At 40.1% G+C, this 526,735-nt stretch overlaps 6 protein-coding genes across 12 annotated transcripts; 4 read left to right on the top strand and 2 right to left on the bottom strand.

Moving 5' to 3' along the window:
- The first annotated feature begins 171,046 nt into the window (after positions 1-171,046).
- LOC113033468 (uncharacterized) lies at positions 171,047-175,235 on the top strand. The gene has a single exon (XM_026187284.1). The coding sequence runs from the start codon at positions 171,060-171,062 to the stop codon at positions 175,158-175,160; it is 4,101 nt and encodes a 1,366-aa protein (XP_026043069.1). The 5' UTR covers positions 171,047-171,059; the 3' UTR covers positions 175,161-175,235.
- Positions 175,236-194,088: 18,853 nt separating this feature from the next.
- LOC113033469 (netrin receptor UNC5D-like) lies at positions 194,089-487,064 on the top strand. 2 transcript variants are annotated; one of them, XM_026187285.1, is made up of 17 exons: positions 194,089-194,819; positions 298,839-299,057; positions 349,054-349,197; positions 352,181-352,284; positions 371,374-371,554; positions 372,325-372,492; positions 386,230-386,394; positions 390,801-390,833; positions 395,508-395,693; positions 399,104-399,466; positions 424,479-424,563; positions 441,170-441,341; positions 457,806-458,033; positions 466,801-466,950; positions 474,543-474,707; positions 477,223-477,401; positions 484,230-487,064. In XM_026187285.1, the coding sequence occupies exons 1-17, from the start codon at positions 194,735-194,737 to the stop codon at positions 484,489-484,491; spliced, it is 2,889 nt and encodes a 962-aa protein (XP_026043070.1). In that variant the 5' UTR covers positions 194,089-194,734; the 3' UTR covers positions 484,492-487,064. The 2 variants fall into 2 exon arrangements, with proteins under 2 accessions (XP_026043070.1, XP_026043071.1); XM_026187286.1 differs by lacking the exon at positions 390,801-390,833.
- On the bottom strand, positions 411,087-413,421 carry LOC113033478 (uncharacterized). Its single transcript, XM_026187302.1, has 3 exons — positions 412,584-413,421; positions 412,177-412,345; positions 411,087-412,065 (listed from the first exon to the last, which is right to left on the bottom strand). Exons 1-3 carry the CDS (start codon positions 412,909-412,911, stop codon positions 411,942-411,944), a joined length of 621 nt encoding a protein of 206 aa, XP_026043087.1. The 5' UTR covers positions 412,912-413,421; the 3' UTR covers positions 411,087-411,941.
- On the bottom strand, positions 414,765-418,999 carry LOC113033471 (uncharacterized). 2 transcript variants are annotated; one of them, XR_003274032.1, is made up of 4 exons: positions 418,685-418,999; positions 416,825-416,934; positions 415,432-415,653; positions 414,765-415,112 (listed from the first exon to the last, which is right to left on the bottom strand). XR_003274032.1 is itself a non-coding variant. In XM_026187287.1 (2 exons), the coding sequence occupies exon 1, from the start codon at positions 417,190-417,192 to the stop codon at positions 415,885-415,887; it is 1,308 nt and encodes a 435-aa protein (XP_026043072.1). In that variant the 5' UTR covers positions 417,193-417,204; the 3' UTR covers positions 414,765-415,112; positions 415,432-415,884. The 2 variants fall into 2 exon arrangements, 1 of the variants encoding a protein (XP_026043072.1); XM_026187287.1 differs by lacking the exon at positions 418,685-418,999 and having other exon boundaries at positions 415,432-417,204.
- A 12,255-nt stretch (positions 487,065-499,319) lies between the features above and the next one.
- LOC113033473 (tumor necrosis factor receptor superfamily member 10B-like) lies at positions 499,320-506,554 on the top strand. Its single transcript, XM_026187288.1, has 10 exons — positions 499,320-499,542; positions 501,437-501,590; positions 501,736-501,864; positions 501,993-502,104; positions 502,344-502,435; positions 502,652-502,744; positions 504,701-504,741; positions 504,861-505,097; positions 505,748-505,784; positions 505,994-506,554. The coding sequence occupies exons 1-10, from the start codon at positions 499,519-499,521 to the stop codon at positions 506,278-506,280; spliced, it is 1,206 nt and encodes a 401-aa protein (XP_026043073.1). The 5' UTR covers positions 499,320-499,518; the 3' UTR covers positions 506,281-506,554.
- Positions 506,555-521,061: 14,507 nt separating this feature from the next.
- On the top strand, positions 521,062-525,339 carry LOC113033476 (cytochrome b ascorbate-dependent protein 3). Of its 5 annotated transcripts, XM_026187293.1 has the most exons (8): positions 521,140-521,473; positions 521,562-521,711; positions 521,989-522,112; positions 522,550-522,754; positions 524,275-524,483; positions 524,599-524,753; positions 524,843-525,008; positions 525,110-525,339. In XM_026187293.1, exons 3-8 carry the CDS (start codon positions 521,996-521,998, stop codon positions 525,134-525,136), a joined length of 879 nt encoding a protein of 292 aa, XP_026043078.1. In that variant the 5' UTR covers positions 521,140-521,473; positions 521,562-521,711; positions 521,989-521,995; the 3' UTR covers positions 525,137-525,339. The 5 variants fall into 5 exon arrangements, with proteins under 5 accessions (XP_026043079.1, XP_026043080.1, XP_026043078.1 ...); XM_026187294.1 differs by lacking the exons at positions 521,140-521,473; positions 521,562-521,711 and adding an exon at positions 521,062-521,122; XM_026187295.1 differs by lacking the exon at positions 521,562-521,711 and having other exon boundaries at positions 521,139-521,473.
- Positions 525,340-526,735: the final 1,396 nt, after the last annotated feature.

Genomic DNA, 526,735 nt, shown 5'->3' on the forward strand with positions numbered 1-526,735 from the left:
AACCGGACATAGTGGTGGTAGACAAACAGAAGAAGACGGCCGTAGTGATCGATGTAGCGGTTCCGAATGACAGCAATATCAGAAAGAAGGAACACGAGAAGCTGGAGAAATACCAAGGGCTCAGAGAAGAGCTTGAGAGGATGTGGAGGGTGAAGGTAATGGTGGTCCCCGTGGTAATCGGAGCACTAGGTGCGGTGACTCCCAAGCTAGGCGAGTGGCTCCAGCAGATCCCGGGAATAACATCGGAGATCTCTGTCCAGAAGAGCGCAGTCCTGGGAACAGCTAAGATACTGCGCAGGACCCTCAAGCTCCCAGGCCTCTGGTAGAGGACCCGAGCTTGAAGGATAAACCGCCCGCAGGGGCGCGCTGGGTGTTTTTTTTATATATATATATATATATATATATATTGGGATTCTTGCACTTAGCTCATGTTGGGATTCAGAGATTCTTTTATTGCTACCATATAATTTGCCTTATGAAGAATGTATTAATAACATGTTTCACAGTATCATTTATCGGTAATATTTCCTACAGGGTTTGTATTGCATTGAATATAAAACCAGAACCCAATGTATTCTTGTCAGAGCAAAACAATCCGTATGCTGATGGTTGGTTGTTCTCCTGTGATAATAAAACTCATCGTTTGATTGCACTTTTCCGGAGCCTCTGTCTTTTGTTGTCTGGTCTAAAGTTGATCGATCTCGCAACACTCATTGAAGTTGAGCTGACATGCCATGTAAAGGCTGCCTCCCACGCATCGCTGTCCATCAACCATTTGCCGGGTTGATTTTTTTCATATGCTGACATTTCCCACGGTGATATTCAACAGCACATTTTGTAATGATTATACTCAACACTAAACTAAAGATTACCAACATGCACTGGCTGGCTGTCCAGCCAGAATAAAAAAAAATTGAAAAGGATGATTACTCATTGGTCACATCAGGAACACACACACTATGACCTTGGCTAAAGGTTTTGCCAATCAGGCAGGGATTTCTTACTACACTTGGATGAACACTGAGTGTCAGATGGCAGTGCACCTCTCTGGGGCAGCTGCTCTGCCTCCTACAGGACAGATATGCCCGCTGGCTTATAATAAAAACACCCACACAGATGTTGCTTTACCCTCGCCTCAACCTTTTCCACCGCTGTTTTCATTTTCTGGGGGAGCAGTTCAAACTAAAGTTGTATTTTCTTAAAAATCTTAAAAATATATAAAATACTATAAAAATCCCAATTATAACATAGTTTGACAGGCCCGAAATAGTATTTTGCACCTACCACGTGATTCCCAAAAAACTATTAGCTGAAATCTTTGCGTATTTCAGCATGCTGTGCAGTGCACTTAACCCTCCTGCCTTCTTGGGACCTCTTTGTGCCACTGCTATGTGTTAAATGGCTGCCATTTCCACTGTGTTCAGTGGAATATAACCAAACTTGCCACAGGATAGTTTTTACCTGTCAATGTTAATATTCCAGTGTGAATTCCTTAAATCAGCCTAAAATGGCTGAGCAGCAGAAATCCCCACACCCATCACCCTGGGGACCATTTTCTGCCCATTGACTTCCATTATAAACGCTATTTTTCAACCCCAAATTATCATCATATGATTTTATTTTTTCTTCTTTTCTTGGATGTCAATGAAGACTCAGGGCCTTGGAAGTTTTAATTTTTAAATTGCAAAAAAATGCAAAAAAAATAATGGCAGGTCAAAATGTATGTTGGTGCCAATCTTTGGTCCATCTAAAGGCCTACTTATAATGACAATCACATATTACTTCAACTGGTTTTTTGTGGAAATATTTAGTTTCGTTTTTTGGTTTTTGGGGCTTATAACACAGGGCGCTCATGTAATAACACTGGGATTTGAAGGGTTAAAACAACGAAAATATAATTAAAACTTTACATGAATATTTCAGGGAGAAGTAGTTTTACAAGGTTGGCTAATTTAAAGTGGAATAAAATATGGATATATGGTCTTTTTATGGCGTGGCTGAGAATGGTCCCTAGGGTGATGGGTGTGAGTTTTTTAAAGGATGGCAGGAGGGTTAAGTTCCCTTAAAAATATGAGGAACCTGGACAAGTCAAGGACAAAAGAAGTGTCAGGACTAAAACTCTCTACAGCAGTTGAACAATATCTAAAAGTCATATCCTTAAGAAATAGGGGAAAAAAATCACCTGACATACTATGTCAGTTGATCTACCAACTGTTCACCAAAGCATCATCAAAAATGGTCTCTGTGGAAGGGTGGCTGTCAAGAAGCTATTCTTAAGGAGGGAAAACAGGCAAAAAAGGCTGAGGTATACCAGATTACGCAAGAACCAGACTGGACAATGCAAATTCAAAATTTAGAGCTTTGGAATATCCAGAAGCTGTTGGTTTATTTAATCATATCTTAGCTGGTTGTGTTTAGTTAAACTTTGTACTTCCTTCATATTTACTTATCTTAATATTTTCATGATGTGCAATAGCAAACATACTCTTGTTTTCTTCTGCCAGCAAATACATATATTTTTAATTGCTTTTAATTAAGCACAAGTGAAAATCTACATTTGTTGCAATCATTTGCAGTGCAAGTCTTTTTTTGTTTATTTCTTCTTTTATTTTCCCTTTTTTTCTTTCTTTATTAAGCATCTAAGTGATAAAGTGACCTAAAACAAGAAAAAGTAAGCCTCAATAGACAATACCAAAAGCACTTTTGGTAACCACAAAAAATCAATATAAGTGGACCCGGGGTTTAGAGTTTGTTTGGGGAGTGTGATTGTGTGTACAGTGTCAATGTATGTCTATCCCTATGTTGGGTGAGTGCTGAGTATTTGTATATGTGTGCATGAGGGTGGGAATGCATCTTTCTGTCTGTGTGTGCCTGTTTGTCTGTGTTTATATGTCAGGTCGGGTCTTACACTCCACCTCTCTGGGAACTCCCAGGCCCTCCAAAGGCCTATCTCCCCTCACCACACTCCCTGCCGGTAACTGATGCCCTCAGGGGTCGGTGTGTTGGTGGTTCTTGGTGTCCGGGGCTGGGCGCTCAGGTATGTACCAGTCCACTCTCGGTGACTACTTGGCGGGGCCTGGTGCCTGTTGCTCGGTCAGGCCCCTTCCGGGGCAAAGGGGTCCTCCGGCCTCCGGCCCCGTGGCTCGGTTCACTCTGGCACAGTCTGCCGGCAGCACGCCACTGCAGCCCCCTCTGGCTTCTGCTCCGTGTCTACTGGGTGACCCCTCATCTGGGGCTCTCCTCAGCTCTTCCCAGGAGGGTGGCATGGATGCCCCTCCGGTGGTCCTCCTTGGGCTCTCGCACTCTGGGGCCTCTGGATGTCTGGAGCCTGGATCTCCTCCATGCCTGCTTCATGCCCTGGGGGACAGGGCTACGGCTTTCTACATCCTCTAGCAGACCATTACATGGGGAAACCTTTTGAATACAAGCGCGCTGATCCACACAGGTGTGCACATGGGTGTTCACTGTTCATAGACATAAACTACACCTTTATTGACTGCTATTTCCAAGCACAATGTGCGCTGTCGGTCCTACGTGCTTCACAACAACATTCAATCTTTAGTATTTACTGCTGTTTACACTTAGCTAGATTAACGTGATGGTCTTGTGTTTAGTATGTTGCTTTTTTTTTTTTTTTGCTTGTTTTCTCTTCTTTTTCTCTCAACAGGTGATCCAGGAGATTGTTTTTCTCTTCTTTCTCTTTTTAAGTGCCCTTTCTCACTGTCTGTCTTCCCTTCTGTTTTTCTTTTCCCTAATCTTTCTTTCTCCCTTTCCTATCCCTCAGTCATGTCTGTCCCATCTGTGACAACTGATAATAAATAAAATAAATAATAACAACAAAGGTTGATCAAATGGACCAATATGGCAAGGCCGTGATAATCCATTTGGCAAAGTAAATCCATTGGGTATCCTTGTTGGTCTTCAGACAACAATTCTGATGGCTAAAGTACCAAATGGGACAAAAAGTGGGGAAAAAAAAAAAAAAAAAGAGTTACCAACCAATAGCTAACGGAAAGCAAACAAAATGACTAAATACAAAAAGACACTGACACACAAGAAACTTGAGAATGTGTAAAAAATGGAAAAAACTATATAAACTACAAAAAATTATAGAAACGGAAACTATAGAAACAGAAACTTTCAGATCTGAAGAAACCACACCGCCAAACTAAAGATTTATAGTGCTTTACCTGGTCTTTTTTTGTTTGTTTGCTTTTTTGCAGCCAGGCTTAACCCTGGATTTCATTTGAGAGTTTACTTGAAAAACTGAGCTGTTCAAAGCTTTGCGTGTGGTTGTTAGTTTGAAACAAACTGTAGAAACTGAGTCATTGGAATTGTTGTCAATAGCCTCCAAGAAAAAATAGCTGTTGACAATAGCAGATGAACTCTGTGAAGTGCAAAGCAGAAAAGATGGGGACCAAAAAAAAAAACACTTGACAACAATGAATACTTAGCAACAAAAGCGGAGGCAGCATAAAAGCACAAGAAGCTCAAAAATGACAGCTCTCAGTTTGAGATAGCCCCTAAGCACAGGAGAAAAAAAACTCTTTACTCGTTATCTCTGTTATCTATTTATTAAAACTACTGATGATAAGGTCAAGTAAATATTTTCAAACTCAGTTCTTAGTAATGCCAATGTTGGGTTTGGGCAAATGTAATTGTTCTTTGACAAGAAAATCAGATTCTTGCCAGCAAGTTTTTGGAGCTTATCAGTGAAGCCAAAAAAGAGAGGAAAAATGCCAACTAGACACACATCACAAAGAGATGATGCATCTAATTTCTAAGCAAAGTTGGGGGGGGGGGGGGGGGGGGGCTTTCTTTGACCTTAAAATACTAAATTTAGTAATCATAGTGGTTATACTACTGATTCACAACAGGCTACATCAACTGCTAGCTCATGGAGTTTTTTCCTGCATAATAAAATGTTGGAATTTGTGCCCAGTGATGGGTGGACTTTAATTACATTTATAATTGTGAGTTAAGGTAATAGATAATAGTTACATGTTATTTGTGTTGTGAATTGACTATGTGCACGAGAAAATGCTAACTTCCTGGTTTGAGACCGGATGTGGGGTTGCGCATTTCTGGTAGCTTTACTTTGCGGTCAATCGCTACTGCGAAGTTATACTCCAAAATCATGTCCAAAACTCGAAAACGGAAAGATTGCGTTAAGTTACAAAGAGCAGAAGGTGGGAACACTCACCACTGTTGTGTCATAAAAATCTAATGATCAATTTTGACGTTTAAAGCGTTTAGATCGATCAGTTGTTTACATCACTCAACACAAGCAGAACTGCATGCAGAAGACACATCGTCCACATGCAGAAGTATCTCTGTATAATGACTGGTCTTATGATTTAAACAGGCAAATGTTCAGCATTCAAACTACAGGTGAAGAATAGTCAAACCAGATGTTTCCCCTGTTATGTCGATATCAGCTAGTCAAGTACACACCTACACAGCATGTTAACAAACCGTGAAGAAAGCCACACAAAAAATTAATGATTGCTGGTAAGGGTTTCTATACATTAGTATTTACGAAGAGTATGTTGTGACTTACCTTCAAAATTACAGCGGTCCCTTGCTATAACGCGGTTCACCTTTCACCTCGCTGTTTCGCGGATTTTTTAGTGCAAGTTTTCATGCTTTTCTTTACGTCACATTGTGTCCTGTGTCCTGTGTCCTGATCGCTGCAGACGATCTCCTCCGTGACGTCTCTCCTGTACAGTACAGAATCGCTGCATCGATCGCTAGCAGTGTGACTCTGAAGTGCAGTACTGTATGTCCGCGATGTCCACGAAACGTTTTGCACCGTCAAAAAATAAAATTGGCTACTTGATTTCACCTATCGCTGGTTATTTGTAGAACATAACACCTGCGATAATCGAGAGACAGCTGAGAAATATAACATTTGAATCCCTTTTCTCTTTTGCTCTGAGGCGCGGGGGGAAAATATCAACAAGTCGATGAACATCATTTATAGATATATTGGGTAAATGCCCAAGACATCTATAGAAATGTAAATCGCCGCTTGATTCATTCATTTGCTTAACTTGTTTTGGACCGTAAACCAGGATACCAGGACACTGGAAACAAAGCTCTCCACAGGAGTTTCCGCATCGGAAGTAGCATATGCTAACGTGCACATAGTCAATCTGGGCTGGAGGACAGCATTAAAATTATATAATCTCACATAGTGATATTTTTGATATTCTTTATATATCCATAAATTAAAAGTCAAAAAGGCAGCAAAAAGAGTTATCATGTTGTTCATCTCTTCACTTAAAGAATTGGTTAAATTCCTGTTAGGGGTCAAAGTGTTAGCCCTAACACTACGAGATAAGAATATGTAATTCTTTTTGCATTTTTTGCAATGAGGTCTTCCAAGTTTTGGGGTACAAATAAATAAGTTAACATTACAATGAATAACATATTATGTCTCTCAGCTTGTTAGGGAATGGTTTATTTGTGCCTAAGAGCTGATTGAGGTGACTGTGAAACAATAGACCTTGGGATGTCTGCTTAGGCTGCTGCCCTTGGGATTTGGAACCAGATAATAGCAGAAAATAGATGCATGGATATCCACTTCTATTGAAAATTATACTTGTATCAATATTGAACCGTTCGATACAGTGCTTTCGGTTCGGTACGCATATGTATCGAACAATACAAAATTTGGAGTGCAGATCCACAGAGCGCAGCGCAAGCTAGCAAGACAGAAGCTAAGCTCGTTGCAACATGGCAACTGCCTCAACGCTACCCGAAATTGAACCTCCCCCACCCTCATTCAGAGCTGACCCTGATGGTAAGCGCGTCATGCACAAAAGTAAAACAGTCTGTCGGATGTGCCACGCAATGCTCAATTTTACGGAACTAGTGCGTTAGCATAGTTAGCTTGTTAACGTGTTGACGCCATCCAGCCCCACGCATGGGGCGATCCGTGGTAACTCGTTAACGGAGATTTGCTGTGTTATGGCGTTAATGTCATTTTAACGACATTAACGCTGACAGCACTAGTGGGAACACAACGAATATGACTGCACATTTACGCCGACATCATCCTAGTGCAAAGCCAAGTGGAAGCAGACAAAAACAACAAGCACACATGCTGCAAACTTTACCCGGGTCATTTAGACAGCCCTTAGCACATGATTCTCCTTAGGGGACCTCCATCCATCCCATCCATTCGCTTCCGCTTATCCTTTTCAGGGTCGCGGGGGGTGCTGGAGCCTATCTCAGCTGTCATAGGGCGAGAGGCATAGGGGACCTGATATGTTTAATATGCTGCTGAGAATATACCCCAGAAGAAGCTTATAGTATAGCTTTTATTTTGGAAAGAGCCATTTCTATGTAATAAAGTCTCTTTTCCAAAGATGAGTGATTTCTCGATCAGATAGATTATTTTTATTATTATCATTTTGTTGTTTCAGCAACATTAAATTTGAAAACTGTACTTTTGAGTTAAAATATATATTTATAATTTTAATAAATGACAAATTAAAAAGGCATGAACATTATTTTGTATCGAAAAAATATCGGACCGTGACACCAAAGTATCGAACCGAACCGAACCGTGAATTTTGTGTGTCGTTGCACCCCTAATATATATATAAAATTTTACTTCTTTTTAAAAAGATCAAGAAAGATCAAGTTGTTTTTCGACAGCTTGAGGCTAGGGTTAAAAATTAGCTATCAAGGGTATTTAGAGTGTATGCACAAAAGTGTAGGCAGTTCGATATATTTAATTTTTGCCATCTGACTTTGGTGAGCTAACAATTGTAACATTTAAAAATAACAACAATTAGGATTCAATTAAAACTTGTTCTGAGTCTCTGAGTTTAGTTCCAGAGCGCAAAATAAACACAGCATGACAGGATTGATCCAACAGTCAGCAATTAGCTGATCAACATTAACTGTGAATTATCACTTAGAAATAACTTCGATGCAGGTTCCAATCAATTTGTAGTCTTTGACAAACACTGATTGTGACTGTGTGTCTCATGCATGGTAGTTTACGGTGCAATAAGTTCACTATACATGCAACACAAAGCTCACTCCACTATGCTTTCTTATTTCTATTAGGAAACATGTCATGTGTAAGAACAGACAAAAAGCGTAGGATCTTATCTGGCACTGTCAACAGGATTATAACTGCATATGATGGATCTTGTCTGTGTCTGAGCTGCACAATTGATCTGCAGTGGCTCTGAATAAGCTCAGTGTCATCATCTAGTTTCTCTGCAATATCACATCCCTGCTTTGACTTAATATAGCCTTTTATAATACCCCAAAGTCAATATCCTGATTTGGATTCTTGCCACAGGCCCACAGAAGGTAAGTCAAGGCTGTCTGTTGTTAAGTGTCGCAACCTACATTAACAGCAAAGAGATAAACTTATGGGTCCTTTAATTATAAGACAGACCTATGCATCAGAGCTCATTGTGGTTATCACCATTTACAGATCTGCATTGGGGTTATGGAGGAGTAATGTGACAATGCAGGAATGCAACTTATTTCTCTGAGATGTCAAAGCAACCACAGGATCACATTATAAACATCCACCTACTCTGCGGGAGATCAAGTGAGTAACTATGTGCACTGCAGGGTACAAGTTGAATATTGTACCTTGACTTGTACTTTTTAGCGCTGTATCCACGCTGACCAAAGGTCAGTGCTCTGTTAAGCCAAGAATTCCTTTAACTTTAACTAGGAATTACTCCACGAATTTCTTCATGAATAAAATATAAATTTTTTTAGAGAAAAAATTATTCATGACCAGAGATGGGCAGTAACGCGTTACAAGTAATGCGTTACTGTAATCCGATTACTTTTTTCAAGTAACGAGTAAAGTAAGAGATTACTATTGCAAAAAAGGTAATTAGATTACTGTTACTTTCCCGTGAGCGCGCTGCGTTACTACATTACTAAAACCGTGATTTTTTTTGTTAGAGTGTCTTATGACAATGACGTAAGCGAGTGCGACGTTCGTGGCAACAGCTGTGTGCAGATCAACAATGGATTGGGTGCTGGAGAGAACATGACCGTGCAGCGTTTAAAGCGTGGAAGTACTGACCTTACTTTGAGTTTGATTCCATAAAAAGTGACAAAAACATTAGCGTCCGCTGTTCGAAGAAAACTTCTCTTTGTAGCGAAAAAAACCCCTAAACTTCCGCACAAGCACCGAGTAGTCTACGCTGTCACGGGAATGTGAAATTTACAGAGGAACTCGCGGATTCTTCCACTGACATGACGGCTGCGACACACCTGCACCAGGGCAAACCTCCGCCTGCCTCACTCCTGCTAAACAGGTGAAAATAGAGCAACAGGATCGCTGATTCTTTGATTTTATTTATTTTCTGCTGTGTTTTACTTGCATCTATTTGAAAGAGTGAGTGTAAACACAAAAAACTATTTTATTTTATATGCTGGAGTTGTGCAGAAAATAGGTTTAAATGTTAAACAAATTTCTTCCAGTCAGAGAATGTTGCATATAATTTAATGTTTGCTTGATGCATAAAGTTAAAATATTAAAACTAATAAAACAAGTTTTTAAAATAGACTTTTTCATTTGATTACATTTTATATGATGGATTATGCAGAAAAAGTAGAACTGGGATTGAAGCGATCTATCGCTTCATTACCTGTTAGGGGTGTAAATCATGTTTTTAAAAAGTAACTAACTAATGACTTTCAAAAATAAGTAACCAGTAAAGTAATGGGATTACTTTTTGGGGGAAGTAATCAGTAATTAGTTACTGATTACTTTTTTCAAGAAATTTGACCAACACTGTTCATAACTATCTCATAGATGTATCATTACATGCAGCCACTGTTAAAACCATTGATATTTATTTAGACTTTTTCTCCTTTCTGAGATGACTTCAGTAATTACTTCGCCTAAGCCACCAATGTGTCTTTTAGACTCCATTTCTACAAGACTGCTCAAAGATGTCCTACCTTTGTCATTAGGGCTGGGTATCGTCACTGATTTCTAGAATCGATTCGATTCCGATTCACAAGGTCCTGAATCGATTCGATCCACGATTCGATTCGATTTGAATCTGGGAAATTTTGCCTCAGACAGTCAGAAATATTATAATTCAGATCAGTACATTTACATATTTTTGTATCTATACAAAGGAAGTTGACACTTTCCAGACTTTATCAAAGGTGTGAGCATCACAGCAGATGCCTTTGTGTCAAAGTAGCTGAAGATAAAACACAGGAAAACATGAAGGTGATTTTCCTGGCCTGGGATTTTATAAAAATATTCTGCAGTACATCAAAAACGAAAGAAAACCATTAATCAACATATGAACATTACCTCTGAAGTTACAGAGTTTTTATTAGAGACACGGCTAAGCGTTTTGCATTTTGCATAATTTTAAAAAGTTTAAATTTGTTCAGAAGCCTATTGAAAAGCAGAAATTAGGTTTTCTTTTCAGAAGTAAGTAAAAAAAAAAAAAACAGCGGCCGACAGCGCTGTAAATTTTAGACGGGAAACTGTTCTTGAAGTACACTGAGTAGGGATGGTATTGATAAGATTTTCACGATTCCGATTCCATTTTCGATTCTGTTTAATGATTCGATTCTTTATCGATTCTTTTTTTAAAAAAAGGAGAACACTAAGGTCGATTAGCTAAGAACTTTGTTTTATATTTTCTCTTTGAACAAGATAGAAATTTAGGAGTAGCATGGCCTTACAAACCCAACAGTGAGATCTTAAGAGATCCACAGCCTATGGCTTTTCAATGGGGTGTCACAGGGTCCCCGGGGAAAAAAATTGTAAATGTCAAATAATAAAATAAATATTCTTCTGTAGCAATAACAAAGTATAACCTAAAATATTCTGTAGCAATTACACAAGAATATCCAGTAATGTCCCTGCCTAATTTAAACACATTCACTTACCGAAAATCGAGGGCATCTGCTGTGGCAAATGGGTGCAAGCCTTTTACCACAAACGTAGTCACTGCTCGGAGACATTCATTTATCCTGGCCTGAAAGGAGACGCTACCGGTAGACTGCAGCGACAACTGCCAGCATCTGAGCCAGCCAGACTCTGTCTCTCTCATCATGGTCACCTAAATGCAGCGCACAGTAATGGCAGGTTTTGTAATAAGGCAGATTGCGCTAACATAATATGCACTGTTAGTTGATTGCATTAACGGGAGAGGACGTACAAACGTCACCGCTGCTGCTGGGTTGAGATTCATGAGTCCGGAGCGGAATTAAAAACACGACATTGATTTAAGGTTATCGCGTGTTTTGTGAACAAATGCTTTTGCATATTCGTAGTGTTTCCTCCCTTAAATGAAATATCTACTTTGCAAGTATTGCAAGTTGTCATCCGTTCTATTAGTGCGCATGCGCCAACCAGCGTGCAGCCTGTTACAGTCGCTCCTGCTTTTCTCTTAGTTTAGCTCTTTTTTCTTACGTATTCTTTTTTTTTTCTGACTTGTATTTTCCTCCGTTTTCTATCTCTTACTCAATCATGTGGATTGAGAGAGTTTTTGTTCTTCTGGTGGCCGTGGAACTGTTACTTTTATCATGGAACGGGACCGCGGCACATCTCCTACACGCACGGACTGTTTACTCCAGAGATCAGCTGATCGCCCTGATGCCGGCCGGCTCGCTGGCCAGGCCCGCAGAAGTGCCCGCAGAAGTACCAGCTGAAATTTGGAGGAAAACACATCGGGGATGCAGAGGTCAAGGACAGAAGAGAAGAAAAAAGGTGACGGTGAGACAGCGGAGGCTCGAAGCGAGGAGGAGGTTTAAACCGTGTCTGCCGTCTATCGTGATGGGAAATGTGCGATCGTTGGCAAGTAAAATCGACGAGCTCTCAGCACTGGTACGGAGTCAGAGGGAATACCGAGAGTGTAGCCTGATGTGTTTCACCGAATCATGGCTGCACCAGGTCATTCCCGATGAGAATGCTTCCGTGGAAGGCTTCCACACTGTTCGGGCGGACAGGGACAGCATCGCTAGCGGTAAGCGTAAAGGAGGGGGGCTTGCTGTTTTAGTTAACAACCGGTGGTGTAACCCTGCCAACATAACAATCAAAGAAAGGATTTGTTGCCCGGACACTGAACTGTGTGCTGTTGGACTCAGGCCGTATTATTTACCCAGGGAATTCTCTCACGTCATCTTGGTGGCTGTTTATGTTCCCCCCTCTGCTAACCCCACAGCTGCATGTGACACTATCCACTCTGCCATAGCTCGGCTACAGACTCAGCACCCGAGTGCCTTTATTGTGATCTCGGGTGACTTCAACCATGTATCACTGGACAATACACTACCAACATTCAAACAATATGTGGACTGTCCCACCAGGGGAGAGAAAACTTTAGACTTACTGTATGCTAACGTCAAGGATGCATACAGCTCCTCCTCCCTCCCCCCACTTGGTAGGTCAGATCATAACCTGATTCACCTCACCCCCCGCTATGTGCCAATTGTGAGGAGGGAACCTGTGACCACCAGGACTGTTAGGAGGTGGTCAGAGGAGGCAATAGCGGAACTACAGGGCTGTTTCGAGGTGACCGACTGGGAAACACTCTGTGAGCCTCACGCCGAGGACATCAATGGGCTTACTGAGTGTATCACAGACTACATAACTTTCTGCACCGACTCCATTGTTCCAGCTCAGACTGTTCATTGTTACCCAAATAACAAGCCGTGGGTGACTAAGGACATCAAAGCCCTCCTCAACAACAAGAAGAGGGCTTTCAGAGGGGGCAACAAAGAGGAGGTGAGGAAGGTCCAGGTGTTACTAAAGGACAAGATCAGAGAGGCTAAGGACAATTACAGGAGGAAGCTGGAGTGGAAACTCCAGCAGAACAGCATGAGAGAGGTGTGGAGGGGCATGAAGACCATCACTGGATTCAGGCCAACCAACAGCAGGGGAGCTGAGGGAGGTGAGAATAGAGCCGACGAGTTGAATCTGTTTTTCAATAGATTCGACACCACAGTGTCTGCTCCCACCCCCACAACCTCACCTGCAGTCAGCCTGGAATCCAGAGCCACACCACTGTGCCAGCCTCTCTCTTCACATGTTGCCTCCTGTGAGATTCCTGACACCCCTCCCCCACCCATCACCTTCACTCAATACCAGGTTGAGATGCAAATGAGGAGACTTCACTCAGGCAAGTCTGCTGGACCAGACGGAGTGAGTCCCCTTGTCCTCAAGACCTGTGCCCCCCAGCTGTGTGGAGTCTTTCATAAACTGTTTATGCTGAGTCTGAGTCTGCAGAGGGTCCCGGTGATGTGGAAGACATCATGCCTCGTCCCTGTACCAAAGACGCCTCGTCCCAGTGGCCCCCAGGATTATAGGCCCGTGGCACTGACCTCCCACATCATGAAGACCCTGGAAAGGCTCATCCTGGACCAGCTGCGACCCATAGTAAGACCACATCTGGATCCCCTTCAGTTCGCTTATCAGCCTCGTCTCGGAACAGAGGACGCCATCATCTACCTGCTCAATCGTGTCTACACCCATCTGGACCAGCCGGCGAGCACTGTGAGGGTCATGTTTTTTGACTTTTCCAGTGCTTTCAACACCATCAGGCCGACCCTCCTGGGTGATAAGTTAGCAGCGATGCAGGTGGATGCTTCTCTGGTGTCCTGGATTGTTGATTACCTGACAGGAAGACCACAATATGTACGTCTCCCACAGTGTGTGTCTGACAAGGTGATTAGCAACACAGGGGCACCACAGGGGACTGTCCTCTCCCCCTTCCTCTTCACCCTCTACACCACAGACTTCAGCCACTGCACAGAGACCTGCCATCTTCAGAAGTTTTCTGATGACTCTGCGGTGGTTGGATGCATCAGCAGGGATGATGAGACAGAGTACCGGGCTGTGGTCGACTCCTTTGTCACGTGGTGTGAGCAGAATCATCTGCAGCTCAACGTGGCAAAGACCAAGGAACTGATCGTGGACTTCAGGAAGACCAGGAAACACTTGACCCCTGTTTCAATCCAGGGGGTCAGTGTTGACATTGTGGAGGACTATAAATACCTTGGAGTACACATTGACAATAAACTGGACTGGGCTAAAAACACCACAGCACTTTACAGGAAGGGCCAGAGTCGTCTCTATTTTTTGAGGCGACTGAGGTCCTTCAACATCTGCCAGAAGTTGCTGAGGATTTTCTATGAGTCTGTTGTGGCCAGTGCGATCCTCTATGCTGTTGCATGCTGGGGGAGCAGGCTGAGGGTCGCAGATGCCAACAGACTTAATAAACTGATCCGTAAGGCCAGCAATGTTGTGGGGATTGAGCTGGACTCCCTCAAGGTGGTGTCGGAGAGGCGGATGCTGTCCAAGATAAAGACAATGTTGGATAACACCTCCCACCCACTCCATGACATGCTGGTCAGTCACAGGAGCTCGTTCAGTGAGAGACTGAGATTACCGAAAAGCACCACTGAACGACACAGGAAATCATTCCTGCCTGTGGCCATCTCCCTGTACAACGCATCCAACACACTGTTTGCTGCTACAACTACACATGTTTCTTTTCCAAATATTTATTTATAAGTGACTTATGTATGTATGTATGTATATATATGTATATATTGTACTATTCTTAGTTAGCGTATTGTCTGTCTTGTCTTAATGTTGGTTTAAAATGGAGCACTGTAACAAAAAATAATTTCCCCCAGGGATCAATAAAGTATTCTGATTCTGATTCTGATTCTGATTCTCGTAAAGTATAACCAAACTTTTTAGCGTTTGAGCCGCCATGTTTCCTGCCAGGTAAATGACGCTCCGCAACGTGGTGACGTCATTTGGGGTGACTGGAATCGATAAGGGAATCGTTTGCAAAAATGGCAAACAATTCCAAGGAATTGAAACAGTGGGAACCGGTTCTCAACAAGAACCGGTTTTCGATACCCATCCCTAACACTGAGAGAAAGAGAAAGAGAGAGCTGTGCATGAAGTGTGGTGGAAGCAAAACAGCAAAAGTCAGAGGGAATTCATGACGATGTTTTTGTGAAGAGTAGTTTGGATCTTCTTTTGTTGCTGGTTTGGTCAATAATGTTTGGAGAGAGATAAAACTAACAGCTTTAGAATCAGCGCAAAAAGGGCGTAAACACAAAACGCGGAGCCGCCAAAACTTCGGAATCAGTGAGCTGTCGGCTTTCAGCCCCGACCATGTCCGTGCCGTCGTGTGAGAAATGCGACATCTCACTGATTCTGATCCGTCGGCGGGTCTGCGCTTTGTGTTTACATCTTTGTGCAGAATCCGTGTTCCTGCTCTCATTTGCTGTTTTAGCTGTTTGGTGGTTGTCAAAATTTTGTGAGGTTTAACCTCAGATTCTGGCGTTTCGGCAAAATAAATTAATATTAAAAAAATCGATTCATGATTTTAATGAATCGATATCACGTTATCCAAGCCAGAATCGATTTTAATCGATAAATCGATTATCAAAACCCACCCCTAATTGTCATGCCCCTGGATGTTGGTGGTGCGGCAATCAATTGATTTTTCCTTCTGCGCTGTGGCCCGCCTCTGGGCAGTATTCAGGGGTCCTGTGCCGGCCTCTCTCCACCTGCAGCTCATCTCCTTTAATAAAGTGCACCAGCTTTTAGGATTGGCGCAGACCGTCACTCTTCACTGTCTGCTAATCCACGGCATTATCTGCACGTTTTGTCTCACTCCTCATCCATCTCCATACCTACCTACTCTGTCGCCGGCTCCTCTTCCATGTGCTGCTGTTCAAACTCTTGGACTTCACTTGACCCTAATTATAGACCATCTCCAACCTTCCAAGCGTGAAGCAGCAGGAATGAGAATAAGCACCTCTAAAGGCCTGGGTCCTTAGCCAGAAAACAGTGGAGTGTCCACTCTGGGTAAGGGACCAGTTCCTGCCCCAGATAGAAGAGTTTAAGTATCTCAGGGTCTTGTTCACAAGTGAGGGGGTAAGGGAGCGGGAGAATGACAGAGTGATTGGTGCTGCAGCTGCAGTCATGTGGATGCTATCTGCAATCTACTGACATCTACTCTAAATTTTTAAAGTTTTTTTGCATCTCTGTTTGTGCTCATTTCTTTTTTTCTCCATCGTTTTTGTGTTTTTCTGTGTTTCTTTTAATATCTATTTCTTTAAAGTGGTTTGCATCAATCTCTACTGAAGAGAAAAAAAAAACAGCAGTGAGGAGGTTATTGAATTTCCAGATGTGCACTTCATGTATCCATATGAGCCAATCATATTTCTCAACTATACTATATATATACTTTGCATGGGGGTATTAACAAGAAAACCTGCTGTGGCACTTACATACAACGTGATACTTGGCGTGGAATTTGTGATAAGGGAATCTAGTGTGGGAGCCTAGGGTAGTAAACATGAGGTGAGGCCGGTGGCATGGTGGTCACCACCCCAATGAGGAGAGCAGAAAAGGTAGTTAGTGGGTGCACAGGCTGGTCCAGGGATAACGTTGGTATTTGAGATCTTTTACGTGGCTTACTTTTTGCAGGTGGAGTACTAGGCTTGGAGCGGGAGGCAGAGATTCGATTGGCAAGTTGAAAGTAACAAAGACGGGCTGACCTGAATTCTAGGGCTCATGGTAAGTAGGGGTGGGTTTTAATGGTCGATTCATCGATTAAAATCGATTCTGGCTTGGATAACGTGATATCGATTCATTAAAATCCTGAATCGATTTTTTTATATAAATTTATTTTGCCCAAAATTCCAGAATCTCAGGTGAAATGTCACAAAATTTTGACAACCACCAAACATTTAAAACAGTAAATGAGAGCAGGTACACTGCTTCTGCACAAAGATGTAAACACAAAGCGCGGACCCGCGGATCAGAATCAGTGAGATGTCACCTTTCTCACCCGACGGCATGGACACGGTCGGGGCTGAAAGCCGACAGCTCGCTGATTCTGATGTTTTGGCGGGTCCGTGCTTTATGTTTACGCCCTTTTTGCGCTGATTCTAAATCTGTTAGTTTTATCTCTCTCCAAACAATATTGACCGAATCAGCAGCAAAAGAAGATCCAAACTAAGCTTCACATAAACATCGTCATGGACTCCCTCTGACTTTTGCTGTTTTGCTTCCACCACAATAAAATCACACTTCATGCACAGCTCTCTCTTTTTCTGATGGTACTTCAAGAACAGTTTCCCGTCTATCCCCGAAATCTGTTTTCTGCATTATTCGCTTGCTTATTACGCACAAGACTACCGTTATTTACAGCGCTGTCGGCCGAGGTTTTTTTTTTTTCTTTTACATACTTCCGAAAAGAAAACCTAATTTCTGCCATTCAATAGGCTTCTGAAAAAATTTAACCTTTTTAAAATTATACAAGATGCAAAACGCTCAGCCGTGTCTCTAATAAAACCGTTGTAACTTCAGAGGTAATGTTCATAAGTTGATTAATGGTTTTCTTTCGTTTGTGATCTACTGCAGAATATTTTTATAAAATCCCAGGCCAGGAAAATCACCTTCATGTTTTTCTGTGTTTTATCTTCAGCTGCTTTGACACAAAGGCATCTGCTGTGATGCTTACACCTTTGATAAAGTCTGGAAAGTGTCAGCTTCCTTTTTATAGATACAAAAATATGTAAATGTACTGATCTGAATTATAATATTTCTGACTGTCTGAGGCAAAATTTCCCAGATTCGAATCGAATTGAATCGAATCGTGGATCGAATCGATTCAGGACCTTGTGAATCGGAATCGAATCAATTCTAGAAATCAGTGATGATACCCAGCCCTAATGGTAAGCTACGGTGGCAGTAGGGCAGGCAGGTGAGCGTGGCGAGTATTTTCTTGTGTAGCCGATCCGAAACCTTGGCTGATTGTGACCTACACCCATTTTCACACCTTGGCTCATGGGATTAGGTAGAAGATCATTAGGGGGTTCATTGTCCCTTTCGGTGGGTTACTCCCACAGAGCTTAAATCTGGGACTCTCCACCATTTGACCCTAGAACCCGCTTTTCTTTCCAAGCTCCTTAGACTACGATGTCCTGGATGACTGAGAACCTTCACAGATATATTCTTCCTGGAATATGGCGTCAATCTGGTGAGGGCTGTGACCAGTATCCAAAAGGTGAGTTCTGTTGAGTTCTGGTGAGTATGGAGCAGCGGTGTTTCAAAGTAGCTAAAGGACACAGAAAGCAAGGTGCTGGTCATAAATGCCCTCTGATGATTGACACGGATTAGTTCCAGGTGAGCTGCCCAGGTTAGAGAATGGCAGCAGTAGATATAGTTAAAACCCCAACCAGTTTGATGGTATAGTGGTTAGCAAAGTCACCTTACAGTCAAATGATTCCTGAATGTTATTGACACCCTTTTCTCAACGAGAAATCTGGGCTCGGGAGAGCCCGAGTGCCCTGGAGGGACCTTCCCTGCCGGATACATGATGGACAGGTGGCAGAAATGGAGGATCGTGTGCCTGGCGGGACTGTCGAAGATATCTACTATTCGGAACCATGATAACAAGGTTCTTGCTGATTGGAGCTGGCTTGGCCCTGGCTTATCGGAGAATCAAGAAAGCAGAACCGGTTGTTCAAACCCCCCCCCCCCCCCCCCCCCCCAGGCTGCCCGCTGGGATTGAAACGATGGGACGAGGCACGACTTCTGGATTACATCTTGGAGGGGCTCGCTCAGAATAACACCTCTAAGCGAAAGTTGGATTACATCGTGGAACAGCTCACTGCAGTCGTGAGTTCTCAGAATCGGCTCTCTGAGCACAAGATTGGCAACACCACGGAACGCAAGTTTGATAACATCATGGGGAAGCTCGTGGTTCTCCAACGGGAGATTGAGAGACCAGTGTCGGAGTGTTAAAGACCAGCTTTGAAATTCTCATGAGCTGCTCACATAAAAGAAAAATCAACAACATCATAATGCAGATATCCCCTCGGCGCCAGCTGTGGGCTCAAGGCTGGAGCCGAACAAGAACTCCCTGATAACGACTGTGTGTTGACTGTTCTTCCCACTCTATGCAAGCCCACCTGGGTTGGCTGGAAGACTGTTTACTTAGCCTGATAAGGGCGAAGGACACTGTCTCAGCTAAACTATGGACACGCACACACATACATTTACACTGATAAGCACTCACACATCTCCCCCTCCCCTTCCAATGCCTTCGATGCTTGTTGCCTTCTGGGAACACGAGGCGGGTCTGGGCCCGCGCTGGAGAGTCGGCGCAGTGGCAGGATGGCTGCTGTGTTGCCTGGGATTACTCCTCATCCCCTACCCAACCCTGTTGCTGGTCACGTGCTCTATAATGTTGTACTGTGGACAATTACGTGCTTTCTGTGCAGAGGAGTTTTGTTGTTTCCTGTTCTCATGCTGTCCTCCTATAGCCCAGCATGAGTAGCGGTCTCTTTTTTTTTCCTCTTGTACTTTCCCATTGTAGTGTACATTTAAGTTTTTTTTCTGTAATGCAACCGTTCTCTGACTTGTATCCCCATGTGATGTCTGTGTTGTGTGTGTAAGGTTGGGGGCGGGTTCATTCCACTGCAAGGCAACCTGCCACTGCATGTGGCGAATAAAATTTGAACTTGAACTTGAACTTGATTTGAGACTAGGAGGAGACACAAAGTCAGCTTCAGGCAATGACAAAATAGTGTACTGCTACTGGTGTACTGCTGATTTCAAGCCTGGAAAAATGGGAGGGCTGTGTCAGTAAGGATCTGGTATAAAATGTGTAGATCCACTGTGGTATCCACAACTTGAGGAATTAAGCGAGCTGGTAAAAATAACATTAATTCTGTAGCTAGCTAAAGAAAGGATGTAGAAGTAATCTTATAAATATACTAGATGTTATAATAATAGATAAAACAATAATAAATAAAATTATTATTATAAAAATAAATGTAATGCTATTCAATTCCATTCCATTTTCAGTTGCCTCAAGGCACTTTTTATTGTGAGGTAAAGACCCTACATTAATGCAGAGAAAAACCACAGCAATCAGACAATCACCTATGAGCCAAAGTGACAATCGGAAGGAAAAACTCCTTTTTAACAAGATGTTATGTAAACATAAGAATTTATTATCAATTTCACATCTAAGAAGCTTGGAAAAAAGCATCTGACTTCTTTAAGTTTCCTTGAAGATGTTTCACCTCTTATCTGAGAAGCTTCTTTAGTTCTGAGAGCAATTGGTGGAGAGTCCCAGATTTTAAGCCCCATGGGAGTGTCCCCCAAGAGGGTCATGGACCCCCTATTGATCCCCTACCTAATCACACGAGCCAAGGTGGGAAAATGGCTTATCATGTGATTTACTGAGAACAAATGACCCAAGATGTGAGTGGACATTAAGGTGTCTGATCTCAAAACTGGATATTAAATGGCAGACAGTTGGTGTCGTAAGCCACCGCCTCAGTTCAAAGACAGTTGTTCACAGTGGACATAGATGGCTTCTTTCACTCCTCTTTCAAACCATCTGTCTTCTCTGTCCAAAATGTGAACATTGGTGTCCTCGAAAGAGCGACGTTTGTCCTTTAGATGCAGATGTACAGCTGAGTCTTGCCCTGTTGAGGTGGCTCTTGTCTATGTTGTGCCATGCATTTATGAAGTGGCTGTTTGGTCTGTCCAGTGTAGAGGTTTGGGCATTCCTCGCTACACTGTGCAGCATACACTACGTTGTTAAGCTTGTGTTTAAGAGTTTTGTTTTTGGGATGAACCAGTTTTTGTCTGAATGTGTTGCTGGGTCTGATGTACACTGGGGTGTCGTGCTTGGAGAAGACTCTCCTGAGTTTCTCTGATGAACCGGCTAAATAGAGAATGACAATGTGGTTGTGTTTGTCGTTCTGATCCTCCCTAGTTGGTGTCTAATCTTTTCTGTGCATCTTTGCTAATTTGATGAAAGCCCAATTAGGATAACCACATGTTTTAAGAGCTTCCCTTATATGTGTGTGTTTTTTCCATTCTGGCTTAGAGGGAACATTTTTCTGTCCGGTGTCTGGTGTAGGGTCCTGATTACTCCTGATTACTCCATTACTCCAAGTCTTGAGCAATTTGGACTACAATGACCTGGATGACTGTGAACCTTCAGAGACATCAAATTCAAATATTAAAACAGCAAAATAAAACCCATATACATTTACCAAATAAAAATTGACCAAGTATAACTAAGATAACTAATGTTCACTAAATATATCTTTATAATGTGCAGTTGATGTTAATCCAATAGATTTCTTTTAATCAACCTGTTTTGATCTTCTTGAGGTCTTACCTTCACTCTCTCTCTGAAGTAATTTTATGGAGTTGATATCCCTACTTTAAATCCATTTTTTTGCATCCCACCAAGGTCTTGGTAAATGGTAAATGGACTGGTTCTTATATAGCGCTTTTCTACTCTATCTGAGCACTCAAAACGCTTTATACAACTAATTCATTCACCCAATCACTCCTATTCACAGAAGCACTTTTCTAAGCTGTTAAGTGCTCTCTATCTAACATTCATATACATTCACACTCTGATGGATGCATCAGAGAGGAAAATGTGGTTAGTATCTTGCCCAAGGATATTTGGCATACAGACTGGAGCAGACTGAGATCGAACGACCAACCTTCCAGTTAGTAGCTGACCTGCTCTACCACCTGATCTACAGCCACCCCAAAGGTGTTGAGGTTATGATGCAGATGATAGCTCAGTAGGTAAAGTGGTCACCCCATGATCGGAAGGTCGGCGGTTCGAATCCACTTAACGGCTACCCTGAGGTACCCCTGAGCAAGGTACCGTCCCTACACACTGCTCCCCGGGCGCCTGCTTAGTGGGCTGCCCACTGCTTCACTGAGTGAATGGGTCAAATGCAGAGAAAAACAAGTAATTTCCCCATGGGGATCAATAAAGTATCCATTATTATTATTATTATTATTTGTGACTGTGTATTTATAGAGATTATACAGGGTGGGCCATTTATATGGATACACCGTAATAAAATGGGAATGGTTGGTGATATTAAAGTCCTGTTTGTGGCACATTAGTATATGTGAGGGGGCAAACTCCTCAAGATGGGTGGTGACCATGGTGGCCATTTAGAAGTCGGCCATCTTGGATACAACTTTTGTTTTTTCAATAGGAAGAGGGCCATGTGACACATCAAACTTAATGATAATGTCACAAGAAAAACAATGGTGTGCTTGGTTTCAACGTAACTTTATTCTTTCATGAGTTATTTACAAGTTTCTCTTTGTGCACAACCATTGACATGTCGAAGAGGTTAACACGTGAGGAGCGGATCGAACTTGTGTTGATATCTGGTGAACGCAGTAACCGGGTCATTGCAGCAAATTTCAATGCAAGACACCCTATGAGACCACCCATCTCCCATGCTACAGTTAGAAAACTGCTTGCTATGTTTCGTGAAACTGGTTCAGTGTTGGATTTGCCAAAATGTGGACGCAAGAAAACTGTCACTAATGAAAAAACATCAGTGGCTGTCCTAGCTTCATTCAGCAAGAGCCCACAGTGTAGCACTCGCCACATGTCACTGGAGAGTGGCATTAGTCGAACATCCCTTCGGTGGATATTAGCTACTCACAAATGGCACCCTTACAAACTCCAGCTACTGCAGCATCTCAACGAGGATGACCCAGATACACAGAATTACACAGAATTTGCAGAATGGGCAAAACAAATACTGGAACAGGACCCTCAGTTCACGCAGAAGATTTTGTTCAGTGATGAGGCAAACGTTTATGTGAATGGTGAAGTTAACAAACAAAACCACCGCTATTGGTCTCACACTAACCCACATTGGATGGAACCCTTCAAGACTGTTGGAACAACAAAAGTCATGGTTTGGTGTGGTATATGGAGTACAACGATAGTGGGTCCATTCTTCATCAATGGAAACCTCAAGGCCACTGGATATTTGAAATTGCTACATGATGATTTGTTTCCCTCTTTATGCACTGAAGCTGGCACGCTCCCTGAGTTTTTCCAGCAAGATGGTGCACCACCACATTATGGGTGCCAGGTCCGAGCGTTCCTAGATGAAATTCCTAGATTCCTGGAAAGTGGATTGGTCGTCGTGGGCCAGTTGAATGGCCCCGAAGGTCTCCCGATCTGACCGGCTTAGACTTTTATCTTTGGGGTCATCTGAAGGCCATTGTTTATGGTGTGAAGATACGAGATGTGCAGCACCTGAAACTACGGATACTGGATGGCTGTGCTGGCATTTCTCCTGCGGTGTTGCTATCAGTGTGTGAAGAGTGGGAGAAGAGGGTTGCATTGACAATCCAACACAATGGGCAGCACATTGAACACATTTTATAAGTGGTCAGAAACTTGTAAATAACTCATGAAAGAATAAAGTTACGTTGAAACCAAGCACACCATTGTTTTTCTTGTGACATTACCATTAAGTTTGATGTGTCATATGGCCCTCTTCCTATTGAAAAAACAAAAGTTGGCCGACTTCTAAATGGCCACCATGGTCACCACCCATCTTGAGGAGTTTGCCCCCTCACATATACTAATGTGCCACAAACAGGACTTTAATATCACCAACCATTCCCATTTTATTACAGTGTATCCACATAGATGGCCCACCCTGTAGAATGCATGCTGTGTGCTAGTTCATAAAAGTATGATACAATTTTTCAGACCATAAGACGCAAAAGGTTATAAGACGCATTAGCAAAACAAAACAGTCAAATAAGTCCAACTTTATTCAACCCATTCACAATAACTCTCAACATCATTCATTTGTAACACATAAAATTAGGGATGGGTATCGAAAACCGGTTCTTGTTGAGAACCGGTTCCCACTGTTTCAATTCCTTGGCATTGTTTGCCATTTTTGCAAACGATTCCCTTATCGATTCCAGTCGCCCCGAATGACGTCACCACGTTGCAGAGCGTCATTTACCTGGCAGGAAACATGGCTCAAATGCCGTGTTTCCTGCGTTTGAGCCGAACGCTCAAAAGTTTACGAGAACGGATGACAACAGGGCAACTTGCAATACTTGCAAAGTAGATAGTGGATACTTAATTTAAGGGAGGAAACACTATGAATATGCAAAAGCATTTGCTCACAAAACACGTGATAACCTTAAATGAATGTCATGTTTTTAATTCCGCTCCGGACTCGTGAATCTCAACCCAGCAGCAGCGGTAACGTTTGCACGTCCTCTCTCGTTAATGCGGCAGGTAAATAATCAACTAACAGTGCATATTATGTTAGCACGATCTGCCTTATTACAAAACCTGCTATTACTGTGCATTTAGGTGACCATGATGAGACAGACAGACAGAGTCTGGCTGTCTCAGATGCTGGCAGTTCTCGCTGCAGTCTACCGGTAGCGTCTCCTTTCAGGCCAGGATAGACGAATGTCACCGAGCAGTGACTAAGTTTGTGGTAAAAGGCTTGAACCAGTGTTGCCAACTCCTCAGTAAGGAAAATCGCCTTACTGAGGTTGTCCTAAAAGTCGCTAGAAGTCGCTAAATGACGTCATCGCCTAATTTGCATAATTGGTCATGCTAATCTAATTGTAACCTATGTTGTTGGAGAGAGAAATAACATCGTGGAAGAGACATAAAGTGAGTAAAAAACGTCCTAAATGCATTTAGAGTTTATTTAGAACTACAAATTAAATTTATTTTAGCAATTATTGTTTTTTTTAATGTCACAATTCCAACCCTGCTCCTTTACCCGGGCTTGGACCGGCAAAAGTGACCGGCCTCCTGATCTGCTCCGTCGCCGCTGGTGCCTCCCGCCTGCCCGGCCTCCTGAACTGTTCTCTGGGTTCTTGGGCCGTCAGCCTCCGGGCCGCCCCCCTGAACTGCCCGGGTTTGGACTGTTGTGTCGTCAGCCTCCGGGCCGGCCCCCTGAACTTTTTCGAGACTGTTGCTTGGGCCTCTGCTCCTTTCATGGGCTCTTTTGTTTGTTTGCTTTTGTACTGTTCCTGGGCCTCAGTGCTGTTGTTTTGGACTTTGTTCCCTGTGTTTTGGTTTCTGGCTCGTTGTGTTTCATTTTTTTTTTTTGAGCGCCATGTACCACATAAAATCGATTCGAGGTCCGGATTAAGTATATCTTGATTTTTGAGAAAATTAAAGGATTGTAAATGTGCCTTATAGTCCAAAAAATCCAGTACCTTTATATCTGGCAAAGGACCCCAGGACCAAGCAGTCAAATTCTACCAGTCCATGTGCCACAGCTAGCCAGCCCTCTGGCCATGATACGGTGCACTGCTCTGTAGCAGGGGCGGATCTAGAGAAATTTTCTTAGGGTGGCATGAGGATGGCAAAGAAATCAAATGGGGTGACAAAATCAAAGCCTTTTTTCCCCAAACACATATGCAGGTGGGTACATATGGTTAAATGATTCAAATGTAGTAAGTATACACATTTTTCATATATAGTCTATAACTTAATTGTTGTCTGTAGCCCACATGATTACACACTTTAGTTACATAAAACATGTGAGTTTTGATGTTATGTATTGTATAGCCTGTATCAGAGGTGGGACCAAGTCATTGTTTTGCAAGTCTCAAGTAAGTCTCAAGTCTTTATCCTCAAGTCTCAAGTCAAGTCTCAAGTAATGTCAGGCAAGTCAGAGTCGAGTCTCAAGTCACTGGTGTAAAAGTCCGAGTCAAGTCACAAGTCTGAAACTTTGAATTTCAAGTCCTTTCGAGTCTTTAAAAAAAAAAAAAACGAAAAAATAATGTTGCAGTTATGCTAAATGTAAATATTAGACCATGTAATTTTTAAATCTGTGTTTTTCTCAACACATGACAAAATAGTGAACTTAGAAAATATACACAAATTGTGAAATTGCACCTCTTTAAAATGCAGCTCAATTAAACCTAGCTCCTAGAATAATTTTCACCGACAGTTCTGAGATAAGCTGCATGTTATTCTTGGATGCGGTTGTAGGACCAGCTTTAAAATCGCATGACAAAAATATCATACACATTAAAAAAAACTGCATCACCAACGTAGCCTGGACAACATTTGCTAGTTAGATGAAGTCAGCTATCTCATCGTAGCATATTTATATGCATATTTATAATCATACGGCTCTTGGAGTGAGTGCACACACTCGTGAAGTTTAGTAACTTCAGGTCACTGCAACAAGCCCAGGTACAGTTTACCGACGGATGGGTGCAGGACCTTGAAATGCACCGTGTAGAACGAAAGACCATCGTACGTATCATAAGTTTACCACTCTCACAAATCGTCGTCATAAATACACATTCCTTAACTGTTTATTAATAGGACCTTTGAGCTCAACGGTAATTAATTAGCAGTGGAAATAATTTCTGGTAGCATCACAGAAATGTAGCAGTGACAACAATACTGTATGCTGTAATCGTACTGGGCAATTAGTGATACAAAAAACCTGTTTTATCCTGTGAATAAAAGTATATGTTTTTGTCAATGTACCATAATAACAGCAGCGAAACGCAATATTGTGTCAGGACAATTCACTATTTATGCACAATAAACAAAGGAGCATAGCGCGACAATTTCTGTTCAGCGCCAGACTTGCTTGTAACCTATATCACCAATTATGTTATGAAAATGACGTATTAACTACAACAGCAGACTGACCTTCGTGTAAATGCTTGGAGCAGACTAACCTGTGAGCTGGAGGGTTCTGAGACGTTATATTTGGTCTTTGAATGGCTGCAATCCAGGCCATCCGTCGCGTCTTTGTTACTTCGGAAACATGGCTCGAACAATTTCTCTTCAACAACGTAATCCGATAACAACCGATCTCTTTACCCGTCGGCTTCCCGTGGCTGTCATGCGACCGGCTATTGCAGTTAATAATACAACAGCTTCTTGACATTTTTGTGTTTCTTTTTATCGCTGTGTAACTGATTTCAATTGAAAGCCTGCGTGCGCTAGTACCGCTTGCCACGAGTTCCCAGAATCCTTTGCGGTTCTACCCGTGAATGACGTTACATTTTCAATCTCTATATAATATGCATGTTAAATTTTATATTTGGGGTAAAATATCAAGTCTTTTCAAGTAAACCGGTTCAAGTCCAATTCAAGTCCCAAGTCATTGGTGTAAAAGTCCAAGTCAAGTCACAAGTCTTAGAACATTTTTTCAAGTCAAGTCTAAAGTCATAAAATTAATGACTCGAGTCTGACTCGAGTCCAAGTCATGTGACTCGAGTCCACACCTCTGGCCTGTATAATAAATAAATATGTAGCCCAATAAGTATAAAATCCAGAAACCTACACAACATGGGGCGGTTCATTTACAAACACAAGTCTAACTTAAGTTTCACACTGTTTTTTGTTAGAAAATAAGCACATTGTTACATGCTTAAATTACATAAAATATCAGAAATCTGCACTATCATGAACAAAAATTTAAATCTATTTTTTCATGATTTGTTGGATTAACCCACTGAGGTCTGAAATACAACTGGCCATTTTTGACTCCTTTTGAGTTACGTTTGTATTTCACCCTCAAATTGTTTCATTTAATTTTTTCCCCTTGCCTTGTTTGGTATCTTTTCAGCTCAACTGATTTTAGTTGTTTTTTCACTGACATACTGCATTAGTATTACTGATCTGAAATCACACAAAGAACTTAAAATCCTAGTAGTATTTTCTTTACTGTAAAAAAACCACAGACATGTTGGGTAAATGTTTATAACTTGAAATGCAAATATAAATTTTACATTTTGTAAAAATATACAACTATTTATCTAAAAATGCAGCCAATACAACTGCTGGGTTTTTTTCATTTTGTACAACCATTTAAAAATATTACTAAAACTAAAATGAGAGAACAATCAGGTGTCACAAAAAGATGCCCCTCAAATGATGTGTTTCAGAAAAAAAATGTTTGTCCACCAAAACACAGAGGAGAAGAGCACAGGGAGAAACCTGCAGGCCTGACAGCAGGAGGTGTATCACTCCGCTTGTTTTCTACTTAGTGACAGTGTTTACGTTGCAAATGTGCCTTTGTGACATTCAGTAGTGCCCTCACTGACACACAAAACAAAACGATTACACAACAGAACAACTACACAAGACAACACAACACACTAAGTAAACACCCCACAGTAACCGTCACAAATCTCCCACATCTAAAAACTCTCTCTCTCGCTCTCTCGCTCTGTCTCGCTGCCATTACCGTCACTCCCCAAAACTTTTCCCTCTTCCTAAACAACCAAATCCCACATGTTGACTTTTTCAAAAATTGGTCGACATGGTGCATTTTTCCACCGATAGGAAAGACGTGGCTTTTTTCCTTTCTTTACTGTTTTCGCGCTGTCCTTAGAAAATGCTAAAACACACACACACAAAAACGTGACGACACTATTTAGAAAAAATGTATGGCTTATATATATTATCATAACTCTGGATTTACTGGCCTGTAATTAAAATTTAAAAACATTGAAGTCCGAACTTTCAATGTGGGCTGAAATAAAGACTCAGCGTGGCTGCAGCTTGTTGTTATGTCAGCTTAAAATAGTCATGTGATTTGGAGGTGCAGCATGTCCGTGGACCACAGAGGGTTAATAACACTCACCTTCCTTCCATTTCCAGAGTGTAACATCCACCCACCTGTGTAAAATCCGAAATTCCCATGGTGTTGTTCAAAATGTGCTCTGGCACAATCACAAGCATCGCTTGATACTGAAAACAATAAAAAAGCTGGTCCTGCTATGGGCTAAACCATTTGTTACTGGTGGAGGGGGGGACACTATGCAATATATTCACTTTTAGCATTTATATTCACTGTTGGCTGTAACTACACTCAAACTGTTAATGCTATCTTATTTTAATAAACAACACTGTCACATGCAAAACTGGGGTGGCACTTGGGGTGGCAAGGGATCATTTTAGGGTGGCACTTGCCACCCCATGCCACCCTTCTAGATCCGCCCCTGCTCTATAGAAGTTTTACTCGGCATCAACAATCCATCATTGGTCCCATTATAGTGCTTCTCTGATAGCATGTTCACATTGTTAAAATAAGAAGAGGTGTGAAGGCAGAGGCTATGCTGTGTGTGCTGTATGGCCTCTAAGTGGTGGGGGGAGCCAAGTTCCTCTGTGAAGCAATGATATATAAAATGGAAGGGAAAGGTACTGTCTGTGCAGTCCACCAAGATTAATTACTAAAGGACTACATAAAGTGAAATAGTTTATCTCAAGACTAACAACATGAAACTTGTAAATATGTCTGCTGTTATTCTCTCCTGGACTCTGCAACCATGCTCAGGCTGCATTCATCGAGTTCGGTCATTACACATTTGGAAAGGAAAACTGCAGAAGATATTCTCCCTTTGGACCTTACATTGGCTATTTGTTCAAACTATAGGTGACTGGGGTGTTGCTTGTCTTCATATTTTGTGTCTTTTATTTTGGAATCTTGGCAGATTCACAATAATAGTAGAGCACTATTTTTCATACACAATGCTTTCAAGGCTACACAGGCAAGAAAGAGCAGGATAACATCAATTCCACTCAATTTCCTCTGGACCTTGAATAGTGGGCCATGCTTTTTGTCACAATCTTCTGTAAAATACTGATGAACAGCTTTCAGTCTTCACAAAAATGGGCTGAGGTTTTTTAAATCTCCTTGAAGTTTGTATACCAGTGCATTGTGTTTGACAGCCCAGTCAGATTTAGACACTGCTGCTGTTGTAGTGAAGCTTGTGGTAATCCATTATTAACATCTTGTTTTGTAGATTTTTCTCAGCCAGCTTCATGTCAGAAAACGATCTCATACAAATAAAAACTATCCCAACCAGATTACACTTGTCATCCAACCTTTGTCACCTAGTTGAAAGTCCTGTGTATTAAGACTCGCTATCTTCATTGCCTTCCTTATGTGGAAACTGAGAACATAGTCTGTGAAAGAAAATACCCTCCCTTTGAAACTAAAATGAGAATTCAGTGCAGCTGAATGGAATTAATTTTTAAGAGACTAGATTGTCTCAACTCTGTGCTACTTGACTCAGCTGCTGTACTGCAGCCTCGTGATCAGTGACAATTGCTGATCATCGAGACACCAGATATGAGCTGCATGATTTTTCTGTGTTAAGTCATGTGGCATTTTTTTGTCAAGTACCATTTTTTAAGGCAGAGCTAATACACAAACATAACATGAAGGGTTTTTCAAGATGTATTCAGCTAAATAAATGGACTTAGCTGTAGGTCCACTGAAGATTTTTTTTACTGTAGTGTGTGTGTGTGTGTGTGCGCGCAGACATGGAAGCTCATTTACATCAAAGGTCAGCTGTGGTAGCATAAATTTTTCTCACTGTGAGTATGCAGACAATCACCAGGCAGCCTTAGGCTATTAATTTTGTCTTTTTAATCAGTCCCAATGAGTCAAAGATACAAAAAAGTAGACGAAAGCATTTAACCAGACTATACTACCAGGTTACCACACTTAAATGTCTCTGCAATAAAAAAACCAACAAATTCCCAGTTTTAGCCACTGTCTCTTATGTTCAAATAAACTTTCTTTTTTAAAATTCAGTATAGATTTAACTGTAGCCACCTGGGCAACAATAGTGCACAACTTTATTTCTGTTTCCAAGAATCACTGTGGCATAGGTTTTAAAGGAAGAACTCCCCATTCTGCTGACAGACATATACAGTCACTTGAGATCAGTGTTGGGTAAGTTACTTTAAATTAGTAACTTAGTTACATTACCAGTTACTTCTATCAAAAGTAACTCAGTTACTTCACGTTACTTGTTACTTTCAGAGTAACTAGTTACTAGGGAAAGTAACTTTGGTTTTACTCAGAATTCTCTTCTTAGTGCGTTGCTTCCGTAACTGGATACCCAGCAAGATTGTCTTCTAGCTTGCTTACTTGCCACAAGTGCACTGTGCCACCTACCAATAGAAAGGAAAAGACAATGTGCACATTTCCACGAGAGAAATCCCACACCTGATTCTATCCTAGCCTGCTTTTTACATCCAACACAAAAACTGCAGTCGTGGTGCTTTCGATTGTACTCAGAACTCGGAAATTCTGCCTTCTGAATAGGAAGATGTAGGTAACACCAGACTGCAGATGAGCTGCTTACAGGGATGGACTGGGACAAAAAAATCGTCCTGGGCATTTTAACTAGAGACCAGCCCACCATTATAGGAAAAATCATAAAGCCTTTGAATGAAAATAAACACTATTGTGACAGTGATGTACACTGTTCTGGTGGTATATATGTATCAATCTATCAATTGTTTGTTGCAAGACTCAGATAATTATTTTTTTAAAAGTGAGACATTTTAAATGAGAATAAGAAAGTATTTCTTTGTGCCCACCTCTCCCTTTTAATGTCCTACATGGACCCCTGGCAACACTTTCCTAGACCCGCCCCTGCACAGTTACCAGCTGTCAGCAACTTAGAAAAGGATCCTGGTGTTATTTGTCTCTCAGAAACAGTCCATAACTTCCCTTCAACTCATTCATGTCACCTAAAAGGTAAACCTGTTTCTCCATCACATGTTCAGCTCTGATGATTCAGTAAGGACATCTCCTGGTTTCATCTTCATGTTTCCCTCTCATCACATATCCAAACCGATATCATGACCAGCAGGTTTACAGCTGTGGCTCCAGCCAACATCAGCTGATACTAGAAATTAATATTAAATAAATTCTAACAACAGCTGATCAAGCTTAAAAGTGCTGCTGTTGTTTACCGCGACATCCGCTGGTTCCCTCTTTCTGGGCGCAAAGTGGGCGATAAATAAACAAGAGAGAAAAGCCGATCAGCTGATCATTGATCAATTTCATGATTGAAGTAGAAACAGGAGAGGGAGGGTGAGAGGATGAGAGAAGACGAGGCAGCTGTGCAGCGTAAACACAGAATAACTCCAGCTTTGTGTCTTTTTCATTGTAGCTGAAGTCCGGGACAAACTGTTCCTTTTCACCTCAATACGAAACGCATGATATTTTCTGACAGAGACGAGGCTGCCGGACACTGGCACCACCAGTAGGCAACGGGTGAAGTGTCTTGCCCAAGGTCACAACGACCGAGACTGTCCAAGCCGGGGCTCGAACTGGCAACCTTCCGATTACAAGGCGAACTCCCAACTCTTGAGCCACCCTATTGCCACCTATCCCACCTTAATAGTAAAACAAGCTAAACAGAGACAAAAGGAGCTTTAGATTTCTTCCAGTCAGATCAGACAATGTACGTCTCAAACATTTAACAACAGATACTGCTCATCACTTGGCTAATATTTCATCAGTGTTCTCAGTGTCAGATTTTTGAAGTGCTTCTCAGCAGCAGGAACAAGGCATCTGATCAGAACTGATCCTGTACAACAGTACAAAACGTGCAAAAATGGAAAGCATTTACATTCCATAGTGAATGTCTGCTATTCCTTTTGCTGTAGTATGTTTGCCTTGAAACAAAGTTCTTAATATGGTATCACACTGTGAGATTTACGGCTGCTGCATTCAAGTTTAATAACAGAAGCAGCACTTTTGTGGTGTATGAAACAAAGTGATAAACATCTGCCCAAATCAAAGAGCAAACTACTCTTTTCTGACTTGCAACTGTCATATTCAACACATGCAGGGAAAACCCAGCTGATAAGAGACAGAGACACCTGTGAAGACACAAAACAAAGAGAATAAGAAGCAATCAACGAGTCTTGTATTTCACAACTAGAAATGCTACTTCAACTCCCTAGCTGTCACTGAGGCTGCTACTGTTGGTTTCGTTTCTTCCACCTACAAATAAAACCCAGCAGGATCCAGCAATTGCAGGCGAGTCTCTGGGGAAAACAGAGAATCACTGAAGGAGAAGTTCAAGTAGATGAATCAGGCAGAGGAAACACGAAGGTAAAGCACAGCTTCATCAGGAAATGACTCTTGAAATACACCTACATCACAATGTTTGATTATTTTTATAGGTGAATAAATACATTTTCAAGTTTTTATCATACTAGTATTCTTTAACTGACCCCAATGTACTTTACTGTTTTTAATGGAATAGTATTAGACATTTCATTGTCAGTAATATCTGACAAGTGTGACAAAAATCTGCAGAAATTATTATTAACAGATAAATCCATTCATAGTTTGGAGAGACTCTCACAGTAAAATCATATGTACACAGAAAATGAAGCAACTGAAAGTTGCATCAATGAATTATAAAAAGCAAAAAAAGGAAATATGAATTGTAAATCATCATGCACATGTCAGACAGCATTTGGCTGCTACTTTAAGCCTTTAGTTTTGTCTTTAAGGAAATGCAGCTTGATTAAGTTGATAAAGCAGTAGAATTAATTATTTGATCCACTGCTGAATTTGTAAGATGGTTCACCAACAAACACATAAATGGTCTATGTGTTTATGTGGTAGTTTCATTTCAATTTAGCAGACAGGATCTCAACCAAAAATCCTGGAAGGGAGCAAAAACTTATTTCACTCAATGGCATGCAAATTCATTCATAACTCGTATGCATTGCTGGATTTTTTTATTTTTTGTTTTTTGGTTGATATTCTATTTCCATTAAAATGAAACTACCATATAATTGAGAGTATTCATTTCTTTCTAAGTGAGTAAACTTACAAACTCAGCAGGGGATCAAATAATTACTCCCCCCCCCCTTATTAGGTCACTGCCTGGGCCAGTGCGGAGTATACCATTTTTTTTATCTTATCCCCAGGGGTTTTTGAAGATAAAAACATTTGCAAAGTCTTTTTTTATGACACACTTGATGTCTAAGGATGCATAGCAGTGTCACGTGATTAAGGATGGAGGGAGATGATTTGCTGTGCTGGGCCGAAACAAAAAGAAATTGGGAATGCTTCCTCAGATTTTAAATCTGTTGTTTTTCCACTGTTAAAAAAACTTCCTGTTAGTTAAACATACTGATTCTCATATCATCAGCTGAACTAAAGTTCGACAGACTCAAGTTTTCCCATTACAAGGGAAATCAATGAAATGGTAGCTACCAACTTCCTCTCATAGTTCCTTTGACAAACAGATAAACCATATCACACAACTTTTCTGAGTGATCATTTTCTGTCTCGCAGTGTTACTGCCTATTCAGTAGAACATTATATGAACATTACTATGCTAAATTATATACCAATCTATGAACCTCAACCTAAAGATACTTGTTTCTTTTATCTATGCAGCATTAATGTTGGCATTTAGCCCACCTTGGTCCTACTCTATCACATACTCCAATTCACCCCTCCTCAATTCCACGCTTGTAAATTTCAGTACCGTTTTTCCCCTAAAAGACTTAAAACTATTTCTCCTGACTCACCGTTTCCTTTTAATATCTCATCGCAAACCAGATGTGTGATGATCCCACTCCAACTCAATGACCTTGATGGGAAAAAAAGACTAAAGTCTAAACCAGTAGATAGATATATTAATCAGAAACAACTGTCATCTTTGTGTAAACAAAGACTGTGTTTCCATTAGATTTTAATTGCAGCCAGATTTGGAGACCTGCAACTTTTCAAAGTGTGGGATTACAAAACTTCAAAAGTTCTAGTATTGTTGCTTGTGTTTATTCACAGAGCAAATACACAAGTGCGAGCAAACGTTGACAAGTTTTCTCAACTTTTCCTGCTAATTAGGAGCACATAAAATGTGCTATAGGTCACACATCACATGAAGTTATAATCAGTATGCGATCAACAAGAGAAACATGAATAATAGAGTCAGAAATTTGCCAAATTAAGTGTTAGATGTAGAGGTGTGCATCTGGGCAGAAAAATCTAAATTTGTTCATGGCACCCACACATGTATCCACACACACTTTCTTCTTCTGATATGAAAATGTCTTTAGATGTCCAATTCATGTCACTATCAGACCGTAACAAAAGCCAGCCTCTGTATGAAGTGCTGCATATACCACAGACGATGTATCACTAAAAGAGGTCCCCAGTAAAGATAGACACTTACACGGCTTGGATATATGCATAGGAATTACCGGGATGACATTCTGAGAGCAAGTGATATTCTTTTTCCTGGGTGAAAGAATATCACCTGCTCTGATCTCCTTTTGATTGTTCATTTCATGTTCGCTCATATGCCACCTGCGCACACGTTGGATGCTGAATGTGGGGACAGGCCAAATCGAAATAAAGAACAGGCAGCAGAGCCCCATCACAGAGAGGCGCGCCGCTTTCTAATGAATGGTCACCTAAGAATCTCACCAACCAACCTGTGCAAATGTGACAAATTCAAAGGGAATCTGTGGTGAGTCAGAGGCCAGGCCACTCATATGCCTCAAGCCATCGTCTCCGTATCCTCTTTGTAATCTGCTGTCATAAGTGAAGGCGCGTCAGAACTGACGGGTGAGATCTTAGAACACAGAAGAATGAAAAAAATGTAACAAGATACTTTGAGAGATATTATGGATGAGATAATGTAGTGTCTATCACTGGAACAGTCAGATTTCATCATTTGACTGAACTTTTAGACACATTATGATAGTTGTGGTATACCTACATTACCTGTCGCAGCAGATGGCTGTCCCTTCCTGAGCTTGGTTCTGCCAGTGTTTTTCCTTCCTGCTGTTGCCAAGTGCTTGCTCATAGGAGGTCTGTGTTATTGTAGAGTCTCAACCTTACAATATACCTGGCAACAATTGCTTCAAGTGCCTTGAAGCAATTGTTGTTGTTGTGATTTGGCACTATATAACTAAAAAAGAATTGAATTGAATCCATGTGAGCAATAGATCTACTGATGCAACACTGTTATCTGTTATCTGTTCAATGTTAAATTTAAGTAGATAAATGAAGAAAAAAACAGTAAATGAATAAATAAACTTGTTAAAGGGTTCAGAATCTTACCTGAGTTTATTATAACTGTCTGACAGCTGTGACAGAGCTCAGGGCTTGACCTGAGAATAACTGCACTATAACTAATGATTTAACTGTGTGACAGCTCACCTGTTTCTGTTGTAGACATGTAGAATATGATTTACTGTTAGATCCATTCTCCTGCTGAGAATAATTGATAGGTATGAATAATTAATGAAGCGACTCTCTCACTTTGGTGACAGACCTATGGATCGCATGAAGCTGCAGGGATTTAATAAACTCAACAGCTGGAAGCAACAAGCACAACTTCAGGTCTTGTCAATGTTTTATCACACCAGGGTTAGGCTACATTCACTGTATTAACCTTTTACAGACAGCTTTGTGTGGCTCTTCCAAGTCAAGGTGTTTATCTATATTTATATATATATACTGTATATATACAGTGCAGTGTTGGGAAGGTTACTTTTAAAATGTATTCCACTACAGATTACAGAATACATGCCCCAAAATGCATTTTGTAACGTATTCCGTTACGTTACTCAATGAGAGTAACATATTCTGAATACTTTGGATTACTTAATATATTATCATGTTTTTTACAACTACATGAATGTACTATTGCTGTGGGATTTATTACTATTACTGAAGGCTCCGAACCTTAGTAAAGGGACCTCTGGCTAATACGTCGGGTTCGTGAAGGGGTGTGGTCTAATGACATCAACACCCTATATCAGGTGTGCATAATTATTAGGCAACGTCCTTTCCTTTGGCAAAATGGGTCAAAAGAAGGACTTGACAGGCTCAGAAAAGTCAAAAATAGTGAGATATCTTGCAGAGGGATGCAGCAGTCTCAAAATTGCAAAGCTTCTGAAGCGTGATCATCGAACAATCAAGCGTTTCATTCAAAATAGTCAACAGGGTCGCAAGAAACGTGTGGAAAAACCAAGGCGCCAAATAACTGCCCATGAACTGAGAAAAGTCAAGCATGCAGCTGCCAAGATGCCACTTGCCACCAGTTTGGCCATATTTCAGAGCTGCAACATCACTGGAGTGCCCAAAAGCACAAGGTGTGCAATACTCAGAGACATGGCCAAGGTAAGAAAGGCTGAAAGACGACCACCACTGAACAAGACACACAAGCTGAAACGTCAAGACTGGGCCAAGAAATATCTCAAGACTGTTTTTTCTAAGGTTTTATGGACTGATGAAATGAGAGTGAGTCTTGATGGGCCAGATGGATGGGCCCGTGGCTGGATTGGTAAAGGGCAGAGAGCTCCAGTCCGACTCAGACGCCAGCAAGGTGGAGGTGGAGTACTGGTTTGGGCTGGTATCATCAAAGATGAGCTTGTGGGGCCTTTTCGGGTTGAGGATGGAGTCAAGCTCAACTCCCAGTCCTACTGCCAGTTTCTGGAAGACACCTTCTTCAAGCAGTGGTACAGGAAGAAGTCTGCATCCTTCAAGAAAAACATGATTTTCATGCAGGACAATGCTCCATCACACGCGTCCAAGTACTCCACAGCGTGGCTGGCAAGAAAGGGTATAAAAGAAGAAAAACTAATGACATGGCCACCTTGTTCACCTGATCTGAACCCCATTGAGAACCTGTGGTCCATCATCAAATGTGAGATTTACAAGGAGGGAAAACAGTACACCTCTCTGAACAGTGTCTGGGAGGCTGTGGTTGCTGCTGCACGCAATGTTGATGGTGAACAGATCAAAACACTGACAGAATCCATGGATGGCAGGCTTTTGAGTGTCCTTGCAAAGAAAGGTGGCTATATTGGTCGCTGATTTGTTTTTGTTTTGTTTTTGAATGTCAGAAATGTATATTTGTGAATGTGGAGATGTTATATTGGTTTCACTGGTAAAAATAAATAATTGAAATGGGTATATATTTGTTTTTTGTTAAGTTGCCTAATAATTATGCACAGTAATAGTCACCTGCACACACAGATATCCCCCTAAAATAGCTAAAACTAAAAACAAACTAAAAACTACTTCCAAAAACATTCAGCTTTGATATTAATGAGTTTTTTGGGTTCATTGTTCAATAATAAAATTATTCCTCAAAAATACAACTTGCCTAATAATTCTGCACTCCCTATATATATATATATATATATATATATATATATATATATATATATATAAAATTTAAGGCTTTTCTTTTGTAAATATAAAACAATACAATGTTGTTTTGAGTGTGGGCCAAAGTAAAAAACATCTATATGAGTACCAGTCCAAACAGCCGACACCTGCCAGTCATGACTTTTCTAATCTTATGGCAGTTATTAAGCTAGATTTCGCTTTCTTATTTCAAGGACAGCTTTTAATTTTTTCTGGGGCTCATCTGACATTTTTCCCCCCTTGTGATAATATCTTCCCTAAGTTTAAAGACCGACTGGATAGCACTTCCTTAATATTGGCAGCAGTTTGGATTATAAAGTCCCTGTACTTGCAGAGCCATTGAAAGCTACTCACGCTGTCTAAATATAGGAGCTTTTACTCCCCACTTGCTCTGTTCCTCACAGTTATCTGTTCAAAAAGAAGTCTCTCTCATCTATAAAAGAATTTTCCACTGCACTGTTTTACTCTGGTGTTGTCTCTCTGTGTCCTTTGAAAAGACATTTCTTCTTCTCTGCCTCAACTTGTTAACTCGTGTTAGCCACCCCCTTTTGTTCCACACGTTTGCTGGAGTATAAGAAAGGTTACAAATTAATAGTCTCCAATATTCCAACGACAGCTTCTGATGTTTCCATAGATATGCGAAAGCGGCGCTGGCTTATTCAGATATGACCACTAATTAACAGTTGTGCAGCCCAGTAACAAAGACGTTTAATAAACCCTGAGATGAAGGCATCAGCTGCTAACTAATTGTGTTGATTTTCCTGCAGCCAATTACATGAGTCACCAAACACTGGCTTTACAGCTGATCATTTATTGAGTCATTAGCAACAGTCAACTTTTATTTTCCTTGGAATGCCACAACAGAATCGTTGCGGTATTTAGATGAGTGTTTATGCCCACAGACAATAAGGCATGACGAGACACAAATTTATTGTCTTGGCTTTTCACAGCAGTGCAGCATCATTTCAATCGGCAGATATTGAACTGGTATCTTTTGAGGCTTGACATTTCACTGTATATATATGTGTGTATACACATATGTGTGTGTGTATATATATATATATATATATATATATATATATATATATATATATATTAGGAGTGCAACAATACTCGTATCGATATTGAACCATTCGATACAGTTCTTTCGGTTCGGTACGCATATGTATCGAACAATACAAAATTTTTAATTTATTTTATCAACTTTTCTTCTGACGATGCTGTCTGTGTTGAGCACTCAGTGGATCTGCACTCAACAGTGCAGCCTAGGTGGAGCAGTCGAACGCAGATTCACTGACCGCGGGGGAAGCTAGCGAGACAGAAGTTAAGCTCTCGTTGCAACATGGCAAATTGAACCTCCCCCACCCTAATTCAGATCTGGCGTTTGGAACTATTTTGGTTTTCATGTGACGTATGACCCTGAAGGTAAGCGTGTCATGGACAAAAGTAAAACAGTATGTCGGATGTGCCACACAATGCTCAATTACATTGGTGGGAACTACTGCGTTAGCGCAGTTTGCTCGTTAACGTGTTGGCTGTCCAGCCCCACCCATGGGGAGATCCGCGGTAGCTCGTTAACGGAGATTTGCCGTGTTGTGGGGTTAACGTCATTTCAACGAGATTAACGCTGACAGCACTAGTGGGAACACAACGAATATGACTGCACATTTATGCCGACATCATCCTAGTGCAAAGACAAGTGGAAGCAGACAAAAACAACAAGCACGCATGCTACAAACTTTACCCGAGTCATTTAGACAGCCGTTAGCACATGATTCTCCTTATGGGGACCTGATATGTTTAATATGCTGCTGAGAATATAGCCCAGAAAAAGCGTATATAGTATAGCTTTTATTTTGGAAAGAGCCATTTCTCTGTAATAAAGTCTCTTTTCCAAAGATGAGTGATTTCTCGATCAGATAGATTTATTTTGTTATTACTTTGTTGTTTCAGCAACATTAAATTTAAAAACTGTACTTTTGAGTTAAAATATATATTTATAGCTTTAACAAATGACAAATTAAAAAGGCATGAACATTTCTTTTGTATCGAAAAACCGTGACACCAAAGTATCGAACCGAACCGAACCGTGAATTTTGTGTATCGTTGCACCCCTAATATATATATATATATATATATATATATATATATATATACTCAGTGGCGGAACGGGGGGGAGTGGCTTACTGGGCTTAAGCCTGGGTTGTTTTTTCAGAAGCCCGGGGTCTTTTGGGGTGTAATTTTTTCATAGTTAGATGCCTGGCTGACAACTTTATAAAACAAAAACTACACACAATATTCGAAGCACATAGTGCACACGGTGGGAATTTACGACTGTGCGTAAATCCCCCCTAATATTGGTATGATCCGAGCTCAGATACTAAGCGACTGAGCGAGGGGGCGGGGCAGCTGCTGCCTGCGAATGCGCTGTTGGAGAAACGCAGCGAGGCAGAAAGAGGAGAACTGAAGTTTGACCAGGTACCAAAGCACATCATTCGTACTGTACAAATAATGTAAATATGACAGTGAATCACGAAAGATTGATATCAAACGGATCACTTAACCCATATTACGTTACTTGTTCTTCAAGTGAATCAACAAATGACGAAATGACAAGCCGAACAACAACAGTGCTGTTTCTTTAGAGAGTCTTAGCTTACATGTGTGTTTATTTCATATTTTCAGTTGTTTCCCACCACGGCTAAATAAATCGGTTTCAGTAATGTACTGATATACAAGAATGGAGATAAGGGGTTTCTTTCAAAGAAAAAACTCTGGTAGATGTTATTTTATATATTATGCTTTGTATGTTGTTCAGTATATTTCTATGCAAAACAAGAGGAATTTCAATACACAGCAGTATATTCACAGTTGAAACCAGATATTTACATACACTTTATGGAAAACACAAGAACATTTTTTTTACTGTACAACATCAATTTAGAGTAAACTGGTTTTGTTTTGGATAAATAAATATTGAAATATCTTTTGAATTAGTTAAATGTCAGAATAAAGAGAGACAGAGCTGTCTATTTTTTTTCTGTAGCTCAGGTGGTAGAGCAGGTCATCTACTGATCGGAAGGTTGGTGGTTCGATCCCTGGCTTCCCCTAGTCTGCATGCCAAATATCCTGGGCAAGATACTAACCCCAAATTGCTCTCCGATGCATCCATCGGAGTATGAATGTGTGTGTGAATGTTACTTAGAAAGCACTTGGAAAAATGTGCTTGTGCAAATGCGTGTGAATGGATGAATGTACAAGTTGTGTACAGCGCTTTGAGTGCTCAGAAAGAGTAGAAAAGCGCTATATAAGAACCAGTCCATAAGTGTGGCTCAATTATGAATACAATTTGGTGCCATTTGCAATTAAGAAATACAGATAGTTTCTCTCTTTACTCTTAAAGTTAACAAATATGTTTTTTTATATTTATCAACCTAAAAAAATAAACATTTAGTCTGATTTGATGTTACAATTTAAAAAAGTGTATCTGTTTTTATCTGAAGAGTATGTAAATATTTGGTTTCAATTCAATTCAATTTTATTTATATAGCACCACATCACAACAAAAGTCACCTCAAGGCGCTTCATAGATACCCAACAATCATATGATCCCCTATGAGCAAGCACTTTGGCGACAGTGGGAAGGAAAAACTCCCTTTTAACAGGAAGAAACCTCCGGCAGAACCAGGCTCGGGGGGGGGGATTCTGCTGCGACCGGTTCGGGTGAGAGAAGGAAGACAGGATAAAAGACATGCTGTGGAAGAGAGACAGAGGTTAATAACAGATATGATTCAGTTTCAACTGTATATTTGATGATGTTGGTGTTTGGCTTGATTGTCAGCACAAAGAGGGAGAGAGAGGAACAGAGAGGGAGATGGAGAATGAGGACAGAACACAGATGGAACAAGAGCAGACATGTTAGTCAAATGGTTGTTTACCAAAAGTATCACCGTATCATAGGTACTCATGTATCTTGTACCTAGTGTTTCTTTTGAGATTTGTTATTTTTCAAATTCTATATTTATTAAGTTATGCAGGCTTGTTTGCACAACAAGGCTAAATAATTATATAAACTTTTCTCAATCTAAATAGTGTACTTTGGTAAAATTAAAAAATAAGTGTAGTGCAGGTCTATGAAGATTTTTAGTGCTACTATCATCTAGTTCTGATTCTGTCTTGGTTAAATCCTAAGTAGTCCTGATTTTGAACTGATGTGGTCCTGTTTTAATTCCGGATCAGTTCTGGGTCTGGTTGAATCGGGGTTTAGTCCCTGTGTCTTGATACAGCCCCGACTTTGTTCTGCCTTGCTGCCTAATTAAGAAACTAGTTTAAGGTGTCCTGCATATGTGATATATATTTTTCCCTATATGAAGTCATTCTTTTTTGAACAAAACTCAAAACAGAGCCTATTAATCTTTCAGTCATTTCTACCCACTCCACGGTTCGGTACGCACGTGATCCGAAGATTCAAAAAAGAAAAAAAAAGTATGTGTATGGTGCGCGTGGTGGGTCTGTCAAGCGTCTGTCAGACGAGAGGCTGTATTCCATTATAAACTGTGATGAACGTGCTTGAGCCACGCTATGTTATCTCGTTGCGCGTCCACTTCAGTGTGACAAGATCGTTCCAAGCATGTATGAGCAGGAGAAGTTTAAAGTTATGGCTGAACTGTCCCAGGCATCTTCTGTTGCTTTAACTACAAATGGGTGGACTTCCAGGGCAACGGAAAGCCACGTGACCGTGACCGCTCGTTATATCACAGCGGAGTGGTAGATACAAAGCCCTGTACTGCCCTATAGATTACATTAGATTAGATGAAACTTTATTTATCCCTCGGGTGGGTTCAAACTGAAATTCAGTTTCCAGTAGCACAGCACCGACAGAAGTTGCAGAATGTGAGCAGAAATATACCATATATACACATATATAATTACAGAGACTACAAAAGGGATAAATAGAATAAATAGGAATAAGAATACAAGGGAACGGCATATTTCAAGTATTGTGAGTCTATTACACCGTTGGACATTAACAAAAACTATTGCACAGTGAAAAGTCACTACAGCTTACTTGTTCTCCCCTCCTTTGTCCCCGTTTCCCCTCCCTCTCCCCTCCAATGAGGAGTTAAACAGTTTAATGGTGTGTGGGACAAAGGACTTTTTAAGTCTGCTGGTCCTTGACTTTGGGAGAAGCAACCTCTCACTGAACAGACTCCTCTGGTTGTTTATGGCCATGTGCAGAGGATGCCCAGCATGGTTCATAATGTCCATATTGCACCGTAATTTGTTTTTATATAAGTGCATGGAATGAGTCTTCAGTTGAATGTTTTTTAATAGGCAAAAAATACTTAAATAAGCAAATGGCGAGTTGAATTTTTGTCTTTTTTTCTATTTTTGCTGATCCGAAAATTGATCCGATCTGTGACTTAAAACCGTGATCCGATCCGAACCGTGAGATTTTTGATCCGTTGCACCACTAAAACACACACACACACACACACACACACACACACACACACACACACACACACACACACACACACACACACACACATATATATACACCGGTGTATATATATATATATATATATATATATATATATATATATACCTCAGTGGACCTGATCTGCCTTCTGTGTAGTGTTGTAAACTTTGGCATCCTTATATAAAAAAGAAAAAAAAATGGTTTGATGGTCAAAGCATGTTGCTGCGGACAGTCTGTAACCCTTATGGCCATCGTCTAATGGCTGCTGTCTTATTTAATGAATCATTTCAATGTAAGCAGCTATCTCCTGGAAGTTTTCAGTCTTTTGAATATGTGGCTTTACAGCTGAAGGCCCCATCCAAAGTTGTGTTTCTTAATGTTTAAAGGCCTCCCAAATACTGCACAGACTTTTTTAATGACCTCAGTGAACTGCTGTCTGTGATCTGTGTTGATTTCGACTGTGTAATTATTGTTGGGGATTTTAACATCCATGTGGACAACCCTCAGGACAAAGGGACTAAAGACCTGAGTAACACTCTGGGCAACTTTAGGCTGACTCAGCATGTAACAGAGGCCACACATAATAGAGGACACACTCTTGACCTACTGATCTCCAAGGGCCTGAGCATTTCAAACATTACTGTGTCTGATGTGGGCCTGTCTGATCATTACTGTGTTTTCTTTGAAAGTAAAATCTCAGCCCACACAAACATATCAACAGCAGTGATCACAAAACGGTGTATAACTGAAGACAGTAGTGAGATCTTTAACCAGGTCTTCCCATTAACACCTGACCTGTCCAGAGGGTCAGTCAATGAGCTCGTCAATAGCTTCAATGCAAACATGTTAAATGTAATGGATACAATTGCTCCCATTAAGGTGAAGGTTATCTCTGGAAGGAAAAAGTCTCCATGGAGAAACTCCACACTAGTGAAAAATGAAGAAAGAGAGTGTAGGAAAGCTGAGCGCAGATGGAGAAAAACAAACCTCCAGGTTCACTATGACATCTATAAAGAGAAACTTCACAATTATAATTTACAACTGAGGAGTTAAAGAAGGTCCTACTTCTCTGACATTATCACTAAAAACAGTCATAATGCTCGGGTCTTATTTTCTACAGTTGACAGGCTAACAAGCCCTCCTGTGCCAGTGGCAGCTGAACTTCATTCAACCATGGCCTGCAATGACTTTGCCAAATTCTTCACAAAAAAAATCCAAAAGATTAGAAGAGCAATTGGTACATCAACAGCAGATCCAGACTATGTACTGTGTCCACTGAAAAACTGTCTAAACACCATGAACAGTTTCACCCTATTAACAACAAAGACCTGGGGTCCGTTCTTCGTACCTCGCTTACTACATCCAAGATCAAATGACACACCCAAGACCAAATCATCGCGCTAACTTTGAGCTCGCTATTCCGGTTCTTCGAACACACCTGTTGTTGACGATTAGTATAGCTGGATGAAGTAATGTGAGATCACTGGGTGGCTTAACAGGGGCTACGCATCGATAGTAGAAACATTGGTCGGCAACCCTTTGATTGATCGGCGAAAATGTCGAAGGAGCGCGCTCTGTATTTTTCGGCAGCAGAGCAAGAACTCTTGATTGAGGGATTTCAGGAGTTTCAGAGTTTAATTAAAACGCAAGGGAATACTGCAAAGGCTGCAAAAGCAAGGAGAGAGGGCTGGCAGAAAGTTGCTGACAAATTAAACTCGTAAGTAATTTACCGTAATTGTCGGGCTATAAGCCGCTACTTTTTGCACAAGCTTTGAACCCTGCGGCTTTTAGTCAGGTGCGGCTTTTCTATGGATTGTCCATGATTTTTGTCATATCGTAAGACGATTTGTTTTGTTTGTTCCGCTCTTGTACGGCACTACGTTGCCTGGCGGAAGGGCACGTGATCAGACACACAGTATCGGGGTTCAAGAGTGGTATGTTGGTCACGTGTCCATCTGCCAGTCAACATAGTGCTGTACAAGTAGCGCGAAAAACAAACTTCAAATTAACGCTACGCGTTCAGCGGGAGTCGTGCATGACGAGCGGCGATAAACTTGCGAAAAGCAAGTTATGCTCAACTCCACCGGTGGAATCTGACAGCGTGGAAAAGTGTGAAAACATCCAGGATCACCAACGGATTTCGAAGGGCTGGACTGCTGCATTATGGAGAGGAGGACACCGCCACGGCCCTTTTGAGGGTGTTCGACTCTGACACTGACAATGAGGATTTCTTTGGTTTTGTAAGTGACAACGAATGAAAGAAGCTGAGAGTGGATGACGTAGCCATCCTGAGCCTGTTCGTATCCGACAGTGGAGGAGAGGACTTTGGTGGTTTTAGTGCGCAGGAAGAAGAGAAAGATGGTGGTGAATGACTTGACTTTTCTTCTTGTTAAAGCTGTGTCACTGCACCTGAGCCTAAAAGGTAGACCGAATCTATTTTTCTGGTGTGCTGTAGGTTATTGTTATGTACTACATTTGTTACTCATTTATGAAGCACAGTACATGTTCAGTACTTGTAATTACCGCTACTTGTACATATACCTAAAAAGTTATGCAAATATGTACCCATAACTTGTTTTTCAAAATATTACTAAAAGGGGTGTGTCTCCAAACAGCCATCTCTTTCCTGACAATTCCCTTTGTGCATATTCTCTTACATATGATAAGTCAACATTGAAACACCTGCGGCTTTTGGTCAGGTGCGGCTAATGTATGTACAAAACAGGATTTTCCCCTGATTTTAGCTTGTGCGGCTAATATTCAGGTGCGCTTTGTAGTCCGGGAAATACGGTAATAATAATAATAATAATGGATTGGATTTATATAGCGCTTTTCAAGGCACCCAAAGCGCTTTACAATACCACTATTCATTCACTCTCACATTCACACACTGGTGGAGGCAGCTACGGTTGTACCCACAGCTGCCCTGGGGCAGACTGACAGAAGCGAGGCTGCCTCTGGCCAACACCAGTGGGCGGTAGGGTAAATTTATTATATTATATTATATTATATTACATTATATCCTCTTTCACATTAGAGCCACGACAGGACCCACTAGAACATGGGAACAAGTAAAAGTGAAACATAAGAATATTCTACAGAATGGTAATATTTATCACTTATATTGCTTTTAGTCTCTTGAAAAGAGACCCTGAAATAATCTGTTTGTTTGTTTATAACAGCAACCAAGAAAAGGGCAGAGCAAAAAAAGACAGGTGGTGGTCCTGCACCCCCTCGTCAACAAGTTGGTTAAGTAAATAATACCCTCACGGGAAAATCGATATCTCTCTATGAGCACACTGTCGCACTGAGCTAAAGGATCCTGTCTATCCCGCAATATACGCTGAATTCTGAAAACTCTCCTTATCAATCTTGCACCTTCCGCAATGGGTGGCTCGCGTATACGGACAGGACATGGCTGCGACAGACTTCCCAAATCCACCTTCGCTTTTATAGCCGTAGTCTCTCATCTTGATTACACGAAGTAATTTACTATTACTACTCTAAAATATGAATTACATCTGAAATAATCAAATACATGAAATAGAATGATTAATAGTACATTTCCCTTTTTTTAGGAAATGACCTGTATGTATCTGTATGGAATCAATAAAAGGATCAAGTACTGCATTATCTTTAGTTACATTGATAATATTTATTTATGGAAAAACAGTGGTAAAATATCGCTGTTGCTTTCGTATAAATGAAGCGGACATACCTGAGTGGCCGCGATCTAATCTTGTTTACATAAAGTAAACCTGCTCCCGAGCAGGTTTACGCTTACGGATCTGTTGCTATGACAGCAAGTCCCGGATGAGCTTCGGAGGACCGAACGATCCAAGATCACGCGAAATGAGGTACGAAGAACGGACCCCTGGAGGACATCTTAGGTCAACTGAACTCCTCCTCCTGCTGTTTAGATGTCCTGCCAACAAGTTTTTTCAAAAAGGTCTCAAAGACTTTAGAGTCAGACCTGTTACAGATCGTCAACTTTTCTTTAATGTCAGGTGTGTTTCCGGAACCACTAAAAACTGCTGTAATAAAACCTATACTAAAAAAGGACAATCTTGACAAGACACAAATGAACAACTACAGGCCGATCTCAAATCTCCCATTTTTAAGTAAGATCATTGAAAAAGCAGTTTCTCAACAGCTCAATTACTTCTTAAAACAGAATAACTGCTATGATGCCTTCCAGTCAGGTTTTAGACAGAACCACAGCACTGAAACCACTCTGACTAAAGTGTTTAATGACATATGTCTGAACACAGACAGTGGAAAAATGTCAGTCTTAGTTTTACTGGATCTCATTGCAGCATTTGATACAGTTGACCACAACATATTACTCAAACGACTGGAGAACTGGGCAGGTCTTTCAGGAACTGTACGAAACTGGTTCAAAACATACTTAGAAAACTGGAAATACTTTGTATCAATAGGTAACTTCACATCTGAGCAGACAAGTATCACATGTGGAGTTCCCCAAGGTTCCATCTTGGGACCCCCTCTGTTTAACATTTACATGCTCCCACTGGCACAGATTATAAAGAACAACAAAATAAACTACCACAGCTATGCAGATGACACACAACTATATATCACAATGTCACCAGGAGACCGAGGCCCTGTACAGGCTCTTGGTAAATGCATTGACACAATTTTCTCCAGCTAAACAAAAACAAAACTGAGGTAATAGTCTTTGGCGCCAAAGAAAAACAATTACAGGTCACCAGAGAACTTCAATCTATACACCTAAAAACCACAAACCAGGCGAGAAATTTGGGTGTAGTGATGGATGCAGACCTAAACTTAGAAAAACACATTAAGACAATGACAAAATCAGCTTAATATCACCTCAAGAATATATCAAGGATAAAAGATCTGATGTCTCAACAGGACCTGGAAAAACTAGTCCATGCATTCATCTTTAGTAGGCTTCATTACTGTAACAGCATCTTTACAGGTCTACCTAAAAAATCAGTCAGACATCAATTTTAAATCATGCTTTTTATTTGTTTTTGTTTCTAATGTCTCTGTAAAGCACTTTGAATCACCTTGTTGTTGAATTGTGCTATACAAATAAACTTGCCTTGCCTTGCCTTGCCTTTGTCATGATCCTGGGTCCTTTCGACCCAGCATTTTGTGTTTTCTCTTCGTGAGTTTGGTTCTGTTCTTCCTCTGGTTAGTGTTTACTCTGTTCTGCCCGTGTGTTCCTGTATCTAGTCCGCGTTTCTTAGTTTGTGTCCTTTCATGTGCAAGTTCCTGTTTTATTGTGTAGGTCTGCGTCTTATGTGAGTATTTTCAGTTTGCCCCCCTAGTCTCGTCATGTTAATCACTCCCGGCTGTGTTTCCCACCTGTGTGTAATCTCCCTGTGTTTTCTGAGTGTATTTAAGTTGTGTTCTCTGTCTTAGTAGTCGCTGGTTCGTCTGTGTTGTTTCCCCTCGGTCTCCCTGCGTCTCTCCGTATGTATTTCCCCGGACCTCCCTGCATCCTCGTTTCTGGTTTGTGTTATTAGCTTACCCAGTTTAGGTTTCCGGTTTCTTGTTTTTCCACCAGTGCTGTTTTGTACCCACCGTGGTAGATAAATATTCACCTGCACCAGAGCTGCCGCCTTTTGGGTCCTTTTCTACAACTCCACACGGCTTGCCCCCGGCAAACCGTGACAGCCTTGCCTATTTGCAGCATGCTAATGCACCATATCAAAGCAAATTTTGTCTCAAACTGATTTGATAAATTGGACATTGAGGTTGTTAAATGCCACTGGCCTCCCTGTCACTAACTCTTGATCCAATAGAACATATTTGAGGATGTGGTAATATGAGAGATTGGTAGCATGAAGAAACAAAGAAAATTGAATTAAACAGGAATTCACATGAACTAACGTACAATCCAGCCAAAACCTCATAGATTTGGAACAAAAATCCCTCCACACATCATATTATACTGTGACGTAGTTGCTGCATGATGGTGTTTAAAGTGCAAAATGGTGCTTGGTAACCTTGGAAATATAAACAAAATCCAACTAGTGGGCAGTGAGTTGTGTTTTTTCCCCTCTGAGTTGTGGCCTTCTGTACATACTGAATTGAATTAATGGCAACATGTTGGCAATGTGACTGCATTCATGAATATTATTGGATTTATTTGCAAACCTTTTCAGGCTGTGATTGTTTGGAGACAGTTTGCATCCTACTACGTGACCTATGTGATCGCCTTGCAGTCAAAAGGGTGCAACGCAACTACTTGCAGTCATTTGTCAATAAATAAATAAATCATAAAAGCAGTACAATTCCAAGGCAACCACTGATTTTTCCTAGTTGCAAGGATGCTGCCATGCTATTTTTAGTGTAGCCATGGTCTTTGTCAGAAGTCAAAAGAGGCCCCTTATCAGTGTTAGCACAAGATTGGATCAGCCAGACTGATGTTTTTCTTTGTTGAGTGATTAGAGACTGTTAGACTTGACTAGGCCACAGATGTAATCTAAATTAGGGCTAACTTATTAGTTTGATTTCAGATGAAACTTTCATCAGAAACAGCAATCACTCATTCACAACTTCCCGCTCCTTGTAAAAGGAGTTCTGTGTGGGGAGCTATAGCTCATTGACTGAAACCCCCCCCCAAAAAAACCCCATGAATTTATTAATTACATAATAAAATATGTAAAATATAAAATAACTTTATATTGTCATGCACTAATCTCTTTCCACTCAAATATTTACTTTTTTCTTTGGGCACACTACATCTAATGAATTTGTGGCGGCTGTCAGATGTACACTACTTGTTCATAAAGTATTTTGGAAGTGTAAAGAAGTACTGAAAACAGACTGGTCAGTTTACTGAGTGTATTTTAGTATATTGTTCTAAAAAAAAAAAAATTTCAGCTGCTAAGTTTTTACTGTACAGTTGTGTAAAATGAACATTTTTATAACAATTTGTGATTTTAAAAAGCAACTAATAGGGCATACTATTTATATGACCAGCCTCTAGCCACATACATAAAACACAATTAGCTGGGACAGCGATGTTTTGGCCTCCGTATTCAACATGACGGGGAAACATGACCCCTTCCACATACAGGTGGCTGGTCCTTTTAATTTTTAATGGATTAACACTACATTCATGAAAATACAGTTTGTTGGAAGACATAATTAAAAACCATTTAATTATTTGACAGTACATTACTCTTTTTCTATTTAATAACCTTAAGAAGTGACTAACTGTACGTTTAAGTAAACTACAATCCATTCAAGTGTGCATTTCAGGAGTAATGTGATAAGTTAAACCACTATGTTGAAAATGTTATTCTAGGTCATTACAGATTATGCCACACAAAGAAAAAGTGAGACGGACATCATTCTAGCAGACAAACACACACATCACTCCATCTGAGTCGTGTTTTATAAAACGCTGACATGTAATTCATTATGTTTCAATAAGAACTGTCAAAGGCAACTGTATCTTTTGAGCTACAAAGATTAGAAAGGGCTTTTGACAGGCTTATTTGTCATGTACTTTTTTGATATGTATCCAGTAGGTTTAGATGAATGAGATGTTTGTTCCATTGTATCTGCCTGCAGGCAAAAAAGGAAACCCATCTAATAAATGCTGAGCATAATCCCCCGAAGTGGGATCCTCAAAGACGATGAAGCAGACATTGAGAGGTCTACGACTGGTGATTTCTTCTTCAACAGAATGGAGGCTGGGAGTATTTGAAACCTCCCATGGTACCACGGAGATTTCTTTGATTGATTTGTGTGTGTGTGTGTGTGTGTGTGTGTGTGTGTGTGTGTGTGTGTGTGTGTGTGTGTGTGTGTGTGAGAGAGCACGTGTGTTTTTCAGAATATCACTGGATTTTCTGACTTCTATCTGGCAGTATACTGTATTGTGGACTAAACCTTTTATTATTGTCTGTAAGGTGGTATTAGGGAATTTCGAATTTCCATCTATAAGGCCTAACATAGTACACTAGCTCCTAGTGAACTTACTTACATTAAAGGGGAAATGATTTCCTTCATTTGTCCTGCGGTCTTGTTCTGATATGTTCCTTTCTTCTAATCATTAAACTGGCTGAATGTGATTTCACACAAGAAGATTCTTCATTTGTTGCAACACATGCTGGCTGATGCTGATCACAGCCATTTCAATTTATTATGATGAAAAACTTGGAAGCAGGTGAATGTTTGGTCAAAGTTATCTTTTAGTCAACTCTTGCTACTACACGTGTGTGCTGCTGAAGCAACATCCTTGCTGTTGCTGGTCATTTTAAGGGGCATTAAGTAACATATGGTTCCCTTCAGATTTATTTGTGTTGAGGGGGAGAGTAAAAATATCTCTTATGCCCCTTTAGGTTTACAAATGTTGTGAAAAAAACATAGAAAGTAGAAAATGAGGACATTCATTTTGTTTTGCAAGCTAGAAGCCGAGGTTGTAAATGTTACAGTTTACTGTTGCAAGACAAGTACATTTCACAAATCTTCATTGGTTGCTCAGTTTTTGACAAATTAAAAGCAAGCCAGGGCTACAATTTCATCTGCTTAGTGGTCCACGGCAACAGTTTTTTGACAAGAGAAAAGGGAAAAAATACATGGTATTGCCTTTTCATAATGGTACAAGTGCTAATTAGATAACTGTAATGTAAAAGAAAGACTGGAAGATCAATAGATTTGCTTTCGAGCTCACCATCAATTCCAACAATGCATGCAAGCCTTCTCCAAACATAATTTTGGAGATGGTTTTTGCTGTTGCTTTTCAAACAAAAGCTGCAGCACACTGGAAAGATTTAAATGGCTGTAATCAACTTTTCATTGATTTTGCACTTACAGGTCCAGCTTTTGATTGTGGAAGAAGATCACATAGATGGTGAATCAAGCATGTCAATCTTATTGGCTGTCGATAGCCATTGGTTGAAAAAAAATGTGGGGGCTCGTTGAGCCGCTACACATCGCTGACTCTATTTATGCCAAGTGCCATTCTGTAACTGTTGTGGCCCTAAATTAGTGTAGCATCTGTGACGGGATCTTCCCACTTGATAGCCCTAACATCAAAAAGTCAAGATGGCGCGGCCACGTCCAGACGCCTTCCTGACCGCTCCGCTCCGACTATCCACTTTTCTTGTTTTTTACTTATTTTTTGCTCTGGTTTACATCCCAAAATCCTCTAGTCTTATAGTTTACGACAGCGGATCACTTGTAAACATCGGTGCCAAGGTTGCACATCTAATCTTGGACACTTTTAAACCCGACCCTTCCTGGCCACCAGAGATTCTATGCGGCGCGGAAAACAACAAAGGACGGGCCGCTCATCCGAGGCCCAGAACAAAGAAGTGCCAGGGGAAACGCGCTGGTATTAGGAACAGACTGAGACAGCAGGCGTCGCACACCACTGCCCAGTATCCTACTGGCCAATGTACAATCCATGGAGAACAAGTTCGATGACCTAAGAGCAAGGGTCACCTTCCAACGTGACATGAGGGACTGCAACATTCTGTGCTTCACGGAGACATGGCTGACCCCCACCGTGCCGGACCAGGCCGTAACTCCGTCGAATTCATTCTTTGTGCTCCGCGCGGACAGAACGGCAGAGTCGAACAAAACCAAAGGTGGAGGAGTGTGTTTCATGGTAAACAGAAAGTGGTGTGATGCCAGGAGCATTTCTACTCTTTCCAGCGGCTGCTCGCCACATCTGGAGTTCCTGAGCATTAAGTGCCACCCTTTCTATCTGCCCCGTGAGTTCACCTCGGTCATCGCCACGGTGGTCTACATCCTACCCCAAGCGGACACAAGTATGGCTTTGTCCGAATTACATGATGTGCTGAGCTCGCTTCAAAACAAGGACCCGGGCGCAGCCCTCATTGTAGCAGGAGACTTTAATAAAGCGAACCTCAGACAAGTCATGCCAAACTTTTACCAGCATGTCTCGTGTCCAACGAGAGGGGATTGAATTTTGGATCACTGCTACACGCCATACAAGCAGGGCTACAAAGCTATCTCACACCCGGCTTTTGGGAAGTCTGACCACAACGCCATCTTTCTCATTCCCCAGTATAAACAAAACATACGGAGGGAAGACGTGACCACGAGGGAGGTAAAACGGTGGACTGCCCAATCAGAAGCTACGCTACAGGACGCACTCAACGACGTCGACTGGGACATGTTCAGAGTAGGGCAGGGCGATATGGCAAAAAATATTTATCACGATATAGATTTGAAAATTTGCGATAACGATATAACTGACGATATAATTGACGCAAAACAAAATACAACTCTACAACTTTTTTAGTGGAAAAAAACCCCATCAATTTGTTTTTGTTTAAACAAGCAGCTGTTTATTTTAACGTGCATTACAGCCACACAAAATTCAACAGTGGTTATCCTGTTATATACATGGTTATCCATAATCATGTATATCCACAAAACTTAAGAAGAGGTGCTTTGCAACAATAGTGCAGTGTGCAAAATCAATAAGTCAAATAATAATATTGCACAAACTCTTGAGTAAAAACAAAACAAACAAAAAACATAGATAAATTATGCTACTGCTCCTGGAAGTTTTTCTGCATTTTAGGTTTTGAGATTCTTTGTCAGAAACACTAACATGTTCACAGATGCGGGCTTAAGGGAGGACCTTTGACAAGTTACAACATTTCCACCTGTGCTGAACAACCTTTCAGATGCAGAGCTAGTTGCTGGAATGCAGAGGTATTCCCTAGCTAATCTGCTGATGTGGGGAAAGTTTACTGTGTGAACTTTCCACCACGAAAGAGGATCACACTCACTGTCTGCTGGTGGACTATTTACATAACTTCTCAGTTCAGATGATAACCTCTCTGCAGTTACCTCCATCTTGCCACTAACTGGTCCCTTCAAAAAACTCCCGAGACTCTTCTTTTGCTTTTTAACAGCTCCCTGACTTGTTTGGTCACCAGTACACTCTAAGAAATAAAATGTTGCATTTACTCCACCCAGTTATGTCAACCGGTTCCACATAACTGGGTTAGTGAAATATAAAATGTATGATACACTTAATTTGAACAACAAATTTTAAGTACATCTGTCAAGCTTTGGCTAATTAAATGCAAATCACAAGAATGGTGTTGTATTAACTAAATATCATAGTGTTGATCTAACTAACATGTTGACTTAAATTGACAACACTAAATAAAATCTACTCAACCAAAACAAGCCCTACTTACTCTATAAAATAAGATGTTGCATTTACTCCACCCAGTTATGTCAACCGGTTCCACACAACTGGGTTAGTGAAATCTAAAATGTATGACACATTTAATTTGAACAACAAATTTTAAGTACATCTGATAAATTGACTAACCCTAAACGAGCTCTACTGAAACTATAGGATTAAATTACTTACTCTATTTAAAGTAAATTGAATAAATCAAACACAATTTTATTCAGTTAACTCAACTTTAATAACACTTGGTGTAAAATGTGCTGAAGCAAACTTTGAGCTGTTCAAAATTCTAGATCAATGCCTTTTTCCTAAACAAAAATATCTTCACATATATGCAAGTGCATATTAAGTTCAGGAAGACATAATACAGAATGTTAAAATCAAGTTATTAAAACTGGAAAGTGTTGTGATTCCAACATTTTTAACATTAACATGACTTAATTTAAACTTGCTTCGGGTAAGATGGAAAACTCACAATACAGTCCTATAAACAACAAGTAGAAATGATTTTAGTGGCATTTTTGTCCATATTTAAAAAACCTTTTTTTTTTTTTTTTTTTTTTTTCAAAACTTAAAATGAAGTCCAAACTTAGGAGCAGTCTTGTTCAATGTAGCTGGATGGTGGTAAAAGTTCAACATGAACAAAGCATGCCAAAAAGTATGAGGCCTTGCAGAAGTTCTTGCGGAATTCAAACTGAACAGTTTATAAAGTGCAAGGAGATGGGTTTGAGAATCTTGTAACCAGTTCAGTGTCCTCTATAGTTCAGTGCAGGCTGTTTCACTCAAGCAGTTTGTTTTTCAGAACTTGCACCTTCATGGATAGGTTGTTCCCATCCAACTCCATCAGCACCTTCTGAAGAAATTCAAATATGTATTTCAGGTGCTTTGGGTACCTCAGATTTAGACTGTAGATTAGTCCAAGCAGGAGGGCACACCCCTTTGCCACATCACTAAGAGCTTTCAGCACAGTGTATCCTTCTATGATGACACCAATGTCCTCAGGTGTATCTGCAGAGTCTGCTCCTTCATGTCTGACAACACAGACTCCTAAAGTCAGCTGCTCCGTTTCTGTTCTTGCACTAAGATCCACATCCTTAAAATGAAAACAAAGGGGGGGAAAGCTAATTGCATATAGATACATATGAACAAATGAGCCCACCTTCAATTTACTATCCCAAATTAAAACAAACAAACAAACAAACTGATCTTTCCCCTTTTCTAACTTACCAAGAATTCCTTGAACAGGTCATCTGGCTTTTTATTTAAGTAGACACAGTTTTTAGAACGCATTCCCGTCAAACATCAATGCTGATATTCTGGTGGAGATAAGAACTCAATGTGAGACAAGATTTTGGTTCTTTTCCACCTCTTCCCAAACCAAAGTCAAAAATATTAACAGATGAGTGATTAGCGATGAGTAATTAAACAATGTTTGACAACTCACATTAGTGACATTCAGTGAGGTTAATGATTGGTTAGGCACTGACTCTTCTGAGTCAGATCAACAAATATATGAACACAAAACTAGAAGCTTTTCAATTTTGACAATACATGAAAGCTTTCACTTTTGCTTTAATCAATTCTAGACTGTTCAACAATATAATTATTAATTGTACCCCTAAAAATGTTAAAATGAAATAGAAGATTAGAACTCGGCAATATGGATTCAAAATCCTATCACAATATTTTCTGGTATTTATTACGATAACAAGAGTTACAATAAAAGATAACAGTAACCACAATCACATCTGAGCCACTTTTGTTGCATCTACTGACAGACAGAACTAGCTGACCAACTTAAAATGAAGGGGGAACACACAAATTGTCACTTTGATAATCAATGGAACTGATACAAGGAGTTAAATGCATTACATATAGCTGTATTACACATAATGCTGCATTTTAATGACACAAGATAAATGCATGTCTTACACTTTAATCACTGATATTAACACTAAACCAGATATCAATACGGGGTAGAATTCCTTCAAACAATGTAGCAACTTATTTGATGCATGTTTCTAAAATACACTATACATATATTTCATTCTTCAAACGGATAGGATCGCTGGCGCTCCTGGTGGTCATTACTGACACCAGGGAGCATGCGCGGTAGATGTTGGGAGTAATTTTAAAGCTGCAGTTCTTAGTAGGCAAGTTGCAGCTTAACATGAATCGTAAAACATTTTGGGAAATTACACCGATTTTTTTAAATGCCTGACTACTAACACCTGTGAGAGGCATACAAGCTAGAATGCTAAAAAAAAATTACCAGACATCATTTGTTTTAAAATAAAACATACAGAAGTACTCCCGAAAATGTTGGATGTTTATCATTTAGTACACATTAACCAAATTTGTCATCCTTAAATGGTTGTACTTACCAAATAATCCTCAAATGGCAATGGATTTTATCCAGGCTTCTGAGCATGATGCAAGTTTCGGTTGAAAATGGCGGTTGTTCAAACTTCCACACTGCACATGTGCAAACTGAGAAGTACGGAGAGCCTGTTAGGACAATCCTCTTCAAATTAAAGTGCTGTTCATTTTAAATTAACTTTTTACGTTGGATTTAATGTACTGCATTTTGTTGTATTGAAATATTGTGTTATTAATTAAAATCAAAACAATATCCTTGTGTTTAGAGTTAAAAATCAATTGGTGACATAAATTTTAACATAAAACGTTTACATAATGCTAGCAACATCAATGTATCATTTCTTAGAGTGTAGATGTATGAAGTGTTTCTGAAAAACCTGTGGCTGTGCTACCCTGGTGTGGGACAAGATGCTCTAGTTCACTCATGACTTGAACTTTGATGGCTTCGCTTTTGCTCTCACTGAAATATTCTGTATGAAACCGTGGATCAAGAAGAAGCCATGTTAACAAGCCTCTCTGTGACACTGTCTTTGTAGCTTTTGTTCATGTAGTCAAGTATTGCTGTTTTTATGTCTTTGGTCAGCTCAGTGTCACCTTCTTTTACTTTTAACATGTCATTGTTAAACATCTGAAGAACAGGCTTAACACATGAAATGGTTACATACTCTTCAGCAGAGAAAGCATCTGTAAACTCTAGGAGTGGATTCAGTGCAGTGCTGATCGAGTCAAGCACTTCAATGTCTTGCCATGTCAACATGAGGTGCCTTGTGGTTTTATCAGCAGCTAAAACCTGTGTTATAGCTTTTTCTTGTTCCAGCAGCCGTTGGATCATTCTCTGCTTTGAACCCCAACGAGTGGAACATTCAGTTATGAGTTTGTGTTCTGGTAGGCCCAGTTCCTTTTGGGCAGCCTGTAGAGCTCGCTGGCGCTTCCAGCTATGGCCAAAAGCAGCAACAATCTTCTTTCCCACTCCAACTGCTCATTCGATCCTTGGGTCCTTCACACTTCTTTCTAAAAGACATACGTTTAAAAGGAAACACAGTTTCAACAGCAATATTAATGCGGTGTGGAATGTGTGACATTTAAGTCGTATAACACACAATTATTTACGCACACATCTCTCTCTCTAAAATATAAATATATCTATATCTCTCTCTCTCTCATATATATATATATATATATATATATATATATATATATATATATATATATGTATATATATCTTGCAGTACAACTGCCCACATTCAGAGATTAATAACACAAACAGTATTATTACCATCATTTAAACTAATACAATAAGTTCTTAATCTGAGGTTATAATTAACTTACCTATTGCAATGTGCAGGCGATGTCCGAAGCATGAAAGTCTGGTCCAGTTGTTGAGTGCGACGGCTTTCACAACGTTGGCCCCGTTGTCAGTCGTCACACACACTTGTTTTTCCTCCTGAAGATTCCACGAGCTGAGGAACTCTTTTAAGACTCTGGCTATATTTTCCCCAGTATGGTCCTCGGGGAAGAAACATGTTTCGAGGCACTTGTTTTGTAGCTCCCAGTCTTTGTCCACATAATGTATTGTGAGGCTCATGTAGGGGTCTGATGTTCGGCTTGACCACATGTCCATGGTGGACGCAAAAAACTCCACCGAAGATAACGCATTTGACACCTCAGTACGGATCTCTTCATATAAAGCAGGTGTGACCAAGTGGTCGGCGGGGTTATGAACAAAATAAATTGACAACGTCACCCAGGGGAATTGCACCCCCAGGAAATATATTTAAGAAAAATAGATAAAAGGAATAAAAGAAGACCGCATAGATTCAAGGATGCACACTGAGGCAGGTTGGCTTCCAATATTAAAACAGTTTTATTTATAGAAATGAATAAAATATTATAAATAATATTTTATAAATAAAATATTAAAGGTCAAGATGTAGCATCATTATTGACAGTGTCCTACAGTAAAAATAAAACCATCGTGGAACTTGGACTTACCAGCAGCCGTGGAACCAAAAGGAAATCACACAAAAAGAATCACTGCAGACCACCCAGTGCTGTACAAAAGAAAGTGTGAAAACGACCCACCACCTGAGGTCCCAGGGCCACTGGCTCGTCCTCCTTCACTGAAATAAACACAGAAAAATATGTTAAAAGAATAAGAGGACACTGAGCGTCAGGCTCGCTACAAATCATAAAAAGACTAAAACACACTTTAATAAAAGAAATCACACACACACACACACACACACACACAGGAAAGGCTTATTCCCCACGGGTCAAACTACCACTCGTGCTGGTAATAATTATTCTCAGGCGTAGGCCGGTCTGGCTCCCCACCGGCTGAGACCGGCCACCCAGGCGATTTAGAGTCCCAGCACGACACTCGGGCAGAGAATCACTTCAGCCCGATCACAGAAGCGTGGGTACGAGCAACAGTCCAGGGTAAAATAGAACACCAGGCGAACCCAAAACAAGGTAAGCCTACTTAATAAAAACAAGATAAGACAAGACAGCAGACTCCACCAAGGAGGAGTTCACAACAGCAGCTGAGAAGGCAGTTCACTCTTCCAATTTAGGTTGGGCAATTTGTCATGGAGGGGTGAGTACAGCAGTGAAACCCTGAAACAGATAAATGTAACCTTAAACTCTTATAGCTATGAATGCTAATAAAAGTAGTTCTAACGGCTTACCCCAGGACCGGAGGCACTATACTCTCATTGGTGGAGATAACACGAACACCTCTCTCCGCAATGGCAGAATTAAACAGACTGCTGCGCTACAACAGGCCGGAAAAGTATATTAACACAAATTCCAGTATTCGGAGGGAATCTGAGGTTAAGCGAGAGCATACCTGTAGCTGTCATATAATCGGCTCTTGCTGATCATCCCTCCTGAGCTTCTGCTGCGCTGCTGTGCTGACCAGCTAGCAGGTGTGTTCACTTACATCTTCAATGAGTCCCTGGCGAAGTCTGTGGTCCCCACATGCTTCAAAAGATCCACCATCATCCCTGTGCCCAAGAACAGCAAACCCTCATCCCTGAACGATTACCGGCCAGTTGCACTGACCTCGGCAGTAATGAAGGTGTTTGAGAGGCTGCTGAAGAACATCATCTCCTCCTCCATCCCAGACACCACAGATCCGCTGCAGTTCGCCTACAGATCCAACAGATCCACAGAGGATGCCATCGCCCACGTCCTACACACCACTCTCAGCCACATGGACAAGAAACAGGGTAACTATGTGCGAATGCTGTTTGTTGATTACAGTTCAGCGTTTAACACAATAGTGCCCTGCAGACTGTTCACAAAGCTCAGGGATCTGGGACTTAACAGCCGTCTGTGTGCATGGGTGTTGGACTTCCTTACTGGCAGAACTCAGGTGGTGAGGGTGGGCAGGTGCTTCTCCAACAGCATCACCATCAACACAGGAGCACCTCAGGGATGTGTCCTCTCGCCACTGCTCTACTCCCTCTACACTTCAGACTGTGTGGCCACCCATGGCTCCAACACCATTGTGAAGTTTGCTGACGACACAGTGCCATCTCCAACAACGATGAGGCGGCCTACATGGATGAAGTGAAGAATCTGGCATCATGGTGCCAGGACAACCACCTCCAGCTGAACGTCGGCAAGACCAAGGAGCTGGTGGTGGACTTCAGAAGGGGTCAGCACAGAGACTACAAGTAAGTAAGTAAGTAAGTAAGTAAGTAAGTAAGTAAGTAAAATTTATTTATATAGCGCTTTTCACAGATAAAAATCACAAAGTGCTTTACAACACAGAAAATGGGAATATAAAAACAATATAACAGTAAATAAAACAATGTAAAACAATAAAACTATAAAAACAGCATAAGAAGAAATTAATCAAATGCTTTTCTAAATAAAAATGTCTTCAGCTGTTTCTTAAAAGAATCAATGGAGTCCGTGCAGCGAAGAGACAGTGAGAGAGAATTCCACAACCGTGGTGCCACTGCCTGAAAGGCACGATCACCACGAGTTTTAAAACGAGTGCGCGGTACCACCAGCAGTCTCTGATCTAATGACCTTAAAGCCCGAGAAGATGTATGTGGTTTCAGCAGGTCAGATAAATATTGAGGAGCCTGACCATGCAGGGCCCTAAAGGTTAGAAGTAAAATTTTAAAATGAAACCTAAAATTTACAGGCAACCAGTGAAGAGAGGCCAAGACTGGAGTGATATGCGATCTTCTCTTGGTGCCTGTTAAGAGACGTGCTGCAGCATTCTGCACAGTCTGAAGACGATTTAAGGCTGATTTGTTAAAACAAGTAAAAAGGCCATTACAATAGTCTAAACGAGAAGAAATAAAAGCATGAATAATCATCTCAAGTTCAAGCTTTGATAACATTAGTCTGAGTTTAGAAATATTCCGTAAATGATAAAAACAATTTCGGACCAGCTGCTTAGAATGCTGCTCGAGCGACATCGAGCTGTCAAATATGACACCGAGATTTCTAAGGCTTGATTTTACATAAGGGTCTAAGAAGCTGATATGCTGTCTAATTTCTGGGACCATGTGGTCTGGAGCAATAATTAGAGTTTCTGTTTTATCAGAGTTTAGTTGGAGAAAATTGTCATATAACCATTTGTTGATTTCTGTCAGGCAATTACTTAAATTAGACAATTTATAAAACTCAGACATTTTGAAGGAACAGTATAGTTGGATGTCGTCAGCATAGAGATGATAGGAGATATATTTATAGCGCTTAATAATTTGGCCTAGGGGAAATACATAAAGTAAAAAGAGAATTGGACCCAGGACAGATCCCTGAGGTACCCCACACGGCAAAACTGTTGATTCTGATGTGATATGATTCATGCAAACAGTAAAAGATCTCTCTGACAGATATGATATAAACCATTTTAAAACAACACCAGTAATCCCAAACAAGTTCTCGAGTCTGTTTATCATGATACTGTGATCTACAGTGTCAAAAGCAGAGCTGAGATCCAGCAGGACCAGCACTGTGTATTCTCCAGAGTCTGCTGCCATCAAGATATCACTGTATACTCTAAGTAAGGCCGTTTCAGTGGAATGCAATTTACGAAAACCAGACTGGAAAGTGTCCATAACAGCATTTTTATCCAGGAAATAGTTAAGTTGTTCTAGTACTACTTTTTCTAAAATTTTCGATATAAAAGGCAATTTGGGTTCAATTCCACCATCAGGCCGGGGTCTTTCTGTGTGGAGTTTGCATGTTCTCCCCGTGTTTGCGTGGGTTCTCTCCGGGTACTCCGGCTTCCTCCCACCGTCCAAAGACATGCAGCTTGTGGGGATAGGTTAATTGGATAATCCAAATTACCACTAGGTGTGAATGTGCGAGTGAATGTGAGTGTGAATGGTTGTCTGTCCCTGTGTGTTAGCCCTGCGACAGACTGGCGACCTGTCCAGGGTGTACCCCGCCTTTCGCCCTATGACAGCTGGGATAGGCTCCAGCGCCCCCCGCGACCCTGAAAAGGATAAGCGGAAGCGAATGGATGGATAGATGGATGGATGGAAAAGGCAATTTGGATATTGGCCTATAACTGTTAGGAAGAGATGGATCCAGCTGGGGTTTCTTTAATACTGGCTCAGCAATAGCTTGTTTAAAGAAGCTGGGGACTGAGCCAGTATGAAGAGAAGTATTTATCATTTCCACAATACAGGGGCCAATTGAATCAAACACACTAGTGAAAAATGAAGATGGAAGGACATCAAGGGGGCTTGAAGTGTGTTTTATATGACAAAGCAGGCCTCTGATGTCTTGTAATAAAGGTTATCTTATCTTATCTTATCTTATCTTATCTTATCTTATCTTAATGTAACAGGAGTAAAAGACGACCAAGTATCAGAGGAGAGCAAGTTAAAAGTTTGATATTGAGAAGATGGAGAGATATTAGACCTGGTTGCAATGACCTTATTTCTGAAATAGTTCATAAACTCATTGCAGTCGGACGTTGAGTGAACTGGTGCACAAGGAGCATCAGGAGAAACAATACTCTTAATTGTTTTAAACAAGAATTTAGGATCTTTCTTTTTTGAAGCTATGAGGTGTGAAAAATACTCTGTTCTGACATTTTTTCACATGTCATTTAGCAAGAGGATAGATTCTTTAAGGTGTAACTTATAAACCTCAAGCTTGGAAGCCTTCCACAAGCGTTCTAGCTTGCGACAGTATCTCCTGAAATTACGAATGTTTTCATTTAACCAAGGATGAGATTTCAAACGTAGGACAGTACTTTTTTTCAGAGGTGCCACCATGTCTAAAGTAGAATTACACTGGTTATTAAAGGATGAGACAAGAGAGTCCAAATCATTCTAAGTCATTTCAGCGTCAAACATGGCAGAGAACCTTTTGCCGGCGTTCAGGTTTATGATTCACCTTTCAATCGTTATTTTGGGACCCGGGGGATCCAAATAAAACGACAAGTTAAAATATATGCAGCTATGGTCACTCACATGGACATTTTCCACACGAATGTCATTTATATTTAAACCCAAGGAGAAAACAAGGTCCAATGTGTGACCCTTTACATGTGTAGGGCCAGAAACTGCATAAAATTAAAAGACTCTGTGATAGTCATGAAGTCAGCAGCCATATTACAGGATGCATCATCAATATGAAGGTTAAAATCTCCCAACATTACCACCTTCTCTAATTTAATAATGGATGATAGGAGGTCGTTAAATTCAGTTAAAAAGACTCCGGCAGGGCCAGGAGGTCGGTAGATTAAAATACAATAAAAGGTGCGCAAAGAGCCGACCTTGATCATCTGAAGTTCAAATGAAGTAAAAGAATCCGATTTCATCAGTCTGCATGTGAATCTGTCCTGGTGTACAACAGCGAGACCTCCGCCACGTCCCGAAAGACGTGGAGTTCCAATGACGGAGCAGCCAGACGAACAAATTTCCTTCAGATTGATTGATTTATTGATTGATTGATTGATTGATTGATTGCTTTATTGGCCATATGCAGGTTGCCCCGCAGAGGAATAGGACCCCCGACTTACACACACAACAAAGACATCACATGGGAATACAGTCGGAGATCGGCAGCGTTGCAGAGAAAACACTGAAAAATTACACAACAATGGGAAAAAATACAAGAGGAAAAAAAGAGACCTCTTCTCACACTGGGCACCTATGGGAGGACAGCATGAGAACAGGAAACAAAAAAAACTCCTCTGCACAGAGAGCACATTAATGTCCACATCACAACATTAGAGCACGTGACTAGCCACAGGGGTGGATAGGGGGGTGGGGGGTAATCCGAAGGAACACAGCAGTCATCCTATACAGCGCTACCATTTCAGCGCGGCACGCAGACCCGCCGTCTTCCCCCGCAGGAAACAAGCATCAAAGGCGTTTGGAAAGGGAGGGGGATGAGTGCGTGCTTATCAGTGTAAGTGTATGTGTGTGCGTGTCCAGAGTTCAGCTGAGACAGTGTCCTTCGCCCTATCAGGCTAAGTAAACAGTCTGCCAGCCAACCCAGGTGGCCTTGCATGGGATGGGAAGAATAGTCATCACACAGTCGTTATCAGGGACTTGTTTTGGTGGGCTCCAGCCTTGGGCCTGAGCAGCTGGCGCCAGGCACAAGATCCTCCAGGTCTGCCACCCATCCATCGTGTATCCAGCAGGGAAAGTCCCTCCAGGGCACTCAGGCTCTCCCGAGCCCAGACTTCTCGTTGAGAAGAGGGTGTCAATAGCATTCAGAGACCAGTTGATCAAATCCATAATTCTCTTTAGGTTTTAGAGAACGACAGTGAGAGACTGTTCCAGGGAAAGTAATGCACACGAGACAAGACAAGGACACAAGAGGCTAAGCAGGGAAGATAAGGGGAAGGAGGAGAGGAGAAAAGTGCGACCGCCTTCACCGAGAGCCAAGAGAAAGGTGCTCTTGGTGAGCACCAGATGTATATAATCCATGTTTTGTTGCCACGTCTCAGTTAAACACAAGAAGTTGAGAGATTCCTTTATAAAAAGATTGTTTAAAATAAGCGATTTGTTTGTGATTGAGTGAGTGTTATCATTATCATCAATGGAGCTCCAGTGGAGAGGGTGCAGTCCTTCAAGTATCTTGGTGTCCACATCTCCTCAGACCTGACATGGGCTGCCCACATTCAGGTCCAGACCAAAAAGGCTAGGCAGCGCCTGTATCACCTACGACAACTGAAGAAGTTCAGGGTCTCTCCAAAGATCCTCAGGATTTTCTATACAGGCGCTGTGGAGAGCATCCTCACACAGAACATGACATGGTGGTTTGGGAACAGCTGTGTGAAGGACCAAAAAGCTCTCCAGAGAGTGATCCGTACAGCAGAACGCTGCTGCTGCAGGATTGCTCTCCCCCCGCTTCAGGACACCTACACCAGAAGATGCCGGACTAGAGCAGTGCAGATACTGAAGGACCCGTCCCATCCTGGCAACAAACTGTTCCAACTTCTGCAATCTGGTAGAAGGTTCCGCATCATCCGGGCAAGGAGAGAGAGACTCAAGAGGAGCTTCTATCCCCAAGCCATCCGGGCCCTAAACACACACACCTGCCCTCTCACATCATCAAGATGGCGCTGGAGTGACGGCAGCCTTTCCAATTAGCTCTGCAACACCGCACCTTTTTTGTTAACTTTAACTTTTTTAGACTAGGCTTTTCAAACTTTTTTTCACCTTCCTCTACTTATACCTCTTAGATATAGCGATACAAGATGGATAATGCACTTTTCAAAACTTCTGGAACCAGCTCCTTCATCTATTCGAGAGCGGAGCTGCTGGCACTAAGAACAAAGGGACAGACCGGCATGCGACACAACATCCCGGCCGAGCTAAAGAGGCGCTACAGAGGCTGCAAAGCTGGAGCGAGGAGAGCGGATCACCGGAGGCGATTCAAACCATCAATCCCGACAGTGATCATGGGCAACGTGAACTCGTTACAGAATAAGATTGACGAACTGTGCGCTCTGAACAACCACAGACTATACCGTGAGTGCAGCTTGTTTATCTTCACGGAGACGTGGCTAACCGAGCTAACGCCGCAGGCTAACGTAGACCTATGCGGTTTCACATCCGTGAGAGCCGATAGGGACACGCAGGCCAGCGGAAAAAGCAGAGGTGGGGGACTCATTGTCTACGTTAACAACAGATACTGTAACCCTGGACACGTCTCCATTAAAGTTTCGGTATTCCGTCCGGACCTGGAGCTGCTAGCTGTTAGCTTGCGGCCATATTATCTACCTCGGGAGTTCAGTCATGTGATCTGTGTGTGTGTTTACATCCCTCCGAGGGCCGACGCAACAGCTGCCTGTGAGAAAATACACACAGTCACAGCAAGACTTCAGACACAAAACCCCGAGGCTTTCATTATTATATCTGGAGACTTTAACCATGCCACACTGGATTCTACTCTGGCTGCTTTTCACCAGTTTGTGAATTGTCCCACAAGGAGCAACAGGACAATTGACCTACTGTATGCTAATGTGAGAGATGCATACAGAGCCACCCCCCTCCCCCCACTAGGGAAGTCAGACCACAACCTGGTTTACCTACAGCCACAATACACACCCCTCGTCCAAAGGCAGCCTGTCACAACGCGCTCCATCCGGAGATGGACCCCAGAAAAGGAGGATGCTCTGAGAGACTGCTATGACACCACAGACTGGGATGTGCTCCTGAGCCCACATGGTGAGGACATAGAGGGGGCGACACACTGTCTTACAGACTACCTCAACTTTTGTGTGGACACAGTCGCCCCTGCTAAGACGGTACGGTGTTATCCTAATAACAAACCGTGGGTAACACAGGAAGTCAAAGCTGTCCTCAACATGAAGAAGAAGGCTTTCAGGAGCAAAGTGAAGGAGGAGATGAAAGCAGCACAGCGGGAGGTGAAACGCTGCCTGAGGGAAGCAAAGGACACCTACAGGAGGAAGGTGGAGCAGAAGTTGGAGAGGAACAATATGAGGGAGGTCTGGAATGGTGTGAAAACCATCACAGGCCACAACACCAAGAAAAGCACAGTGGGGGGGACTGTGGAGAAGGCAAACGAACTCAACAACTTCTTCAACAGGTTTGACCAGCCCACAACCCCCCCCACCCTCACCCTCACCTTCACTACAGAGTCCTCTCCCCACTCTCCTGCCTCCCTCGCTTCCCCCCCTTCCTGACACCATGACACCCCCCTCCTCGAATCCCTCTCTCAGCAGCAAGACATCTCCCCCCCTCCCCTCCTCCCAAACATCTCCCAGTGTCACAGTGGATCAGGTCAGGAGGCAACTGAGGAAGCTTCGCCCCAGAAAGGCAGCAGGCCCAGACAAGGTGTGTCCTAGGATGCTAAAGGCGTGTGCTGCTGAACTTGGGGAGCCGCTACAACGAGTCTTCAACCTCAGTCTGCGACTGGGGAGAGTGCCCGCCCTATGGAAGACATCCTGCATCGTCCCGGTCCCCAAAAAGAACCGGCCCAATGAGCTGAATGACTTCCGACCGGTGGCACTGACGTCACATCTTATGAAGACTCTAGAGCGGCTCTTCCTCAACTTCCTCCGACCACAGGTACAACATGCCCAGGACCCACTACAGTTTGCATACAAGGCGGGTGTCGGAGTGGAGGATGCCATCCTGTACCTCCTACACAGAGCCCACTCACACCTGGATGGGGGAAAAGGCACGGTCAGGATACTGTTTCTTGACTTTTCCAGTGCCTTTAATACCATCCGGCCCTGTATGCTTCAGGAAAAACTGAACAGGATGGAAGTGGACCCCTGCCTGGTGGCTTGGATCTCCGACTACCTCACCGACAGACCACAGTACGTCAGGCTGAAGGACATCACGTCTGACACTGTGGTCAGCAGCACAGGAGCACCACAGGGAACTGTGCTGTCCCCTCTTCTCTTCACCCTGTACACCTCTGACTTCTGCTACAACTCTGAATTATGCCATATTCAGAAGTTTGCAGATGACACGGCCATCATGGGGTGTATCTGGGATGATCAGGAAGAGGAGTACTGAAGTCTGGTGAGGAACTTTGTCGCATGGAGTCACACAAACCACCTGCAACTCAACACCTCAAAGACTAAGGAACTGGTTGTGGACTTCGGGAGGTCCAGAGAAGGTCCACTGCCGGTTCAGATAGAGGGGGAGGAGGTGGAGGTGGTCAACAAGTACAAGTACCTCAGGCTGTGGGTGGACAATAAACTGGACTGGTCATAATAATAATAATAATAATACATTTTATTTAAATAGCGCCTTTCAAAGCACCCAAGGACACTGTACAACAGATAAAAACTGGAAATATACACAATGATAAAAATAGAAGATAAAAGTTAAAACATACATAAATTTAAGAATAGGCAATTTTAAACAGATGAGTTTTGAGGGTGGACTTAAAAAGAGAGAATGAACGAATATTTCTGAGGTCCGGGGGTAGGGAATTCCAAAGTCGAGGGGCAGAGCAGCTAAAGGCCCTCCCTCCCATTGTGATCAGACGAGCAGAGGGAACAGAGAGAGAAAGAGAAGATGAAGATCTGAGGCAGCGGGATGGGAGCTTCATCTGTAATAAGTCAGAGAGGTACGGTGGAGAGAGAGCTTGAATGTATACAGAATTATTTTAAAATGGATGCGAAATTTGACCGGGAGCCAGTGAAGTTGCTTCAGGATTGGGGAGATGTGGGTAGAAGAAGTCCTAGTAATAATACGGGCAGCAGAGTTCTGGACACGTTGGAGCTTGTTGATAGATTTTTGTGTAAAGCCAAATAATAATGAGTTGCAGTAGTCAATTCTAGAGATAACAAGGTTATGGATGAGAATGGCAGTGGCGTGAGGTGTGAGGAAGGGGCGGAGGCGATTAATGTTACGGAGTTGGAAATATGCTGCACGTGTAATATTATTGATATGTGAGTTAAAGGATAATGTGCTATCGAGAATGACACCCAAGCTTTTCACAGAGGGAGAGATAGGGACCAGCGAGTTATTGATGGTGAGAGAGAAATTGTTAATTCTGGATAGCAGTCGTTTAGTGCCAACCAGAAGAAGTTCCGATTTATTGCTGTTGAGTTTAAGAAAGTTGGAGGAGAACCAAGAATTAAGTTCAGCTAGACAGAGGATGAGGGAGGGTGGAGGAAGAGTAGAGTCAGGTTTGGTAGAGAGATAGAGCTGGGTGTCATCGGCGTAGCAGTGGAACTGAATATTATATTTAAGAAAAATATGTCCGAGTGGAAGAAGGTAGATGATGAAAAGAAGGGGCCCGAGGACAGATCCCTGGGGCACCCCAGTGGATAAAGGAGAAAGCTGAGAAGTGAAGGATTTTAATTGAATGAACTGAGTGCGGTCAGATAGGTATGATTTAAACCAGGCTAGTGGAGTGTGAGAGAGACCAATAGAAGCTAATCTGCTAAGGAGAATGGGATGAGAGATGGTGTCAAAAGCTGCACTCAGATCAAGAAGGATAAGGATGGAGAGGAGACCAGAATCAGCTGCTATAAGAAGGTCGTTTGTTATTTTTATAAGAGCAGTTTCAGTGCTATGTAGAGGACGAAAGCCAGACTGGAACTGTTCGTAAAGGTTATTATCAGTTAGGTGAAGATGGACTTGTGAAGCAACTATTCTTTCAAGGATTTTTGAGAGAAATGGTAGATTGGAGATAGGACGAAAATTATTAAAGTTGTTGGGATCTAGACCAGTTTTTTTCAGAATTGGGGTAATAGCAGCAACTTTGAAGGAAGCAGGAACAGTTCCAGTGGTGAGTGAAGAGTGAATAATAGCAGATATGAGGGGAAGGAGAGGGAGTAAGCAGGCTTTGACGAGGACAGTGGGGATAGGATCGAGCTGGCAGGTAGAAGGCTTTGATTTATGGTCATGCAACACAGAGCACCTGTATAAAAAAGCCCAAAGCCGACTGTACTTCCTCAGGAGGCTGAGGTCTTTTAACATCTGCAGGAAGCTCCTGAGGATGTTTTACCAGTCGGTGGTTGCTGGAGTACTTTTCTATGCTGTGGTGTGCTGGGGGAGCAGCACAGCAAAGAGGGACTCATCCAGGCTGGAGAAACTGATCAGGAAGGCTAGCTCTGTGGTCGGCATGAAGCTGGACACTCTGGTGACAGTGGCAGAGAAAAGGACATTAAAGAAACTGATGGACATTATGAACAATGCTGGGCATCCTCTGCACACGGCCATAAACAATCAGAAGAGTCTGTTCAGTGACAGGTTGCTTCTCCCCAAGACAAGAACTAACAGACTTAAAAACTCCTTTGTCCCACACGCCATCAAACTGTTTAACTCCTCTCTGGAGGGGAGAGGGAGGGGAAACAGGAGGACAAAGGAGGGGGGAACAACTAAGCTGTAGTGCCTCTTCACCTCACTGTACAATACCTTGTGCAATACTTTTTGTAAATAGTCAACAGTGCAATAGACTCAATACTTGAAATGTGCAATTCACTTGTATTTTTATTTTTTATTCCTATTTATTCTATTTATCCCCTTTGTATATTTTATTTATATTTGTCTCTGTATTTATATATATGTGTGTGTGTGTGTGTGTGTGTGTATATATATATATATATATATAACAATTCTGTAACTGTAACTTCGGTCGTTGCTGTGCTTTTTGGAAGTCGAATTTCCCAGAGGAACCCACCCGAGGGATTAATAAAGTTCTATCTTATCTTATCTTATCTTATCTTATCTTATCTTATAATTGACTGAGACAGGACTCTTCCAGACACTAAACCAAGGCACAATGTACATTTCAATTCCTTTAATTTCAAATATGTTTATATCGTCTATCCTGTAAAATAGTCAGATGTCTATTCATATTAATGTACAGAATTCACCTGCTTGCTGCTACTACTGCACATTCACCCAATGTATATATATATAAAACACCCAGCACGCCCCTGCGGGCGGTTTATCCTTCAAGCTCGGGTCCTCTACCAGAGGCCTGGGAGCTTGAGGGTCCTGCGCAGCATCTCTGCTGTTCCCAGGACTGCGCTCTTCTGGACAGAGATCTCAGATGTTGTTCCCGGGATCTGCTGGAACCACTCGCCTAGCTTGGGAGTCACCGCACCGAGTGCTCAGGTTACCACGGGGACCACTGTTACCTTCACCCTCCACATCCTCTCGAGCTCTTCTCTGAGCCCTTGGTATTTCTCCAGCTTCTCGTGTTCCTTCTTCCTGATATTGCTGTCATTCGGAACCGCTACATCGATCACTACGGCCGTCTTCTTCTGTTTGTCTACCACCACTATGTCCGGTTGGTTAGCCACCACCATTTTGTCCGTCTGTATCTGGAAGTCCCACAGGATCTTAGCTCGGTCATTCTCCACCACCCTTGGGGGCATCTCCCATTTTGACCTCGGGACTTCCAGGTTATACTCGACACAGATGTTCCTGTACACTATGCCGGCCACTTGGTTATGGCGTTCCATGTATGCCTTGCCTGCTAGCATCTTGCACCCTGCTGTTATGTGCTGGATTGTCTCTGGGGCATCTTTACACAGCCTGCACCTGGGGTCTTGCCTGGTGTGATAGACCCCAGCCTCTATGGATCTTGTGCTCAGAGCTTGTTCTTGTGCTGCCATGATTAGTGCCTCTGTGCTGTCTTTCAGTCCAGCTTTGTCCAGCCACTGGTAGGATTTCTGGATATCAGCCACCTCCTCTGTCTGCCGGTGGTACATACCGTGCAGGGGCCTGTCCTTCCGTGATGGTTCCTCGTCTCCCTCCTCTTTCTTGGGTTTCTGCTGCCTGAGGTATTCACTGAGCACTCGGTCAGTTGGGGCCATCTTCCCAATGTATTCTTGGATGTTCGTTGTCTCATCCTGGACTGTGGTGCTGACACTCACCAGTCCCCGGCCCCCTTCCTTCCTCTTAGCGTACAGCCTCAGGGTGCTGGACTTGGGGTGAAACCCTCCATGCATGGTAAGGAGCTTTCTTGTCTTTATGTCAGTGGCTTCTATCTCCTCCTTTGGTCAGCCTATTACCCCAGCAGGGTACCTGATCACGGGCAGGGCGTACGTGTTGATCTTGTTCTTACCATTCAGCTGACTCCTCAGGACTTGCCTGACCCTCTGCAGGTACTTGGTGGTTGCAGCTTTTCTAGCGGCCTCTTCATGGTTCCCATATATATATAATGTTCTTCCTCTACCCCCCCCCATATTTTTGCACATGTCGAGGAGCGTGTCAGGCTACATTTCACTGTGTGTTATACTTGTATAACTATGCATGTGACAAATAAAGAACCTTGAACCTTGAACATCCATCTCCCATTCTTCCAATATCAAGCGGTCAGAGTATACCCTCAATAATCTCCACCAGATTTAACATCCACAAGGCAGCAACAACCCACTTATGCTGACACTAACTAAACTTTCATACAGCTTACATTTCAGGCTTTTTGTTAAAATCTTTTTCCATATGGGTGTTTCAGATCCTAACCCGAGCCCTAACTCTAGTTAATTATGCTGTTATGTCAGAAGAGGTTACACTTTGAAACCAAGAATTCAGCAAACATATCCAGCTCATACAGGAATTTGAGACAACAGATTTGTCAACTTTATATACCACTCCCCACAGAAAAAAGTAATCAAATATCGTACTGTCATGGCTCTTGACCATGTCTTGTTTGTTTGTTTGTTAATTTATTTCAAACATGTAAACAATATACAGTTACATTTAGTAAAGAAAATAAGAGAGAGAAAAAATACTATACAAAATAAAGTCAACACATTTCAATATTGCTTCTTTTCTGATTCATTTACATGTCGTAAGGGATTGGGAAGAAGTACACACTTATTTAATCCTACCCCTTTGCCATACGTTATCAGTGAATATTTAGTTCGCTTCCTTACTGATATAATCTGTAATAAAAATAGTGAACAGATTTCTGATATAATATATACTATAATATCACATCATGAAATTTTCTAAATAGAGACATTCACTTAATTTCAACATTTTCCCTTTCTTTATAGTTCAAGAAGATCATATCTTTATAACTCTTTTTGAACTGTTTTATGTTTGGACATTGCTTCAATTCCATATTCAAACTGTTCCACAGTTTCACTCCATGCACAGAAACACAAATGCTTTTTCTTGTACCTTCCCTGTTTTGAAGTTATAAAAACCCCTTAAATTATAACTTACTTCTTTCAACAAAAAAAAAAAAACCCTCTGAATATTACCTGGCAGTTAATTATGTTTTGCTTTGAGACAAGGATCCATATTTATCGCTATAAGAATTAGCACAACTGAATAGTTTGATCATGTCATATCACATCACTAACCTTATTGGCCTAAGACTGGGTCAAAAATCATTTCAGTTATCATCTATATTAAAGTGAAAAAAAGCTACATATTTGAAAAGCACTGGGTTAGAATCATGACTGATGATAAATTCATTAACAATTCTGAAAATTGTATGGTATAGTGGCTCTCAAATCTTTAGTGGTCAAAGCATGTTAAAGCATTTTAATTTAAATTTCGGCTGGTGTTTGGTTCAAGTTACTCAGTGGTAAATGATTTATATCATTCTTTAATGAGTTACATTGCCACTTTTGCCAAATATTGCACTACTGTGTGAGGTCTCCTTTGCTATCTTTAGTTTCACTCTTGATTATACCTTTACTCCATTGCCTTTTTATGCATATGCCAGCTTTTTACAGTTAACATAGAGCTAATTTCATAATTACTACATCTATAACTGCACAAACTAGTTGAGGCTCCCTTTGACATAGCTTTCTTGCTTTCTTTTTTTTATAAAGAAAGAACTCTATGTCAGGGTCAGGGTTAGGGTTAGGGTTAGGGGTTACAATTTGCCTCTATACAAGAAACAACTGCAAAAAGAGAATGAATGGATGAATGAATGAAGAATGGCTGCAGTAAATAACAGTTGATTTAACTATTTTTGTATGAGTGTCTCAAAATCCTATAGCATACCAGTATGTCTTGGCAAATCACCAAGCAAGCACTGGCATAAAATATTGGTCAACTAAAAAATTAACAAAGTAACAAAGTGGGAAATCCAGAATACCTAGTTTTAGGTGTAAGTTTCTCTGTGGTAAATGATATAAGTCATTCTTTAATGAGTTAAATAAATGTTATGAGGAAAGTTAATTAAAGTCATAATGGCTTTAATTAACATAATAGATGAGTCATGAATGAATAATGAATTTAAAACACTAAAACAAATTCTCGGATATTATTCTCAATTTTTACACACGCTGAGCAATTACTGGGGAAATTTAAAGGATGTTGATGCATGCTGAGGTATATGGAAGATTTGTGATCATGCTGTGGAGCTGAAAGTGTTTAGATTTTATAACATTAATAGTTAGAAAATGTATACTATATTGTTAAAAGGTAATATGCTTGATTGCTGCCTTATTTAGAACTGAAGCAATTTGTTTACCTATAGAACCCTGAGTTAACACTTTTTATTTTGTGGCGAGAACAATTCTGCTTTTAACCCTGTGAGGTCTAAATTATCATTTAGTCATAATCCTAACCTTATGCTATCAGAATATTTTTTTCTAATTGTTCTCCAAATGCTTGGCAATCAGGGGACAATATTAATCAATCTAACATGTATATTTGCATTTATTCTATAAATATGTAAATAAGTCCGTTTTTCTTTTCTACAAGTTTTAGGATCAGGATCGTCAGTTTGGGTCATAACTGATAATAATGATTTGGACTGTCATAGTCCAGCACTGGTCTGTTTTCTGTTGCCCTTCGGACTCTTACTGAGTCCAGGTTGGATTGGGCACATGAAAGTCCACCTCTGGGTAGAGTCTTGGTTTCCTGCTCTTCATCCTGCTCACCTGTGGGTCACCAGTCTCATCAACAACCACTACTTAAGAACCAGCTCCAGCACCCAGTCTCCAGATTGTCTGCCTCTCCAGAGTGGTAATCAGGCTTTATCATGGTTCTCCCGGATTCTCCCAAATTCTCTAATGTAACGTCTTTGTTTTCCTGTTTTCCATTACTCCCGAGTGGCCAAAGAGAGGCTTCCTTCTCAGTGTAACTGTCAGGCTGGTCCATTCCATCCTGAATGTGTGATGGGACAACTCCTTCCTACATCTCACTTGCCTGCCCACCCTCCTATTACTCAAACCACAGACCAGTGACCCCTTTGTGAGCTTCACCCTTGGGCTTGGAATATATGCTACCTCACTCTCCTTACAAATGATAATTTGATCATCTGTTTGGGGATACACCTTGGCTAACCTACCTTTCCTCTCCCAGTGACCAGCTCAGTCTTCTCGAACTCTCCCCTATGCATTGTCACTTTGAGTCAATAAACCAGTTAAACTATGAAATTATCAGCTTTTGGCTTTGCTTCAGAGTCAACTTATTGTTATCTCCTTTTTGGCTTTTGAAACAAAAGAGATGACAGTACATTTATTCCTGAAATGTATGTGTCGAGGCACATAAACTGACTCAAATATAGGACGTCAAAAGGTTTAGTGGTCTTTAATAAAAGTTAAGCAGATGTATTACACAATGTAATCAATGTTGACAGCTAGATATTAAATTCGATTTATTTTATTTTTGTTTGATTCATTCATATATTTTTATTCAAAACACAACAGCAGTCACCTCAAGACACTTTATATTGTAAGTAAAAGAACCCAAAACAATGCAAAGAAAACCCCATCAGATGACCCCCTACAGTATGTGCAAGTACTTGGCGACACAGAAAAGGAAGAACTCCAACTTAACAGGAAAAGACCTCTGGCAGGATCAGGCTCAGGGCAGGGCAACTATCTCCCGCAACTGGTTAAGGGTGAGGAGAGGGGGACAGAGCAAAAGACCCACCCACCATTGGACGAGATAACTTAACTGCCATTAACACCCACATTCAGAGAAAGCACCCCTCGAGGAAGTTCCACAACGTAGTTTATTTCTTCAGACTGGACATGACTAAAAACACTGACGTAAAATTGGTCAAATCAAATGTAAAAATCAAATCTCAATTTGTCACTCTTGTCTTTGTTTTGGAACATTTGTAATTTGGCAAAAAGACTTACTGCTGATGTGTCCAGGTGCACCTTCACTTTCACGACAGGCCAAAATGACAATCTAGAACAGACTGATGATAAATATGGGCAAGGGAAATAGTAGTTAAAAGTGATCTATCAAAAATCGAGTAGGAGTCTAATAAAATGATCTTTTAAAAAAATCTATTAAACCAAATAGAACCAAAAACCAAACCAAATGTATCTGCTGACTGACTCTTTGGCTTCTGTTGAATCAGTGTCTTGCGTACTGCCATACTGTTTTATTTGAATATATTGTCTGTTCTGCCATTTTTATTGTTCATCATTTTTTGCACTCCCTCATTTTCTCACTCTCCATCCCAAGGATTAGCTTCATTACAATGTTAACAAAGTAGCTTAGATGGTTGAATAACAAAAATCATTTATTTAAGAGGTTAATATTTGATAGGGAACATATTCAATGAGGGCATATTTTCATTCTTTGAACTGATTTGATTCATTCCTTTGCTCCGCATGTTAGCAGTTATTGTTTATACCTGCCAGACTCACTGCAGATGGTTGGTTTTCTTTTGCTTTGACGTAGGCGTTTTGACAATTGTTTACTGTTTGCAGAAAAGAACATTCAGTGTTTTACAAGGCAAACTACATACGCAAAGCCTACTTTTAAGCTATGATAAAGTGTACCGAGATGTGGAGTGAGTGGAAAGGTTTGGCAGGAGCTGCATATACACTATTTCAGAAAAAAGACGCTTTTACATACATTTAATTCTTTAGCTAGAGCCCTGAAGTAGACTACATTGTCATGACCAGAATAAAGAATATTTTGCAGAGAAACCTTGGAGGCAAAGGGATGTAGCCGAAAGGTGATGTGACGATGATGTGGTCGAACAACATGTCGTACAGCTTAGACCATTTCAATCAGGCTGAATGCTTAAGGCTTTATACAACCAAGGTGCTCAATCTGAATGGCAACAAAGATAATAACATCAGAAAGTATGTTTTATAAATGTTACTTCACAAAGGTCCTGGTGATTTGTTTCTTTTTCAATTTGCTCTCTGTGTTCCTTTAGTTTGAAAGTACCAATTGAGACTAAAACAACATGCTGGGTTTGAAATGTTTGCTGTATACCTAGTGACACAGAAAACTTATGTCTATACATCCAGTGTCTCAATACTGTGCCTGTGGGGGAACACTGTTTGAACAAGATTGACAATCTTTGATCTGTCCAGATGGAGCAGATAGTGAGGTCAGGGGTTTATACATTTTAAACCTAAACTAAAGATGTGGAGACAGAGAGAGAGAGAAACAGCGGGAGCAGTGGAGCGGGACAGATCAATATTAGGGGTTAATATGTTGATTAAAAACCAAGACTATCTTTTTACCACCTTGGTAAACCTTGGTATTGTATTTACACTTGAACAATACACCTTTACAGTCAGAACGATATACAGTCCACATCTAAGTTCATACTATCATCGGAGTAAAAGGCACCAGAGGAGGCAAATCTGTCCATCTAGCCACCTCTTGCTTTACCTTTGAGGTCACTTTTATGAGTAAAACCTCACGTCCTGACCCGGCTCAGTTTCCCTCCCTGGCTGAAAATTACCTCGGTGAGCGAGTGACTCCAGGCCAAATCTCAGGTGATGGATTCTCCACGAAAAAAGGGGGGCAGATTGTGATAGATGTGCAGGTCCCAGAGCCATTTCTCAGCTGCCTCCGCCAGCTGGGCAACCCGTGGTAATGGCCTCTACAGGACACTGCAGCTCTGTGCTTTTTATATTTGGAAAACAGAGAAGTTGTCAGGTTCATGCCAAAGTCAACATTTAAGTCACCTCTATGTGACAGTAAGGAGAGTAAAGATAACCAGTGTGTATCAGAAATCTGCCTGAGATTTGGCATCACAAAATAAATATTATATACTATGAAATTCTGAAATTCATAATTATTTTTACGTTTTGTGCATCTTATTTGTAGATAATTGTTATAAATATGTAAATAAATCTCACTTCTAATAACAACAAAGAAACACACACTACTAGACTATAAGTGTAATAGCAGCGTTCAGTGTTTTACTGGAATCTAATTCAAATTGAATATAGATTTTAGGGAAAAAAAATTCTCAGTTTCAACATTTATTTCAAGTACACGGTTTCATTTTCTTCTTTGTCATTTTAGGACCAAAGACAAAAACATCTCATGAGAGGAAACATACCTTGCACAAGATTTAGCTACTAGTTCATCTGATTTAGCAACTGGCCAAAGTAGCAGTCTTTAGGAAGGTACACGATTACTGAATAAACTGTTTAACAACAAATTAAGGATTTAAATGAATTCAGAACTTCATTATCTTATTTCAATTTTAATGTGTTTTACACAATACAATAGTCTAGATATCCTTCTATCAAAAATACCTTAAAGGAGTAAAGGAGTCTGTATTTAAAGAGAGGTGTGATTTTTTTGTCTAAAATCTAAAGCTTTTGAAAACTAACTAAAGCTGTCAACAGTTACAAAGAGAGAAAATGTAGGACTGTCTTTGTATTGTGTTGACACAGACAGATTTTGACACTTTTACACAGACATTTTGGCCATGACGTATAGCCAAGCCATAGTTTAACTTTAACCTGGCAAAATTTCAGAGTAATTTAAGGAAAAGAGGGTGACCTGCAAGGAACAAACGAATGAAATACTAGAATTTCACTCATTGAAAATGAAACACAAACCTCTTGAATGGTCTGTACTTCACACCAGGCGATGTAATTTGTCAAATGATTCCAACAGAAATGCTCCAAAAGGCACCAACAACACAGACACAATCAAAAGGTCCAGTTCAGTGACTCAAACTGAGGCAGCTGAGGCCTGGCCAGCTCCTGTAATTTGACACCATCGGCTACAGCTGCCTTTGTTGGCACACCAGTCAGTTAAACCAACCACACCTTGAACTTGAAGCCTTATCAGTATGCCGATTAGGGAGCTAACAAAAATAAATAAATAAATAAAGTTGAGACCAAAAAATGCTTGTTTGCACCAGTTTGATTCTACGATTCCAGTGCTGTAAAGCTGAGCACTTTAACATTGGAGTTTAAGTGGATTGTCTTATGCTGAGATTTAGCTTCATGTGGCTGTTAGAGGAACTGCAGATTTTGGTACTTCCGCACGCATGGAGAATGTCACGTGATCTAGATTCATTTGAATTTGTCAGTGACAGAAAAATACTCATCTTATATGATAGGAAATTTCTGTGATGACCCATTACTAGAAATCAGTGTTTGTGATAAAATCATTTCTTTATCACAAACCAAAAATGCACATTTTCTCTTGAATTAGGGAACTTATCACATACACCATCAAAGGCATAAAAGTGTTACAGATTACCATATGATTAGCCAATTAAGATAATTTTTACCCTTGATTTTCCTGTGACTCAGTGACCAGAGTTGATAGCAAGCTTTACAGTGTTATTCCTTCCCCTTCTTCCTCTGCTTCTCATCCGCCTCGTGCCTTGAGAGGTAGAAAAATAGGCTTGCCGTTTGAGCAGCTTATCTTCGGCAACATATGAAGAGAGCAGCCCAGCTAAGTTCCAGGAGAATGTCTTGTTTTAATTGCTTCTTTAAAGCCTGAGCAGCTGCACTGAGAGAGAGGGTACATCTGTAAAATAGCATGGAGGTTTCACAGTGTACCGTGGGAGAACAGCATCAGTCTCTCCTTACAGTTACAAAGACCTCATTCATAGGTGTTCATAAGTTGCTGCTTAACACAGTGCTCACTTAGTGGGGCTTTATGGCTTAAACTTGTTTAAAAAACTAATAGGTTGCATAAGTGGACAGAACTTATAATCTGCCTAAAGAGGGACAGTCAAATTTTCTAAAGAATACAAAAATACATTTAATAACATAGCTGCTGAGTTTATAAGGTGGTACACTTTTGATATGTGACTGTTTAACACCTAAAGTTGCAGTCTTACAGCTGTAAGGGGAAAAAAGAAGAGCCTTAGCCTCTGTGGATAAGCGGCACTGTGGAATTTTTAGTAGAGAATAATTCCAGTTTCCCTTCACTGAGTAAGATAAAAAAAAAAAAAAGAAATACTCTAGCAAAAAAAACTACTCAGAATTGTACAATTAAAGAGTAAATAACTTCTTTATAATAAGTGAATCTAATGACAATTAACTGATTTCAAAACCTTTCAACAGCAGCTTTACCTGAAATAAAACAAGCTGACATGGTCCACGCCTACTGGCTGAAGAAGCTGACTGCGCTCCATGAGCGTCTGGCAGCACAAATGAACCAGCTGATAGTCGATGAGAGACACCTCATCACTAATGGCTAACTGAAGACCGGACTGTCCTGATCTCCAAGGACCCCCAGAAGGGACCAGTCCCATCCAATTAACAGCCAATAACCTGCCTTAGCATGACATGGAAGCTCCTGTCAGGCATCATAGCGGTTAAGATGAACAGGCACATGGCTCAATACATGAGCAGGGCACAGAAAGATAAACTGATATATCAGTTTTTTCCTTTAATTCCCTAAAAGGACTTTCAGGGGCCCCTAATGCTGGTAGTGATTATAAAGGCAGCAAGGGAGGAAGTGAGGGGCCTCATTTGTAACTTTGTTCTTAGATTAAAACTTGAACTGAAGGCAACATTCACAATATTAAGCATATGTTTAATGTATAAGAGATGCTGGACATTAAAAAACCTGTTAGTAAGGTTCTAATAATCCCATCTGTAAATTGTGCACCTGTGATTTCAAATTAAATGAAACCGACTGCAATTTTGACTTCTATAATGTCAGGACAAATGAGGGAGCTTTTTGAACAAGATCACGAGTAAAATATAGAAAGCAATGGGTTATTTGGTAGATAAAATAGTGTATTGACATAAAAACCAAACATTCAGCTGGAAGTGGCATTGCTGAAGTGAAAAAGGCCGAACAGAATTCATTATTGGGCTCAGTGAATATGCACCAGACTCCCTGGTAATGATTCTGTTATTCTGATTCTGCCCAGTATTACATTATAAAGGTAACAGTAATGTTACCTTTATTGTACTCCCAAAACCTTTTTCTGTTTAGCCACCAAGCTACAGCATGCAGAAAATTTTGTGGTCATGCGTCAATGATGCACAGGGGAAACTTTATGCCTGCTCTACATTTCAGGTACATATGGAAGAGATACGTCTAATTATAGCAGCTTGCTGCACAATTCTGCCTACTAATGTGACAACACTGTATTGCTTACCACTTTTAAAAAATGTAAGTAAAAAAAACTTTGCTGATCAAGGAGCTAAGTAACTTAAAAAAAACCCCACTGTTTTCTTGCAAATACAACAGCTCAAAAACAATGGTAGAAAATTCACATTAACACCACAGGTACTACTATGGAGTAGATGTTGGGATTTGATTTTGATGTTCCTTTCTGCATACATTTGGATATCAGCAAGGTCAAACTGATTTCTTTTGATAACAAACTTTGATGCCTGACACATCACACAATTAGAGATTGTTTTAGCAGCTCATTTTCTAGTGTATGCATTTCATTTCTGTTATCACTTAACTTTTTCTTCTTTTTTTTTTTAGCTCCATTCAGAATATCTGTCTGAAAAAATACCAGATAATGAAAAAACAACTCGACGTGGTACCCAGGCTGCTGTTTTATACTTGCACCTTTTTTTCTCTCCTAAAATCTAATTCAAGCACCATCATCCAACTGTGATTTATATCCCTGATCACAGATGCAGAAAAGTCTTTCAAACTAGAAATTACAATTTATTATCATTGCACTTTTCAATGGGGATTGTCTGATTTAATTCACCTGTTACTGAACAGATAATGTTGCCACCCAAGTGCAGTTAATCCTAAATGTAAGTAATGCAAGTATCTGGTGTGTAAATGAGGACTTGAGTGTGTAATTATAGTGTAAGTCATGCTTAGCTATGCTATTTTTAAGAGGCGCTTGAATTTGTTGTTTCTATGAAACACACCTTCCTCATGTTAGCCCTTTTGGCTATTATATGGCTATTACCAAACTGCATTCATAAACTTCATTACTGCTTTACACGGGGATAGAAAGCTGCTAGTCAGATTTCTCTTACCAAAGCGAAAGCGAAGCATTTCTGAACTATTAGTATTACAGACATCAGTCTGTAATACTAATATATATTAGTATTAATTAAATTATATATTATAATTCCATTGAAGTACTCCAAACAACTTCATTAAAGACCGGTCAGAGATCCGATGTGACATATTTTAAATCCTTATATGGTGCTTTCTACATGTTGACAATTGTAAGAATCCAAGTTTAAAATTGTTTCTTCAATTTATTTTAACCGATTGTTAACATGACCTGACTCGGCAAAGTTTTATGAGAATTGATTCAAAATGTTTTTGAGCTATTGTGTTTGCAGACAGAAAGAACGACACATCGGCAAAAGATACCTAAAACAGAAGAACCACTCTTAGTGGAGGTAGTAAATAAATATATGATAATAATCCACAGAGGAAGACTAAAACATGTTCACTAGTTTTATAAGCGTGTTTATCAAAGCTGTACAGTTGAACATTTTGACATGGGACTCAATGACTCTTTACTCACGTTTGAAGCCAGTCTCAAATGGCCACTAGAGGAACAGCAGCTTTTGTCACCCATGTGCAAAAGCTGCATGTTTATAGTTTATAAAGACTGGAGGTTTGTCCACTATGAAGATTACACCCCATCCAATCCACCACAGGTGCTTTGTCCAGTCTGTGCCACCCCATTAGAAAAAATCCTGGAAATGCCTCTGGCTGAAAGCTTCAAAGTCTCATTTCACGAATCTCCCCCAAATTTTGTTTTCATAAAAGAGCCCGTTGGGGATTGTGAATTATTTTTTGGATGCTGTATAAGAGAAGCAGTGATAGCCCCAAAGACAAATAATAAGAGAGAAACGCATTAATAAAATGGGCAGGGGCAAAAATACAAGGTGTGCTGCCAGGAGCGATGTCTGACTCTGAGTCCTGGAGCTTTGCTTGTTGTCAGGATGGAGAAGCAAGAGACTTTTAGTGACATTGGCTGGATGCTTTTCACAGGCGATGAAGGAGTCTGCCTCGTTGTGTGGGTGTTTAAATGCTGTGTGTCAGTGCAGACTTGATTAGATTGGAACTGCCAGCTGTTGTTTAAAAAAGAATGATAATTGGACAAGGTGTCGAGACCCCACCTCAGGTTTTGTTTCTGCTTTTATCTGTCATTATTTATCTTGCTTCCCTTTAGCATCTACCAGACTGACTTCAGACAACAAAGCCAATGCAGTGCGGTTAGGAAGGGCACCACTGTTCAAGGAGTTGCTGTTTTCTCAGGGGAACATGTTGCCAGGAAACAACAAGTGTACACACGAATACATTTTGGTTCTTGTGGCTCATTTGTTGGCACAAAGTGTTGTCTCTTTACATAAAACACAAGAAAATTTTTTTTTGAAACTTCAGGTGACCGTCGAAGACGATTTGATCTCTTCGATATTTGCATTTGATCCGTTGAAAAGACCAGATTAAAAAACCCTGATTGATTTTTCTAACAAATTGATGAATTCGGGATTTGTGAATAATAACAAGCTAATCGTGGGATTTTTCGCACCTCAGGCACTCACATCGGCCCTCCTTAGCATCCCAGCCTTCTTTTACCTCCACAATGCGCTGTTCCCCACTCTTCCATTGTGTCTGAACCAAGATTGTGGAAGAAATATTACCAAGCGAGGGGTCATCCATCATCAGGGCTGCCCAGGGTATGAAATGCAGGCCAGGCCCTACCAACATTGAGTCCTATCTTGTATGTTAGACCTCATGCTTTTGTATTTATCACCTAAGTGGCTGCACAACGTGTGATTCATTGTACAGTCTTGCTGATACAGCGTGCTGACTACATCTCTGGGCAGTCACTCTGCAGCTCCAACTATGGTTGTGCTCCACACCTCCTTTCCTCACAAGTGGCCACACAGAAGCATTTTCTTTTATTTCTGTTTTTTTTTCCTCTCTCCCACTGACATTGTGCTATGAACTATGTCTGTATGTTGTTGATAGCATTAAGGCGGCTTACTAAAAAGGCCTGCTAGCTAAAGGATGAGTCAGCATGAGAGAGAGAAAAGTTGAAGATGACACCAAGGCATTTACAATGGAGTAGGCCAGAAACAACTTTCTTCAGGCATACATCAAAGGTCAAGAGCTTGACTGCAGAAGTGAGTTGGTGTGGATACACAAGAAGTCATGAGTTCTATAACAGAAATCAATACAAAGATCATCTTTGCATCTGTTAGATATTTATATACATGCATACAAATCTAGATAGAATGCATCATGATGAAAATATTCATACAATCTTCTTGATTAAAATCCTGCAACCTAAGTGGCAATCATTCAGTCCTGTGCAAGAGTCTTCAGCCACCCCTCATGCTTTATAGTTTGCTAGGAGAATGGGATATAAGTGCTGCGATTTATCGGAACAAATTCAAACATAAATAAAAGTACACTGTAAAAAGCAACAAAAACTGTTTTTGCATCTCTAACACGCCTGAAAGTATTTTGCATGAATACATTTACAACCTCATGCAGATGAGCTGGGCTGAAAATGAGTGAAAAAGTGGCAAATGTCCAATCAAAAACTTGCCGAAGATACATTTTTTAAAAATACAACAAAGTCTGGCTCCTTGGAAGAAAAGCATAAATTTATGAGGGGTGGATTAAGAATGTTGCACAGTACTGTATACTTACAGCAGTTTGTGAAAAAACTCACAAGGATTTCCATTTTTTTTATGTATATGGACACAAACAGCTGCTTTAGTCTGATAGCAATTTTTGAAACCGTCATGAAATTCCCAGCAGTTATTTAGAGTCACCTTCAAACAAGATCCATAACCAGTTTAAATTATACATGTGGTTTTATTTATAGTGTTGTGTAACTGTTTCTAAATAAGTTAATTCACACTATTTCCTATACTTAACTAATTGATTTACAATGAGACTGCTGCTTAGTAGGAGGATGGTATAACTCAAAATCTAAAATAAATATCATATCTAACTAATGAGAGTCTGTTTGCATATTGAAAGACAAGGTAAAACTAGAACTGAAAGAAAGACTTCAACTTTATGAATGAACTGTTTCTAAATTTCAATAAGATTAGCCTTAAAAATGTTTACTTACCTCTTTTCCATCTCTGTGTGTTTAAACACCACTTTGCACTCAGTCATTACATGTTATTAATCTCTGGCTCTCTTCTACAGCGTGTCTTTTGTTCTGTCCTCCTCCTATCATCCCCATAGGTCACCGCAGATGGCTGCCCCTCCCCCAGCCTCATTCTGCCATAGGTTTCTTCTTGTTAAAGGGAGTTTTTTCTTCCCACAGTCACCAGCATTTGAATACTAATAAATTGAATTGAATTTGTATCTGTATTACCTATGTTTAACTTCTGGACCAACTTCTTTGAGCTGTGTCACCACAGCTGCAGTGTCAGAGATGTTTTTCAATTTGCTAAACTCCAGAGAGATTTTAGTGAGTACATAAAACTGCCCTCCAAAAGCCCATGCCACCATTCTACAAAACTACTTCCTGCTTGTATCGCTGCATAAATGCTTCCACATTCAATTACTCTTGATCAGATCTTTTTATATGAATCCATGGCACAAACTTCCACTTGCAGCGCATGAAATGCTCTGTGGGTGTATTGTTTTTAAAAGATAACTCTGCTGGCTGCACCGAGCCATCCGCACAGATGCTATTTCCCTGCTTGCTGACTAGAACCATGCTTTTGATGGTGTTATTACAACTGCATGCATTGCTAGACTTTCCTTGGCTACTTTCCTTCCCAAGTTCATTATGCACACAATCTATGACAGAGTACATTAGTTCTACGCACTGTACAGCTGCCAGCCCCTGTAATCTAATAGTAATGTATAAATTTCTTCTGGCAGGCCAATAAAACTCAGATTAGTTTCTCGCCAAAGGTACACTCGTTGCAGCAGTTGACAGACATGTGAAGAGAGCATTAGCATATCATCGGCATGGGTTCTCTGGGGACAGAGTACTTCCCCATCACCTGCACTGTCTAATACACAAAAATGCACAGAAATGCAGTGATTTGGTTAATAACTGTTTGATTTAATGCACACTCGGTATGGGTTCACCAGCATTGCAGGCGGTGGGAGAAAGCAAAAACAAAAGTTATCAAGCAGATTATGTAAATTAGAGTGCAAAATCTGTTTTATGTAGACGATGTTGGGCTTGTTTTTTTTTTAAACCCAGATAACTGTAAATCTTATTACTGTATTTCCCTGCTCATATTTGTATTTGTTTGGTTGTTTTTTTGGCTACAAGACAGTGATAAAGGCAAACAATGCAAAGTTAGCTAGAATTGAATTAAGGGAGAATGAGACAAAAGTACATTTTGCGCATTTTGCTCTTTTGCATTATTCATAAGGTGTTGTTACATATTATTTTTGTGTGAAAATGAATATAAATATTTTTTCTCAGCTGTCGGCTGTTAAATGCTTTAAGCGTTTGCAGGATATTACCTCAGTTGGGAGGCAGTCATTCCAGCACAATAATGCTTTCATTCGCTTTCTGCATTATAAAAAGATGTGGAAGAACATGCACACATACACACACACACACACACACAAGGATCCTTATTTTTTTAAACCATTATCAAACATACACTGAGCATATAAAGATGATCTGTATCGTTTAACATCCTCACTGTATGTCAGAGGGTCACCTTCTTTGACGAGGTAGTGGGAGGCAAAATGATGTTTTGTAGATGTTTAACTGCTTTTTCAAGGTCCCTCATATCACCCCCCCCCCCCCCCCACCACCACCACCACCCCTCTGTATTAAGCCCCCACCCTCAAGGCCTGCTCTATATTCATGACATAAATGCTGCTCATACCTAATGTGTGAATAGTTCCCATCGTGCTCCAGTAAACAGTGGCTGCCCTCGCACCACTGGAGCTGCACCAGCACCTTTATTGATCTGTACGCAATAAAGGAGCAGAAAACTACTTCTGGAAATTAGATTTTTATACGACAGAAATATGCCAGCTGATATTGCATTACTTTAGCACATTTGCAGCATTTTTTTCTTAAACAAAGTTAGAAATTAAAATCCAGTCCTGCGGGTGTTGCTGTTTTTCAGGTTTAATCTTCACCCCTGCTGCTATCACCAAAAGGATCTTTGGTAACTAAAAAGAGAAATTTGCCCTCAGGGAAGGTATCCATGAACACTGTGTCTCTCTTACTTTCCTATGCTAAGGTTACTTTATAAGGGGATTGTGCATTCAAGTAAAAAAAAAAAAAGAAGAAGAAATTTAGACTCTGCTGATTTACTTTGCTGCTGGTTTCATTTTCCAGACTGACAAACTCACAGTATGAGGCTCCACCCTGTCCCGCTGCTACAGACTGTGGACATATAGTGATATACTTTAGCAGGAGAATAAAATGATAACAATTTTTTCTGCTGGGAAGAAATATTTCTATCAATATTCTCCTGTAGATGCACTCATTTTCTACACATCATCCATTGTATCACATTTGTGGTGATGTGGATCCTGCATTCAATCAAATGTCTTTTGTACTCGTGCACTCATGCTGAGAGTTTGCATTTGTAGTCATACATATTCAATGCAAAGAGAAGCTGCTATGCTGGTGCTTATATGATGCATTGCATTTCTGCGCGAGTCGACCAATTGAAAGAAAACAGACAAATGAACCACATGATTACCTTCAACTGCGTTGTGATCATTTCAGAATAACTGTTGGAAACTATTTCCATGAGCTGCCTGAATGTTGTAAGTTTGGTCGTTTTCACCCGAGACTTTCATTCATGGTTGTGTATAAAATATATTGCATACAAATGCATTCTGCTTTACTGGACCAGCATAAACTAATACCCTGAGCAATTTTCAGAATCTCATACCAGGTATAATTTCACAAGTAGGCATAGTGGTGGCTCATATCGCATGGAAAACAGACGTTTTTGTCAGCTGTTTTTATCTGTGCATAATTACTTTTAAACAATATCGTTTTAAAGTTAAGTGACTTCAAATGCCCATGTGAATAAGCACATGTAAAACTCTGTTTTGCAATATGGTGTGCAATGTCAAAGTTGTGCAATGTCAAATGCATTTAACCCAAACTATCATCATTTTCACAACTGTCCAACCCTAACCAAACCTAAAGGCTAAAGACACTGCTTTCACATCTGTCTGATCAACAAGATCTGTAAGTCCAAGTTTCTGTCCCAAATCATCCATAAATTACATCAATTTCTAACCCTAACCCAGCTTACAAGTACACAGACACTACTGTCACATCTGCCTGCTCCACTAGATCCGTCAGATCCAGGTGGTCAGAATCTTTCTGCCCAAAACCTTTCATTAGCGCTGACCTTTTCTAAATTACAGGCTCTGATGACCGGGACTCTCCTCACATTTGGTGAGTTCACAGGATCTGTCAGAAGCAGGTGGTGGTGATCTTTCTGTCTAAAATTATGCAGGTGCCATTTATAGGCCTTTCCGATGGCCTTGTCAAGCAGAGACAAAATAAATGTCAAGCCTGCAACACATGGTACCAGATCGTATCACCTGACCTGATTTCTCGGTTTGAGGCACAACACATGAAATAATGAAAATACTTTCTCATCTTCAGCTTCCACAACAGTAGAGCTTCATGTTAATGCTTGCTGGTTGGTATTGCTGAAAGTAGTAGATAATAGTGACTGATACATCACTTATCTTTTAGCTAACTGTATTTGGAGTGCAGTCACTCCACAAGAGCTGTTTGATTTCAGCTCCATGTGTTTCTTTCAGGCATAGTAGTTTGCTTGGAATTTAGGAGGGATGAGGTGAAGCCCCTTTGTAGTTCTTGCACCTTCTACTACCAGACTTTGAATGTCAAACAAATGTTGAAGAACACAGGGATGTGTGATATTGGTGTGCTAACTTACTACAGAATAAACATAATAAATGGGACAAATGTCACACCAGTTTTTTTTTCCAGGAGAAAGAACCTTAATGGAAAAGTGTTTTCTTTTAATTTTTCTTTCACTTTCCAAGCCCTCATTAAACTTTTGACTTTGAACCTTTGCTCAGATACAAAGATACAAATTTGAAGTTCTTATCCCACTGTTCATAACTGGGTACGTTTGAGATATATACATATATCATATGTGCTTTCACTGTTGTTACAGTAAATATAATGCAATATACTAGAAAAAATGTTAAATAGATATTGTTGATATATTCTAGTATATTTTAGCACTTTCACTCAGCAACTCTGTCTTTGAGTACACTTCTTCAAATATTTAATTTGCCAATCACACTGGGGCAACTTTGTGCAATTAAGTGAGTGGACATGGTCAAGACGACCTGCTGTAATTCAAACCAAGCATCAAAATGGTGAAGAAAGCGATTTTGGAATGGTTGTTTGCGTAAGACGTTCTGGTCTGAGTATTTCAGAAACTGCTGGTCTACTGGGAAATGGGCCACAAAAGCAGAAGACATGCAGTGTACCACACCTATTAGATGAAAACAGGAAAGACAGAAATATGTCACAACTTTGTCTGATCTGAGTCTCAATTTCTGCTGCAACATTTGAATGTTAGGAATTCCAATTTGGCTGCCTTGTGTCAGTGGTTCATGCTGGTGGTGTAATGGTATGGACGATATTTTCTTGGTGCATATTTGCTTTGGGCCCCTTAATACAAATTGAACATTGTTTAAATGTCTTAACCTACCTGGGTATGCAGTCCATATCGATCCGTTTATGACCACACTGTATCAACCAAGCTCAAATATATATGCACAGTTGTTAGAATGTCGATAATTACACTGATTTTACATTTAAAAGTACTAAATATCATCGCATTTTAGTAACAGCCTGCTCTAACAGTAAGCATTCATGTCTTACTGTTAACATGAAAACTCCACAGGATATCTTATAATCAAACTTTCAGAAACTAGTAGACATTGTAGCAAAAGCAGCCTGGTAATATTCTACTACTGCAGGTTTGTTTTGCAGTTAAATAGCTTCAAAAGGGACACACAGGACATTTTTGCTCTAGCCGCTTGGACGGTTAACCCAACCCTGGAATATGACTCTGAGATGGATGGCCCTTGGATTTTTAAATAAATAGAATTCTAATGTTGACTCTGCTATGTGACGACACACTTTAATGCTACACAAACATCAACCCTCCAGCAGCAACTGCCAGAGAGCTGAGGCAATGAACTCTCCTCCTGAGGGACATTACTATTGATAACCGAGTTACGAATCATTTAATACCATTAGAGCTACTCTACCCCTGTGCCTCACATGGAAATATCATTCCTATCCCGAATACCCACGCTGTGAGATTATCAAGGGTGATGATGCAGTGGAATGGTGGAAGATTTGTCAAGTTAATAAAATGAGCACTTGGGAGAGCTATTTCATGGCATCACTGAAGTATGTTTAAAGTAAAAGGGAAGAGATGACAACCATGGAAGTTGTGCACGGAGCCCGCTGCTAACTCAAACACATGCTCATTTTGTTGACTGATATCGGTCATAGACAATGCTTTTGATTAATTAATGGTTGTGTTGCTCCTTTCTGAAGAGTAGGATGATGAATTCATCTATATAATCTCATAGTTATCTACAGTAGACTGTGCCAAAATAGATTTTCTGAAGCTAATTAAAAAAAGACTACAGGGAGCTGTATTATGAGCTGCATCATAATATGAAACTTTTATTTATTGCAACATAACAAAACAAACCTAAGTGAGCATTATTTCAACTTACATATATAGCTCTACTGTAAAAAGGAATCCAAAAATAGCCATTAAAACTAAATAAAAACTAAATATGCATGGGTGGGGTGATGCAGCGGGCTCTTCCCTATTTCAGTGACACCAGGACCTGAATGGTAGAGAGAGAACTGGAAAGCTGCCAAATAAAAACTGTTCACTGTAAATAAATGCTTCACAAGCACGCTGCGCCTGGTGAGTCATGACTGGGGTTTTCAATATTGTTTTAAGGTTGTTACCCACTCTAGATTATTATTTGATTTGGTATAAGTACAAGAAATTACATCTTCTAAAATACAAACCAAGAACATATCCTCCGTACCATTACACCACCAACATGAACCTTTGACATAAGGCAGCCAAATTTGAATTCCTAACATTCAAATGTTGCAGCAGAAATTGAGACTCAGCTTGATCTAATGATCTGAAGGCAGTTGGGACCACATTCACCAACAGGCCTGTCTTGAGTTTGCCTGGGAACATCTAAATGATTCAGAGAAGCCTTGGGAGAAAGTGCTGTGGTCAGATGGAACCAAAATCAAGAAGAGAAATGAAGAGAAATGCTTAGTATAATACAAAGACCACCATCATTATAGTCAAACACAAAGGTGAAAATATTATGGTTTGGGGTTGGTTTGTTGATAACCTTACAGGAAGACTTCACTGTATTGAAAAGTCAGTGAATGGGGCTATGTACTATAAAATCTTAAACAAGAACCTCCTTCCTTTAGCTAGAACATTGAAGAGACACATGGAACAGTAATGGTTGTGGATAGGTTTTTCAGCTTGTCAATGGCTTAAAAGATACGAAAGGCAACAGAAGAGTGGCTAAAGAAATGCACGTTAAAGTTACTAAGTGGCCTGGTTAGTCTCTAGATCTCAATCCAATAGAAAATCTGTGGGGGGAGCTGAAACGTCAAGTTGAGATGTGTGTAAACTTGGTGACCAATAACTAGACACGCATTACTGCTGTGCTTGCCAAGTTTCTCCACCAAGCCTAACTAATGTTTTATTTAGGGATCAAATATTTATTTGACTTTATTTCAACATGCAAATTCATTTAGAACTTTTATGTAATGTGTTCATTTGGTTCTTTGGTTTATATTCTGTCTCTCTCGACTAAAATGAAAATACCATAAAATTAGAGACTGTTCGTTTCTTTGTAAGTGAAGAAACTTAGAAATTCAGCACAGAATCAAATAATTACTTCCCCCACCTATATGTGTACTAGGGCTGCACGATTAATCGTTAGAAGATCGCGATCTCGATTCATACTTATGTGCAATCTCATTTCCAAATGACAACGATTTAAAAAAAAAAAAGAAAAAAAAAAAAAAGACGACGACGACGACGATTGTACCGCATTTTGATCCGGGACGTAATCTGCATGAAAACAAGCGCTCACTCTTCCTGCTCAACAAATGACAAGGGCGGAGCCTTATACCACGTGATACAGAAGCTGTGCCGTGTGATGCTAAAATTAGTAGGTAAAAAACAACGGAGAGCACGTCAGGGATGACGAGAAAGTGACAGGAGAAAATCCGTCCCGGTCAACCACCCAAACATCAATAACGGGAACCTTATACAGCGCTTCCCTATACACGTCGAACTCCCGCAGGCACAAAGAAATTACGGAGGCTATCACTTATCACCTGACCAAAGATATGGCTCCCATCAACACTGTGCAAAACGAGGGATTTAGGAAAATGATCAACACCCTAGACAAACGCTACACAGTGCCGTCCCGCAACTATTTTTCTATTGTTGCACTACCTGCTCTATACACGCAGTGTCGAGCAACGGTGGAGATGGAATTTCAAGCAGTACAACATTTTGCGGCAACAACAAAACGTAAGACATTTGTTGTTTTTATGTTTATTTATTGTTTTTATGTTCAGTCTCAACTGTTACGAAGTTGATGTGCAGTTAATAAGCGCAATAAATATTTATACTGGAAAAGAAAATCGTGAGAGAATCGTGATCTCAATTCTAAGCCAAATAATTGTGATTCTCATTTTATGCAAAATCGTGCAGTTCTAATGTGTACCATTACCCAGGATAAGGGAAACTGCGTGCTTTCTTTAGTACTTGTTTTAATTTATTCCCCTTTTTATCTTCTATATTCTTCCATTTTTTATGGTAAACTAGCGAACTTAAGTGTTGTAGCATTTTTCAAAATTAAGCACATAAAATTCCACTGCTTGGGTCAGTTTAAGTGGGGCCACCAGGCTTGATGGAAACCCTGCTTAGAGCTTGTTGAGTCCATTATGGTTTATCTATCTTCTAGTCCGCAAATATAAATTTTTCAGCTAGGTGGTTGATATATTTAGTCTGTAAGGGACCAAAAATTTTCGTATTTGGTGGAGACCAAAACATACAGCAGAAATTAGAAGAGAAATAACAATTTAACATAAACTAGAGACAAAGGAGATTGCAAAGAAAAGCGTCTGGACTTCTTTAAGTTGCTTGAAGACGTTTCGCCTCTCATCCGAGAAGCTTCTTCAGTTCTAAGGTCAAATGGTGGGGAGTCCCAGATTTAAACCTAGTGGGAGTATCCCCCCACAGAGGGACAAAAGCACCCCCTGATGATCCTCTAATCGCCTGAGCCAAGGTGTGAAAATGGGTGTGGGTACCAATCAGCCAGAGTTTTGGGTGAGCTCATTGTGAAACCTGGCCCCACCTTATCATGCGAATTCCTGAGGTCAGATGGCCCAGGATGTGAGTGGGCGTTAAGGCGTCTGGGGAGGAAACTCAAAACTGGATTATAGATGGCAGACAGTTGGTGTCGTAAACCACCGCCTCTGTTCAAAGATGGTCGCTCACAGTGGACATAGATGGCTTCTTTCACTCCTCTTTCAAACCATCTGTCCTCTCTGTCCAAAATGTGAACATTGGCATCCTCGAAAGAGTGTCCTTTTATTCTTAAGAGGCAGATGGACTGTTGAGTCTTGTCCTGTGGAGGTGGCTCTTCTGTGTTGTGCCATGCGCTTGTGAAGTGGCTGTTTGGTCTCTCCAATGTAGAGGTCTGAGCATCAACTTCACAGGGCAACACCCTGTGAAGTTGAGGCATACAACGATGTGTCCCGCTGGTAAAATTTCTGGGCTGCCTTTCCTCATAACAGCCATCCCTCAAGACTTTCTTCATTTAAAGCAATGAATTATCAGGGATTATAACATCTAGTCCTTTACTGAATCATTAGTGAACTTTGAGCACTCGTCAGGAGGGCAAACACAAATTTACATTATACTAATGTTGGTAATGTTTGAATATGTAACTTTGCACCTTTTTGGCAACATGCTAACCATAGCATCTCTGTCAAATGCTAACAGTTCAAGTGTTCTGTTGACGTTTTTTTTTTCAGCACCTAGTCACCTCAAAAATGTAAACAAGCAAAACACTGTAATACTGTTAGGTATGTTTATAGCTGAATAGAAATAAACTACCGTCCAACTCCAACACTGATAAAAAAAACTAGCAGCAAAACAAACCTTTTTCACAATAAAGCACAAAGGCAGATACACAGCAAATATGTGCTTTTTGATATACTATTGAACTGTGATGCTCTAAAACACTCTAGCACATTGTAGCTCAGACCTAACAAGGACTGCTTTCACAACGCTAGGGTTAAGGGTGGATTCCCACTGGGGCTACATATGCTGATATGATATGCAAGCTCATCGTACTATCATGCACTTTGAATGAAAGCCCCATATCAAATGGCATATGTTAGAGAACAGCTGCACTCTAAAACATATTAGCATTCCTAATGCAGCCTTTTGTCTATATAATATACTGTTTGGTGTTTCCTCATGGGTGCCTACCCCATCGGATGTGTTTGATGAAAAAAACCCCCACAAAAGTTTCAATAAAATAAAGCATCAGTGGTAATCAAGTCATGATTGTCAGCCTCTCAAATCTATGTAAATATTTCTATTGAAATATTGTGCATCAATGGTCAAGAATCACACAGGAAGAAAACCTTTCAGAATAGGCAGGGTACTAATTTCTCCCATGTCAATAGTCTCAGTGAAGCGGAATGCAAAAGACCCACAGGACATGCTGCTTTTTAAATAACAGACATGCCCTTTTAGTCCAAAGATATGCCCCATTGTTTATGCATAGTGTTCCTTCATGCAGAACATGTGTGTAATATCAGCTGATCAAAACCAACTTCTATCACATATTGCAAACAAAACAATCAGCTGCATATTTATTCCTGCAGCTTCAATCTGCTTTTCTCCCCCCCCCCACCCACCACCACCAAAAAAAAAAAAAAGAGTGTCTCTTGGACTGTTACATATTCCATATGTCACTGTTAGGAGTGTAGCTTTGTGATTTGTATCCCAGGAGGGCAGATTACATTTCCTCCATGGATTTCTGCTTTAGTGTCCATTGGGAACCTAATCAATTACAGTAGTGCAACTATCAGTATAGTAAGGTCTGATGATAATGTTCCTGGCTATGTTAATACGGTTATACACTTAGCTTTCATTAACACTGATAAGTTCAGTTTCATTGTCTGGGAGTTGTGAAAAGGTATTCTGGATAAAAAGGGATATTATTAAATATCTGATGTTACAATGACATGTACACTAACTCTAAGACTAGAGTTCTGTTACCAGCTGCTAATATCACCATGCTTGTACTATACCTGCTTGTTGGAATACTAAAATTTGTTAGTTATAGTACTTATTAGGTTTGCAAGTGTCCATACATTACACATTTGATGTCACCAAATACAACATTTTGAGCTGGAAGATATGAAATATTTGTCCAGTGTTCTTTTCGTATACTCCTGGATATTGTGCACATTTGATGTGCATTTGATGAAACACTTAGATACTTGCACACCTTGTATATCAGTTAATATATAGTAGCATTTATTCTACTTCAAGCTTTTTGAATGTGTTACAAAGTCTCTTACAAATTAGAGCATGCTGTAGGTATTATAGGTACTGCACTGCAGTGGTTTGTATGATATCTATCTAATAGACTCTAATTTGTTCATGTAAATAGAGAGTCCTCTTCACACACTGAGGTTAACTATGGAGTTCCACAGGGTTCAGCACTAGGACCAATTCTGTTTACATTATACATGCTTCCCTTAGGCAGTATCATTAGAAGACATAGCATACATTTTCACTGCTATGCAGATGACACCCAACTCTATCTGTCCATGAAGCCAGATAACACACACCAATTAGTTAAACTGCAGGAATGTCTTAAAGACATAAAGACCTGGATGGCCTCTAACTTTCTGCTTCTTAATTCAGATAAAACTGAGGTTATTGTACTCAGCCCTGAAAATCTTAGAAATATGGTATCTAACCAGATTCTTACTCTGGATGGCATTACCTTGGCCTCCAGTAACGCTGTGAGGAACCTTGGAGTCATTTTTGAACAAGATATGTCCTTCAATGCACATATTAAACAAATATTTAAGACTGCTTTCTTCCATTTGCGCAACATCTCTAAAATTAGAAATATCCTGTCAGAGTGATATTGAAAAACTAGTTCACGCATTTATTACTTCCAGGCTGGACTACTGCAATTCATTATTATCAGGATGTCCAAAAAACTCGCTGAAAAGCCTTCAGTTAATCCAAAATGCTGCAGCAAGAGTCCTGACAGGGACTAGAAAGAGAGAGCATATTTCTCCTGTTTTGGCTTCCCTTTATTGGCTCCCTGTTAAATCCAGAATTGAATTCAAAATCCTGCTCCTCATATACAAGGTCTTAAATTATCAGGCCCCATCTTATTTTAATGACCTTGTAGTACCATATCACCCTATTAGAGCACTTCACTCTCACACTGCAGGCTTACTTGTTGTTCCGAGAGTATTTAAAAGTAGAATGGGAGGGAGAGCCTTCAGTTTTCAGGCCCCTCTTCTGTGGAACCAGCTTCCAGTTTGGATTTGGGAGACAGACACTATCTCTACTTTTAAGATTAGGCTTCAAACTTTCCTTTTTGCTAAATTATATAGTTAGGCTGGGGGATTCCCATGATGCATTGAGTTTTTCCTTTCCAGTCCTTTCTCACTCACTATGTGTTAATAGACCTCTCTGTATTGAATCATGTTCGTTATTAATCTCTGTCTCTCTTCCACAGCATGTCTTTTATCCTGTCTTCCTTCTCTCACCCCAACCGGTCACAGCAGATGCCCGCCCCTCCCTGAGCCTGGTTCTGCTGGAGGTTTCTTCCTGTTAAAAGTGTTTTTCCTTCCCACTGTCACCAAAGTGCTTGCTCATAGAGGGTCATATGATTGTTGGGGTTTTCTCTGTATGTATTATTGTAGGGTCTACCTTACAATATAAAGCACCTTGAGGCGACTGTTGTTGTGATTTGGAGCTATATAAATAAAACTGAATTGAAATTGAATATATCCATTATAGATTATTTCCATAATAATATGTAATATACAGAGTATATAGACATGGTATCCCCACAGAACAAATGGATGCTGTTTTGTTTGGTACCAAGGCAAGTCTAATGTTTTACCCTCTGAACATCCACAAAGACTTACCCTTAGGGTTAAGTTTAATTTAGATATCTCCTTTCAAATTAACTATATCACATGTATTTTGGCCTTACATCTCTTCATTAGAAAGATATCATTTAGATATGCTAACTAGGTAAAAATTCCATTTAAAGTTATAGATATGAACAGTAATCCTCACATAAAGCAGGTCACAAGTGACATGTAAAAACTTTAAACGTGTTTTGGTATCAGACCAAATGACATGCATTTATTCTATGAGGGCACTGACTCTGATTATAAGTAGAGTTCTTGGTAATTAAAAAAATAGTCATGGAGATTTTTCCTAAATAAACAGAAATATTAACCAGTTTGAGAAGCTGGCGGAAAATACTGGGGCTCACCAGTGCCAGTAGGATACATCTCTTGTAAACAATGGATAGCAGCACATAATTGGGTAATTCATTTGAATAAGATAAGATAATTGTGTCTGGTCAGACTGGCCTTCTTTGTCACACAGCTATTATGGTACTAGATACTGTGAGGTAGAAAAAAAAACAAAAAAACAAAAACAAAGATATATAAAAATAAATTTCTGGAATGTATTGAGCAACCCATTTTTAAGAGTATAAGGATGTATATTCACAGGGTTTTGATTTACTGTCTTAAAGCTCTACAAGCAGCTCTAGCAAAGAATTATATCTGCACTTTATCAAAACAGCTCTTTTATTAAAACCTCATCAGAACTGTGCTGAAGCACAGTTGTGTTTACTGGGTTATGTAACAATTTACAGATGCAATTAGCAATTTAGTCTGTGATGACAGCGCAGCTTAAATTTAAAGCATAGAGCAGTGGAGGATAACATGCATGTAAATGTACAAAGACAGCTCAGCATATGAGTTTTTCTGCATTTAGCCTTCACTGCAGTATGTGTGTGTGTGTGTGTGTCTGTTTTCATTGTTCTACATTCAATCTTTTTCCACGGTCCAAGCATAGTACAGCAGGATTAAAGATGCATGAGATTATCTCCATGTTCAGCTGGGTGGAATGAAGAGTGATCATGTTGAACACAGTGACCTTGTTCTAAGAGTTATTGGCTTCCTCTCACCTTTGCAGAGGGCTTCTGTATTTAACATTGTACGGGACTACTTAATTAGCACCTTGGTTTACTGCCAAACTATTGTCCGTGAGCACAGTCTCTCCCTGACTGCTATCCTATTAACATTGTTAGACTTGTACTTGTATATACTGTATCCTAACATGGTTTGTATTACTGTTTACTGTGATAATTGCACAAAAATACATGGTTCAACATAAAATTCTCAAATGTTTTCCTTACGGTTCTTATGAAATATATCTTTTTGTTTTAGTGTTTTGTATTTTTTTTATGTATTCTTCACTAAATACAAAACAGTATCAGTACTAGGATGTGGATGACTATGAAATGTAAATTTAAAAAGTTAAATTAAATCAATATATTTGAGCCAAATAGCATGCAGACCTTTTTCCTTCTCCTTTGCAGAACATGTCAACTCCACAACAAAATATCAACAAATCAATAGTTTTAAAGCGAGAACCTTCTTCCTGTGAGACATTGAATATTTTTTCAAAAAAAACTGCTAAATTACTAGCAACGGCACTGTTCTTATAGATAACCACCCTAAACAAGTTGACTGTCAAAAACCTAAAACTGTCGACAGGACAATCCTGAACAGCAAATCAGGTTTATTCTTAATCTTTGTAAAATGGATACTGAAACTATGCTTTACTGTCCAAGAGGTGTACACCAGCAGGTGCGCAATGGGCTACAAAAGTAGTACACCTAGCAGATTTTCTTGCTTACAATATGCACATGACAAGCAATTATCATTTGAGTGAAAGGGAGCCATTCTTGACTCCACTATCTAGTTCCCAAAGTACATCCTTGGTAGCCTGTCATAAATGATTACAGTGAACAGCTTGGGTAGTAATTTTAGCTTTCATTCATTGTTTCTAACCTAGCTACCTGTCTGGAAGCTCATGTTCTTTTTCTCATTAGACCTACTTTTTGCAGTGTTGCTGGATTTTTCTGTCCACCTAATAACAGCTGGTGTACTTTTCATTTTAACTCACCATGTACTGGTAAACACCAATCCTAGAGGGAAAAATCTGGTTCCTTTCCTCTAATACCAGCTTGCTGCTAACTTTGTGTTCCAGTCAGGGTTGGGCATGTAGAGTCAGATGGTTTTATCAGAACATTTTTGGCTGGAAACAGCTGTCTTCTCTCATTAAGTTGTGCAGTACTACGCCAACACAATGTGGTGAAAGATGCTAAAATGTTTTTGCAGAGTTAAGGGAAATATCAGAGACAGTTTCTTATTCTGTGTGTTCATCACTCTCAAGGACTTCATCACTTTAAGATTAGAGAAAGTAATTTCAGACATTTAGAAAGTTATAATTTTTTATTTTTTTCAGAACTACTGATTATTGCAGGAGCAAAGAGCTTAGAGTTAACTGTGATCATCTCTAACTAACCTTCCACGTAGGTACACGTTTTTTGAATTCTGTGTTTGAGTCATCATTTGATGATAGATACCGCTGACTGGTAATATTTGAATGCTCCTCTTCTTCCTTTCTCTTTACAGAGTTAACAGTGAAAGGATAATGAACTGCTTTTTGAGATAGCAAAATCAGAAGTTGCATGAACAGCGGAGACGCTTTCTGTGGCAGTGAGATTCAGTGCAGATCTCATCCATCATTTATGCATGACTCTCCATTACAGGTTCATTTGAATGAGAGGATAGTATATCCCCCTCGATTTTTTTGAGATCTAAAGGTCAGTGATTGAATACAGTCCTCATGCTGAAAGTAATCTGATTTTCCTCTCATAGTTGTGCAGTAATGCCTGGGCTCTTGGAGTTCAGTAAATAACAGAGCAGACTTAGTATGCCACAGAATTGTTGCATTAATCTTTCTGTGGAATTGGTGGGATTACTCTCTGTCAATTTACAATTTGGAGCTGGGTTTACTATTCAAAGCTTTGCAACATTCTCTCTTCCACAAACCTGGTGCATATTGCAGCTTATTTGATTGAGCCCAGCATGTGCTGAACCACCTCTAGTGTCTGGATAGCTATTGTATCATTTGACAAGATGTTGAGAGGAGGAAATGAGCCTTGGCATAATGATCATCCTGTGGTTTTACGCACCTGGCCACTGGTTTGTACAGAGTCTTTCAAAGTAACTTGAATTGGTCTCCACACCAGTTTGGCTTGGCTGAAAACGGGCAAACATTTTCATATGAATAAATGACACACTAGCTTTGAATATTAAATTACTAAGATATCCATATTTTAATAAGAGTAACGTAACACCTTGTTTATTTTTAGATGCTTTGTTCTCGATGTTTTTTTTTATACATGCAATGATAAAGTAGTCACATAAAGTGAAATATTTCAATTTTTTTTATGTTAAATTCTGCTGATTATGGCTTTTTGTACCTACAATAATCATAAATTCTATATCAAATTCAATAATGCCTTCTTAATAACTTGGCCTTTAATCAGGTTTGTGTTTGACAATGAAAAGTCGCAGCAGCCATTTTTCAAATGGCTATGCTCTCATAGTAAAGGTAGCACTAGTCCAGAAATGTTAGCATCAGTGAAGATTTTACTGCTTCTGAGTAAAAAAGATACTTATTTTAACTGTTCGTTAACATGTTATTATGTTAGCTCTGTTCATTCTGTGATATGAGTTATACTGTTGGAATCTGTGCAATGCTAGTATTCATTTAAGTTTTTGTTTATATGGATAACATGAGAGGAACATTAAGAAAACAATAACTACATGAGCAAATTTGATTCAGTTTGCACATGCAAGATTCATGTGGCCAGAAGCCTGTGATTTTCATTAGGTCTGTTAAATTACTAAATGTAAATCTGTGATTGTAACATTTACAGACCAGCTGACTGCCTGCCTCCTTCCGCTTCAACTTTTCACTGCACTTCCACCCCAGACTCCCAATTCCCATGTCACATTTCTCTACAGCTCAAACTGCTGTAGAACGTTGCAATCCACACTTAGTATGCCACGGTACCATTACATCAGTCTTTCCCTGAAATTACTGAACACATTCAATACATGATTTTGTGTCAGTGAAGCAGCTTTTAAAGCATTATCTGTCATACTGGCCAGATGAATGGGAAAAAATTAGCATGCCTCGCACACACCTCATTTGAATGACCACTGAAGGGACATATTTACAAAAGGACACGTAGGCTCTTTATAGTCCCGTCTGAACGAGACATCAGACGGCTTTGATAACAGCAGCCTGGTGGCCACCCCAGCTGGGGGGCTCAGATCAACCAAGAGAGACAGCTGGGGGCCCAGCAGAATAGACCATCCATGGCACAGCGTGAACTCTGCATCATCCCTGACTGTTTTTCTTTCCCCTCCTCTGTTTTTAGGCTCTGGAGAACAAACTGATGGGTGATGAAATGGGTTTGGATCAGAGTGAGCTGCGGTTTAACTCACCAGTGCTGACAGGATTTGGCATTTAGGTGTGCAATTATTTATTTAGCTCCTTTTTCCTTCCTCACATGAGGACAATTGTTTTTCATGCCTATATACGTGATTTGGGTTAACAGAATTTAAATAAATTCTGATTGCGAGCCCCACAAGAGCTTTTAAGCTAACAGTGATGGGGAACAATCTCTTGGAAAGTGATGGAAGGCCTATAATTACTTGCCAAAGATGTGGTCTTTATATCAACAAATTACCAGGTGTACAAAGCAGGCTCTGTGGTCTCAGAGAACCGGCAAAGATAAAGCCTCTCTGCTTTTTCCTCCTGGTGTTTGTTTATTGACTGTAATCCCATCAAAGACTTCCCTGCTTTTTGTTTTTCTTTTCTGAATACTGAGATCCCCCCCCCCCCCAAAATCTTGGGCTTACCTCCCCCCAGGATTGGCATCATGGAGTACGCTCACTGGTGATTACGCACTTCCAGACAAACGTCTGGGAGCATAAATACAGCTAATCCTCTTCATCACCACAGTCTCTCCAATACAGTTAGTTTTTTCTAAGAGTAAATATCTAAACAAGGGAATGGACTGACAACTGGATAAAGTCTACTTAAAACAGAAGCCTCTGCTTCATCTGCAGCATTTGAATGGAAACATGACTCTGACATTCTTCGATGCCTGTTATATAGAAGAAATTATTTGATCAGACTGTTTCCCTTTGCTCCACAAATGTGACAAATAAACATTACAAGTAGACATATTTAGCTCATTCTCAGTATGTTAATTCATGCTCCAGATCTTTATTCTTGGACCTGGACAAAGGTTGGTGTGATTTAAAGTAGTCAAAGAGGCTGTAGTTTACCATATCTTGGACTTTTTTTTTCTTTCCAAACCACAGTGCTGACAAACAAGGGAATCCTTTATTCTGTCATCTATTTTATTATTTGTTAAATCTCTTAACATCTGCCATGTTCATGAGAACCATCTTACTTATATGGTAAACAATTAGCAATGGCCTACATGCTATAAGCGATACAAATATTTTCTGGAATGCCAAATCTATGCTCAAGCTTTCATCAGTTTCAGCCAGACACAGATTGTAGTTTCATGTTTTTGGAAGAAAACATGGGCTGAGGCAGACCTTGGTTAAAGGACCCCAGCGATGACTGACTGAAACGTCTGCAAACAGAATTACAAAAAGTGTCCCTCCAAGGAAAAGCACAACATTCTTAATGGAATCACACATATGACTTGTGTGGTTAAATGTATTATCAGCACAGCCAAGACGTTTGGTGTGTGAAATTCTAACATGTTATCATCACTTAAAACTAATAATAAATAACATCTGTGTCTATGCAATCCACTAATACACGGGTGCCAACACAATTATATCTGGCCCACAAGATAATTTCATATGTCAATTATTAATAATTAATATCTCATAATTGCCATTAAACAATATAAACCTGATGTTACACACCAGGATAAATCCCTATCCAAATGAGAACACCAGTAATCTTTCTCTTTGAACTTAGGTCTGAGCGCAAAGCCAACAGCACAAAACAAAGATAAAAATCAGCACAAGAGATTTTAAAGCGATCATCACAATCCTACTGTAGAAATATGAACAGGTAATGTTTGTTACCTGATGAAGTTAAGGGTCTGGCTCCTGGACTACTGGGGTCCGCATTCTCCTCAGCTCTTCTCTCCTCAGGCTTCTTTGCTAGCTTAGCATTAGCATGCTCTCTGTGCAGTTGCTTTCAAGAGTTGAAGTTGTGTTAGCAGCGTGTTGTGGTAGTTTCTGTCTTATGTCTTATGTCTTTTCGCACAATAAAAATAAAAGTTATATCCATAGCCATGCTGTAGACTGCATCACTATTTTCTTCCTCTCACACACAAATTGAAATCAACAAGTGAAATGCCTGAATCAATTTGTACGAAGACAAACAATTCCAAAGGATTGAACTACGGGAAACTACTGGTTAGCTACAAGAACTGGCTCTGGATTCCCATCCCTATTTATATGTGTCATTACAGTGTCCATGTTTTTATGCAGTCCATTGGTATTGCCAATATCTTTTTCAAGGTTAAAAGGAAATGCTAGCTATAAGGAGGTCTCAAGCCAGTGTACCCCACATGCCTGACCCAAGCCCAGATAGGGTTGTATTAGAGAGGGCATTCAGCTTAAAAATTATCGCCAAATCAAATATGCACATTACAAGAATGCAAGGGAAGGAGGCAATTTACTTGCTGAGCCATCCTGAAAGGAGTCAAAAGAAGAACTAAAATATTTTTGTTATGTAGACTCATACCAAACTGAGCTAGAAGCTATACTTTAGCCATACATTTTTGTAAAATGTTTGAAAAGACAGACCTTCCTCAGTATTCACACCAGCTGTCATTGCTGATACTTTGTGGATTTATTTAATTGTCCATCCATCCATCCATCCATTTTCTTCCGCTTTGTCCGGGGCCGGGTCGCGGGGGCAGCAGCCTAAGCAAAGAGGCCCAGACCTCCCTCTCCCCAGCCACCTCCTCCAGCTTATCCGGGGGAATACCAAGGCGTTCCCAGGCCAGCCGAGAGATATAATCTCTCCAGCGTGTCCTGGGTCTGCCCCGGGGCCTCCTCCCGGTGGGACATGCCTGGAACACCTCACCCAGGAGGCGCCCAGGGGGCATCCTTGTCAGATGCCTGAACCACCTCAGCTGGCTCCTTTCAATGTGGAGCAGCAGCTGCTCTACTCTGAGCCCCTCCCGGATGGCCGAACTTCTCACCCTATCTCTAAGGGAGAGGCCAGCCACCCTTCGGAGGAAGCTCATTTCTGCCGCTTGTATCCGCGATCTCGTTCTTTCGGTCACTACCCACAGCTCGTGGCCATAGGTGAGGGTAGGGACGTAGATCGACCGGTAAATTGAGAGCTTCGCTTTTACACTCAGCTCCCTCTTCACCACGACGGACCGGTGCAGCGTCCGCATTACTGCAGCTGCAGCCCCAATCCGTCTGTCGATCTCCGGCTCCCTTCTCCCATCACTCGCGAACAAGACCCCGAGATACTTGAACTCCTCCACTTGGGGCAGGAACTCATCCCCGACCCGGAGTGGGCACTCCACCCTTTTCCGGCTGAGAACCATGGCCTCAGATTTGGAGCTGCTGATCCTCATTCCCGCTGCTTCACACTCGGCTGCGAATCGCTCCAGTGCGAGCTGGAGGCCCTCACCCGATGAAGCAAACAGAACCACATCATCTGCAAAAATCAGAGATGAGATTCTGAGGCCACCAAAGCGAAAGCCCTCCGCCACTTGGCTGCGCCTAGAAATCCTGTCCATAAAAATTATGAACAGAACTGGAGACAAAGGGCAGCCCTGGCGGAGCCCATCACCCACCGGGAACGAGTCCGGCTTATTGCCGGCAATGCGAACCAAGCTCTTGCAACGGTTGTATAGGGATCGAAAGGCCCGTAGCAATGGGCCAGACACCCCATATTCCCACAACACCTCCCACAGGACACCCCGAGGGACACGGTCGAATGCCTTCTCCAAGTCCACAAAACACATGTAGACTGGTTGGGCAAACTCCCATGCACCCTCAAGTATCCTGGAGAGGATAAAGAGCTGGTCCAGTGTTCCGCGACCAGGACGAAAACCGCATTGTTCCTCCTGTATCCGAGGTTCGACTAACGGACGAACTCTCCTTTCCAGCACCCTGGCATAGACTTTCCCAGGGAGGCTGAGGAGTGTGATCCCCCTGTAGTTGGAACACACCCTCCGGTCCCCTTTCTTGAAGATGGGGACCACCACCCCGGTCTGCCAGTCCACAGGTACTGCCCCTGATCTCCACGCAACATTGCAGAGGCGTGTCAACCAGGACAGCCCTACAACGTCCAGAGCCTTCAGGAACTCGGGGCGGACCTCATCAACACCAGGGGCTCTGCCACCAAGGAGTTGTTTAACTGCCTCAGTGACCTCGCCCCCGGAAATTGGCGGGTCATTCCCCTCATCCCCAGACTCTGCTTCCTCCTCGGAAGACGTGTCAGTGGGATTATTTATTTAATTGTGAGGGGGTAAAAAGCTGATCACAGTCCTAAGTCTGTGTGATAAAATGACCATGTTACAATGTGACACTGTGAAAGTGCTTTTTTGTGTAATTACTCTGCCAATGGAATATTGAACAGACCCAATTCATTATTCCCGTTACCATATATATTAGTCTTATGATCGCTTTTTTAGCACTATAGTCTGATTGTGTTGGGGAGATGTGATTGCATCTCTACAGCGTATCCCTACACAGTCTAATCTGTAGCATTTCATTAACTCACTGCCACTCAGTATTTGTAGAATGTTTCTTGTACCTATTTGTCAGTTTCTTAAGAAACTCTTAAGCCTCTTAAAAGGCATCCGTTCTACTCAGTTTTTCACTGGTGTTGGTTGGAAAAAGCTGTATAAATTAGATGCTTCCATATTTATCAAGATGTGGTCTTAACGTTTGTTGTTTGTTTTTTTTTTGTCCAACATGGCTAACATACTGTAAGAATGGTGATGTAGCACAGAAGTGCTGGTCCGATCATGTACAGTGGTAGAGTTTCAAACTTGGCTGTACTATCTTCATTTTCCAGCGAAACAGTAAATCTGCAGCCTTGAAAGCCTCACTCTGTCATTTGGCAGGGAGAGAGAGGACCCAAAATGCAGGATTTGGCAGACAGGCTTAACAGAACTTAAATAGGTTTATTGGTGGAGCTCAAGAAACAATATGCAAAACAACAAGAAACACAGCCTAAACTGAAAACTAGAACTCACTGATTTCATAACAGAGCAAACAGGGCACACACACAAAGAGGGAATGACAACTTGGCAAGTAACAGAGGAAAACTAAGGACCTAAATATACAGGATAATGAGAGGACGAGCAAAAGGAGGAAAACACAGCTGGAACAAATACAACTAACAAAACAGGGGAAGGAAAATTAAACGTAACACACACGAGGGGCTGTCAAAGTAAAACAGGAAGTGAGAACCACATTGAGACTCAGAAAAAGACACATGAGCATGACACTAGGACAGGGGATAACAGACATGAAAACACACATGACAGACCAGGGGACAAACTGGCTGGACACTAAAAGTGGAACAGACATGAAAGTCATGAGACAGAGAGAGAGAGCAACAAAGACACCAAAATTTGACAAACTTAAACAGACATGAATGACTGCGCACTGAGGATGCTGAGGAGCAACATATCAGGGAAAGACCAAGAGACTGGACACAAAAGGGGAGTGCAAATTTGAGAAAAAAAAATCAAAGAAAAATGTAGGTTGCAATTGTAGGTAGGTTGAAGTTTTATAATGTCTGTGCCCAGGGTGATGTAGCATGGGCACAAATAGCAAAGAACAGCCATTCATTTAACAGTGGAAGGACTGGAAAGAGGACACAAATGCAGGACACAAGAGACCATAAAAAAGTTTTAAATCCAAATATTTATTAGGTGGCTGAGGTCATAAGTTAGAGGCCAGTTACTGTGGAAAAGAAATCCAAATCCAGTAGGGAGTAGATAAATCCAACAAAACTGGCATGGATGCATTAGAGAAACTACTTGGAGCACACAAGAAAGCAATTAATGCTTGGAAATATCTAGGAAGCTTGAGTGTGGTGAGAATAAGGAAATTCTTTGAAAACCCCATAATTTGAAGAATATGGTTGGAGTGCGGAGTCAAGGAGGCCATTTGAAAAGGGAAAGACCATCTCTGAATCGAGGAGGGGGCCTAAGGGTACATCTTTCGCCATTTTACAATGCTGTGATTGCAGCCATTCCCCAACTCTCTGTGAATGGTATTCATGGCCATTGATCAGTGGTCTTTGATCAGTGGGTTTTGGTCAGTGGTTGTTGATCAATGGTCATGAGAATTTGCATAATTACGGTTAAGGAACTGACCTCCCAGCCCATTGTTCCTTCAGTGCGCTGGTTTCAGTCATTATGCAAATGTACTGTTTATAAGGTTGGGGAAACCTGCAGTCAGCTGTGACTGAAGAACTCACTTGGATGAGTGACGAAACGTTTCTCCCACAAAAAGCTACGTCCAGATGAACAGAATCAACTTTTGGAGATTTACTTTCTTGGATGATTGAGAATGCATCAAGACATTCTTAAAATTTAATCACTAACAGCATGCCTTTATACTAGGAAGCATTTTGATTACATGGATGTGCTGGCTGCTTTATTCTCAATGAACAAAGAGCAAGGTTTTTCATTTTAGACACTTTTTTTTAACCCACTTGGACATGAACACACAAATTCAGCTAAATTGATGCCCTTTTGAATATCATTTTCAGATGTTATCACATCTAATTCTGCCACTTATTTTGAATTCTTTTTCAATGTTTTGTGCTTTTAACATGATTGTGCTGTAATTTGAAGCTTGTGTAACTTAAAGACAGTTTTTGAAATTGATCATTGCAAGATTTAACCAAAGTTTAAATTTAACACCAGCAGGAAGCTTTGCCTGGAAAGTTTTAGTGTAGCTGCTATAGTAAGAAACTAGAAAATGCACTGCTATGTCTAAGACTTAAGCTAACATATTACAATTTGATAGTTGCTGTAGCTACATGGAAAGCACGAGGATTAAGAGCCTGGTCTTTTCCCTTTTTTTGTGATTGTCGTTGCAACCAAGCGTGATTTCTTTCAGTTTCACTTGTCACTTTCCAGGTATTTCAGCCTCTGTTTACTATCCCATTCCCTAGAACGCCTGTCTTTCCACATTAGTATGTGTGCTTCATAGCCTTTCCATCAGTATTCATCTTCCTCTCAAGTTTGACTCATGGCAAACTGCACGCTGCATTGACTGAATCCACCAGATTGTAGTGCAATGTCGTATTAGATGAAAGTAGAGTCCTGCCCTAGTTCAGCTGCAGTTGAATGCAATAAACAGATGTTTAGATCATAAAGTTTGTTTTCTTCATGTTCTTGTCATCGCCTTAACACTTTCCAAAATTACCTAGATTACATTTTAACAGGAATTTATGGTATGTACCTTTTTAAAGCATTTTGTAACTTGTGTTTTAAAAGAGCACCACATAATTAATAATTAAGCTCATTATAGTTTCACTATATTACTACGATACAATAATGAGCTGCCAATATACACAGATCTTAGCTGCTGCTCAAAACTATTTGGTTATGAATCCTTTTCGAAAACAAATTGAAAATAACAAAATGCTCTGTTTCTGAATCTTGGCTCATCTAGCAGGTGGAGCCGTTATTTCCGAGTGGAACAAACTTGAGTCAAATTACTGCTTTAATTGTGAGCTGTGTTTGGTAATGGAATTCATACTTTCCATTTATCTCATAAAGATCTACCTTGGAGGAAAAAACATTCTCTGCAATTGCCAACTGCAACAGACAAAAGGCACCGTGCGTTTGTGGATAGGCTCATGTTTGCAGGAAACCACTGCACCACTTCTTTCTTACTTCTGTTCACTTTTTGCCGATTGGCTCTATTATCTCACCATTTCACACAGCAGTCATCAACCAACATCTTACTGAGCAATATCAAATCAATTATTGATCTTAGCTTGATACACTTACTATATATATGTGTTATTTATCTAAGCATCAAAGACAGGTAAACAAACACGAAGCATGTTTAAACTCAGGACGTTGTTTTAAATGAATTAGAGACAAATATGAGCTGCAACACAAACTATGATTCAGCTCCATTTGAGAACATAAAAGCACCAGACAGGAGAATTGCTTTGTAGTTATGGAGGTACTCAGTCACAAAGAGCTTTTCATCAGGCCTTTTCACACTTGACACTTGTTCAATAAAAACCCCTCAATGTAAACCACATCATCTGCACAATAAATTTTTCTCTGTAGCAGCATGAGGTACATTTTGAAGTGTGAACATGTGCTGCATGGTAATTCAGAGCTTTTTGTTCAAATTCAATAGGTGATCACTTATTTTCTGTTAAATGGGATTTAATACACAATGATTATGATAACAGAAAGAAGACGGTGAAACTGGATGTGTTAATGCTGTCATGCAGGAATCTGTTTTTTCAGTTAAGTAGCTAGTACTGTTGAACCCACAGACAATCCATCCATCTTCTTAGCCGCTTATCCAATCCAGGGTCAAAGAGAGCTTGTGGCCTGTTCCAGCTGTCATAGGGTGAGAAGAACAGAGGCCCCTCAGACAATTATTATTCCAAATGAACTTTAATAGTTCCTTCACTCTATAAAATGGTTTAGGCCTTAATTCCATTTTGGTTACTTTTAAGTCAATGAAAAAGCCAGTCCAGGAATTCCAAACCTTGACAATGAACCATCACCATTTCTTCTGTTACCAAACACTGATGCTTGCAAAGAAGAACAAAGTTCTTTCAGTGAAAATGACACCCAACATCCTGTGAACCAAGATGTCTACAGGCCACGCGAATGCAGTCTGCTTTTAATTTACATATACTTTATTTTGGGTTTTTTTTTTTCATTTCTGATGTTATTGTTATGTTCTGCTACTTATATAGCTTCCCTGCCATATATAGGTAGTCAAATCCATCTCAACATTGTAGGTTGTAGATGATTCTCTATAATGGGTACTTTATTTTAAGGATACTTTGATACTTATATCAAAATGGGGCGATTGTGGCTCAAGAGTTGGCAGTTTGAAAAAGTAATAGGAAGGTTGCCGGTTTGAGCCCCAGCTCGGACAGTCTTGGTCGTTGTGTCCTTGGGCAAAGACACTTCACCCGTTGCCTACTGGTGGTGGTCAGAGGGCCCGGTGGCACCAGTGTCCAGCAGCTCTGTCAGTGCGCCCCAGGGCAGCTGTGGCTACATAGTAGCTTGCCATTACCAGTGTGTGAATGGGTGAAAGTGCTTTGGGGTCCTTAGGGACCAAGTAAAGCGTTATACAAATACAGGCCATTTACCAAAATATCCTGCAATGTATGTATGTATGTACGTATGCACAGTATGTATGTATATAAACATTTCACTTCAAGTGCTCTTTTATTTCCCAAGGGATAACCACAGTGGATGGTAGTGCATATTTGGTTTGGCCAATACTTTATGCCAGATCCTTCCTGATACAATCCTCCTGTTTATTCCAGCTCCTAACCAGCACTAGGAGAAGTGAGAGGGTGGGATTCTGAGTTGTGACACAAGCTTGTTTGTTTATTTGCCCAGCTGACTCCAAACCAAGAAGAAGTAACATGGAAAGAGCTAGCAGAGGAATAATGGTCCATCTTGGCCTTGAGTTTTAACAAGTATTATCTATATTGCAACAAACCTGATATCATAAGCTTTTAGATTCATGTTGAATGATATAGCTTGTAATACAAAGATTACAAGTGTGTACAAAAGAATAAACTGCTCTGCACTGATGAAGGTCAAATGAAGGTCTGGCCGCATTCACAAAAGCTATATTGTCATCTGTTACAGATAGTGGGGGTATTTTCCTTGGGAGACATGTTACATGTCACATACAGAGAGAAGAACTGATTCCACTTAAACATTTTAGAAAATCACAAACTCCTCTTATGAATGTCTTGTCATGTAATCAGTCATGAAAGTGAAAAGGTGAAGAGACTGGTTTTCCTAAACAAGACAATGATAAAAACAGACCTTAAATTGCACCACAAACAACTTTAAGAAACACAAGGTTTTAACCTTACCTAACTTCTGCCTCCATCCGAATGTTTAAAGTTTGTTGTGTTGCCCGCCAAGTGGTCAAAAAATCAGCACATGCAGTTTGCTTTATAACCTAACTACATACAGCATAATTAAAAAGCACCATGCCACATATCTGAGCTCCCATGGGCAACCAGTCTTCAATTCAGGCTGCAGTGAAGAGCATTTTTATGGAGTCCAAATCAATTCCAAGACCCCTAATTGATTTGGAATGAAGATGAAGGTTTAAAAGCTGTTGAGACAAAGCAAATCAAAGCACACCAAAGAACTAAACAGGCAATAAATGGTAGAGCATACAGCCAACTAAAGATCAAAGCATTTACTCTGATAGGCATTGAGTTTTATTCTCAATATTTAAAACAGTATTTAAAAAAAACACTATTTCAACCAGAGCCAGTTTTTGCACTAGTTTACTGTGGAATCCAGGAATGACTTAAAAAATTATTTCAGGGACTCCGAGAGCATACCTTTGTTAGTTCTAATTAGACAGCACACAGAATGGGCCTGAGGCTGCTCATAAAAGCTACAACAGCAACTCCATCATTTGGTAGAATCAAGGAAACAAAACTAAGGTTTCAGGAAAAAAATGACTTATATAAACCCAAAAGCCTCAAGTCAGTCCTGCTTTGAATTACGTACACATGTGTGCTCTCATGCAAATAATTTGCAATGGTAAACATTTTTCAAATATTAGATACAGAGATGGGAAATGAATTGGCTGACACTCTGATATAAGACAAAATTCAAACAGCTCTAAGTGTTTAAAGTATTTTTCTTAGAGAAAGGATGTGCAGTTTTTCTTTCTGTATTACAGCCATGCATTTCTGACCTCCCACAGTGATACTACCTTCACAAAACTTAGTCTCTTTGTACATGCTACAATGGTCCTGGAAACTGATTTCTTCAAGATGATTGAGTGGGTTGCTCTTGTCAATAAGTCCTTGTCTGGCTGTCAGTTCTCACTGGTTTTCAATGAAAATCATTTTTAAAATGGTGAATGTCTCTCTCCTACCTCTGCAACAATTGTTTTCCATTCATTCACTACAGTATGAAAATCCCACTCTGGACTGAAATTTGCTATTTGAAGCTTTCATGAGTTAAGAAATCCATCACACTGAACACAATGTCTGCTTTTATTGTAGTCAAAGCTATATTGTTGCTGTTCTAAGTGAACGCTGATTTGCATAGTTGGTATTGTATTACCCTACAACAGTAAGGTAACTTTGACAAAAATGAAACCAAGCCTGCTGTTACCTGTGATGGATTACTTGCTGTATCTTAAGCATCAAAGTAAGTTGATTTTCATACTGTGGAGAAAAAAAATGGAAATGAGTTTCTGCAGGAAAAATGCATTCAGTAAACTCAAATCTCTGGTATGCATCAGAAAAGACATTGGTATTAGGATATTATAGGGTTTTTATACTAGCTATGCCTAAATCATCCTCAACATGGTCTCAAGGTTTTACTGTGTATCATGTTAATCCAGATGCTAAACAAGACTTTAGTGAACAATCCGGTTGTTCAGTCTGACGTCACTAGCCGTGTCTGGACCTAAACTCCGCTGCAGGTCCATACAGTGGGGCAAAAAAGTATTTAGTCAGCCACCGATTGTGCAAGTTCCCCCACTTAAAATGATGACAGAGGTCAGTAATTTGCACCAGGGGTACACTTCAACTGTGAGAGACAGAATGTGAAAAAAAAATCCATGAATTCACATGGTAGGATTTGTAAAGAATTTATTCGTAAATCAGGGTGGAAAATAAGTATTTGGTCACCTCAAACAAGGAAAATCTCTGGCTCTCACAGACCTGTAACGTCTTCTGTAAGAAGCTTTTCTGTCCCCCACTCGTTACCTGTATGAATGGCACCTGTTTGAACTCATCATCTGTATAAAAGACACCTGCCCACAGCCTCAAACAGTCAGACTCCAAACTCCGCCATGGCCAAGACCAAAGAGCTTTCGAAGGACACCAGGAAAAGTATTGTAGACCTGGACCAGACTGGGAAGAGTGAATCTACAATAGGCAAACAGCTTGGTGTGAAAAAATCAACTGTGGGAGCAATCGTCAGAAAATGGAAGACATACAAGACCACTGATAATCTCCCTCGATCTGGGGCTCCACGCAAGATCTCATCCCGTGGGGTCAAAATGATCATGAGAACGGTGAGCTTTGATCCCAGAACCACACGGGGGGACCTGGTGAATGACCTGCAGAGAGCTGGGACCAAAGTAACAAAGGTCACCATCAGTAACACACTACAACGGCAGGGAATCAAATCCCGCAGTGCCAGACGTGTTCCGCTGCTGAAGCCAGTGCATGTCCAGGCCCGTCTGAAGTTTGCCAGAGAGCACATGGATGATACAGCAGAGGATTGGGAGAATGTCATGTGGTCAGATGAAACCAAAGTAGAACTTTTTGGTATAAACTCAACTCGTCGTGTTTGGAGGAAGAAGAATACTGAGTTGCATCCCAAGAACACCATACCTACTGTGAAGCATGGGGGTGGAAACATCATGCTATGGGGCTGTTTTTCTGCCAAGGGGACAGGACGACTGATCCGTGTTAAGGACAGAATGAATGGGGCCATGCATCGTGAGATTTTGAGCCAAAACCTCCTTCCATCAGTGAGAACTTTGAAGATGAAACGAGGCTGGGTCTTCCAACATGACAATGATCCAAAACACACCGCCCGGGCAACAAAGGAGTGGCTCCGTAAGAAGCATTTGAAAGTCCTGGAGTGGCCTAGCCAGTCTCCAGACCTCAACCCCATAGAAAATCTGTGGCGGGAGTTGAAAGTCCGTGTTGCTCGGCGACAGCCCCAAAACATCACTGCTCTCGGGAAGATCTGCATGGAGGAATGGGCCAAAATACCAGCTACTGTGTGTGCAAACCTGGTAAAGACCTATAGTAAACGTTTGACCTCTGTTATTGCCAACAAAGGTTATGTTACAAAGTATTGAGTTGTATTTTTGTTATTGACCAAAACTTATTTTCCACCCTGATTTACGAATAAATTCTTTACAAATCCTACCATGTGGATTCATAGATTTTTTTTTCACATTCTGTCTCTCACAGTTGAAGTGTACCTCTGGTGCAAATTACTGACCTCTGTCATCATTTTAGGTGGGGAAACTTCCACAATCGGTGGCTGACTAAATACTTTTTTGCCCCACTGTATATCAAATGATCACTATGGCATTACTGAGAGTCGAAAAACTGTCTAAAGTCTTTCATCTTTAATAAAATGATCAGCGTTCTGCTCTACCAGGTGTAACAATTGAGTTTAACATCCAGGCATCCATGAAAACGGAATTTATGACATTTAACGGAGTTAGAAGTTAGCAGGGAGTTAGCTCGCTAGCTTCTATCTAAATACAATATAGCATGTCCTGACTGCGGGGTTTTGGAAACAAATTAAAACGTACAGCTCTGTTATCACTTCCAGCATAAATGAAGACAAAAAACTAAAAAGCAGTGACATTTGTAGGGCTACTGAAGTTGGGCTAGCTGGTATATAATGATGTGCTACGTGACCGCTAGCGACACAGCATGTAAGCATAATATAAACAAGCTAACTTTTTTTCCACTCGATAAAAGTTAACGTGAGTGTTCTCGGTGGTCAGGAACAAATGTAATCGCATGGCAGGATGCTGTAAAAGGACCAAACTTCAGCCAGGAGAACAACTGAGTTAATCCATCCACAATACGAGGTTAGCCATTCATATACTGCTGCATGGGCTGGGCTGTGGTTACATCCTAAGGTTTTAAAAACTGAGCTTAAATAAATGATTAGCGGTAATAAAAGCCGAGGGAGGTCAACAGTGATCACTGACTGTTTTAGGAGCTTTTTGAGATCAAATAGAAGAAAATACATAACATTAAACATGTTAACAACACAAAAGCCATATTAAACGCAGACTACTTTAGGCCTGGAAGTAGGATTCGTCGCGTCATCACTGAACAACCGGATTGAGTCAATGATTAGCTCTGTGAAGGAGGTTAGGTTTCCATTTCCATCTGTGTATCTGTTTATTTGTTAGCAGGGTTACCTGGGGGATTTTGGTTTGATTTACTGTGACTATGGCTTGGTAAGAAAAATTGGTGTTGCAAAGGTGGTACAAACACACGCATGTGTGCTATAAACACACAACGCCCCTGGACAGAAACCTCCTATGTGTGCCTACAGGGAGTGCAGAATTATTAGGCAAGTTGTATTTTTGAGGAATAATTTTATTATTGAACAACAACCATGTTCTCAATGAACCCAAAAAACTCATTAATATCAAAGCTGAATGTTTTTGGAAGTAGTTTTAAGTTTGTTTTTAGTTTTGGCTATTTTAGGGGGATATCTGTGTGCGCAGGTGACTATTACTGTGCATAATTATTAGGCAACTTAACAAAAAACAAATATATACCCATTTCAATTATTTATTTTTACCAGTGAAACCAATATAACATCTCCACATTCACAAATATACATTTCTGACATTCAAAAACAAATCAGCAACCAATATAGCCACCTTTCTTTGCAAGGACACTCAAAAGCCTGCCATCCATGGATTCTGTCAGTGTTTTGATCTGTTCACCATCAACATTGCGTGCAGCAGCAACCACAGCCTCCCAGACACTGTTCAGAGAGGTGTACTGTTTTCCCTCCTTGTAAATCTCACATTTGATGATGGACCACAGGTTCTCAATGGGGTTCAGATCAGGTGAACAAGGTGGCCATGTCATTAGTTTTTCTTCTTTTATACCCTTTCTTGCCAGCCACGCTGTGGAGTACTTGGACGCGTGTGATGGAGCATTGTCCTGCATGAAAATCATGTTTTTCTTGAAGGATGCAGACTTCTTCCTGTACCACTGCTTGAAGAAGGTGTCTTCCAGAAACTGGCAGTAGGACTGGGAGTTGAGCTTGACTCCATCCTCAACCCGAAAAGGCCCCACAAGCTCATCTTTGATGATACCAGCCCAAACCAGTACTCCACCTCCACCTTGCTGGCGTCTGAGTCGGACTGGAGCTCTCTGCCCTTTACCAATCCAGCCACGGGCCCATCTATCTGGCCCATCAAGACTCACTCTCATTTCATCAGTCCATAAAACCTTAGAAAAACCAGTCTTGAGATATTTCTTGGCCCAGTCTTGACGTTTCAGCTTGTGTGTCTTGTTCAGTGGTGGTCGTCTTTCAGCCTTTCTTACCTTGGCCATGTCTCTGAGTATTGCACACCTTGTACTTTTGGGCACTCCAGTGATGTTGCAGCTCTGAAATATGGCCAAACTGGTGGCAAGTGGCATCTTGGCAGCTGCACGCTTGACTTTTCTCAGTTCATGGGCAGTTATTTTGCACCTTGGTTTTTCCACACGCTTCTTGCGACCCTGTTGACTATTTTGAATGAAACGCTTGATTGTTCGATGATCACGCTTCAGAAGCTTTGCAATTTTGAGACTGCTGCATCCCTCTGCAAGATATCTCACTATTTTTGACTTTTCTGAGCCTGTCAAGTCCTTCTTTTGACCCATTTTGCCAAAGGAAAGGACGTTGCCTAATAATTATGCACACCTGATATAGGGTGTTGATGTCATTAGACCACACCCCTTCTCATTACAGAGATGCACATCACCTAATATGCTTAATTGGTAGTAGGCTTTCGAGCCTATACAGCTTGGAGTAAGACAACATGCATGAAGAGGATGATGTGGACAAAATACTCATTTGCCTAATAATTCTGCACTCCCTGTAGAAGACTTTTTACTAATTGGAATAATTAACTGAACTTCATTGGAGTGTTTACTTTATGAAGTGCCTTGAGATGACTGTTGTTGTGATATACCGCTATATAAATAAACTGAATTTAAACACTGACAGAAAGTGGATTAATGTTTTCTTCACATTTACCGTGTTTATAGAGGCAGTAGATACCTACATGGCAGCCCCCAAAAAAATGAACAATTGAATTTTTACTGAATCTGTCCCCTTAAAAGGTTCAACAATGACTATTAAGAATAATACATATTTCACAATTATATTGTCTTATTTGAATATATGAGCATTTTGTGTGTGATGAACCTAACTCAAATTGAAGCTAGAAAATAAAGTGTGATAAGCGTACCAGATACTCCTTGAACAGTAGATCTGGAGCTTCATTAAAGTAGATCACCGGGCTTTTAAGAGTATGCTCCCTCTTTATGTTGATGTCATCACACTAATGCAAGGGTGGGAAAAAAAAGGGTGAAAAAAATGTAATTGATTGATTGCATTTAATTGATGGGTTTATCATTAGTACTGACCAAACTACTGATCGCCATGATATCCTTGATCTTTTGGCCCTTTGCGCCCCTCAAATATTTGCATCAGCTTGTCTGTTAAGTTGTCCAGCTGAGCCAAGAACTTCACCTGCAGGGGTTTTGTAGTGATCTGCAGGAACTCTGCATTCACCTGGAAATAAAACATACATAAATATAGTAAACTAGAAGTTTAAATACAGACTGCTGAATCAACACACTGAAAGTTGCTAAACATTTGAACCATCAGTGAAGTTTGTCAAGACCTAAACTGTTTGTAGCTGAGTTTAGGAATATATCGCCACCTGTTGCTTTGGCATGTTCTTAGCAGCGTTTTCCTTCATTTTTGCGTTTACCTGTGGACGGGATTATTTTTTAAAACGAAAACGGAAAATCTCCGTTTTCAAAAATACCTGTGTAAGTGTGGCCGTAGCCGTAGCCGAAATCTTTTATAATAATAAATAGGTTTGAACGTCACGGGAGTGCGCATTGTGCTGCCTGCAGTTACTCTTCCGGCCACATGGTTTGCTTTTGGTAGCACCCTCAGTAAACTCAAAATGATACTTTCTACTAGAAAATGGCATTATATAATAATAAACACAGAATACCACATTATTAGATTATAAAAAGAAAACAGTAAGAAAGAAGTTAGCTATAGGACATCATCTTTCATTGAGCACAATGGCTGGCTAGCTGCTAATAAGCTAGCACAGGCTCCGAGTACACTCAAAAAAATAACTCTTTAAATGAACATAAAAAAATCATGGAAAGAATTTCCACGTGATTAAATTGCTTTATTTTAGCACCATGCAATTCTGTTACTCCAACTTAATCCACTCAAGTTGGACCAACTTAATTAAAGATTGATGAATCAACGTATTTACTGCATTTTGATCCAATATATTTTAATAGTGTTGATCCAACTTAAAGATTTTTGTTCAAACTCAATTCAGTAGGTTTTCTCCAACTAATTTACTAAATTTGGTCCCAGCTTAAGTTAATTGAGTTGAACCAACTCATACAAATTAAGTTATTCCAACACAAGTCTTTAATGTTAATAGAAAGCAATTTAATCACGTGGAAATTCTTTCCATGATTATTTTAAGTTAATTTAAAGAGTAATTTTTTGGAGCATTTAACAAAGTCTAGAGTCTCGTTAACATACATTTCACTATTACATCTAAAAGGTAAATAAAAATTTGTCATACACATCTTTTTGTTTTCTCCAATTTATTGTATTTATAGCAAATTTCACATAACATGTGAAGAATACATCGAATGCAAGTTATATCACAGAAAAAAAGTAGTGGAGATGGTGGAAACTTAACCTGTTCAAACCATTTTTTAACTACAATGAACGGCTGAATCAAGTGATTTTGAAGGTCAAAGAGATGCACTTTCAAAAAAAACAAATATCACCAATTTTGTGTATCTCAAAATGAATAAAAAATGCATTGTATCATCTGTCTGCAGTTCTTTCTGGTGCATGTTCCAGATACATGGTGTAGCTGTTGTATTGGCAACATTTCTCAACGAGAAAGAAGCGTTTTGAGAACCTGTACTTTGTTGGATAGTTTGTGTGCATCCAACTCCATAAGAATCTTCTGCAGAACCTCAAAGGTGTACCTGAGTTCCGGAGGGTAGCTCAGGTTCAGTGAGTAGACCAGACCAAGCAACATTGCCACTGCAAAAGCTACACTGCCCAACTCACCCATCACTTCCACCCCCTCTAGAACAATCATAACATCCTGAGGGTCATCGCCAGGCTCCGCACCCTCTGATCGAATGACACAGATTCCAAAGACTGTCTCTGCTATGGCAGTGGCGATGCTTTTATCAACGTTCTGTGACAATTTAAAAAAAAAGAGAGAGAGAGATAATTAATGTAAAATACCTAAAAGCTTTATTAATTGAAACTTTATAATAATGTAAATGTAATCAAAAATGACTGCCTGATATTTTTTCTGACTCAAGACAATCTAATTCAATACCTCAACAAAGTCCTGTCTTTTAAGATATTGAGTTAGGGGTGGCTGTGGCTTAGGAGGTAGAGCAAGTTGTGTACTGGATTAATCCTTGGGTTCTCCAGTCTGAATACCAGAACTAACCATGGGTAAGTTTAAGTTACTAAACCCTAAGTTGCTCCTGATACACTCATCAAAGTGTGAATGCTACATAGAAATACTTGTATGAATGTGTGCGTGAATGGGTGAATCATTATATGATATTAGTTCTGTGATGATATTATTTTATGAGGTTAGTATAAAACACTCAAGAATGGTGCGTGCAGTATCTAGTGAGAAAAATAAAGCCCTTACTTTTCCTATTTTTAAAAGGTAATTTTTAAAGCCACAAACTTCTTGCATGTAGCTTTTTATATGTAGTTTGAGCCTATCTTTGATCATCTCCTTAGATAAGGATAACTGCAAATTAACATACCAGGTAATCCTTCACCAGCTTCTCTGGATCTTCATTCAGGTACACGCAAAGACCTTTGAGGATGCATTCTCTTCTGACTTCAACAGCAGCAGTCTTAATACACAGAGGGAAAATACATAAATTACACAAATATACTCTATCTCACTCTCCACACATAGATATACACACACACACATATATATATAACACACATATATAACATACACATATCTAGCAGTGGGGTTAAAGAACATTTTGTGAGAAATTTAGAGGCTATTGTTCTGCAATCTTTACCCCTTTGGAATAGAATAGTCTTTATGCATTTTAGACAAATCTGTCATTGTAATATTATTTATTACTTTGTCTATGAGTTTAATCATGCCATACCATCCCCAATTCAAGAAAGTTTGGATGATGTGTAAATGTACATACAATCAGAAGGCAATGATTTCCTAGTCTCAAAACTACATGTCACTTACAAATAAACATATAAAATTTTTAATCTGGGAAAATTTGATAATTTTTAAGAAAAATATTAGCTCATATTGAATTTGATGAACGGGCCTGCCAGCTCTCCAGACCTCTGACCACCCCCATAACATTTGAATGAGATTACATTCTTCTCCCAAAAGTCGAGCAACAGAGGCCTATACTATGAAGCGAGTTCAACATACCCAGGGTATCTTTCCCTTATCTGGATTAACACTGGTGATTAGGATATGCACTCACACGAAGTTGGTTATGAACTCGTTAACCTAGGATTTCCCCGGCTTGTTTCCATAAAAAGGGTGGTGTTAGCTAGGGCTGGGCGATATATCGAGTTCTTTAAAAATATCGATATATCTTCATACGAGATATAAGATGTGACAATATCGTTTATATCGATAAAGTCTATGTTACGTTATAATTATACTTATGGAGCCGCAGGTTTGCCTCTCTTTCGTCCACTTTTGTCTCTATGCAACATTACTCGGCCTCGCCTCTCCTTCACTGAACACAACTTCCCCTCCCCCATAGCTTCACCTGCAGGCAATGACAAGATGAAAGCGGAAAATCTCCGTTAGCGAGTTACCGCGAATCGCCCCGTGCGTGGGGCTGGACGGCGTCAACGTGTTAGCGAGCTAACCGCGCTAACGACATGCATGGCCTAAAATCCTTTCATTTTCTCAAAAATCGACAGTGTATGAATGTATGTATGAATTCTGGTTGTGCTTACTGACCGCGAACCGATTTTATGTGGTACACAGCGCTCAGCAATCTGTCAAAAAATGTTTTAATATGACTTTGCTAAGCTACGGAGCTGCACCGCTTGATGGATTGTCGGAGGATTACGGCTACCGGGGAGGAGCCTCGCGGAGTAATACGTACTGTGCTTCAACGTAATATTACCGTACTGTGTGTGTATAAGGACCACAAATGGCACCTGTTCAGAGACGTGGTGCAGCTGTGAAATCTGTCTCTTTGTTATTATGCTCAGCGTCTATTAGTTTACATTTTGACTGCACAATTGTGAGCTTTTTGTTATGCACAAAAACAACATTGTTTTCTTTTATTTATGGACCATGATTATTTAATAAATGCTGATAATTTATTTTTGAGTAATTTCTTCATGTACATCTACGCTGTATGTAAATAAAAGTGCCCGTGTGACATCTGGGACACAGTGTGACTAAGAACTCTCTTTTTGTTCTTAACTTATGGCTTTAAAAAAATATCGAGATATATATCCTTTATCGCCATCCAGCTAAAAAATATCGAGATATGAATTTTGGGTCATATCGCCCAGCCCTAGTGTTAGCAATATCTAACCAATCTAAAGGAGCGTTTCACGGGTCATATGACTCTTCTTCCATGAAATAATCCCTACAAGTGTACTCTAGGGACGTTATCAGATAGGGATTAACAATCTATAAAGAAGACTAAAATATAACAGTAAAAAACACCCATGCTGTTTAGGGACTAGTGATGAATGGTGCAGCAAATGTTGAATCTGATGTTTTAATAAACAGAGCAGTAAAATAAACATTGTAGTTCCAGTAAATTATTTGCTTAAAGTGCTGTTGTTTATTTGTAAGGTGATATCAGCACATTAGGGTCTGACAATTTAATCTGGGCTCACTTGAACACTAAAGGTTATCACGCAGCCTGATAAAGGAAACATGGAAATCACATTAGCTTGTCTCCATATCAAAGTGAAATTAATGTCACTGAACAGATATTTAAGGTGAATTACAAATTTAACTGGTTAGTTCAGCTGTAGTTTAAGGAGAATAAAAATGACTCAGCAGCAGATTAGAATCAAGTACAAAAACATTTACAAATGTTTCTAACTCACCAAATTTCTATGTTTATTTGTAAGTAAAAGATGGTTTTGAAATGCAAATCACTGCATTTTGGTTTTAGTTACACTTTACACAATATCCAAACTTTCTTCAATTGGGCTTGTATAAATATATCTTGTCATACCTGGGTTGCAGGTGCCATGATGGTCTTAATGTTTCTCCCTTGCATTCCACCCTTCTTGGCATATATCTTCATAAAGTTTGCCGAATAACTATCCAGCTGGGAGAAGAACTTAGACTGCAAATGGATTGTTGTAATCCTCTTGAATTCTGCACTCACCTGCAAAAGGCAGAATAATAATCCAACAGACAAAACTAATAATAAGAATACATTTATAACTGAGATTTACACAGCACCTTTAAAAAAAACCCAGGATACTTAACAAAGGCAAATACAACCACAAATAATTAACAGAGGATTGTGTTGTCATTATTCAGTCCACTTAAAAGTGAGTCAAGTCTGTTCAATACATGTGAATGCATAATCCATTAATTTCTTGTATATTAGGTTCCTGCATTCATATTTGTAGCTGAGCTAACACAGGCTGCTTTAGCTGACCTTCAGTAAATCCCATGTGGTCACAAGTTACTTTTATATAATAATCCAATGGAAGCAAAATATTGCTGTTGTTTTAAACCCATTCAATTACCTCACACACATGGAAGAGAGCTGGCCACCTCATTTTGAAATCAGCAATCATCGGTGCTTCACGTACTACCTCTTGCCTTCTGAGAGCAAAGGTCTTCTCCATCATTGCAGCCACCCTGTGGTCATTGTTTTTTTTCTTAACTTCTGACAGGAGGTCCACTCTGATTTCTTCCAGTGTCTCTGCAGTTTCACCAGCTGGATAAGTGGGGCAGTAATTCACTTCAGCTTTTTTTGGCTTCTTCACGCCATACGCAGGAGTACATTTGCCATCAGGTTTATGTTTTAAGGAATTCACAGTAACTTCAGGGCAACCAAGCCGTCTAAGCTTAGTTCGGTAGTTAGCAAGTTTATACTTCAAGCTTGTTTTCCATCCGCCATATCCAGTGACTGAACCAGGCTCTTTCAAACATGGATGGGTTGTTACAAGAGCTTCTGCGACCTCATCAAACTCCCTGTCAGAGAGGTAGACCTTGTACTGAACAATTGTTTCAGCTAAACCATCAAGAATGGCAGACTTAATTTTATGATCAGGATTCAACAAAGCTCCAGTTTCTTTGAAAGTAGCATTGGCCCTGTCCAGCTGTAGTTGAGTATCATAAGAGAACCGGGGAATGGGGAAGACATCGGGCCATGCAGTGGCTCTTGAGGACGTAGATTCAGGAGAAGACAATATATCTGTATCAAATGAGTTCCCAGGAGATGAAATGGATGAGGAGTCATCTAGAGTGCGGGAAGTGGCAGCAGGTGAGTAAAGAGGGATCAGTGGCTCACCAGGCTCGACAGGTGCAACTGAGCTAAAGATGATCTTGATGGTACTTTTGTCCTGGATGTCCGACATTGACTCCAAGTTGGTGAATTCATTCCCAAATTCTGCATCCATGAACTGAAGTCTGAAGTCCCCATTAACTCCACACTGTCCCTTTATCTGCTGAACTAGCTCACTGACAGACTCTGGCATCCCATTTGGAAGGATCAATCTCCGGGAATCATTTTCGGAGAAAATGATTCTGAGTTTCACCATTGCAGCCATTTCACAACAGCCTAAAAGAGGAAATTAAGACAACGTTAACCGTTTCAACAAGGGTAAATCTGATTTCAACAAAGCAATTCGATAAAGGTGTGGCAGGCTATGTCCATTAAAACTGATATAAATAAAATAATGCCACATTAATTGTCAATACATTTTAGATTTATTAGACTGCCTGTCATAAAAATGAGTTCATTTCTGTAATTGGGACTCTTTCCTTTTCAGTGAGTTCAACATTTTACCATGTTGAACAGGGATGAAGAATTTCAAAATGAATTATTCACATTTTGATAATCAAATTTAAACTGGAATTCTCTCAGGAGTAAAATTAATAAAGCATAACATTCTCTTCAGAAATTAAAATAAATAATTGTAACTTGGCATCTTAATAATAATTTGCTTTACCATTTATTTCTAGTTCTAGTTCTGTAAGATAATATATTGAAAATTAAATGCATAACATTAATTGTACTATAGCAATAAAAATATTTAGATTATAGAGCTTATACAGATTATACAGCTATGGCCTACACCGAATATTGGCTGATGATTTAATAACTATGTTAAGCACTGTGTGTGTGTGTGAGTGTGTGAGAGAGAGAGAGAGAGAGAGAGAGAGAGACAGAGCGAGAGACACACACACACACACACACACAAAGACAGAGAGAAAGAGAAGATATTATGACAAACTAATAGTGACTAAAATGATATATACATTATTATACATGCAAAAGATAACAAACCTTATATTACATGTATGTGTCTTTTTAATGTCACCAGTCTTAGAGGCCCAACAAAGTAGTCTGCCAAATGGTATTCATCGGCAAGTTCACCAAGTTCAATCAACACAGTCTCTCTGCTTGGACATGCAGTCAGCTCAAAGGCTCTGAAATGTTCCCTGTACCAGCCAGAAAGCCTTCTCACTATGAAACACAAGCTCTCCTGAACAATACAAATCTGAACAATCTCTCCAAAATCAGGCAGTCCGCCTGTACACCCATGAGCAACTATCATCCCATTTCTAAAAGTTACACCTTTGCTTGACACACACTTCGCAAGGTGGACTTCAGATGTACCAGGGAATTTCTGTGCAATAGTCTGAGCCATTTCTTCTTTCAAAACATCAACAGGAACTGTTGAGACATTTGTGACCTGTAGAGGATTTTTTTTCAATACTAGATGACCTCAAGTGATATGAAATCATGAGCTGATGCTTAGTGGCTAGCGAAAGGGGCTCATTTTTAAAGCAATTGGTGTGGCGCACAACCTGCTTAAAATAACTGTGCTTGGCTTCAAAACGCATTGTCCAGAATCCTACAAGAGGCCCAAACATCCTTATCAGATGAGGATAGTGCTCTAAGTAATGATGTTTTGGGAGCAGATGCACACCAGGGAAGAGTTCTTGGTGCTTTTGTCTGTGCTCTGAAATTTTTGCCTGAAGATAAGCAATGGACTCATCTGTGTGTGTTGGAGCAACCACAAGCTCGACAATGTCTTTCAAGTCCATCAGTATTTGCCATGCCATTTCACCCTCTGGAACCAGATGCCCAATTATGAATGGGAGCAGTCTTAACAGAGCCCAATTTTCATGGGCATTCCCACCTATTGTTGGCTTAGTTGAAAATGTGTGTGTGATCACATGTGGCCTATTTGTCTTGTCAGCCCATTTGTACGGAAAATGCAGGATGGATTTGTTGAGGGTTTCAAGATTAAAATATTTATTGGATATCAGCGATGCCAAACAGCGTCCAAGCTCCACCGGCACTATGCCCTCAAAAAGATCATGCATAATATCTGGAGGATAACCTGTGTGAACATTGAAGTGGGCAATATTTTCACTGATAACACAAGGCCTTTTCACTCCAAAACAGCTCGTACCAGTCTCATGAGCTAATTTTACATGAGAGTCATGGAGTTCTTTAGTCCTGAGTGTAAATGCACCTGATTTTACCTCTTTTGTTTGGATTTCTGTTCTGGTTCCTGTGCAAAATCGGCAAATGTATCCACTAGAAAAGCTCTCAGTAAAACCAGCAATACTGTGAGCCCCCAGATTATCTGCTACAACAACCTGAATTGTGCCTTTAAGACATCTGCCTAGTAATGGAATGAAAATTCCCTCTTGCTCCAGAGTCTTCACATCTTGAAGAAGAGGTTGCATGACACGGCAATAACCAAATTTCTTCACATCATCAGTTTTACACAAGACTGCCAAGTAAATTGATGATAGTGATGAATGTGAGCCTATAAGCAAATTACTCACAGTCCAGTAGATGCCACAAAGCTTGTGTTTCCTGCGAGAGGTACCCAAAGGATTGCAAATCTCAAAATCATCTATGTATAAACACAGTAAAATTCTCATCTCATCCCCTGACAAAAAACTGTTTTGCTTGAAGTATGAACCATCCTGAGAAGAGTTGTAAGTATGGTGTTCACTAGTCCCCCTATTTTGGGCCTTGTGATTTTCAACTAACCTGTCCACAACACCTTTCCTGACAAAGAGCTGCTGCAAAGACTAAAGTACAGGCACGTACTGAAAACTCCTTTTTTCCTTGGCATCAAGAATGTACTCAATGGGTTCTACAGTGTTAAAGCTTTCTTTATAATACTGGTTGCGGATGTAAGTTGAGCTCAGGGGTCCCCCCTTCTCGATTGCTTTGAGCAACGGGTTAGATACACAGATAGCAGTGGCTACCTCTTCTAACATGGACCTTTCAGTTGTGACACTGTGTTTCTGAAACACCCTTTCTAGAATTTCAATCGAGAGGGGCAGTGTTGCTGAACTTAAGTAGTGCAGTTCTTCTAAGAACTCATCAATTTTTGTGCCTGGCACATGTGCAAAATGCTCCAACTTGAGCAACACTGCGGCAAATTTTTTCTCAATTACTTCAGGCAAGTTCTTAGCTACATCTGAACCGCTACTTGAACATGCACTGTCTGCTGAAACTGCAGACACTTGATTACCTGCATCTTCCTCAGGATTATAAGAGGATCCTTGTGAAACTTGTGTGATTTTTAACTACACCGGGCTTGAAATCTTTGAATGTATGTGGGGTGTGTTTCCTGTTCTTGTGAGAATGAAATGTTCCATATATATTTGTGTGAAAAGTACAACTTTCAAACATACAAGTAACGGTTTCACTACTTTTCAGATGAGTGCCAATGTGTAAAAAATAAGACTTCTCTGTTGGAAGATTGCTACAGGTGCACAAATGACAACTGTATGTTGATAATTGCTGCAACCTCTGGGTGTTTGTACAAAGCATTAAATGTCTTAAAAGTACATGGGCAGTCTATGTGTGGGCATGGGTAACGTGGCATGTGCCGGTGCTGAAGTCTAAAATGTTTTAGTAGCTCATATCTACTACACTCAAAAAAATCAACTAGGGCATGTGTTTGATTAACAAAGTAGTAATATGTTTACATCACATGAAGAAATCATTTTTATGCTCATTAAATGATTCATTCTTTTTTGTTGAATATAAATCAAAGAAAACTTTGATGAGTTAAATTCGTTCATGGCAATCCAATGAGAATGAGGTCCATCAAACCAACGACTCTGATAGCGTCATGTATTGCGCATGCTCCACGCCCACTGGATGCGGAAAGGTCCGTTGAGAAGTTAACGAGTGCACGTGGAGTTACTTCTTTGGCATACCTGATAGTGAGGTAAGTAATATTTCTTGATATATTTATTTAGGTTAGTGGTGTGAGAGATAAATACTAGTAGTTAAAATTTTTTACCTGTGTAGTGTGGAGATTTAGAGGACTTTTATATATATAGCAGGGAGGTTGTAGACCCAAACATTTTTCAAATGTAAGTCGGTGAATTAGATTTTTTTTTTAAAAACTTAACCGGAGTCGCTAATTGTTGCAACAGAGCAAAAACTGATGAGGTTATTTTGGCAAGTTCGTTTTTTTTTTTTTTGTTTCTGTCAATTTTGAATGAGGTGTGTTTCATGGTTATCTGCGTGGGTAGGACTGTTTTTCTTCTCTGGAGTTAGCTAACTTTGAAGAGCGGGAAAGCCGCGTAGAGCCGTAACGTCTTCGCATATAGCTCCGTGAATGACAGGTTACTTTCTGCTTAACCGGAGTTGGTGATTGTTGGTAGTAGTGGTAAGACTGACCGACATGGTTTGGGTGATTTTATGAGTGTTTTATGATGCTCTATCTAAAATTCCTGTTTTTGTCAGTGGAGTTTAGTCGCGGGCAACCGCATTAACTGGATTGATGAAAGGTTTAATTCAACTAAACCAGCGTTTAGGGGAGTTAATAACAAGGAGTAAGATAAAATCTGTCACAATAATTGCATGTGCATTTTCTTTTTTTGTAATATATTCACTTAGTTTTCGAATTCAGAATGATTTAGGTGGATAATTGTTCGGGTTATAGTTTCTCTGGTGCTCTGCATTAAGGCTGACTAACGGTGCGTTCACACCGAACGCGATAGACGCCCCTAGCTGATCGCGTGCACATTTGCACCTCGAAGCGCGCCCAGCATGAACTGGTCGAGCTTTAAGATATGCAATTTTCACGCGTATGAAGAAGAGATCTGGGAGGAAGTAGTGCCAGACGGTATGTTATTAAAATGGCAGCTGTCAATCTAGCGTTTGAAGAAAGAGTTTCCCTTCTCTATTTGCTGTGGAGAGCAGAGCAGTGCGTAAAGGACGTCCTCACGGTACCTGGGTCCATCAGGTCTTCCACAAGCGTGAGCAGTTTGGTGAGTTTCACCACTTGCTCCAGAAGCTGCGTCTGGATGACGGCCGCTTTCAGCTGTACCACCTTCTGTCCCTTGCCGAGTTTGAGGAGCTGCTGTCCCGCAGATTTTACCAGCTCGAGCGGTAGACGTGATAAGCGCGAATGCACAAAATGCACCACACAAACTGCAGCGCGTATTTTACTTCGCGCTTCAAAGGCGTCAGTCGTGTGAATTAGGCAGAAAAGCGTTTTCTCAATGCAACTCTGCTTCCGAAGTTTAGCTGGACCCCCAGTCGTGCTTCATCGTGCTCCTCCATTGACTTTATATGTAAACCTGAAGCTCTGGTCGCGTCTATCGCGTTCGGTGTGTACGCACCTTAACAGTCTTCACATTTCACAGTATGTAGATATTAACACAAATTTGTCAGAGTAATAACTTTGTTTTAATTAATTTCTCTCCCCAGAAATACATCACGAAGGTGTTGGTAAATTCACTAAAGGACAAGGCCCAAGACAAAAGTCAGGCAGCATTGAATGTGAAAAAGCCTAGAAGAGCAGAAGTCAATTACTGTCCGCAGTCTCCAAAAGGAGAAACCACTGACAGCCTGGAAAAAGAGAGAATTGCACTGCTTTCAGAGGTTCAGAAGAGAAACAATGACAATATAGTGACAATGAAAATGCAGAAGACTTTTTCGTACAGAAGGCAAGAAGTTATTCAAGGACAGCCCTTCATTGCAGATTTTAAAAGCAGATGGCCAGCTCTGTTCACCGAGAAAGAGGTGCATGTCCTATATGTCTAGCTTTATGTCGCAAGAGTGTGTTTATGGTTGACCAGTTATTTCTTGCTTCACTAATATTGACATAACATAGTGATAAAACAGCTAATAATTCCTGGTATGTCCTTCCTCTGGTGCATATTATAAGTGCATTGTTCATGTTTTTCAGATTGACACGGAATTCCTGCACATATCGACAGTACCGCTGCTATCTAGATTCTTTTATGAGCTAGACTTGTACACTCCACACATGATGGAGCTCTTTCGAGGCAAAGGTGGGGTGGCTGGCAGAAAAATGAGACACATCATGGTGGCCATCTCCAAGGTGGGTTAGATCTGTGCTTAAGAACTTTTTATGCCCATAATCTGGCAATTTTATGAGCAAAGATATCTATACATATGGTAGGCAAAAGTCCTAAGAGGTTTTCATATTTTATACAAATTATATAAGCATCAGTCTTATATTAATAAGTAATTGATAAAATCGTATGGTTAATTTTGATCAAAATGACCCCCCCCCCCAAAAAAAAACAAAAAACAAAAAAAAAACATTAGTGTTTAGTTGCCTCATTTTGTGTCTGATTTGGTTTGGACAGATGTTTCGAGGTGGCTGTAGCTCAGGTGGTAGAGCAGGTCAGCTACTAACCAGAAGCTTGGCGGTTTGGTCCCAAGCTCCTCCAGTCTGCATGCCAAATATCCTTGGGCAAGATACTAACCCCAAGTTGCTCACCGATGCATTCATCGGAGTGTGAATGTGTATGAATGTTAGACAGTAAGCAGTAAACCCGGTGGCACCAGTGTCCGGCAGCCTCGCCTCTGTCAGTGCGCCCCAGGGTGGCTGTGGCTACAATGTAGCTGCCATCACCAGTGTGTGAATGGGTGGATGACTGGATATGTAAAGTGCTTTGGGGTCCTTAGGGACCAGTAAAGTGCTATATAAATACAGGCTATTTAAACAGTTTCGAAAAAGTGATTGGGTGAATGAATTGTTGTATAAAGGCAGCTTTGGGTGCTCAGAGTAGAAAAACGCTATATCAGAACCAGTCTATTTACCATGTGGCCTTTTGGACTCTTCCAAACTAAGTATTCCTTTTTCAAACTGCTGCCTAAAAGCTAAATATTGTCATTATGGATTCCCTTTTTTCTTATGGACACAATACATACAAGACGAGCATGCATCCTGAAGTCCTTGTGTGTCTACCTGAATGAAGACCATGAGAAACTTGTGAAGGAATATACGGTCAGTTACATTCACAAGTTGTTCTGTGTTATGTAATTTGCTCCAGGAGTTATGGGTAATTTCGATATATGAAATTGTGATTTTACAATTTTGCAATTGGTCCTTGTTTTGTTGAATTCCTTTTTTTTTTCATATCTAGACTCAAACAAATGTATTATTATATTTTACGTCACAGAACACTGAGGCCAACACTGAAGCCATGCAACAAACTGTGATGGGAGTGTATGTCATACATCAGGAGGGTGCGGAGCCTGGAGATGACCCAGAGAACATCGGTGTCCTGATTGAAGGCGTGGAGGTTCTCACTGGTTTGAGGAGCATTGCAATTGCTTGTGCTCTGTTATTTGGACTGATATACTGTCTGAACCTAAGCTACCCACCGGAGCTCAAATGAACTTTTGAAGTCTTGCAAAAGATTATCATGAAGCTGGATGGACAGAGGTTGTCATCCAAGGCACAGTTCCTAAAAAAACAAACTAATGGGGTGAATGAGCTTGAAACAGACTCAGGCAAGCCAGATATTTCTTTTTTTCAAGGTTTCTGCAATGCAAATATGTGCTTACTGTTTTAAAGTTTAAAATTGTAAGTTATAAAATGTTCATATAAACTATGTGGTTTGCTCTGTGGCTATTATACAAAGATTGTTCGTTCATAACTTAAAGTCTTATACACTTGAAGTGTAAACACTGATTTTTGCCAGATGGCAATTGTTACAAAGGCAAATGCACACTGGTTTTCACAAATTGTTTGAGTGGAGCAGTTATGCTCAAAATTGAATGTTTTCTCCACACGTTAAATAGCATAAAGTCACTATTAATGGATACAGCCTGATTAAATGGAGGACTAATGTATGCAAGCAACATAGTAATGTTGAATGTTATGTCTGAGCTTTAAATTGTGTTAAAATTCATATTGTTGTTTGCAATGCATATTTTACTACATTTTACCAAAGTTGCTTTGGGGATAATATTTTTTTGTCTGCAAACTATTCAACAGACTTATTTCATTTTTATTATTAGGGTTAGGGTTATTTTATTGTATTTTTTCTTTCTGTCAGCATGTCTTGATCTGGAAGTTCTGTGGTCTTAGTATGAGATGGTTAAAGGGGAGATAGCTAGGCTGAACTGGGATCCTGCCAACTGTTTTAAGAATGTTCAAGCAAAATAAAAGAGATGGTTTTGCAAGTTATCATTTATGTATGTTTCATTAATTTAATTTAAATTAATGTTTACATAAGCAATACAAACACTAACTGAAACATGATTGGTGTAAGTACTACAGACATAAATTACATTTGTTCATTCAACAAGATTAACATTGGTGTAACAAACAAATATTTTACTAGTTCATGTAACAAGACTACAGCAGGCGGTGCTGGACCAAGGCCAGGAAGATCGTGAAGGACCTCAGCCATCCCAACAACAGACTGTTCTCTCTGTTGAGGTCAGGAAAGCGATTCCGCTCCCTGAAGACCAACACAGAGAGACTGAGGAGGAGCTTCTTCCCGCAGGCGATACGGTCTCTCAATCACACCACCACACAGTACTGACCCACACATATGGTTCTTACACACACACTGGACTTTCTGGACTTTGGTTTTGCACAACACTGGTCACTATATTCTTCATTTCCGGTTAATACTTGTACAGCTGCTGTTATTGTGTATATATTTATTTATATTTAGATTTCTTCATACATTCTTATATAGTTCTATATTGTGTATTGTGTATTTTGTTGTACAGTTATTTTATTTTCAACTTTAATTTATATATTTATCTTTATCTTATTCTTCCCAGTTAAATTTACCCTTCATTCTAATTTGTGTTGTACAATTATTTCATTTTTAACCTTAATTTATATTTTATTCCTTCCTAGTTAAATTTACCCTTTTTAATTTTTCATATTTATTTCCTTTCTTATTCATAGCCTTTTCCTTTTTTGTTTTCTTTAGGTCACGAGCAGTTGTCCAAGCATTTCACTACATATCGTACTGTGTATGACTGTGTACGTGACAAATAAAAATTTGAATTTGAATTTGAATTTGATGTGCCAAAGTGTTTAAACAATATAACATGAATTTAAATTTATTTAATTAGACTAACTTGGTAAAAAATATGTTAACTGAATAAAAATCAAATTAATTGAATGTTAATGTTTAAATTATGTTACACTTACAAACATATTTAGTGTTGAAACAACACAATCAAGATGGATTGATATAACATGATTTGTTTAGATGGAATATAGGTGGCAAGATGAAATTAAGTTCATCCAATGAATTATTTTTTTGAGTGTAGGTAGAGATCCACTACACACCTTACAATGCCACATCCTTCACTCAAAGGTTAAATAAATAAACAACAGGCTAATCTTCATTTAAGTGAACCCTAAGTAATTAATGACTGGACTCAATCAATCACTAAGACCCTTTCAATGTTTTTAGCCCAACTACATTCAAATCACAAACTTGATAATGGCCAATGATCCCTTTCGACAATGGTCACTTATGGGGTTGGATGGCAGCTGCGTCCTGAAACAGATTAGATAAATCAGTCCCACAAATTTCAAATTAAAAATGATCACCTTACCTAAAATACCATTTCACAATTAAACATGTGTTATCTTAACAGGAGGGCACTGCAAGTCTCTAAGTTTATTAAGTAGACAAATATTTTATTTCAAAAAAATAAAAAAAACAGAAAAAATATCAGTTCATGTTTGGTCTTTCCTCCTCAGTGTACTAAAAACATATATCAATTGTTAAGTAAACTACTGTGGAACAATTGCAACTTACAAACTTACACATTTAATCAACCCACACATAAAATTTGTATTTATCACAACAGTTTCTGTGGTAGGGTCCAACTAGCTTATTTGCAGAGGTTACGTTATAAGCAATATCTACATTTGAAGTAGCTATGTCTTTCATATTAGGCTTTTATACTTGTGCTAGCTTGACATTGTGCTATATTGTTGTACTAACGTGTTAGCTAGCGAAAATGGCATAAACAGACAGATTTAAAAAAACAACAACAAAAAACAAATGTGAATAAATATCACTGAAAAGAATAGACAAACTAATGATATCTTTGCACAAAAAGTATTTTCATCTGGATGGATGAAGACAGATTCACTCTTACCTTTCCAAGATGACCAAGAAGCAAACCATGTGCTTTCCTCCCTCCTGTTGTTTAAAATCTCACGTGATCTTGTGATATCGCGAGTCTTTAAGGCAGCTAACCACTCTTGTTAGATTTTATCATGTCATATCAACAAGAATAAATTTAAGAGGTGCTAAGTTGGTAAATTTCATGTAGATCTTATATGATTTTATTACGTTCACCTTGGAAACATAAATTCATTGTGTTCAAATTACATGTTAGAGTCATGTAAATGCAATAACCACCAAATTTTACTTTTCTCCTCTAAAACAAGGCACTTTTGAAAAGACCTTGCTATATTGTCAAAAAAAATAGTATTCAAGCAGAGAAGAGAATGGTAGCACCACCAAAAGTTCAAAAAACAACTGTTACAAGCTTCTATGATAAATAGCATTGCCATAGATTTAGCTGATAAAGAAATACACAATTGGATATATGAAAAAATAATATGTTACCTTACCTGAAGGTGTAGTTTTATCCAAAAAGTACAGAGAGGCCAAGAGCAGCTGCATTCATTTAGGTGATCCTGAAAGAGCGCAAAATTTTCAAAGAAGGCGGACCGTTGTGTAACTCAATAACTTTGTGTTCTTGTAACAAAGACTGCTTTGAGAGAAAATAATTTAGGTTCACCACACGAATAATAATTGCAGTAACGCTGGAGTGCTACATTTGCGTTCAGTGAGATTAAAAAAAATGTTTAAGCTTAAAGAGGGGCTTGAATTTATTTCTTTGAGTTTACAAATACTTAAGTGCAAAAATGTACTCCTCCTACCCCCAGTGCCCCAACAAACTCATTCATTTTGTGTTCAGAATCAGCCTCTGCTGGTTTAGAATAATTTTAGGTTTATACAAAGAAAATCAAATTAATTTGGTATTTTTTAATTACATTTATGAACAACTAACAAAATTTGTATGTGTTCTTTGAAAGAAGGACCTGAATCTGTTTTTTGAGTGTATACAGCTTGGAGTAAGACAACATGCATGAAGAGGATGATGTGGACAAAATACTCATTTGCCTAATAATTCTGCACTCCCTGTAGAATCTGCTAGAGCTATTTTTCAAGTTTGGGGGTTAAAGTTTCTATTACCACTTTGTACTTTACCTTCCACATCTGCTCTAGTTGTTCCGTCAGCCCCTAGTACTTCTTTGTTTTCTCACGCATCTTTTTCCTGATGTTCCTGTCTGCTCGGATTACCACATCTATCACAACTATGGTCTTCTGGTCCTTGGTTGGCCAGCAGCTGCTTGTTTGACAGGAGCTTGAGATCTGACAAGATATTAGCCTTGTTTTTCTCAACCATCTTTGGTGGTGTCTCCTATCAGGACTTGGGGATTTCTAATCCATATTTGGCACAGATGTTCATGCACAATATCCCAGCCACTTGGTTGTGCCTCTCAATGTATGTGTGAGCTTGCGTCTTACATTCTGCTACTACGTACTGTATGGGATAATCAACGAAGCACCTTTGTGCAGTCTGGGACTTGGCTTCTGTCAGCTGTGGTAGACTCCTGCCTCAATATATCTGGTGCTTATGGCCCATGGTTGTGTGTCTATGATCAGAGCTTCTGTAGTGTCCCGTAGGTCGGCCATTTGTATTTTTGGTTTCTTGAGGTCAACCACTTCATCTATCCATCAGCGGTACACCTCATGTAGGGGCTTGGTCGTATGTGATAGTTCCTCATCCCCATCAGTCTTCAGCTGCCGTCTTCCTGATGTATTTGTGGATGCTCCAGTTTCATGCTGGATTGCGGCTATGAAACTGACTATTCCTCGCCCCCCCCACTACACACTTTTTACACTTTTTATACTTTTCTCAGACAGGCATGAACATTTTCACACTTTTCTCTCTCGCCTTGAGGCGACTTTTGTTGTGATTTGGCGCTATATAAATAAAATTGAATTGAATTGAATTGTTTAAACACTCTATAAGTTCAAAGAGTCGCTTCACACCACAAAGCTGCTAAGTTAGACTGAGTCACTCATGCAGGTGCAGTTAGGTTGTTGTTATGTTACTGAATGAATCTGGAGATGATCCAAATATTGAGGACTTTTTTCCTGTTTTTTTTAGGTCTGAGCCAACGTCTATGTAACTGTTCTGTTAACATTTGATACTATGCTCTGTGTCTTTACTCACTAGTGTGTCTAGACTTTGTGGTTAGCCTGATTGTGCTACTGTACTTCTGGGCTCAGTTTTAGCTACCCATAAGGAGAACTGAGAAATAAAAGCTACAAATTAGCATGTGAGAGCCAAAATTCCCTAGCTGGGTTACTGTTTTAGTCCACTGAGGTATCATGATATTTTGTGTACAAACTGAATAATGAATACTGTTAGAGTCATTTGTTGGTTTTAATGCTATTTATATGCTTTGATTTTTATTAGTTATACCAGTTTCAACCACTACCACCACTCCCTGCAGCTACCTTGTTCACCTATAACATATCACAATCTTTGATCCACAAAATATATGTATCATGAAAATTTGGAACCATGACAGCTGTACTCTGAACATACATTGGTTTGTAAAGTAAATGTCAAACATCAGAGACAGAACAATGAGTAAAATATACTTTTGAGCCGACAACAGCTTAAGAATGTGATACTTCCTTCACTACTATCTTACACACACATGTTGAAATCTTGCATGCTGTGCTAAAAATGTGAGATAACATCAAGCAGAGGAGAAATAAGCAGTCACAGGACATCAGCAAATATAGACTCCGAACACAGTGTCTTCCTGCACAACTTCATATTGCCCTCACTTTGACAAATACTTTGCACTGTCACACATGCCATTGATCCGTGGTGAGATAAATCCGCATCCCATTGTTCTTGAACGCTTGAAGTCTCCCAAGAAATGAATACTCTATGCTCAAGTGCCTCTGCTGGCTCAGGCCATTCCCCAAATTGCTGCCATGGCTAATTCTGGATTCTTATGACAATTCAATATCTTTATGACGCTATGCATCAGCATCACTTTTAAGTTGTAAATACTGCTAAAATGTTTAATCACTCAGCTCAACCTGTGAAGCTCAGTAACCACTGTGATATCTCAGTTTTTTTCTATATGCCCCCAGATCTGGTGTCTGTTACTGTTAGACATCTTTACAAATGTTTTACACACAGCTTGCATTCAATGTAAGATTCCTAAGTTGGACGCTAATAGCAAAGGAAGTGCATTAATTAAACTAAATTTAGTTGTCTGTTTTCTGGATATTAGAAGGTTGCCACAAGCCTTGTTTTTTTACCACCATTGCCATTAGTCATTCCCAGTTCTACCTCCTGTTGTTTATCATGTGACTACTATGGGTATGCCACTCTGAGAGAAATATTAAAGATACACATCAGCCAGGCCCTTTCCTCCCTTGTTTCTAGGCATAGCTAATTTTTTAAGACAAATTCAAGCTTTCTTATCTTTTCACAAAATGAGCCAAATACAATTTATCTCTTCAAAGAATAGCTGAAGGAGTTCAAGTGGTATAAGACAGTAGAGACAGCCAGGTTTTCTTCTCTTACAAACTGAAATATTGCGGCAGTATTTCTGTTTGGATTAGGACAAGCCTGTAATAATGACTTATGTATGTTATAGATTGGCTGTATGTGACATTATATCCGTTTACATATTAACTGTTCAGATTATAAAGACCTGAAAAACAAAGTCAATTACTATTATTTGTTCTTTTGTGAAAATAGCATAAGAACTCAACACCCTTCATCTCAAGTCCCTTTATATAATAAGATAAAGACCCAACAATATGAGATAGAGAACTCCAATGATCTCTATCTTCTATTGTGAGCACTTTGGAACTGAACAATTCTCTTTTAACAACAAGAGACCACCTGCAGAATTAAGGATCAAGGACATCAGGCCGCAGTCTACAGTGTGGATATGGACATTACATTTATTGCACAAAAGGGCGAGAACAAAATGGTAAAATGCAAAATGCATCCAGGACTAAAACAACTAGATTGCACTGCTAACACAATAACAAGAGAAACATATGTTTGTCCTTCTTAGGATAGGGATTTGTGTTCATTTGTGAGACTGTAGGCTCAGATTTATATTATTAAATGGTAATTATGTGACAGTGAGTTTCAGTTCATTTCACAGAGAAACGTGAATGTAATGTAATGAATAATGTAAAGAAGTACTTTTTCCTGGAAGTAATTAAGTAACAGAAGCCGCCAGCAGCCTAGGGCAATTTCATTGTAACTAAGGGAGGATTCAGGGTAACCTGATCCAGCCCTAACTATATGTTTTATCAAAGAAGAAGGTTTTAAACCCTAAAACTAGACACCCTCTCTATTTTGAAGCCCTAAAAGTAGAGAGGGTATCTATCTCCCAAATCCAACTGGGAGCTGGTTTCACAGAGGAGGGCCCTGAAAGCTGAAGGCTCTGCCTCCCATTCTACTTTTAAATACACAAGGAACGCAGAGCCTGGTGGAAGGTGACGGAGCGACGGTAAGTGACGAGTAAGGTAAGCGACCCATGTTGTAGGTGACGTCAGACGCCGGAGAATTGGCGGAAAAAAAGCAAATGGTAGCATAGACTTTAACAAAGGTTTTTCAAGCTTCAGTATTACCAAATATACTAATCAATTGTCATATAACTAACAACATCTGTTTTATCATCTCTAACACCCTGGAGGACAACGGGGAGAGTTTAGACGCTCTCCAAGATTACATCGACCGCTGTTTTCAAGATTTAGTAATGAAGAAGGCCCAGAGTGCATCCTCCCCGGCCAAAATTGAGACGCCGTCATCGAAGAGATGTCGCCCGGCAGACTCCCCCGGTACAACATCGCCTGCCGGCAAAGACATCGCAGACATCCTGGAGTCAATCGACAAGCGATTGTCCAGTTTCGATGCGAGGCTGTCCCTGGTGGAGATTTTACACCGGGAATTTAAATCTCTGAGAGAATCCCTGGAATTCAGCCAGCAGCAGGTGGAAACGCTTGCCGCTGAAAATGCCACGCTACGGGAGTCGGTCAAATCTCTCACCGATAACGTGACCCAGCTAAACATTGAAAATAAAAAAATAAAAGAGTCCGTTATCGATCTACAAGCCCGTAGCATGAGAGATAATCTTGTGTTTTCTGGTATTCCAGAATCTGCCAGAGAGGACGCGGAGGCAACGGTGAAAAGCTTCATCAAAATCCACCTGAAGCTGCCGGAGGACACCGTAAAGAACATCGACTTCGATAGAGTACATCGCTTGGGGGGCGTGAGGTCGCGGACTGGGAGACCACGGCCTATTGTGGCCAAATTCGGTCAATTCAAACAGAAGGAACAGGTGAAGAGTCGCGGCAGAGAGCTGAAAGGAACGGACTTCAGCGTGAACGACCAGTTCCCCAAAGAGATCCTGGAACGACGCAAGGTCCTGTTCCCAGTTCGACGTAGCTTCATCCAGAAAGGCTCCCGTGCTGTCGTCGCCGTGGACCGGCTCTACGTGGACGGACAGCTCTACCGCGACCCCGGCACCACACCGTGGTTATATTGACTGCACTCCAGATAAGAACCCGCTACACTCTTTTCTTATTCATTCACACTTTCTCCTTTAACATGGGTTTAACCTAGTAATATCAATATGATGTCATAGCAGATATAACACCGTCACCCTCCGTCATTGCTTTAATTGGAATGTTTCCGTTTCGTTTCTTTTTTTCTTTTTTTTTTTTTGTTGTCGCTCACAGTTCATGTGGTTTCTTTCTTTCTCTTGTCTTTCACTGCTGTGGTCACCTACTTCCCCACTCACCTACAAACAACACCCTCTATTTCTCCATATTTTCACACCACGATCACGCAAACACATCCGCTCAACGGCAGCATATTCACAACAGCCTCACAGCACGCACAGACTTGCAGGACACATAACACAAGCCACGCTTGTTCATATTAGTGAATATTCACACACATAGTCAGAGTCCTGGAGCCTCTCACCACACTTTTTTTTTTCCTCTCTCTCTTTCTATTTACAAACAAGGGATGTTTCCACATTTTCTCCACCTGTCTAAACGAAACACCCAGCGTACATCATTAGACATACACACACAATTATGGGCATGCTGAGGTTTGTCACATGGAATGTAAATGGAGCTGGCACCAGAGGAAAGAGGTTAAAGATATTTAACCAGCTTTAAAAACTACAGGCAGATGTTGTTTTATTACAAGAAACTCACAGACCTGTCACAGGTTTAAACGAACTTAAAACACCTGAGTTTCCTAACGTGTTTGCAGCCTGTTATAATTCTAGACAAAGGGGAGTAGCAATTTTAATACATAAAAATGTTAATTTTACAGTACTCGATACAGTTATAGATCCAGAGGGTAGATTTCTAATTATTAAACTATCAATATTGAACAAAAAACTATGTATTGTAAGTATATATAGTCCAAATGTTGATGAACCCTCATTCTTCCACGGATTTTTTAGTGCACTCTCTGAACACCTCGATTGCACACTCATTCTTGGCGGTGACCTCAACCTTGGACTAAATGAAGAAATGGATAGGCTCAACACAACAGGAACTCAGCGCAATTGGCAATCCACAAATATAATCAAACAGTATATGAGCGAGTTTGGCCTTCGCGATGCATGGCGCTCCCTTCACCCCAACAGTAAGGAATATACTTTTTTCTCGCATGTTCATCACTCTTACTCTCGTCTGGATTATTTTCTGGTCAGCAGCTCACTGCTGAGTGACATTTCAGACACTGAGATTCATCCTATAGCTGTCAGCGATCATGCTCCTGTATCTTTAACACTAATGCACAAGAATAATACTACGCCAAGTAAAAACTGGAGATTTAATACATCATTGCTTAAAGATGAAGACTTTATTAAATATTTTAAAAAGGAATGGACTTCATATTTAGACTTTAATGACACTCCCGGAATATCTGCTTCTGTTCTATGGGAAGCAGGGAAAGCTGTGATGAGAGGTAAAATAATTTCTTTCTCATCACACAAAAAGAAAGAAGAAAACAAAAATATTCAGGAATTAGAAAAAACCATCAAATCACTAGAAGAAGCCTACGCGTGCGACCAAGATCAGGAAACATTGAACAAAATACGCAAGACAAAACTAGAATTAAATGAAACTATTAATAAAAAAACACAATTCCTTATACAAAGACTTCGCTTGCAGAATTTTGAACACAGTAACAAATCAGGTCGATTTCTAGCTAACCAGTTAAAAATAAATAAAGAAAAAACAATTATATGTGCTGCTAAAGATTTATCAGGGAACACAATATATGACCCTGGAAGAATAAACAACATTTTTAGGGATTTCTATGAAACTTTATACTCACCACAAATAAACCCATCTAAAAATGTAATTGATCTGTTCCTTGACAACGTAACTCTTCCAAAATTACTGGACAGTCAAGCAATGGAACTGGATTCGCCACTGACGCCAAGTGAACTCCAGGAAGCCCTGATAAGTATGCCCAATAATAAGGCTCCAGGTCCAGACGGCTTCCCTGCAGAATTCTACAAAGAATTCTGGACAATTTTGGCACCAGTATTCCACGGAATGTTGCAGGAAATTGAGGAAAATGGCAGACTACCACCAAATATGAATTCTGCCAACATTAGTCTCCTGCTAAAACCAGGCAAAGACCCTTTATTTCCCTCAAGCTATCGTCCAATTTCTCTTTTAAATGTAGACCTTAAAATAATCTGCAAAGCTCTCTCAAAGAGATTAGAGAAAATAACCCCCCTCTTAATTCATCCTGACCAAACTGGTTTCATAAAAGGTCGGGACTCCTCAACAAACACTCGTAGATTACTTAATTTAATAGACTACTCATACAATAAAAACATCGAAACCATAATATTATCTCTAGATGCAGAAAAAGCATTTGACAGAGTTAACTGGAAATTTTTATTCGCAACTTTACACAAATTTGGTTTTGGAAACTCTTTCATAAACTGGATAAGAATATTATACAATTCCCCAACAGCTCATATCAGAACAAATGACCAGACATCCTCCAGCTTCTGTCTCCTGAGGGGCACCAGACAGGGATGCCCACTCTCCCCTTCACTTTTTGCAATTTTTATCGAACCTCTAGCAGCAGCATTTAGACAGGCTACAACAATTAAGGGCATAAAATGTAAGAACGTAGAACATAAAATCAGTCTCTATGCGGATGATGTGTTGCTTTTTCTGCAAAACACACAAACCAACCTCTCTGAGGTAATTACTCTAATAAACTGGTTTTCAAGAGTTTCAGATCATTCAATTAACTGGTCAAAATCTACAGTTCTCCCTATTAACTGCTCCTTCCATAATTCTTCCTCTGCCCCACTGCAATCCGGAAATATTAAATATTTAGGTATTAATGTTTCTCCTAAGCTTTCAGACTTAACTAAATTAAACCACATCCCACTTCTAAAGAAAGTAGAAGGCGATCTGACTAGATGGAAATCTTTACACATATCACTCATGGGAAGGGTCGCTACTATAAAAATGATGATCTTGCCAAAAATAAATTACGTATTTTTGATGATCCCTAACAAACCATCACAAGATTGGTTCAGATCTCTGGATTCATATATTTCCAAATTCCTTTGGAAAGATAAACCCCCGCGTATCAGCTTAAAAACGCTACAAAGAACCAAGGATAGAGGAGGATTAGATCTGCCTAATTTTCACCAATACTTCTTAGCCAACAGGCTTCAGTTCATCTCAGAATGGTCAAAACATACCTTCTTAGATGAGCCCTGGCTAGATGTTGAACAGGCACTATGCAAGGATCTAGAGATTTCAGACCTACCATTTATTAGCTCAAACATCAAAAGACATGAATGCTTTAAAAGTATCAACATCAGCTTCTCTCTGACAGCATGGTGGGAGTTTCTAAAAATAACGGAGTCTTCATTAATCCCATGCAAACGTACTCCTATCTGGAATAACCCTGACATATTACAAAACAATAATATGATTAATTTCCCAGAATGGAGTTGTAAAGGAATTAAATACTTAGAACATATATTAGAGGGAACAGAATTTATTCCATTTGACAGACTAGTTGCACAATATGGGATCAACAAGAAAAGATTTTTAGAATATCAACAAATTAAATCCATAGTAAAAAAGAAATTTTACCTCTGTCAAGTTGAATTACAAACACCACCAAGTGCGGCACATTTCCTTACTCTTAAATTCCCCAAATTATTATCTAAAATATACAGAACATTTTCTAAATTAGATGAATCAATATCCCTTCCTATTGCAAAGTGGGAAGCAGATTTATCAGTCAGCTTAGACCAAAACTTCTGGTCTCAGGTATGCTTAAGAACCTTTAAATTGATTAAAAATCCCAGTCTGCAATTAATACAATACAAAATACTACATAGAGTGCACTATACAGGTCATCGGATGTTCAAGATGGGCTTTACATCTTCCAACAACTGCTCACACTGTCAAGGCAATACACCAGACAATTACATTCACGCTCTTTGGTTCTGTCCACCAGTGCAGAAGTTTTGGCGCGAGATATGTGAAGACTTATCAAAGTGTCTGAAATGTAACATTCCAACTTCCCCCTTAGTGTGTTTGTTGGGCAGCTTAGATAATGTCACTTCAGAAAAGAATATAGCCCATATGGTTTTCACTGCCCTATGCATAGCCAAGAAAACTGTCCTCATGAACTGGAAAAATAAAAACAATCTTAATTCTAACCAATATAGAAATTATCTATTAGATTACATTAGTCTTGATACAGCCTCTGCCACGACATCAGATCAATTGCTCTGGGCTCCTTTGATCAGCTCCATTACCTAGTGGGGGTGGGGGGTCATAGTTTGGTCCCGCCTTCACTGTTGTGATTGGTGTGGGGGTAGGGACAGGCTTAGGGCGTCGGGGGGTTCCCCGGAGGCATCTTCCTTGGGGGGGCTCAACCTGGGGTAGCGGTCATGTCCGGGTGGGGGCTCTTTTGGCTCTCGGGTGACTGTTTCCTCGTGGCTGCGTGCAGCGGGGCTAGGGGAGGGTCTGTGCTGACGGACGTGGGTTACTGACCTGGTAGCCTGTCTGCCCCTGGGTGGGTCTGGGATGGGCGTGAGGTTCTGGGGGCGCTCCATCTCTGGGCTGGGGCCCTGGCCGGGCCTCGGGGCCTTGGGTCCTGGTTTGTGTGTTGCCGGGGTTGTGGGCGGGTGGGTGCATGGGGGCCCATCCCTGGCGCAGGGTGCCGCCGGTGCGTCGAGCCGCCTGGGGGGCTCTTCAACTGGTGGGGGAGATTGTCACACCTTGCAGGAGCTTTCCTCTCCTCAGGAACTCTCTGCAGGAAGGGGAGATACAGGAGAGCTGGAGGAAGATCTCAGCCTGGGCGTCTATTGTCTCATGTAGTCTGGAAGAAGAGTGGATGGTGGGGTGGGTGCAGTTTTCTCTGTGGTGGGGTTGGGTGGACTGTCCCGGGCTCTGTGGGGCCGGGGGGAGCTGCTGCGCTGGGCCCCGGTCTGGATGGGCCTGGGCCCCCTTTCCCTGGCGGGTCGCGGAGTATGGGAGTGCCTACAGGGAGGGGTCACCTGCCCCTCCCTTCCTTCACTCCCCATCTCCAGCTGCCTCCCTCTTCCCGCTCCACCACAACCACCCACACATGCAGGGCTTTGGAGTAGGGGTATGTCACCAGGGTGCAGAGGAGGCTACCCCCCCCGTCCCCTTCTGGCTGCCTCTGCCTCAATTTTATCCCACAACTTAGACATTCACATTACTCACACTCTCATTACACATACATATAGGATCTTGGGGGTGGGCACGTCACTCAAGCACAGCTGGCTGCCAGCGGAGCTCACGGGCGCGTCACTGCAACTCCCCCTGGCTTCTGCTCCGCGGCTGCTGAGTGAGCCCTCACCTGGGACTCTCCTCAGCTCTTACTGGGACAGTGGCGCGGCTGCCCCTCTGTTAGTCTTCCTTGGTCTCTTGTGTTCTGGGGGCCTCTGGATGGCTGGAGTTTTGATCTCCTCCATACCTGCTTCATACCCTGGAGGACGGGGCTGTGGCTCCCCACACTCCCTAGCAGATCGTTACATGGAGAAACCTTTGGAATACAAACATGCTGATCCACACAGGTATGCACACAGGTGTACACACGGGTATTCACAGACGCGGACTACAGCTTTCTTGGCTGCTGCCTCAAAGCACATTGTGCGCTGTCTATCTTGCGTGCTGCACAATATCGTTTATTATTTAGTATCTACTGATATCTACTGCTAGCTAGTTAATTGTGATGGTGCCGTTTGTTTTTTTTTTATTATGTTGCTCTTTGTTGTTTGCTTTCTCTTCTGTTTTTTTTCTCCATACAGGTGATCCAGGTGTTTTTTGGTTTTTTTTGTTTGTTTGTTTTTTTTTCTCCCCTCCCCTTCTCACCGTCTCTTCTCCCCTTTGGTTTTCTTTCTCTCCCTCTCTTTCTTTCATTCTTTCTCCCTGTCCTATCCCCCAGTCATGTCTGTCCCGTTTGTAGCAACTGAAAATAAAATAAATTCATAATTATAATAAAGGTCAATCAAATGGACCAATATGGCAAGGCCATGATGATCCACCTGGTAAAATAAATCCACTTGGCATCTTTCTTGGCCTTAAGACAACAATTCTGATGGCTAAAGATCCAAACGGGACACAAAAAAAAAAAAATATATATATATACAAGGAACCACAAGTAGGCCTGAAGGTGAAATGTATTGATTTATGTATTTTTTGCTTATAGTAAGCACTCAAAAATGTTGCACATCCTATTATGAACAGAAAAGCAAAGAGTAAAAGTAAAGATGTGTAGAGGCAAAGGTTCTATTTTATATATTTAGTAATGAATTATTACTTTTGTTGGAAATGTGCTGATTGTTTCATCAATCAGTAATTTATTTTTGTTCTGCTGTTAAACACTGTTGGCTCGTTTAATCTCTATTAAAGAAACATAACCATCAGCTGTTCATATTATTTTGTATGTAAAAAATGTCAGTAAGTAAAAAACAACAACAAAAAAAACCTCACAATGCTCCTATTACCACCAAGATCACTTCAGATTTTACTTTCCACATCTGCTATAGTTGTTCCTTCAGCCCTTGGTATTTGTCTATTTTCTTGTACTCTTTCTTTGTGGTGTTGTTAATGGCTGGGATTACCACCACTATTACAACTGTGGTGTAATAGACATAGCTATTAGACATAGCTGGTCATCCAACTATGTCTAGTTGGATGACCAGCAGCTGCTTGTCTTTTAGGAACCTGATGTCTCACCGGAACTTTGTCCAGTAGTTGTCAATGATCTTCGTCAAACTTCTAATCCATATGTGGCTGTAGTACTGCAGACTATCCCAGTCACTCAGTTGTTCCTCTCAGTGTACATTGTCCAAGCTTGCATCTTACATCCTGCCATTATCTGCTGAACTGCCTCTGGGGCACCTTTGCACACCCTACAACTCAGGTTGTGTTAGCTGTGATGGACTCTGCCTCTATGCATTTGAAGCACAGGGCCTGTTACAGTTACTATATCATGATCGACTCTTTATTATAAGTCTGATAAAAGAATATTACCTTGATAAAGAGTATGTTAATTCACGTTAGCTCACATTAATGTTAATTCACGCAACATCGTACAATGAGAAACTAACAAATGGCTTGTCTTTAAACCAAGAGGGAGATCTTGAAATGGAATTGGCATCATGGCGTTGTGTAAGTAGCAAATGATATACAAGAAAGCATAAGAAGAAGAAAGAAAGTGTGTACATTATTGTACTTTATTGAGCCCCGTGGGGAAATTGCTCTCTGCATTTAACCCATTCACTCAGTGAAGCAGTGGGCAGCCATTGGGCGCCCGGGGAGCAGTGTGTAGGGACGGTACCTTGCTCAGGGGTACCTCAGGGTAGCTGTTAAGGGGAATCGAACCCCCGACCTTCCGATCATGGGGCAACCACTCTACCTACTGAGCTATCCCTGCCCTAAGACAAGAGGGCTAAATGAGATGACTGATGTTTAGCTTCCAAATCACCCATCTGTTTGTGTATACATGTGCAGGTGCTGCAGTAGGACTTGGGACATACTATTTTGTCTGCAGTTATGTGCACTGGTTGGACTGGTTTTGTAATTTAAGGTTTTGTTCTAATAACATGTAAGCACATGAAATAAGCAAAGACATCCTTGGATTTCTGCTAAAGCAATTGAGGGTTCAAGTGTCTTGTGTGGTTCTACATAAGAGATGAGACCACATAGCTTCACCATCTAATTGTTTATTCCACTTTCTTTCAATCTGACATTGGGGTATCAAGCCAGCTGTCAAATAGGATTAAAGTCCTGTTAAAATTTTGTATGGAGTTCATGAGCAGTGCTATATGTAGTGAGTGGGTGAAAAGGTTTTTTGAGGAACTTATACTGTAGGCCAACATATAGAACAATTATCATGCCAAGTGAATTCAGTCTATGAATGTATAAGTTCCTTTTTCGCTGTCATGAACCGTAGTTCAGCACACAAGCTGGACCTAGAAGCAGAGACAACACGCCAAGGTGCATGCAAAATAAACTTTATTTTAACTAAGGGTGTCCCGGAAGGGTAAAAGGAAAGCACGCCAGGTAACTAGAAAACCAAGGGAAATAACTCAGGAACGCCGTAATCAGGACTGTGGGAGGCTACAACAGAAAGAGGAAGAGGGTTACAGGGGAACGGAGAAATAACAGCATACGTGGGTAGAGAATTAATCTTATGGTCCAGATGGGGCCCTGGGAACCGGAGGGAGAGGTGAGGGTCCGGGGGGAAGCTCCAGGTGAATAGAGGAGACGAGTGCCGGTAGGGATCCAAAAACTCCAGGCGGGCAGGAAGACAGGCAGGAGAGGGCTCCAAACACGCCGAGCTGTTACCTAAGCACACAAGGAAAGGGTTAGCGTTTGTTCCAGCAAAAGAGAATTTCGCAACCGCCTTCACGTGGAAGCATGTTACCGCTGAGAGGCGACTAACGGACAGGCATGGAGCAGCTGGCTGAGCTGGGTTAAATGGTCCGCCTGATCGCCTGGGATGGGATGCAGGTGTGGAGTCGACAGCCACACCCGTGGGCCTGGGCATCCCATCAGCTCCTTGGACACCGGGCCGCGGACCATGACATTCGCCCTGTAGACTATGCTGTCTGCTCTATCTATCTGTCTGTCTGTCTGTCTACCTATCTATTCATTTTTCAATTTGTAGAACAATCACAGAATAATCCTGAAGATATCAGATACATGTAGCATATAATAATTGTGTTAATCAAAAAAGTTGATTACCAAAGCAAAACGCTATCTTGCTATTTTTGGCAACCTTGAACTATGTTTGTTCATGGTCCTGTCAAACAAAGTCAACACCAAATGTCTTTACTGAATGTTGTTGTGGGATTCTTAATTGTTCTGTTGAATTCTGAATAAATCACTTAAGTAAACATTTCACTCAAAGGTCTGCCCAAACTATCATTTACATCTGAGCTTGAGATTTAACACCATCAAAAGAACTGCTCTTCTTATGATTCTGCCTGTTTTATTGCAATAGTTTGACTGTACTTGATACGCACTGTAGTCTAATAGTATCTGATGTTTTAAATCTGGGGAGCATAGATCAAACGGAAAAACATTCATGTCTGCCAAACCTTCAAGTTTCAATAGGCCATTTCTTTGTTTACTTAATTCCTGTAATATTTTCTGCGATATAGAAACACTACAACCTTCGGGACTCTACCAGTTAATTTTTGACAAAAGGCACACCTGGAAATCATAGTAGGGATGGAAATCAAGAACCGGTTTTTGTAGAAAAACGTTTCCCAGTAGTACAATTCCTTGGTTCGTCTACCTGCCATAGCTAGACTGGCCATCGGGCATATTGGCCATTTGCCCAGTGGGCCGATGGTGATTTTTCGTTTTTATGGGCCGATATTTTGGGGTTTTTTTGTTTTTTTTTCCATAACGGTCTAAACACTGAGAGGTGGTGGATTGGCCAGATGCTGGGAGATGTGTAAAAATAACTCTTTGGTGGTGGCTATTGCGGAGCTTCCACAGATTCAGTAACATTAGCAAGTGGTGGAGGCCAGCAGATGCAACACGCTGGCAGGTGGATGACGGAAAAGCAGGAGGAGCAGAGACCCGAGGCGGTGAACTGAACTTTAGGTAAGAAGTTATGACCTGCAGTCTATCTGGGTCAGATATAAACCAAGTTTAGGTGGAGATTATTTTCGTTATGCTGACTTTTTACAGTCAGTTACAATAACTCGTACTGCGTACTAGCTAGCATGACGGAGTTTATATACTGCTGGGCAGGTGCTATGATGTTATTGATGTTGAACTTGTTTTATCTTATTTTATTTATAAGGTTAGTTATTAGAGTTTCCAACAGCCCATGAAAAAAACGGAATGGTCTCGTACTCAGAGAAAATATTGCGCGTTTTGTATTGAGGTGAAAAGGAACACAGTTTGTCCCGGACGTCAGCTACAATGAAAAAGACACAAAGCTGGAGTTATTCTGTGTCTTTGCTGTACAGCTGCCTCTTCTTCTCTCATTCTCTCCCCCTCCCTCTCTTGTTTCTACTTAAATCATGAAACTGATTAATGATCAGCTGATCGGCTTTTCTCTCTTGTTTGTTTATCTCCCACTTTGCGCCAGAAAGAGGAAACCAGCGGATGTCGCGCTAAACAACAGCAGCACGTTTAACCCTGGAGAACCCATGCAGTCAGATCCGACCCCATTGGTTTACTAGGGGAACCATGGGGTCAAATTTGACCCCATGGGTTCTCCAGGGTTAAGGTTGATCAGCTGTTGTTAGAATTTATTTAATATTAATTTCTAGTATCAGCTGAGGTTTGCTGGAGCCACAGCTGTAAAAGCTGCTGGTCATGATATCGGTTTGGTTATCTGGTGAGAGGGAAACATGAAGATGAAACCAGGAGATGTCCTTACTGAATCATCAGAGCTGAACAGGTGATGGAGAAACAGGTTTACCTTTTAGGTGACATGAATGAGTTGAAGGGAAGTTATGAACTGTTTCTGAGAGGCAAATAACACCAGCATCCTCTTTCTATGTAGCTGACAGCTGGTAACTGTGCAGGGGCGGGTCTAGCAAAGTTTTGCCAGGGGGCCAGGTAGGACATTAACAGGGAAAGGGGGGCACAAAGAAATACTTTTCTTTCTTATTCTCATGTAAAATTTCTCACTTTTAACAAATAATTATCTGAATCTTACAACAAACGTTTTCATCTGATGTAAAATGTATAGAAATCCATTATTGTACATAGTAATTTTTTTTAGGGTCCCATCATAATTTCTTCAGAAGTAGCTAAGTACTGTATATGATGGCAGTATTTTCCCACATTTTTTAGATTCTGTACCAGTACTGTGTGTAAAATGCTATCAAAAAGTCAATTAAGTTTTATTCTTTCTCACCTGTCTTTCTATCTCCTTTCACTTTTTAAAGGTTGCCATGTTAGAAAAAATATTTTGCCCTGCCATGCTGTTTATTGATGTGGCAAATGAATGGTTTATGAAAATATATCTAAATCTGTCATCAGTAATCAGTAATGATCATGTCTCACCTCTAGTCTTCTCTGTCTTAATTTCAGGTTTTCACCATGTGTTGTAGATAGTTCAGGAGGTTAACTCGACCAAGCAGTCTACTTTCGGGTACTGTTTAGAGTACCAGAATAGGGAGGATGGGTTTAAGGTAGGTTTAAGTTTATTAGACTGATACATATATACCAACAAGGCAGTGTACATCACTGTGACAACAGCGTTTGTTTTCATTCAAAGGCTTTATGGTTTTTCCTATAATACCTGGTGGGCCGGTCTCTAGTCAAAATGCCCGGGCCGATTTTTTGTCCCAGTCCAGCCCTGCTGCCTGCCTATCAATCAACTCACTACAATCAGTTGATTTCAGTTTGCATGCCAGAGGAGGAAAATAGCGCTGCAGTCTAGAACACGGAGATGGACATTTCTTTTATTTTGCTTGCACAAAAGAAAGCGATAAGTGGAAAAGTGCATCCAGGACAGAAACAACCACATTATGCTGCTAACACAACTTCAATTCTTTGCAAGCATCTGCACAGACAGCATTCTAATACTAAGCTAGCCAAAAACCCAGAGTGAAAGCTGAGTGAATGCTGACCCCAGTATCCAGACCCTGAAATTCAACAGGTAACAAGCAGATGAGAGGTCAGGCTGCATTTTTAAAGCAGAATCACTGCAGCGATCGCTTTTTTTTATGCTGGTTTTCATTCTATTAAGAGAAAGCTCTTAGAGATGTGTGTCCTCATTGGGATTTGTGTTGGTGTGCGGGATCGTAGCCCTAGATTTATATTTGTTAACATAAATATTAAAAGTCTTTACTTTTTTGAGTAACAACTCCAACAGTGATTACAAAAATGAGGGGAAATACCTCAACAAACTTGCAGAAACATTTGACCCACAGCATGTAATTAATTTGCATGAATAAAAGAAATTATTATTGCTTGTTAGTAATAGTGTTTACTCTTAAAACCGAGCCAATGAGAAACCAGTGAGAATCAATAAGGAATCAAACTGATTCCTTTGGAAAGGTAAACCCCCACACATTAGCTTAAAAACGCTACAAAGTACCAAGGATAAAGGGGGGCTAGATCTGCCTAACTTTCAACACTATTTCTTAGGAATAGGCTACAATTCATCTCAGGATGGTTTAAACATACCCTCTTACATGAGCCCTGGCTAGACATAAAACAGGCACTATGCAATAATATAGAGGTTTCAGACCTACTATTTATCAGCTCAAACATCATGTATGCTCCAAAAGCATAATAAATAAATAATAAATAATAAAAGCATAAATCAGCTCCTTTCTGACAGCAAGGTGACTGAGTCTTCATTAATCTCATACAAACGTACACCTATTCGGAACAACCCTGACATACTACAAAACAATAATATTACACAGAGGCAGATACATGCATATTAATGTTAAGGAATACAATACCATTGACTGAATGTTAATATGCCTTGAATTCACTGCCTTGAATTAAACACATTTCTTTCTGCTGTCAAGTTGGTCATTTTAACAGGGGAGTCCATGTGCACTGATTTGATTTGGTAGTCATCTTTAAGTGCACTTCCCTTTCTATGCAAATACACGTTATTGACAGATTTTTAGACTACTTTTGTGAATATGTTACATTTAAAGGCTGTTTTAGAACTTTTCACTAGTTTGATAGAGTTTGAGCCACTGTCATATTTACTTGTCAATGCTTTTTTCAGCAAATTGCACTTTCTTCTAGTATTTAAATAAATATTGTTTGAAAACTAAAAACAACAAAACTTAGAAAAATGTATGACATCAGAAACAAAGCATGATTATTACTTTTGATCTTTTGGGGGAGAAAAGCCTCTGTTTTTGTATGATCCTTAGGACTGGATATGGCTCTGTGGTTTTAGGCAATGAGAGAAATTATGTAAAAACTGACCTGAAATATTTATATAATGCAGCTTCTCTGCAGATTCGATGCAATACAAGAGTCCTGAATCAGCCATATTTATCCATAAACTAGTAGATTTACATTTAAAACGTATAGTATGCAGTAAAGGATGGGACACCCCACAGTCTGAAAATGTACTAAGTAGTTAAACCTCAGTATTTATAATGGCAGGTGGTGTCTTGCTACTATTGAAAGCTACATTTCCACACACCTGATAGTCTTTATTTGAGTTAAAATACTTTCACCATAAAAACCAGTGGTGCAGTCATGTTTTGTGTACCTGCTCTTTACTTAAAAAATACATTATGGCAACAACTCTGTCACTTTTATCCACATCCAAGGGTGTCACTGGGACTATTAGGAGTGTGAAACGAATCAATACAACTCACATCTCTTTAAATTACAGTGGCTCGGAGTTAGCACAAACAGTAAAGTAACATTTTTATTGACTTTTTAATGCACGAGCCATAAAACTCAGACTGGCGGGTCTTCGTTCCACTTTCAGATCGGCTTTACGGACGGCGCCACTATTCTCACCCTAAAACGAATCTAAAAGTCAAAGCACATCCTCCACCTTTACCACTGCCCATCTGAGCACAGTGTAATACCTCTTCTGTGAAAAATGTCTGCTGCTTAACGCCTATGCCTCCACATGGCACTAGTCAAAGCTGCAACCCTGATCATGATAAATGACGTTCTCGCTTCTTCTCATTTTTCTGTCTTACCTGCTGTGTTTTGTTGTATCTTTAAGGAAGAATAATGTGCAGACGAATGTAGCAAACATCAGGGATGAGCAGCTGTAGTTCAAAGGCCACAGAGAGTGCGAGCAAGGCCAAATTGTTTTAAAGAGTGACTGAGACCAACCAGACAGGAATGTGTATTCAGCTCTGGTCCTCGGAGGTATGTGTGCATTATTTTTTTGTTTTTTGTCTTGCCCTGGTTTTTTTGTTTGTTTTTTGTTTGGTTTTTTTTGTTTTTTGGGGGGGGGGGGGGGGGTATCAGAAAAAGAGAAGTCAGTGTTGAAATGCCCACCTCCCTTGATCTATCCCCTCAAACAAAGACTCTCCTGATGAATTGATGAGCTCTGACACCAGTTTTAATGAACACATTATAATGTTCGATTTGTATATTCTGGGCCAAATTGTGTGTACAATGATGGCAAAGCAGGGTATGCTGTAGGACAGGCCTATCTTGAGAGTAATAAGTCGCTACTGTATGATTGGGTGAATGATTTTCTCCATAGTCCTGCCAGATTGGATGTAACTTTTGCCTGCTGCTTAGAAAGGATAGAAAAGGTTAACATGCATTCGTTAAGGAAACAAATTTCTTCAAGTGTGGTACAGTAGAAAAAACAACAGCGTTGGTGACAACACATACAGCAGGGTGACATTACCATCATGATGAGAAAGAAAGCAGCAGAGCCTTGCTCACCTAACCCTAATTTGTTTAGCCAACTGCAATTCTTGACTATGAATGTGTGAAACACGGCACGCCTGTCTCTCCTTTATTTTGCCCACCCCACATACAGCAGAGACTTTCACTGACAAACCTGGAAAGCAAGGCATGGAGGGGAAACTTATTTACATTAAAATTACTATAAGTCATTAGAAATCACAAAAAATCAGAAAAACAATGACGATGATGGATCAGTGTAGCTGTTCTCAACATGCACATTCAACATTCATTTCAGAAAGGACAAAAGTATGACCAAGAATATTGTTCGCTCACAGTCATACATATCTCAAGTGCACATGTCTCAATAGCAAATTTAAAAAAAAAAAAATTATCTATCTATCTATCTATCTATCTATCTATCTATCTATCTATCTATCTATCTATCTATCTATCTATCTATCTATCTAATTCAGATTGATTCATTATTATTATTATTAAGACTACATAAATATCAGCTTAATGGCTGGCCTGATCCTGACGATCATTGTGATTAATATGAGTGGGAAATGTATTTTAGGTCCATCCTTTGCTTGTTTAAAAAAACAACCTCATATGCTCAGGACTTCACTAGTTACTGGGTATATTCATTGTTACATTTGTTCAGTGCATGATCACCAGAACCTTTTTTATTTTTCCATTCATGTTCACTGCATGCATTTCAAAATTGAAAATCAAAAACCCGACACCTGGTTTCCCCAGTTAAGTTATAGTAGTTTGTTAGCCAGTGGGGGTGAATTTAACAAATTTTATGGAAGCCCCCAGGTTTGTTTTTTTTTTTTTTATAAGTTATGTAAATGTCTTGGAGCTAGGGGGTTAAATCAGAGGCTCGGGAGTTAATCTTCTCTTCATCAGAGAGATCTGTATAAGACATGGCACTTAATAAAAGATCGTAATTGAGTCATTTCTGTTAAGCAAACGTGACAGATATGCAGCATGCTGAATAACATTGCCAGAATGTGAATGTGTGAAAGTTATTCTAGAGTTCGATATCACAAAATGTGCTCTGTGGAGCAAATGATGCCTAAGGAATTTCTGGCAATAAACTGTAGACAAAGACCAGTCCCTTCAATGATATTTATAATTTTTGTTTTACAAAATTAATCTCGGTACCTGAGGGAATTATTTCTTTTTGCATTTTTAGAAATAATCTTGAATGAACTAGAGGGAACAACATAATTGTTAAGGAGCCTGAAAATTAAAGGACAGCTTCCTGTTAGGTGCTATAGTTCCTGATCCTGGGAGTTGCACGGTGTATGTCTCATTGAAAAATCCATAAGCATAGCATCTGTCACATCTGCATGCATGCAAGAGTCACATCATCTGTTATAGGGCCTCCTGGGGCTACTACAGTAATCTTCCAATAAAGCCTTCAGGCAGTCCAGCTATCAAACACTCTCACTGCCAGTTTGTTTATGGATTTTCAGCGTGTTCACTTGAAGAAATTAAGGTTTATCCCCACAGGACATTCAACATTTGAATTACTCAATACTTTCTGACACCTGTGTCACGAGGACAGTGCCTCCTGCACTCAGAGTATCCTGGCTAGCTTGCTCACTGCAAGCAAGAAATATAAATAAAGATGCCCAATAAATATGAAAATGCATCAAAGATGTGCTTTGCAAACTCCCTGCAGGTGAAAATGTGTTTTGTAAAACCCCAGCCTCATGTCTTGCATGATAAATGGCATCACTCCATATACCCTCTGCCGAAAAGGCAGCGAGCAGTAATAAGAATACAGTAAGTAGTGCCATTCATCCTGTGCTTGGAAGAGCACATTTCAAACACTTCACGCCAAGAGTAGCCGTATTCTGCAAATGGAGTTCACCTTCCACAAATAATTGAAAGGTCCCGGCATTCAAGGTAATAGAATTGTCTTCTTTTTAGATGTTGCTGAGTGGGGGCAAACAGAGAAACGAAAGACCCATGGAGTTACATTATGCTGTCTCTTCATGCATTTTTTTTTCTATTTTATATAGGAACATTTACACATGAAGCATTCTGACAGCGGCCACCAGCGCAAAGTGTTCATGTCAGTCTAAGTGAAATTCAAACAAAAACAGAGCTGATGTGCTCTAAAAAAAAAATCAGCATTAGAAAACTTGCAGTGAATCACAGGAAATCTGTGTTTAATTAATAAGTGATAAATAAGGACTGACTTCACTTCAGTCGGTAACTCAACAGTTCATGTTTGAGTTGATCATTTATGCTCCCATAGAGCACAATGCTAAGAGCCAATGAAGATGATTTAGCCAGGCAACAGAACCGTTCTGGTTTGACATAGCTAGAGTGCCTTGAAAAAGTAATAACACAGCTTGAACTTTTCCACATTTTGTCACATTACAAGTTGTAAATTACAACCCCAAACCCAAAAGAAGCTTATGTGTAAGTTCATTGAAAAAGATCTGTAATCAGTCATTTGCCTGTTTTCCTCAGTGTTTCCTCAGTTGCTTGTCTGTTCTTTACATCACTGCCACTTTCCCACGCTGTCAATGTCGATACTGATAACATTACTCTAGTCCATTCATCTTCTCGCCTACCTTCTTTGAGCCAATCAGCCTCCATTTTGCATGGTTTAAATATGTGCTCTCTGTCATTCTCTCTTTCAGACCACCTCAGACACTTCAGCCAGTGCTCCATCCAAGCCTCAGTCTTCATCTTCACCATCTTCATCACCACCAATGTCTAGACTCCAGGGGCTGCTGTCCTAAATTCTTTCAAAGCTGGGATGACATTCTGCCATGATGTGTCATCAAGGTCTAATCACCAAATAATTTATCTATCCCAGTAAGTGGAAGGGAAGTGATACATGGCATTTATTTTTTGTACAAAATAAATTTGAAAAGTGTGGCTTGCATTTGTATTCAGTCGCCTTTACTCAGATACCCCTAAAATCCAGTGCAACCAATTACCTTCGGAAGCCACATAATCAGTAAATAGAGTCCACCTGTGTGTATTTTGATCTCAGTATAAATCCAACTGTTCTGTGAAGGTCTCAGAGGTTTGTGAGAGAACATTACTGAACAAACAGCATTAAAAATACCATGGAACACACATCACAGATAAAGCTGTGGAGAAGTTTAAAGCAGAATTAACTTAGAAAAATATATCGCAATCTTTGAATGTGTCATGGAGCAATGTTCAAGCCATCATCTGAAAATGGAAAGAGTATGGCACACCTGCAAAGCTACATCCTACCCACCTAAATTTACAGGTCACGGGCAAGGAGAAGCAGCCGAGGGGTCCATTGCAACTGTGGTGGAGCTACAGAGACTCATAGCTCAGGTGGGAGAGTCAAGCCACAAGATAAGAACTAGTTGTGCACTATACAAATCTGGCTTTTAAGGAAGAGTTGCAACAAGAAAGCCAATTTTGAAAGAAAGTCACAAGAAGCCCCATTTACAATTTGCCACAAGCCATAGGGGAAGACAGCACACATGTTGCACAGGTACTCTGGTCATGTTAGACCAGGCTTGAACTTTTTGACCTGCATGCAAAACACTGTGAGTATTGGAAACCTTAACACTGCACATCAACCTGAACACACCATCTCCATTGTGAAACATGGATGTGTCAGCATCATGGTTTGGGATAGCTTTTCTTCATCAGGAACAGGAAAACTAGTACGGGTTGATGGAAATGGATGAAGCGAAATATGGACAATTCTGGAATAAAGCTTTTTGGATGCTGCAAAAGACTCGAGACTGCAAGACGACGACCCTAAACATAGATCCGGAGCTACAAAGAACTTGTTTAGCTCAATGCATATTCACATGTTAGAATGGGCCAGTCAATGTCCACACCTAAATACTATTGCTAATCTGTGGCAAGGCTTGAAAACTGCTGTTCACGTGTGCTCTCCATCCAATCTGACTGAACTTCAGGTATTTTACAAAGAAAAATGAGCGAAATTTGCAGGCTCTAGTTGTGCAAAGCTGGTATAGACATGGCCTAAAAGACACGCAGATATAATTGCATTGCATTGACTCAGGGTGGCTGAATACAAATGTACTCCACTCGCTTTCATTTTTTTAATGTAAAACTTTCTCCAAATCGTCTATAATTATGTGATACTTTGTGTTAGTTGTAGAAATGTTTAGCTTATTTTAGAGTTTAGAAATGTGTTAACATAGAATGTAGAATTATTATATGACCTCTAGGGAGTCACCTACACCCACAGTGTTTTAACTGTCACGCACACACATCCACACGCACACTCACTCATGTGCGCTCACATAGGCATTCATGTGCTCGTGCACATAGACGCAGACAGAGTTTGCAGCACACTGTGGGGGAGTTTTATGATGGGGTCGCCTCTATAAAACTGGCTGTAACTAACAAAGGGGTGAAGATTTTGCAGAGGGACACACCGGCCTCGTCTTCCCTTCTAGAAGTGCACGCTTAAATGAAGATGAATAAAGATGAATAAAGGTTTTGTGAAATAACTACTGAGTTCCGGTGCCATCTCTGGATGCCTCGACGAATAAAAGAACCGGGGTAAAACTGATTTCGCAACAGTTTTGGTGCCGTGAAACCCGGGATTCGCTCGAGGCCCAGAGAGGATGAATTGGCAGAGCTGAGATCGTGAAACGAGGCGAACAGAGAGCTAGCTCACATGATTAAAAGGTAAGCACGACCTGTTTATTTTCGAACCGTGCATATTGTTTAAAGCCTAAATTATCTGTTCACTAAGTTGAACGTATCGCAGTGTAAATTCACTCAGTAGAAAAAAAGGCGGCTAGTGTCCATCTCAGTGCGTTAAAGCAAGAGACTTTTGTAAGAACTCCAAGTTGATGTTTAGCGCCCCGTAAGGACATCTCGGTGCGTTAAAGCAGGAGACGTTTGTTACGGATTAATAGAATCGGTGTTTCATCCGTCTTAGTTATTAGGAAAAAAGTGGCAGTGCTGTGCTAGTCCTCGTGCATTAAAGCAGGAAACTTGTGTTACTATTAGTTAGAAAGCAGGGTTTAAGGCCTCGTCGCCAGCTGAGGGCTGTGTGTGTCACGGGTTTGGTTACCCCACCTAGTCTCAGACGCGGGGCTAGGACCTGCGAGGGCAGGAGATCCAGGGTGGTGACCTGGGGATTTGTGGCTCCTTAAATAACTAAGTCGGGGAGAGGTCCCTGTCACAGTCTGAAGTATGCATAAAAGCAGGATCGGTTGTTTTCGCCGGTTAGATTCCGAGCTGAGGTGAACCAGTGCCTGATGCAGAAGGAGGACGGTGTAGTGTGTGTGAAAGCGCCGTTAGAGTCGGCGTCTCGTCTGAAGTATGGGAGTCAATTAAAGTAACAAAAAGAATTTGTGTCTAAAAGTGTGTGTTTGTGGTGTGTAGAAATCGCGGCAGGCGGCCGTGTCGCGAATTGTTGCAAACTGTGAAGTCAATTGGGGGTTTAATTTGGTTTTATATTTTTTGGGGAAGAGTAGCCGCGGTATCGAGTCCGTGGCGCAGTTTGAATGATTTGTGAAGTGTACAAGAGCGGACGGCACCCGCTCTGTGTGCTGATTAGGGCGTTGTCCTGAATCAGCAGAAGTGTCCCGCAGAAAGTTTGAATGGGACTGCAAGAAGCATGAGGTGTGTGTGAGCCAGCCTTGAGGGGCGGGTTCACAGGTGGAACAAAGGAGGAGTAAAATGTGCGTGTGTGTGAGAGAGAAAGAAAAGGTGGGGGCGAGTGACCAGCCTGTGAGTGTGTGTGAATTCCTTGATGACAAATGGGGAGACAAAGTAGATTAGTTGATTTTCTGTGAAAAATAATAGTTAAGAAATCGTAGTGATCAAATAGGAGAAAGTGAACTGAAAGTAAATAAAGAAAAATAAACAGTGGATTAGTGTTAAAGTAATGATAAATAAATTGATAAAATTAACAGTGACATTTAAAGGTGACCAAGTACTCAAGGATGAATGGAGAATTTGATTGCTGACTGTATGAGAGCTGTTGGGGTGAAAGGAAGATGAGGTTGGAGGAGTGAGTTAACAGGTTAATGTGTGGGTGTAAAACAATGGGGTAAAAAAGAAAAAAGAGAGAAAGAAAATCATGAAAACAAAGAAAATAAAAAGTGTGGAAGTGTGAGTGGGAAATTGTCTCCAACTGGGGGAAGCAGTGACACTACAGGTCACCTTCTTCCCCTGCTGGACACAAAAGAAAACATAATTTGGAGTGTTGTGGATGAAAATAATTAACAACAACATCAAGAAGATTTTTGTGTTTGCGATTAAGAACAAATAAAAATTTCATTGTTGGGGTTTAAAGTCAGAGTTTAAAACAAAATGAGTAGAGATGTGTGCCTTTAGGAGTGATGAAAATATATGCAGTCACAGTGAATAATAAAAGTCTCTCAGTCTGTCGTTTACAGGTGGGGAACAGACCTGGATCAATTCTCCGCAGGTAGCGGTCGGAAGGAAATTATAGGTTAAAATCATTAGAAAAAAAAATAGAAACACCCAGCCAGAATTTTTGGCTGAATTGTTTTGCAGCTTCCCGTCCTCATCCTGAACAAGCAAGCTCCAAGGAAGCTGATCTCTCCCTGAAGACACAGAGTGCAGTTTTAGAAGCACGAGGATGAATATCAACAGTGGACAGCAGTCCAAGAGACAATACCAGAGTTCTGAGCAAGAGGTCCAGCAGCGCTGTGGGCAAACGGCATCAGAAAGAGAAGATCCACCATCTAGATTGGATGGATGGAGATGCGTTTCCAGCAAGCTGCAACCTCACTGTGTGTGAAGGACTTTTGAGAAGATTGTTGGAGTTTGACACTTGCCATGTTTGGAGCAAGATGGCAATGAAAGAGACAGTGGGACAAAGAGATACACGGGACAAAGCTGAAGAGAACTGACTGCCATTGGACTGAAAAGTGGGAGAGAAAGGAGCAGAAGAGGACTGAGGCGGCTGTTTTAGTGTGGGGAATCAAATTGGGTTAAGGAATCCAGAGAGACAAACGACTGCCTTGAAGTGGAGGATTGACACAGTGTCCAGACCACCACAAAAGGGGGAGGACGACAAGCACTCAGGTATGCAAGTGCACTGTTAGGAAAAAGGGAAAGAGACACCACACATGCACATAATATGCACTAGAGATAACACAAAATCATACACAAAGTGTTACACATTAAAAGAGGGTATTTGTAGAAGGGGTTAACAACACTCAGTGTGGTTGCCTATGGTAACCTGCAAGCATTTGGGGTTTAGCTGTGCCTGACTATGACAGAGTTTTTCATTTAGATGTTTCTGAAACAAAATTTGGAACGGAGTTTTGTTTCAGAAAAAAGGGGGAAGGTACATAAAAGGACACACAGAAATAGAAAATGTATTAACCCAACTAACACACACACACACACACACACACACACACACACACACACACACACACACACACGTAATGAAGCTCATTAGGATCAAACATAATTTTAAGTAGGCAATACGGTTAGTATCATCCTGTCTGGTTTATTAAGTGGGTTGAGAACTGATACATAGACGACTGAATTAGTATTATTTTGGGGAACATGATAGCAGGGGTGAACAGAATCCTGCAGCCAGAGTTTAAATGAGTGAAACTAGCAGATTTTTGTTTTTGTTCTGTTTTGTTTTTGTTTCTGAAGTATGGGGAAAGTTTTACCATGGCACCAAGTTTTAGATTTGGTGTTTTCTCACCTAGAAGAGAAAGAATATTCTGTGACAAGTCCTAAGACCGGGCTTCTGTATTTTTTAGTGGTGTGCGGATCAATACTGAAATATCGATTCTTCCGATACCAGCAATTTATGTTCTAGAATCGATTCTCATATTATAATATCGATATTTTAGTACTCTGGGGTAAATTTGTAGTTTTTCCATTAAAATGAACACAGTGGAAAGAAACTATACAATTCGGATCGTCTAATTTGGAAGGAACTACTTCCTCTTACGCCTTTCATAGTCATATGCGGAATACGGCTGTATAAATGTGTCGCAGCCCCTGGCGTGCACACTCACAACAATGGCTGAGCGCAAACAGAGTCCTGTGTGGACACGTTGTTGTGGCAACACCACTGACCTCTTCAAACACCTCGGAGTAAATCACATCACAGAATATGATAAGCTTATGTTGAGGTGAACTGAAGGGGAGGACAGGGACAGGTGCTGCTAGGGCGAGACAGACGTCTCTCGCAGAGTCCTTTAGTGCTGCAGGCAGGCAACATGCTCAAATAGCGCACAACGTCAGTTTTTTTTTATTTCTATATGATTATTCTGCATTATTAAGCAATAAAAACAAGTTGTCTGATGTCCTCTAATCATTATGAAGCAATATGGTTATGTTATTATTACAATTACATAATACAATTATATATTGTATTATGAAATGCAATGAAACAAGTTTTTGTACAGAGTATCGGTATCGGATCAGTATCGCCGATACCACCCTGAATTTTACTTGGTATCGGATCGGAAAGAAAATCAGTGGTATCGCACATCACTAGTATTTTTATTTACTTTTGTTTTTCAGTTTTATGTTTTATTTTTCATTTTATTTTTATTTTTTGAACAGTGCACTGATTTCTGTTTGTGATTTTCTTTTCTTTAAGAAGATCTGCATGTCGGGAATTAAAAGCGCTACACGTCGTCGAGAAAATTGTTGCAAGTGAGCTTCTCCACATTAAAATGGGCTCTGGAGAAAGCCACTTATTTGGGACAATTAGAAAATAAGAGTTCTTGCCTAAAAAGGATTCAGCGAGGTAATCCGATCTAAAGTTCTTCTTTTTCTTTTTGAAATGACGTCATTTTGCTGAGGGTGGAAACTAAATGCGACGATAGGTTCCACTATCAGCAAAGAAAAAAAGAATGGATGAATGAATGAATGGAAATAAAAACAAACTGACTGACTGGTAAAAGCTGACAAGACTTGACCACGACTCAAGGTTAACCTCCACCTAGACAGGACAAAAGGGTGGATGAATTTATGTGTTTCTTTATACAGGAGCAGAAAGATGCCAGCAACATTCAAGGTTGCGTGATGATTTAACCTTTTAAATGCCATTTTCTGTGTTTGTGAATCTACCAGGGGTGTGTTATTCATGGGCTTGTGTTGCTCACAGAAGTTACTGTGAGAAAGTGTGTACACACCTGCGCAGCGCTAACATTTGCATTCTCTTTTCTACAGCATTACAGTTCTTCATGTGATTTGATGATGTGATTTATAACAGAACAATCGGTGGATGTTTGTTTCTCTACTACAGGATTTCTGGGTTTATGTGTGAAGAAAACTGTGTTTACAGGTTATGAGTTGGTGATGCTGTTACACTGTGTTGTTGGGAAAATGTTGAAGGTTACTTTGACGATGTGAATAACGTGAGAAATTTCCTGTGTTGAAACCAGTGTCATTCCTTTTACAGCAGGCTTAATTTTATGGCCTTTTACAGCACCTTTGGAATGTGGATGGCCGACGCCTGCCCACCAGGATGATCCATGTGTGCTCCTAATGTTTGTTTTTTCTTTAAGAGTGTATGTAGAGGAATCAGCAGAAAACAGACAAGTGACACGAGAAAACAAATAAGAGATGCAGTGTTTATGGAATAGTTGAATATGGGGCTTACTAGTTGGCCACTATTGAGCTCATAGTGATAAAATGGGTGGAGTGACATTGTTTAAGGAAAGTCACAGATTAAATTGTGGAATAAATTGGGATGATTCATGATTTGGGACAAATTATGGCAATAATAGTGATTTAGTGATTGGAGAAAACCTGCACATGATACTTGTCTTTTATGCTGAATACTTTATTACTCTTATGATCTATAGTTGGTTGCAAATGTGTAGTTGTTTTAACTTTAAGACTTTGTCTTCCAGGATACAGGCTCCAGGTGGAGCTGGGAGTTAAACAAGCTTAACATGTAACTGCTGACTAATGTTTTTACACAGGGTTACAGGTTGGAGTATGGCTGCTCCAAGTGGGAAACCCTGGAGATTGTTTTAGAGAGAATGTGCAACATTCTTGTGCATGTCTCATTGGGGAGTTGACACATGGTGAAAGCCACGTGGCAAGAGGAGTGTTATTTTAATGTGTAGATGTCGTGAGGTGCCATGACGAGAAGGAGTGGCTGAGAGGATCGTCCACAAAATGGGGCTGAGGCCAGGAGAGAGGCTTCAGGAGGATCAGAGATCATCTTCAGCACAGCAGACATCACACAGAGAGCTGTGCTACTGAGCTTCCAGAAGATCGAGAGGAGACTTCCCACAGCAAGATTTTAAATAAAATGAGAGATTCAATGTTGACGCTGAGGAAGACAACTAAGGTGTACGATGTGCTCTGCCTTAAATCTTCAGCAGCATTGGACGTGAGAACTCGAGGGATGGAGAGAGCGTGCCAAGCTCCAAAAGTGACAGCGCAGAGGAAGTCCAGCGATGGAATTGTGATTCTGTGTGAGGCACAAATACTAGGAGACTGGGAAATAGTGGACACCACTTTTCCCAAGGATGAAGATCACCTAAAGTGTGTCACTTTGCCATGCAGATTTGATGCTCTGCAGAGAAGCCTTCTGTGAGGGAGAGATGTAAACAGACGAGCCTTTTATCTACATTTAAATCATGTCAACTTCTCTAGGCTGGTTGAGGGGGAAATGGAGAGAAACGGTAGTGTTAGGTGTGACTGTGGTTATTATAACTGTGATTTTTCTTATAAGTGAATTGCCCAGAGACAGACCTGAATCCATTCCAGCAACTCCAACATCACAGGCCACGGTGAAGCGAACCAAACGTAGTGAAACAGGTAAATCAGATGAGTGTTTTGATTATTATGGCGGTATAGAGTTGGACTACGTTAAAGGGTCCACAATCTCGTATACATTTGATCTTTGTGCTGTCATTAAATGTAAGGGCTTGCTGAACAGTTGAGTGCAACATCTTTAATGGCAGTACAAAATCAGATGGCGTTAGATATGTTGTTGGGAGAAAAAGGGGGCGTTTGCGCGATGTTTGGGGATATGTATTGTACTTTTATTCCAAATAACAGTTCCTGACGGCTCTGTGACCCGGGTTCTGGAAGTCCTAAAGACGTTGTCCACCACAATGTATGAGCACTCGGGAGTGGATAACCCGCTGGAAGCGTGGACAACCTCTGTCTTTGGGCAATGGAAAGGTTTCATATGTCAATTATGGTTTCTTTTTCTGTTTTATTGCAGTATTAGTGACATGTGGGTGCTGTTGTGTGCCTTGTATCAGAGCCTTGTTCGTAAGACTCATCAATCGTGCTGTGGGAGAATCTGATACAAAGGCCAACACCGTGATGCCACTTTTGGGAAATGGGGAGTCACAGTATGAAAACATTATGGTGAAAGATTTAGTTTAGTTTTATCTGCCTTAGGGCAGATAAAAAGGGAGACTTGTAGAAATCCATCCATCCATCTATCCATCTTCATCCGCTTTATCCGAGGCTGGGTCGCGGGGGCAGCAGCCTAAGCAAAGAGGCCCAGACCTCCCTCTCCCCAGCCACCTCCTCCAGCTTATCCGGGGGAATACCAAGGCGTTCCCAGGCCAGCCGAGAGATATAATCTCTCCCGGGGCCTCCTCCCGGTGGGACATGCCTGGAACACCTCACCCAGGAGGCGCCCAGGGGGCATCCTTGTCAGATGCCCGAACCACCTCAGCTGGCTCCTTTCGATGTGGAGCAGCAGCTGCTCTACTCTGAGCCCCTCCCGGATGGCCGAACTTCTCACCCTATCTCTAAGGGAGAGGCCAGCCACCCTTCGGAGGAAGCTCATTTCTGCCACTTGTATCCGCGATCTCGTTCTTTCGGTCACTACCCACAGCTCGTGGCCATAGGTGAGGGTAGGGACGTAGATCGACCGGTAAATTGAGAGCTTCGCTTTTACACTCAGCTCCCTCTTCACCACGACGGACCGGTGCTGCGTCTGCATTACTGCAGCTGCAGCCCCAATCCGTCTGTCGATCTCCGGCTCCCTTCTCCCATCACTCGCAAACAAGACCCCGAGATACTTGAACTCCTCCACTTGGGGCAGGAACTCATCCCCGACCCGGAGTGGGCACTCCACCCTTTTCCGGCTGAGAACCATGGCCTCAGATTTGGAGGTGCTGATCCTCATTCCCGCTGTTTCACACTCGGCTGCGAACCGTTCCAGTGCAAGCTGGAGGCCCTCACCCGATGAAGCCAACAGAACCACATCATCTGCAAAAATCAGAGATGAGATTCTGAGGCCACCAAAGTCTCCGGTTCTGTTCATAATTTTTATGGACAGGATTTCTAGGCGCAGCCAAGTGGCGGAGGGCTTTCGCTTTGGTGACTTGTAGAAATGTTTAGCTTATTTTAGAGTTTAGAAATGTGTTAACATAGAATGTAGAATTATTGTAGAGACACTGACACTGCCCTCAATGTAATAAAGGCCTGACTGTGTCATGAACTTAGGAGTAGAGTATAGGAGACCCTCCCCAGTTGAACTGTGGAAGTAAAACAGAGAGGAGTTAATGCTGAGTTGAAATTCCCCAGAGAATGTTTGGGTGGGGGTCTCAACATTTGTAATTGGATAACTGTGGTCTGGAAGGGAGATGGGTTTTTTATGACCTCTAGGGAGTCACATACACCCACAGCGTTTTAACTGTCACACACATACATCCACACGCACACTCACTCATGTGCGCTCACATAGGCATTCATGTGCTCGTGCACATAGACACAGACAGAGTTTGCAGCACACCGTGGGGGAGTTTTATGATGGGGTCGCCTCTATAAAACTGGCTGTAACCAACAAAGGGGTGAAGATTTTGCAGAGGGACACACCGGCCTCGTCTTCCCTTCTAGAAGTGCATGCTTAAATAAAGATGAATAAAGATGAATAAAGGTTTTGTGAAATAACTACTGAGTTCCAGTGCCTCCTGTCTCTGGATGCCTCGACGAATAAAAGAACCGGGGTAAAACTGATTTCGCAACATAGTCTTTCAATAAATTCCCGGTAGAACACATTTAAGTTTAAGGTGGTGCATGTGACAAAATGTGGAAAAGTTGATGGGATAGTAATAATTTTTTTAAATGCACTGTAGATACGGTGAGTAGAAGTTGTTTCTTAGTTAAAAAGCAACATTATCACTGTCGTCAAAAGGAGTGGTGATTAGGGCCACCTGGCAAACTAACATTTGGGTCTGTTTTTGGTCTCTACCAAATCCTGAAGAAAGTGTCTGGCTCTAAGCTTTTAATAGATCCCCTGTGTTCACAACTAGCTTCAAACTCTCTGCAATTTGCTGTTAGAAAAGTGTTCTTGAATACACTTGCTGTAACTCTAGCATATCTGTGCTAATGGATTAAAGAAAAAAAAAATCCTGATCAATACTTTTGCTTGGTGTATATATTTTTAGGCCCCTGTGTCTATAATTAAAATGTCTCATTGTTGCCCTTTGCATCTGGCTCTGCTCCTTCTGTTACAGCTCACTCGCTTTTGAAGAAAATATAATCTGATCAAACATTATTCAGCTTTAAATATTGTTCAAGCTTTAAAGTTACTGTGCAACTGTGTAATAAAAATGTGCTCACGACTTTGGCCTTGAGAGCGATAAGAAGCGATCGCCTCATCCTGCAGGTGCAAGATATCTGCAAGCGAAGAGACTAGAACACCCAAGGCCGATTTCCTTTTATGGAGTTGTTTTTCTGCTAATGCAGCACTTTCCTCACAACCCCCTCCTGTAAGTTTTAGAGAATATATACCCATCCTCACAGCAAATCTAGGGAATCTCCTGATGTGAGCTGTGTTGAGAGGTTGTCTCTGTCTCAATAAAAGTTCACTGATTCCCCATCTGCCGCAGGTGTCCGGTTGTCTTCATTCTCCGCCAGCCTGGTTAAGTCAATTCCTCCTTAACATCTAAAAGAACCTATTTAATGAAGGAAGACGGGTTCACTTTGTGTTTAATATTATTCTATTGCTGTTGTTGTTCTTTTTATATCCTTCAATTGGCGTCACGAAACAGGATCCGCTCCAGGCCAACTGGAACGGATGGGAGGACTTCGGCCGTGGTCTGAGTGAACGGAGTTTGGACAAAAGCTGTGTGCACACAAAAAACAAGGTAAGCAGACCTTTTATTTCTGCTATATTGAACATTATAAAAATACTTAGTGTCCAAACTCCTAGTAATTCATAACCAAAATTGTCTGGCTTACTTAAGGCTTGTTGAGAATCAGACAAGTGAATAAGAAATAAGTGAATAAGAGATAAGTGAATAAGAAATAAGTGAATAAGTGAATAAAGATAAGAATGAACTGAGGTCTGACCACGGTTGCAGCCGACGGGTTGCTCTCCGGTGTCGGATACATACCTCAGTGCAGGTCTGGGACCTTGAAAGGGTTTATTAGTAACGCCTTTCTAAACAAATTAAAAGGTTAAAGGCCTTGAGAATATTTTTTAGTAATATTCTCTAAACTACAGAAGGGTTAGGAAGGCCCAGAGGACTTTATTAGAAAAGATCCTCTAAAACTTAAAAAGGAGAAGTACTGGTTGGAGTCCAAAGGAGGGGTCCCTTTGATCAATAGGAGAAAACGGATCTCTTCTTAAAACCCCGATGATTTTAGTGTTTTAAATGTTTTGATGTTCTGTTTGATATTGGACACACATAAATACACGCTGAATGCTTGCTGTGGAACACTGGGCAGGACAGTTTGGTTCTCCGTTGTTCACAGATTACACAATTAAAGGAACTAGGTTCCTCTTTTGGTTAAAATAATACACCACACATAGAATTTTTTTTTTACACATTTATTACATACATAAGGAGGGTAATGAGTGACTGCAGGTAATGTATGAAGTGTGAATGAGACGTGTGAACAAGGTGACAACCAACTAGCACCCCTATCAGGAAGCTCTAGGCAAGGTTACCCGCCAGACTCCGGTTTGGTAGAAGCTTGGTAACACCTGAAGGGATATTTCAGTGCTGACTCACCTTTAAAGCAGCGCCCCAGCTGTTAGTGCCTAACAGAGGCAGAAACCCAGCTGGCCCAAATTCTCCTTTAAAATCAATAAAAGAACACTCCTCCATTAACAGTAAAATGGATGGAGAATTAGATCGAGAAACTAATGATGATGGTTGGGGTCCCGGTGTTATTCTTAGCACATTGGGAGAACAATTAACATGTGTTGAGACAGTCATCAACTCCACACACCAGCCTAAAGAAGCAAAAAAGCAGAGAGAGTCATTGAGGAAAACAGCTGAAAGGTTAATGAAAGAAAAGGGAAAGGACGAGGGGAGTAGTGGTAACTGGGGAATAATTTGGCAGAATAAGGCTATGCAGGCAAAAGAGAAAGAGGAAGAAGCCAACTCAGCAGCAGCAGGTGCAGGTGTGATGAGCGGGGTGAGACACAGAAAGGAAGCAGATAAGCACGCAGGCCGCAAAGCTAAATTTAATCACTGGGTGTGTTTATGGGAAACTGCAAAACCACACATGAAGAAAAATAGGTCTCAGCCACCTCCCTATTCTGCCTCAACTCCTCCCTCAGCAGGCATATATCCGGTACTTAATATCTCTGGTGGAATAATGACTATTGGAGAAGAACCGCCCGTAGCTCCAACTCCCATAGATACCAAGCATTTTTGCCCAGGAAGCTCCTCTCTGTCGGCGACATCCTCAGCTAGTAGTAGAGCCCCCTCTTCTCTGTCCCATTGTTTTGGAACCGGATCTGAGGGCCTAACTGACCCCCCTGCGAGCGCACCATTTGCGGTTCGAATGAACAGACAGGAACCCACTGAACAACAATTAACTGATCAAGAAGCAGCATTACGCAGCTGCTTAAATGAACATAGGTCAGTGGTCCAGGTGAATAATCGTGTTGCGTCAGCCCCTCTTTCCCGGTCCAACCCCTTTGCCAGCACTCCTGTCGCTGTTAAAGGAGATCTGACCGCTACTGCAAAAACTGAGCCTGGCACTTCACCAAATGTCACAGTTACCATGTCTTTGGTGGGCCGTCAGGATCCGGAAACACAGATGAGTTTAGCCCACGTTTTTGCTGACACTGCTACCCCACCAGGCGGGGAAGAAACTGAGGATACTGATGATGAACTCAGTGACCTTAACAATACACCCCCCTCTACCCCTCCCAGTCTAGGATATCAGACTAGATCTAAGGGCCCTGTGCCTCAGCCTCCAGGCATATTTCCCCTGGTCCAGACTAAAGCGCAACGTAGACCAGTGTATCAACCTTATTCATTCGGAGATGTCCAGGCCCTAGTGGACAAACTCCCTGACATAACGGAGGGAGGGAATGCCTGGTTGGCTGGTTTGGATAAATACACAGCTGGACAGGACCTCGCACTGGGAGATTTTAGAGCTATTATAACTAGGTGCACATCCCGATCTCAGGCAGCGGACCTGGAACAAAATGCGGGTACTACCATGCATGAGAACGAGGTGCCACTAATGCAGGCCTTGAGGTTTATTGGACCGGCCCTGCGCAAACAATTCCCACCCAAAAATCAAGGCACCTTACAGAAATTTAAATGGGAGGGAAAGCAAAATCCCACCCATTATCTAAATCAGGCTGTTGAAGACTGGGTGAACCATACAGGTCATCACCCCAGTAGGACTTGTTCACAGAGCATGTGGTTTAGAAGGGCGGTGCTGAGGGGCATTCCGGAGTCAGTAAGCCAGAAAATGGAGGATAATCCTGATTTGCAGGACTGTGACTTTGCAATCTGGAAGAAACATTTGATTTTTAATCTTAACAAAGTGCAGATTAAGTCTGATGATAAAGCGGAGAGCGTCGAAGATTTACAGTTGCAACTGTTGAAGGTTCAGCTGCAGAAAGCTAAAAACGACCTGGGTGGAAAAGGTGACAAGCCTAAAAAGCAACTTGTGGCCGCTGCGGCTCCCCCTCCTGGTCCAGTTGCCCCTGATTTGTATCCGAACCCATGGCCAACTGATCCACAGCCCCCCCAGTATGGTGCTTATCACTCCCCGGCCCCTTATGGGCAGAGAGGTTCCCCATTTGGAGGAAACAGAGGTGGTTTCAGGGGAAGGGGTCAGATGGGAGGTGGTAGGGGAGGCCAGATGTATGTTTGTTTCCGGTGTGGACAACCTGGACACTGGGCTAAAGCGTGCCCTTTGAACCCGGCTGCTGGAAGAGGCAGGGGAGCCCGTGGTGGGCCCTATCAGCATCCTGGCCACAGAGGTGGACCTCGTGGTGCTTTAGTTGAAGTGCCCCCGGCCCCACAGATGCCTGTGATGGGGTGGGAGTACTACGAGGGTGGTCCCCAGCTATAGGACACCCCACAGACTGCCCAGGACGGTGAAGGGACAACGGCGGACCCTATGCTGTCCATAACTGTAGATAGAAGAAGAAGCAGCTTTTTAGTGGACACTGGAGCTACGTACTCCACCATTAAGGATGTTGCTCGTGAAAGACTTACTGACAGAGTGATTACAGTGGTGGGCATATCTGGGGAACCTAAAACTCTGCCTTACACCGTGCCCCTCCCCACAACGGTTGGAGATCAGACCTTGTTACACAGCTATGTTTGTTCAAAACAGGCGCCTGTGAATTTACTGGGAAGAGACTTGTTGATTAAATTAGGAGCCACAATACTCTGCTCTTCACAAGGCCTAACTGTGACTCTCCCTACTGGGGTTGTACTTCCCTGCTCTGATGGGCCAGAGGGAGGTGGTCAGTTTCTGCTGCAACCCTCCTCCTGTTTGGCGGACTCTGCTGACATCTACTGGGCATTATTGGAAGTTGAAACACCTGCTGAACCAGGAGTTTGGACTGCTTTTCAGCAATGGCGGCCGTGGCTCTCACTCCTACATCCTTATGTCCCTCCCCCTGACCCACCTCATGTTACACTGTTTTATGACAGGCATGACACCACCTGGTACCAGCACATGTTCCAAGAGCAGTGTGAGGGGCGGGCTTGGTCTCTGAACATGTCGTGCATTTTTGCGGCACCGGAGGGAGTGGCAGCAGCGGTTACTTTTACAACAGATCAATTACAGTGGTACATGATGTCTGATGAGGCAGCTCCCCATGTGTCACTGGCCTTACATCCTGGACACCAGGCTAAGGAGCTGGGTGGAATGGTTAAACGTTCCCTTGCGGCCACTGACTGGACACCTACAAAACTCCCACAGGTTTTGTTTTCTCCATCTACCAAGACATACCAAATTTTAAATGATTGCTTTAATTCCTCAACACTGCAACATGGAGTGGTCAGCGGGTCACATGGAAGAGAACACACAGACCACTGTGATGCTGCGCCTTTACTCGACTCTCTTCCAGATTGTTTGTGGTCCCTTGGACCCACAGATGTAGGTTTAGTTGATGTGGAGCCAGTCTCTTTTCAACTGTCATCTGCTACCCCTTTGTGGCAGCCTCAGTACCCACACAGACCGGAGGCTGAGGCTGGGATTGCAGAAACAATTTCTGGTTTGGTCACTGCCGGTGTCTTGGAGCCCTCCTGCTCTAAGTGGAACACGCCCATCCTACCCGTTGAGAAAAAAGGCACGGGGAAGTTCAGAATGGCACATGATTTGAGAAGGATTAATGCCTTACTTGGCACTCCTACTTTGCCTGTGCCTAATCCTTATGTTGCCTTGACCAACCTCCCACCATCTCATGCCTGGTTCACCTGCATTGACTTGGCTAATGCCTTTTTCTGCCTCCCACTTCGTGAGTCACTGCGTGACATTTTCTCATTTACATTTAGAGGCCGACAATGGCGTTACACTCGCTTACCACAGGGATTTGCCCTCTCCCCAGGACTGTTTAATCAGTGTTTGAAAGAACTTTTACAAACCAGCCCACTACCATCTGACTGTATGTTAATACAATATGTGGATGACCTTTTGCTGTCTGCCCCCACGGCTGACATCTGTTTGGAGGCCACCAGAGTGGTACTTCACCACCTGGCCAACACAGGTTTTAAAGTGAGCAAAAACAAACTACAGATTGCAAGAAAACAGGTTTCTTTTCTAGGCCGCATGGTCTCACAGTCCGGTATTTCCTTGTCCCCAGAACACAGGAACTCCATTTTGCACCATCCAAAACCTCTAACTGTAAAAGACATGTTGTCATTTTTGGGCCTGACTGGTTACAGCAGGACCTATGTCCCAGACTATGTTGGCCTTACTTCCCCTTTGCGCGTTTTGGTAAATGAACAAGGCATGAGAAACCTCTCTGCTCCCCTCTCATGGACTACAGAAACAGAACAGGCGTTTATAAAGTTAAAACAACAGCTTTCTGTCGCCTCTGACCTTGCTGTGCCAGATTATGCTTTGCCTTTTCATCTTGATGTTTCTGGAACTGGAACCCATATCAATGGTATCCTGTTCCAGAAAAAAGGGGGAGAGAGAAAAGTGTTGACATATGTAAGCGTAATGCTTGACAACACTGAAAAACGCCACCCACCGTGCACACAACACGTTTCTGGACTTGCAAAAATCATTCAGAAAACAGCACACATAGTGATGAACCACCCACTAAAAATTTTGACATCACACAGTGTGGTGGCCTACGTCTCCTCACAGGCCTTCACACTCACTTCACTCAGGCAGAGACGCCTCAGTACCATTTTGGAAGCACCACACATCACCTACTCACATGAAGGCATAAACATGGCTGATCACATGGGATCAGGGGAACCACATATGTGTGAAGAGGTTGTGCAGGTACAGGAGAAAATCAGGCCAGATTTGCAGGCAGAACCTCTAATGGATGCAGAAAAAGATTGGTTCACAGATGGATGTTGTTTCAGAACTGAAAGTGGAATGTTGAAGGCTGCATGGGCAATAGTGGAACAGACAGACATGAGATGGAAAACAGTGAAGGCAGAGCAGTTGATAGGACAACAGTCTGCACAGAGAGCTGAACTGAGAGCGGTGATTGAAGCCTTAAGGATGGGAAAGGGACAGAAAGTGAATATATACAGTGATTCAGCTTATGCTGTGGGAGCAGTGCATGTGGAGCTCAAGCAGTGGCTAAGAGCTGGTTTTTTGACAGCCAGCGGAAAGCCTATTAAACATGAGATAGAAATGAGGGAATTAGCGGAAGCACTGTTGTTACCTGTTAAGGTGGCAGTGGTAAAATGCAAAGGACACAGTGCCGGATTGGACTTAGTGGCATTAGGTAACAAACAGGCCGACTTAGTAGCTAAGCAGACAGCTGGTTACTTACCCTCCCTGATTATGGTAATGGACCCAGAAGCCACACCCCCTCCAGAAAGACCACCCATACAACTAGGCCTAGCCACAATCAGAGAGTTACAGGACAAAGCCAGCCCCCAGGAAAAATCATTATGGGTAACAAGAGGGGCCACAAACACAGATGTTTGGCGTGGCCCAGATGGAAGGCCCATTCTACCGCCAGGGGTCAGACAGACAGCAATGGAAGAGGCACATGGAGTGGGGCATGTGGGACCTGCACAAATGATGAGGAACTTAGCCGCCTGGTGGCACCCTTATCTAAAAGACATGACAAAATACATGGTTAAAACCTGTAAGGAGTGCAACCAATTTGGAATCAAGCCCGCCTTCAAGCCAATAGCAGGGTACTTCCCCATCCCACTTTGCCCAGGGAAAGAAATAATCATTGATTACACAGACATGGTGGACAGAGTAGGCAGTTACAGGTACCTGCTGGTGGCTGTGGATGCATTTTCAGGTTGGCCAGAAGCCTGGCCGACAGCAAGTGAAAACAGTAGAACTGTGGTAAAGTGTCTGATTAATCATTATATACCACAGCATGGGTTTCCCGAGGTCATAAGGTCGGACAATGGTTCACATTTCAGGAACCACGATCTGCAGAGGGTTGAAGCCGCATTAGGTTTGAAACATAAGTTTGGCTCAGTTTACCACCCCCAATCCCAGGGGAAAGTGGAAAGGATGAATCAAACTCTAAAAACTAAATTGGCTAAAATCTGTGCACAGACCAAATTAGATTGGGTTAAGGCATTGCCTCTTGCATTAATGTCCATAAGATGCTCAGTAAATCAAACCTCTGGTTACACTCCATTTGAGTTGGAGCATGGCAGGCCTTTTCCTGGCCCCTCCTCTCGCCTGTTAATGTCGGATGAAGCTGATTCAGACCTCGATCCGAGGACATATTATAACATGCTCCGCAGTTTTGTTGCCCAGTATTCCTCACAGGTCGCTGAAAGAAACCAGCAAGAGCTGAAAGAGGCGGCTACACCTGGAATGGACTACGTCCTCCTGAAAGTCACAAAGAGAAAGTGGGCTGAGCCTCGCTGGACAGGCCCTTACCGCATAACAGAGCGGACCTCCCACGCTGTCAGGCTCGAAGGGAAAGGTGACACCTGGTTTCATTACACACAGTGCGCTGCTGCCACCGAACCAGGAAGAACCTTAAGAGAGGTGCAGAAGGACCTGTCAGAAGGAGCTGCAACAGCATCACCAACCACTTGAGGGAGCCAAAACTCAACCTACAAGCCGGCTGGTTACAAAAGGGGGTGTTCTCCATACTGAACTAAACATTTTTATTTTTCTATTTTTAACATCTTTTATGACTTTGCTTTTATATTGGCTTGAGTTTTTAAGATTTACATTTTACATTGCAATAGTTTTAACCGCTGAAAGCTCATTTAAAGTTGTGTCACTGATACTTTTTGTTGCTCTTTAACTCCTAGAACACGCCCTTGGCGAGGTGGGGGGAACTGGACCACCTTTCTGTGCCCCATCATCCTCTATTAGAAGACATCCAAGCTAAGTAAACATGTCTTGGCCCTTTCCCCCTGAAATGACAGGCAGGCAAAGATGTTGCGTCTTTGTTTGCTTCCTGGCCCTGGGTCTCATTCCCATTGGCATAATCCTGATCTGTGAAGGGCCCCCGAAACTTCTGACACCTTCAAGTTCAAAAGCTTCGCCCCCTTCTGACAGTCCCAATCTGACAAATGTAGCCCCTAGGGTCTTGCCCACCACTTCCTCTCCAGTTTTGCCCACGCCCGATCCATTTAGAAAGAAACGAGACACGGTTACCTCCTGTACCCCAAGTACGACTAGAATGATTACTCTCTGTGTCCCCAACAATAAAAGTTGGGTAGTCGAAATAGATTTCGCTAGCTTCCCAGTCACTCCCGTCACCAAAGACCAAGGGGGGGATCTTTTTAACCTTGCAGTACATCTCTCCTCCTCAGTGTGGTATATAACCCTGGGAGGTTGGCATCAGTGGAAGTGGTCCAGTTTAGTGTCAGAAACGGACCTCGATTGGTCCAAGCACTCTAGGGGTCAGGCTTTGCACTGGAGAAACCAAAATATGCTCAGAATAGCAAAAAAAACCGGATCTTTCAGGCTTAATTTTTACCCTAAAGGATCTGGCCTTGACCTCCTGTCAACAATTTATACTTGCCCCTTGGACTGATCGCACCGCCCTGTATTGGCAAATGGAAATATGCCCTAGCGTTGGTGCAGCTCCAAGCTCTGTAGTTAAAGATGATAACCCCACCTTTAATGGCCCTCCGGTGACATATACAAACGGGGGGAGAAACGGCCGAATACGCATTGTAGACACAAATAAAATGTCTAAAGATGACCTCTTCCAAATTCTAACCGGTATTTCTGGAGCAACAAACAACTGGTTACTACTAGCTGAACAAGCTGCTGACAAGACGGCTTCCGACTGCATAGTATGTATGGGAGCCCGCCCAACTTTAAGAGTTGTACCGGCGCCAGTCAATAGTGCATGCCTCCTGCATCTTATGAACAATACAAAACGAGGTCATTGCTCATATCTGGAAAACCACTTTCCTAAAACTCAACGCTCGGTCTCTAATAAACCACCTTTCTTTTCTTCAGATGTAGCTGTGAACAATTTCACTTGTATTAACCTGACTGGCAATGCAGTAAAACTAGGTAGCTTGAACTCTTCTTGGTGCACTGAGATGACGGTTATGAAACCAAACTTCCGACCTACGGCTAGGGCTGATTTGTGGTGGTGGTGTGGCAATAACAAGTTATATGATGGTTTCCCTCGGGATGCGTCAGGTCTTTGCGCTCTCATAACTCTTATTTTACCTGTTTTAGTCACTCCAGTAGATCTCTCTATAGAAGTACACGAAGTTGGCCTCCCATCCTCCTCTGAACGCCGTTCTAAACGTTCTCTAATCCCAGGTTCAGCTCATAATCCAACCTATATTGATGCTGTAGGTATACCCCGTGGGGTCCCCGATGAATATAAACTGCGAGACCAGGTTAAAGCAGGATGGGCCTCGATACTTTGGATGGTTGAAATAAATGCGAATGTAGACAGAATTAACTACATTCACTTTAATGTGCAACTGTTGGCTAATTACACTCGAGATGGTTTTGAAGCTGTGCATGCACAGTTATCTGCCACTTCCCTAATGGCTTTCCAAAACAGGGTCGCAACGGATTTTCTCCTCGCAGAAAGAGGCGGAGTCTGCAGCCTTTTTGGTCAGGAGTGCTGTACCTATATCCCCAATAACACAGCTCCTGATGGTTCCCTCACTAAAGCTATTACTGGTCTCACAGCTCTTACTGTTAAAATGAAGGAACACTCGGGCGTTGATACTGCCATGTGGGACTCTTGGCTTAACATGTTTGGCAAATATAAGGCCCTTGTAGCTTCCGTCCTAGTTTCCATCTCAGTTTTTGTTGCTGTCCTAGTCACCTGCGGTTGCTGTTGTATTCCATGCATTCGATCCCTCTTCCAGAGACTGATTGTTACAGCTCTCACTCCTGAGGATAAGGATCTCGCCCGGCAGATGCCTTTATTGGCTAGTCAACTTCCCACCTCCTCGCCAACGGATGATGAAAACTCTGATCGTGAGGGTGACGAACATTATCGTCTTTCTCTTGTTTAAATGCTTCTAGAATGGTTGTTTCTCTGTGGTGTTTTGTATTAGGCTTGTTATTAATTGTTTCCCTCACCCACTTCCTCTTGAAGGATATATCTGGTTGAACTGTGTCTGGTCGGGTTGTGAGGGTTAAGCGATGTTCTCAGGGTCTCCGGACTTAAGCCTGAGCGAATGTGTACTCCCACCACTGGATATAAATTGTTTTTTTTTCCACACCCCTTCCTCACGTTTTACCATATTCACTTTTGAATGTCCTTAGCAGTTACCGTTCTGGGTTTATTTTACTGTTGATTTATTCTTTCACATTTTCACGTTTATATCTCTCATTATTATAGTATACTCTGTACTCTCCACATTTTTATCATTACTTATGCTTTTTGGTTGCTGAGTTACAGGAACTGTTAATTTTGTGTCACTACCCTGGTTGCACTGACTCGTTGTATCCTTGTGTGCAGGACAGCTGTTACTGCTTTCGTCTGGAACCGAGACTGCTTGCAGCCGACCCCTGGGCAGGGTGGTGCCTGGACTCTTTTCTCCTCATCTGCAATGACAGATAAAGACAAATGATAAGACCCGAGGAGTTTTTCGAGCCAGGCTTCGACACGTCTCTGTGTTCCTTTGAATGTTACTTATTTTTGTGTGTTGACCCATTTAAGATGGGTCAAAAGGGGGATTTGAAGAAAATATAATCTGATCAAACATTATTCAGCTTTAAATATTGTTCAAGCTTTAAAGTTACTGTGCAACTGTGTAATAAAAATGTGCTCACGACTTTGGCCTTGAGAGCGATAAGAAGCGATCGCCTCATCCTGCAGGTGCAAGATATCTGCAAGCGAAGAGACTAGAACACCCAAGGCCGATTTCCTTTTATGGAGTTGTTTTTCTGCTAATGCAGCACTTTCCTCACAACCCCCTCCTGTAAGTTTTAGAGAATATATACCCATCCTCACAGCAAATCTAGGGAATCTCCTGATGTGAGCTGTGTTGAGAGGTTGTCTCTGTCTCAATAAAAGTTCACTGATTCCCCATCTGCCGCAGGTGTCCGGTTGTCTTCATTCTCCGCCAGCCTGGTTAAGTCAATTCCTCCTTAACATCTAAAAGAACCTATTTAATGAAGGAAGACGGGTTCACTTTGTGTTTAATATTATTCTATTGCTGTTGTTGTTCTTTTTATATCCTTCACTTTCTACCCAGGGTGTGCCGTGCATGGTTGGTGGGAATCCTAATGAATATAAAAGATATGGTTTTGGAAAAAGTTGCTCTTCTTGGACCCTTGGAACTTGCTGATATGCTGGCCACTGGCCCAAATACAGTAAATAGTATTGGTGGTAGTCCAGCTATGTGGTTTTGTACATTCCTATGAGCACAAATTGCAGTTTCAGCTTACTGCAGTAGTGATGTCTTTTGATTGCTTGATCTAGTCTTTTCCCCCTTTTTAAAGCATTGACTCCATTCTAAAAACTGGAGAACAGTTAAATGAGGATAAATGATCTCACTGTACGGTTTTTACTAAGCTAACTACCTTTAATTTAGTAAACTCCCACCGTAAGGGTGTGTTTTAACTGATGAAACTGTGTCGTACTCAGGCTCAGACATCTGATTGCTGCCTTTTTTTTTGCACAAGTTTTATTGCACAAGCATAAACTAACACCAGTACAGTAACCGTGCCTTTACAGAAGCCAGGTAATCAACTGAAAGACACAAAATAAAACAACCATACAACATTAACAAAGCAACACTATTAATGACAGTACAGTTTAGTAATAGTCATATTTATAGCTTTAACATGTTACTTAGTTAACACAGAAACTCACCAGCTCGGCTTCATCAGTCATAACAGCAATATCAATGAAAAGAAGATCCGGCAGGTGCTCAGGTGGAATGAAATACTTTTTCATACACAGTCCACTAAAACACATTTTCAAAAATAATCATAGTTCTATAACAACTACAACCAAAGTAACATCTTAGCATTCATAATGTAACCGACCCAGAGTTTGGGCCGGTAAAACAGATTAAATGTTCCTGCAAAACAGGGAAATGATGAGACAGAGACGACTGGTGAAGTTTCTCTTTGCCTCGCTTCTGCCATATTGGAGAGGAGGACCTATGACCTCGCTATTCTGTCTCACTGAGCAATGCGCCACCCGGAGGCTGGGGGGTGCAACTACCTGATTACACATAGTTCACTTCAGTGACAAATCTCTCTTTTTTTTTTTAACAAGTACTACTTCTGATGGGATCACACATTAGTGTGTCACAATAACATATTTCACATTTCACTATTTTGTGTAGTTTATTTTTAGTAGACATAGTTGTGCCTATTGCATAGAGCAGCAAAATAATAAAATCTTTTGCTTTTCTGGCCTCACCAAATCCTTCTGTGACAGACAGCTGTGATTTCTGAGCTAATCATGCAGAGAGAATACCAGTTAGTACTCTGGCTGATTACCAAATTAGGATTTCTTATGAAACCAGTGGAGGAAACTTAGCTATATAATGTTATCCTCATAACTAAACTCTGACTGTAATACAGAGGAAGCAATAGTCTTGGCTCAGACCCTGATGCTCTGGCAGAGAGAGATGACGTGGCAGGGTGTCACATCTGGGAGTTGTTGTGTGGTCAAAAACAAGTAAAGTAAAGTCTTTTCAGTGCACTATGAGTAGCCATGATCCAGTTACTCAACTATGGTGCATGTCACATGTTAGCTTCTTTGACATGAACGTCTTACCTCAGACCCAACTCCTATGAGCAGTGATGGATATTTTACATAAAAATAAGGTGAGTTTCAAACAGAGGTTTATGCTTATGCTCTATGCAAGCCTAAATTGAATATGCAGAATGGAATGGGACTTCCAGAGAGAATCCAAAAGCAGGAACTGAGCTGGAAGCAATGTGGAGGTACAGAATAATGCCACCTTAAATAGCATAATGGTCAAAATGAAATGAGGTTGGTTTTTTTATGGGAAGTGTTGCAAAACTTTTTGATTTAAATGTGCTGCTAAGGTATGCCTTAAGATCATTTGCACACATAGTAACTATCTAGTTTCTCCACATTATAAGCATTGTATTTTCTACATAGCTCTCAGTTTTATGGTCTTATGAAATCAAATAGTGGTAGACAGATGAAATCAGATCAGATGAGGAGAGACAGGCCTGGTAAGCAGGGAGGATTAGCTGATGAAACTCAAGGATTGTGTTTTGGATTCTCTTTAAGACAAAGCTTAAGTTTTGTTATGTACATCAAAAACCCTGGAGGGAATCAGAGTCACTTCATCCTTGACATTCTGTGATAAATTTCAATGGCTGATATTTTTGGACATGACCTCCCTGTATCATGTCATGTAGCAGTATATGACCATTACCTCGGAAAATATTATGACAAAGGGAAACAAGAGATATGTACTTTTAAAAGCAACTTTCTTGCCCTTTCTGCAATCAATACAGGAAGGAGAGCTGGAGGTGAAGGAAGACTGCAGACATGCAGCAGCAAAACCAACCACAGTCAGCACACTACACTGTCTGTGGTTTCAGTATAGCATTCCTATATTTTGTTTGTTTATGCAGCTGTTAATCTTCAGTTTGATGGATGTGTTGCGTCTAATTATAATAATTAAACTTGTGATGAAGTGATGTAGACGAATGTTGAATGGTGCAAAACAGAGATTGAGTCATGCATTTGGGAGCGCATTAAAACAGAAAAGCTCTTCTGTATGGAGCTGTGGAACAGGATGTAATAAAACTATCCACAGCACACAGACCTCCTAAATCAGTTTTTGCTATTCTTAATATGTATGAAGAGCATTTCTATTTCTTTCTATCTATCTATCTATCTATCTATCTATCTATCTATCTATCTATCTATCTATCTATCTATCTATCTATCTATCTATCTATCTATCTATCTATCTATCTATCTATCTATCTATCTATCTATCTATCTATGTGTGTATATCTGTATATGAGTCCCATTTTAACTATATGTTCATATAGTATTTCAGGAGTTCAGGGGCTGCTATAGTTCAAACAACTGAACAGGCAATCTGTTAAAGTTGGTGGTTCAATCCCTGGCTGCTCCAGTCTGCAGGCCAATGTATCCTTGGGCAAGATAACGAACCCCAAATTGTTACCCAATGGGTTCATCACAAAGTGAATGGTAAAGTAGGAAGCACTTTCTGTCAAACATGTAGAAAAAAGTTTTTACATGAATAGGTGAATGTGGCATATTGTATAAAGCAATTCGAGTGTTAAAGTAGAGGAGAAAAGTGCTATGTAGGAAACAGTCCATTTACCATTTGTTATCATCCTAGCAGGCCTACTGTGTGGCTGTGTGGCTGTGTCCTGCTTTCCCTCTCCTTTACTTGGTTTTACCCTGTGGACCCAGTGCAGAAAAAACATGTAGACACAGGGAGAACATGCAGACTCCACAGAGAAAGACCCCAGCCAAGGTTCAGATATACTGCCACCACCACACTGCTAGCACGGTTTTAGGAATATATCAATAATACACAGGGTTTGGATATCCAGGAAACACTGGGAGCATATTGATTCTTTTCTTTTTTCACCTATTATGCTTACACACTCTCTCTCTCTTGCTCTTGCAAAGATGATTCAGGAAAGAAAGACACCTTTGAGGTGTTGATTTGGTTTCCAAATTTCCCAAATCACAGTCTAATCAAGCAAGAGTTTCTGGGAGTTTATTTTTCACCTTATACTACAGCCAGTGCTGGGGAGTACTCTAAAGCGGTGCAATATTTAGGTGTTCATTCACTGGGTGCTGAGGAGTCTAATTCAACACATTGCTGGTGTTGTTTGTCTATCGACCATTACCTCGCAGACCTGTGTTTCTCTCTTGGACTCCGACATTAGGAAGGTAAAAATATTTACTTTGGGATTTTCTGCTAGTGATGTTATTTGTATATTTGGTTACATGGATGTGTGAGTAAAACATAGAGTTAGGTAACTAGTACCACATATGTTTCCGCATGTTCCGCTGATTCAGTGAAAGCAGATAGGCTAATGTTAGTCAAAGGTTAGTTTATTTTACTGTATTTTAAGAAACACATTTCACATAGTCAATGAAAATGTTTATTTCTTTTTTAATGCTAACATTTCATTAAATGTTAGCTAGCTACTGTAATGTTCTGTTTAAACTCATGATAATGGCCATATTTAGCCAAAGAGTGGTGTAGCCTCTATGAATAATTTCAGACATTATACTTTTTGCTCAAATGTAAATAAAAGCTTAGATTTTTTTTCCACAATGGTGCCTCTTGTAAATCATCTTGTTGTCTTTTGGGAGACGCTTGTGTCATTTCCGGTCAAAACCTTGCTGGTTGAATAAAAGTAACTTGGGATATGAATAATTATGTGCTCGACTATATACTTTACATTGTCTGCACTTTTTTTCTTTCTGTAGGAGCATTTCTATGACATTCAGAGCAACAAAAGTTTTTTTGAGTGACGTGTCCATACTGTGTAATGCCAATCCAAAACCACCACCACCATCACAGTAAAGAGTGGAACTGAAAGGAGGGCTCACATGACCAAGGACATTTGGTTTCACTGATGACCAGCAAACAAGAGATCAATGTATGGAAGCCATGTCTCTTCTTCATCATACCAATGACCAAGATATAGCCCTCCTCAAGATGAGAGAGACATTCTACTATCATCAGCAGATGACCCACAAGAATCAACTAACATTCTTCAGATGTTTCCTAATTATTTGGACACTAAAAGACTGGTAGGTGAACAAATGGGAATCTGAAAAATACTTGATTTACAAGAACTGATTTTAATGGACAAGACTGCTTTCAGGTTCCTGGAAAAATGGAACACCAGTTTTCTGCCTTGAACAGATGCTGATGAGCCAGGTAGTGTCCTAAAGTAACACTTTATTAGTGTAATAATTTTTGTTTTCATTGTTGTTATCAGTTACTTCATTTAAAGTTATCAAAAAAGCAGCAGTTTGCATAATGTGTGTAAGGATCACTTCTTTTCTGTCTATGCCCTCAACCAGTTGTTATATGTGAGTGAAGTTTAGTTCTACCTCCCCGTTTCCAGCATTAGTATTTAACTCCTTAACCGTGTCTGCAGAGTGGGACAGCGACATGGCTTCTCTTCTTGTTTTGCTGCATCTTCTCACACCACAACCAGCTGGAAGGAAATGGCCCAAGAAAATCAGTGTTAGAGAAGCAATAGATCATCTGGTGAAATTTCACAAGGTTTGACTTCTATTATTCTATAGCAGTAAAGCTAAGATAATTTAAGATAGGATACTGAATACTGGAATACATTCAAATTAAAAGATTAAAGTCTACACCTTTACATTTAATATTTTGTACTGTTTTTATGCAAATTAATAATAATACTGATGATGATAGCAATCCTAACAATATTAATATTTAGGAGTAGTAGTAGTTCCTATTTTAAAGACGTGTTTACGTTTTCTAAGACAACCAGGCCTTCATTTTTTGCACACATAAATCACTGATTTGTGCATGAAATGTTTGTGTGCATGATCTACACACTGATTTGTGAGTATGCACTGTTCGTAAATGAGGCCCATTAAGTATTCCCTAAGGCATTTCTAAACACTGGCAACCTGATCTGGTGTGCTAATTTTATGGAGTTGAAGATGTGATAAATGGAGGGGTGCAGTTACTTTTTTTTTTCCATATGACAGATCTGTTTGTTTCTCAGATATTAGGAGAATGATCAGAAAATTTCAGTTTTGTCACATGTTAAAATAAAGTGTTTATATTATTAATGCTGTTTAAGGGATCCTAAAACACTTGCTTCTTCAGGTTTGTTAAGTCCAAATGTATTATTACTTTGCTACGTTGTTTCATTTGTGGTATTTGTAACACTTACATGATCAGCCCTATAGTGGAATGAACATGAGGTGATGGATGATTGTTGTAAACATGGAAATGTTTCCCCTCGTTGCCATTCATGTCATGTGATGGGAATGAAGAAGGTCACAGAGGACCACAGCACAGCAGAATTAGAAAACTAAATTAATCCCTATAGGCAAATTGATTTTTTGAAATTAGCTCAACACATAGTTAGCAAAAAAAAAAAAAAAAAGAAGGAAAAAATAAAATAAAACAGAATCAAAAATTTAAAAACAGTAGTAGTAATAATAATAGCAGCAATTCTGGAAGTGATGGCGTTCCTGTTCATTTCAGTCAGTCTGTGATGGTAGTTGATAATTTTGTACTGTGACTATATCAGTAAAATTCTGATTTATTTTTCCATCCAGCAACTGCTTTGAATGTAAGTGAGTGAAATCAGTCAAATGATTCATATTTTCATGTTACAATGTTGGCACAGTTCAAGTGCATCATGATGTACTTTTCACAGTAGTGTTGTGATCCCACACTGTGTATAAACATACCCTGCAAACATCAGAGCATTGTATGAGTTTGATGAGACCGCTGAAAGATAACCTACAGAGTCTTTAATACAAGTGAGATTTGTTCCATAGTGTAGAACAAAATGTTCTTATCATTCTCAGGCTGCTCCACATACAAACTACAGACTCTGACTCATCACGTTATTAACAATATAGGTAAACGGAATGTAGCCATATTATCTCTACTTCATAGTGCAGTTTTTATTTATTTTATTTTTATTTTTTATTTTAACCTTTATTTAACCAAGAAGATCCCATTGAGATTAAAAACCTCTTTTTCAAGGGAGACCTGGCCAAGATAGGCAAGATAGGATATTTGGTACCCCAACATTTCCTTCTATACCTGTAGTTTATTACTGTCAAACAGGGTGAGATCATGAAATAAATCAGTGTTTTATTGAATGGTTCATCATAAAGAGATGGCTAGGTGGCCGATATCCAGGAAGCAATAAAACAAAAAGGTAAACATCAGACAGAAGTCAAAGAAGTAAAGAAGAAGAAGAAAACCACAATCTTCTGCAGGCCAACTTCTCCCTACCATTTGAAAACACATAGCTGAAGCTTACCACAGCAGTAAAACTGGCTCACACTGAGACTGAAGTGCTTGTCTCCAAATTTCCAAGTCTCCAAGCTGAGTGATTTGCACTGGTTTCACAGGGACACAACCACACAGTGCACACAGTAGGCCTGCTAGGACTGTAACAAATGGTAAATGAACTGGTTCCCACATAGCGCTTTCCTACTCTACTTGAGCACTCGAAGCACTTTATACCAATTCATACAAGAACTTTGTTCTGTGCCTGAGTGCTTTCTGGCTAACATTCACACAAATTCATACTCTGATGAACACACCAGAGAGCAACTTGGGGTTCAGTATCTTGCTCAAGCATAATTTGAGTGCAGACTGGAGCAGCCAGGGATCAAACCACCAATCTTCCAATTAATAGATGACTTTCTCTACCTCCTGAACTACAGCTCACTATAACACCAACCTTGAGACAGCTGCTGATATATTTTGGACCATACTTGGATGAACTACAGCCACATCTATGACCATGTGAAAAGGAGCGCCAATTTTTAAACAATATTGAAACCACAGTGTTATTTTGGGGTATGAAATTGTTGCTTCTTACTTTGTATGCAGATATTTTTAATCAGTGAGCTGCTTTACAATGCACTGTTAACATAGTCATGTGAAAAAAGAAAGTTTGCACAGGGCTCTGTGCAGTCCTGTGTAGCTGCAAAAGAGCTTTTATGCTTAAATAAAAGATTTCACACTAATGTGTAAATATATCTGTGGCACTAAGCAGGGCTGTTTTTAGGTGCTTTAAAGAGGACTAAACTGCAGTGTTGTCAAAGGTAAATTATTAAATGTTTACCCCCATTATAAGGATAATATCATTGTGGTAATTATCTCAGTGCAGACCTATAGCAGAGCTGACCTGATGGTTCAGTACTCCAGCCAACTCTTCAAGTCAGGCTCAGGACAGTTTCCTTAGGCAAACAAAAACAACCAATGACATCGTCCCTTCTGTGTCTCGCATACAGAAAAAAAATACACTTTTAAAACCTTTGCTAGTCAACAAACCACACCTCAAGCAACCTTGTCTGGCCTATTTAGGCCCGTAAGTATTTAGACAGAGGCATGATTTCTATACACCAACAGAAATTAAATAATTAAGATTCAAGTGAGACCTTCGGGTTTGTTTAAGTGGGCTTGAAAGCAGCACCCACATTAAAGCCTTTTTAATTGAAAATTACCTGTAAATACACATTATGATTGCTACAAAGGACATGCCACAGACATGCTTCAGCTGCCAAACTGACCTTACCTCATTTTAATTCAGTACAATTTAAATTTCTAAAATGTCTTTGCTTTTACTTTATGACAATTGCAGCACATTTTGTTTTAACAGTACACAGGGAAGCCAAAATCATGTAACTTTCCCTATGCTTTAAAATGGCTATATTATGATCGTATCATCACAGTATGGTTTACAGGAGCACTCCTATGGCGGAAGACAATTGTTAGTGACAAATTTTCATAATCATCAATACTCCCAAAACATTTTGTACAAAATATATCAGTCAATATGGATTAGTTGTACATGACCATCATTTTAGGGGACAGCTTGGTTTTACAGAGGTGTACTTAAAGTGGAACTAAAACTATTATGCACTGTAATCCCACTGCTGCTCTCTAGTCAAGTATAGTTGAATTATTTGTGTACCATTCTTTCAGCTCTCACCATCCATGAAAACAAAGGGCTGCCTACTTTGTTTTATCTGCTTGGCTGGCCGTACTTAAACTGATTGCTCTCCCCATAATTTTAAATAAAAAGCTACATGAGGTGAATCATTTTAAGAGCTGCCCTGAAGTGCGCCTTTCACATCCATTGCAGCTCTGTCATAAGAGTCCAGTCCACAACAGGATGTTGTGAAAGTGGTCAGCAGAAGCAGAGGTTGTTAGATGAAGTTCTCAGTTCCTTTGTGTTTGTGAATGTTGCTTAAAAGCTTTACTTTTATTACAAAATATGTATTGAGCACCATAATAGTGATATCTAATAATGGATAAGTTTGTGAACATTAGAGCAGACATTCAATGGCTTAAAGAAGGTAGCAGATTTACAACTTGAATTTGTTAGTCGCCTCTATTTTATTTCACTCGGGTTTCGATGAGTGTCCTTGTTCAATACTGCCTGTGGATTTTAAATGACGATGGATCCAGCAGTTTTTGTTCTTACCAGCTAACATTTTATTGTTTGTAGATGATTCACTTTAAAACACCAACCCTTAGAAAGTCTTTGAGGAAGGTACATATCACGTAGTACCTGAGTGTATAAATTATACTAGTAATATAGTGCTGTATAAATCAAAATAGTTTGCCTGTTAAATAAGGAAAAGATTACTGATGCATGAGATCTGAGAATCTGAATAGCAATGGTGACTAACATAATGGGATTTGGTTAGACTTGCTGAAATAACGAGCAGAGAAGAGACTTGTCTATCAACTAATAACATCTCATGGGTTCTTAGTATTAATTTTCTAACCTTCCATGGCCCCGCAAAATGTAGGTGGTGGTGTGGTTATCAATCACATGCACCAACTGCTGTTAAAAAAAAGAAGAAGCTTCTCCATTATTAAAACTAAAGCACTTTATTATTACTTCTGGGGTACAACTGTAACATTACACTCTAAGTTACTGCTGCTCCTTCCTTGAAAGGGGACACCCTTGTGGTTTGCACCTTGAGGACCACTTTTGAACATGATGCCATATTTATACCTTAATGTGGGGATGGACCTACATCGAACTTTGTGGGAGAAAACTGAAACTGCTGGAGACAAAAGGGAGAACAAATGCAGGTTCTTCCTGCAAAGCAACCATGGTGACCAACCACCATGCGACCAACAACATACAGGACTGACAAGAACTTAAAATGTCAGACGATGTTAAATACGTTCTTTTAACTGGAATAACTAAGGACAGAGGAAAACTTAAAATCACCCTGTAACTGATTGGCCACCTTTTAAGGTCATACTCCAACTTTTGCCCCGTGACAGGTGACTGAGACAGACTTGAGCCCTCTACAACCTTGAATTAGACATGCAGTCAATAAAATGGAAGATTGAATGGATGGATAAAACGTTTAAATCTAATGGTAAGAATAATATTTTACCTTACTTCTTTTGTACTCAGCCAAAAACTTAGAATCTAAAATAAACGCTACAAGTATGTGTGTTCTATGTTTGAGAACATCCGTATCTTTTTGGCTATCACAAATTCACATTGTTACACTGAGGTCCAATAGTTAGCTTTAAGGGCTATATTTTCTTCTGACTCTGTGAGCAACTTTTGGTTTTAAGAAAGATGAGCATGCAAATTTTTATTATGATAGCACAAAAGAGCAAACGTTACTCCACTACTGGGATGATTACTTGTACTTGTAATTTTGTAAAAGCTAAAATATACAACTTTGTCTTTGATTCTGGGTACAGGTGTCATTTGTGTCCTATGCATAGCATTAGTGAAGCAGAAAAAGGAATGTATTCCCAGGAAGAATGATGAGCATTCTAGAGATTTGTCATAGTGGCCAAACTATTTTAGTAAAACTTTTTGATATATTTAATAAATGCTGAACTGAAATGGAGTAATTCTAAAGAGTTTTATAAATTGAAATGATGTTTTATGGAGCAACTGCAAGAACAGCCTTGGCCAAGAAGATAATAAAGAAGATAAATAGATACTGACAAACATCAGTAAGATGACCAATTCATACTCTCAAAAACAAATCAAAATTTTAAGATTTTTGGTATTTTAAGGCTGGCATTCTACCAACTTACTATTACTTAGTACCTATAATATCAATATCTTACTGATTCAAACTCCAATAATTATGACAGATCATTTAATTCCAGTTTGTTCAATTAGATAAAGTGCTTTTCTTTATATGCAATAAAATTTAAAGCCTTCCTGTGCACAGATTTCTGTGGGCTACATTGACCACAGAACATCACTTCTGCATCAGATGAGAGTAAAAACATAATTCATTGCAGCACAGAATCAGGTCAAGATCTTCCTGACAAAACACTCTTGCCTGATGGCAGAGTTGCTGAAAATTTTGACTGAAGAACAAAGTGTAGAAGATACAAAATAAAGAACACATTTATGATTTTTTGCCCTTACACATTTTATGTAACAGCTCACTTCAATATGAACAATGAAGTCAGAGTTTGTGTTGGGATTCCTTGACGTTTGCAGCAGTTTTGAGTTCACTGGCTATGTTTTGTGTCAAATAAACAACCTCAGGCTTAAAGAACACTTGGGAATTTTTTTTATCCGGAGGGAGCTTTCTCTGAATTTCTTTCTGTTTTATAATTATAAGAAAGTCTGGGCAATGAGCTACCAAAACTATTCTGTAATTTTATAAATTCATTTCCTACAATTTATGCGAAAAGGGTCAGGGAAAATGTAATAATTATGAATGAAGGAATGGGGGGTTCTGCTGTGGTTTGAGTCCACTTGTCCTCTTGGATGGAAAGGTCACTGTAAATCATTAAAAAAAATGTAAGTGATCACTTTTACCAAGTGATGAAAAATTTCAGTCTGATGGGACTGGTCTCTTCCAAGATAAGAGTCCCTAAATTCATAGAGCATTATGATGGCGGGACCAATAGTCCCACTGAACTGTTTGATTAATGTGAAAATGACCTGAACCCAACCAGAGTGCCTAGAAATTGTCATGGTCTCCGTGCCTGCCCGGTCGGCCCCACAAGGCTACAGTTGCTGTTTCTGTTCTCTCCCTCTCTGCCTGGGCGGAGCTCACTGTGGGCTCCTGCCCTTGGCCGTGTGGGCCAAGGGCGGGAGCACACCTGACAACACTCACCCATCATCACCGGGAGCACTATTTGAGGCTGGAACACAGATCCTCTCGTCGCTGGATGATTGTACCCCTAACGTTAGTGTTCTCACAGCTCTTGTGCTTCATATTTGTGATTTGTGATTAGTTGGTGACCTGCCTTCTCGTCTGCCTCAGATCTTCCCCCCAGACCTGCGACCTCCCTGCTGCGGGAACGTGTGTGAGTGTGAGCGAAGAAGACGTGAGCGAGTTACCCTGTGATTCCCCCGGAGTTTTGGATCCCTTCACTGTACATATATTGCACTGGCACTGTAAATAAACTACACCTTGGAGATACCTTACCGCTCTGCGTTTGAATCCCTGTACCAGATCATGACAGAAATTCCACCACCATTAACACTTTACCCTTTGAAAAACCTACTAGAAGCTCTTTTCTGAAATGAGGAGTCTCTGTCATATTTCAGGCATGCCTATCGAACAAAATGACTGGGTTTGTGTCAGAAGTTAGTGAGGGTGGTCTCTGTCTCTGCAGTTACCTTTGGAAAAACCAGGAAACTGTTCTGTCTTTGATATATTCGGAGGTGTCAAAACTTGTTATGAATGGTACAGGGGAGGTCGTCAAATGTCATCTTTATAGGGGGAAAGAGCTAAAACCAAAAAACGATGGATGAAATATCTTTTAGAAGAATGGTGTTCAGTCCATCCACTAGCGTTCATGAGACTTGTGGAATCAGTGGCAAAGTGCATTAAAGTTGTGGTTTTCTTTCTTTTTTTCCCACTCATCTGTAATTTGTCAGATGGCCACACTGTAACTCAGTGATGGGTTTTTAATTGTTTTGTGGTGAACAAAAGCATTGCCCCTGACACACCTGCTAATGGAACCATCTGTTTTTGGTCATTTGTATGGGTCAAAACTGAAGTCACGTTGTCAAAACTGCTATTACAGTAAGTGAAACAGTCTATGTGGATAAAAAAACGTGAAGAGTTTTCCATTGCTTTTACACAAAATGCATTAAGTTGCCACATATTTTCAAACTCCAGTAACTCTGCAAAGAACATTATTTAAAATGCTAAAAACCTGTTTACAAAAACCCCACAGATGGTAAATTCTGTACATTTCTACAAAGAACATCAAGAATCTTTGTAGAAGACTTTCCTCTGACTGGCGATCTATCCAGTAACAAACAAAAAAACACAGTGTTTTCTGTTTTGTCCATAAATTTTAACCACAATTTTGTGTATTTTCTTGTAGAGTAAATCAAGCTGTTGTTGTTACCTATGTTGTCTTCAGGGAAGTCTGCAGTGACTCTGCAGGGATTATATTTGCTCTGTTCACCTCTGCAACTGAATTCAAGTCAAAAGGTTTACAGTTTTGTTGGACTTATTCAGCTCATTTACTATGTATTTCTGTGCATAAACAATAAATGTGACCTTCAATGCCCTAGAAGTTTTAAAAGTAAGTAATTCAGAAAGAAAAAATGTATGTTTCATACATCAGGACTTGAAAACAAGTCAAATTCGACCCAAACAATGTTGATGAAAACACTCCAACTTTCACCCTAAGAAGAAGTAAAACTTTACAGTACAGCATGATGTGCAATAATTATTGAGTTTACTATTTTTTACAGTAGCAATGGTTAGCACAACCAGGAGTGGTCACCTTAAATTGGGAAGGCCCTACCTTCAGCCCCAACCAGTTTGAGTTTTTCTGTGTGAATATTGCTTGAGCTGATTGAGATGTTGTCCCTGTACCTGTGTGGGTTCTCTGCGAGTGCTCTGGCTTTCTCCCACCATCCATCTGCTGTTAGGTTAATTGGTGATTCAAAAAAATTGGCCGTAGGTGTGAATGTGAGCATGTCTGTCTCTCTGTATTAGCCACGTGATGGACTGGTAACCTATGTTGGGTGTAGCCTGCCCCTTGTGCTGACAGCTGAGATAGTCTCTAGAACTCCTCCATCCACAAGCCCCCACCTGCTCCTTCCCTGGTCCTGTGACCTTATATTGGGTAATCAGTTAAGAAAAGGATCAATTGATTGACAATATTTTCCACAGAATCTTAAGTGAAAATTAATAGAAAATTTAAAAGCATTTATATTAATGATTTTCTAAAAATGTATTATTTACTGTGAACTGAACATCCATATTATTTAGTATCCTCAGCTAATCATCATTTTAAATTCAGTATTGACTTAACTGTCATGGATATTAACAACAGCCAGTGATTGTCTTTAAACTGAAGGCCTGGATGGATGTCACATCGGTACCTCTAATACCGTGGACAATTCTAGACAGCACCGTTAAGATACAGACTATACATCTGTTAGGATACAGTCATAGTTGATTTTGGTCTTGCAATTTATTTTTTTGATTGTAAAGTACAGGTATGAATAAAAAAACAACAACATTGTTTCACTGTACATGTTGCGCAGTCTAGAGTTTTTGTTGTTGTTGTTGTTTTAAATTAATCCTTTATTTATCCAGGTAAAAATCTCACTGAGAATAGGAGTAGGTTTAGGTTTAGATGGGAGTTATTTTAGCCACATGTTAAATAAGCTCATTGTCAGAAACTAGAAGATGTTATCTTTCCAATAAAGTCTCACACATTGATTTTTGTTTCACTGTTCCTCTGTTCCATTTGGCTGTTTCAAATAGGCGAAAATTCAATATAAAGGGTTGAACTTACTACAAATCCTAGTGCCAGATGGGACTTGACCTGATGTTAAGAGTCCCATTATTCTTTCCACCAAGTACAGTAATAATAATAATGGATTGGATTTATATAGCGCTTTTCAAGGCACCCAAAACGCTTTACAATGCCACTATTCATTCACACACTGGTGGAGGCAAGCTACGGTTGTAGCCACAGTTGCCCTGGGGCAGACTGACAGAAGCGAGGCTGCCATATCGCGCCATCGGCCCCTCTGGCCAACACCAGTAGGGTAAAGCGTCTTGCCCAAGGACACAATGACCAGGACAGAGAGCCCAGGGATCGAACCGGCGACCTTCTGGTTACAGATACGCTTCCCAACCACCCTGAGCCACGGTCGCCCCACAGTCTTTGCATCTTGACCACTAAAACTGTTCATGGACAGAAGCTGAAGGTCTTCTGCCCATAAGAAGAAGAGAAGGGTTAGTGAAGTTGGAACACTGCCCAGCATCAGTAAAAGTACATGTCACAGACTGTGGAGATTTATTCTAAACCTAAATGTGTTATTTCAGATTGCATATAACTATGAGGTCCTTAAAATGATGACACTGTACCTTTGATGCCGCTGCCTAGCAAAAAGGAAAAGACCTTGAAAATGAGACCTATTAGCCTGCTGGGTCTGGCTGCATGCATGCCAAGTTTGAAGCACAGTTGTTGAAATTGGTGAAGACAAAAAAGACGATGGTTATAGTTTATTTTTTTCTTTTAATAACTGAGATGATGCCACTGAATTAAACCAAGTTCAGAATACCTAAGTCTGCTACACTGTATTTCATAAAAACATACATGGAAAAATCTACAGGTTAGAAGTTGCTTCCAAGCTTCATCAAAATTACACTCGTTTGTAATCAATCAAAGTATTATCATTTTGGACACAAATGAGTAGTGTGCTCAGAGTCAGTATCTGCTTTTCTCAGCTGGTATTGAGGTTTTGTAATGAGGTGTTTTACCATGATTACATACCTATTTTTTTTTTCTTTTTCAAAAATTTCATTTATTCATCACATATAAGAATACCAGCAAACATACCTTGGAGCTGAGGGGCACATTAAAAGAAAATCACACTGGCGCGTTTCTGTTGATCAGTGCTCTACTTTGGCTATAATTGATCAGATTATACCGGACACTGTGAGACACAGCTTTGTGCTGGTTGGAAATGAAGCCGTTTTCCTCCCACTTTTCTTCTTCGGACAGTTTCTCCAAACCTGTAAACTGTATCATCATCCTTCACGCCTTTGCTGGGCTGCTTGGTGCGTTACTGTAAAAGAAGAAACATTTGACTGATTAGGCCTACGAGTAGCCTACCACTCCGTCTCCTCCTCTCCGCCTTTCTCACTCTGCCATTGGTTAGCACAGGGCAGGCTCCGGGATGATGATGCCTGGAAAGGGGGGTAAACTCGGAGCGCACGTCTCCCCTGCTGCGCACACACGCACAGCAAAAGTGAAGTGAAGATGCTTTTTCCCTTTCGACAAATAGTCCAGCCCGCCAGCCGTTCACTTCTCCTGCTGCCGCTGCTCCTCCTTCTCCCAACAGAGCGTCCAACTGTCCGCTTCCCTGGTTTACACGAGGAACTTGCGCTGCCGGGGCTCGTCCAGCTCGGAGGAGGAGGCAAGAGCAGGCATCAGAGACCCGGAGCACCGTCAGCTCTATAGCGTATCCGTGGAGAGCTACGCGTCGGTATGGGCACGCTGACAAAAGGACGTTACCTCGTTCTGAGGGGGCTCCTGCTGCTTATTTATTGCACAGCATCGGTTATTTCCAAAGGTAAGAGCTGTGTGTGTCCGTGTGCATGCGTGCCTACTTTGGGTGTTTACTGCGCTGTAAGCGCTTTCAGCCGGTCGGTAAAAGAAGAGAGACAATTATTGGGTGCCATCCCCGTGGTTACGCACCACCTGTCACGATTTTTGGTTCATGTTTGAGGTTTACAAATACTTCCCAGCTCACATTCAGTATTCAGCAGGTGATCCTGAGTCTCACTCGGACTTCAGATTTCCACTATTTGAGCATTCTCTCTTCACTGCGCAGTGGAGCTTCTGCTATTGATTCATCAAGCCACAGCTCGCGCCGTCAAGTTCCTACACTCTTGGTCTTTTTTTACGTCTCCCCTCGAATCGATGCCAGTCGTCCCATTCCACTAAGTTTTTAGTCGTGAATGAATCCATCACCGTGACTGCGCTGTAATCAGCACTGCTGGCTTTAATGAAGGCACGCCTGTGCAACAGGCATGCCATTTTATCTGAGAGTTACAGAGCTAGTCCTCCTTTTTAAATGATCCGCTTCCTGATATCACGAAGTGAATATAGTGCCAGAGCAATGTATGTAGAGGTTTGTGCGGGACGCAGAGATATTCATCAGCAGCTACCAGAGCGACTTCAACCAAGGGTTTTCGTTTCTTTTTAGAAGCCCACGGTGAAAGTGCTTTACATTTACTTGATAAAAATACCTTTGAATGAGAGGTGACTGTGACAAGTGGGGGTCGTGTTGAGGGTAGGAAATCTGCCCCTGCTTGATGTTCTATTTTCTTTCTTTTTCCAGAGAACCCAAAAGAACAAATACAAGAGGATAGATTTAGTCCCTTAAACACACACACACAAAAAAATCCATGTTAAATCATCTTTATTTAATACACACTGTACAGTTTTCTGTAGCCTGTATTGGTTTTAGAGATTTTAAGCTGTTGCACTGAACCACATCACCCGTTTGAATCAGATGTTACAGAACAAGCCTACAACCCAACCAGAATATGCCCTGCAGACATCTGGTTGTGTCTGTGTTGATCTTATGACTCTCACATCTCCATATTTTAGCCACTTAAATAGCAGTAGCACAGAGCAGAGTGCCTGAGAGTGAGATGGTATTTGGTGTTAAAGGTTCCCTGCAGGTTTAACTGGTTACATAGCAGCCCGTGGAGCTGAACAGAGTTCAGATTAACGTTACACGACTTTACGCATCATGAATGTGCAAAGTCTGCTTTTTTTCATTGTGAAGCCAGAAACTCTGGCTTTTTTCCACCTTATTGCTGCAATCTGTTTGCCGTGAAGAAACTGATATACATCATCTTCCACAAATGTAAAAAAATATTCTCACCCTGCACATGCCACTCATTCAGAATAACTCAAATATACATTATCTTGCAAAATATGCATCATTGTTTTTCTTCATATTCTTCAGAGAATCTAAAATCTCAAAAATGCAAAAAGTGATTTGTTTTTCATTATTCATTTATGAATCCTACACACACCCACAAAACAAATAACGCCTTCACACTTGATTTTATGCTCAAGTCAAAAAAAGGAAATTAAAAAATGGATCAGAGAGCGAACTCTGATCCATTTTAGTAAAAGACGGGAAGTCATTGACCAGCGTGCAGGGAGTTAGACTGGCAGCAACACAAACACTGTGTTAAAATAATGATTGTTTACATTTTTGTAAACAAACTATTGCCGGTTCTCTCTTGTCGATTAGATGTGGAGACAGCTGTCATCAATCTGTTGTACATTAACTTGTAATTATGAGGATATTAGGATAAGGAATGCAAGTATGCAGCAGGATCTTGTAATGATGGCAGTTTCATTTCGACCAAACGGAAATAGGTAGGTCTGCTGTCATTACTGATCAGTCACACACAGAAAAATAGAGTTAAACTGGGGGTTCCATTTATTCTTGAAGGTAACATTAAATATTGAGTGAATATGATGTTATGAAACCAACATTCTTTACTTATGACGCATCCCTCTAATTTCAAGCCACCAGTCATAATTAGGACCTCGAAGCTGGGCAGAAATTCAGAAAAGTGATGCGGGGGAAAAAAAGCACAATAAGACCAGAGAACAGTAGAGCTGTCAGGCAGGCCACAAATGTTCACACCAGCAAACATCATGAATTACTTTGTGCTGAAAAGTTGTTAGATTGGATTTTGATCAGTGGTCCCAAAAAACATTTTATAGCCTACAGACAGACGTTGGAATTAACTTGCATTAACTAAAATGGTTTACAGGTTTTATTCACTTTTTACTGTTGTTAATGGATGTAATTACTGATCATTAACCTTAATAATAATGGATTGGATTTATATAGCGCTTTTCAAGGCACCCAAAGCGCTTTACAATACCACTATTCATTCACTCTCACATTCACACACTGGTGGAGGCAAGCTACGGTTGTAGCCACAGCTGCCCTGGGGCAGACTGACAGAAGCGAGGCTGCCATATCGCCCAATCGGCCCCTCTGGCCAACACCAGTAGGTAGTAGGGTAAAGTGTCTTGCCCAAGGACACAACAACCAGGAGAGAGAGAGCCCAGGGATCGAACCGGCAACCTTCCGGTTACAGATGCGATTCCCAACCCCCTGAGCCACAGTCGCCTTAAAGGTCATACTAATTAAATAAAGGTTATGTAGTAATAACAACAACAACAACAACAACAACAACAACAACAACAACAACTGTTTTGGTAGTGGGATGGCATCTACAATGTACTACAAACTAACTTATCAACATAAGCAACTTAACTTCTCCTACCTTGAGTTGTGGCTTGTCTCTTCAAGTAGCCCCTTCAATTTTAATCAATCAGTTTCTACCATGCCTAAAGATGAGGCATACATTTTGGGTGAACACATCAAAATGTTCTAATATAACCTAAAATCTATTGTGTAAAAATCACGTGAGCAAGTTTGTCTAGGAAAAGGAATAGGAATTAAGCCAGGGACCACTGTGAGTACCTCGAATGGTGAAAAAAAGGAACCATTAAAGCACACAACTACAAGCAGATTGCCAATGTTCTAGTAAGTCACTGATTCAAATTCTATTTGTTACCAATTTTTCCCATAAAATTAAATAAAGGTGTAAATTGATAGCTGGATATATTAATTAAAATAAAAAAATGAAAGTAAAGACAACAGTATTGTTGTGTATAGCTTTTTATTCATGCCTAATGCATTATGTAGCTAATCAGTTCATGCGGAACTGCATCCCTTTCTACACACATAACACAGAAATACAAAAAAGGATTATTACAGAGGCATTTATAAAAACAAAACATAAAGATGATTTCGTTTTTTAAACTGAAACACTTTCCATTAGGGAAGTATTGAAACAAAAAGGAAATGAAAGTTTAAAAGATTCCTTTTATCTTAGGGTGTGTAATGTCACAAAAGAAATACACAACAAACTTTTATTTGCTTTTTGTCTGTGTGTGTATCAAATGAAAAATGATTGTAACTTTTTCCAATTTTGTTTTCTCAGTTGCAGATTTTAAAAAAAAGAATGTTGAATTGTTTGGCAATCTCTACCTTCTGGTTGCATATATTTATGACAAATTAAAGAGTGACTCCAGCAAGTTATTATTATAGTGGTTAGCAGAAGGGGTTAGAATGGAGGCAGTAAAAAATGTTTGGTGATAGCATGTAATAGTTAGAAAGGTCTAAATTGACTGGATCCTACAAGTTCTACATCAACATACTCAAGCAAAATATGGAATGCTTGAATTTTTACTGATATGTGACTCCAGCCTTTAGTTTAGGATTTAGACTCTTGTAAGAGTCTACATAGATGCACAAAATACATGAAAAAGCTTGACAGTATGAGACTATGTGCAGGTTCTCTCTGTATAAATACACATTTCTCTGTGGTTTTTCTTCAAAATTTGTTTAGCAGAATGAATACAATTTGCAAACAGCCAGAAGACATGAAAGTTAAACAGGTCAGTAAATGACACACAGATTTCTTATCATCTTGAGTTCCTATATATTAAGGAAGTCGCCATCAAAAAGCTGACAGAAGCAGAAGTGTCGGCCCAGCATTCCTTGGACAGACTGTTTGTACTTTGCTCGAAGAACACAGAATTAATTTTGACTGAATTCAAACTTAAGTCAGGAGCACAAGCACATTCAAAAGATGCTCAATGTTTCTATTTGTAGTCATTTTTATGTGGCGCCCTTCAGGGTGTTTACAGAGGTGTGGAAAGCAGCAAAAAGACACGGAACAGAATAGAGCAGTCGTCAGGGAGAATGGATAGGACATTAATTTAATCAGAAAGGAGGAGCTGGGGTGGAGGTGGGTTTCAAATTGGCTTGCAGATTAACAGTATCTGTGGGCAGGCTAAAGCAGCTTAATGTATATACAACTATAACACGAGGCGTCAGCTGATGTGGACTGGCACTGAGAACATGATCTGGTTTCATCTGAGCTTCACTTCACAACCTGCCTGCCTAGCATCCCGATTAAGTGTGGGACCATATCAAAAATAGTTCAGCAAATGATTATCTTCCGTATGTCCATTTTTTTCTTGAGGAGCAATTTTTGTCTATAGAATGTCAAAAAGATGAAAATACTGATTTCCAAAAAACAGAGGTCTTGAGTTTAATTAAATATCATAGAAAAAACAAAAGAAAACAACACATTTTAAAAAGTGAAAGATGTTTTATTATTTTTTTATACAGATTGTGCTTAAAAAGCATTACAGGTACTAATGGGCTGTCAAAACAGAGGCAGGGCATTTGAATGCTCGACTCTACCTTGTTGCATGTTACAACTTTTCTGCATATCACATCATTTTTAAAGGCCATGCATGTCATGACAGGTGTCACACTTTCCCACAAGTTTAGTCCTTGAATCAAACAGTAGCAAACAGCAGCAGTCCTGCTGCTCTGCGGGTCTCGATGGTCCTAGCTTGAACTCAGCGAGATTTAAGCTCTTAAAGATCAATAGCTGATGTTCGCAGGCCCCCACTGGCTCAGAACGAGACTCACGCAAGGGGTCATGAAAGAGGGGTCCTCCATGTGTAACACAGCCATGAGTGAGGATGATGTGGCCCATGGGGGATCTTGAAAAGGCTTTTCATCTTTTGTCTCACAGTTCTGATGAAATAAGGGCTATTTCAAGAAGCTTTGTCCAGGGTTGTAATGGGAATTTCTTGTAGATCAGCAATCTGCTATTGGTGTGTATTTATCTCATAATGAAGCTCTGCTTAGACATGCAAAAGGGTATGCGAGTGCACTGATATGTAATATCCCTTCTTACCTATCTTCTGATGAGGCTCTCGTTGATTTCTCTCGACATGCAGGCATTTATTTGGGACTTGATGATTAATTTATGTGATGTGTGATTTTAGCAAGATAGAGTGTTGTGTATTGAGAGAAGTAATGAGCAATGGGATTATCTGATATTTGATTGAGGATTGCTGAAGTCGCCCAGTTCATTTGTCAGTAAAGCTGCTAGGTCTGCTTTAAGTTTAGCTAATACTCTATATGACTACAAGAATATGTTGTGAGATTAGACTACAGAGCTGCTAATGTTTGCCTTGCTGGAATGATTCTCCATTCTGCATGCATGCACATATGCCCAGGCCCCTGGTGGTCACCTCATTTGATAAACATTAGCAGCAAACAGCATTGTCCCTGCTCCACAGATGCACAATTGTGTCAAGCCTTGCTGAAATAACCATCACCACATGTTGTGTGATGCTGTGCCCCTCTGTTATCCGTCTCCGCAGCCTAATTTGACACACAAACTTGTCTATTCTCCCAAGAGTTTTACTTCCTTGACCTTGAGCTGCAGATTGTACATCTCCCTCCCTGTTCTTCAGGTTGGGCATTTTTTTAAAAAGTGGAAAGAGAGAGAGAGAGAGCAGAGCACAAAGGATGCACAAAACTGTGGTTACTTTTGTTTTCAAGAAAAAAAAGGAAAAATCTCAAGGTTTTTTTATTTTCCTCTGCACTGTTTCATGAAAACAGACAAAGGTCAAATCTGTTATTTTCCCTCAGAGAAAGCAAAAGGGGCTCTTATATTTTCCCTGCCGATCCCAGAATGAATCATCATAGTCAGGTTGCTGTGGGTGACAATGTGTTCAGTTGCCAGATTTACATTTAAATGAAACCAAATGGCTGTACATTCAGAAATGATATACAGTAATGATCATGGTAATAAAAGCAAAGTCCTCTTTCATATTGGACCAGCTCCTACTCGGGATCACTGTCATTTGGGGACTTTGCAGGTACAGTCGGTGAGTTATGTCTTTGCTATGTCAAGACTATTACCTTCACATTTCAATGAGTGAATTCATCAGCATGCTGCCTAAGAGGCTTAATGTAGTTGGCAATCAGCCCTGCAGCTCATTGGCTTCTTCCATGGACCTGGTGCATGAATGCCATGATGGCACCGGCTCTGACATAAACGGTAGTAACCAGACCGAAAAGCAGCGCACATTTCGGTGCTTTATTTTCCTGAGCTGTGATACACTTTAGATTCTAGCCAATCATTTTACGTTTCCGAGGATAGTAGGCGGGTCCAGGTACGTACGTTCTTTTAGAGCAGAGCTACAGATTTAAAATGCCCAAGGCGAAGCGGTCAAAAGTCTGGCTGTACTTCACAGCAAAAGATGCAAACTCAGCAGCCTGCAACAAGTGCTTTAAGGTGATACTGTGCAAAGGAGGTAACACCTCAAATCCGATGAAACACCTGGCGACGCATAGTGTTTTCTTAAAAGCCGAAAAATGCGCCGTATTTGATAGCTTGCTGCGAGACCTCACACTGAGCACATCTACTGCGGGTGTGGTGCCTGTTATCGGACCCGGAGTTAGCAACATCCCCCAAAAACCCGAAGAGGAGAGTCCTGGCCCCTATCCCTGCCAGTGTAGCAGAAATGATGATGGCAGCAGCAGCCGTTCTTCTCTGCGTGAGTAGCTTAATGTTGTTCGTGTGTCATTTACGTTGAGTAGGCTAACCACGTTATTACATTAATGCATGTAAGGTGAACTAGCAAACACCGTCGTAGTTACATGCGGCTGTCTTCTTGTTTGATGGCAGATGCTCCCTTCACCCTGGCCAAAAAGGCTAAAATGACCAAAGAAAAAGTGGAAAACAGTTAAACATGAGAGGTTTTTGGACAAAGTTTGTGTTTTTTCCATTGTTTAAGCACTGCTTCCAGCCAAGAGTGATACCATATATGCCCCATAGCTGCAGAAAAGGCTAACATTGTTATCTTTTTACAAAAAAACAGCTGAACATGAGAGGTTTTTGGACCAATTTTGTGTTCTCCATTCTTTAAGCACCGGTTTAAGCACCGTTTATGCACCGGCACCGTTTCAAAAGTACCGGTTTGGCACCGGTATCGGATAAAACCTAAACGATACTCATCCCTATGAATGACACTGAGATATTTTTTTCCAGCTACTGTATCTTTCATGCATCTATAGGTTTTTGCTATTTTCCTTGATACAAGGCCCTGATACATTTACAGTATAGTTCCATTTAGGTGGCATCATCTGGGAATCTAGTCTTTCTGCATAATGGATGAAATAAAAGTGGCTGCCACAGCTTAAGTCATTCTGTTGATATACTTTAGTGTTGGACATAGAAAACATTATGCCACTAATTGCAACAGTCAGTATAATCGAATGACCATACGGTTGTTTGTGGTGGCAAAGCTTGATAAAAAGGAGCCTACACTATTTCAATGCAATATTTTAATTAAAAAAATAATTTAGTGCTTATTTTGACATATTAAAGGACCTTTACTTTGCAGGCAAGATGCACTCTGGGCTGACAGGGGAAACTGGTCATAAATGCACAAAAAAAAAATCATATTCTTCGAGTTCTTTTGTATTTTCATACTGATAACAGTAATGATTTACTCGCAATTTAAACATGTTAAATTACGTAGGTTAACATTTAAATAGCAATATGAGTACAGAGTTCCGAACAATAGCCACAGATCAAATATTAATAATAGATAAATCATACATATAACAAGTAATAAAGAGATAAAATAAGCTGTGCTTTAACATTTGCAGCCATTAAGTGAATCTCACTGTGTTTCTGTAAGGTCTGAAAAGTTTTGCATGTCTTTTTAATAAACATATACTTGTTGCTGCAAACTGTAATTGCTCAAACTTGTACAGCAGAGTGATTAAAGCATCTATTCAATTAAAAGACAGTTTTCTAATAATGGATGTGGGCATGGTAGACACAAACAAATAAAGCATAGCTCACAGGCTGTCATATCATATGCATTCAAATGCTTCACTATTAAAGCCCTGTGGAAAAATGTGGGCTTTCTGTCCACTGATGCATTAGGGTTTTTAATTTAAAATTGTTAAATGAAGTCTTGACCTTTGCATTATAGTTGCAATCCCTATTATCATAATTTCCCAACTTTGGGATACATATTGTATATCCCAGTTGAAGTTGGAAAATTAGCTTACTGAGTAGTTCTTAGCTTACCGAGTAGCTCTGTGTTAGCGCAGATAATGGTGCTTGAATAAAAGTCTATGCAGAGATTATTTTTCTCTGGAATAAGTCACAACTTGCCAGCGTAACATTATATATCTGCTACTATCAATTGCTCCGTTATTCACAAGGGCTCACTACAGCAGATAGCTCAATATATTTGATTTGGCCAATTGTCTTCCTGGTTTAAAGAAAGGTTATTGTGTGTCCTCCATGTCTTAAACCAGGGATCTTTTGCTTGTTAGGTGAATGTGTAAACCACTACTCTATGGAGCTGATAGCTTTAAGACATATTAAATGGCATCATCTGGGTATTTAGTCTTTCTGCATACTGGATGAAATAAATGTGGCATATGTTAAATTAAAATGCAGTGGATTTGAATTGATAAATCAAACGAAGATCAAAGCCTGCTTGTAAAACATGTAGTGATTGGTGATATTTTGTTTTAAAATTAGGTTAATTCTGGTACTTGTGCTTCACACCACTTAATGTAACCTTTAAAGTATCTGTAGTTTTCAGAAAAAAGCAAGAAATATTCCAACCAAATGTAAAACAAACCAAAACAACAAAGCGACTGAAAAGCACAATTAAAATAAAAATGATAATTCTGTGTTTGTAAAATGTATATGTGTATAAAAGTGCGTACAATATAAAATTATCTTTTCCCTTAAGCAGTAGTGTGTATTTCGCTGTCATGAGACAGGCCAGCTGTTTCATGCGACACCACACTGAAAACATCTGGAAGCGATGTAGACACCCACATTTTGTTTTTATAAAGCTTTATTATCTATATAATAAAAGGAATTTGTGAGTATTGAAGTTATTGACCCACCAATCTCAAAATATATGTCTACTTTACCTTAGGACCCATCACTATCCGAATCTGCAGTTAAAACAACTGTCACTTATTTGTGGCGATAACCCCAGCACAAAAAGAGAGTATTTATGAAAAATCATTGCTGGTATGTGTTTTTTCACATTCATTTGCTGTAGAGCTACTGCTGGTACTACATCCATGTAGCTGCAGTAATACACTCCAAATTTAGAGGTGTCAGGTTGTGCAGGCTCCATGAACTTCTCCAAATCTGTGTTTACAGATGGTGTGCACCAGATGAGCTTTTTACAAGGCTGTTTTATGATAGCATCCTATTTAGCAAATCTCCAAGCAGCCATAAGGCCTACTGGGAGATGTGTGCATGTGTGAATGCGCCTGCTTCCACACAAAGACACAATTAAGAAACCCACACACAGTCCCATGTAAATTTTATTTATAGTGCATGTCTGGCCATATTTTGATAGCATCTGGGCGTGAGGTTCTACTTAATCAGAGACCAATGAAAAGTGATGCCTCTTCTCTTATCAAGTCAGAGAGAATTCAGTATTGTTATCGAGAAACATGTCCCGTTGATGTATGCGTCATGGCTGAAATCTATGTCAGGTTTGCTCCAGTAAATCGCCTTTTGAATGACTGGAGCTTCTAAGTGAATCCCTCATTTCGCCTCGTGCTGACAGTGGCTCAGGTGGTAGAGCGGCGTGTCTTCCAATTGGAAAAACAGTGATCAATCCTCTTCTTGTCCATGTGTAGAAGTGTTGGGCAATGTATTGAACCCTGAGTTGCCCTTTATGTATGAATGCTAGATCAAAAGTGGTTAGGTATAGATAAAAACACTTCATTAATGTGTGAGATTGGGAGAATGAGACTTAAAGTAAAAAACTGCTATGTAAGTCCTAGTCAATTCACCCAGTGGAACCACAGTAAAGAAGTGCAATGTTTCTATATCCAGTACACTGTGGATATTTATTTATTTTGCTCTATCAATGTAGGTCAGACTGTTACAGACTGAAGTGTCTCAATAACTAGATGGATTACTGTGCAATTTTATAAAGATGGCAAACTTTGATCTCTAATCCAAATTGCTTTAAAGATGCCCTAGAGTTTCCACTGAACCATCAAAATGTCAAATGATATACTCACATCTCATTTTGTACAGATATTTATGGTTCTTAGGTGATATATTCAAATAGTTCTGATGATTTGTTGCTGCTATCACATTGTTCCTACTACAGGTTGCTGTTATTAATTTTATATGAGCTAAGACAATATGTAACACTGCAACACATTCAGTTTTAAAACACTGAGAAATGCTATAATTACATATTTTTCCTATATTAAAGGTCTAGAATAGCACCTTGCAAGACTAGGAAGAATAACAATTGACATAATTCCACAATAAGAATGGCAGGAAGGTGAATGCCGCTAGTTTATATCCCAGCTACAAGACGGGACTATGAATGGTGCCTTTGAATATCTACAATTTTTACACTTTTATATTACTTGACTTTTTCATTTATGTCCCTGATTGGTTAGATTTAAATACAATTAGGGATGGCTTGAATTAAAACACAGCTAAATGCTATTAATTGACCAGCTAATCATTGACCTGTAAGTTCCTTGTTAGTGAAGGTTAGGTTGCTGGAGTGATTGTACAAAATATCCGCAGTAAACTTAAAAGCTGAAACAACATGATAGCACAGAGATGCATGTTCAGAATGTTTGCCTTTGTCTGGCAGCAATATAACTGGCAATCAGCTGTAACAGCTGTATTTTACCCTATCAAGTTCTAATCTAGCATCATCAGAATTTTCTGTTCATCCAATACTTCAGTTTGTCCATATATATTACTTATAGATTACTATGATAAAATACCTTCTAATAATGTAATTTACTATTGCAGCTTATTACATTAGTACCTTAAGCTAGTGTTAGCATATTTATATGCTAAACAAAGAAAGTGAACATTGTCTCTGCTAAACGTCAGCATATAATCTTTTTCATTTTAAGCATTTAAATAGCTACATCACAGCTACAAGGTTACAACATCTAGGTAGTATTCGTATACACATCCTATTCATAATTATGACTTGGAGACTTCTCTGAAAGCTCTCATATGTCCAAATAAGAACTCATGACACGATGACATGAAGTCATAAACAAGGAAATCGTTACTATGGTTACCTTTCCTTTCTATTATTTCTCAACTTGTCATTATTGCAGCCTCACAGAGTTGCTAACAATGGCTCATTATCTTTGCTCAGTATCTCCAATTCTGCATACCATTGAGCCTTTTCAGTTTTTTCCTACTTCAAGTAAATGCAAATTGGAGCAGTACCATGTTTTTAAAGACTTGTTAAATTAGGCCCAGCATTGAGATACAGAAGGACAAAGAAAGCGAAACGATAAGGAAAGGATTTTCTTTAACTGAGAAGTAAACCACATTGTAATCCAGGACTGTGAACTGGGCTCTCAAATTCATAGATCACAGTTATATTTCATGGAGAACCGATGTATGGCCTTAAGATTCTCTGCTGTGGCTGTGTCTACTTTCATGGCCTTGGGTCAGCTGTTCAAACATGTCCTCTGTTGATCCGCGGTGCAGCAGCAGGCCTGTAGGGACAGAACATTGCTGAAGGACAAGTTGTGATGAATGGACTGCCAAGCACTAGTCCCAGCTCACTGTGCCTGTCTTGCCTGAAGGACCTCTTGGTCTCGCTGTTGGCCACATGTTAGTCATTGGTTCATGCTGTTTGTGAACAGTGGTTGTCACACACTGTTGCTGCAGGAAAAAGAAGTTTTTCCTTTTTCTCTCTCTTTTTTTTAACTTTCATGTATTTAAACAGTGCTTCATCATCTGGTTTATACTAGAGATTTATTTCCACTTAATATGAAAAATGCTCTAGAAGAGCCCATTGATAATCCAAAACAACAACCAGAGGTTTGCCAAGATCCTAAACAGAGTTATTTTTTCATCTCTTATTTTTGTTGAATACAGTGTGGGAAAATAGTATTTGACACCCTCCTGTATTTGTAGGTTTCCTCACTTACAAAGAAATGAGCGGCCTCTAATTTAATGGAAGTTTCCTCTTATTGGAGCAGGAAAGAATGTCAACCAAAAATCCAGAAAAAATGCATTACATAAAAGTTACAAATTGATTTGGATTGAGTGAAATAACTTTTTGAACCCCAAGCAAAACATGTCTTTGTACTTGGTGAAGAAACCCTTGTTGGCAAACACAGCAGTAACACGTTATTTGTAGTTGGTCACCAGGTGTGCATATATCTCAGCAGGGATTTTGGCCCACTCCTCCTTACAGAAACTCCAAGGACTGAGGTCTGGAGACAGGCGAGGCAGCTCTACAACCCTAATGTGGTTCTTAGCTGCTCCTCTGTTGACTCCTCTGTTGACTTGGTGGTATCTTTTGGGTTATTGTCATGCTTGAAGACAAAATGATTAAGGGAAGGAGATTTTCATGCAAGGTTTTACGATACATGACCCCATTCATTGGCCCTTCAATACGGTGAAGTCGTCCTGTACCCTTACAATAGCTAAATAGCCTCAAAGCATAATGTTTCTATCGCCATGCTTGACTGGTGATGATGTTCTTTCGGTCATACTCAACATTTCTGTTCTTCCAAAGTCAGCAGATTGATATGATTTTGGTTTTGGTTTCAGCTAACCACAGGACTTACTCTTATGGCTTATCTGAAAGCATTTAAATGTTGGCTGACAAACTTAAGACAGCTTTATACATGTGCCTTCTTCAGCAGGAGGACTTTGCGGACGTTGCAAGATATCAATCCATTATGCGGCCGTAGTGTGCTTCCTTCAGATCATTGAGAAGCTCCTCCTGTGTACATGCATTCTGTTCATCTGGACATAGCGTTTTGTTCAGCTTGAAGAAGGCTGAAGAAGTTACTTCAATGAGTGATGACACGTTTCTCTCACTGAAAATCATACGTTCAGGTGAACAGAATCAACTTTTTGGGGTTCCTCCTGTGTAGTTTGAACTGATCCACCACCTTTCTCATGATCATCCTCATCGCATGAGGCAAGATGTTGAATGGAGCTCCAAACAAAGGATGTTAAGGGCTATATGATGGTCTTGTACCAAAATGCAGCCTTCCACAGATCTCCAGTTTTATCCCAGTTATCATTTGACAGGTCTTTGGTTTTGCCCATGGCAGTGGAGAGGTTGGAATGGAAGAAACCGATTGTACAGACACATGTGATTTATATGCATAACAAATTTAAAACAGGAGTATCTGTAATTCACTGATTGGTTGATTAATTGGTTGATTCATTCAGTGTAATTTGTGTGCAGTTTGGACAGCCAGAATTTTGGCTGGGTTGTAGGGGATTTAATATTTATTTAAATCAATACCATGCAAATTAATGTATTTACTTTTATGTTTACATGTCAAAATAATATCTGTATGAAAGCTAGAACCTAAGGTATCCAGAACATTACATTTAAATGAGGGGTTCTGTGTTATTCACTGGCTGTAATGTTATGGCTGATGGATGTATGCAGATCATGATTATAATTTGGAGGTATTTTGAAAATTGTCTTAAGTTTAGTGTCTATTACCATTTTCCTTATCTTTTAAACATTGCTGCTAATTTAGAAAAATAACATAGCCTAGGTTTCCCACTGTTGTGAGAAATTACCTTATTATGAAAGTAAGTCATTATATACAGAGGTAGTCTTTGTGCAGGGAATTGATATTATTTGTGCCAGTGTTTGGAGTTTTGTATTGATTACTGCATTCTTGAACAGCAGGAAGTATCATTAATACTAATAATATATTGTCTGTTATCCATGAAAGCTTTTTAAATACTGTAGGATGGTAATAATAAAAATAGCCACACCACAGCTACTGTATAAAAGGCATCATAGATTCAGCCATAAATGCACTCATATTCCAAATAATAAACAGCCAGCAAAGACAAATAGAGCAGCTGGCTGCAGCCAGCCTTTTAATACTGTAACATTATCTTTCCTTTATATAGAATCTATAGAATCTTACCATAAACTGGCAAATGTATTTAAACTAGGCCAGTTGAATAAACACTAAATGCCCAAATTGATGAGTGCCAAAAATATTTAGGGGTTACAGAAAGTGGCTTAGTATTTTTCTGAGCAACTTAACTATAAATATTTAAACAATTCTGGCCAGTGCACAAATTTATGTCTGCAAATTTAAAAAGAATTGTCTTTTCACATATTCCACCGTGATCTTTTTTCTCTCTCTGGTATTTACTGAAACTTTGCCTCTCTTTTGTTTCCATTTTGTAGATTGCTACACTCAATAAATAGAAAATGAATTGGGCACCAAAATTCCTTTTAAAAACGTGAAAAACAAAGCATCACACAGCCTCAATGTATAGTATGTACTGGGAAAAGAAATGAGCTCAGATAACAAGATCAGGTAACATTTTAAGGTGTGAGGCAGGAGATATGATGCCTCTGAACCACTGTGATTACATATTTGAGTAAATAATCAGACAATCCTTACATGGCATATTTTTTTGATATACTACACACAATTTTGTTTTTATTTTAACATGTCAAAAAAGAACAAAAAGAGGAAAAAGGCCTCAAACAAAGGTTTGGCCATAATCTGCTTTACTGAGCTGGTCACAGCTAGCCATTGCTCAGAAAGGCCTTTTTTTTTTTACCTGCTGCTATTCTCTCGGATCTTTTTTAGGTGGTTTTCTTTGTGCAAAAGATTTTTTAGCTCAGTGAGATTCTTGTGCTGTGTTGCATGCACTGCTCCTTCAAGTACTATCCACAGACTGTCCACGGTGATGTTGGGATTGAGGTAATGTGTAGGATATAGCAAAGCCTTTTGTTTGTGCCTTTGTAGGTAGAGCATTGTTTGTTTTGAGGTGTCTGAGGATCACTGCCTTGTTGTTTTTAGACATTGACCTCTTTTTTTCCTTTTCAGCACTTTTTGTATTAATTTTGTTTTCTTTGCTTTGTTTTTTTTTTTAAAGGCTGTGATGTGATGTTACTTATATAGCTGGTAATAATGTAAATTTCATGTCAAAATTTCATTGACTAGAAAACTGACACATTTAAACTGAAGTAAAAAAAAATAGGATAAAAGATTTTGATTTGGACAAAAATAAAATAAAATGTTATTGTTGGGATTTTTTCAGTGTTTTATTTGTTCGTGAGTCAATCGGTTTGTCTGAGATTAAAGTTATTAGATTAGATTAGATAAAATAAAACTTTATCTAATCTAATCTAATAACTTTAATCTCAGCCCCTGGTGGGTTCCTCCTTGGTTTTTACACAGTTGAATAAACATCAAACAGAAAACTGATTAAATAGAAGTATGAGACGGTCGAGAATTTACGCCAGTGTCCTGTTATATTTTAGATAGCAAGGAGCAGACGGCCGAGTTTATTAAACTCCACCGAGATAGTGGTGACGCTAATCAGAAGGCTACACTGTCCAATTTCCCCAGCCGTTTACTTCCGGCCTACTCGACCTTCTGAGGACCCAGCCCACGTAGACTGCGAAGGCCGGGTCCTCAGGAGGATGCAGCCCATGAATTTGGACACGACCAATACCTGTTGCTTTATTTTTTGATTTCTTCCTGAATCCTAAACACTGCCAAAAATTGTTGTGCCTAAGCCAAATATGAACTCTAGAGTAGTATACTAGAATAGGGTAGTAGTTCAAAATGTTGCTTATTTAGCCTTATTATCCTTTCTATAGTCCCAGTTCACCCTTAGTCTGAAAAAGCTGTTTTGACACATTCATTTTCCCTTAGAGCCAACTTTCTTCTAATTGCTACCTTTGTAAATGGGAGGTTTGAGCAGAGGATAGGACTTCCATACTCACAGACAAGGTTTCATGCCTAAGATAAACATACAAAGCTCTCAGTGGCATCATTAAGAGCCAGAAAAAAACAGTGTCTGCAGTCAGAACTCTTTATTTGAAATTCTGGCCATGTGTTAATAAATACTTGGAAATTCAAAAAAACTTCAGCCCAAGTGCGATATTTGTGGACTTTTTTTAAATTAGATTTTTTTAATGACATTACCATATATGGTAATGTCATTGACATTGACATTATATGGTTCGTTGCTCGTTTAGAGTACGCTTTCCCACAGAGTGTACACATTAAAAGTATAAGAAAAACTCATATAAACTTAAATGAACATTTATTGAGGAACGGTTTTCCTGACTGACAAAGGCACTTTTCACATATATAACACACATACAATTGCACTCCCATCCAAGGCAACTGGTTCATAGTTGTTAGAAGGGATGGGTACCGGTATCCGGTGCCATGATGGCACCGGTTCTGACATAAACGGTAGTAACCAGACCGAAAAGCAGCGCACATTTCGGTTCTTTATTTCGGTGTTTTTTTTCCCTGAGCTGTGATACACTTTAGATTCTAGCCAATCATTTTACGTTTCCGAGGATAGTAGGCAGGTCCAGGTACGTACGTTCTTTTAGAGCAGAGCTACAGATTAAAAATGCCCAAGGCGAAGCGGTCAAAAGTCTGGCTGTACTTCACAGCAAAAGATGCAAACTCAGCAGCCTGCAACAAGTGCTTTAAGGTGATACTGTGCAAAGGAGGTAACACCTCAAATCCGATGAAACACCTGGCGACGCATAGTGTTTTCTTAAAAGCCGAAAAATGCGCCGTATTTGATAGCTTGCTGCGAGACCTCACACTGAGCACATCTACTGCGGGTGTGGTGCCTGTTATCGGACCCGGAGTTAGCAACATCCCCCAAAAACCCGAAGAGGAGAGTCCTGGCCCCTATCCCTGCCAGTGTAGCAGAAATGATGATGGCAGCAGCAGCCGTTCTTCTCTGCGTGAGTAGCTTAATGTTGTTCGTGTGTCATTTACGTTGAGTAGGCTAACCACGTTATTACATTAATGCATGTAAGGTGAACTAGCAAACACCGTCATAGTTACATGCGGCTGTCTTCTTGTTTGATGGCAGATGCTCCCTTCACCCTGGCCAAAAAGGCTAAAATGACCAAAGAAAAAGTGGGAAAACAGTTAAACATGAGAGGTTTTTGGACAAAGTTTGTGTTTTTTCCATTGTTTAAGCACTGCTTCCAGCCAAGAGTGATACCATATATGCCCTATAGCTGCAGAAAAGGCTAACATTGTTATCTTTTTACAAAAAAACAGCTGAACATGAGAGGTTTTTGGACCAATTTTGTGTTCTCCATTCTTTAAGCACCGGTTTGAGCACCATTTAAGCACCGGCACCATTTCAAAAGTACCGGTTTGGCACCGGTATCGGATAAAACCTAAACGATACCCATCCCTAGTTGTTAGTGTAGCTGTAACATAGAGTTTCAGCAGAAATCACACCGCGAACCTGCAATGAGATAATGTGACCACAGCTTTTTTGTCTTCAAAGACTAAAGATCATTCATAAACACTGAACTGAGCATGTGTACACCATGGTACTTGACTGGCTGGCACAACAATAGTCTCCCACATATATAAGGACCACCTCAGGAAAGAAGGACCAATAGTCGCTTCTGCTGCTGAAGACAAATTCACCCGAGTCACCGCATACAGAAATTGCAAGTTAACAGCACCTCAGATTACAGCTCAGATAAATGCAACACATATATTTTCAGTAGCGGTAACATCACTATATCAACTATTCAGAGCAGACTGCGCGAATCAATGAACTGCTAAGAAACCACTACTAAGGAACAGCAACAAACAGAAGAGATGTGTTTGTTCCAAGAAACACAAGGAATGGACATTAGACCAGTGGAAATCTGTGCTTTGGTCTGATGAGTCCAGATTAGTTACGTTCTCACTGAATCATTCTATACTGTACAAACCTGTGGTAAAAGTTTAAGGATCTCCATTTTGAGGTTTCCAGGGCTCTCACTATGGTCTCATTGTTTTTGGTACTTTGACAACACAAGACACATTCAAATAAATAAGACAGTGGTGTACAGATTATTGGAACGCTACAAATCCACTTTTTTTACATTACAGAGAGCTCCCAGCTTTGCTTTCTTATTCAAAGGCACCTTGGTGGCTTCCTCCACAGTTTATGGTCTATCTGCTTTTGACAAGTCTGTTCACTCACTGGCCACACGAGCCACGTTTCTCAACATTACTCACCGCAAGTATCAACCTAGATTGACAAATGATCAGGAGCAGCCTCTCGACAGTTGTGGCCACTGTGAAACTGGGGGTAATATGAAAATACATTTAAAGCCTGTCACCATCGCTGAGACACCAAGGCATTAGTTTACAGCGTGCAGTAATAGGTTTTGGCATTTTTAAAGATAGACTTCTAGACAGGAAAATGAGGTAGCCATGTTTTGATGATAGCAGACAGATGTTGCTATCTCCTCTGAGTTTCTTGGTTGTGAAACACCTGAAATGTTTTCCCCCTCTAACCTTTTACAGCTTATTCGTCAATGGCTTATTCATAACTCTTTGAATTATAAGGCTGTTTGCACCATGTTTTAATGAGTATGACTTTGATGGGCTAATTGTGGGCCTTTTTCATTCGCTTTCAGTTGACTTGAGAGGTCCTGACAGCTGACTTTTAACCTGTTAAAGCATTTCCAATCTGAACATTATATTGTACTCTACCCTGCTTTGTCTTGGTGAGTAGTAGCTGTGTAACTCTTCAGTTCCTGATGTGCCTAAGGCATCCTCCTACTCCCTTCTTTTCATGCTCAAAATTCTCTTTTTTTAAACTCATTTTGGCTTTTGATGCAATCTCAGAGTTCTTCAGGGTCAGCCCCACTGTGGATTACTCAACCCTCCCATGTAAACCAGCGTGTATTCATCTCAACCTTGTGGGCCACATTGCATCTTTACTGATTTGCCATGGCTTGTGCCCACACACCATCCCAGGAAAAATGGACCTTTTGTTGCAGTTGTGTTTGCTTTTAGAACTACATTAGTGTTAGTTTGAATTAATAGTCGTTATGAAACAATGTGGCATGTACTGGATCACTCGCCTGAAGCTGCAGCTTGTTTGGGAACAGCTCATGTCAGCCGTTGATGCCTCTATGATTCAGATCAGTTCTCCCAACAGCTTATAGCATGAAATTATGTCCAGATGAAAATTGTCTGAAGACATTCTTTTGGTAATTGAAGGACCAGCAGTGAGCAGTGTTCATTAATGATGGCAGTCAAGTGTTAAAGAGATTCCCCCTGGCCATCACCTTTGACATATACTTGAGGACATGCTGGAATATAGAACAATGAGCATACATTTTATTTAATGTCGTTTGAGTGTGTGTGGTGTATACACTTTATGGTGTGTTTGAAAGCCTCATTGAAGAATTCAAGGTTGTTGCCCTACTGTGTTTACAAAGGGGTGTGTGGGAGAAGATATTCCCCACGTCTGCCAGACTAGATTTTAAACTTTTAAAATTAGAAAGTCTGTAACAGGCATGGACATTCAGCAGGACTAAGCAAAACTGAAAGCACATAAAAGACAGGAACCGCTAATAGCTTAATAACAACTATTAATTTGGTATTATTGGCACCAACATAGCATGGCCAGTTGGAAAATCACATGATGATGATGCTGTTATCTTGTTTGAAACTACTGAGGTAGAAAAAGAAGATCTTTTTGTGTAAAAAAAATATTAAAAAGGTTTATTTGAATCAGATTTGTACTGGTGAAGGAACATGACGTTTGCTGAAAAACTGGAGCTTCAATGTTGAAATGATGTTGTGTAATGTTCTGTGATGTAATTTTTTCCCCAAATATTAGCTTAGTTTTCAATAGCAGGGAAACAATGGAATCTTTTTTTTGCAATTTAATCCGAATTAGTTTTTCAGTTTGAGTCATTTACTTTATACAGAAATGGAATATCAATAACAATTTATAGTTTCTGTGGATGTAGTTAGAATGCTAAAAACAGCAACCAGTTTAAATGTGAAAACATGTGGGAAGAGGAAAATACTGTTCAAAAACAAAATCTTGCTTTTAAGATGGATTAGCCTATTTTGAAGCAACATGCTGGTTGCTAGTGAGAGAGCTAACCTAGCATTGTGGAAGGTAACAGCTTAGCTACAGCAGCTTAGTGATATTTTACTCCGATGGGATTAAAAGGTTTTATTTATATGTTTGCAGTCATTTTTAATTTAAAGTGGTTGGGGCCTGGAGCCTATCCCAGCTGTCTTAGCAGTAAACCTTGAACAGATTCCCAGTCTATCAACTAGAAAAAGTTTAACTGGTGGATCTCGAGTGTGAAAAGTGAAGGAAATTTTCAAGATTGGCAATAAAATCAACCGGAAAACCAATCACAGCACAGTTGCCGTCTGGCCAAAGAAAACCCCCAAAGAAATCCAGAGTAAACGCTCATGACAAAATCTCCAAAGACTATGTGACATCTCTGAAACACTGTAAGTGCTATCTTTTCATTTGCAAAAGATTTGCAAAGATGACTGTTGAAAGGAAGAAAATCTAGTATGAAGCATTATTCCCTGAGCCCTGTGGTAAATATCTAACCACTGACGCAAGAGTAATTGCGTGCCTGCTGTAAGTAGCTTCCCTTGCTCTTTGAGAATGGCAATTTAATGTCATGTTCTCAGCAGAGGGACACACACTGAGATAAGAGTCATCTCTTTTGGTCAACCCCTCAATGCTCAGGGCATTTGAAATCCATATCCTCTCGGCAAGCTAAAGATCTCCTGCGAAGGAACAGAAATCACCTCCCAACACTAAAAAGCTTTTAACATCATCCGCAAGCAGGTCAGGGATACACTCTGCCATTAATGCGAATCCTGAGCAGGACTTTGGGAGTAGAACCTTTTAACGTGATTTTCAGGAAAATGCAATTATTTATCAGCTGCACCAGTGGTGAGGTTTTGTAGCATTATGAATTTTAATTTTGGTTCTGACAAATCCATCAAATGGTACTAAATTTGAACAAGAGTGAAATATTAATTAAATGACTTTTTCTAGTTACTCTCTGGAAATTTATCTAGAACTTTCACCACCAGGGGGCAACATTTTACCAGAAGGTTAAATGTGTAGTGTAATTGCCTGAACCTGTAGGGAGTAACTGGTATTTGGTCTAGATGGCATGGCAGCACAGTGGTTAGCACTGCTATTAAGAAGGTCAGAGTTTAAGTGTGGTTTCTTTATGTTGAATCTGGTGCTGACAAGAGAATGAGATGCTTTCCAAATATTTAAACCACTAAATACACTAAAACAACTGTTTGTAGTCCTTCTCTTTGGTGCATCATGTGGACAAAAATTTTTGGGCCACACTTTGTGATCTTTGAATCTAGGTGTTTTCAATTTCATTACCACAGGTGTATAAAATCAAGTACTTAGCTGCCTTTACAAACTGAAATTTGTCAAAGAAATCAATGAATTCCAGCATGGTACTATAATAGGATGCCACTGTTGAAACAACTTTGCTGAGTCCTGGGAGACATAGTGCATGAAACTCACTCAGTTGACTCAGTAACTGCAGAGTTCCAAATCTCCTGTGGTATTAAAAACAAAAACTGTTTACCAGAATGGCATGGGTGTCCATGGCCGAGCAGCAGGTGTAATGTTTAGGTGGTATATGATGTGTTTCATCTTCCTTTCATAACTAACCCCATTTCAAATTTAGCTATAGAATAGAATACATAGACATTTTGGCCAAAGAGCTCCTTGGCATTTTGGATTGTATGCAACTTGAAAATTGATATATAGTAAATTTCAGTGCACGTCAGATTAAAAAAAAAAAAAAATCACATATGACTATACATAAACTGAGACTGTTTATAAATAGAGTCATTTTTATCCCCCAACAGGAAGAAATGCAGAAGGCTACTGTCAGCAATTACGGAACACTTATTTTGCCTGTTGTCATTTGGCTATATAAGCCAAAACTAGCTACATATGATTTACAATTAAATATAAAGGGTTTGGAAAGTTAGGAATGGAAACTAGATAAAAGATGATCAATAAAATAGAGGGTTGAATGTGTCTTGATGAAATATTTATCCCAGGAAGAGCAGAGAATGTCTGGCTGTGCATGAAAATAGGTTCTGTGGGCTTTTGACATTTTTCTGAAGCTATTTATCAGTGAAGAACCTGAAAAAGTGGTGGAGGCACACGGGGAACTAAAACCCTGTCATAAAATATCACTACTTATATTCTCCTCAGCTTTTGTAGCTGGGTAAAACAACTCAGTAGTTGTTTTTTTTACTAAATATGGACAGTACAGAATATATTTTAGTAGTCCATCGCTACCTTTAGTTCTTGACTAATGAGCAGTCCTTGGGGCTGTATGGAAAGCAAAACAGTAATTGGACACAAAAAGATTTTGGAAGCCATTTTTAGACATATTTTGGCACTTAAGAAATACTGTATCTAGAATATTGCACATTTAGCTCTTCCCCTGGCTGCCATTTGGGGGTGGGTAATAGGAATATAGAAACACATGTCTTTCAGTCCAGCATAGTGAACAAGCAGGAGGTTAAAAAAAGAATACCCAAACAAGAATTGAAAGGCATAATGGATTACATTAAATATAAAGTATGCGACCTCAAATCTGTGTCATTTCTTGTAATCCTCATGCGCTTCTGCTTAAGAAACATCACAGGCTACAAAAACTTATTGTTGGACCAACTGTAAAAGCAGCATGGATTTAAGCAGGCCTTTTTATTACACTTAGTTTTTGTCTTTGTTTGAATTTAGGACTGGGGTTAACACTGTCACACACAAATGTGTTGTCTCTTTTTGGAGGGTTTATACATTTATACCCTACAACCTTAACATAAATGAGAAAACTCCCTTAATTCCATTAAAAATCCCCAAAGCAGACCTGACCGTGACTGCACAGACTCAGATGTGATTTTTGTTTGTTGACATCTGGGCTGAAACAGCACTGTAAACACAATGGCTCTTCAATCTGCAGACTCTGACAATTGACCAACTGGTGGAAAACTAATTGCTTTAGTTGCTTTCAGTACGCTGCACTAACCTTGGGTAATTTAACAAAGAGTGCACAGCAAAGGAGGTCCGGCTATCTCGCTTATCCTCCACTGCATCTGTCCCTCGAGCAGCCCACTATTGATAGTTCTGTGTCGTTTGTTCTGCGCTCACTTGGAAGAACAGCATAATTGAATCTCCATTTGCAAAGAAACACAATCAGCGGGGAACAGGGTTGCTTAAGAGTTTACATGTAATGGAATGGACAACTACACATTGATTTTTTCTTTTTTTTTTCTTTTCTTGGGTGTGTATGTGTGTGTTGGGGATCGGGGGTCATGTATACCAGCAATACATACTGCTGAGCTGGCATGCCATCCAGGCTGACCATATTTGAGAGGTCTTTCAGTTATATGGATACATTTTGCAAGGCAGCATGGGTTGCATCATCCTGTAGCACTTACCGAGTGTTACATCATTGTGCTTTTATGATTTGGTGGGTCCACAAAGGAAATGAGCTTAATAAAATGACGAAGTTCGTCTATTGTAGAAAATGGCAAGAGACAAAGTCACTCCTCAAGCGAAACACACATATATATATCAAAACATCAACGCCACTGACAAGTGAAAGCAACTATGTGTGATCACCTTGTTAATATGCAACATTCTGCTGGGAAATCTGGGTCCTAGCTTTTGTTATTGGTTGGCTGGTATTATACTGCCTGCTTAAAATTGCTGAAGATAAGGCTGTAGAGACAGCAGTCTCGAGTATCAGTATAATGTTTCCAATCGCAATGCTAAAACAGTTCAAGAAGGGCTCCAAGAACAGGACAAGTTCTCCAAGGTGGTGTAGTCTTCAAACTCCCCAAAGGATCTGCCACCAACCTCCCAACCCAACCCAAGAAGTCCTGCGTGCATACCACAAGTAAACAAGATGCTGTTGTGGGTTTTAGTAGTAATACTAGTGCTGTGGCCATGTCGTTCAAATTCCCTAGTTTGAAGAACAGGCAATGGGATTGAAAAAAAACCCCCATATCTTTAAAGCTTAATCGACCACAGAGCTGATGACATCCCTATGACATCATTAGGGTAATTTTTAAAATTCTAAATTCTCACACACAAGAAATTACGGAATCATGTTCAAACTGAACTTGCTCGATGAGCAGGTTCAGTTTGCTCATCGAGTTTGGCCTCAAAGAGCAAACTGAACTTGATGAGAGACCCTTTAATTAAGCATCTATCTGCATTCACAGTTTTGACTGTCAGTTATATTTATCGAGGGTGTTGAAGGTTCCTGTCCAGACAGTCAGTGAGATTTCAGATGTTCTAATTTGATAAATGGCATATCCTTCTGTGTTGTGGCATTGAGCGGTTCTGGTATTTAACGCTGATAAATGTTACTTTGTAGGGATTGTCCCTGGTCAAAGGACTCTTTTAAAGGCCATGTTTGTCATAATCAGTTCTTTGCTTCTAAATGTAGTGAACCGTGCTTACAGGAGAAGACAAGTGCTTAAATGTCAGCCGGAGATGGCTTGGAATCCTCCACAGTTTGGCAAGGACATCTTGTGTGGCTCTCTTTGGCAGACGGCAACTTGAAGCAGTAATTGCTTTTTAGCATCACCGGGGTTTGAAGCCAAAGCAAATGTAAATACGATCAAATGAGATTCTGATGGTGGCCCGAGACGCAAAGGGTGGTGAAAAGTAATAAGAAGAAATGATATCACTGGGGAGAACAAAGTGCAGTGATTACATTTATTTCCACTGGCCTATTACTGGGGCACTAGGGGAAAACGAGCGCTGAGCTTTCTGTTTTTGCAGTAGGACCACAGGCCTCTTTTATTCATGACATGTCAGAAAAACAGCACGCTTTTACTGTTGTCCTTTGAGAGTTCTTGGATGATTTAGGCGGAATTCATTTGTGGGTAAAAGCATTTTTATGCTTATAAATTTCACTCCTGGTTTTAAATATCTAAATGTATGCCGGTAGAGGATTGATTTTGCAACTATTACTGCAAATTATCCCTTTTTCCTGTTATCAAATCTGCCAGTGAGATGGATACTTGTCATCTATTACCTCTTGCTATTCACCTCCTGAAATAGACTGTGCAAAATGGATGTGGATGGCAACTCAAAATGGAAATGTACAGTCAGACCTCAGAAAGTCTGCGCTTTAGGCACAAACACTGATGATTAATTTAATGTTTGTGCGTCATAATGGCCAAAGTCATCAAACCATCTCCTACATTTATCATGAGATCATTTCCAGGTGTTCACAGTGTCATCGTTATTAGCTGTTGTTGCCTTTCTCATGCGTATCATGAGTCTGGGTGGCAGTGGCAGTTGCAGTGTCCTGACTGGCAGACATGATGGATACCCCTCCATTATCAGGGCGTGCTTCCCTGCCCCTCGTCCTGTGGGACTCAGCCAGCATGACATTTATTAATCGACTGCAGATAATTCCTAATAAAGCAGCAGAAGTGCCAAGGCTGCACCACCGAGATCTAGAATGGCATACATTGTGAAAGACGTGATGCATTATCATGCCAATGCTTTTCCCTGACAAGAAACTACTGCTGTTGTTGGGACCACAAGCCTGGTGCTTCTTCTGAAGTTGCACATCTCAGCTGGAAGTCTGGACAGCTGCACTGTATGTCAATATGACACAACTCTCAAAACTGGGTGCAGTGACTGCACTTGACAGCCGGTGTTACTCAAACACATCAGCTACAGTATCAGCTCTGGTTTTGTCGTTTCTTACATATTTGATGCACAACCAAGTTTAAGCACCTGGTTTAATGTTTTGCGGTTAAAAAATGATTTTAAAAATGATTTTGACCTTTGTTAAAGTGCAAGGACACAAAGTGATTTTACTGGTATGCATTTAACTTTTGTATGAGCAACAATCAACACCAAAGACATTCACAACAACTTAATCAATTCATTACAATCTAAATTTGTGCAAGGTTATAACAAAGAAACATCTGCTTTGCAATGCCTCTCCCCCCTTTCTTCTTTTAACCCTGTAAGAATATGGGGACTGAGGATACCAGTGCTCAACATTTAATAGTTATTAGCTTACCAGGTTAGTTACTCCTTTGTTGTATTTTTTGTTTCATAACGCTCCAAATGTCTTGAGTGGGTGACAGGTCTAGACAGCAGGCAGACCAGCTGAGCAGCTAAGCAGCTGAGCTAGGACCCATGCTGCTTCAGTATATGCAGAATGTCATTCGACATTGTCTTCCCAGCACAAAACCTGTATAAATATTATTCAGCTTTAATGTCACCTTCAGAGAAATTCTATTACTAAGTGCTTTTGGTTTCACTTTTAATATCATCAATATAAGTTTAACTGTCTGACAAATGACAATAAAGAGCTCAGGCCTTTATTGTTCTTCCCAGAATACCTGAGTTCTGTTTAGGAAAACAAAGACTGAAAAACACTGTGGATTTTGGATTTGGTTGTTGCAAATGGAGACTTTACATGGTAAGCATGCATGCATTTCTTTATTGCTATTGTCTTTTTCAAAATTTTATAAATCATTCCTTGCTTAGCCTTAGCATGCAAACAGGAGTTAGAAGCTGAATCAGCATCTTAGTGTAGTTCCTAGACTTCCAGGTTCTTGGAAGTGTTTGCCAAAAAGGAGTATTAGTGATGTTTTGAAGCCCAGTGATGCCAAAGCCCTGATGCAGTACTTCTGTATATTTTGAAAAGACAAAGAAGCAAAGACTAACCTACTAGATCACTGTAATGTAAATCTATCTTCTAAGTATAACCTGTCTACCTTTTCAGGCTAATATGAGTTGTCCACAAAGTTATGAAGCTATTTTTTGAACCCTTCAAATGTAGTATGGTGCATGAGGTACACTGACACCTTTGGGTTGAGTAATAGATTCCTGACTGTGAGCTCAGCCTGTAGGTCATCCGTACTTTCACCCAGTTCTCAATGAAACTGCCTAGCTCTATCACATATATTGCAAGCCACAGCAAGGGGCAGTTTGTCAGCCTGGGCTCATAATCAGCAGGGGTCTGCCCCTGCTTATATTTCCAAACAGGCATGCCTACTGCTTGCAACCTCTACCATCATCCACAATTTCACAATGTTCCATCACCTGCTGCCTGTGCCCAGGACTCTTTATATAATTGTACAAAAAAAGAAGAAGAAAGAGAAGAAAAAGCCCGTCAACAGAACACCCTGCCCCTTGGACCCGAACTGATACACAGCAACACTTGGATACGGACAAATGTGTGATTTGGGTTAAACTGTATGCACAGAGAATATAAGACTTTGCACTTCTGTTAGAGTCATGATTGTTTGCCTCTTTCTTTTCTTCTGTTTTGTGGAACTAAAGTGCATGATGCACATTCATCGGGATGGGGGCTGCTTTATTATTTTGCCAGTGGAATTCCTTTCTGCTGTTCCATGCTGTGAAATGGTAGACGCAAGGAAGTACACAAGATGGGCCAGGAGCCAAGACAGGACAGAGCTTTTCATTAGTCTAATATTCCTCCTGTGCATTGGCTGCTTTATTATGCTCCTGTTTCCCTTACCAGGCGGACAGCTAGAGGCAGCGATGAGGAAATGTAGCAGAACCTCTTGACCTCAGATTTAAATTATTTGAAATATTTCCCCAGTGCTGTGATAAATGACATAGATTTATTGCAGTGCTCTCTATATCACTGCCATTTGTTGTCCATGAGCCAAGGAGGGCATGATGAAATGTTTTCAAACTGAGGTTTCAGAAGTTCGCTTTAACCCACTGTTGTTTAGTTCCATTTTAATATGATGTGTTAAACATGAAAGAAGCAGCAGTGCCGGTGTTGTCCCTGGCTGTACTCTCGTCACTCTGGTGTAATGTCTGTCATCATTTGGGCCACGGGGTGGGAACTGAATGATGAGAGCAATGTTTTTTTCTGTGGTATTTGTGGTGAGTAAAGTAGGCTGTGGCTGCGCTCTGACAGTGAAGAAAAATGAGGCAGAAATTTTCCCAGCAGTGCAATTTTAGTTCACCATTATTGTCATGACTTTGCATATGCTATATACTGTATGCTTTTTTCCTTCTTCATCACAATATGCCGAGTTAATGCGTATGCACACTAATGTAATATGGATTTAAAGCCAGGGTTTACAAGTCAATTTCAATATATATAGACTATCAAATGCTGAACCTGATTTTTTTTTTTTTTTTAGAAAAATCCTTCATTTTCCCTTTGTGCTCAACAGCTCAGTGTTGTATTTTTTCCAGTTTATAATGCTCCAACTGTTTTCATGGGTCTGGATTACAGATAGGGAAATTGACCACCTGGATTCTTTTACCACAAAGCCAAGGCTGTGGCGTGGTAATTACCCCAACACTAACCCTTTTATTCTTTAAAAAATTCTCAACTTCAATATTTAATAGATTTTCTTTTGTACTATTTTAAATGATTTGCACATCGTTATGTTGCATAGCTATTTTTTGAAACATCCTAAATCAGGCCGTACTGTACATCGGTCACTGTTAGTAAATTGCTCTGAAAATTTGAAAAAACAAACTCAGTGGGTTTCGCAGACTGTGAGACTGATCCATTTGAAAGCAGTAATGATCATAAAGGTAAAGTTAAATCTGTAGCATTCATCAAAGGGAGTCAAAAAGACACTGATTTTTAACTAATTGAAAACACCCATTTGAAGAAGAAACACTGGAAAATACCGCCATTATAGAGCCTGGTGGTGTTTCTAAAAGAAAAACCGCCTCCTGCCATTAGAGTGATAATGGACAGATTGTAGCTATCATAAAAATATTTGTGTCTGTTTGAGATGAGGGCAAACTTTGAAGTCTTTCAAAGGCAAATGTGTTCATGTAAGAAAGCTAGATTTACTATTTTAGTCAAGAAATAATGTAGTGTAACATTGCTTAAGAGCAGATTTTATAGTTCTGTCTAGACAGGGATGTTGTTGTTGTTTTCTTTTTTCTTATTTAACAGATGTAAGATGAAAAGTAAGATGAAAAGGCCCAGAATAGAGTCAGTATATTTCACATAAGAAAACAAAAGTGGATATATATTATATACAGTACAAAAATATAAAGGTGTACAGAGTCATTTTTTGAGGTTATTCAATAGAACTTGTTCAGAGTCATTTTGCCATATTGTTGATGTTTCTAACATTCCAACATTTCTCTCATACTCTCATAACCAATAAAAGTCACTGGCATCTTGTGTAATGTTAATGTAAAAAGTATGTAAAAAGTATTTTTTGGACTTCTGACAACAGTGCACCTGATTTGAGACAGATGTAATATCTGAAGGTTTGAAAGCCTTCCTGTTCTAAAATGGTCACTGCAGAGGTGAGTTTAGATGGTTACCCTCTTGGAAAATGAGTTACCCCGTCCCAATATCGTACCAATCAAAAGTTTAAGACCACTTGAAAAATGGCAACAAAAAAAAAATCATATTCTGCATGTTTGGATCTTAACAAGGTTTCAAGTAGAGCTTCAACATGTAACAGGCCAAATCTATGCAAAAATGTGGATTCATTGATTCAGTGGATATCAAACAAAGCAATCCATTTTAATCACAGCAGTTCTCGGCGGTCTCTTCAGTGAATGTGCTCCTCTGCAACCTTCAGAAAGTGTTGGCGGAATGTGTTTTAATAACAGATGCATCTGCTCCAAGTACAGCGACCTCCAGGGTGGAGAGGGTTATAGGCAGCTGTAGTTATCGCATGTGACCTCCTGACCTTTCATGTTCAGGAGGTCACATGCATATCATGCCATTGTTATGATCCCGAGCCTTATTTTTCTGTATTCTGTGTGTGTTCTGAGCCCAGTACCAGCCAACTTTCTAACATGTGCTTAAAAATGCACGTCTTTGCTCCCATTAGGGTTTAATTTAAAAAAAAAAAGATTAATTGTGCCGACAGAGCAGCTCTGCCTCTGAGACATATTTGAATACCTAAAACTGTAATCTGCGATTAAGAGCTGTGTGGGAAAAAATAAAACAACAAAAACAATAGCAATGTGTGATTCTAACATTAATTAAGTTGATTGTGTCAGGGCTAGTGATGATAGAAAGTAATGTCTTTTTTTATTGTGGAAACTGTATACAAACATATAATTGGGATGTATCGGGGGCGGATGACGTCTGTGATATAGCTGTTCTAATTCTTAACACATTTAAAGAATTGTAACTGTTAAGATAAAGTACTTCTATATAACATTACTTAATTAGCTGATGGTGCCCATGAATTTTTTGCCTAAATGGTTCCTTAGCTTTTATCACTAATCCAAGAACAGTTACTCTTAATTAGCTCTATCATCTACTTTTCTGTGGTACACTGTTTCTGGCTCTGCAGCTGAAGAATAGGGGGGGGGGGAATCAATTAAGGGGATAGAGATCTAAAAAGAAGCACAAAGACTAAGGTCCAGTCTCTAAGGCTTTAGTTTGGCAGAGATAATGGAACGTCTTTATATTTAGTAGGGTTCATAGCACCGGCAGATCTGGATTCCCTCACCAATAACGTCTGAATAGATGTTGTTCTATAACCTGAGGACAGGTCCATCAGAGAGTGGCCAAGTCAAGTAATTAGGTTAAAAAGTGGCGAGTGAAGCAGCGGAAATGTTTCCTCTCTTTTGTTGCAGTTGGATGTGAATAATTTCTTCAACCACCACCTCCAAACTCGTTCACACACCTTCCATCTCTCTCTGCTGCACTCTCTCTCTCTCTCACACACACACACACACACACACACACACACTATACTTGAACTCCTGCGTGCTACAGCTGAGTGCTGCAGATAGGGAGCTGTGCAATGCCACCTTCTCTGCTTGAGTACAATTCCATTCCTCTTTCAAAATTGACAGGAAGAGACAGGTGCAAATTATGTCCACTTAACCATATTATGGTGTTAGTGCGGTGGTGAAAAAGGGGCTGTTTGGTTCCCTCAATCATCATTTTTAATAGATGAAAGCTCACTCCATGTCTGGATTTAGAAGCGGGAGAGGTGTGTTCAGAGCTCCGGCGTGTTCAGAGCTGCGCTAAGTGTAATGACGACGCGTACGGCAGAAAGAGCCACCTCAGATGCTCCGTAGGTGCATCCAGCTTCACCTTTCCTTTGTTTCTTTTCATTGCAGCTCTTTTAACAGACTACAAGGAATGGATGTTTCTGTTTGCTGCACAGCCAGTGTGAATCATTTTGATCCAGTAAAACTGGGAACTTTTTTTTCACTGGCTTTGTGAAATAATTTGGTATTATAGTCCAATTGACCTTTTCTTTTATTGCTGCACAAATCTGTCCATTTCATTGTGTTGTACTCCTTTATGTCTCCTTGAGTCTTTCAAACGTGTTGTTGGTTTTTTTTCCACACGTAGGTGTACTGAATGTACAATTCTGTTTATGCTGGAAGTTAAGTCTTTCTCTTTTGAACATACGCTGACTAAAAATTAGAATACAGCTCATATTTTAAATTTAGCTTTGGAATTCAGAGAACATGAATAATTATTTTGCTCTTTAATTCGTACTTTGTAGATGGTGCCATTTAAAACTTGAAAAACAAGACCTTGGGAAATGATTTAATGTGAACATAACCTTGAAACACTCAGGCTCCACACCCCTTTAATTTTACTTTTAGACCAACCTTGAGATGAATTCCTGTTTTACAATTCAGCTTCTGCACGCAAGCTCTTGCTGCACTGCCGAATCCATCACTCCCCGCCATCACGCCTATCATTTCAATGTGTCACATATAGGATGAAAGGCGATACATAACCGTTACCTGCCATGTCAGGAAACTGTTCATCACTCAGTGTGAGTAGTGAGAGCCGTTCATTCTTCTCTGCATCTCAGAAAAAAAAAAGAAACATAAAACAAATGGGAAGGCCCGGGTGCTTTTATGTTCCTCGCATGTCCCCGAGGCTGGTGGGGAATTAGCACTAATGAAATAGCAGGCAGGGAGCTGCAGGCTTTGTGGTAAATGTGCAGAGGAATGAACAAGCCTGTAGGGGACGATACCTTTTGTCTGAGAGCACTCGTTGGTTTTTCTTCGAATGAGCTGCAAGCCAAATCTGCCCCGTGTGCAAGATGCGCTCCGTGTCGAATCAAGTGCTTCCCATGCAATGTGGCTCCCGGTCGACTTTACAGTTACAAGTCTGTTAGCTCTCAACATTGTTTGTGTTGCATCAGACATAATGAAGGAAACAGCGTTTCCTTCATTATTTCCGTGTGTTAAGATAAGAATAGCACCCTTGGTATTAAAGCAATTATCATCTATTTATGCATTGTTTGTTGCACCTCAGAAGAGAATTCAGTGAATGAAATGTAATTAAGTTGAGGGGGGTCTGAATAACATTTTGTTTTCCATATTAGATATCAGATTTTACATTCTTTTCTTTTTTTGTCTATGTTTTGGAGAGATAATACTTTTCTTACCCAAGTGATTTCCTGTCACAAAGATCCTACTGTGCAGCAGGCGTAAAGACATCAAGCAATATGTTGTTGAATTTATGTGATAAGTTAAAGAAGATTATGTTACTTTGTGGCTTGATGAGAGAGCATCTTTGCTGCGAGACTGAACCAATTACATTTCAAAGCGGGAGGATTAAGCCAAATTTCAGCTGAAAGAAAAAGAAAAAGTAATGTTTCGTTATTCATAACACTTCTTATTTCCAAGCATTTGCCAGTATAAGCATTTTAACTGAGAGACAGATTAAAGTATAGAGTTGATAAAGCAGAAGAAATTAACCCTTTGGGCCTAATTAACATTTTCTAGATTAGCATAATATTCTCCAGTGGGATGTCACTTCCTCTTTTGCTCTTTTTTAAAATGAAACATCAAAGCTGAATTGGCTCTGAGATATCCCAAGCCTCCTAATTTAGTGAGAAGGATGCGGACCCCCCTGGACCACCACTAGAAAAAAATCAGTGAGAGGATAATGAGGAAGAAGACGTGTTAAAGGATCCAGAAGGTCCTGCATTGGGAGATTATTACACTAATGTCACTTCTTCAACAACCTACACTGGAAATGAAAATGTATCCTTCAGTCATTTGTCAGGGCAGAGAGAGACCTCATCGTTTTTACTTTCGAGGACAGCAGGCAACCCACTCCCCTTCGGGAATCTATTGAATTTTGGGAGAAAACTGTCACTGCTTCATCAAATTACAGCGCTAAGAGATGGATTCATACTGACAATGAATATATGTAGATATATCTTAACTTTAAGTCTTGCTCTGCCTACTTCGGCAGGGCTTATATATTTGCTGGTATGTCAGACTGGTCATCCACATCTGAAATGATGGATATGATGTAGTTGGATTGAGTCATCAATGCTAAATTGGCTTGTCCTCAGTTGATCAAATGACAGGTTTGTGTGGTGGTATACACAATCTGATGAACTTACATGGCAAAAATTAACTGCTTGTCTCCAATTAACCCCACGTCCCGCATTAGTGATGTGCGAATCATGAACGAATCGTTCAATACTCGAGAATCACTTTACTGACTCGTGAATCATGATTCACAAGGCCTGCTGACTCAATGACTCATCCCTGTTGCTGTTAGCAAACTAATTTCATTAGTAGAAATATATCTAGCTTATAATTAAAATTGCAGGGGAAAAACAACAGCCAGTTTCTTAACAAAAACATTTCTGCTCTGAATTGGAAGAAAACAACCCTGAGTAGAAGCTCACATCAAGACAATAGCTCCTCGGTTCACGGTAGCATCGCTCTGCTAACATGCTAACAGCACATTTGAGGTACTCACCCCCTCCCTTCCTGTGCTGAATCATAGCGTAAGCGAATCACTCCCTCACTCACCCCCTCCTTTCCTGTGCTGAATCGTAGTGCAAACGAATCACTCACTCACCCCCTCCCTCCTGGTTCACAGCTTCTTCTTCTTCTTCTGGCAACTAATGTTAAGGCGCATTACCGCCCCCTGGCTCACACCTCAGTGGACATTTAGGTGAGAAAATATATATTTGACACATTTGAGGAAAATACTAATGAAATAAAATAAAAAATAAATGTTCACTTTAGAAAGTTTGTTGCTCTATAAAAATTGTTGTTTTAAAAATGTATATTTGTGAATGTGGAGATGTTATATTGGTTTCACTGGTAAAAATAAATAATTGAAATGGGTATATATTTGTTTTTTGTTAAGTTGCCTAATAATTATGCACAGTAATAGTCACCTGCACACAGAGATATCCCCCTAAAATAGCTAAAACTGAAAAACAAACAAAAAACGACTTCCAAAAACATTCAGCTTTGATATTAATGAGTTTTTTGGGTTCATTGAGAACATGGTTGTTGTTCAATAATAAAATTATTTCTCAAAAATACAACTTGCCTAATAATTCTGCACTCCCTGTATACATTTCTGACATTCAAAAACAAAACAAAAACAAATTAGCGACCAATATAGCCACTTTTCTTTGCAAGGACACTCAAAAGCCTGCCATCCATGGATTCTGTCAGTGTTTTGATCTGTTCACCATCAACATTGCGTGCAGCAGCAACCACAGCCTCCCAGACACTGTTCAGAGAGGTGTACTGTTGTCCCTCCTTGTAAATCTCACATTTGATGATGGACCACAGGTTCTCAATGGGGTTCAGATCAGGTGAACGAGTTGGCCATGTCATTAGTTTTTCTTCTTTTATACCCTTTCTTGCCAGCCACGCTGTGGAGTACTTGGACGCGTGTGATGGAGCATTGTCCTGCATGAAAATCATGTTTTTCTTGAAGGATGCAGACTTCTTCCTGTACCACTGCTTGAAGAAGGTGTCTTCCAGAAACTGGCAGTAGGACTGGGAGTTGAGCTTGACTCCATCCTCAACCTGAAAAGGCCCCACAAGCTCATCTTTGAAACCAGTACAAACCAGTACTCCACCTCCACCTTGCTGGCGTCTGAGTCGGACTGGAGCTCTCTGCCCTTTACCAATCCAGCCACGGGCCCATCCATCTGGCCCATCAAGACTCACTCTCATTTCATCAGTCCATAAAACCTTAGAAAAATCAGTCTTGAGATATTTCTTGGCCCAGTCTTGACGTTTCAGCTTGTGTGTCTTGTTCAGTGGTGGTCGTCTTTCAGCCTTTCTTACCTTGGCCATGTCTCTGAGTATTGCACACCTTGTGCTTTTGGGCACTCCAGTGATGTTGCAGCTTTGAAATATGGCCAAACTGGTGGCAAGTGGCATCTTGGCAGCTGCACGCTTGACTTTTCTCAGTTCATGGGCAGTTATTTTGCGCCTTGGTTTTTCCACACGCTTCTTGCGACCCTGTTGACTATTTTGAATGAAACGCTTGATTGTTCGATGATCACGCTTCAGAAGCTTTGCAATTTTGAGACTGCTGCATCCCTCTGCAAGATATCTCACTAGTTTTGACTTTTCTGAGCCTGTCAAGTCCTTCTTTTGACCCATTTTGCCAAAGGAAAGGACGTTGCCTAATAATTATGCACACCTGATATAGGGTGTTGATGTCATTAGACCACACCCCTTCTCATTACAGAGATGCACATCACCTAATATGCTTAATTGGTAGTAGGCTTTTGAGCCTATACAGCTTGGAGTAAGACAACATGCATGAAGAGGATGATGTGGAAAAAATACTCATGTGCCTAATAATTCTGCACTCCCTGTATGTGGGCCCTCTCTTTTGATTTTTTTTTTTTGCTTTAAGATGGAGAACTACTGTTCAAAGCGTTTCTTTCCTGGTACAAAATTGGGACTTTACTGCACCTTCCATTGGTGGTGGATGTTGTAAAATCATTTCAGAGGTTTGCTATGTTTCCTCACCATTTCAGTACTGAACCATAATGCTCAGACCCCTTTTTGTGTTTTCTAATTTCATGTTCTTCTCTTAATTTATGAGTTCAATTTATACAAAACATGATGAAATGTTGGTTGTTTCTTGCTTATGAATCAAAGATAATTGCCTTCATAGTGAAGCTATTCGTTGCTGATAAAAGAAATCATAATAAAAAAATCAAACATTTTTAAAAGATCACTATCAAGATATTTAAAACAAAAAACAATTTGGAATCATAAAAAAACCTAACACTGCACAGCTATTTTACACAGTATGTTATTATTGTCCTAGGTTTCAAACTGTGAGTTAAAATTGCTCCACGATAGGGCTGCTCAATTAATCGAATTTTAATCACGATTACGATCTGGGCTTTCAACGATCATTAAAAATGACTGAGCCGATTATTAGCCCCTCCCTCATGCTTTACTCTCGCGCTGCTCCGTGTGGCAAATCAAGCGCACTGCTCTGCATTTCGAACATGCGTCACAACAATTAAGAGGACCCGAGGGAAGCTCGGAAAGCTAAGCAGAAGTTATTTGGAGAGGAGTGGACTGCCGTTGGTTGAAAAGAGAGGTAAAAAAAAAAAAAAAAACTTCAGTGGTGTGGAAACATTATGGGTTCGCGGAGTCAGACGTGGATCAAGTAGACACAGTGTGTAAACTTTGCTATGGTGTCGTAGCTGCACCACAGAGCAACACTGCAAAGTTTACATTTTTCATTTATTTCTTTTATTGCAAACATTTGCACTGTTATCAGTATTTGCACACTATTTTATATTATTTTTTAAAGTCATTATTCAATACATTGTTATTGTTAACCCTTTAAAGCCGGTCAGAGCAGCATGCTCGTTTTGTATAACTATTTTTAAATCCCTGTAGAACCTGAACCGCTAAGCTAGCACAATAAATTTTTTTCCATATGAAACCAGAGGAGTTGTACTTACATCTTATGCCATCAGCTTGTCCTAGGTCACGGTTTCCTTCCACATATAGCTTTGCAAAAATTGCATAAAAAGCGCTTGCAGGAACAAAAACATAATATTCCAGAAACACGCTTTGCCGATCCGATCAGCTGTTCAAAACACTTCCCACATTGAAAAAGAAGTCAACGCGAACTATCGCAAGTGACGTAATTTTCGCGGAAAATGTAGTTTTTTACTTGTAGGCCTTAGAACTCGAATTGCACTGCTGGAAATAGTTTATTTTGATGCACGTGCACATTCTTTGCAAATTTGCATCATAGGATTGTTTTTTTGTTTTTCCTGCAGTGTATATAAAAATTGCTGTATCTCCAAAAATAAAACTATGAAGACACTCAAAATAAATTTCCTGTTGTTGTAAACTATTTTTTGCAACTTTTTTGTATTTAAAGTTTTGAGGGATAAGCCTCCTAAATTTCTCCAAGTAGAAATATATGTAAAAAAAACAAAAAAGATTTTCAATTTTTTTGTAGTTTATTGCACTTTTTTGCAATTAATGTCGTTACTATGGACTTAATACATACACATTTTTAAAATATGGGCTATAACAGTTGTATTGATGTATAGCAACTTGAAATGCTCCCACAAATGGCACTACAGCATGTAAAAAAAATATTATAAGCTCTGGCGGACTTGGTTCTATGGTAGATCTTAAAGGGTTAAATAAATATCGTCAAATAATCGTGATCTCAATTTCAGTGAAAATAATCGTGATTATCATTTTTGCCATAATCCAGCAGCCCTACTCCACGATGTTCTAAACTAATTGATTTTGGCATGAAAGCAGATTGAAATGCATGGAAAATGTTTAAAAAATATATTAAAAACTCAATCACCTGTCTTCTAGATGAACAATATAACATCAGTTTAACCTGAGTACCTCTCTGCACAACAGTTGTGCCAAATATGAATCATATCCACTTTCACTGTCTGTCAAACAGTCAAAAACTAAGCCGCTGTTAAAAGCAAATGGTGCCCAAGGATTTATCCAAACCTTGGTGTGGTTTGTAGGTGCTGTAAGATGTCTTTTACAGGCTGAAAAGCCTGTAAAAGACATCCTTTAAAATCATTCTTCAGTGAGTCTTGGTGTTGACTGTAAACTGAGCCCTGTTTTTTTAAACCAATATTTGTTAACATATGGGTACATTTACATCGTGAATATATACCAAACTGGCTATCAGAGCCACTATTTTCAAAGCAAATACCCATAGTTGTTAAGACAACTACTACCACTTTGGAACCAAAGAAGCCTTTTTTCCCGCCCAGTGATTTTTGTGCAGATTTATGGACATTAATGGATTAATAAATAATGATATCCTCCGAGCGTAAGCCACATTCATTTTAAAGTTGTGCGTGTAATGTCTCTGCGTTTTGCTTTATGTGATTTATGGCTCCCAAGAAAAAGTGCATGTCTGATGCAAATTTCAGCTATTAGCTTTAAATTACCCTAATTGTGTCCATAAGCTGTGTCACAGTCATTGCTGCAGGTCCACTGGCTACGGTAATTGTGTTGGTGAGTGAGCCAAACCTGTGAGCTAAAACACAATAGCTAACTTTCTATTGCATGCACCTGTCCTATTCACCTTGCAACATCCCTCTATGCCTCTTTTGTAACTCTCCTTGCCTTTGAAAACCTACAATGTTAAGATTTCCACTTTTAAAAACTTCGTCCTGACATCACTCCAGCCTGTCTGTGTTGACTGTGATAACAACCAACCACAGTCTGTGCTGTTTTCATATGGTCCATTTGTCCATTCATCCATAGAAGTGTTAACATGAAACTTTTGCTGTTGATTTGAGCTCAGTTGTTAAATTGCAATTACATGTTCTAATTTAGTGCAAATCCCAGATGCTAATGCTAAGCACCCTGCCAGAAATGTTATAGAGAAGATGAAAAGAAAAAAAGCCCCTTTTGTTTCTTCATAGGATCCCAGCACAGCACACGGTTCAAACTCGGGTAATTCTTTGGCAAGCTCTTAAAACAATAAAACCAGAGTGCATAAAATGTAGATGAAGGTTTATATTGTGTAACCGTGCAGCAGGCTGGCACGCAGCAGTAGCCATCTCATTTTAATGTAAGACAACTCTGATTCATCCTCCAGCAGATAGTTGACTCAAGCAGTTTTTCACACAAAGATAGAGGCATTAGGTGAAACTTTGTTAACATCCCATTCGGTCTCAGCAGGTACCCCTGATTGCTCTGTGCCTACATGGTGCAAAGCAGATGAGTGGATCTAATTGTGGCTCTGATGCTCTCTATGTCAGTAAGCCAGCCCATACCACTGACTCCTGGCAGTATTAATATCTCAGCACCTCCACTTACTTATTTAGCTCTTCTCTTATTATATTCCTTGGGCAAGGACCTTATAGCTTACCTTTTCCCCAACAGCCAAATCTGACTGTTGGTTTACTGCAGTACTGCAGTAAAGCCTTGACACTTTGACGCCAGGGCTGCTGAAAAGGCTCGTCATGAAACCTCTGAGTGCTGAGGACATCCACAGATTTCAGGAGATGTTATCCATCTCAAGGTGAGAGATGCACCCCTATGCTGCCAAGTCAGGGTCAGCCTGATTGGCTGATGTAGGAGGATGTGAGGCTTCAAAGGAGGCGATGTTGTTTGTCCTCTTTCCTGCCAGCAAGCTTCGCAGTCCAGCTGGACTGTGCGGAGCTGTCTGCTGGTCTCTGTGTGCAGTAATCAGCTGCACTGGGAATTCAAAGTGCTGTCTCTTCTAGGTACATGATTGATGCATGATGATGTAGGTGATTGATGCAAATACTCACCAAGTGAAAGTATCCAGTGTAATTACAGCTGCTGTGTGAAACTGTATTTGGGATCATTTTGATTTTAAGACCTTAACTTTTTAACATCCACTATGTTACCAATGACCTGTTAATGTTGGGTTTTGTTTAATCCTCTGATATTTTTTTCTCGAGAGTTTAAATGCACCTTAACTTAAGAAAACACCAGCAAATAGAAAAATGCTTCAAAAGCACACAACGATTGATTTTTTTTTTCTACTTCACTTGTTAGGGCATTGCTGTTACCCTGCCAGGAGGAAAGCAGCAAAGTTTGAGAACACGTAATAGATGCCATAGACGCTGCTCCTAAAAATCCTGAACAAGTTTGAATCTAAGGGCAAGTATTCTGAAAAACTTAACTTTGGATTTTTAAAAGCTTTGATACCACAAATGTATCTCAGAAAAGTTCAAATCCACTCTTTGGGAATCATTTAAGGCAGTATTGCATGGCAAGATCATCTCCTTTCAAACATTTTCGAAAAGACTAGATTAAATTGTCTGTCCCAAATTGAGTCTGAATTATCAACATTAGAGGAGGCACTTTGCCAATCTAATACTGAGGACATATCTAATGCTATTCTAAAACTAAAACTTGAATGCAGTCATATTTTGGGAACCCAAGTCGGAAGAGATATTATTAAATCAAACCAAAGACACTATGAGTTGGGAGATAAACCCCATAAATTACTTGACAGACAATTAAAAGATGTGCAAGCTCATCGGACCATACATAAAATTGCCTCCTCTACCGGTGAATTAATTACTGATCCTAAGCTGGTTAATGACAGATTCGTGGAATTTTTCAGCTAACTGTACTCTTCTAAATCGAACGCCACTGACTCTGAGCTTTTTAGCTTTCTTAACTCTCTGAACATTCCAACCCTCACAGAGTCTGCCACCCAAGCGCTTGCAGCTGACTTTAGCATCACAGAAGTCAAAGCTGCTATCCTTTCTTTTCCTAGCGGTAAAGCCTGCGGACCGGATGGCTTCAACATAGAATTTTATAAAGCCCATGTTGATATAATCACTCCATTTTTACTCAGAATGGTGAACTGCTCCATTGCACGGGGCTCTTTTCCTGATAGCATATATGATGCCCACGTTTGTCTTCTCCCTAAGAAGGACACCAATGTGTCTTCATATCGCCCACTTAATTTATTAAACTGCGATCAAAAAAATCATTGCAAAAGTCTTGCCTTCACATCTTAATACATTTTGGGCACTTTAATTCAACAAGATCAAACTGGGTTTATCCCAGACAGATTTGCTTTCTCTAATACCCGTCGTCTGTTGAATGTACCGTATGGAACAAATCCTCCAAATTCAGCTCATATTTCATTAGATGCACAACAAGCTTTTGATCAAATTGAGTGGAAATACCTATTTGCTACGCTTGAGAAATGTGGCTTTGGAAGTAATTTTACAACTTTGGTACGTATGCTTTATGCAAGGCCAAGATCATCGGTACTGACAAGTTTTGATAGATCACATCCGTTTCTACTTCACCGGGGGACTAGGCAGGGTTGCTGTTTATCTCCACTGCTCTTTGCTTTAGCTATGGAGCCTCTGGCCATTGCAATTAGAAGCAGCGCTGATATTGTAGGTATATCCTGTGGTCCTGTCAAATTCACCATAACTCTATATGCAGATGATGTGGCTCTAACACTGTCTGATGCCAGGCTCTCTTTGCCTCCCCTGCTTCATCTCATTAACAAATTTGGACAACTCTCTGGTTTCACAATTAACAAGTCCATTTTTATGCCACTGGCAGATGTTCTTGACTCCAGCTTCATCTCTAGCTTACCTTTTAAAACCACCAGCAGTTACTTTAAATACCTAGGTATTAACATTCCCAGAAACCGTAAGCTACTATTTAAATTGAACTTTCAGGTCCTCATTGATAGTATTAAAGCTAAGATAGATAAATTAACTCTTCTCCCACTTTCTTTAATTGGACGTGTCAATATAATTAAAATGGTAGTACTTCCTGAATGTATTCATCTCTTCCAAAACATACCCATCTTTCTCACTTTATCGTTTTTTAAAACTATCGACTCTATCCTTTTGTCTTTCATCTGGGCAAATAAACCCCATAGAATTTCAAAGGCACACTTGCAGAAACCCTCCTCTGAGGGCGGATTAGGCCTCCCAGTTTTCAGGCTCTACTATTGGGCTTGCAATGCCAGAACGTGGGTGTTCTGGAACAGCTGTTTCTGCTGTTCAGAAGGGATGCGGTCCTTCTTGGCCTTTTATAGAAGCGCACAGTGCTAAATCAATTTTTGGTACGTCACTTGATGCTATTCTGTTTTCTAAGCCAAACATACCTACCAAACTTCTACATCGACAATGGTTTTGCTTCATTTGCTCAGTTGCCATCAAAATGCATGCTCCCCTCTGCTCATTTATTTAGATACTTACAAATTAGGAATTTTGTTAAACACTCCTTCGCTCATCTGGATAAGCCCCCTCCTCATAGTCACTTTTATGATTATTTGATTAAAAATCCCACTTCCAAACACCTAATCAGCCAGTTTACTACACTTTTTACACTTACAGCACCTACAAACCACACCAAGGATGCTTGGGTTAAGGACTTGGAAGTAGACATATCAGATACTTTGTGGGCCAATGGGTCGAGGAAGATTAAAGAATGCTCTGTTAATGCCAGACTACAACTTATACAGTTCAAGGTTCTTCATCATTTGCATTTTTCTAAAACAAAGCTAGGCAGCATTTTTCCATCTATTTCATCTTTGTGTGACAGATGCAAAGCAATGGAAGGAACCCTTGGTCACCTTTTCTGGTCTTGCCCTACACTCGGGAGTTTCTGGGCAGAGATATTTAATATATATAACCAGATTTTTGACTTAAAATTAAAGCCGGATGGTGTATTACAGTGCTAGACTGCTCCCTAACCTCATTGGCACTCAGACGTCCTCTTCAGAAAGCCTTAATGTTTGGCATGATTGTAGCTAAAAGACTAATTCTTCACCATCTTCTCCATTGTTTAGGGTTTGGCTACGTGAGATGATTGCATGTTTGTATATTGAAGAGGTTCATTATCGTCTGGCTGACACTCATTTTAAGTTTGTCGAAATCTGGGGCCCTTTTCTCAATCATATTAATGGGGATTTAACATAAGCCATTTGACTGCACTTTGTGTTTGTGTGAAACTGCACTTCTGCCGAACCCTGATTCCTTCCTGGACTTGTTCCCCACATCTTCTGGACTTGGTGAGCTCTATGTTGCCCTGTCTAACCTCACACAGAAGGTTATCTTCTTTGAACACTGGTATTTCTTTTGAACTTTAGATTTGTACTGGCTAATCGTGTATTTTTTCTTTTCTTTCCTGTTTTCATGTTTGTTTGGTTTTTTTGTTTGTTTGATTTTACTTTTTCTTTTTCTTTTTTTTCTGTGCTTGAATGTTATTGTTTTTGATTCTTAAAAAAAAAAGAAAAGTTCAAATCTCATTGACCTCGACCTCGAGGTCAACATCAGAAGTCAAGTTTCCGAACATACTGTTAATGTGATAACTTAAACGGATGTCATAATAGGTGTCACGAGTCGCTTAGAGGATCCACTCGCAGGACTCCTGGGTAGCGTTCAAACAGAGATAGTTTATTACAGATCTTCACCAAGTGTATGTACAGACAGTGCGAGGTTGTTGCTATATACAAGACGTGAGGGGCAGGGGTCCAGGGCTCCAGGGAACACGGGGAAATCACACACGCGCTCAGAACAGCCTCTCTCCACTCCGCTAGCGACCTGTCACTCCTTCCACACTCCACACGGGGAAACACGGGGACGGGTCCGGGGAATCTAGGAACAAAGGAACACGTTAAGTCTCTGAGACAGAGGCACGGCAAACTTGAGCTAGGTGTGTACTGACAAGAGCCTTCACAACAATCCAGCGTTGAACAGCTGATCTCCTCCTTCTAATATACCAGCTGCTCTGATGAGGCCCAGGTGTGCACGATCCGGGAAGGCGTGGACCGAGGGCGTGAACCCGCCATGAGTTCCACCCCGGCAAAACAGGGGAGACGGAGAGAGAGAGGAAAAAGAGAAGAGAAGGGGGGCTAGGAGTGAAGAGATGCTGATCAGCGCCTTGCCGATCCCGCAGGTCGTGACAATAGGTGCATAGGAGACTGAGCATTATTTTCTATTTTGGGGTATTTTCTTAAGTTGCAGTGCATTTAATCTCTCACGGCCACTCTGAGATCTAATTAAACCATTATCCGAGATGTACTAATTCTGTGTTTTCAGAATATGTACTTTTTCAAAAGTTCAAGGCAGACAGGGTAGAAAAAATTCTGGCACATCAAAACGTTTTGTTTTTTGTTTTTTGTTTTTCAAAAAAGTTGCAAAACACAAACTTTCAATGGCTTAACTTTAGTGGGGGAAAAAACATTCAAGGTTGGCATTTCAAACAACAGAAATGCAATCAAACTTTAACCCTAGAAGGATCATTGGTGAGCTGATGGATGTTTGGAGGCCTCACATGAAGAAGTATGTAGGAAAAACATGTATGAAAGATATGGTATCACCACCTTTTTAAAAAAATAAATAAATAAAAGAAGACCATTGGAGATGTAATTCTTTTCCTGTGATAAGTGCACAAAGTGCCCCACTGTTGTGGTTTGAAATATAATTTGCTGTTTAAATTTTTTAAATAGGGGAAAAAACGCAGTCTGACAGACAGAAGCACATGATGGATGTGTCACTTGGCTTATTTGACGAGTTAATTGAAAGCTGTGCTCTGTCCTCAGCTAGATTAAGTGCTGTAAATGACGGGTTACTGTCAATGAACAGGACGAATGCACTAGTCGTTCACTTAACCGGAAAATCAGTCATCAGAGTTGCAAAGGAAATTGTTCAGTCTGAAGAACGCTGTTCACATAATTCTGTCATGTGCTCCATTTGCTTAATTTGATTCACATGTAACTAATTCATTATAATGCAAAACAGCCTGCAGTTATCTGCTGTTGAGTCAGTGAACATTCTGCACCAAATTGGAGTAAATTATTAAAGTGTAGATATTATGCTCATTTGCATGTTCATAATTTTATTTGGGGGGTCCACTACAAAAGGTTTATATGCATGTTGTGTTGCGTTAAAAAAACACACTTTTTCTCGTGCTGTGTGTCTCCATTGCTGGATGGCCCACTGTCTCATTTTCTATTATTGTGTGGTTTTACTTCCAACCACTCCTGAAAATGTGACTTTAGATGCCTTAACTGTTTCATATAGTGGTGTTAATTTTCCAAAATTACATCTTCATCATTTATTCCTTTGCTGATGAGGTTGTCCAGACAATGACACAAAAGTCAACGTTTCTTTCTTCTGAACTCACGTGTATATGATCCCTGTATATGGTTTGTATCATGTGATCTGTATATGGTCCCTCAGGACCAGATATATAGACATTCTAGCATATGAATGGAGTATTCCAGCACAACTGACAGTCTTCTGATAGGGGCCCAGCATATAAACACATTACAGCAACCAGTGTGGCACTGGCAAAATCCATCATATGATCACCTAGATCAATCCATAAGGTAGCTTTTTTGATGTCTGCATTTGAAGCAGCCCATGGTGATGGATGGCCTTAGCCTCCGGTTTTCATGAAACTGTTTGAAATTCTGCCTTTTTCTCAGATTGGTCAGTCGATATATTCTCAGAAGTCAGAGCTCCACATCGGTGACTTTAGATGGAGGTGTGGGTACAATTCTGCCAGAAGTGAAAAGAAATGGGAACTGTGGACGTAGGTTTCTCGAGGTTTAAAAAATGACAAACTCATGATGGCCCACCGCTGTGTTCCCCAACAGACAAAATGCTACCCCCTCATTGAACAACTCCATTACACATAGCAACCTAAATATAAACATATTTTCTTCCCTGGAATGTATTGACATGACATGATACATTGCTGATGAAAAGCTGCCATCCATCAAGCCCGTACAAGCCAGTGCGTTGCTGTAGGGAACAAGCACGCTGACAATTTTTCTCAGAGCCTAAATGAGCATGCCCATTGGAGGCAGTGTGGGTCATGGGTCATTAGTTTTCCCAAATATCCAGCACACTTTCACAAGTTCCCCCACTCCCATTTTATTTTTAGTATGATACATTTTACCACAGTATATGGTAATTCACATACAATGAGCAGTGATGTACTGCTTGTTGACTCCTCTGATTTAATGAGCTGTCAGCTTCCATAATGACACATTGCGAATCCTCCTTGCCTCACCATATAAAAGCTTCAAATTAGACATGGCCATTAGTTCCATCTCTGACATTATCCCATGACTTCACATTGTTCAACAACCCAGGAAGAAACCTTTTAAAAAAAATCTTTGTCTAGAGAGACTGCAGGGAATTGCTCACTGGAGATGACTCAGGATTCCACAAGCATTTCCTTACACTTCTAATGGCTTTTCGCAAGGATTGCCGTGCACCATAATCATTAACATTGAAATATCCTCAGTCAGTCAGCGTGGAAAGCCTATCAGTTGCTGATAGTCGACCTTGGTCCTCCTGCAATATGAAGCGACATGCAGCAAACAACTGGTGTGGCTCTCGTCGCACTCTGTCTAATGACCCTACGCAAATGAGCTAATGGGGATGCGGCACGATACCACTGTCCTACCTCCCGGCTTCATCGTCCATAGCTAATTGTCACAAGCTTAATGACCACCTAAATTAGCAAAATAGAATCTGAACATGTTTATGTGCTCAGAGAAAGTGGAGCAGTGGGCATAATACGGATTTTCATACAAAAAGACCGTTTTGATCATGTCAGTTGGTGTGTGTGTGTGTGTGTGTGTGTGCTATTTGGTTTTCTTGTCAAGTATCTGCTCGACACAATGAGAGTTCCACTTTGATTATTTTCCACCCCAGTGCCATAGGGCCAATCTTGATATTGTATTTCTTAACTGAAAGCAGCGTCGCCCATATGTTTCCAGCAGGATCATCACCTTTGTTTGGGCCATTGAACCAGAACCTGTTGCTATATTCAGTTTGCAGAGCTGGTCAGCCACAAGCTCTAAAGCAATAGCAAGCTATTTGTATTTGTTTGGAGTCCCTGTCCCATTTTCTGGAACACTGAACCAGAACTGAACCAATATGGTCCATTGCCAGGTGCCACCCAGTGTTTTCTTTTACTTGAGCATAATTCGATATGGTGCCATTCAGGGTGCCATTCTTTCTTCAGTGACATTCTTCAGATCAGTGGGATCTGTCAGGGATTTATTGTGCCCCTTTTTCATATTTAGAGAGTCAAGAGTGGCAAATGAGGATAATGTGCAACATTGGAAGAAGAATTTGTTACACCTGGCTTATCAGACATGGCAAGCCGCTGTGATCGAAATAATAATCACACTGCAGTTTGCGTGGAAAATAGTCAAAGTTATTGTTTAGCCTCAAGGTTATTATTAGTTGCATGTAAGGGGCGTAAAACTCATTTCAGCTAATGGGCCACATACAGCTGGACGAATAAAACCACTTCATAATGGCTTCATAGAAAAACCTCCCCCCCCAAAGTTTTCCCTTTCTTCAGGTATAAAAAAGTACATTCTGAAAACATTCACCTGAGCCACAGCCAAGAGGCCGAAACTTTAAGGGCAGGTAAACAAACAAAAAAAACACTCCTCCTTCACTCTTTTTAATAAGTTCCGACAGCAGAAAGTTTTATTTTTTGTGAAATAGATTTTCAGATTAATAATCAATCAGAACTGCTGATTAACAGCCTGACATGTTTTAGGAAAAATATATATCTCAGCCTTTCCATATTCATAGAGTCTACAGCTGTTACTATTTACAGCTGACAGGCCCAAAAATTTACATGTACAGTTTTTGAATGTAAAAAGTAGTGTTTTATTTCTGAATGATTCAAGCAATTTGTCTAGCTCTACAAATATATTAAGCTTTCCATTCTCTTTGTGTAGTAATGTTGGTATCCCATCACCACCCCAAGAGTAGCACCAAAATTCATCCAGTGGGTTGAATCGGGCCACTTGTTTGGCCTGTTCAGGTCTCAGATGTATTATTAAACTATATGTGTACCCACTTGAAGCTGGATATTTATTGTGTAGTGAGTAATCATACTGTAAAAGAAACATGTGATTTGCACATGCCTTTCAGCTGTAATTACAGTCATTAAGCACTTCTGATACAATGCATGCACAGGCAGAAAGAAAAAAAATGAGATGCACAGACAAACAAAATCAGTCCTCTTTCTGCACTTTAGTGTGCCAATTAGCATATGATAATTAGTTATGGACAATTGGCCTCCTGCATGGTTTCATTAAGAAGTATCACACTGGGACCTCATTAGCACGCTAATATATGGGGAACTGTTAGACCTGTTTTACTCTGGTGGATGGATCTCATTTAAACTGGAGCAGCATGTCCAAAGCTAGAAATGTTTGAAGTCTTCTATAAAAGGCGGAGTCAAGTGCTGCGTTTTGGTTGCTTTACATCTTAACATGTTTCCAAGGTATTATGAATACCTGAGCAATATGTAAATTGTTTACAGCATGTTCACGATGTGCTCAGGCACGTAATTATTCATGGTGAATTGACTAATTTTGACCGCCTTGATCAGCAGAGCCAGGAGGAGACAACAACAAAAGCAAAAAGGTGCTAATTTGAAAGAAGTTAAACATAAGGCCTCCAGATCCCCTGCTGCTTTTAGCAACTGTCAGTGACAGGAAAGGTTACTGTCGCTCGATGCCAGCTGATGGGGGGTGAGAGGAGTCTCCCTGGATCTTATCAGAGCAGCCCCATCCACTACGGCGTTCCACTTCCCTGCCTTCTTCTCCCCAGGTCTCCACTGAGCCTCTGACAGCTCCACATTGTTTCACAATAAACCACAGGAAGGCCACAGAGAAACCTTACTGGGGGGATAAAGAGCACGGGCTGCACTCTATCTGCTTTTTGTGAACCCATCTATTCCAGTGAGCCATTGTGGGGAGACTCAATGCATTCTTCAGGCCACCCTGTAGACTCAAACTTCCTGCAATGTCCCTGCTTCCAAAACAAATGTTTCATGTAGATGAACTCGGCTAATCTTTAACAAACCCCACTGCTGCCCCCCCTCATTCCAATCCAAGCAGGCAAATAAAGTCAGGTAGTGAGATGGAGACAGTGTTGGCAGGACTGCCTAACAAGATTTGTTTCATAACAGGCAAGGGAGCTGAGCACGAGATGAATTATTGATATGAACTCGACGGTGACCCGCCACAGATCAGGGCGCAAAAGTTCAGTGCTGCAAATCCCTGACAGCGCTCATTATAAGACTGAGGCAGCTGCAGCAATATGTCCCTCAGTACCTTTGTTGCTGTCCTCGAGGAATAGCTCTTCATATGTTATTGGGTGCCAGATGGTAAAAACCACAGTGTGACAACAGGTGTCCAAAGCTTAAGCTGCTAGGAAACAGTGAACTCTGTAGTGCAAATTGCGCTACAAAACCTGAACCAGAATGTATAATCGCACTTGCTGGAGGTGATTTCCTCTGAGATTTCACACACTTGAAGAAGCCACACAGTGTTCTGAAATCCCTGAACGATCTAACTTTGGGAAGAAAAATAGCTCATGTAAAACTGCACGACTGAAAAACAGGCACATTTTTTCAAAAATCTGTTACATTCACTTTTATTTCAGTGGCGCCATACAAGTCTGTGTACTCATAGCTATTTGGGCCTGGTTGAGGCTTATTTCAGATCTTCTTTTTTTTTTTACTGTGCGTATAGCACTAACCAGAGGGGCCAAGGCTGATGGCATCACATCGGAGGCACTGGGTGCTGAGTATGTTTAGCTGGAAACATAGCACATCTAACTAATAATCTCATTCTCTTTGATGAAACGGCTACAGCCGCATGGAGAGCGTCATTACTCAAGCTAATACAGTGGTTGCATACTCGATAATAATAACCTGAAGCCCTGCCAAGATCTGACTGAGCCAAGCAGCACAAGACAATAACATCTATCATATTAATTTCAGATAATTGTCTATACTTATTAAGTCACCAGAACCGCGGTTGGCTGAATCTAATTGTCCGACCTTAATCACCACTGGGAATGCGTTATGCAGCTGGGCCAAACATGATAAAGCACAGGGAATGCAGGGAAGGGTGTTTGCGAGCAAATGCCGAAGGCAGTAGTGACTGAAAGTGCACCACACCCATCCATAACAGCAAAAGCTGCGGATGTAGTAAAAGTGGTTTCCAGAACAGCATATAATGAAAGTCATGAATAAAATCCATACTCCCACTGTGTGGGATGTAATGCAGAAAATGCACTATATACTAAAAAAGTTGCTGTTAAAACTGAGGTAGGTGGTTTTTATGGGCCTAAAGCAGTGAATATTAACAGCTAGTTTGATGTTTAAACTTTTTGTAAGGATTTGATTAAAACTAATAAGATTCACAAAGTTTCTTTCCATAGTAGCCTTTTCGTTTTTTGAAGTTTGAAGTTTCTAATTGCCTAATATCTCTTAAAAAGACTATATTCACTTAAAGGTAGGTCATATAGGAGACTGTCTGTAGAGAGTTTTGAAAGAAAGGGGAAAGTTGTTGTGCTTTTTTTGGCTAACCTTATCTATAATATTTATAATATCTATAAGACTGAGCCATGAATTAAGCTACAAGTTTGTGTATGCATGGTAGAATTCTAACAATCACAAAAAAACCTTTTTTATTTTATTTTTTTTAAGTCAATATCTTTTTTAGTTTTTTAGTTTTCATTGGTGATTCATAGTCTTTTTATCCCATTGAGGATTAAATTATAGCTTCGCCTCCCACGATGGCTGCTTAGACTGAGACTCACTTCTAGAAGGTTTGAGTCAACAAAACAGGACTTGTAGCAAGCACAAACTGCTCCTTACGTAGCTTAATAATTAACTGCTTGTACAATTTCAACATAAAACTAAAAGCCATATATGTGTGTGTAAGTCTCTTTACTTTATACTATATATTACATTATTTTCTTTTTCATATTGGCAGCCTTTTTGCCCATGGTTGTGTGCTCCAAGTGTCTGAAATTGCAAATCCAAAGATAAATGTGTCTTTATTCCCATTTTTTTGTTTGCTTCTTGGATTTTTTGCTCTTAAGGTATTTTACTATGTTTTCTCCTCAAAAAAAAAGCCTTTTTCTGAAAGAGGGATTTTGATTTTGTACACCAGTGAAACACACCTGCCGATTTTCTTGGCAGTCATACATGCACCCCTATTAACCTGTCTTCCTGTGGCTCCCAGTGGAGGGAGGGTAGTCCCCGTTGCTGATCAGACCGTGGAATTTGAAGTAGGCATCAAGATAATTAAAGTTTTATGCCTGACCAACATGCAACCTGATCATGAGGAGACTTTGAAACCTCCTCTCACCTCACATCTTTACACTTTTCATTGCTTGGAGGCATTTGGAAATTGGGATCCTTAGGGCAGTTTGTCTTGCCACTAAAACACAATTGGCTGTTTGACTTTACTTTGGATTGTTTGAAATAGTATCACCACTCATCTCAGACATAATCCTTGCATTGTACCACAGAACCTCAAGGCTTTCAAAAAAACACCCTGTTTTGTAACACATAGTAAGGTATGGTTGTTGTATGTACTGAAATAAAATAAAAAACCACAAAAAAATTCAATTTCTCTAAAGTATTATTTACTCTATGGAGTGCTTTTCACAGGTGGCTGCTGCACCATATGTACATTACCTCGACTGTATCATGTAGATTAAATCGCCAACCAGTCTGACATTTTCCAACTGCTGAACTGAACCAAATACACAAAATCCCAGATGAGGGTGTCAAATTATCATACAGATTGAAGTGATTTCCGGTGTGTGATTCTTCTGATTTCCAATACTTAGGCTTGAGGCAGGAGGTCTGGCTACCTTGAAGCTATCTTGAATAGCTGCTGATGAGCTAAAGGATGCAGAGCTGCAGGAGGAGAAACCCAGCAGTGGGCTTCTTGATGTCAGCCTGAATAGACTTTTTTTCAGGTGGTCAGTTTGACACAGGCAGTGACAGGAGTGCAAGGATCACTGGTGGTCACCAACCATGTGTTCAGACAACAGGAATCACTGCATCCTTACTATTTCAGGAAAGTAGTTACATTTTGCTATTATCTTATTGAAGTACCAAGATTGTGAGGTATTTCTAACAGGTTGTGTTCTGGTTTGAGAAGATTTACAGAATCCTACGGTTAAAAAAAAAAGAGGAAGCAGTTAGGGCTGCCACGATTAGTCGACTAGTCACGATTATGTCGACTATTAAAATCGTCGACGACTAATTTAATAGTCGACGCATCGTTTGAAGCTTTGTAAGATCACAAAGGACGCAGGAGTACCGGTAGTAGGATTTAAGAGTGTAATAACGGACTGAAACAGAAGATGGCAGCACTGCATGTACAAGGATGCCAGCTGCCGTTAAACCCCGAAGAAGAAGAAGCTGTGTCCCAGAATTCATAGCGCAGCCCAGCGCAGTTGTCAACAATGGCGGCAGCTAGTTAGTTTTAACTTTACTCTTATTATTCTTTCTGGGTCACAAAATAAACGTTTAACATATTTTCAGGCTTGAATGTAGCTGTGTAAACCTCAAATATCTGCTCAGTTTATCAAGACACCACATATTTTCAAAAGCGCTCCGACGTTTTCGGAGACGTCTGTTACCCACTAGCTCGTTAGCTAGGCGGGGGCAAGGCTAACTAGAGCCGTGAGAACACCGGACTCCCGCCAAATCGTTTTCAAACCCACCGCCGTCTTTCGCTAGTCAGGTTAAACATATATATAAGTCACTTAGATAACTTAAAAATGTTATTGTTTGGCTTTCTTTAGTATTTTATTTGTTCCTGAGTAAATCGGTTTGGCTGAGATTAAAGTTATAGTTTTTGCACAGCTAAAACTGTCAAGCAGACAGCTGATTATCAGAAGTGTGAGACGCTGGAGAATATACTCCGGTGTCCTGTTATATTTTAGAAAGCAAGGAGTTTATTAAACTTCACCGAAACAATCTGCAAATTTCATTAAAAATTAATAAACTACCATCTTGTCTTTATTTTTAGTTAGCACAAACACTTCAAGCTGTAAGCTAATGATAGTTATATAAGACCAGATGCTGCTGGTGCAATAAGCTGTACGCTGTACGTCCAATGGATGATGATCTGATTAGTCGACTAATCGCAAAAATAATCGGTGACTAGTCGACTATCAAAATAATCGTTTGTGGCAGCCCTAGAAGCAGTGTATATATTAGAGCAAAGGTTGTCTAAGGCTTGCTGTGAAGAATTACTATGACATATGCTCTTGTTAGAGCACAGTCTAGCTCGTGTAAACTGAATGTTGAGTGCATTCATGCATGTACATGTAGATTTATGTCCAATATGCATATGCAGTCTTTATGTATGTATGTTTTGTACATTCACCATGAGAATTGTGTGTTGGACCAACATGCACCACGTAATTTACGTCCAACTGCAGGGTTTAATTAATGCAAATATCAAAACCCGTGCACAGATTATGTAGTAAGGATAAGGATTAAGAATATATAGGATGATTATTTTTTTTAGCAGCAGATGGAATATTTTCTTTAACCATAACTTAACCCTCTGGAGTCAACAGATGCACCGACACGTCCAAACACACAACCAAGCAGCAAGACTCAGCTTTACTCGTCGGTAATGCAGACTATATACTAGTGTTTAGGACTAAAAGTGCAGTTATGTGGATTTTACTGACATTTTCATGCAAATAAATCCTACGCCACAAAGAAGAAGAAGCCTTTTGGCTATTTTATGATGTGATAATGATGCTGTTAAACTATCTAAAATAATGCAAACAAAAGCTAAAAAGCTCAGAATCGCATTCAGTGTTATATTTTATTCTGTATCTATCATCTCAGTAGATATTTGGGGTTTAGTTTGATACTATGGTTGGTGGATTAGTGTTAGGGTTAGCACATGTGATGACTTAGACCTCAGATGGTTAAATTACTTGGACTGGGTTTATAAGAAATTGGATGTAACACTGAATTTTACCACTGGGAGCCCAATCCCAGATTTGGATTACTGTTTTTCTGCTTAATCCCACAATGCCAAGTGTATCATATGTGATACATCATTGTTTGAGATCTCTACATCATAAGTGCGATTTTATTAACCCTAACCCAACTAAGAAGAAAATCACCCAAACATCACTCACCATGTTACCCTTTTTGCCATTACCAGAGAGCCTGTGGATGTTTAGAGATTAACCTGACAGTATAATCTATAACTATAGTTAACAACGAAAACAAAACAGAGAAAAAAATAATCACATTTTGAAATTGAAGCCACTTAGCTCGTCTTAATGAATCATTTTAGCAGGTAGTACAAAAACAAGAGAACAAGAAGCAAGAGAAAAATATAATTGTTTCAGTTCCCTGAGTGACTGAGGTGATGTTGCGTGTTATTTGAATTCTCTTGTCCCTGTCCCTAAACAAAAGACTTTGACTCCCCCTATGATTTTTATTGAATGAACTTTTAATTACTGTCTTTTCATTGTGTGTGGTGTACTTTGACCATGCCCATATTTACCTCTTGTCTGTTTTTTTTATGTTGGTTACTTTGCTGCCCCTAATTTATCACATTTTCTGGCTTCGTCTGATAATTCATTAGAATTGCTGCTATTGTCTTCCAATGAATGTCCTGTTTTTTGTGCTCCTTTATTAAGTACTGTGAGCTGTGTTGCATATCTCTCCTGAGGGATCCAGGCTTATTGTTCTTAGTGCCAGCCCTTTGGTTTGTAACCTGAAAGTAGCACAGCGGCAGTGCAATATTAGTGGGGAATAAAAATGAATATACTCAATTGCCACTTCATTAGGTTCACCTGGGAAATGTAATGCAGTAAAATGGAATATACTCTTCTGGTTTTCAAAAGCATCTAAGCATAATAACTTGCCTTTAAAAGAGTGTATGAAATATTAGCACTTATAAAAGTAGTGAACTCCTGTACACTACACCAGTCACTCTGACATTAACAAACAGAAAGTACAATTGGACTTTTTTGACAATAACAACAAAACTGTAAATTCTGTCATATAAATAGCATTACAATAGAAGATGATGACATTAAACATGGCAAAAGTTTCAAATAATGGGGGTCATTGTACCTACAAGTGATATGAAAGCCAAAAGCTTTATACTGGCTTCATACTGCTCTAAATGCTCAGAAAGAACGTTCTACTCCGTGTGACGTCAATAAGAGTTGTTGTTTTTTACTGTTGCCATCCAATCACAAGAAACATGACTTTAAGGGAAGGAGAAGAGAGCTTCACCAAGGCCCAGCATAAAATGGAGATTATTTTCAATGGTGAATCAGTCAAAGCTAGTTTAGTAGCAACTAAACATGAATATATGCAGCTAGAAATGAGCATAAAGATAACAGATCCATGGAGAGGGAATGCAGAAACGTCATTAAGGTAGAGCTGTTGTATTTGTTGGTTTTAGATTTCACAGCTTTACCTAATAAAGTGGTGCATGAATATATATTATACATTATACCTGCTGTCATAGACATAGGGTATCTGCTAATATTTGTTGCACTACATGATTCAATGTGACATGTGACACCTTCTGTTTGGCTGAATCTTTTATAAACATACTTACACAGCACGCTGAGTGCATCTGCTTCTTTACTGGAGCTTTCCAAGACGAAAATGAACTTTTAACCCCAGAAATGTTTACCCTGCACTCCATCCATTCCATTACATGTGTTGCTTTGCAGTGTGACTGTGTTCCAGCTAATTGAATTTGATACCAAGTTTATCATCATGTATAGTAAAGTAGCTTTAGCTAACCTTGACATAAAAACCTTTGTTGGGGATTTCTCCCAGTGGAATTAATCTGCTACTGGCTGTCCTTTTGTCCCTGCAGTGATAATATAATGAAGAATGAGGCAGTGACAATATTTTGACATTCATCTGTGTGGCTGTAATCAGCTCTGAATCAATATCTCATCTGTTATCGCTTCGTTCGATGTTCTCTTCTCCACGGGGTCGGTCTCGGCTGCATTAGTCTTTTATCAAAGTGTTGGGATTCCTAGATCTCTGTCCTCCAAATCCCGAGCAGACAGAGATGCCCTCGGTGACATATAAAGGTAAAATCATGGCTATGAATCACTTAAATATGAACTGGAATTAAGCCTTTGATTCACTGTGACCACATCCACTCTCTTTTTCTTTCTGTTTTTCTTCTTTACTCTGATGGCCATCCAGCTTTGCGGCAGCTCAGCTCCCCAAAGACAATGGAGAGGCCAAGTCGGAGACAGCAATTAATCGGACATGCTTGGTTTATTTATTTTCTACAGAGATTACAGCAGGCGTCCTTCTGAATTTTCTCTCCCCTGGGCTGACTCTTCTGACAGTAATTTAGATGATTTGTGTAAAATATCCCCCACAACCCCTATCCCCGACAATCCTTAAAACGGGACCAGTCATGCAGGGGTAGCATGTCGACTTATTTTACATAGTCTGAACAAGCAACAGAAGGGTATTTTCCAAGACTATTGGACATGATTTACGGAACTTCTTGCCAAAAAGCCAATGACAAAAGCCCTGACTTCATTCAGAGCACTTCGAAGATTAAGTGCTCTCCATTTTGGTGCCATCCTCATTTCCCCTTGTCGTGCATTGTTGAATGGAGGGAGGGCTTTCTTGCCCTCATTGTAGTATAGCTTTTGGCTTGCTTTGAGCTATTCTAGGCTCCACTGTGGAATTATTTACTCACAGTTAATTCCTACTTCTGTGATAATGTTTCTATGCCAGCATTTATTTTTTGGTATCGTGTGTAGTTCCAGGGCATAAAGAAAGTAGAGTGATGCAACAAAATTAAATCTGATATAAAGGCAAGTTCAATCAATCCTTATTTTTCACTGAAGAGCAATGAAGACATCACACTAAGTGAAAATACTGGTGGGATGGAGCTCCTTTTGGCTAGATCTTTTTTTTTCTTTAAATTATGTCTTGACTACTCTACATATCCACACAATGAATCCTTCTGTCTCAATGCTGGGACCCCTTAGCCTGAGATAATAATAATAATAATGGATACTTTATTGATCCCCATGGGGAAATTACTTGTTTTTTCTCTGCATTTGACCCATTCACTCAGTGAAGCAGTGGGCAGCCCACTAAGCAGGCGCCCGGGGAGCAGTGTGTAGGGACGGTACCTTGCTCAGGGGTACCTCAGGGTAGCCGTTAAGTGGATTCGAACCGCCGACCTTCCGATCATGGGGCGACCACTTTACCTACTGAGCTATCCCTGCCCCTGGGTTTTATGAGATAAACCTCATAAAACCCAGACATTTGAGTTTTAAACACATGACAGCCTTTTCTTAAGGATATTCTTCTCAAAACAGCAAACAGTCATGCTTTGCACTATTTTTGGGTTCATTGCTAATGCCATTAATCTTCCTCTTAGGTGTAATATGACCATATTTGCCTTTAAATGGGACTGAAAAGACTATCTGGGATCAGAGTGGCCTTTTAAGTTAAGAATGAAATACATGGGAGACCATACAAGTCAGCACTTTAAGTTTGAGAGTGTTAATGCCTGATTGTCTCGGTAGACGAGCAACTGCAACTGCTCCATTAGGCAGCCAAAGAGCCGGAGGCGGAGTTTTCCAAGACTGCTGGAATTCCAGTCTGAGGCTGTTTTTAGATTTGACAGTAGATGAGTATGTCTGTGATAAATATTATTCAGCTTTCACATGGGAACTATATATGTGTAAAGCCCATACACTTATATTTTGTATGCATGATGGTATAAATGATTTCTCTGAACTGTTGTATTTCCAGATTGAAGGAGTTTTAAATTAATTTATGTTTTTTTCTAATCCACAAAGGCTCAAAAGGACATAAAAAGATTCAAATACAAATTTCAAATTCAAATTCAAATTTTATTTGTCACGTACACAGTCATACACAGTACGATATGTAGTGAAATGCTTGGACAACTGCTCGTGACCTAAAGAAAACAAAAAAGGAAAAGGCTATGAATAAGATAGGAAATAAATATGAAAAATTAAAAAGGGTAAATTTAACTAAGAAGGAATAAAATATAAATTAAGGTTAAAAATGAAATAACTGTACAACACAAATTAGAATGAAGGGTAAATTTAACTGGGAAGGAATAAGATAAAATATATAAATTAAAGTTGAAAATAAAATAACTGTACAACAAAATACACAATATAGAACTATATAAGAATGTATGAAGAAATCTAAATATAAATAAATATATACACAATAACAGCAGCTGTACAAGTATTAACCGGAAATGAAGAATATAGTGACCAGTGTTGTGCAAAAAAACAAGGTCAGGGAGCTCGGAGCGGATGGTGCGCCAAGCTGACCGCACAACCCTCTGTAGAGCTCGTCTGTCCTGCATGGTGCTGTTCCCGAACCAGGTTAAGATGTTTCCCGCCAGGATGCTCTCTATGGTGCAGGAGTAAAAGTTCCTGAGCACCTTGGAGGGCAGTTGGAAGTCTCTCAAGCGTCTGAGGTGGTAGAGACGCTGTCGGGCCTTTTTCACCACGGTGTTGATGTGACAGGACCATGACAGGTCCTGCGTGATGTGAACTCCGAGGTATTTGAAGCTGTCCACTCTCTCCACTGGGCACTCGTTGATGACGGGGGTCTGGTAGTTCCTCTCCTGCTTAGTGCTGAAGTCCACTATCAGCTCCTTTGTCTTACTGACGTTTAGAAGGAGGTTGTTCCTCTGGCACCAGTTCTCCAGATTCCTAATCTCCTTCAGGTAGGCCGTCTCGTTGTTATCAGAGATCAGGCCCACCACGACGGTGTCGTCAGCAAACTTGATGATGGTGGTGGAGCTGGTAGTGGCCACACAGTCATATGTGTACAAAGAGTACAGCAGGGGGCTCAGAACACATCCCTGGGGGGCTCCAGTGCTGAGAGTGGTGGAGGCTGAGACATGTCCGCCCATCCTTACTGCCTGTGGTCTGCCAGTTAGGAAGTTGGAGATCCACTGACACATAGATGAGCTGAGTCCCAAATGCTCCAGCTTGGTGGTGAGTGTGGAGGGAATTATGGTGTTAAATGCAGAGCTGTAGTCTATGAAGAGCATTTTAACATAATTTCCCCTTCTAGTGTCCAAGTGAGTGAGTGATGTGTGGAGGAGGAGATGAGAGATGGCATCGTCTGTGGAACGATTTGGACGGTAAGCGAACTGTAGTGGGTCCAGTGTGTCTGGTAGTGAAGAAATGATGAAGTCTCTGACCAGGCGTTCAAAGCACTTCATCACTACTGAGGTGAGGGCTACAGGGCGATAGTCATTGAGAGAAGCAGGGTGGGGTTTCTTCGGGACAGGAACAATGATGGACTCTTTGAAGCATGTGGGGATCACCGACTGAGATAAAGAGATGTTGAATATCTCAGTGAACACAGGAGCTAGCTGGTATGCGCAGTCTCTTAGGATACGACCTGGGATGCCGTCTGGTCCTGCTGCTTTCCTGGTGTTCACTCTTTTGAAGGCTCTCCTTACTTCATGCTCGGAGATGACGAGCACGTTTCCGGTGCTGGCAGTATCTTCCTGTCTGCAGCCGTTAGCGCCGCCAACACTAGCATTGTTGGAGACCTTAGCTGCAGCCTCGAAGCGAGCATAGAAAGTGTTCCGCTCGTCTGCCAGACCCCATATACATACAACCCCACTCATATTTAGTTAAATGTTTTTGGTTACCATCAACAAGCTTCTGGCATAATTCTGGCTGGATATTTAATGACTTTTCTTGGCAGATTTGGTAGAGTTCATTTTTGTTGTCTGGCTTTTAAGCAAAGTTCACAAGTTTTCAGTTTGGTTAAATTTGGGGCTTTCTATAAGTTTAATGTTAGGTTCTATCTAAACCAGTTTTAATCTGTGTTTTGAATCATTCTTCTGTTGGAAAAACCAGTTGTGTCCCAACTTCAATCTTTTTTGCAGTGAAGTTGAAGAATTTAGAGAGAGTCCTCATTTTCATTATTTCATCCACTTTGTGCACTGTACCAGTACCACTGCCATTATCAGTACCAGAGCATGATGCTACCCATATATACCTCTCAGTCAATGATGATGTAAAATGTACTTCACTGTGGACAGTGGTGTTCCAGCAGTCTCCAGTTCATAGCAGGCTTGGTGGTTCATGGGTTGTTCTTAGCACACTAACCAATTTCTTCTCATTTGAGGGTAACAGTTTGGGTCTTCTTCCAGACCAGTGGTCACACAATTGAATAACTTGAAGATCTACTTTTTGTAGATCTTGACGGAGTTTCTTTTCCATTCTTCTAAGTATTGGTCAAGCCAATGAGTCGTGTCAAAGAAATCCTTTTTTGGAAAGAGAAACTACCAGTGACAGTAAACCATGATTGACTACAACTGCATGATTGACTAAAATGGCCTTGTTCAGTTAAAAGATATTGTAGAACCTTTAGCATCACAAGATCTAAGAGAATGTATGTATATGTATGTATATCTACTTTTGACCTTTTCATTTTGGATTAGAGAAAATCCAAAAATAAAATTCAACTTTTCACCTTGGAGAAAAATCAATTCAAAGAAATCATTAAAAGTCCAGTATACCATTTATGCTCATGATGACATTTCTGACCACAAATGTGCATACTTGAGTTGATCATTCCTCTAGATGGTTTGAAAAAAGATATGCATGAAGGTTTGTTTATAGAAATGGGTGCAGAAACATTTCATGGAATTATGGGAAGGGAGCCAAACCACCAGCTTGTTCCAGATATTGTCACATACATGATGCAAATAAGCATGATCAATTTCTAAAAAGTTCAAGCAAATAGTTTTATCTGAGTTTAAGCCCTCAACTGTGTTTGTTTTGTTTTGGGGTTTTCTGTATGTTTTTGGTCAGCCTAGCCTGACCATATGCTGAGCTAGTGTCTCTCTGTGATTTGAAAGCAAGGTGTTTACTTAGGTAGTTACACTAAATGGCCCATTGGTCTCACATTTATGATAATGGTAAAAGTGATCATAATAATAGCTTCACTATTTGAAATGGCAGTTGCCGTTGGGACCACCACAAGTGGCTAGCTAATTAGACAAGCTTCTTCTTAGCACCTCATTTTGTACCTTTGACAAAGTCAGATAGAAGTGTGTCAAGTGGAAATGAAATAGAGAAATTCTCATTAAAAGTGAGCCCAGTCAAAGGGAACATTACTACAACATAAGTAATTCCCTTGAGGACTTAATTGAGGACTTAATCATGCAGCCTTACCGACATCAATGTTCACATGGGTGCTCTTTATCAATGCTGCTGTAACTGTGATGCTAAGGCAGTGAATAAAACTTCCTTTGGCAGGAAAAAAAGCTTTGATAAATAACAGTGTTATTTTTGTCAAATAACATTGACATTAACAGTTATTTAAACAAGATAAAAAAAAAACATGAAGTGAAGGAGAGCACGTTTAATTACTCTGAGCATCCATGTGGTGTAATAGCCACCTGCTGTTCAAACAGCTAGCAGAGACGTTTCAGCTTCCCCACACTGAGAGATGCTGATGCTGCACATTTACTCCCGCTCAAAGTCACTGCATTCCATCTTTCCTGATCGGAAAACTGAAAAAACAAAAGTTGCATTTGTTAAAGGCCCAGGCTTTACAGGCCCAGAGAAGATGTCTCCAACTTAATGTGACAGGAAATGACCGGGAAGGAAAAGAATATGGCTCCCTGGATGTGTTGTATCATTCCTACAGAGAAATTTAAGATTGTCTCTATTTATCTTTATTGTAATGAAAACATTACGTGTACACTACTTAGAGAAAGTTATTTCATAAAACAAACTAACAGAATAGTCTTAGCACTTGAAATTTAAATGATTTCTTTGTTTTGTTTAGTTTTTAACCCAACAGACATAACAACCATTTTGTATTCTTCTTGACAGATAACTTAAAAGCTGCATTTAAGACATTTGACCTTGAGAAATCTTTGGCTCGTTTACAGTGGTCAAGAACATTCTGAGAGGCTTTCAAAGTCAATTGAGTTTCCACCAAAGAGTTAGGTGAATGCTGCTCCCAGCTCAATCTCCAAGGCTATTTTTATCCATCCGACTGACAGATCAAGTGGCACTGATCAGCACACCTGCTTCTCTGTGCTGAGGGGGAGAGGGAGCAAAAACTGGAGCTCATACATCAATGTGTCACTGGCCAGCACTGTCCAACAGGCCCCTGGGACCACGCTCCCACCGTTAGGTCGTGACTGGAGACACACCCAAAGTCCCACATTCACACTGAGGTAGCCTCAATAAAGGCTTGTGAATAAGAAGTTGAGCTGACTGTTAACTGCTGGCTTGACCAGTCTTTTATATAATAGAAGGTATATATTAATATATTCAGGTATATATTAAATCTCACCTGAAGTATTTCCACAACCTTACACTTCAAATCTGAACAAAGTATCTTCTATCAGCCATCTTCTCAAGCTGTCAGGAATTTTACACCCCTTCTTTCAATCCCTCAGTTTGCTTGTACTAGAGAGTTCTTGAGATTTGTCTGACATGCAGTATTTATGGTGTATGTGTCTTCCTGGAAGGAGCAAGAGCAGCAGCCTGTCAGAGTATGGTGAACATATCGACTGAGCTGTGATGGTCACTGAAACACAACGCTTTTAGGCAGTGCCTGTTGGCCTGCCTCAGTGGCTCTTTCTGAAGAGTGATATGACAATCGTAGTGCAGAGGTCTGACAGATAGAAGACTTGAAACTCCATTCCCTACTGGGCAGGTGAAACCTTCTAATTGGGGCTGCAGCATAGAGGCAGTGTTTGTAGCTCTCCAGAGGCATTTGTACCATCAGCTGAGTGCTGATGGTACAAATGCTACAACAGGGCAGGATGACAAGATGGGCGCTGTCCAAGCATTGTTTGTTAGAAGGATGGTTAAGGACAATGGGTTGGCTCAATTCCTCATCACAGGAAAGTAGCACTAAACTCTTATTCTTGAGGCTATTGATGCTTTGCAGATGTTTCTAATGTTATTTTTTTCTCTTTCTCCCCTTCTGCTGTACGTTGGGCGATTTGCCGCTCAGGTGAGTAAATCTTCCTCAATATTGCTGTTACATGTCACCATAGTGACACAGACGTTTGGTTATTTACCCTTAATTCAAGGGAAAAGTCTACCGAATTTAGACAGTCTCATGTTATTATGAAACCACTGGATATGTAGGAAGAAAATTCTTGTTCATCTTGGCAAAGATGACTACTGGACAAAAATGCCACATAAGAAAGTAATGACATTTGAACTAGTGGAATTAACGATTACAGGAGGAGCAGATTTCCCTCATTTATATTCTGTCACTCAGAAAATATAGTGATGTTTCTTTGATAGCTGTGGATAATAGTTCATGGTGGAAACATGTTGCTCACCAGTGTGAACTCCACTAATACCAGAATGGTCACTGATGACCCATCCAGGGTTGGGGTTTAGTTAATATTCAATATTTTTTACTGAATCTTTTATACCCATAACTTGAAATGTAACATATTTCATATGAAAATGTGAAGATTTAGAATGTAACAAAAGGAAAGCACAGTCCTGTTTGTAGAGGGGTTGCTTTTGACCTTTGTGTCGCTGGCCCCATGTCATTGTTGAATTTACAGTTTGTTTTTTCCAAGTCTATTGCTCTTCCAAATCTTGGTAATCATGGAACAAAGAATATTTACATATTTCTCAAAAGAAAGTCCCTTTTTTCTTTTCTCCCAAACAGAGGGTTAGGGTTAGCACTCATGGTTGGTGGTATCATTGCTGATGACTAAGTTTAAAATTACCTGCCACCCGACCCCATACTATCCCAATCTCTCCTCATTTCCTGATTGATGAATGGCCATTTGATTGAAATTGTCTATGTCAATTCACAGGATCACTCCATTATAGTGGCCATTGTCTATTTCCTTAACTGATACCACTGTGGTCAATTGAGGTGAAAATATCTGGTCACTTCTCCAATGACCTGTAATTTTTCCTCCAGTAAAGCTCATTGTGGACATTTATAAACCCTACTGTTGTTGCGGCTCACCGCTGTGATACATTGGCCTAATAATCAGTGCCACCAAGTTGACCAAGAATATATCGTTGAGACAGCTGGCAGAGCCTTTGGGAGAATCTGCTTTGTAGTGTTGAGTGCATTACATATTATTGAGAGAGTAGACAACATGCACCTAGAGGCTTGTTGGTTTGCGACGGCACTGTGGAGGCCCTATAAATCTGCAGGTGCAATATTCTTCAGGTTGAATGGGATTTTCTCATTGTTGGCAAGATTATATTGGATCCTGATCTTAAATTAGAATGAGCAATATACCATGTGTCCATTCTCTCTGTGAAACTGGAGATTGAAATGTGCACTTTAAGAAAGCTGCAGATGTTGTTTTTCAGTGAAAGGGAAAAATACTGAAGTATGTAGGTCTGCTGTGAATGTGTGTGTGTGTGTGTGATTGGTTGGGAGTATATTGTAGCGAGAAGCTAAACTGTCACTACTAACACTGGCACAGATTTCCGATTACTCTGAGAGAGCAGAGCAGCATATTGGCTTTTTACTGCATTGAGGATTTGGCTCATAGAGACGCTTTGATGAATGTCTTGACACATCTGTGACCATTATTTTAGAACACTCCAGAAAAATCAATAGTGTTTGCTCCGGCTGCCCGAGGCAATGATATCCATGAATGCTTTATTTACCTCTTTATGCCGTGAAGATTTGAAGCGCCATTCAGCGTTGACTAATGAATGAACTGCCCTGCCAAACTCTCTGGCTATGGTGCTCAAGAGAATCACCTCCAAATGTCACTCTCGCTGTCTGCCATTCACATTCCATTCACCCTCCACCTCATCAATAATAGGTAAAGAGGGAGCACAGTGAGGAAGATGTGTGTCCCCGTGCCCCAGTGGGATCCCACAGAGGCCTAGAGGCTGGGATGGTCGCCTGCCTTTTACTCCTGTTTCTCCAAGCTAATGAGGCAGATGTCAGTTAGGCCAAAGGAGCTCCCCTTCAGTGCATTGAGTTTAGAACCAAATCAGGGCACGTCTCTATAATTGGCACCTGATGTGTCGGATGAGCTCGGTACGCTGACATTCATTACACTTAATAATGCACTCTAGGATCCATGCGCCCCCCTCTAAGCAGCTGTCTGCTCACACCACTAATGCCATTAAGCTTCAAAGTCAGAGTGTCAAGCATTGCTTTTGACACAAGCCCTCTGCAGTGGAGGAGCATGCAAGCACAAGCTATTTGTCCACTAGGCTCTCGTGCCTGCTTGGCTGTCCATCACTCCACTGAACTGGAAAGGGCCATGTTCAGCTGAAGAGTGATTTCCTCCAGTCTCATGTAGATATACTGAGGGTACAGGCACCACTTTGAGAAGAATGTATGACTATGGCTGGCTGTCATGTGGGCAGCATGAAGACAGCCTTATCTGGCTGAACCTCCCTGTCATCAGGTGTGCTGCTAGTGAGCCATGTTGGCTCCTGCTGCCAATCAGAGCCCAGTGGACCAATGTCCCTGCCAGGATGCTGTCGCATATGCCGAATTCTGAACACTCTGCTGGCAATAGTGAACCAGCCTGTCCTCTCCAATCAGGCTTGAGTTCCCCAGTATTGCTGTGTATGCAGGAAGCATGTCTGGGGAGAGCAGAGCTCCTTCAACTCAAGATCACAGGCCGCGGGCTGCTGAAAAAAAATACACAACCCTCCCGATTTCCTCCCTTCTATGCTTCCCTGGCAGGGCATGCAGAGGCAATAGTGTGATGATAACATTCATTGTCGCACAATTTTCTTTTTTCCTCGCTCTCTCTATGCATAAAGGATATGGGTGGTTTGCTGTATAGTATAATTCTTAAAGGCATCATTAAAAAAGATAAAAAATAAGAGTTCTCTCTTTGAATATCTTTCATGAATAGCACCCTTTAAAACAATGGGAATTAAATCTTTAGTTGTAAATCAAGAGAGCAGAATTGGAGCTTCTCCCAATGGATCTTTGGGAAGAAGGAAGAAGTTTCTATTACACTACAAACAGGCCTGAAGAAGCAGCATAGAAAAGAGTGCCAGCAGAAGAAATTTCCCCTGGCAAAAATAATAAATATGTTGGGTTATGAATGGGTTAAGGACATTTTTATTCTTTTAACTTTTAGAAGCACCAACTAATTTCATGTGACATTGACATTTACCTACTGCTAATAAAAAAGTCAGTTCCTCTTGTTAGATTTTGAACATTGTAAATAAAAAGTAAATCAATTGCAATGTAACAAAATAATAAGAGAAAAAGGTCCTCAGTGCGTTAGTCTGGTTTCCTTTCCTCGCTTTGATAATGTCCAAATGTGCCCTTTAGAAATACATACATTATGTGCTGCGAATTAAGTATAATTGAAAGCTACAGACTCATTGAGAGATGGGAGACAGTCTGCCTCTTTGTATCCGTATGTCTGAACGCAGCATGGCTCTACTCTGCAGCTGCATGGCCTGAAACTCTAGACTGTCTGCGGTGTCTGACCAGACACTGACTCATTGTTACCCGAATATCACTCACTGTAGGGGCAGAACTGGTGTTGGCAAAAGGGAAGAATTTACAAAACAGGTGTGCTTCTGTGTTATTGAATATGCATGTTGTAAGCGTTAGCTGTGCTTCTAATAGGAGAGAAGTCAAGCGTAAGTCATTGCAGCCAGCATGCTTCATGGGTAGGCGTGCTGAGATAAGCTACTGACTAAACACTAAGCTTGTTACAGTAGCTCTCTTGCCTCTTACAACCCTGCAGTATTAAGGTGTTTGCTGTTAAGTATGTCATTTACACACTCAGAAAGTCATGTATTTTTTCCTCTTCTGCAAAGTAGTTCATTTGTTCCATGCATTGTTTTCAGGTTGCCGCAGATTGTATTTATTTATAGCAAAGACTTTCTATACATAGCTTACATGATGTTCGTGCTACAGCTGCTAGCATCTAGACACTCATTTGAAGTGTTCTTGGATATTAAGGTGGACACCACCTTTACAGCCTATAGGTAATCAATGGATTGACTCGGTTTTGGAGCCAGCCTCTAGTAGGCATTTACTTTGAGGTTGCCACAGAGTTTAGATCAAAGAATGGATAAACAAATGTAACCACTGCTGAAGTTCTGCTGAATTTAAAAGAAAAGGTATTTATTTTTGTGTAAATGTAATTTTAGGTCCTTTATTTTTTAATTTACACCACCAGCATAAGTGGAGGAAGAGTTAGGTTGGTTTGATCCCAGTGTGATCGCCACCTAGTCGAAAATGAAAATGAAAATTAGGTTTATCATTCAGCTTAATTTTGTTGCTAAAATCTTGAAGACAAACGTGAGCAACGTTTTTCCGTTGTGGGTGTGTCATTACGAGCACCACCTTTTTAAATTAACACAGTCAACTGAATGATTATTAATAAACAAAAAATACTTTAATAGTGTAAGATTTAAAGATACATAAATGTTATGTAAAATGCTATTTTGTTTTTTTCACCCCCCAAAAATAACATATGGTCAAAGCAGTGCTGTAAAATTAAATGATGATCAATCACATGGCTAGTCTTTGGATGGACTGGTAATAGTCGAACAATGATGCTTTTTTTTATTTGGAAAGGAGCAAGTGATGCAGAAGTGTTAAGCTGAATAGAAAGGCCTTACTTTTCTCTACAAGTCAAACAGAGTGAAATTAGAAGACATCTAATGATGTTCATAATGATGCTTTCAGCTATAACTGTGCTGAATGAATGCGAGACAATAATCATTTCCATTTTCTGATTGGGTAACAATGGTATACAATCACACAGCAGCATTTTTGTTTGATCGTCACCAAGCATTTAAGTTTATAGCAGGGACAAAGACCTGACAGAGACAGATTTTATAGGTTCAATCATAACTAATTTATTTCAGTATGGGTCCTTGAGAGGGAAAATGCCTCACATTACAATGATGCATTATGTATTTATACATTTACCAGGGAGAGAGTTAAATGATAGTTGAACGTCTCGTGGCAGTGGGATCGTTGAAAGGAGAGAATTGGATGCGTTTTTGTCTCTGATATTGAACTGCACAATAAAGACTGTCAGCAAATTCTGGGCAAAGTGGAGCAGCTGAGACAAAGGAGACATAAGAGGCGCAGATAATGACTGGTGTTGTTTTATTCATCCGTGGCAACGAATGCTGACCAGTGTTTGTTTGTGTTGAACTCATTGTGTTTGCAGTCAGAACTATGAATCTGTGAGTGTGTAATTAATTCCCTTCTGACTGCCAGCCAGCATTGCCTTCTGATGTACAGGCAGGGACATCAAGTCTGGTTTACACTGTCAGCACAGCACACTGAACACAACAGTTGTTTAGGTGACTCTATGACCCGTTTGGAAAAAGACCCAATGAAGTCCACTTTTCCAACTTTGCAGCAGTAACTAAGTTTTGCTTCCCTCCGCTCACCGTCTGGTATAACAACAGTGATCACAGTTGTATTCTGCTCAGTTTTCTGTCTGAGGCACCAATGATTTAATCGCCATACTCCCAGTCACTGGAACTGTGACGAAAGCATCACAAATGAGATTTTCAGAGCCTTTTCTACTTTTACAAAAAACCCAGATATGCAAGATTTCATCCAGGTTCGGTGCTGTACCCAGATGAAATCTTCTATTTCTGAAAACTGGAGCAAAAATACTGTCACATTCAGGGACTGTGAGTCAGTACTCATGTCCTTGCAGACTGTCCTGAGTTGTTTCAGAGAGAACAAAACCCTCTTGAAAGAGCAGGCAGCGAGAACACTGTCTCTAATGGATAGGGGCTGTGTTGCTTGATGTTGAGCTTAATGAAATATGATGCACACCTGTTTATTTCCTCTTCTGTTTTTCTTTCTTTCTTTTTTTTAACCTCCACTGTCTTTTACAGCAGAGACTGTTTATTTAGCAACAAAAAATGCTGGCATTCCAACTTACTAATCTGAAATGAAGCCTAATGAAGGAATAGGATTGTCCACTCTATAGTCTAAACTCAATAATCATTTGAAAGAGAGAAAGGCAAAAATCATCACATTTTAGTACTTGGAACCAATGAATAGTTGATATTCTTGTTTGAAAAAATGCCTAAAAAGATTAATTATTTATCAGCCAGCTTTTCCATTCAAAGCCAAGGTGGGAACCTACCCAACTAAGACTGGGCAAGTGGCAAGGTTTGTCCTGTATAGATCGCCAGTCCATCAAGGAGCTGTGACAGAGAGACAAACAGTTGTTTGAACACACATCAGCACCATATGGCCAATTTAGTATCATCGCTTGTTAGTAAGACTGTTGTCAAAATGAGAACTTTGATAGGAAGTAGAATATGAACATGGTTTAGGTATTATAAACCAAAGAAGATCGAGTCTTTGATTGACAGTTAATCCCGGTGCCGTGTATTGCAAAATTTCCACAGGATGTGTGATGGAGCAATGAAGACATCAAGTAAATTGGTATTTTATTATTTTCAAGATGACAAAATCAAATTGTTGGCATCTCTGCTGCATTCATACTGGCAGGTAGAATAAGGTTTATGTAAGCCTTAACCATATCTGGTTAACAGTGTTGGGAAGGTTACTTTTAAAATGTATTCCATTACAGAATACAGAATACATGCCCCAAAATGTATTCTGTAACGTATTCCGTTACGTTACTCAATGACAGTAACGGATTCTGAATACTTTGGATTACTTAATATATTATCATGCTTTTTACAACTACGTGAATGTACTATTGCTGTGTGATTTATTACTGTTACTGAAGGTCCGCGACTCCGAACTGTAGTAAAGGGACCTCTGACTAATACGGTGGGTTCTGTGTCGGGCTCGTAGCCGAAAAATAGCTTTACTTTGTTGTGTGAGTCAACTTTTCTTGTGAGAGACAGAGAGAGGCGTTGAAAGACTGCTCCAACGGAACTTATTGTTTTCGGAGGAAAACACGAACACAGTGTACAGTCGAGTCTTAATAGCTTACTTACAACTGGGCTCGTCAGGCACTCTTCTTGGCTGCAGTGGTTATTATTATATTTAGATGCTTCCAGCTCCCGTTTTTCCTCGATGACAACTCGTACCTTTCCACTCCCCTTTTTCTCCCTCCTCGCGCTCACAGACCCATAACGTGTATGGCAGTCCATTCTCCCTGCAACACGGACTACACTGCCCATGATGCTACATTCTTTACGGTGTGTTCACACCAAACGCGAACAGCGAACACCGAAGCTATGCTTGTAGCATTCTGCCTGTTAGCTTAGCACAACAACAACGAAAAGGCGCTCTCTCACCCAGGAAACACACAGTCGCAGAGAGAGAGAGAGAGAGCGTCGCCCTGTAACCATGGCAACCGTAACGCTGCCGCCTGGAACAACAGAACGTAGCTGTCAAACAAAACCCAAACAGTCCTGACCCGCGACAATATGAAACAGGAAAGTACCGCAGTGTAATCCATTTATTTCAACAAAGTAACTGTATTCTGAATACCACCTTTTTAAACAGTAACTGTAACTGAATACAGTTACTCATATTTTGTATTTTAAATACGTAACGGCGGTACATGTATTCCGTTACTCCCCAACACTGCTGGTTAATCCAGTGGAACAAAACTCCATATTTATTTAATCAGTTATTTGTGTTGTGCACTTGACAAAAGACCAAAGGGGTGACACTTGAACACCAAAGATCTTACCAAAACTGCAAAACAGCCACATAGGTCTACCGATTTGTTCACGAATGACACATATTGAAAGCTCAATGACTTATTCATTTGCTATGGATGGTTAGTATTTTTACTGACTGGCTGCACAGGATGAGCTGCCCCAGATGAAACAGCCATGCCCTCTGTGTACTTTTGCCCTCTGTTAAACTTGGCAGCGAGCAGCACTTTCAAGTCTGCTGAATGTAGGTCACACAGCGCTCGGCTTGTGGCCTCTGTGGTCTTGCTCTGCATAAATAACAGCACATCAGTAGCTACTTCAAACAAGCGCCACGGGGCTGAGACAAGGCTCACTGTGCCAAACGTCGGTGTAGACTTTCTTCGGCTCAGTCCACCAAAGGCTTGTTTTTGGACACCTATGGAATTAATTGCCGGCCACAAACTCAGCCTGGGTGATAGAAAACTTCAATTATATCTGAACTCGTCACTGGGGATGATGCTGCTCTAATTACACGTACATCGAAATGTTTACATAGTTGCATAGGTTGGAATTTCAGCTGGAGTGCATCAAGTAAGCTGCATTTCTGCTTTGACAGCATCCCCTCTGTTAAAGCTGAACCCTGTCTTGCTCTTCATGTCTCTGGAGCTTCTCAGCAGCTTCTCTGTGGAAGATAATGAGGCCACTAGTGGAGTGGTAATGTTAAATAAGTCCGATCCTCTTGTGGCTCTTGCTAAGTGTCAGTGAAATCAAATAAAAGCTTTTGCAAAGCCATCTATGACAGAAAGAGTTGAGCCTATTTTTTAAAGATCTTTCAAAGCCCCGTCTCAAGAACTCTGCCATGGCTGGAAATATCCTATTTGTCTCTTAAACTGCCTTAAGAAAAAAAAGCAAACATTTTCAGACACAGAATGTTCATCACAGCATGTCTGTCACTCTTTATGGCTCCAAGCACAAAGTTGACCTAGTGTGAAGGTCAAAAATGACATGTTTGAGATGGAAATGTTGCACAGAAAGTTTAGTGTGGACAGTACATGCTGTGGAAGCAAAGAAGCACGAAAAGCAGAAGTCTAATTCAACATCACGTTTAGCTCAGTACCCATCACCACTGTGTTTCTTTTCCTTAGAAACACAGTGTTGATGCAGAAACCTGTTCACTCCAATATTATTACGTTCTCAATTAACAGGCACAGCTGTTTAAAATTTACTGAAGCGAATTATTAATGACTTTCTGTGCATGCTAAATAAAATATTTAGCTACACTCAAATACGTTTGGCCTGGAGATAATTTAAAGTAGGGTTTTGCTTCTGTTAGAAATGTAGTGTGAAATGTAGCACAGAAACAGCTCAGGAACCAAAATCCGAATTCATTTGAAACATAGATGATGGATAAATACTTTCAGAACATATCAGTCATGTATCTAAAACATATATTGGTATAGTAATATACACAAATCAGCTTCAGCCTTAAGCCCTTAACATCCAACAGGGAAAAATCATATTGTGTTGATCTTGATTGTGTTGTTGCAATGCAATTTTTTGCTGGGAAAGTTGTGTTATTTTGCCATAGGAGCCGTAAATAGTGGCAGTGGCCTCCCTCTGCAGGACACATGTTCTGCCAACTACTAAAAACTGCTCTGTAGCAGTTTAAGGAACACCACAATGAGCACAAGGTGTTTAGCCAGCCTCAAAATTCCCAGGATCCTAATCCTATCAAGCATTAGTGAGATTCATCACAACAAACCTGGACACCCTGAAGTGGCACAAGGATTTGGATTTGCCAAAGAGCTTTGAGACCTAGATTGGGTCAATTCAGCAAGTTTAAACTCTGTCTCTTTCAGCTTCCGGTCCAAACACTTATGATCTGCATCAGGCTGTGCTGGGATTTTGTTTTAATCGCAAAACCATGCTGCATTCTCTAAAGAAGTTTTTTCACCTTTGGTGTGCTGTAATAATGTCAGCTATACCTGCTGATAATTGATTTCTCTAGGTGTGAGTACAGCCGCCTGCTATTCATTTTTTGTTTTTTTTATGAGTGACAGCCAATCAGGAGAAAGAAGAAAATAGCTCATTTCACACAGTTCAGGAACTGAAGCGCTACAGCAAACCTCAGAGTAAGATTTTTTTTAAGTTATTTGATCTGTAATGCACTGATGAAAAGCTGCTCTAGTGGAGTCCAAGAATAAAAATATGAAGCTGTAAATTCACATAATAGGTCCCCATGAAACACCCAGCAACAGTAATTGTAGTTAAGTTGGCCATGATTTACTTACCAGAACAAAGAAAATAAAGACATATTCTGGCATAATTGTTTTAAGCTCAGTTATTAGCAGAACTATTGTTCGCTTTGTTGTTACAGGGATACAGTGAAAAGAAATGAATGAAAATTTGTATGAAATAATAAAAACTGTCAGGATCTTAAGGAAACAATATTTGTACAATGTTGTGTTAGAATGCCTCTAACACCTGTGATACTAGTAGCCATGTGAAAGTCGTAAACCGGGAACGGATAAGATGATCGCTTTTGATCTATTTGAAGCAAGCACCAACCCTCAGAGTTTTGTCAGAACTGAAGTATCAAAACTGCAGATCAACAAGTGGCCACCAATAAAAAACAAAACAATTTAACAGCATTCATTTTTTTTTGTGGCAATAGTTATGGCCTCTAGAAACAGTGTCTCATTCATATAACACCTGTAGGGTGGTTACATTCTTTCTGAATTACCCAGCTAGATTAGTCTCAGAGTTAGGGGTGTTGCTGGGTTTTAGTTCAAGTCAAACATCTGAACCTGCCTATTTGTTTGTAATCTTGGTGCCTTTTGGGGCATTTTTCTAAAAGGATCTGAAAATAGACAGACACTACTGTGAGGTACAGACCTTCCAAGAAGGTGCTTCAGCATTTTCATAATTGTAGTCTTGAAGTCTATTTTTCTGTTATCATATACTTGCACCGATTGTCTCTTCAATTCACAGCTTTATGAAACATCCTGATAACTGGAACCCCTTATAAATAGGTTTTATATATAAGTCTCTCTCTATCTATCTATCTATGTAGTTACTACTTTTGGAATTGTGGGTTCTGCATGTCAAAAAAAATTTCATCTACAGTTTTTGACAGATAAAAATAAAAAAAGAAGCTTGCCTGTTTTCTGCTCTCAGATGCACTCTCAGACAATCTTTACCAGACTTCACTCTGTGTCTGTCATTCAATTCTGTGCTGAGTCGGCTCTACTCCTCAGAGAGTGATCCACAGATCCATGTGAGGGATCAGGGCATTCAGACCCCCCTTTCCTTTCTCTATGTCAGCTTTTCTTTCTTACTTTGCATCCGATGCAGGAGCAGCATTTAAGCAGGCGGGCTGCCCCTTTGAAACAGCATCTTTCAGCGCAGCTGCCTGGTTGATAGGGTTTGAACTCAGCTGCTGGGACCGAGTTCAGAGAACAGCCAAGGTCAGATGTGCAGGTATTCGCTTGCACATGCCAACACACAATCACACACACACGCACACAGTAGACACACATTTTCCACTCTTAATTAGCATTAATCACTGGACCTTTTGTAAATGCTGCTGGCTGCCAATTATCAATGATTACGCACTATTAGCTGCTGGGAAGGTGACGAGGGTCAAGGCTGGCCCTTTCACTGGACATTATTCCGTAGAAGTCTGCGTGGTAACAGCAAAGAAAAGAACTTTCCCTTCATCTTTATGATAATGACCATTTAGCTGGAAATGTGCCACCAGCAGTAATGTCTCCGAGCCACAGCAGCATGAACCATGTGGACGTGACTCTGTCAGGTTTTGTTCGATCGCTCATGAGGAAAACATCATCTGAGTAAAATAAAATCCTTAAAAAGTGGAAAAAGTTAGCTTATTAATCATAATCATAGAATTGACTTATAAAGCCCAATTATAATTTCATTAATCAAATGTGCATTTAAATGATACATTAGGAAACATTCACATTATTCAATATTATTATTCAGTGCCATTTATCTCCCTGTTCTTTCTATTTTGCAATGTAAATATTTCATTGCATTTCTATATTTCCATATATCCATAAAGACAAACACATCTATTCATATATATTCACATAAACAATTAATAAAAACATAATCATAATCAGAGGAAGGGGAAATAGTGTATGACAAACTGGATACCGCAATCAAAGACAGAACCTGTCTTTTAATCAAAGTTTCTTACACGAGCCAAAAAGCTTTCCTGTTTGCTACCTTAGTACATGCAAAAATAATGATCACTTTATGGTGCAGGAAAGTGGCTGCACATGCGACTTACTAAATGCATTCTGTGTTAAGTTACTCTTTCCAGATAAGACTGCAAGACAGCAGTGCGATACCTAAAAATTAAACACGAGCGACCCACCGGGAAGCAGCAGGAGCTTTGATTGGCCAACTGTTGCTGTTCTTACATGCTGCTTCCCCCTTCTGCTGTGCTTAAAAACAGGCAACAAGAGTCAAAGTGAGGGTCAGAGCTTAGCAGCTGGCCAGTAATATTACCTTTAAAAAAAGACTCATTCACATATTAAATGACTCAATTTAACTAAAAGATCCGGTTAGAGTAGTAAACGTTTTACATTACTCAAGTTTTTCTTCCGTTAACTCACAAATATGCACATATCAAGCTGCAATCATTTTTCCACTGTGAACATGCTAGCTAACCTATAGATGCAAACTAACATTAACGTAAATTAAAGTCATATTTTTTCAAACAGAACCCAGATTTGGACTGCAGGCAGACCAGTAGCCTCTGCCCTCTGTCTAATTATTTGTGAAATGTTCCTCCAGCCGTTCTGTGTCAGTACCACTTTCTTTTCCAGCCTTTTGTTACCCTGTCCCAGCTTTTTGTGTGATTTTTGTTGTTGCCATCAAACTCAAAATGATTGTATTTTCTTTCTTTAAAATGTCAATTTTCATAGTTTAAACATCTGTTTTCTATGTTCTATTGTGGGTAAAATATGGGTTTATGAAATTCGCAAATCATTTAATTCTGTTTATTTACATTTTACATAACATCCTAACATTTTTGGAACTCCACTTATAGTTTCCCTTGTTTGTTGGATAAGTTTAGGACCAAAGCTAATTGGTTGGGGTTTGAAAAAAATCATGGCTTTTTTACATGCTAAACGGATGATATAAAACTTTCGTTTTTATATATATAAGCATGCACTTTATATGTATTGTTCACACGGCCCCTAGAGGTAATTTAACTTTGTAATGCTTGTGATAAACAACTTTTGGGCTGTGTTTTTGCATGAGGACAGACAGTTACTATCCCTGTGCCTATATACTACAAGGTAATTCCTCCTGAATATTGTATGATAAGGGGCCCCATCGGTGTGATGGTTAGCACAAGAAGGTCCTGGGTTCAAATCCATTATCTGGCTGGACCTCTCTGTGGGTTCTCTTCACGGTTGGGGTTAGTGGGCTTAGGTTAATTGGTGATTCTAAACTGCCTGTCTGTGTGAATGATTGGGTCTCTCTGTGTGTCAGAGTGGTGACCAGTTCAGGGTGTAGCCCGCCCTGAACTGGACAAGGCAAATAGATGTACACATAATGTATGTTCACACTTACTACATAACCACTGCACATTTACTTTATATATGTGAGATACCTTTCTATATAAAAGGATTATATATAAATATAATATTTGATATATATATATGCCTTTAGGGCTACTGGACCAATTAAAGTAGGCTTTTTTTGGAGTTAAACAGACAAACATAGAAACCAATGGCAGCTCAGGGAGACATGCCTTCATCCAACAAGATGTAGTGGCTGATTCCTGAAGGGAGCTGTCAGTCATTGCTTCTCTTTCTGTTCTGAGTTGAATTATGTCTCTCCCAAGCAATATGCCAATTCAGCCTTGCCAGACTACAATGAGCAAAGTGAATGTTGCGGACTGGCGTTGCCAGGCGACTGTAATATTTGCTTTCTTCGTGTGCTCAGTTTTCCTCAACCTTCCTTATGTACTTGGTCTTCAGTTAGGGATTTCCAATGCTGAGAAAGTGTTGCAGGTAGTTGGGAACAGGAATAACTCCCTTCTGTAACGCACACGTCCAAGATTCCTCCCTGTATCCCTCTATGATTTTCTTTTCTTTCTTTTTTTTTAACACTGGTGCAAAATAGGAAGTCTATACAGAAACAGCAGCTTTCATTCTGTGGGCCTGTGATCAAAACTTGACATTTGCTGTTGATGTTTCAGATAGCTGAATTATGCTCTGCTGTCAAACTGTGTTGCAGCTGTGCTGGAAATATCTTGACATCTCATTTACATTTGGCAAAAATAAGAGAACTCAGCCTGCACACAACAAAGTGGACCGGGAACCACAGCATAGCATTTTTATAAGATGCAGCCATGTTTTTGGGTGACTTTTCTTTTCTTTCTTTGTTTTTTTTAATATTGGAAGTTATTACATCTTCAACTGGCTTTTTTGAATGACATGAAAACAACCCAATCACAGTGGCACACATTTTTAGTAATGAGCTTAAAAACATTTGCTTATCATCTTAACTGCTGAATAAAGATAGAGCTGTGCCCCCAGTTAAAAATGCAGCAACGAGCTATGGAGGAAGGAGAAAAGAAGATTTTTTAAAAATGGAAGCACAAGGCAGAAGCAGGATTTGAAACTCATTTGCATTGCACAATTGATTTCTTGCAACTACCCTGTCCACAATGTCAGTCATTCCCTCTTTTCAGTTTTAATTAAATCCCTGACTGAGTTCTGTTCGAATTTCTGATTTGAAGCCGCAGTCAATAGCAGAAAAGTGTCCAAAGATTGTGCCCCGTTCACTAAATCAATTCCAACAATACTTCCAGGCCCATGCCTCTGCAGAGGGAGTCGGCTACACAATGGGTGTCAGAGGAGATAATATCTACCCGCTTGTAACCATTCCATCCCTACTGGGGCGAACACTTCACCACCACAGGCCTATCAGTTCTCCTTCCTCCCCCTGCCTTCTCATGATATGATCTCATTTTACTAAATTATAATGTGATGCTGCTCATAATGGATGCTAATGAAGATCAAATTATCCACACTTTAATGAATATGGAAGCACATTACCTATATACACTACAAGATAATTCCTCCTACATGCATGCATACATGTATGTGGCTGCAGTGCACATGATGCATTCACACCTTTTACATAAGCATAATGCACGCACCTTTTAAAAAGTACATTGCACATGCATGCATATTTATTGTTCACATAAAGACTGAATAAATTAGTTTAAGGCCAAATGGCTTGTAATTATATATTCCACAGGAAAGATGCATACTAATCTTTGGTGATGATGCATGAACTATATATGGTTTTCCCAGACAAAGCGGCTGGGTAGCCTATATGAACAGGACCCACCAAGGACCCAGGTGCCTTCTTCCACTCATTACACCTCACCTCCAGTAGGTTCTGTGTTGCATTTTTAATGAAACAGAGAGGGTGCAACAGCTTTCATTTCACATCTCACATTCCTTCACGCAGCAAAGTCATCTGTCAGAGATGATAAACTCCAATTTAGTGAGAGGTCATGTGAAATATTAACAAGGGCCTCCAGCAAACCACCCCAATCAATTCCAAACTGATATTTTCATAAATCAATGCAATGGGGCTGAAAGAGAAAATGCTTCTTTGCAGTGAGATAGACAGGCATATTGAGTTTTTGGAGCATATTAAGATTTCACTTTTATTTTGGCTAGTTCTTTACATTCACAGAAGAAAACCCCCCAGAAGTTTCTGATTTACTTCCAGGTGTAACATTGCATTGATCTCTACAGTATCTTGCTGCAGGTTTTCTTGACTTGATTAAGACATCCACTACTGAATGTACCACTGTACCGTCTGTGATCTCTTTAGCTTAATTCAGATGAGCCTATTTATCTTTTAAAAGGAAGGAAAAGTAGAATCTTTCTGTTTGAAATTATAAACTGAATTTATAAGTAAATTGTATAAAACCCCTGATTGATTCAATATGCTTACATTTATGTGACTTTTTGAGTCTTCTGTGCGTTTATGAGCTGATACGAAAAACAAATACAAAACAGATTTTAAACTAAAAGGCAAAAGAACAACTTCATTCTTCTTTAGCCTGTCCTGACTGAATCAGGAAGTGTTCCAGTGGCTAAATGGGCTTCTTGTAAGTTACTGATCCTGAAAGTTCTAAACTACATAAAATATCTATTGAAGATGCCCGCGATAGAGTAGTCAGGTTTACACCCCTTGCTTACATAGGTTTAATCCCAATGGCCCTGAAAAGCTGCATGCTTCCTAGACTATGAAACAGCATGCTTAAATTACTGCCGTGCAGTGGCAACTACAAGTGAAAAAATCATCAAGCATTAATGCATGAAATGTGTCTGCACTTGTTCTGAGTCAGTGACTGTGTGAGTACAAGGCTGAAGCACCTTGAGTTTTTCTCTGCAGCATAAGGCAGAGCGTTAAATAAGATTTATCAGAGCCGCCTCGGCTCGGGTTTAGAGGCCATTTCCCATGAATCCCACTGTGGGCCCTCTGTGGCCCACATCAGCCAACTTGTAAATAAATCAGCCAAACCGTATGGCTCTCGTCTTTTGAGATTCAATTTACCTCATGACCACTGAACCGCTGTGCGCTTCTCTCACATCAGGAGACAGGAGCAAGCTGGACAGTTAGAGTTTAAAGAGAGGGAAGGGGGGGTGAGTTGGTGAGGCAGGCTCATGCATAGTGAGTCTTGAGTTTGACAAGTTCCAGCATCCGCCTCCACTCTCTGTTTGACAGGGGAAATGAGTTGGAATTGGAGCTTTGTCAGGCAGTCACACTTGGTAATTAGTTTCTGGCCTTTCAATTGAAATGTGCCAGGAGACAGCGCAGGTAACACTTAAGGCATTTGCCATCACTGAAAGAGTGATCAAAGCCATTCAGTCAGCTCCACATGTTCCATTCAGAAGGGGTTATAGACAGGAGTTTTTTAATACCCACAGTGACTGAGCAATATGGCCCTGCTGGTCTTTTTAGTGTAATAATTAAACTGAATTTGTTTACATGTGCTTACTAAGTCATGCATCGTGTTCATAAACCTTTTTATGTTTAATTAGAGCTGTTTGCTTGCCGTTGTATTTTTCAGTCAACACAGAAGCTGTGATAGTGGTTACCATGGGCATTGAGATAAAAGAATACATCAGGATTTTGCATTGCATGCCTGTAACAATCTTGAAAAGATCCAATTCAATACACCAGAACCAGAAATATCTCATTCCTTGCATTCTTGCTCTTGCAGTTCCTTAAATTCAATGTAACTGTCACCATTTAGTGAAATATTTGAGTGTGATATGCTGGTAGTTGCTAATGTAGCCTGGAGCCTTTACCCTCAAGGAGGGCTGCAGCTTTCTGAATTATCTCACGCTCCAGATTTACTTCACTTGAGCCTTTTTTCCACCGTACACAGCAACAATTCCATAAAACCTATACACAAACTTTCTATTCAGCAATTCTCACATCAGTAAGAGAAATGTCACAGCTGGGGATACAGAGTCATACTGCTCTCACAATACTAGTTTTCATTGTATACACATAACATGTACATAAGGCTGGTTCAGTGAAAATCAGGCACATTGGATCCTGCACATCTTTTCTTTTCATTTGCCTTTTATATTCATTAACTTGCACCACACATACTTTTATTAAAAATGTCTCCACTTTCAATTATATTAAATCGTTTGTTCATTCAAAGAATGAAATTCCATTAAGGTAACTGTAAATGATGTTCCCTTTGTTAATGTCCATGTTGTTAATCTCTCCTGCAAAGCTGTAATTCGCTTGTTTTTTTTAACACCTGCAGATACACCTATTAGTTGACATAAAACTGTCACAATGAATAAAGCCATCCTGGAACAAACAGTCAGGCATTTTGGAAAACTTTAGAAACTTTAAAGCCTCTTTAGATTTATTAATGCGTGCCAGTGCAAACTGGATTTGGTTTAAAAAAAAAAAAAAGTACTGTGAGCATTTACAAAGAGAGCGCAGTGAGAAGATTGCACTTATTTTTTGCATTTCATATGTTTGCATTCATTGCTGCGAGACATTTGTAGCAGCGTGTGCTAGAAGAATGAGACATTTCTCCACGTGAATCAATTTATCTGGAAAGCCGGATAAAGGTGCTCTTAAAGGATATAGATTACCAAGCCACCTACTTCTATTTGCTCAGTGAACTCGGAGATGAGTTCAGTACATTGAGCTTGGAACCTCAAACCAAAAGGAGTCATCCAATACCAGTGGCAGCAAAACTTCTTGTAACTCTTTAATTTTTGGTGTCAGGTTCTTTCAACAGACCGTGGTTCAGTGACAGGAATTACACAGCTTTATCCTTAAAAGTAAAATGCCCTTTGTTGGACATTAGCTTTAAAAACATACTTTTCATTAATAAAGTTTTATTACATTCAAATTAAACTGCTATAGTTTCAGCACCATGGACAGCGCACAAGATGCTCTGTGCTATAACATAGAACAGTTTTTGACAGACTTACACAAATTCAGCTGTACATGTACATGACAATATGTAAGATATATATCAGACATACACACACACACACAGAAATAAACTTTTATTAATCAGGCATTTGTGTTTTGTTTTCTCAGTTGAAGTTTTCTTCAATACAACAATGCTATAGAATGGACTGCCATCATATTGTCTCATGGCTTACAAACCTAGACTGGAGCTTGAGAATTACTGAAGCCCGTTTTGATTAAAATGACTCTTTCTGCCGGACTGGCACTTTAGGCCTACATTTAACATACATGTAACTGACCTGTATTTATATGCTTTTCTGATTACAGTTAAAAGAGGCTCCTGTCCTGTCATTGCATTGACTCTTAAATTGTGACCTTGCTCTAAACTGTGTGGGGTTTTTGGCATGTTATATTGAAAGTAACTGACTGCTCCTGTGTTTAGAAAGCAGCACAATTTTTGTAAATCACGTGGAAAACTAAACACACGCGGTATTTGGGGATTGCGCTTACACACTATTTTGCCATTTTTTGGTAAATCTGGCCCATAGATTATTGCTGTTAGAAATTAAAAAAAAACATTACAAATCTAAATTTCACTATAATGGGTCTACATTTAATAAAGAAGAAAGCTTTTTTAGCATAAAGATTAGATAAAAAGTTCCTTCTATGTCAAAGTTCCTCTTCAAAGTATGTATTTCCTACAGTATGTGTTTAATTTATACAAAGAAAAGTAGAAGCTGTTTTTTTATTTAAACTGTTTTCATAGTTCAGTGTTGTGACATATCAGAGTGTTGCTTTCACAGCTAAAACAAATCTTCAAATCACAATTTTTTTTTCACGTTTCTTTCTTTCTTTTATTTTGAAATGCTGTAGCTTGGATTATGCTGGTAGATGTATTTTTGACAGAGCTAAGCTATGTTCTTCTTCCAGTTATTTTTTCATTCTTTTTTTTTTTTGCTTAGCTAAGCTAATCACCTTCCAATTCAAGACATAAAGACATGACAGACAGACCAGCCAGTGGGTGGTGGTGATCTTCTTGCCTCTCCCCAAGAACGCTATTACAATAGTTTTCATTTGCTGACAAATCAGAATAAGCCTGGTATGGTTCATATTTTTGAATACACTTAATTTTATACATCTTTGGTATTTTGTCCTGAGATTAATCCTGATGTTATGTATGGTAAATGGCCTGTATTTATATAGCGCTTTACTAGTCCCTAAGGACCCCAAAGCGCTTTACATATCCAGTCATCCACCCATTCACACACACATTCACACACTGGTGATGGCAGCTACATTGTAGCCATAGCCACCCTGGGGCGCACTGACAGAGGGGAGGCTGCCGGACACTGGCGCCACCGGGCCCTCTGACCACCACCAGTAGGCAATGGGTGAAGTGTCTTGCCCAAGGACACAACGACCGAGACTGTCCAAGCCGGGGCTCGAACCGGCAACCTTCCGATTACAAGGCGAACTCCAAACTCTTGAGCCACGATGTATATTTTTGAAGAATCAAAAAAATGACACCTACTGCAGTTCAGTTATGTTGCAGTTATTTCTGAGAACATGTAAAGAGTCTTTTCATCCACAAATTTGTTGGAGTTCACACAGTCACAGTCAAATCCATGTAAACTGTGGCCCAGTGTAACAAAATCATAGAGACTCAGTGCAAATTCATGGCAACACTAATATGTTCTGATTACACATTTTCTTTGGCTTTGATACGCTATAAAATCTGCCTTCTCTGAACAATATTTAAGGTCTTTGATTAGCACTTGAGAAAATAAAAGTAACCCTAACCCTAACTTAACTGCAGTTGGATTGTTCTTCAAATGTTTTGACAAGTCAGAAGACGACAGATTATAAGTCTTTGATTATCTGTTTTAGAATTATATAAAAATGCATTTCTTTTAAGAACAGTTCTTGGTGGCAGTTTTTTCATCATAGTATTTTATTTCATTAAATGGTAAATGGCCTGTATTTGTATAGCGCTTTTCTAGTCCCTAAGGACCCCAAAGCGCTTTACACAACCTGTCATCCACCCATTCACACACTGGTGATGGCAGCTACATTGTAGCCATAGCCACCCTGGGGCGCACTGACAGAGGGGAGGCTGCCGGACACTGGCGCCACCGGGCCCTCTGACCACCACCAGTAGGCAATGGGTGAAGTGTCTTGCCCAAGGACACAACGACCAAGACTGTCCAAGCTGGGGCTCGAACCGGTAATCTTCCGATTACAAGGCGAACTCCCAACTCTTGAGCCACGATTATTAATACACCTCCTATTTTTGTATTTCATAGCGATATCTTTTACTTAATATCATCTTTTAGTTCATTTATAGTGGCCCTTTATCATTTCTAATGAGATGTTTTATTTCATAATGCACTGTTATTTTGTGACATTTTTCATCAGTAATAATTTATTCCATGATAACACCATGTCCTTATGTACTTTTTTCATTCTTACCTTTTTCATCATGTCACTTTTTATTTTGTTACTTTTGTGTTGCTGTTGTTTCTTTCTATTTCACAATGACACCATCTGTCTCATTCTTGTGAGTGGGATTTTGCAGGAATGCCTTGAGAGAATTTGTTCAGATTTGGTACAAAAACTCAGTTGGACTCAAGAATGAACTGATTTGAATTGACTAGTCATATTGAACTTGCGAAATACATTTTTGGCCATAACTCCAGATTTCACACCGATGTGTATAGGAATAAAGTGACAACATTTATTATTATATTATATAACATAATATTCCAAATGTTAAAGGTCAATTTTGAAAAACATCAATTTAGATTTATTCAGTGTAGAGCGCTTGGTGCAGTTCAGGATTTTATACCTGCAGTGAGTTCGTATGAGCTCTGCACCTTTTCTTTTTCCTTATTCATGTGATGTGTTAATCAACACCTAACTGTGCTGCTGATGGCAGCTAAATTTCCACTAGCTACACAGAGCTATAAAGCCTGAGTAAGAAGGATGATTGAAAAGGCTCATAGACTGAAAACAACACCTGAATGCACCTTAATGGGGGAATTTCGCTCCATGTCTAGTGGTGATCATCTAGGATTTAAAAGTTTTTCATCTATCAACTTGTTGATGCAGAAAAAATGTTGAACCGGAATAATGGAGATTATGTAATAGGCATATGCTTGAGCAGTGCATTTCTGGCTGCCTTTTTAAACCCGTTGTATGGTGTGTGATGTGCTATTTTGTGTATTAATTCCTATTGGTCTTTTTAGGTGTGTGCTGTGTGTATAGGGAATTTGTAAATATTGACTTACTTGCACTTTACAAATGTCGCAAAGTCATCATGAGTAAATATGTTCTCAGATAACATCTTTTGACAGCTGATCCTCCCATACTTTTCCTGCAGGAGATTATTTTTGTCTGACATAGAAGACAAAATGCCGTATTTTTCGGACTATAAGGCGCACCGCATTTTAAGGTGCACTGTCGATGAATGGATCTGTGTTCATACGTAAGGCGCACCCGATTAAGGCGCATTAAGTGAAACAAAACAGTGAGATAAGTCAAACGTTACTGAACTCATTCTTCTTGCTTCCTCCACTTCTGTACCATTGATTCATTAATGCTGAATTCTCTGGCAGCTGCTCTATTCCCATGTTATTGCAGTATATTAATAACTAACCTCATATTGTGGATGGATTATCTAAGTTGTTCTCCTGACTGAAGTTTGGTCCGTTTACAGCATCCTGCCATGCGATTGCATTTGTCCCTAACCATCGGGAACCCGCACGTTAACTTTTATCAAGTGGAAAAGTGTTAGCGTTCATCCTCAAGCTTCACTGTGTTTATGTTATGCTAACATAGCTGTGCTGCTAGCGATAACATAGCATATCATTATATTCCAGCTAGCCCAACTTCAGCAACCCTACAAAAGTCACTGCCGTTTAGTTTTCTGTCTTCACTTATGTTGGAAGTGATAGCAGAGCTGTACGTTTTAATTTTTTCAGAAATCTCTGTCAGAACATGGTATATCATGTTTAGGTGGAAACTAGTCAGCTAACTTCCTGCTAACTTCTAACTCGGTTAAATTTAATAAATTCTGTTTTCATGGATGCCTGGATGTTAAACTTAATTGTTACACGAGGTAAAGCAGCAACGCTGATCATTTTTATTAGAGATGAAAGAATTTAGACAGTTTTTTTACTCTCAGTGATGCTGCAGTGTTCATTTGAATTTGGGACCTGAAGCGGACACAGTTTTGGACCCAGATTACTCCACAAGGCTCCTGACTATGGTAGCTGTAATGCTTCGACAATCCATCAAGCGGTGCAGCTTCGTAGCTTACCAAAGTTGTACTAAAACATTTTTTGACAGATTTTTGAGCGCCATGTACCACATAAAATCGGTTCGAGGTCAGTAAGCACAACCAGAATTTATACATTAACTGTTGTAGAAATGCATGTACTGTTGCATTTTTGAGATGTGTCTCCATAGTCTTTGTGCTGGTTGAATTCCTACCATCCTCTCTCTTAAGCATGGACATTCAAGCTGGATCAGACTGCAAACACCCAGCACTTTCTTCAGAGTACTTTGTTACTCTGGTCAAATCCTTAATGCGTCTTCTTACTTTACACATCCATTCATTTTCTTAACTGTTTACACAGTTGAGGGTCACGGAGGGCAGCTAGAACATGTCCCAGCTGTCACACCCTGAAAAGGTCATGAGAGTTAAAACCATCTGTTGAAATAGAAAGTTTAAAGCTTTTCAAGATCAGAATCGGATTTAGAATAATGACAGTTGTTAATAAAGAAAAAAAATAACATTGCTAGAAATTGAGCATAAATCTTGTGCTCCACCGCCACCCTCCTTCTCCCATCCATAAATGTGTATTTTGAAAGTAATTTCTCTGGCTACATTATTAGTTAGTTATTAGTTACTTATTAGTTACACCTTGTTAGTACCCTTTGTCTACAGGATTGTTGTAGTGCTTTGTAGTATGGTTTCAACAAGATGCTGGGAACATTCCTCAGTATTTTGAATCATTTAAGGCAGGATGGAAGCATTCTTTCATGTTGTTTTTTTTTTGGTTTCTGACCCTACCATCAAAAATAGAGACTGGGCAATGTTTTTCCAATCTTATGTTGTCCAATTTCAGGTGAGCCCATATGAGTTGTTGCCTCAGTTTAGTGTTTACTGCCAATCTGCCTCAAGGTTCAACATGTTGTGCATTCAGAGATGTGGTTCTGCATACCTTGGTTATAAGTTGTGTGGAAAAAGGTATCAATTTGTAAAAGAAACATTTTCTAAATGGGCTCTCAAGAAATCACTGACATAAACCATATAAACAGCAATAAAAACAATGCACAATCATAAAAAAAATAAGGCTTCAGTAAAAACCACAAAATTTTGTAAAACCACTAAAATGGTAAGATAAGCTACAGATATCACATATACTGATTTAAGAATGCTATTGCACAGGTAACAAAATCGCTTTTAGTCATATTACACCTTACTCATGGTGTTCTATATCTGCAGCCCGAAGGTGAGTCTGGTTCTCTATAATAACTTTGGGTCTTTAAGCCTTGCGTACTACCTGCATATACAATAGGAAGTCAGGTCTGTGGGAGACCTATCATTTTGCTAACTACCTTCACAACATTTCCAAACCAGGCAGTTCCAATTTTATTTCTATAGCACATTTAAAAGACCCAGGTACATCAAAGTGCTTCACAGATGAGCCGCCTTTGCAGGGTTATAACAATAAAGGAGCAAAGAAAATACAGTTATCATTACAGATGGTGGTGTGGCACAAGCACGAACCGGGGAAAAGTTAAGATCTAATTTGTTTGGAATGCTAGCTTAAACAGGTGGGTTTAAGCTCGCAATAATGGAAGATGTTACAACTGTCTTATTGCAACTATTTTAACCGAGACAACGAGTTTGTGAAGCCTTTTTCTTAATGTTCTGAAGTCAATGAATGGTATCCACCATGTGGTAGCAGCACAGCGCACCAAAACACGCATTGTTACAAAAAACCCCAAAAAACCCCAAAACACAGCCGTAGCCATGGCAGTTTGGAAGCTGCGGGGCCCTCCCCAAGCCAAACGAGACCCATAGAAGCTCCCGGGCATGCTTAGCCTCCTGCCTCACCCTCTCGTTGAGGAAGGCAGAAACTGCGGGTCGCCGATACCACACGGAGTCTGCTGGGTCCATGTTCTGGTTGCGATCTTCTGTTATGTGAGGGCTGTGTGCAGGCAGGAAAAGGACCCAAAATGCAGACTTACGGAAACAAAAGATGAACTTAAATACAGCTGCTGAACTCAAAGTAACAAACTTCCAAAATACAAACATTAACGCAGGCAGGAAAACCCAAAACACACAGCATGGGTAAGAGTAGATAAGAGTAGATTGTGACACGGACACAGAGAAACACAGGGCTTAAATACACAGAGGGAGCAATCACGGAATGGACAACAGGAGGGAAACACAGCTGGGGCAAACCAGGCCTAATGAGACAAAGGAAGCCAAACCAGACGCATTTACATGAGACACGGACTTTCAAAGTAAAACAGGAAACATAACACAGAGACACGAACTTGACAAGGGGATACAGCTGACAGGTGAGACAGAGCAACTAGAGAACACAGAGACATAAACCATAAGACAGAACTCTAACAAAGAAACCAAAGATTAGAAATGATAAATAATATAATAAACTCAAAACCCTGGGTCTACAACCCAGACATCCTAACACACTGGAGGATGTTATGAGTGGCAGATATTAGATATTTAATAAACAGACGATATCTAGCTATCAGTCCACAAAAACATCTTCAGGTAATATAAAAGAAAACATCCCACTTGGAGGGAGAGCAGAAACAGGATCAGTGAAGAGACCCAACGTGGGGATTTGCTTTCCACTTTCTTTCTCTCTCTCTGTTGCCCTTTCCGGGAAGTTCAGCAGCCTGTCAATAACTGTCTCAGTCAATCAGGCCTGTAAGGCTGCTTGGGCCCCTGGTGTAACTGAAGGATATAACAGATACAACCTATAACTGACACAGCTCCAGATCTATGCACTGTAATCACTGGGGAGCCCACCTCTCAAACTGTTGCCTCACTTGTTGCACGACAGTGGACACGCGTGCTGTGTAATTATTTTTTATACCACTGAACCTTTTGAAATTGATTACATGCAATATATACCACTTTACTGTGAAGTGTACTGGTGGGGTGGGGGATGGTTGAATGCAGATATTGTTTGACAGTGTCATGCTATAGTGTCTTCACCCACAAAGAGACTCATCCCCCTTAGCTTTGATAGACCACCTTACACATGAAAGAAGAAGAAAACTCAAATGTTTGCTGCTTTAAGTTTTTTTTTTTTTTTCAAATCTGCTTTCTTGTGTGCATAAAAAAAAGACCTTGTACATCCTGTTTATTGACGGTTTATTGGCTTGTTGTACTTAGATAATGATATTTTGGATTTTTAATAATAGATAGGTAGACAAACAACCAACAATTCTTAAGGAACATTATTAGGACTGGGGCTTGTTTTTATAGCTAAGATTAATTAAGGTCATTAACTTCCCATTTTGTTTGTAAACTGATGACTGTGTCCATTTTATAGTGTCATTTTCCTGAAAAAGTCTCCTAAAGGGCTTAAAGTTTTATGGCACTGAACCAAAAAGTAAAATTTTAACTGGCTCATTTCACTGTCAGGAGGCCAAAGGATTCAAACAAATCCGATTTCATCATAAAATAAAGAAAACATAAATAAAAGAAACCACAGAAATCAATAACTGAGCCCAAGAGTCAGTTTTATGAAAAAGAGTCTAAGGCTGCTTGTTACAGGTTTAGATTAGTTGTTATGACACTTTTTCCCAAACCTGTTATGTGTCATGATATTTGTGATTAGATGACTCCTCTTAAATACTCTGTGCAGTGTGCATAGGTATACAGAAGTATACATTGTAAAGATAGTAAAGTGGTTTAATAGGTGTTTTAGCTGCATTCAGTGCTGTGTCACTGCAGTCGTGTGAAATAAAAAGTTTACAACTAAGTGCATGATTGCTGCTTCCACAGGAACTGAGAAGGTAAGTAGCAGCCTGGAGCGGCTAATTAAATGTGCTTGATCATCAGCGAGTGTTAGCATCTTAAACTGAGAAGCAGTTTTGACAATTTGCTCATCTGTAGCATTCAGGTGTGTCTTAACACTTTGTCAGTTGTCTCAAGAGTGGACATTCCAGCAAATTCATCCCAAGATCTGATCGTGCTTCGCTCAAAGAAACTGCAAAACACTCTAGAGCTACATTTCAGACGCTATAGGCCTCCTTTAGCATGTTAAATATTAAATTTCCATCAAGTATAATTAGGAAAAGTCTGAACAAGTATGACTTTATTGCAAAGACTTCTAGATGAAATCATCTCCCATCTAAAAAGAAGATGGCAGTATGGCTTAATTTTGCAAAGTTGCAGCTGAACAAACCATGAGATTTCTGGAACAATGTTCTTGAAGAGAGAGCAGAGAGAGAGCAAAGTTGAGAAGTGTGGCCCACAGTGGACAGTGCCATATTTGACAAAAAACAAACACCCATACCAACTGCCAAGGGTGATGAATTGGGCTTGTTTGTCAGCTACTGGGGCCTAAGTATCTTGAAGTTACTGGGTTGACCATGAGCTCCTCTATATACCAAAATTTTCTAGACTCAAATGTGAAGCTAAACCTTGATTGAAATTGGGAGATACAGGATCAAAATCAAGTCAAGTCAAGTCGGCTTTATTGTCACTTCAACCATATACAGTTAGTACACAGTGAGTGATACCAACCACAGCAGCAAATCTACAACAAAGGCTGAAGGAGAAAAGAGGCGAGGTGTTGGTATGGTTCAGAATTTGACCTGATTGCAGTGCTGTGGTAGGACCTTAAATGAGCTGTGTGTAAAAAAAAAAAAAAAAAAATGCCCACAAGCCTGAACTCAGTTCAGCTCAATTCAATTCAATTTTATTTATACAGGGCCAAATCAACACACCAGTTACCTTAAAGTGCTTTTTATTATAAGGTAGACTCTACAATAATACATACAGAGAAAAACCAAACAATCAAATGACCCCCTATGAGCAAGCACTTTGGCGACAGTGGGAAGGAAAAACTCCCTTTTAACAGGAAGAAACCTCCAGCAGAACCAGGCTCAGGGAGGGGCGGGGCCATCTGCTGCAACCGGTTGGGGAGAGAGAAGGAATACAGGATAAAGACATGCTGTGGAAGAGAGCCAGAGATTAATAACAGGTATAATTCAATGCAGAGAGGTCTATTAACACATGGTGAATGAGAAAGGTGACTGAAGAAGAAATACTCAGCAGCCTACAGCTGTTGCAGCATAACTAAGGGAGGATTCAGGGTCACCTGATCCAGCCCTAACTATATACTTTAGCAAAAAGGAAAGTTTGAAGACTGAAGCAACATGAAGATGATTGGGCCTGAAAACAATGATGTCAGAGTCCGTTAAAGAGACTAATGTTGTAGTTGTTATAACATTGGCCCACTCTACATTTATTACAATAAGCATTATTGGAATTGTAATAATGAAGATTTACTTGATCCACTCAAGGTAAATAAATTCACAGAGCATCATTTCTGTGCTTTCACCCACAATGGTACTTTCATCATTGTTTCTGTCAGCACAACTTACTCACACTTTTGTGCTCGATACTTGCTGCTAGATCAACTTCATGATCATTCTTGATGCTTTTACAACTCTTGATCAAACTCAGGCTGAAGATTCTAACACCAACACCTCTTTTAGTGTTAATTACCAGTGCACAGCTCGCTGCTCAGTTGCTTGCTGTTGTGTCAACTGGTGTTATTGAGTGACATACTGTAAAACTTTGGATTTTTTGGCAACTCTCATGAAGTGTAATTATTCATCATGTTTTAGGGTATAGTTGCTGGTGATTTGCATCACAAAAATCTGTTTTTGCCAGTCATTATTTTGATTTGTTTGACACTGATGATGGGGCAGAAGTGATCCCAAATGTTACTGACAACTCAATGCTCAACAACATTTTTTTTTTTTATTTTAGCCTCTGAAAACCACCATAGTGGATTTTACCTCAAACAATCAAGATGTGACTTTCAGCTTGAATTCAAACCCAGCAAGGTTATTGGACGGACAACTTTAATTATACATATGAGAAGTGTTTTTAAAACCGCCCTGACAGAGCTTTGAAAGGCCTTCAGAAAGCCTGGAGAACTTTTGCTTAGGACCACTTTTAAAAATTTCAAGAAATTCTTTCTCCTTGCAACCCTGCTCCTTAACAGCAAATAGCCGCTGTTGTTGTTATTTTTATTGCCATTTTATTGTTTTTATTTATATTTATTCGGACAATTTTTTTTCTTATGAAATCCTTATCTCATTGGGTATGTGTGCCCATGTAAGTTGCCCTTGTTGTCCCTGTCGTTAAACTAATTTCTCCTTGTGGGACAAAGTATTTAGCTGAACTGAATCAAAAGCAAAATATAAGAAATGAGGGGTGGCTTTTGTACATCATTGTATCTAAGTAACAGTGAATGACTGCCTGAAGTCTGGAACCCATGGGCAGCAAAAGATGCCATGTTCCCCTCTTTCCTGGGTTGCTTTTAAAGTACACACTCGCTCATTCTTCATTTGCATTGTGAGGCAGTTTCCAATAAGTTTTGCAGCATTTGGCTGAATCTAAGCAGAGAGTATAGCTCTGTACGCTTCAGAGTTCATCCTGCTGCTTCTTTCAGAAGTCACCTTATTAATAAGCCCTAATAACGCAGTTCCATTGGCAGCCAAATATGCCAATGCCACAACATTGGTCTCAGCATGTTTGATCGATGACAAATACACCCTGCACACTGTTCTCGACTTGGATAGATGTTGTCAAGGCTTGTTTTTTTCTTCTTTAATCTAAGGAAGAATTTTGCAATCATCTACTTTAGTTGTCTTCCGTGGTCTTCCAGACACACAGGTCATCCAAAGGGCTGTGGCTGTGGTGAATGGTGGTGGATAATTAATGGATCCTGACCGCCCTCTGCACCACTTATGGGAGCGTAACATTGTCTCTAACATCTGTTTCAGCCTTAGTGCCACAAGGACAAATAGAGATAATCTTTACCACCAAGCCCATACCACAATACATGCAGTCAGTTTACATTTAATCTCCTTATTGTATCATATTTAGATTTGTTTTAGAATTTGGGAGAGATTTGTTTTACCAGTTTTCCGCATTGTGTTATAGCAGTGAATTTAGACATAACAATGATTAGTCAGTTGAATGAAGGAGCCATGAGAGATCGCTAATGAACAATGTTATACATCAAAGAATAAAGCTAGAAAACCAAGCAATAATTAAAAATAAATAGGATGATTCTCTTGCAAGGTTTGCTGTTTTCACTCAACTCCTTTCTAAAAAATATAGCTTCACACAGTTACTTGAATGCATAAGGATGGGAGTATGGCTGCTCACAACCACATTATTATGGAATCATACATGTACTCGCTTTGATGAAAAATGTGAATGTGCTTTGATAGATTATGCTTTTATCAATGCATTTCTGTTGACTTTCATACTGTGCTGGAATAAATCAAAACCACATATTTATCCTCAAAATGTTTTAGGAAAAGGCAGACAGTAGATTCGTCTTAGGGCTCATGTTGAGGTTAGAGTGAGAGTGAATTTGTCCCAAAGTATTATAAATGGGTGTATGTGAGTTTTGGATCGTTTTTCGACCGGGCCGCTGTCCTTTCAGTGTCTTAGGCGCCTATGTTCTGGAGTTCACTCAGCGGTCTCTCAGTCCTGCCGTGTGCTAAGCCTTTTCCCGCATTTTTTTGTTCAGCCCCTCTTTCTCCTTTAGTGTCAAGGATTAGTCTGACATCTCCTGACTCCCTGCCTTTCAAATGAGTTGGACTCCTGCTGAAAGGCTGAGAGGGTGCTCACCATGTAAAGCCTGATACCCACACTGCTGACACTCCTCATGCTTGCCCTCCTACTTTTTTTCTTGCAAAAAACAGAAAAAAAAAGAATGAGAAGTCCCTGGTGATCTCATGGATGTGCATGGAAGAATGTGTGATTTCAAAGGACTAGGGCTGTGGAGCCGCTGCGTGAGATAGTGATGTCCAACACAGGCAGGAGGCCCAAGAAGGAAAAGCATAAGTGCTGTCAGCTTGATTTTTCAGGAATTCTTCTCTTTCTAGGTCTGTTTTAGTACAGTTTCCAACTGATACTAAAGGTGGCTGTCAATCCAGTGGCAAGACCAAGGTAAAGTAGAGAGTTAAAACTTCATACACACATGGTGTGATGGAGTGCAGTGGAGTGAAGCAGCAAACTGCACAAAAACAAACAAGCCAACCAACTCCATCACATTGTAAAGTTTCTTTCAGATGATGTGTGTAACACTAGGACATTGCAACAAAGTTCAACAAAGTTTCTGTTTGTCAGTTTTGTCAGCAGCCTTGTTCAGTGTATTGTACATGTATGGCACGCAGTGAACTGAATGCAAAGCCTCAAACTGGCCCCTTAGTGTTTATTCTGATTAATTATGAATCATATTGCAACAACAAGTTAAATTAATCACATTGTGAAAAATTGCAAAGACTTTCACCTCCACATTCTGTCATCATTGGTGATGACATCAACCTTAGCCATAGCTAAGTTCCTATGTTGTGTAGAGAGGGAAAAAAAATAAAAATCTATATCGTAATTCTCTAAAAGTTGATTCTGTTCATCTGGACGTAGCGTTTTGTGGGAGAAACGTTTCGTCACTCATCCAAGTGACTTCTTCAGTCTCAGCTGACTGCAGGTTTCCCCAACCTTATAAACAGTACATTTGCATAATGACTGAAACCAGCGCACTGAAGGAACAATGGGCTGGGAGGTCAGTTCCTTAATCGGAATTATGCAAATTCTCATGACCATTGATCAACAACCACTGACCAAAACCCACTGATCAATGGCCATGAGTATCATTCACAGAGTGTTGGGGAATGGCTGCAATCACAGCATTGTAAGATGGCGAAAGATGTACTCTTAGGCCCCCTCCTCGATTCAGAGATGGTCTTTCCCTTTTCACGTAAATGGCCTCCTTGACTCCGCGCTCAAACCAGCGTTCCTCCCTGTGCAGGATGTGTACATCCTCATCATTGAAAGAGTGTCCACAATGGGCTTCCTTCACTGGGTCAGCCCATTGTTCCTTCACTGGGCTGGCCCAGTGAAGGAACTATAATATAGGCATAACATGAACTGTTCAAGAACTTGCCCGACAGAGGCTCATGTAGGAACACAGATGTCTGAAGCAGTTGGATGGGACGTAAGCCAGTCTTTAACCTGTCTAGTAGAAAGACCATATGATTTTGGACTATGCTGATGTATGAATGGCTCAAATTTTCTGTTATATCCAGTGCCAGCAAGCTGGAGTTGTGTGATGTTTTGTCATCGTCCTGTGAGAACGGGGGTATTTCTACTACTGCGAACACAACTGCTGTGTGCCACAAGTAAGAACAGACAACTGTGGAAGTCACCCCAGCATGATTCTCTCGAAGTTGTAGTTTTAAAACAGCTAATGTTGTTTGTGATTTGGTATGTGATGATCATAGCATTGTTTCCATTAAAAAAAAGTTTAGTAGTCATTGTCGTACAAATCCAAAACTGCTCCTCTTTTGCTCCATGTCTGTTCACTACACCATTACATTCTGTCCTGTCTCAGGCCTTCCCAGCATGTACCACTGATTGCATGTTTCTGAGAGATTGGTGATTTGAATCTGTTTTTGTTGAACACGGTCCCCTGGCTCTGAAGCATTGTCAGGCAGTGTGTGCCAGCAGTCCTGGTGCCATTTTGTCTGCATCTCTGTATGCAGATTGATACCCGGGGCATTTATCAGCTGCAGGTCCACTGCACTGAGTCCCATGCCAAGTCAGGTGGAAACCTGTGACTGGCAACAAACAGGGTGAGGGAGCGTTTTAGAGGCAGTGTTAAAATTAACCAGCATAATGAGGAAATAAGTGACTTATTGGCGTCGCAGTCATTTCCTTCATTAAGGTTGATATTTATGAGCATCCATCATGGGTGGAGCGGCCAACACTGCGGCTCCAGGTTTATGGAGCGTGGATTGTCACCTTGTTCCAATTATCTGCTACCTTTGAATGTGTTAATGTTTAAACATTAAGAGAAAAGGACACGGCACATCATTAGTCGCTGTGCAGTGTGAAAAAAAAGGAAGAAAAGAAAGAAAGAAAAAAATCAAAGAAGAAGCATGGCTGGGCTCTCCAGTGTCGTACTATTTTTATTCATCATAGCAGCAATTAGCTGATTAGAGCACGGCTGCTCAGTGGCAAGGGAGGTGGTGGAGGAGGGTTACATGACTTAACCATTACATGTGTTATCACAGTACTTAAATGATGCCGGGCCACTGTTTCTCAATCAGTTTCAGTTTTATTGTGTGTCCATATAAATGTGTAAAATTAATAAAAGCTTGTTTCTTTATTTCTGGGCAGCATTTTTCTACATTCATCATCAATAATTAACAGTCAAAGAAGAGATTTGTAATAAAAATAACTTTCCATAACAGTGGTTACTGATGATGCCTGTCTAATGAATGCAAGATTTAGAAATCATATTAGTAATTGTACAGACTAACAAAAAAAATCAAACCTTTTTGAAATCTTAAAATGAGAAATACATTGACAAAATCTGGAATTCTTTCAAGACTCATTAAAAATAGATGTGGTTAGCTTGTAACCCATGTAGACGCCATTTACAGAAAAACAAAATCAGTGATTCTCTGTCTAACTACTCTACTGAAGGAATGATCAGCACTCTCCTAAGATAATTTCCCCATTCTGTCTTTTGATGTATGACTTGCTGTGCAACACATCATACAAAAATGTGTTGCATGTGTCCAACTTGCGTCAGATTCAATGAATGTGAAGGCCATGGCAGTGTGGTTCTCAGCATTTTTGGCTTGTAACCCCTAAAATGAGTTTTCTCTCATGTGGACAGATTATTGTTGGCTTTATAAGTCAGCTGAAATCGGACTTGTACAACTAGTCATAGATTTCTTTTTTTTTTTTTTGTGAGTATTTAAGAAGCTTTTGATACAATTTTGAGTCAATCCAATTATGGAGCCACTACATCCACGTAGGGGGGAGCTTGGGATGAATATAGGGTCTGACAAAAGTTTGGACTTTGGGATTTATTTATTTTGTCTTTTAAAATCTAACAGTTTACCTAAAAATGAAAAGGATAATTACCACCAAAGTGTTATAATAACTTGCTCCATGATAGAAAAAGAAGATGTCTGTGGATGACTGATATCCCTCTGAGAGAAAAACTTAATCTCAAATTGGTGCTCTGACTGAGCTTTTCAAACATCAGGGGTTCGTTGCAGTATGGCTTTGTTCTGGTATAGTGTTTTTTCTTTGTTGTTTGGTCTATAAATTCATGTATGACAGGGATATGCATATAATGTTTTAAAGTCAATGTATATAAAAGCAGTTTGGAAGAGAATTAAACATAAAGAAGTTTCCATTTTCTATGAAATGTGCACTGGGTTGAGTTTCACTGCACAATTATGCTAAATTGATTTCCTACAAATGCATCATCCAGTTTGTTCTTTGTCGTTCCACCAGTACATAGCCACAAGAAATAATCTAATCTCCATCTGAAAGTAGTCCTGCATGAATATTTTCATCCTGTCAGTCAGTGATTATGGGGAAAATTGCTTGTGTTGATTCTTTCATGTTTTTCATTAGAAAGTCAGACCTGGCCATACACTTCCAAGTCATTTTAAGTCTATTTGCATGACTATAAAGAAAAATATGCTATGAAAGCATCACCCCTTGATGCTTTAGGTTTGGCATCTTTGGCCATCACTATTAATTACTTATGTATTTATTTTAAACTGGACATGACAAAAGTATATTTCCAGTTACAAGGTTAATAATATATTCTTGGGTAGGTTTAGGAAAGGAAAGTGGTTTGACTTGAATTCGATGCTTTAACCCCGTGAGGTCTAGGTTATCACTATTGCAAACCCCAGCCTTAGGTCCTAACTATGTTCTGAAGATAAGCAAAGAAACATTCTGGGGGGGGGGGGGGGGGGGGGTAATGTAAACACTGTCTTTGTCTCCTGTTTTTAAGAAATGACTTTTATATTCCCATAACATATATTTGTTAGCTCCATGGGCTATCACCAAAGATGACTAAGGCTACGTCCACGCATATCCGGGTATTTTTGAAAACGCAGATTTTTCTATGCGTTTGCACATTTGCGGCGTTTTCGGTCACTGAAAACTGAGATTTTTTAAAACTCCTGCCAGGGTGTTGATTTTCGAAAACTCAATTTTTGCATTTACGTGTGGACGAGGAAAACGGAGAAAACGCAGCGTCAAAGGTGTGCGCCTTTTTTGACGTCACACTGTGCACTTGTTTCAGTGAAATGGATTTCTACAATGGTCGACTTAGACTAGGGTGACCATATTTTGATTTCCAAAAAAGAGGACACTTGGCCCATTCATGAAGAACATGAAGAATAATACTGTTTGCTTAAAGAAATGTTTAACACATTTAAACAATGCCTTCTCTGTGCGGTTAATGAATGGTGAAACAAAAATGTCATATAGGCTTTTACAAGTCAACAAGGGCAAAAAAATTACTGGGACCGTACAAGGGAAATTTATTTTGCAGTTTATCTGAAAAGCTCCACTTGCACTTTGACGTCTTTTAAAAGTCATCAGGCACACTGCTGCGCGCTGTCTGTCCGATCTGTGAGCGCAGAAGAAGCGCTCACAAAGCATCAGCTCGGGGATGACAAACCGGTACATTTGAAACAGTGCCGGTGCTTAAAGAATGGAGGGCACAAAATTGGTCCAAAAACCTCTCATGTTCAGCTGTTTTTTTGTAAAAAGATAACAATGTTAGCCTTTTCTGCAGCTATAGGGCATATATGGTATCACTCTTGGCTGGAAGCAGTGCTTAATCAATGGAAAAAACACAAACTTTGTCTAAAAACCTCTCATGTTTAGCTGTTTTCCAATTTTTCTTTGGTCATTTTAGCCTTTTTGGCCAGGGTGAAGGAAGTATCTGCCATCAAACAAGAAGACAGCCGCATGTAACTACGACGGTGTTTTCTAGTTCACCTTACCTGCATTAATTTAATAACGTGGTTAACCTACTCAACGTAAATTACACACAAACAACATTAAGCTACTCACGCAGAGAAGAACGGCTGCTGCTGCCATCATCGTCCGTCATCATTTCTGCTACACTGGCAGAGCTAGGGGCCAGAACTCTCCTCTTTGGGCTTTTGGGAGATGTTGCTAACTCCAGGTCCGATAACAGGCAACCCACCCGCAGTAGATGTGCACGTTGTGAGGTCTCGCAGCAAGCTATCAAATACGGCGCATTTCTCAGCTTTCAAAAAAACGCTATGCGTCACCAGGTGTTTCATCAGATTCGAGGAGTTACCTCCTTTGCACAGTATCACAGTATCACCTTAAAGCACTTGTTGCAGGCTGCTGAGTTTGCATCTTTTGCTGTGAAGTACAGCCAGACTTTTGACCGCTTCACCTTGGGCATTTTTAATCTTGTAACTCTGCTCTAAAAGAACGTACGTACCTGGACCCGCCTACTATCCTCGGAAATGTAAAATGATTGGCTAGAATCTACAGGGAGTGCAGAATTATAAGGCAAGTTGTATTTTTGAGGAATAATTTTATTATTGAACAACAACCATGTTCTCAATGAACCCAAAAAACTCATTAATATCAAAGCTGAATGTTTTTGGAAGTAGTTTTTAGTTTGCTTTTAGTTTTAGCTATTTTAGGGGGATATCTGTGTGTGCAGGTGACTATTACTGTGCATAATTATTAGGCAACTTAACAAAAAACAAATATATACCCATTTCAATCATTTATTTTTACCAGTGAAACCAATATAACATCTCCACATTCACAAATATACATTTCTGACATTCAAAAACAAAACAAAAACAAATCAGCGACCAATATAGCCACCTTTCCTTGCAAGGACACTCAAAAGCCTGCCATCCATGGATTCTGTCAGTGTTTTGATCTGTTCACCATCAACATTGCGTGCAGCAGCAACCACAGCCTCCCAGACACTGTTCAGAGAGGTGTACTGTTTTCCCTCCTTGTAAATCTCACATTTGATGATGGACCACAGGTTCTCAATGGGGTTCAGATCAGGTGAACAAGGAGGCCATGTCATTAGTTTTTCTTCTTTTATACCCTTTCTTGCCAGCCACGCTGTGGAGTACTTGGACGCGTGTGATGGAGCATTGTCCTGCATGAAAATCATGTTTTTCTTGAAGGATGCAGACTTCTTCCTGTACCACTGCTTGAAGAAGGTGTCTTCCAGAAACTGGCAGTAGGACTGGGAGTTGAGCTTGACTCCATCCTCAACCCGAAAAGGCCCCACAAGCTCATCTTTGATGATACCAGCCCAAACCAGTACTCCACCTCCACCTTGCTGGCGTCTGAGTCGGACTGGAGCTCTCTGCCCTTTACCAATCCAGCCACGGGCCCATCCATCTGGCCCATCAAGACTCACTCTCATTTCATCAGTCCATAAAACCTTAGAAAAACCAGTCTTGAGATATTTCTTGGCCCAGTCTTGACGTTTCAGCTTGTGTGTCTTTTTCAGTGGTGGTCGTCTTTCAGCCTTTCTTACCTTGGCCATGTCTCTGAGTATTGCACACCTTGTGCTTTTGGGCACTCCAGTGATGTTGCAGCTCTGAAATATGGCCAAACTGGTGGCAAGTGGCATCTTGGCAGCTGCACGCTTGACTTTTCTCAGTTCATGGGCAGTTATTTTGCGCCTTGGTTTTTCCACACGCTTCTTGCGACCCTGTTGACTATTTTGAATGAAACGCTTGATTGTTCGATGATCACGCTTCAGAAGCTTTGCAATTTTGAGACTGCTGCATCCCTCTGCAAGATATCTCACTATTTTTGACTTTTCTGAGCCTGTCAAGTCCTTCTTTTGACCCATTTTGCCAAAGGAAAGGAAGTTGCCTAATAATTATGCACACCTGATATAGGTTGTTGATGTCATTAGACCACACCCCTTCTCATTACAGAGATGCACATCACCTAATATGCTTAATTGGTAGTAGGCTTTCGAGCCTATACAGCTTGGAGTAAGACAACATGCATGAAGAGGATGATGTGGACAAAATACTCATTTGCCTAATAATTCTGCACTCCCTGTAAAGTGTATGCCATCTCAGGGGGCGGGGGAAGCACCGAAATAAAGCACCGAAATGTGCGCTGCTTTTCGGTCTGGTTACTACCGTTTATGTCAAACCGTTACCCATCCCTACACATATGCACTGCACTGGTCACTCCACTTTATTGTCATTGATATTTATATTTAAAAAGTGCAATACTGTAATTTTCTGCTGCTCATTCTTGTGCAATATCCCATCTGCCCTCCCGTCATATTTCTTTTCAAGATTTTCTTATTTAATCACTAGTGTACATATATTTATATTTATAGATACATATATATTTAGTCATCTTTTCTCTTTTTACCACGTCTCTCTAATATTTTGCTCTTTACTATTTTTTTTATTATTTTATTATATTTTATTATATTTTCTTCTACTGTACCATGCTGCTGAGTGACTGCTGCTCGTCAAACACATTTCATTGCAATGTTGACTCTGTGCTAACTTGCATATGACAAATAAAACTTAAAACTTAAAACTATGGTTCCTCTGTAGGCCTATAGAAAAACCCAGACATTTTCATCAATCTTGGACACCGCGGACAGAACGTGAAAAGTGGACATGTCCAGTTGGTCACCCTAACTTAGACAAAATACTGTTACTGTTAGTTTCACTCTCTGTAGTTTTTAAATGCTTACATATACACGCACACAGTTATTGTCCCTTCACACAAGACTCCTTTCTGCTTCTATGCGCCATCTTTGTTTACTCTTTCCCACCTATGCTTCTAGACTTCTGATTGGCCAACATTCCTACACGGTTAGGAATATATCGCCACCTGTTTCTTTGGCATGTTCCTAGCAGCATTTTCCTTCGTTTTTGCGTTGACGTGTGGACAGGATTTAAAAAAAAAAAAAAAAGAGGAAAATCTCAGTTTTCAAAAATACCCATGTACGTGTAGACGTAGCCTAAGATGAAATATCACAGGGTTAAATGTTACACATTGAGTTATATATCAAGACATCATATGATTAAATAAGTCTTTTCTATCGATTTTCATTAGTAATTGCGTTTGGCTAAACTGTAGGAAAATATTACAATTAATTCAAAAATATAAAACTTGTTCACAGTTATTTCTTTTCAGTCATGTACTCTTTTGAATTTAAGCATGACCTATTTTAAGGACTGTTATCACACTGGGGATTCACGTAATAAAATGTCAGTACGGTTTGATTTACACTGCAAAAATGAGCTCAGAAGCAAAATACAAAAAAAAGATCCTGAATATTCCTGTGGCATCTCACTTTAACACTGCAAAACACAGCGATACTCCATTACAATATATTAATATACTGGCATTATAGTCTGTTCTCTGTCCCAGGACATTAAATACTTGTGTTCTGTCAAAGCTGCTTGTGATACCCTCTGGCTTTAGTGCAATGATGCACTGGGTCTAGCAGTGAGAGACAGGCCACACTCTTAACTCTTCTCAAATCAGTGCTCGTGCAGGACCCTGTGGCATCGTGGTTTTTTTGTAACTGTATTGTGACAAAATGGAAGTATTTGACCATGATGGGATATTTTTTATGTAAGTTTTCTTATGAGTTATTTTTACTATTTCATTTTTTCACTTTCTTTTTTGATGTCATTCTTTGTAGTTTACTATTAGTTGAACACCTGTGTAAGATTGAGCTTGTCTGTAAATTTGGGTCAGGTGTTTCTCATCTTCCTTTTGAGAATGCCTGATAGAGTATGTATGAGGTTCATGTCAGGCATATTGGCTGGCTGATTAAGCACAATAATATCATGGTCAGAAAAGCATTTGGTTCAGTTTTTGCAAAATCCTGTTGGAAAAGCAAAGTCGCATCTCCATAAAGCATGTCAACAGATGGAAACATGAAATGCTCCTGGTAGATGGCAGCATTGACTTTTGGCCTGATAACATACATTGGATCAGCCAACACCAGCAGATGGCATGGGAATCATTACAGACTGCACACTGGACTTCAAACACCTTGGATTATGTGCTTCTCCATTCATTCTCCAGACTTGTAGTCACTAATTTCCAAATAAAGAGGACTTTGGAATACTGAGCCACAGTCCATTTCTTTTCTGGTTCTTTTCATTTTCTCTTCAAGTCAGGTTTACGTTAGTATACTGTGGCACTTTGCAAACAGCCAGCCTTTTTAGTAAAGGCCTTCTCTGTCTCACCCTCATTGTGGAAGGTGTCAGTGATCATCATCTGAACAACTGTAAAGTCAGCAGTCTTTCCCATGGCTGTGTGTACTGAACTAGACTGAAATATACATGGTATTTATACTGTTTGAATAGCAATAATTCAATATTACAGTAATTTGAGATATTGAGTTTGTGAGTTCCATTAAAGGGCAAAATTTGATTTTTTTTTTCAGATTTTTCTAATTAAATTTTTCTAATTTTTTAGATGGACCTGAAAACAACTATTTTTTCAAAAACCACCCTCCACCTTAACCATGCTAAAAATGATCCTACGTAGTTATGAAAATGTTTAAAGCTAGCTTTATACAGAATTAAAACTTTACATGAAAATTTAAAAAAAAAGGCAAATTAAGAAGTTATTGAAAACACTCTAAAAGTGAATGTTACAGTTAAACAAATCAGAAAAGATGTATGTGTAAATGTTATGCCCATAGTTCTGTATTATTTCCCAGCTTTTACAGCGCTAAATACATCTGAGGGCCATGAATGAATATGGATTAACACATCACATAAATGTGCCAGCTGATCAGTGATTGGATCTGAAATCATCATGTCCCTTGTTTCTGTAATTATTTTAAGGTGTGTTGAGGATATAACGGTGATATGATTACTTACAGGAAGTACATGTCGTAGCATTGTGATAGAGACATACTATACTGAGAAATGTCAGCAAACTGTATAATTTCCAGTCATTCACCTCCCTGTCTGTTTGTTTTATGTGTGGCTCTTCTATACACCCGCATCCATTCATTTACCCATTTAACAAGGACAACATTGATTGAGAGAAGTGGTGAGAGTGCAGATTCGATTTCAAGGGACAGGATTGGATTTGATAGCGGGGGCATAATAGCTCTCATTGGCTTTTATGGCACTGAATAGCTTAGCTGGAGCTGTCTTGATTCGACTGAGGTGTAATTCTGAGAAGGATCCCGGGGATGGCAGGAGCACAAACATCCTGTTCCCCATTGTCCCAGCCCACAGAACTCACTGTGCTTTACCCAGAAGAGATGGCCAAATGACAAAATGTGAGTCTAGAACCTTTCTTTGAAGGAAAAAAAAAATACATATGAAGTGTAAGAGTCCACGATTCTAATAGTGCGCTTAGATCAATGAACTGTCAACCATCAAAACGAAAGAGAAAAAAACAGAGTAACCTGCCGTGAATTGTCGTTAAACAAAGGGGCATGCTGGCGCCAGCACAAAGGCTGTTTTTGTGTCGACTAAAATCCAGGCCTTGTGGCTGAGATAAGATGTATTCAGACTCCACAGCCACAATTTGGGTAATCAGTCTCCTCCTAATTCCTCTCCACTTGTTCCGCTCTGATTTCATTCATCTGCAAATTGCTCTGAGAAGAAGAGTTTTGCTCGGATGGGGGATGAATTGTGCTCTGAGTGTACTCTGCTTTTCTACAATATGTTAGCTTCTGATGAATGCCGATGTCAAAACACTGTCCACTGAGCAATCGTTTTAAATCTGAAAGTAGTTGCTGTTATCATCTTGTTTGTAAAATAAAATGCACTTTTCACTGCTAAATTGCGTATCCACCTGATACCAGAACAATGATGTCTTTGTTTCCATCAGACTACCTGTTCTGCTCTTATTTTTTCCCCTTAAAGAAACAACTAGGATGGTGAAGTAACCAGGGTTTTGTGTTATAGGTGGTGCCACAGGTGATGCTCAACCAGATGCTGTACCTTCGGTACAGGGCACCCTGCCCCACTTCATCCAGGAGCCGGAGGATGCCTACATTGTCAAAAGTAACCCTATCAAGCTGCGCTGTCGAGCTGTGCCTGCCTTACAGATCTTCTTCAAATGCAATGGGGAGTGGGTTCATCAGAACGAGCACTTCTCTCACGAGTACAAGGACCTCAACACTGGTAAGACAAAGCTTTTTATACTTCCACACATGATGATGATAATAATAATAATAATAATAATAATGATGATATACACTTCCACATAAAGCTCTTGGTTTTAATGTTTAAAAAGTAACATAAACTTGTAAATTAATTAAATTAAGCAAATGATGCTATCTATCGAGTTTGTGTACTACTGAGCTTTTGAAAACTGTTCAGTAACACCAGCATTTACTGATATTTATTGTTAATAACTGTTATTTACTATATTCAACTACTCTTTGGTGTTATCAGAAGACAAGAAATTTAAACTTTTTGCTAAAGGGATTCGCATTTTACATGGTGACAGTCTGTGTGTTGAAACAGTTTTTAAGCTTACATAACAACAGTATTAATATTGTTAATTATAAAGTTAAAATAAATCAGTTTTATTTGAATACCTGTTTTTCACAAAGGAAATTCAGCAAACATGAAAACAAAATTTGACAAAGAAAACTTGTTTTATGTCTCCCTCAGAAACATTATGGATAAACTAGATGATGTGTTCAAGTCAGATGATTGCATACGTAAACAGTTCTCCATTTTAAAGGTCTCTGCAGAGATCTGTAGCATCTGTCAAAGCAAACACTGGTGTTCCAGTTTAGTAGTTTTTTTTCCCCACGGTCTAAAATTTCTTTCATTTATTTAGTTCGAATCATCAAAATGATTAAAGAATGTAGAAACAAAAGAAATCTAACATAATTTAAACTAAAACCTTGCCTTGCCTTGACTAAACTCTAGATAAACATATTTTGACTATTTCAGAAAAATGAGTAAAGCTCAACTACAACCATGATTATGTAAACTAAATTACAAAGTTACTATGGATATTTCAGCTAAATATATGTCAACTAAAATGATGCTGAAGGAAAGTTTACTTGAATTTTGCTGACACTGAGGAAAGTGCCATTGACCTACTCACTGGTAACCCTGACCTCAAGCAATCATATTATCTCATATTAATATTTATTCATTTGTTCTCCCATATCCTGGCATCAGAGACCATGTTAAATAATCATTCTAACAAAGATCAAAACCATCTTTTAAAAAATCAGTTTTGCCATATTTTCAGACCTTCTCGCCAAACCAACTCCTCTATCTGGTAATGTGGGGAACCACAATGTTCTCAAGTCCACTGAGGCATTATAATCTCTGCAGTGTCTCCCAGAAACACCTAGAATTCATCCATGTGGCATCCTGGTTACTTGCCTGAACCAACTTAACTGGCTAAAACCATAAACCCATTTCAATTACGGTAAGAAGGTTCTTGGTTTGCATCCCAACTGGGGCGTTCTGGTGGACTTGGCAGTCATGACAGTCATGAAAATGACTTCAGGTCCTGACCACAGCAGCTTAGGCAGACCATCAAGAGAAATATCAGTGTGGCCTCAGATGATTTAAGGCAACAAAAGCAGAACAGCCTCAGTAATCATAGCTGGGCCAAGCAATATGTGAAGTGCTTATTTTAAGCTCCTTGCATTACTAGATGGAGGTTTATATACTGTACCACATCAGCCTGATTTCAGCTAGTTTCACATGAGCCGTCACTCACAGCAATGAAGAAGACCCATTTTTAAATGCTTTTTCTGGTATGATTGCACACTCTGAAATAGTGTTACAGCAGCAGTTCCCCTTGACTGCAGCTAAATTGAAAATTAATAGTTAAATTGCATGTTTGATGCACATTTGATTATTAAATTACATTTTTGATTCATTTTTAATTTAGGAAGTGCTTCCTTTGAGCCCATTGAGTAGATGCTGGTTCACCGTGTTGTACTGCAGTTCCCTTGGTTGGAGAAATTTTAGAAGGAAACAGTCAAATAGCTTTAATTTGGAATGAACACAGAAATATGTGAAGATACTGAAACATTTACCTTCAAATTTTGATTCATAAACCCAACTTTGGGCAAACTCTAACCATGATGGATGTAAACCATGTGAGTCAAATTTCAAAGAAAACCCAGTTATATTCCATCTGGTGCAAAGAAGTTTAAGGTGCCCTTTTCATACAAAAGAAACTTTTCTGCAACACAAGTAGAAAAATCCTTTCCATCAACTAACTGTGTCTGTTCTAACTTAGAATTTTTTCTTGTTGTTTATAATAGTTCACATTTTACATGAAAAAAACTCACTGAGGAAAAGGAACTTTCAACAAACTAAAATTATTTAACTATGCGGTGTCCAGTGTGTGGCATCCAGACAACAAGAGCTGACTTAAATAAATACATACAGTTTTACAAAATCAATTTTTAATTCACCAGAAATGAGATTCTTTTGGTGAACTATAGAGAATTTTTGCTAGAAACAAAGTCAGAAGCAGTGTGATCTCACTGAAGCAGCAACAACAAAATCACTCTTAGGGAGAATGGTTGGGTAGATTGACTGATGGGCCAACAAAGCGTTTCATTTAGACAAGAATGTTTGTTTGCTGCGAGTTTCCTACCAAGCAGAAGAAAGGCTGCCAAATTTCTTCCACATTGTTTTAACACCTTTAGAACGAGTGAATGCCAGCTCAACAGCACTGACTTCCAACAGGAGGTTATAAAATGACTTATAAAAAACGGCATCACATCAACTTTGTGTAGTAGATTTGTGATTTCAGTAGTTCTTTTTTTCTCTGCCTATATATGGATGGTTTCCTTTATTAAGACAATGTTCCTTCCCTAGTAACTACTCTCCCTAGAAAGAGTTTGCCTCTCTCTGTGCTCTTTTTTCAGCAAGTCAAACCTAATAAATGGTTAGACTTTCTAATAAATGGCTTTTCCATTTTGTACAATAGTGCCCCTCTTTGCAGACATAAAATATCACTGTTTTATACAGTAGGCACCAGAGCCAGTAACCTGTAAATCCTACATGTAAGCTACACATTAGCTAAGGTTTTTTTTCAATTGAACTGTAGAAGACGTGTTTTCCTCCACTTTCCTCCACAATTGTAGTCTCAGGTGTTGGCATAGGTTAATTTTTACAGTCTTTGTATAACTGTATCACTGAAGCATATGACTGCCTATCTTGGGTTTTATTCTATACCAGATGATGAAGAGTACACGCTGATAAAAGAATACTTGATTCGCAAAATCAAAGCATGCGCTTACATAACACCAAGATTCTACATAGACTCTACCATGCTGAATGTTCATACTTGATGTATATTATAAACTCTTACCATCCACTTGGTTGCTTTCAAACCATTTGGAGGTAGGATTATAGTTAGGTTAGGTTTTAGCCACATGCCACACTAGCAGAGTTTCAGCAACTAGATGACGTCCCTTTGAAATCAAATCTGTTAGGCGCAGTTTAGTTTTACAGCTCTTCTGTAAGCTTTCAATTGGGGTATGCAAAATAGATGAAAATTACACATAAAAGGCTAAAAGTGAAGGTGACCTGGTGAATTTTAAGAGGTAAGTCTCTACTGACTAAACAGATTTTTTTCATTTGTTATTTTTAATCTTTCTCTTGCAAGTCCTCTGCACTTTATGCAAGTGCAGTTTTAAATTAGTTGAGTACCCCTTGGGTAACACTTTTCCCTCTGCATGTATCTCTGGAGAGCATCTGCTTTATTGTCTTGTTCCTCTTATTAAGCTTAATAACTGGTATTCTTTGAAAATGTAAGAATTTTCAGAAGCATCAGTACACCCAGTTCAGTTCTAAATACCCCGACTAAGAGTTTAATCATTCCTAAAAGCCTAAATTGCACTTTCTCATTGCGGTCGTTTTTATTATTCACTGTGTTTAGTTTACTGCTTATATGTTCAAAAATTAAACTGATTAGTTAAGTCATTTTATTTAGTAAAGTAAGTAAAGTAAAATTTTATTTATATAGCACCTTTCAAGATAAAATCACAAAGTGCTTTACAGAGGCCATGACCAAGGCTAGTCACTCAGAAACTATGCTGGCCCTCAGGCTACACCAGCTGGGAACCTTAAAATAATGTGTGAATACTGTTTAAACAATGTGTGCCACCAATACATGTCCAAATGATATAAGTGTCGGGCGAGGTTGTGATTTGAAGTGTGATGGAAGCAGTGGCGTGCCATACCAATTAAGTCCCATTAGCTTTTGTCAAGCGGAAGCGTGTTGATTAGAAGACCTGACTGAGGCCTCCTGAAAGGATTTCTGGCAAACAACAAAAGCCAATGTGACACCTCGGCTGGAATGCTCTGTGATTACAGGCTGCAAGAAAGCCGTCTTTCTTGTATTCATGAAGGTCTCTCCACAGAAAGAGCCTTTAATTGCTTCTGGAAGTTCATTATAGTGTGATTGCTGTGCTGTGAAATTGTTGTGAGCTTGATAATGGCAAAATGAAATTTGGAACTTCAAATTGTTTGTTGTTTTGTGTACAGTGGAAAAGTACAAGGGAAAGTTCACTTGGTGGTATTTGGCCCAGCTCAGTTCATATTCCACATCAACATCCAGCATCCAGCAGGAGGGAAGCTAATCAGTGGATTTGACAGATAAGAGTGAGACGCTATACCAAAAGCTTTTGCTGTTGCCTCGAGGCTACAGCATACAGCTGCTATGTTAACAAAAGGTTGAAGTAAAAATCTCAAATTCTTGCTTCCGGAATTAAAAGGTTGTGGAACCTTTACAAATAACATATAACACCTTTCCCCTAACAACTAAAAAGCTGAATTCATAAGCAGTAATCCCTTGCTGAGATCAATACACTCAGGGGTCCTGCTGCTACACTTTTCATTCTTAGTCTGGTATTAAGGCCAGTTTTTGTCAGCTATTTGTTCTATATTGCTGTATAAATAAGAATACAAAGTAGAATGGCTAACTTTGTGTCTGCTCTCTAGTTGTTCAACATATCAAAGGTAACCATATTATTGTGACTGTAGAATCAAGTGGTAATTTCCACATTAAATAAAAAAAAGACCACGAGAGTGTCTACTTCCACAGGTTCCCACATTAAAATACCTCGGTGGGTGAATTTTAATTTTTTTTGTTTTTACTGGTAGGTGCTAACATGGGGAGCTATAGTTAACAGTTGTCTGCTTTGCATATCAAAGTACAGGATTCTTGTTTGTGGCAGAATAAAATTAACTGACAAATAATATGACTTTCTGTGTGGTATAGACTGTCCAAGAATATGTGTTGAGTGAGTGAAATTTTACTATTTATGTTGATTTATTTTATTTAATCTTTCACTTAGCACTAATAACCACGTATGCGAATCTGTGCTTTACAAACATATACAGTAGTTCATGGTTCTAGCTTGCTAACCAAGCATTCTACAATCTCATCCAAATATGGTCACGTGGTTCCAAAAAAAGTAATATATACTAATGACTAAGGCTTCAAAAACCATTGGGATAATCATGCCGTGATCATGATAATCTTAGAAATGTTTTGAGTCTTATAAAGATATGAATTAACAAGGGCTAGATTAGTACAAAGAATTCACATTTAAGCAGTGGCATTTCATCAGATTAAACAAAGCAAGCAGTGCTTTCATTTGTTAAATTATGAATTAACTATAATTAACTACATTTTTGGAAAGCTGTGTACAATTTTACAAGCCACACTGAGGCCCCATTACACGTACAACTGTTGATCAAGAAACCCTTAAATAGAAGATGTCTGACAAAGTGAAGTAGAATAAAATGATCTGAAAAAGAAACACATTAAACCACAATCTAAAGAAACTGAAGAAGAGATGAGAAACAAAATCTATTAGTCTGGAAAAGATTACAAAGCCATTTGTAAGGTTTTCAGACTCCACTCTACAAATGGAGAAAACATGGCTGTGTCCCAATTCAGGGTCTGCACGCTTGAAGTACGTGCACTACGCATACTACGTACGGTGCGTACTATAAGTACGAGAAGTGCGGAAGTGAGAGGCTTGTGAAATGGGACGGTATACGCTTCGTCGCGCTGTTCAGGTTGCCTAGCAACCATGATGCTAACCGCGAGACACGTTACATACAGCATTGTTTGACAGAAATGAAGGAGAAAAATGTTTTGTTGGTCATTCATTTTTGTCATGACATCACATTGATTAGTTGAGTATCTGAGGCTGAGACCACAGGACTGTAAAACATGATAGTTGGGCTTCATTTCTGTGCTGAACAGTCATTTAAGATTAGTTAGTAAATAACAATTAGTTAATGTTGTTCATGAGACTAAAATCATCTCACTGTGGTAACATAAATATAATATGGCCAATATTATAGTATTGTCAGATTATTATGATATATATATATATATATATATATATATATATATATATATATATATATATATATATATATATATATATATATATATATATATATACCGTATTTCCCGGACTACAAAGCGCACCTGAATATTAGCCGCACAAGCTAAAATCAGGGGAAAATCCTGTTTTGTACATACATTAGCCGCACCTGACCAAAAGCCGCAGGTGTTTCAATGTTGACTTATCATATGTAAGAGAATATGCACAAAGGGAATTGTCAGGAAAGAGATGGCTGTTTGGAGACACATCACTTTTATTAATATTTTGAAAAACAAGTTATGGGTACATATTTGCACAACTTTTTAGGTATATGTACAAGTAGCGGTAATTACAAGTACGAAACATGTACTGTGCTTCATAAATGAGTAACAAATGTAGTACATAACAATAACCTACAGCACACCAGAAAAATAGATTCGGCCTACCTTTTAGGCTCAGGTGCAGTGACACGGCTTTAACAAGAAGAAAAGTCAGTCATTCACCACCATCTTCCCGCGCACTAAAACCACCAAAGTCCTCTTCTCCAGTGTCGGATACGAACAGGCTCAGGGTGGCTACGTCATCCACTCTCAGCTTCTCTCCTTCATGGTCACTTTCAAAACCAAAGAAATCCTCGTTGTCAGTGTCAGAGTCAAACACCCTCAGAAGGGCCGTGGCGGTGTCTTCCTCTCCATCATGCAGCAGTCCAGCCCTTCGAAATCCGTTGGTGATCGTGGATGTTTTCACACTTTTCCACGCTGTCAGATTCCACCGGTGGAGTTGAGCATAACTTGCTTTTCATCCACGACTCCCGCTGAACGTGTAGCGTTAATTTGAAGTTTGTTTTTCACGCTATTTGTCCGGCACTATGTTGCCTGGCGGATGGACACGTGACCAACATACCACTCTTGAACCCTGTGTGTCCGATCACATGCCCTTCCGCCAGGCAACGTAGTGCCGTACAACAGCGGAACAAACAAAACAAATCATCTTACAATATGACAAAAATCATGGACAATCCATAGAAAAGCCGCACCTGACTAAAAGCCGCAGGGTTCAAAGCTTGTGCAAAAAGTAGCGGCTTATAGCCCGACAATTACGGTATATATATATATATATATATATATATATATATATATATATATATATATATATATATATATATATCATCATTTAATATGCTTTTGATTGAAATTGAATATTACTTAAACTCTCTTAAATTAACTTCCAATAAAAAAGGTTTATCATTGATTGAAGTTCATTCAGAAATGTTTAAGGAATGAGCTGTCACAACTTTCAAGTACAAAGTTGTCATGAAGTCTGTCACATCCCCCCCCCCTTTTTTTTTCTTTTTTATCCTTTATTTATTTATCCTTCTTATTTCATTGTACTGTATATTGTTACTCTTATTTGCCTGTACAAACTGAACTGGAATGACTGACTGTTCGCTTTATAAGTTCAATAAAGTTTGGGAAAAAAAAACCCTCTTCAGCCGCTCCCTTCTGCCATATTTTGCGGCAAAATTATCCACACCCACCGCCGCGCTATGAATTGTGGGATATATGGGACCACGAAGCGTGCACCGGACCACGCTTGATATTTGGGGAAATCGACGGCGCATTTGGAGTATGCATTTGAAGTACACTTCGAATTGGGACAGCCGTCGTCGCGTGGCGGTGACGTAATCACACTTGAAATGCGTACTTCAAGCGTGCAGACCCTGAATTGGGACACAGCCCATGGAACAGAACTTTCCCAAAATGGCTCCAAGAACAAAAGGTTACAAAAGGACTTAGATGTTGCTCTGGTCACAGCCTCTTTAGTGTGTTGAGTTATGAACACTGACCTTATCGGTGGGTAAAAAGGTTTGCATCCCAATACATAAAACGAACAACATTTCATGAAAAGAACAGTCAAACATGGTGGTGGTAGTGAGATGGTCTGGGGCTGACTTCATTTGATTACATGCAATACCTACAAGTCCAGTAACACATTACTCTGAGTTGCTTACACGAGGCCACTTATTAATATTCCTGTTTCCATGCTACAGAAGGCAGCGTGATTAATGGATGTGATACCTCCTCCACTACATTAGAGTTTCCCTCCAGTCCCCGGCCTAAACCTGATCATGTTGAGATGCTTCTGTCATAGCTTTGAGGCTATCTTTGTGCAAACACCGTAGTTAAACTGTGCTTGGAGTCACTCTTTTTGGACAAAGAGGGAAAGACAAGTACATTTGTAAATTAACTTTATTGTTCCACAAAACACACAGGAAGTTGGCAGCCTCAAATGTGTTATTCTAGACATTAGTGTTAACTCTTTAAAGTGTAAGCCAAATACAAAAATATGTATAGTTTTTGATTTGTTTTGCCAGTTAGAATGATGGTTTTTAGAGCACTTTGATTATAGTTAGGGTTAGGGTTTAATAGCATGTTAAATTAACAGTAGTAACTGAGGGGGCCAAATAAAGCAAAAATAATGAACAGTATTAAAGAAAAATGCATACAATACATGCAGTTGCATGTACAAACGTACTTTATCTATTTGTAATTTTCCATTATGTTACACTTTACCTTGTCCCAATACAGAAGCAATTTCTGTCTCTTAGAACCTGCATATACTGGGCAGTTGCTATTGTTTTAATGACCTGAATTCATATTTTAAATTTAAATATCTATTAGGTTGTTTATTTACTCAACTACTCATCAAATGGGTTGTAGAGGGGCTGGAGCCACAACCTGCAATTCAAATCTCCAGTTAACCTAATATATCTTAATATGTCTCTTGGACTGTTGGATGGAGCCTGAGAGGCGGACCCATACACGCACAAGGAGAACATGGGCAAAGATGCAGACTGCGCACAAACTCCAGCGGTTTTCACTCTGTGGCCTTTCTAAAAAAATAGTATCCTCAATTAATGAAACAGGGATCCTGTAAGGCTTCATCTTTATGGAAAAAGCTACACCTAGTCTTCAAATGACACAGAGACACGTCTCTCTCTCTTTGTGGCAGCATCTCTGTTGTGTAAAGAGCAGAACAAGAAGATCTGTAATTAAGCAGTTTATAAGTGTTCACATGCTGAGAGAAGAACGACAAACACATGTTTTTAAAATATCCCTCATTAAAATCAGCATTTTTCCTTGACAGATGAGGGGCTGGGTTCTTTGGATTTAAATGTATATCATGTCTTTTCATTGTTCAATAATAATTGAGAAGGAAACATCTCTTTGTGATATTGTGACCTGAACTGACTCTACTAATACTACTACTACTAGTAGTAGTAATAATAATACTGCTACTAATAATAATCGTGAGATGATGTTGTCATGGACATTAAGATTTCTTTTTCAGAAGCTGTTTATTTTAGGTTGGACAAGGCAGACTGTAAATTAGAGATGGAGCTAATCCATCTGTCTTTGGTTTCCCAGCCCATCTCCAAGGAGTAGGTTTGTCAGTGCAAGTTATTTTTATTTTTTTCTTCTGAACCTCTACCAGTTATTAAGGTGTAGCAGTGGTGTCCCAAACAGCTGTGGGCATCATGCCCCTGGTCATAATGAAACATTTCTCTCATTATGTTTTGTGTGACATAATTTTAATGTCTTGCAGTAAAACTTCAAAAACATGGACCAGAATATGCAAAAACAATTCCTTTGTTCTTAATTTCCACTCTTCATCCACTGGACCCAAAAGATAAAATCGGGTGATAGAAATGTGTTTACAATCCAGCACCAGCATCATTAGTTAGATCAAGTGGGCAAACATTGTTATTGTGAATGGAATCCAAGCAAACACAACAAAACATGCATGTGTACTTTGGTTCCCGGTACATGGAGGTATTCTTGTTTGCTTCACAGCTTAAACACTGTGGCACAGTGGCTTATTGTAGGTAACAATACATGCAAACCTTGTTTTTATGAGAAAATAAAAAGTGTTTCTGACATAAAAAGGGTATTGTTCAGATGCGGAGATGCTTTCTGTTTTAGTTGTCATACAAAAAATGTGCTTTTAGATGATTGACAGGCTTTTTTGACATAATGACCAGCTGCAATCCCCATAGCAGAGGGTTCAAAGCTCCCCTGTGGTCTTTGAACTGGAGTCAGAGAGGAGGGATTTTGATGAGAAGCAGGGACTACTTGATCTCGCTCTGGTTTTTGATGAAAGATGGCACACCCCTTCACTGATCAAAGAGATCTTTCAAAATTGTTTCTGTTGGTGTGATGAGTCCAAGACATATCACAGGTGCATATACCTTGTTCTGTCTTATAGGTTGGATGTTTTGTTCCAATCCTGTTGGTGTCCATTGTTTTTATTTTGTTAGAACGCCTCCCAGTTTAGTTTAGTTTTGTTCCTGTATTATTTTGCACATCTTCATTCTATAGATGAATAACTTATCTCAAGCTCTGACTTAGACCTTTATTCATTCACCCATAAAGCCCCCACTAATTTTACAGTACATGTATTTCTGTCATTTTCTAAATTGCACGGCACATCAATGAGGCAAAGGGTTTTTTTCTGTAGACATTCATTTAATGCCATTTAAATTTATTTAAATGTAATATTTAAAAAATAAAAATACTTGTTACAAAAATAAATACTCAGTGTCATATCATTCATCAACAGTATTATAAAATGCTACAAAAAACACTGTGCAAATAAAAACTGGAAATTAGAAAAGAAAAAAAAAGGAAAGAAGAAAAAACCTGCTGCAAACAAAATGATATTAAGTTAGAACTGAGGATATTTTTTAGAGAGTAATTAGTAATATTTAAAGATTACATTTCAAAAATAATTAAATAAATGATAAGGACATGTTAAAGTATTAAACAATGAAATAAGCCAAATCCGTGCATACAAGGGTTTCTCTTTATGACAGAGAATCTTGATATGCAGTATATTGCATGATTACGTATTGGCCTGCCTAATATGCCAGATGCACTGACATATTATTACCAAACGCTGTGTAGCCATGGTAACCACTGGCTGTGATTTGAACCTCAGACTCAAGTTTGAGGGGATAGAAGGGCGGAACTAACACCATGATGAAGCAAATTAAAGCTATCCATGTAATAGTATACTGAGTACATTCTGTCTGTTAAATTGAGTTACATTAAAGGGCATGACTGATACTGAAATTACACACTGATTACGGTTTTTAGCATTTTGAGCTGGATGTCAAACTCATTTTAGTTTACGGCCACATACAACCCAATTTGATACCAAGTGGGTTAGACAAGAAAACCACTGAGTAATAGCGTACAAAATGAAGGGATGAATGTATCAGTGAGTCAATGAATGCCTAAATTGCCCCCCCCCCCTTTTTTTTTTTTTTAATTATTAGCAAAACAAACAAAAACCCACCATGGAGTTGAGTTTTCTTAAGAAAAGTAAGTGCAGTCAGTCTACTGTTATCACAGTGGATTTACAAACACAATGCATTTTAGAACTAAGCAATATTACTTTCTGATTCTGTCTTTCTGATTCTAAAGACTTAACCTGATTCATAAATACTTTAAACTTTTTGTACATTTCCACTCCTACAGTGGTAATACCAGTGTCAGCAAACCATGAGTTGGTCGTGTGTAGTTATAGGTTCAAAGGCAAAAGGCTGAAATTACATTAATTCCCCAATTTGTAGCCTTTATTATTACAGCAGGAGTTTCTGAATCTCTGGTGGCAGCAAAATCTAAGTAAGAAGTTAAATAGCCGCATAGACAAGCACCATTCCTATAAATAATTCAATAACACACATGCTTTAAATGGCTACATATATTCAGCAAGTAATTGAGCTTCTTTCACTTTTTTGCTCCACATCTTGGTGAGGAGGCCACCGGGAACAGGTGAATACTGCTAACATCTGTAAAGAACTCAATAAGGAATCCCCAAGCAATAAATATGTGTGCCTTTTCATTTAGCTTCCAATATCGGTCATCTCCATAACAAGAAACAATAATGCATGGAACAAATAAAACCACCCATATGGAAAAGATATATATAAATCTTATAAAGTTTGTATCTGTCTTGTGTGAAACTTGTATGAAAAGCATACAAGAGTGAAAACAGATATAAGATCCCTCGAAAAAATTATATAAATGGAACTTGTATGTTTTGGATACTTACTAAAATAATATATGAAAGTGGCCACTTTCATGAGTAAATCATATAAGCCTTATATGATTCACTATATGAAGCAAGCTAAAGCTGATGCAAGTCTTTTAGAAGTTTTTCCTATTACTTTTCCATATGGGCAAGGCTCAAGCTCAACACAGACACAGAATTCCCTATAATCTGGAATTGTATGTGTCTTTCGGATAGCTACACAAAAATCTTTTAAATATAAATTGAATACTTTTCAAAATCTTATTTTTGTTGACCTCCAGTCGTTCATACTGTATGCTTGTGAGTATAGTAGGTGTACTTTAGTATGATGGCATCTGTGGCTGAGGAGGTATAATCGGATACCCCAGCTCCTTCAGTCCGTACCGCAGTGTCACGATTCTGAACTGCAAGTTGTCCTTGATGCAGTTGTGTGTGTGTGTGTCACAGTTACAAAAGTGCTTAAAGATTTTGAAAAAAAGTGATAAATTTAACATTTAACCTATGTAACACTATATACAGTTTACTGAGAAAGGAAGGGTCAAAAACATTTGCAGTAATGACACGTGGTTGACCTAATTCTACATATGCTACATTCTTTCAAGTCATGCATTGGTTCACTTAATTAAAACACATTGATTAATGGAATCAAACATGAACTCAGTAGAGCTAATATCAATTTACAATGAGACTGGGTAAACGTAAAGTCCAGTGCTAATCAAGACAGCTATGACGTTTTAGTGATTAGCACCAGCTCACCTCACAGCAATTAGATTTCTGGTTTCTTGTTGCATTCTCAATTATAGGTAAGGAAATCCCCAAAAAGTTGATCCTGTTCATCTGGATGTAGCAATTTCAACAGGAGAAATGTTTCATCACTCATCCAAGTGACCGATTTCTTTAGGTGCCTTCCCAGCCTTGACAAATGTCCAGCTGGAATAACCACATTTACTCAGGGCCTTCTTGATATGTTGTTCTTCTGCTTTCCTGGCCGCTGTATCTGTACCGGTACGTGAGTCGTTTGGTACTGGGCCGCGAGAATTGAGGCTTGGGTGTGAAATTTATTGTTTTTATTGGTTTTTAGCATTATTTTTTTAAATAGTTTTTATCGTTAACTTGGTTTCCCTGGGTCTTTTCCCGTGTGTTATGAATAAATCTTCTTTTTTTTGGTACCGGTACTGGTTTTATTTTGTTGTATTTATCCGTGATATCTTAAAGGCTGGTCTGTGAAAATATTGTCGAACATAAGCCGCAAAAAAGGTTGGGGACCGCTGCTCTAGTGGATGATGAGAGTCAAACCATAAATACTGATCCGTATGCATTGGTTTATAGAGCACATCAACTTTTAAATGTCCCCCATTACTGATGGAAATCTCACAGTCTAAGAAGGCTAACCTGTCATTTCTCATATCATCCCTGGTGAACTTGATGGGTTGGTCCACTGAGTTAATGTGATCATTGAATTGTGGTACGTACTGACACCCAGGTGTCATCCACATACCTTAACCAATGACTTGGTGCTGTTCTGGGGTAGGATAACAAAGTCCTCTTTGAATAATAAGGGTATACACATCCTCGACAGGGAGGAACCCTGGTTTAAGCGGGAAGTCAAGGAGGCCATTTAAGTGAAAAAGGAAGGACGATCTCTGAATTGAGGAGGGGGCCTGAAGGTACATCTTTCACCATCTTACAATGCTGTGATTGCAGCCATCCCCCAACTCTCTGCAAATGGTACTCATTGACCTGTTCATTGTTCAGTTATCAGTGGTCATTGATCAATGGTCTTTGATCAGTGGTTATTGATCCATGCTCATGACATTTTGAATATTAATGAAGAAACTGACCTCACAGCCAATTGTTTGCCAGTGATGGTAGCTTCATGTACTGTTTATAACTGGTTGGGGAAGCCTGCAGTCAGCTGAGACTGAAGAAGTCACTTGGATGAGTGATGAAACGTTTCTACCACTGCAAACGCTACATTCAGATGAACAGAATGAACTTTTTGGGGATAGATTTCTGGTTCAAATCCCAACCTTTCTGTTTGAAGTTTGCATACTCACCTTGGTAGGCTCTTTTACAAACTGGAAGACCTAGAAAATGTTTATAAAAAAGGGTTATAAAAAATAATCCCCCTCTCGCCCCTGGTCTATCCTTCAAGAGTCTAGCTCCCAGTCCTCTAGTAGAGCTTAAAGGTCCTGCGCAGTATCTTAGCTGTTCCCAGGACTGTGCTCTTCTGAACAGAGATCTCTGATGTTGTTCCTGGAATCTGCTGGAGCCACTCGCCTAGCTTGGGAGTCACTGCACCTAGTACACCGATTACCACTGGGACAACTGTTGTCTTCACCCTCCACATCTTCTCAAGCTCTTCTCTGATACCTTGGTACTTCTGCAGCTTCTCGTGTTCCTTCTTTCTGATGTTGCTGTCATTCAGTATCTCTATGTCTATCACTACGACCGTCTTCTTCTGTTTGTCCACCACCACTATGTCCGGTTGGTTAGCTGCCACCATTTTGTCCGCCTATATCTGGAAGTCCCACAGGTATTTACTGAGCACACGATCAGTGAGGGCATCTTCCTGATGTATTTGTGGGTGTTTGTCGTCCCATCCTGGACCGTAGTGCTGACACTCACCAGTCCCCGGCCTCCTTCCTTAAGTGTGTGTGTGTGTGTGTGTTTTATCAGTTACACTGTGTGAATGGCCTTCTGTAATGTGGAAATCCAGTAGAACAACATGAGTGTATAAGCTAAGTGTTTGTGTGATGGCTCTACTGATGAGGTTTACCTTTTTACAATTGTGAATTATCTTAGTGCTGTGATGATGACTTTCATTGCTGCTGTTGGGTATGTAATATAAGCTTATCTCTAATGAGATCAATCACAAACATTACCCAGGTATGATCTAACCTGCAGCATTTCATTAACTAACTGTGTTTCAGAGCTCAGAGAATATTTTCCCCCACCACTTCATAGTGCTATTTGTTACATGCTGGAGTACACTGAAGATAGGCATGTGTGCAGTTCAGTTGCACCTTATTTCTACAGTTATGTTACCAGTGCTGTGGTGGCATACAGGAGTGAAGTATGACTATGAAGTATGTCTATGTACAACATATCTGACCCATCAAGGCTAGTATATATATATATATATAAGTATATAGTCAAGGCTTACTTCCAAGCTAATAATGGCAGCTTTGTCCATTCATTGTTTTTATTGGCTTTCTTACAACTCATGCCTTAGAGATGATTGGAATCCCTAAAGCTTAAAAGGTAAATTAAACAGATTAGTCTACATTTTTAGGAGAAAATCAACACTGGAAACCTTGAACTTGTAGATCTTGGCTATGTGAACCTTAAATTACTGGACAGTATGGTACTATTTAAAAAAGACTTATCTCCTCAATAATAGAAATGGGTGGTTAGAAGGAACTCATAACAGGAATTTAGGACTCAGTGAGGTCTTTTCCAATGACCTTCATGTACCTCCAGGAAATCTATGAATAATTTAAAGCCTCCATGGGTTTTATGTAACTACAGCTATTCTGATGGTATATGTTTAGGTTTCAAGAGACCATCTTTACTGTTAATAAAACCACAGACTTCTGTTTCCATTAAAATTACATTCAGAGTATTTATGTTGTGTTTGATATCAGTCACTTCATCAGAGGATTGTTTGAACACATAATTAGTCAAGTGAATCCATCTGTTAAGGGCTAGATAAGTTGGAGCAGCTGTCTAATTTGTACAGCTGTCTTTCATGCCTTGTATTCTATCAATATATCTGAGACTAAGTGTGTGAGAAAAAAAAATATATATACATTCACACGCACGCACACACACCTAGAGTGTGGACTTTGTAATTCAGAGTTCTATAGGCTAATACTGTATGTATAATGTTCTCTTCACATGCTTTAAAATCAGACTAGTTAATGCTGTTCATTTCCTCTTTCATCAGTTATGCTCACTGCATATCATTTTGAGAGTGAAAACTGATGCATATTTCATATTCATTAACTCAAATTAGGCTTGGCTTGTTCATCAGCATCCCCACGTCAGTAAATGCCTGCTGCCATTGCCACTCTTTACTGACTGACAGTCCAAACCGCCCCTCCTTTTCCCAACCTCTTTCATTATCCATGCCACTTTGCTATCTTCCATTTCCTTTTAACGTAGTTAGAAAAATTACAGGGCATTTTATCTTGACTTACTATGTCTCTGGGTGGCGATTGGTTAGCTTTCACTACAGTCACCTCACTTAACTGCCCGTGGTGCTGCCAGGCCAAGTGAAATTTCCTTTCTACCTGCTGGCTCAAGTGGATTAACAATTAGAAGAGCCCGAGGATGTCCTCGCAGTAGCCCTTGGCTTATACCCACCATATATCAGTAGTAAACGCAAAGGCACAGATAAGGGCGGTCTGAACGGGAAGGCTTTGTCCTGCCTCAGTAATAGACAGCAACATTGTGTATTGGATTAGTTCGGCTAATCACAGGAGGAGATCAGTGAAGAATTGGAATGTTATTGATTAGGACATGAGCCCTCAATGCCACAAGGAGCACCTGATAACATCTCTTATTTACCAACTAGCCTGATGAATCACTAGGCTCTGATAAAGCTGACAATGCCCTTGAGTTCCCTAGCAAGAGATGCTCAGGAAGGACCATGTATATCTGCAATGTGTGCTGTGTAACACCCAAGGACAGGACTTGGATTATAAAAATAGATTATTACCATCCCATCAATAAAAAATGTTGTTAGTAGCTATTTGCATAGCAGTCAGCCCTATTTAGCGTCACCATTTTGGACCAATGTTCGACAGTCATACCAAAAAAAATAAATACAGATAATAATAATAATCCTTAATGGGAGATACCTTTACCTCCACCGACAGTAGCCTAGAAAGCAATGCAACCATAAGGCAATTGTCATTTTGAGCACCAGCCAGACTGCAGACACACCCCAGTGTTCACAGACAGCTTGGCTCATGAGAAATTATATACTGTATGTGTGTGAATGTGTGTGTGAATGGGTGAATGACTGAATGTAGTGTGAAGCGCTTTGGGGTCCTTAAGGACTGAGTAAAGCGCTATACAAATGCAGGCCTTTTTTTTTTTTACTGTATTTATTTGCTAACAAACCCCTGTAAGACTATAGGCAACAAGCTTAAAAAGCAGTGGTTGAAAAGCATTCTGGGAACTGTAGAAGAGGAAGTGGGAGTAGAAATCTCTCTATCACAAACTACCCCCAGATTGCCCTCAGTGGAATCACAGAGTAATGAGATATATTGGTAAAAGGGAGTGATGAGCAGTATAAAGAGGTTTTAAGGTATATAGACATATTTTCACACTTTATAGGATGAGACATTACACTTTATGTCAATATAATTTAAAGTTGCACTGATACTAGAGATGGACCGATCCGATATTACGTATCGGTCCGATACTGATGTAAATTACTGGATCAGATATCGGAGAGAAATCAAAAATGTAATCTGATCCATTAAATATCAAAAAAGCACCTCACAAAACTTGCGACACGGCGTAACTCGGCTCATAACCGTAGCACATAGGAGCAGTGTGCTCACGTGATAGAGCGGCTGTGTGTATTTGCAGCCTCAAACCAGCATTTCATCTCCGATGAAGTTATCCCAGAGAGAAGTAAAGCAAGTGTGTAAGTTCATCTCTGAATGTTTGTAAAGCATTCCCACGTTAAGCTTAACAACCGATATATGGAGCGACTGCCTCTTCTTGCTGCTACTTCAATCGTGAAACTGATTAACGATCAGCTGATCGGCTTTTCTGTCGCAAGTCCGTCTCTCTTGTTTGTTTCTGGCCCACTTCGGGCCAGAAAGAGGAAACCAGCGGCTGAACAACAGCAGCATGTTTAACCTTGATAAGCTGTTGTTAGAATTTATTTAATATTTCTTTCTACACCAGGATCCTTTTCTATGCAGCTGACGGCTGGTAAGGGCGATAGGGCACGAACAGGGAAAAGGGGGCACAAAGACATACTTTTCTTTCTTATTCTCATTTAAAATGTCTAGCTTTTAATAAAAAATTATCTGACACCCAAAGTTTTAATTTGATGGAAAATGTATAGAAGTCCATTACTGTATATAGTAACTGTTAAGTCTAATATACCCTAGTAAGCTATACTACTTTTTCCTTTGGGAAAATACCATCTGTGCAGTCTGCACTTCTGTTGAAGAAAGATGTTGAATCTATTTAATTATTAATTAAATAATAATTATTAATTATTTATTTATTCTTGAAAAATAATTGATTTCTGTGCATTTCTTTTTTTCCACACTGCATCAAATTAAAGTTGATCACGTCGATTAAGCATCATGAGGTGGAGGGTGGGGCAGTGGTTCCCTATTTTTTTTTGCTGGGAGTTTGCAACCCTATTAGTTAGGTTGCTTAATATTTCTGCTAAGTACTCTTTAATTAAAACACCAGAATAGGGAGGATGGAGTAGGTTTAAGTTTATTAGATTGATCAGTATTGCTGAACTATGAAATATTTTGGGTGCAGTGTATTTTTTACATACAGGTATAACAGAATAGCTTTAGTGTTGTTGTTTATTTAAACTTGAGTATGAACTTATACAAAATGCAGCAATATATTAAAAAAACAGTTTTATTGATTAAAAAACACACTATATCGGATTCATATCGGTATCGGCAGAAATCCAAATTTATGATATCGGTATCAGACATAAAAAAGTGGTATCGTGCCATCTCTAACTGATACATAAAGTCATGCCAGGGTCACCATCGCTTCTTTCTTTGACTCTCTGGGCAACTCTGTCATAATTTTCACAAGTTTTCCTGATTACTGCCAAGTTACTACCAAGACGCAGAGTTTAGAAACGTTCTTCATTCAAAATGTGCAATCAACAAATTTAGCACCTTTGTAGACAAACCTACTTCTTCTTTTTACTTTGTTTTTGTTTTGTGATCACTTTCTCCTGTCTCTAATATTTAGTAGTTTGTAATAGCATTTCGATCACTATATTAGTGATGGGAATTCTGGCTCTTTTTAGAGAACCGGCTCGTTCGGCTCGGATCACTAGAAAGAGCCGGCTCTTTCAGCTCCCAACCGGCTCTTCAGGTTGGTATATATAGGTATATGTGTTTATATATAAATATATACGGTGGCCCCTAGAGACAAAGCATGTACAAACACCAAAGCACATTTCTAGCGTTAACTGAACTTCCAAAACAGAGCTACTTAGATGACTTAAATTACACAATTGAAAGCATATGTGTATTGTTTGTGTATTTATACACAAGCACTCATATATATTCAAATAATTAAAAAAAATGTTCATTTACCTGTTACTACGACACACCAAATCCAGTCGTTTGTACTTCCTGGCTTGTGTAGCCACTAGGTAACAGAAGCTCAACACTGCCCCTAGCATCCTGGAGCACTTCTGTTTGTGTTTTGTACATGTTTTGGATTTTGTACGTGCTTCGGGGTTTGTACGTGCTTCAGAGTTCGTACGTGTTTTGGAGTTTGTACGTGCTTTGTCTCAAGGGGCCACCGTAAATATACTTTTATTTATTCACTCCACATAAAATGCAATAAATAAATCTGTTACGGCCCTAGCCTATAATACAAAAACCAAGTATTTACATTTCAACTTTTAACTATTTAAATTTTCAGCTTTTTCCTTTTAAACAAATTTAAAGTGAAACAACACAAAACACTGCAAACCACAACACAATTAAATATAAATTAAAATATGAAAACAAAAAGAAGATACACATCCTCTGTCATATGGGCCTGCATGAATTAACTTTCTGAATCCTTTATCATCCGCAACTGAAAGTAGTTGTGGATGATTACTATACCTTTCTAATGTGATGTTGTTGTCCCTGGCTCTGTTTCTCTCTCTCTCCCTCCCGCTCTGTTCCTGTGCTACTGCGAGTGTAACTATCGCCCCTCCCCCCTCTTCCCAGCGCAAGCTCAGGGCTCGAGTGCGGAGTGAAGCGGAAAAAAGTGCGAAAGAGAGAGAGAGAGGGTGAGAGAAAGAAGAAGAAAAAACAAAACAAAAACACGGCTTGCAATAAGGATCCGGCTTGCGTCGTTCACGTCAAAGAGTTGGCTCTAAGAGCCGTTTCGTTCGCGACCGACACATCACTTATCTTATCTTACATGGTTTGTTGTCTGAAACGTTTCTGCATTTCCAAATCGTGAAAGTAGTTGTTTTGCTGTCCAATATAAACATGAATATTTACTTGTATTAAAATCCGACTCAGAGTAATTATGATGCATATAACAGGAATAACTTCATCAGAGGGCTATTTGAAGGCTGCATAATTAATCAAGTAAATCCATCTGTTGAGGTTTGGATGATTTGATAAATTGACAGTTTTTACAGCATGCTTCTTCTCTGTTAATAACTGTGACATGTATCTGAGACTCGAGAATGGAAGAAATATGAAGGGAGCTATATGAAAAGAGTATTACCAAGGCTTAAACCAATATGGGATTAGGATTTGATTCAGCAGTGTTTGGATGTCAGTCAGTAAATCCTCTAATGGATTCTGCCTAACCCTGCCATAAAGAAGGAATTTTATTAGTCAGACATTCAGTAGGACGTTCAAGGGTCCCATAATGATAACGAGTATGAAAATATAAAGGAGAATATACAGAACAGGATCAAGTATCTGCTGTGGCAAACCCATACTGCCCAACACTGAGTGAATATCAACAGTAATTGTGTGTTTTTATAATAATTTTTTGTCCACACAGGTGATAGCCAATGGTGGTTATGGTGCAAACCTCTAATGGTAGCAACAGAGCACAAAGCAAAAGTTCACCAGTGAAGACCCAACAAAGGCTTTTACTGAATACAAGAAAGTCGCTTTTTGCACTCAGGCACTCAGGGGAGGGCAGGCAACAGACCTGAAGAGTAAAACAAGAAACAAAAGCAGATTTGCTTCAAAATTAGTATACCAACATGATAAAAATTCTGGTGATAAAAACACTGGTCAGATAGAACGATTAGACTTTGTGAGGAGAAAAGCAGCATTATTGCACGCTTTGGGATTCCTCTATGGTGCATCCAAGATTGTAGGTACTAACAAACAGAAAATGGTAAATTGCTTTTGTACAGAGTGCTTCCTAACAAGAAGCTTGTTAAAACTGTGGGTGGTATTTTTGTTTTACATCCTGCCGATTCTCAATGTTATTCCTGTGAATTTAAGTCCTTGGCAGCCCAAGTTTCTCCTCTGTAGTAGTGATGGGATTTCCGGCTCTTTTTAGAGATCCGGCTCTTTCGGCTCGGCTCACTAAAAAGAGCCGGCTCTTTCGGCTCCGATCCGGCTCTTCAGGTTGTTTTGTTGCTTTAATTAATTTATTAATAATAATAATAATAATGGATTGGATTTATATAGCGCTTTTCTAGGCACCCAAAGCGCTTTACAATACCACTATTCATTCACTCTCACATTCATACACTGGTGGAGGCAAGCTACAGTTGTAGCCACAGCTGCCCTGGGGCAGACTGACAGAAGCGAGGCTGCCATATCGCGCCATCGGCCCCTCTGGCCAACACCAGTAGGCAAGTAGGGTAAAGTGTCTTGCCCAAGGACACAACGACCAGGACAGAGAGCCCAGGGATCGAACCGGCAACCTTCCGGTTACAGATGCGGTTCCCAACCCCCTGAGCCACGGTCGCCCCAATTATTATTCACAATAATATAAAATTATGCACAAAAGAATTACTAACGTAAAAAAAGTGGTTTTATTTATATATGCTTATATATAAATATATGCGGTGGCCCCTAGAGACAAAACACGTACAAACTCCAAAACACATTTCTAGCATGAACTGAACTTCCAAAACAGAACTACTAGATCACATAAATTACACAATTGAAAGCATGTGTGTATTGTTTGTGTATTTATACACAGGCACTCATATATATTCAAATAATTTAAAAAAAAGTTCATCTACCTGTTACTATCACACACCAAATCCAGTCGCTGGTACTTGCTGGCTTGTGTAGCCACAAGATAACAAAAGCTCAACACTGCGCCCAGCATCCTGGAGCACTTCTGTTGTCTTTTGTACGTGTTTTGAGTTTTTATGTGCTTCTGAGTTTTTACGTGCTTCGGAGTTTTTACGTGTTTTAGAGTTTGTACATGCTTCAGAGTTCGTACGTGATTTGAAGTTTGTATGTGCTTTGTCTGTAGGGGCCACTGTAAATATACTTTTATTTTTTCACGCCACATAAAATGTAATAAATAAATCATATAATACAAAAATCAACTATTCACATTTCAACTTTTAACTATTTAAATTTTCAGCTTTTTCCTTTTACAAATTTAAAGTGAAACAACACAAAACGCTGCAAACCACAACACAATTAAATATAAATTATAATATGAAAACAAAAAAAACATGCACATTCTCTGTCATATGGGCCTGCATGAATAAACTTTCTGAATCCTTTATCATCTGCAACCGAAAATAGTTGTGGATGATTACTATACCTTTCTAATGTGACGTTGTTGTCCCTGGCTCTCTTTCTCTCTCTCTCTCCCTCTGGCTCTGTTCCTGTGCTACTGAGTGTAACTACCGCCCCTTCCCCCTCTGCCCAGCATAAAGTACAAGGCTCAGGTGCGAAGTGAAGTGGAAAAAAAGTGCGAGAGAGAGGGTGAGAAAAAGAAAAAAAAACCCACGTGACGGCTCGCGATAAGGAGCCGGCTCGCGTCGTTCACGTCAAAGAGCCGGCTCTAAGAGCCATTTCGTTCGCGAACGACCCATCACTACTCTGTAGAAATCTACTGCGGTAACTGAGCAGACAGGTTGGCTTGTTGTATGCACACCATGACTGTAGCTTTAACAGTGCAAGTAAAACAGCAATAAGGCTAAACTTTAGAACTCCAGTTTCTAATCATCATATATCACAGTAAAAAGGAAAATATAGACCGCCCTTGAAACATCCTGTCTTCACAAACTTATTTAATGCCACTGACTTTAATGCAAACTGAGAATTCCACATGGTTAAGATTCACATCAGCCTTAAGAGATTAGTAAAGTGAGTGTAGGTGGGTTTTTCTGAGCTCCATCCCCTGAAGTAAACTCCGTCCTATTTCCTATTGTGAAACAAGCCTCGGATTTTCCTCTCACAGTCGCCGTGAAAGCCTCCCTGTCTCACCAAATCTGGGAGATGCTCAGCGGGGCTCCCGCTGGGAGAGCTGACTGATCCCCTGGGTGCTGTGTGTAAACTGGTCCCCTCCCACCCGTATGTTTGGGACGGCGGGGGAGCCGTCACTCATCTGTGCTAACTCTCATGGCACTTTCCAAAGTGTGATTAGCGTGAGAGGAAATCGACATCCACCTGGCTCCATCGGGGGAAAACTCTTTATCCTTGTTTGTTCTAAAAGAGGAGACATGTTTATGCTGTTAGGACTTGCACACTCTCCTTTATGTGATTTTAATTGAGGCAGTTAAACCTCCCTTGGAGAAATCTGGCTATGAAGCACTTGGTGTTGCACACAAACATGTTTCCATATAGAGTCCTGGTGCTTAATAGTCACCCGAGGAGCAGACGGAAAAGGAAGGGCAAAGAAACTACTGACCTTTTTTTCCCAGCGTCTGTGGAGTGTGAATGTTATCATTGGCGAGCAGCGAGCAGACAAAACAGGAGCTGTATCACGTGTACGTGTATGTGAATGTCCGTGTCTCTGGGTACATTTGTTATTTGTACTGCCTGTGTTGGAATTGCACATTTGTACACAGTGAAAGAGTATTTTCTGTAATTTGGTGTGTATAGTTAGGGCTGGGTGGTCACTGATTTCTAGAATCGATTCGATTCCGATTCACAAGGTCCCGAATCGATTTGATCCACGATTCGATTCGAATCGGGGAAATTTTGACTCAGACAGTCAGAAATATTATAATTCTGATCACACATCAATAAATATCCATATTTTTTTGTCTATAAAAAGAAAGCTGACACTTGCTAGACTTTATCCAAGGTGTAAGCATCACAGCAGATGCCTTTGTGCCAAAGTAACTGAGGATAGAACTCAAAAAAACATGAACGAGATTTTCCTGGCTTGGGATTTTATAGCAGATGACCTTAAAAATATTCTGCAGTAGATCAAAAATGAAAGAAAACCATTAATCAACATATGAACATTACCTGATGCTGCTGACGTGAAACAGAGCAAAGTTACAACGGTTTTATTAGAGACACAGCTAAGCGTTTTGTAATTTTGCATAATTTTAAAAAGTTTAAATTTGTTCAGAAGCCTATTGAACGGCAGAAATGTGGCTTTTTCGGTAGTAAGTAAAAGGAAAAAACAGCAGCCGACAGCGCTGTAAATAATGGTAGACTTGTGCGTAATAAGCAAGCAAATAATGCAGAAAATAGAGATTTTTAGATGTGAAACTGTTCTGGAAGTACACTGAGAGAGAGACAACGAGCTCTGCATGAAGTGTGATTTTATCATGGTGGAAGCAAAACAGGAAAAATAAGAGGAAATTCATGACGATGTTTATGTGAAGCAAAAAAGTTTGGATCTTCTTTTGCTGCTGGTTCAGTCAATATTGTTTGGAGAGAGATCAAACCTGCAGCTTCAGAATCTAGCGCAAAAAGGACGTAAACACAAAGCGCAGAGCCGCCGAAACATCAGAATCAGTGAGCTGTCAGCTTTCAGTCTCGACCGTGTCCGTGCCGTCAGGTGAGAAAGGCGACGTCTCACTGATTCTGATGCGTCGGCGGGTCCACGCTTTGTGTTTACGTCTTTGTGCAGAATCCGTGTTCCTGCTCTCATTTACTGTTTTAGCTGTTTGGTGGTTGTTGAAATTTTGTGAGGTTTAACCTGAGGGCAAAATACATTTATATTTCAGGATTTTAATGACTCGATATCACGTTATCCACGCTAGAATCGATTTTAATCAATAAATCGATAATCAAAACCCACCCCTATGTATAGTGTGTGTGTGTGTGTTTGCACATAGTTATGCACATGTGTTGATACAGTTTATCTGTTTCTTGCAGTGGATTAAGAATGGGGGTGAGCACGTGGAGCTCTAAATCATTAATATTCGTAGCCATAACAGACACAATAAGCTTGCAGTGTTATTCCAAAACTTCAAAGCTTCATCTTAGGACTTTTTTATATCAGACTGGTATATTCTAATTTAAAACAACCCAATTCCCTTTTTTCTTTTCTTAATTATTAACATTAAAATTCACATTTGCATCAATGAATGATGGTGTTGGTAGAGTTCCCAAAAATTTATTTGGACTTTATTTACACATGCATCCTTACAGGGATGTAAAACTCATTTTACATTATCAGCCATATGCAGCCTATTTCAATCTTGAGTGGACCAGACCAGTGAAAAGGTTTTTAACTGCACATTTAATCCCTGAGATTTTAATATTAGGGAAAAAAGCAGTGCAATTTCAACAATATATCACAGTTTTTCTGAATAACAAGGAAATGAAAGAAATCTGTGGCGCTAATATAAAAGACAACAGCGCTACTGCTGCTGTTAAGAGAGATACCCATCGGGGAGTTTATTTCTCACTTTCAGAATGAAGACAAAGAACGTGCAGTAAGATTCACACCCTCATTCACATAAAACTACACTAATTAGTAACAATAAGTGCATGGCTAAAGTAGAACAGCTAAAACAGTTGTAAACTCTACTTGACACATTTTTTATTACTGTTCTGCTAACTTATTCAGTCTTTTTTTATTTGCATAAATTGACTCAGCAGGCTCTCTTTTTCTCTTCGCCATGCCCTTCCCCACGCACGGCCTTTCACCAGCAAACATGGCAGGCGGAAACAAAAAAAAGAACAGTTAAAGAGAGGAAATAAGTTCTCTCTGTAAACTTTCAGTCGCACATCTAATTTCAAGTCAAGCCAAATGATAGAAATGCAGTCCTTCTGTGTTCTCTAATACCTGTGCTTCCCACACCCACATTAATTTCAAGTAGTGCAGGGGAGTGAGTTTTAGCCCAGACATCTCTGCTTCACAAATGTTGATTATGAGGAAGATTAAATTTAATGTTGATTGATTACATAATAATGATAGTGTCAATTTAAAAGATTAACGGTGGGAATAAGCTAAAAAAAAAAAAAAACAACACCTTGAGTGGCAAGCTAGGAGCGATCACTCTGACCACTGACAAACCCCAAAAATCATCGTCCACTGTCCGTGTCTATCAGCCAGCTCTTGCCTGGTTTCCTTAATGAGGGAAAAAGTTTCCTCATCTGCAGAAGAGGAGTGGTCTCAAATGGAATGAAGTTAAATAGCACAACAGTTTTATTGCAAAAACTGGTTTAAGGTTGATCAGATGATTTTTTGGTGGGGTGAAGTTGATTAGTTTTCCTTTTTGGACATCCGTTTCTGTGTGGTCTAGAAGGTGCCTGTGCACAGTTAGCGTATCCATTGTGGTGTTCATTTAGAAATGTTTTGCTTTATGTGTTGAGTGTGAAGGTCTGAGTAAAGCAGATAAACGGCCTCAGCTCTCACCTGCCAAGCAGCCTAGGGGGGCTTGTTGAAGCTCTATTGGTGTTTGTGTGCTATCAGGATGGGGTGGACAGAGGGCTAGGCTTAAAAAAAAAAAACTGCTGGTGACACTGTGGCACCCTCTAGCCACTCAGCCGCCACGGCCTCACCTCACTTTTCCAGCGCACGGCATATATCTCGAGCAGAAACGTAATGGCCTCTAAAGCCAGGATTGATGTTATCGTTGCCCCGGGGTTGCTTTGTGAGCCAGTTAATGGGGTTGTTAACCGAATGTGGCCAGGACAATACACCCACATCACACACATATATATACACAGACACACACACACACCCTCGTACCACCATTATACACCCCTATGAGGGTGGTGAGGGGGTGGTTATAACTTCTATTTTTCCTAGAGATGATTTTATTTAGCCTTACCACATGTTTGCTGCCAGAGCAGAGAACTTGGTTGTAAAACTTTTCTTTCTCTTTTTACGAGAAAGAAAGGAGCTTTTTGTCGATGATGATGAGTCAGCGGGTTCAGGTTTAATATCTGAGCTGTCACAGGAGTATTGATGCATACACTGGTGTTTTTATATCCAATTTTGAACCTTGAGAGGGTGCTCTGAGACACTTAACCGTAAAAGTGAGGATATAGAATGACTCGCGCAGCAGCTCAGTGCTGCATGATTACAGCAAAACAAAAAAGAAAATTCAGGGGCCGGAAATTCACTCTTTTTTTCTTTGTCCTTTTCTCTGTATAGTAGAATAGCTGACAGTGTAATCATTGGTGAGAAAAACAGTGGTATGCTCTGAGGTTCTCTGCTGGATCCTGTAGTTAGCTGGATGGCTTTTGATTGTAAGCCTCCTCAAAAGTTCACTGTTTGCTATCCATCCTTTTTCAGTCTATTATCTAGGCGAGGACAGAAGGAGGCTTAACAGTTTTGGCTACATATCAGTCTACCTATTAACTTTGTCAAGCACTTCTTGTGCGATTCTGAAGTGTACCATCATCACAGCATGGTTCGACATTCTTAAAAGATTTTTTTTAACATAATTGCTACGTTCATCTTTATACATATTCTTGGTACAAATTACTTTTTTTTTACTAAAAGCAAAATGTAACAACACATTTGCACTTTCATGAAGTTAAGTTACAGAGCTGTAAACCATGACTGCACTCTTCAGGACTAAAGTGCTTTGCTTCAGAGCTCTCTTTTTTAGCTATTACAAGGCATATGTTTGGTGTGAGTCAGTCTAGCAACCCACCATACCTATCAGGCAGTATTTACAATATACGACTACTCACAAATCTACGGGGAGCAGAGTATATTAATTTAAAAATTAAGGGAAAGCTAATATTTAGATGAATATGGAAAGGTTAAACAAAGTCACAGGAATCAAATAATTAATATAACTGCCGCATCATTATGACATAGGCAGACCTGACTGTGACTGGAACTGTTTGGAACTTTTATTAAATTAATATACAGCTTAAATGCATTGTTAGGGTGTTTAAAAACTTTTGCTTTCTTATTTTTGTGTTGGTGCCTGCGCAGTCTGAGAGTAAGTAACAAACAAATATTAGAGCAGAATTTAAACCAATAAGTTGCAAGTTATTGTATATAAAGCTTACATGTCCTGTTTTAGGATTGTTTGCCTACAGTGAGGCTTACAAAACAATGAAATAGCTTTATACAATAGGCTTATACCTTTATAGGTCAATGGGCTCCTTCCAGATTGAAAATGCAAATTAAAAATTAAGTGTCAGTAGGCAGTGGTTTTATTTGTACTTATACCTTACCTAGATCATAACCTGCTCAAGTGAAGGTTAGATATCCATGATATGCTGCAATGGTGATGTACCCCATGCAAGAAATCACTTTTGTGCTACTCCCACTTAGCAGCACTAGTCGCTAATAAGCATGTCTTTGGACTGAACCCAGAGAGAACCCATCTTTAGAAGTACTGCAAATACTTGGAAAATTTAACTCCACAACAGATGCCTAAAACCACATAAAATGGCAACTTTCAAAGAGATGTTGAAATGGGTTTATTCCAAGATCCTTCTGCATCTTTTAGCACCTTACTCCGTCTCTAAAGGTAATCCACCCTGCCGTGAAGCCATTTGAATTGCTGTCCTCATTCTGTTACTCACAATCATACATTACAGTTGTGTCAACCAGTAAATCAGGACCATCATACTCAGCTCCCTCATCATCATGACAGTCCAGTACAGTTTCTCTTACACTGACTCACAGCATCACAGATTGTGAAGGAACACATCTTAACTGAGTTGTTTAGCTCAACTCTAAAATCCCCTGGTCTGAGGTATCCCGCAAAACTGTTTTGTAAAGTACAAAACTGTGACCCCATACTGGAAACTCTACAACTAGGCCATGTCGTGAGATTCCATTATAATAAGAATTGCGAGCAGAATTAGTAAAAAGACACAAACCTCTACAGTACAGTACAATAATTTAAGCTCTTATAAAAAAGGTTACTGATTTAGGCTTGGGTTAAACTCAACAAAATAATCAGTGTGCAGGAAATAAGCTGGCACCACATGTTAAGCATAAATTAGTTTATGAATAATACTAATAAGCATAAATAATTAAAACCTTGTAACTACTCAGGGGCGATCGTGGCTCAAGAGTTGGCAGTTCGTCTTGTAAGTAAAGCGCTATACAAATACAGGCCATTTTACTCTGCAGTGGGGTATACAGAATTATTTATTGGATTTTAATTGTAATGATATAATATTTAGATGTTTTAGATCCATTAGCATGCCAAGCCTACTTGAAACAGAGTAGCTATAAAGTTATGCAGGCTACTTTGAGAAACTGTTAATGTTAATATGAAGTTTTTGGTCCAGTCCAGTTTTTAAAAAAAAAACACAAGGTTATTTGGTGGTACCTAATACGTGTGACAGCAAAAAAAGCTTTCAACAGGCAAATCAATCAATCAATCAATTAAAAAAAATAAAAATGTGAAAGTAATTCTGACTATAGTCCAGTTCATTCAAATGCATTTCGATTCATATTTTTTCTTTCACATGATTGTGTGAAAGTTACAGTGATATCTTTCTTTTAACATGATGTTTTTGGTGTTTTTTAATTTGCTATAAGCCTATAAGCAGTCTTAGCACTGAAAGCAAAGATATTTGCATTTAAATTTCCTTAATTTTGCTCCACAGCAATTCTTTCAATAAAGTACAAATAAAATTGTTCATATCCATCTATTTGTTTGTTTTCTCAAAGTCACAGGACAAATAAACTAATGGTAGATGTGTCACTAATTACCCAATGGACGTTAAGAGGTTAATAATTGGGATGAACATGAGCAATTTAGTGTTTAAACTACAATTTACTTCTTTCTACTTAAAAGAAGAAACGAAAAAGGAAGCCGAAATATGTGGAAATAAAACTCAAATAAACTCGACACCCTCCCCGGACACTTTACACCACTGCTGAATCCAGTTACAGATTAAACACCAATAGTGTGTGGTGACTTTACACTTGCATGGGCTGATTTGATGAAGCAATCTGCATTTATCTCCCCATACAGACACCGACAAAGAAATACAAAACAACTTTTGCTTTGTTTGGGATGCTGTTGTTGTTCTAATTACTGCTGTTTCCCACCATCGCAGCATAGTGTCACTTTTGTTCTCACCATTTTCATAACGCTCCATGATGTTGGTTGCAGTTGTTAGTAGCTTTTTTGGGGGGTTGCCAATTTTGCAGGCTTAAACTCCTCACATTCAATAAAATGTGGGCAGAGTGAAACAGTGGCTAGTTTGCGAAATCATTTCAAACAAAGCCTCAGTACTTTAAGTGCTCCTGTTACTGAACAGCAGGGGAAGAGAGAGAGAGGAACAGAACAGTACCTGCAGGATTCTTCTGGCAACTTAAGTCCTGGTGTAGAAACAAGCCCAGTAGTGGATGTGTTAGAGTATACGTAATGAGAGCCTAATAGAGAATGACGCTAATGTTCTAATGCTGTTCTGAGATCCAAAGTGTAGTGTCCTCGGTTTTACTTGAAAGATTTTCCCGTGGCTCCTAAAGCATTTGGGTTGCACAAAAGTGCAAACAAGCATGAGTGACATAAAACAGAGTGATCATTTGCTATTATTAGCCTTTCTCAGATTTCACTATCAAGATATTTTCTACTGATAAAGCATGACAGGTAAAAATGGAGATGTTGCATGAATGGCGATGTTTTACCCAGAAACCTGGGTTCACAAGCAAAACCCAAAAATGTTGGTTGTTGGCTTTTAGTGTAGGAGACTAGTGGGATAAGATTGGCAGTGCACATGTAAAAAAAAACAAAAAAACATTCATGTAAGGATAATGTGATGATTAATGAATATATATATATACTGTATTTAGCAAACGTTAAAATGCTGATGATAAAGTTTACAGTAAAGTGCAAATTTTAAAAAAATAAATTTGAGGCAGACGGTTGCCTGTGTAAATAAAGATGAAGTATCCAATGTTAAGATTTCCATTTTAAAAAAAAACTTTTTAGCTTTATTCTCAACATTTCAACTTACTTCTCAGCATCTTCACATCATCCATCCATTTTCTTAATCACTCTTCTGGCTCAGGGCCACAGGGAAGCCTATCCTAGCTGTCACTGGGAATGAGGCAGTGAAAACTCACCAGTCATTTCCACATTTAAACTTTATTATTTCAACAATTTGAAAATAAAGTTGAAATTTCAAGGATGCATTTAAAAGCTCTGACTTTATTTTGAAAGGTTTGGAGTTTGTTTTTTAACATTTGAACTTTATTCTCCAAATTAAAACGGCAACAAGCCAAGTCCCCTATTTTTCAGTTTGACAAGAATATCGATGGTTCCATTTTAAACTTGATGTTTTCTTCAAATGTATAATAATTAAACATTGTCCCCACCAATTGGGGGTTGTAATTTGATCTGGAGGATTTTGGCCTTAATAACTGCCTTTAAAAAAAAAAAAAAAAGTTATTATCTGCCATAATTTAAACTGAATCGTAGTATTAATGTTAGCATAGCTGACTTTAAAAAAGGTAAAACAGCCAGGTACTTACACTGGAAGTACTGACACTGAAGTAAATTTTTTTTGTATTTTTATGCTATTTATAATAATACTCTTACGCCTAGCCATTAGTTTTTTAGTTCGAAGATCCACAACTGTAAGGATTGTACGTTACCATTAAAAAAAATTAAATTTTTTACATGCTAGTACTGTAATTAAGACATAGTTGATTGTTGATAGTAAAAATATATTTTTGATTTATCACAGAGTATTAATGATGTAGTCTTATCACAAATGATAAATGGTAAATAAAAATTGAGGCGATTGCATTGTGTTTGTAGAGGTGGTTGCATCTAGTCTGTTTACTAAAAAAGACAAGCAGCTTAGGTGGACCTAAGGACCTACAGTTGCTATTGCGATCCTTATCAGGATAAGTGAAAGAGAATGAATGGATGGATGGATATACAGTCACTCACTAACATAACAATAATATAATATCTGGTCATGCAACATGCAGCACCTGTATAACAAAGGCCAAAGCCGACTGTACTTCCTCAGGAGGCTGAGGTCTTTTAACATCTGCAGGAAGCTCCTGAGGATATTTTACCAATAGGTGGTTGCAGGAGTAGTTTTCTATGCTAAAGCAGGAGCAAAGAAGGACTCAACCAGACTGGAGTAACTAATCAGGAAGGCGGGCTCAGTGGTCGGCATGAAGCTGGGCACTCTGTTGACAGTGGCAGAGAAAAGGACATTAAAGAAACTGCTGGACATTATGGACAATGCTGGGCATCCTCTGCACACGGTCGTAAACAATCAGAGAAGCCTTTTCAGAGACAGGTTGCTTCTCCCAAATCAAAAACCAACAGACTTAAAAACTCCTTTGTCCCACATGCCATCAGACTGTTTAACTCCTCACTGGAGGGGAAAGGGAGGGGAAACGGGGGACAAAGGAGGGCGGTAACAGCTTAGCTGTAGTGCTTTTTTACACTGTGTAATATTTGCAATATTTGTTTTTTTCTTATATTCGACTGTGCAATAATCACTGTGCAATATACTCACTCAAATGTGCAATCCTATTTATCCATATTATATATTCTGTATTTATATATGTGTATATATGGTATATTTATGCTTATATCATTACTCTCATTCCCCTTATTGTATCTGTAACATGCAACTTCTGTCGGTGCTGTGCTACTGGAACCCACCCGAGGGATTAATAAAGTTTCATCTAATCTAATCTAATATAATATAATATAATATAATATTTATAGGCAATTACGGAAGTAATTTCAAAGCTAAAAGAAAGGAAATATTGCATGTTTTTTTGGCAAACACAACAACATGTTTCTCATGGTCTGACTCACTCTCAGATTTACCTCTGCAGTAAGTAGTTTTTGATAAACTGGTTAAACTGTGGGCTTGTTTTCACCATGTGAGTTTGCAACCATGTCTCACTCCCAATATACCATATACTGTTACCCACTGTATGACAGGTCATTAAAAAGTATCTTTGTCGGTGTCTGAGCACAAGGTTTGATTTGTTTTTTGTTTTTCATGACATAGAAAATGGACGCTTGAGGCATATCCCTGTGCATCAGAAATGTCACTAAGGGGAAACCCTTTAATGAAGTAAGAGGAAACAGGGTTTCTGATCAATTGTCAGTATGTGATGAGCTGAATGTAAGATAAATTGTGTGATTGCTCATTTGTTCTCCTCTAGTTCAACATATTATTATCTTTCTTGTTCTAAGCAATTACTGTCACGGTTCTGGGTCCGTTGGACCCAGTATTTTGAGTTTATTATGTTTTGGTTCACTTTTGCATCATGGATTATTCTTTGTTTCTCTGCTACTTTGTGTTTCAGTTATCTTGGTGTTTTGGATTGTTTCTCATTCTCTTGTTGTGATGTTTATTATTATTATTATTATTAGTTTCATGTTTCTATTATCCATGTTTTAGGAATGGTGGTTTCATGTATAGTTCAGTTCCATGTTTCATTTTCTGTCTCTGTGTTGAGTCCATGTCTCTGAGTTGTGATTCATGTTTCCTGTTTTATTGTGAAAGTCTTTGTCTTATGTTAGTGTGTGCAGCTTTGTTCCCCATGTCTCGTTAGCCCTGATCTCTCCCAGCTGTGTCTCCCTTCTGTGGCCCATTTCCTCATTACTACCCTGTGTATTTAAGCCCTGTGTTTTCCCATGCCCAGTGTCGCGTTGTACCCACAGATTATGCCTGTGTGTCCTTGGTCTCAGTGGTCCATCCTCACTTCATGTTTGTTTTCCTGCCAGCAATAAAGCTGAGGTTTTTGAGTTACATTCTGTTTTCCGAGTCCTGCATTTGGATCCTCATCTCTGCCTGCCCACACACAGAGCCCTGACAATTACTTTGTTGAGTAAGATGTTCCAGTGATGGCCAAAGGTACAAAAATAAGAAATTGAAATCATTATTTAACCTCTGGCAAGTGGTTCTGTCATGACAATGCAACCGGTGCCATTTTATTTATTCTAATATTTAATTTAGATTTTTTGGGGGGAAATTCATGAAAGAGGCTGCCAAGTACTCCAGTGTCTTAAATGTGTGAAGTATTGTGCTTCATTTTCTGTTCAGCAACTAATGACATCAGTGCTATAAGTCAAGACTAGAAGACTGTTATTTAGGGTTGTGATGAGACAGAAGTAAAATTGTACTGATGAATGGAACAAGGAGGCTGATTGTGTTTCATAAATCTTCTAAGCACTCATTATCAATGGAGCCAAGAACTGTTTGTGTTGGCTTCTGGTAGTTTTAGAACTCTTACTCAGAGCGGAAGAAAAAATAGCCTAAGATTTAAGGGATTAACAAATCCAACAAATGGACCTTTTTGGATGGTGAGAGAAGCATCTAAAATAAAGTGTAGAAAGCTCCAATTGCAGCCCTCTTAAATGCAACATTTTTTTTTTTTTACTAATAAGAGAATCATTAAGAGCATCAAAGACATCATCTATGTTATATTTGTGTTTTGGTGTGGAAATGTATATTTGAATTCTAGAGGTGGACAATAATATTTTTACATTTTACTTTGGAGTCACTCTGGTTTTTCTGAAGTGATATAATGGACAGAAAAAATGCTTAAATGAGGGGACCGCAGTTCACCACCCCTGTCAGCATGGTAATCCCCCTATTTTACTGGTCAGGAATTTTGTTTACTGTAAACTGGAGTGGAACAAGAAATCTTGAATAGGATGAATGTGGATAATAACCGTCAAAGTTGAATATTCTAACTAGAATATTAATAATCTGATTTGTTCATCATAATTCATGGATGTCGGTCTGTTCCACTTTGGATTTTCAGGGTTGTACACAGCCATTGCTCTGGTGGTCCCGGCTTACTTTTGGCAAAATACTTCTAATGACCAGAAGCTTTTTTTATCCTGTGCGTTTAATGTGAGCTGTGCATCAGGCAGTTTAGTGTGTGTACGTGCTACTCAGCTTGTAATTCATGACATTTTTAATGCAAAATTGCTCTACTAAACCCAAGGAGAAAAAACATTTCATCTATACTTCAGACTTTTACTTTTACTAGAATCTGGTCTTCAGTTTGACCTACGATTTTTGTAAAGATCCCCTCTAGACTCTTGTGTCAGGTGCTATGTTTTTCTGTAACAGACAGGTATCTTCAGGAAAATAAGTAATTTTTTAGAACATTTATTGTATTTCTGCTTTCCAAACTGAATCCTTTAGACATTACCCTGTTGGGGATGACCATCCATCAATCTGTCTATTCATGTCTCTTGCAATAATGCAAGAATTCATATGCCAGTTATACACACAATTTTATATAATTTGTGAGATTCAACAAGGTAAAAGATTAAGTGATTACTTAGGTATCCAAGGTTTGCCTCATGTGCTTGACAGGGGCCTATAGACTTGAGGCAGGAAGTAGTATTCATAGAAAAAAAACTAAGAACTGTTTGTTTTTTCACACAATAAATGCCAGAAACCTAATTGCACATGAGTCTTCAGTAAAAGACATTAGCAATGGTTCTGTAATGTTTACATGAGAAGTTATAAAGCTTTAAATAGAGGAATGTTAAATCGGGGAAAGTGGTCCAAAACAGCAGCTGTAGAAAGGGGTTAAGGTTGTTAACCTCTCTTGACAGCGAAAGCTAGTGTTGTAATTAGCTGTGCTGCTGCCACCACTTGACACACTTATGTTGCAAACATTACAATTAGCTGCGTGACTACTTTCAGTCTGTAGTCAAGTTGCAAATTACAGCTATGCCTGCTTTCAAAATACACTGTTTTTTTTTCTACATGGATGCATGGTGAACTGATTATTAAATAAATGGCTGGACAGAATATGACTAAAACATTTGACAAAGGCTGTTTTTTTGTATTAATTATAGATAACGTAATGAATGAGCGGAGTTGGAGTGTTTCTGATAAAGAGCACATATGCTCGTGTCATGCTCACTGATCTGCATACAGGATGTACTGTCATTCATTAGTGAGAAATGAGTGTTGGCGCACATACTGTAACCTACCCCAACATGTTAAGGTCTTAATAAATAAAGCTGTTGTGTTTTTAGTTTGATTAGCTTTATTCATATGCAGGCACATGACAGCAGACCACGACAAGCGGGGTAGCTAAGAGCCACCTGTCCACCGAGTGTTGTATGCGTGCATAAAGAGGATCAGTACCACTTCTGAAAAGTGTTAAAAACCGAGATAACAAAAAGTGGTTTACCTAAGAAATATCCAGATAAGAACCCATCAACATACATCATGTGGACACAAGCACTGGGCCACACCTCTTAATCTTTAAATACAGGTGTTTTCAGCACCCAGAGCTTGATGGCATGGAGCCCAGCAACTCGTGTAGGTCTAATGTGTAGATGGCACATTGCTTTTGTCTATCTAGTATATAAGAACAGAATGTTCATTAGTGGGCAAAGTGGAGGAGTGACTGAATGGAGTGGGTGGTTTCCTCCTGGCCAAGATAATCAATTTGATGACACATATTTTATTATCTGTTCTTTACTGTATTTTTTGCACCATAGAGAGATGTTTAATGAGTAAAAAGAGAGTCTGGTACATAGTTTGTCAAACCTGTCAACTTGCCATCGTCATAATTTACTTGCAGTTCGATAAGATTAGGTATAAATTCACAGATTATTTCCAACATATGCATTTTAATAGAGCGCTATGATAAGATGTCAGTTCCTCAGTCACTGTGCTTATTTACATTCATAAGCCCTGACAGAATAATTAGTTATCATTGGAGTTTGGCTAAACCTACATACACTGTGCTAGTGCTGTGCACCTGTGGACTATTTTGAGCACAACAAAACTTTTGTAATGCTCTGTGTTGTGACCAGTTGTGCTTGTGCTCGTCATGATGGACGTTGACTGTTACTGCTGGTAAGAGCTGCAATCTCCAATTATAACCAAAAAACAAAGAGCAATTGTCATGTGAAAAATCTTCAGTGTCTAAGCCTAAAACCAGTGCATCAGACCAGATGGCTTTCGGGTTTGTTTGCTTGTTTGGGGATTTTTAAATTTATTTTGTGTAACTTTGTAGAGTTGTGCATTTTAAAATCGTTCCTAAAGGTCAGACTTTCACTATGGAGTTCCACTCGGTTGTTTTCAGATATGTGACAGACAATTGCAGCTGAACTGCGTGCACTCAAAGTGACCTGTTAACTGAACACAGTCTTTACTCACCACATATCCTACACATAATCATTGTGTGTGTCTAACGTATTAAAAAAATAACATGTGTTGGGATTAAATTATTTGAAGTGCCTCAATTCTATGCTTTATATTAACTAAAATACCATATAACCATATTGTGTAGTATTAAGTAGGCATGGCCCTGAAAATAAAGGCATTAGACTAAGTGTCCTTGGGGGGTAGAAAGCTGTAGACTCTCGCCCACACTTGCCTGGAAGAAAGTAGATAACAGACGACCATCTTCTAGTGGAAAGTTACTGAAACACTGTTGTTTAGACTAGAAAGGGACCAGTAGATTGAATGTTTGATTGTAATTGATTGTTTATTTTGAGAAAAACAGGAATGGGATATTACACTGTTTTATGATGCGTTATACTGCTGATTTATAAGAAATACTGAGAATCATGGCCTTATTTGTCTGATTAGAAAGAACAAAACATACTGCGCAGCAAGCCAAAGTCATAACTTAGGCTCACTGAGAGAGACAAAGAGTTTGGAGGAGGGCGAAGCTATAAGAATGTGAGAAACGGTCAGACGCTTCGAGATTTTGCCAGACACCCTCCCTTGCACATCTCCCATCCGGACATCTGTAATGCTCAAAGTGTTTATGTGGAATAATGAGAATTGTATTGATTAAACTGATTGTTGATTGAGCATTAAACACCGAGTGTTGCTCTTCCTTCAGCCCAAAGATGAAAGATTTGGGATATTTAACACATGTTACAGTATTCACATTAGATTTGTCAGTAACGCAATAAAGTACTAAATTCATTACATTACAGCTACAACTATAACTACAACACTCAGCGGATTTCAGTTTGTGTTGGGGAGAAGAAAAATGGTGGAATGGTCTATAGTGAATGTGTGAACATTTTTATTTTTATTGCACAAAAGGACAAGAGCGCAACGGTAAAGTGCAAACTGCATCCAGGACAGAAACAGCAGCATTATACTGCTAACACAACTTCAGCTCTTCACAAGCATTTGTATGCTAACACAAAGGAACATTCAAAATGAGATGTAAGGTATACTAACCACCAGAGGCAATCCTGCACAAATGCAGGTTGTTAGAACACAGTTGTTATAGAGGGATTTAAAAACTGGAGGAGAGAGCAGCTATATTCATTCCTGGTATGGTTTATTATTGTCATTCTTGAAATTGTTGGACTTCGTGATCACATCTTGCAAATAACTGAAAACAATGTCCAAATGATTCCCATCCATCAGCTTTCTTCCAGGGGGGTGGGTCATATGTTTTTAGGAAGCTAGAGTATCCAGGAAAAAAAATCACAAAGACATAGGGAGAACATGCACATGCAGACAGGAAGGTGAATTTAAACCCAGGATGTTCTTGCTGTGAAGCAAGAAGGCTAAACAATGCACTGACATGCATGAGTTCAACAGCGGTGATACAGTATAATTAGGAAAAACGTAGATGAAATAACTCTCTGGTATGTAACACTCTCTGAAACTAGCCAAAGTACACTGGCTCAAGTCCAGGTGTTGAAACTACACCTTTTACATTTTTCATTTCTGAGCTCAAAGTAGCCCAAAGCTGCACACCCAAACACAGATGGATCTGGCTGTCATTACTGTGCCAGAGCACCGGAGACGGGAACACTGGGCCAGAGCCAAAACCCAGTGTTTTCTCTGAGACTCACCAAAAATTTGCTGTTGACATAAACAGCCAAATGCACCAACACTTTGTCTCACTGGTTATATTTGTATTATTTTGCTTAAAGTCAGTGTGATTGACATAGAATTTAATGTTTAACCAAACAGCTAATGGTATAGTGCTTCTAGTGGTGACAGTGTCCTTTGTTGATTTGTTGATTTGCTGTGAACATCCACATGCATTCTAATTAAATACCAGTTCATTATGTTTATATTTACATCTCCCTCATGAGCATGCAGTTGGTGGAATCCTTTTAAAAGGATCAAATTTCTGACTTAACCACACTGAGGGGGTGGTGGATGGGATAGGGGTCTGTGAGCACTAACAAACACTAAACATTGAATGTATATGTAACTTATCATCAAACTGCCGAGCTATCAACAGCTTTAGAATGCCTTTGGAGTCCTCAGTAACTTATTATCTGATCAAGTAAATTCTAAACAATGCCACACTAAAGGCAGGTACATATGAAGAAAAGGCTTCTTTTGAGTTTATGGTGGCACGTACCTCACTGACACTGGCAATCAAGTGAACATTTGAAAGAAATTATTTCACATCTTTCTTTTTGTGCTCGTTATTGGTTGGCATCACATGAGGTGAAAACGCTCCCTGCAGTACATGTGCTATGACAGTCGCCCCTGGCACAAACAGGTGCCCTGATAATGGCTTCTTTTGAGTAAACACAGATTTATTATCGGGAGAACCTCATTTCTCAAAATCACTGCAACAGTTTGCATCCCATTGTGAAATAAATGAAACTCCTGCAACTTGGTTCCCTCGGTAGGTGTCCATAAATCTTTATAACAAATCTATCAAAAATGACAGTCCTAATCATGACTCAAAATAAGCATTTTTCTTCAGTATCAGAACCAATTCAGTGTTTGTCTATACTTCCCAGCCATTGCTCGACTGCTAATTGGAACTGCTATGGAGCAAGACTTTTTAATATGTGACAAAGTGTAGGAAAATGCAAATGATGCTCACTGACGCCCACACTGGTTAAATGGGTGGACACCTGATGTGATGAGAGATCTTCTGACAAACATTCTTTGTAATAATAACCTAATGAAAGCAAATAGCAAATAAAATCACAATCAAAGTGTAAATGTAAACGGTAACAAATATCGCCCCTGTCTTACCTTTGTGGTTTTTTTCTACTTACCAGCACTCTCATTCATGTCCATGAACAAGCGAATAACTTTGTTACCATTTCACACACTGCCCTTATGCTGTAATGCAAACCATTCTGTATCCAAACCGAACTGGAAAATCGACGTCCATTAGCACAAAACAGTAACTTAAAATTCATAAATATATCATGAACCGTGTTGAATACACCACCAGTCTGCTTCAGTGTCACATTTGGCCCAGCAGTAAAAAAAATGGTTTCACACAAATTAAATTAATGTCCTTTTCCTGAAACTAACCAAGAGGTTTACATGCCCGAATACAGTCAAATCTGTCATATGGCAGTGTGAAGCAGGCAGGGTTGAGTACCCAAAATGCTGACTCATATGCAGGACTTAACTCCAAAACATAGCTTTATTGCTGGAAGTATGATTGCAGAAACCAAACTGGGAGAGACTAGAAAATGAACTAACAAGCAGAACACACAGCCGGCAAATGAGGGAGATCGTGACACCAGACTGCAGAAACTAAATACAGGAGTGAATCAGAGCAAAGTGAAAACAGATGGGGAACATAGCTGGCAACAATCTAACAGTCGAGACAGGGGGAAGCAAACCTGAACACGTATCGGATACTATCAAAGTAAAACAGGAAGTATGGGGAACACACACACTGAGACACAGACTGACGAAACCCAGGGCGAGAGAGCAAGGGACGAGAAAGTGCTGCTAAAAATATGAAAGTCTCAGCCACGCTCTCCAGTGCCAAAGTCCCTCCATCCAACCTCACAATACAGGAAAAGAAGGCCGTCGCTTCCCTGAGCAAAGACCACAACATCACTGTTTTACCAGCTGATAAGGGAAGATGCACCGTGGTCCTAAACACTACAGATTACCACACAAAGATCACTACTCTCCTCAGTGACAACAATACCTACGAAGCCCTAAAGCGAGACCCCACAAGCAGCTACAAAAAGAAAGTTATAGCTTGCCTTCAAGACTTTGAAAAGGACAAAATTATTGACCGCCTTACATATCACCGCCTTTACCCAGGGGATGTCATACCCTGCATCTATGGACTTCCTAAGATCCACAAGGAAGCTGTCCCACTCAGACCCATAGTCAGTAGCATAAACTCAGCCACTTATAACATTGCTAAACACCTTGCTACCATCCTTGCTCCTCTCGTGGGGAACACCCCACACCACATCAAGAACTCCACCGACTTCACCTACAAGGTCCAGAAACTTACCCTGGATCCAGATGAAACCATGGTGTCCTTTGATGTAGTCTCTCTCTTCACTTGCATACCCACCACGGAGGCCGTGGAGACTGTCAGAAAACGACTACAAGAAGACAGCTCCTTGGAGGACAGGACCAACTTCACACCCGATCAGATCTGCACACTGTTAGACCTCTGCCTCACCACTACATATTTCAAGTACAACGAAGGCTTTTACAGACAAAAACATGGCTGTGCCATGGGCTCCCCCGTGTCACCTATTGTAGCCAACCTTTACATGGAGGAAGTGGAAAGAAAGGCTCTTGGCTCTTTCGAAGGAAGAGTACCCAGCCACTGGTACAGATATGTGGACGACACCTGGGTCAAAATCAAGACACAAGAAGTGGAATCCTTCACTGCGCACATTAACGCTGTGGATAAAAACATCATGTTCACCAGGGAAGACACAAAGGACAACTGTCTGCCTTTCCTGGACTGCGCTGTGCACATTGAAGAGAACGGCAAACTCAACATCGAAGTTTACCGGAAGCCCACACACACGGACCAGTACCTCCTCTTTGACTCCCATCACCCTTTGGAACACAAACTTGGAGTAATTAGGACCCTACACCACCGGGCAGAACATGTTCCCTCTAAGCCTGAAGGAAAAAAGAAGGAACACACACATGTAAAGGAAGCACTCAAAACCTGCGGCTATCCTAAATGGGCGTTCTTAAAGTCAGCAAAGAGGCACAGAAAAGAAGATCAGACACCAGCGAGGGAGGATAAGAAGGACAGACGCAACAACATTGTCATCCCCTATGTAGCCGGTGTATCAGAGAAACTCAGGAGAGTTTTCTCCAAGCATGACATCCGAGTGTATTTCAGACCCAGCAACACGCTCAGACAGAAACTGGTTCACCCGAAAGACAAAACGCCAAAACACAAACTTAACAATGTGGTGTATGCTGTACAGTGCAGTGAGGAATGCTCAGACCTCTACATTGGAGAGACCAAACAGGCATTTCACAAGCGCATGGCACAACACAGAAGAGCCACCTCCACAGGACAAGACTCAGCAGTCCATCTGCATCTTAAGGATAAAGGACACTCTTTCGAGGATGCCAACGTTCACATTTTGGACAGAGAGGACAGATGGTTTGAAAGAGGAGTGAAAGAAGCCATCTATGTCCACTGTGAGCGACCATCTTTGAACAGAGGCGGGGGTTTACGACACCAACTCTCTGCCATCTATAATCCAGTTTTGAGATCCCTTCCCAGACGCCTTAACGCCCACTCACATCCTGGGCCATCTGACCTCAGGAATTCGCATGATAAGGTGGGGCCAGGTTTCACAATGAACACACCCGAAACTCTGGCTGATTGGGACCCACGCCCAGTTTCCCACCTTGGCTCAGGCGATTAGAGGATCATCAGGGGGTCCTTTTGTCCCTCTGTGGGGGTTTACTCCCACTAGGTTTATATCTGGGACTCTCCACCATTTGACCTTAGAACTGAAGAAGCTTCTCGGATGAGAGGTGAAACGTCTTCAAGCAACTTAAAGTCCAGACGCTTTTCTTTGCAAGCTCCTTTGACTACGATGACCTGGATGACTGAGAACCTTCACAGACATGCTGCTAAAAATACTAAGTCTATGTAGTTCATACTTTAAAAGCACCTGCATATATAATAACACTGTGTTAAAATTGCAGTATTGATGTCCACACATATATATTTAGATGTATACTGGGTTTTAAAATGAGGCCAGTCTTTTTTAAGTGAGGCTACTAAAGTCTAATCCTGAGCTGACTTTTCCCTCTCCTGAGCAGTGGACCAGTGTTTTGGCTTTGCCACTACATTGAGCAGATATGGCCATTTTCACAAAAGTCTAATATTGATCTATGGGACAGCAGCCCATTCCTATTTTGCCTTTACTGTATGGTTATCAGAAAAGAACCAGAGGCAGTGTGTGGATGGAGTAAAAGATGAAAAAGGTTTTTTGCTGGACTCTCTTAAAGCAGATTTTTTTTAAAATAAAATGATCGCAATGCACCATTTTAATGAAGTTCTTGTCATTGAAATCCATTTTAATAAGCTAGACTAAGGCAGAGCTACCACAGCGACAATCTCACTTGCACTGGACCTCAGAACGGGGAAATATTGCTCTCATTCCAGCTGCTTTGCCCATCTTTCTCTGAGTGATTCAGCTGTTTTGGATGGATTTATCAAGTGACTCGGAAAACTGCAAAAGAGTGAGAAGAGGATTGGGGAGGAGAGCTGATCAAGTGGTTTACTCTAATGAGGCCTGTCAACAGTGTTCTGCCTATAAACAAATAGGGTTGACAGATGACACAATGGCGGCAGTCGTTCCCTTCTCTCCAGTAAACCACCTGTCGATGTCGCTTTGGACTCCAGTAAATGTGTTGCTTTGTCAAAAAAGCTTACGGCCACTTTCTCTCTCTCGTTCTCGCTCACTGTCTCTCACACAATCAGTCTTGCTTGCTCTTCCACTTCTGTTAAACTCAGCCTCAAATTTTTTAGGGCATCGCAGAAAGTCATTAGTTATTATTTGCTTTGCTGTCTCTCTTCCCACACAGATGCTGTCACTTGACAGCTCTCTGCCTGTGCTCAAGAAATTATGAATTATGCCTGTGTCTCACTCTCTACAGGGGCGGCAAATGGGAAGCACCAACCATAGAGTTTCTTCTTTGTTTATTGCGTTCTCAACCCCCACCCCCCAAAAAAGACACCAACTCACGGCCTGTCAATCTTAACTACCACAGTTACCAAAATTGCACCAATTGCACCATATTGTGACAAACTGCCTAATTTGTATCAGCGTTTCAAGACTTGTGAGTTTCACAAAGAGAAAGAAGATCACTTTTTCTGTTGTTGTTGTCATTTGTATCCAGCAAAGTGGAGACCACCCGCAATGAAATGTTCTCCATTTCTTAATTTTACCCCAAACACCAGCATGGAGTCATCGCCGTTGCCCCAATGCCATTCATTCGGGTTTGATTGGTATTCATTCAGAAGTCTGCTCAGTGCGTCGCAAGCTGTGCAGCCTCAGTATGAAGCTGTTTGACTTTAGTAAGAGCATGTCAGATTAAAATGTAATTCATCAGAGAGATTGGAGGCATAAGAGTCAGGGCAGGCTTTTGGTCTCTTGCAGTTCCCAGCACATTGCATATTTGGCTCTTTAATCCAGTGGTGGGTATAAGGCCCGGAGGCTCCAAAAGGCTCTGAGAAAACACATGTGACAGGCCCTAAGCCGATGACTCACATTAAATATGGGTGCTGTATACCCATTTGAAGCCATATGAGAGGATGGCAAACAACTGGGGGCTTGCAGCTTGTTGCCTAAGAGGATTTTCAAATAGACTGGATTTTTTTTTCCTCACATTCTTTTATGCATTCAAAATAATAAGAGCATTGTGCAGTTTGCTGTGGTCACATTGGGTTTTTGTGTTATATAATGTAGTATATTATCGTGGTGTCACTTGCACAGGAAGCCTCTATACATCGTTACGTGTAGTTCAGATTATTAATGCTAATTCTTCTATAGATGATTTAGCTTTCCATTCAGAACTAGAAACATACTGCATGGTTGCCCGGGGCTCTGTGTTTCTGCCAATTTCCTTAGTGATGCTAGCATAGAGAAGCAGAAAGCACTGATTTAGGAAGTGTGTCAGTCCTTCCTAAGAACTTGTGCATAACTAATCCCGTAAAACCCATTGATCACTGACACAAGCCTTTAGACATATCGAGATATCGATTACAGATTCTTAAAGATGCTTATTTAGCATACAGGGCTTTCCCTTTTAACTGCAGCTTAGCACATGACCTAAACAGAGGCCTATTTCCAGCCTATAAATGCTTCATTTAGACCTGACCCACATGAACACTGCTAATACTGGTACTCTCATGAAATCATATCAAAACCCAAGTTCTGAAGGTTCATTTTGGGCATCAGAATGGATGTAGGAAAGGCAATGCCAGTTGACCCACAAGTTCAGGCAGGCCCCAAAGTCAAGCTCTGCTGCAATCCCAGCAGATCAACTGATCTCAGTGCCAGCCCACATCAGCTGATAGTTTAGCTGATACATTTCTATGAAGCCACACAGGGCACACTATTTAACCTTGTGTTAGCCCGCCCACAATTGCTGCACGTCTGTGGGTCACGTTGGAGCCCATCTTTCATTTCTGATTCATTGGATTAAAATCTAAAGGGTTTAGGTGAAGTCTTATGCATTATGTATGCATGTCTCTATAATCTCCAAATACATTATGTACTCCTAGAGTAAATTAACCTGGTGTTATGAATAGTGCAAGTCCACCTAAAAAGGAACCAAGAGTTTCCCTTTGAGTGGGACCAGTTTGAAATTTTACTTTATCTCTGGTTTTGCAATTATTCTCACTTCTAATTGATTCGATTTAAGAAAAGCTCCTTTCTCTAAGATCCCAGAGGACTGACATTTTACATGTGTTTGCATGTCAGAGATTCCTTAACTTTAAAACGTAGCTATAGATCATGATAACATCTTGTATCATGCCGTTTTCTGAGTGAGGACAGTCCAGTTATGTTGTATTGAAGTTTCACCAGTAGTGCAGACACAGATCCCACAATATTTATCTTAAAATGAAATTAAACAATATAATATAAAGAAGTAAGAATATCGCACTACATTTTTAAAAGAAGACTAACAATTAGATGAGCGTTGTTTATTGAAGCTCGCATATTCTGCATTCTTTCCAGCCGAAGTGGAACTCTAACACAACACTTTTATGCTGATTACAGAAAGTTAAACACTTGCATTAATAATTTTGTTGGCATTAGTAATTGAAGGAGAAAACTAATTTGGATTATTTTTTTTCTAAATCTCTAATTGGCAGTAAAGACATTCTGATTCTGGTATTAGTGAATTAAACATACTGAAAAGGTATCAATGTCATTACTGCATGAAAAGAAAAATTACATGGTCACCAGATACCTGTATTTATGAAAAAAGTATTTAAATAATTGATGCAGCATCAGTAATTCTAAATAACGCATTGATCTATGTTGATTAGTTAAAAATTTCTAATTATTTAATACAAAAATAAAGTTAAAATACTATTTGCTAGTCTACAGTGTAATTCGAGAGTGGACTTAAAAATTAGCTCTCCCTCAAGAGTGACAAAAGAAAACAATAACACTGTGGACCAGTCACAGTTTCTTTATTAAGCTGTCCTCAAGTGAGATCCCCTAAAACAGCTAAAACCAGGAAGTAGAGTAGTTGAATGATTTATATTGTGAAGTTGAAGTTCACTTCAATTCAGTTTAATTGCAGTCTTATTTACACGACGACACTTGCCTAAAAGCACTTTATATGGTAAAGTAAAGACTCTATAACTCCTCCAAGATGTGTTAATCAATCTGGATAAAACTTGCTATATAAACTCCCTATGGGACCAGGATTATCAGTGTCTATGCAGCAATAATTAGTGGAGTGTGTGTGTCTGTGATCAAGTGTTCATCAAACAGGTATTACGATGGTACTTGTAACTGATTACTTGGCTTTAAACATAAAATATGTAGCTTACAAGAACAATAAATATGTATTTACTATTCATTTTTCATCTTTTGTTGTTTATGAACAGCCATTTTTGCCAACTGATTACAGGCTACTTATTCAAGTGTGTGTTTGGGTTTATAAAAAGTAGCCTGCACTACTTTGTAAAAAGTGAAGCTGTCAGTGTTTTATTTTATTTCCAGAAGTCAATACCAATAGGGCTCTCCAGTTGCAGTCTTTTAAAATTGTTTTGTATCTTCATGATGTTTGCCTATCAATTTTTTTGCCTTGGAACAGTCAGTCTCCTATGTACGTTCTCCATCACTAGAACAAAGTCTTCATCTTAAATCGTTCGAAGAGGCAATCCTGTCCGATCCATTTTGCTATGTCTAGCTCTGTTGTTCTTTAGTGCTACGTCTGTACTTTGAAGCACTTACTTGAAATATTGCACACCAGCTTCATTTGCACTCAGTGACTGTCCTTGTCATTGGAGGCTTTCGATATCTGTGAGACTGAATAAAGTTGTTTGTTTTTAAATCAATTTCTTCTGACTTTTTATTCTCTCACCCACTCCCTTCTCTCACGTACACACACAAAAGTTGTCTCTGTTCTTCTGCTTCTTCCTCTCATCTAATATCTTGCTATAAGTATGCTACACTTATTCAAGTATGTGCTCATCTTTTTCATCTATATTTGACTTAATTTGAAAAAAAAAAACTATTTCATTCACTACATGTTGAATGTCAGTCTTACAATCAAAGTGCAGCAGTGCTTTATATGTGAAATATGTAATAATTATATTTCCCGCAATATCGATCGATCGATCGATATGGAACTTTTTGGATTGTATTAGAGATCAACTTCTATACCTGCTGCCAGTTAGAAGATTTTTTCCTTAAGTGGTAGTACAGGAATCAAGAACCAGTTTTTGTAGAGAACCAGTTCCCAGTAGTCTACTTCCGTGGAATTGTTAGTCGTCTTTGTTCCTGATCCAGTTTATCCCACTTACTTGCACTGACACAATCAGCTGATTTCAGTTTGTATGCTGGAGGAGAAAAATAGTTGCACATTCTACAGCATGGATATGGATGTTTTATTTTTATTGCAGAAAAGGAAGAGAGGACGATGGTAAAGTGCAAACTGCATTCAGGACAGAAACAACTACATTATACTGCTAAGTCAACTTCGACTTTTTACAAGCACCTGTACAGACAACATGCTAATGCTAAGTTAGCCAAGATCTCATAGTGACATTAAATCTGAGTGAATGCTGACCCCACCCCAGCAACCAGACCCTGAAGCACAACAGGAAACTAATGGATGAGCAGTCAGGCTGCAGCCTCTGTTTCTACCTGTTCACAGTTCTACAGCAGAATGACTGTTGAGATCACTTTGAAGTCTCTTTGTGCTGGTTTTTATCTTTCGGTGTGTGTTGTTGGCTTTATGTTCCTACCTAAATACTGAGAGAAAGATCATATGTGTGTCCTCATTAGGACAGGAATTTGTGTTAATGTGTGAGATTTGACCACACAGCATCTAATTAATTTGCATGAATGTAATGTATTTGATATGCTGCTTGGAGATGGTGGTGACTCTCATAGTTGCACCAGTGGGAACCCAATAAGAATTGATAATTAATCAAATTGATAAGCAATACAGATAATGCAATTGGAATCTCTAAATTCTTATCATTTCCCATTCCCAGTCCATGAACTGGAGGTTAAACTTAAGCTTATGTATTTAAGGACTAAAAATGCGCAGCCAGCCAGAAAGGACATCAAAGATGACTGACTTGGCTTCTTTTTTACTACACCTTCCAGGACATTTCCAAATCTGAAAGAAACAGTTAGAGAATACTGCTCTTTGAACAGCATGGAAAGCTGTGCTTACTAATTCAGAAAAAGAAGAAGAAGAGACTTCATGGATGGAAGGATTGTGGTAAAATAAAAATAAAAAAAGTATCAAAAGGTATTTCTATAGCACATAAAATACAACAAAGTTGACCAAAGTGCTTCACAGTCGGTCAGAGCAATAGCATAAGACAGAATAAAAAAAAGAAACAGTTAAAAGGAGGGCAGAAAACAATATGACAATTGTTTGAAACAAAAACTAGCCATAAAATAACATACTAGTTTGGATCAAAAGCCAGAGTAAAATAATAAGTTTTAAGACGCAATTTAAAAGACTGGATGGACTCGGAGGAACGAATATAAGGAGGGAGGATATTCCAGAGTCTGGGAGCTATGACAGCAAAGGCCCGATCACCTCTGGACTTCAGACGAGACCTCGGTTGCGTCAGGAGCATTTGATTGGAAGATCTAAGTGCCTTATTAGGGATAATAAGGCACAGTTATTGAAGGGAACGAAGGGCAGTTATTGGTCACTGAATATTTATTATTTATATTTATTTTGAATTTTTTCTGAATTCACTAAAAATACTTTCAAGTTCCCTGCAACATAAATTGCAACAATTTGTAGATCAAGGAAGTGCAACTGAAAAAGTATTTGCTTTTGGAACTGTACAGTGCATAAAAGGATCATGTCCAGTTTTACCTGTTCACATTATGGTCTTATTAATAGTACAGTGACTCCCTGAGCTGTTCCTTTGTTTTAGATTTATGTCATGTTAGAAGTAACAAATATATTGCACATATGGCACATCTTCTTGTAACAAATGCCACAGATTCAAACAACTGGCAGAAACGTCTTAATAATTTTAGAAAATAATTAAACTTAACTTGATTCAGCACAGCACTTTAGGTGTTTTTCAGTGGTCCCAAATGCAGGGTAGCAAAACTCTAATTGAATCTAATCTAATCTAAGGTGTGCAACACTACACATAGGCACACGGAGTTGCTAACTCTCTTACCTTCTCTGTTGATCCAGGACTGAAGGTGCGTGAAGTGATGATCAACGTGTCACGCCAGCAGGTGGAAGATTTCCATGGCCCCGAGGACTACTGGTGTCTCTGTGTTGCCTGGAGCCACTTGGGCACATCCAAGAGTCGAAAGGCTACTGTTCGCATCGCTTGTGAGTTTGCAACTCTCCCCTAAGATGTGAAAATTTAGGGCATGAATTTTCAAGTTTATGTAAAAGAGAAATGGTATAAAGACTCAAAGTTTTAACAGCAAACTTGTGACTTTAGTTTTGGCTTGCAATCTTGATTGCAAGATTGAATGAAATGATTGAATAAACATACAACATATTTTAGAGAAGATGTTCATTAAACACAAAAGAACTATAGATGATAACCAATCATGCATATATGACTCTTCCATTTTATCTCAAAATCAGTCCTTTTCCTATACTGCAGGGTACTTCATGATGCTATAGATGTCACCACATTTGGTCCATAAATATGATTTATACTTTTATTTTGAGGGCATCTCCTCCAATTTACACATCAAAGTGTGTGCTGGGGAGTGCTAGTGCATATGTGGAAAAGGGGTATAAAGGCTTTTCTGTCTCCAAAGGGAGCCATGTGAAGTTTGATAAATGCGATGATACTTGTGTCAGCATTGTTTGTGGGAGAAGACTGCAAGATTGAAAATGAAAAATAATCTGGGGGTGTGGAGTTAGAAGAAAGGGGATTTACTGGGGCTCATCTCTGCTTGAGGCTAGAGGATAAGGATATATTAGCTGCTACTACCTTGACACAATGAAACCTCTGAGCAAACTGCCAGTGGTACCCAGGGTTTCTGGGTATTGTAGGCAAAAAGATATGTAAAGCTAAATCAATGGAGAACTATTTAAATGGTTCTTGTAATGAGCTGCATGTAAGACCCATGGACTAAAACAAAGTTTACAAATATACAAACTACACTGCACAAGTTCAGCTGAGAAATGTAAAGGCTTGAACCTGCACAGACATCCAGCTGTTTCTTTGTCACTAATAGATCAACGGATAAAAGAGAGATGACATAAAATCCTCAAGCATATTGAATTATAGTATGACTAGCTCTCGGGTACTGGAAAAGTGATTTTTCCCCACATAGGTCTGTGTGATAGCTTTATAATGACATCAAATGACCACTCAGACCTCTCTGACATATGATTTACAGCATCTGTTCCCAACAAAGGACAACAACCCTGTTTCATTGGACCAAAATCTGTGACCATGGCAGCAAAAACTTTTTATCAAATGAATAATTAATTCCCACAAAATAATATTGTCTAACCAAATGGGACGCTTTTTTTATTTACAGCTACTGGTGTCCAGCAACCAATACTGTTTTCAATTTTTAGAGCTCAAATCTGAAGGTGTGGAGTGAAAAAGACATGTATTTGGCAAGGTTCATGTCTACTTGACACTGCTATGCTGGTAGAGGTAATGCCAGGATAACGTGAACTTCTGATGGAATCGTGGGCTGTATTCAGAACAAGCATAATGGCACTCACAGTCCAAGTTATGAAGCTTCAAGCTGAGTGCTTTTAATGTTGGTATTTGTAAATGAAAAGGGACAAACAAGGAGTGGGCTTCACTGAGAAACTGACAAACCACACTCTGCTTTGTCCTGGTTTTTGAGACTAATTAGAACAGTAGTAGCTGAATTGCTCTGTGGGTAATAAGGGCTCCTTTTTCAAAGAAAGAGGATGCTAGCTTAGTGGCCCATTATGTTAGCAAACAAAATTATAACCTTCAATCAAAAGTGATCTATTTTTTTGTTAACACTGGTTAAAAAGCATAGAAACACAGAAATACTGAGAGGTTCTGCTGAAAATGTACTTCCTTATCTTATAGTAAGACATTTCAGAGATTCACTGTGTAGTTAAAGGAGAGTTTCACCAGTCTGGCCCAACTCAGGTCAAAGTTTGCTGTATGTAAAGTGACTCTGACATTGATTTATTTATGCAGGCATGTACTCCAAGGGTCTATATATTTAAAAAAAAAATACTAGTTAATACAGCATTATAATAACATGACCATGTTATAACAAAATATTTGTGTCTCGTGTTTTATTCAAGTTTTTTTAACCTTTGGTCCATTTGCTTACTTTATCTAAAGCAGTCTCTGAAGAAAATGTTGCACACTCCAACTTCAAAGTTGTAGCAACCAGTTGTATTTAAATAATGCCATATAACAAATTAACAAAACTATCTGGCAAATGATTTACAGTGTCTGTCCCCAAAGAGAGCGGAGTGTACAGACAACAGAGCCCTCTCCTTGGACCAAACTGTGCGAGCGCAACAAGCTGATTTTATCTTGAATTAGATTTTTTAGCAATGAAATAATCAATTCCCAACAAAATGCTCTCAAGTTAGACACAATCAGCTACTTTCAACCACTCCTGTCTGAGACCAATACTGCTGCATGTCAGTAACCTCTAGTTAGAGGTTACAGAATTTGTAAGCCAAGCGAAAGTCAAAATAAATTAAATACAGTAAGAAAGCAACATATTTCTTTTGTCCTTTGAGAGAAAAAAGAATATGTTTGGTGAATGACAGTAACTGTCGAGCTCTTTATCTACTGAGATTTGGGTGTCACTGTGTTTGCAGTCATTTTACACTGAGTGTAGCTGCCAGCTGAACTGAGGTTTTGACTGCAGGCTCAACACCTTCCCTCCTGTATGTGGATCTTTTACATGCAAGCAACCTCTTGTGATCCCAAGGGTTCATAAAAACCCATTCATAACTGAAGTGAAAATTTCAAAGGCACATTCCTGCTTTATGTTTTAACTGGTTTTCAGTGAATAGCTGCAGCGCAATAAGCTATCAAAGGCAGTTTGGAAAATGGGCCGAATAGGATCTGTCACTATTGTATGCACATGAGTGCCCAGGATGATCATAGCAATCCTGCTCACTTCATCCATCCAGCATATCCTTCAAACCACCTTGTTAACAGATTACCCAGCACAGGGCCATTGGATCCTCTCTATCGTATACAGGCTACAGTGGATTTTGAAGGTCGTGGTGTGCAGAGGGGCAAGCCTGCGTGTTAGCTGCTAAAGGGAATTGAGGCCAGGCTGACCGTGACACTTGACACCTGACAGCAGCCTCTTATCTCCCCATACAGACCTGAGGAAAAACTTTGAGCAGGACCCCCAGGGGAAGGAGGTCCCAATCAATGGGATGATCGTTCTGCACTGTCGTCCTCCGGAGGGAGTGCCCGCTGCAGAGGTAAGTCCGCTGCTCCTCAGCTCCGCCTGTCCCAAAAGAGAAGAAGCTTATACTCCCACTGAGCAGAAAACATACGCATCAGAGCGGATACTTATTCTGTGAGAGTAGCTCTGTGCCACTCAGAAAGTCGATTCTACCTTCAGCTCCGCTTTCTCTGACCTTTAAGAGATTGATATAGTTGTGTTTAGAAACTAGTGATAAGTGCACATAAATATTTGGACACAAAGGCACTGGCTTCAAAGTCAGCTAGACACCTCCTGATGAAGAGGATTCACAATATAGCTTTTAATCCAAACCTCTATCCACAATGTTGTCAATAAGATCTACACATCAGCCTTTCACATGTTCTCTTAGCCATGCAAACCAGAAACATCTGGCTTCAAATGCAGAAGTGGGATGTTGCTCCCTGTCCTCCTGGATTCTGTTGTTTGATCTGTCAGCTTCTACTGCGTGCTCATAAAAGGGTTGATTGTGCCTTGCGGTTACTATATGGATATTCAGGATAGGGATTGCACCACTGCACCTAAGAAATTATTTACAAAGAACAGTGGATATTTTTCACTTGTCTGTTATCTGGGCTGAGTTTATTTACATGCACATCATGTCCCATTTTCTCCCTCAAAGTCTGTTCCTGGGGAGGCTCATATATCACAATTACCATGAGAAACTTCATTAGTTATGGCTTTGATATGATCGCGACCTCTGATCTTCCGCAGCTTTTGTTACGGCCCTAGCTGGGCCTCCTGATACTGCCCTTGTGTGGGCGTGGTGTTTCTCTCCGCCTCCTCCTCTTTTGCTCCACCCCTCTGTCTCTCTCTTGCTCTCTCTCTCCCCAGGACACAGCTGCTGCTTATTGGACTCACTTACCACCTGGGCCCAGTCAGCAATCACCTCTCTGAGGTCATATAAGCTGGGGATGAGCTGTGAGCAGGGTGTGGGGTGTTCTCTGGTGTCTCTGCCTTGTGTGGAGTTAGCATCGCTGCTTTACGTGAGTAGTGTGGGCTTGTGGGCCTTGGCAGCAGTAAGCCAGCTGCTGTTAGTGACAGGGTGAGTTTGTGGGCCCCTGGAAGTGCCTTCTCGTGGTGTGGAGTTTTTGTTTGGTTGTTGTGTTCTTTGTTGTTGCAACCTTTTTTCTCTTTTTCTGAGTGTTATTGGTAAAACGGCGTTGCTGGCTCTTTATGTTAAGATGATCTATAATAAAGACTATTTTATTTACTAAAAACACTGGTCTGTTTTCCTTTCATTCTGTTCTGGACTCATTTGTTACTGGTCCCCTCACTCGCATGCCTAGACCCCTTCGGGTGGGACGTAACAAAGTGGGGGCTCATCCGCGATATGAATAGAAGGAAAATTGAGTTTTTGTGAGTTGTTTGCCGGTGGCCTGGTTAGTTGTATTGTATCGGCTGCGCTCCCTCTCCAGTTAGCAAAAGGGGAGTGTCTAGCTGAGCGTAAGCTCCTCCTTCAGGCACTCATTTTTTATTTTTCCTTTATTATTTTCGGAGTAATCCCGGGTGGGGATTAGTTCCCTGTCGGGGGTAGGCTTGTCGGTGCTTTGTGCACTTGATGCTTAGCCTTTAAAGTTGCCTCGAGCCTGGTACACTCCAGAAGCTAACTAGGCTAAGATTTTAGTAGGCAGGTCTGGGGAGAGGGTCGGCGGTACTTTTATTTATTGGTTAACCTCTGGCCACGCTTTTCCTGCCTGTTTTCTCATTTGTGTATTGGAGGTGGTGCTTCTTTGTTGTTATTGTTAGCCTCAGGTAGTTTTTTGTTTTTAGAGTTGATGGCTACCTTTGATATTGCCGTGTTTAAGAAAAACCCCTCGCTTGTCCAACTGGACGCCTGTAGGAAGAGGGATTTGCATGAGGTGGCATCATGTTATAACATTTCTGTCTCCACAGCTCTGCGTAAGGCTGAGCTGAAAGCTGCTCTTGTGTCTGGCTTGGTGGAGAAAGGGATAGTGGCCTTGCCAGTATCTGCCAGTCAACTTGAGCATGGTGCAGCATCTCAGCCCGTTCCACAGGCGCCAGCTCAAGCTATAGGTCTATTGGTGTTGACACCTGGTGATCAGGGGCTGCCTGAGGACAAACCCATGACATTGCCTCGCTTCGAACCCCTCTCCATTGAATCAAGTGAAGGCTCGAAGCAGGATGCTAAGCTCCGTGTACGCCTGGCTCGTCTCCAGTTAGAAAAGGAGGACCGTGAGAGGGAGTTCCAGCTAAAGAAAGAGCTGGAGCTTAGGCGTTTAGACGCAGAGCTTGCTAGAGCCAGAGAGGTCTAATTGAGGAAGGTGGAGGCAGAGACAGCTGTGAGGTTGCGACAGCTGGAACTCCGGCAGGTTTCCCTTCCTCCGACTGCCTCCATTCGTCAGGCTGACACCTCGTTTGACGTAGGTAAAAAACAGTCGTCTGGTTCCGATGTTCCGTGACATTGAGGTCGACAGCTACTTCGAGTCGTTTGAACAAATAGCCACGGCCTTGCACTGGCCACGGGATTCGTGGGCCATTTTGCTCCAATGTAAGCTGGCGGGTAAGGCTCAAAAAGTTTGTTCCTCATTGTCAGCTCAGGACAGTCTGAATTATGACAAGCTGAAAAGTGCCATCCTGCTAGCTTACGAGCTAGTCCCAGAAGCTTACAGGCAGCATTTCCGGGGATTAAAAAGGGGACAGGGTCAATCCTACCGAGATTTTGCAAGGAAGAAAAGTGTGCTTTTTCATCGGTGGTGTGTGTCCAGCGAAGCTACTGACCTGGCGTCAATGCGTGAATTAATGCTGGTGGAGGAATTTAAGAACTGCATCTCCGAGCAGATTGCAGTATACCTCAGTGAACAGAAGGTTTCCTCATTACAGCATGCTGCAACACTCGCTGATGAGTTTGCCCTCATCCGTAAAACCAGTGTCATTAAGCACAACCGACGCGATGACCTAGTGAAGGTTAGTGATGTGCCAGCTACACAGTACCCAAAGGGTAAGGTACTTTTGTCCCATTCCAAGGCAAAACGAAAGTGTTTTTTCTGTTTCAAGTCTGGCCATTTAATAGCAGATTGTGGGGCCTACAAACAGAAACAGTCAGTCTTGAGAGTTAGGAGTGTGCCAGCTAACAAAGCCGATACAGGCGTGGTTTCAAGAGCCAAAACAAAGCTCTGTTTCTTCTGCCACAAACCTGGCCACCTGTTTGCTCACTGTTTGAAAGCAAACTCAAAGCAAAATCGATCTGCTTTCAAAAGAGTGAACTGTGGTTCACAAACCAACAAAGTTGCCAGTCCTAGGCAACAGTCGGCACATAATTGCTCAGTGGTGTCATTTGGTCACTGTCAGAGATCAACTAATTGTAATCTGCCACCTGTTGACTGTCTTTCGGGTCCAGATGACCTGCAGTGTGACCCATTGTGTACGACACAAACACTCAAACCTGCACCTCTGGCTAACCAGCATGCCTTTTGCCATGACCTAGCGAAGAAGCATCAGAGAAGTGATGCTGTACGGCCTTCTAGCTGCCTGATGGGTTCTCCATATGTGATAGCTCAAAAGACATTTGGCTGTCATTTGGGACACTATGTTGAGGGACTTGAGCCAACCCCGTGCAGTGTTTTCAACCCATCAAAAAGGTCTTGGCAGATTCGGCAGGGTATGCCTAACCGTTATTATGGTGCATGGTAGGTGATATGTTTAAAAGCTGGGTAGGACATTCGGTGACAAACCACTGGTTTGTATTTATGGGAGGGGGTGTTACGGCCCTAGCTGGGCCTCCTGATACTGCCCTTGTGTGGGCGTGGTGTTTCTCTCCGCCTCCTCCTCTTTTGCTCCACCCCTCTGTCTCTCTCTTGCTCTCTCTCTCCCCAGGACACAGCTGCTGCTTATTGGACTCACTTACCACCTGGGCCCAGTCAGCAATCACCTCTCTGAGGTCATATAAGCTGGGGATGAGCTGTGACCAGGGTGTGGGGTGTTCTCTGGTGTCTCTGCCTTGTGTGTGGTTAGCCTGCTTGAAGTGTGGAGTTTGCATCGCTGCTTTACGTGAGTAGTGTGGGCTTGTGGGCCTTGGCAGCAGTAAGCCAGCTGCTGTTAGTGACAGGGTGAGTTTGTGGGCCCCTGGAAGTGCCTTCTCGTGGTGTGGAGTTTTTGTTTGGTTGTTGTGTTCTTTGTTGTTGCAACCTTTTTTCTCTTTTTCTGAGTGTTATTGGTAAAACGGCGTTGCTGGCTCTTTATGTTAAGATGATCTATAATAAAGACTATTTTATTTACTAAAAACACTGGTCTGTTTTCCTTTCATTCTGTTCTGGACTCATTTGTTACTGGTCCCCTCACTCGCATGCCTAGAGCCCTTCGGGTGGGACGTAACACTTTCATTAGTAAATCATAAGAAGACATATGCACCATACTCCAAGAGACAAAAGTAAATCTTTCTTTTCCATATAGCTTGAGTCTTTCTCAAACAAAACTGTCATATTGGTACCAACTGTGTTGTCTTTCTTTGTCATGAATAACGACATAGTTTGGTTTCTAGCGGACGTAAGTCTCATACAGCATTTATCCCTTCTAAAGCTGAGCAATTGCCAGTAGGGCCAAGAACACATTCAGGTTTTCAAGGGTAAGTTCATATCATACCTGTATATCATCTTTTTTCATAACTTTGAAAAATTAATCATATGTGATCTACCTGTGTTGTTGAATGTCCTCAGGTTTCCTAAAGATTGGATTTCATCCATATTACAAACTCCTGATCCACATTATTTGTTACATTTACTTCAGCATGCAGATTATCAACATGTTTTACTGACAGCAAAAAATCTCAAGACGCGGTCACAGCAACAACTTGGCTTTGTCTTATGCATTTCTTCATCACGTTAAACTTTCTTGACACAGTAATCAAAGTGAAACATATATATCTGCTAATTACTTTTTATGAGTTTAAGCTCAAGAGCACATCACGACCGCGTAGGTGTTCTGATAAGATTTGATTATCTGTATTTATGCTATAATTAGATAGCACACTGACTGCCATCAGATCCTTGCTATGTAGGTGTGGTGTAATTACAGTTTTGTTTCCACCAAATGTCCACCAAAACCATAACCACTTATTTAGTTAGACCTTTTTTTTTTATTCTAAGCAGGTGCTTTTATCACAGATACAAGGCCTTGGCTTAATAATCAGCCCATCAGTCATAGTAGTTATTGTTGTGACCCATATATTTTTCCACCATGTTCTGTTTTGTGGTCCTCAGCTTCAGCTGACAAGTTTCCAGGTCCTCTAAGATCTGTCAGTATATGATACAGTGTTCTGGCTACAATGTTTGAGTAAAGGAGTAAATTCATGTCTTCAGAAACCTCCATTTTTTTGGACAGGTTAAAGCTGATTACTGCAATAAAAGTCAATAACCTAGTAGACTATATTTGTTTAATCTTTTATTTTCTAGCATTTTATACATCATATTATTAAATTGTTATTTGAGAACATATTTCTGTTGTTTTCTGAGTTTCTGACTTTGTATACATAAATGTGGCCAGTAAAAGTAAGAGCATGTGAACATTTAGATAGATGGTGCAAGTCCCTGTCATCTTTTTGCTAACACTTAATTATAAGGGTTTAACTGTAACTGGATGTTTGTCTTTTAATGTCTGTTACTTGATGACCCTGATAACAAGTCAGGTGAAGCTCAGGATCAGGTCTAGGTCAGATAACAGTCAGACAATATTGTTATAAAGTTTTTAAAGGACACCTATATGCTCTCTTGGATTTTTTGTCATATGTTCCGTTATACCAGTGAGCTCCATCTCTGAACATGTTTTTTCTAATCTTGGCTCTTTATGATGTCAGTAAGAGCAGATTTCCCTGATATAGTCACCTCAGGTGTGCTCTAGATGCGAGCACAACAGTCGCACCCATACTCTTTCTTCTGAACCTTCTGTTTATGAGGGGCAACCAATCTGAACAAAGTTGCCTTAAAAGAAGTTGGGATGGAGTTGAAAAGGCTTGTTTTAAGGTGAGGATGAATAGGGGAACTGCACCAAGTGTCAGTATATCATAAAAAAGGATTATTTGAACTGTGTATCAAGCAGAGCTACTCTAAGATCCACAGAGGATGCCATCGCCCACGTCCTACACACCACTCTCAGCCATGTGGACAAGAAACAGGGTAACTATGTGCGAATGCTGTTTGTTGATTACAGTTCAGCGTTTAACACAATAGTGCCCTGCAGACTGTTCACAAAGCTGAGGGATCTGGGACTTAACAGCCATCTGTGTGCATGGGTGTTGGACTTCCTCACTGGCAGAACTCAGGTGGTGAGGGTGGGCAGGTGCTTCTCCAACAGCATCACCATCAACACAGGAGCACCTCAGGGATGTGTCCTCTCGCCACTGCTCTACTCCCTCTACACTTCAGACTGTGTGGCCACCCATGGCTCCAACACCATTGTGAAGTTTGCTGACGACACAGTGGTGTTGGGTGCCATCTCCAACAACGATGAGACGGCCTACATGGATGAAGTGAAGAATCTGGCATCATGGTGCCAGGACAACCACCTCCAGCTGAACGTCAGCAAGACCAAGGAGCTGGTGGTGGACTTCAGAAGGAGTCAGCACAGAGACCACAAGCCCATTATCATCAATGGAGCTCCAGTGGAGAGGGTGCAGTCCTTCAAGTATCTTGGTGTCCACATCTCCTCAGACCTGACATGGGCTGCCCATATTCAGGTCCAGACCAAAAAGGCTAGGCAGCGCCTGTATCACCTACAACGACTGAGGAAGTTCAGGGTCTCTCCAAAGATCCTCAGGATTTTCTATACAGGCGCTGTGGAGAGCATCCTCACACAGAACATGACATGGTGGTTTGGGAACAGCTGTGTGAAGGACCAAAAAGCTCTCCAGAGAGTGATCCGTACAGCAGAACGCTGCTGCAGGATTGCTCTCCCCCCGCTTCAGGACACCTACACCAGGAGATGCCGGACTAGAGCAGCGCAGATACTGAAGGACCCGTCCCATCCTGGCAACAAACTGTTCCAACTTCTGCAATCTGGTAGAAGGTTCCGCATCATCCGGGCAAGGACAGAGAGACTCAAGAGGAGCTTCTATCCCCAAGCCATCCGGGCCCTAAACACACACACCCGCCCTCTCACATCATCTATAATTGACTGAGACAGGACTCTTCCAGACACTAAACCAAGGCACAATGTACATTTCAATTCCTTTAATTTTAAATATGTTTATATTGTCTATCCTGTAAAATAGTCAGATGTCTATTCATATTAATGTACAGAATTTACCTGCTCGCTGCTACTACTGCACATTCACCCAATGTAATGTATATACTATATATATATATATATATATATATATATATATATATATATATATATATATATATATATATATATATATATATTTATATATAACAAACACCACGCCCCTGCGGGCGGTTTATCCTTCAAGCTCGGGTCCTCTACCAGAGGCCTGGGAGCTTGAGGGTCCTGCGCAGTATCTTAGCTGTTCCCAGGACTGCGCTCTTCTGGACAGAGATCTCCGATGTTGTTCCCGGGATCTGCTGGAGCCACTCGCCTAGCTTGGGAGTCACCGCACCTAGTGCTCCGATTACCACAGGGACCACCGTTACCTTCACCCTCCACATCCTCTCGAGCTCTTCTCTGAGCCCTTGGTATTTCTCCAGCTTCTCGTGCTCCTTCTTCCTGATATTGCTGTCATTCGGAACCGCTACATCGATCACTACGGCCGTCTTCTTCTGTTTGTCTACCACCACTATGTCCGGTTGGTTAGCCACCACCATTTTGTCCGTCTGTATCTGGAAGTCCCACAGGATCTTAGCTCGGTCATTCTCCACCACCCTTGGGGACATCTCCCATTTTGACCCCGGGGCTTCAAGGTTATATTCGGCACAGATGTTCCTGTACACTATGCCGGCCACTTGGTTATGGCGTTCCATGTATGCCTTGCCTGCTAGCATCTTGCACCCTGCTGTTATGTGCTGGATTGTCTCTGGGGCATCTTTACACAGCCTGCACCTGGGGTCTTGCCTGGTGTGATAGACCCCAGCCTCTATGGATCTTGTGCTCAGAGCTTGTTCTTGTGCTGCCATGATTAGTGCCTCTGTGCTGTCTTTCAGTCCAGCTTTGTCCAGCCACTGGTAGGATTTTTGGATATCAGCCACCTCCTCTATCTGCCGGTGGTACATACCGTGCAGGGGCCTGTCCTTCCATGATGGTTCCTCGTCTCCCTCCTCTTTCTTGGGTTTCTGCTGCCTGAGGTATTCACTGAGCACTCGGTCAGTTGGGGCCATCTTCCCAATGTATTCTTGGATGTTCGTTATCTCATCCTGGACTGTGGTGCTAACACTCACCAGCTGTTACCTCTAAAGAGCATTTTGTTGTTATTATTATATTTTTTGCTTCAAGCATTTAAATCATGGTTAGAGCCAACTTAAATGGAGGCTCCCAGGGAGATGGAGGACACGTTTCATACACAGTGACCTGCAGTACTCACTCATCAGGGCAAATAGTGTTCAAATGTCACCAAATACACATTTGGCACCAAATGTCCATTCCTCTTATTTTTATGTAGACTTGCAATAATCAGCATGAACAATATATGTGTGACTGCTGTGTGCAGGAAACAGATTTAGGCAGAGGTCAGCTTCTGGCCCCGCACTGTCTAAATGATTCAACATGAAAATGGAGGAGTGATGTCATTTCAGTGCTGCAGAACCCACGGCGTGGATAAAAATAGGTGAATCCGTGCGGCTCAGACCGAATCGCAATGTCCCATCTAGTCCTTTGTCAACACAAATGAGCCCGGCCACAAGAGATGGGAGTGAATAATGTAGGGAGCACAGGGCAGATATCTTCAGCCCAGTCGATTTCAGCGCACCTTGTCCATGAAATATTGAGATGGCGTCCGTGAGTGCGCTAGTATGAGGTTTCAGTGACTGCAGCTGCAGGATGGCTGCTGCTGTGGTAGGACCAATAGGATGCGAGAATGCAGTTTGAAGTGCAGCGCATAGGCTGTGTTTGGGAATCAACCTCGTCAGCAAGGATGTCAGTGTGAGCTAATGAGTCTCCAGTCACTCGCGGTGGAATCATTTTGCATTATGTGGTTACAACAGTTTATTTAGGCTGGAGTCTGACACTGAGCAGGAAGGTCTCCTGCACTCTGGAGATCTTTATTTGCACGAGGGAGGGGCCATGGCAGATGTCCTGTAGTCCACCTCCTTTTCTGTCGTTTAGTTATTCCTCCTACTCTGTAACAGTCAGCATTGTTTGTCTTTTCTGTTTCTTTCATTTATGTACAGAAACCCCTCTAAAACCATGAATACATAATTATGTATGATGAAGAAAAGCACTGACCTGACATTAGTTTGGCTTTGTTAACTCATTCACTGCCATTGAAAAACTTACGTTGACTGCCATTGACGTCTATAGACGTCAATTACGTTTTCAATGGGAGGGGCTAGAATACAACCTCGGGCAGCTTGTCAGTGAACATCAGACTGCTTGAAATGTATTTTTCACAAAAAGCTCGTTTTCTCCCTTTTTTTGGTCAAAACAGGCATTTTTGGTGGAACCCACCTCTCTTCTACAGCTGATTACTAAAGAATGGAAAATGGTAGAAACAAGGTTTTTTTTTTGGATGGAAGAAGAGAGTCTGTTCTTCATTTTGGTAGGTTCAGCGTTTATGTGATCATAACACACAGTTTTCTGTGGCTCTTCAAAAATGAGTAAAAATGCTCAAAAACCCTGGCAGTGAATGAGTTAAGTAGTTATGAAAACATAATACAGCAGTGTCCTTTTTAATTGTGAAAACCTGTACAAAGACAGTTAAGTTCCTCATTGAAAAGGTGCAGTAGGTCAAGTGGAAGATTAAAGTTGTTGCATCTAGGCTGACACTTGCGAGTAGGAGTGAGTGGTTTTATATCTCTGGGGCTCAAAATTTGCATGTTAGACAACACAGTGCTTGCTGAAACTTTTGATTGGGGGAGCTTGTGTTGTGGCTGTGAACAGTCAGACAGGAAGCTCCGCTGACACAACGCAGTTTTACCTCTCTAGATCACTTTCTTTGGAAATATAGTGTGCACCTGAGTCTTTCTAGTTATTATTATTGCGATACTTCAGTCTAAATCAAATCTAATTCTGTAAGACAGAATTTATATATTTATTTTTATGCAAAAACATTCCCATATAGACAAATTATGCTTTCTCTTTTGTTTGAGTAAAAAGAAATGTGATAAATGATCATACAAATGCATAATGTTAACTACAATCCTTTAAATCTCAGCAACTTGTGAGAAGTCAGCAAGTTTAAGTTTCTAATTAAGAAATTGTAGAAAACAGATAATGAGACACTGATACCTCCAGGTAGTGTTTGGTAAAATTAAATGTTGGCCTTAGAAGGAAAACGGTTCCTTTTCTTTCCCCAATTAAGAATATTCCCTTAACCATGAATACATTTAAAACTTTTTTTTTTTTTTTATTGTTTGTTTCCTTTAATGAGCTCTAACCTTTCAGACTTTCCACTGCATTTGAGGAGTCAAAAACCTTCAGATGTGGCAGTGGTTATCACTAGGTGTAAAGCTAGTGATAAAAATATAACTCCATGGAAGTTGTCATATTTGAGCTGAGTTACAAAGGTGGCCTGTAGTGACAAATAGAGAGCGGTAAATATTACGATATCTTAGTTTTCCATTGACTTGCACTAATAAAGATTATTTTCATCCAAATAAGGTATGTGCTTTTGCAATAGAACGAGGAAAAAGGAAGACACAAACCAATGAATCAACCAGCCAAACAGTCTGCATGTGGACCATTTGTAGCCTGTTTTAGGTTCCTCTTATCAATTACCCTTTGATCAACATATTCACTCAAAGACTGAAAAAAAGAAAAAGAACGGTGGAAATAACCAAAACATGGATACTTTGATTTTTAAGCATATTACTGTTTTAGCAAAGCAGTACATTAGCATTGTGGTTAGCACTGTTGCCTCACAGCAAGAAGGTCCTGCGTTCAATTCCACCATCACCATTATTCTGTGTGGAGCATGTTTTCCCCATGTTTTGTGGGTTCTCTCCGGGTACTCTGGCTTCCTCCCACAGTCCATAGACATGCAGTTAGTGGGGACATGTTTATTGGAAACGAATAGTTATGTCTATAACTTCTGTTCCCTTTCAGTCGATTCACTCGGTACAACACATAAGTATGGGATATCACGCCCTCGCGTGTCCTGGCTGAAGAAACCTTTAATCACGCCTTTAAGGCAGATGACGTGTGATGACACGCGCACGGCCCCGCCTGCACATATAGCCGCTGTCATCACAGTCATCCCTCAGTTCGATAGCCGCTCAGTGGGGCCACCTTGTGTTGTACCTCGTTCCTCTCCTTCAGGGAACAGAAGTTATAGACGTAACTATTCGTTCCCTTTCAGTCGATTCACTCGGTACAACACATAAGTATGGGACATATATACACGCCCCACAGAGCAGCCACCGAACCGGAATCGGACCACCACATCCTTAGTGAGTGGTAGACCCAGCAGAAAGGACAGCATGAGCCACCGAAGGGGCTGTAACGTCCAACCGATAAAACCGCACAAAAGTGTGCGTTGATGCCCAACTAGCTGCTGCACAAATATCAGCTACAGGCACCCCTTTAAAAAGAGCCCATGAGGTTGCCATCCCCCTGGTGGAATGAGCTCTCACTCCGTGGGGAAAAGCAAGACCACCAGTGAGATAGCTTCTATAATCCAGTGGGACAGCCTCCGTTTGGACAGAGCTCTACCTCTATTTGGATCAGCGAAGCAGACAAACAGCTGGTCACATAAACGCACATTCTGAGTGCGCTCAATGTAGGTGCGTAGCACACGCACTGGACAAAGAGAATGCTGCATCCTCTGCTCCTCAGATGCAAAAGGTGGGGAGCAAAAGCTCAGCAACTCAACTCCATTGAGCTATAAGATGCAGGCATGATCTTGGGAAAATAGGCAGCATTTGGATGCAATACGACCTTGTGGCCATCAGAAGAGAACTGTGTGCAGGAGGGATGCACAGAGAGTGCATGAAGGTCACCCACTCGCTTTGCCAAAGCCAAAGCGAGAAGTAATGCAGTCTTATACGAAAGAAATTTCATATCCACAGACTCAATGGGTTCAAGGGGGGCTACAAAGGGCCTCCAGCACCAAAGACAAGTCCCAAGCAGGGACACTGGACTTAAGCGCGGGCCTCAGCCGGCGAACTCATTTCAGAAAACGTATGGCGAGGGGATGTGCACCTAGTGTCACCCGGTCAAAGCCAATATGACAAGCAGATAATAGCTGCTAAATAAACCTTAATTGTTGAAAATGAAAGGCCCTTATCCAGCAGCTCCTGCAGGAATGTCAAAACATCCACAATAGAGCACTGAAATGGGAGAATGTGATGGTCCTGGCACCATTGCTCGAAGGCTCGCCATTTGTAAGCGTACAAGCCTCTAGTAGATGAGGCCCTAGCGCTCTGAATTGTCGCTATCACACTAGGTGGCAAACCCTTAGCAATCAAGTTTAACCTCTCAGCAGGTAAGCATGAAGGCGCCTCAGATCTGGGCACGGATGAAACACTTCTCCTCCCGCCTGAGAGAGGAGATCCCTGCGGAGAGGAAGCTGCCAAGGACTCACTGCTAGCAGGCTGATTATCTCTGCATACCACGACCTTGTGGGCCACCAAGGGGCCACTAGAATCAGAGAGAGGGGGAATGCCGACGCACTCTCTCTAGAACTGGAGATATCATTTCCACTGGGGAAAATGCATACAGGAGCACGTCTGGCCATTGGTGCGCTAGCGCGTCCAAACCCAAGGGTGCATCGTGGTCGATTATGGAGAACCATGCATATGCAGGAACCATGCAGGAGCGCTGACGGGCATGGTTCCGGCTCGTCATCGGCTAATCCGTCAACGTAGTCCATGTGGTCAGCCCAGCTAATTGCGGGGACATAGACCGGAAAATCCTCGTCTTCGGACTCGGACGAAGCCGGGGCTCCAGACTCAGAAAGGAGAGGGTCATGCCGTGCGACAGCCGAGCGTCCCAGCACTTTTTCCACAAACGTCACCCGTCTTTCCAGGGTCGAGCGCCGGAGCTGGCGACATAATGCACAGGCTTCGGGCTCCGTCAACGCTCTCCTAGCGTGGACGATCCCCAGGCAGACAGGGCAGGCATCGTGCTGGTCGCTGTCGTTCAAAGAGGAACTGCATCCCTGAGGGCAGGGGCGAACAGAAGATTTCTGCTTTGCTCGCTTCGGTTTAGAGTACATTCCAAAACACAAAGCAAAACGCTGCACGGGAAAAACTTGAAATTAGCGCTCCGCGGGCAGCCTACACACCAACTGCGCGGTGGAGGCTAACACCAACAGGGGCAGTTAAGCTAAGTTCAAGTCGGCAGACAACGGAGCTAACTAGCAGTAGCTAGCTAGCCCAACTCAGCAGAGGTGTTCTCAGTGAGGTGAAGAGCGTAAGAACTGAGGGATGACTGTGATGACAGCGGCTATATGTGCAGGCGGGGCCATGCACGTGTCATCACACGTCATCTGCCTTAAAGGCGTGATTAAAGGTTTCTTCAGCCAGGACATGCGAGGGCGTGATATCCCATACTTATGTGTTGTACCGAGTGAATCGACTGAAAGGGAACTCTAAATTGCCCATAGGTGTGAATGTGATTGCGAATGGTTGTCTGTGTGTACTGGTGACCTGTCCAGGGTGTACCCTGCCTCTCGCGCTAAGACAGTTGGGATAGGCCCCTTAGGCTCCCCCTGCAACCCTTAAAAAGGGATAAGTGAGTGAATGAATGAATTACTGTTGTACATATTGGGGATTACTAACTAGCTTGATTAAGTCTCTATTTGCTACATGCCCTTGTTCAGACACCTAAATGCAGCTGTTAGCTAAGATGTTCAGCATGTTCATCAGTTATATAATGCTCTAAAAAACCAACCAAATCCCTGTATTATTGTAGGGTCTCTCCCACAAGACATTTGACGTGGCTGCTATTGTGTATGTTTCTGTATGTTTAGATTTGTTGAAATGGTCTTAAATCAATAATTATACCCTCTCAGCCATTTCACATCATTTCTTTGTAAAGAAAACAGATTCAGCCTTTAATGCTCAGACATCCATTTAAGACTTAATCAAAAGTAAAGTCTTTGTTGGTGTCTTTTTATGAATTCAGTGGGACAAAATAAATGTAAGCATCAAAATGTAACTTTCTATGGGGTCTTTTTGCAACAAAATACCTTCATATCTCATATTCAGAGAGCTGAAATTAATTTGGCTATGGTTAGAGAACATAGAAGGAACTTATTTGCAATTTTGTTTCACGGCTCCCGATCCAAGACCAATTCTCCACTTGTAGTTCACAGATATCAGGAGATGTGAATGCAGAGTAGATCTTTTAACTTGGGGAGAAAAGAGGTCCATGAGAGCCTTGTATAATGAGTTTCTTTTGAGAGGTTACTCTTAGAGAAAGTGTGAAATGAACAGCCAAACTGGAAGCCAATTTCAGCTTCCCTGAATGAAAGCCTCTAATCCAGGATGAATCCCCTTGATCTACAGTAGCTCAGGTAGACAGGCCACAGTACAAAGGAGCATCAACTAAATGCTCCTGCACCGTGATACAAGCTCTCCTCTGGTGAGCTTCACAAAGACATTGCGATGCAGCTCCGAAAACAAGTTAGCATTTAACTCTATCCCACCTCCCGCCTCTGTTGCACTTGTTTCTACTTTCACATCCGACTCCTCTGTTATTTTCTCATAGGTCAGAGAAAAGCTCCTAGAGAGCAGATGATGAGCTTCATTATTAAGCCGAGCAATTACATCCCTCCCGGCCCAGGCCGCAGCCAGGCGCTCCCTCTATTTATTTCGTTAAGATAAGACAGATCGAGGTGGAATAGTAATGCAGCGCCTTGTAGCTCAGAGGGGAGGAGAGGTGGCATTTGGGAAGCAACAGGGGAGAGGGGATGGGCGATGCAGACCCACTTTCTGTTCTCCACGTATCATTCTTGATTAACCTCCAGAGCAGGAGAGCACAACAGAGCTGCAGATAGCTCCCCTCCGAATGAACCTGCCGCTGTCGGGCTGACTGTTCGGATGAACACAGCATGTCATGCTGAGTTCAAAGTGTATCTGTGTGTATGTGTGGATGCACACATACTTTTAATGACAAGGCCTGCTGATTGGTGGACGGAGAGATCTATTGGGAGGATCAGCCCTGAAGCCAGGAGTCTGATTTGCTGGTGTCACGTGATCACCAGGGATATGCCCGGTGGCACACTTAATCTATATAATTGCACTGATGGAGATGCTCAGCAGAGGAAAACTTCCGTTTCCCACAGTCAGGCAGGTAAGAGTCACCCACAGGCGGGAGGAGATCATGTAAAATTGTGACACCTAAGCATGACTCAGCAGACAGATTTTCCTCCTTAGGGCACTGAAGCACTCCATTTGTACTGAGTCACCTTGACATCAAATGACCATTAGAGCCAAGCAATGAGACACATGAGCAGAGGGGAAAAAATGCTTCAGCTGGCAAGGACTTGATCAGCACTGTCCTCATAAGTCTTGGTGATGGCTACAGTGTCACCCGTTTACATTGCTCTTCTGTCCTCTAATTGCCCCTCGACACCCACATTTCTCAGCATCTAATCATCAGGAAATGTCATCAAGAATAAGCTGTGTATGTGTATGTGTGTGGGTAGTTAAGTAGATAAGGGAACCTGGCTGCTGTGAGGACGTGACCTTCAGGGGCAATTCGGGTAATGAAATCACAGGAAGGAAGTCCTGATGCCGGGGGCCCACCTGGTAACCCCTCTGTCAGGGCTGACACTGATGACCGCATCCTAAGTGAAACAAATGTGCCAATTAGGCAATTCATTCCTCACATCCTCTACCACACAACCACTGGCCTAATTTGTATTTGTCCCTTCATCTTTTTCCCCCATCACCTCCTCCTTCTCTCCCTCTCTTTGTCTCTGTCTCTCTCCTCCCTTCTCTTCCGCTTGGTGAATCTTTTCATCAGTACCCAAGGGCTGTTAGTGGCAGACAGACAGCTAATGTGCAGTGTGGCCCCACACTGGGAGGGCCAGCTCGTGCCACATATTAATTGCCTCTTTCAAGTCACGGATTTCCCCACAGGGTAAAATTGAAATAAATACATAAAAAAAAGTTGTTGGTGGTGGTGGTGGGGGGGATGGATGTAGTGCGGTGTGGGAGGGTGCCAGGACTCGTGTCATCCCTTCAGTGACGGATGACTTTAATCATGAGAAATTAGACCCCATCCCCTGCCCTGCTCCTCTTACTCTCTGTTTTCTTATCTATCTAACGATGCTAGGCCGCTTAACCTCTGATGAAACCCCCCGTGTTAGAGGCCAGTGTTAAATTATACAGAAAAATCTGCAGGCCCTCAGTCGCACTGTAAAAAAAAGAGAAATTCTCATTCTAACTTGGAGTGGCACAACTGGTTGAAATAGAAGTTCGGAAAAATACAAAATGAGAGAAATGATTACTATGTTATGACGTTCATTATCATTTTTATTCATGTCAATATATACCTGCAATCCATCATCCCTCAGGTCTGTGTGTCATTTCTATTTACCCAGTGTTTGCATGCCCACAGGCGTTTCCTATTTGCATCCAGCCTGAGTGTTGTTTATTATAAAGGGTGGCTGCCTGTGCTCTTCCTATAAATCCATCAGCCCAGCCCATTTTGCTGCGCTATGAATGTAATTTGCAAATGCAGCGATGCAGCTCCCTTACCAGGGTAGAAGCAGTAAAGCGTCACTAAGTTTGTAATTCATAATTAGTTTTCCTCTCTGTTGCTGGTAATTGGTTATAGCACATCCTTTGACTGCCTAATGGCTTTAGCGTTAGTGGTTATACTGCCTAGTTGTGGCTAATCGGCAGGGTGGGCCTTGTAAAATGTAGCTGATCAGCAGTTATGTGTATTGCTGGGCTTTTTTAGGGGTGCTGAATCCAGATACAGGATCTGCTACTAAGATTTGCACGTTGAGGATTCAGTATGCTCGAAACAAACAAAGTGTTGCTTCACCATGTCGAGCCAGTGCTCAAGACAGGAAGTGTGCAGTCTATTAATCTTATTTATCTGTCTTAGACCCATTGTTTTAGCATTTCTGCCCTTTAAACCAACTTTCTTCTGACAGGCTGCCCCTTGCAAGAAAAGGATATGAATAGCAGGGCTTCTGTGTGTTCTGTGGATGTCTTCAGTCACTGACAGCATGAAGAGCCAGGAATAGAGAAGCAAAGCATAATAGGGGTCCTTTAATAAATGTAATAAAGGACTTGTATAAATGTAGTATGTTTATAGTAAAGTATGTAAAATTTGAGTCGCCACAAGACAATTTAGTTAAATGGAAAACGGAGGTTTGCATGTGGTTAACACTGTGAAAATGTCTATTTTAACCCAAATCTAATTCTATTCAATTCGTTTTCATTTATATATTGCCAAATCACAACAACAGTAAACCTCAAGGCACTTTGTATTGAAAGGTAAAGTGACCAATTACTTGGCAACAGTAGGAAGAAAACACAGAGTGATGTGTTAGCTCAGAGAGTGAAAAGAGGTGTGTGAAGAAAAAACACTCAGTGAATCATGGGAAGGTCTATAGCAGCTTAGCTAAGGGAGGATTCAAAAACAAAAGTTTTAAGCCTAATCTTAAAAGTAGAGATGGTGTCTGAATCCAATCTGGGAGCTGGTTCCACAGAAAAGGGGCCTGAAAGCTCTGCCTCCTATTCTACTATTAAATACTCTAGAAACCACAAGTAAGGCTGCAGTCTGAGAGCTAAGTACTCTACTGGGGTGACACGGTACTATGAGGTCTGATTATTCCTTGTTGTAAGGAGAAGAATTTTAAATTTAATTGTTGATATAACATGAAGCCAATGAAGGGAAGCTAATATAGGAGAATTACCCTTTCTTTTTCTAGTCCCTGCCAGCATTCTTGCTGCAGTATTTTGGCTCAACTGAAGACTTTTAATGGAGGTTTTAGGACAACTTGATTATAATGAATTACAGTAGTCCAGCCTACAAGTAATTAATGTATGAACTAGTTTTTCAGCATCACTCTGAGCAGGATTTTTCTAGCTTTAGGGATATTGCACAAATGCAAGAAAGGAGTCCTACATATTTGTTTAACATGTGCATTCAACCACATATCCTGGTCAAAAAGATCTAACCTACAGCGTAAGCTATTCCATTAGTTTCTCAACTTTTAAGCCGCAGCATTTTGCTTGTTTGTTTTGTTTTTTTCTGTTTGTTTTTTGATCAGAGGGTGGACTACCAAGTCATCAGGAAAAGGTAGCAAACCTGGTTAGCATAGCTGCTAAGTAGTACAAAGCTACAGACTGATAAAGTGCTAAAATCTCTATCACCAAAACTCAAGAATAAACGTCTTGGGTGGGCTGTACCCCACATATTAAAATGCTCTAGAAGGTACCAACAGCACAAACATAGTCTAGTTTAGTAACACAGAACTAAGGCCTAGCACCCGATTGGAGCAGCCTGCGTTAGCAAACCTGTCCATTAACTTTAATCCCAAGCAGTATTTAAATCCCCCCACCGTAAAGCTCTGATGAAAGGGGAAACTACCCATAGAGGTCAAAGACCTTGTTTATAAAAGGCAGTTAACATGTTTTTAAGGCTAAAGTTTGGCACTTTACCATGAGAGTATATGGGGATTGATTTGCTTTTTAACCTAACCATAAATGGCAAAGAGAGGAACTGCATTTTTTGGCTCTTCCATCTTTGGCTTCTTTTTATAGCCTCAAATAGGTAAATCAAGATAGCCATTTGATTAAACCAACCCTAACCCCTATACCCTATCCAAAGCTCTTCTGTTTGTCAGAAAATAAACTTTATTTTGAATACATGTCAACATAGCTATCAGTCATTATTTCCTGTGTTATTGGATTGCTTTAAATCTTGGGTCCATTTGTCTGCCCATTTAACATGGTGTTAAGTGGAATTGCTCTAGTGTGTTGTACTTAACTATGATGTTAGTGATATTTGCTGCAAACACTCCTCATATGAGTACTATATTACCACTCTTTGACAGGTGGAGTGGCTGAAAAATGAAGAGCTGGTGAGTTCCCTGACGGATGACAACATCGACACCCGAGCCGACCACAACCTCATCATCAACGAAGCGCGCCTGTCCGACTCAGGCAACTACACCTGTCTGGCCAGCAACATTGTGGCAAAGAGACGTAGCGCCACGGCAACTGTGATAGTCTTTGGTACGCCATCGTAGCAGCTGCTTATTGCCTGCTACAACACATTACAGAGTAGTGACACAATGTTTACATGGCACTTCAGATCAATTTGTTCGGCTTCCTGTGCCCCTATACACAAGTGATTAAGAGACCCGTCTCTGTGTTCCCACTGAATGTTTCCTCTTTATTCAGATGAATGTATTATTCAAACACTCAATTTACTGCCTCTCATTTAAAATCAATGTGTACTTTATGAAAGGAAATAAGCCAGTGTGTCTTAATCTCATTTAAAAGGAGTGTTGCTTATTAAGTATTTATTTGCCAGAGGCCTTCCAGAAACGTGGGTTCGCCAGCTTTGATAGCACTGCTGAGCAGAGAGAGAGAAAGACAGAGAGATCATAAAGTGCTTCAGTCACAACGCTAAGCGGTCGACTCCAAACCCGTCAACCAGTATGAGTCAGTGTCGCCTTTAGAAACGGCGTTTCCGTTTAATGGCTGCTTTCTTTGCTTTCGCATAGTTCCTTGTCTTTATCTTAATCCAAGTGCAAGAAACACTGAACTGAGCAATTACGAAACAGGGAGCTGTATATCCAGCGTATTGCGCTGTGCTCAATCTGCTCCTACCGTTATACATTGTTGCCTTGCACTGCCTCTGAGCCTGCATAATCATTAATAACCCCAGCAGCTCTTGTTAGAGTGTTTAACTATGCCAGAGTTCAGTAAAAAGTATTATTCATTGCCGTGCCCTCACTCTACTTCTTTTTCTTTTCTTAACTTTGCTGGACTCTCTCCAGTGAATGGCGGCTGGTCCCTGTGGACGGAGTGGTCGGCCTGTAATGCGCCATGTGGGCGGGGTGTCCAGAAGCGATCTCGGACCTGCACGAACCCGGCACCACTGAATGGCGGGGCCTTCTGCGAGGGCATGTCCGTACAGAAGATCACTTGCAACGCACCCTGTCCAAGTTAGTTCTACTTCTCAGTTTTTGCTTAGATTAAGCACAGCTTAATGGGGCTGTGAAGATACAAAAAGTAGCTTTTGCTATGTGTCAAAAACTATTAATGCTTGGCTGAAAATAATTAAGCTGGTAAGTCCGACAAAAATGTTCACATTAAATGTTCTAATGATATTAGCGCATGATGACTTAATTATCTCCAATTCTAGCACTTCTGTTTTCAGTTTAATTTATTGCAAGGCTGTTTAATTCTATTTGAACAATAACAGTAACATTTAGCTATCGCTGACATGTAGAGTGACGTTAATAAGCTTCATTCGTGCCTCATTAGCATTGCAGGCAACCAATAAAGGGACTGCAGTGGTCAGTTCCAATAGTGGCTACACATTATTCCTTTGCCAATGAGAGAGAGCACTGCTATGCTCAAGAAACTACAAACAATAAAAAGAAGAAGGCAGATTTATGATGCAAAGTAAAGTGACTAACAGAAGCAGTGGTGAAAGAGGTTATATGACTCAGTGCCCAGCATGCAGTTCAGTGGGAGAAGGTGAGCTTAGGTGCTTGTTGAGAAAATGAATTTTTACCTTACAAGAGCAAACAGGGAGGGATTTTGTTGATCTGGGGAGGTTTGTGCTCACCCAGGCAAAGGTTATCCTTTATGGTGAAGGATGCATCAACACACAGACATATCTGCAGAATTTAAATGGATACCTGTGACTGTTTCTTAAACAAAAGGCTGCTATTGAGTCAAAACTAGTTTCGTTGCTCTGGATAACCACAACAGGCAAATAATAATAATATTAAAATAATTAATAATACTCATAAATTTGTCTTGTGTTTTATACATATGTAAAAAAAAAAAAAAGCCCCAATGCACACACTTTTCAAATTCTTAAAATTTGAATAGCAGGCATTACGAAAAAAAAGTGTGTGTGTGTGTGTGTGTGTGTGTGTGTGTGTGTGTGTGTGTGTGTGTGTGTGTGTGTGTGTGTGTGTGTGTGTGTGTGGCAGGGGGGCACTTTACATGGACTTTTATGTAGAATATTCTTTGTCACCGACACATGATCTGATATTGCCGTACTGGGATTATTCTCTTGTACAAACTGGCTCCTTTAATAGTCTAGACAAAAATAAAAATGTAAAGAGGCCGCGTGAGTGGGGTTATCTCATAAGTATCCTGTGCCTGAAAAGTGGCTGTCTCTGTAGCTGTATATATATATATATATATATATATATATATATATATATATATATATATATATATATATATATGACCAATGACTATGTATGTATATATATATATGTATATATATATATATATTTTTTTTTTTATATATATTTTTATATATATTTTTTATATATATTTTTATATATATATTTTTTATATATACTTTCTCTCTCTCTCTTTCTCTCTCTTTCTCTCTCTCTATATGTATATATATATATATGTATATATATATATGTATATATATATGTATATATATATATATGTATATGTGTATATGTATATATATATATAGAGAGAGAGAGAGAAAGAGAGAGAGAGAAAGAGAGAGAGAGAGAGAGAGAGAGAGAAAAGTCATGGATGATGGAGTATTGTCCATTACCTCTGCTAAGAGAAGAGAGATAATATCCTTACATAACATTTTTATTTGCTACAGAGACACTAACACCTAAAAATACATTTGCATGCTTCAAAAAGTACAATTTGGAGGAAATGCATTATAATCACTGCCCTAAATGTGCTTAAATCCAACTTTTAAATCAAATTGTTATGCCAATGAGTTCACTAACAGTATTGTGCATTAGCACTGAGAGAGTTGCTGTACAAATATTTCCTTCTTATGATGATAAAAAAAGGTAATTTCTTGCTAATTTGCCAGTGCAAATGTATGAATTTCTCATTCCATAGTCATTTTTAAGTGACAGGTTTGTTCAAGCATATATAGTTGGCCTTTAGCTCTGTACATTGTTAGTGAGATTATTTATATGCACATGTATTACAGATATGCGCAAATGCTCTAATCTTTGACATTTAAAATCAGCGTGACAAAATGAGATATGTTTGATCTCTACATCCTGACAGGCCCAGTTATTTCTGCATGAGAGGGAAGTTGTAAATGAACTTCTTTTGTAGCCTAATCGAATGGCACCAAGTGAATACTCCGCTCAAACTTTCTTCTGTAATTACACATAAAACCCACACTCACAGATTGGTCATCACAAACTGATGTCAGTCATTGGTCATCATAGTTCAAGTCTGATGTATAAGTGAAAAAAGAGGAGCAAAGTAAAGAAGACAAAGGGAGTAGGTTGCTGTAATTGTTTTGCACATTTTGGTATTCCTTTATTGTGCAGCAATGCAAAATACTTAGGTGTGTACTTTTGCTTTTAATGTGCTAAAAGCAGTTCATTAGCAAAATATGTTCAAGTGTTTTGGAGTTTTCCCAATTTGGTCAACCTGTGGTGTGGAAATATACATTTAGGGTTGGCTTGGAAGATGCCAGACTAATAACTTATGCAGGAAAATGTTCTTGAAAATCAGAGAAGACAGATATGAATAGATTTCAGAATAAATTTATCACTTAAAGCCGTTTTAGCAGCAGTTTCGCACATCATCACATTCATTTTCACACGTGAACAGAAAAAAAAAGGTAATTCAGTTACAAGTATATGCCATGAGAGTTTTGTCTGGGAAGCTTCAGATGGACAGATGGAGACCGAAAGTTTGGTCCAGTTTAATGGCAACACCAGAGAAGGATCAAACATTGGAAGAAGAAGGAGAAGGGGCAGAAGTCAAGCAGAGAGAATTAGTCCAGATGAATACTCATTAGTTTGTAAAATAAGTTGAGGGAAAAACCAATTAGTTGTTTTTAATCTGGGATATGTAATGAAATGCTATTAACGGCACAAATTATAAATTTTTAACCTTAATTTATATTCTATTCCTTCCTAGTTAAATTTACCCTTTTTAATTTTTCATATTTATTTCCTATCTTAGTCATAGCCTTTTCCTTTTTTGTTTTCTTTAGGTCACGAGCAGTTGTCCAAGCATTTCACTACATATCGTACTGTGTATGACTGTGTACGTGACAAATAAAATTTGAATTTGAATTTGAATTTGAAAGTATAATCAGAAACCTTTCATCAAAGTATTTGACATAGCGCAAAGAGAAACCAAAGTGACCTGGCCAGAAGGACAGATGAAATGCCATAATATCATCAGCACAGTGCTGTCAGTTTTTAAAAGTAATGAAAAAATAATCTGCTACGGTAGATTCCTATGAATGCTGTTTACTTTTTTTTTTTTTTTTTGCCTGTCCCGTTTGGCTCTTTTGCCATCAGAATTATTGTCTAAAGGCGAAGAAAGATGCCCAACGGATTTACTTTACCAAATTGACCATCCCAGCCTTGCCGTAATGGTCCATTTGATTCACCTTTTATTGTTTATTTTATTTTCACTTGCTGAATACGGGACAGACTTGACTGGGGGAAAGAAAAGGGAGAAAGAAATGAATGCTGTTTACTTTGATGATGGTCTTTTTATGGCTTCTGCAGTGATTCACCTGTAGTACTCTGTCTTTTTTTAAACAAAATCTATAAGTCTCCATACAATCTTGAAGGCGTACCCAGAGATGCTGAGCACTTGTTGGCCCTTTTGGCTTCACTCTGAGGTCCATCTCATCCCAAACCATTTCCATTGGGTTTTGGTCAGGTGACTGTGGAGGCACTCCATCACTCTCCTTCTTGGCCAAATTGCCCTTACACAGCCTGGAGATGTGTTTGGGGTCATTGTCCTGTTGAAAAATAAATGATGGTAAACGCAAAACCAGATGGGATGGCATGTCGTCGCAGGATGCTGTGGTAGCCATGCTGGTTCAGTGTGCCAGTGTGTTCAATTGGGAAAAATTCCCCAACAGTGTCACAAGCAAAGCACCCCGACAACATCACACCTCATTCTTCATTGTGGCAACCATGCATGTAGAGAACATCCGTTCACCTTTTCTGCGTCGCACAAAGTCACTGCAGGTGGAACCAGAGATTTCAAATTTGGACTTGTCAGACTAAAGCACAGATTTCCACTGGTTTAATGTCCAGTCCTTGTGTTTCTTGGCCCAAACAAATCTCTTCTGCTTGTTGCTTTTCCTTAGTAGTTTGACCATAAAGGCCTGATTCACACAGTCTCCTCAGAACAGTTGGTGTAGAGATGTGTCTGCTACTGGAACCCTGTGTGACATTTCTCTATTCTCTAATCTGAGGTGCTGTTAACTTCTGAGGCTGGTGACTCAAATGTATTCATCCTCAGCAGCAAAGGTGACTGTTGGTCTTCCTTTCCTGGGGCGGTCCTCATGTGAGACAGTTTAATCGTAGCCCCGGATGGTTTTTGTGACTGCACTTGAGGACAGATTCAAAGTTTTAGCAATTTTCCGGATTGACTGACTGTCAGTTCTTACAGTATTGATGGACTGTCGTTTCTCTTCACTCAGCTGATTGGTTCTTGCCATAATTTGATTTCTAACAGCTGTCCAATAGGGTTGTCAGCTGTGTACTAACTAACCTGACTTCCGCAGAAAACAACCGATATTCTCAACCCCACTAAGAAGGCAAGAAATTTCACAACTGAACCCTGACAACACCTGAGCAAACGGTGGTTATTTTCAGGAATCAAAACTATAAGATATATTTAGATATATTGAGTTATTTATCAATTCTTTATTTACTACATAATTCCATGCTTCTTGCTTCGTATTTTGTAGATAATCCGGCATTCTGACATCCTGAATCAGGTTCATTTGCTTGTATTTAGTAAACAGTCATTTTCAGTTTGAAACAGCAGGGCTTGGCTGCATAATGAAAAGTTGGAACAAAACAGATTTTAAATGATACATTCTGATCCATAACAATAACTAAATTCTTATATGTATGTTGTCACCTTTTCAATTTCTGCACTTTAAGCTGTTCTGATCTTAGAAAGATTCTATATTAACTTTTTGCTATTTGAAAATAGCGTGCAATTTATTGCTGGTGACTTTTTTGAGCTATTGCATTACTGGATATGTTCTGCCAGGTTATTACCTCTTCTTTCAGCGGAGCTACAGTTTGCCCTGCAACATGCCCAGCGGAGGGGATTTAAGTCATATGTCTCTTTCTTGCTGGAAAATAAAGTAACAGTTCTAGTGAATGAGGTGTTATGTGTTTCTCACAGACAAGGCTATGTGTAAACACTCTGGATCCCATCATTACCATCAATGGCTTTCAGCAGTTGAGGCGGATAGAAATAAATCCGAGAGTGCAATGAAAAAGACACAAGGCACAACAAATGGTACCATTTTTGTCATGTCACTGTCTCACCAGGGCTAACACTCAACTAATTAATCAAATTAAGCTACATCTATAGAAGAAGTAGCTTAATTCTGCACTCCAATTGCCCAATGACCATATTATTTAATATCCAAGAGACATAGTTATTCTGTCCCAATACATTTTTTTTTCATTTTTGCAATATCCTAAAACTATCAGTACATACAGTGGGGCAAAAAAGTATTTAGTCAGCCACCGATTGTGCAAGTTCCCCCACCTAAAATGATGACAGAGGTCAGTAATTTGCACCAGAGGTACACTTCAACTGTGAGAGACAGAATGTGGAAAAAAAATCCATGAATCCACATGGTAGGATTTGTAAAGAATTTATTCATAAATCAGGGTGGAAAATAAGTATTTGGTCAATAACAAAAATACAACTCAATACTTTGTAACATAACCTTTGTTGGCAATAACAGAGGTCAAACGTTTACTATAGGTCTTTACCAGGTTTGCACACACAGTAGCTGGTATTTTGGCCCATTCCTCCATGCAGATCTTCTCGAGAGCAGTGATGTTTTGGGGCTGTCGCCGAGCAACACGGACTTTCAACTCCTGCCACACATTTTCTATGGGGTTGAGGTCTGGAGACTGGCTAGGCCACTCCAGGACTTTCAAATGCTTCTTACGGAGCCACTCCTTTGTTGCCCGGGCGGTGTGTTTTGGATCATTGTCATGTTGGAAGACCCAGCCTCGTTTCATCTTCAAAGTTCTCACTGATGGAAGGAGGTTTTGGCTCAAAATCTCACGATACATGGCCCCATTCATTCTGTCCTTAACACGGATCAGTCGTCCTGTCCCCTTGGCAGAAAAACAGCCCCATAGCATGATGTTTCCACCCCCATGCTTCACAGTAGGTATGGTGTTCTTGGGATGCAACTCAGTATTCTTCTTCCTCCAAACACGACGAGTTGAGTTTATACCAACAAGTTCTACTTTGTTTTCATCTGACCACATGACATTCTCCCAATCCTCTGCTGTATCATCCATGTGCTCTCTGGCAAACTTCAGACGGGCCTGGACATGCACTGGCTTCAGCAGCGGAACACGTCTGGCACTGCGGGATTTGATTCCCTGCCGTTGTAGTGTGTTACTGATGGTGACCTTTGTTACTTTGGTCCCAGCTCTCTGCAGGTCATTCACCAGGTCCCCCCGTGTGGTTCTGGGATCTTTGCTCACCGTTCTCATGATCATTTTGACCCCACGGGATGAGATCTTGCGTGGAGCCCCAGATCGAGGGAGATTATCAGTGGTCTTGTATGTCTTCCATTTTCTGATGATTGCTCCCACAGTTGATTTTTTCACACCAAGCTGCTTGCCTATTGTAGATTCACTCTTCCCAGTCTGGTGCAGGTCTACAATACTTTTCCTGGTGTCCTTCGAAAGCTCTTTGGTCTTGGCCATGGCGGAGTTTGGAGTCTGACTGTTTGAGGCTGTGGACAGGTGTCTTTTATACAGATGATGAGTTCAAACAGGTGCCATTCATACAGGTAACGAGTGGGGGACAGAAAAGCTTCTTACAGAAGACGTTACAGGTCTGTGAGAGCCAGAGATTTTCCTTGTTTGAGGTGACCAAATACTTATTTTCCACCCTAATTTACGAATAAATTCTTTACAAATCCTACCATGTGAATTCATGGATTTTTTTTTCACATTCTGTCTCTCACAGTTGAAGTGTACCTCTGGTGCAAATTACTGACCTCTGTCATCATTTTAAGTGGGGGAACTTGCACAATCGGTGGCTGACTAAATACTTTTTTGCCCCACTGTAGTATGCAAGCAGACTTTTTTCAAACCACTGTTCTCTGTCCCAGCCACACTGATCAGATCAAAGTTCAAGTAAAACTTCGCATTTTAGTGCAGGAGAAAAAAACACTTGATGGTGTTACTAATCAATAATAGTGGCTCTGCCTCAGTTTTTTAAGGTCTGGCTTTCAGAGTTGGCTTTCTGGCTTTCCTGCCTTGCAGGATGAAACAGAAATTGGGCTTTTTGGACAATGGCTGATGTGTGTGTTTTGAAGTTTCCAACTTCCTGCCTCTTGCTACCAATTAAAGCTGTCAGCCTTAAATGCAGCCTTTAAGAGATGGAGAGAACGGTGGGTTGTTTTAACAGCATGCTGTTTACGGGGAAAAATAATTAAGTTCAAAAATGGAGGAAAGAAAATCTCCCTCCTCAGCAGAGATAAGCAGGCCTGTGCCGCTACCATGGCCTGGAGCCCCGACATGATGGTTGAAGTTGTATGTGGGCCAGGTACAGAAGTGCATTTTGCCCTTTTATCAGGGTTGAACCTAGTCTTTGTGTAGAAAAAACAGACTTGAGTGAAGCAGAAGACCCTGCGAACCTGTCTTGAGCTGCTGATTGACAAGTGCGTCCAGTTTTGACAGGGCACCCCAGATCATTACCTCAATGATGTTCTGAATGCACAAGGATAGTTGCTGCAGCATGATGAGGCAGACAGCCAAGGTAGATTGCAAAGAGAAGAGAAAATACACAGAAATGGAGCCCCTGTTTCCATTTGGAAAAAACAGCTTTTTAAAGTTAAGTTAATAGAAATTCTGCACTGCAGTGCACAAACTCAGAGTGGATGCTGCTTTCACATTGCTCGTGTATGGCACAGGCATGTATGGTTAATTTATCCTTGTTTAATATCTTTATTATACCACAGTGTCATAGTCAGATGATAAAAACGTTATTGTTTTTAAACACTTAACAACAAACAGAAATCTCGCATGGCATTCCAGGAATGTGCTGGAGTCACTTACCCAGTTTGGGGGTCACAGCCTCGGGTGCTACGATTACTACTTGGACAGCTGTTGCTTTCACCCTCCATATATTGTCTAGCTCCTCTCCCAGCACTTGGTATTTCTCAAGCTTCTTGTATTCCTTTTTCCTGATGTTACTATCACTTGGTTTAACAATATCTATCACTACGGCCTTCTTCATCTGCTTGTCTACCAGTACATTGTCAGCCATCACCATTTTGTCCATCTGTATCTGGAATTCCCACACGATATTGCCCAAGCTATATCCCATTTTGATCTCAGGACTTCTAGCCCCCCCATACTCTGCACAGATGTTCTAATACACTATGCCGGCCACTTGGTTATGGTGTCCCTACTATTACGTATTGTATTGTCTCAGGGACATCTTTGCACAGTCTGCATCTGGGGAGGTAGAGCCCAGCGTCTAATGATCTTGTACTTAGAGTTTGTTCTTGGGTTGCCATAATTACCACCTATGTGTTTTCTCTTAGTCCAAATTTGTCCAGTCATTGGTAGGGTTTTTCAATATCACCCACTATCGTACATGCCATATAGTAGCCAGTATTGTTAATGATCTGAAGGGTTCAGGTATATACACAACAGTGTGGACAGAACATCTCCTTGTTAAATCCCACACTTGATAGTGACCTGGCTTGAAGTTGGCCTCTAAGTGTTGTTCACCACATCCCTATGAAATTCCTGATGATGACCTGTCAAGTCTTGTTGACCTATTGTTCAAAGCATTCTAGGATCAATGTGTTAGGCACTGAGTCACAGGCTTTCTTCTCGTAGTCAGTCCAGGTGGTGCAAAGGTTGGTCAATCTGGTTTTGCAGTATTGAGTGACATCTCCATCAATCAGTAGCTGGTGTTATTTTTCTTGGTGCTTGTTTACCCATTCTCTGAGGGTGGGGATGACAGTATCTCCCCTCTGACCTGACGTCCTGGCTACCCCTTCCCATAGAGTTTGTGTTGTACCTTGTCAATCTGTAATCACCATTATATATCTTTTGGAGCAGTATATGCAGTCATGCATTTTCTTTAAGGAAAACCTGTCTTATAATTTCTGATGTTTATTTTGGAAGTGTAAAATTAAAATAAAAAACAGCTAAATAACAATATAAAACTTCCCTACATTACCATAAGTTACCTGAAAAAGGTAAGCTTATAATGCTAACCATGTTAACAATATGGCTGCTGAAACTTGAAAGAAGTCCAAAAAACCCCAATAACAATACATATACAATACAAACTGGAATTAACTCTCCCATTCTCTTCATACCAGTGCCTCTGCCTAATTATTCTATCCATGCACTTCCTCTAAACCAGAGGGTCCTGAAATGTTCTGCACTGGATAAAAACAAATAACACGTGCTACCTCCAGTGCATCCAGAACATTATCTGATGGGACAAAGTGCCAAACATCACAATCCTAGAAATAATGCACATGTACACCCAGCCAAAAAGACACACATGTGTGGTTACATGGTGTGAATAGAGAGTATCTGGATCCCCTAGGCTCTCCTCTGAAGAAAAGTTGATCTGGTAATAAAATCCCAAAGACAGACCCCAACTGCACTGTGGAGATGGCTGTAATACCAGAAGGCTCTGAGCATTGTACCTGGGAAGCTGTGGCCCAGCAAGGACAACTCAAAAAGCCTCTCCAAGTTAGAAAAGACACTAGTCATGTGAGGCAAAGAGACACACAACAAATTCAGCTGTAAACTGCTGAATTCTTCCACAAAAATTACTATAACATGAAATCAAAGTAAAATCCCTTTTTGCCAGTGACTTTTGGCAAATTAAAGACAAACCTTATCATTTCAAAGAAATATAAATCATTATTTTAGTTCTAAGTTCCAAGATACATTTCTAAGTCATTAGAATATCTCCTTGCATCTTTTTATCACTCCTGGGTCTCATTTGGTTTGGTGTGTCCTGCAAGTTTTCATAGTTAGCCAATATTAGGGAACATTAAGTACTTGCTGCTAACAAAGTAAACACTTAGGACATTACTGTATTATTTAGCAGAAGATGTCTGACACATCACTTCTTGGCCCAGACAAGTGTAATGTTGCATGAGTATAATTTTCACATCCGTCATTGACTAAGCAGAAAACCAGCAATTTGTGAGCTTATCTTGTAACGGGCACAAGCAGTGACTGTAATTTCTTAAATGTCAGACAGTGTTACATACATGCCTTTTTCTCTCTTTTTCCTCTGTATTATAAAAAATTTGCAAAGTGAACCAGTGATGCTAATACTTTAGTACTTTCACTATGGTGGTGTACCTAATGGCTCACACACTAGAGTAAAAATAGGACAGCAACCTCACTACAAGTAGTCAAAATTTGTTGTTTCCCGTCGATTGCACTGAAAGTTTTTACTGTCACCAGTGGTTGGGCTTGCAGCACCCTCGGCCTCTCGACAACCACCTTTGATTGCAAACTAATCACGAAGGTTGCCTGGTTAGTTGTTAATTTAAAAAGACAGAAAGACTGCCAACACACTGCAATCAATCTGTACTTTTCTAATGAGCCCAACTCGTCAGTGATTGTCTCTACAGTAGGGGAGTCATCTCAGCTGGTTGCATTCTGGTTAAATTTCTATTTAAAAGTACGTTTACTGAGTGCCATGTCATTTTGCACAAGTTGCAATCCTTCAGCAACTACATCATAGTCTACTGACTCCCTCTTATCCCGTTTTTTAGACGAGTGGTCATAGACCTGGTCTATGTCTTTAAAGCAATCATTTCTAAGGCAATGAGATCAGAAATTCAAACAGTCACAGTCATTTTGGTTATTCCAGCCACTGTTTTCCCTGGCTGTAAAATAAAATAAATTTAAGAAATGATCTCTCTTCAAACGTGCTTTGAAAGTCTGCTGCCACTGCAGGGTTTAGAATCCAAGTTACTGAACACAAAATATTTATACATCAATGTATTATATATTGTCTGTTTATGTAATATGATAGAAGCTAAATCTACTGCCGGTTCATAAAAACATCAAAAGTTGCTTGCTTCTGATAAACACAGAACTGTTTCAATGAAAGAAAATGTTGTGTTGTGTTTGTAATTAAGTTCAACCAGAAGATCTGGTAAAACTGAAAAAGAAAGGGACACGCATGCTCTAAAAATATCACCAAAACAAAATGAATGAGAATTTATATGTAGCCAATTTAAGAAACTAGACATTGCCGAAAAACAACATAAAATTACCAGAAAGGGCAAGTTATGAAGCCAAAATGTTGCAAGTGCTACAGTTTGTCAAACTCTCTCTATTGTTTACCAGTTGGCAAATGAGCTCATTCAACAGAATCAGAGCAAGAAGTCATAGGGGAAACAATACGCAAACAATGACTAGTGTTTGTGGTCAAACTCAGAAGCACTCAGCGTTCTCTCCCCAACATACAAACACCTTGTTTGCATTACAAGTAGGTGAGAAAAACCCACAAACAATTGCAGTGTGTAGGTAGGGCCTGTGGAACTTCACAAAGGAAAATTACCTTCTTCATCGCCCACAAGACTGTATTATGGGTATCGCCGCTGCTGCCAAAAAATCTTCAGGCGCCATATGGTCTCCCTGTATTTGTTAAGCTAAGCATGATGAGGCCCTCCTTGATCAGATGACAGAGCATGGTGGAAGAATCCCATCTATTAGCATGCACCAGGCTGCCTTGGTTTCATAGCCTTGCATGAAACTCCATTATATAAACAGGCCTTGGGGTTAATGGGGAGAAAGTGTCTCTCTCAAGCTGTACCAACAGACCAGCACTTGTATTTGTGAATCATACTGAATCCATGTGTTTAGTTGAGCTTGCTGTAGAAACATGTACATTTTTAAATTTGTGTATGTGTTTTACCAAAGGGAAAATTAGTCTTTATCTTAAAGGAAGATGGACATTTTGTTCAATATGCTTTCTTTCCAAATGAGAGAGAAGATGAGCTTGATGGCAGGCGAGGGATGTGTCACTTCCTATTTTCTTTATAGCAGACTATATTTATCTATTATCATTTATTTTACTGAGCAGAGACCTCAAAAAGTCCATAGCATGGACTCTACTTTCTGAAAAAAAGAAATATTAATCAAAAATAAGAAGTAATCAATCAATCGATTGAGCCTTTCATTTGTCACATACAATGTTTACACCTGCAGTGAAATTGGACACCCCCCAGGCCACACATACATAGCAAAGACATGACGTGGGAAGACATGATCATCAATATAACTAATAAACCAACGCATAAATGGCAAATATTGTTTAGTATTGTCAAATGTATTTAAGACACTTTTTTTAACCAAACAATGTCATTGAGAATGTAGCTTATTTAGCTTATTTCTTCAGAAACATATTTTTAGGAAAGTTGGTTGGCAATTTGGCCTGGAACATAGTAGTGAGTCCTCAACAAATAGGACTGAATCAATCCGTTTGCCCCTTTTTTCAGACAAATAAACAAAAAATTGAATCTGCATTTTAATAAATACAGTATTGATAATATGTCCCAAGTGAAATCCTAGCTTTCTGGTAATACACATTGATTTGTCAGTTAAGGACACATGCCCTCAGTGGCCCAGTAACTAGATGCTAAGAGTAACTAGTAAGTAATTAGAATGAAGAAGAATTCTAAAAATATGTAGAATAAGCAGCTGTTTTCTGCTGCTGCTCCTCTACCTGAGACTATTAAAATAGTGTCATAAAGTATTCCCAACATTATCTAATGGTGCTATGGCAAGAAACCTATTATGCTATATTATTATACCACACTTTAATAAAAACCTATAAAAATCTAAAGCTGTATCTGTATTTATTATTGTGACCTCTTAATTTAAATTTGCAAATGCTCATCTTACTGTGGGCTTGTTGTATTCTACTGGCTGATTCAGAACAGATTTTTTTTGCTGTTGTGCGGTACATTGCCCTGCCAAGGGAGTGCTGTTGCCTCTTTGGGGAGACAACAGAACATTGGAGTGTAATAAGATGATCAATTTTAAAGTTTAGGTGTAAGTGGTTTTAATGTGTAAAGAAAGAAAATCAGTTTAAAGCATCATAAGCCTGCATAAACTGTGAACTGTCTCAAAAAGTACTCTATGAAAGTCCCTTGAGTTCTTCAGTATTTAGAAGTCCTTTGATTGAGCGTGTATAACAATGTTTTTCCCTGTCTTTTTTCTAATGATAATTAGGCTGTTTCAGGAACTCCAGGAACAATTTTATTATGCAGCCTCATTTTGATTCCATTAATGTTACTGCATTATTTGACTCTTACCGTTTCAAAGAAATAGCCCCCTAGCATAGACTGAAACCCTTCACTTCTTAACAAGGTTTTTATTGTGAACCAATTAAACTCCTACCAAAATGGCACGAGTGCACTGTTTATATTATATATGTATTATTTATTAAAGTTAATTAGGATGCACATTATATGCCATTAATTTGAAATATACCATTTATTGAAATCACTTAAGACATCTAATCTTAATATTAATCAAAGTACATTGTAACTTGTCACTGGTGATTGCACTGAAAGTTTTTACCGTCAATCACTGATGTGGGATGGTGCCAGTCTTTGTCTTTCTGTTTTGCCTTTGTGCTAACCCTTCTGTGATATCTACATCCCTATATTGTAGTTGATGGAGGCTGGAATGAGTGGAGCCAGTGGACAGTGTGCAGCAGTCAGTGTGAGAGGCAGCGAACTCGGGAATGCAACTCCCCAATACCCAGACACCGAGGCAAAATGTGCGAAGGGAACAGTGAGGCCACTGAGAACTGCACAGATGGACTGTGTACCCAGAGTAAGGCCTTTCTCTCTACTGTCATCATCATTTTTCTATTTTTTTTCCCCAACATTATCATTATCATATATACACTTACTATAACATGGCAAGTCATCGCAAGCGTGCTTGAAGAGGAGGTGTGAATTGAAAAAGAAGCCACAGTGTGGACTGACACAGATTCCCAGTCCATGATAATGTCACCACTCTTTCTTCTGTACACTGCTCCCTTGACCTGTCATGAGTCAGCCAGTCACTACTTTCAAATAATGTTTGATGTGTGAAATATAATTTCATTATTACTTTGGTATGAAGTGATTTAAAATCAAATGAGCTGGTCCCAGTAACAAGTTAAATAAGCTGTAAATGTAATTAATAAATCTAAACCTTGCTTCTATGCACAAGTGTGCAAGTAATGCTAATTCAGCTTTACGCAGACTATTGCATGACTTCTGTCCATTTGGTCCATTCTACCACAGATCCTTAGCTTTTATCAGTTTTTTTATGTTTGAAAACAGATATTGGAGAAACATAGTAGATAAATCGAGATACATTCATTAATACCAGCTTGACTTGGATTGCTTGTAAATGTTTACACTCAATCTTAACACTGAAAAACACTGTAGCTTTTTTCTATCAGTCAACTTGGCAGCTCCAGTGTAACAACAGCCAAAAACAATTGCCAAAATGTGAGTTAGCATCATTGTAAAATGGACTATATAAACATATTATGATACAGGAACCTTTCTTTGTGCAAGTACATCACTAAAAACTTTCAGAGTACTTTTTATTTATTTCTTTTGGGGGTTTTTTTTTGTTTTTTTTAAGTACTCTGGCTATTTGCTGCTATCATAAATAAGCATGATATAAACATACATATAAACTTAGTACATTTCATTTCTTTTGTTGTACTAACTTTTCTTGGCAAGAAAAGCAACCACCTGTTTTTTGGTGCCACAATTGTAAGGAAATTGCATTTGTGGGTTTAGCAGCAGAGTTGCACCCACGAATAAGAGACCAAATGCTCTCTGCTAATGCCAGAGAACTATTTCTGCTATTGAGTCTTGTTTGGTGCTGTGTATGGGATTTGTTAAGAAGTCTGAAGAAACCAGACATACTGGCAGTTTAATCATTCATTCATTTATCAAGCAGGGGCCTCCTTTGGATGTGGAGAAACCATTTATAACCACAATAGCCCGGCACTTCCTCCTCATGCTGGTCACCAGCTGTGGAATAGCATCTCATTTTTCAACCAGCGTTTGTCATCAGTCAGTCATGTCAGTTGTGCTGGTCACTCTGACATCAACAACATACATAGCTGATCCTACAAGTGTTCAATGGGGTTGAAGTGAAGACTATAGGTCAGTCCATCCTCCTCTACTTGTCTGGGTAGAGAGCTTTTGTCCATACCCTCCTGCAAACCTTTACTGCAAAACTGTGGAAGATTCTTCTTGTGGTGAACTCTCCTGGGGACACCCACTTCGCGATGTCCCTGGCATCTTCAAAAGAAGAGTCAGTAGCAGAATAAGCTGTTTGGCATTGGCAGAGATTGCCAGGTTTTCATAGGCACAACCCACATAGTCAACTCTGCTGCTTTACCCAGAAATGCATTTTCCTTACAAATGTGGCACCATTTAGGGGAAATAAGAAGTCTTTCCAACTCTATAAGATTTACTGACAATAAGCACAGTTACAACAAAGAAATAATTGCATTCTACAAGGTTTAGGAGTGTGTTTATGGAAATTTTTAACCATTCTTCCAGAAGCATGTTTGTGCGGTGGATAAGAAAGCTGGGCTCACAGTATCCGCTCTAATTTTTCCCAAAGGTGTTTTATTGCTTTGCGTTCAGGACTCACAAATCATAGTCACTCATTTATGCACCTTGCTTTGTGCACTGGTTTGCAGTCATCTTGGAACAGAAAGGAGCCATTCTCAAACTATTCCCACAAAGTTGGGAGCATGAAATTGTCCAAAATATCTTGGTATGTTGAAGCATTAAGAGTTCCTTGCACTGGAACTAAGGAGCTGAGCCCAGCTCCTAAAAAATAACCCCAGACCACAATCCCCCCCTCCACCAAACTTTACACTTGGCACACTGCAATCTTACATCTACTGTTCTCCTGGCAACCACCATCCATGAGAATGCCTGACAGAGAAGCGTGATTCCTCACTCTAGAGAATGTGTCTTTACTGTTCTAGGGTCCAGTGGCGATGTGCTTTACACAACTGCAGCTGAAGCTTTGCATTGCACTTTGTGTTGCAAGTCCTGGATGCAACAGCTTAGCCATAGAAATGCATTCTGAAGGTCTCTACTGACTGTTCTTGAACGAATCTGAAGGCCACATGAAGTTTGTGAGGTTTGTAGCGATTGACTCTGCAGAAAGTTGGCGACCTCTGCTCAGTCTGCTCCTCATCATCTGCCAACCCCTCTCTGTGATTTTACATGGCCTACAACTTCGTGGTTGACTTGCTGTTATTCCCAGTACCACTAACAGTTGACTGTGGAAAATTTAGAAGTGAGAAAATTTCAAAACTGGACTTGTTGCATAGGTGACATCCTATTATGGTACCACTCTGTAGAGTGACCCATTCTTTTAAAAATGTTTGTAGAAGCTGCCTGAATGCCTGGTGCTTGATTTTGTTTTACACCTGCAGCCATGGAAACGATTGTAACACCTGAATTCAGTGAGTTCCTTTGGGTCTGGTGGGAGTGAGGCCAGAGTGGACCTGGCTTGTTCCAGTGCATCCTGCAAAAGCTCACAATAGGCCTCCTTTTGTGTTCTTGGTGGATTCTGAGCAGTTTTTTTTGTGCAGCGTGCATTTGGTACATTGTATCCCCCAAAAGAATGTTGTTGTCAGTTTGGGGAAGGCAACAGAACACTGCAATGCAATAAGATAATCATTTTAGACAGTTAGACAGTGGTCTTAATTAGAGCTGGGCGATAGAACGATAACGATATGTATCGCGATATAACTTTTACTCGATAGAGAAATTAAGCTATCGCGATAGCGTGACCGAAGAGAAAACAGATGATGGTTCCAATGCCGGAGAGATTGTCGAACGGAAGAGCCAAAGAAGTTCCGTAGTGTGAAGGTATTTCGGCTATTTCAAGTCTGACAAAAAACAGAGTAGCGTGCACTGTAAATTGTGCCGAAAGCAAGTCTGGAAATACAATAAACTGGTGCATGCGTCACACTGTGCGCCACGTTATTGTTTCGGTGAAATGAATTTCTACAATACTGTTACTGTTAATTCTACTCTCTGCAGTGTTTAAATGCTCACATATACACACAGTTACTGTCCCTCCACACATACGACTCGGTTCTGCTTCTATGCCCCAGCTTTGTTTACTTTTTCCCACTGAGGCTTCTAGACTTCTGATTGGCCAACATTTCTGCACGGTTAGGAATCTAGCGCCACCTGCTGCTTTGGCATGTTCATAGCAGCGTTTTCCTTCATTTCTGCCTTTATGTGTGGACGGGATTATTTTTTAAAACGAAAACGGAAAATCTCCGTTTTCAAAAATACCCGTGTACGTGTGGACGTAGCCTCAGTCTCTGACTGGAAGCGCTAATTCGTCATTCGGCTTTTGTCAGACTAAAGTAACTGTTAAAACTGTTTGAAAAGCTAAACTATACAACAAGGAGAGATTGAGAATTTCCTTTTAGTTCTCAGTTTATTTGATATTGACAAAAGTTAGTCAGTTTTGTCTGTTCTTCTGTAAAACAAACTAAGATTTATTTTTAGAATTAATATTTTGTTTCTAAGTGGAATTGACAATTTAGTAGTCTGTTTCGTTTGTTCTGTTTTGAAACTTAAACGCTTTAGCGGCTGCCTTTTGTGTAGTTTGCAATATTTGCCTTTATTTATCTGAAAAAGTCTCATGTTCCTTAAGTACATCTACCCTGTTGAACTTATTATGGGAAATAAATATTTAAATAAAAACAAGCTGCTGATTATTTCACATTTTACTTGTGAGCAACAGCACATTTAAATCTTACAAATATAGTTATTTGGCTTATATCGTGATAGATATCGTTATCGCCTGAAATGAAAAAAACATATCGTGATATGAAAAAATCTCATATCGCCCAGCTCTAGTCTTAATGTTATGGGTGATCAGTGTAGTCTGGTAGAAAAGTACGACTCAGTCCTCAAACATTAGAGATCATTAGTTCACTCAGAGATGAGTTTATACAATCTATACCTCACCTTCTTTATCTGTGATGCTTTGATAACTATATTAAAACCTTCCAGGCCATTATGAGATCCAATATATCGTTTGTAAGTACAGTCAGTAGAAGAGCTTCCCTCTGTTCAGGGTGTTGGATCTGAGACCACATTTGATAGTCACTTCACAGAGGCTCAGACTTTAATCACCACTTTCTCTCCTCTTTGTCTCATTCTATCTCTCTGTCTTTGCAGATCGAAAGCTGCTACATGACGTTAAACCTCAAAGTGAGTCTTCCACTGTGGATTTCTTTCATCTTCTACTCCCCTGCCCTCCCACCTGCCATTGATATGTTATATGCCCTTAATTTTGAGCGCAAGAAATGCTATAGGCAAACTAGAGGAGTGACAGTCCTTTGCATTCTCTTAGCATATACTCTGGAAATGGACACATTATGAATTACAGTATTTAGTTCACCTTGATCTAAGCAGCTCTGGTGTTAACCCAGCAAATGCTCATTACAAATTCATGTCATTATTCAGTGCTGAACTTTTATGACAACCGTGACATCACAGCTGTGTTTCTACTTTGAGCCATGAGATATATTGGTTGTGACAAGTGAACATGTGCTATGTTGTGGAGGATTAATGATTTGTAATCATTGCAAATGAGCTAATTTGAGCAATTTACAGCGCTGTCCTTGCATTCCTGTGGTGGCGTTCAATCACTTGCCAGAGTTAGTCCAAGTAAGTGATTGTCAGGTGTTATTGTAGCTCCATTAGGTTGCCACTTCAACATGAAAGTTGTGCCTACTACAAAAGCTTAAATGATTGAATGGGGATTGCATAAAGCTTATATGTGGCAAGCAATCACTGTATGGGGTCTGATTGCCTTTCCTGTGAGATATCCATCACAGCTATTGGACATAGACCAGTAGGTCTAAAGACAGTAAGGCTAATCACTCTCACTGTTACTAGCTTTAGTGTAATATGCCACAGTTTAACATTATGGTCTACTCCTCTCACCATATTCTCACAAAGTCACAAAATTTAGGTTTGTAAGTATTTGACTGACATTTTCTTTCTAGCTAATTCCAATATGCTACACCCTGGTGGTTTTTAAACCAGACTAAGTTAAGGTCAAGACTAAGATAAAGATAGAGTTCAAGTACAAAATTCCAGCTCAAGTTTAACAAAACTTTAAGAAAAATTTTACATAAACTATTTAGTAATTACCAGCATATTTACACATAGTTCCCCATTCTCAGAGTCTCAAAAGCAATTTGACAAACAAGCATGACTTGAAATATAAAGATTTGTTTTTAATCTTTATAAAAATCTCTTGTAGTTAATGCCTTCCTTTAGTCTAAGACCAATGAATATCACTAAATATGGTTTTCTCCTGGCAGTTATTTCAGTTGCTGCTTGTTCGTGGGTTTCTCTCTCTTAGTTTTTTCTTTAGTAACTGAAAGCCATGCTCTATTGGGTTACGATCAAGTGACTGACATGTAACTTGGGTTGCTTTTGCCGTATGTTTGGGATCATTGTCCATTTGTACTGTGGAGTGCTGTCTGACTACTTTAGCAGCATTTGGTTGAACGTGAGCAGAGAATATAGCCCTGTACCTTTAAGAATTCATGCTGCGTCTATCAGCAATCACATTATCAATAAACACTAATGGCTGTGTTCCACTGGCAGTCATACATGCCCATTCGTTCATGCCTCCACTATATTTAATAGTTTGTGATAAACTGCTCTTTTCCTTCTTCATATTGTCCTCTTACCATGATTGTGATACAAGATAATCTTAGTTTCATCTCTTCAAAGATTTTTCTTCATGTAGCCAACTTTTGATATGCTTTTGACAATCCTACCTCTTTACTTGGTTAGATGCTCTGAAGAAACTGTTGTTAACGAAAGAAGGAACTCTGTGAACGACCACTGCAGTTGTTGTCTGTGGTCCTTTGGGGCTTTTAGTGTTGTTGCATCCATTCTTTTTAGGAATGTACCAGATTTTTTATTTGGTCAGTTTAAAGTTTTTTCTATCGCTCCGATGGCACTGCTTTGTTTTGCAATGTAATGATGGCCTCCTTCGATTGTACTGATATCTATTGGGACCTCATATTGAGAGTTACAGTGAATAGCTTCAGCAACTGGGATCAGCTCCATATGTTTCATTCCAATTACACTGAGTCTCTGAAAATGGCTGTTATTGTTAACAGTTAATGTGTAATACTTTTGTTAAATTAAAAGTAAAAGTCTGCACTTCAATAACATCTTGACTGTTTGATTGAAAATTGACTGTGGTGGTTACGGATGTTCCAGTCGACAAACTTGGTCTAAAACTAAGAAACACTCAGCTGTTAAGTTACATTGCAGAACAAGTTAAAGGAACATGTCGAAAGTAACAAAGGCATTTTAAACCATTAATCACATTCTTCAAGAATGAATCATGGTGCTTAAATGTGCAACAACTCACATCACGCGTTGTCAACATTGCACGTTATACTCCAGAAAATGAAGAAGAAAAACACTTCAAATAAAGCGAGGTTGAATATGATATGGAAAAATATTACTACAAAAGAAGTTCATGTATTACTAAAATATGACAAATTAACATCCAAAAAACGAATAAAGTACACTGAAAAGTGTGTCGTGCATTATGAGTGATGTAGGCTGTTTGAAAATTCATGACAACCACCAAAATAAAAATTTAAATCTAAAATTTAAAAAAAAATCATTCATCTTCTTCCACTTATCTGAAGTCATGGGGGCAGCAGCAGGGAAGCTCAGACCTCCCTCTCACCACCTACTTCAGCTTTTCCAAGGAAAATGTTTTCCCAGGCTAGCTGATAGATGTAATCTCTCCAGCGGGTCCCAGGTCTACACCGAGGCCTCCTCCCAGTAAGATATGCCCAGTTGGAAAACTTTACCCAGAAGGCAACAGCCTTAGCTGTTCCCTTTCAATGTGAGAGTAGCAGCTCTACTCTGAGCCCCTCCCAAATGACTGAACTCCTCACACACACTGTGTGTGTGTGTGTGTGTGTGTGTGTGTGTGTGTGTGTGTGTGTGTGTGTGTGTGTGTGTGTGTGTGTGTGTGTGTGTGTGTGTGTGTGTGGTAACCTTTGATTTCTCAACCCTACACTCTTTGTTTGATTGTGATTCATTTGGCTAAATATAAAATGATGAATGTAAAGTATGAAGTTGATATAAGTATTTATTTATCACATTTTCTAGATAATGGATGACTTGATGGTACTTTTTCAAAGTAAAATCAGATTTGTTAAACTAAACTTTTAATATGATGCAGAGGCACTTGTAATCAAGCATTAAAAACAATCAGGGTCAAAGTGGTAAAGCATTACTAAAGCAAGATGCATGTAGCCCAAGCAGTTTCAAACAGGAGCCTTGTAGTGACAATCTGAAAAATCTGAGGACAATTGTGAGTTATTTTTAACGACTCCAAAACAATTTAAATACATAAATAAATAAATAAATAATGAAATTGTATTTCTAGTAAGACACTTACTAGTATAGTAAGTATATTTTAAGTAAAATTATGGATGGAGTAAGAAGACCTACAGTGCTATTAAAGTGCTACAGTCAAGTAGATATCTTTTGATATCAACTTGACTGTAGCACTGTAGCTTCTCTAGCTGCCATGTGAATATTGGATGTCATACCTCATTTCCTCCTTCTTGCTTTATTTTCATACTAACCCAAAACTTGCTTGAGTTGGCTCTTGTATGTCCACATAATAACAACATTTTCTCCACTGTTTTTCTCCATCTCATCTTCACTCTCTGTGGGTCTTTATTATCACAACTAAGGCGATGCTCTTTTCTACACAACATTAAGGAAAAAGTCTTTCACTGGGTCAGCTTCTTTCTGTTTAGGTAAAGTGATTCATTTACAGAAAAATAATATTAAAACTGAAATTATATCCTGCAAATTAATAAAATGTGGCTGATAAAATTATTTACATTACAGTCTTAAAGGATCTGTGGGTAACCTTGGTATTAATTGTTAAGCTACACTACACTGCAAGCTAACATCGGATAAAAGAGTGAGAGTGATAAGACGTATATTAGATGGTGCTGATCTACACTATCATGGTGTATTGTGCAATGTAGGTCTACAACAACTTGAAGAACATTGCACATACTGTATCCCTCAGTATCAGTATAATAGCGCAAAAATAGTTCTAAATGCTAGTCTTGTTTTTGTTTAACACTATTAAATGATTATATTACAGATACGATTTTGTGAAAATTCAAGCTATCTACAGCTGGTAGCTAAATACTATCTAGCTGTGAGAGTCTGGTTCCTAATGTTAGTTGATAAAGTATTCAATTTGGATAGCTACAGTGAGTTACATAGATTAGGTTTTGAGGTTTGGGTAAATTCGTTGACAAAATCATCAACACTCAGCAATGCAGCTAGCCGGTTAACCTAACCTTATTTTCTTGCTAAACTTGTCACTACCAAAGTAGTTTCTCCATTTTTCTCCATTTGTTTACTTTTATAGCTGACGCTGAGCTCCAGTTCCATTAGACTGAAGCTTGGCCATAAATGTTGAATTTTGTTGACCTATTCAGTATTGGACAGGAAAAGTGTTAGATTATTGCAGCAGAACATTGTATTCCAAGCATTTCTCATCTTTTGAACCCACAATACAACTATGCTGCCCACAATTGAGTTTGAGATTGTTTCAGTTATGTGTTGGACAGTATCTAATGTAGCCTTGACCCACAGTCACAGTGGTATTGCTCTTTTTAAACATTGTTTAGAGTACCTAAACAATGAATTAAAGCACTGATTATGTTGAATTTGAGCAACATAAATGGACATTGATTGCCTGGCCATTATTTTGTCCTATTCCCTTAGGCCATTACTTGAAGTGCTTCTTGAGGAATAAGAGAATTGAAGGTAGCCATTTTTTGTGTGTGTCTTGTGTCTCAGGTATGGAGAGCTCCAATGATGTGGCTCTGTACTCAGGCCTTGGAGCCGGCATAATCACCGTTGCAATCCTTGTGGTGGCTGTCATGCTGTACAGGAAAAATCACAGCGAGTACGGCGTGGACGTTATTGACTCCTCTGCGCTCACCGGGGGTTTCCAGTCTTTCAACTTCAAGAACACCAGACAAGGTAAGAGAGTGCCTTCGACTGCGTGTTGACACGAGACAGCGACCACAAGGCCAAACGGCAGCATCATCACAGACCTTTCTGACAGGGCCACCAGGTGATTGATGGCATTTGTTTGCATCAAGCAGAATGTGTGCAGCCTCCCTATCTGCTTAGGATTTATCCCTCCATAATCAGCGAAAGAACTAGTCCTTCTATTTTGACAGACCTGCTCGTCTGTTATTGTGAAGTGGTAGATAATCAATCTCTGATAGACACCTATACTACCACCCCTCCTCCCTGCAGACCACACATTTGAATGTCAGGCAACCAATATTGTCCATTAGATTACACTGGCCTAAGCCACTGATGGGTATGGAACAGTGAACATCAATTCAATTTCTGTTGGGTGCAGCGGTAACTTTGGTTGACGACTGTGGCCATCTCAGACAGCCTCGCTACAGGCATCCACATGACCGTTCCTAACACTTCTGGGTTAGTGCATGTGATAGCCATGGCGCTGACAGGTGATTCATCCTCAGTGCATCCATGAAGAGTCCCATTAGGGGCCTACACTCTACCCCACAGCACCTCCAAGGCCTAGGGAGCCTGTCTAGCCCCACCCGTTGTCATGGCATTGGAAAGGTGTGAGACAAAACACCAGGTCTACATTCAGCAGGTCATTAATCCTATTTAAATAGGCCAGTTCTCCTTACAGCCTGCCTGCTGTGCCCTCGACCAGCCACAATCACTCCTTTCCATTTTCTATTGAAATGTAGAACACCTTCTTCCACATCTCTTTCCCGCAGTTTCTTTTGAAGGAAGTTGTTGAGGCATTTTATACAGGCCTGCTTGTTAAAGTTTTACAATCCTTTTTATAAACATGGCAAGAAATTAAATGCTTCCTTGAGGATGGAAAGACCTTACAAAGTTTTTGTTTAATTGTATCTTAATAGCATTTTCATGCCCAATAATTACTAGCAAGAAATTTTTTTAAAGAAGTTCTTAAATGCTTTCGGATGGCTCTCTGCTATCAGAGTGCAGAATGAGTCTTTGGACCTGAACCTGTCTCTGTGCATTACTTCTCCTTCTGAGTGATTTTTAATCAGAAGCCCAATTCCAAACCTATCCCTCAAGGTATTCAACCTGAGGTACATTTCATTAACTTCTCTCATCTCACCACTGCCATTCCATTTTCACTGCGCCATTCTTAAAGATGCACACTCAAGCGATAATCAGATCATTCTCCACTCGACCGGAGGGGAGAAAATTTAGCAGTGATCGAATGTCAGCTGCAGAGGGGTAATGTCCACCAGAGTGCGGCTCTGACCAAGAGCCAGAATATCAGCAGAGCTGCCTGTGGGTTCACTTGAAATGAAAAATGCGTCTTTTTTTTTTATCAATTTCTTTGGGAACATCATCTTTAGTGGCAATTACCAGGTAATGTTACCTGCATCATATGTGCTGGTGCTTTGTCATCTGGAATGCAGGCACTAGAGTGGTGAATGATAAAGTATGTTAAATCTGCAATGATATTAATACAGTATACTGCAGTGGTTTCCACATGGTACACAGAGGCACACTGCTGTGCTGTGAGCAGAACTGTAAATGGTAAATGTACTGGTTCTTATATAGCGCTTTTCTACTCTATCTGAGCACTCAAAGAGCTGCTGAGGATTTTGTAACAATATATTATTTTGATCTAGTTTTGTAATATTTACTTCATGAACATGGTTCATGCTTTTGCCACATGGTGAGGAGAGTATGACACCATACTCAAACTGTGGAGGGAAAACTATAATTTTCTTGTATTTAACAAAACATAACAAACCAACAGTGCAGACAACCCATTAGACCTTGTTTTTTGGTAATGGAAATGCCAAATTTTAGATGGAAAAAATGGTTGATGGTGTTTTTTGTTTTGTTTTTCTTGTTTTTTTGTTATGTCAGTCCTACACTCGCTTTCTGGCTCTCTTTTTGGACTTCATTGTTTCAGTTTTTTCAGCTGACTTTCTCCTGCTTTTTGATTTTTGTTTGTTGTTTCCCCCCTTAGCAGTGCAGGCTTCTCTTTAACAACAACCTGTTTCCTTATAAAGACAAATAGAGACATGGCAGTATGCACATTGTAGGTGTAGCAACCACAAGCTGTTGATACAGAAACTGATTCACTAACATATTCTAACACTAACAGAACTGACCACGTTTCACAAAAACAGTGGTAATTTTTCAAGTGAACACATCTTTGCTCAGGGTACAGGGTACTCGGGTTACCCTTCCTGCCATCATCTTAAAAGGGATTTATATGTTCTCCTGGAATTAAACCAGCAACCTTTTAACTGTGACAGGAAAAAATAAGGGATAAAGTTTTGAAAGAATAAGTGAAAAAGCAACACACACTCCAAGATGCTCATCACAAATCACATACCAGGTAATTAATGACTTCCCTAAAAATAAAACAACATTAGCCTCCTGCTTTGCACCCCTCGCCTGGCAACAGCTGGGCAGCAAGGACTCAATGACTTCACTGTTATCTTGGCTGGCTCATCGAGGGGCACGGCACGTCTGCCAAATCGATGCGGCGTGCTCCTTGCTCTGTTTGGCAGCGTCGTCAAATCTAATGGTCACAGATGAAGACGCCTCCCTCTCACCTCCCTCAGTAGGCTGCTGCTGGGTTCATGCTGGGAGATGAAGGACTCCCCTCATTTACAGAGCGGTCACATAGATCCTCGTGGCCCTCCCTCCTGTCCTTCAGGAGGACAACTGGGTGTCCAGAGGAGCTGACTCCAGCAGATGGATTATGGAGATCAAGCTGTGGGTGTGCTTGGTAATTAAATCTAACGCACTGACCGTGGCTCAGAGCCCTGGACCTTCTGTCCAGGTTGTGCTCCCTTACCTCTGATGTAGCGGCTGCCTGCCCGGGCATGTTGTTTTAATTGCTGCTGGAATTTCATTGGTCAGCTGCAAGAATTTTCGAGCGATGTGGCCTTTAAACCTGAACTGACCTGGATCAGTGCTATCTGGGGACATCCAGATATTTGTATTAATTTTAAATATTAACGCTGATTTTAATATTTTGTTCTTTTTTTTTTGGTGAAATGACAACTCAGTTGAATGTAATCTGCTGCACTGTGCTGCAGACAGAGAGCCTGGATAATATTTAATTTAAGTAAGATGTTTTTCAGCTTTTAAACATCTTTGAATTTCTTCTTCTTCTTTTTTTTTCTTTCCTAAATCAAGGCATTAAAAAATACCAGAATCGTACAATCTTGACCTTTTTTAGTTGTATCTGGGACAACAGTGAATTTCATTATTCCCATGTGAGTGCTGTTTAGGTAGGGCTTTGATTCATTAGTTAAATGAGTTCCCTGCCTAATACAGGTCCCTTGTGAGCAGGGCTTCTAGGTGACTTGTGTGCTGTCTTTCCATCTCTGTAGGAAACCCGTTGCTTCTCAACTCCTCCATGCAGCCAGACTTAACAGTGGGCCGGACATACAGCACTCCCCTCTGCTTCCAGGACAGCACAGATAAAGAGCTCTTTGACCCCCTGCCAGACATCAAGGTCAAAGTTCAGAGCTCCTTTATGGTTTCACTAGGTGTGGCCGAGAGGGCGGAGTTCCACGCCAAAGCCCCAGCCGAGACCTTCCCGCGAGATCTGAGCCGGGACTATTGCAGCACCATGGACAGAAGGAAGAAGGGTCTGCTTACCCTCAATGGGCCCTTCAGCTCCTGCAAAGAGCCGCTGAGGACCACCGGTGTGTTTGGTCACCATGGAGGGAGGCTGGTTGTGCCAAACACAGGTGAGCTTTACAGAAAAGTTGCTGGACTATCATGCAAAACCATAACCATAATTTTCCACCAATTTTCTTGCTTTAGTTTTTTTTTACTTCCTCTTATCTGTGCGTCTTGAAAGCATAGTATTTCTTTGTTGCAGTTCATTAAGACAAACAGCAGAGTGATTCTCTAGAAGGTGGGCAGGACTGCTTAGAAACAGGTCCCTATCAGTAATCAGCAACCATTTTAGCTTTCTTTTAAAACAGAAAATTATTACTGTCTTAACCAAAGTATATTCAGGGACCACCATATCAATGTATCATGAAAAAGAAAAAATGCTAGTGTGACACAGCAGATGCAATAGTAAAAGTATAACAAACCATCGATTGAATCAGAAACTATAAAGCAGGATTTATAGGTTACTGCTGATTGAACTTGAAGTTAAAGACCTCTTAGAATGCTGTATTTCTTGTTGTACGAAGCAGCTAGGGTGTTTCTCAGAGGTCAGCGGCTCACAGAGGGGAAATAAAAGATGCGATGTGTCTGTCAGTTTAGTGTGAAGGATTAATCTCTTGCCCTGACAGTAAAAGTGACTCAGCATTTGTCTGGGGCTTCCCAAATATGCATCACATGTTCTCAAGCCGAGATAAAGAAGTGCACACATAATGCAGATGCTAATGCCAAGTTCAGACTACACAGTGGAAGCTGAGAAGATGTAGAGCAGTGGGTCCAAAAATAAGCATAGGGCCCTGGGATACATTTTATCCCATGTAGCAACAACCACCGAAGCCACGTCTTAGACACCTTGTGACATTCTAACAAAAAGACAAGCCCGCCAGAACTGATATTTTTAACTTCTCTCGACCTCCTATGACAATCTCCACAATTTGTTTTGTGACGTTGACTAATAGGAGCAGAAAGCTTTCTGGCTTGCATGGCAAAAGAAAGAATCCAGAGAACAGGCAGCCCATACTGTTCCAACTGAAAGGTCCACAGTCACAGACCAGCCACTAGCATACACACGAATTTATGCGCAAGAATAGATTCTACATTTTGCTTTGGGTAGCTGGTTGCTGGCCCATCCCTACTTGTGAAAGACTCTAAGCTCTGACCAGTTGAGGTCTGTCGTGTCGCTCTGACTCAAGTCACTGCAAGATCAGACAGAAATAGCTTGAATAGCTTAAAAGACCAACTCACTCCTAAACTCCAGGCACCCCAGAATATTAAGCTTATTTTTGCATTTCTTCAGAGTATTGTTTCAGAGAAATACATTGAGGAGTTAAAGTTTTTGTTGTCTAAGGATAACTTGTTTCCATTATCCATCTCCATTATCCAGTGTGTGAATGTGTGTGTGAATGGGTGGGTGACTGGATATGTAAAGCGCTTTGGGGTCCTTAGGGACTAGTAAAGCGCTATATAAATACAGGCCATTTACCATTTTAAACTTTTTTATGCTACAGTCACACTGGAAAAGAAAATTGTTGGCGACTGCAATGAACAAGTGACCTCTCACAGTCAATTGTTTCAAAGCGACTCTGGTGCGTCCAGACAGCAATAAAACAGCAATAAGGCGGAGTCAGTCTGATGGCAGACTGAGAGCAGATTTGTGACTGAATGGGGTCAAGCTGGCAATTACATGCAATCTGTCTGTGATAATATGGCAATTAACTGTGATAAATGGGCAAAAATCACCAATCTGTTGCCATCTACTTATGACGAAGTTCGCATTAAACTTCTGAAGTCAGAGTCAGCAGGAGGAGTGGAAGACTTAATTCTGGGGATGCTGGTTTTGGGTTGCTGTTTCCTTTCCCAGTGTGCTAACCCTAACCTCAATCCTACCCAATGCTCTGGGAGAGCAGCACCAACCACTACTATACAATCAGTTGGCAAGCTGTTGACTTAAGTCCTCTGTTGCAAAAAGACATGTCGCAGCCAAATTGCACTCATTGGCGCAGATGGACTCAGATTGATTGATGTGTGTTCGCAATCCATCTGCATTTATAAGTTACACAAGATTATATGCAAACCTTTGCCAGTCTTTGTCCAAGAGAGATTGCATTCAAGTTGCCCCATGATAGTTTGGAGACAGGTTGCCTCCCACCAGCTGATGTGTACAATCACCTTGAGACTGAAAGGAATCCCTGCAACTACTTGTAGCTGGTTCCTGAATGTGAAGAAATTAATTGTAATCACTGGGCAACCATCAATTTGTCCTAGCTGCAAAAAGGTTGCTGTTCTATTCTGGTGTAACAAAGCCAGGAGTGGTCACATGAATCTAGGATTTCTAGCTATGATCATGTTCAGATTAAAAAGGGGACAAATATGGACTGGCAGCAGTCGCAGAATTTAAATGAAAAAACAAACAAAACTATAACATATGAAAAATCCACCGAAGGTAAAAACATATAATACAAGCTGAAATCAACACAGCTGCTGTAGCCAAAGCAGCAGCCCGTGAGTGTGCATGGTAAGAAAAAGCATTGTACAATATGCATAGAATTATAAAGCACTGTATGAGTGCACTGGAAAAAGTGCTATAAATAAAGTCCATTTAAAGCCCAGAGGCAAGGCTGGCAGAAATGCTGACTGTGTCACTTAACAGGCTTATCAGCATCAGTGCCCCATCATTACATCAAGAGAAGATGTAGCTGTTGTTTGGTATTTGTGTTAAATTAATGTCTTTCTTTAATGTATTGCTCCTGTGGCAACCCTGGCAGTACTAACATGAGAGCAAGCAAACAGCAAATATAAAATCATTCAAACTACTAAAAAGGTTTGCTTGCAAATTTTATAAAAGGTCAGCAATTGCAAGGCTTAGTTGCCCAGCCATTCATATGTTAGCCTGTCTGTGTTCCCCCGTGGGAACTATCCCACCACCATGACACTGAAAACCTATAGCAAAACCTGAAGCCACGTTGGTCACTAAAAGCCCTTCTGTGAATTATTTATTTACCCTCAAACTCATTAATTTTCAACTGACTGCTTTTGTAGAATACTTTGAGTATAAAACTTAATCAATTTATAAGCGAAATTAAATGCAGGACTTGTGCTCTACCTACAGCTATACCTATAAAGAAACATGCTATATACACACAGATTTACAAATAGATGTTTCCTGAATCGATGTTGGATGTATATATATATAAAGTCATCAGTTGGAAAGGACAAATAAAAAGATAATGTAAATCACCTTGTCAAAGTTTGTTCTAAACAAATGGCACATATCATTACTATATGACAACTAGTGCATGAACACACTCCTTAGACCCTGTAAGCTGTTGCTAAGATCCATCTGTGCTGTTGCCAAGGTAGGTAGCTGTTTGTTATTCCTCCACGTCATTGCGAGCTCTCTCAGGCAAACGGGGGTCACGCTGTCATCGTGTCCTGCCAACACAAATGGCTGGAGGAGTCTGCGTGAACTGTGCCAACCACTTCACTTACAGCCCTCTTCTGTGGTCCTCCCATATACACGGTGGTGTTCTTCAGCCTGCATGGAGAGGTGAAGTGAAATCAGCCTCCCACGGTCGTCTTTCAGGCTGAAGGTCTGTGTGGAGAAGTCTTTGCTATCAAGAGCAGAACTCGCACGGTGTGTCTGCAGGGACTGCTGTTCATTAGACTGAACAGGCAGCCATACGCAGCACTTCACTGCAGATTACTGGAGTTCTCCAGTCACCTTAGTGATACAAACCAAAATAGCAACGTTCCTTACATCTGTTCAGCCATTTTTAAGGAGTGGATTCACACTACATCTCCCACACAAAATCAGGGGACTTGCAGCTTTGAAGAATTAATTAAAATTTCATTAGAAATGAAAGACCGTGCAGCTGATTCTGTCTTTGAAAACAATGTCCTAAATTACTCTGGATAATTCACAAACCCCACTTTCAGCATTTTCAGTAGCATGCAGAATAATCATATAGAAATAAAAAAACTGACGTTGTGCGCTATTTGAGCATGTTGCCTGCCTGCAGCACTAAAGGACTCTGCGAGAGACGTCTGTCTCGCCCTAGCAGCACCTGTCCCTGTCCTCCTCTTCAGTTCGCCTCAACATAAGCTTATCATATTCTGTGATGTGATTTACTCCGAGGTGTTTGACGAGGTCAGTAGTGTTGCCACAACAACGTGTCCACACAGGACTTTGTTTGCGCTCAGCCATTGTTGTGAGTTTGCGCCAGGGGCTGCGACACATTTATACAGCCGTATTCCGCATATGACTATGAAAGGCGTAAGAGGAAGTAGTTCCTTCCAAATTAGACGATCCGAATTGTATAGTTTCTTTCCACTGCGTTCATTTTAATGGAAAAACTACAAATTTACCCCAGAGTACTAAAATATCGATATTATAATATGAGAATCGATTCTAGAACATAAATTGCTGGTATCGGAAGAATCGATATTTCAGTATCGATCCGCACACCACTAGTACCTATTTTCTACCAAAGAAATAAATCCTTTCACAGTGGCCATGAAGCTTAAGGAAGCACTCTTAATCACTTTAAAGGTACTTTTGATTGTTTAAACTTTCTAAATGAACAAAAACTATGAGTCTCAGAATTATTTGAGATAGTGTTAGAATCTTTTTAAATTCTCTAAACACTTCATTTTCAAATAATTTTACTTTTCTGCCATTGATTTCATGGTTAGCGGTCTAAAATGGTCTTGAAGAAACTCACTGACAACAATACAATTACAAACAACATGAAATACAACTTGCTCTGCAGGAGACATTCTTTCTGTTGAAATATTGTGAATCCCAGTGCTGAATAATCCCATAGAATTCCCTGGAAAGAGGGATCATCCCTTTATAGTAGACATCTACCTGCCTGTGGTCTACCTAGCCTGTGGCCTCTCAATTAAATGCATCCAGAATACCTGAGAACTTCACTGCAAGTGTATACGAACACTAGATGATTCATACCGTGCCCAAACACATTAGACCCCCCCACACTCCAGTACGTGTGACTAGTGTGATCATTCCGTGCTGTGCCACGATGCAGTTAAGTGAACTGGGATCTGGTGAACATGGGTGTGGTTCAGTTGTACTGTGTTATGTAATCAATGTCTGCACCACATCACAGAACTCCAGTCATCCTCATCTACATCTGCCTCTGTAAAAGTCACATTAAGTAATTTACAAACATCTGAGCAGATCGCGTCTCACTGCTTCCCTAATTAAGTCATAAAAATCACAAACCTGGTGCTCTGCAAGATCATGTTTCAAGGGTGTAGTGATGGGATTTCCGGCTCTTTTTAGAGATCCGGCTCTTTCGGTTCGGCTCACTAAAAAGAGCCGGCTCTTTCGGCTCCGAACCGGCTCTTCAGGTTGTTTTGTTACTTTAATTAATTTATTATTAACAATAATATAAAATTATGCACAAAAGGAATTACTAACATAAAAACAAGTGGTTTTATTTATATATGTTTATATATAAATATATGCGGTGGCCCCTAGAGACAAAACACGTACAAACTCCAAAACACATTTCTAGCATGAACTGAACTTCCAAAGCAGAGCTACTAGATCACTTAAATTACACAATTGAAAGCATGTGTGTATTGTTTGTGTATTTATACACAGGCACTCATATATATATTCAAATAATTTAAACAAAAGTTCATTTACCTGTTATTACCACACACCAAATCCGGTCGTTGGTACTTGCTGGCTTGTGTAGCCACAAGATAAAGGCTCAACACTGCGCCCAGCATCCTGGAGCACTTCTGTTGTCTTTTGTAGGTGTTTTGAGTTTTTATATGCTTCTGAGTTTTTATATGCTTCTGAGTTTTTATGTCACGGCTGGCGGAGTGAGCCGTGTGGAGTGGAGGAAAAGGAGGACCCAAAATGCAGCAAACTGATGATACGAGTGAAGTTTATTTACACGGTGGCAGTGGCAAAAACAGGCAATGAAGCATGAGTAATGACAAACCTAAACTGGGAGAAACTAAAGAGCAAACCTGAAATCTTACAAAACGGAGAGCGGAGCAGAGAGACGCAGACCAAGGACCAGGATACCAAGAAACACAGACGAGCCGACAACGAACACAGACCGACACCCACTATATATACACACACACACAAGGTAATCGGGTAATCGCACACAGGAGGGAAGAACAGCTGATCTGAATACACATGATGACTGGAGGACACAAGCTGAACACAATGACAACAGACACAGACTTTCAGAACAAAACAGGAAATCTAGAACCCGAACCGGACAAGAGGGGGGAGGACACAGAATAACTAGAACAGAGGGAAATAATCGCAAAACACAAAACGCTGGGTCAACGACCCAGGACCATGACATTTTATGTGCTTCGGAGTTTGTACGTGTTTTTACATGTTTTGGAGTTTTTACGTGTTTTGGAGTTTGTACGTGTTTTGGAGTTTGTACATGCTTCAGAGTTCGTACGTGATTTGAAGTTTGTATGTGCTTTGTCTCTAGGGGCCACCGTAAATATACTTTTATTTATTCACTCCACATAAAATGTAATAAATAAATCATATAATACAAAAATCAACTATTCACATTTCAAGTTTTAACTATTTAAATTTTCAGCTTTTTCCTTTCACAAATTTAAAGTGAAAAGAACACAAAACACTGCAAACCACAACACAATTAAATATAAATTATAATATGAAAACTAAAAGAACATGCATATTCTCTGTCATATGGACCTGCATGAATAAACTTTCTCAATCCTTTATCATCTGCAACTGAAAATAGTTGTGGATGATTACTATACCTTTCTAATGTTGTTGTCCCTGCCTCTCTTTCTCTCTCTCTGGCTCTGTTCCTGTGCTACTGAGTGTAACTACCGCCCCTCCCCCCTCTGCCCAGCGTAAAGCACAAGGCTCGCGTGCAGAGTGAAGCGGAAAAAAGTGCGAGAGAGAGGCTGAGAGAAAGAAAAAAAAAACCACGTGACGGCTCGCGATAAGGAGCCGGCTCGCGATAAGGAGCCGGCTCGCGTCGTTCACGTCAAAGATTCGGCTCTAAGAGCCATTTCGTTCGCGAACGACCCATCACTACAAGGGTGCAAATGTGTCTGAGAGAGAGAGAAAGAACGCATAAGAGGGATGAGTTGAGATGCTGAGACAAAGTGAAGTGCACTTGGGCCATGAAATGGCCGTGGAGGAGGTGTGAGTAGGTACACTGTTCCAAAAAATAGTAATGTCAAAGTATCTTACTGTATATTTTACAGTTTTGTACTGTCTTTCTAGAATATCATTAAATTTACATAAGTAGACTGTGATTTTACATGTCAAAGATAATATGCATATTTAGATTTTGTAAAAAATACATTCAGAAATGTATCATAATTTCACAAAAATTTGTCTGTTATGTGAGAGAATGATCTGTTAAATTCAAATGTAATACTATGGAAAAATATGTAAAATGATAGAAAATTAATGAGAATAATCAATAATTAAATGAGTATCTGAATTATAATTTTGCTGAAGATTTCATGTCATCTAGGTCTGATTCAATAATTCAGAGGTAACAAGTGAAAATATAATTAATAGGAATAAAAACCAAAAAAAAAAACATATAAAACATTGCATGGCCACACTGTGCTAATTATATGTTTTAAAAAATAAATGTAGAGGTAGGAATTGCAATTAATATAAATCTCAAAGTATTCACAACATTCCTGAACAGAAATAGGTCTCTACACCTGGGGTGAGGGTGTGGCCATGAAAACAATGTGACATGCCATTGGATGTTGGGACACATAATAACATGACGCTAAGCATCGGCCAATGAATGTGAACTAACAACAACAAGGTCGCGGGTATGGCTGCACTGTAGGAAAAAACCCTAATATGAAGGTATTTTACTGCATTTTACAGTAATGTTCTGTTCTTCCAGAATATCATTAAAGTTACGTAAATAGACTTTGACTTCACATTTCAAATGTAAATTAACGTTAAATCACTGTAATGTAATACAACATAATTTTCATGATTATTAAATGTATCTGTCTGTACATATGCATATTTAGATTGTTAAAACACATTCACAAATGTATCATGATTTCACAAATATCTGTCCGTTATTTGAAAGATTGAACTGTTGAATTCAAATGTAATGCTATGGAAAAGCATACAACATGATCCCTATGAGCTTGTGTTACATCACATAAGTATTATTATCATTGCTATTTAGGGCGATCGTGGCTCAAGAGTTGGCAGCTTGCTTGTGATCAGAAGGTTGCCGGTTCGAGCTCGGACACTCTCGGTATTGTGTCCGTGGTCAACACTCTCCGCCTACTGGTGATAGCCAGAGGGGCCGATGCTGCGATATGGCAGCCTCGCCAGTCTGTCTCAGAGCATGCAATCCATTATTATTTAAACCAACTGTTAACTGTATATTTCTGTACATTTACGTATTATGATTCATATTTCCACATTCAGTGACCTTGTTTATAGGTAATTTCATTGTTTGATCACGTTAAAATGTTCCTAATTTAATGTCTAAAAGCACTTGGAAAAGGCAGAATCCCATGTCAAATTTGTGCAACAAACTCTATTTTCATTACTGAAAATAACTGTATTTTCATGAGAAAGTTATTTTCTGTTATTTTACGGTAGTATTTTGGCGCCCCAGCTGCCGGAATATTACTGTTTAAGATTTTTTTTTTTCCCCTATTTATAGATAATTTCATTGTTTAATCACATTAACATGTTCCTAATTTAATGTTTAAAATCACTTGAAAAGGCAAGATCCCATGTAAAATTACAGTTTTTTTTAAGATGTTTTTTTTTTTGCGTAGTGAGGGTGTGCTGGGAACGTCTAGCAGAGGCCCCAGTCCGCGAGATCTTCAACGCACACCTCCGGCAGAGCTTCAACAGCATTCCGAGGGAGACTGGGGACATTGAGTCCGAATGGACCATGTTCAGCGTCTCCATTGCCGAAGCTGCTGCATTGAGCTGCGGCCGCAAGGTGGTTGGTGCCTGCCTTGGTGGTAATCCCCGAACCAAATGGTGGACACCAGAGGTGAAGGGAGCCACCAGGCTGAAGAAGGAGTCCTATCGGGCTTGGTTAGCCTGTGGGACTCCGGAGGCAGCCGACAGGTATCGACAGGCCAAGCAGAATGCGGCTCGGGCAGTGGCTGAAGCAAAAACTCGGGTGTGGGAGGAGTTCGGAGAGGCCATGGAAAAAGACTTTCGGGCTGCCTCGAAGAGATTCTGGCAAACCGTCAGACGTCTCAGGAGGGGAAAGCGGTGCTCTACCTGCACTGTGTATAGTGCTGGCGGAGCGCTGCTGACGTCGACTGAGAAAATTGTCAGGTGGTGGAAGGAATACTTCGAGGACCTCCTTAATCCCACTGACACGTCTTCCGAGGAGGAAGCAGAGTCTGGGGATGAGGGGAATGACCCGCCAATTTCCGGGGGCGAGGTCACTGAGGCAGTTAAACAACTCCTTGGTGGCAGAGCCCCTGGTGTTGAGGTCCGCCCCGAGTTCCTGAAGGCTCTGGACGTTGTAGGGCTGTCCTGGTTGACACGCCTCTGCAATGTTGCGTGGAGATCAGGGGCAGTACCTGTGGACTGGCAGACCGGGGTGGTGGTCCCCATCTTCAAGAAAGGGGACCGGAGGGTGTGTTCCAACTACAGGGGGATCACACTCCTCAGCCTCCCTGGGAAAGTCTATGCCAGGGTGCTGGAAAGGAGAGTTCGTCTGTTAGTCGAACCTCGGATACAGGAGGAACAATGCGGTTTTCGTCCTGGTCGCGGAACACTGGACCAGCTCTTTATCCTCTCCAGGATACTTGAGGGTGCATGGGAGTTTGCCCAACCAGTCTACATGTGTTTTGTGGACTTGGAGAAGGCATTCGACCGTGTCCCTCGGGGTGTCCTGTGGGAGGTGTTGCGGGAATATGGGGTGTCTGGCCCATTGCTACGGGCCATTCGATCCCTATACAACCGTTGCAAGAGCTTGGTTCGCATTGCCGGCAATAAGTCGGACTCGTTCCCGGTGGGTGATGGGCTCCGCCAGGGCTGCCCTTTGTCTCCGGTTCTGTTCATAATTTTTATGGACAGGATTTCTAGGCGCAGCCAAGTGGCGGAGGGCTTTCGCTTTGGTGGCCTCAGAATCTCATCTCTGATTTTTGCAGATGATGTGGTTCTGTTGGCTTCATCGGGTGGGGGCCTCCAGCTCGCACTGGAGCGGTTCACAGCCGAGTGTGAAGCAGCGGGAATGAGGATCAGCACCTCCAAATCTGAGGCCATGGTTCTCAGCCGGAAAAGGGTGGAGTGCCCACTCCGGGTCGGGGATGAGTTCCTGCCCCAAGTGGAGGAGTTCAAGTATCTCGGGGTCTTGTTCGCGAGTGATGGGAGAAGGGAGCCGGAGATCGACAGACGGATTGGGGCTGCAGCTGCAGTAATGCGGACGCTGCACCGGTCCGTCGTGGTGAAGAGGGAGCTGAGTGTAAAAGCGAAGCTCTCAATTTACCGGTCGATCTACGTCCCTACCCTCACCTATGGCCACGAGCTGTGGGTAGTGACCGAAAGAACGAGATCGCGGATACAAGCGGCAGAAATGAGCTTCCTCCGAAGGGTGGCTGGCCTCTCCCTTAGAGATAGGGTGAGAAGTTCGGCCATCCGGGAGGGGCTCAGAGTAGAGCAGCTGCTGCTCCACATCGAAAGGAGCCAGCTGAGGTGGTTCGGGCATCTGACAAGGATGCCCCCTGGGCGCCTCCTGGGTGAGGTGTTCCAGGCATGTCCCACCGGGAGGAGGCCCCGGGGCAGACCCAGGCCAGCCGAGAGATATAATCTCTCCAGCGTGTCCTGGGTACGCCTTGGTATTCCCCCGGATAAGCTGGAGGAGGTGGCTGGGGAGAGGGAGGTCTGGGCCTCTTTGCTTAGGCTGCTGCCCCCGCGACCCGGCCCCGGACAAAGCGGATGAAGATGGATGGATGGATGTTTTTTTTTTTTTTTTAAGAGTGTACAATGGTGCACAGTGCGAGGTAAGCATGCCTAGCATCGGTATCCCCTAAGACTCAGCTCCTTTTTAAACAATGTCCAAATCACTACAGACACAGAACCAACCCACCTGTCACTCTGCCGTCATCCATTTGTCATGAGCAAGACGTTGAGAAACTCAGACTACCTATGAAGGAGCCAGTTTGTCTCAACCATACACAAAATGAATTTCACAGTATAGTAAAAAAAACAACAATTGCTTTTCAGTGTTTCCACAGTGCAGAGCTTTCACTTTTAATGGCCATTGTTGGCAAGTGAGGTTTTTTTAATTTTTGTTTAACTGAGTGATCAGAACCCTTACAGCAAGGGGTTTAACTACACTGTAAAAAAAACCTGTAGATTTTACGGTAAAACGCTGGCAGCTGTGGTTGCCAAAAATCTACCGTAAAATTACGGGTGGAACATTTTCTTCTTTAACGGTAAGAAGGTATTGTTTATTTTACAGTTAAAAATAGTGCTAGGGTCAATATTTTACCGTAGAAGAAAATGTTTTAACTTGAAGAAAAAATAATGTTTTTCCCTAGAATTAACATGAAAATAACATATAAAATAAAGTTTGTGCCAGAAAACACAACATTCTTTCCCTGTAAAATTAACTATCTAAATATAGAAAAAATAAAATTTTATTCTGTAACCGTGTTTAGACTAGAGTGCTTTTAAGTGTTCTACTCTTTAAGTTTAATACACAAACCATGATTTTATTCAAATTACTAAATGTAACACAAAAATATCCACCTTAAATTTCCAAAAAAGTATTTTATTTAACATCTTTGATGCTTTGAACATCAAACATTTAACATTTTTACTCAACAAATCACAAATAGTTACTAGTTATCTCCATGACAGTAACAGTGAGGAATCACAGAATTCTTACAAGTTCTGTTCAAACTGTGCAAAACCAGTGCTGTAAGTTGAGCACACATTATACTTCACATTACCTTTAGCAGACAATTCAGACACCTTTAAGTGTTTTGGTGCTGTTCTCACTACATAAATGTCAGTACACATAGAATCTTGACTTTTCAAATTATCCAAATACAAATATAGAGAATTAAACATTTTTTCTATAATTGAAAGAAAGTCTGAATTGAAGAAATTACAGGAACAAGTTTACACCCACATATTTTGCACACAGAACTGAGCAGTAAAGCTGAAAATGTACATCTTAAAACTGCATCAGGTAACAAACAAAAACTTTAAACTTGTTTTGAGAACTTCAACTGCAAATTTTTGGATAACTACAAAATGCCAGCAATGTACTGTACATGCAGCATACTTTTACACTATTGTAATCCAAGAAACAAAATCACCACATTTTTACCAGATACATTTTTCAGATATAAAACAGTGAATCAAAAGTAGAACATGTACTTTTACAAATTGTGTCTAGTAAAACTTCACATTGTTAAAAACTTCCCACTCACAATCAGAAATGTAACAATTGTTTCAAAAACATAACATCTGTAGAGTATGTAACATGGTATACCTTTATCACTTCGTCTCAAACAAGAGGGGTAGGACTAGATCCACTCATGGTCAGCAATGTCTGAGATGAGAGTGAGGACTCTGGGATTGACTGAGAACACTTTTTTCTTCTTGGATTCAACCTTGGTGCCTCTCTCAGGATTTATGGAAAAGAAACACCTTCATGAAAAAAGGGCAAGAGAGATGGAGGAAATTAACAACCTGAGGTGGGATATCAAATGGCCAAGTTTGATAAGCACAAAAATAAATCCATAATAAAAGAAATTTTACCGTTGAAGGAACTCCAGTGTTGATCGTAGTTCCACAGGGTAGTGTATGTTAAAGCAGTAGTAACTGCCAAACATTAGGCAGATAGCAGAGGTGAAGGTTGTGATGCGGTCGTTGACAATCTTCTTGTCAATGCTCAACATGAATGTCTCAGCAGCGAAGCAGGAGGAACCTGAGAATTAAAACAACAACAACAAATTAAAAACTTTAATAACAAGAGCTTTAATGTCAGTCATATATACAAATACAGAGATACTTGTTACATGGATCATAGGATGAGTTATGTTACTAGTTGAACTTATATGGTTGTGTTATCCAGTGTATTAGTGTGGAAGCAACAGAACATGAAACTAAACAAGCCAAGAGTACAAGAACGTGGCAGTTACAACAGAAAACAACAGTTTGCTTACCGCAAACAATGATGACGGGTGTTGGTGGCACTTTCTCCATCTGAACATCTTCTGCAAGGCTTGTCATCTGAACGCAGTGGAACAGAAGCTCTCCCTTCTCGTCAAAATGAGCCAGTAAAAGAAACATCATCTCAATGACTTCTTGCAAGCAACCACTGGACTGCCCTCTTTCAGTCTGAAGTTTGAGAACAGCATTCAGGACTTGCTTGTGCTTTTGTGCATCAACATATTTGAGGAACTTTAACAGACGTGCACCCTTTTTGTCCACATTGGCAAGGAAGGTCTCCATCAGATTCACACCAGTCAGTTCTTGGAAATGTGGGGTCATACCAACTTCATTGAAGAGAAAGGGCCATTCCTGGCATAGTTTCTGGATGCTTGCCCCCTTTGTTGATGTCTTTACGCTGCGTGTAATAGGTGCACTTGACTAGTTCTTTCACAACATCTGTACTGTAGTTATTCTTTTTAAACAGCTTCTTCATTTCTTCTTTTTTTTTCAAGCTGACTCTCCACAGTCTCAGAGAGTGGCAAATGCTTTGGCTCCCAGCTAATACAGCCATATGTGTCTTGAACCCTTGCTTTTTGTTCAGCTGGTATTTCATCTGTGTCGTTGTCGTCATCTGATATTGCTTTGCGTTTTTTTTTTACCTTTGGTGTGTCAGGTCGCTTAACATTTTCAACTCTTGCCTGAAGTTGCTTTACAAGAGAATGATATCCAGGTCCAATAACATCACCATCAACCACATCTTGAAGAGACTTGGGAAACTTGGCCACCATCCTTTTTGCTATCTCTGTAGTAGGGCTGCTCGATTATGGCAAAAATGATAATCACGATTATTTTCACTGAAATTGAGATCTCGATTATTTGACGATATTTAACCCTTTAAGACCTACTATAGAACCAAGTCCGCCAGAGCTTATATTATTTTTTTACATGTTGTAGCGCCATTTGTGGGAGCATTTCAAGTTGCTATACATCAATACAACTGTTATAGCCCATATTTTAATAATATGTATTCATTAAGTCCACAGTAACTACATTAATTGCAAAAAAGTGCAATAAACTACAAAAAAATGTAAAATCATTTTGGGTTTTTTTACATATATTTCTACTTGGAGAAATTTAAGAGGTTTATCCCTCAAAACTTTAAATACAAAAAAGTTGCAAAAAATAGTTTACAACAGCAGGAAATTTATTTTGAGTGTCTTCATAGTTTTATTTTGGAGATATAGCAATTTTTATATACTGCAGGAAAAACAAAAAAAAAACAATCCTATGATGCAAATTTGCAAAGAAAACAGCATGTGCATCAAAATAAACTATTTCCAGCAGTGCAATTTGAGTTCTAAGCATCCCAGAAACTATTCAGAAAAGTCAAACATGACTTATAAAAACACCAGTATAGGCTTTTAAGGCCTACAAGTAAAAAACTACATTTTCTGCGAAATGACGTCACTTCCTGTTTCGGGCAGGAAGTGACGTGCGATAGTTTGCGCTGACGTCTGTTTCACTGTGGGAAGTGTTACGAACAGCTGATCGGATCGGCAAAGCGTGTTTCTGGAATATTATGTTTTTGTTCCTGCAAGCGCTTTTTATGGAAGGAAACCGTGACCGAGGACAAGCTGATGGCATGAGATGTAAGTTTCATATGCAAAATAATTATTGCGCTAGCTTACATGATTCAGGTTCTACAGGGATTTAAACATAGTTACACAAAATGGAGCGTGCTGCTCTGACAGGCTTTAAAGGGTTAACAATAACAATGTATTGAATAATGACTTTAAAAAATTATAAAATGTTTGCAATATAAAAAATAAATGAAAAATGTAAACATCTAAGTTTAGTGAACTTTGCAGTGTTGCTCTGTGGTGCAGCTACGACACCATAGAAAAGTTTACAAACTATGTCTACTTGACACATCTGACTCCGCGAACCCATAATGTTTCCAAACCACTGAAGTTTTTTTTTACCTCTCTTTTCAACCAACGGCAGTCACTCTCCTCTCCAAATAACTTCTGCTTAGCTTTCAGAGCTTCCCTCGGGTCCTCTTAATTGTTGTGACGCTGTTCGAAATGCGGAGAGGTGCACTCGATTTGCCACACGGAGCAGCGCGAGAGTAAAGCATGAGGGAGGTGCTAATAATCGGCTCAGTCATTCTTAATGATCGTTGAAAGCCCAGATCGTAATCGTGATTAAAATTCAATTAATTGAGCAGCCCTACTCTGTAGTATTGTGTTTGGTTGGATTCTTACAAGTCTTCATCATTTCAGAGACCACAATCCTTATCATTTCTCATCTTTGTCTTGCGCTTGGTCTTTTCTGTCTTTCCAAGTTCTGCACCAACTCCTCAGGGAGCCTCTGCCATGGTATCTCAAATCTCTCTACCCAGTTTGGTAGTAATGGTGTACAGATTCCTGAAAGTGATGAAGTAGTGGTGGATGATGTTGGTGAAGAAGAAATTGAAGGTGGAGAAAGAAGGACATCCACTGGAGAGGAATGTACAGCAATTGGTGTCGAAGTGCCAGAGACTTTAAAAGTAGATAAAAAAAGAGATATGAAAGCATTAGATCATGTTTTCTGTTATGTTAAATTCTGCACTGCATAGATACATTTTGAGATATTAAGGTTACACAGCATGGTCAAAACTTAATGCAATTTGTCTGATAGATTGCATTTCGAAACTCAAAGTGTATTAAATTTCCCCACAAAGCATCCAAGTTTTATTTACACAGAAAGCATGGTTAAATAATGATGGCCACATCAGACTCAGGAACACTCATATTCTAAGTATTTCCAACTTCAAGAGCCCTCTGTGCGTTTGGTGTGGTGACAATGTTTTACACTTACCATTTTGGGTCCAGGCAGCCACTAGTCTTCTAGCTTGTATGGGCTTGAGCACTGGCAGCAGGTCATTTTCTGTAATGTACTTTAAATCATCTGTGGTTTCTGCACCAAGTGTTGTCAAAGTATCTTCTACTGACTTGAGAAGTTGATCAGGAAGGTCCGGAAGCACTCCTGCTATTGCATCCCCTATGTTCTTTAAGATAAGCACCTGCGATTCAGCCATACCTGTTAAGACACACATACAAAGAGTTTGGCTCTGGCCCATGATGTCATATCAAGGCATTCAGTCTGACAAGACGCTGTGCTTCAGTGGAACAATCTGGTGTCCGTTTTTCACGTAAGATGATAACGGCCACAAGTCAATCAGTTCACTGATGAGTCTGCACTCTAATCTCCCAGTGTCATTTTTTACAGAGTACATGTGGTAGCAAGAAAGAAATTCTGCATCATAAACTCTCATAAACTCTCATAAACTCTGAGAAAATGAAGAGCAGACTCATCTTTAATAAGAATGAGGAGAAGTTCACCAAACTCCATTGACTGATCAAACTTAGTGACAATAAAGTGACCCTTTCTGTAATTAAGCCCATTATACTGAACAGCAACTGGAATCTTTGTATTGCTTTCAGTAAAGCCAAAATGTAGGACTGCGTCTTTAACTTGCTCACTGTAAAGCTCTGAGTAAAATGGTGAGCAATCTTTTATTTGCAATGCTGGAGGACTCACTGACCCAGCAGAAAGGAAGGCCTGAAACATCTGATGTCTCTCTGAAAGAGTCAAGCACAGATTTTTGAAATTTTTCAGATGCCTTGCACATCTTTTGAAGTAACTGTGTTTGCTCTCAAAGCGCATTGTCCAAAGCCTGATGAGAGGGCCAAATTTTAGGATCAGCCCTGGATAATGTCGTAAGTAATGGTGTTTAGGTCTTAAGTTGATATTAGGAAACAGCACCTTTCTGGTTTCCAAATACTCTTGGATGAGAGCATCCAGATAAGTAACCTGAGCCTTGGAAATTTGCTGAGCACAAATTAGGCCAACAATGTCCTTAAGCTGCAACGTTAACTGCCACACATCATCTTGAGAGTTCTGCACTCTGTCTCCAATTATGAGAGGTAAAAGTCTCAAGAAGTTCCAATTTTGAACAGCTTGTCCACCAAGTTTCAATGTTTTTGGACTGACCTCACAAGGTTTGGATGAAGCATCTGTTTCTTTGTATTTAAATTGCTTGATGCGCCTGTTCAGAATTGGGTAAGTGAACCATTTATTTGTGTTGATGAAGTACTTGAGGTAAAGAGCAAGATCGTATGAGAGGACACCCTCAAAGATGTCATGACCGAGACATGGGGGCATGCCAGGTGTGCAAACATCAAAGCTTTGTAAAGAATTAAATACAGACCTGAACTTTATCCCCTGAACTTCTGACACGTCTTCTCTTTCCAGTTGTTCAGTGGCAGATCTATACGTTTCTGGGGTCCGCTGAGGTCCACACACTCCTGGATCAGCACCCTGAAATTCAGTTCGAGTTAACAGACAATATCTGCATAAGTACACTGATGAACTGAAATTTTCTGTAAAATCCCCAATACAATGAGAGCCCAGGTTGTCTCCAGCAATGCAGTAGAGCGCTCCTTTCACTACAGTTTTGTCTGCCATTGTTATCCCATTCTCCTCTAGTACCTTCAAATCAGTCAGGAGTTCTGAAAAAACATTTTCATGGCCAAATTCTTTGAAATCCTTCTCCCTACACAGTAAGACAAGCTGCATATGATCAGTATTTGACCGGGCATTGGGGGGGGGGGGGGGGGGAGGTTGAGTAGAGAGAAGTACACAGCCAAAACCTTGTGCTTCTTTTTGGCAGAACCAAGTGGGTTCACTACTTCAAATGCATCCTGGTATAGAACCAGCTTGAGGCAATGTGGATTTTCCTGAAAAAATTTGTTTGACACAAACACGTTACCATCACAACAGTCGCTGAGAACATCTGGTCTTGAAAAATTATTAGGATCCACTGATATGAGACCTTGCCAAAAACTTGATTCCAGCATACCCTTCAAAGTATTTAGCAGAGGAACATAATAGGCAAATCTCTCCATCCTGTTCTCGTCCCTGCCCAAAAACACTTTTCTGGGTTCAACATACTTGAACACATCTTTAAAGCACTGAACTCTTGAATAAGCAGTTCTCATGGGCCCTGTGTGACAAGCTGAGAACAAGTCAGATTGTTTTACTGTGTCACAGATTTTTACAATGTCTTCATCTGAAACTGACATACCTTTTAGAAGTGACCTTAGTCTATTCAATGTATACATCTGTCCCAATTCATGTATATTTTGTATTTCTTCAACAATGGTTTGAATGGTAGATGCTGGCAGAAGATGTAGTAGTTTAATGTAAAACATACATACATTTCTGAGATACAGGTCACTGAAATTAGACCCATCCATTCCAGGGTCTTCTATATCTGATACACTGGCACCTTCCTGTATGGTGGCACTTGTAGATGGACTCTCTGACTCAGTATCTTTGTTTAAACCACAAATCACATTTTCCAAACGTTTGTGTTTTCTAGACATATGGGAGGTAAATGTAGATTTTACAGAGAACTCACTTTGGCATCCTCTCACTGGACAAGTTACATGCCGTCCCTCTTCTATGTGTTCCTTTAAGTGAGCAATCAAAGCTTTAGTTCCCTCACATTGGCGTTCACAAAGTGAGACAGTGCAATTCAAACCCATTAAGGTAGCATTCTGAGAAACAGTTGCGGTACCAGTGTGGTGGCGGTAGAAGTGAGACTTTAAAGCAGCATATCCAGAAAACACCTGCTTACAACTTACTTCAACACATTTAAAAATACACCGGGGTTCATTACGATGCAGTCTGCAATGCAAAACATAAGCTTTCACGGACTGAACCGATTCTCCACATATGCTGCAAAAATACATAGTCAATATGACACAGCTGCGAGGCTAGCTAACTTAAAGCTTCAGCCGGATGTCAAACAAGGCGGAAAAATCCAGGCCGCATTTAGACAAAGCATTCAAATATAGCTATACTAATTAGACGGTTTCCATTAATACACCCGTCTCCAAAACACGTCTCAACGAGCACTGCTGATTTTGCAAGGCTCTTTTCAGCCTAATGTAGCTAACGCTAATGCTAGAAACGAGCTAAAGCTAACGTAAATTTATCATTTGCGCCTTCACTGCCTGCAACACAATGCTGTCGATAAATAAACCAAGTTGGATTATTTTCTTACCGTAGTAACTGAAGACGAGCTGTGGCAGACGTTAAATTAAAAAAATGAGAAACAAGTCGACGAAAATGAAGATAGCGTGATGCCGTAGTAGTCCAAAGCAAAACTTGTGTGGAGCTGTACAGACGTTATCTGCGGCGGAGCCTGATGCAGTGCGCTGATTGGTCCATTTGAAATCAGGCGCCTTGATGTGAAACGGTGCTCTAAACTTCAGGGGAAAATGCCTAGTTTTGGGAGGAGGTGCTTTTAAAATCTTTTTTCTTCATATGATAATTAACTATGAATAAATAGAACAGACAACAGATTATTATTTTAATACTTATGGGATTATATGAATTTACTCAATAATATAGTATGTCTATCATTAGCTGTAGGTCTCTCCAGTTGTTGTTAGCTTTTACATTTTAAACTCATGGTTTATTGAGTTCAACAGAATGTAGATTTAACAGCTACATCCCATATTCTTTACAAAAACTACATCCAAAAATTGCCCTAATACATTTCTAGTATAAAGATCTTGGGACATATGTACCTGTTATATTACAATTTGAGAAAGAATATGCTGTATTAAATGTGCTATGAATCAAGAATGGATTTAATGTAAAGTGCTTTGGGCTTCTTGAAAACCGCTATCTAATCCATTATTATTATTATGTGAAATTAATGCAAAAATCACAAAGTCATATTACAGCATGTATCCATTACCAGCACAACCATGCTTACATTCAGCAATTAAAACCTGTATTTTTTTCAATAAATAAATGTAAAAAAAATTGTGTTTGCCTGTTCTAAACTTTATTGGAATCTTCCGTTAAAAAAACTATGCAAGAGTGATTTACAGTAGGTTTATGTATTTTTTTCAGAGAAAAAATGTACATATTACAGTTTTTCCACATTTCTTTATTTACGGCAATTTCACATCAAATCAACAGTTTTAAACTGTTTTATAGTTAACAGGTTTGTCCTGTCGTATTTTTAACTGTCTTTCACTGTTAAATATACGGATCTTTTTTACAGTGTACTCAAGAACGACAGTTGCAATTGACTCTTCCTACCAATTTCTTTGTCGCCACCAGCACAAGCTCCCCAACATGTAAAACACAGCTTTATTAAAAACAGACAAACTCTAAAGAATGCCCATTCCAGACATGACCAAGTTATTACAAATACACACTTTCCATAAAGCTGCCAAAACCCTTTATCTGTCATCTCCCTCGCTGCTCCTCTGAACCTTTTATTTGTAAAGCAGGGCCTTTATATGCTCTCTACACTTCAGAGTGAATGCTCTGCCATTCACTCTGCGGCAGATGAATAGTGTGACGCAACAGAGGACGGACAGTGTTGATCTTTTGACATGCTGTGAAAAAAACCCACTTGCTTCTTCAAAGCTGTTGTGTAGCTGACTGGGAGATCAGAGGGAAAAGAAAGATATGTTTACAGCTTAACTTAAATCACATATTGATTCAGTTGCTTATTTTCAGTAGCCATTTGTGTATATTCAGGCTGATCAGCTAAGCTCTTAGACTACTAAGACCTAAGGGGAAAAAATAACAGTGTTTACTCAGATTATGTAGGAATAACAACCTCCTACACATTTTACTGAAAAACGTCAGTTTTGTTTACCGAGAAACAGGTTTTACTCATTGTGACCCACTGGCCACTCATCTTCATATTTTCCCCACAATTCCTAGATCTTTCCTAACAAAGGATGTTTACCTCTTTAGGCGCTTTTTAACATTTCTGTTCTTCCCTTAATATTCAGTGCATATGTGGATATTTTCACGATTCACCGACAAAAATAAATAGCAATATATTTTGCAAATGTTATTCTGTGCATGGTCATTATGGCACATGAGTTATATCAAGCAATGCTTGAGCTACCAGATAAAAAAAAAAAAGCATATGGTTAGACCATATTTTTGCTGAACATCTTAAACATGCCAGTAATAAGCTGGCATCCATTTCTTTCCATCTGTTTTACTGGTTGCATGATCCATGGCTTGTTGCCAGACCCAGTGTTATCTGTTCTGTTAGTGCCGATCATTAAGGATTAGGCTAGGAAAGTCAGCAGTCTTGATAACTACAGACCAACACTATTAGCGAAGACAACGTCAAAAGTTTTAGAAAGAAACTGGCTCCATAGATTACATATGTTCATTAACTTCACTGATAATCACTTTGACTTCAAACTCAAGCATGGTGCTGATTTTTGTATATATTCTTTGAAATAAACTTTAAACCGATGTAGAAGACAGAATTCATCACTTTTTATCAATGCCTCCAAAGCATTTAGGTGTGTAATTTATAAAGTTACTTGCTAAGTTCAGTCAAGGAGGGGTGCCAAATACATCATGAAATTTCTGGTTTAACTGTTAAAGACAAGCAGACATTGCAAGCTGTTGCATTTCTGCCCTGGTTGGAGTTAGTGATGGTGTTAGACAAGGAGGAATTTTGTCCCCAATTCTTGTCAATGTTTATGTTGATGATTTGTCAAAGAAATTAAGAGCCTATATGGGATACATGGTATTTTATTGATCCATTTTATGTATATAGATGATCTTGTTGTCTTTAGTCTTAGCAGTGCTGGTCTCCAGCGGCTCTTTCACATACGTTCTCCTTACTGTATGACGTTTAACATGATATCAGATACAATGTCTGTAAAAGAGCACTGACAATTTGCAGAAGCAAGTAAGGACAACTATCAAAGATTTCCAGAGTTGAAATTGTCAGATAATCATTTTACTGTCTGTAACAAGTTCAGATATCTTGGACGTCTCACATCAAATGTCAGATGATAATGGAAATGTTGGATGAAGTGTGCATACATCTTAGGTAAATTTAATGCATGTGTCGATAGATAGACCATTTCTTCATTTAGAACATAATGTACACCTCTGTATATGAAAGACCTTTGGACAAATTATAGGAAAACAAGTTTATGGAAACTTCATGTAGCTTTTATTGAGGCTTTGAGGTTATTACTGAATACACTGAGATGTTTGTAACTGCTGGAGCCACTACATTTAAAGTTTTATTAACACATCTCATTGATAAATATATTTGCATGCACATGAAGCAGATACAAGGTTTAGCACCGCACGTTATCACTCTTCATTGTGGAGACACTGGTATAGGTGCAGAAAGGTGTATTTTTATTAGTTTTTCTCTTGTTTTTGTGTTACTGTATGTGATTTGTTTTGTTTCTATGGACATAAAGATTGACTGAATAAAAATTGATTGATAGTCATGAAATTATGTTGCAGCCAAGTGCTGCTGATCATATACACTTGATTAGCTTTATCATCAGCAAGACTGAGCACCTTTATATAGGCAGTAGTTTCTGAGTTTTTTGGTCTGGTGCATGTTAACACATCGTGGACGTTCCAGCAAATTATCCTAAGGTCAGAAAAGCAGGAAAATCCAAGCTGATGGGTTTTCACAATGTAATGTGATGTGATTTTTTTCTTTAATTGTTTATATTGGGGTTTTTTGATGTTGTTAAAGTAACTTTTCCATCATCACTATAGGTCATCAAAAAATAAAAAATAAAAGAAAATGCAGTTGCAAAGAATGGTCTGGACTTTTACATCAAAAAAGCAGAGCCACACACTGAAATGAGAGAGCAGCCAAAAGTAGATTCTTACTTTGTTTGGTCATAAGAGGCTGAATTACATGCTTGGTTAATTTTTTAATTTTTTTTAACAGACTTGGGTCAAAGGTATTTTTTTAACCAGTTTTGTGGCTGAAGGGGAAAAAAGTGTAGTTTAAAGAGCGTACAATCATATGACGCAAACATCAGTTACTAAATCCCTTAGCATCTGACTGGTGTAACCATGTTTAAAATGAGCCCTATTGCGCTGGAAACTGTGTGCATGAACATGAATGCTGTGTCAACACAAGCTAAGTTAAAACCTTCACTTATCTTGCACATGATCAGAGTCATTGTCGGCTTCTCATCCATAGCAGCCTTATGTAAGTCTTCATTGTAGCCTCATGTAAGCATAAAATGCCAAAACCTTACATGTAAACAATAAAATGTTTTCTATTGTTTTTGAGTTTCCCTCACTAACATTATCTGTACCAACAAATATCCAATAAATATATAAAATGTTTGTGCTAATTGGTTGAAATTCAGAAGTGAAATACTAAAATAGTACTCAGGGCCTGTTTGCCTCAGTCACACATAACTGCAGGCTAAATTTTGATTACAATACACTAATTAGTTGTTGTTTCTTCTTTGAAAAAAAAATCAATAAATAAGAAAATCCAACTGATTTTTGCAAAAAATATGTGTTTTATAATTTTGTAGGGACTGTTAAAGACCTGCATGCAAATATTCTATCAATAACTCCATTGCAACTTAGTCACAGTAACTCCCACAGCTCTGCCTGCTTACTACTCTTTTTTTCTACAAGCTTTGTTTGCTAACCCATTAATTTGTTATTTTTCTCATTTGCGTACAAGAAATAACTTCATAGTTTATTTAAAGTTCATATTTGTGTCATTGATTCCCCCTCATCAGTATGGAAATTGTTGCTCTGTTGTGTAGCACTTTATACTCAGGAGGACGGCTATATAAAAAGTAAATGCTTCAATATAGCTAATTAGCGACAATAAGCTACATTTATATTAAATTTTCTGACTCTACATCCTCCCAAAGCCTAGCAAAGTCAAAAATGCTTACTGGTTACCAACAGGGCAAATTTACAGATGTAGCTTCAGTGGGACTTGGAACGGAAATGACTGCACCCACACAAGGAAAGTCAATTATTGGCAGAGAGAATGGTTTCACCTCCAAATTTCAGTTTAAAATTCCATGGTGACCAGAACTTTGTAATGAACTCTGTGACGTCTTATATCTGAACTCTCCAATACATAGCAGTGTAAAATAGACCATGTGGCTTGGTACCAGACAACACATATAGTTGACTGCAAACCTTAAACTGCAGCCGCTTGGAAATATTTGCACTAAAGCAAAAAATAAAAATAAAAAAAAGACATAAGGTTAATAAAATTCATTTTTGTCACTGTGGTCTGCTCACTGAAACTTTTTCCCCATTGAACCATGACAGTAAAAAGCATCTTGACCTCCACCAAGCAGATTCTTTGTCTAAATATAGAAATATTTTACCAGGCTGGGATGAAATTTAAATAATTCAATCCAATCAGTGTTTTTCAATTCAAGCTCATCTATATAGCGCTAAATTGAAACAATAGTTTCCTCAAAGCTATTTATATTGTAAAGTAGAGACCGTAATAATGTAAAGAAAAGCCCTATAAGCAAGAACTTGGTGATGGTGGAGGAAAAACTCAGTTAGATTGATGGGCAAGTATTTGCTTTGACCAGTTAGGATTGGGTGGATGGATACAGGATGAAAAGTTTGAAGTACAGTAACATCTTCTATCTATTTCTATCTTTGCTAACAACCAGTCAAGAATCAGAAATCCGCAAATGCCAGTGCTTCACCGAGTCATCCCGAAATACTCTAGGCTGTCTTATAGCTAACCCTATAGATAAGTAGTATTTATGTCTTCATTTGCTCATGATATGTGAACACTGTTTAAATATGCCAAAATAAGCCCTTTTTTTATTGTACCCCCATTGAAAATCAGCATGAATATTATAACACTTAGAAGCCCAAGTCTAGGTCACTCTTTTCTTTGAGGTGAACTGAAGCGCTCATAAATATCTACATAACCCCAGCATGTATGACATGCTCTTATTTTGCCCTATGCTGTCAGGCTGCTGGAGGAGTTGCTGCTGACACAAATGTGTGTGTGTGTTTGTGTGTTTCAGGGGTCAGCCTCCTGGTGCCTCATGGATCCGTGGCTGAAAATATGTCCTGGGAGATGTACATGGTGATCAATCAGGGAGAAGCAAGGTGAGGCCACAGTTTACCTAAATATCATTTGAAGCATCTATCTGCCTGTCACTCTCTCTCTATCTTATCATCCATCTGCCCTGACTCTCCATCACCTGTCATCGCTGTCCTGCTTTGCTCTAATTATTTACTATCTTTTGTTACTTTGTTTGCAGCTGCAGTATCAGCGCTCTGTCATTGTGGGATGAAGGAATTCGATTTAGGCTTTCTGATATGTTTTCTTACAGCCTGTTGTCTGTGTTGAGTTTAGCTTCTAGTCTTCCAAGTATGAAATTTCAACCAAAACAAAAAAATAATTAATTAAAAAAATCAAGCTTTTTAAAGATCAGTTGGAGGATTTCATGTCACTGTCTCTAAACATTGTAAATGGCCTGTATTTGTATAGCGCTTTACTTAGTCCCTAAGGATCCCAAAGCGCTTTACACATCCAGTCATCCACCCATTCACACACACATTCACACGCTGGTGATGGCAAGCTACATTGTAAGAGGATAGCAAGACAGTCTGAGTGTAACACACATATGCTTGTGCTGTCTTTCATACTTCATACAGCCTTTTAGAGCCAAAATGAGAAGTTGTTTATGATGTGTCTGAGGCGGTTGGCTGACAAATCTTGTATCAAACAAAGACTACAGATACTCTTCTTAGGCTAAAAAATACATTGATAATGAAAGGAGCCTTCACAAGATATTACACATCAGACTCCTTTTTTCCATCATGGTTTGTAGTAGTCAGGATATAAAACTGTTCTGGAGGAACTTTGTTTTGTTGCTGATTAATAATGGATGATTGAGCTGCTGAACCATTAATGCTTGACCCTGTACTATCTCCTGTAAATTACATATGGAAAGCAAGATGCAAAAAAAAAAGTTTCCTGAAAAAACATTCATCAGGAAAGCTGTAATTATTTTTCTTACCGGTAATGCAATCAAAAGCTTTTGATTTGCAGGTTTTGACTCTGAACTGCAGAATGCAAAAACAAATGCCTGCACTGTTGGAAAAGAAGGTAGGAGAACATCTAAAAGAAAAATGGAGGCACTAATCAAAAGGAGTTTGCTTTTGTTGAAATTAGTGATTTACCTCTGTCTTTGAAAATTGTCTTTGATGAATGGTTTGCTCTCAAGTAAAATATATGTGACTAAATCCAAAATAAATTAAATGTCAGACAAAATAAGAAATGCCAGTTACATTCATTGGCTAAACACATCAGCTAACTATCATTTTAATGTTAGCTAATGTACCTTAGCTATAGGCCTCTAAGCTTATCAATTGCTGTTAATCCTTTTTTATGTTTGGAGCTTGAAAATTTTTAAAGAAGTCATGTCAAGAAGAAGTCAAGAAAGGTAATAAAGAATCAATAGATAGAAAGGCAACCTGTCTCAAACCAGTTGTAGCCCCGCACTGACTGACTGCAGCTTGGCGTCAGTCTCAGACAGATTGGCCAAGGATTGTAAATAATTGTTTAATTTGTAAATGCAGACAGATGGCAATACACTGCAGTCATTCTATGTCAATCAACAGAGGATTTGACTCAACTGGTTGCCAGCTGGTTGCATTCTGGTGTGTCATTTTCCCATCCTGCAGTAACTATGTAACTGTTTTCGGAGGAATTTCTTGAATTCTGTTTCAGATCCATGAGTTTCTGGCTGGACTCTGCATGGAAGCTGTTACAGTAAATTTCTGGATCTATAGATGACAAAAAGTTTGGAACCTTTGCTAATTTATCACAGTCAATCACTTTATTATCATAGATGCAACTGTAACTGCCAACTTAACCCCATTCAATCGCAAACTTATAACAGACAGACTCCACCTTATTACCAACTGATGGCGGCTGGTGGCAGACCTGGCTCCTCTCCAAACTCTATTTATGTGCTATAGTCACTTCGCTTGAGTGACTATAGCATTAATGTCAGTAGCATATTATTGGTATGATATGTATCAAGAAACTTTTGCTTAATTATGGCTTGTTTTTTGCTGTGGCCCTCTGATCATTAACAAACTGACCATTTGACCATGCTACAATCACTGCCGCTCAGTAGTTCAGCACATTTTTTCATTTCCAAAAGCAGCTGCTTAGTATAGTTTTTGACCAGCAGGAAATAATGCATTTGTTTCCTCTAGATAGTATTTCAGGCTCCAGGCTACTGTATAAGGGATGTTTTCCTCCTCTTTTTGGACAATTCTGAGGCATTAACATTTGGGCAGCTAGCTGTAGCTGATCCATTTCACCTCTGCTAATTTAAGTCGCTAAACTTGGCTCTGTTAGTGGTGTTGGTGGCCTTATGGAGAATCTTTATTGGAACTATCTGATAACGCAATTTGTGACTCAGTTTTGGTGAGTAATAACTCACCGGTTAATTAATCAGCTGCTTAGTACTAATTAGTAAGGATGCAACTTGGTAATCAGGCTTGCTAGTGTTAGTAGTTGTAGCAATGATAGTGATCATAAAGGCGTGTTACAAAGCCATCAAAAATCAACAAATGAATATATTGGCAACCACTTGTAAAGCTTGTACAGAAGGTAATGTGTGTGTGACCCTCCCCAAAGACATCTCTGCGTCCATGTGTGTTTACCCTCAGGCTATGTGACAGATGGGCCTATCTCCCTCTCTCTTTAGGAGCCCTCTTGGTCTCTCGATATGGTTGTTCATTTCCAGAAGCCCCTCACAGGTGGTAGTGTGGGCTTTGATGTCCTAGCAGCTGTGGAGAAACTCAAGTTTACACCACACGACCCAGAGGGGACTTCGCAATGGAGTCCTCTATTTAGATAACTGACTGATAAGAAGCAAAGTCAAACGTCCAATCCTCCAATGCCTTTCCCATCCTCGTCACTCTGAGAGTCAATATGTAGTTATGTACTCCACTCGGTGTCAACAATGTGGCGCTCTGGGAGAGAGTCACGACCCGGGAAGCTTGTTTAAACGATGATGAATGCAGTGATGAACGGAGCTTGGTTGCGCTGATGGACATGCACGACAGAATAGAAGGCACATATTTCTCTCGGGGCCTTTCATCTTGGCAGCACGTACATTATGCATTCTGATCACGGCTAGGTAATGACCCTCAGATGGACTGAGCTGTCTCCAGGGCGGAAGTTTGCACAGTCTTCCCTGTGGAGATTCACAAGGGTTTCTAGTTTCCTCTGAAGTGTCACTGTTTATTTACATGGCTCCACTTGAACAAAGTAGCAAAGGAGAATAGAACCTACAGGGAGTGCAGAATTATTAGGCAAGTTGTATTTTTGAGGAATAATTTTATTATTGAACAACAACCATGTTCTCAATGAACCCAAAAAACTCATTAATATCAAAGCTGAATGTTTTTGGAAGTAGTTTTTAGTTTGTTTTTAGTTTTAGCTATTTTAGGGGGATATCTGTGTGTGCAGGTGACTATTACTGTGCATAATTATTAGGCAACTTAACAAAAAACAAATATATACCCATTTCAATCATTTATTTTTACCAGTGAAACCAATATAACATCTCCACATTCACAAATATACATTTCTGACATTCAAAAACAAAACAAAAACAAATCAGCGACCAATATAGCCACCTTTCTTTGCAAGGACACTCAAAAGCCTGCCATCCATGGATTCTGTCAGTGTTTTGATCTGTTCACCATCAACATTGCGTGCAGCAGCAACCACAGCCTCCCAGACACTGTTCAGAGAGGTGTACTGTTTTCCCTCCTTGTAAATCTCACATTTGATGATGGACCACAAGTTCTCAATGGGGTTCAGATCAGGTGAACAAGGTGGCCATGTCATTAGTTTTTCTTCTTTTATACCCTTTCTTGCCAGCCACGCTGTGGAGTACTTGGACGCGTGTGATGGAGCATTGTCCTGCATGGAAACCATGTTTTTCTTGAAGGATGCAGACGTCTTCCTGTATCACTGCTTGAAGAAGGTGTCTTCCAGAAACTGGCAGTAGGACTGGGAGTTGAGCTTGACTCCATCCTCAACTCGAAAAGGCCCCACAAGCTCATCTTTGATGATACCAGCCCAAACCAGTACTCCACCTCCACCTTGCTGGCGTCTGAGTCGGACTGGAGCTCTCTGCCCTTTACCAATCCAGCCACGGGCCCATCCATCTTGGTTTTTCCACACGCTTCTTGCGACCCTGTTGACTATTTTGAATGAAACGCTTGATTGTTCAATGATCACGCTTCAGAAGCTTTGCAATTTTGAGACTGCTGCATCCCTCTGCAAGATATCTCACTATTTTTGACTTTTCTGAGCCTGTCAAGTCCTTGTTTTGACCCATTTTGCCAAAGGAAAGGACGTTGCCTAATAATTAATTATGCACACCTGATATAGGGTGTTGATGTCATTAGACCACACCCCTTCTCATTACAGAGATGCACATCACCTAATATGCTTAATTGGTAGTAGGCTTTCGAGCCTATACAGCTTGGAGTAAGACAACATGCATGAAGAGGATGATGTGGACAAAATACTCATTTGCCTAATAATTCTGCACTCCCTGTACAAAATGACAGGGATGTAGCTCGCCTTGATGGGAGCCACTGACATAATAAGATGCAAACAGGGGTGGAAAGAGTGAGTTATGCCTGTCACGATGCAGATATTCTGTATTTGAGGTTGATTTTCAAAGCAGTCACTCAATTTTCCATTACATGTTTTATACTGATGTTAAAAATTCAGCACAGCTCTTCTTTGTCCTCTATAGTTACACAATTATACACAATACATGGAAACCTCTCAATCTCAGAGCTTTTTAAGAAGTCCTGTAAACACAGAATCATGATAGAGTTTAGGAAAACTGCTTTTTTACATCCATAGTCACCAGACAGGTAGAAACTATGTAAAATATAAATAATAATGGATTGGATTTATATAGTCATATCGTGCCATCGGCTCTTCTGGCCAACACCAGTAGGCGTGAGGGTAAAGTGTCTTGCCCAAGGACACAACGACCAGGACAGAGAGCCCGGGATCGAACCAGCGATTTTCCGGTTACAGATGCGCTTCCCAACCCCCTGAGCCATGGTCGCCCACATAAATAACACATGTGCAATATAAATTGATACATAGTAAAGATAAATAAAGAGTCATCGTAAGTTAAAAATGATCACAGATCTGCTGTGCCAATGTCGCTATCTGGCCTTTGCTTCATAAAGTAATTTAAAGGAAGGAGAGTAAGTCCATGCAAAACCTATTTTTCAAGAGTAAAGATGACTGTTTTGTCCAGTTGCATTTAAAAATTAATATTTTGACATTCATTAAATAGATAATTGATTAAAAGAGACAATAAAAGTGACTCAATCATAGACCTCTATGGGAGATCTTAACTTATTAGCACATGTGCATTACTCTCTTGGGCTAAGATATGTTTTTATAGAAGCAACACTTCAAAAAGTGTTAATGTAGTGTTACTTCACCAACACAATGCATCTTGGTTTACTTTTATTTATGTAGCACTAAATCATAACAATAGTTGCCTCAGAGTGCTTTATATCATATACAATAATACAATTAAATGACCCGCTATGAGCACTTGATGACAGCGGGAAGGAAAAACTCCCTTTTAACAGGAAGAAACCAGGCTCGGGGAGGGGGGCAGGGTGAGGGGAGGGGGACGGGATGAGCACTCCCATCAAATGACTTCATCTAGAAAAACAGTATTCTAATTTGGTGGAATGATAGTGTGTACTCAATTTAGGCAAATGTAGCCTTTATTTAGGTCAGTAATTACCCATTATTATTTTTTGCTACCTCAGGCATGACCAGGAGGAAAAGCAAATGGATAATTAGCTTTGTATGTTTCTTTATATTTTCAGGTTACAGGTAGCACTCTTTCCTAGGTTCTGTGACAACTGTATAGCATGCTCCATGGGGTCTTTGAAAGTCCTTACAGGTGTAAATCCTTCTGGTGTAGAGCTGCCTTCATCCCCTCCTTTAGATTCCTACCTGCTAGCAGAAACTGTTTACTTTCTCCCACCATCTTTTCTACCTTTGAAACTTTCAGCAAATATGTCAGGCTCCAACATGACAGTGTTTTGTGTTTTCCCCTTGCTCCTCATGCACTGAAAGATATTTACTGTTGACAGCAATTTTTCTTCTGGTGGTCTGTTAACTTTGTCATCTCACCATCTGTTAATCACCGTCTGTGTCGTAGCAGGCCAGTGGACACAGAATTGCATCCTATTCTTTCCCACTACAGTGTCTTGCACCCAACCCCCCTCCAACCTACTTCTCCACACACTCGCAGTCCTATTAAAGCTATTTTCTTTAAGCTTTTCAAAGGCTCATCTAAATCTTGTGAAGTCGCGGTTTTGCTTAGGTCAGACATATTCGCTTTTGCCTTCAAGGTTTTATGAGCACGTTGTATTGTAAGATAAATCCTTCAACCTACTGAGGCAGAAGCAGCTTTGTTCTCGTAGGAAAATTACTTTTTCTGATGAAATTATATTCCGCAGATGTGCTTTATGAAAGAGGCCCAGGTGAACATTCAGGGTCTGGTTTAGTATATTGTTTATAAGTTTTTAATTCATAAATCCCACGAACAGACCAAGCAGCACTCACAGAGTAAATTGCAGGATTGGTTTTATAGAGTTTGAGGGCTAAAAACTGATTATCTGTTATACATAGCTGTCAGTGCACCAGTGCATAGGTGTGACACGACTTCCTGCTTGGATGCCTGGCCCTCTGGTTAAAATCCTGGCTGCTTCTACTCTGGGTGTCCAAACTGATCTGTTTATCAGGATGGAGAGCCTTTTTAGCACCTGCTTACGCAGGTCCAGTCGTGGTTGAGAGATCCCACTGCACAGTGTTCTGGATGAACACATTGTTCGTGGTTTCGGTTCAGGGCTCACAAATCCCACTGTCCCCACCAAGGTGACATTACACTTTAGAAAAAAAGTCTTGTCTTCCTCAGGACAGAGATCCATCTTCATTTGAAATGTTAGGCTCAAACATAGATGAGGAAATCTGCAGTTTGATGAGGAAGATGAGATCTGTCCTGTTCTGATGCTGAACCTAATGAGCCTAATATTTAATATTATCATTCAGTACTAGAGTATATTAATAACTTAAGTCTAAGGTTTGTGCTTCGTTTTCTCTATTAACCATGAGTGTTTAACAATGTATAGGAGCTCAGCATTAATCCCATTAGTAAAACAACATTGTCACATCATGCTTGTACACTGTACTGTACTTACTTGTAGGTGTACATGTGAGTGTGAATGGTTGTCTGTCTCTCTGTGTTGGCCATTCAGCAGACTGATGAGCTATGGGAGCAGGGATAGATTACAGCCCCCATTCGAATTGGATAAGTGGAAGAACATGGATAAATAAATTTCTGTGTATGTAGATGGCAACAGCATTTTTCACAAATTATCACAACTAATCACCATATTACTATAAGCAGATTGCATTTAACTGCCAACCTAAGCCATTGCAAACTGATGTCAGACTACAGCAAACTGGCTCCATCATTATGCAATCTTATTAACAGGGGTGCACATAAGTGGTCAAAATAAAAGACGCGCACCAGATAAGAAATTGCAACATGCGTTTGCGTCCATATAAAAGGCATTGTTTTTGTCCGCTAGAGTGGGATTTTCACGGCATATTCTGCACCACATCTCTGTGCATTCACCTCCTGCAACCACTTTTCCAAGAATATGTGCTTCTTTTGCAGTTCGGACTCCTTTTGACATTTCTTTGGAGGTGGAGGAACACCAAAGTAATTGCTTAAAGGAGCTTCTTCGACATCTTTAAGAGTTCCAAACAAATGTCTGTCATCCTCCAGAAAATCTTATGTACGCAAACACGCGTTGCAACTTCTTATCTGGTGCTCATCTTTTATTTTGACAGTGAATGTGCACCTACGGACCACTTATGTGCACCCCTGTTTATTAACATCTTGACACACCAAAGTTGTTTTGAATATGGCTACTAACTGCGAGTGGTTTCAGACTTTACCTACGTCTTTGAATAAAACCATCTTTATTACGACTGCCTTCAGTCGTAATAAATTTGGGCATCAGCAACCACTGTTTTCCCTAATGTGAAAAGGCACATGTAGCCTCAATCACGAGAACAACAAAAGCAGGAAGAAGAAAAAACGAGGGAAGTAAAACCACAGAAAGCTACATGAGGAATTAACCTTCAGAATAAAGTAGGAAGTAACTAAAAGTGTAACCCGGGGGGAACACAAAAGGCACAGAGACAAAAAAAACATTACAACAGGAATTAGAAGCAAAGATCATTTTATCTGCTGTACAAAAGCAACAGAAATAGTGCTTCAACCTTAGCAAAACATACTATTGTTTGTATGCTAGCTTCACAAGTATTTCAAACATTTATTTCAATAGTTACGGTAATTTGGTGTTATTTTTAGCAATCTGAGTAGCGCTCTCAGTGATAAGTGACCAAATAGCATGTTGAGTTGTTTCAAGTGATTAGCCTTTTTGGTTGTTCTCATTTTCCCAGTCAAGTGGGTTGCAGTGCGCCAAGGTCCTGGAACTAAAGATGAAGTGGTCTCAGAGTTAGTTGAATAGCAATTGTAATAGCGTTACAAATCAATGCTTAATGGTGCTTTTTTTTTTTACTCTTTGCACAAATTGGTGATTCAAGTTATTGTTAATGCTCTCCAGAACATTTATGTCAATCAGCTACTGTAGCTTTCACAATGCTGTTTTCATGTTACGCTGCATTAGAGGTTTTGCAGAGTTAAAAGGTTGGTTAAAGCTAAAAGTAAGTCTCCTAAAGGAGCCTGTTTGATTAATGTATCCGTACACCGCATAAGGTGCCTGCATTAACTTAAAATGGACAAAAGCACAGTGGGACAAACAGGTGGGAGACTACAAGCAAATAGAGGTGAAGCTAATGGAGTGTGCTAATGTGTGCATTTATTAAGTCTGCCGTCACCACCCCCGACCCAGTCTGCCACTTTGTGCAGCTCCTGGGGTCCCCGAGGAGTGAATCACTGCTCACTTTAAATAATGCACCTCCTCTAGGCGCTCAAGAAGCTGCCGTATAGGGCCCTTCATCGTGATGACAAGTGGAATTGAGAAAAGAGACTGCTAGCCTCAGGCGCTTCAGGCTGCTGTAGGAATCTGGGGCCTGAGCTGCAGGCTACTTAAGGAGCAGGTAATCTGCTCCTTCCCTGCACTTTGCATTAAATGTGTGATCAGGCTCAGTGCTGTTGGCTGATGGGCCAAGAGCTCTCTCAGGGCCAGTAAAGAGTCGGACTGCTGTTGACATAACTGAAAAACTGACTGAGCTAACAGACATAGGGCAGAGGGTTGTGCAATGAGATAGCACCCGGCCTGATAAGCAGACAAAATCAGAATACCTCACCCCTCCTTACCAGGGCGGATGCCGAAGCAGTAATTGGGAAGTCTGGAGTAGATGTCAGCACCCAGAAAGAGCATTCACTGTGAAGGTGTTCCAACAGACAGAATCTGCTTTTAATTCTGATAAGCTGCTGTAATGGCAGAGGAGCTTACATAACACATCACTTATGAAAAAGTCAGAAAAGTTTCCAGCAGGTGGAGGCGGGAGAAGACATAAATAAAGTTGAAGTATCATTTTGGAGGCTGTTAAGACAATTATGGCTGTATGAACATGACATTGCAAGTAAACAGGCAGTTGTTCTGGGTAAATCACATGCCATTTAAAAGCATGCTTTTATCTAGCAGCAGCACAGCAAGTAGCATGGCTGCTCTCTGTGGGAAACACACCCCTAACTGCTATGGTGTTGGTGGCATGCTGTATCCAGCGGGCTGCTCAGCAACATGAGTCAACTTTCAGTCTTTTGAACAGAAAAGTAATGAGCAATTTTAGGCCTGCACAGAATAAAAGGAGTGAGACAGTGAGAAAGAAAAAATAGTAGATGTGGTGTGTAGATATGACTTTGACTTTTATTAGCTGGTAAGAATTTGGACGGTATTATTCATGGAATATGAAATGTCTCATACATTTCTGCCTTATTACACCTTCAATCACATCTTTGTAATTTCAGCTTCAATTTCTACTGGTTCTAATAAGTTAACTGCTGAAATCCAGAAAAAATAGTTTGCAAACAATATTCCAAGTTACCCAAGCGCATTTCCGTGCAATCATCCACTGCAGTTAGCCATCTCTTGTACATGTATATATAGGGACAGTTTTAATCTTGATGGTGTATTTTGGCTTCCCACAACTAAATGAACATGATGGAGCGATATTAAAAACACCAACTGCCAACTGAAGGCAGAGCAAAAGCAAAATAAGTGTTCCCTAAATCAGTATCTGACTGCGCGCCTGGCCCAATAATTGCTGTTCCCTGCACGTTGCAGTTTGAAGTTTCCTGGACTTGTCTGGATGAGTAAGACTGTATTAAAATACAGATATACAACAAAATTCCAATATCTGGCATTACAGACGACAAAGAGTGTATCCTTTGGTATCCTTAACTTGGAAATACTGGCAAGTGATGTTAAATAAGAACAAATCAGACTGCAGTATACAGTAACAGTATAGTGTGTATTGTCTCCATACTAGACAGCATAAAGTTGGTAAAAACAACACCACAGTACCACAAGCTAACCTCTTTATCTCGTACAAACTATTTTCAAGCAACGTTTGAATAACTTAAGTTTGTTTTGCAGGACGTTTCACAATATAAAAATGCATAATTTATCGAAACACATCATATACAGATCTTATATGTGATTAAAAATGATCACATTGCATGTAACTGTCAAATTTGTAGTTTATCAAGCTTCACTGAGCAGTTAATTAATTCTCTTCTTCCTCGCTTGTCCTTTTTTTTTTTTATGGCAGCTGGACCTTTAGCTAGCTACAAACTGCAACAAACTTCACACAGATTGTGTTTGCTGATGTTTGTTGAGCTGATACAAATTTAGTATTTAAAATTAACTGATAGTTAAAAAAAAACATTACCTCCTTTATGCTTGCTCCTCTTCTCTAGTGCTCGCTAAATGCTAAAGTACCGAGGCTACAACTTGCAACGTTAAAGTGGGATGGAATGAGTGCCAGTGATACCACTGAACATAAAGTAACAAGCCTGTATTCAAAATAAGGATAAGGAGTATAAGGAAGGATTAAATTTAAGAAATGTAAGAAATGTAAGTGTAAATAGATACATACATACTCAAGTAAAGTACAGAGTACAGTAACATACAGTAATGAAGTACTTAAGTAGTTACTTCTAATCTCTGGCAGTAATTCTTATTTTGAATTGTTAACTCGCCATAAAAGTGTTCAGACTCTTAAGTGTTCAACACTGTAACTGTTTGGCCTGTGGAAGAAATCTCCACCAACTTATTAGAGATCATCCTCAGGCGACCACACACAGTTGTACCACAAATATAAGCCGGCTTGACAAAAACTGTACATAGGGAGATGTTTTACTGCAGAAGTAAAAAAACAAACTGACTGAAGTTCCATCCATCTGCATTTCAAGAGCGCAATTGGCATTTGTCTTACGATATCTGAATTAGCAGGTCCACCACTGGCACCTTGTGCTTTTCACAGATGAGAGCAGGTTCACCCTGAGCACAAGTGACTGATGTGAAAGGGTCTAGAGATGCCATAATGAATGTTATGCTGCCTCTAACATGATTCAGTGATGTAAGTGATGGCCTAGAGAGCCATATCCAAGAAGGGACACACAGACCTCTACAGGCTAGGCAATGGCACCCTGAATGCCATTAAGTTTAGGGATGAGATCCTTGGACCCACTGTCAGACCCAACACTGGTGCAGTGGGTCCTGGCTTCCTCCTGGTGCATGACTGTCCAGCCTCATATGGTGAGAGTAAGCAAACAGTTCCTGGAGGACAAAGGAATAGATACCTTTGACTTTTTGTTTTGTCTTTGATTTTTGTGTGTCTTTGAAGTCAGTCCTCTGTGGGTTGATCATTTTCCTTTCCATGAAGCGATGAGGCATCCTTTCATCCGTAGCATATTACCCAGTATAGACAGATATATTGTTTTTTTCCTTTGAGATCATGAGAATGTGTTTTTTGACAAGTGTGTATCTATGTCATACAACTTTATACTTCTGCTCCACAATATTTTGGATGCAAATATTAGACCTTTAGTTTAAAGCTATAGTCAGTTCTTCTTTTGCAGATAATAAAATCTAAATCTACAAGTGTATTGTAGATTTATGCTTCCCAGTAGTAAGTAATTAAATTCAATCTTTCAATCATCTCCAGCTGCAATATTAATGAAACGATCCAACAATATAAGGTATTAATTTCTGAAACTGTGCGTATGTATTACCATACCAGCACCTTTACAGTAAGTTTTTGCTGTTTGTTGCTCCTTCCCTGTCTCTACCTTCCAGTCTGTCTTCAGCTGTCAGTATCTAAAAAATTAAAGATAACACAATTAAAACAGAAGCATCTGCGCCTCGCATATGTTAGATTACAGGTTTGTGAACCACTGGCTCAGATGATTATACAAAAAGACTCATAGCTCAAAAATCATTGGCATCAATCTGCCTGTTTAAATCTTAAAATGCAAAATCTGCATTGGAAAAAAGTATCAGAATTATGCAAATGTTGTAAGACTAACAAAGTTCAGTCGTATTTTCAGTGGAAGTGGAATCAGAATAAATACAAAAGTTATTTCTGCAGGACAAAGATTTTCACTCCTGTGTGTGTACAATACATGAATGTCACATTCAAATCAGTCTTTATTAAGGTGCAAAAGTAAAAGTTTGGACTAAATCCTGTAATATAAAACTAATATATGTTATTTATCAAAAGGGAGCTTCAGGTACTGTGGTTGCTTTAAGTGGGTGCACACAAGTTTTCTCCAAATATATTTGTTGAAGCTGACCTTGCCAGCTTGTTTACACACTCATCCAACCAAATCTGACAGCTCGTCATATCGGAAGTGTAGCAGTGTTTGTGTTTGATATCACTTTTATGGACAGCTAATTTCCCACAGCAATGCTTAGAAGGAAAGGACCGTGAACTTTGCGAAAGTTCTGCCGCTATTGCTTAATTCAGCAAATAATTATGTAGCACATAAACATTATTCTTGACAGGAAGTCTCAGCAGGTTGCCGGATGAATGCTAAAAGAAATATTAAATAAGATCAAACCATACAGAACACAAAGAGGAACCAGTCACTCAATGCCAGGCGCCAACTTTTAATCTCAGTATGAACTCTGCTTTCTGGGAGCAGCACACTGAAAGGGGGTCATCAGACAAACAGGCATAAAAGCACCAAGCCTCGCTGTCAAACATGTTTATGACCCTGTGGAAAAAAAGCAGCGGTCAAAGCAGAGCTTAACAAAATGTGCTTGCATCTTGTTCCCCCGGCACTCCACTGCAAGGCTCATATCCACAAACATTCTGAGAAAAAAAGGAGTTTCAGTGTGATTTAGGAAAAGTGTCAGAACAGCTGTGAGCACGTAGCAGACTGAAAGTTTTAGCTTTGTGAGGCGATGTTGAGACATTTTGCTGGGCTAATCCTTTCAATAGGTGTGATTGGCTGATTTTAAAAAAATGTAGAGCGAATGATTGATAGTGAAATATAGACCTAATCATAAAATTGACTGTTTAGAAATAGTGTGCATGTACATGTGTATGTTGGTTTTGCTTAAGTTTAAGTGACATTTATCAAGGTTAAAGTTGAAAAAGTTGATGTTGTCTGAATCACTTAACGCACTTTAAGAAGGCATACGAATGGTTGCGTAATAATTTGATGGTCCAAAAAATCTGAATTAAGAGCTAACATTACCTGTGAATAGATTTCATCTTTAGGAATGATTTATTGATTATTATTGCTTAGTGTTTGTATGGGCTTGCTTGAGGTTATCTATCAGATCTTTTTTCCTAACTTGATATTTTTTTGTGTTGTAACCCTACAACACAAAAAACTGAGAAAACCCCAACAGCCATACGACCCCCTATGAGCAAGCATATTGGTGACAGTGGAAATGAAAAACTTCCTTTTAACAGGAAGAAACCTCCGGCAGAACCACGCTCAGGGAGGGGCGGGGCCATCTGCCGTGACCAGTTGGGGGGGAAAGGGGAGTTTCAGATTGATTTTTTTTGTTCACTGTGTCATTTATTTTAATGCTATAAAAATAATTCTTAATATTATACAATTGTTAGAAATATTGTTAGAAATGTATAATAGGTATATATTATATTATATAATGTATAATATGATCTGATAACACAGAAACTTTAATTATTGCTCCTGACCATATGATTCCAGAAATAGGGCAGCATATCAGCTTCTTAGACCCTTATGTAAAATCGAGCCTTAAAAACCTCGCGTCATATTTGACAGCTCGATGTTGCTTGAGTGACACTCCAAACGGCTGGTCCAGAATTGTTTTTATCATTTAAGAAATATTTCAAAACTCAGACTAATGGTGTCAAAGCCTGAACTTGAGATGATTATTCATGCTTTTATTTCTTCACATTGCGACTACTGTAATGGTCTTTTTACTTGTTTTAACAAATCAGCTTTAAATCGTCTTCAGACTGTGCAGAATGCTGCAGCACGACTCTTAACAGGAGAGGATCTCATATCACTCCAGTTTTGGCCTTCCTTCAGTGGTTGCCTGTAAATTTTAGGTTTAACTTTAAAATTTAAGTTTTAACCTTTAGGGCCCTACATGGTCAAGCTCCCCAGTACATCTCTGACCTGCTGAAACGGCATTCCTCTTCCCGAGCTCAAAGGTCATCATGTCAGAGACTGGTGGTGGCCCCACGCACTCGATTTAAAACTCGTGGTGATCGTGCCTTTCAGGCAGTGGCACCAAGGTTGTGGAATTCTCTCCCACTGGTTTTATGCTGTACAGACTCCATTGATTCTTTTAAAAAGCAGCTGAAGACATTTTTATATAGGTAAGCTTTGTTGTTGTATTTTACTGTTTTACGTTGTTATTTGTTGTATTTCATTCTTTTCATTTTTCTTTTTCTTTGTTGTAAAGCACTGTGTGATTTTTATCTGCGAAAAGCGCTATATAAATAAATTTTACTTACTTACTAATATACATAGTGAGTTGCCCCTAAATATCCCTAATCTTAGCTTTATTTTGAGGGGTTTGCACTGGGTTTTCTGACCAGATTTTTTTCTGACTGCTGTTCAAATCTTTGGATTTGCACACTTCTCCTGTTTGTGACACACACATTACCAGCCTGATGCCTAGTAGTTAGTAGTGCATTCTTTTTGTTGTTTTAATGTATTCATCAGGGTGCTGGTGAAGTACTTAGGGGTGTGGCTAGTGTTAAACAGGGATAGTTCATGTCACCTTTTAAATTAAAATCTATTCTTTTGATATAGATTTTCTAGTCTATTTAGGTGAAAGTTTTATATAAAGCTAGATAGAAAAAATCCAATCAAGTTATCTACAAAGTACTGGTACAAACAAAGGAAACCCTCTACTTTAGTACAAAAATAGATGCCAGTTGTGTAAATAAACTGTCAATTTCTTGAATCATGAACTGCTGAGTCAATCTGTTGCTGTGTTGTGGATTTCTAGCTTTAGTCGCTAGTGAATGACTTCCTTCCTTCACTGTAATTTGTTATAGTGGAAGAAATGTCAAACTGCGACGTATTACAAGCGTGATATCAGAAAATGATGGTGAAAAATACAAATCTAAGACACAAGTCATTGTAAATTAATGGCACTAACACAACATTAGGCATTCCTCTGCACTGTAGAGGTGTCTCATACACTAAAGCTGCTGCTTTAGTGTATGCCTCATTCAAAGGAAGAAGTCCTAACAAACCAAGCCTCTCATATCTCTGACCTGATGACTGATTAAAGAGCTTTGTTGAGGTGTTCCTCTCCTGTGTCATGATCTGCCTGCCCTCTTTCTCAGAAGCTCAACCAGAGTCACTGCTGCCGCCACCGTCCACTGGCAGGACCTGTTTGTTGTAAGCTGCTTTTAATGAGCGAACTCCAAGTCGCCGGCAAGAGTTTTTCACCTGTGCTTGAACTAATTCCAGCAGCCTGGCTGTGTGGCAATAACTTGAACTTGGGGAGCAAGGGTTCAGCATTTTCACTCATGGCCATTCAAACTTGGAAGTACCTGCCTGGAGGCATGTTTTGTTGGCAGTCCACCTCTTTTCATGAGCTCATTAATTTGTTGGTTCGCTTGCAGCAGCAGAAGCGCAAGTGCAAAGAGAGATGTTATGCACATATGATGGCTCTACTAAATAGAATGTGTTAAATATGGACAGTCATGAAGAGCACAGCAAGAAGTCTTAACAATGCTTTCAAATATAATGGAAAGCAGTGGATAGCAGTGAAGCTGCCCCATCATAAATATGGAGCTTCAAAAAATATAGGTAAAGAAGTGAATGGAGCATTTCACCTTGCTACCAGCTGTTTTTCAGTCTTGCAAAAAGGCATTTTGTTGCACAGATTGCTTCAAAGACAGCTGTGCAAGCAGCTCATAGCTGCAGTAAATGCATTTATGACGCACAGCGAGTCCAGGCATCAAAAGGTACAATTATACGAGAGCCGAGGCATCCATTCTGCTGACGTGTCTCCACGTGTGAACACAGGCAGTGTCTGTTGTCTGCAGTACTGTAACTTATTTCCTCGTATCACCTAATAAGATTTGCATTTACTCTCTGTGTGTTTTTAGTGTCCAAACACTGGACAGCTGTGAAATCCTCCTGGGCCCAGAAGTAACATACGGACCTCCTGGCCTGGATCTCTTCTGCCCGGTGGCCATGACCATCGCCCACTGTGCAGAGGTGGACGCCGAGAACTGGAACATCCAGCTCAAGAGGAGAACCCAGGACAGCAAATGGGAGGTGAGAGCTGCAGGGAGAATGTCCTTCAAGCACAGTGCAGCGCATTGCAATGTCACCTGGGCCATAGGCAACATGCAGAGAGCCATTCCACTTCCTATTAATCGTATTTTGCTTAAAACAGTTGCAGTCTACAAAATGTAGCAGGCCTTTGAGAGACAATTTTCCAATTAGTAGATAATCTCCTTGTTTGTGTAGTACACTTCATTGATGACACCATTAATATTTGATACCCAGGTATTAAAAGGGTAGCCAAATCACAACAGAAACTTCCAGGAGTTTGTATAAGATGCATCTGGCTGTTGGTGGTTGAAGGGGATGCTATCAGGAGCTAGCTGAATGGGTCATTCTAAAGAGTATTAGAGTAGTACTGTAGGGTGCCACATGTTCCTACGTATTCAGTTTGCAATTATATTTATATTTTTCAGATCTATTCAGATCATTTCTTGAAGTATGTTTAAACATGACAAAAAAACAGAATGAATATATAAAAAATTACAGCATTATTCCATTAAAAGTAAACAGTGTCCAGAAAGTGAGCTGCCTTGGCAGAGGTTGGCTCTGAGTGCTTCTTGTTATTTAATTTTATCAGCAATAAAAGGCAGTGCAAACCCTGCTACAGTAGATTATGAATGATAGTGAAGCAGAGATGTGTTGACCTAGCAGATAAATCAAAGAAAACACACATTATGTAGTCTATCTACTGATGACCTCAAGCATTGGGGACTGAAATCAGAGTGCCCTAAATACCAGTGGCCCATTCTTTTGCGTGAATTAGTAGGAGAATAGGACCAGTTTCCACCCATTGATCACCTTTCTCACTTCTCGTAAGCTACAGCAGTAATGGCCAAGCAGATACTGGCTCCATCATGCTTGTCTGAGATGATCCATCTCACATGCATTTCACCACTCTGCTGTTTCCACTGAACAGGGGCAATTTTTTGCCAGAGCAGCTCATATCTATGGAGCATGAAAGACACTTGCAGATGGAAATAAATGCCTATATTTATTTTCTGCTAGATATGCTGGAAGAGATTCATGGTTCCACACACCTGTTTAACAAAGATAAAAGCATACAATAAGCAAAAACACAGTGTGTTCCACTTCAGACACACTGCCAATTAGAACCACACTGCAGCTGTAATCAGTATATAGGATAAAGGAATTACACAAACAGTGTGCCCACCATACTGCTCTGTTGTTTACATGGTTAAATATAATTCGTTTATCCACGCAACTTCACTTCCAACAGATGCGTGTAGACACCTGGTGAAAAAATGTCTTCAGTGCTGAGGTGACAGGAGGAAATTCCTGTTCCTTGAGTTCTGGTTCATCCCTCACAGAAGCCATCTGCTTTTTAACGAGCTAATACAACCAATGCATAAATCTCAACCGCACAACAGCCTGCGTATCCCAGAATGAAGCAAATGCAGAAATAACAAAAATTGCAGGCCACTTGAGGCTGTGAGCGAGTCATTACTGATATAGCTACTCCAGTGTTAAAATGCATAACTTTACAGCTGGATAAAAAAATATATAATTAATGCTTTATTTACCAAGATACATTCTTGGTAAATAGACTTATTTTGTAATTTTGACTATAAAAGGAAAGCACTCCAGTCCTTTCAGGAAGCGTTTGATTTTCCCTCTATAGCAAAATGGGCATAACTAAGGTAAATAAAGGGTTAAGACCTAATACAAAAATGGGTTTTGGCCTCTATTGCTGCTTTAGCACTTTTAAACAGCTATTATGAGTTAATGTTTTTTAATGGCATAACCATTTAAAATGCATTGAGGGTTTGCATTATTATTGGCATATTCCTGCTCTGTCTCATGTTTTTCGAGTTGCAAGGGTTAGAGGCGAGGTATGCCCTGGAGAGGTCGCCAGTCTGTCGCAGGGCTAACACATAGAGACAGTCACAGTCACTCACATTCACACCTATGGGCAATTTAGAGTTTCCAATTAACTTTTTTTCCCTCTTTCTCTCATTCATTCCCCCTGTCCTATTTATTAAAAAAAAAAAAAAAAAAAAAAAAAAAATGACAAAGGATGAACTGAAGCTCTGCCATCACGTAATGTCGCATACTGCTGTTTCTGATGTCATTTAAAAAAAAAAAAAAAAAAAAAAAAGAGTTTCCAATTAACCTGTCCCCACTAACTGCATGTATTTGGAATGTGGGAGGAAGCTGGAGCACCCGGAGAGAACCCATGTAAAGAGAACATGCAAATTCCACACAGAAAGACCACAGCCTGATGGTGGAATTGATCTCAGGACCTTGTTGTTGTGAGGCAACAGTGCTAAGGGTCACCATGCTGCCCCTTTCAGGAGGATTTCAAAAACAATTAGTCTTTCTGTGTAGTTCATTGCAGTAATAACCGTCTTAGAAGAATGCACTCAAAGCATTTCTGCGCTATGTTATTTGTGAACATAGAAACAGGTATCTGTTGTACTCATGTAGTTTATCTGGATATGGTCACTTCTCACGCTGAAAAAAACAGTACAATGGCAGCAGCTATCAAGAACCAGCAGGCAACATTACAGTGGCTACGTCTGTTTTTTATATAAAGTCTCAACAATCTGTAAGCCTAATTTGCTTTCAACCTTAAAGCTGAAAGAAAAAGACGGTTTTAAATTAACAGTGAATTGGTTGATACACAGGTATTGCTTGTAGTGACCAGTTTTACCAACTACGTTGTTCGAGTTATCTCTGCAGAGCCTTTCTAACAGTCTATGTAAGCAGGTGTTTTCAGGGACAGGGTAAAAAAAACAGGGAATATTCTTGCCTGCTTGCTGATACAGAGCACAGTTCATCAGTTCACCAAAAATCACACCTCTCCTTCCACTACCACCATACCCAGACAATAATTGTTTTGTTGCAAGCCCCTTTTAACAACCACCTCTCCGCCAGATCGCAACTCTTTCACTTGCACTGGAACTAATTCCAGCAAGTAACCTGAGTAACCTGTGTAGCAGTAACCTGAACTGAAGGAGCAAGAGTCTCCCAACATCCAGCGCTCACAGGCAGTCAAACTTCATTCATCAGGTGGACAGAAACAAAATAGAGAAAAGAAATAAATAAAAACACCTGCTTTCAGCTTTTCTGGTGTGTAGATTGTTCTCATTTGCCTCAACATTTGCATTCTATCTTATAGTCTGAAGTCCTTAGAGCGGTAAAACTATAAAAATGTCAAAAGAACGGAACGCAGCATTAACTGCATTACACTATCAGCTTAAACATAGAAGTATGGTTATACGGTATGGTTTTAGCATGCATGCAACTTCATTGGAGTATATTGAGCAGTAAATTAAACTCACTGTTAACATCAGGATTGTTTGATAGTAAAATTTCCCCTTGGTTTATAATTTGGGACAATACCCGCAGTCAGTCTAATAAAAGGATGTTAAAGTCATGTCTCGTAACATTAGATGCCAGGGTTTGTTGACTCTCGCCCTCCTTCTGACAGCTGACCTTTACATATGTGCTTTGTGTGGCAAAAGGTAGAGTTACCGTGACATGTGACTTGTGAATAACGTGTTAGCCATAAAAGAATGTTGGGACTTTTGTGGGGAAGCCAATTGATCCGGGCTTATGCTCTCTGTGGGTCCAGAGGGTGACATAAGGCCACACTGTGGTAACACTGCCAGTACGGCGGGAGGAAAATAAAGAAACAATTACAGCATGTAATGGGCTGGAAGAGGCATGGCTGCTGTCAGCTAGTGGGAAGACTTTGGGGGTGGGGGGTGTGTAGGTATCGATTAGTGGATCAGGAAAAGACATGGCACAGGGAATTCAGACGTGAGGCAATCAGGAGGAGAATCATGGAGATTATTTCTGTGCTGACCATCATTCTCCATTTACCCCCGCCAACACACCAGCCGCTCTGGGCACAACCAAGCATCTCAGCTCTTACAATGTGTTTTATGTTTCTCGCTAGCAGCTTTAGTCTGATGCTTTGCAACAACGAACCAAGTGCAGTGTTGCTTTCATCTGGATTTTAGCATCAGCAGAGGTAGATAAGAAAATGTGCATTTTTGACTAGGCCCCACTATGTATTTGTGACCTCAAGTCACAGACACAGTTTTGTTCCCCCATTTGCTCAACTTCAAATCGCACGATGATCATTTCACAAGCATTTAACCACCACTGCATGTTGACTCAGCTTCTGTCATTTGGTGGAATTGCTGTCATTGTCTTTATTGGGTGCATTTAGCTCCAGTGGCCTCATGGGAGCAGGAATTTGATGCACCCACACTGTTAATGTGCCATATCATAATGGATTGCATTTATATAGCGCTTTTCTAGGCACAATTCCACTATTCATTCACTCTCACATTCACACACTGGTGGAGGCAAGCTACGGTTGTAGCCACAGCTGCCCTGGGGCAGACTGACAGAAGCGAGGCTGCCATATCGCCCAATCGGCCCCTCTGGCCAACACCAGTAGGTAGTAGGGTAAAGTGTCTTGCCCAAGGACACAACGACCTGGACAGAGAGAGCAGGGGGATCGAACCGGTTACAGATGAGCTTCCCAACCCCCTGTGCCATGGTCGCCCCATAAATCCAGTTCCAGCAGTTGTAGCACACCAGTCTGTTTCTATAACTCACTGAGCACTCAACCTCCATAGAAAAACATGCCCCCTTAACAACACTGCTGCATTGTTCCAATGAAAAGTAGAGACGAGTGGTTTATGTTAGCTGAACATTTTACATCATTCCAGTGCAGCAAGCAAAATTGCTGCTCAGTTTTTACTGCTAACTGACTGTTTTTGGAAGATCACCTACCTGCCCATGCTTTCACATGACTTATATGCTGTCTATAATACGGCAGACCTGTGCACACATACATGCTTTTCAGCATCTTTATTAATTAAGTAGTGGAAAATGTGTATTTCCCAACCAGTTAGCGAGTATTTGCTAGACGTCTCTGGCTGTCACTTGGTAAAAGTGGTCTAAAAGAGGTGCTGCAAACACACAAACCAGAAAAAACAGAGGAAAAAGTAAACAATTACATTTTCATTGTATAATTTAATGGCTATGACCATCCCTAATGATCACTGTGACCTTAAGTCTAACATCAACAAGAACCCCCAGAATGACCTACAGTTCCATAATGCAGTCTTGTTACTAGCAGTGGAGTTTAAAGTCGATCAGATGAACTGTTGCAGAGACATGTGAGGAACACACACACACACACACACACACACACACACACACACACACACACACACACACACACACACACACACACACACACACACACACACACATAAAAAGACTCCTTCTTTTAACATTAAACGCTTTTTCATTCCAACAGTGTCAGCGTTTTCTTTCTTTTCTCCTTCCCCTCCAGTAAAGAAGATTGTTTTCACTGGTCTGGATGACATCCCGAGAGCTTAATCTCAAAACCCATAGGAATAAAAAGCCCCAGTTGCTGTTGTCACTTTGCATTATTTGCTAGTGTTTTTGAACAGCAAGCAACAAGATGATAACAAGACATGTGGGGAAGGAAGGGTGGCATGCAGGGGGGGTGATGTAGTCAAGAGAATATTCAGTCAGGCAGTAATGTAAATGTAAAGCTGACGTAAAGTTTTTTGTGAAACCCGAGCACGCGTCAGAATAATGAAGAGCGCAGGTTTGCCCCCCGGCTGTTGTGGTGGTTGTCGGCACTTAAAAGAGCTTGTTATTTAGGCTGGATTTGTCAGCTCTCTACACTGTCTGCTTTTGTCCTGAATAATGTTTTTCTGAGCCGCCTTGAAGAATATTCAAGCACAGCAGCCTACATACGCAAACCTCAAACTTCATCTAAACAATTTCAACAATAGCTTCTTTCTGACAGTGAAGTGTGCACATTGGGTTTTGCAAATGGAAAGGAATGGAAATGTACTCATAAATGTTTTATATATTTACATTTTGTTAAACATAAACTCAGTCTGCATCACATAAACTAAAGTAACAGCAGGACTGGAGCCTCCAAAAATGAGTCAGTCTCCGGTGTAACCATATTCTGGACAGCGATGTCTCTTTCTTACATAGAATAAAACCAAGGCTCTGCTGATAGCACTACTAAGGTTAGCCAAACTAATCTGACACTGCACGTGTGTATGCAGAGCAAAAGTGTTGTTCTTTTCATCAAGATTTAAAACGTGATTTGATTAACAGTTAATGCTGGTGAAACATAACATTGCATCCATTTTACAGTACATGTATATTACATGTTGTTAAATGTGGAAGGCTTTAGACAAATACTTTGGTCTCAGGATCATGGTTTGGTTTCCAGTATTAAACATCAGCTCTGCATTTGTAACAAAATGTTAATTCGGAGTCTGTAATAATAATCCATGGAGTCTCTGTAAGTGTGTCTGCTTGTGTGTACAGTATGTGTCACTCCTTTAGTTTTCTTGCCAACCATTTATACAGTCTACTTCAAATGTGGTTTGGGGTGTTGATGGGGACCAGAGACAGACCCCACTGAGTAACTGAGATTATCTTGTGGCTCTTCTATGGGTTAGGGTTTTGTTTGAGGTGGAGGCTAGGTTGTCTTTGTTAGTGAGCAGCATTGTCATACCAACAATAGTCAAGAAAACTGACAGATGCCCCAGTGATGTCACAGAATGAGAGTCAGGAAAATACAGGATTGTGAAAAATTTTAAATGAAATCATCGAGAAAGATAAAACCTGCCTGTATATGATTTCATTTGTGATCAAAGCAAATGCTGTTAGAAAGAAGAGATTCACATGGTACTAGCAACCACGTGAATTATGAATCCCACTGAAACTCACTAATCCCACTGCTACTGGCAACCAAGAAACATGTTCGTCAAAGTATGGGATGAGTTTGACTGTTGTATGGACATGTATCGTGCATCTGGAGAGGGGGCAAATTGAGCACTTGTTTTGTATGGAAAACTTTAGCTTTAAAATTTACTGCAAGCTGCTGTGTCCATTACTTAAAAAATAATCTTTTCAAATTGGGTCACTCTTATTGAGGAGAAGAGATTTAAATTAAGCGTGCAACCTGATTTGCAAACCTTTACAACATGCAATTTACCCATAATGGCTTCAGTTAAGCCAAACAAAACCATTTCTTACTTTTTTCAATTGATATTGTAAACAGTGCAACTTTTGTGAATAAGCCGTGAAACCAACCACATCTATGAAGGCTATTTGGAGATCACGCTAAAACACCTTTAGCTCTATTTAGTAAATCTGGTTCTTAGTAGAGATGGCACGATACCACTTTTTTTATGTCTGATACCAATATCATAAATTTGGATATCTGCCGATACCGATATGAATCCGATATAGTGTGTTTTTTAATCAATAACTGTTTTTTTTTATATCTTGCTGCATTTTGTATAAGTTCATAGTCAAGTTTAAATAAACAACAACACTAAAGCTATTCTGTTATACCTGTATGTAAAAATACACTGCACTCAAAATATTTCATAGTTCAGCAATACTGATCAATCTAATAAACTTAAACCTACTCCATCCTTCCTATTCTGGTGTTGTAAAGAGTATTTAGCAGAAATATTAAGCAACCTGACTAATAGCAAGCAAAAAAAAAAAAGGGAACCACCCCCCCACCCTCCACCTCATGATTCTTAATCGACGTAATCAACTTTAATTTGATGCAGGTTGGAAAAAAAATGCATATAATTAAATAGATTCAACATCTTTCTTCAACAGAATTGCAGACTGCACAAATGGTATCTTCCCAAAGGAAAAAGTACTATAGCTTACTAGGGTATATTAGCCGTAACAGTTACTATGTGGCGATCGTGGCTCAAGAGTTGGGAGTTCGCCTTGTAACTGGAAGGTTGCCGGTTCGAGCCCCGGCTTGGACAGTCTCGGTTGTTGTGTCCTTGGGCAAGACACTTCACCCGTTGCCTACTGGTGGTGGTCAGAGGGCCCGGTGGCGCCAGTGTCCGGCAGCCTCGTCTCTGTCAGTGCGCCCCAGGGTGGCTGTGGCTACAATGTAGCTGCCATCACCAGTGTGTGAATGGGTGTGTGAATGGGTGGATGACTGGATATGTTAAGCGCTTTGGGGTCCTTAGGGACTAGTAAAGCGCTATATAAATACAGGCCATTTACCATATATACAATAATGGACTTCTATACAGTTTACATCAGATTAAAACTTTGGGTATAAGATTCAGATAATTATTTATTAAAAGCTAGATATTTTAAATGAGAATAAGAAAGAAAAGTATGTCTTTGTGCCCCCTTTTTCCTGTTAATGCGCAGGGAAAACATTGCTAGATCCGCCCCTGCACAGTTACCAGCCGTCAGCTATGTAAAAAAGGATCCTGGTGTAGAAAGTAATATTAAATAAATTCTAACAACAGCTTTTCAAGGTTAAACGTGCTGCTGTGGTTCAGCCACTGGTTTCCTCTTTCTGGTGCGAAGTGGGCCAAAAACAAACAAGAGAAACGGACTCGCGACAGAAAAGCCGATCAGCTGATCATTAAGCAGTTTCATGATTGAAGTAGCAGCAGGAGAGGGAGGGAGAGAGAAGAGGCAGTCGCTCCATATATTGGTTGTTAAGCTTAACGTGGGAATGCTTTACAAACATTCAGAGATGAACTTACACACTTGCTGTACTTCTCTCTGGGATCACTTCCTCAGAGATGAAATGCTGGTTTGAGGCTACAAATACACACAGCCGTTCTATCACGTGAGCACACTGCTCCGACGTGCTACGATTATGGGCCGAGATACGCCATGTTGCAAGTTTTGTGAGGTGCCTTTTTGATATTTAATGGATCAGATTTTTTATTTCGCTCCGATATCCGATCCAATAATTTACGTCAGTATCGGACCGATACGTAATATCGGATCGGTCCATCTCTAGTTCTTAGTTGCTAAAGTTTATTTTGCCTGCTGTCACTTCAGTGACATTCTATGTGGTTTGCTGTTCTTCCTCAGCCTGTGGTGACACACATTTATATTAACAGCACAGCTAAATAAATTTAAAAAAAATAATCCCCACACACCCCATCCCCACTCCCGTCACCCTGCATCAATAAGTGAAAGAGAATGGATGGAAATTCCCAGTCTTGCAATTGGTTTTGTTTTTCCAAATCTACTAATACACTTTATCAACTCACCTGCTGATTTCCACACTCTATTTAAATCAGAATGTAACACATGTATTCTGTTACATTCTTACATAAATGAGAGAATAAAATGGCTATGAAGTGCAGGTCACTCTTATCTACTTTAAGTCACCCGAGTGATCCTCAAAGGTGCAAAGGTAGCTGCCTCACTCACTAATACAGGGTCCTTCTCTGCAGTTATCACACCAACAGAAATTGTACACAAGTCAATGCCAAATTACATAAAACAAGTGTTAGTTTCATCTCACTTCCCTCATTTGTTATATCCTTGCCCGTGTCCACCTTTATAATCTCTTTCTGAGATGCCACCAGATGCTGCTGCAGATTAGAAACCATGTCAGCTCTCCTGGGTCACTCAGTCAGAGATAAATGCCGTTCTGAAGGGCTCTTTTTGTTTGCTCACAGTTTAGTATGTGTGGGGGGTTTAAAACTCCCTTCCCTTTGAGTTCAAGTTCATGTTTACCTAACCTTGCGTTTTTTAAGTTTGCAATTGTGCAAGAAAAAAATATTTTCAATGTAAGAGGGCAATTTCTCAAGATGTGCAAGTGTTTTGAATGAGACGGAGGGGAAGAATAGAGGGGAAACGAATGAATACATGATTCGTGTCGCTTTGAGATTTCACTCTAATATTAAAAGGGCGCAGAGATCCTTAGAGCTTCTTGGTTGGAAATAATGATCCACCACTGAGGCCTAACCTAAAGAGAGAGAGAGAGGAGCTTGAACAATCATAATACCTGCAAATGCCCGGTGCCATTAAAATACCCTCATTTCGGCTGTCATTAAAATGCACATGACTCACAGAAGACTCCTCAACACTCCCAGCCACGCTATAATGTTATTCAATGCCATATTGCACTGTGTTAAGTTTTGCTTATGAGCATGCAGGAAGCAGAAGTGCAAAATGCATAAACATAATCACAGGAGTCCCAGGCACCTGACAGGAATGTAGCTGAAGTAGTAACATTTAAATCTGTTTGAGGAGCACGGTGCCTCAGAATATCTGAGCCTGGACTCTGACCTGGCCAAGAGAATTTATTATGCACTGATTTGGAATATGGTTTGCATGTGCACATTCTGTTGTTCCATATGAAGGACATGGATGGTGTTCTTGTTCATTTCAGTCCAAAATCAACATGTAATGCCAAATTAACCCAAAGCATATTAGATTCCCTCTTGCAGACTACACCCATGTCCTCAGGGTCATATTCTTAAGTCCTACGAGGGTAAAATATATTAAGTCTTTTAAGCAGGAAGTTATGCCAGGGCTTAGGACGACATGCAGCGTTCTTCTATAAGGGTACCGAATACCACGAAGCCAGCCTGATATTTGGTAAACATACCTTCAACAGGAGAAACTCCAAAGATTGCATGGAAAGAGCACGGGATTAGGGAAATGCCAAAGACTTCAGAGAATATGTCAAAGGAAGATATCGAAAAAGATTTAAGCTTTGATCAAGAGAAAAATCGGTGTCTGTTTTTTTGGATAGAGAACGAGCAACTGATGTAGGAATCATCTTCAACTGGAGACTATTTTTAATCTGAATACAGACCTGGCACTGAACGCGTTGTCTGCAAAAAATTCTGAACTGTTTGGATGCAAAGCGTTTTAGTGAGAAATTCATCCTCATCCTGGAAAAAGTTGACATTAAGCGATGATGAGCTGATCCATACGTTTCTAAACGGGAAAAGGAAGAAATTCTAAGGTTGATCCAACTGTCATTAGAAGGCAGGAGCAGGGAGAAGTTAATGGTTTAAGCCAAAAGCTGAATTATCACAATGGCTTTAGTACATAATTCAGGATGTCAGTGCAGTATTTCCATATCATTCTATATTCAGTACCGCTGTATGTTTCGAGTTACAAGAGCAGTTGCTGTCAAATGCAGTGGTCTGATTGGTCAGATCTGTTTATATACACAGGAAAAATAAAGCTTGATTCAAAAAAATAAATGCTTCAAATTTGTCCTGTGAAACTGTGAACCACTTCATTAAGAATTGTGGAAAAGTGGAAAATATTCACACAAATTTGGTGTGTAAAGAGTTTAAAAGTAACTCACTGTATGGACACAAATGGACACAAAGTCATTTTAGAACCAATTCCTGCCACTTGGCAGCCAGGCAGTTATTCTGTTCAATCTCCTAAAGGAGTTCTTAAGCAATCTGAAAAGATCCACAACTTTAATTTCAATGCTCACATTGTCCATAGGAGCCAGTGATACGATGGATAACACTCTAAAAGTTTGGTAAATTTGCACCAAAACATTTAAAAACCTCCCTCAAACCAATGAAGCTCACACAATTGAAACTGTCATTGACCTCAGCTGTGCAGAACAGTCATGTAACAGAATTACTTATGCATTTTCCATTTTGGTTGTTGATTAGCTTTGGGTGGTAGAGGTGGGACAACTACCAAGTTGAGAATCCTATTGGAGAATTTTATGAAGCGTATTTTGGGATTGGATGAGCACCATCTGGTGAAACTGACCCTGAGCAGAGTGTCTCTCTACCAGCATTCATCCAGCTTGAGCCTCAATTCCCATTTATCTTTTAACAAGAAAAGAGAAGGTCCTTAAGATCAAATCCTCAAGATAAACTGAGATTTCACATTTTTGTTCACTTACAAAACGTTCTGCATATCAACTCAGGATACTGTATAATAGAGGCTCCCAAACAGTGGAGAGCCTCCTCAGCAGGATGAAGGAGAGTTGAAGAAACGAGTACAGAGGGAATGTTCTAAAAAATAACTGGAACTCAGATATTATATTCCAGCCTGCTGAACTGCCCTGGTCACAACATGGTCAGCAGTAACAGTGACAGCAGGGGCTGTGACTCACAGCTCATGGAGGCTAGGTGCATTTTAAAATCAGATAAACCAGTTTGCTTTTAGAACATGCACGGTTTCTCTGAGTCATAACTCAACAGAGATATTTATAATAAGCAGGTCTGCCCCGACAGTAGATTTTTTCTTTAAATTTTAAATCAAACTTTGATCAAACTAATTTTAAAATAGTATTTGGTCATTCTAAGGGGTTTCTGGTCAGATGTGAGGTCCCCTACTAAAGTTTCAAGAACAACAACCAGCCTCAGCTGGTCACAGCCTCCAACAGGAGTTAAAGGCATTAAGAGATTGGCTCATTGGCAGGCAGGCTAAGAGACAGTTGTTGGTCGTCTTTATTGAGGTTCATTCTACAGAAATCTTGTTAAGACTTTATAATGATAGATCTTTTAGACCAAAGTGTTTCTTTGGTTCATCTTGGCTCAGGGTAAACGAGTTGATCACATTTTCCCCATATCTGTGATATCTATGTTTATGTTTAGTGTCTGTTCTCTTTGTTGTTTGTTGTTTTATGTTTTCATTTCTTCTTCACGTTTTGTTTTTACTTCCTTTGTGTGCAGTACTTCCTGTCTTTGTCTTTTTACGCCACTTTTACGCTTTAATTTCATTTACATAAATTAGTTCCTGTCTTTGATTTTTGTCTCCTCATTCCTTGCTGCTTTGTTTCATTTTCACTCACGTTTTACTTTTGCACATGGTTAGATTAAAGCTCTAAATGAGAAATTTTAAGCAGAAAAAACTATTTAGTTAGGTTTCAGCATCATTACTAAATGGAAGGTCCATTGGTTAGTTTATCTTGATTTCCTTTGCTTTTTCTTTTAATTTTAGCTAAAAAAAAAAAACAAAAACAAACTCTACCCTAAAAAAATGTCTTTCTAAATTCACCGTGGCTTACACTTCCTAGGGATGTCATTACTTAATCTCCATTTTGAACTCACCAGAGATTCATGACTTTAAGTTCCCTTGTGTATCAAAGAGATCCTCTGATCTTTATAGTACATTAATGGATACATTGCAAATATTTTATGCTCAGCATCGGGCCCATTTCAGAAGAACTCTCATTAAGCAGCTCCACAGAGCAGCTGCTGTGCTGTTGTGAAACTACTTTGTGTTGAGACACACTCCCGTTTCCACGGTGAAAAAGAGACAGAAGTTTATTTCCAAATTGCTCCAAGACCATCATACACAGTAGGTCAAAACATGTATATTGACCAATAGGTTGTACACTGATGTAGTTAGGGTTAATGCTGGTGTTTAAATAAACGCGTGGAGGTTTGCTGTTTTGTAAGACATGTTTGCTGGTAACATGGCTTCTAATTGGCATGTTTCCAGTTAACTTGATTATTTGAGGAGGAATAAGTTGTGCTCCTCAGGCTGTGTTTTGGTACACTGTTTGGTCTCACAGCTCCTCATTAAACTGTCTAATCACACGGATTTCATGGATTCTGTCTGCTGCAGCTTACTGCGTGACAATAATTGTGAGATGGTTTGGATAAATAATCAAAAGACGATATCTGAAGGTGAATTTTGAGGCTCTTGGCCTTCTCCTGCCTGGATTATTCTGATTCCTTTTGTCTGGGGAGTAGGTTTGCACAAATCTTTGCTAATCATATACCATTCACAGTTTGTCTTCAAGTATGTTCCCTTTGAGTGAGGTTTGGAGAAAATAGAACTGCTTTCCAGTTGCTGTTGCTGCCTCATAAATAAAACACTCAGCATTGTTTATGATGACTATTTTGCGTCCCGCTATGTACTAACATCATCTGTTATGTCAGAAATACTTTTGTACACTCTCCCGAGACTGGTTACAACCTGTGTGGGTTTTTGCTTTGTGATTTAAACCTGCATTATGTTACCTACGTACATCATTATTCAGCAGCAGTGGACTAGAATCCATAATACATTCTACTGTATACAGAAGTTCATTTGCAGAGTTTTCTTACTGAGATGTCTCTCGCCAGCTCTCGGCATGAATATTTACCTCAGCGACTCACTCTGTTGCAATAAGTATCGCAGTGGAACAGCCTCGAAAAGCGTGTAAGATAAATTCTGCCTAACCCTAATCCTTTATTGGAAGCTGTTCTAAAGTTTTGTAACTTTTAATCAGGTGATTGAATCACGTGACAACCAAACCAAAACAGGTGCTGTGTGAAGAAATGAGCAAATAATTATTTATTGCTCCCAGAAAGCTGTAACTTTCTGGGAGCAATAAATAAGTGAAAATTGGAGCCCTGCAGTCTGCGAGCTGTTTATTTTCTTGTTTCTTCTTTTTTTGTGTCTGTTAACTAAATTGACTTGAAATATGCAATAAACACTTCCCGGGGGAAAAAAGGCCGTAATAGTATAGAAACTGCAAATTGTGTTGTATGTAATGACTTGTAATACAAATTGCAAATGGAAGTATGTGTATGATGTGCATAGAGGACATACTGCACAGTACTGAGTTTGAAAATGTGTCAAAATAATGAATATGAACCTGTTTATGAGACTTTATGAAAAGATTGTGGCAACGGGCAACATGAAAAGGTGACAGTAGATGTTTTTAAAAGAGAAATATAACCTCATGGTTCCCTGCAATCCTTGCCGCATATAGAATTGAGTTTAAGGTGTGTTTATTTATTTTTAAAGCCATACAAAATTGACCTTGGTTTACAACCACAGGACCTGCGCAAGTATTCTTGAGTCATGTCATCTTGTGATGACGACATTGGCTACATGGTCATTTTGAACCAAATTTATTGTTACACTTCTAATCAACAGAAAATAGCTCAGTGTGTAAAGCATGAATTTTGAACTTAGGTAATCTCATATGCATGTTTTCAATTTTTTAGATAATTCCTTCTTTTATTTTTGTTTTTTTATGTTTATTTTTCTGGCTTTTAACCTGTTTTCTGTCTGCTTTTTTATTGTTTACTGTCCTATAATGTGTACTGCACTTTCTTGGATTTGATTTTTGTGTTTTAATAAGAGGTACAGCCTTTCTCCCAGTGCAGGGACCTCTGTGGTGGAGCAGCTCAACACAGAAATGATGAAATATTTACATTAGATTTTTAGCTAAATGAGTTTACAGGTTAGGCCTAAAGAGATTCCCTAAATCCAACTTGTTTTTTCAAGTATATGCTTACTCTTAGAGTTTATGTATGGTAGTTTAAGAAGATCTGTGTGTAAAAAGCAATGTGTCAAAGGCTTGTAATAATTTTGACTATGGATCACAGTGGTATCATAGATTTTGCTCTCATTTATTGATGAGTGCAGTTCTGTTCAGAAATGCAGTATTTCCTAAAACATTTTAAAACAGCATAATAAAAACTGACTGACAGTTTGCGATTAACTGGCTTTTTCCTACATGATCACATCTATTGTTTCTTGTGTTATATCTCACTCTCAGGAGCGACATTAGACATTAAGATTAAGACATTAAAGACATTTATCAGATGAGTAACAACAAAAATCTGTTAAAGACTATACTATTATTCCTATTATCCCTCTGAAAGGAGGGAGTATCTGTCTGTCTGTTTATTAGCAGTGTAGTGTCCACAGTGTACAACATATCATTTTCAAATTTTGTGTGATGGTAAATACCAGTGTTTGGTGAAAATCAGGTCAATGTCAAAATCAAGGTCACACCAAATATGAAAATCAGTAAAAACATACCTACATTACCCCCAATTGTTTATGGATGGTCTTCAAACTTGAAAACTAGGCTAGGCTTGGGTGACATGAGTACCTAGGTTGGCTAATAATTTGACCTTGACCTTCATTGTTAGTGCCCAAGGTCGAGGCCTAGGAGGCCAATCATTTCAGCCAATTCTGCTCCAATCATATGAGTAAAGATGATAAAATACACCATTTTAGTATCTAATGCAGGGGTGGCTAACTCCAGGCCTCGAGAGCCGGTGTCCTGTAGGTTTTAGATATCACACTGGGTCAACACACCTGAATCAAATGATTAGTTTATTAGGCCTCTGGAGAACTTCAAGAAATGTTGCAGAGGTAATTTAGCCATTTAAATCAGCTGTGATGGATCAAGGACATCTAAAACCTGCAGGACACCGACTCTCGAGGCCTGGAGTTGGACACCCATGATCTAATGCTTTGAGGTCAGGGTTACATGAATTAGGCGAAGTCGAGCACAAAAGTCAAGCTCATGAGCCACATCAACCGATGGCTCACCTAACACTCCTCTACACATCCAACAGGCAAACACATGAGGATTTTAAGCTGCTTTAGTCTGCAAGCCTCTTTGCAATCTACCACCACACCATTTCGTCCTTAAGTTCCACATCTAATTGAATCAGTCATTAGTCTTTGTTTTTTCTACTGGAAGTGTAAAAAGCTATCCTCTCATCACCTTTATTCTATAGAATAAACGCTGGACAGTGGCATGCTGACAAATATAAATTAATGCTGATGGGCTAAAGCTTCTCCTGACTGAATTACATTTGTTAACATATATACGTGAATTGATTAAAGATAATGTCTTCATGTGTTTCACCTCTTTTTCTGTGACAGGAAGTGATGTCAGTGGAGGAGGAATCCACCTCATGTTATTGCCTGATGGACTCGACAAGCTGCCACTTGCTGCTGGACCAGCCAGGTTCTTACGCCCTCGTGGGTGAGCCCCTGACGCAGGCTGCCATCAAGAGGCTGAAGCTGGCTGTGTTCGGAACCATGGAGGTTGGCTCCATGAGCTACACCTTGCGGGTGTACTGTGTGGACGACACGCCACATGCCTTTCAGGTGCGCCCTTTTTGTTCATGGTTGAGCTATGATTGTGCTTTCCATGTGCTGTCCAGGGTCTAATTTATCTGCAAGAGGCCAGTAATAAAGGCCTGACTAGGGTTTAGCTTCCTTGCACTAAACCTGACATTATAAACTGCTAATTCCCAGGGCAAAACTAATTTAGTGCTGGACTGGTGTATTTAAAAACAGCTGCTAAAGTGGAACCTTTGGATGTATGGCTGCACTCCCCTATGCTTTGAGGTAGTTCCCGGTTTTATTTGATCTCTCATTTATTGGAGGTTATTTTATTTTTTAATGTACAAAAAGAATGTGTCAGGTAAAATGTTTATATATGGAACATTTGAAATGGGTCGTAGCTGCAATGCCAGCATCTTACGGAAATACATTTACAAGACATACTTACAACTCCACCAATGAAGGGTTTATTACACATATTGCTCATTTCTATATGTAAACCCAGTACATTCATGCAGGTTTGTTTCTTATATTAATATTTTCCACTCTGCAAGGAGAGTGCAGATTGCACTGTAGGCCGTGGCCCACATTCACAATGAGCATCTTGTGTGTGGTTGTTGCCTGCGCTCTCTGAGGCAGCAGGGACCGCAACGTGTGCACTTTCAGATACGAGTGATTGCACATTCATTACCACAGAGAAACAATACAGCAGTGTTTTAAACACTCTGTAGCAACTTGATGGATGCTCTTCTTGTTCTTTTAATAGAGTCAGACATAGTGTGCCGTACTGTAATCGCTCCCATTCAAACGTTCACCAATCATTCTTTTCTAAAAATCTCATTTGATTTGATTATCCTTCAGCAACCTATAGGGTTTTAATCATTGAAATTTCATCAGTGAACATGAGGGAAATCAAGTTCTCCATCCTCCTGAGAGAGCTTGAGTAAAGGAAGACAGAGCTGAACAGAGCATAGCGAGCTTCGTGACTGACTACCTCCTGACCAACCTTCTGCCATGCTGCCAACATCAGCGGCAGCTGGCTTTAAAATGCATTCTGGATTTGGTTTATGAATTCCCAGCCTGCCGAGCAGATGCCAGACTTTAGCATGTCCCCTGGGCTCCTGTTTGTTAGCACCACATCTCTGCTGTGTGTTTCCCATGCTCCAGCACAAAGTCAATCACAGACCGGGATTCTGGATCAACAGGAAGCCTCATGCAACACAAACACTTGTGTGACAGAGCTATTTTTCTTTTCTTTTTTCTAGTTGAAAACAAAAAACAGAAAAAGAAAAATTGCAGGATTCTGTTTTCTTTGACGCAGCACAACGTATGAAAAGAAATATGAAAAAAACAAATGGAAAAAACAAACATGCAATGTCATTCTTTATGTTTTGCATCTCTTCTAAGACCTTTGTTACATACAGTGGTTTACACATGAAGATGCCCACATTCACACTTGGTGCTAAATAAATACAAAAACTACATCACGGCACCAGTAAATTGGTAGATGATGACAGCTCTAAAAGATACTTGGAATCTTTTGGAGCTGTGTCTCAGCATTCAGTGGGTGCATGATGTATGGGAAGTTGCCTTGGGGTCTTCTTCATGTTTCTCTCTTCCTAAGCAGATTTTGCAGTGTGGCATGCACATTATCCGGCTATCGGGCAGCGCTGTTGCAGCTCTAGGGTGTGATTGGTCTCCATCAGTGTTTAGGGTGTGTGGTGTATTTTAAAGCAACCTCCACATGAATGCCATGACCCAAGATTCCCAAGCAGATGATGTTCATTTTACCACCATGGTTTTATTTTTGTGGTCCATCAGTGCATAACTCTATTAGCTCTTATACACAGAAAATAAGTATTTGGAAGACATGTTACTTTTTTTGTTTTCTCAATCTTCAGCATCACTGACCCTTTAAAAACCACCTAATTTTGAATTTAGCCATTAACAAGTCTTATATCACCAACTTGTAACAACAAAGGCAAAAAGAGAGTGTCTTGTTCCTTAGGAATGAGCAACCCCCTCCACCAAAAGTAAGTCCATGTCCAAGGCCACAGCATTTAGTCATGTTGGAGAGAAGGTGGATAAAACTTGCTACCTGAAAATACCACCTACATTAGTATTCTGCTGGCAGACCTTTCCTAGCAATGAAAATGCTCCTAGAAAATACTTTTCACCTCAACCTTTAGTCTTTAGCCTTGGCAGAGAATCACTCCTGAATTTTAACATCAGATAGAAATAACTTCTAAAAATTAATCCAATGCTTTTTATCACAATAGATCCTTGTGACCTTCCGTCACTTCATTCAGAAGCATAATGTGAGTGTTTTAACAGCACATCAGGAAAGGTAACAAAACGTGACGTGTCTTAAGCACATACCCAGAGCCTATTTCACCCACATTGCAAACAATATTATTTGCCATCTGCTATGAGGAGGAGGAGTTACAGTTGACAAATTGATGTGTTTCAAATTGCACTAAGCATGTTTGAAATGTTATTTTGCCGGCTAAAGGAAAACAGACCAAGTCCAAAAAATAGAGAGACTAAATCCTATTTGTTTATTGTTTTTGAGCAGTAAAAACATGATTATACATTCACAAAGTATAATGAATAGGCCATTAATTAATCCCTTAATTAGACCGCGGTGCAAAGCACCAGATTTTCACCCTTGAATTAAATTTTCATCCACAGTTTATGTGGGTAAGATTTTTAAAAAAAATGCATACCTCTGAAAGGTGATGAGTTTGCAGCTGGGGTTTAGTTGCTATACAACACTCTAACCTCCAAACAGTGAAGGTAAGTAAAATGGCCCTACAGTTAAGACTCTCACACTGAGCTGATATAAATGTGCTAATGTGAACGCATGACAGACAGACAAAGAAAAGATAATCTTGGTTTACGAAACTCTCATAAGAAGTCTAACTTCTCTCATTACTCCACTTTATGTTGAAAATAGTTGCTCCTATCTTAAAAAAATGTTGTATAGTCTTAGAAATTTCACATCATTAAAATTATTCACATTTTATATTTCCTGATTGTTGCAGCCGTACTTGAGAAAATTATGCAGCTGGAAGACTAGTCTGCTATCAGACAGAATCATGGCATTGACCCTGTAGAATTTTAAGTTCTGTAATTTTTTTTTTTTTTTTACCTTAAATGAAGCTTGGAAGTCTTAGTCAAGTCTCTTTCCTTCTCTTTCCGCTGTCATCTGTAAAGGCTTGTTGCACTTATACATACTCATCTTTTGTGTTATTGGTTTAATCAATCTGTCATTCAACAATGTCCTTGGAGAAATTCACTCTAATGCTCATCATACCACTACATTTATATGGACTATATATAAATGGACTAATGACAGGGGATCCTGGGGACCCCAAGCATTATTTACTGTAAGATGCAATCATAGTAGCAAAATAATCCTAGCAAAACTCACTTGTACTTCAAGAATTATTAGTTATGTAATTATTGACAATGACAATTTTATTTATATAGCACATTTCATTACATGAAAACTCAAAAAGCTTAAAACAGAAAATTTAGACATTAAAAAACAGTGAGGGTTTACAGTAAAACAAAAAACAACTACTGAGTGTAAGTGTGTGACCAGAACGATTTTTAGTCTGTTTTTAAATGTACACACAGATGTAATTGATCTATGGTCAGCAGGCAGCTTGTTCCAAAGAACAAGACCACAATAACTGAAAGTGCCTTAAATACACGTAGATCTGATTCTGGGAACAGTTAAAAGATCTGTACCTGATGACCTGAGAGGTCTGACAGTGAGCAAGTCAGAGACGTACTGGGGGGGGGGAGCAAACCATAACTATTAAAATCATTTTAAAGGTAATTCTGCATTGTAGTGGGAGTCAGTGAAGTAATTTAAATACTGGGGTAATGTGGTTGAATTTCCACTTTTTACTGATGATTTAGGGAGTCTTGCAAATAGAGTGATGCAATAATCTAACCTGCTTGTTTCACGATCTGTTTGACGCTGATTACGTTTTGGAGAGAGGACCCAAATGCAGACGCTTGGAGACTAGACTAATTTTAAGTGAGCTGCTTACTAAGGCTCAATGAATTCATACAAAAACAGAAAACAAAAGGCAAAAGGAGACTAAGACTTTTGCTAACAGAAAACTAAACTGTAATATGAAACATGAGCAAAACACATGGTGGAAGAACTGACTTTCCGGCACAGGATAAGGGGAGATTGGGACAATACATACAGTGGCTTGCAAAAGTATTCAGCCCCCTTGAACTTTTCCACATTTTGTCACATTACTACGGAGCCCCGCAGGGGACATGGGCGGAAAAAAAATTAAGACAGACTTGCGAGATTTCGCAAAACTAACTCGGGATCTCGCAAAACAAATTCGGGATCTCGCAAAAGTCTCCCAACAATGGCAGCAGCTACTTAGTTGTAATATTACTCTTTCTGGGTCACAAAATACACTTTTAAGATATTTTGAGGTGTGAATGTAGTTGTGTAAACGTCAGATATCTGCTCGGTTTACAAGACATCACATATTTGTAAAAGTGCTCCGACGTTTTCGGAGATGTATGAAACTCGCAAAACTTTTGCAAGTTTGTTTTGCGAGATCTCGCAAAAGTCTGTCTTAATTTTTTTTCTCCCATGTCCCCTGCGGGGCTCCGTACATTACAGCCACGAACATGAATTGATTTTAGTGGAATTCCACGTGAAAGACCAATACAAAGTGGTGCACAGGTGAGAAGTGGAACGAAAATCATACATGATTCCAAACATTTTTTACAAATAAATAACTGCAAAGTGGGGTGTGCGTAATTATTGAGCCCCCTTTGGTCTGAGTGCAGTCAGTTGCCCATAGACATTGCCTGATGAGTGCTAATGACTAAATAGAGTGCACCTGTGTTTAATCTAATGTCAGTACACATACAGCTGCTCTGTGACGGCCTCAGAGGTTGTCTAAGAGAATATTGGGAGCAACAACACCATGAAGTCCAAAGAACACACCAGACAGGTCAGGGATAAAGTTATTGAGAAATTTAAAGCAGGCTTAGGCTACAAAAAGATTTCCCAAGCCTTGAACATCCCATGGAGCACTTTTCAAGTGATCATTCAGAAATGGAAGGAGTATGGCACAACTGTAAACCTACCAAGACAAGGCCGTCCACCTAAACTCACAGGCCGAACAAGGAGAGCGCTGATCAGAAATGCAGCCAAGAGGCCCATGGTGAATCTGTCCATAGGACAACTATTAGTCGTGCACTGCTCAAGGTTGGCCTTTATGGAAGAGTGGCAAGAAGAAAGACATTGTTAACAGAAAACCATAAGAAGTCCCGTTTGCAGTTTGCCACAAGCCATGTGGGGGACACAGCAAACATGTGGAAGAAGGTGCTCTGGTCAGATGAGACCAAAATGGAACTTTTTGGCCAAAATGCAAAACGCTATGTGTGGTGGAAAACTAACACTGCACATCACTCTGAACACACCATCCCCACTGTCAAATATGGTGGTGGCAGCATCATGCTCTGGGGGTGCTTCTCTTCAGCAGGGACAGGGAAGCTGGTCAGAGTTGATGAAAAGATGGATGGAGCCAAATACAGGGCAATCCTGGAAGAAAACTTCTTGGAGTCTGCAAAAGACTTGAGACTGGGGCGGAGGTTCACCTTCCAGCAGGACAACGACCCTAAACATAAAGCCAGGGCAACAATGGAACGGTTTAAAACAAAACATATCCATGTGTTCGAATGGCCCAGTCAAAGTCCAGATCTAAATCCAATCGAGAATCTGTGGCAAGATCTGAAAACTGCTGTTCACAAACGCTGCAACCAGACAACTGACTACACACAGGGGATGCTGGGGAGGACACACAGACACAAAGGGGCAAGACCCAGATTAAGACAAGTGAAGTAGACACTGGTAATGGGGATAAACAGACATGGAGACACGACAGGCTGGGGAGAACACAGACCAGACAGGGACATGACTGAGCTGAAAGAGTGAGACAGACAGAGACAGACTGGACATAAAAAAGGGGAACAGACATAAAAGCAAGACTGACTCACAGAAGGTTAGACATGAAGGGAGGAAAAACTAAAGATAACTAAAAACTGGGGGCTCACCTAAACATCACCTAAACAAACATTCACCTTAAGGTAAATGAATCCAAGAATCAACAGAATTTTTCAAACACTATAAAGTCCAGAAATCTAGATGCACTGGGTCGACCCAGAACCGTGACAACTTAATGAATTAATTTTTCATTTGAGAATTTTCTGTTGGGGTCATTTTGACCCAGATAAAAAATAATTGAAATAAACACAACCAGCCAGACCAGTGATAAAAAACCTCACCTAGGAGGTGCCCAGGATAAATTCTGGTCCGTTGCCCAGACAATCTTAATTGGTTACTTTTGTGGAGGAGTAGCAGCTCTAGTCTGAGCTCCTCCCAAATGACTGAGCTTACCCTACCGTTCAGAGGAAGCTCATTTGGATCACTTTCCAGTTTCCAGATTTGCTTCAGAGCCCAGAGTGAGCCCTTTTCTGGCTTAGGACCATGGCTTCAGACTTGGAGGTGCTAATTACTCCAATTCACATGACATCTGACTGCAAAATGCCCCAGGTGAATATAAGTACATTATCGGCAAAAAGCAGACAACATCCTGAGAGCACCAAACTTAACACCCTCCACACCTTCGTTGCTGCTAGAAATTCTGCCCATAGAGATTTTGAACAGAATTGATGACAAAAGGCAGCTGTGGTAGAGAGAAACACTAACCAAGACAGAGCCTAACTTATGCTTGGCAGTGCAAAATGAGATCTCTTATGATTGTACGGGGTCTAGAAACTGAAAACAACTAGTTAAACACACATTGCAGTCAGTTAATGCACACAGATTCTCGCATCGTTTCATCCTTTCTCATCCACATCAGCATATGGGAGACCAAACAGTTGCTAGGTTCTTGTATATCTGTTTCAGGAGCAAAGGTAACACCTTTTTGGAGTAGATTTTTCAGCTAAGCATTGGACAGTCATATGAGCAGGTGGAGCTTTTCTCACTCCCAGGAGGGTCATTGTTACTTGGATTAAGGCTTGCAATGTGTCTGTAATGGCTCTGATTTTTATGCCCTCTCAAGTAGATCAGACAATTCTGATAGCTTTCAGCCTGGGAAGTTGCCCACCCAGAGGATAAATGCACCGACAGCATCTGAGTTTGCTTAATTGGATGCTTTTGACAGGGGTCTCCCTGGGACTCCAAAGCATTTGTATTTTTGCAAAGCAGTAATTAAAACATAACTAGAAAACAGTGATGTGGCATCATTCGAAATGAATTGATTGACAAAACCATTAAAAAAGTTGAAATAATAAAAAAGACGTCTAAGAGATACTGCAAAACATATACCTCTGGGGTCTCCGTGGACCTCAGTCAGTAGGATGAGGGCTAAATGTCTTTGAATGTTTTGAATTCCTCCTTCCACTTTGATACTTTATTCTTCTGGAAGGCTTTAATATTCTTGACTGGTATTGCGACATTTCCTTAGGTGCAAGACATGATCTGAGACACATCAATGGTGTGTGATGTGTCAAACAGCAGATCAGGAAGCGTCTACAGACGGCTTCAATCACAGCATCTTGACAGCTTCACATCAGTTCAAAAGTGGGGATGTTACCACAGATCATAGCTAGCCCGCTGCGACAGGGGAAAACCAACTAAAATCCAGCGTGATCGGGTTAGTCTCAGGCCAACAGAGTAAGAACAAAGACAGATGGCAAAGGAGTGGCACCATATTCTATCCTATCTGCATTTTGCCAACAGCTGATTTGTTTTCACACCAACAGCATTCACAGTGTGCCACGTGCCCCGAGCATGCTTTTCTGCAAGCACACATGCAAACACACACACACACACACATATATGCACAGATAACTCCTTTCACATAAGGACACTCAGTCAGAATCAATCAGTGAAACCTGACATTAGTCACAGCTCTGTTCTCGTCCTTTTTACTTTTGTGATTGAGGTGGCCGAGGACAGACGTGCCAGACGCCAAACCATCCCACTGCCACACTGAACGATGATGACAGATGAATACCTGCAAGTGACAATCAAAGTGCTCCCTCATCATCACAAATCCAATTTGGGCAATAGACCTTTGCACCCCTCCTCCCGCCAAACACGTACCCATCCTCTGCCGAGTTCATACAAGTCCCCCCCCCAGCATTAAATTCAAGCTTCAAGCTGTCACATCGAGCCTGCAAACGTGATGCTAATGTGAGAGTGTGACTTGTAAGATTTGTTCAGTTGAGACTTGACGTCAGTCGCTGGCAGCCTGCCTCTGTGCTAATATTTGAGATGAGTCAATTAGCGGATGTGACAGAGGAAAGGATTAGCAACAGGTGTTTCTGCTGATATGCAAAGGTAGTGTACATTCAAAAAGGAAGGAGGACACTGTGTTCTTGATTTTTCTCTAGCAGTAATCTCATTTCTGATTCTTTTTCTTCTCATCTTTTTCTTGTTTTTCTGACTCTCACTTTCCTCCCTCCATGCTCTCGTCTTCCTTTTCTCATTCGTTTCCATATATTTCTTTTCTTCTCTTGTGCTTTCTTTTTTCATTTCCTTTCCTTTTCTTTTTACCTCTCATCTTTACCTTTGCTTTCCTTTCTGCCTTTGTCATTTTCTATCCTTTCTTTTAATCTTTGCTTTACCTTCCTTTACTTTCATCCCTTGACCGCCCTTTCCCTTTTTCTGGGTTATGACCTTTCCAACCTGCTTTTTTCTCTCATCTTCTGCCTGTCCTGCTGTTCTTCCCTTTCCTTTCCACCTCAGGGAGTGGTGGCTGCAGAGAAGACCAGAGGCGGTCAGCTCCTCGAGGAGCCAAAGATGTTGCCTTTCCGAGCGAACACCTTCAGCCTGCAGGTGTCCATCCAGGATGTTCCCCAGTTTCTATGGAGCATCAAACCCTTTACCACATGTCAGGTAACCACAGCAGGAAGTGACAAAACATGAACTGAAAACATATACTGTATGTAAGTGGTAATTTGCAAGTTTGTTCCCTCGAGCTAATTAGTGCGGTGTTTCTGCAAATTCTGCTCCTCCCAGGGTTGATTTATTAAGCAGCAGTCTGAGGAGTGTTTATACCTGGTTTTCCTGTTAATGAATTTTAGGGATTATCTAGTTGGCTTTAATTACTGTACTGTTGGATCTGGTAACCACGTTGTAAGATGCTTATTGAGGGAACTTTATTGTCGTTCACTTTTCATTAACATTAGTAACATTAGCACTTAACATTTAATTAAGATCAACAGTATATACGAGGTCCATATTATGGCCTCGTTTAAATTTTTTAAGCTGACGTTATGAAAAAGAACTTTTATGTAGATGACATTATGACATTTTGTGTGTAAATTTAAATCGCCTTTTGAGATTACTTAAATATTATCTGTGAATATTATTTCAATTTTGTTGTTTCTTTTTAAAAAATGTTTTAACACAAGCAGCATTTCTCACTACTTGACATTACTTCAGGCAGCAGCAAGTAATTGTTACTTAGCTGTCAGAATTAGCTTATCTTTTCTTTTTGTATAGAATATTTCTTTATACTTATTGGTTACCCACTTTTACTCACAAAGACAGTATCAGTTTGCACACTCCAATTTTTGGTACCATCAGCTGATTCACTGTTGGTGTCACAGCTTTGCTGTTATAACTTGAAGGTAATTAAAAAAATAAAATGGTTATTTTCTACATTATAGAAAAAACAACTGAACAAAACAATAAAACAGATTTTTGAAACAAAAAATGGTCTGCTAGAATGAAAATAAAGAGGACCCTACATAGGTGTTAGGTGTAGTAGACAACAGTCAATGAGCTGACAAATCATCTATAATCGGCTCATGGCCATCCAGGATTAGACTGATATTTGGTCCAAATAAAAATTAAAACTAATAAAAATGAACATTTGTAAACACATTTTGATATGACTGTCATGTAAAAATACATCTACATTTAAATATAAGGGAACAAAGAAATTCATATTGACTGTTACTTTCGCCACAAAATAGTTCAAATTAATCAAAATAAACTTTTTTATGCTTAAAAAAGGGAATCTTTCTTTTTTTGTTATAAACAAAATGACATTTAATACCTAAGCAGACAACTGACTCATTACTCCAGTAATATTTATACACAATAATACATTGCACAATTTTAGTGAAATAAGGTTTATTATTTTCTTACCTCCCCATAAGTTGTCAAGGCTACATTTTTAAATGTTATTAAATGATTGTGATGTTCTGCTTTTTATTGGTTGCCATTTGGGTTTCAGTGTGAGCTCATTTATTTTAGAGAGATATTGTTATAGGGGAAATAATTCTACTGTATAATCATTTTCATCTATTTCTCTGAGTATGGAATCCATTAGACATAATGGATTTGTATAATTTTCCTAATTTGTAAGTAAGAAACATCTGAATATAAAATGCTTTCATTTATAAATCATAGGGAACTGAAGACATCCTGCAGTCCTTTTGACATTTTGCCAGTCAGGTCCAAACAAACCTTTCAGATTTTGGTTTATGTGAACAGCCTGTTAAGTTTTCTTTGTGTTCAGCCTGGCTTAGGCTGCAGCTCAGCTAATCTCTTTCTTGTCTAATCAGTTTAGGTGTTCTGATCTATAATACATACATCAGTCCTAGGTAAAGCATATTTTTACATCTTTGTGACCTTAGAGAGAAATTCAGACAATTAAAATTTTTTCAAGTGATATCATGCTTTAAAACTAGCTGCACAACCTCTTTGTAGTTCCTGGATTTGACCTGCATGGCCAATGTGAAGTAAATGGTAAATGGACTGATTCTTTACTCAAAGCATTTTACACAACATGTCTCATTCCCCCATTCATGCCCATTCATACAAGCACGTTTCCCTACATCCAGGGATCGAACGACCAACCTTTCAATTAGTAGATGACCTGCTCTCTGCAGTCATTGTGTGAAATGTACATCACCATCAGCTGCTGAGCCCTGGTGGGGTCGGTGTCCTTAGTTCCATTGTTTTGGTGCAGATGCACTAAGCTGTCACTGCCTGAATAATAAGCTTGGTTGTTACTACTGAGAAGTGTTGCTAATGTGTGTTAAAGGCTTTCACCTAGTTGTAAAAGGATGTCGGTAAAATTCAGCTGAGGAGCCACAGCTGCCTTTTATTATGTCCCTGGACCCTTAAGGTCCACCCACAGTGCTGACAGTCCAAATGGAAGTGCCTGAAATCTGTATTCTTTTTGATGGCGAACAAAGGGAATAAAAAAGAAAAGTCCATGGGAAAAACAATCTTGATCTTGATAATGTCATATTAAAAGTAAGGTTCATGTTGCTATTTTTTAATTAGTCATTATTAGATTCATAAAGGAAGGTAAACCATGATATGCTCATGTATTAACAACAAAAATAATTAATGGGAGGATAGGGTCAGGACTGAAAACTTGGTATAAAAATCAGTGCCATATCAAACATGTGGGTCTATGTGTTGTGGGGAACCCTTGGAAAATGGGGAAGCTACTGACAGTACTGTGATATGGTTGCATTGACATGACAGCACAATTTTGATGGGCCCTCAGAGGGTTGGTGCAAACCCAAGGCCCTCTTTAAGCTATGCCCCCATATATAATAAGACACTCACAGCAGAAAATTATTAATTTAGGCTCTATAACGTTCCAATTACGTTTGTTTTTGGTCTTTCTGCACCATTTTGTCTTTTAAACTGCTCTTTTAGTGTGACTTCTGCTGTAAAGTGGCTTACAGGCACCCACTCTCTCTCTTTCACACATGGACCATGAAGAAGGATGTGAGCAGTGATTAATAGCTCTGTGTTTGCTTTGCTTTCAGGGCCATTAAGAGCAAACTGTATTAGATCAGTGGCCTCTGTTTGTGTACCTGTTGTCCTCACTGTAACACCGCTGTGACTTAAAGATGTAAATACAGGGTGAAAGCGCTTCAAAGACACCTACTCTCTGCACCGCCTTATTTATGAAGGCCTCAGGACGGCAGGCAGCGCCAACCTGCTTCGCCCGAGCAGGTGCAGAATAATAGCAGAGCATCGAGCCATACATCAAGTCAGCTAAAGAGCATCCCAGCTTTTCTACGTCCATCACCCCCCCCCCATCCTGTTCGCCTATGCTTCCAGATTCCATTATCTTCTGTCGTGAGCCTCACTGGGCAGCCCAGATCAAAGCCACATGTGCTAAGTCTGCCACACAGACAGGTCACTTTGCAAGATGCAGATATGGCCGAGATGGAGTTGAACAGAGGTCAAGGACATTTCCTCAAAGATGTGCCTCCTCCACTGAAATTAATTATACATCAAAGGCAAACTTCTTCGTCTGCACCTAATTCGTCCGTACAGTAGACTGCTTACAGCACAGCTGCTTCTGTTATCAGAGTAACTCTGCTGGGATTCAGGCTCTATTTGCAAATCTTATCATGACTACTTCTTTGTCTCTTTAACAGTTGTTATTTCCATGCATAAATACATCAAACCCTGGAATCACTGAAACTTCAAAGCCCACTCTTACCTTTTATCCTGCCTCATGTAAGTGGCTGTGTATGTGATGGTGTGGCCACGTGTAGAACAGTGCCCCAAATCATCTCATTTCGATGTGGCACTGAAAGTGTTTTACAGATCTCTCCGACCAGAGTCAAGGTTTGTGAGAGCAAATGAGAAGTGGAAGAATGCATTCCAATCGTGCATGCAAATCCCTAAAAACAGTTTAAAGAATGAAAAGATAAAGTACAACTTTTCAAGTTAGTAAGTAGTGGTTTAATTATAACCCAGGTTTTTGTAGCTGTCGTTCCAGCTTTCAGAGTCTATTCAGTTCTAGTATCTTGTTTTTTAAAGTGCAGTTCAGACTTTCATCTCCGTGACCTTTGACACAGACAATTCAGGAATTTCACAAATACTTCATCTGCATTTGATTCAACAGAAAAGAAAATTTAATTCAGTCAGTACTCAAATCAGTTTAGCACATATCAAGAAATCAGCAACAGTTAATTTTCACAGTTCAGCGTGTAATCACAACTTTGAGATACAATCTAGTTCCTCTGGAAAACACAAAAATAATGGTTTATTCCTACCACACAAAGTCTGAATCAACATGCTTAATTCTGGAGTGTCATACCAACCCTCTACATGGCTGTGAATCCTCTCTGTGCTCCTTGTCTTTCCCTGGAAGCTCCATATTTAACATCCTTCTTCTGTACATGTGCAAACTATCTCAACCTTGCCTCTCTAACTTTGTCTCTAAACCACGGAAAACAAAAATCTTAACGCCTTCAGCGCTTGGCTTTTTGCTTGTGTCACAGTCTCCAAACCCTGCATTATAGTAGCACTCACTACCACCTTATGACTCAATTAGAGTTCTGTGTTGAATCTTTGTCGACTCTTCAACATAGCCCACAAAAGTGACCAGCATCATTGCCAACAGTCACACTTGTGGGTGGTGCATTATGTGTTAATTACCATGTGGTAGTGTCCGGGTGCTTTATACACAGTGTCAGCCACGATAAAAACAAATAAAATGCTGGGACACTCTTTATTGTGATCTTCTTCTTGGGGAGTTTTTTGGATGCAAACACTCTCTTCACTCTTCCACCTGCTCCCTACTTTCACTACAGATCACAATGTCATCTGCAAACATCATAGTTCAAAAAGACTCCTGCCTGACCTCATCAGCCTGTCCAACACCACTGAAAACAAGAAGGGGGTCAAGAAGAGCCAATCCCTGATGTAATCCTATGTGTTGCTTATGCAAGTTGTGCAAAAATATAAATGCAAATACAAATGGCTGTAGAGCTCCCAGCCCAACCTCACTGGCCACATTATGCTTGACAGGAGGTGAATGACAAGCCAACACAACACCAAAGCAAACCACACATGAGCGGGCATGACAACACTTTTGGTGCATGGTAACCTGCTAAATAGTGAGCTCAGCAAGCAAAAGCTTTCAATTCGAGCTGCACTCTGCAGTGGTGGTGGAATCACCTTGTTTACTACAACATTCATTCATGTCGCCTGTTCATGCATGTAGTTCAACAAATCTTTTTTTAAAATTAAAAAAAAAAACAGCTGCAGAGACAAAAGTTGAACACAAGTCATATCAGAGAATCAAATATAAAATTGATTATAATCCATTGTCCCCAAAAACTGGCCTTTCTGTTGCTCGTACAAATCTCCTATTCATTCTCACCTTTACCAGCAAGTGGCGCTGTGGTTACTGTGATTTCCTGTTGCTGATACACTTAAACAAAAGGTAAAATGGCAAAAATCTTTTATAACACGAAACACTCCAAAAGCACAAATCCCCGTCAAGGCCACTCACTCTCTGGGAAGTATTTACTTTTAAGGGAATAACATTGGTTTTTATGCACTTTAAGACATTTCTAGTGCAGTAAAAACAAGTGCAAAGGCTTTTCCTATTTACCCTGTTGAAGCCAATTTTAATATACTTTATTTTTTTATGAATATGCTTTATGTATTGCATCCATTTTATTGTTTAGTAAATCATTTAAATCTTTAGCAATAAATAATTTTTTTTTACACAGTTCATTTAATTTTTTCAAAAACATGTACTTATGCATTGATGTGTATTCTAACTGTTATAACCTGTTATTGTAATGTACATAACAAAGCCATAATAAAGTAATATGATATTTAGAGTCCCCATATATCATTCCCTTTATGTCTATATGTTCTCAGTACAAACAATGGCAGTGAGAAACAGAGTTTTAAATAGCTCTATATAGCAGCATTATTACTTTGACCTTTAGATTAATCCAGAGGTTCCCAAAGTGTGGGAACCTCTTCCCAAACCTGCTAACATTATGGACAGGTTTTTGATGGGGCGCCCACACAAACGCAAAGCAGGAGATGAAGCACCGCTAAATATGTTTCCAAACCAACTTCCTTCCAAGCCAAATATGGTGAAGCATATCTTCACCTGCACAAGTGCCAAGGCAGGATTGGTTTTCCCTGCGTCGGGAGCACACGCTGGGCTCTCCAAATCACGGACAAACAATATCCCACATTCTAGATTTTTAGTTAACAAACACTTTTTGTAATGACTAACTACTCCTGACATTTTGGAGATGTTAGCTCTTTATACAGTAAAGTTACAGTGGGATACAAATAACATCAGGCTGATCCCGCCACGATTTGGTCCCCCTGTCCAAATCACGGACAAACAGTATCCCACAGTTGTTTATGTTTTTGAACCCATTTTGCACAGAGAGGCATTTTTTGAAAAATGTATTGATAGCAATGTTGAATATTATTACCCAGGAAAAAAACAACTACACGTAAAATAATCACACCGTGACGCCGCTGCCTTTCTAAATGGAAGGATAGTAACTGTGTTTGTAGCCTGTAAAACCTGCAGATAGTCAGATTAACAGTATTTTGCCTCTATCTGACATTCTGCAATTAATCTCATGTAAACAATAACGTGGCGCACAGCGTGATGTGAAAAAAGGCACATACCTTGACATTGTTTGACGAACTGTATTCCTCGTCCACACGTAAACGCAAAAAAGGAGTTTTACAAAATCTCCATATTCGTTGATTTGAAACGCTGTTTACGTGTGGACGAAAGGCCCAAACGCATTGAAACAGCTGCATTTTCAAAAATACCCGTGTAGGTTTGGACGTAGCTTAAAGAGTTAGTAGTTTATTTTATTACTACCTGATTTTATTGCAGTTTACTTGTATTTGCTTAATTGTTTACTAAATGTTTGAGGTGGGAAATGAACCGCATTGAAGTTTGAAAACAAAATATGGGTGTGTGTGGTGGGAGGATGCGTTTGCGTGGTAGAGGGGCGAGAAAAATTTTCTTGTAAAACAAAGGGGGCCTAGCAAAAAAAGTTTGGGAACCACTGGATTAATCTATTGACTTTACAGGAGAGGTTAAATCTGACATGTTGTATTACAATCTTATACAGTATGTTCTACGCGTTGACAATACACAGCACACTTAACATAAGAATCATAGTTTCTAAGTTACAAGGCTTCTTGTCAATTTTAGACCAATGAATCATTGAGTTGACCTTGATGACCTTGGTGGATGTAAGCCATATTTTAATGAATTGTTAACATGCCTCCACTCTATACTCCTACAAAGTTTAATGAGAATTCATTCAAAACTTTTTGAGCTGTTGTGTTTATAGACTGAATGATAACACACACACACATACAGGTACTCCTACAGTCCAAAGGTTAGGTTAACTGGTGATTTTAAATTACCCAAAGGTGTGAATGGTTGTCTGTCTCTATGTGTTAGCCCTGCAATAGAATAGTGAGGGTGTACCCTACCTCTCGCCCTATGGTAGCTGGAATAGGCTCCAGCTCCTTTGTGACCCTGAATTGGATAAACAGGAGAGATAAATTACAACTGTTTATATTTGTACACTTCATCAACTATACAATATCACTTGGTTTTATATTAACATAATGTATAATTTGGGTTAGGTCATATTGACCATTGAGTGTGATGTCGCTGATCTATTCTCTCTCTTTTCCCTCCTCAGGAATTCTCCTTCCCCCAAGTGTGGTGCAGCAACCAGCAGCCCCTGTACTGTGCCTTCTCTCTGGAGAGATACAGCCCTGTCACCGCCCAGCTCTCCTGCAAAATCAGCGTGCGCCAGGTCAAAGGCCATGAGCAGATTCTGCAGGTCTATACGGCTGTGGCCGAGGTGAGGCTCTGAAGCTGTGGGGAGGGTGTTTCACTTTTTTCACTCAACCTTTTTGTAACCTTCCTGGAGTGTGTACACCAGAGCAGGACCAGCTCTCCTGAGCTTGAGCTGTGTATTAATAGAGCGAGGAGAGCACTCTTCCTTCCCTTCTTTCCAAAAACAAGATCCAGCTGTTTGGTGCATTTGCTCTGTGTTTTTTAACCTCTGTTTGTCCAAGAGGACGCATGTTCCGGCAAATAGCCGCCTTCACGTTCACATACACCAACACCTGGGAGCTGCCTGCTGTAACAACAGCTTTCTATCAGCTGCTGAACAGCTCCACCGGAGCAGCTAGGAGTCAGGAATACTCACTCAAGAGCACCTTGGCAGTTGCTGTTAAGGCAGAAGAGAGTGCTGCTCATTGATTTCACCCAACTGCTTTTTCCACAACCAGTCACAAATGCGCTTGTCCTACCTCAAGGCCACCAGTACTAATAAAAGTCACAGTCAGACGTGAAATATTATTTACAATGACTTTTTATGGTTTGATTAAATTTTGCCTTGATGATTAGTGGAGTTTGTCAGACAGGAAGAAGAAAAAAAAGCTTTTATAGGTGTGATGTGTTGAATTCAAAACATCAGCGGTTTCAGTTTGGTAAATACAGCAAACAGGCGTTTCCAGAGGTCTGCAGCATGTTTTACAATGCGGGGCCACCATGTTGAACGGATATCATTGAAAACAGCTTTACCACTTCTTTGCACCAGAGCGAACCATACTCAATCCATCCAAATCTTGCTACATTATCTCAGGATTGCCGAAAGTCTGTAAAAAGACATAGATGTTATAATGTTACTCCAACTATATGCTGTTAGACCTAAATGGAAGGAGAGGACTCAATGATATTATATTAGTAACAGAGCTCAAACAGCACACTGCTTTCCTTTTAAATCGCTTGCCTATATTAGGTTAATGAGTAAACTGGTTTTGTGAAAGATCCAGTTAAAAAGAATACCAACTGAACATTGCTTATGAGCTCTCTCTCACAGGGCAATCAATCCTGCTTTTCCCCCAAAGGTTTCATAACTGCTGCCACAAGTAATTTCATGGTTAAGGCTTGTCTACTGCACTTTTAACATCCATCCATTCGCTTCCGCTTATCCTTTTCAGGGTCGCGGGGGGGCGCTGGGGCCTATCCCAGCTGTCATAGGGGGAGAGGCAGGGTACACCCTGGACAGGTCGCCAGTCTGTCGCAGGGCCAACACACAGGGACAGACAACCATTCGCACTCACATTCACTCCTAGTGACAATTTGGATTATCCAATTAACCTATCCCCACAAGCTGCATGTCTTTGGATGGTGGGAGGAAGCCGGAGTACCCGGAGGGAACCCACGCAGACACGGGGAGAACATGCAAATTCCACACAGAAAGACCCCGGCCTGATGGTGGAATTGAACTCAGGACCTTCTTGCTGTGCGGCAACAGTGCTAACCACCGTGCCACCGTGCTGCCCACGTTTAACATATTTAAAAAAATTTCAGGACTTCCACATTAAATTTGACTTGATTTAAATTAGTTTTAATTACTTTAAACGCAGCAGTGACACCTATCCTCAGATTCTTAGAAACTGACCAATAAAATAAAAATTACAGAATCCTCGTTTTTCTTCCTGTTGGCTTCCAAGTGTTTTAAAGCCATTTTACTATTCTCTAAGCTTTAGTATTGTGATAAAAAAAAAACATATTAACTGTCCATGATCATGATTAATCACATGCTGTTTTATGTTACGGTGCTCGTATCTTGACTCGACTTTGTGATAACTAACTTTGTGTGCTATGTTAGTAATGCTGGCTTGCATCCACATTTGAACCAGTGCAGGCAACTCTTCCACTGGGCATGTGCAGAAGACACACAAAGAAGAAAACAGCGCACAGCAAGATTTTAACGTGTTTTATTTATAGATCACAATCCAGCAATATGTTTCAAGTTATGACCTCAGCACTCACTGAGCAGAAACCAGACTGTGAACTCAGTAAGGCATTCTTGTGTCAGTGTGCTGTCTCCTTCCTCTTCTTCTTCTCCAAGTTTAGTTCACAGAGGCAGTCAAATGCAGCACTACTGCCCCCTGTGTTATGACAGCATTTTTTTCACACCTCCATCCATTTTATTTGGATGGACGCAACTTTTATTCTGTTTTGGTAAAAAAAAAATTTTTTTATTAAATCTGAAATCTTGGTATGGTCAAATGAAAATGAGAATGAGGCCACAGAAAACTGATACTCCTTAAACTGTCCACATGTAGGCTTAAAAGATGGTTTTCATGGTTTGATCCACAGGCCACAGGAATCCACAGATTGAGAAGTACCCCCATACACCAATCACTTTTGTCTCATTGGCTTACAGTCTGTTTACTGATCTTTTAATGTGTAAAAATATTGTCCGAAGGGTCCTGACCCAGTAAACCTCAACTATTTGCAGAGTTGCAAATCCTCTCTGGCCCTGGTCTGATTAGTCTGCTTCTGTTCTGTTCCTCCAGACCGAAAAGGAGTCAGTTCCATTTTTTATGCAGACAGACTGCACCATCACGTCCCAGACGGGGCCCAAGGCCTTCAAAATCCCCCTGTCCATCCGCCAGAGGATCTGTGCCACCTTCGACACTGCCAACGCCAAGGGCAAGGACTGGCAACTCTTAGCCCAAAAGCTCCACTTAGATCGGTGAGTGTATGATGTGCATCCTCTTTGAGGCCGCATGATCTGTGTGTGTGTGTGTGTGTGTGTGTGTGTGTGTGTGTGTGTGTGTGTGTGTGTGTGTGTGTGTGTGTGTGTGTGTGTGTGTGTGCCCTCTGTAATGAACACAGGCTGATGACCAGAGATGGGTAATCCGATTAGTTTTCAAGTAAAGCGTGGAAGTACTGACCTTACTTTGAGTTTGATTCCGTAAAAAGTGACAAAAACATTAGCGTCCACTGTTCACTGCGTGGGAAGAAAACTTATTTTTACAGTGAAAAAAACCCTAAACTTCCGAGCAAGCACCGAGTACGCTGCCTTGGAATGGGCAATTCACAGAGAAACTTGCGGATTCTTCCACCCACCGATGCGGCACACCTGCACCAGGGCAAACATCCGCCCGCCCCCACTCCTGCTAAACAGGTGAAAATAGAGCAACACGACTGCTGAGTCTTTGATTTCATTTATTTTCTGCTGTGTTTTACTTGAATCTATTTGAAAGACTGAGTGTAAACACAAAAACCTATTTTATTTTATGTGCTGGAATGTGCAGAAAATAATTTAAATGTTAAACAAATTTCTTCCAGTCAGAGAATGTTGCATATAATTTAATGTTTGCTTGATGCATAAAGTTAAAAGATTAAAACTGATAAAAAAAAATTTAAAAAGAGAATTTTTCCATTTGATTACATTTTATATGATGGATTATGCAGAAAAAGTAGAATTGGGCTGAAAGATCTATCGCTTTATCACCTATTCAGGTTGTAAATCATGTTTTTAAAAAGTAACTAAGTAACTAATAACTAATTACTTTTGAAAATAAGTAATCAGTAAAGTAATGGGATTACTTTTGGGGGGAAGTAATCAGTAATTAGTTACTGATTACTTTTTTCAAGTAACTTGACCAACACTGCTGATGACAGTGATAAGACTCCTGTGGGTGTTGATAAGCTGCTGAATGTAGCTTCAGGTTGCTCATGCTCCCTGAGCATCAAGAGAGACGGCTGATTGTTTAACTGTATGGCACGTGGTGTAACTGACTGTGGGATGCTGTGGAACATCATACACACTCTGACACCTACATCCACTCTACTTTTGAAACATAAACAGTGCGAAATCCAGTGAGCCTCCAACATTTCTGTCACTCTGACCACTTACTTCTTAGCTGATTTTTTTCTTCTCCCAAACACAAATATGCATTTTTGATGAGACGCTGCACTCTTATTTCCCTGGCCCAGTTGTTGTCTTTGCTTGGCCTTAGCTGGTGTCAGCTATGATCTCCTGTTAAGTGCATGATTCATGAGATGCTGCTATCTAAGAGTCTTTTGGGATTTCTAAATTATCCAGATAAGCTTTCCTCTCCAAGTTGGGCAGCTTTGAACTGAGCCTGATGTGACCAATCGTTGCAGTTTTTTTGTGCTGCTTGCTGTTGTGTCTCTTGTGAAGAACCACACAGCGGCAGTGAAACACTGCCCCCAGCTGGACTCCCTGCTCAGTGAGACACAAAGGCATTGTACTGTATTGGCATGGCAACAAGCTTTAGTTTTCCTTTCCTTTGGCAGAAGCTGAGAATGAAATATAAAGCAAACTCTGTTCAGTGGTAATCACTTGCGGTGGTAATTTATTCTTAAAGGGTCGAACTTTTCATTCTAGGTACATGGAAAAGCAGATGGTTGTGTTTACTGCAGCGAGACACTCTTTAGTTCTATTAATTTACAGTTAGCACTCAGTATTCTGATTTTCTAAGAGTCAAATAAAGGGGATTCAATGACCCAAATGGGTTTAATATTAGGATTTTAAACGATCAATTTTGGGGCCATTATAGGTAACTATTGTTTTTTAGTGGATTCCATAACCAGGGTCCTAAAACAGTGGTTTCAGAACCACAAGATGAAACTAAGTTGAATTAACCTGATATACAGGGAAAATAAACAAAAAGAATTTACTGAGGTTATTGGCCAAGGTTTAACTGTTTTATTATATGCAATTGATTGGTTTGATTCTGCATGTGCCAGAAGTCCCTCAGAAGTGTGTGATCAAGCTCGTGACCAGGGTTCTTCTGAACTCTGCTGAGGCTCCTTTTTGGTAAATTATTAAATTAATAAATGATTAAACTGCCAATATGTCTTGTGTCTTCGGACTTCAATCATCCAATCCAATAAACAGCACCGAACAGGAGCCAATAGCAGAATAAGCTGTTTAGCAGTGGCAGAGATAATGTTGCAAGTTTTTCATTGATGCAACCCACATACTCAGGTCTGCTGCTCAACCCACAAATACATCCTCCTTACAAGTCTGGCACTATTTGAGGGAAATAAGCTGGCTTTCCATCAGTATCAGATTTCTTGGCAAGAAGCATTGTTACAACAAAGAAATAATCAACCAAACACAAATGTTCTTATTTTTTGTCCCAAGTTTACTTGGCAGCTTCTGGTGGCTAGGGAAAATTCAGTGTTTTCCACTCAGGTGTGAGCAGTTGCTGGCAGTCACTGTGAAATTAATCACCGTAGCCCCAGTCATGCAGGCCTAAATTGGTGTTTTTGTATTAAAACACAACTATAAAGTGTAAGAGCAGTTGGAATGACCATGTAAAATTTTTGTCTTGGTCATTTTCATCAACATATTACGTGCACTGTATTTGCATTCAGATTTTGAAACATTTAAATAAAAGATGATGTCATCTGCAAAGGAAAACATCACTTAAATGTAAACCTGGGAGCCAAAAGGAGAACAAACAGGCAACCTGGGGGAGAGGGAGGGGGAATAATTGGGAACAGATGGAGCTAATTAACAGAGGTGAAAACAATCAAGGCGGGGTAGTCATTACTGTAGTGGAGGGAAAACAGACAAGGACAGGAAGTAAAAACAGCAAAAGGTCTACAGTTATCAAAATAAGAGAAGAAGTCACAACAAAGACAAATAAAAGTAGACACAGCCCGACAGGACAAAATGCAAAGAAACTAACAAAAGATGAAAAACATTGATGGTAAATCACAGGTTTGAACTCAGCATTTTATGACAGGCCACGATGGATTTCTCAGAGTACTCTGTAGAGTAGCACGGATACGGGTTCTTCTTGTCATTTCTTAAAAATTCACCTTAAATAATGTGTAAATGCACAGTCAGCTAACAATAAACAAATCAAAGATTTGCAGCAATGACCGTTATGAAATACCTTGTAATGGTCTGCTGTCCCTTGAACAGGGGTGGGCAACATGAGAAACTGGGACGAATTAGCTGAACACAGGTCTGTTCATTAGTACCTATATTTATTTACAAACTACTAATAGAGTGGATGTTGGGAAACAGGGAGAGTATAAATCCTCCCTTTTCTGACATTTGAAAAATTTAACCCACACTGTGCTACTTCCTGCCTTTTTCAATTACTGTATATAATGATATTAAGATTTATGCTTATGTTTCATACTTTTGTTCTTATCTCTTTTCAGTAGCTGTTTAGTGGTTGAGCTTTTTTTTATTTCCATTAAGTTTTTGCTCTCTGTAACTCTACACACAGTGTTTCTGTTTCTACTTCCATTTGTTTTTTGCACTTCTTAGTGCACCGTGGAAAAGGCACAAGAATTTCTGTCAAGATAAGAACTCTATTAATCCTATCTCTACCTAAAAATGTCAACATTTTACCAATATTTAATCAGCAGTGCCAGAAACAACTGTGCATGTTTTTGCCAAAGTTAAAGACTTCAAACTTTGTACAAAGCAAATAGACTGCTTCTAGTATACTGCTGCACTTTTCTACTCTACTTGAGCACTCAAAGCATTTTATACAACACGCCTCATTTACTCTTACACACCCATTCATACAAGTACAAACAAGTGAGAACATTCACACTCTAATAAACACATCGGAGAGTGTGAAGGTTAGTATCTTAATACTTTGCTTAAGATCACAGCATCTTGCCCAAGGATACTTTGGCATGCAGACTGAAGAACAATGGAAGAAATCTATTTGGGTTGGAACACCGGGGCTCAAGTCAGATTTGATGCCTGAGGTGGAAATACATGTGGCCATCACTGAGACAGGCCCTTAATGTGGGTTTGTTAAACTTCATCACTGAGAATGCTTGTTCACATATGAAAGTAGATCCGAGAGAACCAACATCTTCTGGATCATGTCTCCTTATGTGTGGATGTGAGTTCTCCTTTTTGAGAGAAGAATACAGGTACAGCAGTTATACTGACTTAAACAACACCTCCTGGTGTTTAAAACAATGCAAAAGTACCAATTTTCAGTTCCAGGTTTACTTTATCTTGCATCATTTCAAAAGTTCAACATTTTGCCTGACTTGGACAACCATCGGCTGAAATGGGCTATATCACGGACATCACAGAGCCAAGGAGAAAAAGTCAAAATTGTCCGCTTTATTATTCAACTGAAGCTCCAACTTTCCCAAACTGTCCTTGATCCATCTTATTATGGTTCACCTGGAGAGGGGCATATTCCAAATGTTTTTTTTCTCAGGGCGTATTAGTGCAGCAGAGTCCATCAAACACTCTTTGACAATCTCCCCATCAGAGAACGAGTTATAGTTGTTTTTGTGAATTTGTGAAATCACAAAGCTACTCTTGGCAGCTTCATCTTTCGATGTGTATAACGTGGTCAAAGGTCCTTGTTGCTTTTTCTGCTTTGCCAGCAAAGGTTCAGATGTCCGTTCCAGCTCTGGATCAGTCAAGTTTTTGTATTCCTCAATTCAAACTGTAAACCTTAAACACAGCTTTAAAGTGGACAGCTTTACCTCTGACGTCAGTAAATAAATACTCAGACGTCCACATGAGTTACTCTTTTTTTAATGTGATCTCACGTCTTTTGAGGCTGTACTCTCACATCTGTCATAAACGTGGGTTCCAGTGCATTTGCAGTGAAGCTCCATTCACAGGCATACGTAATGTAGAAAAATAGCAGTCACTTTAAAATTAATAGCAGCCAGCTGACTTGTGATTTCCCACAAAATTGCAAAAAACAGTAAGCGGAGTTTAGTTGAAGACTGTTTAAGACCCCACTGAAGTCACGCGCACAATGCCCAGGTGTGCCCTTCTAGGAACAGATTTCATTGTGAAATAAAATATGATTTGAAATACATGTCACATTGCTTTGAAATTTCCAGTTTCATGTTCTCAATAGCTGGTAAACGACATGAAGCCGGAACAGTAGATACAGAAGATCTTTCTTACAGAGTTCATTTCTAACTTTTTTAAGGCTCTTTAAAAGTTCAAAATGCTGCTGTGCCTTCACTCTAGTCTCGCTCGTTAGCTGCTAACCTTTACTGTCCAAAACAAGCCTGCAGTGATGAGGGGGAGGCAGACAGAGACACAGTTCTAAACGTTGCTTGAAACAGACGTCTTTCTTCTCGTTCTTTAAGGGCAGCAAACACTTTACACAAAAACGGATCATTTTAATGTCAGTGGCACTGCTATAGCCCTGCCAGTCTGGACTAAACTCTTCAAGAAGCTAGTTATTTTAGGTGTATGATAGGGAACAGGGAAAAAGCCTCAGCATTCATTTTTATGGTCACAAGACCAAAAGACTGCATTTAAAGGCTCACCAATCAAGTCTGATAAATTAGAAACTGCTTCGAAAGATCAAAAATGTTTTTCCATGCAAGTTAGGCATCCTCTGCGCATGTTGGTGAGTGGTTTTTGGAGCTTGCTGGTTAAAGTTATTCCTCACTGCTGAAACCAGATCATTTGCTTTGAAGGCAAATGGTCTCAGTTTGTTATTTGCATCACACTATTCACAGTTTCACAACCACAAGTAGTTGCTGAATGTTAACAGACAATTGGGATGTTCTGTACCAACTTTTGCTGCAGCACCATATGCCTCTTCTTTATTCCTCTTACATATACTGCTTCCATATACTGAAAGCACCCTGTATTTCCCAATTGGTTGCCAGCCAGTTAAAGAACACAAATTTTTCCCTAGCTGGTTACTAGGGGGACACTAACTTGTCTTTATTCCTGCATGATTCCTGCACAGCAGCTACTTGCAGCTTTTAAGGAAATACATTTCCCCCCCTAGCAACCAGGTTGCCAGGCAGTCACCAATCAGTCACTAGGTCTATGTGACTGGGGTCTTGGCAAGATTATAGCCTCAGTAACAGTCCAATCCATCATCGCGACATGATTAGCATCTCTGCTGATTCCATCACAGCATTCAAGAAATGTTGTGCTAATTCATGTGTGTGGATACAGTAGGCTTAAAAAAAGAGCTGACGTGAACCTCTACTGTGGGCATGCATCAGCTAGCTGAACCTGAGTAAGTGCTTCTGCAGAACATAATGATCATTTTCCATGATTTTAAAGTTAGGCGGGGTGTGCACAAAAAGGAGAGCAGCAATGATGTAACGACAGAGGAATGTCAGTGAAATTCAATGATTTGTTGCGCAATCAGGCAAAATACTTGTTAGTAACATGAAGTGGGTGTCTCCCAAGTGAAACCTTTCTCACCATTTGATTGACAGTTGATGGGGCCTTAAATATCTTACAGTGTTATGTAGGTGACTGTTACTAGCGACTAACCAATAGGCACACAGTGACAAGCATACAGTTTTATATGTAGATTCTGGTTAACTGGTTGTGCAATGAAAAGTCATATTGTGTAAGGACTCCTGTAGCATGTGTGCACATAGGAAGCAGGCGAACTACCACGAGTGATGGACTAGCAGATTTACACATTTACATTTAAACTTTAAGACCACCTGATAAAGTCATTAAAACATTTGTTTTCTTTTGCAAGTTCCTTGTATGTGGCATCTGTAATTAAACAGTTACTTTCATGTTCCTGTATGTGCTCCTCTACAGAAACCTGGGGTATTTTGCAAAGCAGCGGAGTCCGTCTGCAGTCATACTAAGCCTGTGGGAGGCTCGTCACCAGGACACTTCTGACCTTGACTCTCTAGCCAGTGCCCTGGAGGAGATTGGAAAGATCCACTCCAAAAGTTCCCCCAAGGACCAGGACGAGTGCGAATCTGACTCCATTCACATAGAAGCAAGCAGTCTGTACGGAACAGGCAGACTAACCAGTCAGAATACAGAGGACTGCGCTTCTGAATACACGGGCTGAGAGAGGAGAGAGAGCCAGTAAAAACTGACAGACTGACGTATATATCTGTGTACGCACACAGTCAGTGATGGACAACACACTGCGGCGGTGCAGTAGAAGGTCACGAGGTGAGTAGACGGTGCCAGTGTTCAACACGGCGACCAATCACAACAGGTCGAGGTGAGCTGGCACCTGCTGTGGATCTGCCCCTCTCTTTTAAGAACCCGTCTGAGGCTGGACTGTAAATCTTTGTCTGCCTTTCCACTCAGTCCTTTCTGTTTGTTTCTAACTTCTTTTAATTTAGATTGATGTGAATTTATTCCCCTTTGTGTCTGCTATTGTCTGAAACCGCGTTAGAGGAGAAGGGAGCTCCTTTTCCAGCAGTCCACACGCTTGCATATAAGTCTGAATATGCAAATAAGATGATACAACTGTGGCGTAATGTTAGTCACCTATGTTTGATCTGACACTCCCCTTCCCGTGTCAACAAATGAAAAAGGACTTAAAAGCTAGTTTTTCTTTTCTTTTAATGTCCACTGTTATATTTTTAATGGGAAGCTCCTGATTGCTTAAATGTTGTGATAGTGAACTTTCAAGGCAGGTATCTTCAAAATCACCTGGTTTTATTTAAAAAAAAAAAAAATCCCAAAACCGAAATTTCAGCACTTATGTGATCATTTATGCAAAAAATAATCATAAATATATCATCCCCAGTTGTACTCGGAAAAAAAGTAAGAAAGAAAACGAACCGTTGGTTGTGGCGTAATGTGGCAGAGTGAGATTTCTAACCGTGGCATTACAATTCATTACAGTTGCCTCCTGTGGCAGATAGAGAGGGAGGAAGCTGTAAAACATCATTTCCTGGCACCGCGGAGAGGTCATCGCTATGTCTTATCATCCACTTCCCACCATTAACACCCGTCACACAGACCTCATATCAGGCCCTGACACACCCAGCTGCCCCCATGTCTACCACCCACCCACACAAGTACACAACTCACACACCACACTGACATTTCGCGGCTGTAGAGGTCACATATTTTCATATTATTCAAAAAACAACAAAGGAATACAGACAGTGTCAGACATATATAACATACAGTAACAGTATATAAGGTATATAAATCCTACGCCATGCTGAGGGAATAAGGGAAAATGTCATAGTCATGTGAGGTAATGGTAAGTGAAACCTTTGATGACCTCCAGGTCAGAATAGATTGAAATGTTAACCCCTCATCTTTATATTTGAACACACACTAAGGTTGAAGCTGTCAGAGCTTTAGCTGGTGTTTGTAGAAAAGTGTTTTTGTAATTATTTAAGACTCTTAATTCAAGGTTCAATTAAGTACTTTTTATCTCCAAAAGTTGATTCTGTTCATCTGGACGTAGCGTTTTGTGGGAGAAACGTTTCTGATGAATATATCTGATGTATTTTTTACATCAGATATATTCAAAAACAACACCCAGTGTTCTTGCAGCGGAGAGATTTGTATGAGTGAAATCACAGCGGGTCTCATAACAACCTTCACCTTGCCAGAGAGGTGCATGCTGGGTGAATAAGGCCAAATTATGCAAAATTATATTTTCGCACGTACTCCTGGCAGTCTCTAGCCGTGAACTTTCAGGTTAGAATTTTCTGATATGTGCCACTGTCTGCAACCCTGGTGAACGGAATGTCCTTTGCTCTACGCCTAGCAATGAAAAATTCCACCGAGAGTCTCACTAATTTATACTGAAACAGAAGAGTGCCAGCAAGTGACAAGAGTGGAGCTGTAGTGGAAGGTTAGAATAGTTGAATGATGGCAGGAGGGGAAAACAGACCTGAATTTTAACCAAACTAAACACTTATCACACATATCTAAAAGGTTGTTTAAGGTCTTAAGTGACTTTAAGTTATAATATATTACCTAGACTTGTTGGTGAGACTTGTGGGAGCTGTTTTTGTACAACTTTTATAAATCAGACATAAATCTACCCAAAAAACATTTGGCTGATATAAAAACAAAATACAATGAGGTAAAACAGAGAGCAGGCGAATGGAACAGCCCAACCGGCACCTATATTGAATTTTTCTGAAAACATCCTGTTGTCAACATTAGCTTATGATTTTACAGTTTTACAGGCCTCACGCTAACTGTATGGAAATCTAACTTTAATTTAACTTTGATAAAAAGTTGGCAAAAGAAAATGTACTTTATTTTGAAAAAACTAATTGCCAGGTTTTGTGTGCTTTTAGACTGTTTGCAGAGGCAGCATTAAAAAGTCAGAGTGGGTGATACATTTTTATTGTTTTATGTAAAATAAAACGTAATGTGGACATGTAGACCAGAAGGTTGGTAATATTGCTATTATCAATATTATACTTAAACAAAACTAAACCTAAAAATAAAACGAGATAAACATTTTTATTAACTAAAATCAAAATATAAATCTGGACTTGTGAGGGTAAAAATCAAACTAACTGAAATGATTATGTGAAATTTGAAACTAAAAAAGAATCCAGATAAATGCAATATTCTTAGTTTTTATTTGTCAGCTTGATAAAATTTGTTATCATAACTTGAAACATTGATAGATTTGGTTTTGGATTTGGATGTCTGTACGAGTCATCTGCTTTCCAAAAACTCTGTGTTTTTATTAGAAAAACTTCTTTTTTTTTTTGCTTATCAGCACTGATTTTTCTAAATCATGCCTTTCGCATATACCATACATACAATAATAATTAAAAAGACTGAAACTAATAAAAACTAAACTGGAAAGAACAATGACACAAGTCAGAAATGAAAAAAAAAGAAAAAAAGAAAGAAAATACAAAACTACAATATAATCTGGCGATTTTAAGCTAACCTGAATAGCTAATATACAAAAATGTGTGTTTGGTATACTTACAGGTAAGTAGAGTGGAGTTAAGTATGGGTATAATTCAGATGTTTAGCATTTGGTCCCTTAAAACATGTCAGATTTGACCTGTTTCAACTCTTAAATCATTATCAGGACAAAGACACACAGTGTGCAATTTTGAGTGTGCTATAGCTAGGTTTCTATCCAAAAGCAAATTTGAACACAATTTAGAGCGAAGGTAGATTTACTGGGAAGAACACTGTAGCTGAATATTTTAGATGAAAGGTTTTTTGTTTGTTTGTGTTTTTTCCTGTAACATGATCTTTGAACGCTAATGTGACAATAACCATTAAATGTACTGTAACTGTGTGTTTGTTTTATTTGAAAATAAGCATGCCACTTTCCAGTAAGGCTACATTTCAGCATTCAATCAAATACCAACTCTTCAAATTTTCATTTTCAAGACAGAGAAACAGAAAATGGGTCATTTTTAACCTCTACATTATAATGCATAGTGAAATTTAGTAACAGTAACAGATTTGGATAAAAATGAACAAAATAGAATCTCAGACCAATCTCCAGCATTGACATTCATTGGTATTACTAAAACATACAGAGTTATAGATGTTAGCCTACTCAGAATAATAAAATGTTGGCTATAGATAAACTAAATGACTGAGGCACTATAAATGCTGTTTTTTGTTGTTTATTTATTCAGCCTTTTGTATCAGGAAAAGGAAAACAACGAATTCTTCATTATAACAACTGAACCATTTTCAGCTCTTTATCGCCCTGTCTTTAGCAAGTACAAAATTGGTCTGATGCAACAAGTGAAGATCAACCACTGCCACTGTTATACAACAACACAACAGGCAATACTATATTGCTTACATTACTGTAACTAAATAATAACCAAATCAATTATTATTTGACAAAGTTACAGATATACTAACTGGGAAAACACTGGGATTCAGCCCCTAAAAATCAAAAACTAGCTGATCTCCTGTTCATGCTGGGTACAACTAATAGCAGTTCCACACAGCAGTCTAAGAATAGCAGAAGAGAAGACTAACCAAATGATTTTTATGGTCCAGGTGCTGATACTTTTTGATCAAGGTACATAGACAGTTCCCTACCTGTGAATCTAGTCCTTCAGCATTTTTCATCTAAGTTCAATTTTCTTGACTATTTTTGCAACAAAGAGAGGGAAACAAACTCTTGCTCGGTGGTTCATCACAACTTATATGGTCACCTGGAATACACCGCTGGCACTGTACATGTGAAAGGTTACATCCATCCGCTTTTATTTCCCTGCATCATTTCTATGCATTTGTAATCAGTTTCAATTCATTTATTCTGTAATTGAAGCTTGTGAAGTGAAGAATATGAAAGGTAATCTTTTGTTTGTCTTTTTTTTATCTTTTAATTGTGACTAACTGGAGTTTGCTTTTCATTCCTACAAGTGGAGTGTCAGAAAAGGAAACGTGTGCTTTTGTAATGCTTAGCGGTGGCTTATGTCGCATCAAGAGCATCTTGTCTGTGTGGTACACACAAGCAAACTCAACGTGCACCTTCATCCTGGATGTGTATCAGCTGTGTCTACTGTATCCCATTGACACGTTGAAATTCAGTTCTTTGATAAGTGAGCTCATACACACTCTTACACAAACATATTTTCACTGTGTATAATGCTTTGGTGTAAGACTAACCCTGTTTCATGAGACAAAACCTTCACTGTTGCATCCATGACTTCCCGTCACCTGAGTTGGTTGGTCCGATGCTCTTTCCTGCTTCACGCATGGCCTTCGGCTTCATATCACTATTCTTGTGCCTTGTTTAACTACTGTAAATGGTGAATGTTTGTAAAGTACAGATGGGGATAAAAAAAAAAAGAACAATTAATCATACTGACTTACATTAAAGATATAAGTTGAAAAAAGTATTTAAGATTATAATAATGAATAGGCTGCAGAGCTTTTCTAGTGCTGAACAGCTATGTTTGGTAATGCCAGGGCAGCTTTGCGGTATACTGTATCTATAATTATGGACATTTTGGATGTTTTCTGTACAGTAGAATTTGCAAATGTATATGCAGCCTTTTGGAAATAAATGTACAGTTGAAAGATCAACTTGTCTCAAGTTATTTTTCATTTTCCGTTGGCTAATGCACATGGGATGATTCAACACACTGGGGGGTTGGTGGGTGACAGTAATACCCTCCTCTCTAGGGGACTGTAGTTGTGATGAAAATGAAGGGGTTGTGCTTGCAGGCATTGCTTTATTTTTTGTTGATGTAACCAAACTGAAACAAGCAGTCTACGAGGTGCCGGGGGGAAAATGTCAGATTTGTATTCTCTAAAGTGTTCAGTTTGAGTGTACATGTTTATTCAGGAGAATATAGTTTGGCTTTCGTATTTACTTATTTATTTATTTATTTATTGTATCCCCAGCGACATCGCGGGTCAGAGTCTGTAACATGTAGTATTTGCTGAGTTGTGGGCTCTGCACCAAATGTGTCATCTGCACTGTTTTAGGTTTGTGGAGCTGAAAAGGCTGACAAATGACAATCACGATGTAGCCATGTCCAAAGGCTTTTCACCTGTTGAACTCTCAAAATGGCTCTAAATAGCATGAATATTGTTCAGAACTGAAGAAGGCTTTTAACAAATGATTGAGATGATAATTTCATTTCACTTAAAGTGTTTATGAGGTAATAAATTAAGTGAGAAGTGAAATGACTTTTATGCAGTCTTTGTGAATCAGTGAAGTTTTCTCTTCGCTTTAGAGGAAATTGAGGTTTAAGGCATCCCCAAAAGTTGATTCTGATGAACATACATTTGGGGACCAATTGGTCATGAGAATTTGCATATCAATGATCTAGGAACTGACCTCCCAGCCCATTGTTCCTTCAGTGGTGCTAGTTTCAGTCATTATGCAAGTGTACTGTTTATAGGATTGGGGAAACCTGCAGTCAGCTGAGACTGAAGAAGTCACGATGAGTGGTGAAACGTTACAACATTATGTTAACACTATGAGTCTATGAGTTAAAAAGAATCATGCACTCACATTGGGTGGATCTAATTGTAATTTCATAATTTCTACTAGCATCAGCATTTCCCGTGAAATGCTGGTTCACAGCCACAGGCCATGGTATTTCATGCTTGTTGTGGCAAATGCAGCCTGGAGCTGCTAGCCTCAAGCGGAGATGAAGATTGTTCTGCTAAGATCACTAATCCAGCATTACATTGAGATTTTATGAATAGTATTACAAGAGACCTTTCTAGAAACAGCTTCTATGGAGTTCTGCTTTAATGTGCCTTGCATACTCTGAATGTGGGGGTTTTCTGTCCAAAAAATGTTTGTTTTTATACATACCTGAGTTCAGTAGGCAAACTCACTAATCCGTGTGGCTGACTGACTCACGTGGGGGAATGTACGACAGGGTGTGTCTTAGACTGCCAGTACTGTAGTGATCTGAATTTTGTAAAGATGAAATTCTGCCATACCTGTTAGCTGATCTGTGTTTGGATTAAAACAATTAATGAACAAATACAGAAAGAACAAAGCGATTCAGTTCTATATCTGGTATCTGTGTGGCACATCGCATGGGATTTATTGTCTATGAAGAAATAGGGAAATATTTGAATATATGTGAGAACTGACAAAAAGTGAGATTTAAACAACTATCAAGAGAACACTTTCTTGCACACGGCTGTAAGTCACTAGCGACTAGCTTTAGTTTCTAATATTTGCAGTGTCTGTTAGTTTTGATGGACTTTGGAATACGAATGGGGTGAATGAGTTTGATGTTACTTGTACATGTGCCATTATACTGGCAGCAACAATGGAGTCAGTAAAAACTCTGTCCTAGTTTGGGTTTGCAGTGTGTACAATCTACTGGTAACATCAGAAAACGCTTCAGTTAGTGTAGCTGACGGTTACTAACCTGGTGTGATTTTAATTGTTATTGTTTTTGGAAGCATCATTAGCTGTATATGTGTATAAGCTGATAAGAGTAACGCTAGCATGTGAATCAAAAATGTATTAATGTATAAACAAATATCAATTTATAATTGTCTCTGAATAATGGGGAAGGCTGAAGATAACACAAGAGTGGAGAGACTCCTGTTGCTTTCATATAATGTGCAGGCCAGTTACACATAAGCCACATTTCCAGTTCTTTAACTGAATTTAATCAGTGTAACTGTGTCATATAATTGTTCAGTCATTAAACACTCTGATGTTTCGGACTGCATGTTTAAAGTATTGCTGTTATTGCTGTGCATTTTGTTTTTAAAGCATATTTCCAATCACTGCATGTAATGTTTAAGAAGGTTCAGGTTGACACAATGGTTGCATTTAATGAATTGCTTCTTATCCACTTCTATTTGTTAGTCTTTAATCCCATGGAGTTGCTGTAGCATATATTCTAGCAGCTGTTTCACGGTTAAAAACCCTGCTAATGATTTCTGACCACTGAAAATAAAGGGATAAAGGGATTGGATAAGTGGAAGAGAAGGGATGGATGGAAATAAAGGGATTTTATTCTGATGTGGGTTAGGAAATACTGACTTTGTATTAACATAATGCAGCTCTTAGTAGAATATGACCATCCATCCATCCCATCCATCCATTTTCATCCGCTTTGTCCGGGGCCGGGTCGCGGGGGCAGCAGCCTAAGCAAAGAGGCCCAGACCTCCCTCTCCCCAGCCACCTCCTCCAGCTTATCCGGGGGAATACCAAGGTGTTCCCAGGCCAGCCGAGAGATATAATCTCTCCAGCGTGTCCTGGGTCTGCCCCGGGGCCTCCTCCCGGTGGGACATGCCTGGAACACCTCACCCAGGAGGCGCCCAGGGGGCATCCTTGTCAGATGCCCGAACCACCTCAGCTGGCTCCTTTCGATGTGGAGCAGCAGCTGCTCTACTCTGAGCCCCTCCCGGATGGCCGAACTTCTCACCCTATCTCTAAGGGAGAGGCCAGCCACCCTTCGGAGGAAGCTCATTTCTGCCGCTTGTATCCGCGATCTCGTTCTTTCGGTCACTACCCACAGCTCGTGGCCATAGGTGAGGGTAGGGACGTAGATCGACCGGTAAATTGAGAGCTGGAACTCATCCCCGACCCGGAGTGGGCACTCCACCCTTTTCCGGCTGAGAACCATGGCCTCAGATTTGGAGGTGCTGATCCTCATTCCCGCTGCTTCACACTCGGCTGCGAACCGCTCCAGTGCGAGCTGGAGGCCCCCACCCGATGAAGCCAACAGAACCACATCATCTGCAAAAATCAGAGATGAGATTCTGAGGCCACCAAAGCGAAAGCCCTCCGCCACTTGGCTGCGCCTAGAAATCCTGTCCATAAAAATTATGAACAGAACCGGAGACAAAGGGCAGCCCTGGCGGAGCCCATCACCCACCGGGAACGAGTCCGACTTATTGCCGGCAATGCGAACCAAGCTCTTGCAACGGTTGTATAGGGATCGAATGGCCCGTAGCAATGGGCCAGACACCCCATATTCCCGCAACACCTCCCACAGGACACCCCGAGGGACACGGTCGAATGCCTTCTCCAAGTCCACAAAACACATGTAGACTGGTTGGGCAAACTCCCATGCACCCTCAAGTATCCTGGAGAGGATAAAGAGCTGGTCCAGTGTTCCGCGACCAGGACGAAAACCGCATTGTTCCTCCTGTATCCGAGGTTCGACTAACGGACGAACTCTCCTTTCCAGCACCCTGGCATAGACTTTCCCAGGGAGGCTGAGGAGTGTGATCCCCCTGTAGTTGGAACACACCCTCCGGTCCCCTTTCTTGAAGATGGGGACCACCACCCCGGTCTGCCAGTCCACAGGTACTGCCCCTGATCTCCACGCAACATTGCAGAGGCGTGTCAACCAGGACAGCCCTACAACGTCCAGAGCCTTCAGGAACTCGGGGCGGACCTCATCAACACCAGGGGCTCTGCCACCAAGGAGTTGTTTAACTGCCTCAGTGACCTCGCCCCCGGAAATTGGCGGGTCATTCCCCTCATCCCCAGACTCTGCTTCCTCCTCGGAAGACGTGTCAGTGGGATTAAGGAGGTCCTCGAAGTATTCCTTCCACCGCCTGACAATTTTCTCAGTCGACGTCAGCAGCGCTCCGCCAGCACTATACACAGTGCAGGTAGAGCACCGCTTTCCCCTCCTGAGACGTCTGACGGTTTGCCAGAATCTCTTCGAGGCAGCCCGAAAGTCTTTTTCCATGGCCTCTCCGAACTCCTCCCACACCCGAGTTTTTGCTTCAGCCACTGCCCGAGCCGCATTCCGCTTGGCCTGTCGATACCTGTCGGCTGCCTCCGGAGTCCCACAGGCTAACCAAGCCCGATAGGACTCCTTCTTCAGCCTGGTGGCTCCCTTCACCTCTGGTGTCCACCATTTGGTTCGGGGATTACCACCACGGCAGGCACCAACCACCTTGCGGCCGCAGCTCAATGCAGCAGCTTCGGCAATGGAGACGCTGAACATGGTCCATTCGGACTCAATGTCCCCAGTCTCCCTCGGAATGCTGTTGAAGCTCTGCCGGAGGTGTGCGTTGAAGATCCCGCGGACTGGGGCCTCTGCTAGACGGTCCCAGCACACCCTCACTACGCGTTTAGGTGCACCAGGTCTGTCCAGCGTCTTCCCCCGCCACCTGATCCAACTCACCACCAGAATATGACCAGTTATACTGAATAGGTTTAAAGTATCAGAAATAAAACCTGCTGCATGTAAAAGTTGATTTGAGGCACAGTTGCCAGTACATTCAAGTAATCCGCCAGCATGTAAACTGAGTTGTATGGACTTTTCCAACTATACTGTCTATAAATTATTTAGCTAGATTTTACATTTTTAGAGCAATCATAGCTTCTTCAATTCCCCAGAGGTTAGAGGAGATTGTGGTTTAAAGTATGATAGTTCCCATTCATAAAGCTCAGGAAGTAAAGGTATGAGTAATAGGCAAAAGATTGTTGTACTGCTAGTCTGATTAAGTGAGGCATGATGAAACACCCTTTCATGCAAACTGTGTAAAATGTGGCGGAACAGATAAGTAAGTTCAAATGTCTCTAAGTGAATCAGTAAGACTAACAAAACATTCATAAGAGCATTGATTGCTTCTCCTGCTCTTGGCTGTGAGGCAATTGGCCCACTGAATTGTGCAATCCTGCTCTAACTGCTAACATTAGCATTGTGGCCAGCTAGGTTATTGTCATTTATGTCAATAGACAAACCCACTGGTGAGCTCAGCATAGAGATGAATGGGCCCAGTCCTAGGCAGCCATCAGCATAGCTTATTATGAAATACTGCCTGTGGAAATATAGCACATGTGTTACCACTTTGAGGCCATCTTAGCCCTGCCTCAAACTGTAACTCTAATTTAGAGTAAATATTTATTGGAAGGTAAATGGACTGATTCTTATATAGCGCTTTTCTACTCTCCCACTCAAAGCAACAACAACATGCCTCATTCACCCATTCACTTCTAAACTCAAGTGCAACTAATAAACATTCACACTCTGATGAACACATCGGAGGGCAATTTGGGGTTAGTATCTTGCTCAAGGATATTTGGCATGCAGACTGGGGGAATTGAACCACCAACCTCCTGATCAGTAGCTGATCTGCTCTACGACCTGAGCCACAGCCACCAGTAATGGAAAACAGTTTTGGTGTGTCTCATTTAGAATGATCAATTTCTTTGTCACCTGATTGCCAAGACCGTGAAACACAGTCTTAAAAAACAAATAAATATTCAGATATCATGGGTTATGATTAGCATCTGCATCAGCGATGACTTGGACCTCACAGGGATTCACTTTTGTGTTTGCTTTTTAAAAATGCTATATCTGTATACTAGTTCAAGATTGCAACTTATTTAGGCTATAGTGTCTACCATGAAGCATCCTGAGGCTTTTAGATTATTATGAATGTTAACCTCTTAACTTAGGGTTAGAGTTGGGGTTAGGTTGGATTTTAGTCACATGTTGAACATGGATAGTTTCTGCAACTATCGAATCAAGTCTCTTACTTGCAACACCATGAATATGTTCCAGCAATGGTATCCCTGAAGGTGTTTGGTTTTTTTTAGATTGAAACACCATATGTGTCTTACCCCACATTAATACAGCACACATGCATGTGATGCCGTCAATAGAGGGGAACTTGTGCGCTGACAGAAGTTCCAGATGGAGACCTTGAGCCATGCGGGAACAAAGCCATGAATAGACTTCTCCTAGTATCTGGCTGAATCATAGTGCAAACTAAATAAAATACGCTTTTAGGCCATGTACACCAGCGGCTCTGACCAAAGTCCATCTGGAAGTAAGTCTTGCCACCAAGTAACAATTTGGGCAGTCATTTTGAAGTATAATCTAAAGTCACATAAGAACTGCATGTATGGAATTACCTGTCAAATCTAATGAGAACAGTTGCTCATTTAGAGGGTCGCCACAGTGGATCATCTCCCTCCATCACACTCTGTTCCTCTGATACACTCAACATGTTCAACTTTTCCACCTCCAGCTTCACCTCCTGTCTTTTTGTCAGTGTAACCATATGCAAACCATACACCATGGCATGTCTCAGTGCCATCTACCTTTCTTTCCATTCCTGCTGCTATCCTTCTGTCACAAATCATCCTTGATACTCGTCTCCCCCCACTCCACCCTGCTTGCACTCTCCTTCACCTCTCTTGTGCACTGTCTGTTGCTTTGGACGGTTGACCCCGGGTATTAAAACTCATCTACCTTCACTATCTTTACTCCACCTGTCTTTCTCTCATTCACACTAATATTCTGTCTTGCTTCTGTTGAATGTCATTAATCTTCGCTCCAGTGCATACCTCCACCTGTCCAGATTCTCTTTCACCTGCTCCCTACTCTCACTACAGATCACAATGTCAGCAGCATCGTAGTCCACAGAGACTCATGTCTGATCCCATCTGTCAATCTGTCCATCACTACTGTGAACAAGAAGGGGCTCAGAGTCAGTTCCTGATGTAACTTTGATTTCCCCTTAGTGAGTGTCATGTCTCCCTTTATTAGGTAATGTCACTGGTCAACCTTCTGCTGCTGCCATTCACATCTGACCCAGTCTGGGTACTCTACAATCACACTAGAGTGGATATTGTTAGTGCTCTCGTGAAGCTCATGGCCCTCTAAATCTGGCCACCTTTCCAATGTTGTTCTTATACCCACACTATGGCCATGGCCATTTACCTCTATATGAAGACCTTTACCTCCCTTCCATTGTGGCGAAAATAAAGAGCAGTGCTTTCCCATCTTTCCTAACCACCACTTTGGTGCCCCCAAGTTAGACCCTTAACTCTGAGCTGCTCCAGTGGAGCTGCTCAGTGCCAATAGATCTATTGTACTGGACAGCATGTAACTGTGCAAGCATCGACGGGGCATAACTGAAAGGGAAGACTTGCTTTCCTCTGAACTTCCATCGCAGAATAAATTTGTGAACTAAACATCCACACAAGCTGCTAGAGATTAGAAACAAATTAAAATGCAACATTTTTCAGGAATATATGTACCCATTATCTGTATCCATTATTTGCATAAAAGATCATCCTTTATTCAATCAATTTCTTGTCAGTCTTCAAACCTAATGTTGGAATTTTAACATTTAAAAACTTCTAGTTGCACTTCTTTTGCTTATTCACCAGTGTGCAGGTTCACTCTGTCTTTGGATAAGCTTTGTCTAATTCCTCTATGAATAAGCAAGTTCATGTAGGTCTTCAGTTCACTATCTCCTCTTGCACTGTGTGTCAGAAAGATCCCCTTAATCCCTACAGCAAAACCTCCCTCTCAGTATACACATAGGCTCTGTAACAGAAGAAAAGTATATATATATTTTTTCCATATCATTAGAATTGATCTCGACCTCGGCCCGGCCGATGAGCAGAACCCTGTACGGTCTGTCTGAATGCAAAATTCATGTCTTATCTCGGAAAATGTGGCTCAGAGATTCCAGCCACCTCCCGGGCCTTATCATCAAAAAACACAAGTTTGCAGCAGCGTGAGGGGAAACGGTGCAGAAATTCAGAAATGGAACAGACTCTGAATGATTGGGCAAATAAAATAGGTAAAACCAGAAATGTAGTGTTGTACTACAAAGGTGGAGGAATAAGATGTTGATGAGCTGCAATGCGCAGGAAACTTGTTGAGTGACTGGTCTCTATTTCTCAGTGTGCCTGGCAGCCTGTGAAGCCATCAGTCACCCAATCTCTGAGCCTAGAAACAGCCCCGACTGCCTAAAACTGTGAGACCATTTCAGCTCCATCTCAGAGCATCGCAATCAACAGACTGAAACGGAGGTTTTATTCCTCTCCGCATCCACAGCCCACTGCTTCCTGTCGGCCTGCATATCTGCGCGCTGCAGACAACTGCTCATTAGATAATGCTAAACTGGCACTCCCAAGCATGAGGTTTGCTAAACACTGTGGTGATGGCTGACTTCATGCAGTTTGTGATGAAAGCGTTTGTACAATAGTCTGTTTTCCCCCATTATCCCGTGAGGGGCTAACAGGCGAGAGAGGCACCTCTTGGAACTGTTATTCACTTTGCAATACAGCAGCAATTTGAATGTTTGAATGCTGAGCTCATTCAGAGTGAAAGCGATCATACACCAGGTCAGATCCAACATATCTGATTTTATTTGCATAAATTTTATGTTTAAAATAGGGAAAAGCTCGGTTTGGTATAAGAGAAGCAAATGTTTCTGTTTAGAGCTTCACACACTCAGATCTTTCAGATAAAAGCACTGCATCCCACTGTAGGCTTAGACATTATCTTACATTTTACATTCTACAAACTGTTCATCACCTATACCTCTAATATTACTGTAAAAAAAAATTACATATCGTTTTCAGGATTCAGGCAGCTCATTTTATCTCATTTCTCTGTAGCTTTGGCACCACGTATGTTACCAATGTGATAAGGTGTAGCCACAAAACTACACTTGTGTTTCCTCATGTGAATCATGTGCAGTATTTGTGAGTTTAGTCATGATTTACTCAGCGTGCAACTGTTTTTGTTTGTTCGTTTTCTCACCTTAACTTTAAAACTGTTTTCAGTATAAATGTTCACACCCAGAGATGGCAAACTATGTTTGCTTAACCCCTGAGCAAAAGTACAGCATTTTTGAAGTTGTACTGATAATAATTTGCCATTGCGTGTTGTTTTATACTACTGCATTCAAAAAATATTCCTTAACAGAGGCTGAGATTAAAAGCACTCTTTAATAGTTTCCCCAGGAATTATTTCCCCCAGGGATCAATAAAGTATTCTGATTCTGATTCTGATTCTAATAGAATAATTTCACCATATATTAAATCAGTATTCTCAGTAATCAGTCATAAGGCCTCTTACATGAAAGCAGTGTCTGCTTGCAACCACGTTACATTTTAATAATTTCATTTAAATGAATTATAGCTTAAAAAGAAGAAAAAGAAGACCAAGAAAAGAGGAGGGGCGGGGTTAATATCCCAAATATGCGAAATTGAAATAACCGTAATAGCTTGAGGAAAAAGTCCAGTGTTATGTCTTGGGTTTTTGTGTTTTTTGTTTTTCCATCCCCGGGGCCTAATGAGACTGAATTGTGTTTTTTAATTTAAATAGACGCCTTATCGTCTGTGAAACACTCTGGTCAATATTTGTTCTGAGCAGCCGACGGGGAGACGTTTGTCCACAGGGCGTTTTAACGCCACCGTTTTAAACCCAGCCTTACTCTGAACCTAAACAGCCAGCTGCTCTTCCAGAAACTTAGCACTAAGATGGCACAGGTGACGTCAGCTGGGGGTCAGTACAAAATCTTCTACATCATCTACAATGCTCGCTAATAATTATTGATAATCATTGATAACGTTGCAGCTGAAGATGATTTAAATTATACTAATAAAAAATACACATATTTTATTATCATTACTTCTTGTGCCATATAGGCCGCTTGGAGTAAAGACTGACTTTATCAGTGGGGCTGTTTTTGTCGCCTCCTGTTTGTGAGCTGAGACTGGGCTGCTTTGTACTTTGGCCCCGCCTGTCAGCTACGTCATTAATTCAGAGCCGTCTCACACCTGAGTTAAACTTTTGAGACAGTAGCCTACAGGACGCTACGGTGGTAAATCTAAATCGATTTGCTCTGAGTTACCGTGGAATAATTGGAAGTCTGTGGAGGCCGACATTTTTAGTAGAAGATGAAGCACGTTCCTATGTTTGTGGTAAGTCATGTTGTCTTTTTAAACATCTACAAAGCTTGCTGTGGTTTCACGGACCGGTGTTGTACCGGCGTCAGTCAGTCAGCGTGAAGTTTCTGTAAACAGCTTCCTTGTGACTCATTTTTAAAAATGGAGATCCTTCAAAGTAATAACAGTGCTTTTAATGTTTCGCGACAACCGCGGGGCAATTCTAATATTTATGTTAAGCTATTAACTTAATAAAAAGTTAATTATGTAAACTTTTAAGGTTTTTTTTGTTGTTGTTTTGATTTGTTTATTGAGGACCGAAGTGACTAGAATTGTCAGGGGTTGTCGAACCAAAGTTTAGCCTCCCGTTGACTGTAAATAAAAATGAGAGACCTCTGGCAATTTTCCGGTTTACTGGTTTGCGCAAGATGTCGCATTTATGTGTCGAAAGTGTCACAAGGCGCTGTGTGAACTCAGGTGTGAAATTCCTCGTGGGCTCACCAAAAAGTCACTTTATTTCTGTTTTCCCCACCTGAGACACTGCACTGAAACTAGTCGACAGTTTGTGGTTGACTGTCATCGGCGACTGATCACTGAATAAAAAGAATACACGTTACTCCACAGCGCGTGTTTTCCTGTGTACCGGGCGCTATGTTGCGCCTAACTTTAAGAGCGTGTACATTTTAAATGTCTTTAATTTTCGCAAAGATCCTATTGGTAAACTCCGGATAAAAATGGCCTGGCCTTATTGTTTGAGCCTTTTGTATAGCTTTCGGCTTGATTTTGAGCTGCCTAAAAGTTTTATTTTGATTCAATATTTTCTAATATGTTTGATTATGTGCATAAAGCGAGGGAAATGATGGTTTGCATTACGTCAGAGATCACTTCCATCGACATAGTGCTACTTTATAGAGTCGGACACCCAGTAGAAACAGGTATTGGAAATATAAACTTTTTCTTAAAAAAAAAATTAAACTCTTCTGTATGTCTTTGTGTATAAACAAGGTCTCTTTAGGGTTTTTTTTTTCCTTTCCAAAGTACTATTAAATATGCTTAAGCACGCCATTTCTACTTTCCAGTGAAGGCAGGGGATTAAAATTCTTATAACTGGTACTTTCACACACAGGTGAGTGTTTGTCTGTCTCTCCATGTCTCCTGGGAGATGCCCTCACAGTAACTAGGGCACCTGATGGTGTTACGAAATCATGGGTGTGATTTCCTTATTTGGTTATTCCTGCAAAGTGTTGGCCATATTAGGACACACTGTTTGTGGATCACGTTTCCTGTTATTTAAAACCTGTTGCTCAATATTAAGAAAGAATAAATCATCTCGGATACTTTGGTACACTTTCTTAATACTGAATCCACCAGGCTTAGTTCAAGGAGTGTTGGAAGGAAATCCCCTTCTCCCCCACCCACCTGTGCAGCACTGACTTGTTTATTTGCTTTCAGAGTGAAGTGGCGTGTTCTTAAATGTGACCTAATCTGACTCACATCATCATACAAGAAAGCTTCCAAAGAATAATGGCTTATATACTTATGTTTGTAGTGAAAATGTTTTCAGTTAGCCAAAACATATAATCAGAGATTATGTTTCTGTAAAACCCATAAAATGAGTTCTTTAATATAATCAATTTGGAATCTCTTAAGTCAAAACATGGAAAAAAAAGATGAAAGCGGTGCACTTCATATTTTTACTTAAGGTAGTTTCATGACTATAACGAAGCAGGTTTTTGCTCATAAGTCACCATGTTTTATCCCAGTTTCCCATTCTTGTCTGATCATAACTAGTTTTGGCACCTTAATGTAACCAAACATCACCCCACCTGCCTGTTTAGGGACTCTTTTTAAAAAAAACCTGTTTATTCACCACTCTGACTTCCATTTATTTGTTGTTATTTTTTTTTAAACCCCACATCCAAATCCAAAGGTTTTTGTGCCTGTCCTGGTCGTTCTCCTCAAATCCACCACAGCATACCCACAGGCTGGTCTTAAAGTGGGAAACGGCAGAGCACGGCGGCAGGCCAACTGCCCGGCAGATCAGTACGAACACGGCAACCTCTGTTGTTTGAATTGTAAAGCTGGTAAGTCTCATGAAACTGAACTTCTGTAATAATTTCAAACCAGTAAGCCATCAAAAGCCACATGAAATGGCCTTATTTAGGTAGAGTCACATGTTCAGTTGACGGAGACTTATAAAGTGTGTGTGTGTGTGTGTGCGTGCTCTAGGCACATATGTGAAATCACCCTGCAGTGTAGATGGAGAGAGGGGGCAGTGTGAGGAGTGTGACTACGATACATACATGAAGCATGACAACCGACTGAAGTTCTGCTTGAAGTGCACACGGTGTCGCCCAGGTAATTCTGCTTGACGGCTTTATACCATCGATCAGAATGAAAAGGTTCACTATTGATTGTTCTTGTAGTCGGCGTGCTCAGAGCATAAACTCTGACTAAACAAGGTCTCTTTCATGTTACTCTCTCAGATGAGGAAATTGTAAGCGCATGCACTCACACTGAAGACACTAAATGTCAGTGCAAACCAGGGAGATTTTGTGATCCTAACCAAGCATGTGAGGTGTGCTTGAAGTGTTCACGGTAAGTGTCTGCAAATTATTCAAAATCAGTAAAGACACAAGTATAAGGAGGGAGTGGATATAGTGGGTGTTGAATGTGAAGCTGCCAGGCAGGAGGAAAAGAGGAAGAGGGTTGGTGTGACAGAAGACGATGCTAGATGCAGATTGTCCACTCTGGTGACTCCTAAAGGGAGCAGCGGGAAGAAGACTGACATTTAGGTCTTTAAACCTTTCGATTTATTTTGCTTCTCTCCTAACTAGGTGTGCAGAGGATGAAGAGAAAGTGAGGAACTGCACATCAACCTCCAACACGGAGTGCAAGAAGATCCAGAACAAATCTGGCTCTGATCCAGGTACACTACTCTGGCAGATGCATGCAAGACTTTTTGTTACACTGGGATAAATGTATATTTACAAAGTCAGATTTTCCAGGCCAGAAACAAATGATATCAGAGATTCACTCGCACTGTACATTGATTCAAGCCATGAATCTCTTTGGGGGGGGGGGGTGTCTGTAAATGGCCAATGACTGTCTCTTATGTTTTTTTTGTTTTGTTTTTCTTAAACAGGTATCACTGTGGTGGTGGTTGTGGTGGTGCTGTGTGTCCTCGCTGCCATAACATTTGCTGGGATATTTTTCTACAAGAGGAGACGTAAAATGGGTACGTTGTTCTTATACAGATGTTGGATCCTAATATTAAAATCACCTTGATGCAAAAGTTTGTTAGTGCTCTGATAGGCTGTCGACCTGTTCATTGAGTCCTTCACATTTTGTCTGTGTTAGCTGGGGAGGATGGATAGTTTTCGCATTATAATGGGGTAAACAAACCTAAACGATAAAGATACACATGCCATAGTTTGTATCTTTTGTAGTAGGGTTAGTACTTCTGTGACTGGAGCTAATGCTTCTGCTGCTCGTCTGAACGTGTGGCAACTACACAGTTGTGTGATGTTCTGGTGGCCACTGCAGCTGGCCGTGTCCACTCAAGAAAATGCTTTTGACCAGCTGTATCAGAAGTATTATCTGCTCAGCATTGCCGAAGTGAAGGCCTGATGATTTTTAAGCTGTCCAGAACAGTATAGACATCAATTTTACAAATGCCCCAATGTAAACTAAATGCTCCACCTCCACATTCCTGGTGTCACAGAAGTCACCAACCTGGCCAGGTGTGGTCTTGGGGCATGACATAGAGCAGCAAATCATCAAAATGTAGGGGTGGGTTGTTGTGTTTTGGGGTTTTTTTGTTGTTGTGTGTGTTTTTTTTGTTTTTGTTTTTTTGCTTGAAAAATATTCATTTCAACCTATTGTCTAGATGGTTCCTGATCACTCTTAAACAAATTCACTTGTTATTTCAGCTCTGATCGCTGTCAGCAGGAGCAGTGTTGTAGGGTCCAAGCACTTAAAGCAGATGCTCGAACTGTTTAAAATTTTGGTCTTGTGTGTGTAGTGATACAGCTTTGCAGTGTTATTGCTCTGACAGGTGTCAATGCTGTGGGAAGGACTTGTACTTTGTTTTTCTTCACACCACAAACAGATGAACTGCTGATATTAAATTGATGCTGCCACAATATTTTCATGCACTTGTTGAGGCCTGGCTCTCATTAACACAGATCTTGAGCCCGCTGGCCTCTGCAGTCAGTCTGACACATAAGCATACGCTAATAAATGCTGAGACACACCTGCTGCAACCGAATGACTGAAAATAAAGTTCCACTCAACATTTCTGGATTCCCTCTCTGACCTTCACAGCATTGTTTTGGGAACCCTGTTAGTAAAGTCTTATCAATGACGCATTTTCCCACAATGCTGTCCGTATGCCATCTTTGAGAGCAAGATAAGAGCTTCTCACAGGATGGGATATTTTGACTGCACAAGGCCAAACTCTCCTGTAATCAGACTGTTTAGAGCAGATGAGATTTTCAAATGGCACATGAAATGAGTAAAACATGGTAAGAAAATTAACAGTTCTGGATAATTGTGGGACTGTTCATCACATGTGGAACAGTGTTGAAAGACTGAAAAGCTATTAAGTATAAGTTGAGACACCAGACGGCGTGATAGAGGATATACATGTGTGCAGAAACCTGTTACAATGGACGTGCAGTTTCAGGTGTGATGATCTAAGAGCAGCAGATGAGCTGCTAACACAACATGCTGACTATGTTGGGATCAGGTGTAACTGATTAAAGCCTAATTATCAAGTACGCCCTCTCAGCAAACATGTTAACCGCAGTCTGTTGGGGTGTATATCATTACCATGCAGGCCTCGCATAGAGGTGGGCTGCTGTTGGCGAGTTCACTAAAGTACTTTTCCAATTGGACTGAGCCACGTGAAGATGCTTTTCCCAGTTTGTGCTGTTGACCATGCTGCTGGTAAACTGGGCCGGGTCCAACATAAACTGGAACTGCTGGGCAGGCTTTCCGGCCGACTGATGAAAATCCTCAGTGACACACAGTGTCCAGGAGAGGCTGCACACTGCTAGAACTGATGCAGAGCAGCAGCAGCAGGTTCTGCTCAGTTGATGAAATTTGAGCTCAGACAAAAATTAAATAACTTTGTGTTGGAAAGTTGTGAATTCTTGGAAGTTGCATAATTCTCTTCACATTCTTTCCTCAGGCTCTCAGAGAAATCGGTCTGACAGGAGCAAAGCAGAACAGGTGAGTGACTCATGTTTTCCATTAATGTACAAAAATAGCCAAACATGGCGATGAGCTGAATGGAAATGGCTTTCCCAAGGTAACTTAAATGACAGAGACTCTCTTAACATGTTCTTCAGCAATACACTGCCATCCAGACTCCTGAGGATAAGGACACTCAAAGACCAACCAGCACAAATCTAATCCTGTCCCAGCATCTGGTGAGAGTTAAATCCCCCAACATTGCTGAGGATGAGCGTCAAATTCTCAGTCCAAGCCTCAACAGCTCAGCCAGTAACTCCCAGCACAGCCTAACAGACGCGCTCACACCTGCCCCTCAAGCCAGCCCTGTGGTTTCAGCGCAGCTTCACAGGAGGGTGAGAGCTGCAGCTCATCTCATCGCCTGCTTCATCCTTGCTTCTTGTCTTGTTTGCTGCTATTAACTAATGCTCTGCTGCTCTAACAGCCTCCGCTGTCTTACTGTCTGTCCTCATGTTCCAGTTTACCCACTTTGATTTTCATGCTACACACGACTCCTTACATGACAGAAAGAGCCTCAGAATCCTACCTGCTCCCAGTTGCAGAGGGACAGGTCTGCAGTCATGGATAAACCTCAGTGACTTGCTTCTTCCGTACTGCACTCCAGTATGTTGGAGCAAATTCTCTCAACAATCAGGAGCCGTATAAGAATCCTGTGACTCTCGGTTTAAGAATTACCTTTAACATTTGATCTTCAGTGTCTCAGGCTGCTGTTATTGTGTTAGTGGAAACTTAATGAGTCACCTGGTCCTTCAAACACCTGAAGATTAACAGGGAATGCTCCTTATCAGTCTCGCTATCTCGTGTCTCCTTTCATTTTCCATCCGCACTGACAGGAAAATGCATCACTGTATTGTGTAAGATCTTTTAGATAAATGCTTTTCCTTTCATTTCACCTGCTTATAAATAAGACATGCTTTTGATTTAGCAGGTCTTACAATTTCTGACTTTTTATATGTTAATGCCTGTTTGCTTTTGTTTCATTTAGGAAGAGGTGCCACTTCCCAAGCTTGTTCCTGTGAATGGTAAAGTATTTTGACTTTTATTCCTGATCTCACCCACTGCATAACACACAAGCACCTGCTGTTAAACACAACATTAGATAAAGCTTCCAAGCTTTCATGCCACCACGCTGCTTTTAATTGCAGTCCAGTTGGCTGTCAAAATGTTTATCAGTGTTATCAGCACAAGTCGTTAATGTGATGGAGTGAAGGTTGTTGTTTGTTTTTTGCAGGTGAAGAGTCTCTCAGGAAGTGCTTTGAATATTTTGAAGAACTAGATGTGAACTATCACAAGAGGTTTTTCCGTCAGCTTGAAATTAGTGACAATGTCATCAAAAGCAAAGAGAACCTTCCCTATGAAGACAGGATCCATGAACTGCTGCATATTTGGGTGGAGAAAGAAGGTAAAGGAGCGAGCTTAAATGACCTGCTGCAGGCTTTGAATATCCTGAACCAAAGGCGAACTGCTGAGACGATCCACCAGAAGGCTGTGGACGGCGGTCACTTCCTGCTTTTGTAGGGGGAGACTATGTAATTGTCTCAAACTAGTAGTGGTCAGAATAGGAACAAAACAAACTTGGATACCTCAAAGTGTGTATGTTGTTGAAGCTGCTGCTGTTTCAGTAAGCACATCTTACTAGACTGTAGCGTGAGCTCTTGAGGTAAATATGCCTGCTTGAACTAACTTATTCCAAACTGACAGAATTCAGTCGTTTTTCTTATCTGACTGTGAGCCATGTATTCCTGTCAGCTCCATAGTGTTAAGTATTTCATTAATGCCTGTAATTAAAAAAAAAAAAAAAATTATATATATATATATATATATATATATATATATATATATATATATATATATATATATATATATATATATATTTTTTTTTTTTTTTTTTTCTTTTTTTTTTTCTTTTTTTTTTTTTTTTTTTTTTGCGCTGATCCCAAACCTCATTAAAGCTTGTTTCAGCGAAAGTTATGTTCAGACATTTATTGTAATCTAACAGTGTCCTGAAGAGTCGATGTATGTTTCAGTTTGGTTCTGTAACTACTCCTTAGCAATTCAACAGACTGTCAAATGACCAATGGAGTTAATGAATGTATGTAAGTTATTACAGTGGAGGGTATTTTATTAAATTCAAAGAGTGCTTCCTTGACTGTATTATTTACCTGTTGATCCAGTGTTGTCGTGATTGTGGTTAACAGAAGCACAAATTTTAATATATTAAGATCTTGTTTCTGTTGTACTTCTGTTTTGTTACATTTCCTTCTATAATCTTGATCATCATCATGGATGTTTACAAAACCTAGTTTTCTACAATGCTCTGTTTATGTGCTGCACTGAAACATTGAGTCTTGCCAGAGCTGTGTTGAAGCCTGAAAGTGAAGTGAGAATTGTGTACTTTTCTACCTTGTTATAGATGTGCTCTACAGTGTTTGTTACTACTTCCAAACTTGCTTTTTTTCTTTTCTTTTTTTTAAAATTTTGTTTCTAATTTATAAATCTCGGTGAATTAAACTCATTCATTCATATTTCTACTTTTGTTGTATTTCTCCTTATGATTGACTTCAAGATCACTTGATTATATTTTTTGTCTTAGTCATACCGGACATGTCCTGTATTATATGCCTGGGCTCTGCATATTTGCATATCTAGATTCACTTGCAGTCATCCTAATTGCTAGGGTAACATTGGTTATCAGTGATAACCCAGGGTTTTCAATACATGTAAAGGGGTGGTATTGGCAGCGTTCGCCAATGACAAATACAGATGAATGTACTTCACAAAGGATGGTAAAACTATAATACAAACATAAGAGGTTACACATGATTGCAGAATGACAGCAACACAGTTGCTACAGACAAGACGTCACTCTGTGTGAGAGGAAAATCCCTGAATAAATGTGGTCTTGCTTTAATTCTTTGGCCTGAAGTTGTCAGTGGAACTCGAGTCTTTTCTTCATTTCCTCATTGGCTTTGGCTACAGACTGGTCAGCAAGCACAGCTCACTCAGGCGAGGTGCATTCTCTGACTGGTTTGTGAGTGGTTGGTAGTTGCCCAGCACAGAAAATGTCCATTACATGGAAGACATGGAAGTCTGCTGCTTCGAGAGCAGTAGGGAAACTGAAAAGTATGATGAAACTTGGAAAACGAGACCATTCATCTTCAAAGTAAAGGTTGAAAGGTGTTTGGTGCTGTAGCAAGGCACAAGTTTTACTTTGAAGGCATACATTCACGACGACTACCAGCAACTATTCAGAAAACATCAGTGTGTCTAGGCCTGTATGACATTGCTGTTTGTCTAAAAGCACCTCTGTTCACTACTGTGCACTTGTGGCAACCTACAATATGTAAACGTGACGTATTAGCTACACACGCAGCATCCTGCTACATGTGTAGTGGCTGAGACGTTAGCACTTACTGAAAATAATTGTCGAAGGTGGAAGCTTCTTTACAGAAAGTACTGAAGCTAAATTGGCCAACATAAGCTCTACATCCAGGCATTAATCTGCTCTCTGGAGCTACTCCGACTTGTCTTCGCTTGCCAGTCTTGTCAGCAGTGTACTGCCTCATTTTTCCTTCATTCTCTATTCAGCAAGTTGAGCAGCATGCTGTGCTGCTGCTCATTTACTCTCCAGACAAGTGTCTTTTTCTTACATTGCCATTATGAATGTTGACTCTGTCCGTCAGTTCTGATACAAGGCCTGTGGTGTGTCCTGCGTACTCAAAGCTGGAGCTTTAATAGAGTTGTCACAGAAACATTGAGCTGAATGATACTTCTGCTGTAACTAATCAGCTCTGTGACTCACATGCATCAAACTAATGCCTGCTGAGAACATTATTAAGCATTCTGTTGTAGTTATCTGGTGTACCAGTCAGACTAGGTGATTTCGAGGCATGTATAAAGATCTGACAGCTCAGTGGCCATATTCTACTTGGTTACATCAACTAGAAATGAGTTTGACTTTGAAAAATCAGTCTGTTGCTGGAGCACAACTCTGCAGCTCCAGTACAAAGTATTTTTCAAGCTGTAAAAGAATCTCTTTATATGCATATCCTTCAAGCTTTGCATTGTAGCAATCTTTGGAAACAGTTTCATTCCAGTGCCACAGTGAAGCAAAACACAGCCTTCTGTTCCCTGTAGGCATGGAATCAGAACCTAAAAGTCCAGCCAGTGAACCGCAATCTAAGAAATCTCTAAACATTTCACACCAGCTTCAAACAGTTATGCCATCCAGGCAAAAGCAATAAGAAATTCAAAAAACAAAATTTGGCACACACAACACTGAGACAAGAAAATCCCCAAAGGCGACATAATGGGATTCATGATATCAGAAAATGGTGCAACAAGTAGAACAGCTCATCTGCTCAAGTGTAACCACCTCTCAGTTTCATTCACGTCTATGAGGAGATCCATTTTAGCCAGTTGTTTGATATTTAAACGCTGGAGTCCTACCAGACAGCTCTCTAACAGTAACAAATGTTAAAAACCAAGAGGTTTGAATCAGGCCTCCACTGCTACACACTGTCCACATTTCTTGAGGGCAAGAAATGAAGTGGTGTGAAGGCAGGACATTTCAGTACCCACTCTTTCACCACAGAGCCTCTGCTGCTGTCATAGATGCAGTATATGGTTTAGCATTTTGGACTGAGTGCTGATAACAAGCTGGATGCTCTTTATTCTGAAGGATGTGGTGTCCATGTTTTCTAAAAAGAATTTAAAATGTCACATTTTTCACTTTGCCTCAGTCTGTTTTAAATGATCCTTACCCCAGAGAAGGCGACTTGAAGACAAAGCTTTAACTTGCATTTGTGGATGGCACAGTGACCTGTTTTCACTGACAGTAATTTCTGGAAGTGTTCGTGAGGCCATGCAGCGACTTCCATGAAAGAATCACACCCTTTTTAAGAAGGTGTCGTCTGAGGACCTGAAAGTCACAAGCATCCAATGTGGACTTTCATCCTTTTCTCTTACGCCCCGAGATTTCTCCAGATTCTCAGAATGCATTGATGATATGCTGCATTGTAGAAGATTAGATAAGTTTTCACAATTTTACATTTAGAAACGTTATTTTGAAATTGCTGAGAAGCTGCCTCTCTGAGATTTTTATATGAAATAATATTACTGAGTTGTTTCCAAATAACAGAATTACTACACCATGCCATATTAGTTGCGAGATGTTTCTTTTTAGGACCACTTGGTCCTTACTTTTTTGTGTTGCTTCCATCATATTCAAAATGTGTGATGTCAGGTCCATCTGTGGTGTGAAATCCATACACGGTTGTCAAGATATTTGGTGGAATAGCTTACCAGTACATATATTCAGCTGAGCCATGACACATTGTCTGCTACTCACTGTCTTCACTTTATGAAATAAAAGCAGCTGATAGTGTTCAGCCTGAGGCTTTAATGAGAAGCCTGGTGCTTGCTGGGGATAATTTCACAGAGCTGTCTTGTTCCACGTCAGAGATCCTTTAAATTGTTTGGTGTATCCTTGAAAACCTGCAGCTCTGGCACTCACCAGTATTGTGACCAAAATAAAATGCCGGTGATTCATCTCCGAAAGACATTTCAAAAGCACTACCAGAGACTTTCTGGTATTATAAACTAATAGATTTGCACAAATGACCAATTTAAGTGTTTGCCCAGAAACTAAAGCAGAGTCTGCAAATGCACTGGTTCCTATTTAGAGCTTTTCTGCTATATCAGAGCACTCTACACAACTTGTACATTCACACAAGTACTATAAGCGCTTCCTATCTAACATTTGATGGCTGTATCAGAGAGCATCCATCGGATAGCATCTTGCCCAAGGATATTTGGCATGCAGACTGGCGTAGGTGACCTCCTCTACCACCTGAGCTACAGCCACTCCACTGGATCACTACACACTGCAATGAAATAAATGCAATTTAAAATGCTTTCTTTAAAAGCTGACTGTGAGAAACCGTCTGTACATTTTAACAGAAGTGCTTAAAACACTTTCTTTAAAGGAATATTCAGATTCCTGTGACATTTGTTGTGCATTTGTCCATTAAATTAAAGCAAGTGTACATATTTATTATGTGTACAAGTTCCCCAGTATCATATTTTGTTGTTATGGTGCCCATTTTAAAGGAACAAGTCATGAAAATGTGAAAAAAAAGTCCTCATTATGTTTTTTCCACATTCATGGTTTTATGTTCTGACAATTTTGATCTCAGAGAAGCTTTTGCCTCCACCACAGTACAGCTGAGATAAATGGGATTCATTTTGGCATTTACATTAATACCCAAGCTTAAGACCAGGACATGCAACTCTGAGAACTCAGAGTAGGAACATCTGTGTAGAACTTGAGTGTAGGAGAGTTAGAATCTGAGAATGTGTTGAGAATACTGACTGCTGTCATTTTTAACAAAATCCCTTTCTAGCAATGAAAACTGAAATCTGTAGCACTTTGAGCAGCAAACTTAATAGTTAAAACCAAGTAAGCAGCTTTTGTTTCCTCCAGAACAGATCAAATGACTATGAGTAATGTAAAGGGAGCACCCAGCAGCTTTCTGAGAATAACTTTTGAACAGATTTGACCGTGTTTTATGGTTTGACAGCTCTTTCAGTTAACACCTTTCTGTTCACATTGGCATTGTGGTAGCTTGTTTTCTGAAAAATCAAATAATCAAATCTCTATTGCACTGAGATCCTGGAAAACTCATGTTGCTAGGGAAAATGTGCATTCACTAACTGGCTGGCAAAAACCATTCCAACCACTACAGAATTCTTAGCATCAAGTATTTCTGTAGGTGGTAAGACCTGGAGTCGGATTGAAAGTCAGAGGTGTAAAAGGTGAACAGGTATTTGGACAGCATAGTCCTATTGGAGCTCCAGAACTGCAGATGACCAAGTCAGCACTGTTGAGTCTCACATCCTGCAACCTGTAAGCTAGTCAGTAGTCCTTGAGTTGTGTTTACTGATATTTCCTGTAGCTTCTTTCTCTGTGTTAATGGCCGAATAATGGGAAATGCTTTCGAGAAATAAAAAAAAGTGGTTATGACCGTGGAGACATGACTGTCTAGATAGAAGTAAGCTCTTTATTCTTTTGGTCCATCATACACTCCGAGATTTGGTTTATATGCAAACTGCAGAGGGTCGTGATACCTGGAATCAGGTTATAGTAACATATTTTCACAACTTTCCATAAATTCCTACAATTTATCTCATCCTCAAAGCGCTTTCCTTTATTTCCATTATTCCAGTCTGTATAAAAGCAAAGTTGAATCACTCTGCTCCAGCTCCCCTGAAAAGGCATCAATAAGCTTTTCTTTCTTTTCTGATTGTTGGCAGAGTCTGATTTCCAATGCAATGCGTTGCAAAATTGTTATTTTTAAATTTTAATATTTTAACTTGCAAAGGCCTAGTTTAGCATTTGGTGTGAATGTATCATTATGGATAATAAAAATTAGGAGGTGAGATATATAATTCTAACACTAAAGTTATGTTCAGAACTGAAACAATACATACAGAAAATGCCAATCTGCTTGAAGACCCTTTGTTGCAAATGCAACTTGAAAGTGAACCGTCTTGCAAAAGTGTGATATTTATATTTTAGAAGCAGGAGGCGCAGGACAAAGCCGCATTGTAGAACATGTTGGGACGTTGTTACTCTGCTGCTGCTCTGTTGCATGCCTGGTGTGAAGAAATTATATATTGGACATTTTTAGTCTACAGCTCGTCGAGCACCTCTATAAACCTCGAAGTATGGACAGTGCAGATCTTGAGTGTGTAGAAGTTCTATGGTATTATTATATGTATTGTTTGCTATGGTTCCCCAGAGGACCAAAACTTTTAAATGGCTTTAAAACCAGGTTTCTTCAAGCCTTCATCATGAATCTGATTCTCATTGACTCCTTTATCATCTTTCCCCCTGTTTAAGCAATTTGAGTGCAGTTTCCTGCCATTTACTGGTGAGACCCTAAGAAACCCAGCTGCCACTCCACAGATTTCATTCCCATTCTATGATAACAGTTCCACTTCTGCCCAGGACTTCATGGGGCTGAAGGCACAGACCCAAAACCTCCAGTATTGGAAGTGAACCACAAGTCCCTTGGGATCACATTGACATCTAGTGGCAATATTACAATTGGTTTGAGTTGTTTCCCATTGCTCCAACAGGAAACCTGTAATACAGCAGAGATCAGTTAGCATTCAATTTCAAATCACATTTCGCACATCCAAGAAGAATAAATTAGATTTGCCACAAAATCATCCTTCACTATTCCCTTCACACAACTGTAAGTGCTGTTTCCAGTGAGTGCTGGGTACTTCTTATGTGCAATTCTGGGTGAATAGGGCCTGATTTTGATGAAAGCTATGATGATCACTCTATTCAGGCCAAGTGTGAAGAAAATAAAGCTGCTTGCCAATCTTTATACCAAGAGCTCTGTTAATCAGTGACGAGGAGGGAATAAAAAGGCATTCAGTCTTGCTTTTCTTGGCCCTCGGGGCTCTGCCAGGGAACTTAAAGGACAACAGAAGTGAAATGGAGCTCTAAAATATGAAACTATAGGAGAGAAGGTAAAATATACTACCTGCTTTGCAGAAACAAGGAGTGATTTGCCCTCTTCCTTAATATGAATTTGTTATGTGGATGTAAAACTCTGCAGAGAATAAATTGTAAAATGTAGAAAGGTCACTGTGACAAGATTCAGGATGACTTTCTTAGACTGGGAGGAGGTAATTTGCGATTCACCAAGTCAGCTTTCTATTCACTGCCAACAGAGTGGTTCCACGCTGTAGATCAGTATGACATCGCAGATTTGAATCTCGACTCCTCGGGACAGAATCGTTCACTCCACTTATTCTGCAGGATAATAACCCAAATGACAGTTTTGGTGCGAGTACCAGTGGGGACTGTATTTCCAGCACTATGTGTGTGAGGATGGTGAGATTTCTGTCCCGAGCTGGTGCAGAATGTTCTGCTGTGTAAGTCAGCAAATGAGACTGCCGGAGCAAACAGCCCAATTTCAATATGTTAAACAAAAATGAACAAACCCTTTTGCAGCATTAGCATTAACCTTTACTGAACCTTTACTGTTCACATAAAGGTGTAAAGGTTCATGTGGAAGGAGAGGACCCAAAGGATAAGCACAAAATAATGGACACTATGTACTGTACAAAGTGTCATTAATGGCTTAGTGAGCCAGCTTGAGCTGAGTTTTCTGTGTCATGAAAGTGGCTCTCTTTTTACTAAAAGATTTTCTAAATCACCGTGGCAACTGATGGTGACAACATAGCCTGATCGGCAGCAGGTTAAGTTCAGAGTTTTAGTATAAAGTCATTAATTCACAGATTCTTTTATTTACAGCATGCTATATAGATTCTCTCCCAGGAGTATACATTTTAGATGTGCAAGTTTATAAGCCGTGGGTGGCTGTAGCTCAGGTGGCAGAGCAGGTCAGCCCCTAATCAGAAGGTCGGTGGTTCGATCCCAGGCTGCATCCTGGCTGCATGCCAAATATCCTTGGGCAAGATACTAACCCTGTGTTTGCCTACTGGTGGTGGTCAGAGGGCCCGGTGGCGCCTGTGTCCGGCAGCCTCGCCTCTATCAGTGCGCCCCAGGGCAGCTGTGGCTACAATGTAGCTTGCTATCACCTGTGTGTGTGTGAATGGGTGAATGACTGAATGTAGTGTAAAGCGCTTTGGGGTCCTATGGACTAGAAAAGCGCTATACAAATGCAGGCCATTTACCATCTTACTAATACCACTGAATGAAACACAAACTATGCATCGTGTTGTCACATGAATGCGTCAGAAAATGTATAAATGTTTTCACTGTTGATTCAAATCTGCAGCTTAGTCTCCTTTGCACTGGTGAAATATGCTGTTACTAGAACACAGGACACACATCTAGAATCCCTGTGACAGTGACAGGGTGGTAATCTTTACTGTTTACATGTGTCCAGTTTAAGTTCCAAAACCTGCAGCCATTGCCTTAGAAATACACAACAGCAGTGAGAGTGCACACAGCAACCAATTAATTGAACTGAATTAAAATCTGTATTTTACTGCTCTGTGCACTAAATGACAAGATTAATAATTTTAATAATCTCTCCAACAATGTTGCATACTGTCATATTTTTATATACTTTTGATAGATTTTTAATCAGAATTTTTTTCTTCATCTGATAGTGTTTCTGCCTGGATTGAGTGACCTTCATGGGGTGTAGAAGAAGAGTCATATGACCCATGAAATGCCCCTTTTATCAGTACGCAGAACCTGAAACAGAAAGCACAATTAAACAGAAAAGAAAGTTTATAACCCCTGCTGTGATACCCGTCATCTCCAGCTGGGGTTTTAGGTTCTGTCTAGTCAAAGAAGCAGAAAAAAGCCCGACTGTATTGAACTTGATTCACAGTAGGAGAGACTTAGACCTTAATCTTTAACCTAAAACAGGCAATAGTCAAGCTCAATTAATCAGTCAGGAGAGTGAAGAATGCAACAAAGGGCCCAGCAAAAAGGCAGGGTCTAAAAAAACAAGTAAAACACTATACAAGAGGAAATCATTTCAAACACAAGGAAACACAAAAAATACACAAGAAACTACAAGAAGGACGAGAAAGCTCGACTTGAGTGATTCATCACACATGACACTAACAGCAGTTACAAACAGAGAAGAACCAAATGTATAAAAAGCTAAATACCAAATCAAATATCTTGAAGCATAAACCCAACAAAATACCAAGCTATTACAAAAGGTTTACATTATGTCCCTTCACAGTAATGAACTGTAAATCGTCTGTCATTTTTAACCACAAATTACTTTTTCATTTAGTAATAGCCTTTAATAAATAAACATTTAAGCTCTAATTAATGTGTCACCAAACAGACTGAGTGTATTGTTCAGTTTTGGCATCATAATTATAAATAAAATGAATAAAACATTTATGAACACACAGTTTGAGTCATATGTGAACACTGTCCATTAATGACCTACGCAATGTGACAGTAGGACTCCTACACCTGCAGCAGTGAGTCACTCCCTCGCTGTGCATGCTTTCTTAAATGTCTGCAGGTAGGTGTGTTTAGCAACCCTGCTCCCAACCTGTACCACAAGATGACCGAGTTATGTTTTTAGGGAAAAACGCTTTAGAAAATGAATTAAGAATTCAGTAAATAAACATGACCTGAGCAAAACCGTAGCACTCTTGAGTGAGTTGATATTCCTCTCAGAATCCACATAACAGGAGTGACTCTTTCACTAAAGCTAGGTCGTATACTGTGTCCTCTCACCAAACTGTGCAACTTCCTCAAAGACTTATGTGAACACCCATGTCTCATCCCCACTCTCTCCCTCTCTCTCTGGTTCTCTTTCTCTTGGGCACACAACATTTACCTGCTTCTGTACACATAATGTTAAACAAGCTGCCGCAAGATGGATGGTCAAATTTAAAAAAAAGGCGACAAGGACAGAAAAAAAAAGAGAGAGCCACACAGATGAAGTGAAACGCTAAAAATATCAGTCCCAGTCTGGGACCAAATGAACAGTCCATCCGTATACTTTCACTGCTCATGTTCAGTTTGAGTGGAAGTGTAACACTTTTACGCATTTGACTGATATAATCACGCTTTTTGGAAAGTAAAATAGTAATTTAGCTGATTTTCCATAACACTAAACAGAATTTTTCTGTTACTTTTAAATATATGAAATAGGGCTGTCAACGCCATCATCACGATTAACGCGATTAAGAGTTTTAACGGAATTAACCCATCTGGAGCACAGAATGACTCAGAATCCCTGAAATGCCTCTGTCAGCGCATTTCGGGCAGTTTGTCCAAAGTTTGTGCATTCTGCTCTCCAGATGGGTTGGTTGAATTAAAAACTAAAAAAACATCTATTCTACATAGAGCTATACTTATTCACAAATCATTTTGTCACCTTTATTGGTAATATATAAAATTACATTTCAATTCAATTTTAGTTTTATCACCAAATCACAACAACAGCTGCTTTATACTGTAAGGTAACAACCCTACATTACAGTGGCCCATGTTTAGTTACTGCCTTCTCAGGATGCGCAGCTGATGTCATTCATTCACAGATAGCAAAAATTGTGTGAACCTTCTCTTGTTTGTTAAGATAGTCATTTAGCATGTAGATTTATTATATAAACAAGATTTTTAAGTAAAGATAAACATAACACAATCAACATTGAAAATATTGTAATTAGAAATCCAGTTAATGGTTTTATGACAGTATTTCGATCATTTTTATGGGCAGTTAACCAATTTATTATATTTAATAATTAAATAAATAAATAAATAATTTTCACATAAAATCCCACATTAAACCCAAGTAATAACAGTGGTTTGCTGCAGATTTAAGCTAATTAATTGTATTCTAGTATTTGATCATTTTAGGGTAAATGCCCTTTATTTAACATGAAAAAGCACAAGATTGCATCTAAAGCTAGAGGAATGTATTTTGATTTACTGTGTAGTAAAAATAGAGATGTTTTCCATTTTTAAATTATGGAAAATGACTGAATTTAAAATGACAGTAAATTTCTGTTATTTTATGCTGTTTTACTGGCATCCTCACTGCTGGAATATTACTTTTTTTGTTTTTTTGTTTTTTTATCCATCCTTTCTACTGTCTATGATTAGCCTGAAGATACCTTAAGATTAGTTAAAAAAACAACAACAACAACAACAACAACAGCTTTGGCATTGTAATGTGGATAACTTTCATCTTAGATTGCCTGCAGGTTCAAAATCACTGAATCTCCAACCCACATCCACTGCCACTGTACTTAAGAGAAGGAAAGTTAAAGACTTTCTTCTGCACTTACATTTGGATCAGTTAAATCCATGACAGTTATTCAGGCAGTAATGCATGGAAACAAGCCACCCTTAAAATATTAGAAGATACCAAGCTTCTGTGTTTGAATGCAAAACAATAGATACTGTGCTTGTGGCTAAACAATAAATACATTTTATTTTGATTATCCAGTATGTTGGCTGATATACTTTTTTGCATTTGAAAATAAAAGTTGAGATGATTTTAACACCATTACAGGAAGCGTTGTTAATTATTCTTTTTGAATCATACTTGCATACAGTGTTATATTAACGTAAGTGTTGTACTAGAAATTTCATGGATGATAAAACATAATGTGTTTTTTTTTTTTTAAGTTACAACATGTTTATTTTTTAATTTTGTAGAACTTGAAATGTTTGTCAGTGGATAAACAATTATTATTGCACAGTCAGAAACATAAAGTTATTCTTAGTACTGTATACTTGCGATTAATAAGTTGTCCAAACAGTCATCTTAAGAAAGCTTTACTTAATTTTTTGAGGCAACGAGTTTGCATAGTTTTTTTGAGTTCTGGGAACTTATAAGATTTTACAGTGTATTGGACAAATTTCAGAGTTTTGGTGTTGCTAAATCCTTTCTTTTATCTTTACATATTTTCAATCTTTGTTTAATTATTCCTTCTTTGTATCTTTTGTACAGTTATAGTTTCCACCATCTCTCCACTTTCTTTTATTTTGTTTGTCAAGAAAGCAGAGAACTCATTGATAACACTGCTGTTTTTTAATTACAATTTTATGTTAAATATCAAAATAACACCATTAAAGCTAATTCCTTGGGCCAGTATTACAACACAAATCAACACGTTGACTTAGTCTACAAAACTAGCAGTCTGTTGGGTTGTTGGCTGGGGATAACTGAAGCAAAACAAACAAACAAACAAACAAAAAACAGGAGCAGTGGAAATGTAACATTAACAAATGTCTGGATAAAAAATCCAGCAGTTTCCCACCACCCAGCCAACTGCCCAATATACCAATCACCCAGAGAGAAGACATGACGGAGTTTGTCAGTGGATGTAAGGCACTTTGATATTTTAAGGCAAGCCCTGTTCTTGGGAAATACTCTAGGCTTTAAAATGACTGACCTATCACTGCCCTCATGAACCCCTCAACAAATACAAATGGAAAACTGCAGCTAGGAGTACACCGGAGAAATGGTGCAGGATTCAACCCAGTCATGTGTTTCAGGCATAAACCAAACTGCTTTTGACAGAAGCAACACATTGGTTTTTCGCACACTCCTTTGCTGAAAACTGCTGCTTAATTTGCAGCAAACTTGTTTTTTTAATGGAGAGTATGTCATCATCTCTTTTTGCCCTGAAACTCATACCATCTGCTGCATCACAAATGTGAAAGAGAAGCACAGGCAAAACAGACCTGGGAGGATGTTTGGGGGTTTTTGTGTGTGTGTGTGTGTGTGTGTGTGTGTGTGTGTGTGTGTGTGTGTGTGTGTGTGTGTGTGTGTGTGTGTGTGTGTGTGTGTGTGTGTGTGTGTGTGTGCACATTATTTTGTCTTTGTGAAGTGTTTTGAAGTAAGCAGATGTTCCACAGACAACAGAAATTATGCCCCAGTATAAATACTTGGTACCTTTGACTATGGTGATTAATGATGTCTAAAGTTATGCAGGAATGAATCTGCAAATTGTGACCTGGCAGCCTGATGATAAGAAAAGGGCGATCGTGGCTCAAAGAGTTGGCAGTTCGTCTTGTAATCGGAAGATTGCCGGTTCGAGCCCCGGCTCGGACAGTCTCAGTCATTGTGTCCTTGGGCAAGATACTTGACCTGCTGGTGTTGGCCAGAGGGGCCGATGGCGCGATATGGCAGCCTCGGTTCTGTCAGTTTGCTCCAGGGCAGCTGTGGCTACAACTTTAGCTTGCCTCCACCAGTGTGTGAATGAATAGTGGTATTGTAAAGCGCTATATAAATGCAATCCATTATTATTAAAATAAATCCCATCAAAGCTTTGTCTTTTACAAAGAGCAAACAAACAAACAAAAACAACTGTTGAATAATGAAAACTAAAATACATTATTACCATGGACCGTATATAAAAGATGAATATAGCCACTGTGACATCACCTGTTAAATTTCAAGCTGAGCATTGTCACATTGTCTTGGTGTTTTGAAACTAGGCAAAGGGTAACTATAAGTGAGAACCTGAGACATACTGTACTGTTATAGGGTAATGACTTGTCAGTTACAAGTTACTGAAAGTTCTATCATATCCTGCTTGTCCTCCTTTGTGATTCCATTGCAATGCACTGGAATCAATGTACAAAATGGGGAAAAAATATTTTAAATAAGATTTTAACTAACAACTGAGAACAAAGACCTATCAGAGAAGTGTTTTCTGAAGTAGTGTTTGTGACTTTTTCCCATAGACCTCTTTTCCACCAGATTCTTTTGTAACCAGGCATATCACCCTCTTCTGACCATTAGAAGAAATACAGGTTTAAGGGATTAACTTTTCTAAAGTCTTTTTAGACTGTCTGCAGATGGAAGTTTCATCTATCTATAGACAGCGTGTAATTATTACATGGGAATTTGTAATGTATGTATAGCTAAACTACCTTGATCAGTGTTATTACATGGATAGTTACTTAGACTACCAAATGATCTTTTTGTACATTCTGTCGCAGAAGGCCTCTCAGTTGTATAGAAGAGACTGTTGCATAGGAGAACAAATAAAATACTGACTAACATTGCCTCCAGGTGGAGCTGGCAGGCAGCAGATCTCTGAAGCAGCTGCTGACCTCCTTCAACAGGGACCATTTTTTCTTTCACATTTTCACACATCCTGCAAGGCAAGTGAAAACTCCATCAGCCACAACTTTATACAACCACAGACCAAGTTACTGGCTATTTGTTATTGTAGTATTTTGGTCTTTAATTGTTTTACTAATGTGCATGTGCATGTGCGTGTGTGTGTGTGTGTGTGTGTGTGTGTGTGTGTGTGTGTGTGTGTGTGTGTGTGTGTGTGTGTGTGTGTGTGTGTACGGGTTACTATCTTGGTGAGGACCAAATTCTGAAACTGATTTATACTGGTGGGAACCAACAGCCCTAGTGGGGACCAAACTCCAGGTCCCCACGGGTTTAAAAGCATTTTCCATACTGAAAATGTGGTTTTAGGGTTACAGTTGGGTTATGGTTAGGGTAAGGGTTGGGATTAGGCAATCATTTTCGATGGTTAGGGTTAGGGTAAGTGGCTAGGGAAAGCATTATGTCAATGGGATGTCCCCATGAGGATAGCAAAAGAGACACGTGAGTGTTCACATTTGTTTTTGGTTTTTTTTATCTCATGGATTTCACCAAGATCAATAAACATTTTTGTAAATATTATTTTAACACTGGTGTAATAGAAGAAGAAAATAAGAAGAAGGTCAATGTAATACTTCGCAGTCCTTGGAATTATTTTTGGAATTATTTTTGTGTAGGGTAGGAGTGACGGGGGTGGTAGCCAAGAAACCACATTTCCCACAAGGCCATGCGCTAGAAATACGGAAATGGATCAGGTAAGTATCTCTTCCTAAAGTGAAATAAACGTTGCGTTTACTGGTGACGTAATCGCCTACGTCCGAATTGTCTTCTTAGGCACGAGTTATTTGCTAACTGAACTACACAACTAAATGTTTCTTCAACGCGTCAAGTTTCGAACTCTCTGCGCATGCTAATGGGGATACGTAACTTCTTACACAAGACTTCATTTGGAAAATATGCTATTTAATGTCGCCTCGCTTAAAGAGAACAGACAAGACGTACTGTCGCATAAATACGACTTTTCACGAATGTGGTAAAGATACTCGTTAATTCGGGATACACAAAAACGTGTTGGCGGACAAGCAGGAATCTATTTATTGTACGAGGTAAATAAGGAACTGAAAGGTGAAAATTTGAAGGAAAAACTAGGCCTTTGAACTGTACATTTACAAGGCTTCCGGTGGCCTTTTTTAGCGTCCACTTGTCGTACTCAGGGGCAAGGGTCTCTACATAATAATACAGAGCTACTCCTATGATGAAACATTTGTACCTGAGCATATAGCAGGGCTCCCACGCACAGGGCAGGAGGGGTCGCTGAATGCCTGAAGAAAATTAAGACTTGCAGTAAGTTGTAGAACCAACCACAATCCTAAGGTCCTTCGATACTGCTTTATGTTTTTTTCCTCTTAATTTGTCACCTGCTTATCCTCTTTTCATTTTGTGTCCCCAGAAAACGGCTACCTGTCTCCATTGGCATTTTATGACACTTAATACCTCCAAAAAATTACTTTTACTCCATAAATTCACCATTATCTTCTTTCTTTATGACAGGACACTGACTTTTTTGTGCGTGTCACACTCGTCTCTATCTGATCTGTCTCTAACCGCCTTGTTCAAACAGGTGGCAGATGCAGCAGTGTGGCCCTTCATCTCCCAGCTGCTCCACCTCTGACTGCTTCCCCCTCGGTACCCTCAATACAGCTGCATGTGGAAGTGAGACTTCGGCTGAACCGCAGAAACGCGAAGTGAGTGACATTCAGAAATTGACAGGGGGAAGTCATGAGACAGTTAAATAACTCCTACATGATGTTCACGGCTGTAGAGTAGGAAGTGTTGTCAGTGTCACTGCAGCTGTGGATCAGGTAAGGCTTGCCGCACTGAAGCGTGTTTCTGAAGACTACTAGGTAGCCGACTTAGAGCTTTGTGTTTCTGAAATCAAAGTCGTTTAGCAGTCGTGTAAATGGTGATTACTCAAAAGTAGCCCAGGTTTAATATTGTGTTTTTGATCTTTAAATAATCAAGAAAGATCAAAAAGTCAAGTCAAAGCTCAAAAGAAGATCAAAAAGACAAATTTATGTCTTCAAATAACCAAATTAGAGCTAACTGGGCAGTACCTGAATGCAGAAACAGTTCTCTGCCCTTCCATCTCTCGTCTTCTCATTGAGTTCTTTTTGTAATTTAGCCTGCAGGTCTCTTCAGGATGAGACCCATCGTGATCTTCTATGGATTCTACCTGCTGTGCTTTGGCCTGGGTGTGGCCTGCGTGGTGTGCGTGTGCCTGTGGAACAGCAAGTGGCGCGGCGGTTTTGCTTGGGACGGCTCGTCGCTTCAGTTCAACTGGCACCCCGTCCTGATGGTGACGGGTCTGGTGGTGGTGTATGGCAACGGTGGGTGGCCTTCCAAATAAAGCTCATGAGTTTCATTTCTGTTTCTCAGTTCTCTTCCTCCTCCAAGCAGTCAGGCTGTATCAGGGTAATTACACATCCTAGGCTTGGTATAGATGTAGTGTATAATTTTAGGCATGATTTCAGTAGCGAGGTAACATGAGGTAACGTCTGCAGTGACTGTTTGGCCACAGCTCCATTACACTGCTGCAGTAAACAGTAGTACTTTTTTTTTTGTCAGTTGTTACTTGGATGTAATACGCTATATTATAATGGCTTTGGGTAAGAAGCAATTTCAATATTTTTTTTTCTTTTGATAACCTGAAAAAAATATTTAATTATATTAACATTATCAACAACAACAAAAAAACTTCTCACCCATTACAAATGGGAATTTCCCAAACAGCACTGAAATAATGAAGCCACTGTGGAAGTTCCTGAAATTTCACTTCTTTTGTGGGTACCTTTGTGTTTTCTTTGCGTTTTTTTTTTTTTCTTTATTCACAAGGTATTGCCACATCACATTTGATTTGGCACTAATTTCACACTGAATGTCTTTCCTGATGCAACCCTACCAAGGATTTGAATCTCTTCCCTGATATTTTAGGCAAATGTGTTAACCAGTAAACTATGGAGCCTGTGGGATTTAAGCACACCCAGCCATTTTAAGTATAAGGACTTTCTTGTTTTTCCTGTTGTAGTCTGTGGCCATTTGTCTTATAGCTGTTTCACTTATCACATGTCTGTTTAACAAAAATAAAAAACTGTTACAGGACAGGTTTGTCAAGTTCTGAGGGCCATAAAAGTCACCAAAGCTCTGCTTAGTCAGTAACTGAGGAGTTCCAAACCTCCTCTGGCAGGTTCCTGCCTTTTTTTAAATGTAAAGAACAAAATTCAGAGAGACTTATTAGCTTCTGGGAACCTGGCAAGAAGGTCATCAAATCAAAGTTGTGACAATGAAATTAAAAAAGAGGTTTAACAGTGTAGGGAAAGCAGAAGTGACAAAAACAATAGTCATGAATCCTCGGTTAAGAGCTGTGGTAATGTGGTTGGCATCACTTTCACCTCGTGAGCGTAAGTTGCACTCATGACACGTGGCGTGCTTAACTATCACTTAATGCAGGTAAGCTTGGTTGCTATATCCACAGCATGTACAGGTGAATCACACAGGACACCTGCTAATTAGTGACCGAGCAATAATAATGTAGAATTTATAAAATGTAGAATTTTACTGTCCACATCAGAGAAATTCTACTGGAGTCAACTGGAGCCTGTGGGGATTGACTCACTTTTGGAGGCAGCCTTAAGTGGGTTTTTTTCGTTTTGTGACCAGGTCTTTAAAGCTTTGGTATAAGGAACCCAAGTTTTGCACCAAGACAGAATATGACACCGATCACTTCCTGAACCTCCCCTGTGTTGATGCATCTGGTGCACTAGCTGTTATTAAACAACAGCACAGTTTAATCTGGCCACCACATTTAATTAAGCAGACCATCTTCAGTTGTTTTGCCTCTTCACTGCAGGAGCTGTGTTGTACCGCATCCCTCTGACCTGGGGTCAGAATAAACTCCCGTGGAAGCTGCTTCATGCGGCACTGATGCTCCTCGCCCTGGTGCTGTCGATCGTGGGGCTCTGTGCTGTGTTTGACTTCCACAACGCCCAAAAGACACCCAACCTCTACTCCATACACAGCTGGATCGGAATCGCAGCAACAGCTCTTTTCGCAATGCAGGTACCCAACTTGACATGAGTTGTTTTATGTTTTTGGCAAATGCCATACATTTGTACAGCAATTTGTTTCCTGCTGTGCCTGTGTGTCTGTGATTTATCTGTCTGTGTGGATGCAGTGGGTGGCGGGTATGGCGGGTTTCCTCCTTCCCTGCTCCCCCGTATCTTTACGTAAACGCCTGAAACCCATGCATGTGTGGTTGGGAGGTAGCATACTGACGCTCAGCATTGCTGCCTGCATCTCTGGCATCAACGAGAAACTCTTCTTTGTTCTGTGAGTGCAACTTTTCTGCATTTCTTTTGATTAATTCTGTTAAGGGGAAAAAAATGTAATCTTTTCCCCTTTTAAATGTCTTTCCGCAGGAAAGGAATCAATATGACTCAGCCATACTCTGCCCTTCCACCTGAGGCTTTGTTGGGAAATTCATTAGGGGTTTTGATCGTAGCCTTTGGCCTGGTTGTCCTCAAGATTCTGTCCACCCGAGAATGGCAGAGACCAGACTCCAGGCCTGAGGATATGGCCTACACGGTGAGAATATCAGTGTGGCTGACACGTAGTGGCGGAGATAAGGGAATTTAATTTAATAAAGCATTCTCATTAAAAAAATCTATATCTGCTTCATTTCACAGCCTTTGCTTCAAGAAGAAAATGAATGAAGGGGAACTTCAGAGCTGGTCCCTGAATTACTGCAAAATCAGTTCAGCTGTCACAAGTGGCCAAAACATCTCTGTCCTGAGTGTTGAAGCAGCTGCCTGTAGTGTGTGAGCACTATCTGTTGGTTTTTAGTTGTAAATATTTATTCAAAATTATATTTAAGATTGCCTTTCTGCCCAAAGAATAAAAAGTATTTGTCATCAAAGCTGTGACACCTTCCTCTTTTACACTGCTTTTGTAGTTCACCACTGCTTTTCCATCCTGTAGTAAAGCGGTCACTAGTTCAGGGTATTGAAGGCTGTGGTAATGTAGTGTAACTGGTGACTGGATTCAGTTGCTGTTGTGCACTGATGGGGATCCTGAATCCACCATTGACCTGTTTTATTTAATATTAAGTTGGTTGTAATTAATGTACTATATACCTACTATACACGTGTGAAGCATCAAGGTTATGCAAAACAATATTGGCACTAAAAATGTAATTTAAAAAAATTGAATTTGATTCTTCTTCTAGTTTGTTCTATGAATCTGGAGGTCATGTATTTTTTTGAGTTACCTTGATTCAGACTAAAATATTTCTACAACTGTTGAATGGATTTACATGAAATATCACATATATTCATAGTTCCTGGACGATGTTGATAACAACCTTGATGATCTCCATGTGTCCTCTAGCAACAATTTTAGTGACAGCCATAGTGTCATGCTAATGCAGCCACATGAGGGTAGGGCATACCCTATGTGAGATTTTCCAGTGGCTCTATGGCTTTTTTCATGTTTTTGTGATAGTTGTGTATGTTTTGTAGGGAAAAGATACCAGAGAAATTTTTTGTTTGCTGATGAATACGTGGAGATTAGAAGTGAATCTTCCCTCAATGGTGCTTTACTAATGTCAACAACAGAATCGCCCATTTAAATGTTTTATTTTCTCCCATGCCAATGGTAGCGACATGCTTTTGTTCTAGATTAGATTTTCATTTGTGCTGTGAGGTGCAAAACCTCTCAGCAATTTTGAAGATCATGTTTTCATTCCTCATCGTTCTATTTTATATATGTGGAACAAACAGCTGCAGAGAAATATCTAAATGATTTAAAGTCCACACGAATGGATCTGACAAAATGCCTCCCTTCAGATTTGGGGCCATCTGCTTAATGGATTTCAATAGAAACCATGGAAACTGCTACAGTCTTCCCCAAAACCATAATGAAGGTAAACAATCTGTCTGTCTCTCATACCCTGTGGTTTCTACAGAAACTGTTTTTGATTTAGTTCACACTTTTGGTTTAACATTAAGGTTCAACAAGGTTTATCGTGTGTGTGTGTGTTTACTCCCATGCAAACACTAAAGCAGAGATAGAGCTTATATAGTTTTTCAGACTCGCTGTATGCTATTGTTCCCATAAATTATAGAGTACAATGCAATGTGGTCCAAAGCCAACATATAAGTTAACAGAGCGTAAACACAAACGAGGGCCAGAGTTTGCTTTCCCAGTTCTTCTTTGCTCATCAAAGGTATTCTGTATTTACAGAAGTAGAGAGAAACCCAAAGGAAGTTGCTTTAACTGCCTACATAACAGAAGGATTTAGGTGAGGAGACTCT

Source organism: Astatotilapia calliptera, chromosome 12 (genome assembly GCF_900246225.1).
Source record: "Astatotilapia calliptera chromosome 12, fAstCal1.2, whole genome shotgun sequence".
In the NCBI taxonomy this organism is placed as follows: Eukaryota; Metazoa; Chordata; class Actinopteri; order Cichliformes; family Cichlidae; genus Astatotilapia; species Astatotilapia calliptera.

Coding starts and splice junctions, on each gene's coding strand:
- LOC113033468 (XM_026187284.1), top strand. CDS start 171,060: ATGCTGTCCATAACTGTAGATAGAAGAAGAAGCAGCTTTTTAGTGGAC.
- LOC113033469 (XM_026187285.1), top strand. CDS start 194,735: ATGGGCACGCTGACAAAAGGACGTTACCTCGTTCTGAGGGGGCTCCTG. Junction 299,058..349,053: donor GTACAAGGACCTCAACACTG/GTAAGACAAAGC, acceptor CTGTTGATCCAG/GACTGAAGGTGCGTGAAGTG. Junction 458,034..466,800: donor ACACGCCACATGCCTTTCAG/GTGCGCCCTTTT, acceptor TTTCCACCTCAG/GGAGTGGTGGCTGCAGAGAA.
- LOC113033478 (XM_026187302.1), bottom strand. CDS start 412,911: ATGACCCCACATTTCCAAGAACTGACTGGTGTGAATCTGATGGAGACC. Junction 412,346..412,583: donor ACCCGTCATCATTGTTTGCG/GTAAGCAAACTG, acceptor TTTAATTCTCAG/GTTCCTCCTGCTTCGCTGCT. Junction 412,066..412,176: donor ACACTGGAGTTCCTTCAACG/GTAAAATTTCTT, acceptor TTTTTCATGAAG/GTGTTTCTTTTCCATAAATC.
- LOC113033471 (XM_026187287.1), bottom strand. CDS start 417,192: ATGCAGCTTGTCTTACTGTGTAGGGAGAAGGATTTCAAAGAATTTGGC.
- LOC113033473 (XM_026187288.1), top strand. CDS start 499,519: ATGAAGCACGTTCCTATGTTTGTG. Junction 501,591..501,735: donor TTGTTTGAATTGTAAAGCTG/GTAAGTCTCATG, acceptor TGCGTGCTCTAG/GCACATATGTGAAATCACCC. Junction 505,098..505,747: donor CAGCGCAGCTTCACAGGAGG/GTGAGAGCTGCA, acceptor TGTTTCATTTAG/GAAGAGGTGCCACTTCCCAA.
- LOC113033476 (XM_026187294.1), top strand. CDS start 521,996: ATGCAGCAGTGTGGCCCTTCATCTCCCAGCTGCTCCACCTCTGACTGC. Junction 524,484..524,598: donor CAGCTCTTTTCGCAATGCAG/GTACCCAACTTG, acceptor GTGTGGATGCAG/TGGGTGGCGGGTATGGCGGG. Junction 524,754..524,842: donor GAGAAACTCTTCTTTGTTCT/GTGAGTGCAACT, acceptor GTCTTTCCGCAG/GAAAGGAATCAATATGACTC.